This window comes from Saccoglossus kowalevskii, chromosome 12 (genome assembly GCF_978046115.1).
Source record: "Saccoglossus kowalevskii chromosome 12, keSacKowa6.1, whole genome shotgun sequence".
In the NCBI taxonomy this organism is placed as follows: domain Eukaryota; kingdom Metazoa; phylum Hemichordata; class Enteropneusta; family Harrimaniidae; genus Saccoglossus; species Saccoglossus kowalevskii.
Genome location: NC_140652.1, coordinates 34,798,836 through 35,351,731, shown reverse-complemented (window position 1 = coordinate 35,351,731; position 552,896 = coordinate 34,798,836). Strand labels below are relative to the sequence as shown.

Below are 552,896 nucleotides of genomic sequence, written 5' to 3'. Positions count from 1 at the left end.
TTATATAAGGTTATTACAAAGATACCTCAAAGTATGCACGAAGACAGTACAGCGGCAGTATCGACCGACGCGCAGCGGAGGTCGATGCGACAGCGTACTGTCTGAAAACACTTGAAATATATATCAAAAGCTCATTTGGTTGGAAAATTATAATATATCTCTCTCTAATGCATAAGTTGCAACGTTTGCGTGAAGTATTATATGGTGCAGCACGCAATAACACTCTCCATTTGATGTCGTAATCGATGTTATTGTCTTTTAATGACCAAGCGTATTTACTGAGCTCTGTTGCGTTTCTCAATGATTGGTTGCGTAGCGATGCAGTGTGGTTTCTGTACCGGGTTTTCAATTCATTTCCTGTTAGTCCCACATACGTTTCACACTTGTTGTTGTCTTGCCGTCTGATATTAGCTTGGTAAACCAAGGCCGATTGTAAACAATTTCCTGAACAAAAAGTAGTTTTAAAGAAAACAACAGATTTGTCAAGATATATGCAAACTCAATCTATTCCTTCATGCCAATCTTGGTTGTGACACCACATCTCGACTATTCAGAATTGGGAAGGGAGATTCGCTTAAGAAGTTTGTCACCAGTCACCTGTTTCAGGAGAAAGCTGAAGTGGTTAACTCTACTTTTGCTTCAGCTGATCATGCTGGCTTAAAGGCTTTGGTAAGTCTTCACAATTGCAAACCCGATGAAGAAGTTGATCCGCTTCGATATTGATGTTTCTGTGAACAGGCAGAAAAGTCTTCACAAGTATAGCCACAATCATTACTTCCAACATCGGCAGCAGCCAAGAAACCACAGCCTTCACGTATACTTTCAGGTAAACCAGCGGAAAGGTGAAGGTGAATCTTTGTTACCTGAAGAATAGGACTGGATACCAGCAATAGAAAACTAATTCCTGTCATTAGTGATTTACAGCCTGCCCCAGAAAGGTTTTTTCGCATAGTAAGGTGCTACTGATTGTAGCAGCCTCAGATGTACCTGCAGAAAGCATGATCTTCAGTGATCCCCTGTCTCTGGGTGTATAGTTTCTCTTGATATGGATGATAGTGGTGTCGAATTGTAAAAATACCTGAACATTGAACTAAATCTACAGCAATGACTTAGTATATGTATCACCATGAACATAATACTCTTGGGAGGTAATCAAATCTTTATTGTTGTACTCTAATGACTTTCATTCAGTGTGTAGCCAAAAGTGAAATTTGTAAAAACACTACACACCGGATTAATAAGTAAGACAATTTATTAAAACAAGCCAGCACTAAAGAAATAAAATACATGCATTGACATAACTACTATTGGAAAGATTACACAATAAAAATACACACTACAAATGTGGGCAAGGGGTCACCTTTCAAAACTCCCACTGGTGATCATTGGGCAAAGGTGTTCATAAATTGCCATGCCATACAAAGGAAAAGCCAGAAAGTGGGCGTTCTTTCTTGCAATGGGGTGACAGGATGAAGTCCTTTGCATAACAATATATGATTTAAATTAAATTCCAAGTAAATATGCAATATTTTAATATTAGTGTTGCAGTTAAAGTTTTGAAACAGATCAACATTATTACTAATACTTCATATCGTGTCATAAAAACCAATATAAAGGGGCATAATTTTGGCGCGATGTATCGTGGACATAGTTATGGAACATATGGATTGGTAAATAACTGCATTGCCATGGAAACAACACTAAGCGTGGGGGGGGCAGCTGCCCCCTGAGTTTGGGAGTTTAAAAACAAAATTAAAATAGAAAAGTTTCGAGCAACCACGTATTTGGTTTGTACGATTTGAAATAAAACATTGTAAGCCAGTTGCGTGTACTTTGTTTATTACTGAGCTCGTTGACACTTTGACGCACAGTGAGTCAAACGTTACCTTCAAGTATTTCTGATTGACACGTCAGCCATGTCAGCTTCGAGAAACGTTGCACACAACTGTCAATGTGAAAAAACTCCCATTGAAAAAAGAATTTGTAATTTGTGTTCCCAAAATAAAATAGAAGATGAAGTTCACTTCCTTTTAGAATGTGATCAGTACAAATATATTAGACATAAATTGCTCACAGAAATTACATTAACTAATGCAGGAGATAAATTGAGTAATTTTATATTTTTGATGAGCAACAAGGACTCCAAGGCAATTAAATGTATGGGGACCTATCTACTTAAAGCCATGGAGTACAGAAAACGTTAACGTATCTATTTATATTGTATTGTAATTGTGTTGTGTATGGATATATTTATTGCTTTTTACCAAAAGAAATATTGTAATTTCTAAGGATGCAATAAAATTTGATTATTATTATTATTATTATGTTGAATTTTTATAGTACAAGCAGTAACGCGAGGAATACCAGTATGATTGATGTATGACGTCGCCATCACAGTATGTATGGCAGTAAATTCAACTGAACGAAAAATCAATCACACTCGCCACAATCTGATGATATAAATCATTTAAATTACGGCTTCTCTCTTTTTGGAATACATGTATGTGGTGGCCCTGAAAAGGGGCGTTTAGTTTGGTTGCTATGAAGCCACTAATCAAGCTCGATCACTTCTTTATGATCTTCTTAGTGGTCGATATTCCACAGGGTCTGCAATGCCTCGCGGCAGCGGGAAGCAATTGACAGAATTTCGTAAACCAAATATATTCAAAAATATGAATGTATATTATCTTTTCTCGGATCATGTCATCCAAGATCTTGAGACGCGATTTGCTGATCAACACTGTGATCTGATAGCTGCACTAGCACTTTACCATGCAACATTGGTCAGCACACATCAACCCATGTGACCTCATTTAACAACTACTATGGGAAATTATTGCAAAGGGGTGAATTTTTGAATATTGAAATTGAGAAGTAGATAACAAAGTTCAGTGATAAACCAATTGAGCAAAGGCCCAGTGATGCTGCTTCATCTCTTGTTGTTTGTGATGTCAACTATTTCCCAGCCATCCACAGAACACCCGTCGGAAGCGTTTCATGTGAGCGTTCTTTTTCTGCACTTCGGCGGGTGAAGTTATGGACGCGATTTAGCATGGCTCAATACACTTCTCAGTGCTCTTGCATGTTACTAGTACACCGAGGCACAGACATCATAAACCAAAATGAAAATGTATATATATATATATACGCATTTGTTTGTTTAGAAAAAAATGTTTTTGTATTTATGTAACTTTTTCATTACTTGCCATCTTCAGTCTTCTGTGTGATAGCAGTTGATAAAAATAGCCCCTCTCCCTACCATAACCATAGATTGGTCATAACTTGATCACATAACACACAGGGTGTAGTCGATAAATAAAACACTCAAACTTCACCTCACCTCACCCATTCTTTACTTGTCATAACTTGATCACATAATTAGGCAAGGTGCCATGTATAGGTGCCTTGCCCCCCCCCCCTTCGTGGTATTATTGTAATGCACGTTTGAATATCTTAAATAACAGATTGGATCTTCTATTTAACTGCCCTCTCCCTTCAACAAAGTTAGGTCATAACTAAATTAGGGTGCACATTGTCACCTTTAATATTTATATTCGCATGACATTCAACAATTTGACACATTTTTAACTTTTTAGCAAGACCCAAGATAAACATTCTATCAATTTATTTTCAAATTATTTTTCAATTACATCATTTCCATAACTACCACAGTTACTTGTTGCCATGGAAACCATTACAACTGCCAATATTATTAGCATTCATGTGATTTTTAAAGTAAATATCTATTTCAAGTATTACCTATTTTTTAAAGCTTACCGATATTTGATTGAGGGTAAACTAAAACTATATGAAGAGATTTAGGAAATTGCTGTGTCGCTATTGTCAAACTTGTTAACGAAAGCTGAGTTTTCAATTGCAATTCTCTCTCAAATTGCGGATAATTTACCATAATTCAGTATCATTCGCTTTACAGAACTTCAAATATAAAAAATGACCGTTTATTAAAATATTAAATATTAAAATCATTTGAGAAAAAATATTATTTTGCTGATTTTTAGGAGTTAGTTTAGTCTGTCATAAATTACTTTACACTAGAGGGCGCAACATCCCCAAATACTGACCGGTGACCTTACATTTTTTGTTGTTGTTGTTGAATACTCTGAACTGTGTAACATTAACCTTAGTAGCACCCACTTTAATTAACAAATGTTGCGAAAAAGCAAGAATGGCATGATCAACAAAGTCATAGCATATAAGCATATCATGAATGCAATAAGTACACTTCAAGAATGCGATAAATATGCTGTGCGAATGAAACAATGACAGATCGATGGGAGATCATAAGTACGTACTTTAATTCGACTACCATCATATATTATTTGCAACAAGCGTTTTTACAACTATACAACAATCCACCGAAGATTCCAAATCACTTAATAAAATTGACCGAAAGGAACATCAGACTAGTTACTGAAAAACATAAGCAATATACTACACATATAGTACATATTTATCTAAATGTTATTTTTATATGTTAATGCCAATTCTACTCCAAATTAAGCAACTAATACAAGACAAATTAAATAATATGCGAAATAATATGTGACCTATTAGAATGTACTGTTTATTGTGATATGTCCAAGCAGTTCCTGATATAAACAAAACAGGGAAGAGACTGTTTGGCACGGAATGCAGACCTATGCCACATCTGGCGAGTGTTCGTCAGTATACTTTCTTATTTTTGAATACAGATGTTCCCGAACTTTATCAGTGTATTTCAGTTCAGGAAGAGTCATGGATGTACATTGGTAATCTTTCTCCATTCCTTGTTTGAGATTAAAGTCCTGAACCTTTATTCCAGCTGGTTTAAATACTCTGGCACTGTTAAGTACTGTTCCCGCAATACATCTCGTCTCAATTTCGTGTGTTCGGTGTTTGAGCTTAGCAGTTTCAACTGCCATTCTCTTTCTACCGAACTTATTAATCGCCCTCTGTAGTAAATCATTAAAATGGTTATAAAGTTTAACATCACCTGCATTAAATTTGCGAATCTGTTTGGCCATACCTGGCGATATTCTATGCACAGAACTCTTATCTCGTGAGTTCAGTTTGAAGTAAACAATATCTTCCATTTCCCAACACATAATTTCTTTCAATAATATTAAAGATTCATCGAAATATTCTGCGATAAGCACGACTTTGAAAATTCTATCGAGTTCTTGTATTTTCATGTTTATTTTAGTCATATTATACATATGAATAGGGTCAAAACCTAAATCATACAGCATTGGGTTCTTCACACGGCCTTTGTTAGAATTAGATAAAAAATATCCGTCTGGATCACGAAGAAACATTTCCAGAGCATTGGTATCATTTAAGTGATAACGATTTCCAAGATGCATGTATGTAAATCCTGATTCATACATTACTACTGGTTCACGCAAAACTGTAATGTACACAGTATCTTTCGGCATAACCTCAGATATACCTGTGGAAATAAATATAAAGAACAGTCAGTGACGAACATCCTCGTCAAAACCAACCACGTGCAGGTTGTTCGCAAAATATTTTATCAGACTACGTCATCAGCTATTTATACATGAATGTTGGTTGGTTGGTTTGTTGGTTTACGATGCGCACGGTGACCACCTTGTTCATAAAATAAAATGAGACAAATCAACTTTCGGTATTTAGCAGTGTTTCAAATCGTGTATTATTACAAGACTGGCTGCGAACATGGCAGTAGATTGTATGACGTAGTTTGAGAAAAATTACAATACGAAAACCCATAAGTCTTCTAATAACATTATACAAATATTCTAAAAAAATTATAAATTCAGGCAAATGGTCATTCTAATGCATGCAGCAATGATGATATGGTGATGTCATGCATATACATACAATCATATCAAACATTCCAAATGTTAGAATAAATGTTGCTAGAACAAGATAAACTAGCAACACATGCGACATTAACAATTCATTACACAAAAGTGCTAGCCAATCAAACACTCACAACTACGCAATAGTTCAGTATAGTATAACACATCGACTGGTGATGACGTTTATATATTTGCTGCCAGTGTTGGCTTTCAGAATGCGATGTGTTAAAAAGCATTGGTCGTCGCGTCGCGTCGCGTCCTGTTCGATATGGGACTCATAGCGACGTATACAACGCGTGTAAAATACATAAAATTCGAACACGCGCTGTGCGACAATCATTGCCCTTTAAGAATTAATAATAGGAGATAATACACTATCTGATATTAAAAGAAGTACGATATTAATAAAACTAATACAACTACAATAATTGTACCATGCACTGATTATTTCAAAACATCCATTGCAATCAATTGCCAAATGATAGCGTAATTATACAATGCTGAATTTCTAAAATTATAAGCAATATGATCATTGTTTAACAAGCATAATTATTAAGACAAACATTTGAAACTTGAAAAACACTAAAATGTATTACCGTTTTTCGCTGTTCTCGTGCTTATATCCTTTAAATAGAATCATAAATTACAACCTACTGTTGGATTCAGAGTGTGAAATACATTTATTGCGGCTTTCTGTATTGAATATTGTACTCTGTGATTGTGTAAATTAACCATGATACATTTAGAAGATGACAAGATATTTATTCGTTTTCAATTCAAGATGATACAAACACTATGTCAGTCTTTTAATTACTAACAATTCACAACAAATACACAAAGGAAATAGAAATTCACAATAGAAATAACAATACACAATAAAACAATGCATAGCAAATCACAAAGGAAATAGAAATTCACAATAGAAATAACAATATACAATAAAACAATGCATAGCAAATCACAAAGGAAATAGAAATTCACAATAGAAATAACAATACACAATAAAACAATGCATAGCAAATTACAAAAGAAATAGAAATTCACAATAGAAATAACAATACACAATAAAACAATGCATAGCAAATTACAAAGGAAATAGAAATAACAATACACAATAGAAATAACAATACACAATAAAACAATGCATAGCAATTTACAAAGGAAATAGAAATTCACAATAGAAATAACAATACACAATAAGACAATGCATAGCAAATTACAAAGTCATATTCAGTGAAGGGAATCAAAACAAATATCTAAATGTAATCAAATTTAACTTGTCTTTTCTAAAAGTCTGATTATATTAGGAGTGATTTTATTAGGATATTTTAAAACAATAACAGTATTAGTAACAATACATATGTATGTACATTGTCAGTTTTTATAATGGTTGTATTTAAGCCATTTTATTCTGGTCATATAACTTAAAACAAATTGGGTCTGAAAAGACACTCCCCCACTCAGTATTAGCAAATGCCATAGAATACAATATTAATCTTGATGCCATAGAATACAATATTAATCTTGATGCCATAGAATACAATATTAATCTTGATGCCATAGAATACAATATAAATCTTGATGCCATAGAATACAATATTAATCTTGATGCCATAGAATACAATATTAATCTTGATGCCATAGAATACAATATTAATCTTGATGCCATAGAATACAATATTAATCTTGATGCCATAGAATACAATATTAATCTTGATGCCATAGAATACAATATTAATCTTGATGCCATAGAATACAATATTAATCTTGATGCCTGCAGATCAAATTTGCTGTCAGAGTTCTTCAAAACAGTGAAACAGGCTCCACATGTGACACCTAGCTTATAACCATTTTAAATTTATAATTGTAGATTTACTTGAAGGTCCTTTATACCAAAAATATAAATTTATAAATAAAACATAGTATAACTATTACAACATTTCCCACTGAGAATCTAGATTAAATAATAAATGTATGGATAAATACAAACTAACTATGCGCAATCTTATTGTTTGCTTGGCAAAATCGAACATAAATGTTCTAAACATTTTTTGCAGAAAATACAGGCTAAACTTTAAGTGGGGACAATGCTGACAAAAACAATGAAGTCAAATAATAGTGTTATAATTGCCAAATAATAGTGTGAGTAAACTTCACTGTACGTATCAGTTTGATTTATACTTGCAATGAAAACAACGTATTGGTTTACTAGATTAATCTAATTGACACATCTTGAAGAGAATATTACCATCATCTGGTTCTAATTATCAGCAGTATAAATTTCTTCATTTTGTCCACTTATTTCTATGTCTAACAAATGTTTTATTTCAGCCAAATTTTACCCCATATATTAGAAAATGCACTTGCTAGTTACACGAAAATTAACATTTCATAACAATGACATTTCCAAATTAAGTTGAGTAAATAAAAAGTTATTGTAGAAAGACAATTTTAAGTGAAATTTCAGCAATACCATAAAAAATACACACAGAACATGGACTAAATTCAAACTGGGTATTACAATATCCAAATTTGATAAAACTGTTATTGTAATGAGTTATTGTAAAGTTCTACTACAGATTCAACAACAGTACCAAGCAATAAAGAGGACAGACATTTTCCCCTATATACTATTAGTATGACATCAACATATTTTATTGGGTTAAAATAACAAAAATCAGAGTTTACATGTGTGCTGAGGGGAATGATAGGCATATAAAGTAGACATGGAGAATATATAAAACTAATAACAATTAATAATCAGCCTTAAAGAAGAAGACTGTGAAATGTGAAAACAATTTGATTCACTTTGTTGAAATGTACAATACAAATATCTGCAGTCTTCTTATCGAAAAATAATCTGATTATCAGGTATCATTGGAATAGTTAATACTAGCCAATAATTAAGCAAATCAGGTAAATATTATGAATGAATTTCAACTCTAAAATAATGAGGTCTGATAATTACCCCGGAGCACATGTATATTAAGTTTCATTTAGCTCCAATGAGTGGTTCCTTGAGATTAAGTGGAACAGACAGACACATAAAAACATACTAACTGCAAAAATGAAAATGGAAAATATAAATCAAAAAAAAAATATAATTAAATGAAAAATATATATCAGTAATGGAAATAATGAATAAAGATAATAAAATATAGAATTTTTCAAAATTTATTTGTAGATTTATTTTATTATTTTCATTTTTAGAAAATATAAACTCAACAACAGATCATGTTGTTCATCTGTAGCTTTAGTTTATTACATTCATATAACAACACTTCAGTGTGACACAAGGGAGCAATGTGATGCAATGCAAGGAAGTGAGCACTTTTCAGTGGCAATAAAACATTAGCAGCGTGGGAAAACAAAACCTACATATAGGCATGGGAAATTTATACCACAAACACGAATTTGACGCTACATTTACTAAAACCTGTTATCAGAGTCGTATATTTTGGACAACCCAAAATGGAGGGGTACTGAGAAATGTTACGGTGTTCTCCCGGACACCACTTAGAAGCAACATCTGTTTCATTTTGTTTAAATATATTCAGGAGTTATACTGAGTTTATTTGTAAAACATTTGTCAAAATGATGTTATGTAACTAATGATGTACAGATTGCTCAGTAACAAAAATGAAATGCAATGAAATGATCATCATAGTAATCACTGTGAAGAAATGCCAGCTTTGAAAATTAACAAAAACAAATATTCTTGGCCAGTCTAACACATTAATTACATGTATTGTTATAAGTACTCTATGAATTCTTCATTTAAAGGAAACGTCAATCCAAACAACATAATAACCCTTAAAGAAAAAGCTCCACAAATGTAAGAGAATGCAATTTACAGTTTTTTTATATCACTTTTCATTCTCTAGATATTCAACTTTTCTTCAGTATTATGTATATTATGCCATCTTGATTTTCAAGCAAAGGATTTGGGTAAAGTATGACATCATACTTTGCTTGAGAATCAAGATGGCTGACTACATAATACCGATGAAAAATTGAATATCTAGAGAATGAAATGTGATATAAAAAAACTGTGAATTGCATTCTCCTACATTTGTGGAGCTTTTTCTTTAGGGGTCAATATGTTGTTTGGATTGATGTTTCCTTTAATAGGGCACTAAGAAGAGAACATTATTGATATAGTATTCTGTGAACTTTTTATCCAATAGGGCACTATGGAGAGTTAATTATTGTTATAGTATTCTATGAACTCTTTATCCAATAGGGCACTATGGAGAGTTAATTATTGTTATAGTATTCTATGAACTCTTCATCCAATAGGGCACTATGGAGAGTTCATTATTGTTATAGTATTCTATGAACTCTTCATCCAATAGGGCACTATGAAGAGTTCATTAATGTTATAGTATTCTATGAACTCTTCATCCAATAGGGCACTATGGAGAGTTCATTATTGTTATAGTATTCTATGAACTCTTCATCCAATAGAGCACTATGAAGAGTTCATTAATGTTATAGTATTCTATGAACTCTTCATCCAATAGGGCACTATGGAGAGTTCATTATTGTTATAGTATTCTATGAACTCTTCATCCAATAGGGCACTATGAAGAGTTCATTAATGTTATAGTATTCTATGAACTCTTCATCCAATAGGGCACTGTGGAGAGTTCATTATTGTTATAGTATTCTATGAACTCTTCATCCAATAGGGCACTATGGAGAGTTAATTATTGTTATAGTATTCTATGAACTCTTTATCCAATAGGGCACTATGGAGAGTTAATTATTGTTATAGTATTCTATGAACTCTTCATCCAATAGGGCACTATGGAGAGTTCATTATTGTTATAGTATTCTATGAACTCTTCATCCAATAGGGCACTATGGAGAGTTCATTATTGTTATACAATGTAGTACTCTTCATCCAATAGGGCACTATGGAGAGTTCATTATTGTTATACAATGTAGTACTCTTTATTCAATAGGGCACTGTGGAGAGTTCATTATTGTTATAGTATTCTATGAACTCTTCATCCAATAGGGCACTATGAAGAGTTCATTAATGTTATAGTATTCTATGAACTCTTCATCCAATAGGGCACTATGGAGAGTTCATTATTGTTATAGTATTCTATGAACTCTTCATCCAATAGAGCACTATGGAGAGTTCATTATTGTTATAGTATTCTATGAACTCTTTATCCAATAGGGCACAATGGAGAGTTCATTATTGTTATAGTATTCTATGAACTCTTCATCCAATAGGGCACTATGGAGAGTTCATTATTGTTATAGTATTCTATGAACTCTTCATCCAATAGGGCACTGTGGAGAGTTCATTATTGTTATAGTATTCTATGAACTCTTCATCCAATAGAGCACTATGGAGAGTTCATTATTGTTATAGTATTCTATGAACTCTTCATCCAATAGGGCACTATGGAGAGTTCATTATTGTTATAGTATTCTATGAACTCTTCATCCAATAGAGCACTATGGAGAGTTCATTATTGTTATAGTATTCTATGAACTCTTTATCCAATAGGGCACAATGGAGAGTTCATTATTGTTATAGTATTCTATGAACTCTTCATCCAATAGGGCACTATGGAGAGTTCATTATTGTTATAGTATTCTATGAACTCTTCATCCAATAGGGCACTGTGGAGAGTTCATTATTGTTATAGTATTCTATGAACTCTTCATCCAATAGGGCACTATGGAGAGTTCATTATTGTTATAGTATTCTATGAACTCTTCATCCAATAGGGCACTGTGGGGAGTTCATTATTGTTATAGTATTCTATGAACTCTTCATCCAATAGGGCACTGTGGGGAGTTCATTATTGTTATAGTACTTTTTATCCAATAGGGCACTATGGAGAGTTCATTATTGTTATAGTATTCTATGAACTCTTTATCCAATAGGGCACTGTGGAGAGTTCATTATTGTTATAGTATTCTATGAACTCTTCATCCAATAGGGCACTATGGAGAGTTCATTATTGTTATAGTATTCTATGAACTCTTCATCCAATAGGGCACTATGGAGAGTTCATTATTGTTATAGTATTCTATGAACTCTTCATCCAATAGAGCACTGTGGAGAGTTCATTATTGTTATAGTATTCTATGAACTCTTCATCCAATAGGGCACTGTGGGGAGTTCATTATTGTTATAGTACTTTTTATCCAATAGGGCACTATGGAGAGTTCATTATTGTTATAGTATTCTATGAACTCTTCATCCAATAGAGCACTGTGGAGAGTTCATTATTGTTATAGTATTCTATGAACTCTTCATCCAATAGGGCACTGTGGGGAGTTCATTATTGTTATAGTACTTTTTATCCAATAGGGCACTATGGAGAGTTCATTATTGTTATAGTATTCTATGAACTCTTTATCCAATAGGGCACAATGGAGAGTTCATTATTGTTATACAATGTAGTACTCTTCATCGAATAGGGCACAATGGAAAGTTAATTATTGTTACAATATTCTATGAACTCTTCATCGAATAGGGCACTGTGGGGAGTTCATTATTGTTATAGTATTCTATGAACTCTTTATTCAGTAGGGCACTATGGAGAGTTCATTATTGTTATAGTATTCTATGAACTCTTCATCCAATAGGGCACTATGGAGAGTTAATTATTGTTATAGTATTCTATGAACTCTTCATCCAATAAGGCACTATGGAGAGTTCATAATTGTTATAGTATTTTATGAACTCTTTATCCAATAGGGCACTATGGAGAGTTCATTATTGTTATAGTATTCTATGAACTCTCTATTCAATAGGGCACTATGGAGAGTTAATTATTGTTATAGTATTCTATGAACTCTCTATCCAATAGGGCACTGTGGGGAGTTCATTATTGTTATAGTATTCTATGAACTCTTTATCCAATAGGGCACTATGGAGAGTTCATTATTGTTATAGTATTCTATGAACTTTTTATCCAATAGAGCACTATGGAGAGTTCATTATTGTTATAGTATTCTATGAACTCTCTATTCAATAGGGCACTGTGGGGAGTTAATTATTGTTATAGTATTCTATGAACTCTCTATCCAATAGGGCACTGTGGGGAGTTCATTATTGCTATAGTATTCTATGAACTCTTTATCCAATAGGGCACTATGGAGAGTTCATTATTGTTATAGTATTCTATGAACTTTTTATCCAATAGGGCACTATGGAGAGTTCATTATTGTTATAGTATTCTATGAACTCTTCATCCAAAAGGGCACTATGGAGAGTTAATTATTGTTATAGTATTCTATGAACTCTTTATCCAAAAGGGCACTATGGAGAGTTAATTATTGTTATAGTATTCTATGAACTCTTCATCCAAAAGGGCACTGTGGGGAGTTCATTATTGTTATACAATGTAGTACTCTTTATCCAATAGGGCACTATGGAGAGTTCATTATTGTTATAGTACTTTTTATCCAATAGGGCACTATGGAGAGTTAATTATTGTTATAGTATTCTATGAACTCTTTATCCAATAGGGCACTGTGGAGAGTTCATTATTGTTATAGTATTCTATGAACTCTTTATCCAATAGGGCACTATGAAGAGTTAATTATTGTTATAGTATTCTATGAACTCTTCATCCAAAAGGGCACTGTGGGGAGTTCATTATTGTTATAGTATTCTATGAACTCTTTATCCAAAAGGGCACTATGGAGAGTTAATTATTGTTATAGTATTCTATGAACTCTTTATCCAAAAGGGCACTATGGAGAGTTAATTATTGTTATAGTATTCTATGAACTCTTCATCCAAAAGGGCACTGTGGGGAGTTCATTATTGTTATAGTATTCTATGAACTCTTCATCCAATAGGGCACTATGGAGAGTTAATTATTGTTATAGTATTCTATGAACTCTTTATCCAATAGGGCACTGTGGAGAGTTCATTATTGTTATAGTATTCTATGAACTCTTTATCCAATAGGGCACTATGGAGAGTTAATTATTGTTATAGTATTCTATGAACTCTTCATCCAAAAGGGCACTGTGGGGAGTTCATTATTGTTATAGTATTCTATGAACTCTTTATCCAATAGGGCACTATGGAGAGTTAATTATTGTTATAGTATTCTATGAACTCTTCATCCAAAAGGGCACTGTGGGGAGTTCATTATTGTTATAGTATTCTATGAACTCTTTATCCAATAGGGCACTATGGAGAGTTAATTATTGTTATAGTATTCTATGAACTTTTTATCCAATAGGGCACTATGGAGAGTTCATTATTGTTATAGTATTCTATGAACTTTTTATCCAATAGGGCACTGTGGGGAGTTCATTATTGTTATAGTATTCTATGAACTCTTTATCCAATAGGGCACTATGGAGAGTTAATTATTGTTATAGTATTCTATGAACTCTTCATCCAAAAGGGCACTGTGGGGAGTTCATTATTGTTATAGTACTTTTTATCCAATAGGGCACTATGGAGAGTTAATTATTGTTATAGTATTCTATGAACTCTTCATCCAAAAGGGCACTATGGAGAGTTAATTATTGTTATAGTATTCTATGAACTCTTCATCCAAAAATGGCACTATGGAGAGTTAATTATTGTTATAGTATTCTATGAACTCTTCATCCAAAAGGGCACTATGGAGAGTTAATTATTGTTATAGTACTTTTTATCCAATAGGGCACTATGGAGAGTTCATTATTGTTATAGTATTCTATGAACTCTTTATCCAATAGGGCACTGTGGGGAGTTCATTATTGTTATAGTATTCTATGAACTCTTCATCCAATAGGGCACTATGGAGAGTTAATTATTGTTATAGTATTCTATGAACTCTTCATCCAAAAGGGCACTATGGAGAGTTAATTATTGTTATAGTACTTTTTATCCAATAGGGCACTATGGAGAGTTCATTATTGTTATAGTATTCTATGAACTCTTTATCCAATAGGGCACTATGGAGAGTTCATTATTGTTATAGTATTCTATGAACTCTTCATCCAAAAGGGCACTATGGAGAGTTAATTATTGTTATAGTACTTTTTATCCAATAGGGCACTATGGAGAGTTCATTATTGTTATAGTATTCTATGAACTCTTTATCCAATAGGGCACTATGGAGAGTTCATTATTGTTATAGTATTCTATGAACTCTTCATCCAATAGAGCACTGTGGGGTGTTCATTATTGTTATAGTATTCTATGAACTCTTTATCCAATAGGGCACTATGGAGAGTTCATTATTGTTATAGTATTCTATGAACTCTTTATCCAATAGGGCACTATGGAGAGTTCATTATTGTTATAGTATTCTATGAACTCTTCATCCAATAGAGCACTGTGGGGTGTTCATTATTGTTATAGTATTCTATGAACTCTTTATCCAATAGGGCACTATGGAGAGTTCATTATTGTTATAGTATTCTATGAACTCTTTATCCAATAGGGCACTATGGAGAGTTCATTATTGTTATAGTATTCTATGAACTCTTCATCCAATAGGGCACTATGAAGAGTTAATTATTGTTATAGTATTCTATGAACTCTTTATCCAATAGGGCACTGTGGAGAGTTAATTATTGTTATAGTATTCTATGAACTCTTCATCCAATAGGGCACTATGGAGAGTTAATTATTGTTATAGTACTTTTTATCCAATAGGGCACTATGGAGAGTTCATTATTGTTATAGTATTCTATGAACTCTTCATCCAATAGGGCACTATGGAGAGTTCATTATTGTTATAGTATTCTATGAACTCTTCATCCAATAGGGCACTGTGGGGAGTTCATTATTGTTATAGTATTCTATGAACTCTTCATCCAATAGGGCACTATGGAGAGTTCATTATTGTTATAGTATTCTATGAACTCTTTATCCAATAGGGCACTATGGAGAGTTCATTATTGTTATAGTATTCTATGAACTCTTCATCCAATAGAGCACTGTGGGGTGTTCATTATTGTTATAGTATTCTATGAACTCTTTATCCAATAGGGCACTATGGAGAGTTCATTATTGTTATAGTATTCTATGAACTCTTTATCCAATAGGGCACTGTGAGGAGTTCATTATTGTTATAGTATTCTATGAACTCTTCATCCAATAAATATGATGGTTTAAATTTGGGAATAACAATTGAATTTTGATTACGAGTTGGTATTAATGACTGTAACATGACATACATTAAGTATCACATTAAAGTAACAGAAACAAGAAGAATGTATGACAGACCAAGCAATAAAGTTAAACATATTTAAATGAAAAAAAGGTTCATTTAAATAAAAAGGAATTAGGATGAGATTATATAAAACAAAAACTGCCTCTTATTTGGGAAAACGATATCATTGTTCGACAGGTGCATGCTTTGCTGTATATTCTCTTATTTTGGCATACAACTTATCACGAACTTTAGATGTGTACATCAGTTCAGGTGTTGTCATGCTCTTACACTGGTAGTCTTTGTCCATACCAGGTTTCAGACTAAAATCTTGGACGTTTAGACCCGGTGGTCTATACACCCTGTTGCTTGTTTCAAGTGTTCTGGCAATGCATTTTGTTTCAAGTTCATGTATGCGTTGTTTCAACTGAGCAACCTCAGTAGCCAATTTATTCCTGCCATACTTATCCATAGCCTTTTGTAGAGAATCATTAAAATAATTATACAGTTTGACATCCCCAGCGTTGAATTCACGAATCTTCTTTGCTGAATCTGATGAGACTTTATGTACAGAGTTTGCACTCCGTGAGTTCAGTTTGAAGTAAACAATATCTTCCATGTCCCAACACATAATTTCTTTCAATAATATTAAAGATTCTTCAAAATATTCAGAGATCAACACAATTTTAAATATGCTGTCAATCTCTTGTATTTTCTTGTCAATTTTATCCATACTGTACATATTTTCTGGGTCAAAACCCAAATCATACAACATCGGGTTCTTCACACGCCCTTTGTTTGAATTAGATTTGAAATAGCCGTCTGGGTTCATGAGAAACTGTTCCAGAGCATTAGATCCTTTTAAGCCATAACGCCCTCCTATCCGAAAGTATGTAAATGAAGATTCGTACATTGGTACTGGATCACGAAGTACAGTCATGTAGACTGTGTCCTTTGGCATAACCTCTGATATACCTAGAAAATCAATACAAAAGGTGGTACATATACAAGTAGAATGGAAACAATGCAGCAGCAGTATATCTAATTTGTTACAAGTCTGACATGAACGAATAAGTACTTAAAATACCGAGCACTCATTCACTTTTACAGTAATTGTTACTCATTCCACCACTAGATTTCCACTCATATTTCACATAAATTGTACATAAATACTACATGTATGTACAAAATACTTAAAATTACAGGGCGCACACACATGCACACACATGCGCACACACACATACTTGTATTGCAATATGTTCCGAGGACTTCATTGGATTAACTTTTAATATAGTTGAATTAACTTTTAATATAGTTGCGATATGAACTCGATTAAAACGCGTTCCTATATAGGGTTGCGTTTTAATTGGAGTTTAATTAAACTCAATTACAATGCAATACAATGGAGAATTGCATTTTAATTAGGTTTAATTAAACAAGAGTTGAATATCCCGTGACTGAACATAGAAATGTTTGCGAAGCTTAGGTTTAGTATCCGGGTAAGGTATGGTACAATTATATTAATATTAATATAACGTGAACCATACCTTCCCCCGATACTAAAGCTAAGCTACGCAAAACGTAATAATAATCGAATTAACTATTAATATAAATTATGTTTTCCGAGGACTATGAAAAAGGTCCTCGGAAGGTGTGTATGTCCTCGGAAGTAGCTATATATATGTATTTTTGTCCTCGCAACATATAGCAATCCAAGTACACACACGCACACACATGTGCACACACATGCGCACACACATGTGCGCGTGCAGATAAATAGATGTATAAACAAACGATTCAGAGACAAACGATTCCAAGCACACCAACCCAAACCAGAAATATTCATATGATAGAAGCAGTTAATGAGGCTAATTGTTAACCATACTTGGTAATACTTACCTTTGTAGCTAAATCTAGAATGATACGTATATATATTATACTCATTCCAGGGCACTTGAATCATGAATTTTTTATTGAAAGGCGATGGATATCCAAGATAATTTCCACGTGGTGGCATGATAACAGTCAAATCGTGCTTTTCTGAGAACCGTAGTAAGATATTTTGAACCGTACTGCTACTACATTTATGCATTTTCAACAATGCAATGTTGTATTTCAGTTTGCATGTTTGCGGTTGTTGTGCTAACTCAATCGCCCCATTTGTCTTCTGTTCTGCTTCTTTCTGATTCTGTTCATTGTGTAGCTCTTCTTTCTGCTCCTGCTCTTCCTCTTCCTGAGCTGGATTTTTTTCATCCTTTTCCTCTAGGCTCTGTTTTTTTTCTGCAATTTGCAGCTGTTCCTTTTGTTGTTGCACCTCCTGAAGCGATTTTGTCTGTTGCTCTTCCTCTTGATGTTTCTTATCTTGTTCTTCTTTTAGTACGTCCTCCTCTGTTAGTTCATGCAACTGTTCCAGTCTCATGTCCTTGTCTATCTGGCTGTTATTCTGGAACGGTTCACTTTTAGTCACATTCTTTGACTGAATAAAAAAAAAGTAAACAATTGAATTAGTGACCCATATGTCTTTTTATATTTATATAATAGATCATTTCATTACCAAAGGACATTAACCAAAATAGAACACAAAACATATTGACTGCTACATGTACAAGTGAAGTAAACAAACAACTAATACAATGTATATACTGTAAAACATGTTGTTTTTGCGAGCATATCATTTTTTAGCGAGAACTGATTCGCTAATTCAAGATGTCGCTAATGACGTTATTATAAATTCAAAATGGCCAAGACATGGTGATTTGTATACAGTAATCCGGAACATAAAAATCTAGGGCGCTTCATAATTACACTTGACAGTTTTTCTTTGTTTTTATGGAGGTGATAACTGCACATTTGTTTTGACACGTGACAGACAAGTATTGTGAAAACAGGGAATCAACAATGACAAGAGAGATTCGCTAAATCAACATTTCGCTATTATGTCATTTTACCACAATTTGCGAAAATTGTATGTCGTTTTTTCAACATGTTTTACAGTATACGTACAGTTAATAATTGATACAAGACTTTTGATAACCAATTGCCACAAATCACTACAAATTCATTATCATTGGTAGAGGAGTGGAAGCCCTGCTACAAAATGATTTGCAAAGATGTCAAATCTATTTGCCAAGATAGTTGAGTGGAATACAAAATGTTATGTAATATTAAACAGCTCTGAAGCAGGTCAGCCATTTTGAATTAGAACTTGAAAGAAATGTACAAAAGAATATGTGTGACATGAGGCAATTAGTTTAAAGCATGTTCAAGATATGGATCTAAAACAGCAGTCTTTAAAACAAAGTGACACAAAGACAGCTACTGTGGAATACTTTATTTTCGCTGGAATTAATTTTCGCTGAAAAGGCTTTTTGGGCGTTTTGTATGGAATTTATTTTCACTGGTTTTTGATGAGTTTGATGTGAAATATAGAAAAAAAAGTATATTCGCTGGATTTTATTTTCACGGAATTATCCCTTCAGCGAAAATAAATACCAAGCGAAAATAAAGTATTCTACAGTATTACCAGTACATGTACACATCAGGTTTTAAAACAGGAATCAAAGTACATACCAAGTTTGAATTAATTCTGTCCAGAAATGGCAGAAATACTGGGTTTTGGATACATTTTAAGCGTTAAAAAAGCACCATTTTAAGAGTGAGAATGAAGAGGATATTGCATTAGGTGTCTGAACACCATCAGTGGTTGACCAAAAATGATAAAAAAAAGCTATTTGAGTCATTGTAAAGCATGAGTAATAATCAGCCAGAGTTTTGTATGAGTCTGAGTCATTGATGCTACTCTGGTTGTAATCATGGATGTACTTACAGTATTGTCCCTTATAGCTGATACTGATTTGGTGACATTGTTTGCTGCCAATCCATGCAAAATATATGATACTCCTCCACTAGAAATAAAAAAAAACATGACTCGATAATTGAAACAAATAATCACAAACAAATTACAAAATTCATGTCAATGAGTTTGAAACAAAGCCAGGCAAGAGAGTTCAAAACAAAACAAAAGTAAGTATCTAACATTTTCCTGCATACATTTTTGTACATGTTACATGATAAATACATATAGCTTAAGGAGGTTAAGGGACGATGTCAAAAGATCGATGTCGGATAAAAAACTTATCTTCTTTAGTTTGGGGGTGGGGGGTTTTGACCTCAAAAACTTTCCATCCTACAAAAACGATTTTATTTTTTAATGAAGTCAAAAAAATCTTGGAGTATTTGTAGCTCGTTATTTTTCTATCCAATCATGGACAGAAATAACCGAAAAGGGAAAAAACAGAAAAATGGTTTGGTTCGAGTGTAAATCTGTGCGTCAAATGAGGTGCATTTGTAAAATCTTTTTACACCCACCCGACAACGAACTGCTATGCAATACTACTGGAATACTAATGGTGAATGTAGTCTGACGCCATGACCAATATTTATCAATTAAGTTTCAGTGGGGGGTAGGGGGGTTTTTGGAAAAAAACTAAAGGAATTCACTTTTTTATCCGACATCGATCTTTTGATGTCGTCCCTAAGGAAGTCATACTTTCAAAGATATTAGTTTATACCAGCAAAATACAGAAAAAATAAAAACAAAATTGGGGTCATCAGATGGTTTTTTGAGATACAAGAATACAAAATGAAAAAATTGTCAAAATTGTCATTTTTACATTAGTTTATATAGTGAGATTATTTATTCATATCTCTAAATGTTGCTAGGTGATAATGGATGAAAAAACTAATATGAAATGTAACATTGTGAAATCAAAAAATTACATAATTTAGTGAGTTTCCATGGTGATACTAGTTTTTTATTAAATACAATGTGCAATGAAAGGTTATCTCCCATAATGCATTGCATATACAAATATATGTGCTGCAACATGCTCAGTAATGCAAAATTTGAATTCAGTTCAAACTCACAAGACTTAAGGTTATTACCTAATACAAGTTGGTAAGAAATCTTACAGGGTAGCTACCGTATTACCCCGGGGCACACACCCCTCCCTGGGCAAGCGCCCACCCCCTGTTTTCACAAAATTTACATTTTTAGCCAAGAACGGGGTCAATAATAAAGTTTTATTTGTCAAAAACGAACAAGTTTGATTTATTTAAATAGTGTGTTTGTTACAGTAGTTCTCTTTTTGGAGTGTGTGGTGGCCCTGAAAAGGGCCGCTTTGTTTGTGTTTTTACGTAAAAACTCATTGGAACTTAACGACGTAAGATGAACCACGCAGCATGTGGCGCACACTTTCTGCTTTCTCTTCATTCACGATGAATCCAATATTGCAATATTGCAACGATCCATACCTTGGTGAGTGGTTTGAAGCACTTTGGTTTCAAAACGTAGCACTTCGCTGACTGTGAATCCATAACGGGAGCTAGCACTTTTGAGACATCACGTCGTAAACTTGCTACTTTCTTTTCATCCTTCATCACAGCTATGGCATTACGATCATGTGGATTATTTTTCTGTCATTGAAGAAAAAACATTTTGCCGACCTCAAGTCCATTACGATAACCATAATGAGGCATGCCGACGATGGGAACTTGTTGCATCATCGTTATTTTTGTAATTTTGTCACGTGTGTGGGTGCGTTAATAAATCGGGTGGTCCTCGGGTAAGCGCCCACCCCCAATTTTTCCCGATTTTGTATGTTCAGGCCCCTGGGCGCATGCCCGGGGTAATACGGTAAATGTAACCTTCTCAGTGGTCCTCAAAAAAGAATAAAATACCAGTATCAAATCTCTAATATAGACTTAGTGAGTGAAAAGATGTAAGGTCTCTATAGATTACATTCTTGAATGAATTCTTGTGAAATATTTACTTATTTGTATTTTAATAACAGAACATGAATAATGAACTGTAGTCATGAAGAAATTAACACTTTTTTTGTGACAGCGCCCTCTAGTGATACAAAATAATAATGTTCTGTAGCTTACCTGAATGTGGTCTTGTAAGTTGAGAATTGATTACTGGTAGCAAAGATAAATAAAAAGATAAGACAACAGAAAAGACACAAAACTGCAAATATATGTTTCCTTGAATAAGCCATAGCAAATCTAGAGCAGATCCGATTGATGCAGGGTGGTGTGTTTCTATGGTTACTGTTTTGTCTCCCCGTCAGAATGGCACATATTTTCTGTAGGAAAATAGAAAAAAATAAATAAATAAAAAGAAGTATAGTTAGCATTAATTAAATGTTTGGAATGTAGTCATGATCTGCTTAGACACTAATTTCTGATTATAAGGGATATTGTATGTTTGTTTTCTTAAAAAACATCTTTCTTTCTCCGTAAAAACTAGAAAAATAAATGACTTGCATGTACATGTTTATGTCATCACAGAACTTTTTAAATTATTTACTGTGATCAATGATTTAATGGTAGAGAACTACCTTAAAGAACAAAAAATATTAAGAAATGTTTTTTGCCGGATGGTCTGGTGATGTATAGACCGTCCAGTAGAGTGGAGAGTCTATGGATGAAGTGAAATTTTTTTATTACAAAAAATATGAATGGTAGTTTCTGTTTTTCCATAAATAGATATCAGTAAGGTAACTAAAGTTCCATAACAATAATTAATAAAAGTAGTAATACAAACAAAAAATAGTTATTTATAATTGTTAAATGCTGTGTATATGCACTGGTTAAATGCTGTGTATATGCACTGGTTAAATGCTGTGTATATGCACTGGTTAAATGCTGTGTATATGCACTGGTTAAATGCTGTGTATATGCACTGGTTAAATGCTGTGTATATGCACTGGTTAAATGCTGTGTATATGCACTGGTTAAATGCTGTGTATATGCACTGGTTAAATGTTGTATATATGCACTGGTTAAATGCTGTGTATATGCACTGGTTAAATGCTGTGTATATGCACTGGTTAAATGCTGTGTATATGCACTGGTTAAATGCTGTGTATATGCACTGGTTAAATGCTGTGTATATGCACTGGTTAAATGCTGTGTATATGCACTGGTTAAATGCTGTGTATATGCACTGGTTAAATGCTGTGTATATGCACTGGTTAAATGCTGTGTATATGCACTGGTTAAATGCTGTGTATATGCACTGGTTAAATGTTGTGTATATGCACTGGTTAAATGTTGCTGCTTTAATAAATTCAGCTTTTCAGTAATTATGTCAATAAGTACACTGTTAATTTCCATCATGCAATTCATACAGTGCGTATTTTCTGAATGAGTCAAAAATGCAATTTTTGTCTAGTTGTAAACCCAACTTGTTTTAAAAAAAAATAAGAAAATACAAGAATAGATTACATACTCTGAAGACCATAACTGAAAAAGTGAACATGTCAATAAACTGAAAACAAATTCTAGGAGGCTGAGATGCCATAAATCCTGCCACTTGAAACGATAATGGACGTGCTCTATGATTTATAATGCCATATTAGCATAGAGTATCATATATACATGTGCCTACTGTTATGTTTAGATCAACTAAAAAATCAATGAATGAGAGCACAAATTCGGCTCAAAGTAAATCAGTCATTAGTGGGTCCGAAAAACGTGATGCAACTGTGGTAATCCCTCTAAAAACCTCAAAGATCAACAATATTCGGCAATATTCGAGAAATTAGTTGGTTTGACATCGGAAAATAAAGCCGACGTTCGGCTTACAAAGTCTATATCAGAGATACTGAAATAGAAAAGGAAGTTGGCTCCTTTGTCGGTGGATTTTAATCCATCAGTTGACAGCAAGCAAAATAGAAAGTCTTGCGATAGTTTATCCTTGTTCTCAAAACTATTTGTGTCTTCCAATAATTGTTTCATTCAACAAATCAAATTGTACCCACTCTCACTGCCATCCATAAAACAAATTAGTTGGGAGAACTCCAGGACGATTAAATACATTCCAAAAAAAAGTAGAAGTTGTTTAAAGGAAAACTTCACGTGGGACACGGGATGCGGGACATACAACGGAGAGACCCCCATACCAACAGCTCCGCTGGGTCATCTGCGATGACAGCAGAGCTAAAAAGAGGAAGTCTAGGCCACCCTAAATAATGATGTTCTACAAACAAAAAAAATGGGTTGGCCTTTAGGCAAGCTAAATGTGAAACAGGCTCTTGAAAAGTAAAATATTAATACTGTTCAAAATCAATAGACTGTTCAAATGTTGACAGACTGTTGAGTCAATAAATAACTAAGCCCTCTCAATACTTATTTTCTAAATATGCTTATGTCTAATTTAATTTTTGTTTCATAACTGTTTTAATTCCATAGCACATATTGTAATGAAATAAACATGGTTATCAAATAAAATAAAATTAAATAAAATTAAAAAAAAATATACCATAGTTCTAGTCATTTCACCAATGTTAGATTTTTTCAATTTATTTTAATACATCTTCTATGTAGTGAATGACTAACATCTAGTTGTATAAAAGAAATATATTCTGAAAACTATGAATGTAAACAAAAATACTGCTCTACTTTTTAGCACATTACTTATATATTATATTTGTTCTATCTGACGTTATGTAAAGAATTTTAGAGATTTCTCAAGTAAAAGTTAAATTCCAATCAATATACATGACACAATAGGAAATAGAATTGTACACAACATGAATGTTTTCATTAAACATTACGTAGTGGACATTCTCTATTCTATGCCATCACCCGCCACATGTCGCCACTATGATCGGCCTTGTACTAAATTACTATACCACACATTTGTGACATAATGGGCAAATAAGAATACATCAGTACATGTAACAAATGCTAATTTTTACATGGCACAAAACAGACGGAATCTTTTGTTATACAAAACCCCCAGAAATGAATGCAACAGGTTGGGCACATTGTTAGCAATGTAACTAGTCTATACATGTTTATATAAACTGTAAACCTTTCAACATTTTTACCAGAATTTGGCAATGCATACACTATGTCATGTGACTATACATTGTCATAAAATGTCATAAAATTAGGTTATTTATATTATATGACATAATAAGCCCCAAGATGCCAAGTCTGACTGGGACTAACAACAATTTATTATGTTTAACTCATCCGCTGCTAAATTTATTCTAGTTTTTACTCAAAAGATTTGGATATTTTTATACCAATCTTCTGAAGGAAAGTGCAGATTATAAGCAGAACTATTGTGTGCATTTGCGATAAAAATAGGGAACAGGTGGTGAAAAGATCAAGAGTTGGACAAAAATGAGAAAACAAGAACTTTTTCTACAAAACAGTTATGTGACGGCAGTGCAAAGAATTGATATCTTTATGACTTGTACTCATTATCCAGTACAAGTATGTATTTATCTATATTTCAGATGATATCGACACAACCAAACATGGTTGCTGGTTTGAACAACAATACCTTCATCCCAATCTGACTAAAATAAAATCCTTATTTGGGCATTTTTTTATCATGTTTTTAACTATTTATTTTTATCATACATTTTTTTTTTACTTTTATTTTAATTTATTATTTGCTGGTCACGAAAGCCCACAAAGATTTGCCCTTAGAAATACCATTCAAATTTTGTTTAAGCTACAGCCAATCACAGTGACCCTTTTATATTGACCAATAGCATGCTGAAAGGATAAAATAATTCACAGCCAATCACAGTGACCCTTTTATATTGACCAACAGCATGCTGAAAGGAGAAAATAATTTACAGCCAATCACAGTGACCCTTTTATATTGACCAATAGCATGCTGAAGGGAGGAAATAATTTACAGCCAATCACAGTGACCCTTTTATATTGACCAATAGTATGCTGAAAGGAGAAAATAATTTACAGCCAAATCACAGTGACCCTTTTATATTGACCAATAGCATGCTGAAAGGAGAAAATAATTTACAGCCAATCACAGTGACCCTTTTATATTAACCAATAGCATGCTGAAAGGAGAAAATAATTTACAGCCAATCACAGTGACCCTTTTATATTGACCAACAGCATGCTGAAAGGAGAAAATAATTTACAGCCAATCACAGTAACCCTTTTATATTGACCAATAGCATGCTGAAAGGAGAAAATAATTTACAGCCAATCACAGTGACCCTTTTATATTGACCAATAGCATGCTGAAAGGAGAAAATAATTTACAGCCAATCACAGTGACCCTTTTATATTAACCAATAGCATGCTGAAAGGAGAAAATAATTTACAGCCAATCACAGTGACCCTTTTATATTGACCAATAGCATGCTGAAAGGAGAAAATAATATACAAATGAACATGTTGAGTGATGTGGGTTTCATTTTAAAAACAATCATTTCAATCAACAGTTGGAAAAGCCAGAAAATCTAATTAAGGTAGAGTTGCCGGTTGGGAGACATTATTTTTAATTGGCTCTACCGGTAATTACTGTAATTGCATGAGTAAAATATAATTGATTTTTCAATTGCGATTAAAGGCTAAAATTCCTGTCATCAATTTGCACATGTTTGTGTTACTAGTAAATATGAGCTCAAGAATTAGCATAAGGGGTACAGCTTCTGTTGCATTACAATCAATTTATTTTTAATTTATCTAATGTGTTCTTATTTTCTTACAAATTGCACAAAATGTGGACAGACATGAATCATAGAGATTGTCATTGTCAACCAGAATACAGCATTTATGCTATACAACAGTCACCAGAATACAGCATTTATGCTATATAACAGTCACCAGAATACAGCATTTATGCTATATAACAGTCACCAGAATACAGCATTTATGCTATATAACAGTCACCAGAATACAGCATTTATGCTATATAACAGTCACCAGAATACAGCATTTATGCTATATAACAGTCACCAGAATACAGCATTTATGCTATATAACAGTCACCAGAATACAGCATTTATGCTATATAACAGTCACCAGAATACAGCATTTATTCTATAGAACAGTCACCAGAATACAGCATTTATGCTATATAACAGTCACCAGAATACAGCATTTATGCTATATAACAGTCACCAGAATACAGCATATATGCTATATAACAGTCACCAGAATACAGCATTTATGCTATATAACAGTCACCAGAATACAGCATTTATGCTATATAACAGTCACCAGAATACAGCATATATGCTATATAACAGTCACCAGAATACAGCATTCATGCTATATAACAGTCACCAGAATACAGCATATATGCTATATAACAGTCACCAGAATACAGCATTTATGCTATATAACAGTCACCAGAATACAGCATTTATGCTATATAACAGTCACCAGAATACAGCATTTATGCTATATAACAGTCACCAGAATACAGCATTTATGCTATAGAACAGTCACCAGAATACAGCATTTATGCTATATAACAGTCACCAGAATACAGCATTTATGCTATATACATGTAACAGTCACCAGAATACAGCATTTATGCTATAGAACAGTCACCAGAATACAGCATTTATGCTATAGAACAGTCACCAGAATACAGCATTTATGCTATATAACAGTCACCAGAATACAGCATTTATGCTATAGAACAGTCACCAGAATACAGCATTTATGCTATATAACAGTCACCAGAATACAGCATATATGCTATATAACAGTCACCAGAATACAGCATATATGCTATATAACAGTCACCAGAATACAGCATTTATGCTATAGAACAGTCACCAGAATACAGCATTTATGCTATATAACAGTCACCAGAATACAGCATTTATGCTATATAACAGTCACCAGAATACAGCATTTATGCTATATAACAGTCACCAGAATACATCATTTATGCTATAGAACAGTCACCAGAATACAGCATTTATGCTATATAACAGTCACCAGAATACAGCATTTATGCTATATACATGTAACAGTCACCAGAATACAGCATTTATGCTATAGAACAGTCACCAGAATACAGCATTTATGCTATAGAACAGTCACCAGAATACAGCATTTATGCTATATAACAGTCACCAGAATACAGCATTTATGCTATAGAACAGTCACCAGAATACAGCATTTATGCTATATAACAGTCACCAGAATACAGCATTTATGCTATATAACAGTCACCAGAATACAGCATTTATGCTATAGAACAGTCACCAGAATACAGCATTTATGCTATATAACAGTCACCAGAATACAGCATTTATGCTATATAACAGTCACCAGAATACAGCATTTATGCTATATAACAGTCACCAGAATACAGCATTTATGCTATATAACAGTCACCAGAATACAGCATTTATGCTATATAACAGTCACCAGAATACAGCATTTATGCTATATACATGTAACAGTCACCAGAATACAGCATTTATGCTATAGAACAGTCACCAGAATACAGCATTTATGCTATATAACAGTCACCAGAATACAGCATTTCTGCTATATAACAGTCACCAGAATACAGCATTTACATTTATGCTATAGAACAGTCACCAGAATACAGCATTTATGCTATATAACAGTCACCAGAATACAGCATTTATGCTATATACATGTAACAGTCACCAGAATACAGAATTTATGCTATAGAACAGTCACCAGAATACAGCATTTATGCTATATAACAGTCACCAGAATACAGCATTTATTCTATAGAACAGTCACCAGAATACAGCATTTATGCTATATAACAGTCACCAGAATACAGCATTTATGCTATAGAACAGTCACCAGAATACAGCATTTATGCTATATAACAGTCACCAGAATACAGCATTTATGCTATATAACAGTCACCAGAATACAGCATTTATGCTATAGAACAGTCACCAGAATACAGCATTTATGCTATATAACAGTCACCAGAATACAGCATTTATTCTATAGAACAGTCACCAGAATACAGCATTTATGCTATATAACAGTCACCAGAATACAGCATTTATGCTATAGAACAGTCACCAGAATACAGCATTTATGCTATAGAACAGTCACCAGAATACAGCATTTATGCTATATAACAGTCACCAGAATACAGCATTTATGCTATAGAACAGTCACCAGAATACAGCATTTATGCTATATAACAGTCACCAGAATACAGCATTTATTCTATAGAACAGTCACCAGAATACAGCATTTATGCTATATAACAGTCACCAGAATACAGCATTTATGCTATAGAACAGTCACCAGAATACAGCATTTATGCTATATAACAGTCACCAGAATACAGCATTTATTCTATAGAACAGTCACCAGAATACAGCATTTATGCTATATAACAGTCACCAGAATACAGCATTTATGCTATAGAACAGTCACCAGAATACAGCATTTATGCTATATAAGTCACCAGAATACAGCATTTATGCTATAGAACAGTCACCAGAATACAGCATTTATGCTATAGAACAGTCACCAGAATACAGCATTTATGCTATAGAACAGTCACCAGAATACAGCATTTATGCTATATAACAGTCACCAGAATACAGCATTTATTCTATAGAACAGTCACCAGAATACAGCATTTATGCTATATAACAGTCACCAGAATACAGCATTTATGCTATAGAACAGTCACCAGAATACAGCATTTATGCTATACAACAGTCACCAGAATACAGCATTTATGCTATATAACAGTCACCAGAATACAGCATTTATGCTATATAACAGTCACCAGAATACAGCATTTATGCTATAGAACAGTCACCAGAATACAGCATTTATGCTATATAACAGTCACCAGAATACAGCATTTATGCTATATAACAGTCACCAGAATACAGCATTTATGCTATATAACAGTCACCAGAATACAGCATTTATGCTATCTAACAGTCACCAGAATACAGCATTTATGCTATATAACAGTCACCAGAATACAGCATTTATGCTATAGAACAGTCACCAGAATACAGCATTTATGCTATATAAGTCACCAGAATACAGCATTTATGCTATAGAACAGTCACCAGAATACAGCATTTATGCTATATAACAGTCACCAGAATACAGCATTTATGCTATATAACAGTCACCAGAATACAGCATTTATGCTATAGAACAGTCACCAGAATACAGCATTTATGCTATAGAACAGTCACCAGAATACAGCATTTATGCTATATAACAGTCACCAGAATACAGCATATATGCTATAATAATAATAATAAAGATAATTTATATATGCTATAGAACAGTCACCAGAATACAGCATTTATGCTATATAACAGTCACCAGAATACAGCATATATGCTATATAACAGTCACCAGAATACAGCATTTATGCTATAGAACAGTCACCAGAATACAGCATTTATGCTATATAACAGTCACCAGAATACAGCATATATGCTATATAACAGTCACCAGAATACAGCATTTATGCTATAGAACAGTCACCAGAATACAGTATTTATTCTATATAACAGTCACCAGAATACAGCATTTATGCTATAGAACAGTCACCAGAATACAGCATTTATGCTATATAACAGTCACCAGAATACAGCATATATGCTATAATAATAATAATAAAGATAATTTATATATGCTATAGAACAGTCACCAGAATACAGCATTTATGCTATATAACAGTCACCAGAATACAGCATATATGCTATATAACAGTCACCAGAATACAGCATTTATGCTATAGAACAGTCACCAGAATACAGCATTTATGCTATATAACAGTCACCAGAATACAGCATATATGCTATATAACAGTCACCAGAATACAGCATTTATGCTATAGAACAGTCACCAGAATACAGTATTTATTCTATATAACAGTCACCACAATACAACATTTATGCTATATAACAGTCACCAGAATACAGCATATATGCTATATAAAAGTCACCAGAATACAGCATTTATGCTATATAACAGTCACCAGAATACAGCATTTATGCTATAGAACAGTCACCAGAATACAGCATTTATTCTATATAACAGTCACCAGAATACAGCATTTATGCTGAATAATGGAACACGAAAATACGAAAATATTTCCTGGTCAATCGCATTGTTACAATTACAATGAAATATCTGATTACATTTTATTCAGCTCAATTAGTTTATTAAAGAGGTATTGTACATTATATTATATTATAAATTTTGATGAACAATTGCCATCTTCACTCCTGGAGTAACCTTGCAAAGTAACCTCCTAAATTGGAACCCATTATGCCACAAAATGATTATAAAAAAAGCAAAGATTGATGTTTGTTGCATTAACAATGATAAACTGACCAAAAAGCCATGTTTTTCTTAATCAGGTTACTCATCAACATTATAGAATCTGCCATTTTATTTGGGTGTGACACCTGACTCTGACCGGTGAAGTCACCAGGCGCTAAAGAAGGGGGTTTATGATTAGTTGACCATTCAGACGGGATTTCGTTGAATTCTTGTTAAACATGTATATGCGTCCATGGCCCCCTTTACAAACTTTAGCCATTCCCTTAGCCAGATTCATTTTTTGTTAGCCATTTCCAATTGTGGTAAGTCAGAAAATAATTGTGTGCAATCTGAAAAGAAATAAAGCAAATAAACGAGATCGGCCATTTTGAATTAAATCATCAAACCAACACATATGTATATATATGATATGTGATGCATAATGAATATATAAAATTTGAACATAATAATTCAAAGCAATTATGAGATATGGCTCTAGAACCACATTCATTAAAACAAAATGACTGCCAGTCAGCCACTTTAAATTTGATCTGAAAAACAAAATGATGTGCATCAAGGACCAATAATATCTAATTCATGTACGAAGATTGAAGAAAATCCATCCATAAATGACTAAGATCATGTTCCGGAATGCCAGAAATGCTTGATTTTTAATGATTTTTTAGCACACAAACGGCCACCATTCAGCCATTTTGAATCAAACGCCAAATCAATATATCTGTATGTAAACTGAGAACAGACTTCTCAAGGTAGAGTGAACCAAGTGAGTATTGGTCACCAAATCCAAAAGAAGAATAACACACTGTTTATTGCTCAACTGCTAGGCCTGGAACTGAGTCTAAATACTCACGAGATGTTCCATACAATGTATCAATATCATTATGCAAATAACTAAACTAAACGTCATAGCCTCAAATCATTACACTGTATACAATGTATCTATGAGATGATGTATAAGGGGAGAGTAGGAAATCAGACGGGAGGTTCACCGCGGTAATCACCATGACTCTACGCGGTACACCGGGGAGAGCCGCGGATTGCTTATAATTAGGGGTCTCTACCGTGGTGGCCACCGGTACTGGTTGCAACCTTGGTCGTAGGAAAGGTGTGAAATACGTACTTAACAGTTTCCTTTGTGATTCCATGAGTCTTTGTTTCAAATAGCTGTTTTTAAATCGAGTAGGTTACGAGCATTGTTGGCATGGAAATACTAAGCATATGGTAATATTATCGGCCCACATATTTTATTAATATAAAAATCCATAAGTCCAATGCTGTATATGAATTGTTGCTGCGTGAAACAATGTTGTATTTTATGCATGTATTTATCACCAGTTCCAAGAGTAAAAGTTGTAACTTTCGAAGGTACGAGTATTACTGTAAAATCTGTATTAGAAGCCGCAGCTTCTATTAAAATAGTTTAATGCAACAGAGGGGATGCGGCTTCTATTAGAGTATCTACACATATGAGAAATGATGAAATTTTGGTTCTCAATTATTCAAAATTAAAGGGTGCGACTTCTATTAGAGATGGGGCTTCTAATACAGATTTTACGGTATGACTCGTCCATAGATTTCACGTGCGTTTGTTATACTTGAATAAAGTCTACCACATGAAAAGAATGTTATTTACGAAGTTTTAAATAGCCGAGCCTTCCTGATTCGAGCCTCTTGTTGATTTGACAACAGTGGGTATCATTAATGTTTATTCTTTGCCAGTATCGCATTCCAGACAAAAAGTTGAAGATCGGTAAACAAGAAATGGACGAACTAAAATGTCTCCTGTGTTTCACGTGCGACATGATTATTAAAAAAACACAGAGTTAAGTGATCATGTACGTTCTATAAATCTAACCTTGCACACATAATCTTGTATGGATGTATTTTTTTGGGGGTCAAAAACAACGTTGCCTTTCAGTTAACTCTTCGCGTTCATGGTATTTGTGAGAGTTTATCGATTTTTTGAACAAATGTTAAGTAACTGTATCGTTTTGCGTCAAACTGGGTGGCCCGAATTTAAATGTTGGTGCGTGAACTCATTGAGGTCATTGCCCATTGCCGCACGTAAATCAAACACGTGGTTATTAGAGTTCAGTCGAAATGTACGTGAATAATGCGATTGAAGTGTGCTGCGAGTTTATTATAGAAAAAGTTAACATTACGCATGATATTGTACGTTATTGTATGGTTAATATTACATATTCACTTTAATAGCCCGGGTTAGTGTCCCAACAATAATAAAAATAATTTAGTTTGCATAATTATTATAAAAGCAATACATTGCAAAGTTGAAATACTTCGAGCCCATGCAATACTGTAAACATATTTGCGTTATTAGAAAAGCAGCACACTAAGTAAACGATGTTGAAATATTCAAAGCCAATACAGAGTTGGATACAGGTTGTGTTATTACAGTACCGCCGGATATAATAACAATTTTACGAAATCGACGCACGGACCAAGAAAGAAAAGGGTTGCTAAGGTAACGCGCCAGTTCAGTGCGTGACTTGGGGTCAAACTTCGGTCAACACACACTTGATGTCAGCATCGCCGCGTAGCAAGTTTCGCAACGTACTTGAAGTTCAATTGTGCCCCAAAATGATGTCGACGATCACTCAAATTTCGCAGCGCATGTTGTATGATACACCCTGTTTCGACTTTGGCTTGCTTTTCCTTCTTAGTGCATGTTGTTGTTCACGTAAATTCGACCTCTCACCAATGTATTAAAACACTTTGAATTTATACTTATGCGTGATTATATTTGGTCTACGCGAAACATTAATCTTTCTGAACATTTTCTGAGACCATGCATGATATTCACAAAATAATGCGATCATATTTTATATTATGTTGATCTCTACGTCTTTCTGGATCGTTTTGTGATTTTATTCCAAGGCTCAGGCAAATAAATAATGTCAACTATTATAGACTAGTTTTTCTAGCTTTTGGCTCAGCTAAATTGGTTTAATTTTTCATTAGAACTTTGTGATCCTTATAATTTCCCAGTTCTTTGTGTTCATTAATGGTCTTGACAATAAGTGTGAATTGCTGTGTGAGCCCACCGCGGACGATCGCGGTTAGCCGGCGTCATGGAATCTATGCATAAATTTGCATAAAATGCGGTAATGACCTCAGTGCACCGCTCGTTTGATTTCCTACTCTCCTCTAATGACTATTTTAAAATTTGAATATAATCAGTGAAAGCATCTAAAAGATATGGAACTATAACCACATTCATTAAAACAAAAGGACATGCATCAAAGTCCCATAATGTACCAAGTTTGAACAAAATCCATCTGAATAGCCGAGAAATGCTCGATGTTGATGATTTTTCAGTACAAAAATGGTCGCAATTTCATGTTCGAACTTCATTTGCTAATAGTGTTCGGACATTCACAGATTCGCATTTAAACAAGGTACAATACTATTGAATCCTTGTTTTATTTTACTTTAATTTTACAACATTCAAATGAGATTGAAATATAGATTATTATAACATGCAATATGAAAACCACTGGAATAAAGTCTAATCTAAGGTAGTACACAACCATTTAAAATTATCGGCAGATTTTCTTGATTCTCAACATAAAATGGCTGTCATAATTTATGTTCTTGTTCACAATAATAAATAAATATGACCACCAAACTATCAAGTATCGAGTAAATTTACCATTGGTTGTTATGGCGACAAGATATTGTCATATCTGAATATTTTGTACTGTGATGAAAAAAATGCATGTAGTGGTTCTATTCAGGATTGTCCACAATTATTGGAATAATAAATTATTGAAAAATATTATTAAATAATATTTAAACATAAAATCTCATGAAAATAGTTGAAAAAAATATTTCATATATTGTAAAAAAAGCCAAAAAGTTGATGACCTGTGTGTAAATCAAAGATTATGCAACATGTTGGAAATACAAGGAACACTGAATTTTTTTTGGTAATAAGATAAGAGTTTTTGATGGACCTTGACTACTGACTTATTACTAACTATTAAAGACATCACACAAACTGTAAATGCAGATTAGTTTGTACTAGTTACTAACAACCATCAATATTTCAAGCATGCTTCATAAACTTCTTTTATTTCATAATTGTTATGAGAGCAATAGTTCAATACATGTTCAAGCGGTGATGATGGCCTATATACATGTACCTCATAAATTACAAATTTACATTTGAAAGTATTTATAGGTTGATGTGTAAACACAACCCGTCAATAAAAGCTTTGATGATGGCCTGTATATGTCATTAATTAAAAATTTACATTTGAGAGTATTTATAGGTTGATGTGTACATGCAACCCATATTAATAGAAATGTTATTAATACAATAACGCAGGTACAAATGTATATGTGTAATCATGTATAAATACTCACTGTGAGTGGAAATTATTAACACTTAGAGGAGCTTCACTTTTGAAATTAAATGGTTTATAAGTTATTTTATTTTTTCAATATCGTGTAATAGTGTAAAATACTTTGAATACAGTCAAGATGCGGTGTATTCTGCTGTACTTTCACTCGCTTCGCTCATGATAGTATGGCCGCAGGATACACCACATCACTAATTAACTTCCAACACAGCGAAAGCCATGGGAAGGGTGAGGGTTCTTTCATATTCTCAGAATGAGATTGTTTATTTTAGCATTTTAGCTAAATTAAGATTTTGTTAATTCATGTATTGGGTCAAATTCACTAAAATGGTATGTAGTTATTTCAGTGTGTTTTACAGTAGTTTACAGTACTATAGTAAACCAGACAATGTCAATGATGACATAGTCCCTGTTATGAGATATGTAATAATGTTTGGGTGATATGGCTCTGTGAAACTGCATGTTTTGGTTATATATATATATTAAACATTGATATAATAACAAATATACATTTATAATAAAAGTCAGTTAACATCGTGCAGATAACAGAGAATGAATGCGTAATAGTTCTATATTTGGAATTCACATTTCCTAATATGGTAGAATGAAAATACCCAGTGTAATACCACAAAATTACGGCACAATATAACTGTGACAGATGTATATTAATGTTCACAAAATTGAATACCAAGAAGGTGACTTCAATTTGCACCAGTCCTGCCAAGAAGTTAGATGCCTTCATTAAAGATAATTTTTAAATATTCATGATTCCATTCAGAGTAAGCATACCACTGTGTCACTGTATGTTGGTAGAATAAGACAAAGACCATGTCAGTCAGAATTATGTCTGCATGTTTCTCATTGGCAAGCCGCCGTGTCGCCCGGGAAACTACGTTGATCGAAAGGTCAACCCACAGAGATTTCACTTAGATCAAAAAGTATGCATCTGTGCGTTTAGCACTTGAATGACAATACAAAAACACACAAAGCAGGTAAATGCGAGTGCATTCAGGAATTTTAGAGTTACGTTAACTGATGTCAATCAACTAACAGCAAGTTCTGCAGAGGCATGCATCCTATGGGTGTACTCCCCAATTCCTACCTACAACAATGGGTTTCTTGTCAGTTCTATAGTAGTCTGATGTATGGATTAAATCTGACCTGGGCCAGTTCCTTAGCATGGGCATACAAAGTGTGCATGAACGCCTAGCTTGTGCTAAGCGCGCAACGGTCCAGTTAGGCTTGCCTCTATAGAGCATGGACCTGAGGCTACACAGGCATCCCGTAACGACAAAACTAATAACGCAGTTAATAAGGGACGTGTTACAAAGTGGTGTGGCATTGATTCATTCTTATATCAACAATAGCCTTCGTCTGAACTGCGGATTTACCGTATCTTGTCATTTGCCATCCTCGTATGGTTGAACTACGATGCCACGGCGATGACCACGATTGTACACACGCTGTGGTCAACGATAAAAAATATATTCGCTGCAAGGCGCTCACACTTTCACTCTCATAAATGCTGCTACTGATACGTGGTAATAGCAAAAATAATACATTTGAGATTGATTGTAGATGGGAATCAGTACTAATCACCACCTGACGAATTCAACACAAATGCGGGGTTTGATGACAGTGGATTTGTTCCCAACTCTGGCCCTGACTTGGCAATAGAAAGGGACTTCCAAGAAAACGAATGTAATTTCTGTTTTTGCCAGCCTTGCATTACCACGAATAAGCATTAATATAAGATTGGCGTCATTTACGATCCATTTACTGTCATACGAGTAGGCTGTGTTATTTTCGGAACATGCTCTATCACCACGTACACACCCTCGGACAATAGTAAATTCATTTCATTAAAATAGCTAGGGTAGACTTGCTTGCAGTCTGTTGCGATTCCGATGAAAAATTCTTAAAAAATAAATATAAATTTCGTAAACGAGGGATGCCTCTTGCGTTCACTCCTTTTTACATAATTTATATTTATTTTTCAAGAATTTTTCATCGGAATCGCAATAGACTGCAAGCAATTCTACAACTAGGGATATTTCTGGCTTGTACTCGTATGTTTGTGGAGATTAGATGACGCATCCTGTTTCAGCGGTTCAAAATCACACGACATTGATTGACAGCAGTTAATTATTCAAGCTTAGTAGCGCGTCCCTTTCCCTTGATCATGTTTTTTACTTTTATCCGCCAAAATCTCAACTCATACATGTACACTATTTATTGTCATAAATACTACACACAGTCACTGCTGTGATATTCAGAGTCAAATACATCCACTTTGGCACGACATAATCGACCTATAAGTTCGAGAAAACGCGTTTTTACAGGAGCTTGGCTGAAGCTGTTTACTACTAGCTGTTTTGTTTAGAAGTGTATTTATAGTACTAGTATACCTGGGCCTTTAAGATGACTGAAGACTTGTTATATTCGTAACAAGTTTGAGCGTTTTAGCCCGTGCTAATCACTGTTTCCCTTGGGTATAAACAATATGCAAACATACGAGATTACCTTAAATCTTAGCCCGTACTTCGTGTAGCGTGAACATTACTTATATGGGGCAGCCAACCAGAAGGCTACCCCGATAGTACATACTAGTATACGAGTAAGTACATACATGTATGTATGATTGTAAGTATTAATCGGATTTACTATCCCTAGACGCCAGCTGAACGTGGAATAAATATATCCTACCCAGCCGTTGCCGATGTTATTAACACTACGTAATGTTAAGTTTACAAATTACTTTCGAAAATAGACAACCAGCTGCCACTTAGCAAGCATATGTTATCGTTCGGGCAATATCGTTCGCTTTGAGATAATGTTTTACACAAACGCTCCTTGCTGAAAACACAAACTGCATACAAAAAAACTACTTCCGGGTCGAGAAACATGGGAAAAGTCGTAGCATTTTACAGGCAATCTTACCTAACGTCCTGTTCTTGATGCGGTTTATGGCTATAACTAGGATCGACACTCGTCGGATTTACGTAAAATTCGCTGTTTTAAATAACCATGTAGAAAGCTGAAGGATTCTCACGCTGTAACCATGTGCACGTTGCCATATGCGAGAACTTACAACCCAGAGTATATCTTCCAAAACGAGGCTGTAAAAGGCCATTCGAAGAAAACATATTGTTTTACGCATTGTCTTCCTCTTAATTTATCTTAGTTTTATTATGGACCTCCATGGTTTTACATTATTTTTTATTGGTGGAAATATTTCTTCCTATCTGTAATTTATTAACAGTGAAATATTCGTGTATAGAATAGAAATGCCTCTCCCATAATGCATTGCCGCATGCGCAGTAACGTGCAATTTGAATTCGGCTGAAACTTCCGTGTCAGATTTGTAGTTCGTTTGTTTATTTTTCCACACAAAAACGACGAATTCGGCCGAATTTTGTTAAATTTGATAAATACAAGTCTTCTTCCCAATATATCACGATCTGACCCAGTGGTCCAACGTTATGTTCAGAATTTCAGTTAGCTATACGTGTTTTTTTTTCAGCGCATATTCGGCGCATATAACAGTGTCAATATTTCGTGTCAAAACTCTTTCTGCTTGTAACATAAAATTTCATATATGATTGAATATGAGAGAAATTAAATCATATTGTTATTTTTGAGAAGCGTTCAGTTATACTCTAAGCAGGCTGTGAGAATCAATAATAATGTGTCGGAAACCACCATGACCCTAGCTTCCTCCGTCTGTTTCCCCGCTTCGCTTTTTGGTAGCCAGATTGAAGAAGGTAAACAACAACCAATGCAAAAAATGTATTGTTTTGCATTTTCTTTCTTGAGTTCTCATTATCAAATTCAGATTACTTCACGCATGACTCAATGTATTGCAATGTGTTTAGAACAGCAATGCAGTAACAGTTACTTCACGCATGACTCAATGTATTGCAATGTGTTTAGAACAGCAATGCAGTAACAGTTACTTCACGCCTGACTCAATGTATTACAGTGAGTTCAGAATAGTAACGGTACAGAATAGTTCAGTGCAGTAACGGTTACTTCACGCATGACTCAGTGTATTACAGTGAGTTCAGAATAGTAATACAGTGATGGTTAATTCATGCACAACTCAATGTATTACATAGAGTTCAGAATAGTAATGCAGTAACGGTTACTTCATGCACAACTCAATGTATTACAATGTGTTCAGAAAAGTAATGCAGTAACGGTTACTTCATTCATAACTCAATTCATTACAATATATTCAGAATAGTGATACAGTAACGGCTACGTCACGCATAGCTCAATGTATTACATTGTGTTCAAAACAGTAATGCAGTAACGGTTATTTCACGCATAACTCAATGTATTACAATGAGTTCAGAACAGTAATGCAGTAACGATTACTTCATGCATAATGTATTACAATGTGTTCAAAATCGTGATACAGTAACGGCTACGTCACGCATACCTCAATGTATTACAATATATTCAGAACAAGAACAAAATGTTATAATTTTAATCACATTTTTAAAGCTTAAAAATAAGTTCAAAGGTTGTGCACAATGGTTTTCAGAGGTTTTGAGTAACCAAAATTTAGGAAGCACAATTATTGTTTACAATTATTGTGTATTAGCTTGTTTACATACAGCTTCATTTGCGTCTTTGTCGGGCAAATAATTACAAATATTTTACAAAACTTATGTAGACCATCTGAATGATTAATATTAGCAATATAATGGACAAAGTGTTCACAAACTAATATTTTAAAAACACCTAGTTGGCGTTATTTAAAGTAGAATAGTCACAGCGTGTTCTAGTAGGTGATTAAAAATATTCATATTCGAGTGAACACGTAATAGACATATATATACCGGTCTCAAGTAATTAACATGCGACTGCAAATACTCGAACACATGTAGACTGGCAAAGTCAGGACTTCTTTTACGTTTTACAAAAATAAATAATTAATTGTTCTTTTAGTCCTTTTAGCGTGATCGCGAAAACTAACCTGACCGCTAAAGGGATTTCTTTTGTAGTAACGCTAGTTTTCGCCATCATGTTAAAAAAGCTACAAAGGAGTCCCGACTTTGCCAGTCTAGAACACATGATGAATAAACAGATGCCAATAACGGTTGGGTTAAAGCAAGGGAGTCGTCACCTGCGCATGCGTCAGATGGCCATAGCGTGTCATTGTTTACAAACAAGCGTCATTAATATGACTGGGTATGACACTATGTATTGTGTTTTAGAGGCGGGCTACGTAACACAATGTAATATACAAGTAGTCCTGGCCCTAAAAATGCTACACATTAGAGTCTATGGTCTGTCACTGGTGGCATAGTGGTTGCATCACGACACCTACCCTGGGTGAGTTGTGCCACAGACTCAATGGGATGGCCAATTCCACTGGCCGAGTTTCATTCACTAACGTAATGGTCTGCAGGTGATTGTGTTCAAGAGGTGTATATGTATACATCAAATACACCTCCCCCGGACACACCATTCAGCGTGCTCCATACGTGGCAGAACGCAGTGTTGGACACAAAAAAGCGACATATAGATAATGACATTTTAAAATACAACTGTATGTTTTTCAATTATTATGGAAGACCATGTTAAACATATTACTTTAGCACTGCTAATTTGTTTATTTATATTATTGACGCTTTTAAGATTAAATTGTTTTCATCTTTTATTATTTATTTAAATTAATAAACAAAATAAATAAATTATCATAGGTGATTATTTCGCCAAGACATAAACATAATTTGCTGATGTGCTGTTTCAAACCTAAACAATTAACAGGAAATCGCATATAATGCCTGTATAGTATAATATTACATTACTGTATTTGTTGTGATGTTTGCCAAGTTTGTGAACTACACGAACATTAGCAACAAGTCATCGGTGAGGACGTTGTAACGCCGAATCTTTGACTGACAATCAACTACTCACAAAGTAAGCACCTGTTTTTTTTTCTAACGCGTAACGTCATGTTGTAATTTTGATAAATTCAATTTCTAGTCCAGAAGTTAGACGACTTATAGTTACCAGTTATAGTTTTGGTGTGTATTTGTATTTCGTTATATTTTACAAGTCATGGCTTTCATAAGCAAGATATGTCCACCATATTGATTTATAGGCGTGATATTTTTATGATTTGTCAAACGTATGTACAACTTAAACCATATTGATATATGTTATATTAATTCTTAGATATAGAGGGGGGGTTAAAATCACTTTCTGTGACATTGAATGACAATGTGTCGCGCATAGAGGATATATTTTCAGTTCCTATTTTCCCGACCTAACACTTGATCAAATTTAAACATCAAATCATTTTGAATTTAAGAAGATTAAATATTTGAAGAATTCGAATAAATCAAGCATGTAGACATATCCTTAAAATAATTATAATAACAAACTATAGGCGGCCCTGTACTTTAACCAAATAAGGGACGACGTCAAAAGATCGATGTCGGATAAAAAACTTATTTGCTTTAGTTTGGGGTGGGTGGGGGGTTGACCTCAACAGGTTTCCATCCTACAAAAACGATTTTATATTTTAATGAAATCAAAAAAATCTTGGAGTATTTGTAGTTTTTTTTTTTTTCTATCCAATCATGAACAAAAATAACAGAAAATTAAAAAAAAAAAATATCCAAGACGAGAAAATGGTTTGGCCCGAGTGTAAATATGTGCGTAAAATGGGGTCAATTTCCTACATACCTTTGTAAATTAAATGTACTTCTTAAAAGAATGGTGCAAATAAAGCTTGTTTTTCTTTGTTAGTAGTGCATTTTTAAAGTGATTTTACACCCACCCGACAACCAACTGCTATGCCATACTACTGCCCGATTATCAATTTGTATTTAATTATAGTGAATGTAGTGTGACGCCATGATCAATATTTATCAATTAAGTTTCAGTGGGGGGTGTTGGCGGTGGAGGTTTGGATAAAAATAAAGGAATTCAGTTTGTTATCCTACATTGAACTTTTGATGTTGTCCCTAAATCTTGTAGTTTATTCTTGACTATAGTCGTAACATTATGCAGATAAATGCAAATACATATATGGGTATAACCGCTAAATAACCGTTAATATATGGGTATAACCGCTAATGGTAGTCACTGGATAATAAATCACCTATTAATAGGGGTACTTACCAAACCTCCGCCCAGCATTATGAAATTCGTCTATGTGGTGAATATTAATGAAAATAAACGAGCGATCTTGTTAACCTTTTGGTTGATCCGATTAAAATACCCACTGACGGTCTAAGTATATGATTCTTGACAGGCACACACGACTCAACCTTGCGACATTCCGTACTATACAGGTGACTGTTGCAGTAGTCCAATGTACAGTGGAAAACGTAGCAGCTGTTTTCGAACTTCCGAAGTTGATATTCTAAACACGTGTCCCTAATTGTCCGTAGTACCTGCAGCTAATATCTCGTCTATTCGCTGTGTTTACAGTTATATTCATATTTCCCACGAACCAATATGCTGGTGCGTATGCTTGGGCAGTCAGCATATGCGTCGATATACATAACCACAAAAATAAATGTTAATTATTAACAAAGTCACGAATCCCAGGGTCACGTCAGGTTGAATTTTAATTGTGTACAGGGTATATAATCAACTGAAGTACGTGGCACGGTTCGCGTGGTGACAATGGTAAGGTGCGTTATCTCGCCCGGGGGGGGGTGATACATAGCTTGTGAGGGAGGTGCCCCCGAGTGCTCAAAAGTGTGACCATTTTTATACCTGGATAGTGGCAAAATCTATACCCATATTTATACCAAAGTACCATTTCTGTCATCACTGTTTATTCCAAATAAAACACTGCAGGTACCGTATTTTCTCTATTAGAAGCACATGTGAGCCAATTCACTGAGGAATGTGCGCCCGCTTCTATTGCGTGTTAAATCCCCTTTTAAATGTTGATTGCCTTGTTTAATTTCAGGGTTGATGTATATATGGATCTGAGGTCGGGATCTGAGGTGGAGATATTAGCTCATATATAGAGTCTTAAGTATATCAAATCGGAAAAATATTTTTTTATACCTATCTTGACCAGAAATAAAATCCAAAATACGAGACCAATTACAGGGGCACGTCCCGGGTCTCTCACCATATCCCTTCTCTCTCTAATTAGAGATGCAACAGAATGTATGTCAAAAACATAGGGGCAGACATGTGTTCTCAGCATGTGCTTATATAGTGAACCTTTTGTTTCTATTCGAGTGAAAACAGTAACGGGCGATGTTATCTAATGACGACGATGAAGCTGAGATGAGCAGTTGTATAATTTCAGTCTATCCAAGTTTTTAAATTGTTGTTGCGAATTTGTTATGGAACTTTTGTCTTGAAATAAAGAAACAATGAGTAACAAATACATATAACGAAAGCTTCCCTATGAATGCCTCCGTGTTCGGCTTCTTACTTTAGTGACGATTTGAAACCCCGCGAACCACAGACAGATGTTGATGTTATTACAAAAACAGTGTGTACAACAAAGTTTCGTTGGCGTTATCACACACAGACAACATATATTTGGGAGAGGGTAAATATGGACAAGTACATCAAATAGGCGGAAAAATCACATCCGAAGGAAGCTGGATATTTAGCAGAAGTACTTGAAATACAAATATTTAATTTAAATTTATTATTATTTGTCATTTAAATATATAAAACGGCAAAGGTTCATGGGTAGACGTTTGTTTGTAAACAATAACACGCTATAGCCATCTGACGCATGCGCAGGTGACGACTCTCTTGAGATGAGTTAGAGTGTAGAATGTAAAGAATGTAGTCCTCAGACAATAGAAGCATGAACAGATGAGTGGTATCTCCCATGATGCAGGTTTCACGATGCAGACAATAGGAGCATGCAAAGATGAGGGGTGTCTCCCATTATGCAGGTTTCGTGATGCAGACAATAGAAGCATGCACAGATGAGTGGTATCTCCCATGATGCAGGTTTCCTGATGTAGACAATATAAGCATGCAGAGATGAGTGGTATCTCCCATGATGCAGGTTTCATGATGTAGACAATAGAAGCATGCACAGATGAGTGGTATCTCCCATGATGCAGGTTTCATGATGCAGACAATAGAAGCATGCACAGATGAGGGATATCTCCCATGATGCAGGTTTCATGATGCAGACAATATAAGCATGAACACATGAGGGGTATCTCCCATGATGCAGGTTTCATGATGCAGACAATAAAAGCATGAGCACATGAGGGATATCTCCCATGATGCAGGTTTCATGATGCAGACAATAGAAGCATGCACAGATGAGTGGTATCTCCCATGATGCAGGTTTCATGATGCAGACAATATAAGCATGAACACATGAGGGGTATCTCCCATGATGCAGGTTTCATGATGCAGACAATAAAAGCATGAACACATGAGGGATATCTCCCATGATGCAGGTTTCATGATGCAGACAATAGAAGCATGCACAGATGAGTGTTATCTCCCATGATGCAGGTTTCATGATGCAGACAATAGAAGCATGCACAGATGAGTGGTATCTCCCATGATGCAGGTTTCATGATGCAGACAATAAAAGCATGAACACATGAGGGATATCTCCCATAATGCAGGTTTCATGATGCAGACAATAGAAGCATGCACAGATGAGGGATATCTCCCATGATGCGGGTTTCATGATGCAGACAATATAAGCATGCACAGATGAGTGGTATCTCCCATGATGCAGGTTTCATGATGCAGACAATAGAAGCATGCACAGATGAGTGTTATCTCCCATGATGCAGGTTTCATGATGCAGACAATAGAAGCATGCACAGATGAGTGGTATCTCCCATGATGCAGGTTTCATGATGCAGACAATAAAAGCATGAACACATGAGGGATATATCCCATAATGCAGGTTTCATGATGCAGACAATAGAAGCATGCACAGATGAGGGATATCTTCCATGATGCGGGTTTCATGATGCAGACAATATAAGCATGCACAGATGAGTGGTATCTCCCATAATGCAGGTTTCATGATGCAGACAATAAAAGCATGAACACATGAGGGATATCTCCCATGATGCAGGTTTCATGATGCAGACAATAGAAGCATGCACAGATGAGTGGTATCTCCCATGATGCAGGTTTCATGATGCAGACAATAAAAGCATGAACACATGAGGAATATCTCCCATGATGCAGGTTTCATGATGCAGACAATAGAAGCATGCACAGATGAGTGGTATCTCCCATGATGCAGGTTTCATGATGCAGACAATATAAGTATGCACAGATGAGGGGTATCTCCCATGATGCAGGTTTCATGATGCAGACAATAGAAGCATGCACAGATGAGTGGTATCTCCCATGATGCAGGTTTCATGATGCAGACAATATAAGTATGCACAGATGAGGGGTATCTCCCATGATGCAGGTTTCATGATGCAGACAATAGAAGCATGCACAGATGAGGGGTATCTCCCATGATGCAGGTTTCATGATGCAGACAATATAAGCATGCACAGATGAGTGGTATCTCCCATGATGCAGGTTTCATGATGTAGACAATAGAAGCATGCAGAGATTAGTGGAATCTCCCATAATGCAGGTTTCATGATGCAGACAATAAAAGCATGAACACATGAGGGATATCTCCCATGATGCAGGTTTCATGATGCAGACAATAGAAGCATGCACAGATGAGGGATATCTCCCATGATGCAGGTTTCATGATGTAGACAATAGAAGCATGCACAGATGAGTGGTATCTCCCATGATACAGGTTTCATGATGCAGACAATAAAAGCATGAACACATGAGGGATATCTCCCATGATGCAGGTTTCATGATGCAGACAATAGATGCATGCACAGATGAGTGGTATCTCCCATGATGCAGGTTTCATGATGCAGACAATATAAGCATGCACAGATGAGTGGTATCTCCCATGATGCAGGTTTCATGATGCAGACAATAGAAGCATGCACAGATGAGGGATATCTCCCATGATGCAGGTTTCATGATGCAGACAATAGAAGCATGCACAGATGAGTGGTATCTCCCATGATGCAGGTTTCATGATGTAGACAATATAATAGAAGCATGCACAGATGAGTGGTATCTCCCATGATACAGGTTTCATGATGCAGACAATAAAAGCATGAACACATGAGGGATATCTCCCATGATGCAGGTTTCATGATGCAGACAATAGAAGCATGCACAGATGAGTGGTATCTCCCATGATGCAGGTTTCATGATGCAGACAATAGAAGCATGCACAGATGAGTGGTATCTCCCATGATGCAGGTTTCATGATGTAGACAATAGAAGCATGCACACATGAGGGATATCTCCCATGATGCAGGTTTCATGATGCAGACAATAGAAGCATGCACAGATGAGTGGTATCTCCCATGATACAGGTTTCATGATGCAGACAATAAAAGCATGAACACGTGAGGGATATCTCCCATGATGCAGGTTTCATGATGCAGACAATAGAAGCATGCACAGATGAGTGGTATCTCCCATGATGCAGGTTTCATGATGCAGACAATATAAGCATGCACAGATGAGGGATATCTCCCATGATGCAGGTTTCATGATGCAGACAATATAAGCATGCAGAGATGAGTGGTATCTCCCATGATGCAGGTTTCATGATGCAGACAATAGAAGCATGCACAGATGAGGGGTATCTCCCATGATGCAGGTTTCATGATGCAGACAATAAAAGCATGAACACATGAGGGATATCTCCCATGATGCAGGTTTCATGATGCAGACAATAGAAGCATGCACAGATGAGTGGTATCTCCCATGATGCAGGTTTCATGATGCAGACAATAGAAGCATGCACAGATGAGGGATATCTCCCATGATGCAGGTTTCATGATGTAGACAATAGAAGCATGCACAGATGAGTGGTATCTCCCATGATACAGGTTTCATGATGCAGACAATAAAAGCATGAACACATGAGGGATATCTCCCATGATGCAGGTTTCATGATGCAGACAATAGATGCATGCACAGATGAGTGGTATCTCCCATGATGCAGGTTTCATGATGCAGACAATATAAGCATGCACAGATGAGTGGTATCTCCCATGATGCAGGTTTCATGATGCAGACAATAGAAGCATGCACAGATGAGGGATATCTCCCATGATGCAGGTTTCATGATGCAGACAATATAAGCATGCACAGATGAGTGGTATCTCCCATGATGCAGGTTTCATGATGTAGACAATATAATAGAAGCATGCACAGATGAGTGGTATCTCCCATGATACAGGTTTCATGATGCAGACAATAAAAGCATGAACACATGAGGGATATCTCCCATGATGCAGGTTTCATGATGCAGACAATAGAAGCATGCACAGATGAGTGGTATCTCCCATGATGCAGGTTTCATGATGCAGACAATCGAAGCATGCACAGATGAGTGGTATCTCCCATGATGCAGGTTTCATGATGTAGACAATAGAAGCATGCACACATGAGGGATATCTCCCATGATGCAGGTTTCATGATGCAGACAATAAAAGCATGAACACATGAGGGATATCTCCCATGATACAGGTTTCATGATGCAGACAATAAAAGCATGAACACGTGAGGGATATCTCCCATGATGCAGGTTTCATGATGCAGACAATAGAAGCATGCACAGATGAGTGGTATCTCCCATGATGCAGGTTTCATGATGCAGACAATATAAGCATGCACAGATGAGGGATATCTCCCATGATGCAGGTTTCATGATGCAGACAATATAAGCATGCAGAGATGAGTGGTATCTCCCATGATGCAGGTTTCATGATGCAGACAATAGAAGCATGCACAGATGAGGGGTATCTCCCATAATGCAGGTTTCATGATGCAGACAATAAAAGCATGAACACATGAGGGATATCTCCCATGATGCAGGTTTCATGATGCAGACAATAGAAGCATGCACAGATGAGGGATATCTCCCATGATGCAGGTTTCATGATGCAGACAATATAAGCATGAACACATGAGGGGTATCTCCCATGATGCAGGTTTCATGATGCAGACAATATAAGCATGAACACATGAGGGGTATCTCCCATGATGAAGGTTTCATGATGCAGACAATATAAGCATGAACACATGAGGGATATCTCCCATGATGCAGGTTTCATAATGCAGACAACATAAGCATGCACAGTTGAGTGGTATCTCCCATGATGCAGGTTTCATGATGCAGACAATAGAAGCATGCACAGATGAGTGGTATCTCCCATGTTGCAGGTTTCATGATGCAGACAATAAAAGCATGAACACATGAGGGATATCTCCCATGATGCAGGTTTCATGATGCAGACAATAGAAGCATGCACAGATGAGTGGTATCTCCCATGATGCAGGTTTCATGATGCAGACAATATAAGCATGCACAGATGAGTGGTATCTCCCATGATGCAGGTTTCATGATGCAGACAATAGAAGCATGCACAGATGAGGGATATCTCCCATGATGCAGGTTTCATGATGCAGACAATATAAGCATGCACAGATGAGTGGTATCTCCCATGATGCAGGTTTCATGATGTAGACAATAGAAGCATGCACAGATGAGTGGTATCTCCCATGATACAGGTTTCATGATGCAGACAATAAAAGCATGAACACATGAGGGATATCTCCCATGATGCAGGTTTCATGATGCAGACAATAGAAGCATGCACAGATGAGTGGTATCTCCCATGATGCAGGTTTCATGATGCAGACAATAGAAGCATGCACAGATGAGTGGTATCTCCCATGATGCAGGTTTCATGATGTAGACAATAGAAGCATGCACACATGAGGGATATCTCCCATGATGCAGGTTTCATGATGCAGACAATAGAAGCATGCACAGATGAGTGGTATCTCCCATGATACAGGTTTCATGATGCAGACAATAAAAGCATGAACACGTGAGGGATATCTCCCATGATGCAGGTTTCATGATGCAGACAATAGAAGCATGCACAGATGAGTGGTATCTCCCATGATGCAGGTTTCATGATGCAGACAATATAAGCATGCACAGATGAGGGATATCTCCCATGATGCAGGTTTCATGATGCAGACAATATAAGCATGCAGAGATGAGTGGTATCTCCCATGATGCAGGTTTCATGATGCAGACAATACAAGCATGCACAGATGAGGGGTATCTCCCATGATGCAGGTTTCATGATGCAGACAATAAATGCATGCATAGATGAGTGGTATCTCCCATGATGCAGGTTTCATGATGCAGACAATAGAAGCATGCACAGATGAGTGGTATCTCCCATAATGCAGGTTTCATGATGCAGACAATAAAAGCATGAACACATGAGGGATATCTCCCATGATGCAGGTTTCATGATGCAGACAATAGAAGCATGCACAGATGAGGGATATCTCCCATGATGCAGGTTTCATGATGCAGACAATATAAGCATGAACACATGAGGGGTATCTCCCATGATGCAGGTTTCATGATGCAGACAATATAAGCATGAACACATGAGGGGTATCTCCCATGATGCAGGTTTCATGATGCAGACAATATAAGCATGAACACATGAGGGATATCTCCCATGATGCAGGTTTCATAATGCATACAACATAAGCATGCACAGATGAGTGGTATCTCCCATGATGCAGGTTTCATGATGCAGACAATAGAAGCATGCACAGATGAGTGGTATCTCCCATGATGCAGGTTTCATGATGCAGACAATAAAAGCATGCACAGATGAGGGATATCTCCCATGATGCAGGTTTCATGATGCAGACAATAGAAGCATGCACAGATGAGTGGTATCTCCCATAATGCAGGTTTCATGATGCAGACAATAAAAGCATGAACACATGAGGGATATCTCCCATGATGCAGGTTTCATGATGCAGACAATAGAAGCATGCACAGATGAGGGATATCTCCCATGATGCAGGTTTCATGATGCAGACAATATAAGCATGAACACATGAGGGGTATCTCCCATGATGCAGGTTTCATGATGCAGACAATATAAGCATGAACACATGAGGGGTATCTCCCATGATGCAGGTTTCATGATGCAGACAATATAAGCATGAACACATGAGGGATATCTCCCATGATGCAGGTTTCATAATGCAGTCAACATAAGCATGCACAGATGAGTGGTATCTCCCATGATGCAGGTTTCATGATGCAGACAATAGAAGCATGCACAGATGAGTGGTATCTCCCATGTTGCAGGTTTCATGATGCAGACAATAAAAGCATGAACACATGAGGGATATCTCCCATGATGCAGGTTTCATGATGCAGACAATAGAAGCATGCACAGATGAGTGGTATCTCCCATGATACAGGTTTCATGATGCAGACAATATAAGCATGCACAGATGAGTGGTATCTCCCATGATGCAGGTTTCATGATGCAGACAATAGAAGCATGCACAGATGAGTGGTATCTCCCATGATACAGGTTTCATGATGCAGACAATAAAAGCATGCACAGATGAGGGATATCTCCCATGATGCAGGTTTCATGATGCAGACAATATAAGCATGCACAGATGAGTGGTATCTCCCATGATGCAGGTTTCATGATGTAGACAATAGAAGCATGCACAGATGAGTGGTATCTCCCATGATACAGGTTTCATGATGCAGACAATAAAAGCATGAACACATGAGGGATATCTCCCATGATGCAGGTTTCATGATGCAGACAGTAGAAGCATGCACAGATGAGTGGTATCTCCCATGATGCAGGTTTCATGATGCAGACAATAGAAGCATGCACAGATGAGTGGTATCTCCCATGATGCAGGTTTCATGATGTAGACAATAGAAGCATGCACACATGAGGGATATCTCCCGTGATGCAGGTTTCATGATGCAGACAATAGAAGCATGCACACATGAGGGATATCTCCCATGATGCAGGTTTCATGATGCAGACAATAGAAGCATGCAGAGATGAGTGGTATCTCCCATGATGCAGGTTTCATGATGCAGACAATACAAGCATGCACAGATGAGGGGTATCTCCCATGATGCAGGTTTCATGATGCAGACAATAAAAGCATGCATAGATGAGTGGTATCTCCCATGATGCAGGTTTCATGATGCAGACAATAGAAGCATGCACAGATGAGTGGTATCTCCCATAATGCAGGTTTCATGATGCAGACAATAAAAGCATGAACACATGAGGGATATCTCCCATGATGCAGGTTTCATGATGCAGACAATAGAAGCATGCACAGATGAGGGATATCTCCCATGATGCAGGTTTCATGATGCAGACAATATAAGCATGAACACATGAGGGGTATCTCCCATGATGCAGGTTTCATGATGCAGACAATATAAGCATGAACACATGAGGGGTATCTCCCATGATGCAGGTTTCATGATGCAGACAATATAAGCATGAACACATGAGGGATATCTCCCATGATGCAGGTTTCATAATGCAGACAACATAAGCATGCACAGATGAGTGGTATCTCCCATGATGCAGGTTTCATGATGCAGACAATAGAAGCATGCACAGATGAGTGGTATCTCCCATGTTGCAGGTTTCATGATGCAGACAATAGAAGCATGCACAGATGAGTGGTATCTCCCGTGATGCAGGTTTCATGATGTAGACAATAGAAGCATGCAGAGATTAGTGGTATCTCCCATAATGCAGGTTTCATGATGCAGACAATAAAAGCATGAACACATGAGGGATATCTCCCATGATGCAGGTTTCATGATGCAGACAATATAAGCATGCACAGATGAGTGGTATCTCCCATGATGCAGGTTTCATGATGCAGACAATAGAAGCATGCATAGATGAGTGGTATCTCCCATGATGCAGGTTTCCTGATGCAGACAATAGAAGTATGCACAGATGAGTGGTATCTCCCATGATACAGGTTTCATGATGCAGACAATAAAAGCATGAACACATGAGGGATATCTCCCATGATGCAGGTTTCCTGATGCAGACAATAGAAGCATGCACCGATGAGTGGTATCTCCCATGATGCAGGTTTCACGATGCAGACAATAGAAGCATGCAGAGATGAGGGGTATCTCCCATGATGCAGGTTTCATGATGCAGACAATAAAAGCATGAACACATGAGGGATATCTCCCATAATGCAGGTTTCATGATGCAGACAATTGAAGCATGCACAGATGAGGGATATCTCCCATGATGCAGGTTTCATGATGCAGACAATATAAGCATGCACAGATGAGTGGTATCTCCCATAATGCAGGTTTCATGATGCAGACAATAAAAGCATGAACACATGAGGGATATCTCCTATGATGCAGGTTTCATGATGCAGACAATAGAAGCATGCACAGATGAGTGGTATCTCCCATGATGCAGGTTTCATGATGCAGACAATAAAAGCATGAACACATGAGGGATATCTCCCATGATGCAGGTTTCATGATGCAGACAATAGAAGCATGCACAGATGAGTGGTATCTCCCATGATGCAGGTTTCATGATGCAGACAATATAAGCATGCACAGATGAGGGGTATCTCCCATAATGCAGGTTTCATGATGCAGACAATAAAAGCATGAACACATGAGGGATATCTCCCATGATGCAGGTTTCATGATGCAGACAATAGAAGCATGCACAGATGAGGGATATCTCCCATGATGCAGGTTTCATGATGTAGACAATAGAAGCATGCACAGATGAGTGGTATCTCCCATGATACAGGTTTCATGATGCAGACAATAAAAGCATGAACACATGAGGGATATCTCCCATGATGCAGGTTTCATGATGCAGACAATAGAAGCATGCACAGATGAGTGGTATCTCCCATGATGCAGGTTTCATGATGCAGACAATATAAGCATGCACAGATGAGTGGTATCTCCCATGATGCAGGTTTCATGATGTAGACAATAGAAGCATGCACAGATGAGAGGTATCTCCCATGATACAGGTTTCATGATGCAGACAATAAAAGCATGAACACATGAGGGATATCTCCCATGATGCAGGTTTCATGATGCAGACAATAGAAGCATGCACAGATGAGTGGTATCTCCCATGATGCAGGTTTCATGATGCAGACAATATAAGCATGCACAGATGAGTGGTATCTCCCATGATGCAGGTTTCATGATGCAGACAATATAAGCATGCACAGATGAGTGGTATCTCCCATGATGCAGGTTTCATGATGCACACAATAGAAGCATGCACAGATGAGGGATATCTCCCATGATGCAGGTTTCATGATGCAGACAATATAAGCATGCACAGATGAGTGGTATCTCCCATGATGCAGGTTTCATGATGTAGACAATAGAAGCATGCACAGATGAGTGGTATCTCCCATGATACAGGTTTCATGATGCAGACAATAAAAGCATGAACACATGAGGGATATCTCCCATGATGCAGGTTTCATGATGCAGACAATAGAAGCATGCACAGATGAGTGGTATCTCCCATGATGCAGGTTTCATGATGCAGACAATAGAAGCATGCACAGATGAGTGGTATCTGCCATGATGCAGGTTTCATGATGTAGACAATAGAAGCATGCACACATGAGGGATATCTCCCATGATGCAGGTTTCCTGATGCAGACAATAGAAGTATGCACAGATGAGTGGTATCTCCCATGATACAGGTTTCATGATGCAGACAATAAAAGCATGAACACATGAGGGATATCTCCCATGATGCTGGTTTCCTGATGCAGACAATAGAAGCATGCACAGATGAGTGGTATCTCCCATGATGCAGGTTTCATGATGCAGACAATAGAAGCATGCACAGATGACTGGTATCTCCCATGATGCAGGTTTCATGATGCAGACAATAAAAGCATGAACACATGAGGGATATCTCCCATAATGCAGGTTTCATGATGCAGACAATATAAGCATGCACAGATGAGTGGTATCTCCCATAATGCAGGTTTCATGATGCAGACAATAAAAGCATGAACACATGAGGGATATCTCCCATGATGCAGACAATAGAAGCATGCACAGATGAGTGGTATCTCCCATGATGCAGGTTTCATGATGCAGACAATATAAGCATGCACAGATGAGTGGTATCTCCCATGATGCAGGTTTCATGATGCAGACAATATAAGCATGCACAGATGAGGGGTATCTCCCATGATGCAGGTTTCATGATGCAGACAATATAAGCATGCACAGATGAGTGGTATCTCCCATGATGCAGGTTTCATGATGCAGACAATATAAGCATGCACAGATGAGGGGTATCTCCCATGATGCAGGTTTCATGATGCAGACAATAAAAGCATGAACACATGAGGGATATCTCCCATGATGCAGGTTTCATGATGCAGACAATAGAAGCATGCACAGATGAGTGGTATCTCCCATGATGCAGGTTTCATGATGCAGACAATATAAGCATGCACAGATGAGTGGTATCTCCCATGATGCAGGTTTCATGATGCAGACAATATAAGCATGCACAGATGAGTGGTATCTCCCATGATGCAGGTTTCATGATGCAGACAATATAAGCATGCACAGATGAGGGGTATCTCCCATGATGCAGGTTTCATGATGCAGACAATATAAGCATGCACAGATGAGTGGTATCTCCCATGATGCAGGTTTCATGATGCAGACAATAGAAGCATGAACACATGAGGGATATCTCCCATAATGCAGGTTTCATGATGCAGATAATAAAAGCATGAACACATGAGGGATATCTCCCATGATGCAGGTTTCATGATGCAGACAATAGAAGCATGCACAGATGAGAGATATCTCCCATGATGCAGGTTTCATGATGTAGACAATAGAAGCATGCACAGATGAGTGGTATCTCCCATGATACAGGTTTCATGATGCAGACAATAAAAGCATGAACACATGAGGGATATCTCCCATGATACAGGTTTCATGATGCAGACACTAAAAGCATGAACACATGAGGGATATCTCCCATGATGCAGGTTTCATGATGCAGACAATAGAAGCATGCACAGATGAGTGGTATCTCCCATGATGCAGGTTTCATGATGCAGACAATATAAGCATGCACAGATGAGTGGTATCTCCATGATGCAGGTTTCATGATGCAGACAATAGAAGCATGCACAGATGAGGGATATCTCCCATGATGCAGTTTTCATGATGCAGACAATATAAGCATGCACAGATGAGTGGTATCTCCCATGATGCATGTTTCATGATGTAAACAATAGAAGCATGCACAGATGAGTGGTATCTCCATGATACAGGTTTCATGATGCAGACAATAAAAGCATGAACACATGAGGGATATCTCCCATGATGCAGGTTTCATGATGCAGACAATAAAAGCATGAACACATGAGGGATATCTCCCATGATGCAGGTTTCATGATGCAGACAATAGAAGCATGCACAGATGAGAGATATCTCCCATGATGCAGGTTTCATGATGTAGACAATAGAAGCATGCACAGATGAGGGGTATCTCCCATGATGCAGGTTTCATGATGCAGACAATAGAAGCATGAACACATGAGGGATATCTCCCATAATGCAGGTTTCATGATGCAGACAATAAAAGCATGAACACATGAGGGATATCTCCCATGATGCAGGTTTCATGATGCAGACAATAGAAGCATGCACAGATGAGAGATATCTCCCATGATGCAGGTTTCATGATGTAGACAATAGAAGCATGCACAGATGAGTGGTATCTCCCATGATACAGGTTTCATGATGTAGACAATAGAAGCATGCACAGATGAGTGGTATCTCCCATGATACAGGTTTCATGATGCAGACACTAAAAGCATGAACACATGAGGGATATCTCCCATGATGCAGGTTTCATGATGCAGACAATAGAAGCATGCACAGATGAGTGGTATCTCCCATGATGCAGGTTTCATGATGCAGACAATATAAGCATGCACAGATGAGTGGTATCTCCATGATGCAGGTTTCATGATGCAGACAATAGAAGCATGCACAGATGAGGGATATCTCCCATGATGCAGTTTTCATGATGCAGACAATATAAGCATGCACAGATGAGTGGTATCTCCCATGATGCATGTTTCATGATGTAAACAATAGAAGCATGCACAGATGAGTGGTATCTCCATGATACAGGGTTCATGATGCAGACAATAAAAGCATGAACACATGAGGGATATCTCCCATGATGCAGGTTTCATGATGCAGACAATAGAAGCATGCACAGATGAGTGGTATCTCCCATAATGCAGGTTTCATGATGCAGACAATAAAAGCATGAACACATGAGGATATCTCCCATGACGCAGGTTTCATGATGTAGACAATAGAAGCATGCACAGATGAGTGGTATCTCCCATGATGCAGGTTTCATGATGCAGACAATAGAAGCATGCACAGATGAGTGGTATCTCCCATGATGCAGGTTTCATAATGCAGACAATAGAAGCATGAACAGATGAGTGGTATCTCCCATGATGCAGGTTTCATGATGCAGACAATAGAAGCATGCACAGATGAGTGGTATCTCCCATGATGCAGGTTTCATGATGCAGACAATAGAAGCATGAACAGATGAGTGGTATCTCCCATGATGCAGGTTTCATAATGCAGACAATAGAAGCATGCACAGATGAGGGATATCTCCCATGATGCAGGTTTCATGATGCAGACAATAAAAGCATGCACAGATGAGTGGTATCTCCCATGATGCAGGTTTCATGATGCAGACAATAGAAGCATGAACAGATGAGTGGTATCTCCCATGATGCAGGTTTCATAATGCAGACAATAGAAGCATGAACAGATGAGTGGTATCTCCCATGATGCAGGTTTCATAATGCAGACAATAGAAGCATGCACAGATGAGTGATATCTCCCATGATGCAGGTTTCATGATGCAGACAATAGAAGCATGCACAGATGAGGGGTATCTCCCATGATGCAGGTTTCATCCCAAATTTATACTTCCATATTCTCCAAGCAGCGACTGGGGGCGTCGTTGATGGAAAATATTTGTTCAACCACAGTCTCTGTATCAGGAACTGTTATTCAGCAAATTAAAACGTGCTTCTAATGCACGCATCATTAGCGCAAAGATAACACAAAGGTTATTACTGCAAGAAAATGAATATGCTGTGCTAGTATTGCACGCGTTATTAAATAAATATGCTGAAATATTTGCTGCTGATAATAAAATATGCATACAACCGAAAAGTCCGTCTGCTGCAAAACATGTATCCGAAAAATCTGAGCCAGAAATTTTGGTCGAAAGTTCCGTTCGCCCACACAACATGATAGTATCTTAAATAAGAGAACCAAATACAATAATATGCCAACTTTGATTGTATAGGTGTAAATAACGGTATAGCGTCAACTTTCGACGAAATATCGTAGATCCAATAAACGCACAATATACGTATAAAATACATGATTTGTTTACATGAATTCAAAAGTCATACTCATTGTGAAATATAAAATTGAAGATAAGCGGTCACGAATCTGAATCTTGATTGAACAACAGGTGGTTTGAACTACGCCACAACCAGTCAGTAATTGACTATCTGACATTTCAGTCACAGGGGGCGCGCTTGCCTTCACGGCCACTTTAACTCTACGCGGCCGCCACACCCACTTTTCGTTTTTGTTAACGGAGGCACTTTTTAAAATTTGAATTTAAAACAAAAAAATGAAATTAGTTACTGAACCTAGATATATAGGTTCTTTCGTGGACGTTAAAACCTACATACCACTTATTTGTGTCCCACTTCACTAGCTACAAATTGTAAACTAAGTTCATAAAACGATTGATTGCAGGCAAGCGATGTCTGACCAAATGTACTAGTATCACATCCATGTATTTGATAATAACATTACAACATCAGTCTGTAACAAAATATGTACCCCCGTACACTAGTAATACACTACATTATAGTGTTCCAAAGCGTCAATCCCATGATGCATGGCGGTAATCCCATAATGCATGGCGTCATTCCCACGGCACTCATATAGTCCATGATACGTCTTACTTGTTTGAACAATATTTATTCACTTGAAAAGACAAACATAAAATTTACAATCATGTTCAGCGGAAGAAAATTTCAGTGTGTCGACCAGTTTAGCCGATTACATAACGAAATAATATAAATCTCGTCCGCTAGCAATTTAATATGTAGTCGGCCTCGGATGCCTGGCGAGTCGCACGTGCCCCTGTGTATAGTAAGTAAGGAATGCCATTGAAGGCAGTATAAGAAACGAGAATGACAACTATATACGCGTGGCTCCAGAGAGCTTACGTCACGGTACCGTTACGGGACTGGAAGTAACAGATACGTAGGTATTTAAATAATTTAATATGTGCTTATACAATCACAATTAACCCAGGATAAAATAAAATAAATAAATAAATAAATAAATAAATAAATAAATAAATAAATAAATAAATAAATAAATAAATAAATAAATAAATAAATAAATAAATAAATAAATAAATAAATAAATAAATAAATAAATAAAGTGATGAGTGGGGATCACCTCCATACTACTCCGTGTACAATCGCATTAGGTGTTCCGTCTAATGTGTGTCAAGAGGTTGTCACGTTTGCGCATGCGTTTTATATATTGATCATTGTGCAAAACATAGGCTTCCAAAGACAATAAAATATCGTGCTGCTGATAACGTCGATTGTGTTAGCAACCGTGGAGATAAATGTAGCAACCGTGGACTAGAAAAGCGGCAAACTACCATAGTACCATAACGTTGTAAGCTGGTTCATATTTCAGTATACACTACGCAGCGGACCGTGCTTTATGTGAGGTATGGGCGTATCTATCCCAGGGCTGAATCATAGGAGGTCTCTACGATAGAGACCACAGGCGTGTGTGACCGGATGTAGGGCGTCGCTACATGTGAGATATTCAGATGCGTGAACGATTTCCCAAGAATATTATGACTTGTATCAATCCAACACCCTGATTCCTGAGCAGCGTTGCAAACTTTAATTTACCAGTGTCAGAATTTCACACAATATGCGGCATGGAAACATAGAAATATACGCCCATATTACGACAATGATATCGTGGATAAATGCCAGGAGTTATGAACACGAGCGGACTGCTTTCGACGATTTCAGAACGATAAATACGCAATAAATGGAACTATTGAAATATGCAGGTAAAAGGAAAAAAGGATACTACTAGTTGATTGGTGTGACTTATTGAGGATGGCGGTCTTATAGTCAGTATTATCATGCAGCTTTGTGTCAGTAAATGGAGCGTTTGAGTGGATAATGTTAAACGTAATTGGTCACTTTGAATGAATTACATTAAAAAATACCGTGCATGCTAATTTCGCTGTATTGCATAGAAGTAATTGACAGGTTCATTGTGATGTGTGCGTGTAAGCCACCAAACAGTTGTCAACAACCTGTTTCTACTATGAAACCCTCTTAACATACCTCTCAGGTCAAACAGCCCCGGGATTGTTAAAATAGACATTTTCAAGACAATTGCCTACATGTGAAGGTATGAATGATGGCAACAATTCGTGTTAAATATCACTAAGTTAAGGGCTCCGACAAATACACATTAGATTCATTGGTCCTGGCCTTTTGTTATTGTAATCGTGCCTACCTATAGCTGTTTGCGCGGTGCACTTGCCAAAAAACGTTACTAGGTGTTTGGAGGTCGGGTCTGAGTATCCAGACCATGACCAGTGCTCTAACCACTGATCTGAACTATATGTTGCCGATCTTAGAAGAGGAATTCCCACACAGCTTGCCAGTGTTCCACTGTCTTCGCAGTGCCTTGCGCGGTGCATGGGGAGAGATTGGGGATATGAAAGTGGATATGTCAGCCACCATAGAGAACCTATCAATTCTGTGTCACACCCCGTCTCTTGTACCGACGATTCAGGGACAGAAAGAATCGTACCTGTACACGCATAGTGTAGACCCGGACGTGGTCAAGTCGTTTATTCAGCAGCCTGGAACAATCGACTGGCATGCAGACAACCACTGTTTTCTGATGACTTTTATTCCAAAGAAACAAGATTTTCTTCCACTGATTCTCAAGGAATGTGTTAATGTTCGTGGGTACCAGGTTCGCGACGAAGGGCGTTGCTGTATGTGTATTTATTCAACAGATACGAAAAAGACAAAATCTACGATACCGAGAGGGTTGAAAATGGGTCAGCTCTCGCCAGTTCATGTGCAGTATGTTACAGCTAGTTGGAAGTTTAGCACTCCTTACACCGTGACGACGATAAGGCGGAATATCGAAGTATTTCCGTCATGCGCCATCTTTGAAGAAGCAAGCAGCGAACCTGTGTGTTGGGCAATGGTCAAGGCGCACGGGGGAATAGGTCTCGAACACACCATGGATAAATACCGAAAGAAAAAATTACAGAAAAGGGTACTTCGCGAATTGGTCGCTCAGATCACAAAGAAGGGAGACATTCCTTTTGTGTTCGTCCAGGAAGACAATGTCCCGTTGTTAAAGGCATATAAAAAGCTTGGTTTCACCGAGGTCATCGACTGTGCTTTTACATGGATTAAATTTAGCAAAAATCCGTAACTACTGCCTCGATAGGATTAATCACTGCCAGTCATCGGTTGAAGAGCACAGACGAAAACTGTATAAAGTACATAACTCTTGCCAATCAATGCGTTTAACTATCATTTAGCCAGATATTTTGATATATGACCATGGAACTACATTATTTGTGATTCCATGGTACGACACAGTCCGGTGTACGCAGCCCATAAACTGTAGACCTTGCCTATTTGAGGAAACGTGGTGGCCATTAAACCCACCTACGCGAACCCTAAAATTAAAGCTACCAGCATTCTTCGGACTTGCGACTCTCTGAATTCTCAATCATTATTAAATACAGTTTATTACAAATTACGATAAATTCTGCGAATACAGCCACCATAGACTGACAAAATGTATATATTGCGTCACGGAACGTATTCTACCACTTGACGGCCTCACCTTCAAGGGCGACAGTCGTCGTACCGCGTCCTGTTCGATATGGAACTCTTATCGACGTATATAACGCGTGTAAAATACATTGTTTATTTACATGAAATTCGAACACGCGCTGCGCGACGACCACCGCGCTTTAAGTACCCGATGTGTGTACGGGAAGCTGACGTATGAATGTAATAGCCTTATTCAAACGGACACACGCAATCAAAGTGGAAAGTCAGGATAAATATATTATTATATAAATATTTGTATATTTATGTATATATGTTTTTTCTTCTTCAAATTATTAACTAACAACGGTAAGTCTGAAGTGATTGAATGTCTACCATATTTTGTAAATTTGTAAACAGTAATTTTTTCATTATTGAAAAGTAAGTTTTTTATACTAGTATATTATTTGGAGATATTTAAGCTATGTTGTTTTTCAAGAGAAATGTTATTAGTATTATAATAAGCAGGAATTTATGGGACACTGTCGGAACAACATTTTATGAAAATATACATTTATGGGGAAATAATATGGTTTAATCAGAAGAATACATATCTATATTTTTTACTGTTTTTATTATTTTATTGCGCACCAGAATTCAATCACGATGTTTTCAGCAATGTTGCTGCTTTTATAAATTTATAAATTATTTTTCAAAATTTGCGGCTCAAGTTTTGAACTCAATCATTCATCTCACTTTCAAAACATATTGTTTGAATTATTTGTACAGGGATCGGAAAGAGTTCCTTTTGCACCTCTGAATTGGGGAATGCTGAATTAAATTGAGGGTAGGGGTAAGGTTGATGTTAGGCATGGGAGGACCAAAGGAATTCTTTCCAGGGCTTGAATTTTGGTGTCCTGGTTCAACAGACGGCAAGATACACCAAGTACTGGCCATTAGAAACATCTGACACAATGAGGAGATTGTGAATAACTGTTTCTGTTTTTTGTTTCTATCTAATCTTGGTATTTTTTCTACTATTTCCCTCCCTTCAGAGTTTCTAATGGTCAGCCCTTTATTTGAAATTGTGAAATTATTTCAGTATCAAGGCTTTCAAGTGAGGCATCCAATAACCGCCGTGGAATTCGTGAGTTTCCAGGCCTGCTTCTGATTTGTCATGTTTTTTTAAAGTTCAATCGAATGTTTGAGTACGTGTTTCGCGTATTGCCTAGCTACAACATGTATCACTCTATGCGAAACCAAGTCTGTTGCATATTATTTTGTATTAATAATGATGTTTTTATCATTTTATAAAATTTAATCATCGAGTCTGTGCAAGTTCAGCTTTTAAATTCACTCTTGATATTTCACCGTAATGACGTACATGTGACAACATGAAGCTGTGTCAAACGAACGCGTGACCTTTCACCCAGCCTCACCAATCATTTCACGGTATGCAGCTGGAGTAGGGGGATACTATTATAAAATAGGGGTGGAGGGAATATTTCGCAGATTTTATGGGACGCGCAACACAATTCTACGTAGTGCAATAAAATACGACTTATACGTGGTGTTTGTCTGGAAACTGAACGAGTTTCATAGGTTAGATGGTCGGAGTGACCCAATTCGCACTGGAAAATGGCGGTGACCGATCGGATAGCGGTGAATGTGAACGTTCTGTTGCCTGTCTCGTCGATGCCTCGGTAACAATGGATGTATTTGAATTTATATCTAATTAACATTTCATATTTACACGGGTTTTTATAACGTATATATGTATACTCAGGATATCAAGAAGGTGCTTCAAGAATAAAAGATTTTTCATCTAAGCTTTAAACTATGGTGTTTATTTTTATCACGCCATGTTGTATTCGGTGGTGTACTAGTAGTTTAATTTTAACTTCCGTCCATTGATATGTCATCCACTAAAACGGATGTTAGGTTGGTTGGATAACAAATTAGGCCATAATTATATCTCCTATTGTTTCTAGTATTTGATATTATTTTTCACATACAGGAAATTATTACGTTCTATATACTAGCAAAATAACTATATGTTTATTTCTTTTGATTACTCTTATATTGGTTATAATTACCTTGGAAATTTAATCCGTGCCGAATGTCCCGTCATGCACTGCGACGAGAGGTTCATAATGTTCGTCAATTTTATTAGGATATTAATTGGAGCATACAACAAATTGAAGTCAAGGTTGTAAACAGAACTTAATATGAGCAGTTATCACAATAATCAGGTTTGTACATTTACTTGTCTTGTTAGAAATAGTATTGGTTTTATATTTACTATTTGATTGGAGGTTTAAAACCCATCAAGATTGGGTGAACTGTTAATAACTTTCCACAAAAATTAACCAGTCAGTCAACAAAAGAGACTGATCGAGTCATGTTACCTCGTAAAATCGCACCACGTGATATCGCAGCACGTTTAATGTCATAAACCACATGTATTATTAATCAAATAAAATAAATTATCGTCTAATGTAAATATAATAATCCGAAAAAAATTGAAATCTGAAAAAAAATTATGTCAACGAACATGTAAATATGAGAAAAAAAATCGGCGGAGTAGGGGGAGATATATCACATTGCGGCGTACAAATTTGTCAGATTTTATCTATTCCGAAACACAACTTGGGACGAGACAGTGTAGCATGACGTGTCTTAATGGCACATTGGATACGTACCTAGCATCATTTATTATCTTTTTTTATTATTATAAAGTTTGAAGAGCTCGTATACTTGTACAAATACCACATACTACACACAAGTTGACGGGGTTTCAAATGAACACAACTGGGGCAGCATATATAATACGACTACATATTATTCAGAGTGTTGTGTTCAACTAATCAGACTGGATTTGTCCAATTTAATGACGTTATGAACCTCACAGTGCCAGCAAAGTTAAATTGATCATTTTCACTTATTTTGCAAAAGTAATCAATTCCTCTCAGCGCTTTTGACTTTTCCATTGTATTTGAGTATTCGCTGAAACTGTTAGGTTTGTTATCTGCAAAACTCACGTTGCTGCTTCCTAATACTCAATTACACGATGCTATTGATATCAGTGGAAAATTAATAAGTATTCTACCACATGTACTGTATAATCGGATAACACAGCATGTATTCACAGTTATTGTCGGTTTAATCGTGTATACATATAGCTTATCATGCTCTCTGGGGATTATGCCGGTGATTTATCATAATCGGCTTATTGAAGTTCGACTTTGAAATTAAAAGGCGGAGGAGTCGTTACCTGGCATGCGGCATACCGCCATAGCGTGTCACTGTTTACAAACAAGCGTCTACCCATGAACCTTTGTGTTTTAGCGTGTGTTGTTATAGTCGCTTGGAACGCAATTCCCGCGCGTTCGTTGGTGACGACCCCTCCGCTTTAAATGTGGAATTCGCCGTCACTTATTTATAAGGAAATGTGCAAATGATACTAGAAAAATACGCTGTACGTTTTGTGTGTATGGCGTATACAGCATCAACATACAAAATATACCATTTCGTATCATATATATATTATTCAAATATCTATGTGTACACTGAATTAAATCGTAGACTGTATGGTAAACTATTTGTGATTTAACCCGATTTTATGACTGATCTGTTGTGTCACTTTGCTGCGGCTAATCCCCGCCCATACATGTTTGATCTGCACATCGTGCCCAGTTACCAATCTTATAACCACCTGTTGATTTATAACACGCAGTAAAGTACTTTTTTCCACTTGAAATGTATTTTCGCGGAAGGAATAAATCAATACCGTTTTTTCCTATTTATTACTTTCAACTCATTAAAAATCAGCCAACATTTTTTTTCTTAGCAAAAACAGTTCTAGGTAATACTACAGTATGCCAATTGAATATTTCATTTTAAACAATATTACCTACTATCACATATTTATCAGAATAAAAGTTAAAATTACTAAAAAGACGAAGATCAATAATAGAATTAAATCAGGTCAACGAGGGTAATGTAATGAGAATAAATCACGCGAGTAGAGTAGATTAGACATATCTCTCTCCCCAATTAGGTAAACGCGAAATAAGTTCGGCGGCGCTACTAAGGAATTTCCCCATTTTAAATCTGAGGACTGGAGTGGTGTTCAAATTACGTTTTCCAGCTCTTTTATATTATGGAGTCGTCGTGGAAATTATTACGCCCATTTACATAACGTAAACAATAAGCTGTTACCCAGGGTGACACAAGTGTACATCATTATAGCCATGTAAATGATATATCTGAAATTATCATTAGATAACAAAAACGATAGAATTCTGGTGACACTGAAATAGTTTTATGTTGCTCAAGGTATGAGTCGCTTAAAAAAAGAAAGAAAAATTGACTGCATGACTGAAAATAGAAATAACTTGATAGCACCGATTTTAAAAACATGCTTCAAATGCTTTCACGGAGAGTAAGTCTCCACAGGAGTGGGCAGGGGACTGTGCACGGATACCACGCTTTGAGTCACGTGACATAGTTTATATGACTATCCCACATACCTCACTAGGACACTTCATACGTAATTAGCCAGCTTGACCCGTACCGATTTTAAAACATAAACATACACCCTCTACCACGATTACATGTGGTTTATAAACATAGTTAGAATTCTTAGTAATTCAGGTTTCATTCGGGTTTTTTTTTAGTCTAAAATATATGTGCTCCACCCACTCACTGTATGTAATTTTATTGTATAAGGAGTACAACTCAATATATTTTTGTCCGGTATGTTTGAAAGCTTATTTTATTCCTAGCATGTATTTCTATTTATCATAATGGTTCAATTTTAAACACAAATCCCATTTCACCCGGTTTAATTCTTTTCTAGTAAATCGACACATATGCACATTTAATGGTCAGAGCTTTCCTTCACTTGTTCACAAAAATTCAACCAGACATAAATTATTTTAACGACAATGTTCACTTATATATATATATATATATATATATATATATATATATATATATATATATATATATATATATATATATATATATATATATATATATATATATATATATATATATATCATTTCGACGTAGTAAAAACGCTTGGTTGTCAGAGACAACTCATTAATACCATAGACTCCTTGTAAAACAGCATTTAGCTGACAGGATTCCTAATAAACTTTGAACTTTGAACCCTCTCAAAGTATCCGATTTACGAGAAGACTCCACCTAATGAACCGATGACCATAACAATATTGTTTCTATTGAAAAATGCCGTAATCTTTTAAGAAGTATTGATGCAAAGTGATACTCTGAATCTAGGCTAAAGTCAGTTCCCATTTCCACGAAATATGACGGTGTATATATCAAATGCGCACGTTGAAATGGCCACCACTAACTCATCGTTATATAAATTATAATGATTTCTTTGTACGTTATTTTTCATTTACGATTTGATCAAGATGTGTTTTCTGTTTCTCGAAAGATTAATTTATGTTTTTCTCCGAGGGTAGTACCTGTTTTAATTTTAACTTCACCAACCTTTGTAACTGTCCATCTTATCGTGTAACTGAAGACAATAACTCGTACATGAATGTAAAATATTTATTCACTGTTATGACACGTGCAGTAGTGGACTGCCACTCGACATACCTCGGAAATGTTAAGGGTTGTTTCACATGGCCCTGTCACGCACGTTTTATATAACTTTAACTTTAACTTTAACTTTATTGACATTATTCATTTTGAATAGAACATAGTCCAATTTATAACTAGATAACAATTCCTAAATACATAAAAAAAAAATACTAAAACAGTTTAACAAAAGGGCTTGGAAGAATCAGGGAATTGATAATCACTGTGTCACATTACCATACTTTCTTTTATAAAAATACCAAGCTGTATTAATGTGGAAGTGTTGCCCATAATGTATTTAAATTTTATATATGTCGTAGATTGGGTAGAGGGCGCTGACAGATAATAATGTCATTTTTATCCCTGCATGTATTTCTATTGTTCCCATAATTCCACTGTACCATGCTATACGGGTTAGTATCTCAGTATCTATCGTACATTGATAAACCGTTCCGATTGCAATGGTAGTATCGCTTATGTGTGTTTTCACAACCTGGAAACCAATTTTGACATCTTATTGGGGGACAAACACAAATAATGCCAACATATCTATCGTATTATAGTAAAGGGCGATAGTCGTCAAGCAGCGCGTGCTCGAAATTCACGTAAACAAACAACGTATTTTACACGCGTTATGTACGTCGCTATGAGTCCCATATCGAACAGGACGCGGCGCGACGACCGCCGCCCTTTAATTTGTGCCTAAAAAAAGTCCTATGATACCAAACGTGTAGCACGAACCGGACGCCAGGTTTTCAATAGTTGATCCGTGCCAATTAATTAATTAAATGTAGATGTGCCAATTAATTAATTAATTGATCCGTGCCAATTAATTAATTAATTAATTAATTAATGCTATGTATATAATAACAGGAGACATATCCCCTATGAATTAGAAAATTCCCTTATTTAGGTTTGGCTTGAGTCAACAGAAGACAAATTGGTTTCGCTTTGTTCACCCGACCAAACATGTTCCTCAGTCACTTTAAGAACGAAGCACGCACTGTATGTAAACAATCTATCAAGATATGTTTTCCATTTGAAACAACCCTGTCGTAACAGGCCAATAATTAATAATGAATTGCGTTGCCGAAAAACATTTGAAGTAAATTATCGTATACTTCATGAAAAAACATGCACGTTGGTTATAAATAATGCTATACAAGCGATACAGGAATGTGGATAGTGGTCTGACTATGTGGGTGGGTCGATATAAATTACGACATGACCTGACTTAACCTGACTTAACCTGTCACCAATTATTCGATCTTACCAACACTGTCAGTGTAAACCTGTTGTCAGAGATACAGAATAATCTACCCTGGCCAAAAAAAACAAAAAAACAAAAAACAACCAATCAACAAAACTTGTCAACATTGTGTCCGGTAATCCAACTTCCCCCGGTGGATATGAACCGCCACTAATATTCTCACAACTTGTACTTTGCCCGTAGCAGTGTTTAACGAGCAAACAATATGTGAAGACACCTAGGCTGGTCATTTTCCAGACGGAAATAGCCTAAAATTCTTCAAGCATGTTGGTATTGTTTGGGGCGATATATTGGATCCTGTCTACACACAAGTGTTTTCGTCTGCTTTTTATTGTTCTCATTCCGGGAGCAATCACTACCGGTGTATCGTCTGCTATACTGGATTCACGTGGTACCCATTGACCAAGGAGGACGCGTCGTAAAGCGTTAAGCTTTCCATACATCGTCAGGAGATGTGCGCTAAGCAAAAAGATTACACAAAAATGATGACAGAAAACGAGGTTAACGATATAATGTCATATTGATTTATGAGTGGTAGCTTACATGGCTGTTACGTGCGTCATGGATAATATTAATAAAAAATCAGGAAATAACACCAGTAGATTCGCAGGCACAGTCGTGCAAATTGACAATTCTTTTTTGTTGTGTAGTAGTTTGTCATTTAGAATATAGAAAATATCTGAAAAACAGTATTTTTTGTTGACGGATGACCTCATATAAGCACTGAATACACTGAGATTATTTTTGAATTCGCTAAAAAAAAGTCATTTGTTGGTGTTTTGTTCGAAATTTATTTTTCCTCAGCTGATTTTTGACAAGTTGAATGTAAAATATAGAAAAAATGTATATACACCGGATTTTATTTTCACTGAATCATTCCTTCAGTGAAAATAAACTCCAAGTGAAAATAAAGTATTTTACAGTAGGCAAATATTGACTCTGAATGGCGTCCCTTAAATCATTCACGTCATAGGGGCCCCTCGTCGCTAGGGGGCGGTATTGTCGTTATGTGAGAGTCTTGCTAGTGGATGATTGCTGCTCACTGATATCAAATCGGTACTTTGTGTTTGCGTATTGATATTATTGTCCCCTTTTCATGATTCGTTTTTCAGTCACTCGATTAAACAAATTATTCTTTATATGTTTTATTAAAGCGCACAGCGCGTGTTCGAATTTCATGTAAATAAACTGTGTATTTTACACGCGTTATATACGTCGCTATGAGTCGAACAGGACGCGGCGTGACGACTGCCACCCTTTAAAGTTACATATAATCATTTGAATAAATGCATGAATGCATGCATGAATGAATGAATGAATGAATGAATGAACGAATGAACGAATGAATGAATGAATGAATGAATGAATGAATGAATGAATGAATGAATGAATGAATGAATATGAATGAATGAATGAATGAATGAATGAATAAACATTTTAAAAAGATATTTCCTTCGTCTGCGTAGTATTTGTATACATATTGCGCGTTCTCAGGTGACCGCACAATGTAGGGTTTCTGAAGTCACCAAGTTAGCTATTTTCTACGTCACCAATGATTAAAATCATAATGTTCTCTTTTTTAAACAAGTGTAGGTCATGTAATTTAGTACACAGTGAATTAAAAAACATGTTATCTTTGGAGACAGAACGACCTATCCTACATAATTAACGAAATGGTTCCAGCTGATACTTCCTTGTCACATTTCATCCAACATTAAAATTAATATTTTTTTTGTCACCGAAATCAAAAGTTATATTTGTGTTCTTCATGACCTCTTTGTACCATCGGTCAAATATGTCACTGTAAGCAACTGTAAAACAGTCTTTCCATCCTCCTACCTTACCTGAAAAAAATGATAAATTCACAAAAATAACATTAAAATAATACGACGCATCGATTCATGTTTTGTTTCTGTTTTGCTATAAAGCTAGTATATTAACGTGTGTTACATGCGTGCACATGATTGGTGTATAGTTGTACCTGTGTTGAGAATTCACCTGGTTTTGCAAAAAAACGAATGTAAATATAGACATGCCTTACCATTTCTGACAAAGGGTGATTCTGAAGGATCAATTCCCCACAATTTACAGACATTCACTCGAACTGTAATGGGATTCTCTTTCATTTTCTTAAAGCTACAATGCTCACTGATTTTATCCAACAACTCATCCGATAGAGGGAGCCCCAAGAAGGATGATATTTTGCGTATTTGTGATTTCAAATTCTGTAATGCAATGCAATGCAATGCAAAGAAAAGAACATTATTATTGTTAATACTCTGCCAGATCGTTAACTAAATAGCAGTACTTTTGGTTTTAATGTTTGTTATTACAAGTTCAGATACATAATGAGTTATAAATATCGCTTTTTAACATTCAACATTGTTCGTTGAATTGTATATCAAAGTATGTAAATACGCGCGAACTTTAAATTAATCGTACGTACCGGTAATTTGAAACGCATGCGCATAGTGGTAACATGCCGTGCGAGGGTTATTTTGAATCAAAATGAAATATAACCATTTTGAGTTTAAGTGTCACTAGCCAATCTGAGGGTTAAACAGAAAACCAACGAATCCCGAAATAGGGCTAAATGACAAAAAGTGTTTTCCATAAGCTCATGTTTATTTAAATTTCAGTGGCCATATTCTTTTGTTTTCGCGCATAGATATTTACTTGATAACTCCATTGTCAGAATGGTCTATACAAATACGTTAATAATGCTGATCTCATGGCAAGTGACCCTCCATGGCCCCAGGCCTGTACAACGTGTTACCTATATGCCACATATGTCACTAATGTATTACAGTCTGTAATACAATAGCTGGACTCTAGGCTGTAAATACATGTATATGAGCTGTGCATATTAGTATGTTTGTGAAGTTAGACCCCTTAGGTCTCTGAGAATTGCGTAATGTGGGTTGTTATTATGAGAATAACGTCAAATACTTGAATGGGAAGACCACGAAGACTAAGTTTGGGTGGCAATGGGCAAACTTTTGTCTGTGGTGAGATAGTTGTAGTTAGGAGTGAGTTTAAGGTTACTCGTTTGCTGTTGTGGTGGTTGTACCAGGTTCCGCAAACTCATAGCAAGGATCCAGTATAAACTATTCAACTTGTAAAATATATTTCTAAGCCTGAACTAAGGCCTGCTAACTTCAGGCCAAATTTCCGTAACCAAGGACTGAAGGGGTTATTGTCTGGGGCGTCCGGTGAAGGTGAGTCGATAGGACAAGAGAGGATCTTGTCCTATCGACGCCCGTTCCGCTAAACCACACCCTCATGCATATTCAAATCAGCAAGAGGATGCTGTGGCCATTGTGTCAACACAGGTGGCGCTATTGGTTTGCGGCGATCTGCGTGTCAATGTGCTGTGGCATGTGTAAAACTGATCTTTATCGAATACGTAAGTGGTGCATGCTGACGTCACTGACAGGTGCGTCGTCTCATTCACAAATTACATAAATCAGTTTCCTGACAGGCCCATGTAAGTTTCTAATGATTATTTATGTTTAGATTTGCATATTACTGGCATTAGCCGGCTCCACTATAGAATACTGTAGAACAGTCACCGTGACGGCCCAAGGTTGTTAAGCTTACCTTGTTCATATCTTCGTATTTCAAGAATAAAACGTTGCTTTCCCGTCGCTTGTTCCACCAAGGAATCACGTGATTGGCCAGTTACCGTAAATGACTGTCACAAATAAATAGTAAAAAGTTAAAGACAATAAAAATGTAATAATTTCAGGATGAGAAGGACTTTAAAGCGGCCGGGCAACATGGATAACTTTGAGTATTATACAAATACATAGATTGCTTTTGGTCATTCAACGCGCATGCGCGTGTGGCAGCATTAACCAACAGATAAATTTAAGCGTTCGCTCACTAGCTTATTATTGTTCCACTGATTTGCACTATACTATCTTTGCTACTAAAGCAACGTGTTTATTTTATAATATATATTGTTATTGTTTTTTACAAGATGCGATTCTAACCCACGTGACTTAAATTGTCTCTTCATAATCTTCGTTTCCCTGTAGTGGAAACATTTTACGAGTACGTATAGTAGTATGTTGTTTGGCCTAAAGATCCTAGATTCTGTATCTTCATATATTAGACTATTTCATAATAGTAATTGTTATTATAGAGATACTTATAGCGCCAGTAACTTAGAGTGATAAAGATAATTTGAATATTTTTGAACATGTTAAAATAATTTGATATAATTGCAACTTTATAAAAACAATGGAAAATGAGCTATTGTCAAATAAAAACAAAATAATCAGTTTGACTGCAAACACGGTATTAGTATTATGCGACGTAATCCCAACACTCATTCGTATTAGAATTATCTCTTCATTGTTTTAGCCAACAAATTTTATGAACATTCTTGTCTCAATATTTGTATCCAGATGTAGTATCGAACGAATGATTTAAAAAAACTCAAAGTTCTCCACTCCGGCTCTCTAATTACTTTGTAAATGACGAGGTTTTTGTGATTTATTGTCGAATGATTAACTTACTATCGTTTCCTATGAACTCTTCAAGACAATGTTCCCATGATTCATATGTCTCCAAGAATATATCTTTGCTATGGTGATAATAAATAGATGCTACGATGTCTTTAGGATTTCGGGCTACGTAAATTACCTGAAATAAAAAGGAGATTTTGATTTATTTACGTCCTCACAATACATGGCGGACATAAGAATCGGTTCAGCAACGATATCACATTTCAGGGTGGGCCACCGTGAACTGTATATTTAGCACCTATACTTCACCGTAATAGCCAGACAATATTGAGGAAATTATTCAGTTTTTCACAAAAATCTCCAATTTGAAATTCACTAATTCCTTTTTATTTAAAAATGGCCGATCAAAATAAAGATTTATTTTAACCACCGACATTATTATATTTAATTTGGAACCGATGAACGAGTCTGGATGTTAAAGCTGTTCAAACGAAGTTCGAGGAATTTAATTTGGACCCGATGAACGAGTCTGGATGTTAAAGCTGTTCAAACGAAGTTCGAGGAATTTAATTTGGACCCGATGAACGACTCTGAATGTTAAAGCTGTTCAAACGAAGTTCGAGGAATTTAATTTGGACCCGATGAACGAGTCTGGATGTTAAAGCTGTTCAAACGAAGTTCGAGGAAAACTCAGTATTGGAGCTTAGTATCTGACAACAGAAAATGTTCGGCAAATTACCCAAATAAAAAATATTGCCAAAGTAACAAAACTCAATAAAATCAGAATCGAGAGTCAATATTTTTTACCCGTCTCCGACAAAACTCACCTTAGGTTTCTTCTCGTCTAACTGTGGAGGTAGTATATGCATTGGTAAATGTGTAGGTATGATTCGTGGGGATGCCATTTCAGCGGCTTGTTCGTAATTTGGTTTTGGCTTCAAGTGAAACTCGGGATAAGGGGCGCGATCTTCAATTCGTACCCTAGAAACCGCCTGGAAATCACCTCCATTTAGAATCAAAGACAGAATCTCTGTGGTCCAAGTGGCGCCTGTAATGAGAAATAATATTAAATATCAACATTATCATGCACTTACTGATTTGGAGTTCGGACATGTTTGTCGTTCCCTAATAACATGATTTCCAGAGCATGGTCGGGGATGTGAGACTAGGACGAAACAACCCTAAATATATAGGTGAAATAAACACACACATATACGTCTTACCCACGCTGTGACGACACACACTGGATTAACTTTTAATATAGTTGAATTAGTTAGCAACTAATCGAGTCCGAATTAACATAGAAATGTTTCCGAAGCTTATGGTACCCCTATACTAATCCTAAGCTACGCAGATTTGACTTAAATTAAATTAAATATTGATCTAAATTATGAAAAGTAGTGCGGGTAGTCACTTGGTAGGTGTAAATTTATTAAATGGAAGTCATCACAACGTTGATAAGACACACTCACACACAGAGAAAAAACTATGTTTCTTTGTATTGCATAATATATCCCATGGTATTTGGTTGTTTATAGTCTATCCTACAAAATAGGATTCTTTTGATGATAATATTAAAGCGGAGGGGTCGTCACTACGCACGCGCGGGAATTGAGTCCCAAGCGACGATAACAACACACGCTAAAACGCAAAGGCTCATGGGTAGACGTTGTTTGTAAACAATGACACGCTATGGCCATCTGACGCATGCGCAGGTGGCGACTCTCCGCTTTAAATAAGTTAACGCGCTTGAATTAATCACCGGGTACCTGTACTGTATACTGGGAATTATACAAAGACACACAATTGTTTTGTTTTGTTATAATTATTTGGGTCAACCAGGTTGATCATATCTGTATTGGAGTCGAATTCATATCGAAGTAGAATCAGTCCGTCACGGTCACAGCATTCAATTAATATTTCATAATTTGTTTGGAAGTTTCGAGTGGAGTAAGTCAGGTACTATGATAGTTCTGAAATCCAAGACTTGCAAATAATTAGCATCAGACCTTTAACCTACTAGTACTAATATAATTTGATAATGACACCATTGAGACGTACTGCACTTGTTCCAATAATTGGTTATCCGATCGAGGTTACTAATTTGTAGTTAATTTGGCGACAAATTATTATAACTCGCATACCAGATTTCGGGAAAGTCACAATAAAAACATCATCTTCTCTAACTTCGAATGTCTTCATGGCCTCCAAGCTTGTATGCGGACAAATGGACGGGAAAGCTACATCCTGGTAAAAGTGCTTTGCCTGGACGTACATTTCTTTGGCATACATATCATCCTGTGTGAGTTGGTTAGGGTCCACTGAAACGTCAGGCATACTATGGATGAACCAAGTTACGAGTAATCGAAGTCAATGCACTTACACCGTAAGACTGTTCTCCAATGTTCAGTCTAATATATAATGAAATATTGCTGTAATATTCTATTTGTTCACGACTAATCGCCCCCTATGGCCTCGACTGGAGAACTTGAATGCGGGTACTACTATTTTTAAAACCAATATGTTGTACAATATTTGTAAAAACAAAAGGTGAAAGCGTGTGTTAATGCATTGTGTTAATTTATTTTGAATACAAAATGATATTTGCACTTAGATTACTAAGGGTTCTAGACCCACATTCTGCTTTCTGACACCCTGGCAATATGTCAATCATTATAATGGATGTTTTCATCTGATTTATTGAACGTTTAGGCGACCGAGATATGATATTAAGAAAGGATGAAAACCCGCAAATAAAAAAGGAGAATAGAAGCAAAAGGACAGTAAAACAAAAAATGCGAGGATAAAAATGCGACGGGGCGTAAAGCGGGTGTACTTATTTATTGTAATTAGTTGTTCGTTTCAAAAATGTCATGTATTCAACTGTGAACTACTAACCTTAAATAAAATACCCGCATCAAGATTTATTGCATACTGGATTAAATATCATAAGTTTCCACATAACTAAGACAGTTCGCGATAATGTAAGATGAAGAAGAGGATTTTGTGTATTTAATTTCGTAGCTTCAAAGGTTTTCGCCTGTAGCGAAAAATATACACGTAATTAACCTTTCTTCAAATGTCCGCTAGTGGCGCACTTCATTTCATTTGAGATTCATGCAGGGATACTTTAAAGAGCGCCGCGTGCTATTCGATATGGGATTCATAGCGACGTATACAACGCGTGTAAAATACATTGTTTATTTAAATGAAATTTGAACACCATATTATTAAAAAAAACAGAATATGAAGCATGTATTGAGTCCAGACTCAATAGTACCCGGGGGGGGGGGGTTACTCATATTGAAGTGCTATATGTATATGTGCCGCCAAAAGGGGTTCCAAATTCACGACTTCTGTCTGAAAAGGGGTATGTTATTTTACCCTGTTTGCCTGAAAGGGGGTATCCTTTTTTCATTATTTCTGTGTGAAAAAAAAGTCCATATTTTCCAAAGACTATCTCTAGAGCAATCCAACAATCGATTTTTTTCTTTCTGTAACTTCATTTTGATCTCCGAAGTCCGTCCCGGGGAGTCCACCTGCTTTTCCCTTGGTGCCATTTTTGCTTATTGTCTAGAAAGGGGTGTCAAACATCCTCAGTTTGTCTGAAAAGGGGTAGGCAATTTGAGTTTATTTCTGTCTGATAAGGGGTAGGGGTTTCAAACAACCAGCTACACACCCCTGTCAGTATTTTTTGCAAGTAAAGGGACATTGCAGATTTTGTTAATGTGGTGTCTTCGTGTTCGTTGTAGTTTTGTACCCCATTAGTTATTTGACATTCATCCAATCAAAATGTGTTATTTATATCATGTGACTATATGTACCTTTCTTTTAAGCACTTGACTTGAAACAAAATCTCAGGGGATAAATTTGTGCATGAATAGTTTTATGAAGTTATGTATCAAATAACATCTACATAGATTATTGATCATTTTTGAAGAACAGCATTATATCCACCTCACGAGTTAATGGGTCAAAGGTCAAATATTGCCCTGGAAAAATGATACAATTAGATATACTGTAAAACATGTTGAAAAAGCGACATGCAATTTTAGCGAATTGTGGTAAAATGACGCAATAGCAAAATGTTGATTTAGCGAATCTCTCTTGTCTCTGTTGATTTCCTGTTTTCACAATACTTTTCTGTCGTGTGTCAAAACAAATGTGCAGATACCACCTCCATAAAAACAAAGAAAAACTGACAAGTGTATCGGTAATCATGAAGCTCCCCAGATTTTTATGTTCCGGATTACTGTATACAAATCCCCAAGCCTTGGCCATTTTGAATTTATAATAAAGTCATTAGCGACATCTTGAATTAGGAAATCAGTTCTTAAATAAAATTCCCTAAAAAGACATGCTCGCGAAAAAGACATGTATAAACCTGTGTACCATCTATTCCCATTACACTTTACATATCAGTGGATACAGTAGTCAATACCAATAACAGACATCCCTCCATGATAGCTACTGAATAAAAAAAAAATCAGACAAAAAAAAATATATAAAAGCATGAATTTCTATAGGCACACAGGAGAGAACATTATGGATTTCCAAATCATGGACATTTCCTATGGTTTATAGTAGTGTACCTGGTATATATATGGAAAATTAAATACTGGAAAGAAATACAAACTACCACCAACAGCTTCATTTTTATATTTTGTTTATTATTAAAAGAACTTCTATGAAAATACAAGCTGGCAAAGATGTGATTTTTACTTGTATCTAGACACCAAAATACACACAAAGTAAAATGGTGAATCTTTAACTACATTCTGAAACTAGCAATATATCAATAATAATAATCAATAATTTAATAAATGGGTTGCATGTGGTTCAGTTAGAGCTAAAAATAGCAATTTATTTTGATATAATGATTGATGTAAAGTTTATGGCTCATTGTAATTATCCGCTAGAGGGCGCTGTTGCTCCAACATCCCGTATTGACAAGGGTTGCTCCTAAAAGGTACATTTCTGTTTAATGATTCTATACACATGGGAAGAGTAAACAAAGGATTAATTTATGTACACAATTTAATGAGATATCAATGTTCTTGTTTTGTTTGTGTCACTCTAAACCTCAAGCTGTAGAAGATAAAAATGTAGATTACCCAGTACCTACAATTTTGTCTTCGTCCATACTTTCAAATTTATTTAATGTAACCATGGTTACATCATACCAGTGAGCAAAATGACAATTACTATTTCATTTTAAGAATAATTTATGTCCTGAACCAGACAAAAATACAAATGAGCTAAAATACAAGGCTAGTTCAAAAGGGTAGTTTTACCGTATGTTATAATGAAACATTGGTCATAAAAACAATAAAATAACTTGTACCTGTATTATTACAAAGTTTCGTTGAGGATTGCTGGATACACTATATAATAAATAGAGGTGAAACATGCACTGAATTGTTCCTGAAAAAGTCAATGCAAAAGACTCTAAGTTTTTGCTGATGTCTCTGCTTGCTTGATGTCATCTGATATATAGGTCTTACAATACAGTGTCAGATGCAAGTATAATATTTTGACACATTTCGGTGACATCCCAACTACCGACCAGACTCCCTTAACAAATCTTTAAGCTCACAATCCAATCAAACTCATGTAAAAAAAATTCTAGTAATATTCATTAAATAGTACAAAACAAATAATTACATATTGCACGTAATATTAGTGACAAGGATAAGGAGTATTAAAAACTAAACAGAGTGACAAAGTGCGCCCTCAGTAGTGGAACAGTGAACAAAGCAATGATAAAGGTTACTATTAACAACTGTATCTAAAGGTGCATCATCACTTTTTTATCAGGAAGGGGAATGATAGTTTATAAAACGAGAATTGATTGTTGTCCGAATATCTGACACTTTGTTTCACAGAGTGGGACCTGTGTGTAAAACATTTTTGCTGGAATTAATTTGTTGACTTTCTCGGTTTGGCACCCCCCCCTCCAGTTAAACTGTGTCGATTAAGAGACAGATAAAAAACTAAAACGCATATTTTACATAATTACAAATAGACTCAGTTCAGCCTCTACTTTCTGTAAAAAAAATGGCATCTTTAAGTCAGTATATATTTGGTTATTTTACTGAATACGCTGGTGGCGGTTGATCTGGTGGTGCAGACTGTTTGGTGACGTCCTATCGTAAGATACAACAATAAGATACACATTATAAGTATACAGACATCTTGAAAATAACAAGACCAGTGCTCACTGTGCATACATTCATGATACAGAATTGAAACACAACCAAATTATGGAAATCGATTTGAAATGAAAGGTTACATTTCAAAATAACACAAATGACACGATAACAAGTTGAATTGTCATGACAACATGCATAAAGTGTGTACAATATGTGACCAAAAACTTATGTATCTGTTATGCAATTATATTGGATATGCAAATTTAGGGTCATGTGACCAGATAAATTATTGTGAATGAATATGTAGTGTATGGCTAGAGATTGAGAGTAATTGAATAATAGACTAGTCTAGAAAAAAAATTAAATTAAATCTAATAATATTTTATAAAATTTTATAGAATATTTGTTATATTTATTCCTAAACTATATTTACGTCCATATTGCAGAGATTTTGGGAAGAGATTTCACAACCACAAGATCATTGCTTTTACATCATAGACATGAGATCACATCTATGACATCACAGATGACATCACAGCTATGACATGAGTAATGAGATCACAGCTTTGACATCATACCATGAGACCACAGCTATAACATCATACGAGATCACAGCTATGACCTCAGCAATGAGATCACAGCCAGGACATCATACCATGAGACCACAGCTATAACATCATACTATGAGATCACAGCTATGACCTCAGTAATGAGATCACAAATATGACATCATACCATGAGGTCACAGCTATAACATCATACTATGAGATCACAGCTATGACCTCAGTAATGAGATCACAGCTATGACATCATACTATGAGATCACAGCTATAACATCATACTATGAGATCACAGCTATGACCTCAGTAATGAGATCACAGCTATGACATCATACTATGAGATCACAGCTATGGCATCATACTATGAGATCACAGCTATAACATCATACTATGAGATCACAGCTATGACATCATACTATGAGATCACAGCTATAACATCATACTATGAGATCACAGCTATGACCTCAGTAATGAGATCACAGCTATGACATCATACTATGAGATCACAGCTATGACATCATACTATGAGATCACAGCTATGACATCATACTATGAGATCACAGCTATAACATCATACTATGAGATCACAGCTATGACCTCAGTAATGAGATCACAGCTATGACATTATACTATGAGATCACAGCTATAACATCATACTATGAGATCACAGATATGACCCCAGTAATGAGATCACAGCTATGACATCATACTATGAGATCACAGCTATAACATCATACTATGAGATCACAGCTATGACCTCAGTAATGAGATCACAGCTATGACATCATACTATGAGATCACAGCTATGACATCATACTATGAGATCACAGCTATGACATCATACTATGAGATCACAGCTATGACATCATACTATGAGATCACAGCTATGACATCATACTATGAGATCACAGCTATAACATCATACTATGAGATCACAGCTATGACCTCAGTAATGAGATCACAGCTATGACATCATACTATGAGATCACAGCTATGGCATCATACTATGAGATCACAGCTATGACATCATACTATGAGATCACAGCTATGACATCATACTATGAGATCACAGCTATGACATCATACTATGAAATTCCAGCTATTACATCACAGATGACATCACAGCTATGACATTATACCATGAGATTCCAGCTATTACAACACAGATGACATCGATGATATCATTAATAAGATGACTGCATCACAAAAATGTATATAGTTTTCACTATATGGCATAACATGTTGCATTGGTAGATTTATACTACCTGAATATGACAATGCTTACCTCATATGCAGGCGGTGACACCTGAAACAAAGATAAAATAAAATGATGAGATATCAAATTATGATTTCATTTGAAAAGATTTTTAAAGCATGTAATGTACAGTATCAATATATATAATTATTATACATCTGTTACTGTAACGCCATAAGTTACAGCGTGCCGTAAATTTGTGGTATTTTACAGGGTATGTTCATCCTACCATATTAGGAAATGCGAATCCAAATATGGAATGATTACGCACGTAAGCGTCCTCTAATAATAATGAAAAAAAAAAGAGTATAATATAAGGTTATTACGAGAATACCTCAAAGTATGCACTCAGACAGTACGCCACGCATCGACCTCCGCTGCGTGTCGGTTGATACTGCAGCTGTACTGTCCTCGTGCATACTTTGAGGTATTCTCGTAATAACCTTATATTAATACACTAGTGGTGTTCAGACTTACAAAAACATTAGCTCCATGTGGGTACTCTGTTGTACCTCTTGATCCATAAGGAATATCTGTTGATCCTCCTGATCCATAGCCTTGAAAGATTGGCTCATTATTGTGACGTAGGAACATATATCCTTGCCTTGCTTGTGAGCGTCTTTGATAACAACAACAACATCCACATGTCCCGATGAGTATTAGAAACATTATGAACCAAAACCCTACAAACAAAATTAGATAGCAGTGGGTCAAAGCATAGTTACGATGAGTTTAATTTGTAGGGATACCCGGGCCAATTGTTGATGTTAGCTTATATTATAGAAATGAAAAAAAGGTTCAGATCAATTTGTTTTCCAAAATTGATTTGTACACATTTCTTTAATTTCAAAATTATCCTTAAAATTATGCTTTTATTTTAAATTTTCATGAAAATTAAAAATTTTCTAGAATTCAGGCAAAAAATTAAAAAAAGCTATTTTTGCCCAATTTTAACTGATGACAAAATTATGTGGTTTACCCTGACATCTTAACACAACATGTGCTTCTCACATATTATATTATCATCATTCCAACCTCCTGTAGAGAATTACATCACAATAACAATGTGATTCTAAGCCAATAGTTAATCTTTGTATTGTTGAAGAGACGCTAGTACCACATTGTTACATAAGAATAGCTTGATATCAACAAAGAATTGTTCATGGTCTAATCACCTACAATCTGCCACCACATATTCACAACACTCATTGCTGTATTAAATCAATTGTTGGCTTTACATTATTTGCTGGCATTACATATTTACATGATCCACCTTCCAGCTGACTGGACATCCAAAAGTACTTAGCTTGACTTTTGTTCTTATTCATTCATTTTAGATTTTGCAAATAGTTTCTCAATAGAAATGAGGCTTTAATAATATGAATTATTACCACAGCTGAGTCAGTCTATTCAATGTGAGGTGAGATGAAGTGTGAATAGCTGAGGTGAGGTAAGGTAAGGTGTGCTAAAATGCATAATGAAAATATGCCGCACTACGCATAAACTCTGCTTATTTGACAGCAACTCTCTCCCTTGTGACACACTTATTTGAATGTTTTCCATTTTAAATTTACGGCAAGATTATCACAGGACAAGTTGAGTGAGAATGATTAAAACACTGAAATCATGAAGACCCAATCCAGCAGTATTCAGTCAGGCAGACATTTGCTGACAGTACTGTTTCTATGTCTGAATCAGTGGGGATAACTAAAAAATGTAAGGAAATGAAAACATTTTTTGTGAGTTCAAAACAAAATAATTGATGAAATGATGAGTAATGGATTTTCTGTTTGATTTGTAAAGGCAGTATTAAAGCAGGGGAGTCGTCACCTGCGCATGTGTCAGATGGCCATAGCGTGTCATTGTTTACAAACAAGCATCTACCCATAAGGCTTGGTGTTTTAGCATGTGTGGTTATCGTCGCTTGGGACTCAATTCCCGCACATGCGCAGGTGACAACCCTCCCGTTTTAAAACAAATAACTTCACATGGTTGAAGTTTAGATCTCTGAGAGTAGGAATGAAAAGGGCAGTCAAAAAATTCAAGAATGAAAAAAAAAACAATTCACATGCTGGAATGATACATTCATGACAAAGAAAAAACTACATGATGATATATTTTTATCAATGGTTGGATTACAACAATTACATAAATGAGAAGGTCTGTCAGGTGATTCAATATACACACATCCTGACAGTATAAAAAAATGCAAGCAGCAATCTAAAACTAAAATTAACAATGACGAAAGTCTTTTTATCTCTGCCATCATAGACAAGACTGTCAACATAACTGTTAATAAAAAACTGACTAACTTTTAGTGCATCGTAAAAGACGGAAAATCCAAGACAGTTAAAAAATATTTCGAGATACAAAATGATGAGACTTTGCTCAGACAGGACATTTCTGACGACGAACCACCAGAATGGTTGGCCTAGATGTAAACCTACAGAGAGCTACACCGTTTTTAATACAGTTTCATTGTGCAGCTCACAGAGTCACATTGGCACCTGCTGATGCAGCAAAGGGTGTAGAAGTGAAAAAATACACTGTCAATACTGTATGTAAATACTTTCAGTATTCACCAACCCATTAGGAGCACTTGTGTGAGCTCAATGCAAGTATTTAATCTAGCCATACTCAACAATACTACAGTAGCGGCATTTTGTGATTTTCAAGAATCAATGTTCGGGGTGTATGAGAGAAAATTTAACAAAGATTTCATAATAAACCTACAGTTGTATAAATTAATAACATACTACAAGAACATTATATTCCATAATCTTAGATTTTTCATTGATTGTATCATATTATTTGCAATTTTTTTCTAGAGAAAATTGACTAATTTTGGAACAGAGTTGATTAATTTACAAATTATTTAATAATGTACTATTGAAAATTACTTACAGGAGACAGCAAGCACTGATCCAGTATTGCAACATCCCATATCGTCATGGTAACAGCATCTTGGTGTATCTAACGCACAACAGTACTGATCATGATCACAATAAATACCACCACATCGTAAAGCCTAATAAAAAAATATGTCAACAGAATGTGTCAGATTTTATCTACTACCAAGATAGGCATAAATAACTACCTACCCTATGCGCAGTTTTTCAAATAATTTTTCTGAACTTTGTATATGAATAAAGTGCTGCAAACTAAACACAAAAGTAGTGATCATATCCATCAACAGGGGTTTTTCTAGAAAAAAACTGCAAGAGGGAGCACTGAATTTAGCGGCGTCACCAAGTATGGGAGCTAGGGTTCTCCCTACCAGTGTGTGGAGTCTTTGATAATTCTAAGTTAAAATGGAGCATTCTATGGCTTCCTTGGGGCCAAAATTACTATCAGACAGGTCACAGTTTCAGACTGTGGCAACATGTGATCTCTGGTCAATCAGGATTTTATAGTTTATAGTCTATCACTATACACTCCTGTATATACATATTCTCTCGCTATTCATTGGCATTTGACAGGCTAGAACTGATTCTACATCAGAGCTGTTGACGTCACTTAAATATTATGTCATAAGAGATTAGTTCTATATTGTCAACAAAATTACTAACTTTTGAGTCAATTCAATTATTGCCCTATCAAATAACTCAGGACAATGTCAAAAGAAACATATCTGCAAAGGCCACATGGGCTTGAAAAAACTAGACAAGATAAGCAAATTATTTTTGTTTAATGAAGTATTAAAAACAATCAGGTAACACAAAATTATGTGTCCAGAACACAATAATTATTGAAATACTGCAGAATATATTTACCTGCAACCTGCAAAATTCACACACACACACATAATCACATTGACAAACATTTGTAGCGACATAATTTGTTTTTGGATCATCATAAAAACGGCATATTATAATAAAAGTTGGTGTCATTTCCAAGAATAATATTGAAATATGAGACATCATTTATTTATTAATTCATTAATTGTTATTCAAAGTAAATTATCACAAAAAGTGTAACTATTATTACAAGTATTTAAAGATTGTAATTAAATATTTTATTTTTAAGAACTAGCACACTGCACACAGGTCACAATTCCCAAATGGGTTTGTAAATACGGCTGAATATTCATGAAACTAATCATATACAAAAATAAATTAGATATAATTTTATGTACATAAAGCTCTATCGATTTATCTATTATAAACTCAACTAAAGGACACAGTCAAAAGATCGATGTCAGATAAAAAAACTTATTTGCTTTAGTTTGGGGGTGGGGGTTTTGACCTCAAAAAGTTTTCATCCTACAAAAACGATTTTATTTTTTAATGAAGTCAAAAAAATCTTGGAGTATTTGTAGTTTTTTTTTTTTCTTTCCAATCATGGACAAAAATAACAGAAAATAAAAAAACAAACATCCAAAACGAGAAAATGGTTTGGTCCGAATGTAAAGTCTTATTACACCCACCCGACAACCAACTGCTACTTTTTGTATGTCATACTACTGTTCGATTATCAATTTGTATTTAATGGTGAATGTAGTCTGACGCCATGACCAATATTTATCAATTAAGTTTCAGTGGGGAGTAGGGGGGTTTGGGAAAAAAGGAATTAAGTTTTTTATCCTACATTGAACTTTTGATGTTGTCCCTAACATGGTATACTTTTGCTTCTATCAATGAATAATTTATAATTATAATATCGTTATATATTTATGTTGATAATGAAATTTTATTATTATTCTAGTTAATATTACTCCCACTAGGGGCTGTTATCTACAGCTTAAAGGGTATGATATTAATTATGCATCGAGCATGGCAATGCATTTATCACACGAATCTATAGGCTGTCACTTTTGTTCTATACAGGTGACTCTGCATGCACAGAGACTGGTTGGGTTTCTGTTGATAAAACAACTTGTAGGTAATGTTATCACATCAAATTGTAAGCTAATGCCAAGCAGAGAGCAACATTTGTTATCAAATATTTGCATCCTGGTTAACATAAATGTAAACATATGATGTCACAGTGCAATGGCCTACATGTTTAAACAAATTTCTTTATAAGTCAACTCCTAGGCTAGGAAATTTTAATTGTCAACAAGTGATTTTCGCTATTGCATGATTGTTAAATATATTTCTACATTTTGAAACGCAATGATTTTATATTAATATTTTTTTTTATTATATCTTGTAGTTTTTAGTGACTTTATCACTGTATTTTTCAAAGTCAGTATTGTGTCTATAATTAAATTAATAAATATATATATATATATATATATATATATATATATATATATATTAAAGGGTGGTGGTCATCGTGTCATGCATGCACGAGATATGAGACTCATACAAAATATATATTTATTTATTTATTTACTTATTGACTCTTACACAATCCCTGGAGGGAAAGAAAATGGTCACAAAGTACAAGGTGAAAAATATATATAAAAAACAATATACTAAATAACAAATACAATCACTAAATTACTAAATAATACAAAATCTCTAAATTACTAAATAATATAAAATTACTAAATTGACAGCAGGCATTAAGACGTCAAGTAAGACCCTGCTTTCTGACTTCAAAGCTTTTACTTATGAACTGTGCTACAGGTATAATAATGTTTTCATTCTGTAACAATTCCATGAATTTTTTCTCTGCAGGTTTATTTTCAAATGATGGGATCATATCCTTAGCTTTTTTGAAAAGATTGGTACGCAACTCATTATATTTGTTGCATTCCATCAGCAAATGCATTTCATCCTCAATTAGACCTTTGTTACACTTGTCTCAAACCCTGTTGTTTAATGGGATTTTTTATGACGACCCATTTCAATTTTGGGACTATGGTCACTAAGACGAAATTTGGTAAGCACACTACGCAGTTCAAAGTTTTTTAGCTTGACTAAATATGGCTCAAGTTTTAAATCTGATTTGATTAGCCGATATGTTCTTAGTTTGTTTTTCTCATTTGCTTTGGTGCGGTTATCATTATGGACCTCACCTTTCCATCTTGTTAGGAATAAATCTTTGATGCCCAAATCAATTTGTTTCATTTGTGCAGAAGTTAATTTATCACAGTTGTTAACTAAATGATATTGTTGGATATTGTTTAATAACGATGTTACTTCTAGATACCATTTACTTTTAATGTTTTGGTTAACCACAACAGCTTCCTTGAGTAGCACATTATTTGAATTCATGGCCTGACTGTAATATTTAATTATTTTTTTTTTTTTATAAATACATCTAGGGGTATCTGCCTAACTCGCTATACATGGCCATAATTGGTGTGTGTTGTGACACCCCTAGTAGATACCGACAATAACTTAATTGAACGTCTTCAATAGGTGATTTAGTGGAGAATTCATCACCCCAAACATCACAACCAAAAACGAGGATAGGTCTGATGAGTTTGTCAAAAAGGGAAATTGAAACTTTTATACTTATGTTTTGAATTGAGCCAAGCTTTGCTTTCATTGAAAACAGTTTTTTGAGCCTTAGGCCATCTATACACCTACCATTGGCACTAATGACTAGTCCCAGATAGTTATAAGATTTAACTGTATCAAGTTTGATACCTCCAAGAAAAAATGTATCATTATTCAAGCGTCTGTCTGTATGAACAAAGATGGCAACTTTGTCTATTGTGCAGACCAATGAGTACAAACTGTGACGTCACTAAGCTTTAACTGTGTAGAGAACTGACCCACAAGACCACAATTGATTGACTGGATGTGTTTGCATTTGATAAGACTATATAGTGTGTATATATATATATAGAAATACAACATATTTCTATTATTGAGTTACAATTGTCCAAAAAATTGCAAATTTTGTGTTTTTACTTGTGTAAACTATATGCATGCCATAACCCGTTAGTGTACATCTTGCCAATTGGGTGTTTGCCATTTGCGTTGCCCATACCTGACCCGACCCTAACCCTAATGCCAAGACACGTTCCTGTTAATAATTCCGTTGCCCATACCTGACCCGACCCTAACCCTAATGCCAAGACACGTTCCTGTTTATAATTGCTCAATAATGATACTCTGTTGTGCACTGTCTGCGGGTAAGTTGCATTGATGTCAACTGATTAAACAAGTCACGTTTAAGTAATTTTCACTATTAACAAGTGGTTAAATTGTGACAATAAATGTATGAACAAATATTTGAGATTAATTTTGGTGTAGGCAACTCTCGTTTAATTATTTTACACCATTACAAGTTGTTAAATTGAGAGAATAAATGTGCGGACAAATACTTTAGACTTATTTTGGTGTAGACAACTCTCGTTTAAATATTTTACACCATTACAAGTTGTTAAATTGAGAGAATAAATGTGCGGACAAATACTTTAGACTTATTTTGGTGTAGACAGCTCTCGTATAATTATTTTACACCATTACAAGTTGATAAATTGAGAGAATAAATGTATGGACTAATATTTGAGACATATTTTGGCGTAAGCAACTCGTGTTTGATTAATTCCCACAATTACAAGTTGTTAAATTGAGAGACTAAATGTGTGGACAATTATTTTAGACTTATTTTGGTGTAGAAAAGTCGCATTTAATTTACTTCCACAAATTACAAATTGCTAAATTGAGAGAATAAATGTGTGGACAAATATTTGAGACTTATTTTGGTGTAGACAACTCTCATTTAATAATTTTTCACCATTACAAGTTGTTAAATTGAGAGAATAAATGTATGGACAAGTATTTGAAACTTATTTTGGTGTAGACAACTCTCATTTGATTAATTCCAACAATTACAAGTTCTTAAATTGACAGAATGAATGTATGGACAAATATTGATCATTATATTTGTGAGTAAATACCTGTTGTATAATTAATTTCCACCTCTACAAGGTTGTTAAATTGAGAGAATAAATGTGTCGACAAATATTTGATACTTATTTAGGTGTAAGAACTCGTGTTTGACCAACTTCCACCATTGCAAGTTGTTAAAATAATGAAATAAATATACTGGTATCATTGGATATTTGATTTAATTGTGAAACTTTCTAACAAAATGTTAACTGCTGGCTTCGAACCCTCAATCAACAATTCCGCTGACACAGTATAAATTCCACAACACCACAGAAGATATTCGTCTGTTGCCTGAATTGTTTTCGTAATATAGGGAACGCCATCGACACTTTAACAAAACTTACCTTGACTTGGGTCTTGTTTATCTCTTGTCACAATCTGGAAACTGTTGAACAAATTGCGCGTCGTCCAGTTTAAGACGTAAGTTATTTTATTATTTATTCATTCAATTTTGTATGGTGGAGTTTCGTGAGGTTTATTATTTTTTCGCGACGTTCTTTGTTTACTTGTTTACGGTTTGAGAGATTTCAGATTATTTGATTTACGTTTTTACGGTAGCCCTGAGCGGGACTCGAACCCACTGTCTTTTCAAGCTAATTTTGTTTTATTTTGATGGCACGCTTGTGTACCACGCCACGACGTTGGTCGTTAAGTGGTGTTCATTTTTCTAACTACTCCAGTGTTACGATGAGTTGAACGGAAAAGCCAAAACGATTGCTGGTTTCTGATTGCTTCGGTTCTGGTGAGTGTGTATCTAGTGTGATTCAAACCCATGTCGTTTGTATTGGGCGTTTTTTTATTTCCCATGTTGGCTACGATGTAATATGCATCCACTTCCCCGTTTTATTGTGATTTTGAGAGTGTTTAATGACGTCTTCCTCACCCGTCACGCCATAACCCAGTTTCAACCACACGGCCATTTTGCAACACAGTGCGTGACCCTCGGCGTCACCCGACTGACTATATGATCGTTCTGTTCAACTGTTAAGCTAGGATTTATTACCGTTATTATCATTATATTGTCACATGATTTGTTTTACCTTTTAAGTATCTTTATTGTAATTTGTATATACCAATTCGTATATACCAAGGAAACGACACCGATTGAAGGTCATGTATTTTGTGACGTCACCAATTCATGTGTAGGTACGGCTTCTAGATCCGTGCCATTAGTGTACATATTCGTAATTTCCATTAGAAGAGCGCATTGGATTGTGGGAAAATCAATGTTTATCAACACAAATGTTGCACAAGCGCGGCGCGACGACCACCGCCCTTTAATTTAGTCGCGTTTTGTTTGATGAATATTTCGGAATTAGTGATTCTTAAAATTAGACACAAACCTATCTAGCGTCATGTTGACGAATATGTACGTGATCTGATGTCATTACAGTACAGTAATCGTCACACGCCCAGAGAAATTGGAACAAAACATACACCAACACAGTCTGGTTTGTACGTGACCCTTGCGTCGACTACGAAGCGATATGCTGAGAATGTGCATCCAAATACCATTGAAAACGCCGATCGATGTATCGATATACTTACACACTCTACTATTCACAAAAAGAGAAAGCGAAAACGGTGTACATTACCTCTGTGAAGCTTGTAAAACAGATGAAGGCGAAAGTAAATAGGATTGATTGAATTGACTCCATCTTAAATACTAGGTCAAGCACAGATACCGAGGTTATTGTTAGAGGGCGCTGCTCAGGGCAAAACATTGTTTCAAAATTTCTTAATACGGCCTGACATTTTTTTTTTTTGACGACCGAATGTTGAAAAATGCAGAAATTGCAGATAGTGATGCTATTGCTATTATTGCTAGCACCAACAGAAATATCTGACGGCCATTGACAAAACATGGAACGACCCAAAATGAGCCAAACGACGCCAAAACGATCGAGCCAAACTATCTCAAAACTAGCCAAATAACTAAAAAACGAGCCAAACGGACAATAAACAAGCCAAATGAGTCACAAACGAACCAAAATTAGGCACAAAATCAAAAAGGGTGAGTGGTCAGCCATTTTGAAAGGATACTTTGAGATGGTACCTGCTGAGATAGTAGTTGGGATATTAACATGCACCCCAAACCACTAACTTTGAGTGGTTTGAACCCCGGGGGGCTACTTCCACATTAAGTGGGTAAGGGTGTGAAGCCCACCTTTCGTAAACTATACTCACTTCTAAACCATTTTTTTCTACTTATATACCCACTTCTAAACACAAGTGTTTTCAACGAAAAAAAAAACACCCAGCTCACACCTTTCGCAACCAGTGAATGCATCTCGGCAATGCATTTTATTCAGCCTCTTCCGGTATTTGGCTTTGAAAAAGTAAACTACACAATTCTAAACCAAAACATTGATAAATGACTACCCACTTCTATACAAAATAACGTGAAATGACACTCCAGTCGGGCGACACATACCCGTATTGCACTTCTATGCAAGTAGCCCCCCCCCCCCCCGGGGTGAACATGCACCACGTCGTGCCGACAAATTCTAATCTCTGTATGAGCCCTTTTAGAAAAACGCGACAGTCGTCTTCCACTATCCGCGCAATCACAATTTCTACTTACGACTGTTATTGGTTTTATCCCTGACATAATGCTATTTTAATTTATTTATATTATATTTCCGTTTGATTGATATTATAAAAAAATAACATAATACAAATATTGTCATATTATTATTATTATGACTATTATCTTGACCTTTCGCCATCGCAATCTTATCGATGCAGTCATCACATTGAGATACAATCTACATTTAACGTGTTTAATATTTGCTTGTATGAATAGAGGTACCTGTTAAACCACTGACCTACACCCGCGGTCACTCGTACTAATGACGATTCATGCAAATAAACATTACAATTATAAATACTGTAAAAATAACAGTAATACAGGATGGGTATAATTCAGCGACAAAACTGTCAATTGTTGATAATATCGTTAATTTTACATTTTATGTTTTACGTTGTGCATTTTCCAAGTTCAAATTCAAATTCAAATTGAGAACTAAATACTATCTACCATGAGTTTAGTTTCAGATCTCGACGATACATAACAGTGTTGATCTGATCTGCTCACCCACCACTCAGATTGAAAACACACCCATTTGGTATAATTATCAATTTTGTATAAATATGTATTCTTAGTTATCGTAGTTGACAATCAGATCATATGCATTTGGGGGGTCAAAGTACTCGTATATGTGTCCAACAACAACATGGCTTCTCAAAACTCGGTGACCACTCTGGACGACCAGCGTCGATTCATTAGAAGAGCAATCGACCTGAGTTATATAGGAGCATGCACAAAACGGGTCGGTGAGCCATTTGGGGCGGTCATAGTTAAAGATGGCAAGATCATAGGTATGATAACATTCACATATTTCCGGTGCTATCTGTGACTGATTTGACAACGCACGACTTCTCCAAATGTATCGTTCTTTGCGTCTCACTGATTTTTTGAGATATATTAATTTTCTATCCTCTGCATTACGTTTAACACCCCCGGCACTCATACATTTCCCTGATAACTACAATCAGGTATATGTTTAAATTCTCCCACCCCTTCCAAAAATTTAAAAAATGACTTCGTAAGATTGGCCACCGTGACCAAATCAACACGTTTTTTGCTGTGCTAGCACTAGGCAATATACCGTTTATAATCTACTTATCTACTCTGTACTCGAAATGACTGAATTTCAGGCAACGTGTACACTCACGCTTGCGGAACCATTATTATAGTGTGCCGTATACGGGATGGGGCCTTTGTGGGGCTTCTCCGTATTCAGCAGTTGGGAGCTTGTCTTCAATACAGGTCTAATAATAATCAACGTCTCTGGTAGCGTGCTTATCTTATAAGTCTCCCCCCTCTAAGCTTGTCCGCTGTCATGGGGTGGGTGGTCGTTTGGTGAATGTATATCACCACAACTGAGGCTGTGAAGGGAAGAAAAATATACCAGTAACGAATACAATAAATCAAAACAACACAATATATAATGTTTCCTTTACTTTAATAAAATAAATAATAGGGGTGCTGGTCACTGAAATCAGCAAGGAGTGGGGATACACAGTAAACAAATAAAATTAGGGACTTGATCGATGCTGCAGGGAACACTCCACTCTCCAATGGACAGCAATGTGCAATGTTGCGTTCCTTCGTATCTGGCACACTGTCGAAGCAGCTGCACTACAATTTAAACTTATGCTCTGTGTCCAGGGAGTATCGGCAACTGCACTGCTATCTGCTGCTACTGGTAGCACTGGAGCCATTCGGGCAGTGAGCGTCAGGGGTTCCTGTTGATGAGCAGGAATTTAATAATAATACTGAACAGCACGTCTGCGTATGTAGGGTACAGCTCACTGGAGTCAAGAGTTAACATCACAAGATTATACGGGTCAAGTCAGGTCACCTTCCTTAATAAAGACTTTCACATATGCATCGACTTAAATACTGAAACGAAATTATGGCCATACAAAAAACAATAAAATGTATCCAACGAAATGATTGGTTATCTCGAAATAGCGGACAAATTATTGAATAGAGGATGCTGCCAATTGTGGAATAAACCACTCTTTATCCAAGCTCTACCAATTTAAAGTAGGAGACTCGGGTCAATGACGTCATATTTATTTTGATTGCCAGCAACGCTGGGCTCAGCATATTGCAAGGTATTTCACAATCACCACACCACTGTCTGGGACATACCATTATGCCAAAGGGGAAACAGGATGTATGTATCTCAAATTCTGCTGACAACACAATCCAGTGACTGTATCAGCAGTCTAAAAATAAACATGTGCAATGGGTTGTTGCAAAGTATCCAAATATGTGTGCTTTTCATTCACACATCCAGGGCTCTGTACTTTCCACTTACAATTTATGTAACAATAAGTTGGATAAGAGGTGAGCAAATCGTTAGTTGGGTAATAAATCCGACAAAATATCACAATCGTGATGCGTGCGCAGGTGACGACCCTCCCGATTTAAATTGACATATGCATTGACCAATAATCGTGTTTTCACCTTATCTACACCCTCAAGGTATACTCCATTATTACACACACACACCCGTATAATAACATATACTATGCCATAAGTTTTGTTTTGTTACAGGTGAAGGTTACAACATGATGACAATGAACTCTGACCCAACAGCACACGGCGAAATTGTAGCAATAAGAAATACGTGTGAGTCGATCAAGTCTTTAGACCTATCAGGTTGCCACATGTATTCGAGCTGTGAACCCTGTCTAATGTGTGCTTCTGCCATTCTTTTAACTGGGTAAGATTCACAAATCAACGTTATCTTGGCCTTCCAACCCAACCTGTTTCGACCAACATCGACCAATCATATACTTACCTATCCTAACCTCTCAACTCAACCCGACCCTATACTTACTCAACTCAACCAACCAACCAACCCAAGTCTGTAATCTCCTAAAAGTCAACCCACCTACCAGATCCGAACCTCTCAACCCACTCCATGGCCCAAACACAACCCTAGACTACCTAACCGGACCCCTATCTCCAAGCCTATACCACCATATTCTAACCTCGTGACCCAACCTGTTTTTCTGACCCAGCGCAATTCTACCATCCTGAAATAATCCATTCAAATTGTAGGGGAAGGTTTGGGTCGTGGAGTAGGGGAGACAAAGACGAGGTGTGCCTAGTTAGAACACAAAGTGGCAACTGATTTAATCGTTAAAACTAAGCATCTATATACTGTTACATGTCAATATTTGTGCAAACAGAAATTGTAGGGTAGCAGGATGTTGCATAATACTTAAGTCGTAGAGACTACAAATGGTTAGGCATCTGTTCTTCTTATCTGTGCCATCAAAGACATAACACATTTTCAGACACATATCCCTCTCAAGCCCACCCCACTCTTTCCAAATCAATCAACTCGATCCAACCCTATTCTTAGCCTCAATCTTACCCAAATCTAGCCTACCATATCTTATTTATCGACCCAATTGAATCGTACCTTATCAATCTTTCCAGACCCAACCCAATCTCATCCTTTCCTGGCTCAACCTATCATACTATCCCAACATAACATAACCATTTCCCATCCTCTCAGCCACACCAAATTTTCCCTATATTCCTAATCCAACATAACTTAATCGCATCCCAACCTACCACCCTGACTCAACCCAATCCTACCTTATCCTCTCGACCTGACCCAATCTTATTCCCACCATCCCGACATAAGTCAGACAACCTAACCCAACCGTCCTGACCCTACTCAGTCCTACCTTATCCTCCTGATCTGACCCAATCTTATTCCCACCATACAGACATAAGTCAGCCAACCTAACCCAACAATCCTGACCCAACCCAGTCCTATACCTTATCCCCGACCTGACCCAATCTTATTCCCACCCCGACATAAGTCAGCCAACCTAACCCAACTGTCACACGCAACGTAATATTACCGTAATTGGTATAGTACAGGTGTGATGGTTCAAATAACAAAATGGCAACAGTAACAGAAAGACTTCCCTGGCGGCGATGATAAAATACGAACACGGAGCCAACAGATGAGGTTTCAACTGGTACTGGTATTATTATACTCTGCAAACTTCAAGTACAATAACGCGGTAAAACTCCACTACTCCAATAACTAGATACTTAAAACTCCAATACAATTCAACGAGATCTCCGATCTGATCTCAGTGCTGAACAACTCCCCTATATATACCCACACTGTCTATAAATAGACCATTACATCAGCATACATAATGAGTATGGAACTTACTACAAATTTCTAGAATGTTCCATTACCTTCTATTGCCTCCTACAGTGTTCTATTACCTATTCAACCAGTTTCTAAAAATTCCACCCAGACACAGTACGGTTCTAGAACATTCTCAGTCACACGGAAGTAGTAAACAAGTCGTATGCGACACCAACCATCCTGACCCAACTCAATCTTACCTTATCCTCCTGACCTGGCCCAATCTTATTCCCACCACACCGACATAAGTCAGCCAACCTAACCCAACCATCGTGACCCAACCCAATCCTACATTATCCTCCCGACTAGACCCAATCAAATTCCCACCACACCGACATAAGTCAGCCAACCTAACCCAACATCCTGACCCAACCCAGTCCTACCCTATCCTCCCGACCTGAGCCAATCAAATTCCCACCATCCCGACATAAGTCAGCCAACCTAACCCAACCATCCTGACCCAACCCAGTTCTTCCTTATCCCCCGACCTGACCCAATCCTATTCCCACCACACCGACATAAGTCAGCCAACCTAACCCAACATCCTGACCCAACCCAGTCCTACCCTATCCTCCCGACCTGACCCAATCAAATTCCCACCATCCTGAGAGAAGTCAGCCAACCTAACCCAACCATCCTGACCCAACCCAATCCTACCTTATCCCCGACCTGACCTAATCTTATTCCCATCACACCGACATAAGTCAGCCAACCTAACCCAAGCATCCTGACCCAACCCAATCTTACCTTATCTTCCTGACCTGACTCAATTTTATTACCACCATCCCGACATAAATCAGCCAACCTAACCCAACCATCCTGCGCGGCTTTGGGAATTGTACATTCTGAAAAGATCTATAGATAGGTCATATTCCAAGAATAATATACATAGTCATTTCTTAGAACCTCTCGTTCAGATGTGGCCTAATTTGATGTAGGAAATAGCTTATTATTTCTCAAGCAGATGGTGTGAAGAATAATTAAACATTTGTTTTATTCAACAGAGTGGAATGTATCTACTATGCGGCAACGTTAGAGGAATTCAATAAGTATTTAACCCAGACTGATTATAAAGCATTGCATAGTTATTACACTATTCCAAAGCCACAGATTTTTGGAAAGATTGCAGAACGTATCTTTGATGAGAAGGCATGCGAGGTTTATAAACAATGGTCAGCAATACATCAAGATTAAAGCGAACCGAAATAATATTGCAGTGGTTTAATTTTGTTTTAATTATAACTGTAGCTTAGATAAGCATTTGAAGTGCTTGCAATTAAACACCATGGAGGCCATTCATGGAGGGGAATAAATAACGAACGAACATATTTAACATCCGGCTATGACGTTTTAGTATCTGATCGCATTTGTATACGCCATTGTACATAGCCGTTCATGCTGCCAAGCATTGTGTACACCTAGTATAAACTCAATTTTTATATGCACAATGTGCTTTTTTAAAACTTGGGTTAGAGCCTTATTCGTTTGAGCCACAGTAGTCTGAGAGTGGAAGTCCAAATGCGTTAAAGTACCGTACTTCCCCGATCGTAAGCCCCTCCCGAGTATGAAGCCCATCCCTATATTTTTACTAGGTATTTATCGAGTTGAGAGCAGTCACGATTATAAGCCCAGAGTGTTTTACTGGGCGTCGACGATATTCTGTAAAATATGCATGTAAAAGGTGTGTTTCTTTTCATAATAATCGTGATTAGCATGGTAGTTTGGTTCGTGCTTTTAGTTTTTATGAGAAAACTCGCATTAATTTCAGAGTGCATGGCGAACGTACACAACGTGGTTCGCATCCTTTCTATTCTGTCATTTACTCAGGATGAACCCCGATGTTGCAATACTGGAGTAATCCATATTTCTTTAAATAGTAGCTTTCGAAAAGCCAAAAATGTGATCGTTAAGTCGTGTACCTGGTTATTGGGCATTGGTTTACTTTGAGACTATCATGAAAAGCCTAGGGTTTGAACGATGTGACATGTTGGCAACCGTGAAAGGTGTTTAAATTCTTCCTCCACACTCAGTTTACCCACGGTTACTATTAACCGTCGTTTATATTTCGGAAATTGCGAATCGCCAGTTTTTAGAAAAAAAATCATTGTTTTTTCGTTGCAATCAGTGCTACAGATCGCATTAACATTGCGGTAATTCACTTCCGCATTGCGTCAATAAATCATCGTCAATAATCGGAAAATTTCATCATTACGACACATCATTTTGATTGGTCAATGAAAGACATGACCAGTTAGGTCAAATGAAGTTGTTCCAGTTCAAATCGTGCTGAAAAACCTCATGGTGGAAAATTGCTTTGCGTCGAGAATTTGCGTACGATCGAAAACATACCAAAACGAAGATAATGATAAATGCCTTCGTCCACTGTTTTCTCGCAGACCCTACCCATTATTTCACCGTAAATTAAGGCGGTATGTAAATCGTATTATAATAAAATATGTGTTTTTTTATGAACATGTTTGTTTCTTCATTGTAAGTGTCGTGGAAATCTATGACGCATTTTTTCCAAAAAAATATGTATTATTTTCCCGAGCCCGGCGTGGTGAACGAATACTTTTTTTGGATAATTTTTCGTTGTTAGCAAGATGTTACAGTGTTTAATCCCAAAACAAAATCATCTTTTCTGAGTTGGTCCTCGAGTATATTAAGCTCATTCCTTACTTTTCCCTTACGTGTTCATGCCTCCGGGCTTATGCTCAGGGAAGTACGGTATACTGTGAAGATTCAGATCAGTCCAGTGTGAGTGATGAGAGTATATCGTCGACGATGCCCCTTGTTCGGATGATAGTTTTATTTCAAATTACACGAAAGTCTGTGAACAATCTGCTTGGTGTTCCTGTGACACTTGTCCCATGATTTGCCAGTGCAGCCCCGTGAATACATGGACGAAAATGTTTCCACCACCACCTACGCACTCAAGATTGCATACTAGTACTCCAGCATCGATACTTTGAATAATTTGCACGCCGCAACAGTGCAGTACTGGAAACATCATTTATTAGACAGACAAAAAACAAAACAAAATGCCTGTCTCGATCAATTGCACATACATAATGTTTGTATGTTGATACGCTGGTAAATAACATTAACGTAAAAGTCGAAACAACCTAGACGAGAAGTCAATTCACCATTCCAGCCAAATGTGGCTCCCTAAGTTGCATATATTTAATCAGATACTATTTCGTCATCATGCTTTGTTACCTTACCTGTTTATACCTCATGAGGGCGTTTTTTATGGCAAGATGGCGCAAACGGAAGTCCTTCGCAGGTTTATGGTTTCTCATATTTAAATCATCATAACTCTAAAGATAATCATTTTTTTTCAAATTTATAATCAATATACATAACTTGATAAATACAAACACCAAAATAGGCTTTTTTTAGTTCCCCTTTAATATACCAATTTTAAAGCCAGATTCACCATAATGGTGTTACTGACACTTCCCAGTTTTCAACGCGGTGTTACTGACACTCCCCAGATTCACCATAATGGTGTTATTGACACTCCCCAGTTTTCAAAACGGTGTTACTGACACTCTCCAGTTTTCACCATAGTGTTACTGACACTCCCCAGTTTTAGCAAAACTATATTCACGAGAAAGTGCGGGCCGTTGGTCTGAAAAAAATATAGCTATCATGTTTTTTTCTTGTGACTAACTGATGATTCATAATAGATAAATTGTCAGTTATAAAGCACTTAGTTAAGCTAGAAGAGACAATCAAAACGGCCAAATTACTGATAAGTTAATTCACTCTAATAAATATTATAAAGTATATATTTTCTGTCAACATAATGAGTAAGATGAATTAAAATGAGTCTTGCGGTAAAACATGAAGATGTTGCAAATATTCATGCAGCAGCTATTTCATAGTTTGTTTGGTTATGTACACAACATCCCAAGTATTCGATTTGTATTCGGCGTGCTCATTTTTGTCATACGACGACCAAATAGTGTTTTCAAATATGTTTTATACCACCAGGTGATCTGTAATATTGTTCTTAATATTGATCCATTCTAATGCACTGTATATTTTTGAACGGAATACAAAAATTATAATTTTGTAATGTTTCAATCCCATAACAGGGACATTTGCATATGGACGTCTGTCCACACCTGTAACTCGGACATGCCAGTACTGACTACGTTCAAATTACGCTCATTCATATTGGCATACGTACACGTGCATTTGGTTTGTAATCCAATTCAAGGTGTTAAGTTAAGACGGATTTTGTTCATACTTGGACATGCATTGGACATTAGGGGAACTAGACGCACGTTGCTATGCCCTGTAAATAAAATGCAAAATGTTGTTTTATTTTATGGGGGGGGGGGTATTGCAGAACTGTATTCGGGAAATGATGAATACATGGCATAGAATGCACAAGTTCGTTCTGGGAATAGGTCCAAAAATGGCAAAGTTCTAAGAACATGTCCGTATCCACGAATTTAATGATGTCTAACTTGTATCCATGTTTAAGTAGTAAAAATGAATGAAAATAAAGCAATTGTGCTATTTCAGGCATTTTTGGCTGGATTTCTTTTAAAACTGGCACATGACTAAATATATATATATATATATATATATATATATATATATCAGTAATTTTAATGAAAAAAGTACATTTTTCTTAGTAATAGGGACACTTGTTGTTTAGTGTGATGGACCCCCATGGTTGGGTACAGGAGCATATAAGTTTATAATTAAAATTGTTTTCCATACGAAACATGAAACCATCATACATGGCCTTATAAATAGCCTTTTACTTCATAGTGGGGTGGGTGGAGTAAAGCTGTGATTATTTTTATTACTTTCTGACCATCTAGTTTGCCATTTACCATGTCCATATAAACTAAAGCTCCAGCCAATATCAGATTTGACTACTTGTTTCAAGCTATGGCACTTGGAAATGAGTGTTGTGACATGTGGCAAATGTCCAACTGTCTTGGTTAATAAGATTGGCTATATTTCAACTAGAAACAGGTAAACCAGTATACCTGTATGTACGAAGCCAGTGAATGTTATTCAAGCCAAAGAAACTGCATCTATTTATATAAATACACATGGACAGAGAATATTTTCTTGGAGCACTAAATGTGACAATTGCCCTACTGTCTGTGATAAATATACCACACCAGCTACATAGTGCCCGACAAGGAGTTGGGTAGGTAGTGAAGAAAAACATTGACTGAAGCCTGGCAGAGGACTGAATTGTTGTCAACAGCAACAAACATACTGGGAAAGTCAAAGACAGTGAAAAAACAAACAAAAAAACACACAGGCATATAAATACTAACTTTCTAGGATCTTTATTGACTCCAAGTAATCCAGAGTAGAACGAGATGAATCAACACTATACTCCGCCATCTTTATTTTAATATTAGATGCAACCATTATTCTGTAGGGGACAACGGGTCATAACTTGAGGGGAGTTAACACCCATGATTTTTAAAATGCCTTGATCAATAAGAGTTACAGGGAACATTATTTTCATTTTTCAGTGGACCAATAAATGCATTTGACAGGAAAATAGAAAAACTCTACCACAACAACAATTAGAACAGCTTGCTGCATTATAAGTATCACTTCCCTGTCAAATTAGTGGTTCATGCTTATTTGAATCTCAACATAACAGGCCAATTCTATCACACCTTGCTAGGCTTGATCTTCCATCTAATCAGAGCATTCCAAATGAACATGATTCTCCACAATACTAGAGGGCGCTCTGACCAATAAAATGCCATTATCTAAATAAAAAAGAACTGATATATATATATATATATATATATATATATATATATATATATATATATATATATATATATATATATATATATATATATATATATATATATATATAGACACAAGGGTGTCCATTAAGCCCAACATTATTTAACATTTTTATAAACGCTGATGATATTGTTCCTACAGCTATTAACAAAGAATAACAATAATAATAACAAAGGTCATTAGACACACTTTATGAATATACAAAACAATGGGGTTTACAGTTGAATATGAGAAAATCAAAAATTATGATTTTCACTAAAAATGGTCATAAATCAAAAAATACAGAATTCTCATATGGGCTAAACGCAGTTGAGAAAACAAACCAATTCACATATCTAGGGGTAACATTTAATACAAATGGGGCAATGAACATGACCATGGAAAGATTGGTAGATAAAGCAAAAAAAGCTGATGCAGCAATCAAACCAGTATTAACATCAAACAAGTTAAACATGCTTTTACAATTGAAATTATTTGAGGGCATCCAGACACCAATTTTAACTTATGCTGCAGAAATTTGGGGAATCAATGGCAGACTAGAGTACTGGGACAAAACGTGTACAGAAAAACACCATTTAATGTTATGTAGACGCTTATTAAATGTTAATAACAGAACAAGTAACATTGGTAGTAGAATGGAAATTGGACGACTAGCATTACTAACAAAAATTCAACTGAATGCAATCATATACTACCGAAATATTATAAAGAATGGCCCAATCAGTCTGGTATATGATGCAATAAAAGATCAACAACAAAACAAATATAATGACACATGGTTAATGAATCTGCATAAAATAAAACAATCGTATGATATTAAGAATTTAGAAACAATTAAGAAAGACCAGTTTAAACAAAAAGTGAATGAATATTACAATTATAAATGGAACCAAGATAATCAAAGACAAGATTCAAAACTAAGAACTTATACATTACTGAAGAAAAATATAAATACTGAACCATATATTAATATCTTGATAATAAAGAAAACATTGGTCTATTAGCAAAATTGAGACTGAGTGCCCCTAAACTAAACATCGAGATGGGAAGGCACAACAGACCAAAATTAAAAACAGAAGACAGAAAATAATTTATAAAAACAGCAAATACCATTAGAGAAAATCACCTAATGGATAATTAATATGTTTTTACTTTATTACATGTAACTGTATTGTAGTAGATTTTAGATATCTAACTTGATATGTTTATTTTAACACCTTTATTACATTTTATAAACCAAAATAGATATGTAACTCATTATATAAGGTTGTAATAAAGAATTATCTTATCTTAGCTTATATATAGTATATTTATTGCAAAGCAAAAGGCCATTGGCCTAAATAGCAAATACAGTTTCACTCAACAATGGTAACAATAAAAAAATAAACACAACTCGCTAACTGATTTAAAATTACATCGTTTCTTGAACTCATGAGCGAGATAAATTTGTTGTAAATGGGGTTGGCCATACATGGCCGAACCCAAAGCAAAATAGCAACATTTTTACATTAAAATCCCAATTTACCGACGTTATAACACGTTGGTCGGATAATCTTTATAACATTAAATAACATTTATGAAGATATCTATTAACATCCATTTGTAATAATCTCAGCCAGTTGCTAATGCATCTTTTAAAGTAAATAACATAGAGAGGAAAACGACCACATTCGCCAACAGCTGATAAATCGTTATTACTTAAACCGAGTAGAAATTTACAAAATTGATTCTGAACTTGTTCAATTTGAGGAGCGTTCTCGTGACCCCAGATTTCACTACCATATAATAAGATTGACACAATGATGGAATCAAATAATTTGAATGAATCAGATGTTGTCATACCACAAAGTTTTCGAATCAATACATTGCATTTTTACCCTGTGCTGATTGGTTTAATTTGGTCGGATTCCAACTTAGTCTGGATAAAAATAATACACCAAGATACTTGTACTGAGGGACGATTTAAATTTCATGATTGCGATAGAACCATTTTTCACCTTGTTTTAGATAACCATCCCTGCAAAAAACAATTACATGTGTTTTGTTTAGGTTTAGAGTTAGACCCCTGTTAGAACAAAATTGGTGTACTTTATTTATTTGTCGTTCAGTATGTATTGGCATATCAGAACCCACGGCTACGTCATCCGCGTACATCAAGATATTTAGGTTCTGAAGATCGTTGTCAATGTAAACACCCTCACATCCAACAGTACTTAGTGTATGAAACGAGATCATTGATGAAATTAGCCTCTACTCAATTCACATCATAGGATGGCGGCCAGCAAAGCTATGTCAACAGAAATGTCATCTCGTGTGTTCCATCAGCCAAACTTGGCTGCTAGATGTAGCTACACAAATGAGCCAAATTAGAGGTTAGAATACATTCTTACTAATTATATTTATCAGACCTGCAAGACTGCAAGTCCATTTTATTGATGAGTGAGACTAAAAATTGCGATAAAAACAGTTTTTGTTTCACTATGAAAACATGGAAAAGAAGCAAGGAGGGACGATTTTCTCTGCAAGGAAACTAAACTGCCAAAAGTAAGCAATGACCTGTCAAACTTTGTATTGTTTTAACTAGCTGATACAGTTACTGGATTGTGTTGTCAGCAAAATTTGAGAGACATACATCTTGTTTCCATACTGTGGCATAATGGTATGTCCCAGGCAGTGGCGTAGTCATTGTGAAATACCTTGGAATGTGCTGAGCCCAGTGTTGTTGGCAATAAAGGCTATACAAATTGGTGAATTGGTAGAGCTTGGATAAAAAAAATAGTTTATTTCACTACCAAAATTGGCATCATCTTTAAACTGGTTTGTCTGCTATTTCAAGATAACCAATCATTTCGTTGGATACATTTTATTGTTTGCATGGCCATAATTTAATTGTAATATTTATGTTGAGACAAGTGTGCAAATCTTTAGTCAGGAAGGTGACCAGACTAAGCTTGTAATATCCTGTAATATCCTGTGATGCTGATTCATGACTCCAGTGAGCTGTACCCTATACAGGGGTACATATGCAGACGTGCTGTGCAGTAATCTCTGCTGATCAACAGGAACCACTGACGCTTACTTCCTGAACTACTCCCGTTGTACCAGTGCTACCACTAGCAGCATATAGCAGTACAGTTGCCGATACTCCATCAGGCCCGTAGTTTTTTTTTTGGGGGGGGGGTCGGGGGGGGGGGTTCGGTCGAACCCCCTAAATTTTGGAAGTGAATAGATTTATTATCGTAGATTACAACATAATAAAACAAACAGTATTAGTTAAAATAATTATCATTGTTTAAATCACTTGACTCACTGAGGTAACTATCAGATTCTGCAGCTGATGTTAAATATTAAAACAACAATGAAACAATAATGTAATGGTAGTCACTCTCTGAATGATGTGGTGGTGCTGAATAGGGCCGTTTGTCTTGTGCGAGTGTTCGCTCAGTTAGTAAAGTGTCACGGTGGGGATCAAACGCGATTGACACAACACGACACTGTACTGTCCTAGTTTGGTTCATTAGTTTTGTATTGATGGCATATATACTGTTTTGTTTCAAGTGTATCAGCCAAATGTAGTCAACTTATTGTATTAATACGTGTAGCCTGTGTTATTGGACAATAGTGTATAGCTATAGATTCAACAGATCATTAAAAAAATGCCGAATATTTATCATCACGAGTTGTATAGGTCGAAGAGCTCCTTGCAGCCAACAATTTACCCCCACGGTGTTTTTTCAGCACTGAAACTATGCGACGAATCATATTATTCAAACATATCTTTTTACACGTTTTTTGTTTTGATGTCTTAGAACATTTACTATATTTTTAGTGAGTTCATAAAAAGGATATGTAGTCATTGAAGTCTGTTGAGACCTCTGCTAAACTGCCACTATATGTATATTATTTTACCGCTCTCTAAAAACAGATTTACAATGAACCAAAACATTTACATACTGTAAGAAACTTGGTGGTATGCCGTTGGTTAGTGCATTTAATTTGTTTGATGCAATCATTGTGCCAGCTATTTTTTATGGTAGCGATATGGGGGTACGTAAATTCGGAAATCGAGAGGGTACAGATAACATTTTGGAGATATCTACCCGGTACTTAGCATTAATAGTTGTACAAACAATGTAGCGATGTTAGACAATGTGGAAGGCTGCCATTGTGCTGTGGTTATTTCAAGCGTTGTATCTCATATTGGCTAAAATTACTGAAACACCAAAACATGTTATATCATGCTTAAACGATTAGACAAGACCCGGAAATCGAGAAGGTACAGACAACATTTTGCAGATATCTACTTAGCGTTAATAGCTGTACTAACAATGTAGCGATGTTGGACGAATGTGGAAGGCTGCCATTTTGCTGTGGTTATTTTACGCGTTGTATCTCATATTGGTTAAAATTAGTTGAAGTAAAAAATAGCTGGAACCTCAAAACATGTTATATCATGCTTAAACGATTAGACAAAACCGGCAGACTTACTTGGGATACCCACATAAAGATCGCCTGTTCAAATATGGTTTCGGCATTGTCTGGTTTAAAAAACAAGTTGAAGATACTGCAAATTTCATTGAGATATTTACTCAAACAATAAAAACAATTTGTCAGCAAGAATGCCATGCCTCAATTTCACAATCATCCAGGCTGTGTACTTTAGGAAAAATCAAAGTAGTATTATAACCTGGGAGATTTATTGGCAAGCAATTATAGACTAAAATATATACTGACGAGATTTCGCTGTTTTGGCCATTAACATAATGTTGAAGTAGGTATACACAGTTTTTGCAGTGATATGCTTGAATTTAGCATGGTAGAAAATGGAATTCACTTTGTTTTCATATGTCCATTTTAAATGATCTAAGGATTGATCTTTTGTCAAATAATGCAATATGCAATTTTGCAAATACTGATAGTTCGGGCTTACTTCGTCGCTACACAAACAGCCACACTATATATCAACTAGTTCTGTATCTTTTAAAAGTTTTCAAGCGACGAGATGAATAATAATCCAGCTTAACTTAGTACCATATGTTTACATGAATGTTGTATTGTCTTTTTATAAAACGTGCTATGCACTTTTATACTCATTACATTTTCTACGATGTGCTGAGGCCCTGTACAAAAATAAAATTACATAATACAAAATTGACTAAATACTAAAATGAATAATTGTAGACAGATATCGACATGAAATCGTGTCACTTTTATGTGCGCTAACATCTGCGAAGAGCGAAAAAACTCGGGAGGAGACTTATAAGATCAGCACGCTACCAGAGACGTTGATTATTATATCTGCATTGAAGACAAGCTCTCAGCTCCTGTATACGGAGTAGCCCCACAAAGGCCCCATCCCATATTATACGTCACACTATAATAATGGTCCCACAAGCGTGAGTGTACACATGGTAGCTTTCGACCGACAATCACATTGTTCATATTATAACATGAATACTTTCAAAGGATTATGAATAACAGCTGGCATGTACGTGCTCTATATAAATGTGTGCTAGTGCTGGTTTCGTGCTTATTTAATATGTCTAGTGAATACGTTCCTACAAAAAGCGAAAAGAAGCAATTCATGGCTCGTGCAATCGAGCTCAGCTTTATTGGATCGTGTGAGAAGAAAGTTGGAGAACCCTTCGGGGCTGTTATCGTAAAGGATGGGAAAATAATAGGTATGACACTGCTTTTTTATTCTAACCATCCTTGGGTAAGAATGTTGTTTCCGAGAAGAGTATTGATTTATTCCCAAATTTATACACGAATATATACGTAATATATACGGAAAATGTTCGTCTGTTATTGAAATGAATTTTGTTTTCAAGGTGAGGGGTACAATATGATGATGTTGGAATCCAATCCTACTTCGCATGGGGAAACAGTATGCATTCGAAATACATGCGGTGAGCATAAAACAATGGAGTTAGCAGGTTGTCACATCTATTCCAGCACCGAGCCATGTGTTATGTGTTGCAGCTCTATTCTTCTAACAGGGTAGGTTTCCATATGACTTAATCCAATTAAATGTAATAAAGCATATATATATGATCCCTTTCTACAAATAATTATATAGTCAATTACCTATGTATGGCGTATTTACACGTACGGATGATTTCCAAATAACTGCAAAATGACAGAAAACTGAATTATTGATCTATATATGGCGTATTTACACATACAGGTGATTTCCAAATAACTGCAAAATGACAGAAAACTGAATTATTTATCTATATATGGCGTATTTACACGTACAGATGATTTACAAATAACTGCAAAATGACAGAAAACTGAATTATTTATCTATATATGGCGTATTTACACGTACAGATGATTTCCAAATAACTGCAAAATGACAGAAAACTGAATTATTTATCTATATATGGCGTATTTACACGTACAGATGATTTCCAAATAACTGCAAAATGACAGAAAACTGAATTATTTATTTATATATGGCGTATTTACACGTACAGATGATTTACAAATAACTGCAAAATGACAGAAAACTGAATTATTTATTAATATATGGCGTATTTACACGTACAGATGATTTCCAAATAACTGCAAAATGACAGAAAACTGAATTATTTATCTATATATGGCGTATTTACACGTACAGATGATTTACAAATAACTGCAAAATGACAGAAAACTGAATTATTTATCTATATATGGCGTATTTACACGTACAGATGATTTCCAAATAACTGCAAAATGACAGAAAACTGAATTATTTATCTATATATGGCGTATTTACACGTACAGATAATTTACAAATAACTGCAAAATGACAGAAAACTGAATTATTAATCTATATATGGCGTATTTACACGTACAGATGATTTCCAAATAACTGCAAAATGAGAGAAAACTGAATTATTTATTAATATATGGCGGATTTACACGTACAGATGATTTACAAATAACTGAAAAATTACAGAAAACTGAATTATTTATCTATATATGGCGTATTTACACGTACAGATGATTTCCAAATAACTACAAAATGACAGAAAACTGAATTATTTATTTATATATGGCGTATTTACACGTACAGTTGATTTCCAAATAACTGCAAAATGACAGAAAACTGAATTATTTATCTATATATGGCGTATTTACACGTACAGGTGATTTCCAAATAACTGCAAAATGACAGAAAACTGAATTATTTATCTATATATGGCGTATTTACACGTACAGATGATTTACAAATAACTGCAAAATGAGAGAAAACTGAATTATTTATCTATATATGGCGTATTTACACGTACAGATGATTTCCAAATAACTGCAAAATAACAGAAAACTTAATTATTTATCTATATATGGCGAATTTACACGTACAGATGATTTCCAAATAACTGCAAAATGACAGAAAACTGAATTATTTATCTATATATGGCGTATTTACACGTATTGATGATTTACAAATAACTGCAAAATGACAGAAACTGAATTATTTTTCTATATATGACGTATTTACACAAACAGATGATTTCCAAATAAATGCAAAATGACAGAAAACTGAATTATTTATCTATATATGGCGTATTTACACGTACAGATAATTTACAAATAACTGCAAAATGACAGAAAACTGAATTATTTATCTATATATGGCGTATTTACACGTACAGATGATTTCCAAATAACTGCAAAATGAGAGAAAACTGAATTATTTATTAATATATGGCGTATTTACACGTACAGATGATTTACAAATAACTGAAAAATTACAGAAAACTGAATTATTTATCTATATATGGCGTATTTACACGTACAGATGATTTCCAAATAACTACAAAATGACAGAAAACTGAATTATTTATTTATATATGGCGTATTTACACGTACAGTTGATTTCCAAATAACTGCAAAATGACAGAAAACTGAATTATTTATCTATATATGGCGTATTTACACGTACAGGTGATTTCCAAATAACTGCAAAATGACAGAAAACTGAATTATTTATCTATATATGGCGTATTTACACGTACAGATGATTTACAAATAACTGCAAAATGAGAGAAAACTGAATTATTTATCTATATATGGCGTATTTACACGTACAGATGATTTCCAAATAACTGCAAAATAACAGAAAACTTAATTATTTATCTATATATGGCGAATTTACACGTACAGATGATTTCCAAATAACTGCAAAATGACAGAAAACTGAATTATTTATCTATATATGGCGTATTTACACGTATTGATGATTTACAAATAACTGCAAAATGACAGAAACTGAATTATTTTTCTATATATGACGTATTTACACAAACAGATGATTTCCAAATAAATGCAAAATGACAGAAAACTGAATTATTTATTTATATATGGCGTATTTACACGTGCAGATGATTTCCAAATAACTGCAAAATGACAGAAAACTGAATTATTTATCTATATATGGCGTATTTACACATACAGATGATTTCCAAATAACTGCAAAATGACAGAAAACTGAATTATTTATCTATATATGGCGTATCTACACGTACAGATGATTTCCAAATAAATGCAAAATGACAGAAAACTGAATTATTTATCTATATATGGTGTATTTACACGTGCAGATGATTTCCAAATAACTGCAAAATGACAGAAAACTGAATTATTTATCTATATATGGCGTATTTACACATACAGATGATTTCCAAATAACTGCAAAATGACAGAAATCTGAATTATTTATCTATATATGGCGTATTTACACGTACAGATGATTTCCAAATAACTGCAAAATGACAGAAAACTGAATTATTTATCTATATATGGCGTATTTACACATACAGATGATTTCCAAATAACTGCAAAATGACAGGAAACTGGATTATTTATCTATATATGGCGTATTTACACATCCAGGTGATTTTCAAATAACTGCAAAATGACAGAAAACTGAATTATTGATCTATATATGGCGTATTTACACATACAGATGATTTCCAAATAACTGCAAAATGACAGAAAACTGAATTATTTAATATATATGGCGTATTTACACATACAGATAATTTCCAAATAACTGCAAAATGACAGGAAACTGGATTATTTATCTATATATGGCGTATTTACACGTACAGATGATTTCCAAATAACTGCAAAATGATAGAAAACTGAATTATTTATCTATATATGGCGTATTTACACGTACAGGTGATTTCCAAATAACTGCAAAATGACAGAAAACTGAATTATTTATCTATATATGGCGTACTTACACATACAGATGATTTCCAAATAACTGCAAAAGGACAGAAAACTGAATTATTGATCTATATATGGCGTATTTACACATACAGATGATTTCCAAATAACTGCAAAATGACAGAAAACTGAAATATTTATCTATATATGGCGTATTTACACGTACAGGTGATTTCCAAATAACTGCAAAGTGACAGAAAACTGAATTATTTATCGATATATTGCGTATTTACACGTACAGATGATTTCTAAATAACTGCAAAAGGACAGAAAACTGAATTATTGATCTATATATGGCGTATTTACACATACAGATGATTTCCAAATAACTGCAAAATGACAGAAAACTGAATTATTTATCTATATATGGCGTATTTACACGTACAGATGATTTCCAAATAACTGCAAAATGACAGAAAACTGAATTATTTATCTATATATGGCGTATTTGCATGTAAAGATGATTTCCAAAGAACTGCAAAATGACAGAAAACTGAATTATTTATCTATATATGGCGTATTTACACGTACAGATGATTTCCAAATAACTGCAAAATGACAGAAAACTGAATTATTTATCTATATATGGCGTATTTACACGTACAGATGATTTCCAGATAACTGCAAAATGACAGAAAACTGAATTATTTATCTATATATGGCGTATTTACACGTACAGATGATTTCCAAATAAATGCAAAATGACAGAAAACTGAATTATTTATTTATATATGGCGTATTTACACGTACAGATGATTTCCAAATAACTGCAAAATGACAGAAAACTAAATTATTTATCTATATATGGCGTATTTACACGTACAGATGATTTACAAATAACTGCAAAATGACAGAAAACTGAATTATTTATCTATATATGGCGTATTTACACGTACAGATGATTTCCAAATAAATGCAAAATGACAGAAAACTGAATTATTTATTTATATAAGGCGTATTTACACGTACAGATGATTTACAAATAACTGCAAAATGACAGAAAACTGAATTATTTATCTATATATGGCGTATTTACACGTACAGATAATTTACAAATAACTGCAAAATGATAGAAAACTGAATTATTTATCTATATATGGCGTATTTACACGTACAGGTGATTTCCAAATAACTGCAAAATGACAGAAAACCGAATTATTTATCTATATATGGCGTACTTACACATACAGATGATTTCCAAATAATTGCAAAATGACAGAAAACTGAATTATTGATCTATATATGGCGTATTTCCACATACAGATGATTTCCAAATAACTGCAAAATGACAGGAAACTGGATTATTTATCTATATATGGCGTATTTACACATCCAGGTGATTTTCAAATAACTGCAAAATGACAGAAAACTGAATTATTGATCTATATATGGCGTATTTACACATACAGATGATTTCCAAATAACTGCAAAATGACAGAAAACTGAATTATTTAATATATATGGCGTATTTACACATACAGATAATTTCCAAATAACTGCAAAATGACAGGAAACTGGATTATTTATCTATATATGGCGTATTTACACGTACAGATGATTTCCAAATAACTGCAAAATGACAGAAAACTGAATTATTTATCTATATATGGCGTATTTACACGTACAGATGATTTCCAAATAACTGCAAAATGACAGAAAACTGAATTATTTATCTATATATGGCGAATTTACACGTACAGATGATTTCCAAATAAATGCAAAATGACAAAAAACTGAATTATTTATTTATATATGGCGTATTTACACGTACAGATGATTTACAAATAACTGCAAAATGACAGAAAACTGAATTATTTATCTATATATGGCGTATTTACACGTACAGATAATTTACAAATAACTGCAAAATGATAGAAAACTGAATTATTTATCTATATATGGCGTATTTACACGTACAGGTGATTTCCAAATAACTGCAAAATGACAGAAAACCGAATTATTTATCTATATATGGCGTACTTACACATACAGATGATTTCCAAATAATTGCAAAATGACAGAAAACTGAATTATTGATCTATATATGGCGTATTTCCACATACAGATGATTTCCAAATAACTGCAAAATGACAGAAAACTGAATTATTTATCTATATATGGCGTATTTACACATACAGATGATTTCCAAATAACTGCAAAATGACAGGAAACTGGATTATTTATCTATATATGGCGTATTTACACATCCAGGTGATTTTCAAATAACTGCAAATTGACAGAAAACTGAATTATTGATCTATATATGGCGTATTTACACATACAGATGATTTCCAAATAACTGCAAAATGACAGAAAACTGAATTATTTATCTATATATGGCGTATTTACACATACAGATGATTTCCAAATAACTGCAAAATGACAGGAAACTGGATTATTTATCTATATATGGCGTATTTACACATCCAGGTGATTTTCAAATAACTGCAAAATGACAGAAAACTGAATTATTTATCTATATTAGCGTATTTACACGTACAGGTGATTTCCAAATAACTGCAAAATGACAGAAAACTGAATTATTTATCTATATATGGCGTATTTACACGTACAGATAATTTACAAATAACTGCAAAATGATAGAAAACTGAATTATTTATCTATATATGGCGTATTTACACGTACAGATGATTTCCAAATAACTGCAAAATGACAGAAAACTGAATTATTTATCTATATATGGCGTATTTACACATACAGATAATTTACAAATAACTGCAAAATGATAGAAAACTGAATTATTTATCTATATATGGCGTATTTACACGTACAGGTGATTTCCAAATAACTGCAAAATGACAGGAAACCGAATTATTTATCTATATATGGCGTACTTACACATACAGATGATTTCCAAATAACTGCAAAATGACAGAAAACTGAATTATTGATCTATATATGGCGTATTTACACGTACAGATGATTTCCAAATAACTGCAAAATGACAGAAAACTGAATTATTTATCTATATATGGCGTATTTACACATACAGATGATTTCCAAATAACTGCAAAATGACAGGAAACTGGATTATTTATCTATATATGGCGTATTTATACATCCAGGTGATTTTCAAATAACTGCAAAATGACAGAAAACTGAATTATTTATCTATATTAGCGTATTTACACGTACAGGTGATTTCCAAATAACTGCAAAATGACAGAAAACTGAATTATTTATCTATATATGGCGTATTTACACGTACAGGTGATTTCCAAATAACTGCAAAATGACAGAAAACTGAATTATTGATTTACATATGGCGTATTTACACGTACAGGTGATTTCCAAATAACTGCAAAATGACAGAAAACTGAATTATTGATCTATATATGGCGTATTTACACGTACAGGTGATTTCCAAATAACTGCAAAATGACAGAAAACTGAATTATTGATTTATATATGGCGTATTTACACGTACAGATGATTTCCAATTAACTGCAAAATGACAGAAAACTGAATTATTTATCTATATATGGCGTATTTACACGTACAGATGATTTCCAAATAACTGCAAAATGACAGAAAACTGAATTATTTATCTATATATGGCGTATTTACATGTAAAGATGATTTCCAAATAACTGCAAAATGACAGAAAACTGAATTATTTATCTATATATGGCGTATTTACACGTACAGATGATTTCCAAATAACTGCAAAATGACAGAAAACTGATTTATTTATCTATATATGGCGTATTTACACGTACAGGTGATTTCCAAATAACTGCAAAATGACAGAAAACTGAATTATTTATTTATATATGGCGTATTTACACGTACAGATGATTTCCAAATAACTGCAAAATGACAGAAAATTTAATATCCAATGTTGGCAAATAATTGTTTTTACATATGATCCACGATAACATATCTATTTTTGGCAAATTATTAAATTGTAGTGCATTACATAAAGCATACATTTATCTTGACATTATTTTTAAAAATAGCAAATTTATTTTGCAAATAAGTGTGATTCACTCCGGACATTACTCCTGCCCTCCATTCAATTCATGTGTAAATGTTGGAAGATTCGTGCTCGTAGCCTGTCCACAAAAATACAGCAAACACAACACAAATTAATAACCTCACTATTATGACGATGTCACTCCTGCGATTCTAAATCTTATTCAAACTGCGCAAATTCAAGAAAATACGGAATGGTAGATTACTGTCGAAGCTCAGCTATTAGCTGACCGTGGTGGAATGTTAATTAATATAGTACATTTTTCAATGTACATAAGCAACGCAGCATGTCGTCCGTCACAGGAAACTAAATTAAATGATTTAATCTAGTGAAACTGGTTTTGTTGCACATTATGATTCAAACACAACACGTAGTGAATATTCCGGCAAAACTAATTATTAGACGTTTTGTTAAATCATATATATTAATGTACATTTATTAATGGTATACATACATCAATCAGAACTATTAGTATTAATTTGCAAACAATGAAATTGATACCCTCGTATGTACTTAATACAATTGTCACAGTAAATGACATATACTACTTTATAAATAATTTACCAATAGTGTAAGTTGTATTAATAGTTTACAAATATTGGGTATGTATTAACCACAATGTATTTATTTTATACTGATTCTCATTGTTAATTAACACATTATTTTTCGTGGCTTTTCACATTTTTTAAATCATTTGAGCAGAAAATCAGAAAACTAATGATATAAATAATTGTGAAAGATTATTAGCATAGTTTATTACAAATAATATAATTAACTTAATTAAATGTGACATACACATGGACATACAAATGGTGCCCCACAGTGTCTGTTCAAGAAAATGTGTAATATATAATCTACAAAACGTTTTCGAATAGTCGGGAATCTTTATTTCACGATTAAAAACACTGGATATATAATTTTCGCCAATTGTACCAACAGTAAAATTTATAAATCCGACTACCCAACAACATACTACATTTTAGTAACGAAGTTTTCTACTTCTCACCCCTTTCTTGATCAGTGCATAATGTCAATTTTACTTTCACAGAATGAGTCGCATCTTTTTTTCCGCTTCCCTGGACGATTTTGAAAGATTTCTGCCTGACGGGGAAAACAGGAATGATTACTACAGCATTCCAAAACCGAAGCAATTTTGGGCAATCACTGAACGAGTTGAAGATGAAGGAGCTATCGAGGTCTTTGAAAAATGGGCAGCACAAAATAAAGAATGAATATGGACTTAGAATTCACGAATCAATGCAGAGCAAGAATAAAAATAAATGTGCTCCTGGCATTATTATCTTTACATATATTATTAGCATTATCATTATATTGTATTTAATGCATGTTTACATAGAAATTAATGATTATAATCAAATTGACACAAAATTGATATATTTGTTTTTACTCCTATTAAAGAAAATCCTGCTCAGGAGATGACGTATACACTGCGTGATGATGTGTCTCGTGATAGCTACCCGACACATACTTTCTTCATGACGAAATCTAGCTGAGCTATATTGTACAAGTGATTGAGCACGTTTTCAGTCACATCCAAAATATAAGGTTGTTGCATTATTCATACATAGCGTCTCCAAACCACGCCCTGTACAAATTGCATACACTATATATGCACCATATCGGGTAAAATAAACACATACGAAATAATATAAATATCTACCGATAGGATATTTACATCATCTGTCATTGATGTCAATCATGGCAGCTGTGCAATCCGGAAACTAAAATAAGGCCGATGGTTCACTATTCGAAGTCATGTATAATTTATTGTTAATCAATTCATATAAGTTGATTGTAAATACAATATGAACTTGAAAATCTAATATCAATGGACAGCGAGCAATATTGATATTTATATGTGGGGCAAAATGAAGAAGTCTGTATATTATCACTGAAAGTTTTTGGACAAGTGTGGCTTGTAGTAGATCATCTCTTACATACTTGGCACACGCAGTATGCTTCCATGTACATTTGAAGCTGAGGCGAATATAGACCATAGTAAATAGCCTGTAAATAGCAATGAATGCATGTATAGAACATTACGTTTCTATTGTTAGCAACATTTTGTTTGAGAAGACTTTTGCATGTGGAGAAATATGCATGATATAATAATGCAATAGTTATGCAGCTGGCATTGGGACTTTTTTGCTGATAGCCAAAACAGATATCACATATTTGGTTGTCTTTGAGGTTTCAGCATACTAGTAATATAGGGTGTCATCATCTCGCCAAATCACACGAGATTCTCTGTTTGACGATTGATTATGTTCACAACATACAACAACATTCAACATATTCAATGCGAATTCCACATAGAATGTATATAACACCAATAGATGATTTTCCGTTCAACTGCGAGATCTCGCATATTGCGTGAAAGACGCGAACCGAACGTCTGCCGCAAAAATCGAACGATTTGTTTTTGAACTCCAATTTCGTTTTTCATAGCTCAAATTCGAAAGGCCGATCTTTGACAGGGAATATTGCGTTTAGATATCCTTACTTCATCGAAATTGTTTGCCCGCTCGCATTGAACGGAAAATGGTTTATTTGAATCACATTATCAATGCACCAGAGCAAATGAATGACGTCAAACATTACAAATGTCAATTGTAAAACAGCAATGCATGATGGGATTTATTTTAGTAACACGGCATCAGGGTTTGATTAGAATAACTTGACGCAATGATCCCGGGACCCGCCGTAGGCGGCAGTATTTTCATTCGAGGTCAATTTTGGATCACCAGGTCATTCCTAAACGCGTAATTAGGACTGAGTCGAGAATCAATTTTGGGTGCCAGAAATCATCCAAAGACGTTTATTTGGGTATAATTTGCGCTGTCAAGACAATGTTCAGGCTAATAAAATAAGATTGACGACGTTTTCCCATGATAAAAAAGTGAATTATTTGTTGAAAAAAGCGGAGAAAAATTGATACGCAGAAATCGTGACGTTGACTCTACGCATGCAATGGAGCGTCATGGAAATTGTCTACAGTTCACGTACACGCATCTTTCGATGACGTGATTATTTTGCCAGCCAGCCCAGGACGCCGTACAGACATTGTACTAAGGTAAGACCCTTTGCACTTTTCCACAAATTTTAATATATTCTTAACAATTGCTTTACCTCTAAAACTCTGCACACCATGCTATGATCATTCAGTGTTTTGTACTAAACGACTCATCGCTTAGCAAAACCAATTTTCAGGATTTATTGGCACATGATGTCATGAATCAGACAAACTAATGACCAAAAATAAATATTGCATCGTATATAAATGATGACAGCGATTTACTAGGCCTATGGCCTGTGAACTCGTTGTCGCGATGCATCTCAATAAAATAGCATCTAAAACCAATTAAGGCCGATATGTGTAAATACTTGTACATTAATAGTCTAGTCTATGCAACCAGCAATAATGACATGCAGGAATGGCATTGGCAAAATGATGATCTCGGATGTAGCCATGTCTAGGGGCATGGATATGATTTATAGTCTTTGCCCATTAATGTAATGTTATAATGTATATGAAGTATGTGATCATGATTAATTTTCATGATCATTTGTGACCACACCATTGATTATTCGGCATAGACTACCACACACTATAATATTGAGCAGAAAGTCATGCAAGAAATTGCATTTGATTCACCACATTGGCATGGCTGGCTGTATTCATTCTTACTTTTTCGTGATCATTGTTTGGCTCACTACAAGTTTCTTGTGATTTAGGCGGATTTTTGTCATATGCAAGAAACAGCAAGAGCTGCAATGTGTACATCAGGGGGCTTTTATCATGCTTGTGATGTTGCTACTGTAGGTAAATGGCCACAGCAGGAATGTATAACTGTCATTTATTAGGCAGAAACTGATAGGGGCCAATTCCTTGTGCTCACTACATACACATGTACATCAGTGAAGGTTTTTCTGTTGCCAGCTGCCATTTTTGAAATTGTGCCACCGATCAACAGTTCATGCCACTCACCTCAACCTTAAACAATGACATGTGTTGTCATTTGTTATTAATTTTATTTTAAGGAAATGAGTTACCTTTTTCTAAAATAAACAAAATTTGATATTAATATCATCATGTAAAAAAAATGTTTAAAATGATTGTATTTGATATAGACTGAACATGTTGGGGAAAAAATAAATCTAAAATAATAAAATATCTGCCTAACTACCCAATAGTTTTTACTCTAATACTGGAAACACTAAATTTGTTTTTCATTGGCCTCATAATGGTTTGAGATCTTTTTAATATGATCCATATAAATAATGAGAGATGAACTGAGATTCTGTACAAACAGGTCCATGTATTTACATTCTATGTTTCTGGTTTGATGTTGACTCATTTATAGCCCTGTCATTGGTGATACAAGAAGTTTACTCCTCCTCCTGTGTGGGCTGTCTTATGCAAATCAACAATGCTGTTTTTGCACATGGTCAATTCACTCTGGTTATATGTCAGATGACACATTACCATTGCCATGTGATAAATTCATTACTTTTACCGGTTCTATCAGTCTGATGGAATTGATATCATCATTGATAATACTATGAAGTACAATTACATTCCATATAGTCTCTTTGCACCTACTTTATTTCTTATTCATTCTGAATGGACAGTTGGATGAACATACAATAGCCTAAAAGTAAGGGGGTATATTTGTACAACACCCTGTAACTTTGTATGATATGGGTCTATAATACTGTCTTGTAAACAGTTAACTACTGGTTTTGTACAGTTTATTGTTGCTGCACATATACTTATTGAAAACAACAAGATGTAGTATTTTCGGCAATATGACTACTACCAAATTGGTCGGTGGTGATACCTATCATTTGAGTTTTCTGTCGACACTTATCTGCTTTTGCACCATGAGTCGTTGCACATCATACCAGATTTAATCATGACACTCCGTTTACAACACTAATTTACCTCATTATAATGTGCATAACCTGTGTTTTCATTGAGAGGATGCTTGAATGCACGGTAGTGCTTTCAGCATCCTCTCTCTAGTTATTTACAATGTGCCTCAAGATTTAATTTCTGGAAAGTCCAATCATATCCAAAGCATTTCAACAATGTTCTTCCTATTGAACATTCTTCTACTCAACACCTTACTCAAATAATTCATTACAATATATAATCCTTTCCACTTTTTTTTTATTTTCTTCCAGGCGAGATATTTCAACCATCACCTGTATTGGTTCAACTTTTTACTTTATTCTTACTCGAATTTTTTTGTAAACTTGTTGTATATTGATGGTTAAGATAAAAAATAAAAACTTTATTTTTTCCTTGTTCATTACAGACGTTTATTCTATTCACACTATTTTTACATGGTTGTCTTCCAACTAGTCATACTGAGTGATGTCTAATAGCAGCTGGCCAAATTACAATCGAGTGGTGGGTGGTTCACAGTACTAGTCAAGTACAAATAAGCCATTCACTGCCAAACAACAAATATAATCATTCTTTCCGATCAAGTACTTTAACCCTCTTGATTCAAATGACATAACCAAAAGACGTAAGACATCACCTACTTCCTATAACACACAACACCATATTCACATAATTGTTCATACATGTATACCTTGTCACAGCAAAATCAATTACATAAATTTACCAACAGCTTCAGCAAATCATCTGCCCGTATTAACTATAGCCTCTTTTGTAATCCCTCTAATACTTATATTTTGTGTTTCAATTACATAATGTTAGTCCAAAAATGTCAGCTTCTATTATTTGAACACAATCCTATTATCAAGGTCACGTTTGTATTGCGCTGGTCCCACTAACTCTGGATTTCAAATTTGATGTTACTAAAAATAGAAATGGCTTTTAACTACGTTTTGCCGACACAACGTTAAGGCGATCTTCATTGGCAAGAAAGAAAATCACACTGTCATATGCAACCTACATTTATAGAGGTGGTAATAAGTGATAGTGGATACGGTGTATAGTATACTTATGTTTGAAATAAGTTAAATATTATTCTATATGAATATAATATACATTATTTATATTAAAATACTTGATACTTCACACAATGGTATGACTATTGTAAGAGACAATATATATTCCACAGTTTAGCAGTTTAGTCCGGAGGGATTCACGTCCCAAATGTTGGTCCCCGGGCACCTCTATCTAAGAGCTTGCTGAATTGATGATATAACCAGACAATCATGGTAGACTGGCCTCGACCTTCTCTCGCTCGGAAACGCAAGGGCGATAAGACTGGATTTTCATAGACGCAGGTCGTTTAGATCGGGCGATTTCTTTCAAGTTCGTTGTTGTTTTGGGTGAATCATGTAGACAGACAAGCTTTCTCCCTCGATGGGTGAATCTAGAAGATGTTCAAGCATAGAATTGTACAATATTGTTTACGTTGCTGTACGTCAAAACTCTCGAACTTGACAACATTCACTCTCGGACCACTAAGCAAATAGGTGGAAATACCAGTTACATTACTCATGAAATTTTATGATTCGATTGCTGACCGGGATAGCTGTATTTAGTGTTCATTTCTATGCAATTGTGATTCTCAATATCTGTGAGTAAAATCATATCGCTGGTATGGATGGCGACGGCTGACATATTGTTTTGGTTCTGTGGCTCTCTTGGCACGGGCAACTGACTTTTAGCTTTCTTTTTTTTACTATTCTAACGTTACCTTGGTCACATTTTTATATACCAGTAGACACTGACAAGTAAGTAAACGGTCCGGGACATGATAGTCAACATGGAGGGCTGGCAAGGGTATTTTCGTAAGAGTAATCAATTGTTTTTATTTTTTATAAATAATGTAATTTAAATAAATAAAAACCGTAAATTTGTAGACATGGACAAGGTGTGAAATAAAATAAAATAAAATAGCTGATTACATTTAGCTATTTTATTCGTCCGTAACTCTGAATTAGCTTTATCTGTAAAGTGTAAAAACCTATTTTTTAACTGTAAATGGAACTTCGTCATTTTATTTCCAGCTACCCCTTGGCCCCTCTCAATATGGGACTCTAAATAAAAGGTAGGCCCGGAAGATAGCGTCATCATACAGTATTGATGAACAAAATTCACATTACAATCTTATGCTTCCGAACATTCCGATATTTATGCTGGATAACGCAGAACACAAGTACTGGAAACTGTACATAGTACATAGTGTTGTCAAATCATTTAGAGAATAATACTATGGGCCCTATGGTACAGATGATTTCCAAATAACTGAAAAATGACAGAAAATTTAATATCCAATGTTGGCAAATAATTGTTTTTACATATGAACCACGATAACATATCTATTATTGGCAAATTATTAAATTGTAGTGCATTACATAAAGCATACATTTATCTTGACATTATTTTAAAAAATAGCAAATTTATTTTGCAAATAAGTGTGATTCACTCCGGACATTACTCCTGCCCTCCATTCAGTTCATGTGTAAATGTTAGAAGATTCGTGCTCGTAGCCTGTCCACAAAAATACAGCAAACACAACACAAATTAATAACCTCACTATTATGACGATGTCACTCCTGCAATTCTAAATCTTATTCAAACTGCGCAAATTCAAGAAAATACGGAATGGTAGATTACTGTCGAAGCTTAGCTATTAGCTGACCGTGGTGGAATGTTAATTAATATAGTACATTTTTCAATGTACATAAGCAACGCAGCATGTCGTCCGTCACAGGAAACTAAATTAAATAATTTAATCTAGTGAAACTGGTTTTGTTGCACAGTATGATTCAAACACAACACGTAAGGAATATTCCGGCAAAACTAATTATTAGACGTTTTGTTAAATCATATATATTAATGTACATTTATTAATGGTATACATACATCAATCAGAACTATTAGTATTAATTTGCAAACAATGAAATTGATACCCTCGTATGTACTTAATACAATTGTCACAGTAAATGACATATACTACTTTATAAATAATTTACCAATAGTGTAAGTTGTATTAATAGTTTACAAATATTGGGTATGTATTAACCACAATGTATTTATTTTATACTGATTCTCATTGTTAATTAACACATTGTTTTTCGTGGCTTTTCACATTTTTTAAATCATTTGAGCAGAAAATCAGAAAACTAATGATATAAATAATTGTGAAAGATTATTAGTGTAGTTTATTACAAATAATATAATTAACTTAATTAAATGTGACATATACATGGACATATAAATGGTGCCCCACAGTGTCTGTTCAAGAAAATGTGTAATATATAATCTACAAAACGTTTTCGAATAGTCGGGAATCTTTATTTTACGATTAAAAATACTAGATATATAATTTTCCAACAGTAAAATTTATAAATCCGGCCACCCAACTACATACTACATTTTAGTAACGAAGTTTTCTACTTCTCACCCCTTTCTTGATCAGTGCATAATGTCAATTTTACTTTCACAGAATGAGTCGCATCTTTTTTTCCGCTTCCCTGGACGATTTTGAAAGATTTCTGCCTGACGGGGAAAACAGGAATGATTACTACAGCATTCCAAAACCGAAGCAAGTTTGGGCAATCACTGAACGAGTTGAAGATGAAGCAGCTATCGAGGTCTTTGAAAAATGGGCAGCACAAAAGAAAGAATGAATATGGACTTAGAATTCACGAATCAATGCAGAGCAAGAATAAAAATAAATGTGCTCCTGTCATTATTACCTTTACATATATTATTAGCATTATCATTATATTGTATTTAATGCACATTTACATAGAAATTAATGATAATAATGTTTTGAAAATTCAATAAACAATCAAATTGACACAAAATTGATTTATTTTTTACTCCTATTAAAGTAAATCCTACGCGTGATGATATGTCTCTTGATAGCTACCCGACACATACTTTCTTCTTGGCGAAATCTGATTGATTGAGCGCTTTTTCAGTCACATCCAAAAGCTAAGGTTGTTGCATTAATTATTCATACATAGCGTCTTCAATCCACACCCTGTACAAATTTGATACACTATATATGCACTATATCGGGTAAAATATACACACACAAAATAATAAAAATATTGTCATGGATTCATTTAGTTACTTGGACGTTCGTATAATTTAGTGTATATTCGAGAAACGTCTCTCACCCTGGGAACCTACTTTTCGCAGGGACATTGCAATCCATATATGGAAATAGTACGCGTATAATTTCTCTTAGCTGTCTGAAGTCACGTGATCGAATTATGAGGTCATCTTAGTTTTTCTGTTGTAAGCGTGTGTTGTAGTTCTGAAGCGGTACGATGAAAAATACAGTTCTTTGGTGTTTTATTCCTGAATGGTGTGTGTGTTTTCATTGATTTCGTCCCCGTTACCATTTCTTGACGGATGGGAGTGCACTGGTTGCTTGTGGTAGTCAAAGCGAGATTTTTGTTAGTGTTGAACCGTTGTCGTCCGTGAGAGTCAATATCGGCCATTGATTGGCGTGAACAGCGTCAGTTTGTTACAGGGTGTTATAATTTGTAAGATACAGTCCCCGAAATACTCAAATATTTCTCTTACATTGGTGGCAGCGAAGGCGGGATTGATGTCTGGTGAGTTTTGTTGTTTGTTTTCAGTTCATGCTACCGAGTTTGTGTGTGTTGAACGACTGTCACCGATAAATTTCCGTAGTGATACGAACCTAGAAACTGACGGTTCTTTTGATATTGGTCAACGTCACGGTGTTTTGTTGAGGTTTTACGAGCTGCATTTAACCTGCGTGCTTAGATGGTTTTCTTGTGATCTTCTTTGTATTTGCTGTCAGTTTTCATGCTATCGAGTCGGTAAAACTAAGCGCCACACTTTTTCTCTTCTTGATCAGAGAAAATCCATTATTTGGATTCTGATAGCATCTTTCACTTCATTACTTCTATCCTATACGCGGGTCAGTAGTGCCGATCGAATGGCTGAAAAGACAGTGTTGGTGGATAGTGAGGTTGCATTTAATGTTCCCGATTCTAGGATAAAAATGAGTACTTCGTTATCTGGCAAGGTGAGGGGGAGTAATAAACTTGACAATTGGCGACAAACTTTATTAGAGGAGCAGAAACGGCTCGAAAATGACAATGCTGAAGTAAAGAAAGCTTGGGAATCGTTTCATTTGTCCCAAACTACGTTGAAGGCTTCATTTGTTGAGAATACTGACAAAAATGGCTCTGTTCTAAAATACCGGGAACATGAAAGTCCAGGTAAGAGTGGGTTATTTTTTAGATCAACGTAGTGTTGTTGCTAAGCAACCCAGTGAGGCTGAAAGGGTGCGTGTTAGTGACGAGTTCACTTCCGCCAAATAAAGTAAACTTGGTGGAATAAATAATCATGTTGATAAATCTCCAGTTATTGCCAGTGAGTAAAATGTTTGTAATGCAGCCACTAAATCCAGAGAGGAACTATACAGGAAGAGTAGTGTGGGTTTGGATAAAACACAAAAACAACAGTTTGTTGATTTGTTGGTCAAATCGTCTGGTTTCTTTAGTTGTGATGGTAAGGATTTAGATAAAGTGGATTTGATAAAACATGAGATAGTACACGGAAAACCAGTACGACAAGCTCCATACCATACTCCAATATTGAAACACAGAGAGACAGACGAAAGATCTCTTAGATAGGGGATTAGTTGAAGAGTCTGTCAGCCCTTGGGCCTCCCCAGTAGTCTTGGTCCAGAAAAAAGATGGTACACAAAGGCTGTGCATAGACTATTGTAAACTAAATTCAGTGACTGTCCAGGACAGCTTTCCTATCCCAAAGATTGACGATGCTTTGGAATCACTTTATGGGCAAATTGAACTTGCGCCGGAATCTAAACCATATACACTGTCCTTTGTACGAAAACTGGGTTATAGTGGAAGGTGCTCCCATTTGGCTTGACCAATGGTGTAAGCACTGTTGAAAGAATTATGGAACGTTGTTTCTTAATCTTGTATCTGGATGACATTATTGTATTTGCCAGAACGTTTGAGGGGGAGTTGAAACGGTTAGAATTGGTTTTTGATCGGCTACAGCAGACAGGGTTAAAACTAAAACCCAACAAATGTGTGCTGTTTGTCTCTTTAGTTTTTGGGTCACAGAATTTCGGAATATGGGGTTGAGACAGATCCTGAAAAGGTGGAGGTAATACGACATTGGTACACCCAGTTCTGGTACAGGTTCGTTCTTTCATTGGTTTGACCTCATACTACAGCCGTTTTGTCAGGGGGTTCGCAGAACTAGCATGACCCTTGCATGAGTTAACAAAAAAGAATGTTGTCTTTGATTGGATAATGCAATGTCAAAATGATAATCTGAAGGATGCTTTGGCATCTGCTCCCGTTTTGGAATTTCCATCTGAGAGATGAAACCTTTATACCATATACCTATGCTAGTGGTTATAGCATTGATGCTGTTTTGTCGAAGCTAATTATTAAAAATAAATTATACATGAGTTCGGACCATCGACCATCGGCCTTATTTTAGTTTCCGGATTGCACATGCAAGGTGAAAAAAGTTACAATGGGAAGTAAGTAAATAAATAAATGTACAAGTATAAATAAATAAACAAATGATCAAACAAACAAATAAATAAACCAACAAAAGTCTTAGTAAATATGTATAATATGGGGGAAGCAGAAATAGCTATAGCGAAGCTAGTTGAGCCTGCTTCCCAGAGTTTGAGTAAGTAATCTTAAATGAATTAAATACAAGGGCGATAAAAGCGGCATATTGTTCTAATAAGTATTGTCCAAGGTAAAAAATATATATATAAATAAATAAATGATAACATAAATATTATATACACAAATAAATAATAACTAAATAAGTAATTTTACAATAAACTAACTAACTAAATAAATATCAGAAAAAAAGCACGTACCGAAATTATATGGTATAGGGCACCAGCAAACAACCCCAGTGCCATACCATGCCTTGTTATCCGAATAAATAAACAAATAAATAAATAAAAACTAAAAGGCAAATGTTGAAAATACACAGAAAAAAAATACACAAAAAATCATGTTTATATAAAAGGGATGGAGGGTGTGATCAAGTACTTTTTTAGTTGTTTTTTAAAACCGATTCGACTAACAATGCATTTTACATGTGCTGGCAAATTGTTCTAGAGTTTAGCACCTTGGAAATCTATTGAAAATTGGCCAAGGTTAGTATTCTTAGGGGGAAGTTTGAAGCTGGATTGCGATGAAAACCGGGTGCAGTGCTGATGATCAGGTAAAGTGAAGTAATTTTCTGTTATCCGAGGGAGTCTAAGGTGGTGTAGATCATGGATGACAATGCATAGTTTGTATTTGAATAGATCATATATATTCAACATTCCTAATGAGTGAAATAATGGTTTACTGTGTGTGAGATTATCTTTGAAAAGTATGATACGTGTTAGTTGTTTTTGTAGATTGGATCCAATGTTGTTTGATACGTACTACCCCAAAGTCCATACGATATGTGCGGTAAAATTTGGGAATTATAGAGAAAAATTATATAGAAGATAGCGTACTTTAGCTATCAGTCCAATCAGGGGTTTATTTTTTTTTCATAATTTTGTTGATGTTGGGTTTCCAGGTTAAGTGATTGTCAATAGTTAAACCAAGATATGTTGTGGTGTTGGTTTCATTTATGGGATGAGGCGAATATAGACCATAGAAAATAGCCTGTAAATGAAGTACAATGAATGAAAGATTACATTTCTATTGTTAGCAACATTTTGTTTGAGAAGCCTTTGGCATGTAGAGAAATATGCACGATATAATAATGCAATAGTTATGCAGCTGGCATTGGGAATTCTTCGCCGATAGCCAAAACATATATCACGTATTTGGTTGTCCTTGAGGTTTCAGCATAATATAGGGTATCATCATCACGCCAAATCACACGAGATTCTCTGTTTGACGATAGATTATGTTCACAACATACATCACCATTCAACATATTCAATGCGAATTCCACATTGAATGTATATAACAGCAATAGGTGATTTTTCGTTCAACTACGAGATCTCGCGTATTACGTGGAAGACGAGAACTGATTATGAACTCAAATTTTGTTATTTCATAGCTCAAATTCTTTGACAGGGAAATATTGCGTTTATATATCCTTACTTCCCCGAAACCATCATAAAATGTGTATAGCACATTATTAAGCATGGAAATACTCCCAGAATACTTTCGCGTTTGTCGAACCCCACGCGATGTTGACGCCACTATGGTCTTTGTTTGTCCTGTTTTCACGTTCGATTTTACGCACAACGCGGGATCTCGCATTGAACGGAAAATGCTGCATTTGAATTACATTATCAATGCATAAGAGAAAATGAATGAAGTCAAACATTACAAATGTCAGTCACGGTTGTAAAACAGCAATGCATGATGGGATTTATTTTAGTAACACGACATCAGGGTTTGATTAGTACAATTTGATTTCAAATTTGATGTTTGACCAACTTACTAAAAATAGAAATGGCTTTTAACTACGTTTGCCGACACAAGGAAAATCACTGTTATATGCAACCTACATTTATAGAGGTGGTAATAAGTGATAGTGGATATGGTGTATAGCATACTTATGTTTGAAATAAGTTAAATAACATTCTATATGAATATAATATAATATACAATAACAGATATTGTTCTTATTCTGTCTTACTTTATTATTTATATTAAAATTCTTGATACTTCACACAATGGTAGGGCTTAGAGACAATATATATTCCACAGTTTAGCAAAGAATTTAAAGTTACTTTGTTTTTGGAAGAGCTATGTAATCATTTTTTCTTCTGAAACACCACAAGGACTTTTAGCAGGCAATTTGTCAGATTGTACTGTATTGGACATAGAAGGACAAGGTTATCCAAGTTGCACAATGTGAACACTTTTATTTTGTCCACATACATTTGAAACCAACTATTTATCAATCAGTTATAATCACTGTTCAATAAAGTGTTATATGAATCAACAGCAAATATACTGACTCGTGTCTAATTATTGTGTATGGTTCTACGATTGGGGTACCAGTTGTGTATACAACATCTGTGCTTATTGTTTGAGGAATGTAGCGAATTGTGATATTTCCTTCTGTGTTTTTTTATTTGTAGAATTACTTTGTTAGTCCGCAATGCGTTACGTGTATCGTGTATGCGTTGTTGTGAATACCAGCGTTGTGATTAGGGAACTTGACTCATTTAGCTGATCAATAACAATTACACATTGAGATACAAGATTTGACACAAAGTATTATACATTATTAGTAGTTCATTACAGATAGTCCAGCTTTATTCATCAAAACGGTCAACTGAGCTAAACCCTCGCTGTCCACTTCTCTCTTTCTCTCCTCTTACAAAGTGTTACAAACTCTATCCTAAAAATCTCTAAGGCATGGCAGAGTAAACACGCGATCAGCCAATCGATTCGGGATGTGTCTCACAGTTAAAGCCTTGCAAAGTTGCCACTACTGAATACAATAAGTAATCTATTTATCACATTCCTGTAATATATGTTTATATACTCCACCCTAAACATGCAACGACGAGTGAACCGAATGTCACTATGGCAACAGTATACTTCGAGGTATATGCAATGTAACCTTTTTTTAACGAACTCGTTTGAGGACCTGCAATTAGTTTGATATAGCACGGACCTACCAACACCTGTTGATAGGTCCATGGTTATAGTGAAGCATTCACTACAATGAAGCATAATTTGATATTGTTATAAGCAGGAGACATGAAATGTGTTCATTGTATCAAGAATTTTTTTATAACAAGGCTGCACAATGTAGAGTTAGGTCCCTTGTTTACAGTATTATGTGTAATTTTAACTTCTCTTCTTAGGAGTTTTTATTCTACTATTTTATCAAAATGTTGAGTTTTGATCTTCATTTTGGTCGAACTATGCTGGTAAGACCCCCTCTCCTATTATTATAATAGAGAAAGTGTGAAATCAAACGGTCACATGTGCTGATTGAATACGCAGAACTCAATAGAACAATTTTGGTGTGATTTTGAATTAGAAAGTGGTCACGTGGTGGTGAAGTAAAGCCATTGTTTGACTCGGAGTCAAGAATACAAATCCAATGCACTGTTTTAGTGTCTCCAACCACACAAATAATCCTAACACAATAGTCATAGACATATTTTTACACACAATTTTGTCACTGTTAATTTCATTAAACGTGTAAACATGTCAAAAACACGTTTATAGCATTCTATATTTTAGCTCACAGAATCAAAAACATATATAAAATAATTCTAGATAATTCTGTTGTGTTGTTTTTACCAGTCCAGTCAAGTATGTCTTATTGTGTTATAGCTTTGAATTGTGCATACACTACATAGAATATTAAAGCGGGAGGGTCGTCACCTGGCACGCGCGGGAATTGAGTCCCACACGCTAAAAACGCAAAGACTCATGGGTAGACGCTTGTTTGTAAACACTGACGCGCTATGACCACCCGACGCATGCGTAGGTGACGATCCTGCCGCTTTAATGTATTGTACTAGTTTAATTTAAAATAATGCTTAAAATCATATATATCATGTCTGTATAGTTTTTATTAGGCGTAATTAGTATGCATATAACGATAGCATAAAAATAGTTTGAAAAGATACTTTAAGTGTGCAAAATGAAACAAGTCTGGTAATGCATCCTTGCTTCAGAAATAGAAATATCACAAAATTCAATTCAGTTCTTAATCAGTTGGAAACGTGAAAGTGTTATTTGCGTGTTTGAGTGAAACCGATTTAGTCCAACAACATGTCCAGAGTGAGTCCACGCGCATTTGAACAAATACTTTTGTTTGATAATGCCTCTTGATAAAACATACAAGTTATCGTAAAATGTGAGACGCATGTGAATCAGACATGCCTAATATTGTTTTCAACGAATACTGTCAATTTGTTTGTAAAACATTGAGTTCACTTTTTTTCATCATTAAATGAAGCAAAATCTTGGGTCAACATATTAAATTCCAGTACATTCCGCTTGTACCCTATAATAGTTAGCTTAGCTATATATTTTGTGGTAACTAATTACCAATTACATGGACATGTCGTGTCACATGCTGTATTAAAATAAACAAAGATCTGCTGTCTTCAAAAACGTCTCGTATTTTAATTCACGGCAAAACTGGTAACGTGTTATAGAATTCACTTCTCATGCATCCATCGATTTATTCACTCTCCTCCCTCCCTTTATTTTGCATTGTACACTAGAACATAAAATGTTGTTGATATATATCATGTATACATGTGTTGTATTGGTCAACAAAACTAGTTATAATAGTAGTTTATATTTGTTGATATAGATGCGTGATTATTATTTAAAAACATATACATTGAACAATTCTTTGATATTACACTTGTCAGTAAGACAACAAATATTCTAGTAACTTGCATTGTATCTTATTTTACTTCCTCCTACACACACTCCAATTCTATACCTGTGGATATAATTAAAAAAATAACTTTAGAAAGATTGGATAATATTAGACTGAAAAACAATTTGTCATACCAACTGGCATATTGCTATGCGTGCTAATGTGCATACACTATATAGCCTTGAAATGTACATACACTATATAGCCTTGAATTGTTCATACACTATATAGCATTGTATTGTGCATACACTATATAGCCTTGAAATGTACATACACTATATAGCCTTGAATAGTCCATACACTATATAGCCTTGAATTGTGCATACACTATATAGCCTTGAATTGTGCATACACTATATAGCCTTGAATTGTGCATACACTATATAGCCTTGAATTGTCCATACACTATATAGCCTTGAATTGTGCATACACTATATAGCCTTGAAATGTACATACACTATATAGCCTTGAATTGTCCATACACTATATAGCCTTGAATTGTGCATACACTATATAGCCTTGAATTGTGCATACACTATATAGCCTTGAATTGTGCATATACTATATAGCCTTGAATTGTTCATACACTATATAGCCTTGAATTGTGCATACACTATATAGCCTTGAATTGTGCATACACTATATAGCCTTGAATTGTACATACACTATATAGCCTTGAATTGTACATACACTATATAGCCTTGAATTGTACATACACTATATAGCCTTGAATTGTACATACACTATATAGCCTTGAATTGTACATACACTATATAGCATTGAATTGTGCATACACTATATAGCCTTGAATTGTGCATACACTATATAGCCTTGAATTGTGCATATACTATATAGCCTTGAATTGTGCATATACTATATAGCCTTGAATTGTGCATACACTATATAGCCTTGAATTGTACATACACTATATAGCCTTGAATTGTACATACACTATATAGCCTTGAATTGTGCATACACTATATAGCCTTGAATTGTGCATACACTATATAGCCTTGAATTGTACATACACTATATAGCCTTGAATTGTACATACACTATATAGCCTTGAATTGTACATACACTATATAGCCTTGAATTGTACATACACTATATAGCCTTGAATTGTACATACACTATATAGCCTTGAATTGTACATACACTATATAGCCTTGAATTGTACATACACTATATAGCCTTGAATTGTACATACACTATATAGCCTTGAATTGTACATACACTATATAGCCTTGAATTGTACATACACTATATAGCCTTGAATTGTGCATACACTATATAGCCTTGAATTGTGCATATACTATATAGCCTTGAATTGTGCATACACTATATAGCCTTGAATTGTGCATACACTATATAGCCTTGAATTGTGCATACACTATATAGCCTTGAATTGTACATATACTATATAGCCTTGAATTGTGCATACACTATATAGCCTTGAATTGTGCATATACTATATAGCCTTGAATTGTGCATACACTATATAGCCTTGAATTGTTCATACACTATATATCATTGAATTGTGCATACACTATATAGCCTTGAATTGTGCATATACTATATATCATTGAATTGTGCATACACTATATAGCCTTGAATTGTGCATACACTATATAGCCTTGAATTGTGCATACACTATATAGCCTTGAATTGTGCATATACTATATAGCCTTGAATTGTGCATACACTATATAGCCTTGAATTGTGCATATACTATATAGCCTTGAATTGTGCATACACTATATAGCCTTGAATTGTTCATACACTATATATCATTGAATTGTACATACACTATATAGCCTTGAATTGTTCATACACTATATAGCATTGAATTGTACATACACTATATAGCCTTGTATTGTGCATACACTATATAGCCTTGAATTGTGCATATACTATATAGCCTTGAATTGTGCATACAATATATAGCCTTGAATTGTTCATACACTATATATCATTGAATTGTGCATACACTATATAGCCTTGAATTGTGCATATACATTATATCATTGAATTGTGCATACACTATATAGCCTTGGATTGTGCATACACTATATAGCCTTGAATTGTGCATACACTATATAGCCTTGAATTGTGCATATACTATATAGCCTTGAATTGTGCATACACTATATAGCCTTGAATTGTGCATACACTATATAGCCTTGAATTGTGCATACACTATATAGCCTTGAATTGTGCATACACTATATAGCCTTGAATTGTTCATACACTATATATCATTGAATTGTGCATACACTATATAGCCTTGAATTGTGCATATACTATATATCATTGAATTGTGCATACACTATATAGCCTTGAATTGTGCATACACTATATAGCCTTGAATTGTTCATACACTATATATCATTGAATTGTGCATACACTATATAGCCTTGAATTGTGCATATACTATATATCATTGAATTGTGCATACACTATATAGCCTTGAATTGTGCATACACTATATAGCCTTGAATTGTTCATACATTATATATCATTGAATTGTGCATACACTATATAGCCTTGAATTGTGCATATACTATATAGCATTGAATTGTTCATACATTATATATCATTGAATTGTGCATACACTATATAGCCTTGAATTGTTCATACATTATATATCATTGAATTGTGCATACACTATATAGCCTTGAATTGTGCATATATTATATAGCATTGAATTGTTCATACATTATATATCATTGAATTGTGCATACACTATATATCATTGAATTGTGCATACACTATATAGCCTTGAATTGTGCATACACAATATAGCCTTGAATTGTCCATACACTATATAGCCTTGAATTGTCCATACACTATATAGCCTTGAATTGTGCATACACAATATAGCCTTGAATTGTCCATACACTATAGAGCATTGAATTGTCCATACACTATATAGACTTGAATTGTGCATACACTATATAGCCTTGAATTGTCCATACACTATATAGCCTTGAATTGTCCATACACTATATAGCCTTGAATTGTGCATACACTACATAGCCTTGAATTGTGCATATACTATATAGCCTTGAATTGTACATACACTATATAGCCTTGAATTGTGCATACACTATATAGCCTTGAATTGTTCATACATTATATATCATTGAATTGTGCATACACTATATAGCCTTGAATTGTGCATATACTATATAGCATTGAATTGTTCATACATTATATATCATTGAATTGTGCATACACTATATAGCCTTGAATTGTTCATACATTATATATCATTGAATTGTGCATACACTATATAGCCTTGAATTGTGCATATACTATATAGCATTGAATTGTTCATACATTATATATCATTGAATTGTGCATACACTATATAGCCTTGAATTGTGCATATACTATATATCATTGAATTGTGCATACACTATATATCATTGAATTGTGCATACACTATATAGCCTTGAATTGTGCATACACAATATAGCCTTGAATTGTCCATACACTATATAGCCTTGAATTGTCCATACACTATATAGCCTTGAATTGTGCATACACAATATAGCCTTGAATTGTCCATACACTATAGAGCATTGAATTGTCCATACACTATATAGCCTTGAATTGTGCATACACTATATAGCCTTGAATTGTCCATACACTATATAGCCTTGAATTGTCCATACACTATATAGCCTTGAATTGTGCATACACTACATAGCCTTGAATTGTGCATATACTATATAGCCTTGAATTGTACATACACTATATAGCCTTGAATTGTGCATACACTATATAGCCTTGAATTGTTCATACATTATATATCATTGAATTGTGCATACACTATATAGCCTTGAATTGTGCATATACTATATAGCATTGAATTGTTCATACATTATATATCATTGAATTGTGCATACACTATATAGCCTTGAATTGTTCATACATTATATATCATTGAATTGTGCATACACTATATAGCCTTGAATTGTGCATATACTATATAGCATTGAATTGTTCATACATTATATATCATTGAATTGTGCATACACTATATATCATTGAATTGTGCATACACTATATAGCCTAGAATTGTGCATACACTATATAGCCTTGAATTGTCCATACACTATATAGCCTTGAATTGTCCATACACTATATAGCCTTGAATTGTGCATACACTATATAGCCTTGAATTGTCCATACACTATATAGCCTTGAATTGTCCATACACTATAGAGCATTGAATTGTCCATACACTATATAGCCTTGAATTGTGCATACACTATATAGCCTTGAATTGTCCATACACTATATAGCCTTGAATTGTCCATACACTATATAGCCTTGAATTGTGCATACACTACATAGCCTTGAATTGTGCATATACTATATAGCCTTGAATTGTCCATACACTATATAGCCTAGAATTATGCATACACTATATAGCCTTGAATTGTTCATACACTATATAGCCTTGAATTGTCCATACACTATATAGCCTTGAATTGTGCATACACTATATAGCCTTGAATTGTCCATACACTATATAGCCTTGAATTGTCCATACACTATAGAGCATTGAATTGTCCATACACTATATAGCCTTGAATTGTGCATACACTATATAGCCTTGAATTGTCCATACACTATATAGCCTTGAATTGTCCATACACTATATAGCCTTGAATTGTGCATACACTACATAGCCTTGAATTGTGCATATACTATATAGCCTTGAATTGTCCATACACTATATAGCCTAGAATTATGCATACACTATATAGCCTTGAATTGTTCATACACTATATAGCCTTGAATTGTCCATACACTATATAGCCTAGAATTATGCATACACTATATAGCCTTGAATTGTTCATACACTATATAGCCTTGAATTGTCCATACACTATATAGCCTTGAATTGTGCATATACTATATATCATTGAATTGTGCATACACTATATAGCCTTGAATTGTGCATACACTATATAGCCTTGAATTGTGCATACACTATATAGCCTTGAATTGTGCATATACTATATAGCCTTGAATTGTGCATACACTATATAGCCTTGAATTGTGCATACACTATATAGCCTTGAATTGTGCATACACTATATAGCCTTGAATTGTGCATACACTATATAGCCTTGAATTGTTCATACACTATATATCATTGAATTGTGCATACACTATATAGCCTTGAATTGTGCATATACTATATATCATTGAATTGTGCATACACTATATAGCCTTGAATTGTGCATACACTATATAGCCTTGAATTGTTCATACACTATATATCATTGAATTGTGCATACACTATGTAGCCTTGAATTGTGCATATACTATATATCATTGAATTGTGCATACACTATATAGCCTTGAATTGTGCATACACTATATAGCCTTGAATTGTGCATACACTATATAGCCTTGAATTGTGCATACACTATATAGCCTTGAATTGTGCATACACTATATAGCCTTGAATTGTTCATACATTATATATCATTGAATTGTGCATACACTATATAGCCTTGAATTGTGCATACACTATATAGCCTTGAATCGTGCATACACTATATAGCCTTGAATTGTGCATACACTATATAGCCTTGAATTGTTCATACACTATATAGCCTTGAATTGTGCATACACTATATAGCCTTGAATTGTTCATACATTATATATCATTGAATTGTGCATACACTATATAGCCTTGAATTGTGCATATACTATATAGCCTTGAATTGTGCATACACTATATAGCCTTGAATTGTGCATACACTATATAGCCTTGAATTGTGCATATACTATATAGCCTTGAATTGTCCATACACTATATAGCCTAGAATTATGCATACACTATATAGCCTTGAATTGTTCATACACTATATAGCCTTGAATTGTCCATACACTATATAGCCTTGAATTGTGCATACACTATATAGCCTTGAATTGTCCATACACTATATAGCCTTGAATTGTCCATACACTATAGAGCATTGAATTGTCCATACACTATATAGCCTTGAATTGTGCATACACTATATAGCCTTGAATTGTCCATACACTATATAGCCTTGAATTGTCCATACACTATATAGCCTTGAATTGTGCATACACTACATAGCCTTGAATTGTGCATATACTATATAGCCTTGAATTGTCCATACACTATATAGCCTAGAATTATGCATACACTATATAGCCTTGAATTGTTCATACACTATATAGCCTTGAATTGTCCATACACTATATAGCCTAGAATTATGCATACACTATATAGCCTTGAATTGTTCATACACTATATAGCCTTGAATTGTCCATACACTATATAGCCTTGAATTGTGCATATACTATATATCATTGAATTGTGCATACACTATATAGCCTTGAATTGTGCATACACTATATAGCCTTGAATTGTGCATACACTATATAGCCTTGAATTGTGCATATACTATATAGCCTTGAATTGTGCATACACTATATAGCCTTGAATTGTGCATACACTATATAGCCTTGAATTGTGCATACACTATATAGCCTTGAATTGTGCATACACTATATAGCCTTGAATTGTTCATACACTATATATCATTGAATTGTGCATACACTATATAGCCTTGAATTGTGCATATACTATATATCATTGAATTGTGCATACACTATATAGCCTTGAATTGTGCATACACTATATAGCCTTGAATTGTTCATACACTATATATCATTGAATTGTGCATACACTATGTAGCCTTGAATTGTGCATATACTATATATCATTGAATTGTGCATACACTATATAGCCTTGAATTGTGCATACACTATATAGCCTTGAATTGTGCATACACTATATAGCCTTGAATTGTGCATACACTATATAGCCTTGAATTGTGCATACACTATATAGCCTTGAATTGTTCATACATTATATATCATTGAATTGTGCATACACTATATAGCCTTGAATTGTGCATACACTATATAGCCTTGAATCGTGCATACACTATATAGCCTTGAATTGTGCATACACTATATAGCCTTGAATTGTTCATACACTATATAGCCTTGAATTGTGCATACACTATATAGCCTTGAATTGTTCATACATTATATATCATTGAATTGTGCATACACTATATAGCCTTGAATTGTGCATATACTATATAGCCTTGAATTGTGCATACACTATATAGCCTTGAATTGTGCATACACTATATAGCCTTGAATTGTGCATACACTATATAGCCTTGAATTGTTCATACATTATATATCATTGAATTGTGCATACACTATATAGCCTTGAATTGTGCATATACTATATAGCATTGAATTGTTCATACATTATATATCATTGAATTGTGCATACACTATATAGCCTTGAATTGTTCATACATTATATATCATTGAATTGTGCATACACTATATAGCCTTGAATTGTGCATATACTATATAGCATTGAATTGTTCATACATTATATATCATTGAATTGTGCATACACTATATATCATTGAATTGTGCATACACTATATAGCCTTGAATTGTGCATACACAATATAGCCTTGAATTGTCCATACACTATATAGCCTTGAATTGTCCATACACTATATAGCCTTGAATTGTGCATACACAATATAGCCTTGAATTGTCCATACACTATAGAGCATTGAATTGTCCATACACTATATAGCCTTGAATTGTGCATACACTATATAGCCTTGAATTGTCCATACACTATATAGCCTTGAATTGTCCATACACTATATAGCCTTGAATTGTGCATACACTACATAGCCTTGAATTGTGCATATACTATATAGCCTTGAATTGTACATACACTATATAGCCTTGAATTGTGCATACACTATATAGCCTTGAATTGTTCATACATTATATATCATTGAATTGTGCATACACTATATAGCCTTGAATTGTGCATAGACTATATAGCATTGAATTGTTCATACATTATATATCATTGAATTGTGCATACACTATATAGCCTTGAATTGTTCATACATTATATATCATTGAATTGTGCATACACTATATAGCCTTGAATTGTGCATATACTATATAGCATTGAATTGTTCATACATTATATATCATTGAATTGTGCATACACTATATATCATTGATTTGTGCATACACTATATAGCCTTGAATTGTGCATACACTATATAGCCTTGAATTGTCCATACACTATATAGCCTTGAATTGTCCATACACTATATAGCCTTGAATTGTGCATACACTATATAGCCTTGAATTGTCCATACACTATATAGCCTTGAATTGTCCATACACTATAGAGCATTGAATTGTCCATACACTATATAGCCTTGAATTGTGCATACACTATATAGCCTTGAATTGTCCATACACTATATAGCCTTGAATTGTCCATACACTATATAGCCTTGAATTGTGCATACTCTACATAGCCTTGAATTGTGCATATACTATATAGCCTTGAATTGTCCATACACTATATAGCCTAGAATTATGCATACACTATATAGCCTTGAATTGTTCATACACTATATAGCCTTGAATTGTCCATACACTATATAGCCTTGAATTGTGCATACACTATATAGCCTTGAATTGTACATACACTACATGTATATAGCCTTGAATTGTACATACACTATATAGCCTTGAATTGTGCATATACTATATAGCCTTGAATTGTACATACACTATATAGCCTTGAATTGTGCATATACTATATAGCATTGAATTGTGCATACACTATATAGCCTTGAATTGTGCATATACTATATAGCCTTGAATTGTGCATACACCATATAGCCTTGAATTGTACATACACTATATATCATTGAATTGTTCATACACTATATAGCCTTGAATTGTGCATACACTATATAGCCTTGAATTGTGCATACACTATATAGCCTTGAATTGTCCATACACTATATAGCCTTGAATTGTGCATATACTATATAGCCTTGAATTGTCCATACACTATATAGCCTTGAATTGTGCATACACTATATAGCCTTGAATTGTGCATACACTATATAGCCTTGAATTGTTCATACATTATATATCATTGAATTGTGCATACACTATATAGCCTTGAATTGTGCATATACTATATAGCATTGAATTGTTCATACATTATATATCATTGAATTGTGCATACACTATATAGCCTTGAATTGTTCATACATTATATATCATTGAATTGTGCATACACTATATAGCCTTGAATTGTGCATATACTATATAGCATTGAATTGTTCATACATTATATATCATTGAATTGTGCATACACTATATATCATTGAATTGTGCATACACTATATAGCCTTGAATTGTGCATACACAATATAGCCTTGAATTGTCCATACACTATATAGCCTTGAATTGTCCATACACTATATAGTCTTGAATTGTGCATACACAATATAGCCTTGAATTGTCCATACACTATAGAGCATTGAATTGTCCATACACTATATAGCCTTGAATTGTGCATACACTATATAGCCTTGAATTGTCCATACACTATATAGCCTTGAATTGTCCATACACTATATAGCATTGAATTGTGCATACACTACATAGCCTTGAATAGTGCATATACTATATAGCCTTGAATTGTACATACACTATATAGCCTTGAATTGTGCATACACTATATAGCCTTGAATTGTTCATACACTATATAGCCTTGAATTGTGCATATACTATATAGCATTGAATTGTTCATACATTATATATCATTGAATTGTGCATACACTATATAGCCTTGAATTGTTCATACATTATATATCATTGAATTGTGCATACACTATATAGCCTTGAATTGTGCATATACTATATAGCATTGAATTGTTCATACATTATATATCATTGAATTGTGCATACACTATATATCATTGATTTGTGCATACACTATATAGCCTTGAATTGTGCATACACTATATAGCCTTGAATTGTCCATACACTATATAGCCTTGAATTGTCCATACACTATATAGCCTTGAATTGTGCATACACTATATAGCCTTGAATTGTCCATACACTATATAGCCTTGAATTGTCCATACACTATAGAGCATTGAATTGTCCATACACTATATAGCCTTGAATTGTGCATACACTATATAGCCTTGAATTGTCCATACACTATATAGCCTTGAATTGTCCATACACTATATAGCCTTGAATTGTGCATACACTACATAGCCTTGAATTGTGCATATACTATATAGCCTTGAATTGTCCATACACTATATAGCCTAGAATTATGCATACACTATATAGCCTTGAATTGTTCATACACTATATAGCCTTGAATTGTCCATACACTATATAGCCTTGAATTGTGCATACACTATATAGCCTTGAATTGTACATACACTACATGTATATAGCCTTGAATTGTACATACACTATATAGCCTTGAATTGTGCATATACTATATAGCCTTGAATTGTACATACACTATATAGCCTTGAATTGTGCATATACTATATAGCATTGAATTGTGCATACACTATATAGCCTTGAATTGTGCATATACTATATAGCCTTGAATTGTGCATACACCATATAGCCTTGAATTGTACATACACTATATATCATTGAATTGTTCATACACTATATAACCTTGAATTGTGCATACACTATATAGCCTTGAATTGTGCATACACTATATAGCCTTGAATTGTCCATACACTATATAGCCTTGAATTGTGCATATACTATATAGCCTTGAATTGTCCATACACTATATAGCCTTGAATTGTCCATACACTATATAGCCTTGAATTGTGCATACACTACATAGCCTTGAATTGTGCATATACTATATAGCCTTGAATTGTGCATACACTATATAGCCTAGAATTATGCATACACTATATAGCCTTGAATTGTTCATACACTATATAGCCTTGAATTGTCCATACACTATATTGCCTTGAATTGTCCATACACTATATAGCCTTGAATTGTGCATATACTATATAGCCTTGAATTGTCCATACACTATATAGCCTTGAATTGTCCATACACTATATAGCCTTGAATTGTGCATACACTACATAGCCTTGAATTGTGCATATACTATATAGCCTTGAATTGTGCATACACTACATAGCCTTGAATTGTGCATATACTATATAGCATTGAATTGTGCATACACTATATAGCCTAGAATTATGCATACACTATATAGCCTTGAATTGTTCATACACTATATAGCCTTGAATTGTCCATACACTATATAGCCTTGAATTGTGCATACACTATATAGCCTTGAATTGTACATACACTACATGTATATAGCCTTGAATTGTACATACTCTATATAGCCTCGAATTGTGCATATACTATATAGCCTTGAATTGTACATACACTATATAGCCTTGAATTGTGCATATACTATATAGCATTGAATTGTGCATTCACTATATAGCCTTGAATTGTGCATATACTATATAGCCTTGAATTGTGCATACACCATATAGCCTTGAATTGTGCATACACTATATATCATTGAATTGTTCATACACTATATAGCCTTGAATTGTGCATACACTATATAGCCTTGAATTGTGCATACACTATATAGCCTTGAATTGTCCATACACTATATAGCCTTGAATTGTGCATATACTATATAGCCTTGAATTGTCCATACACTATATAGCCTTGAATTGTCCATACACTATATAGCCTTGAATTGTGCATACACTACATAGCCTTGAATTGTGCATATACTATATAGCCTTGAATTGTGCATACACTATATAGCCTAGAATTATGCATACACTATATAGCCTTGAATTGTTCATACACTATATAGCCTTGAATTGTCCATACACTATATAGCCTTGAATTGTCCATACACTATAGAGCATTGAATTGTCCATACACTATATAGCCTTGAATTGTGCATACACTATATAGCCTTGAATTGTCCATACACTATACATGTATAGCCTTGAATTGTCCATACACTATATAGCCTTGAATTGTGCATACACTACATAGCCTTGAATTGTGCATATACTATATAGCCTTGAATTGTCCATACACTATATAGCCTAGAATTATGCATACACTATATAGCCTTGAATTGTTCATACACTATATAGCCTTGAATTGTCCATACACTATATAGCCTAGAATTATGCATACACTATATAGCCTTGAATTGTTCATACACTATATAGCCTTGAATTGTCCATACACTATATAGCCTTGAATTGTGCATATACTATATATCATTGAATTGTGCATACACTATATAGCCTTGAATTGTGCATACACTATATAGCCTTGAATTGTGCATACACTATATAGCCTTGAATTGTGCATATACTATATAGCCTTGAATTGTGCATACACTATATAGCCTTGAATTGTGCATACACTATATAGCCTTGAATTGTGCATACACTATATAGCCTTGAATTGTGCATACACTATATAGCCTTGAATTGTTCATACACTATATATCATTGAATTGTGCATACACTATATAGCCTTGAATTGTGCATATACTATATATCATTGAATTGTGCATACACTATATAGCCTTGAATTGTGCATACACTATATAGCCTTGAATTGTTCATACACTATATATCATTGAATTGCGCATACACTATATAGCCTTGAATTGTGCATATACTATATATCATTGAATTGTGCATACACTATATAGCCTTGAATTGTGCATACACTATATAGCCTTGAATTGTGCATACACTCTATAGCCTTGAATTGTGCATACACTATATAGCCTTGAATTGTGCATACACTATATAGCCTTGAATTGTTCATACATTATATATCATTGAATTGTGCATACACTATATAGCCTTGAATTGTGCATACACTATATAGCCTTGAATCGTGCATACACTATATAGCCTTGAATTGTGCATACACTATATAGCCTTGAATTGTTCATACACTATATAGCCTTGAATTGTGCATACACTATATAGCCTTGAATTGTTCATACATTATATATCATTGAATTGTGCATACACTATATAGCCTTGAATTGTGCATATACTATATAGCCTTGAATTGTGCATACACTATATAGCCTTGAATTGTGCATACACTATATAGCCTTGAATTGTGCATACACTATATAGCCTTGAATTGTTCATACATTATATATCATTGAATTGTGCATACACTATATAGCCTTGAATTGTGCATATATTATATAGCATTGAATTGTTCATACATTATATATCATTGAATTGTGCATACACTATATATCATTGAATTGTGCATACACTATATAGCCTTGAATTGTGCATAGACAATATAGCCTTGAATTGTCCATACACTATATAGCCTTGAATTGTCCATACACTATATAGCCTTGAATTGTGCATACACAATATAGCCTTGAATTGTCCATACACTATAGAGCATTGAATTGTCCATACACTATATAGCCTTGAATTGTGCATACACTATATAGCCTTGAATTGTCCATACACTATATAGCCTTGAATTGTCCATACACTATATAGCCTTGAATTGTGCATACACTACATAGCCTTGAATTGTGCATATACTATATAGCCTTGAATTGTACATACACTATATAGCCTTGAATTGTGCATACACTATATAGCCTTGAATTGTTCATACATTATATATCATTGAATTGTGCATACACTATATAGCCTTGAATTGTGCATATACTATATAGCATTGAATTGTTCATACATTATATATCATTGAATTGTGCATACACTATATAGCCTTGAATTGTTCATACATTATATATCATTGAATTGTGCATACACTATATAGCCTTGAATTGTGCATATACTATATAGCATTGAATTGTTCATACATTATATATCATTGAATTGTGCATACACTATATATCATTGATTTGTGCATACACTATATAGCCTTGAATTGTCCATACACTATATAGCCTTGAATTGTCCATACACTATATAGCCTTGAATTGTCCATACACTATATAGCCTTGAATTGTGCATACACTATATAGCCTTGAATTGTCCATACACTATATAGCCTTGAATTGTCCATACACTATAGAGCATTGAATTGTCCATACACTATATAGCCTTGAATTGTGCATACACTATATAGCCTTGAATTGTCCATACACTATATAGCCTTGAATTGTCCATACACTATATAGCCTTGAATTGTCCATACACTACATAGCCTTGAATTGTGCATATACTATATAGCCTTGAATTGTCCATACACTATATAGCCTAGAATTATGCATACACTATATAGCCTTGAATTGTGCATACACTATATAGCCTTGAATTGTACATACACTACATGTATATAGCCTTGAATTGTACATACACTATATAGCCTTGAATTGTGCATATACTATATAGCCTTGAATTGTACATACACTATATAGCCTTGAATTGTGCATACACTATATAGCATTGAATTGTGCATACACTATATAGCCTTGAATTGTGCATATACTATATAGCCTTGAATTGTGCATACACCATATAGCCTTGAATTGTACATACACTATATATCATTGAATTGTTCATACACTATATAGCCTTGAATTGTGCATACACTATATAGCCTTGAATTGTGCATACACTACATAGCCTTGAATTGTGCATATACTATATAGCATTGAATTGTTCATACATTATATATCATTGAATTGTGCATACACTATATAGCCTTGAATTGTTCATACATTATATATCATTGAATTGTGCATACACTATATAGCCTTGAATTGTGCATATACTATATAGCATTGAATTGTTCATACATTATATATCATTGAATTGTGCATACACTATATATCATTGAATTGTGCATACACTATATAGCCTTGAATTGTGCATACACAATATAGCCTTGAATTGTCCATACACTATATAGCCTTGAATTGTCCATACACTATATAGCCTTGAATTGTGCATACACAATATAGCCTTGAATTGTGCATACACTACATAGCCTTGAATTGTGCATATACTATATAGCATTGAATTGTGCATACACTATATAGCCTAGAATTATGCATACACTATATAGCCTTGAATTGTTCATACACTATATAGCCTTGAATTGTCCATACACTATATAGCCTTGAATTGTGCATACACTATATAGCCTTGAATTGTACATACACTACATGTATATAGCCTTGAATTGTACATACTCTATATAGCCTCGAATTGTGCATATACTATATAGCCTTGAATTGTACATACACTATATAGCCTTGAATTGTGCATATACTATATAGCATTGAATTGTGCATTCACTATATAGCCTTGAATTGTGCATATACTATATAGCCTTGAATTGTGCATACACCATATAGCCTTGAATTGTGCATACACTATATATCATTGAATTGTTCATACACTATATAGCCTTGAATTGTGCATACACTATATAGCCTTGAATTGTGCATACACTATATAGCCTTGAATTGTCCATACACTATATAGCCTTGAATTGTGCATATACTATATAGCCTTGAATTGTCCATACACTATATAGCCTTGAATTGTCCATACACTATATAGCCTTGAATTGTGCATACACTACATAGCCTTGAATTGTGCATATACTATATAGCCTTGAATTGTGCATACACTATATAGCCTAGAATTATGCATACACTATATAGCCTTGAATTGTTCATACACTATATAGCCTTGAATTGTCCATACACTATATAGCCTTGAATTGTCCATACACTATAGAGCATTGAATTGTCCATACACTATATAGCCTTGAATTGTGCATACACTATATAGCCTTGAATTGTCCATACACTATACATGTATAGCCTTGAATTGTCCATACACTATATAGCCTTGAATTGTGCATACACTACATAGCCTTGAATTGTGCATATACTATATAGCCTTGAATTGTCCATACACTATATAGCCTAGAATTATGCATACACTATATAGCCTTGAATTGTTCATACACTATATAGCCTTGAATTGTCCATACACTATATAGCCTAGAATTATGCATACACTATATAGCCTTGAATTGTTCATACACTATATAGCCTTGAATTGTCCATACACTATATAGCCTTGAATTGTGCATATACTATATATCATTGAATTGTGCATACACTATATAGCCTTGAATTGTGCATACACTATATAGCCTTGAATTGTGCATACACTATATAGCCTTGAATTGTGCATATACTATATAGCCTTGAATTGTGCATACACTATATAGCCTTGAATTGTGCATACACTATATAGCCTTGAATTGTGCATACACTATATAGCCTTGAATTGTGCATACACTATATAGCCTTGAATTGTTCATACACTATATATCATTGAATTGTGCATACACTATATAGCCTTGAATTGTGCATATACTATATATCATTGAATTGTGCATACACTATATAGCCTTGAATTGTGCATACACTATATAGCCTTGAATTGTTCATACACTATATATCATTGAATTGCGCATACACTATATAGCCTTGAATTGTGCATATACTATATATCATTGAATTGTGCATACACTATATAGCCTTGAATTGTGCATACACTACATAGCCTTGAATTGTGCATATACTATATAGCCTTGAATTGTACATACACTATATAGCCTTGAATTGTGCATACACTATATAGCCTTGAATTGTTCATACATTATATATCATTGAATTGTGCATACACTATATAGCCTTGAATTGTGCATATACTATATAGCATTGAATTGTTCATACATTATATATCATTGAATTGTGCATACACTATATAGCCTTGAATTGTTCATACATTATATATCATTGAATTGTGCATACACTATATAGCCTTGAATTGTGCATATACTATATAGCATTGAATTGTTCATACATTATATATCATTGAATTGTGCATACACTATATATCATTGATTTGTGCATACACTATATAGCCTTGAATTGTCCATACACTATATAGCCTTGAATTGTCCATACACTATATAGCCTTGAATTGTGCATACACAATATAGCCTTGAATTGTGCATACACTACATAGCCTTGAATTGTGCATATACTATATAGCATTGAATTGTGCATACACTATATAGCCTAGAATTATGCATACACTATATAGCCTTGAATTGTTCATACACTATATAGCCTTGAATTGTCCATACACTATATAGCCTTGAATTGTGCATACACTATATAGCCTTGAATTGTACATACACTACATGTATATAGCCTTGAATTGTACATACTCTATATAGCCTCGAATTGTGCATATACTATATAGCCTTGAATTGTACATACACTATATAGCCTTGAATTGTGCATATACTATATAGCATTGAATTGTGCATTCACTATATAGCCTTGAATTGTGCATATACTATATAGCCTTGAATTGTGCATACACCATATAGCCTTGAATTGTGCATACACTATATATCATTGAATTGTTCATACACTATATAGCCTTGAATTGTGCATACACTATATAGCCTTGAATTGTGCATACACTATATAGCCTTGAATTGTCCATACACTATATAGCCTTGAATTGTGCATATACTATATAGCCTTGAATTGTCCATACACTATATAGCCTTGAATTGTCCATACACTATATAGCCTTGAATTGTGCATACACTACATAGCCTTGAATTGTGCATATACTATATAGCCTTGAATTGTGCATACACTATATAGCCTAGAATTATGCATACACTATATAGCCTTGAATTGTTCATACACTATATAGCCTTGAATTGTCCATACACTATATAGCCTTGAATTGTCCATACACTATAGAGCATTGAATTGTCCATACACTATATAGCCTTGAATTGTGCATACACTATATAGCCTTGAATTGTCCATACACTATACATGTATAGCCTTGAATTGTCCATACACTATATAGCCTTGAATTGTGCATACACTACATAGCCTTGAATTGTGCATATACTATATAGCCTTGAATTGTCCATACACTATATAGCCTAGAATTATGCATACACTATATAGCCTTGAATTGTTCATACACTATATAGCCTTGAATTGTCCATACACTATATAGCCTAGAATTATGCATACACTATATAGCCTTGAATTGTTCATACACTATATAGCCTTGAATTGTCCATACACTATATAGCCTTGAATTGTGCATATACTATATATCATTGAATTGTGCATACACTATATAGCCTTGAATTGTGCATACACTATATAGCCTTGAATTGTGCATACACTATATAGCCTTGAATTGTGCATATACTATATAGCCTTGAATTGTGCATACACTATATAGCCTTGAATTGTGCATACACTATATAGCCTTGAATTGTGCATACACTATATAGCCTTGAATTGTGCATACACTATATAGCCTTGAATTGTTCATACACTATATATCATTGAATTGTGCATACACTATATAGCCTTGAATTGTGCATATACTATATATCATTGAATTGTGCATACACTATATAGCCTTGAATTGTGCATACACTATATAGCCTTGAATTGTTCATACACTATATATCATTGAATTGCGCATACACTATATAGCCTTGAATTGTGCATATACTATATATCATTGAATTGTGCATACACTATATAGCCTTGAATTGTGCATACACTACATAGCCTTGAATTGTGCATATACTATATAGCCTTGAATTGTACATACACTATATAGCCTTGAATTGTGCATACACTATATAGCCTTGAATTGTTCATACATTATATATCATTGAATTGTGCATACACTATATAGCCTTGAATTGTGCATATACTATATAGCATTGAATTGTTCATACATTATATATCATTGAATTGTGCATACACTATATAGCCTTGAATTGTTCATACATTATATATCATTGAATTGTGCATACACTATATAGCCTTGAATTGTGCATATACTATATAGCATTGAATTGTTCATACATTATATATCATTGAATTGTGCATACACTATATATCATTGATTTGTGCATACACTATATAGCCTTGAATTGTCCATACACTATATAGCCTTGAATTGTCCATACACTATATAGCCTTGAATTGTCCATACACTATATAGCCTTGAATTGTGCATACACTATATAGCCTTGAATTGTCCATACACTATATAGCCTTGAATTGTCCATACACTATAGAGCATTGAATTGTCCATACACTATATAGCCTTGAATTGTGCATACACTATATAGCCTTGAATTGTCCATACACTATATAGCCTTGAATTGTCCATACACTATATAGCCTTGAATTGTGCATACACTACATAGCCTTGAATTGTGCATATACTATATAGCCTTGAATTGTCCATACACTATATAGCCTAGAATTATGCATACACTATATAGCCTTGAATTGTGCATACACTATATAGCCTTGAATTGTACATACACTACATGTATATAGCCTTGAATTGTACATACACTATATAGCCTTGAATTGTGCATATACTATATAGCCTTGAATTGTACATACACTATATAGCCTTGAATTGTGCATATACTATATAGCATTGAATTGTGCATACACTATATAGCCTTGAATTGTGCATATACTATATAGCCTTGAATTGTGCATACACCATATAGCCTTGAATTGTACATACACTATATATCATTGAATTGTTCATACACTATATAGCCTTGAATTGTGCATACACTATATAGCCTTGAATTGTGCATACACTACATAGCCTTGAATTGTGCATATACTATATAGCATTGAATTGTTCATACATTATATATCATTGAATTGTCCATACACTATATAGCCTTGAATTGTGCATACACAATATAGCCTTGAATTGTGCATACACTACATAGCCTTGAATTGTGCATATACTATATAGCATTGAATTGTGCATACACTATATAGCCTAGAATTATGCATACACTATATAGCCTTGAATTGTTCATACACTATATAGCCTTGAATTGTCCATACACTATATAGCCTTGAATTGTGCATACACTATATAGCCTTGAATTGTACATACACTACATGTATATAGCCTTGAATTGTACATACTCTATATAGCCTCGAATTGTGCATATACTATATAGCCTTGAATTGTACATACACTATATAGCCTTGAATTGTGCATATACTATATAGCATTGAATTGTGCATTCACTATATAGCCTTGAATTGTGCATATACTATATAGCCTTGAATTGTGCATACACCATATAGCCTTGAATTGTGCATACACTATATATCATTGAATTGTTCATACACTATATAGCCTTGAATTGTGCATACACTATATAGCCTTGAATTGTGCATACACTATATAGCCTTGAATTGTCCATACACTATATAGCCTTGAATTGTGCATATACTATATAGCCTTGAATTGTCCATACACTATATAGCCTTGAATTGTCCATACACTATATAGCCTTGAATTGTGCATACACTACATAGCCTTGAATTGTGCATATACTATATAGCCTTGAATTGTGCATACACTATATAGCCTAGAATTATGCATACACTATATAGCCTTGAATTGTTCATACACTATATAGCCTTGAATTGTCCATACACTATATAGCCTTGAATTGTCCATACACTATAGAGCATTGAATTGTCCATACACTATATAGCCTTGAATTGTGCATACACTATATAGCCTTGAATTGTCCATACACTATACATGTATAGCCTTGAATTGTCCATACACTATATAGCCTTGAATTGTGCATACACTACATAGCCTTGAATTGTGCATATACTATATAGCCTTGAATTGTCCATACACTATATAGCCTAGAATTATGCATACACTATATAGCCTTGAATTGTTCATACACTATATAGCCTTGAATTGTCCATACACTATATAGCCTAGAATTATGCATACACTATATAGCCTTGAATTGTTCATACACTATATAGCCTTGAATTGTCCATACACTATATAGCCTTGAATTGTGCATATACTATATATCATTGAATTGTGCATACACTATATAGCCTTGAATTGTGCATACACTATATAGCCTTGAATTGTGCATACACTATATAGCCTTGAATTGTGCATATACTATATAGCCTTGAATTGTGCATACACTATATAGCCTTGAATTGTGCATACACTATATAGCCTTGAATTGTGCATACACTATATAGCCTTGAATTGTGCATACACTATATAGCCTTGAATTGTTCATACACTATATATCATTGAATTGTGCATACACTATATAGCCTTGAATTGTGCATATACTATATATCATTGAATTGTGCATACACTATATAGCCTTGAATTGTGCATACACTATATAGCCTTGAATTGTTCATACACTATATATCATTGAATTGCGCATACACTATATAGCCTTGAATTGTGCATATACTATATATCATTGAATTGTGCATACACTATATAGCCTTGAATTGTGCATACACTATATAGCCTTGAATTGTGCATACACTCTATAGCCTTGAATTGTGCATACACTATATAGCCTTGAATTGTGCATACACTATATAGCCTTGAATTGTTCATACATTATATATCATTGAATTGTGCATACACTATATAGCCTTGAATTGTGCATACACTATATAGCCTTGAATCGTGCATACACTATATAGCCTTGAATTGTGCATACACTATATAGCCTTGAATTGTTCATACACTATATAGCCTTGAATTGTGCATACACTATATAGCCTTGAATTGTTCATACATTATATATCATTGAATTGTGCATACACTATATAGCCTTGAATTGTGCATATACTATATAGCCTTGAATTGTGCATACACTATATAGCCTTGAATTGTGCATACACTATATAGCCTTGAATTGTGCATACACTATATAGCCTTGAATTGTTCATACATTATATATCATTGAATTGTGCATACACTATATAGCCTTGAATTGTGCATATATTATATAGCATTGAATTGTTCATACATTATATATCATTGAATTGTGCATACACTATATATCATTGAATTGTGCATACACTATATAGCCTTGAATTGTGCATACACAATATAGCCTTGAATTGTCCATACACTATATAGCCTTGAATTGTCCATACACTATATAGCCTTGAATTGTGCATACACAATATAGCCTTGAATTGTCCATACACTATAGAGCATTGAATTGTCCATACACTATATAGCCTTGAATTGTGCATACACTATATAGCCTTGAATTGTCCATACACTATATAGCCTTGAATTGTCCATACACTATATAGCCTTGAATTGTGCATACACTACATAGCCTTGAATTGTGCATATACTATATAGCCTTGAATTGTACATACACTATATAGCCTTGAATTGTGCATACACTATATAGCCTTGAATTGTTCATACATTATATATCATTGAATTGTGCATACACTATATAGCCTTGAATTGTGCATATACTATATAGCATTGAATTGTTCATACATTATATATCATTGAATTGTGCATACACTATATAGCCTTGAATTGTTCATACATTATATATCATTGAATTGTGCATACACTATATAGCCTTGAATTGTGCATATACTATATAGCATTGAATTGTTCATACATTATATATCATTGAATTGTGCATACACTATATATCATTGATTTGTGCATACACTATATAGCCTTGAATTGTCCATACACTATATAGCCTTGAATTGTCCATACACTATATAGCCTTGAATTGTCCATACACTATATAGCCTTGAATTGTGCATACACTATATAGCCTTGAATTGTCCATACACTATATAGCCTTGAATTGTCCATACACTATAGAGCATTGAATTGTCCATACACTATATAGCCTTGAATTGTGCATACACTATATAGCCTTGAATTGTCCATACACTATATAGCCTTGAATTGTCCATACACTATATAGCCTTGAATTGTGCATACACTACATAGCCTTGAATTGTGCATATACTATATAGCCTTGAATTGTCCATACACTATATAGCCTAGAATTATGCATACACTATATAGCCTTGAATTGTGCATACACTATATAGCCTTGAATTGTACATACACTACATGTATATAGCCTTGAATTGTACATACACTATATAGCCTTGAATTGTGCATATACTATATAGCCTTGAATTGTACATACACTATATAGCCTTGAATTGTGCATATACTATATAGCATTGAATTGTGCATACACTATATAGCCTTGAATTGTGCATATACTATATAGCCTTGAATTGTGCATACACCATATAGCCTTGAATTGTACATACACTATATATCATTGAATTGTTCATACACTATATAGCCTTGAATTGTGCATACACTATATAGCCTTGAATTGTGCATACACTACATAGCCTTGAATTGTGCATATACTATATAGCATTGAATTGTTCATACATTATATATCATTGAATTGTGCATACACTATATAGCCTTGAATTGTTCATACATTATATATCATTGAATTGTGCATACACTATATAGCCTTGAATTGTGCATATACTATATAGCATTGAATTGTTCATACATTATATATCATTGAATTGTGCATACACTATATATCATTGAATTGTGCATACACTATATAGCCTTGAATTGTGCATACACAATATAGCCTTGAATTGTCCATACACTATATAGCCTTGAATTGTCCATACACTATATAGCCTTGAATTGTGCATACACAATATAGCCTTGAATTGTGCATACACTATAGAGCATTGAATTGTCCATACACTATATAGCCTTGAATTGTGCATACACTATATAGCCTTGAATTGTCCATACACTATATAGCCTTGAATTGTCCATACACTATATAGCCTTGAATTGTGCATACACTACATAGCCTTGAATTGTGCATATACTATATAGCCTTGAATTGTACATACACTATATAGCCTTGAATTGTGCATACACTATATAGCCTTGAATTGTTCATACATTATATATCATTGAATTGTGCATACACTATATAGCCTTGAATTGTGCATATACTATATAGCATTGAATTGTTCATACATTATATATCATTGAATTGTGCATACACTATATAGCCTTGAATTGTTCATACATTATATATCATTGAATTGTGCATACACTATATAGCCTTGAATTGTGCATATACTATATAGCATTGAATTGTTCATACATTATATATCATTGAATTGTGCATACACTATATATCATTGATTTGTGCATACACTATATAGCCTTGAATTGTCCATACACTATATAGCCTTGAATTGTCCATACACTATATAGCCTTGAATTGTCCATACACTATATAGCCTTGAATTGTGCATACACTATATAGCCTTGAATTGTCCATACACTATAGAGCATTGAATTGTCCATACACTATATAGCCTTGAATTGTGCATACACTATATAGCCTTGAATTGTCCATACACTATATAGCCTTGAATTGTCCATACACTATATAGCCTTGAATTGTGCATACACTACATAGCCTTGAATTGTGCATATACTATATAGCTTTGAATTGTCCATACACTATATAGCCTAGAATTATGCATACACTATATAGCCTTGAATTGTTCATACACTATATAGCCTTGAATTGTCCATACACTATATAGCCTTGAATTGTGCATACACTATATAGCCTTGAATTGTACATACACTACATGTATATAGCCTTGAATTGTACATACACTATATAGCCTTGAATTGTGCATATACTATATAGCCTTGAATTGTACATACACTATATAGCCTTGAATTGTGCATATACTATATAGCATTGAATTGTGCATACACTATATAGCCTTGAATTGTGCATATACTATATAGCCTTGAATTGTGCATACACCATATAGCCTTGAATTGTACATACACTATATATCATTGAATTGTTCATACACTATATAGCCTTGAATTGTGCATACACTATATAGCCTTGAATTGTGCATACACTATATAGCCTTGAATTGTCCATACACTATATAGCCTTGAATTGTGCATATACTATATAGCCTTGAATTGTCCATACACTATATAGCCTTGAATTGTCCATACACTATATAGCCTTGAATTGTGCATACACTACATAGCCTTGAATTGTGCATATACTATATAGCCTTGAATTGTGCATACACTATATAGCCTAGAATTATGCATACACTATATAGCCTTGAATTGTTCATACACTATATAGCCTTGAATTGTCCATACACTATATTGCCTTGAATTGTGCATACACTATATAGCCTTGAATTGTACATACACTATATAGCCTTGAATTGTACATACACTATATAGCCTTGAATTGTGCATATACTATATAGCCTTGAATTGTACATACACTATATAGCCTTGAATTGTGCATATACTATATAGCATTGAATTGTGCATACACTATATAGCCTTGAATTGTGCATATACTATATAGCCTTGAATTGTGCATACACTATATAGCCTTGAATTGTACATACACTATATATCATTGAATTGTTCATACACTATATAGCCTTGAATTGTGCATACACTATATAGCCTTGAATTGTGCATGCACTATATAGCCTTGAATTGTGCATACACTATATAGCCTTGAATTGTTCATACACTATATAGCCTTGAATTGTGCATACACTATATAGCCTTGAATTGTGCATACACTATATATCATTGAATTGTTCATACACTATATAGCATTGAATTGTACATACACTATATAGCCTTGAATTGTGCATACACTATATATCATTGAATTGTTCATACACTATATAGCATTGAATTGTACATATACTATTTAGCCTTGAATTGTGCATACACTATATAGCCTTGAATTGTGCATATACTTTATAGCATTGAATTGTACATACACTATATAGCCTTGAATTGTGCATACACTATATATCATTGAATTGTTCATACACTATATAGCATTGAATTGTACATACACTATATAGCCTTGAATTGTGCATACACTATATATCATTGAATTGTTCATACACTATATAGCCTTGAATTGTGCATATACTATATAGCCTTGAATAGTGAATACACTATATAGCCTTGAATTGTGCATACACTATATAGCCTAGAATTATGCATACACTATATAGCCTTGAATTGTTCATACACTATATAGCCTTGAATTGTCCATACACTATATAGCCTTGAATTGTGCATACACTATATAGCCTTGAATTGTACATACACTATATAGCCTTGAATTGTGCATATACTATATAGCCTTGAATTGTACATACACTATATAGCCTTGAATTGTGCATATACTATATAGCATTGAATTGTGCATACATTATATAGCCTTGAATTGTGCATATACTATATAGCCTTGAATTGTGCATACACTATATAGCCTTGAATTGTGCATATACTATATAGCCTTGAATTGTACATACACTATATAGCCTTGAATTGTGCATATACTATATAGCCTTGAATTGTGCATACACTATATAGCCTTGAATTGTGCATACACTATATAGCCTTGAATTGAGAATACACTATATAGCCTTGAATTGTGCATATACTATATAGCCTTGAATTGTGCATATACTATATAGCCTTGAATTGTACATATACTATATAGCCTTGAATTGTGCATACACTATATAGCCTTGAATTGTGCATATACTATATAGCCTTGAATTGTGCATACACTATATAGCCTTGAATTGTTCATACACTATATATCATTGAATTGTGCATACACTATATAGCTTTGAATTGTGCATATACTATATATCATTGAATTGTGCATACACTATATAGCCTTGAATTGTGCATACACTACATAGCCTTGAATTGTGCATACACTATATAGCCTTCAATTGTGCATATACTATATAGCCTTGAATTGTGCATACACTATATAGCCTTGAATTGTGCATATACGATATAGCCTTGAATTGTGCATACACTATATAGCCTTGAATTGTTCATACACTATATATCAGTGAATTGTACATACACTATATAGCCTTGAATTGTTCATACACTATATAGCATTGAATTGTACATACACTATATAGCCTTGAATTGTGCATACACTAAATAGCCTTGAATTGTGCATATACTATATAGCCTTGAATTGTGCATACACTATATAGCCTTGAATTGTTCATACACTATATATCATTGAATTGTGCATACACTATATAGCCTTGAATTGTGCATATACTATATATCATTGAATTGTGCATACACTATATAGCCTTGAATTGTGCATACACTATATAGCCTTGAATTGTGCATACACTATATAGCCTTGAATTGTGCATATACTATATAGCCTTGAATTGTGCATACACTATATAGCCTTGAATTGTGCATACACTATATAGCCTTGAATTGTGCATACACTATATAGCCTTGAATTGTTCATACACTATATAGCCTTGAATTGTTCATACACTATATATCATTGAATTGTGCATACACTATATAGCCTTGAATTGTGCATATACTATATATCATTGAATTGTGCATACACTATATAGCCTTGAATTGTGCATACACTATATAGCCTTGAATTGTTCATACACTATATATCATTGAATTGTGCATACACTATATAGCCTTGAATTGTGCATATACTATATATCATTGAATTGTGCATACACTATATAGCCTTGAATTGTGCATACACTATATAGCCTTGAATTGTGCATACACTATATAGCCTTGAATTGTGCATACACTATATAGCCTTGAATTGTGCATACACTATATAGCCTTGAATTGTTCATACATTATATATCATTGAATTGTGCATACACTATATAGCCTTGAATTGTGCATACACTATATAGCCTTGAATCGTGCATACACTATATAGCCTTGAATTGTGCATACACTATATAGCCTTGAATTGTGCATACACTATATAGCCTTGAATTGTTCATACACTATATAGCCTTGAATTGTGCATACACTATATAGCCTTGAATTGTTCATACATTATATATCATTGAATTGTGCATACACTATATAGCCTTGAATTGTGCATACACTATATATCATTGAATTGTACATACACTATATAGCATTGAATTGTGCATACACTATATAGCCTTGAATTGTGCATATACTATATAGCCTTGAATTGTGCATACACTATATAGCCTTGAATTGTGCATACACTATATAGCCTTGAATTGTGCATACACTATATAGCCTTGAATTGTTCATACATTATATATCATTGAATTGTGCATACACTATATAGCCTTAAATTGTGCATATACTATATAGCATTGAATTGTTCATACATTATATATCATTGAATTGTGCATACACTATATAGCCTTGAATTGTTCATACATTATATATCATTGAATTGTGCATACACTATATAGCCTTGAATTGTGCATATACTATATAGCATTGAATTGTTCATACATTATATATCATTGAATTGTGCATACACTGTATATCATTGAATTGTGCATACACTATATAGCCTTGAATTGTGCATACACAATATAGCCTTGAATTGTCCATACACTATATAGCCTTGAATTGTCCATACACTATAATATCCTTGAATTGTGCATACACTATATAGCCTTGAATTGTCCATACACTATATAGCCTTGAATTGTCCATACACTATAGAGCATTGAATTGTCCATACACTATATAGCCTTGAATTGTGCATACACTATATAGCCTTGAATTGTCCATACACTATATAGCCTTGAATTGTCCATACACTATATAGCCTTGAATTGTGCACACACTACATAGCCTTGAATTGTGCATATACTATATAGCCTTGAATTGTACATACACTATATAGCCTTGAATTGTGCATACACTATATAGCCTTGAATTGTTCATACATTATATATCATTGAATTGTGCATACACTATATAGCCTTGAATTGTGCATATACTATATAGCATTGAATTGTTCATACATTATATATCATTGAATTGTGCATACACTATATAGCCTTGAATTGTTCATACATTATATATCATTGAATTGTGCATACACTATATAGCCTTGAATTGTGCATATACTATATAGCATTGAATTGTTCATACATTATATATCATTGAATTGTGCATACACTATATATCATTGAATTGTGCATACACTATATAGCCTTGAATTGTGCATACACTATATAGCCTTGAATTGTCCATACACTATATAGCCTTGAATTGTCCATACACTATATAGTCTTGAATTGTGCATACACTATATAGCCTTGAATTGTGCATACACTATATAGACTTGAATTGTCCATACACTATAGAGCATTGAATTGTCCATACACTATATAGCCTTGAATTGTGCATACACTATATAGCATTGAATTGTCCATTCACTATATAGCCTTGAATTGTCCATACACTATATAGCCTTGAATTGTGCATACACTACATAGCCTTGAATTGTGCATATACTATATAGCCTTGAATTGTCCATACACTATATAGCCTTGAATTGTCCATACACTATATAGCCTTGAATTGTGCATACACTATATAGCCTTGAATTGTACATACACTACATGTATATATCCTTGAATTGTACATACACTATATAGCCTTGAATTGTGTATATACTATATAGCCTTGAATTGTACATACACTATATAGCCTTGAATTGTGCATATACTATATAGCATTGAATTGTGCATACACTATATAGCCTTGAATTGTGCATATACTATATAGCCTTGAATTGTGCATACACCATATAGCCTTGAATTGTACATACACTATATATCATTGAATTGTTCATACACTATATAGCCTTGAATTGTGCATACACTATATAGCCTTGAATTGTGCATACACTATATAGCCTTGAATTGTCCATACACTATATAGCCTTGAATTGTGCATATACTATATAGCCTTGAATTGTCCATACACTATATAGCCTTGAATTGTCCATACACTATATAGCCTTGAATTGTGCATACACTACATAGCCTTGAACTGTGCATATACTATATAGCCTTGAATTGTGCATACACTATGTAGCCTAGAATTATGCATACACTATATAGCCTTGAATTGTTCATACACTATATAGCCTTGAATTGTCCATACACTATATAGCCTTGAATTGTGCATACACTATATAGCCTTGAATTGTACATACACTATATAGCCTTGAATTGTACATACACTATATAGCCTTGAATTGTGCATATACTATATAGCCTTGAATTGTACATACACTATATAGCCTTGAATTGTGCATATACTATATAGCATTGAATTGTGCATACACTATATAGCCTTGAATTGGTGCATATACTATATAGCCTTGAATTGTGCATACACTATATAGCCTTGAATTGTACATACACTATATATCATTGAATTGTTCATACACTATATAGCCTTGAATTGTGCATACACTATATAGCCTTGAATTGTGCATGCACTATATAGCCTTGAATTGTGCATACACTATATATCATTGAATTGTTCATACACTATATAGCCTTGAATTGTGCATACACTATATAGCCTTGAATTGTGCATACACTATATATCATTGAATTGTTCATACATTATATAGCATTGAATTGTACATATACTATATAGCATTGAATTGTACATACACTATATAGCATTGAATTGTTCATACACTATATAGCATTGAATTGTACATATACTATTTAGCCTTGAATTGTGCATACACTATATAGCCTTGAATTGTGCATATACTATATAGCATTGAATTGTACATACACTATATAGCCTTGAATTGTGCATACACTATATATCATTGAATTGTTCATACACTATATAGCCTTGAATTGTGCATACACTATATATCATTGAATTGTTCATACACTATATAGCCTTGAATTGTGCATACACTATATAGCCTTGAATTGTGCATGCACTATATAGCCTTGAATTGTGCATACACTATATATCATTGAATTGTTCATACACTATATAGCCTTGAATTGTGCATACACTATATAGCCTTGAATTGTGCATACACTATATATCATTGAATTGTTCATACATTATATAGCATTGAATTGTACATATACTATATAGCATTGAATTGTTCATACACTATATATCATTGAATTGTTCATACACTATATAGCATTGAATTGTACATATACTATTTAGCCTTGAATTGTGCATACACTATATAGCCTTGAATTGTGCATATACTATATAGCATTGAATTGTACATACACTATATAGCCTTGAATTGTGCATACACTATATATCATTGAATTGTTCATACACTATATAGCATTGAATTGTACATACACTATATAGCCTTGAATTGTGCATACACTATATATCATTGAATTGTTCATACATTATATAGCATTGAATTGTACATATACTATATAGCATTGAATTGTTCATACACTATATATCATTGAATTGTTCATACACTATATAGCATTGAATTGTACATATACTATTTAGCCTTGAATTGTGCATACACTATATAGCCTTGAATTGTGCATATACTATATAGCATTGAATTGTACATACACTATATAGCCTTGAATTGTACATACACTATATATCATTGAATTGTTCATACACTATATAGCCTTGAATTGTGCATACACTATATAGCCTTGAATTGTGCATGCACCATATAGCCTTGAATTGTGCATACACTATATATCATTGAATTGTTCATACACTATATAGCCTTGAATTGTGCATACACTATATAGCCTTGAATTGTGCATACACTATATATCATTGAATTGTTCATACATTATATAGCATTGAATTGTACATATACTATATAGCATTGAATTGTTCATACACTATATATCATTGAATTGTTCATACACTATATAGCATTGAATTGTACATATACTATTTAGCCTTGAATTGTGCATACACTATATAGCCTTGAATTGTGCATATACTATATAGCATTGAATTGTACATACACTATATAGCCTTGAATTGTGCATACACTATATATCATTGAATTGTTCATACACTATATAGCATTGAATTGTACATACACTATATAGCCTTGAATTGTGCATACACTATATATCATTGAATTGTTCATACACTATATAGCCTTGAATTGTGCATATACTATATAGCCTTGAATAGTGAATACACTATATAGCCTAGAATTGTGCATACACTATATAGCCTAGAATTATGCATACACTATATAGCCTTGAATTGTTCATACACTATATAGCCTTGAATTGTCCATACACTATATAGCCTTGAATTGTGCATACACTATATAGCCTTGAATTGTACATACACTGTATAGCCTTGAATTGTACATACACTATATAGCCTTGAATTGTGCATATACTATATAGCCTTGAATTGTACATACACTATATAGCCTTGAATTGTGCATATACTATATAGCATTGAATTGTGCATACATTATATAGCCTTGAATTGTGCATATACTATATAGCCTTGAATTGTGCATACACTATATAGCCTTGAATTGTGCATATACTATATAGCCTTGAATTGTACATACACTATATAGCCTTGAATTGTGCATACACTATATAGCCTTGAATTGTGCATATACTATATAGCCTTGAATTGTGCATACACTATATAGCCTTGAATTGTGCATATACTATATAGCCTTGAATTGTGCATACGATATATAGCCTTGAATTGTGAATACACTATATAGCCTTGAATTGTGCATATACTATATAGCCTTGAATTGTGCATACACTATATAGCCTTGAATTGTGCATATACTATATAGCCTTGAATTGTGCATACGATATATAGCCTTGAATTGTTCATACACTATATAGCCTTGAATTGTGCATATACTATATAGCCTTGAATTGTGCATACACTATATAGCCTTGAATTGTTCATACACTATATAGCATTGAATTGTTCATACACTATATAGCCTTGAATTGTTCATGCATTATATAGCCTTGAATTGTGCATACACTATATAGCCTTGAATTGTTCATACACCATATAGCCTTGAATTGTACATACACTATATAGCCTTGAATTGTGCATATACTATATAGCATTGAATTGTGCATACACTATATAGCCTTGAATTGTGCATATACTATATAGCCTTGAATTGTGCATACAATATATAGCCTTGAATTGTGCATATACTATATAGCCTTGAATTGTACATACACTATATAGCCTTGAATTGTGCATATACTATATAGCCTTGAATTGTGCATACACTATATAGCCTTGAATTGTGCATGCACTATATAGCCTTGAATTGTACATACACTATATATCATTGAATTGTGCATACACTATATAGCCTTGAATTGTGCATACACTATATAGCCTTGAATTGTGCATACACTATATATCATTGAATTGTTCATACACTATATAGCCTTGAATTGTGCATACACTATATAGCCTTGAATTGTGCATACACTATATATCATTGAATTGTTCATGCACTATATAGCATTGAATTGTACATACACTATATAGACTTGAATTGTGCATACACTATATATCATTGAATTGTTCATACACTATATAGCCTTGAATTGTGCATATACTATATAGCGTTGAATTGTGAATACACTATATAGCCTTGAATTGTGCATACACTATATAGCCTAGAATTATGCATACACTATATAGCCTTGAATTGTTCATACACTATATAGCCTTGAATTGTCCATACACTATATAGCCTTGAATTGTGCATACACTATATAGCCTTGAATTGTACATACACTATATTGCCTTGAATTGTACATACACTATATAGCCTTGAATTGTGCATATACTATATAGCCTTAAATTGTACATACACTATATAGCCTTGAATTGTGCATATACTATATAGCCTTGAATTGTTCATACATTATATAGCATTGAATTGTGCATACACTATATAGCCTAGAATTGTACATACACTATATAGCCTTGAATTGTTCATACATTATATAGCATTGAATTGTGCATACAATATATAGCATTGAATTGTGCATACACTATATAGCCTTGAATTGTACATACACTATATAGCATTGAATTGTGCAGAAACTATATAGCATTGAATTGTGCATACACTATATAGCCTTGAATTGTGCATATACTATATAGCCTTGAATTGCTCATACATTATATAGCATTGAATTGTGCATACACTATAGAGCATTGAATTGTGCATACACTATATAGCCTTGAATTGTACATACACTATATAGCCTTGAATTGTGCATACACTATATAGCCTAGAATTGTACATACACTATATAGCCTTGAATTGTTCATACATTATATAGCATTGAATTGTGCATACAATATATAGCATTGAATTGTGCATACACTATATAGCCTTGAATTGTACATACACTATATAGCATTGAATTGTGCAGAAACTATATAGCATTGAATTGTGCATACACTATATAGCCTTGAATTGTGCATATACTATATAGCCTTGAATTGCTCATACATTATATTGCATTGAATTGTGCATACACTATAGAGCATTGAATTGTGCATACACTATATAGCCTTGAATTGTGCATACACTATATAGCCTTGAATTGTGCATACACTATATAGCCTTGAATTGTGCATACACTATATAGCCTTGAATTGTTCATACACTATATAGCCTTGAATTGTTCATACACTATATAGCCTTGAATTGTGCATACACTATATAGCCTTGAATTGTGCATACTATATATAGCCTTGAATTGTACATATACTATATAGCCTTGAATTGTGCATACACTATATAGCCTTGAATTGTACATACACTATATAGCCTTGATTTGTTCATACACTATATAGCATTGAATTGTGCATACACTATATAGACTTGAATTGTACATACACTATATAGCCATGAATTGTTCATACATTATATAGCCTTGAATTGTACATACACTATATAGCCTTGAATTGTGCATATACTATATAGCCTTGAATTGTACATACACTATATAGCCTTGAATTGTGTATATACTATATAGCCTTGAATTGTTCATACATTATATAGCATTGAATTGTGCATACACTATATAGCCTAGAATTGTACATACACTATATAGCCTTGAATTGTTCATACATTATATAGCATTGAATTGTGCATACAATATATAGCATTGAATTGTGCATACACTATATAGCCTTGAATTGTACATACACTATATAGCATTGAATTGTGCAGAAAGTATATTGCATTGAATTGTGCATACACTATATAGCCTTGAATTGTGCATATACTATATAGCCTTGAATTGTTCATACATTATATAGCATAGAATTGTGCATACACTATAGAGCATTGAATTGTGCATACACTATATAGCCTTGAATTGTACATACACTATATAGCCTTGAATTGTGCATACACTATATAGCCTTGAATTGTGCATACACTATATAGCCTTGAATTGTGCATACACTATATAGCCTTGAATTGTTCATACACTATATAGCCTTGAATTGTTCATACACTATATAGCCTTGAATTGTGCATACACTATATAGCCTTGAATTGTGCATACTATATATAGCCTTGAATTGTACATATACTATATAGCCTTGAATTGTGCATACACTATATAGCCTTGAATTGTACATACACTATATAGCCTTGAATTGTTCATACACTATATAGCATTGATTTGTGCATACACTATATAGACTTGAATTGTGCATACACTATATAGCCATGAATTGTTCATACACTATATAGCCTTGAATTGTACATACACTATATAGCCTTGAATTGTGCATATACTATATAGCCTTGAATTGTGCATACACTCTATAGCATTGAATTGTGCATACACTATATAACATTGAATTGTGCATACACTATATAGCATTGAATTGTGCATACACTATATATCATTGAATTGTTCATACACTATATAGCATTGAATTGTGCATGCACTATATAGCCTTGAATTGTCCATACACTATATAGCCTTGAATTGTTCATACACAATATAGCCTTGAATTGTGCATATACTATATAGCCTTGAATTGTGCATATACTATATAGCCTTGAATTGTGCATACACTATATATCATTGAATTGTGCATACACTATATAGACTTGAATTGTTCATACACTATATAGCATTGAATTGTGCATATACTATATAGCCTGGAATTGTTCATACACTATATAGCCTTGAATTGTGCATACACTATATAGCCTTGAATTGTGCATACACTATATAGCCTTGAATTGTTCATACACTATATAGCATTGAATTGTTCATACACTATATAGCATTGAATTGTGCATACACTATATATCATTGAATTGTTCACACACTATATAGCCTTGAATTGTGCATACACTATATAGCCTTGAATTGTTCATACACAATATAGCCTTGAATTGTTCATACACTATATAGCCTTGAATTGTACATACACTATATAGCCTTGAATTGTTCATACACTATATAGCCTTGAATTATGTATACACTATATATCATTGAATTGTACATACACTATATAGCCTTGAATTATGCATACACTATATAACCTTGAATTGTTCATACACTATATAGCCTTGAATTATGCATACACTATATAGCCTTGAATTGTTCATACACTATATAGCCTTGAATTGTACATACACTATATAGCCTTGAATTGTTCATACACTACATTGCCTTGAATTGTGCATACACTATATAGCCTTGAATTGTTCATACACTATATAGCCTTGAATTGTACATACACTATATAGCCTTGAATTGTTCATACACTATATAGCCTTGAATTGTGCATACACTATATAGCCTTGAATTATGCATACACTATATAGCCTTGAAATGTGCATACACTATATAGCCTTGAATTGTGCATATACTATATATCATTGAATTGTGCATACCCTATATAGCATTGAATTGTGCAGAAACTATATAGCCTTGAATTGTTCATACACTATATAGCCTTGAATTGTTCATACATTATATAGCATTGAATTGTGCATACACTATATAGCATTGAATTGTGCATACACTATATAGCCTTGAATTGTACATACACTATATAGCATTGAATTGTGCAGAAACTATATAGCATTGAATTGTGCATACACTATATAGCCTTGAATTATGCATACACTATATATCATTGAATTGTGCATACACTATATAGCATTGAATTGTGCAGAAACTATATAGCATTGAATTGTGCATACACTATATAGCCTTGAATTGTGCATATACTATATAGCCTTGAATTGTTCATACATTATATAGCATTGAATTGTGCATACACTATATAGCATTGAATTGTGCATACACTATATAGCCTTGAATTGTACAAACACTATATAGCATTGAATTGTACAGAAACTATATAGCATTGAATTGTGCATACACTATATAGCCTTGAATTGTGCATATACTATATAGCCTTGAATTGTTCATACATTATATAGCATTGAATTGTGCATACACTATAGAGCATTGAATTGTGCATACACTATATAGCATTGAATTGTCCATATACTATATAGCCTTGAATTGTACATACACTATATAGCCTTGAATTGTGCATACACTATATAGCCTTGAATTGTACATACACTATATAGCCTTGAATTGTACATACACTATATAGCCTTGAATTGTGCATACACTATATAGCCTTGAATTGTACATACACTATATAGCCTTGAATTGTGCATACACTATATAGCCTTGAATTGTGCATACACTATATAGCCTTGAATTGTGCATACACTATATAGCCTTGAATTGTTCATACACTATATAGCCATGAATTGTTCATACACTATATAGCCTTGAATTGTGCATACACTATATAGCCTTGAATTGTTCATACACTATATAGCCATGAATTGTTCATACACTATATAGCCTTGAATTATGCATACACTATATAGCCTTGAATTGTACATATACTATATAGCCTTGAATTGTACATAAACTATATAGCCTTGAACTGTTCATACACTATATAGCATTGAATTGTGCTTACACTATATAGCCTTGAATTGTACATACACTATATAGCCTTGAATTTTTCATACACTATATAGCCTTGATTTGTCCATACACTATATAGCCTTGAATTGTACATACATTATATAGCCTTGAATTGTTCATACACTATATAGCCTTGAATTATGCATACACTATATAGCCTTGAATTGTTCATACACTATATAGCCTTGAATTGTACATACACTATATAGCCTTGAATTATGCATACAATATATAGCCGTGAATTGTTCATACACTATATAGCCTTGAATTGTACATACACTATATAACCTTGAATTGTTCATACACTATATAGCCTTGAATTGTCCATACACTATATAGCCTTGAATTGTACATACATTATATAGCCTTGAATTGTTCATACACTATATAGCCTTGAATTATGCATACACTATATAGCCTTGAATTGTTCATACACTGTATAGCCTTGAATTGTATATACACTATATAGCCTTGAATTGTGCATACACTATGTAGCCTTGAATTGTTCATACATTATATAGCCTTGAATTGTACATACACTATATAGCCTTCAATTGTGCATACACTATATAGCCTTGAATTGTGCATATACTATATAGTCTTGAATTGTGCATACACTATATAGCCTTGAATTGTGCATATACTATATAGTCTTGAATTGTGCATACACTATATAGCCTTGAATTGTACATATACTGTATGGTCTTGAATTGTGCATACACTATATAGCCTTGAATTATGTATACACTATATAGCCTTGAATTGTTCATACACTATATAGCCTTGAATTGTGCATACACTATATAGCCTTGAATTGTACATACACTATATAGCCTTGAATTGTGCATATACTATATAGTCTTGAATTGTGCATACACTATATAGCCTTGAATTGTGCATATACTATATAGCCTTGAATTGTACATACACTATATAGCCTTGAATTGTGCATACACTATATAGCCTTGAATTGTGCATATACTATATAGCCTTGAATTGTACATACACTATATAGCCTTGAATTATGTATACACTATATAGCCTTGAATTGTTCATACACTATATAGCCTTGAATTGTGCATACACTATATAGCCTTGAATTGTACATACACTATATAGCCTTGAATTGTGCATATACTATATAGTCTTGAATTGTACATACACTATATAGCCTTGAATTGTTCATACACTATATAGCCTTGAATTTTACATATACTATATAGTCTTGAATTGTGCATACACTATATAGCCTTGAATTATGTATACACTATATAGCCTTGAATTGTTCATACTCTATATAGCCTTGAATTGTGCATACACTATATAGCCTTGAATTGTTCATACACTATATAGCCTTGAATTGTACATACACTATATAGCCTTGAATTGTGCATACACTATATAGCCTTGAATTCTTCATACACTATATAGCCTTGAATTGTACATACACTATATAACCTTGAATTGTTCATACACTATATAGCCTTGAATTGTCCATACACTATATAGTCATGAATTGTACATACATTATATAGCCTTGAATTGTTCATACACTATATAGCCTTGAATTATGCATACACTATATAGCCTTGAATTGTTCATACACTATATAGCCTTGAATTGTGCATACACTATATAGCCTTGAATTGTTCATACACTGTATAGCCTTGAATTGTACATACACTATATAGCCTTGAATTGTGCATACACTATACAGCCTTGAATTGTTCATACATTATATAGCCTTGAATTGTACATACACTATATAGCCTTCAATTGTGCATACACTATATAGCCTTGAATTGTGCATATACTATATAGTCTTGAATTGTGCATACACTATATAGCCTTGAAATGCACACATACTATATAGTCTTGAATTGTGCATACACTATATAGCCTTGAATTATGTATACACTATATAGCCTTGAATTGTTCATACACTATATAGCCTTGAATTGTGCATACACTATATAGCCTTGAATTGTTCATACACTATATAGCCTTGAATTGTGCATACACTATATAGGCTTGAATTGTACATACACTATATAGCCTTGAATTGTTCATACACTATATAGCCTTGAATTGTGCATACACTATATAGCATTGAATTATGCATACACTATATAGCCTTGAATTGTTCATACACTATATAGCCTTGAATTGTACATACACTATATAGCCTTGAATTGTGCATACACTATATAGCCTTGAATTATGCATACACTATATAGCCTTGAATTGTCCATACACTATATAGCCTTGAATTGTGCATATACTATATAGCCTTGAATTGTACATACACTATATAGCCTTGAATTGTTCATACAGTATATAGCCTTGAATTGTGCATACACTATATAGCCTTGAATTGTACATACACTATATAGCCTTGAATTGTTCATACACTATATAGCCTTGAATTGTCCATACACTATATAGCCTTGAATTGTACATACACTATATAGCCTTGAATTGTCCATACACTATATAGCCTTGAATTGTGCATACACTATATAGCCTTGAATTGTGCATACACTATATAGCCTTGAATTGTGCATACACTATATAGCCTTGAATTGTGCATACACTATATAGCCTTGAATTGTGCATACACTATAAATCATTGAATTGTGAATACACTATATAGCCTTGAATTGTGCATACACTATATATCATTGAATTGTGCATACACTATATATCATTGAATTGTGCATACACTATATATCATTGAATTGTGCATACACTATATATCATTGAATTGTGCATACACTATATATTATTGAATTGTGCATACACTATATAGCATTGAATTGTGCACACACTATAGAGCATTGAATTGTGCATACACTATATAGCCTTGAATTGTGCATACACTATATAGTTTTGAATTGTGCATACACTATATAGCATTGAATTGTGCATACACTATATATCATTGAATTGTGCATACACTATATATCATTGAATTGTGCATACACTATATAGCATTGAATTGTGCATACACTATATAGCATTGAATTGTGCATACACTATATAGCCTTGAATTGTGCATACACTATATAGCATTGAATTGTGCATACACTATATAGCCTTGAATTGTGCATACACTATATAGCATTGAATTGTGCATACACTATATAGCATTGAATTGTGCATACACTATATAGCCTTGAATTGTTCATATACTATATAGCCTTGAATTGTCCATACACTATATAGCCTTGAATTGTTCATACACTATATAGCCTTGAATTGTACATACACTATATAGCATTGAATTGTGCATACACTATATAGCATTGAATTGTGCATACACTATATAGCCTTGAATTGTTCTGGTTTAAAAACTACCTTTCTGTCCGTTATCAATCAGTGAAAATTAACAATATTACATCTACATATAAACCAATAAAGTGTGGTGTTCCACAAGGATCGATTCTTGGCCCACTTTTATTCCTAATTTACATAAATGATATCAATAACTCAACTAATGCTTTTGACTTTCGCCTATTTGCAGACGATACTAACCTCTTTCAGTATATTAAAAGTAACACAATCAAACTTGCACATACTAACAACGATTTTCAAAGAGTCTGTGAATGGTGCAGTGCCAACAAACTTACAGTCAATGTAGAAAAAACCAAATGCATGACTATTAAAACGCTTCATAAACACCTGGGCATTGAGGGCAGCTTGGATATAAATGGGTTTGAGATAGAGGGCGTTTGTTCAATCAATTATCTTGGCGTGTCCATTGACCAGCACCTCAACTGGAAACCTCACATTGAAAAAGTAAAAAAAATAATTGCCCCCAAAGTTGGTATTATCTCCCAGATCAGACATTATGTGCCCAAATCAGTTTTACTTTTGTTATACAATTCCCTGATTCTCCCGCATATTAGTTATTGTTTAGAAGTATGGGGAAACGCCTATCATACACTATTAGAGCCTATCCTTCTTTTGCAAAAGAAAGTTGTACGGCTTATCTCATTTGCTGTTTACAATGCACATACTGCCCCTCTATTTAAAAAAACTGGGCATACTTGATATTCACAGGTTGTGTAAATTTAAGATATGTCTGTTCATTTATGATCTGAAAAGCAACCGCTATGCCCATACTATCAATGACTATCTCTCCCCTCTACCTCATTTATATCCAACACGACTTGCGTCAGGTAATAACTACTATGTCCCCAGGATGAATCTTTCACTTTCCCAACATACTTTAAAATATACAGCCGTAAAACATTGGAATTCTCTACCTGAGCCAATCAAACAAATTACTAATAGAATAACTTTCAAAAGTTCCCTAAAACAACATATACTGAACACCGTACTTTAATATTTAAATACTAGCTTTATCATATGTATGATACAAATATTATTTGCAGCTAAACTTTATTTGTACTTGCCCACGATTGTTCCACTAATAATATGATGTGCAGAGTAGCGCATTAACAGTTCCATTTTTTTTTTCTCTCATTTTTTTTATTATTATTATTTTACTTATTTATTTCTGGAGATTTTGTTTTTTGTTTGTATGCGTATATATGTATGTGTGTGCACGTATATATATATATATATATATATATATATATATATATATATATATATATATATATATATACAGCCTGCATAGAAATGTATATTGGTTAGGATTGGGCCACAGACTAGATTGGTTCGGATGAACTACCTCTGTGGTTCACACCAAGAAATTATTATTATTATTATTATTATAAGATTACTAGAATTGTTATTATTATTGGTGAAATAAAAAAAAAATTATATAGCATTGAAATGTGCATACACTATATAGCCTTGAATTGTGCATATACTATATAGCCTTGAATTGTGCATATACTATATAGCCTTGAATTGTGCATACACTATATAGCCTTGAATTGTACATACACTATATAGCCTTGAATTGTTCATACACTATATAGCCTTGAATTGTACATACACTATATAGCCTTGAATTGTGCATACACTATATAGCCTTGAATTGTACATACACTATATAGCCTTGAATTGTTCATACACTATATAGCCTTGAATTGTACATACACTATATAGCCTTGAATTGTGCATACACTATATAGCCTTGAATTGTGCATACACTATATAGCCTTGAATTGTACATACACTATATAGCCTTGAATTGTGCATACACTATATAGCCTTGAATTGTACATACACTATATAGCCTTGAATTGTGCATACACTATATAGCCTTGAATTGTACATACACTATATAGCCTTGAATTGTGCATACACTATATAGCCTTGAATTGTACATACACTATATAGCCTTGAATTGTGCATACACTATATAGCCTTGAATTGTACATACACTATATAGCCTTGAATTGTGCATACACTATATAGCCTTGAATTGTACATATACTATATAGCCTTGAATTGTGCATACACTATATAGCCTTGAATTGTACATACACTATATAGCCTTGAATTGTTCATACACTATATAGCCTTGAATTGTGCATACATTATATAGCCTTGAATTGTGCATATACTATATAGCCTTGAATTGTGCATACACTATATAGCCTTGAATTGTACATACATTATATAGCCTTGAATTGTGCATACACTATATAGCCTTGAATTGTACATACACTATATAGCCTTGAATTGTTCATATACTATATAGCCTTGAATTGTTCATACACTATATAGCCTTGAATTGTACATACACTATATAGCCTTGAATTGTACATACACTATATAGCCTTGAATTGTCCATACACTATATAGCCTTGAATTGTGCATACACTATATAGCCTTGAATTGTGCATGCACTATATAGCCTTGAATTGTGCATATACTATATAGCCTTGAATTGTGCATACACTATATAGCCTTGAATTGTGCATACATTATATAGCATTGAATTGTGCATACACTATATAGCCTTGAATTGTACATACATTATATAACCTTGAATTGTGCATACACTATATAGCCTTGAATTGTACATACACTATATAGCCTTGAATTGTTCATACACTATATAGCCTTGAATTGTGCATACACTATATAGCCTTGAATTGTGCATGCACTATATAGCCTTGAATTGTGCATATACTATATAGCCTTGAATTGTGCATACACTATATAGCCTTGAATTGTGCATACACTATATAGCATTGAATTGTGCATACACTATATAGCCTTGAATTGTGCATACACTATATAGCCTTGAATTGTGCATGCACTATATAGCCTTGAATTGTGCATATACTATATAGCCTTGAATTATGTATACACTATATATCATTGAATTGTACATACACTATATAGTCTTGAATTGTGCATACACTATATAGCCTTGAAATGTGCATACACTATATAGCCTTGAATTGTGCATATACTATATATCATTGAATTGTTCATACATTATATAGCATTGAATTGTGCATACACTATACAGCCTTGAATTGTACATACACTATATAGCCTTGAATTGTTCATACATTATATAGCATTGAATTGTGCATACACTATATAGCATTGAATTGTGCATACACTATATAGCCTTGAATTGTACATACACTATATAGCATTGAATTGTGCAGAAACTATATAGCATTGAATTGTGCATACACTATATAGCCTTGAATTGTGCATATACTATATAGCCTTGAATTGTTCATACATTATATAGCATTGAATTGTGCATACACTATAGAGCATTGAATTGTGCATACACGATATAGCCTTGAATTGTACATACACTATATAGCCTTGACTTGTGCATACACTATATAGCCTTGAATTGTGCATACACTATATAGCCTTGAATTGTGCATACACTATATAGCCTTGAATTGTGCATGCACTATATAGCCTTGAATTGTGCATATACTATATAGCCTTGAATTATGTATACACTATATATCATTGAATTGTACATACACTATATAGTCTTGAATTGTGCATACACTATATAGCCTTGAAATTAGCATACACTATATAGCCTTGAATTGTGCATATACTATATATCATTGAATTGTGCATACACTATATAGCATTGAATCGTGCAGAAACTATATAGCATTGAATTGTGCATATACTATATAGCCTTGAATTGTTCATACATTATATAGCATTGAATTGTGCATACACTATACAGCCTTGAATTGTACATACACTATATAGCCTTGAATTGTTCATACATTATATAGCATTGAATTGTGCATACACTATATAGCATTGAATTGTGCATACACTATATAGCCTTGAATTGTGCATACACTATATAGCCTTGAATTGTAGATATACTATATAGCCTTGAATTGTTCATACACTATATAGCCTTGAATTGTTCATACACTATATAGCCTTGAATTGTTCATACACTATATAGCCTTGAATTGTGCATACACTATATAGCATTGAATTGTGCATACACTATATAGCCTTGAGTTGTACATACACTATATAGCATTGAATTGTGCAGAAACTATATAGCATTGAATTGTGCATACACTAAATAGCCTTGAATTGTGCATATACTATATAGCCTTGAATTGTTCATACGTTATATAGCATTGAATTGTGCATACACTATAGAGCATTGAATTGTGCATACACGATATAGCCTTGAATTGTACATACACTATATAGCCTTGAATTGTACATACACTGTATAGCCTTGAATTGTGCATACACTATATAGCCTTGAATTGTGCATACACTATATAGCCTTGAATTGTGCATACACTATATAGCCTTGAATTGTGCATGCACTATATAGCCTTGAATTGTGCATATACTATATAGCCTTGAATTATGTATACACTATATATCATTGAATTGTACATACACTATATAGTCTTGAATTAGGCATACACTATATAGCCTTGAAATGTGCATACACTATATAGCCTTGAATTGAGCATATACTATATATCATTGAATTGTGCATACACTATATAGCATTGAATTGTGCAGAAACTATATAGCATTGAATTGTGCATACACTATATAGCCTTGAATTGTGCATATACTATATAGCCTTGAATTGTTCATACATTATATAGCATTGAATTGTGCATACACTATACAGCCTTGAATTGTACATACACTATATAGCCTTGAATTGTTCATACATTATATAGCATTGAATTGTGCATACACAATATAGCATTGAATTGTGCATACACTATATAGCCTTGAATTGTACATACACTATATAGCATTGAATTGTGCAGAAACTATATCGCATTGAATTGTGCATACACTATATAGCCTTGAATTGTGCATATACTATATAGCCTTGAATTGTTCATACATTATATAGCATTGAATTGTGCATACACTATAGAGCATTGAATTGTGCATACACTATATAGCCTTGAATTGTACATACACTATATAGCCTTGAATTGTGCATACACTATATAGCCTTGAATTGTGCATACACTATATAGCCTTGAATTGTGCATACACTATATAGCCTTGAATTGTTCATACACTATATAGCCTTGAATTGTTCATACACTATATAGCCTTGAATTGTGCATACACTATATAGCCTTGAATTGTGCATACTATATATAGCCTTGAATTATGCATACACTATATAGCCTTGAATTGTACATATACTATCTAGCCTTGAATTGTGCATACACTATACAGCCTTAAATTGTACATACACTACATAGACTTGAATTGTTCATACACTATATAGCATTGAATTGTGCATACACTATATAGCCTTGAATTGTACATACACTATATAGCCTTGAATTGTACATACATTATATAGCCTTGAATTGTTCATACACTATATAGCCTTGAATTATGCATACACTATATAGCCTTCAATTGTTCATACACTATATAGCCTTGAATTGTACATACACTATATAGCCTTGAATTGTTCATACACTATATAGCCTTGAATTGTTCATACACTATATAGCCTTGAATTGTCCATACACTATAGAGCCTTGAATTGTACATACATTATATAGCCTTGAATTGTTCATACACTATATAGCCTTGAATTATGCATACACTATATAGCCTTGAATTGTACATACACTATATAGCCTTGAATTGTGCATACACTATATAGCCTTGAATTGTGCATGCACTATATAGCCTTGAATTGTGCATATACTATATAGCCTTGAATTATGTATACACTATATATCATTGAATTGTACATACACTATATAGCATTGAATTGTGCAGAAACTATATAGCATTGAATTGTGCATACACTATATAGCCTTGAATTGTGCATATACTATATAGCCTTGAATTGTTCATACATTATATAGCATTGAATTGTGCATACACTATAGAGCATTGAATTGTGCATACACGATATAGCCTTGAATTGTACATACACTATATAGCCTTGACTTGTGCATACACTATATAGCCTTGAATTGTGCATACACTATATAGCCTTGAATTGTGCATACACTATATAGCATTGAATTGTGCATACACTATATAGCCTTGAATTGTGCATATACTATATAGCCTTGAATTGTTCATACATTATATAGCATTGAATTGTGCATACACTATAGAGCATTGAATTGTGCATACACGATATAGCCTTGAATTGTACATACACTATATAGCCTTGACTTGTGCATACACTATATAGCCTTGAATTGTGCATACACTATATAGCCTTGAATTGTTCATACTATATAGCCTTGAATTGTGCATACACAATATAGCCTTGAATTGTACATACACTATATAGCCTTGAATTGTTCATACATTATATAGCATTGAATTGTGCATACACTATAGAGCATTGAATTGTGCATACACGATATAGCCTTGAATTGTACATACACTATATAGCCTTGACTTGTGCATACACTATATAGCCTTGAATTGTACATACACTATATAGCCTTGAATTGTGCATACACTATATAGCCTAGAATTATGCATACACTATATAGCCTTGAATTGTACATACACTATATAGCCTTGAATTGTGCATACACTATATAGCATTGAATTGTGCATACACTATATAGCCTTGAATTGTGCATACACTATATAGCCTTGAATTATGTATACACTATATATCATTGAATTGTACATACACTATATAGTCTTGAATTGTGCATACACTATATAGCCTTGAAATGTGCATACACTATATAGCCTTGAATTGTGCATATACTATATATCATTGAATTGTGCATACACTATATAGCATTGAATCGTGCAGAAACTATATAGCATTGAATTGTGCATACACTATATAGCCTTGAATTGTGCATATACTATATAGCCTTGAATTGTTCATACATTATATAGCATTGAATTGTGCATACACTATACAGCCTTGAATTGTACATACACTATATAGCCTTGAATTGTTCATACATTATATAGCATTGAATTGTGCATACACTATATAGCATTGAATTGTGCATACACTATATAGCCTTGAATTGTGCATACACTATATAGCCTTGAATTGTAGATATACTATATAGCCTTGAATTGTTCATACACTATATAGCCTTGAATTGTTCATACACTATATAGCCTTGAATTGTTCATACACTATATAGCCTTGAATTGTGCATACACTATATAGCCTTGAATTGTGCATACACTATATAGCCTTGAATTGTACATACACTATATAGCCTTGAATTGTGCATACACTATATAGCCTTGAATTGTGCATGCACTATATAGCCTTGAATTGTGCATATACTATATAGCCTTGAATTATGTATACACTATATATCATTGAATTGTACATACACTATATAGTCTTGAATTGTGCATACACTATATAGCCTTGAAATGTGCATACACTATATAGCCTTGAATTGTGCATATACTATATATCATTGAATTGTGCATACACTATATATCATTGAATTGTGCAGAAACTATATAGCATTGAATTGTGCATACACTATATAGCCTTGAATTGTGCATATACTATATAGCCCTTGAATTGTTCATACATTATATAGCATTGATTGTGCATACACTATACAGCCTTGAATTGTACATACACTATATAGCCTTGAATTGTTCATACATTATATAGCATTGAATTGCGCATACACTATATAGCATTGAATTGTGCATACACTATATAGCCTTGAATTGTACATACACTATATAGCATTGAATTGTGCAGAAACTATATAGCATTGAATTGTGCATACACTATATAGCCTTGAATTGTGCATATACTATATCGCCTTGAATTGTTCATACATTATATAGCATTGAATTGTGCATACACTATAGAGCATTGAATTGTGCATACACGATATAGCCTTGAATTGTACATACACTATATAGCCTTGACTTGTGCATACACTATATAGCCTTGAATTGTGCATACACTATATAGCCTTGAATTGTGCATACACTATATAGCCTTGAATTGTGCATACACTATATAGCCTTGAATTGTGCATGCACTATATAGCCTTGAATTGTGCATATACTATATAGCCTTGAATTATGTATACACTATATATCATTGAATTGTACATACACTATATAGTCTTGAATTGTGCATACACTATATGGCCTTGAAATGTGCATACACTATATAGCCTTGAATTGTGCATATACTATATATCATTGAATTGTGCATACACTATATAGCATTGAATTGTGCAGAAACTATATAGCATTGAATTGTGCATACACTATATAGCCTTGAATTGTGCATATACTATATAGCCTTGAATTGTTCATACATTATATAGCATTGAATTGTGCATACACTATACAGCCTTGAATTGTACATACACTATATAGCCTTGAATTGTTCATACATTATATAGCATTGAATTGTGCATACACTATATAGCATTGAATTGTGCATACACTATATAGCCTTGAATTGTACATACACTATATAGCATTGAATTGTGCAGAAACTATATCGCATTGAATTGTGCATACACTATATAGCCTTGAATTGTGCATATACTATATAGCCTTGAATTGTTCATACATTATATAGCATTGAATTGTGCATACACTATATAGCCTTGAATTGTACATACACTATATAGCCTTGAATTGTTCATACACTATATAGCCTTGAATTGTACATACACTATATAGCCTTGAATTGTGCAAACACTATATAGCCTTGAATTGTTCATACACTATATAGCCTTGAATTGTTCATACACTATATAGCCTTGAATTGTGGATACACTATATAGCCTTGAATTGTGCATACTATATATAGCCTTGAATTATGCATACACTATATAGCCTTGAATTGTACATATACTATATAGCCTTGAATTGTGCATACACTATACAGCCTTAAATTGTACATACACTATATAGCCTTGAATTGTGCATATACTATATAGGCCTTGAATTGTTCATACATTATATAGCATTGAATTGTGCATACACTATACAGCCTTGAATTGTGCATATACTATATAGCCTTGAATTGTTCATACATTATATAGCATTGAATTGTGCATACACTATACAGCCTTGAATTGTACATACACTATATAGCCTTGAATTGTTCATACATTATATAGCATTGAATTGTGCATACACTATATAGCATTGAATTGTGCATACACTATATAGCCTTGAATTGTACATACACTATATAGCATTGAATTGTGCAGAAACTATATCGCATTGAATTGTGCATACACTATATAGCCTTGAATTGTGCATATACTATATAGCCTTGAATTGTTCATACATTATATAGCATTGAATTGTGCATACACTATATAGCCTTGAATTGTACATACACCATATAGCCTTGAATTGTTCATACACTATATAGCCTTGAATTGTACATACACTATATAGCCTTGAATTGTGCAAACACTATATAGCCTTGAATTGTTCATACACTATATAGCCTTGAATTGTTCATACACTATATAGCCTTGAATTGTGGATACACTATATAGCCTTGAATTGTGCATACTATATATAGCCTTGAATTATGCATACACTATATAGCCTTGAATTGTGCATACACTATATAGCCTTGAATTGTACATACACTATATAGCCTTGGATTTTTCATACACTATATAGCCTTGAATTGTACATACATTATATAGCCTTGAATTGTTCATACACTATATAGCCTTGAATTATACATACACTATATAGCCTTGAATTGTTCATACATTATATAGTCTTGAATTGTACAGACACTATATAGCCTTGAATTGTGCATACGCTATATAGCCTTGAATTGTTCATACACTATATAGCCTTGAATTGTACATACACTATATAGCCTTGAATTGTACATACACTATATAGCATTGAATTGTGCAGAAACTATATCGCATTGAATTGTGCATACACTATATAGCCTTGAATTGTGCATATACTATATAGCCTTGAATTGTTCATACATTATATAGCATTGAATTGTGCATACACTATAGAGCATTGAATTGTGCATACACTATATAGCCTTGAATTGTGCATACACTATATAGCCTTGAATTGTACATACACTATATAGCCTTGAATTGTGCATACACTATATAGCCTTGAATTGTGCATACACTATATAGCCTTGAATTGTACATATGCTATATAGCCTTGAATTGTGCATACACTATACAGCCTTAAATTGTACATACACTATATATCCTTGAATTGTTCATCCACTATATAGCATTGAATTGTGCATACACTATATAGCCTTGAATTGTACATACACTATATAGCCTTGAATTTTTCATACACTATATAGCCTTGAATTGTACATACATTATATAGCCTTGAATTGTTCATACACTATATAGCCTTGAATTATACATACACTATATAGCCTTGAATTGTTCATACACTATATAGCCTTGAATTGTACAGACACTATATAGCCTTGAATTGTGCATACGCTATATAGCCTTGAATTGTTCATACACTATATAGCCTTGAATTGTACATACACTATATAGCCTTGAATTGTTCATACACTATATAGCCTTGAATTGTCCATACACTATATAGCCTTGAATTGTACATACATTATATAGCCTTGAATTGTTCATACACTATATAGCCTTGAATTATGCATACACTATATAGCCTTGAATTGTTCATACACTATATAGCCTTGAATTGTACATACACTATATAGCATTGAATTGTGCATACACTATATAGCCTTGAATTGTACATACACTATATAGCATTGAATTATGCAGAAACTATATCGCATTGAATTGTGCATACACTATATAGCCTTGAATTGTGCACATACTATATAGCCTTGAATTGTTCATACATTATATAGCATTGAATTGTGCATACACTATAGAGCATTGAATTGTGCATACACTATATAGCCTTGAATTGTACATACACTATATAGCCTTGAATTGTGCATACACTATATAGCCTTGAATTGTGCATACACTATATAGCCTTGAATTGTTCATACACTATATAGGCTTGAATTGTTCATACATTATATAGCCTTGAATTGTTCATACACTATATAGCCTTGAATTGTGCATACACTATATAGCCTTGAATTGTGCATACTATATATAGCCTTGAATTATGCATACACTATATAGCCTTGAATTGTACATATACTATATAGCCTTGAATTGTGCATACACTATACAGCCTTAAATTGTACATACACTATATAGCCTTGAATTGTTCATACACTAAATAGCATTGAATTGTGCATACACTATATAGCCTTGAATTGTACATACACTATATAGCCTTGAATTGTGCATATACTATATAGCCTTGAATTGTTCATACATTACATAGCATTGAATTGTGCATACACTATATAGCCTTGAATTGTACATACACTATATAGCCTTGAATTGTTCATACACTATATAGCCTTGAATTGTACATACACTATATAGCCTTGAATTGTGCATACACTATATAGCCTTGAATTGTTCATACACTATATAGCCTTGAATTGTGGATACACTATATAGCCTTGAATTGTGCATACTATATATAGCCTTGAATTATGCATACACTATATAGCCTTGAATTGTACATATACTATATAGCCTTGAATTGTGCATACACTATACAGCCTTAAATTGTACATACACTATATATCCTTGAATTGTTCATCCACTATATAGCCTTGAATCGTCCATACACTATATAGCCTTGAATTGTGCATACACTATATAGCCTTGAATTGTGCATACACTATATAGCATTGAATTGTGCATACACTATATAGCCTTGAATTGTACATACACTATATAGCCTTGACTTGTACATACACTATATAGCCTTGAATTGTGCATACACTATATAGCCTTGAATTGTTCATACACTATATAGCCTTGAATTATACATACACTATATAGCCTTGAATTGTTCATACATTATATAGTCTTGAATTGTACAGACACTATATAGCCTTGAATTGTGCATATGTTATATAGCCGTGAATTGTTCATACACTATATAGCCTTGAATTGTACATACACTATATAGCCTTGAATTGTTCATACACTATATAGCCTTGAATTGTCCATACACTATATAGCCTTGAATTGTACATACATTATATAGCCTTGAATTGTTCATACACTATATAGCCTTGAATTATGCATACACTATATAGCCTTGAATTGTTCATACACTATATAGCCTTGAATTGTACATACACTATATAGCATTGAATTGTGCATACACTATATAGCCTTGAATTGTACATACACTATATAGCATTGAATTGTGCAGAAACAATATCGCATTGAATTGTGCATACACTATATAGCCTTGAATTGTGCATATACTATATAGCCTTGAATTGTTCATACATTATATAGCATTGAATTGTGCATACACTATAGAGCATTGAATTGTGCATACACTATATAGCCTTGAATTGTACATACACTATATAGCCTTGAATTGTGCATACACTATATAGCCTTGAATTGTGCATACACTATATAGCCTTGAATTGTACATATACTATATAGCCTTGAATTGTGCATACACTATACAGCCTTAAATTGTACATACACTATATATCCTTGAATTGTTCATCCACTATATAGCATTGAATTGTGCATACACTATATAGCCTTGAATTGTACATACACTATATAGCCTTGAATTTTTCATACACTATATAGCCTTGAATTGTACATACATTATATAGCCTTGAATTGTTCATACACTATATAGCCTTGAATTATACATACACTTTATAGCCTTGAATTGTTCATACACTATATAGCCTTGAATTGTACAGACACTATATAGCCTTGAATTGTGCATACGCTATATAGCCTTGAATTGTTCATACACTATATAGCCTTGAATTGTACATACACTATATAGCCTTGAATTGTTCATACACTATATAGCCTTGAATTGTCCATACACTATATAGCCTTGAATTGTACATACATTATATAGCCTTGAATTGTTCATACACTATATAGCCTTGAATTATGCATACACTATATAGCCTTGAATTGTTCATACACTATATAGCCTTGAATTGTACATACACTATATAGCATTGAATTGTACATACACTATATAGCATTGAATTGTGCATACACTATATAGCCTTGAATTGTACATACACTATATAGCATTGAATTATGCAGAAACTATATCGCATTGAATTGTGCATACACTATATAGCCTTGAATTGTGCATATACTATATAGCCTTGAATTGTTCATACATTATATAGCATTGAATTGTGCATACACTATAGAGCATTGAATTGTGCATACACTATATAGCCTTGAATTGTACATACACTATATAGCCTTGAATTGTGCATACACTATATAGCCTTGAATTGTGCATACACTATATAGCCTTGAATTGTTCATACACTATATAGCCTTGAATTGTTCATACACTATATAGCCTTGAATTGTTCATACACTATATAGCCTTGAATTGTGCATACACTATATAGCCTTGAATTGTGCATACTATATATAGCCTTGAATTATGCATACACTATATAGCCTTGAATTGTACATATACTATATAGCCTTGAATTGTGCATACACTATACAGCCTTAAATTGTACATACACTATATAGCCTTGAATTGTTCATACACTATATAGCATTGAATTGTGCATACACTATATAGCCTTGAATTGTACATACACTATATAGCCTTGAATTGTTCATACACTATATAGCCTTGAATTGTACATACACTATATAGCCTTGAATTGTACATACACTATATAGCCTTGAATTGTTCTTACACTATATAGCCTTGAATTGTCCATACACTATATAGCCTTGAATTGTACATACATTATATAGCCTTGAATTGTTCATACACTATATAGCCTTGAATTATGCATACACTATATAGCCTTGAATTGTTCATACACTATATAGCCTTGAATTGTACATACATTATATAGCCTTGAATTGTGCATACACTATATAGCCTTGAATTGTTCATACATTATATAGCCTTGAATTGTACATACACTATATAGCCTTCAATTGTGCATACACTATATAGCCTTGAATTGTGCATATACTATATAGTCTTGAATTGTGCATACACTATATAGCCTTGAATTGTACATACACTATATAGCCTTGAATTGTACATACATTATATAGCCTTGAATTGTTCATACACTATATAGCCTTGAATTATACATACACTATATAGCCTTGAATTGTTCATACACTATATAGCCTTGAATTGTACAGACACTATATAGCCTCTGATTGTGCATACGCTATATAGCCTTGAATTGTTCATACACTATATATCCTTGAATTGTACATACACTATATAGCCTTCAATTGTGCATACACTATATAGCCTTGAATTGTGCATATACTATATAGTCTTGAATTGTGCATACACTATATAGCCTTGAATTGTACATACACTATATAGCCTAGAATTTTTCATACACTATATAGCCTTGAATTGTACATACATTATATAGCCTTGAATTGTTCATACACTATATAGCCTGGAATTATACATACACTATATAGCCTTGAATTGTTCATACACTATATAGCCTTGAATTGTACAGACACTATATAGCCTCTGATTGTGCATACGCTATATAGCCTTGAATTGTTCATACACTATATATCCTTGAATTGTACATACACTAAATAGCCTTGAATTGTTCATACACTATATAGCCTTGAATTGTCCATACACTATATAGCCTTGAATTGTACATACATTATATAGCCTTGAATTGTTCATACACTATATAGCCTTGAATTATGCATACACTATATAGCCTTGAATTGTTCATACACTATATAGCCTTGAATTGTACATACACTATATAGCATTGAATTGTGCATACACTATATAGCCTTGAATTGTACATACACTATATAGCATTGAATTATGCAGAAACTATATCGCATTGAATTGTGCATACACTATATAGCCTTGAATTGTGCATATACTATATAGCCTTGAATTGTTCATACATTATATAGCATTGAATTGTGCATACACTATAGAGCATTGAATTGTGCATACACTATATAGCCTTGAATTGTACATACACTATATAGCCTTGAATTGTGCATACACTATATAGCCTTGAATTGTGCATACACTATATAGCCTTGAATTGTGCATACACTATATAGCCTTGAATTGTTCATACACTATATAGCCTTGAATTGTGCATACACTATATAGCCTTGAATTGTGCATACTATATATAGCCTTGAATTATGCATACACTATATAGCCTTGAATTGTACATATACTATATAGCCTTAAATTGTGCATACACTATACAGCCTTAAATTGTACATACACTATATAGCCTTGAATTGTTCATACACTATATAGCATTGAATTGTGCATACACTATATAGCCTTGAATTGTACATACACTATATAGCCTTGAATTGTTCATACACTATATAGCCTTGAATTGTACATACACTATATAGCCTTGAATTGTGCATACACTATATAGCCTTGAATTGTTCATACACTATATAGCCTTGAATTGTACATACACTATATAGCCTTGAATTGTTCATACACTATATAGCCTTGAATTGTCCATACACTATATAGCCTTTAATTGCACATACATTATACAGCCTTGAATTGTTCATACACTATATAGCCTTGAATTATGCATACACTATATAGCCTTGAATTGTTCATACACTATATAGCCTTGAATTGTACATACACTATATAGCCTTGAATTGTGCATACACTATATAGCCTTGAATTGTTCATACCTTATATAGCCTTGAATTGTACATACACTATATAGCCTTCAATTGTGCATACACTATATAGCCTTGAATTGTGCATATACTATATAGTCTTGAATTGTGCATACACTATATAGCCTTGAATTGTGCATATACTATATAGTCTTGAATTGTGCATACACTATATAGCCTTGAATTGTACATATACTATATAGTCTTGAATTGTGCATACACTATATAGCCTTGATTTATGTATACACTATATAGCCTTGAATTATGCATACACTATATAGCATTGAATTGTTCATACACTATATAGCCTTGAATTGTACATACACTATATAGCCTTGAATTGTGCATACACTATATAGCCTTCAATTGTGCATACACTATATAGCCTTGAATTGTGCATATACTATATAGTCTTGAATTGTGCATACACTATATAGCCTTGAATTGTGTATACACTATATAGCCTTGAATTGTTCATACACTATATAGCCTTGAATTGTACAGACACTATATAGCCTTGAATTGTCATACTGCTATATAGCCTTGAATTGTTCATACACTATATAGCCTTGAATTGTACATACACTATATAGCCTTGAATTGTTCATACGCTATATAGCCTTGAATTGTCCATACACTATATAGCCTTGAATTGTACATACATTATATAGCCTTGAATTGTTCATACACTATATAGCCTTGAATTATGCATACACTATATAGCCTTGAATTGTTCATACACTATATAGCCTTGAATTGTTCATACACTATATAGCCTTGAATTGTGCATACACTATATAGCCTTGAATTGTGCATACTATATATAGCCTTGAATTATGCATACACTATATAGCCTTGAATTGTACATATACTATATAGCCTTAAATTGTGCATACACTATACAGCCTTAAATTGTACATACACTATATAGCCTTGAATTGTTCATACACTATATAGCATTGAATTGTGCATACACTATATAGCCTTGAATTGTACATACACTATATAGCCTTGAATTGTGCATACACTATATAGCCTTGAATTGTGCATACACTATATAGCCTTGAATTGTGCATACACTATATAGCCTTGAATTGTACATACACTATATAGCCTTGAATTGTGCATACACTATATAGCCTTGAATTGTGCATATACTATATAGTCTTGAATTGTGCATACACTATATAGCCTTGAATTGTGCATATACTATATAGTCTTGAATTGTGCATACACTATATAGCCTTGAATTGTACATATACTATATAGTCTTGAATTGTGCATACACTATATAGCCTTGATTTATGTATACACTATATAGCCTTGAATTATGCATACACTATATAGCATTGAATTGTTCATACACTATATAGCCTTGAATTGTACATACACTATATAGCCTTGAATTGTGCATACACTATATAGTCTTCAATTGTGCATACACTATATAGCCTTGAATTGTGCATATACTATATAGTCTTGAATTGTGCATACACTATATAGCCTTGAATTGTGTATACACTATATAGCCTTGAATTGTTCATACACTATATAGCCTTGAATTGTACAGACACTATATAGCCTTGAATTGTGCATACGCTATATAGCCTTGAATTGTTCATACACTATATAGCCTTGAATTGTACATACACTATATAGCCTTGAATTGTTCATACACTATATAGCCTTGAATTGTCCATACACTATATAGCCTTGAATTGTACATACATTATATAGCCTTGAATTGTTCATACACTATATAGCCTTGAATTATGCATACACTATATAGCCTTGAATTGTACATACACTATATAGCATTGAATTGTGCATACACTATATAGCCTTGAATTGTACATACACTATATAGCATTGAATTATGCAGAAACTATATCGCATTGAATTATGCATACACTATATAGCCTTGAATTGTACATATACTATATAGTCTTGAATTGTGCATACACTATATAGCCTTGAATTGTACATATACTATATAGTCTTGAATTGTGCATACACTATATAGCCTTGATTTATGTATACACTATATAGCCTTGAATTATGCATACACTATATAGCATTGAATTGTTCATACACTATATAGCCTTGAATTGTACATACACTATATAGCCTTGAATTGTGCATACACTATATAGCCTTCAATTGTGCATACACTATATAGCCTTGAATTGTGCATATACTATATAGTCTTGAATTGTGCATACACTATATAGCCTTGAATTGTGTATACACTATATAGCCTTGAATTGTTCATACACTATATAGCCTTGAATTGTACAGACACTATATAGCCTTGAATTGTGCATACGCTATATAGCCTTGAATTGTTCATACACTATATAGCCTTGAATTGTACATACACTATATAGCCTTGAATTGTTCATACGCTATATAGCCTTGAATTGTCCATACACTATATAGCCTTGAATTGTACATACATTATATAGCCTTGAATTGTTCATACACTATATAGCCTTGAATTATGCATACACTATATAGCCTTGAATTGTTCATACACTATATAGCCTTGAATTGTTCATACACTATATAGCCTTGAATTGTGCATACACTATATAGCCTTGAATTGTGCATACTATATATAGCCTTGAATTATGCATACACTATATAGCCTTGAATTGTACATATACTATATAGCCTTAAATTGTGCATACACTATACAGCCTTAAATTGTACATACACTATATAGCCTTGAATTGTTCATACACTATATAGCATTGAATTGTGCATACACTATATAGCCTTGAATTGTACATACACTATATAGCCTTGAATTGTGCATACACTATATAGCCTTGAATTGTGCATACACTATATAGCCTTGAATTGTGCATACACTATATAGCCTTGAATTGTACATACACTATATAGCCTTGAATTGTGCATACACTATATAGCCTTGAATTGTGCATATACTATATAGTCTTGAATTGTGCATACACTATATAGCCTTGAATTGTGCATATACTATATAGTCTTGAATTGTGCATACACTATATAGCCTTGAATTGTACATATACTATATAGTCTTGAATTGTGCATACACTATATAGCCTTGATTTATGTATACACTATATAGCCTTGAATTATGCATACACTATATAGCATTGAATTGTTCATACACTATATAGCCTTGAATTGTACATACACTATATAGCCTTGAATTGTGCATACACTATATAGTCTTCAATTGTGCATACACTATATAGCCTTGAATTGTGCATATACTATATAGTCTTGAATTGTGCATACACTATATAGCCTTGAATTGTGTATACACTATATAGCCTTGAATTGTTCATACACTATATAGCCTTGAATTGTACAGACACTATATAGCCTTGAATTGTGCATACGCTATATAGCCTTGAATTGTTCATACACTATATAGCCTTGAATTGTACATACACTATATAGCCTTGAATTGTTCATACACTATATAGCCTTGAATTGTCCATACACTATATAGCCTTGAATTGTACATACATTATATAGCCTTGAATTGTTCATACACTATATAGCCTTGAATTATGCATACACTATATAGCCTTGAATTGTACATACACTATATAGCATTGAATTGTGCATACACTATATAGCCTTGAATTGTACATACACTATATAGCATTGAATTATGCAGAAACTATATCGCATTGAATTATGCATACACTATATAGCCTTGAATTGTACATATACTATATAGCCTTGAATTGTTCATACATTATATAGCATTGAATTGTGCATACACTATAGAGCATTGAATTGTGCATACACTATATAGCCTTGAATTGTACATACACTATATAGCCTTGAATTGTGCATACACTATATAGCCTTGAATTGTTCATACACTATATAGCCTTGAATTGTTCATACACTATATAGCCTTGAATTGTTCATACACTATATAGCCTTGAATTGTGCATACACTATATAGCCTTGAATTGTGCATACTTTATATAGCCTTGAATTATGCATACACTATATAGCCTTGAATTGTACATATACTATATAGCCTTGAATTGTGCATACACTATACAGCCTTCAATTGTACATACACTATATAGCCTTGAATTGTTCATACACTATATAGCATTGAATTGTGCATACACTATATAGCCTTGAATTGTACATACACTATATAGCCTTGAATTGTTCATACACTATATAGCCTTGAATTGTACATACACTATATAGCCTTGAATTGTGCATACACTATATAGCCTTGAATTGTTCATACACTATATAGCCTTGAATTGTACATACACTATATAGCCTTGAATTGTTCATACACTATATAGCCTTGAATTGTCCATACACTATATAGCCTTGAATTGTACATACATTATATAGCCTTGAATTGTTCATACACTATATAGCCTTGAATTATGCATACACTATATAGCCTTGAATTGTTCATACACTATATAGCCTTGAATTGTACATACATTATATAGCCTTGAATTGTGCATACACTATATTGCCTTGAATTGTTCATACATTATATAGCCTTGAATTGTACATACACTATATAGCCTTCAATTGTGCATACACTATATAACCTTGAATTGTGCATATACTATATAGTCTTGAATTGTGCATACACTATATAGCCTTGAATTGTACATACACTATATAGCCTTGAATTTTTCATACACTATATAGCCTTGAATTGTCCATACACTATATAGCCTTGAATTGTACATACATTATATAGCCTTGAATTGTTCATACACTATATAGCCTTGAATTATGCATACACTATATAGCCTTGAATTGTTCATACACTATATAGCCTTGAATTGTACATACACTATATAGCATTGAATTGTGCATACACTATATAGCCTTGAATTGTACATACACTATATAGCATTGAATTATGCAGAAACTATATCGCATTGAATTGTGCATACACTATATAGCCTTGAATTGTGCATATACTATATAGCCTTGAATTGTTCATACATTATATAGCATTGAATTGTGCATACACTATAGAGCATTGAATTGTGCATACACTATATAGCCTTGAATTGTACATACACTATATAGCCTTGAATTGTGCATACACTATATAGCCTTGAATTGTGCATACACTATATAGCCTTGAATTGTGCATACACTATATAGCCTTGAATTGTTCATACACTATATAGCCTTGAATTGTGCATACACTATATAGCCTTGAATTGTGCATACTATATATAGCCTTGAATTATGCATACACTATATAGCCTTGAATTGTACATATACTATATAGCCTTAAATTGTGCATACACTATACAGCCTTAAATTGTACATACACTATATAGCCTTGAATTGTTCATACACTATATAGCATTGAATTGTGCATACACTATATAGCCTTGAATTGTACATACACTATATAGCCTTGAATTGTTCATACACTATATAGCCTTGAATTGTACATACACTATATAGCCTTGAATTGTGCATACACTATATAGCCTTGAATTGTTCATACACTATATAGCCTTGAATTGTACATACACTATATAGCCTTGAATTGTTCATACACTATATAGCCTTGAATTGTCCATACACTATATAGCCTTTAATTGCACATACATTATACAGCCTTGAATTGTTCATACACTATATAGCCTTGAATTATGCATACACTATATAGCCTTGAATTGTTCATACACTATATAGCCTTGAATTGTACATACACTATATAGCCTTGAATTGTGCATACACTATATAGCCTTGAATTGTTCATACCTTATATAGCCTTGAATTGTACATACACTATATAGCCTTCAATTGTGCATACACTATATAGCCTTGAATTGTGCATATACTATATAGTCTTGAATTGTGCATACACTATATAGCCTTGAATTGTGCATATACTATATAGTCTTGAATTGTGCATACACTATATAGCCTTGAATTGTACATATACTATATAGTCTTGAATTGTGCATACACTATATAGCCTTGATTTATGTATACACTATATAGCCTTGAATTATGCATACACTATATAGCATTGAATTGTTCATACACTATATAGCCTTGAATTGTACATACACTATATAGCCTTGAATTGTGCATACACTATATAGCCTTCAATTGTGCATACACTATATAGCCTTGAATTGTGCATATACTATATAGTCTTGAATTGTGCATACACTATATAGCCTTGAATTGTGTATACACTATATATCCTTGAATTGTTCATACACTATATAGCCTTGAATTGTACAGACACTATATAGCCTTGAATTGTGCATACGCTATATAGCCTTGAATTGTTCATACACTATATAGCCTTGAATTGTACATACACTATATAGCCTTGAATTGTTCATACACTATATAGCCTTGAATTGTCCATACACTATATAGCCTTGAATTGTACATACATTATATAGCCTTGAATTGTTCATACACTATATAGCCTTGAATTATGCATACACTATATAGCCTTGAATTGTTCATACACTATATAGCCTTGAATTGTTCATACACTATATAGCCTTGAATTGTGCATACACTATATAGCCTTGAATTGTGCATACTATATATAGCCTTGAATTATGCATACACTATATAGCCTTGAATTGTACATATACTATATAGCCTTAAATTGTGCATACACTATACAGCCTTAAATTGTGCATACTATATATAGCCTTGAATTATACATACACTATATAGCCTTGAATTGTACATACACTATATAGCCTTGAATTGTTCATACACTATATAGCATTGAATTGTGCATACACTATATAGCCTTGAATTGTACATACACTATATAGCCTTGAATTGTTCATACACTATATAGCCTTGAATTGTACATACACTATATAGCCTTGAATTGTGCATACACTATATTGCCTTGAATTGTTCATACACTATATAGCCTTGAATTGTACATACACTATATAGCCTTGAATTGTCCATATACTATATAGCCTTGAATTGTCCATACACTATATAGCCTTGAATTGTACATATACTATATAGCCTTGAATTGTCCATACACTATATAGCCTTGAATTGTACATACATTATATAGCCTTGAATTGTGCATACTATATATAGCCTTGAATTATACATACACTATATAGCCTTGAATTGTACATACACTATATAGCCTTGAATTGTTCATACACTATATAGCATTGAATTGTGCATACACTATATAGCCTTGAATTGTACATACACTATATAGCCTTGAATTGTTCATACACTATATAGCCTTGAATTGTACATACACTATATAGCCTTGAATTGTGCATACACTATATTGCCTTGAATTGTTCATACACTATATAGCCTTGAATTGTACATACACTATATAGCCTTGAATTGTTCATACACTATATAGCCTTGAATTGTCCATACACTATATAGCCTTTAATTGCACATACATTATACAGCCTTGAATTGTTCATACACTATATAGCCTTGAATTATGCATACACTATATAGCCTTGAATTGTTCATACACTATATAGCCTTGAATTGTACATACACTATATAGCCTTGAATTGTGCATACACTATATAGCCTTGAATTGTTCATACCTTATATAGCCTTGAATTGTACATACACTATATAGCCTTCAATTGTGCATACACTATATAGCCTTGAATTGTGCATATACTATATAGTCTTGAATTGTGCATACACTATATAGCCTTGAATTGTGCATATACTATATAGTCTTGAATTGTTCATACACTATATAGCCTTGAATTGTACATATACTATATAGTCTTGAATTGTGCATACACTATATAGCCTTGATTTATGTATACACTATATAGCCTTGAATTATGCATACACTATATAGCATTGAATTGTTCATACACTATATAGCCTTGAATTGTACATACACTATATAGCCTTGAATTGTGCATACACTATATAGCCTTCAATTGTGCATACACTATATAGCCTTGAATTGTGCATATACTATATAGTCTTGAATTGTGCATACACTATATAGCCTTGAATTGTGTATACACTATATAGCCTTGAATTGTTCATACACTATATAGCCTTGAATTGTACAGACACTATATAGCCTTGAATTGTGCATACGCTATATAGCCTTGAATTGTTCATACACTATATAGCCTTGAATTGTACATACACTATATAGCCTTGAATTGTTCATACACTATATAGCCTTGAATTGTCCATACACTATATAGCCTTGAATTGTACATACATTATATAGCCTTGAATTGTTCATACACTATATAGCCTTGAATTATGCATACACTATATAGCCTTGAATTGTACATACACTATATAGCATTGAATTGTGCATACACTATATAGCCTTGAATTGTACATACACTATATAGCATTGAATTATGCAGAAACTATATCGCATTGAATTATGCATACACTATATAGCCTTGAATTGTACATATACTATATAGCCTTGAATTGTTCATACATTATATAGCATTGAATTGTGCATACACTATAGAGCATTGAATTGTGCATACACTATATAGCCTTGAATTGTACATACACTATATAGCCTTGAATTGTGCATACACTATATAGCCTTGAATTGTTCATACACTATATAGCCTTGAATTGTTCATACACTATATAGCCTTGAATTGTTCATACACTATATAGCCTTGAATTGTGCATACACTATATAGCCTTGAATTGTGCATACTATATATAGCCTTGAATTATGCATACACTATATAGCCTTGAATTGTACATATACTATATAGCCTTGAATTGTGCATACACTATACAGCCTTCAATTGTACATACACTATATAGCCTTGAATTGTTCATACACTATATAGCATTGAATTGTGCATACACTATATAGCCTTGAATTGTACATACACTATATAGCCTTGAATTGTTCATACACTATATAGCCTTGAATTGTACATACACTATATAGCCTTGAATTGTGCATACACTATATAGCCTTGAATTGTTCATACACTATATAGCCTTGAATTGTACATACACTATATAGCCTTGAATTGTTCATACACTATATAGCCTTGAATTGTCCATACACTATATAGCCTTGAATTGTACATACATTATATAGCCTTGAATTGTTCATACACTATATAGCCTTGAATTATGCATACACTATATAGCCTTGAATTGTTCATACACTATATAGCCTTGAATTGTACATACATTATATAGCCTTGAATTGTGCATACACTATATTGCCTTGAATTGTTCATACATTATATAGCCTTGAATTGTACATACACTATATAGCCTTCAATTGTGCATACACTATATAACCTTGAATTGTGCATATACTATATAGTCTTGAATTGTGCATACACTATATAGCCTTGAATTGTACATACACTATATAGCCTTGAATTTTTCATACACTATATAGCCTTGAATTGTCCATACACTATATAGCCTTGAATTGTACATACATTATATAGCCTTGAATTGTTCATACACTATATAGCCTTGAATTATGCATACACTATATAGCCTTGAATTGTTCATACACTATATAGCCTTGAATTGTACATACACTATATAGCATTGAATTGTGCATACACTATATAGCCTTGAATTGTACATACACTATATAGCATTGAATTATGCAGAAACTATATCGCATTGAATTGTGCATACACTATATAGCCTTGAATTGTGCATATACTATATAGCCTTGAATTGTTCATACATTATATAGCATTGAATTGTGCATACACTATAGAGCATTGAATTGTGCATACACTATATAGCCTTGAATTGTACATACACTATATAGCCTTGAATTGTGCATACACTATATAGCCTTGAATTGTGCATACACTATATAGCCTTGAATTGTGCATACACTATATAGCCTTGAATTGTTCATACACTATATAGCCTTGAATTGTGCATACACTATATAGCCTTGAATTGTGCATACTATATATAGCCTTGAATTATGCATACACTATATAGCCTTGAATTGTACATATACTATATAGCCTTAAATTGTGCATACACTATACAGCCTTAAATTGTACATACACTATATAGCCTTGAATTGTTCATACACTATATAGCATTGAATTGTGCATACACTATATAGCCTTGAATTGTACATACACTATATAGCCTTGAATTGTTCATACACTATATAGCCTTGAATTGTACATACACTATATAGCCTTGAATTGTGCATACACTATATAGCCTTGAATTGTTCATACACTATATAGCCTTGAATTGTACATACACTATATAGCCTTGAATTGTTCATACACTATATAGCCTTGAATTGTCCATACACTATATAGCCTTTAATTGCACATACATTATACAGCCTTGAATTGTTCATACACTATATAGCCTTGAATTATGCATACACTATATAGCCTTGAATTGTTCATACACTATATAGCCTTGAATTGTACATACACTATATAGCCTTGAATTGTGCATACACTATATAGCCTTGAATTGTTCATACCTTATATAGCCTTGAATTGTACATACACTATATAGCCTTCAATTGTGCATACACTATATAGCCTTGAATTGTGCATATACTATATAGTCTTGAATTGTGCATACACTATATAGCCTTGAATTGTGCATATACTATATAGTCTTGAATTGTGCATACACTATATAGCCTTGAATTGTACATATACTATATAGTCTTGAATTGTGCATACACTATATAGCCTTGATTTATGTATACACTATATAGCCTTGAATTATGCATACACTATATAGCATTGAATTGTTCATACACTATATAGCCTTGAATTGTACATACACTATATAGCCTTGAATTGTGCATACACTATATAGCCTTCAATTGTGCATACACTATATAGCCTTGAATTGTGCATATACTATATAGTCTTGAATTGTGCATACACTATATAGCCTTGAATTGTGTATACACTATATAGCCTTGAATTGTTCATACACTATATAGCCTTGAATTGTACAGACACTATATAGCCTTGAATTGTGCATACGCTATATAGCCTTGAATTGTTCATACACTATATAGCCTTGAATTGTACATACACTATATAGCCTTGAATTGTTCATACACTATATAGCCTTGAATTGTCCATACACTATATAGCCTTGAATTGTACATACATTATATAGCCTTGAATTGTTCATACACTATATAGCCTTGAATTATGCATACACTATATAGCCTTGAATTGTTCATACACTATATAGCCTTGAATTGTTCATACACTATATAGCCTTGAATTGTGCATACACTATATAGCCTTGAATTGTGCATACTATATATAGCCTTGAATTATGCATACACTATATAGCCTTGAATTGTACATATACTATATAGCCTTAAATTGTGCATACACTATACAGCCTTAAATTGTGCATACTATATATAGCCTTGAATTATACATACACTATATAGCCTTGAATTGTACATACACTATATAGCCTTGAATTGTTCATACACTATATAGCATTGAATTGTGCATACACTATATAGCCTTGAATTGTACATACACTATATAGCCTTGAATTGTTCATACACTATATAGCCTTGAATTGTACATACACTATATAGCCTTGAATTGTGCATACACTATATTGCCTTGAATTGTTCATACACTATATAGCCTTGAATTGTACATACACTATATAGCCTTGAATTGTCCATATACTATATAGCTTTGAATTGTCCATACACTATATAGCCTTGAATTGTACATATACTATATAGCCTTGAATTGTCCATACACTATATAGCCTTGAATTGTACATACATTATATAGCCTTGAATTGTGCATACTATATATAGCCTTGAATTATACATACACTATATAGCCTTGAATTGTACATACACTATATAGCCTTGAATTGTTCATACACTATATAGCATTGAATTGTGCATACACTATATAGCCTTGAATTGTACATACACTATATAGCCTTGAATTGTTCATACACTATATAGCCTTGAATTGTACATACACTATATAGCCTTGAATTGTGCATACACTATATTGCCTTGAATTGTTCATACACTATATAGCCTTGAATTGTACATACACTATATAGCCTTGAATTGTTCATACACTATATAGCCTTGAATTGTCCATACACTATATAGCCTTTAATTGCACATACATTATACAGCCTTGAATTGTTCATACACTATATAGCCTTGAATTATGCATACACTATATAGCCTTGAATTGTTCATACACTATATAGCCTTGAATTGTACATACACTATATAGCCTTGAATTGTGCATACACTATATAGCCTTGAATTGTTCATACCTTATATAGCCTTGAATTGTACATAAACTATATAGCCTTCAATTGTGCATACACTATATAGCCTTGAATTGTGCATATACTATATAGTCTTGAATTGTGCATACACTATATAGCCTTGAATTGTGCATATACTATATAGTCTTGAATTGTGCATACACTATATAGCCTTGAATTGTACATATACTATATAGTCTTGAATTGTGCATACACTATATAGCCTTGATTTATGTATACACTATATAGCCTTGAATTATGCATACACTATATAGCATTGAATTGTTCATACACTATATAGCCTTGAATTGTACATACACTATATAGCCTTGAATTGTGCATACACTATATAGCCTTCAATTGTGCATACACTATATAGCCTTGAATTGTGCATATACTATATAGTCTTGAATTGTGCATACACTATATAGCCTTGAATTGTGTATACACTATATAGCCTTGAATTGTTCATACACTATATAGCCTTGAATTGTACAGACACTATATAGCCTTGAATTGTGCATACGCTATATAGCCTTGAATTGTTCATACACTATATAGCCTTGAATTGTACATACACTATATAGCCTTGAATTGTTCATACACTATATAGCCTTGAATTGTCCATACACTATATAGCCTTGAATTGTACATACATTATATAGCCTTGAATTGTTCATACACTATATAGCCTTGAATTATGCATACACTATATAGCCTTGAATTGTACATACACTATATAGCATTGAATTGTGCATACACTATATAGCCTTGAATTGTACATACACTATATAGCATTGAATTATGCAGAAACTATATCGCATTGAATTATGCATACACTATATAGCCTTGAATTGTACATATACTATATAGCCTTGAATTGTTCATACATTATATAGCATTGAATTGTGCATACACTATAGAGCATTGAATTGTGCATACACTATATAGCCTTGAATTGTACATACACTATATAGCCTTGAATTGTGCATACACTATATAGCCTTGAATTGTTCATACACTATATAGCCTTGAATTGTTCATACACTATATAGCCTTGAATTGTTCATACACTATATAGCCTTGAATTGTGCATACACTATATAGCCTTGAATTGTGCATACTATATATAGCCTTGAATTATGCATACACTATATAGCCTTGAATTGTACATATACTATATAGCCTTGAATTGTGCATACACTATACAGCCTTCAATTGTACATACACTATATAGCCTTGAATTGTTCATACACTATATAGCATTGAATTGTGCATACACTATATAGCCTTGAATTGTACATACACTATATAGCCTTGAATTGTTCATACACTATATAGCCTTGAATTGTACATACACTATATAGCCTTGAATTGTGCATACACTATATAGCCTTGAATTGTTCATACACTATATAGCCTTGAATTGTACATACACTATATAGCCTTGAATTGTTCATACACTATATAGCCTTGAATTGTACATACATTATATAGCCTTGAATTGTTCATACACTATATAGCCTTGAATTATGCATACACTATATAGCCTTGAATTGTTCATACACTATATAGCCTTGAATTGTACATACATTATATAGCCTTGAATTGTACATACACTATATAGCCTTGAATTGTTCATACACTATATAGCCTTGAATTATACATACACTATATAGCCTTGAATTGTTCATACACTATATAGCCTTGAATTGTACAGACACTATATAGCCTTGAATTGTGCATACGCTATATAGCCTTGAATTGTTCATACACTATATAGCCTTGAATTGTACATACACTATATAGCCTTGAATTGTTCATACACTATATGGCCTTGAATTGTCCATACACTATATAGCCTTGAATTGTACATACATTATATAGCCTTGAATTGTTCATACACTATATACCCTTGAATTATGCATACACTATATAGCCTTGAATTGTTCATACACTATATAGCCTTGAATTGTACATACACTATATAGCATTGAATTGTGCATACACTATATAGCCTTGAATTGTACATACACTATATAGCATTGAATTATGCAGAAACTATATCGCATTGAATTGTGCATACACTATATAGCCTTGAATTGTGCATATACTATATAGCCTTGAATTGTTCATACATTATATAGCATTGAATTGTGCATACACTATAGAGCATTGAATTGTGCATACACTATATAGCCTTGAATTGTACATACACTATATAGCATTGAATTGTGCATACACTACATAGCCTTGAATTGTGCATACACTATATAGCCTTGAATTGTGCATACACTATATAGCCTTGAATTGTTCATACACTATATAGCCTTGAATTGTTCATACACTATATAGCCTTGAATTGTGCATACACTATATAGCCTTGAATTGTGCATACTATATATAGCCTTGAATTATGCATACACTATATAGCCTTGAATTGTACATATACTATATAGCCTTGAATTGTGCAGACACTATACACCCTTAAATTGTACATACACTATATAGCCTTGAATTGTTCATACACTATATAGCATTGAATTGTGCATACACTATATAGCCTTGAATTGTACATACACTATATAGCCTTGAATTGTTCATACACTATATAGCCTTGAATTGTACATACACTATATAGCCTTGAATTGTGCATACACTATATAGCCTTGAATTGTTCATACACTATATAGCCTTGAATTGTACATACACTATATAGCCTTGAAATGTTCATACACTATATAGCCTTGAATTGTCCATACACTATATAGCCTTTAATTGTACATACATTATACAGCCTTGAATTGTTCATACACTATATAGCCTTGAATTATGCATACACTATATGGCCTTGAATTGTTCATACACTATATAGCCTTGAATTGTACATACACTATATAGCCTTGAATTGTGCATACACTATATAGCCTTGAATTGTTCATACACTATATAGCCTTGAATTGTGCATACACTATATAGCCTTGAATTGTGCATACTATATATAGCCTTGAATTATGCATACACTATATAGCCTTGAATTGTACATATACTATCTAGCCTTGAATTGTGCATACACTATACAGCCTTAAATTGTACATACACTATATAGCCTTGAATTGTACATATACTATCTAGCCTTGAATTGTGCATACACTATACAGCCTTAAATTGTCCATACACTATATAGCCTTGAATTGTCCATACACTATATAGCATTGAATTGTGCATACACTATATATCATTGAATTGTGCATACACTATATAGCATTGAAATGTGCATACACTATATAGCATTGAATTGTGCATACACTATATAGCCTTGAATTGTGCATACACTATATATCATTGAATTGTGCATACACTATATAGCATTGAATTGTGCATACACTATATAGCAATGAATTGTGCACACACTATAGAGCATTGAATTGTGCATACACTATATAGCATTGAAATGTGCATACACTATATAGCATTGAATTGTGCATACACTATATAGCCTTGAATTGTGCATACACTATATATCATTGAATTGTGCATACACTATATAGCATTGAATTGTGCATACACTATATAGCCTTGAATTGTACATACACTATATAGCCTTGAATTGTGCATACACTATATAGCCTTGAATTGTGCATGCACTATATAGCCTTGAATTGTACATATACTATATAGCCTTGAATTATGTATACACTATATATCATTGAATTGTACATACACTATATAGTATTGAATTGTGCATACACTATATAGCCTTGAAATGCGCATACATTATATAGCCTTGAATTGTTCATACACTATATAGCCTTGAATTGTCCATACACTATATAGCCTTTAATTGCACATACATTATACAGCCTTGAATTGTTCATACACTATATAGCCTTGAATTATGCATACACTATATAGCCTTGAATTGTTCATACACTATATAGCCTTGAATTGTACATACACTATATAGCCTTGAATTGTGCATACACTATATAGCCTTGAATTGTTCATACCTTATATAGCCTTGAATTGTACATACACTATATAGCCTTCAATTGTGCATACACTATATAGCCTTGAATTGTGCATATACTATATAGTCTTGAATTGTGCATACACTATATAGCCTTGAATTGTGCATATACTATATAGTCTTGAATTGTGCATACACTATATAGCCTTGAATTGTACATATACTATATAGTCTTGAATTGTGCATACACTATATAGCCTTGATTTATGTATACACTATATAGCCTTGAATTATGCATACACTATATAGCATTGAATTGTTCATACACTATATAGCCTTGAATTGTACATACACTATATAGCCTTGAATTGTGCATACACTATATAGCCTTCAATTGTGCATACACTATATAGCCTTGAATTGTGCATATACTATATAGTCTTGAATTGTGCATACACTATATAGCCTTGAATTGTGTATACACTATATAGCCTTGAATTGTTCATACACTATATAGCCTTGAATTGTACAGACACTATATAGCCTTGAATTGTGCATACGCTATATAGCCTTGAATTGTTCATACACTATATAGCCTTGAATTGTACATACACTATATAGCCTTGAATTGTTCATACACTATATAGCCTTGAATTGTCCATACACTATATAGCCTTGAATTGTACATACATTATATAGCCTTGAATTGTTCATACACTATATAGCCTTGAATTATGCATACACTATATAGCCTTGAATTGTACATACACTATATAGCATTGAATTGTGCATACACTATATAGCCTTGAATTGTACATACACTATATAGCATTGAATTATGCAGAAACTATATCGCATTGAATTATGCATACACTATATAGCCTTGAATTGTACATATACTATATAGCCTTGAATTGTTCATACATTATATAGCATTGAATTGTGCATACACTATAGAGCATTGAATTGTGCATACACTATATAGCCTTGAATTGTACATACACTATATAGCCTTGAATTGTGCATACACTATATAGCCTTGAATTGTTCATACACTATATAGCCTTGAATTGTTCATACACTATATAGCCTTGAATTGTTCATACACTATATAGCCTTGAATTGTGCATACACTATATAGCCTTGAATTGTGCATACTATATATAGCCTTGAATTATGCATACACTATATAGCCTTGAATTGTACATATACTATATAGCCTTGAATTGTGCATACACTATACAGCCTTCAATTGTACATACACTATATAGCCTTGAATTGTTCATACACTATATAGCATTGAATTGTGCATACACTATATAGCCTTGAATTGTACATACACTATATAGCCTTGAATTGTTCATACACTATATAGCCTTGAATTGTACATACACTATATAGCCTTGAATTGTGCATACACTATATAGCCTTGAATTGTTCATACACTATATAGCCTTGAATTGTACATACACTATATAGCCTTGAATTGTTCATACACTATATAGCCTTGAATTGTACATACATTATATAGCCTTGAATTGTTCATACACTATATAGCCTTGAATTATGCATACACTATATAGCCTTGAATTGTTCATACACTATATAGCCTTGAATTGTACATACATTATATAGCCTTGAATTGTACATACACTATATAGCCTTGAATTGTTCATACACTATATAGCCTTGAATTATACATACACTATATAGCCTTGAATTGTTCATACACTATATAGCCTTGAATTGTACAGACACTATATAGCCTTGAATTGTGCATACGCTATATAGCCTTGAATTGTTCATACACTATATAGCCTTGAATTGTACATACACTATATAGCCTTGAATTGTTCATACACTATATAGCCTTGAATTGTCCATACACTATATAGCCTTGAATTGTACATACATTATATAGCCTTGAATTGTTCATACACTATATACCCTTGAATTATGCATACACTATATAGCCTTGAATTGTTCATACACTATATAGCCTTGAATTGTACATACACTATATAGCATTGAATTGTGCATACACTATATAGCCTTGAATTGTACATACACTATATAGCATTGAATTATGCAGAAACTATATCGCATTGAATTGTGCATACACTATATAGCCTTGAATTGTGCATATACTATATAGCCTTGAATTGTTCATACATTATATAGCATTGAATTGTGCATACACTATAGAGCATTGAATTGTGCATACACTATATAGCCTTGAATTGTACATACACTATATAGCATTGAATTGTGCATACACTACATAGCCTTGAATTGTGCATACACTATATAGCCTTGAATTGTGCATACACTATATAGCCTTGAATTGTTCATACACTATATAGCCTTGAATTGTTCATACACTATATAGCCTTGAATTGTGCATACACTATATAGCCTTGAATTGTGCATACTATATATAGCCTTGAATTATGCATACACTATATAGCCTTGAATTGTACATATACTATATAGCCTTGAATTGTGCAGACACTATACACCCTTAAATTGTACATACACTATATAGCCTTGAATTGTTCATACACTATATAGCATTGAATTGTGCATACACTATATAGCCTTGAATTGTACATACACTATATAGCCTTGAATTGTTCATACACTATATAGCCTTGAATTGTACATACACTATATAGCCTTGAATTGTGCATACACTATATAGCCTTGAATTGTTCATACACTATATAGCCTTGAATTGTACATACACTATATAGCCTTGAAATGTTCATACACTATATAGCCTTGAATTGTCCATACACTATATAGCCTTTAATTGTACATACATTATACAGCCTTGAATTGTTCATACACTATATAGCCTTGAATTATGCATACACTATATGGCCTTGAATTGTTCATACACTATATAGCCTTGAATTGTACATACACTATATAGCCTTGAATTGTGCATACACTATATAGCCTTGAATTGTTCATACACTATATAGCCTTGAATTGTGCATACACTATATAGCCTTGAATTGTGCATACTATATATAGCCTTGAATTATGCATACACTATATAGCCTTGAATTGTACATATACTATCTAGCCTTGAATTGTGCATACACTATACAGCCTTAAATTGTACATACACTATATAGCCTTGAATTGTACATATACTATCTAGCCTTGAATTGTGCATACACTATACAGCCTTAAATTGTCCATACACTATATAGCCTTGAATTGTCCATACACTATATAGCATTGAATTGTGCATACACTATATATCATTGAATTGTGCATACACTATATAGCATTGAAATGTGCATACACTATATAGCATTGAATTGTGCATACACTATATAGCCTTGAATTGTGCATACACTATATATCATTGAATTGTGCATACACTATATAGCATTGAATTGTGCATACACTATATAGCAATGAATTGTGCACACACTATAGAGCATTGAATTGTGCATACACTATATAGCATTGAAATGTGCATACACTATATAGCATTGAATTGTGCATACACTATATAGCCTTGAATTGTGCATACACTATATATCATTGAATTGTGCATACACTATATAGCATTGAATTGTGCATACACTATATAGCCTTGAATTGTACATACACTATATAGCCTTGAATTGTGCATACACTATATAGCCTTGAATTGTGCATGCACTATATAGCCTTGAATTGTACATATACTATATAGCCTTGAATTATGTATACACTATATATCATTGAATTGTACATACACTATATAGTATTGAATTGTGCATACACTATATAGCCTTGAAATGCGCATACATTATATAGCCTTGAATTGTGCATACACTATATAGCCTTGAATTGTACATACACTATATAGCCTTGAATTGTTCATACACTATATAGCCTTGAATTGTACATACACTATATAGCCTTGAATTGTGCATACTATATAGCCTTGAATTGTATATACACTATATAGCATTGAATTATGCCTACACTATATAGCCTTGAATTGTTCATACACTATATAGCCTTGAATTGTACATACACTATATAGCCTTGAATTGTGCATACACTATATAGCCTTGAATTGTGCATACACGATATAGCCTTGAATTGTGCATACACTATATAGCCTTGAATTGTGCATACACTATATTGCCTTGAATTGTGCATACACTATATACCATTGAATTGTGAATACACTATATAGCCTTTAATTGTGCATACACTATATATCATTGAATTGTGCATACACTATATATCATTGAATTGTGCATACACTCTATATCATTGAATTGTGCATACACTATATATCATTGAATTGTGCATACACTATATATTATTGAATTGTGCATACACTATATAGCATTGAATTGTGCACACACTATAGAGAATTGAATTGTGCATACACTATATAGCCTTGAATTGTGCATACACTATATAGTATTGAATTGTGCATACACTATATAGCATTGAATTGTGCATACACTATATATCATTGAATTGTGCATACACTATATAGCATTGAATTGTGCATACACTGTATAGCATTGGATTGTGCATACACTATATAGCCTTGAATTGTGCATACACTATATAGCATTGAATTGTGCAGAAACTATATCGCATTGAATTGCGCATACACTATATAGCCTTGAATTGTGCATACACTATATAGCCTTGAATTGTGCATACACTATATAGCCTTGAATTTTTCATACACTATATAGCCTTGAATTGTGCATACACTATATAGCCTTGAATTGTGCATACACTATATAGCCTTGAATTGTTCATACACTATATAGCCTTGAATTGTTCATACACTATATAGCCTTGAATTGTGCATACACTATATAGCCTTGAATTGTGCATACTATATATAGCCTTGAATTATGCATACACTATATAGCCTTGAATTGTACATATACTATCTAGCCTTGAATTGTGCATACACTATACAGCCTTAAATTGTACATACACTATATAGCCTTGAATTGTTTATGCACTATATAGCATTGAATTGTGCATACACTATATAGCCTTGAATTGTACATACACTATATAGCCTTGAATTTTTCATACACTATATAGCCTTGAATTGTACATACATTATATAGCCTTGAATTGTTCATACACTATATAGCCTTGAATTATGCATACACTATATAGCCTTGAATTGTTCATACACTATATAGCCTTGAATTGTACATACACTATATAGCCTTGAATTGTGCATACACTATATAGCCTTGAATTGTACATACACTATATAGCCTTGAATTGTTCATACACTATATAGCCTTGAATTGTGCATACACTATACAGCCTTAAATTGTACATACACTATATAGCCTTGAATTGTTTATGCACTATATAGCATTGAATTGTGCATACACTATATAGCCTTGAATTGTACATACACTATATAGCCTTGAATTTTTCATACATTATATAGCCTTGAATTGTACATACACTATATAGCCTTCAATTGTGCATATACTATATAGCCTTGAATTGTGCATCTAATATATAGTCTTGAATTGTGCATACACTATATAGCCTTGAATTGTGCATATACTTTATAATCTTGAATTGTGCATACACTATATAGCCTTGAATTGTACATATACTATATAGCCTTGAATTGTTCATACATTATATAGCATTGAATTGTGCATACACTATACAGCCTTGAATTATGCATACACTATATAGCATTGAATTATGCATACACTATATAGCATTGAATTGTGCATACACTATATAGCCTTGAATTGTTCATATACTATATAGCCTTGAATTGTCCATACACTATATAGCCTTGAATTGTTCATAGACTATATAGCCTTGAATTGTGCATACACTATATAGCCTTGAATTGTGCATACACGATATGGCCTTGAATTGTGCATACACTATATAGCCTTGAATTGTGCATACACTATATTGCCTTGAATTGTGCATACACTATATATCATTGAATTGTGAATACACTATATAGCCTTTAATTGTGCATACACTATATATCATTGAATTGTGCATACACTATATAGCATTGAATTGTGCATACACTATATAGCATTGGATTGTGCATACACTATATAGCCTTGAATTGTGCATACACTATATATCATTGGATTGTGCATACACTATATATTATTGAATTGTGCATACACTATATAGCATTGAATTGTGCACACACTATAGAGCATTGAATTGTGCATACATTATATAGCCTTGAATTGTGCATACACTATATAGTATTGAATTGTGCATACACTATATAGCATTGAATTGCGCATACACTATATATCATTGAATTGTGCATACACTATATAGCATTGAATTGTTCATACACTATATAGCATTGAATTGTGCATACACTATATAGCCTTGAATTGTGCATACACTATATAGCATTGAATTGTGCATACACTATATAGCCTTGAATTGTGCATACACTATATAGCATTGAATTGTAAATATACTATATAGCATTGAATTGTGCATACACTATATAGCCTTGAATTGTTCATATACTATATAGCCTTGAATTGTCCATACTCTATATAGCCTTGAATTGTTCATACACTATATAGCCTTGAATTGTACATACACTATATAGCATTGAATTGTGCATACACTATATAGCATTGAATTGTCCATACACTATATAGCCTTGAATTGTTCATACATTATATAGCATTGAATTGTGCATACACTATATAGCCTTGAATTGTACATACACTATATAGCCATGAATTGTTCATACATTATATAGCATTGAAATGTGCATACACTATATAGCATTGAATTGTGCATACAATATATAGCCTTGAATTATGCATATACTATATAGCATTGAATTATGCATACACTATATAGCATTGAATTGTACATACACTATATAGCATTGAATTGTACATACACTATATTGCCTTGAATTGTTCATACACTATATAGCCTTGAATTGTGCATGCACTATATAGCCTTGAATTGTGCATACACTATATAGCCTTGAATTGTTCATACACTATATAGCCTTGAATTGTGCATATACTATATAGCCTTGAATTGTACATACACTATATAGCCTTGAATTGTGCATACATTATATAGCATTGAATTGTGCATACACTATATAGCCTTGAATTGTGCATACACTATATAGCCTTGAATTGTACATACACTATATAGCCTTGAATTGTTCATATACTATATAGCCTTGAATTGTCCATACACTATATAGCCTTGAATTGTACATAGACTATATAGCCTTGAATTGTTCATACACGATATAGCCTTGAATTGTACATATACTATATAGCCTTGAATTGTGCATACACTATATAGCCTTGAATTGTTCATACTATATATAGCCTTGAATTATGCATACACTATATAGCCTTGAATTGTACATACACTATATAGCCTTGAATTGTTCATACATTATATAGCATTGAAATGTGCATACACTATATAGCATTGAATTGTGCATACACTATATAGCCTTGAATTATGCATATACTATATAGCATTGAATTATGCATACACTATATAGCATTGAATTGTACATACACTATATAGCATTGAATTGTACATACACTATATTGCCTTGAATTGTTCATACACTATATAGCCTTGAATTGTGCATGCACTATATAGCCTTGAATTGTGCATACACTATATAGCCTTGAATTGTTCATACACTATATAGCCTTGAATTGTGCATATACTATATAGCCTTGAATTGTACATACACTATATAGCCTTGAATTGTGCATACATTATATAGCATTGAATTGTGCATACACTATATAGCCTTGAATTGTGCATACACTATATAGCCTTGAATTGTACATACACTATATAGCCTTGAATTGTTCATATACTATATAGCCTTGAATTGTCCATACACTATATAGCCTTGAATTGTACATAGACTATATAGCCTTGAATTGTTCATACACGATATAGCCTTGAATTGTACATATACTATATAGCCTTGAAATGTGCATACACTATATAGCCTTGAATTGTTCATACTATATATAGCCTTGAATTATGCATACACTATATAGCCTTGAATTATGCATACACTATATAGCCTTGAATTGTACATACACTATATAGCCTTGAATTATGCATACACTATATAGCCTTGAATTATGCATACACTATATAGCCTTGAATTATGCATTCACTATATAGCATTGAATTATGCATACACTGTATAGCCTTGAATTATGTATACACTATATAGCCTTGAATTATGCATATACTATATAGCATTGAATTGTACATACACTATATAGCATTGAATTGTACATACACTATATAGCATTGAATTGTACATACACTATATTGCCTTGAATTGTTCATACACTATATAGCCTTGAATTGTTCATACACTATATAGCCTTGAATTGTACATACACTATATAGCATTGAATTGTACATACACTATATAGCCTTGAATTGTACATACACTATATAGCCTTGAATTGTTCATACACTATATAGCCTTGAATTGTGCATATACTATATAGCCTTGAATTGTACATACACTATATAGCCTTGAATTGTTCATACACTATATAGCCTCGAATTGTCCATACACTATATAGCCTTGAATTGTGCATACACTATATAGCCTTGAATTGTGCATACATTATATAGCCTTGAATTGTCCATACACTATATAGCCTTGAATTGTGCATACACTATATAGCCTTGAATTGTTCATGCACTATATATAGCCTTGAATTGTGCATACACTATATAGCCTTGAATTGTCCATACACTTTATAGCCTTGAATTGTGCATACACTATATAGCCTTGAATTGTCCATACACTATATAGCCTTGAATTGTTCATACACTATATAGCCTTGAATTGTGCATACACTATATAGCCTTGAATTGTCCATACACTATATAGCCTTGAATTGTTCATGCACTATATATAGCCTTGAATTGTCCATACCCTATATAGCCTTGAATTGTCCATACACTATATATAGCCTTGAACTTACCATACTTTCGTTCATTATTTATGCATAGTTTGTAATATTTTCCATTTTCTTGTATTTTAGCAAATGCATCATTCCACCAATGACGTAACGGATTGCCTTTGCGCATTATAAAGTGACCTCCCGATCCTCGACCACACCGTATTTGCAGTCCAATCGCTTCGGAATACAATGATAGTGACAAATCTTTCTTCCGGTAAAATGTGAAAAACGCGACTATCTGAAAGAAAAGAAAGAAAACATCATCTGAACGAATTGCACCCCATTCTTACATTATCTTATACTGAACAACACTTTGATATAAAAAAAGGGTTTCCCAACGACCATTTAAAACAATCCTTCATATACTAGCATATGTCAAATTAGCAGCACCCTTGGTGATTGTTAGCCAAAGACATCAGGCTATCATATACTATGCAATTACATAGATATTTCATTGATGATTACCTTGGCAACACGAATTTGAAATATTTGTTCGGTGAGTACGCTGATCAAGACCGGTGAGATGGTGGTTGAAAATCTTAAGAGTCTCATGAGTGAATATAACTACACCTCGGAATATAATGTGATTCTAATAACAATAACAAGAACTTTGAACACATTTATCAGTAAGACATTTGGAAATGTTTGGACATGCTGAAAGCTTCAAAGTTTATACCATACAAGGTGTAAGTCGCCTCTCTTCAACAAGTGTCCACAACAAATCACTGCTAGACTAGGTGCAACAAACTAAGACAACATTCACTACACGCTATTTCAAGCTGATTTTATTGAGACAGCGAGGTGCATTTGTTGAGTTGCGAGTTCGATTCTCGTGTTTCATATTTATATCTTTCTGTATGTATATGTGTAATTTCACATGAATGGACAAGCACAGTTGAAAGGCAGAATCACAGTCGAAACTATGTAATTACCTCTTCACTCCTTAAGGCTTCGACAGCATCATTTACCGTATTATAGTGGACTTTATGTAAGGGTGATAGACGGTCAAATCCGTTTATTACTCCGCTGTCTCCCAGACAGTTCTCATCATAAACGTCGCCTTGTAAGAAACCTAGAGTCGAAATAAATTTACTAGATTATGAAGTATATTTTCTTAATAAATTGAATACAAGATTCTATTATATTTTATTCTATTGATACCTGAAGTGTGGCTTAATGATAAGTGTGTCCGCCCGACAGCAGATATTGCGGACTCGAATTCTGTTATAGGCTGCACATTCAGCAGTGAGAAACAAAAGAGTACATATAGCCCACATGTAGGCTCGTGTAGGAGATGTGGCGTCTATTCGGTGGGCACGTAAAAATTGTCTTTTGTGTTCCATTTGAGCTGGAACCCTACACCACTAATTGATCTGGCAATCCCAAGGCACTCCAAGAATGTATACATCTACCACCATTAGCTGTACGAACATAGTATTTTTCCTTATTAATACTTATATTGTATTAGGAAGTCTTTCTATGACAACACATCATATTTAAATAACCTTCCAGTTGTTTGTTTTTTTGAAAAGAAGAAATAAATTGAGTTTTATTAGATTATTCACTTAATGAACTTATCTAGCAAGGAATATCTTCAGCAATTGCTGTCTGCGTGACATTCAGTTCCAGATATCATTAATTCTAATAGATCAGTTTTGTCTGAAGGACAACCCTCTTTAACTATTTGGGGTATTTGGTAATGAATAATCGTTGAAAACTATATGTAAGCAATTAAGCAAGCGTTATTATGAGCCAACTATTTTCCCGAATTCTTCAGATGTGTATACTAAAATGGAAAATCCTCACAGCATATTCTGTTAGTTATCAGAAATAGGTGCGAGACTTCGCTAGTAAAATCAGCATTAGCCATTGTGTGGATACTATGCCATCTGGTGTCACTTGGATGTCTACAGTAATTTGGTCGTACCTTGGAAACAAGAGCAGATAAAGTAAAACCAAGATACGATTGTCTAACTTACAACGTTCACAGGTATAATTCACAGGTAATTCGCGTGACTGGGACTTGGAAGTGTTAAAAACAGTGTTTTCAGTGGTCGAAATAGTAAAAACAAAGAGCACAATAGGAAAATTGACCATCAGTGTTACTCCTGTTTGCTATCTTAAAAGCTTTTAAACGCCGACAAAGTTGTGAATGTGACGTATCATTGTATTTGTTGTTATAAATTGATTATTGAGACAGTAATAATAATGTGTAGTTTTCACTCCCTATTATCATTATGTTTGTGTGCGATAGGCCGAGGTTACAACAATTACACGGGGTATACATCAAATGCCTCCGACATAACATCATTCAAGGATGAGTCCCATATTGGTATATTGCGTAATGTTATGGGAAAGCTGCATAAATACAAATGTCTTATATTGTGTACCTATTTTCCTTGTTACATCTGACACTTCATTCGGATTCACGTTTTTCGGATTGCCTTTCAAAACGTACAATACGCCATACATTGGCCTGAAATGCAATACCGGATCGGTGAAATCGAAGAGAGCAACACGTTGTGGTGTTTTATAGTAAATACAGCATACATCGTACCATCTCGACATAATTCCTAATGAGAGAAAAAACGGATACAGTAGACGCCCTGGCAAATTAGTTTGTCTCTTTTTTGTTATCCATTCATAAGTTGTATTAGAAAATATCTAGGCTGTATCAGGGGGTAAATTCTTCTCCTCGGGGTTCTCCACTTTTGCCAGGGGTAATCTCGTCTCGTCTCGTCTCTCTATCGCGTCCCCTTGAGGTGCGTGATCGGGGAAGTCACTTAAGCTTTACAGTCAAATAAGACACACACATCGAAATACGTTTCAACTCTCGTCTTAGTCGGTCTTTCGAGCACTCTATAAGACACAGCGCCCTGGGGAAAAAATCCCCAAGACTATCGCAAGGCTGACCCAAGACTCTTTTAGACTGCGTCAAGGCTCGCCCCAAGTCTCTCCAGGACTCGCCCAAGACTCTCTAGGACTGCTCTAGACTGCCTCTATCGTGGAGTACTCCACAAGACCAACTCAAACTCTCTTTATTCATTTTCAAAACTCTAACCAATTACAAAACAGTAAAAAGACTCTAGGGCGTAACCTTCAATCATAAAGCCAATCACACTAAGTACTGAACACGTCATATCTTTTGATTAATCGTTCACTACATTAATAACTACGGATACCAACTGTCAGAAATCTTAGTCAGAATAGCGACGGTTATCTCGTAATTAGTTCCAAATCACTGAGCCAAGTTCCGTCCAAAACTTCAAATAGGCCTAAACGATGACAGACATAACACAGCAATTCGCTAATAATCAGCTAATTAAGTCGATTAACTAATACGCGAAAACAAATTCATGACAGCTGCATGGCAATGAGTTTTGAATAAATAACGCTTTTATTATGTGATTTGTCAAATTATAGGTGCATATATTTTGCAGCTTTTTAAACTTTTTTTCATTTTAAACTTGTCGGCAGCTAGATTGGGTAGAAAGATATACAGCGAGATTAAGTGAATAGAGGAAATCTAACAGTGAATAAATAGACATGACTATTTCACCAACTCATGACTTATTGTAAAAAAAACGAAATAGCATTTATGATACATTTTATGGAGACAAATCAATTAAATCATTTCCAAAAATATGAAACAAACAGTTCGGATTGAAAGCGAGATTAGTTGTCATGGTAACAAACCTGACAAACAAATAAAAATAATAACATATGCTTCGCGTCTGAACCTCTCGTTGTCTATCTGCTGTAAACACATGTTATTCTTACGAATGGAAATGTTAAAACTACAAATAAATGTCTTCAGAAAGTATGCACAAAAAAGAATAATCTGCGGTAACAAGGTTGATAGTTGATTGCTTAAAGAATAAAAGTCATGTTATATATAAATGAGATACCTTGTCCGGCAACTGGTCTTTTACCATCAACGTGGCGGTAACAATTTTTGTTGTCATCATACATAACATTGCAATTCTTGCCAGCTTCTTCACATACTAAATATTAAATAAATATGAAATCACTGACACTGATATTACAACAAATACGTGAGCGAGCGTCCTGGTGGGTGGCTGGGTTTTGGAGTGCTTACCGAGATATTGACATTTTGAAATTTTGTTTTGTATCTCACTTACATATTTTTTTTACTAATCCAATAATCTATGTATTTCTGCAGCCCCAAGCGAGAAGAAGATTTTTGAATGTTTTTCCATCTTTTGTTTTTCTATTCTGCAAAGAAACATGGGAAAGTGGGGGTCCAGTATGTTCTCTTAAGCACAGTTACAAATAGGGACACGCAACCAGTGCAATATTGAGGCTATTGAAAAAAATGTCTGAAAGAGGTTACTGAATAAGTTCGTATGACGAGTTCGTAAGTGATAATATGGAACATGAACTATCGTGGAACCAGCTTACAATTTGTTGACGTAATCAGACAATATATAATTTTACCAGATCATTACAAATGACGTACCCAATTTAATGAGGTCGGGTATAAATCCTTGAATGTTTCCTTCGTTGTCACTGTAAGTAATTATTAAGATAATTAGTGAATACACTTTTTTTACCATTTCATCTTGATGAAAGTCAACATCGTATATTACCGATTACCATATATGTAATCTTAATAGTACTCTGACAATTGCCATTAAATCTCTAACAGTTTGCCTAACTATATATTTGACATATAAAGTTGCATTTCCTACATTTCGTCGTGCTGGTTAGCGATAAAGCACTTGTATGGTGGGTGTACATTTCATAGCGTCAATATTCTAAACGACTATACAACCAGATTTGAATATTTGAAAATGGCCGCATCAAGAATTGATAAGATAAGGGTCTGCAATTATCATAGTCATGCTTGGTGATATACAGTGAAGATATCACGAGGAGTGAACACACTGCGTGGGCGTAATTTTTTGAAATTTTCTGCCAACATCGTCATAAACACAGTAGGTGCATGGAAATATTAGCAAAATCAAAATCACAAAATGCACACTTTGAGAATAGACAAGGAAATTAGCAAACACGTTTTGCGATTTAATGCGAATCAGCACAGAAACATTATTTGCATTCGAATTTTCAGAATTGTAGGTTTATTTTACAATTTTGTGATCATCTAAAATGATTTCTAGAATGCGCGGCTTTAAGAAGATGCATGCAAGAGTTAACCGTGGTAATGATGAGCTCATTTTGGGAAACAGTCGAAGAATTACTTCCCGACACTGCTTTAAATGTCATTAAAACAGTCTCGAAGTGCCGAAGTTGTGACGTCAACGGTACGTTATCTGGTCTAGGGTCACCTCGGGGCAGGCAACACAAACGTGAATGACTAAATGTATTATTTTAATTTCCAATTTTAATATTTTATTTCTCTAACAAAATAGAGGCTCATAGTGCGTCGTGACTACTGATTTGTAATTCAATTCACACGGAAAAACATTTTCAAATTACATACTTACATGTGTTCCAATGCGTCTGTTGTTGATACATGCACTACAAACGTATATGTCTCCTGACTTGGTTCATTTGTTTTACCGTCTCGTTGTCCAGTTAAGTAAGGCCATTGTAATATCTGCAAAGAAAATATACATTTCAAACGCAAATAAGTAAGTTAGTTTTCTGGTATATTTGTTTCAATAATTTTCATTTGGGCATGTAATATTTGATACATGCGTTACTTGTTTACCTGGTAAAGATTTAACGGCACAGATACACCCAACGTTTCATACGAACCATAATCATCCTTTATATCTTGTAAAACTTCACTGCCAGCTGAAATGAAATTATAATGTATGCATTTATAACTGACGTGGTTGTTCTTGTTGTAACTTCGTTCTATACAACGGAGCCACATTGACCTATTTTAGTTTGCATAGTAGAAGAACAGAAACGTGAGTTGAATCATGTCGCTGAATGGACAGCAAGAAAAATGGACATTCGACTACCTGCAGACGTTCCGATGACAACCAGAACACATAAAAAGAGTAACATAGTCAGTTTGCCAAACTACTTTGTCAACAGTAACAGATATCTTCAGATCACAACGTTAAATGGTTTGTCGATAGATGTAACCAGACAGGATTAAAGTGCAGATCAAAGTGCAGAAATAATTACATATCATTATAATGCTGTGCACTGACCATTATTAAAATGCCACATTCTCATTGGTCGATCGGTATCACGTGCAGCCCTGTGATCAGACGATAACTAGGCAGTGCTTACGGCCAGTGCACGAAATACAAACAAGAATGTATGTGACCCAACTATACCGAAAGTTTTCCACATATTTTTACGGACCGAGTGAAGCGGCAATAGCTGTAACTATCAACCTTTTTTCTTTGATTTTTATTTTCAATCAAAAATTTCTTGTGTCATTACTGCCAATTTGTAACGACCATTGCCGAATTGTCGACACAACAAACATTGAATATACGCTATATACCGACGTTGTACATTAAATTAAAAGTAAATAAGAGAAGGATTAGAAAGTACTTCCATGTGTGGAAAGGATTGGATATATGAAGTTCAAATAAGGAATACTATACTAGAAGCACATATTATGTTTATTGCATGCAAAATCATTAACAAAATCTTGTTTTACCATATCTGTTGAATGGAACTTGAGAAACAAAAGAAATTACTATCACGCTAAGCTACAACTCGTATAATATATAACAAAACTTTTGTTCAGCAACGTTTACCTCTCATAATAATAATAATAAGTATTAGTATTATCCTATCATCTTGCCTTCTGACGCTGTTTTTCCATTCATTTCAGATTACCGTGGATATTTTCATACCGTATGATCATATTACTTCTATGATGTTTACATCTCTTTTATGGAGCGAGACTGTTCTGAGAGTCCCACCACTATCTGTGCGTCACACCGCATAATAACTAATTCAGTTGACTTGAATGGCACCAATAAACAATGGGAAGCTGATTACATTCTTTCTGCACCAGCACCAATCGAATTTCAACGTTGGACCAACCATTAATTGCACTTGCATGGAGCATAATGGTAAGTTAGTCACACAGCAACATACCGTAGTCTTACACAAACTCACTTACTTTCCGTGTTGCTAGCCATGCAACAAGCAGGGGGTACTTTTACTGAACACAACTGGCTACACATCCACCATCATGCCATGCATATCTTAGCCATTACCAAATGCACTTTGACCCCCATCATGGGGAATATTGCATAATGGAGATTGTCCACTTACATACAACTAAGCCCGTAGATTTCTCAAACAATGTTATGTGAGTAAAATAAAAGAGTCACTGGAAATTTAACATGGGCAGAGGCGTCAATACTTTTTGTGGAACATTTGCATCCAACTGTGAGACCTATGCACCAATGTGGTGACATGAGTAATAACTTGTGTAAAACAAACAAGAGTTTTTAAAGTATAATGCAAAAACCGTTTAATAAACCATGATATATCAAAACAGAAGAATTATAAATAAATAAATAAATAAATAAATAAATAAATAAATAAATAAATAAATAAATAAATAAATAAATAAATAAATAAATAAATAAATAAATAAATAAATAAATAAATAAATAAATAAATAAATAAATAAATAAATAATGGTAAATTATCTAAGTAAATGTTAGTTACATTAAATAAAGTTGGGCAACCGAAATCTAGTACACTAACAGGGTTGGTTGAGGGAACTCGTAGCATTCTTGAGCATATTGAGGTGTAACATTCTCTTTATGCCACAATGTTCCTACTTACAACATAAACAGGCAAGTCAGGGTTCCTCGTAATACATAGTAAGCATAGTCCACATTCTTGACCAGCACTCAATCACCAATGGTCAACACCATTGTAACTAGCTGGCCATAGCACTGCTTTTTACCCAATGGCTTTAAATGCTAGGTCATATGTTCAATGCATATACTCATGTAGGTTCTCCATAGATTTCCAAATATGGCTCCCATCCGAAGTATTTTTACATTCCCTATAAATTCACCAGTTTTCTCATTATCTACCATGCCAAGCAGCTTCATTATAGTGCAGTAGAACTGTTAACAATTTCCATTCCCGTGGGGTGACAGGGTACAGTGACGTTTCAATTCCCACAATCTGATGAGACTCCTCAATGAAATTGCACCCTTCACCATAAGACTGTCAAAAAGTTGTTTTTGCTGTCTGGTTTGTCGTTGGTATTGTCATTACAAACATAGTAAAGTGATTGGTAATCACATGGACAATCTAGCTTGGTAATCACATGGACAATCTAGCTTGGTAATCACATGGACAATCTAGCTTGGTAATCACATGGACAATCTAGCTTGTAATCACATGGACAATCTAGCTTGGTAATCACATGGACAATCTAGCTTGGTAATCACATGGACAATCTAGCTTGGTAATCACATAGACAATCTAGCTTGGTAATCACATGGACAATCTAGCTTGGTAATCACATGGACAATCTAGCTTGGTAATCACATGGACAATCTAGCTTGTAATCACATGGACAATCTAGCTTGGTAATCACATGGACAATCTAGCTTGGTAATCACATGGGCAATCTAGCTTGGTAATCACATGGACAATCTAGCTTTAGGTTCCTAAAGAAGTCACACACCAGTTTTCAATTATGTCTCACATCATGCTGAATCAAGATCCAGAAAAGGTGTATGTTCATGGCATCTAAACTGTCCGCACCTGTGTGGCTGTGAAAAAGTTGAGGGGCCATTATTTCGTACAAGTTACATCAAAAGTTAACCATGACAAATGTATCTCTGCCAGTCTATGCATATGTGACATTAAACATACAAACACACACCACCAGACATTATCAGTATACGGTAAAAGTTTATTGTAGCGAATAGTGATAATTAATATATAATATAATATACAATTATTTCGATCAATATTTAATACATAATGTTGACAGAATAGTAAGCATTTTGTTTGTTTAAGGTAGCAAGTTAGCCTTTCTTGATAACAAAAATGTTGATACTTCTAACCAGAACAATAACAATCAATCAAACTTATTGAAAGCATATACTTCATAAATGAGTATTTAGTTTCTTTCAAATTATCGTTTCTAGTAGAGTAATTGTTTTTTCACAATTTTTAGTGTCACTATATCAATGTCTAGGTGTTCGGTGGGTATGTTTGTGTACAATACATGGTTATATAATTTATTTGAGTGCCTTGCATCTGTGTATAAACTGTTCTATGCAATAATGGAACAAGTCATTGAAAATGTCCCCGTTAAATTTTTGAAAGTTCTTTTTGTACTCGTCATATCAAAGCGGAGATGTTGTCGCGAGCATGTCTTTGAAAATTGAGTCCCAATTGGCAAATACAACAGATTGTTTATCTACATCAAATTCGAACACGTGTTGCGTGACGCCCTTCCGGTTTAAGACATAGCAAAGAAAAACATAGATCACAAGTAAAAGTAAAACAAATTGAGATGCATGTCTATGTTATTGCACTTCCTAAAACTATTTAAAGTATGTTTGTGGATGGGAATGAGGCACTAAAATTACATTACCATACTTCTCATAAATATGAATGCTTGTTGCCATGGTGCCCTACAATAAATCTGTACATGGGGATTACAATGTTAAGATATGTGTAATGACGGAATTTGAGATTCTGGGATAGGGAATACAGCAATTGCAACTCTTTGTAATTGTATTGATAGTTCTGGATTAAAGTGGCTAACAGACCCTTTGTACAAGTCAAGCGCCCTCTTGTGTTGAATAATATGGTGAAGGCAGCGTTTTAAAATTTTCAGTTTTAATAAATATCAGTTCAAAATAATACAATTTAACGTTTGTCATGCCTCTAATTCAAATTTACATTGGCGTTGTTGTCAAACAATGGTGATCTATCTGTGAATTACACTTGCCCATCTACATCATAAAATTAAAAAAAACTCCCCACAGTGGGGATAGTTCATCAGTGTATTAGTGTAATACGTCCATATCCCTATAACCATATCTGACTGACGGTCGGTCGGTCGGAGAACATGTATCCTAACATGTATAACCTACGTACCAAATTTGAATGAAACCTGACAAAGCATGTCCAAAATACGACATTTAAAAAAAACAAGATGGCTGCCAGTCGGCAATCAAATCGCCAAACCACTGCATGTGCATTGGTGCCATAGTCAATTTAGACACGTGACATAGGTGGCTTTGGGTGTTATATCTCCAAGTCACACTCATTCAGTTTCTAGAACACTTCAAGCAATTCAAAATGTTCTTTGAAATATCTTGGAAATATATGACAATAGGTTCCAAGTACAATAAACATATGTTTATGTTCAAGTCACCCATACATTACTCTATAGTCCACTGAAATGGAACCTCCATGTTTTTCAACCCGAACTTTGGTAACTAAGCAGTGCTTTGAATGTGGTATATATATCATACTATGGCAATATGTCTATAGCTATTCTCCTAGTCAATCTACTGCTCTCTTATCATCGGTGAGAGAAGCCAACATCTTCTGTAGATGATAGGCACTTTGCATGGCAGTACCACCACAGGTCTCCCAAGGTATGCACTCACCAGTCCTATGTACCTCTCTTACCACGAACTGTGCACGGAATATCACATATCTTACTAGAATTACTTTGGTAGCCTCTCAACCAGTTCGTGCCAGCAACCATCAGAGCTTCAGATGTTAAGAATTATCCAGTATCACCACCACCTTCATACCACAACCCTTGAAGGCTTCTTAGACTGACAATTCAATTTCAGCTATGAACAAAGGTATTAGTATGATCACATTTTAAATTGACAACTCGTTTGATTTGGTGCCCTGTTAAAAATGGGAGAGTGACATGCATATTAAATGGTAACATCATTCTATGTATACAATGTTCATATAAATGTCTCTTACTTATAAGTAGTATAGAATACCTGTCAGTTGTTTAGTTTTCTTTTGCTCTTGTGGATTGTTTTGTCAATCATTGTCGGTCATTTGTTTTGTGTCATTTAACTTGTAAATGACTATTTAGTGAAGTGCACTTACCAGTTGTTCCGTTCTGGTGGATTTCTCTTGTGTTCTTAGAATGAAAATTTCCTTATATGACTTTTCTCTAAAGACCTAAAGACCAGTTGTGCATGATAGTTCCGTGTGTAGTTTTCGTACATAAAATGCGAAAGGAACATAAATATTATTTTGTATTCATGCATTTATGTTCTCGTTATCAGCATTTGCTGATTGTACATTATATATTAATGGATTAATTTTCAATTGATTTCATTTTCATGTGATCTTCATTGCATGTGCAGAAATCAAGGTGTCCGACAGAAACACCACAATGTAAAACAAAACAAAACATGTAATCAAAACATGCAAAGGCAAAACACGATATGAGGAAAGCCAATTGGTATTTGAATGTACAGTATATAATTATGTAATTTCAGATCTGAATAAAATTTGATGTAGCTAGCTGTCATTAATAATTCCTTGTGCTGGTGAGTAATCACCTCCAACTACATCTGGTCAACTACATGTGAAAATCATGTTCAAGTGGTATCCTTCTGATAGGATTTGTCAATAAATCAGAGTGTGCCTTACCACAAACCGACCTGTAATAATAGTTCTGATTGTTTTCCGTTTCTGTGACTTGCATAGTAATTGGTCAGATGTAGTTAGAGAAAATATGTACCATCGTCGATCAGAACTAACGCCAAAGTCTACACCCATATCACATGATATAAAGATTACTAGTACTACATTTTCTAATTTAATAAACATACTTTTTGTCTGACAGGATTTGTCACATGGTATATTTTAATTCTAGATCTACCTTTATAAGTTAGGGTATAATAGTTAACTGCCATTTAAGGCACAGATGCAGGTTCGTGGGTATTTGGGAGTGAATTTTTTTTTTTTTTTGCTTTTTATTATCCAAGCAGTCTTGGCTATTGACTGTTAAAATTTTGTAGAATTGTGAATAGTGGAGCATACTCCACGATTTTAAAATATAGATAACAGGTGCAAACATTCTCTCTTTTGAATGCTTAGCAAGATTTAGCAAGGCTGTACATAAATAATAAAAAAGAAACATGGTGAAAAAAGAAATGACGGGATCTCCATATTATGCACTTTATTTACCTTTTAACAAAACGATAATACATTTAAATTTGGAACTGTTGCGGCCATTTTAATTATGAGCATTAGAAAACTTCTTACTGAGTGAATTGTTATGCAAATTGGCAATTATCGCCGTCTGGTCATTGTTTTTGGTTGAACAGTGTTACAACAAACGTACAGACAACTAGCCTGGGTGTTAATTTATGCATAAACTAGTGGAATTTGGGATGCTGCCCTGCAAAATTGACAACTGGTAGACAGTTTTCAAGACGGCACTTTCTTCACAGTAAACAGATGTACCTATAAACCAATTTTGACAGGAAACAGAAGCATAGTTTAGAAGCTATTTTTTTTTAAATCACTTTTGACCAAAAAAGCACATTTTTGTGCATATTTCAAACTACAGTGACCATAACAAAAAATACTAACAAAATTTTAAAATTCATACAATAAGCTTTCCGAAAATATATAGTTTTGTGGACAAGGGAGGTCATCTTAGTTTCTTAATTAACTAATTAAAATACCTGTCAGGTAAACTGCATCTCTACCTTAACTGCATTATTTAACTACACGGTATTAAATCCCATGAATGTGTCAGTTTTTTCTGGACGTTGATATTTTATAACATGTACTATGAAAACAAAAATAGCACTTGAAATAACAAAGACAACACTTTATTTCCGAAATAGTTACATTGAAAATAAGCTGAACGCTACATTGTTGCACACAACTATCACAATACAGCGATCAATTGTTAATAAAATACGTTTATTATAGAAAAAACCTGTAAATAAAACATATAAATGGAAGAAGACAGAGATGTAATTTGTAAACAATGCAGCGAAAATAAATTGTATAGCGCCCACTGAATGTATGCATTTTTCCCTTCAAGTTAAAACAGTTATATCATTTACTTATGATTAAAATATTCCACTGTAACCTTTAACCTTGGCTAAATGGTCATGATAATACAATGAAGTCAGATTTCATTACACCATATTAAAATATATACTCAGAGATCGATCAATATGCCATTTACAAAATCCTACATATTGTAAAATTATGATGCATTATTGTGTATATACATTAATAACAGTATCGAGAGGTTTGTGAGAACCGAATAATCAAATTTGTGATTCTGGTTTACATGAATAACATATCAGGGCTTTGTTGGTTTGGGATGTCACCATCAGTTTTTCTATATGGACCTTGAAATATGAATGTATCGTCATCAGTCTTGTCCACATCAATTTTCTGGATGTCATGGTAACCATATTCTTTATTTTCTCCAAATAATTCCGTCTCAATGCCTGTAGAAGCAGGCAATCGCATCTCATCATCATTGATCTTTTCGGTTTCTAGTGTATCCACTTCTTCCAAAAGTTTGTTTACGTTGATTTCTCCTACTTTATATTCGCTCATCCCTGCATTCTCTCCGTGAATCGATTCATCCGGGTTATATGGGTTTGAATTAGACCCAAATTCGTTGAGTTCAGTGTATTGTTCATCGCCTGTTGGACGTTGAGCATGGTCATTATTTTGTGGTACAATTTCTAAATTTTCAGGAATTTCGGAGTGATATTCATTTTGTGTGTCATCAACAGGGACATTTTGTTGGTATGAGGCAGATGGCATGTCATTAATGCGAACAGGAGTGCCGATGTTATCTTGATAGCCTACATTGTTTTCATTTAATGTATCAATCATTCCAGGAACACTCTGTTGGTAAGGAACAGGTGCAATTTCTACATTTTGTCCAAACTGGTCCTCATTCTGCGTGCCAATATTTGTTTGATATTGATCAATGGGAACTTCATTAGCTTGGCCATAATTTGTAATCGTTTCGTGTGAGCTTTCAAACTGGCTTTCGCTTATCGTACCTACATCGTTTTGGTAAGATTCTAGTTCAATGTTACTCACAGGTTTAAAGTTTTCTTGGATACTTTCATAGGAATTATCTTTAAGCGTGTCAATAATTGGAACATTTTGTTGGTAAGGGATGGGTTGACTTACAGGTGGGATAGCTTCTTGGATACTTTCATAGGAATTATCTTTAAGCGTGTCAATAATTGGAACATTTTGTTGGTAAGGGATGGGTTGACTTCCATATGTTTGACTTGCAGGTGGAATAGCTTCTTGGAGATTTTCATAGGAATTAGCCTTAAGTGGATCAATAATTGGAACATTTTGTTGGTAAGTGACGGGTTGACTTTCATATGTTTGACTTGCAGGTGGGATAGCTTCTTGGAGATTTTCATAGGAATTATCCTTAAGTGGGTCAATAATTGGAACATTTTGTTGGTAAGGGACGGGTTGACTTTCATATGTTTGACTTGCAGGTGGGATAGCTTCTTGGAGATTTTCATAGGAATTATCCTTAAGTGGGTCAATAATTGGAACATTTTGTTGGTAAGGGATGGGTTGACTTTCATATGTTTGACTTGCAGGTGGGATAGCTTCTTGGAGATTTTCATAGGAATTATCCTTAAGTGGGTCAATAATTGGAACATTTTGTTGGTAAGGGATGGGTTGACTTTCATATGTTTGACCTGCAGGTGGGATAGCTTCTTGGATACTTTCATAGGAATTATCTTTATGCGGGTCAATAATTGGAACATTTTGTTGGTAAGGGACAGGTTGACTTTCATATGTTTGACCTGCAGGTGGGATTGCTTCTTGGATACTTTCATAGGAATTATCTTTATGCGGGTCAATAATTGGAACATTTTGTTGGTAAGGGACGGGTTGACTTTCATATGTTTGACCTGCAGGTGGGATAGCTTCTTGGATACTTTCATAGGAATTATCTTTAAGCTTGTCAATAATTGGAACATTATGTTGGTAAGGGACGGGTTGACTTTCATATGTTTGACCTGCAGGTGGGATAGCTTCTTGGAGATTTTCATAGGAATTATCCTTAAGCGGGTCAATAATTGGAACATTTTGTTGGTCAGAGGCGGGCTGATTTTCATACCGAATTTCGTTGAATTCCATAACATTTGGTGCATTGTCTATAGAAGGGTTGTATAAAGATGGATTTTCACGAATTTCACCAGAAGTCACAATATTCTGTTGGTAATGATCTTGAATAGCTGTGTTAAACTGCACATTTGACGTTACATCCTCAACCTTATTTACTGAGCTTTCACTAGAGTCCTTGTATGTCTCAAAAATATCCTTCTGCATTTGCTTTAAGCTTGCTAGTTCTTCTTCAAGATGTTTCCCATCATCATCATCATCTATAGGATTAGTTTGAATGTCAGTTAAGTAACTGTCAACATCGCCATCTTCATCATCAGCCCAACTGCTCTCCGAGTCCCAGCTACTTGCCATCGATTCGCCTGCATCATTGTCGCCATTATCTGGATCATAATCTTCTTCTTCTTCACTAGAAAGGTCTTCAGTGTTTTCAAAATCATCATCTTGCTCTTCTTCGGTGTTTTCTTTTTCTTGAACCGATATGTATGCGTTTACTTGTGGATTCTGCATAGTGACGTCATTGATGGTGGTATCATGCCCCTCATTGTGGTTGGATGTATCTGTGACAGTCACCCTCTTGCACACAGTGTCACTGAAAAAGGCACTAAAAGAACAAAATAGTCAAGACATTAGTTCCATATAATTGGGAAGAACATTCAAAAGTGTATTTGGCGGATAAATAATCTAGGCAGATGATCTTTAATTATTTCAAAATTATTTGTATTATTGTAGAAACTCTCTTTCATGAATGGACTACTCAGATTGATATATGCCATGTATTGTCCGACGCTACTGCAAGGCAGTATATGCTCAATCTTATCACCTGATATCTCTCCTTGATCTTAACTTTGAGGTCCATATATCATTCTTTTGTATATTGATTTTTGTGAAATCTCCAAAACTGATCATTTCCTTTCGTGTACCACAAAAATGTCTGTAATGCTGTACACATTAACTTATGTGTGTACTTTGTTCCATTGTTATAGATATATGTCCATTGTACTTTGTTGACTATGGGTTTTGGATTAATTGATGGGTATATCAGGGCTACTTATTATACCATAATGCAAAATTGGTACTCTGACTCAGCCTGGGAATCTGCATTGTATATCATATTGTAATGTTTCTTGCCAAGACAGGAACTGGCGCTCTGATTCAGCCTGGGAATCTGTATTGTATATCATTCTGTAATGTTTCTTGCCAAGACAGGAACTGGCGCTCTGATTCAGCCTGGGAATCTGTATTGTATATCATTCTGTAATGTTTCTTGCCAAGACAGGAACTGGCGCTTTGTTTCAGCCTGGGAATCTGTATTGTATATCATACTGTTATGTTCTTTTACCTGGACAGAAGCTGACACTAGGTCTCAGCCTAGGAATCTTTATAGTATATATTACTGTAATGTTTCTTACCTCGATAAGGGCTGGCATTCTAACCCAGCAACGCAGGGACATTCACTGGGAGGTGTATTGATGATATTCGTGAAAAAAGATTCTCGTCCACGACTACAAGTCATTCCTTGTTCTCCCCTTGCCTTGCAAACTGTTGTCTGTAGACCTGTAGAGAAAAAACATTATTAATTTATAAACAACATACGAAGGTAATTAAGGCCACAGTGTGCGTGTAGCATTTGAGGAGAACGAAACCAGCCAATCAAAATGTCCACGCAATAAAAATTGCTAGCCCTTAATCTAAAGTTCCAAGAAGCAGTACAGTAGATTAATTCAATTTCGCTGTTGTTGTCGATTACCCACCTGGTTCGTAAGCACAGCACATATTATCTAAACAGTCACGGTCCTCATCACAGAATGTGCCAGAGTCTCCGGGGATAATGTCGGCATGGCAACGACCGAAGACGCACAGACTTCCGGGGCAGCACTCTGCGTCTCTGTTACATATCTCGTCTTCACCCATGCATCCTGCACACTCATTGGGCCAAAACCAGAAACCCATGTTGTCACAGAATTCGTTATCAGCACAATCGTTGTCATCCACACAGTCAGCCTGCATTAAAATGACACAAGTTACCCAGTTCCAGTTCATGTTGACTATATACACACATTGTATTTGAGCTATACAGCTAAATAACATCGTTCAATGTGAATTTGTGTTTGTCAAGCAAACTAAATGTCATTCTCGAAAGTGGACTGACGTAGTAGATGTAGTACAGCTTTACAAAACGCACTACAACACACATGTTTCAGCTCGTTCAACAAAAACTAATACAAATGCTGTTACTGAAGGGTTTGCAATCACAGCTTTTTTTAGAAATTTCGCTTAAAGTGTTACTACTCCAAGCATTACCAATACACTACTGAACTGGTTCCATTAGTGGCGCGAAAACTGAAATTCCTTTTGACTATATGATTTACTGAATTTACCACGCAAGTGAACCAATCTTAACTTCTAGACTGAACGAAGATTTCACGTTAGGTTAAAATGTACCAGAGACGTAAATATTGTAGAGCTGCTTTTGTTGATTTTGAATGTGACCAAAACAATCTTGAAATGAATACGAGCTTCAATTGGGAGCAAGTGTAAATTTATAAGTATTTTAATATAGCCTGTATTCTTGGGGGCGGAGCTGCGTCACAGAACGTTCCACGTTGCTAAGACGCGCGCCGCTGTACCATGTATTTCTATGGGCCCTGTGCGAGCTGCTAAGGAACGCCGGACGAGAAGCCGATGAAAACAACTAAAGTCGGGGAAAGAGCACAAACTCAACTTTGAAATAATCCTGAGCAACCAAGGGTATATATGTAGTAATTGTAGGGATAATCTACCCCCAAAGTAAGTTTTCTATGAGTTGTTGGCATTTGTTAACCGTGATGATTGCGGATGTCTGCCCTGTAAATAATGTGAGAATATGACATGGTTGAAAATTTACTAACCCAGTGGAAACACGGATATATGCAAAACTCAATTCTTTTGCGGATACGTTCGAAACTTTACCAGCATTTGATGTTGACACTCACCAGTATAGATGCATATATGTATTACGTGCATACGATATTTACAATGTACCCGTTAGGCATTTCTCATAATCAACTGTTAACGGTGATGGCGCACCTAATTTGAACAGCGCCATCACATGATGATAACATACCTTTTCGTCCATCCACTCAGATGATGAAGACATAAATTCATCCATTGAACTCGAAGTGTCGTCTTCTTCTTCCTGAATAAACTCATCGAATTCTAGTCTGCTATCAATATCCGACTCTTTCGCTTTGCTGTCACTTCCTAATAGATTCGTTGTCGTGAAGACAGCCAGACCAGCACTGTTGTTTACCGTCAACTTAACAACTGTTGTATTTTTCTGCATCAGCATACCGCCCATTTTCACAATTTCCGAAGTTGTATTTGTGTAATTCGGTGGCAGCAATTCAACATTTCTTATCTTAGGGTCAGACACTGTGTACAAAGTGAGAATAATACAACGTTCAAATCAAAATATTTATATAATATTATACCCCAATATTTCTTATATGTTCTCAAACTGGTGAGGTGCAAAACAGTATGACTGTATTTTATAACATTTGTTTTCTATTATCGGAGTCGTTACCGTTGTAGTAAAAACACTTATATTTATCTTACGTAATATTATCCTTTGATCAAATAATGACGCAAAATAATTATGTCTTATGTCTGATCGATTGGTTTCGTTTTCGTTCATAAATTCCTCTCTCATATATGGAAGCACTTTGCTGACACACTTTTATCTTGACATTTCAAAGTGTATACACTGCTACAATATATTGCATAAATAAATTAATAACATGAACCCTTCCTTCTTGTGCAACTAAAGAGATAATACGCAACTATTTGATACTTCTTTCGGTGCACATAGACAATGAATGGCGGTGTGGAGTTGGAACTAGCCATCGATAATTGGGGTGACGATGCTCATATACGCACAAATACAGCACATTCAGCACTGGGTATTTGGCTCGAGTGAGCATTACTAAGCAATAACATGTGTTCATCCATGCATCGCCATGGTAACAATTCAAAAGTGGCGTACTATTTGACACATGTTACAAATTCCCAAATCTGTGTAGTTTATTGGTGTTTGAATTATTGACAAAATGAGTACAAAACGGATCTCAACAAGGTGAATTACGTAAGATAATTTTCTAAAATTGAAAATTACACAACCGACAACAAGAATTCACAAAATACTGATATACCAAATACGGTGAACGGATGAAAAATACTCGTCTCAGTGAATAGAATTGCTTAAGTAGTTACTATCCTAATTTGGCAATTACGCCTTTATTTCTAGTCATAATAACACTAAAATAAATGATGACGCCATTTTGTTTGACAGCGTGATAATCATAAATATGACACCAGATTAAGGCCACCTGTTGCAACCAGCTAGCCGAGATTTGCTGACGTCACGTTGAAGCACGATAATTATAACAAATATATTTCATTGACCTGCATGTTAGAGGAATTTTATAGATAAAATAAAAACCGCATGTATATTTACCCAATTTTAGGTATATGGCTCTTGTGGGCAACAAACTGATATGAATTCTATGTCCATACGTGCAACATTTAGTTTATCGTGGTATGTTGTGATGAATAAATGTTGGGTAATTATGTGTAGACCAACTGTGTATTATTTGTATTTTATTAAATCGGTACAGATTTGGTGAATACATTTATTTGTTGTTGTTCCGCCATTTTGTTCTTGGAGCACATGTGTGACTAGACCGCCATGACCGCCAGCAAAAAAAACAACACGGCTCCTACTGATTTCCGATAGTCGCAAAATGTGCCAGTCAAATACTCGATTGCTAATTCAATTTATTTGAACTCCAATTTTGACCAACCACTCCAACATTTTGTAAGTTTTAAAAATGTTATGTCGAGGAATTTCTTAATATTGAATATTGAACAAATTTGGATTGGATTGTTTGTGATAATTCCGAATCATCTTTCTCGTCCTTCAGTCGTGGTTTCGGAAATACTAGTATGTTAAAAAGCAGGATTCACTGGAAATAATCCACGAACTGCTGCACTATTCAACTTGAATATCTATCCGAGCTCGGCAATGCTGACCTCGATGTCACACCTAACCAGAACCTCTGCTAACCATGTTTACTGTGCACATGGTGTCGCAGATATTATAGAATTGTTTGAACCCTTTATACGCCAAATTCGACTTCGGTTTGGTCCACACTTACAGGAAAATACTTACAATTGTGCCAAAATATTGTGCTCCAATATTTTGAATAGAACAAATCGTTTAAAATATCAAATGAAATGTGTTTGCTTGCTACTCCCGCCATTTCACGCAAAATAGTTCACTAACACACACTCGCTACAGTCACACACGGATCTGTTGGTGTAGACTGTGCAAATTTTATGTCAATTCTCCGAGTAAATTTTTACAAGACAAATCAAAAATTTGGTACCAATATTTTAGCTTTGTGGCGACAATATTAGATTGCTGGAATCTCCGTCAAAACCCATTGTCTATGAACAATATTCGACAGCGAAAAAACGCAACAAAAATGGTGAAATGAACAATAACATTTACGTGGCAGACCTCGGATGGCGGGCAACAGCTATAGTCTGTTCTTGGCCGAACAAATTTGTAAATAGAAGGAGTAATAGTTTTGATTAAACTCCAGTTCTTTTCCAATTTTTCATAATTATGAACACATACAAATACCACAACTAAGAATATATACTGGCGACAGAGATGAGATTTTACAAACAATGGTAAATCTCGTGAACAACACAATTCCTACCTTTTCCTTCTTCATGAAACGACTGCAATTTTCCGTACATAGATTGTAAATTATCAATTAACTTGTCGAATCTGTCTTCTCTCTTCTCCCCGATATTATCCATGTTTTGAAACGCATTATTTGCTAGTTGTACTTGCTGATAGTAATTGGGAAAGGCGTAAATGACACCAAAAAAGAGAGTTATTAAGATGACGCATCGCATATTGGTAACAATATTCCTAACTACATACAATATAACTGGTTGTCGTGACTTCGATTTGATTGCCAGGCCCGCAATGATGTGTTGTTGTATAGCCCGATGTTGCATTAATGATGTCGTCAGTTTGAGTTTTGTTCTAGAAAAAGCTCAATTGACTCCCTAGCCAGGACTTATTTTGTATGAACATCAAACCAAAAATTGAACCACGGACTACTGCATATCATTAATTAGCTAATCATTGCAATGAATGCACCAATTACGATGATGAATTTTTAAATTTATTTCTAGTTGCTGATGCCGCATTGCAAACGATAAATTATCTAATCTTGTCCCGGTTAAGATTTACGATTAAAAAAGAGTTGTTTGATATTCTATGATGTTCAAAAATTATTTAGTCAGCGCCTTTGTGGGTTTTTTTTTCCAGATTTTAGGAAGTAACACAAACAAGTCGTGCACTAACAAAAAAACAATCATTCTGTTGTTGGCCCAATAAATACACCACTCGACGATGAATATTTTTAAAATTTACACAACACATTAAATTCAACAACATAAAAGAAATCGACACATTAGTTTCATATATTTTCTTCAAAGTATCGATATACGTGGCGAGATGTTTTACACATTTTGAATTTCTAGTAAAAACGTACCACCAGCAATGTTGCAATAATTCGAATTATGTTACACTCGTTTACCTAGGGAGTTGTGATTCAACCTGGCACAACCTGTTACCTGATTTGAATAAAATATTATAATCCTTTGAAACAATAAGAAAGTCGTCACAACATGTCGCAATAAGTTGAATGAGTGTCGACAATTGTTTATTAATATGCATCATTTCAAAATTACTGTCATATTACTTGACGACAGTGTCACCCAATAATACTGTGCGTTATAATGACCATGACGAATAATTTGCGTTTTATTCGTATTCCAATACCAGCTGTAACCCGTTTGAGCAGGTCAATGTCTGAATATAACCGGTTGTGAATCACTAATTCATCATGGTGGCTCACATGTAAATATCCACATCGCCAGCCATAAATGATAAACTCATGTTGGTTGCAGCTGGATCAACACACTGTTGTGTCGCGTATTTACAGAAAATTAACAACTTGAAACATCGTCGTCTGTATGTATGTCTACTAGTCAGATCGGCATTTAAATAAAGAATATGAGTACTATAATTCATAGTCTGACCGTTTGTAGATGCCATAAAAACAACACAATTAATACACAGGCATGGAAAACCAAAATGTTGTTTTAACAAAATATTAACATTACGGAGACGAATCATAAAAAAACAAACAAATATAAAACAATCTGTATAGAGGTTGATATTTTAATATTTGTTATCGTGGTGTTTTAATATTTAGTGTCAAACGTTGATAGAATCGTAGAAATATGACATCACAGTACTATCGACAGTATCAACGCTTTAAGCTGAACGTGAATTGCGTCATGTGGACGTGTTAGTTGTCGTGTTAGTTACCCAGATATAATGAATGAGGCTTTGGCTCTAGATTGATAATTTTAATTCCTAAATATCACCCTGTGACACGAAACGCGCACATATAACGACATAAATAATGATATAATACTTTACTGTCGGCTTATCAACAAGTAAACCGGTTGTAGACAAAATAAATGTGCATATTAATAATAACAAATCGAAAAGAGGCTTACTGGCCACGCCAGTTAAAATCAGTGAAGGATAAACACAATGCATGCTGCGATGACGTCATTGTTATCAGGTGACATACGTCTATCCTCCTAAGAATTCACATTTTTATAATCAAAACCTTTGTGATACAACTTTAACGTGAAAACGGGTGAAAACAATTCGGAAAATGGGAACACACATAAGACAACATTTTAGCGGGGAAAATGTGAGAATTAATGTAGAAAATCAATTACTGCGGGATGGTTACATATTCTCTCACGGAGAGTCTGTGGAGATAAATATTATTGTTAAAATTAATAAATAAATAAATAATAATGTTCAGCATTTTGTCAACAACTAATCACAAGACTGGTTACGAACCACATCGAGGTCACGACTCGATTAGCCTTGCTCAACTGGTTCGTAACCAGTCTTGTGATTGGTTGACAAAATGCTGAACAGGCCACGCCTCCAACTGTGCCGTGCGTTCGGGCAAATCGTTAGGAATTCCTAAATGGAGTCAATTTGTGTAGTTTTCTTGATTTATTCTGCAGATATCGGTAAAATATTGATAAGACTTTGACGAAATGTGAAAGAGCAACTAATAATCTTCAACCTGGTATTTTTTATAGATTTTATTTTTCATTCTTTTCGTCTGATTTTTCGAGTTTAAAAAATGTGAGCTGGCAGGAGCCTTCATCCCTTGTCTATTTCTTACACCAAATACCAGCCGATACCCCCCCCCCCCCGCTCATAGGAAGTGCGTACAGTTGATTATAGTTCCTGGGCTCCCTGTGATTCTACCTTATGCGGAATTGCGATTTCCAAATATGGAATGATTACACTAAAGCCAACAAAGCTGACAAAATACAGTCACAAATTTAGACATCAAATATCCACAGAAACTAAGTAAAATGAAAAACTGCTGAAACTAATGCAGAACCTACCAGGTTAATAAGGTATATCGGAGAAATATGAGATGTACTCGTACTACTTACTACATGCGACACAACGAAAACAGAAAAAAATACTTACGTAGTAAGCAACTTTAAACATGGGAAACTTCAATAAACAATGTCTACTGAGTATCAATAAATTACTTCAAACGTCTAAAGACATAACACAATATTGTCATGAATTTGTTTTCGCGTATCTGTTGACCGACTTAATTAGCTGATTATTAGCTGAATTGCTGTGTTATGTCTGTCGTCGTTTAGGCCTATTTGAAGTTTTGGACGGAACTTGGCTCAGTGATTTGGAACTAATTACGAGATAACCGCCGCTATTTAGACTTCTCATTTTGACAGTTGGTATCCGTAGTTATTAATGTAGTGAACGATTAATCAAAAGATATGACGTATTCAGTGCTTAGTGTGATTGGCTTTATGATTGAAGGTTACGCCCTAGAGTCTTTTTACTGCATTGTAATTGGTTAGAGTTTTGAAAATGAATAAAGTTGTTTTAGTTGGTCTTAGGGAGCACAGCACGATAGACTAGACGCAGTCTAAGTCGAGTGCAGTCCTGGAGATCCTTGGGGCGAGTGTTGACGCAGTCTAAGAGAGTCTTGGGTCAGCCTTGCGATAGTCTTGGGGATTTTTCCCCAGGGCGCTGTGTCTTATAGAGTGCTCGATTGACCGACTAAGACGAGAGCTGAAACGTATTTCGTTGTGTGTGTCTTATTTGACTGTAAAGTATAAGTGACTTCCCCGATCCCGTACCTCGAGGGGACGAGATATAGAGACGAGACGAGATCCCCCCTGGCGAGTGTGGAGAGCCCAGAGAGAAGATTTTCCCCCTGATAATATCACAAATCTGACGAATGAACAACAGTATTACTACTGAACCCAATCAAATAGGATTATTTTTACAGATTGAACCTATATATTTCGCTTTTGTGAATACTGACGCTGTCTTTTGAGCAGTAGGAAACAAATGTGTTGTGGAATTTTCCCTCCAATAACAAGCTCAATAATGAAATACACAGAACTCTCCTTACATATTCCTTAGCTTTGTACAGTAAACCTGATGGTGTCTAAAGCCCATATGAACAGTATTGTAGAACTAGCAGGCGCCTTGTTCAGTCATAATAGTACCACACGCCCTGATCAATGTATGTTGTATCGTGAATGTAGATAGGTACATATGCCTTATTTATGTGAACTCTGATTCTTAAATCTAATTAGTCTATGCAGACTGAGTTCAGTGGAAAAAAATCTTTGAGCTATCAGTGAAAGATGTAGCTGCAGTTCTGTAGCTCTGGATTTCGCTGGTGTCTGTTTGGCAATTACCAATAGATGACCGAATCAGACTACCGATGCAACAGAAATCGCAAAAAAAAAAAGACACCAGCGAAATCCAGAGCTGCAGAACTGCAGCTATGAAGGGTGCCACCCATTAATCTAGTACCATGCATGCTTGAGTGACGCCAAGCCTAGCAATGTGTACTAAGTTGGATGCCAGCCTTAGGCTTGGCAAGTATGCTAGAACATGTGGGACTACTCATAAAGGACTGAATCGCATCATCGTTGGAGAGGCTTTTATCAATACAAAACTTTCAGAACAGTGCTGATGTTTTTTTAGGTTTCCATATTAGCTGCATAGTACAGACATTCGACTAGTAGTGGCATAGAACAAAATGAATCCTGTGTTGTTAATATATCTTTTTATAATACCACAAGTGACTCTGGTATAACAAAGCAGAGCTGTGCCAGAATGATTTAAAGCACAGTTACTTTTTTAGTAATCGTGTTTAAAGGGAAACCGCTCAATCCCATGGATTGCACCAAAGAATCATGGGACACAATTGTTTATATTGTATACAATGCTAATCTATCTTTTGTTATCCATTGTTATTTTAATCCAGAAAGTAAATTTGTTGTGAAATTAGGCTTAACTGGAAGGTGCCCCTTTAAGCATTTTCTCTGTGGCTTCACCTACATAAATAAGCAATGATATGCTGACAACCTGCTTTGGGATGCTGAGTAGATAGGAAAAGTCAATCAAATAATAGTATCAGTGGGGTCCACCCTAAACCCAGGCAAAAATGGAATGGAATGGCAGCAGGCATGGCTCAATAGGCTAATCAGGCAAATGCAATACTGTTCAAGTTCAATGAGTATCTTATTTGAGTCCTCAACAGATGACTAATCTGTGGTTTATGATAGTAAAACACAATTCAACAGACTCACTTCTGTATCAAGCATTTTGGCATCATTTTTTGCACTTTTCTTAACAGCATCCAACTTTTTAGATTCAGCAGCCACATCGTTTTTAAAGCCACTGATCGTCACTCCATGATTCACAAAGACCCCAGGTAGAAATAATATACAGTAACTATTGTTTATAAAAAGAAATCCGGCCTAGGTTGTAGAGTAAATCTTTCTATCGAGGCCAAAAAATCAAACTTTTCACATTATATGTTAGATGTCAGCCTTCAATTATTGAAATTATGAAGAAGTGCTCTATCGATGTTGCACAATTTATCCAGTCAGGTATGAAAATCAGAGATGAATTATACATGTAACAGCTCACCAACCTAAGTAGTATTAGTGCTTTATACTAGCTTTTATTCGTCCTTTAAGTAATACATTTTTATTTATACGTAAGTGCTCTATCGATGTTGCACAATTTATCCAGTCAGGTATGAAAATCAGAGATGAATTATACATGTAACAGCTCACCAACCTAAGTAGTATTAGTGCTTTATACTAGCTTTTATTCGTCCTTTAAGTAATACATTTTTATTTATACGTAGTTTCTAGTTTAATCTTGTTCTTATTTGTTCGTAAATTTTTGTTTTTTTCTTTTGTTTATACAAACCATAAAAACAACTTCTGTAGTATGTTTTTCGTGTTGAATAAAATTATTATTATTATGGATGGTCTGTAGCATACTGACACTAATTGAATTTTATGTAAGATTAGGTTTGTGATGTGGGTATTGTTAAAATAACTCGGACACACATACACACATACAATATCAAATAAATCAATTTACATAAAAAAAAGAGTGCTTTATTAAAATTACTATGCGTAAATAGAACTGCATAATTATCTACCAAAATAATAATTGCACATTTTACTAGCCAATTACTATGGCTAAAACTTAATTGCATATTAATTATACTCTTGCATAATTCAATTTACATAAGATAAAGAAGCATTGTTTTCTTGTAAAGTGATGTAAACTACTGTAAAACCTGTATTAAAAGTGCGACTTCTATTAAAATGGTACAATGCAACAGAGGGGATGCGGTTTCTATTAGAGCATCTACACATATGAGAAATGATGATTTTTTTGGTTCTCTATTGTTCAAAAAGTATGTGTGCGGCTTCTATTAGGAATACAGCTTCTAATACAGATTTAGGTGCCAAAAGTAAAATGTTATACTGTAAACTGTAAAGCCAAAACAGCTGTAACTATCAACCCTTTTTGACTGATTTTAAATAAAACTATTCCATTGTCATACAGCCTGACATAATAGTGTGCATCATATAACTGATTTCCTTGTGTAGGGTCATGTCTATGCAATTGTGTTTAAAACAATATTTTGGTAAGATTTCGTCATCTTTAAGTGGTCATATTTAAACAAAAAAATGTTTAAAATCAGCTATTGTTGCTTTACATTTTGTCAGTTGTACTTTCCAAGTATAGGATTCTGTCAAGAATGCCATATGTAAGTTACTTTGTGAGTAAACAATTTTGTAACAAATTATAGCAGAGAGTAAAACTTTTCATGATGATTGTTTAAAGGGCAGTGGTCGTCACACCGCACATGTGACTAATTACAGCCGCTTACATTTTTGATACCTTCCAACCACCTTAAGATACATAATTATAGCTTGGTAATGTCTATGTTTGATCTCATTGGTCTGCGCAACAGTCAAAGTTGCCATCTTGTTCATACAAGACACATATCTCGCACATGCTTGACGTGACCACTGCCCTTTAAAATATCTGATGCAGTATTAAGCAAGAGCAAAACTATATGTTAAAAAACTTGCTGTATGCATAAAAATGAAATTATTTAATCAAATCAAAGAAAAACATTCAGTTCTATATTATTAAACTGGGAAAATTATGTTTGTCATGTAAAGTTTTGAGTCTGGCTTTTGTATAGATTTATGGATGAAATCAATTTGTAAATATTTGATTTATGAATTTTGATTCACGCTACTTTGGTATATCATATCATAAAATTTATTATTTACATTCATTAGTATCAGATTGTTAATTTAATATATACACACTTCTTCCAGATGTAAAAAAGACCCTGAAAATGAGGCATTATATTAAAAATATAACCTATACAAATATACAGAACTGGTAACTACATGAATTTTGATTTATAAATAACTGGGGCAATATTCATATTTTTTTTTACAAAACATTGGTAGGGGACTGAAAAATAAACAAAGATTTTGTACTTGAAAGCATGACAGAAGATGACATACTTAGATATTAACCTGCTGGGAGGTCATTATTACATGACTAATTTATGTAGCACTGAAAATCATGATTATTACATAAACTTTATTAGTCAATATTGACCTCAGAGAGAATGGAGGTGATTATTTTCACATATTGGACGGATTAATGATTAGTGTAAATGGTATAATATACACAATCCTCCATAAATATACCCCAGACCATTCGTCCCGGTGTTATCGCTATCGCCACACGAGACTCCAGCTTGTCTCCTATACAATTTTCCTTCCGCCCACTTAATTTTAATATTCATATGACCTTTGCACTGACATCGATAGCCAATCGCATTCGACCGCGGACGTCACTCTAAATAAACAACTGAATAAATTAATATACCATATTTGGAAGATAGCGGGTAAATTCAACGTTGTTGGTGTGTTCCTTCGGGTTCCGAAGTCGCACGAAACGAGTTCATGTTCCGTTATCTTTCGCAAGTAAAACAGGTTGATATGTATTAAACATGGCATTTGTTTTCTTGTTTTAACCCCCTTATTACGCAAGCTTCCGTCGAAGTGGTGTTTTTTTCGACGATTTGTGGCATGTTGCAAAACGAATGAAACATTGCGGCATTCTTAGCGGTGGATAAGGGATCGACTATGTCGTCACATTTATGTCTCGTTTGAAAGAGAATAAACAACCGCTCAGAAAAATATGTTGCTAATATTTAAGTGCGGTGCCTTGAAATCGCCTGCCCGACGTCCAAATTTCAAAAGGATGTTCGATTTGCAATGACGACCATTCATATGTACTAGGCGATGTTACTAATTACTACTAGGGTCGGTGTTTGCATTAAGAATTATAGAACAAAAGATCAGCAAAGCGTGCTTTTGTCGGCGATTTTGTCAAAGGGAATATTGATAAAATGTTGCAAAACAGAATCGCGAGTTGGGTGAAAAAATGCGCCGGCGGCATTCTCAGCGATGGCGACACCCGAGAAACACCGTGTCACGGTGCATTCGTGCATCAGTACACCGAAGAAATACATACATATTGTTGCGGACGACTATTGTAGACTGTGTTCGTGTAGTCTTCGAGTTTGTGGACAGTTAAAGTCGTGTGTGAATTTATTCAAGCCAGGAAAAGCAGGAGGGATAACTTATGGAAATCGTCTTTCCAATTTGATCCAGTGCGACGTTGTGAAAGGAGCGACTCTGTCGTCTCATCTATGTCTAGTTTGTAAGAGAAAGATTGATAGCGCAGAAAAATCCGCCAATAATGTAAAACAGTGGCGTGAAATTGTCAGTCATTCTAATATCTCCCAACCTGTGAATGAAAGAGTTAAGCGTGCTGCCTTGAAATCGCCTGCCCGACCACTCCGATCCGATGAACTAATCAAAACTAAAATGGCGCGTGTCACGTGACTTTGTTTACTAAAGATAGCGTGGGCGTTTGATTGACACTCAACTCATTAGTATTCCACCAATCACAGCTACATCTACTTTCTGGATGTGCGCAGTCAAATTGTATAGGAGACAAGCTGGAGTCTCGTGTGGCGATAGCGATAACACCGGGACGAATGGTCTGGGATACCATAAATAATATCTTTTCAAAATAATAGTATATTTCATATACACCATTCATAGTTTAGTATATCATAGTATACAAGTACCAGGGATGCTTTCAGACAATGTTTATTTATAATGATACTATAACAACCTATATATCATCTAAAAGCTAAGATATATGCAAATACGTTAGAATATCTAAGGTTTCAGATGATATACAAGTGGTTATTGTAGCATGCTTAGTAACTTTTGAAAAATGTGTGAATTACAGAAGACTTTTCAACACGTTTTAACCTTAAAAATTAACATCCTTGGGCAAACAAATTCTCATGGTGGTCTTCAAGTACATGCAGCCCTCTATTGGTGATACTTTTAGTTTAACTACATCCCCTAGTGATGGTCTCCCAGTTTAGCTACTGCCCTCTAGTGGCAATAATGGATGTAATGGATACTGGAAATGTTTTTGTGATTTTCCTTTCTATGCAGAAAACATTCACAGAATTGTACATGTACTAGGCATATGAACCTGCTACAAACGAGTTCCTGTCATCTTGGTGCACAGCTGTGTCATTTCTTGATGTGTTTACTTCTTCGTCTTCTGTGTGTTATGTGACGCTATTTATCCCTAGAATCGTCCAATGGGTTTTCTACAACCGATTCATGTAACATGATAAATAACGGCACATAAGTCATAAAATCCAATAAGTCTAGCCGCCCTAAATGACCTAATTTGACTTGGACTTCTTCCTGATGCTCTTCACTCACGCCACCTGCTTTCAGTTCAATCATCAGCTGTTCAATAGATATAGTGTTGGTATTTTGGTCCACATTCCAAAGAAATAGGTCCTGCAGTTTCAGAGAAATCATATTAATATTCACACTGTGATATCATGGTAATCTTTCCTGGAAGATGTGAATTTATAAACATAAACATATATTTTCTAACTCTTTTATTCTTCAATATTTCTGGAAATTTTGACAAAATTTAAGTCAATTTATCATTTTTGTCGTAATCTTCTGAAGGAAAGTGCAGACTATAAACAGGACTATTTTGTGATTAAAAAGAGAACTGGTAGTGAAAAGGTTAAAACACAACACAACTATTATTTGCTGTTTTTACTTATGAACATTGCTATTTTGTAAAATTACAATAGGACTGAAAAAAATATACTTACTTTCGATTTGAACATTTTCATTTCTAGCATTTTAAAATCTAATCTGTTTATGATATTTTTCATCCAGTTACTGAAATATAAATAATAAAATATTATTAATTATTATTATAGTATTTACAATTATATTTGAGTGTAAACTGATGTAATATGCATTGAAACTCCTATATTTGAAGTCATGCAGATTGTTGGTGAATGTACAATGGTTTGCTTTATGCTGTGTTTTCTTGTCTTCAGTGTATTCACAGAATGTGATTACATTTATTTTGTCTTTTGATGATGTCACTCATTTAAAACCTTTCTACTGTGGTCTTAGATTTAATTAGATTTTGTTTAAATATTCTTCTTGTACATGTAAATACTTTAATAGACCGATGGCCTTGAATTTGTAAATAAAGACCATACTAGTATACAAGAACAAATAAAATAAAGTTAGATTTCATTGGTCTGGCATGAAAATTACATGCAATGAGATCCTGTATGTATAGTTTACACATGTATGTACATAAAGCCCACCTTATAATAATAATAATAATAAAGTTTTATTGCATCCTTAGAAATTACAATATTTCTTTTGGTAAAAAGCAATAAATATATCCATACACAACACAACACAATTACAATACAATATAAATAAAAACGTTAAAGTTTTCTGTACTCCATGGCTTTAAGTAGATAGGTCTCCATACATTTAATTGCCTTGGAGTCCTTGTTGCTCATCAAAAATACAAAATTACTCAATTTATCTTCTGCATTAGTTATTGTAATTTCTGTGAGCAATTCATGTCTAATATATTTGTACCGATCACATTCTAAAAGGATGACTTTGTCTTCTATACTCACTCAAGCCTTGCTATCTTCTGTGTTAGTGCTGCTACTATAGCAAAGATCCTGAAGTCAGTGCCAGATGTGATATGGTATTCAGCCATCTCCAATATCTACAAAATAAGCACATTATACACATTAAAAGGCACTGTCATCAAAACTGGACATTTCTATTCAAGTTATTCTGTTTATTTTGTGGTTGGTTTCACTTACTCTGTATATGTACTCTTCTTCCATCTCTGTTAGTGTATTAGCACCAGATATCCCTTTTAATGCCATGATTGTTTCAAAACCATCCAGATAACCATCTTCATCATCATCCAACTAACAAAGAATATAGAAATGTACAATATAGATAAATTACAAACTTACAGTTTATTCAAAACAATATTTAAAACTGAAAAATACCTAGAGGAAATAAAGGACTTCAGCATGAGAAGAATATTAACAAAATTCAGAATAAGTGACCATAATCTAGAAATTGAATTAGGACGAAGAAGGAAGCCAAAAGTGGAAGAAAAAAATAGAATATGTACAAAATGTAATGATAAAAAAGTGGAAAATGAAATCCATGTTATTTTAGACTGTGAGCACTATAAGAAAGAATGAAAATTGCTGCTTATAGAATGTAACATAATAAACTAGAACAGCATTAATTCAAACAAAATCAGCCATTATGAATATATGTATAATGAATATATGAAATTTGAACATAGTCAGTCAAAGCATGTCAGAAATATGGCTCTAGAAGCCCATTTATTAAAACAAAATGGCCACTAGTCAGCCATTCAGAATCCGATCTAAAAAATGAAACAATTTTTTTAGCACAAAAATAGCCACCATTAGGCCACTTTGAAAAGGATCATCAAACCAATATATCTGTATATCTGTGACATGATATATAATGAATATTAAACATTTGAACATAATCAGTCAAAACAAGTCAGACATATGGGTCTGGAAACCCATTCATTAAAACAAAATGGCCACCGGACAGCCATTTTGAGTCTGATCTGAAAAATAAAATGACGTGCATCAGGAACCCGTAATGTCTAATGTATGTACCAAGTTTGAACGAAATCCATCCATAAATGCCAGAAATGCTTGATATTTGATGATTTTTTAGTACAAAATGACAACCATTCGGCCATTTTGAATAGGATCGTCAAACCATTATATCTGTCTGTCTATGACATGATGTATAATGAATATTTAAAATTTGAACATAATCAGTCAAAACAAGTTGGAAATATGGGTCTAGAAGCCCATTCATTAAAACAAAATGGCCGCCAGTCAGCCATTTTGAATGTTATCTGAAAAACAAAATTATTTGCATCAAGGTCCCATAATGTCTTATGTATATATCAAGTTTGAACAAAATCTATCTGTAAACAGCCGAGAAATGCTTGATTTTTATGATTTTTTAGCACAAAAATGGCCGCCATTCGGCCATCTTGAATCAGATCGTGAAACAAATTGACGTGCATATGTATAATATCATGTATGATGTATGTGTGAAGTTTGATGGTGATTGGTCCAGGCATTTCTAAGATACAGGTCCGGACGCACGCACACACGCATGCACAATAGGACACACGGAGGTCAAAACATAAGTCCCCGTTTTCGGACTTCGTCCGAACGGGGACAAATAAACTGGATGGAATAAACAACAGTTTTCCTCCAGTTAGATACCTTAAACAAACAATATACAAAAAGTAACATTTCTTTTTTTTTTTGGTAATCTTTTCCATTTATTGTAGTATTTTTTTTACCATACATTACCCATAGATGGTAATTGTTGACTAAGAAAGTTATGATTATTATTATAAGGTTAAAGATTTTTTGAAGATTTGTCAATCTAAAATTTGTGGTTTCAAATGCACACATGATAAAATGTAGGGTGTGGATTCTATGCTTATTTAGACAGCACCCTGACAGCTTTAAATTATTTATATCAAACAAGCAGCTTATCGGCTGAGATAGCTCCGCTTTTAGCAATGCACATTTCAATTAAAGAACTGAAGACATCATTAGAAAATGAACAATATGTATAGTATCAAAGCAATCAGACTTGCAGTTTTTAACAAGAAGTCGAAAATATCACTTTTTACCAAAAATTACAAAAATATTCACCAAAATTAGAGAATTGAACATATCATCACGAAATAAACAAATCTGAGAAAGGTCTACATGTAGTATCTATATATGTAATATCAAAGCAATTGAAATTTTGTTTTTTAACAAGAAGTCGTAAATATCACTTATTACCAAAAATTATAAAAATATTCACCAAAATTAGAGAATTAAAGATATCATTACAAAATGAACAAATCTGAGAGAGGTCCACATGTAGTACCTATATATGTAATATCAAAGTAATTGAACTTGCGGTTTTTAACAAGAAGTCGAAAATATCACTTTTTACCAAAAATGACAAAAATATTCACCAAAATTAGAGAATTGAAGATATCAACATGAAATGAACAAATCTGAGAGAGGTCTACCCAAGGTACATATACACCAAGTATCAAAGCATTCAGGCTTGTAGTTTTCAAGAAGAAGTCGAAAAAGTAAAACATTCACACGGACGACGACGGACAATCACTCATATGATAAGCTCCGCTCGACAAAGTCGACAGCGGAGCTAATAAAAACTCATTTCCAGCTCAAAAGGATTAACACTTGAAGCAGTGTAGGCAATCTCATTATTCAGTGCAGGTCAGATATTTTACAAAAGGGCATCACACATCGTTTGTATTCCAATAAGTCATTATATTCTAGAGAAACAAGAATGGATAACAAACAAAAACAAATGAACACCAGCGGCCAATTTTTGTTTGAATGTAAAAAAAAAAATATGACATACACCTGTAAATGAATATCTCTGTTCATATATGAGAAACGGTTCCTGACACGGAATTTAGCAAATTTAAGGGCCAAAATGGTTGTCAGTTAGTAAATACATTAGGCAGAAATTCGCATGTAGTGTCTCTTCTGAAGCAGACCTTAAAAAATCTCCTCACCTGTGTGTGAGTGACTCTCTATCAGCTCTATATTTTTTATATTAAGTTTTGAAGTTTCTGAATCTAACACTGTAAAGTACTTTATTACCGCTTGGAATTAAATAAAATAAAATACAGCGAATATACGTTTTTTTCTATATTTCACATTCAACTTGTCAGAAATCAGTAAAAATAACACCCATAAACACTTTTCAGTGAAAATTAATTCCAGCTAAAATAAAGTATTCTACAGTACAGTACAGTATTCTACAGTACAGTACAGTATTCTACAGTACAGTACAGTATTCTACAGTACAGTACAGTATTCTACAGTACAGTACAGTATTCTACAGTACAGTACAATATTCTACAGTACAGTACAGTATTCTACACTAATCTCACAAGCACGTATATAATTTACTCACTGTTTCAAAAGCCCTCCTATACATTTCAACTTTTTCTTTTTTCAAAATACAAAACTGAGCCAACCAGCCATCTGTAAATAAAAAGAAAATTGGGCATATAACAGAGGAACATAGGTTATGGGTGTTATCTTTTTTCTAGGACGGGTTACTATGGTTACTACAAATATGAGTTTTAAACAGACAATTTACAAATACAGCTGAATGTCATCTTTATTGACAAAATGTACAATGTTAGAATAGCATTTTTTGTGACACATTGGGTTATGCGTATAGACAGTTTATATGTATACTGTAAAAATACTTTATTTTCACTGGAATTAATTTTTGCTGAAAAGACCTTTTAGGTGTTTTGTATGGAAGTTATTTTCACAGATTCTTGGCAAGTTGAATGTAAAATATAGAAAAAAAAAATATTCGCTGGATTTTATTTTCACTGAATCATTCCTTCAGCGAAAATAGCGAAAATTAATTCCAAGCGAAAATAAAGTATTTTACAGTATTACATGACATCTCTATGAGGCAACAGTCTATGTAAAACTGCAGCAAATAATCTTTCAGATGATTCTGGTTACCATGGAAATAACATACATTGCCACACACTTAGTAATGTACCATCAAATCTTACCTATTAACACATTGCCTGCTAATGCCTTTATAACTCATATCAGATATCCATGAAGGCTCTCAGCAGACGATGTAATAAAGGGTTGTGGTAAATGTAAACACATATTAACTGTTTAATATGGTCCCATACAATGTAAACAATCCATTATAATAGATCCTTTTTTTACATGAATTTTGAATGTATGCTTTATGATTATTTCATTCATGACAATACTCACAATCTTTAAACGCGACTTCTGTTTTCGGCGGCGGTGGAATTGGCTTCTTTCGTCTCCTCATTTTATCATACATAAGTTTGGATCGATTTTTGTTCCAAGTAACTTTCTTTCGTTTTGGTTCCTCCTCAGGTTCTGATACAGGTGGCGACGGTGATGGCGGGGGACTTTCAATTTTTGGCAAATCCATTGTTTTTTTGACTGGTTCTTTAAACCTAACTTTAGGTTTCTCAACTATAATAAAATAAGAAATTTAGAATATGTTATGATCTATTATTTTACATCTGTCACTGTAATGCCAGCAGTTACAGTGTGCCGTAATTTTGCGGTATTTACGGGGTATTTTCATCCTACCATATTAGAAAATGCGCATTTTAAATATGGAATGATTACGAGTGTAAGTGTCCTCTAATGATAAAAACAAACATGGCTGCCCCCAGGGTTTGACCGGACCCCATACAAAGAAGTTCGCTCAATCTGTTCTCAGCGTTTTGGATTTCGGCATTTCCAATATGTATCCCTGGGGGGAAAAGATGTATAATAATAAGGTTAATACGAGGATTCTGCAAGGTATGCACTCAGACAGTACACGGTCACATCAACCTTCGTTGCACGTCAGTTGATACTCCCTCTGTACTGTCCTTGTGCATACTTTTCGGTATCCTTGTAATAACCTCATATTATATTATACCAGCATTTCAATTACCTGAATGCATGATTCTGATTTGATGAGTCGTGTTTTCAATTATGCAAGCCATAGTTAATTAGATGATATACCACATTTTTTCATGTTTAGAAGTACTGAAAAGGGGTTAATTATTCACTGGGTTTTAATTTTGCTGACTGGCTGAATAATGCGCTAAATTAAATATTTAAAATTTAGCATAGAACACATTATATAAATGATAAAACCGTGAATTTAAAACCCACAGAATATGCCTGAAATGGTAAATCAGCGAAATTTAAACCCAGTGAAAATTAGTCATTTTACAGTAGGTCCTAAATGTGAATAACTCCTCTGTCAATGTAAATGTGCTATAATAATATATTGTGGAATGAGCATAGATGTCATGAAGAAAATGTAATTCTTTGGGTATGCTGGTTCCAGGGCTCATTTCATTTAACCACTGTAAGTACTGAGTTTCATACACTGTATCACATTTAACATGACTTTAAAATTATTTCTAAATCTCAGAGTTACCATTAAAATGAAGTTGGTAGAATATAATAGGAATAAATTCCTTTAAAGGCAATTATACCCTGAGATTTGGAACAGTTTTACAACATACCAAGGTATATGCACAAGCAATAGCGAGTGTGTACAGTAGTGAAGTGGTCAAAAGTCGAGTGGGAGGTGGTTATTGCTTAAATATACAATGTTTAAGTCAGTCTACCAACTATAATATATCACACACATCAGAACTGTTCATTAAATGATATGGTAAAAAAAGGACATCAGACATAATCGCAACATGTATGTATTGAGGGGTACTCAAGGGTGTACACTTACATTCCCACTTTTTATTCCCTGACTATACGCCATCAAATGTTGGATTGGTAATGGTAAATTAGCTGCAGAATATTAAACTAGTTTTGTAGATTAAACTAGATTTGTAAACAACAGACGCTCACCTGGTTCTGGAGATTTATTTATCCTTGAAGTATAGATACATTGTAGATATGTTTGTATAAGGGATGAGAGCTTCCAGTACTCTCAAAGAAGTCAGTAAAGCAGAATAGGATATCCGTTTTTATATTTAATATTTTTTACTATAATTTTAGCAAACTTTATGAATTCAGCTTGGAATGCAATTATTAACATATTTTGTTGATGATACTGAGACAAAAAATACAAAGTAAAACTTGGTGGATATATTTGATCTCTTTTTCCAAAAAACTGAACAAAAATCTGTGTTTACATTAAAGCAACAAATGTTTCATGAAATAGTACTTTATTATATTTTCTCCTGAAGGGCAATACCCAAATAGTAATCTTTTAAAAAGATCAAAAAGACAGTCACGGGTCCCTTTGTTTAATAGTTGCATTTACATTTAATATAAATACTTAACCTGAAACAGACTTACCAATGGGACATTGTAGTAAACCTGTTTGAAAGGGAAGTAGTGGTAGTGTTACAAAAGGTAAAGGTGCTGGAGTAGGTTCTTCCATTATGAAAGACTTACCAATTGGAAGCGGCGGCAAATCTGGTGGAGGAGGGAGTGGTGGTGGTGTTGGTAAAGGAGGGGGTGGTGGTGGTGGTGTAGGTTCTTTAGGTGGAGGGGGTGTCGGTGTCTTTGGAGGTGGCTTTTCAATGGGCTTCTTCTCTTTCTTGACGATAACTTTCTTCTTTTTTGGTTCTTTCGGAGGTGGTAAAGGTGGCGGTGTTGGCTCTGTTAAAGTATAGAATGCAATTAAATATTAATGGCGCCCTCACATGTTGATAGATGCATTGCATACAAAAATAAAGCCACATAAACCCCCCCCCCCCCCACTATTTGTTGATGAATTACAACAATATAAGATGAAGCCAGTAGATTTTTATTTTGCTGAAATTACAATTTAGCGCATTTCACAAACAATTTTTTATATATAAGCATCCTTGTGAGTTTTTTCAATTTGAAGGCATGAGTTATATTTTCATTACAACTCTACTGTACACAGATTTATTATGCAAAAATGCAAAATAAAGATAAAAGTTTCATTTTCGATGAAAAACTCAAGAAAAATAAATAAAATATCTAAAATTAGAGTCATTAGCTGATTGCAATTACTAACTAGACAGTATAATACAAACCAGTGACAGCCTTCAATATCAGCAGAATTGAAGCATTATGGTTGCATAGTTATGACCCGAAACATATTTGGTGATCTTGTTACGTTAACCTTTGAACTTTAATAAGGTCTTGTGGGTCACATGGGTAATTTGTAGATCTTGCGAGTCTCACATTGAACAGCTGTGCCAAGTTTGAATGATAATCCTGACTATTTTTCCCTTGTAGTTATATTGTGAAAACATACAGTGAATGTGATCTATGGTCACACAAATTTAGCCATGTCTTGTAGTTATATTGTGAAAACATACAGTGAATGTGATCTTTGGTCACACAAATTTAGCCATGTCTTATAGTTATATTGTGAAAACATACAGTGAATGTGATCTATCGTCACACAAATTTAGCCATGTCTTATACCGGTAGTTATATTGTGAAAACATACAGTGAATGTGATCTATGGTCACACAAATTTAGCCATGTCTTGTAGTTATATTGTGAAAACATACAGTGAATGTGATCTTTGGTCACACAAATTTAGCCATGTCTTATAGTTATATTGTGAAAACATACAGTGAATGTGATCTATCGTCACACAAATTTAGCCATGTCTTATACCGGTAGTTATATTGTGAAAACATACAGTGAATGTGATCTTTGGTCACACAAATTTAGCCATGTCTTGTAGTTATATTGTGAAAACATACAGTGAATGTGATCTTTGGTCACACAAATTTAGCCATGTCTTGTAGTTATATTGTGAAAACATACAGTGAATGTGATCTTTGGTCACACAAATTTAGCCATGTCTTGTAGTTATATTGTGAAAACATACAGTGAATGTGATCTTTGGTCACACAAATTTAGCCATGTCTTGTAGTTATATTGTGAAAACATACAGTGAATGTGATCTTTGGTCACACAAATTTAGCCATGTCTTGTAGTTATATTGTGAAAACATACAGTGAATGTGATCTTTGGTCACACAAATTTAGCCATGTCTTGTAGTTATATTGTGAAAACATACAGTGAATGTGATCTTTGGTCACACAAATTTAGCCATGTCTTGTAGTTATATTGTGAAAACATACAGTGAATGTGATCTTTGGTCACACAAATTTAGCCATGTCTTATAGTTATATTGTGAAAACATACAGTGAATGTGATCTTTGGTCACACAAATTTAGCCATGTCTTGTAGTTATATTGTGAAAACATACAGTGAATGTGATCTATGGTCACACAAATTTAGCCATGTCTTGTAGCTATATTGTGAAAACATACAGTGAATGTGATCTTTGGTCACACAAATTTAGCCATGTCTTGTAGTTATATTGTGAAAACATACAGTGAATGTGATCTTTGGTCACACAAATTTAGCCATGTCTTGTAGTTATATTGTGAAAACATACAGTGAATGTGATCTATGGTCACACAAATTTAGCCATGTCTTGTACCGGTAGGTATATTGTGAAAACATACAGTGAATGTGATCTATGGTCACACAAATTTAGCCATGTCTTGTAGTTATATTGTGAAAACATACAGTGAATGTGATCTATGGTCACACAAATTTAGCCATGTCTTGTAGTTATATTGTGAAAACATACAGTGAATGTGATCTATGGTCACACAAATTTAGCCATGTCTTGTAGTTATATTGTGAAAACATACAGTGAATGTGATCTTTGGTCACACAAATTTAGCCATGTCTTGTACCGGTAGTTATATTGTGAAAACATACAGTGAATATGATCTTTGGTCACACAAATTTAGCCATGTCTTGTAGCTATATTGTGAAAACATACAGTGAATGTGATCTTTGGTCACACAAATTTAGCCATGTCTTGTACCGGTAGTTATATTGTGAAAACATACAGTGAATGTGATCTTTGGTCACACAAATTTAGCCATGTCTTGTAATTATATTGTGAAAACATACAGTGAATGTGATCTTTGGTCACACAAATTTAGCCATGTCTTGTAGTTATATTGTGAAAACATACAGTGAATGTGATCTTTGGTCACACAAATTTAGCCATGTCTTGTAGTTATATTGTGAAAACATACAGTGAATGTGATCTATGGTCACACAAATTTAGCCATGTCTTGTACTGGTAGTTATATTGTGAAAACATACAGTGAATGTGATCTTTGGTCACACAAATTTAGCCATGTCTTGTACCGGTAGTTATATTGTGAAAACATACAGTGAATGTGATCTATGGTCACACAAATTTAGCCATGTCTTGTAGTTATATTGTGAAAACATACAGTGAATGTGATCTATGGTCACACAAATTTAGCCATGTCTTGTATCGGTAGTTATATTGTGAAAACATACAGTGAATGTGATCTATGGTCACACAAATTTAGCCATGTCTTGTCCCGGTAGTTATATTGTGAAAACATACAGTGAATGTGATCTTTGGTCACACAAATTTAGCCATGTCTTGTAGTTATATTGTGAAAACATACAGTGAATGTGATCTTTGGTCACACAAATTTAGCCATGTCTTGTAATTTAAGGATACTGCTCAATTTCCCATTGAAGTTCCATTGTGAACATACGAAAAAATATACATATATACGACCCTAATACCCTACCCTGCGCACTGTTGCTAATAATAACAAGTGTCATACCTAGGCATTAATGTAGAGAAGTATAATGAGAGGGACACAACACAGATTCTAGTATATAACCATTGAAAAAAAAGGATGAAAATACTCACCTTTTGGAGGTGATGTAGGAGGGGGTGTGGGAGATTTGGGAGGTGGTTGAAGCTTCTGTGGTGGCGTGGGTGGTGGTTCCATTCGTGTAATGGGACTATAAACTCTCACTGCATCCTCGATATTGAAGTCTTCATCTCCAAGGTAACCATAGTCTGATATGTCATCCCCATCTTCCAATCCATCTTCAAGACTATCTATTATTTCTATGCTAAGTATCTCCAATTCTTCTGTTCAAACAAATATAGAACATTGATCAGAATATGGCAAGTTTCATTATTTCATTCAATCTCCAAATTAACAGCTGAGTTTTTTAAGATGTTCACATGCATTCATTTACTGAATATCAGACAAGATATACAGTAGAGCACCATCTAGTGGCTGCTTTGTATCTTTACTTTGTTTTCATGACAATTTGATTGAAATCACTTTGAAAGTTTATCATTAAAAGAATAATACAGAGATGAAAACTCACTCATCTTTATAAACTCAAATTTAGGCAAATGATCATCTAGTTTTACAAAGTAGAAATGATGTAAAATGATTAGTTTACTGAAAATGATCTAAAATCAAATGACTTAAAATTGCAATGGAGAAAACAAAAGGCAGATTTATAATGTAAACAACATAGGTAATAGTTTTCCATGAAACCTTAGGTGCAATCCTGGTATTTGAAATATCAATTAAGATTTTAGGGATTTGTGTAAATGTTATGTTTGCACAATCCACTTGGTTATAGAACTGGTGTTTAACAATGGTCTGTGGGGAAATTATAGACTGCATGATTTCCCTGTAGAGTGACAGAATATAGATGAAATTTTACAACAACAAATAAATAAATACCTTCAGTTGGTAAGGTGGTATAAAGCTGGTATTAGAGACAGTCAGTGGTTTACAAAAAGTCATTCTGAACTTTAGATTAAAGTGTTAAAACAAACGATCCATGAATAATATGTATACTATAGTAATCGTAGAAAGATATTCTCTTGGCTGCACAGAATACAATATATTTTGGACAATACTTCAACTTGTGCACATCAATAATTCAACCACTGAAAATGTCTTTATTTTATTCATGCATGGCTTTGTTGTGTTCAAGGAGTTAGAAATCAAGGCAGACAAGCTATGGAGACGCAATCTAAACATATACATGTAGTATACTCCACAACAATGGATGGAATGAGAAGTTCAATAACAAACAAGACTTCTCTTCTTGAGAGAGACTTGACTATGTACACATTAATAATTACTGTATACACATACAAGTTGCTTCAACTCTCTGAATGCTAAAGTCAAATTATTAAATATTATAGTATTGTTTTCAGAAATTTAATCTAGCTAATGAGAAATTATGTTCATTTAGCTATCATATTAAGTCAACATTTCACAAGAAAAATTGAAATTTAAAATTAGCTGAGATTGAATTATTATTGACATACTATTGACAATTGATAAACTAGACTGAGTTATAAGAATATAAACATTAAGAATGCAATTACAGTGGAAATACATCCACTAAGGGACTGTGACCCATACTATTATAAGCAGAAATGAGATTTCAATGTAAATGATGATATCAACAAACATTGGAATACTTAAAGCACTCAGCAATCACTTTGTCAATTGTGGCAGAATATGTTCACTTTAACTCTCTTACATTATATTTTTTTGGTTCAAAATTTGTTTTTGTTATTTAATGCTGTTTATTTTGTTGAAAGGCTTCATTGAATCTACTGCCAAAATTGAAATGTAACATTTTCCATACAGCGTCAATAAAACACTATAATACTATACTTTCCTGTATGTGCTCATTGTAAGAATGCTTGTCATGCATGTACAGGGAATAGACATGGTGGTAAACAACACAAAGAGTGTATTGAAAACTTGTATATTTCACGGTCTCCAGACTTTTCTGCAACAGACATGCTATTCAGTCACCATTGTTGATCAGTCTATCACTGGCTGCAGATGGATGGGTAAACACAGCCTAAGTTAACATGCCTGCTGACACCATTTTTCTCATTGATTTTGTTATTACATTTGTAGCGCACAGTACACATAGGTAACTAAGTGAGAATTGAATCTTACCTGGTATAAATGCATTAACAATGTCAAACATAAAGTCATTGCTATACTTGATATCAGGAGGAATCTCTTCTTCACGTTCATCACTTTCTTCAGGAGGGGGAGGAGGAGGAGGACTCTTCAATGGTGTGGGTAGTCTAATTGGTTCTGGGGGTTTCTTTGGTGGCGCTGCAGAGAAATAAACAAACACTTATAAATGATTTGATAATTTGGTTTTCAAACTTCCCCTGAACTCAATATTTGACGATTTTATTTTCACAGAGGTAACGTACATTATAAACATGGTTTACATAATATATTTATATGAAACGACATAGACATGATATACATATGATACGTACACATACAATTTTTTATTCAGTTGTTATATACAATTATAGAACAGGTGTTAGTAAAACAAAAACAAATGCTGAAAGTTATCACATGAAGAACAGAAAACAATTACACATTCATGAAAAAAACACATTATAACCAAGATCACCATTAAATTTCATAAAAACAATTATATTAATACTTGCGTCACTATCAATATAAACAAATAACCTTTGACCCCTAACCCTTGTTTTGTTTTACAAGAACCACAGCATAATAATGTGACCCAAGGTTAGATATCTGCATATAAAAAAATATTTCCAGAGCAGATAGCAGAATGGTATGAATTTGACAAACAATTTTAGCATATTTACAATGTAGCTGTGACGATTTAGCTGTAAGTAAAATTGCAGACCATAGCTACCACCATAGCTATCAGTATTTTAAAATTATACAGTATTTTATCTAGTACATTGCAGGGCTAATTATCTTTCATATTATCATTAACCTTTTTTACCATCAGTTCCCTCTTTTCATCACAAATTCACAAAATAGTCCTGTTTTTAGTCAATTTCCTTCAGAAGATTGAGACAAAAATAGTCAAATATTTTGAGTTAATACTAAAAATTGACTCAAATTTTGTCAGTTGGCTCCAAAATTAGGATTAATTTCCAGAAGTATGGAAAATAGTGCAGAATAATTTTGGAGAGAAAGCCTGGCCATGAAAAGGTTAAACAATCTAAGGTTGGTTTAGCATAAGCAGCTGCTGATCATACAAGAAGGTGGTCATCATCACATGTTGAGTTAAATATATTGTTTACAACAAAATTCAAATATTGCTGTATGACAACCACCAGCCTTTAAGACATGCCACTCAATGAATGTGGACATTGTTTCAAATGCATGATAGAGGCAAATGTTAGCAAGACTTGCTTTGGCAGCGTGTCAAACTTATATACACTTGTACAGTAACAGGGGTATATGCATTTCTCATTTAGCAAATATGGTATACACGGATCATATCGCAATTCAAAATGTTATTGCATTGTGGAATAGTTTTGACTTTATTGTACAGTGAACAAACAACTCCATCAATCACAAATAAACCCACTTTTGCACCCTGAACTAACTATCCCATATAAAAAATAAACTATAAAAAATAAAAAAAGAATGAAAAAAAAACTATCCCACAATAATTATAAAAAAATAAAATAATAAAAATAAATAAAAAAAAAACAGAATTAAAAAAAAAATTAAAATTAAAAAAAAAACTATCCCACAATGCACTAAAATGTGGAATTGTGATATGGTACTATGGATAGCATGAAGTCAACTTACCTGGGCTGTGCATGTGCTGTTTACAACTATTAGGTGATTGCTGTTCTATTAGCAGAAATGTAATAGTGCAAGATATAAAAAGAACACTTTGTACAATGGTTATAGAGGCAGAGTATGAGAGATACAGCATAACATCTTATGGATGGTTCTGATAACATTTTAATGTACCATATTTACTCTATTTGTAGTGGTGTTATTCAAAAGTATTTAACAGAATCAAAGTGACTGGTATCTGTATTACTCTTACTGTATACAAATTACAGAGGTGAATCTATTCTCAAAAAAATAATATTTCAAGGATATAGCATAAAATAAATGCGTTGTTTGGATCCTATGCACATTTATTTGAGATGTACATCTAATAGAGCAAATATAATATTATTTTAGACAATCCCTCTAGTTAAGAAGAGATTTGTGACAATTTGCAAGCATATTTCACTGGATTTTATTTTCAGTGGTCATTCCTTCAGTAAAAATAAATTCCAAGTGAAGTATTTGACAGTACAGGATAGAAGTGCTATTGGGCTAGCATGCATAGTATAAGAGTCTCTCATAGGCAAAGTGAGATGCTATACTTTTATGCAGAGATTTCTCTATTATACCAGTTTAAGTTTGAATGTCAAAATGTACAGCTAAAATGTGAAAATTGCACATTTATGTCTGAAACCAAAGGTCTGAAACCATCTATTATCGGTAGATAAGGTACACTGAACAATACCACATCCAATCTTTCATTGTGCCCATTTAAAACCATTCATGTGATTCATCTCAAACAAGTTAAATTTAATATCTATCGGCTAAAGGCAAGATTTCATTGCACACCAATTGACTTGTTTGAAACAACTGCCATTGAAATGTACCATTGTAGATAGATAATAGATGATCATCATTGTGGTACAGATAGTGCTGTATCATCTGATTGTGTTCATTGACACACCCACCCACTGCGATATGCAAGTATTGGCATTGTCAGAAACAATAAACCATGCTATATATAGTGTATCAGTATTAATTGTAGAACACAGCTACACACAGATCAGATATGAAAAGTATCTGGCATGCTGGGAAAAATAAACATAACAATATTAAATAATAATTAACAATATTTGTTATTTGAAGTGGAAATCAATCCTATTATATACATCCATATATGGGCATACCATGCATTATCATAGAGCTGTATATTAGCTGTATGTGAAAGAAATTTGTCAGTTTTTCTAAGACAGAAATCAAACAAAACAGACTTTTGGGAACAAATATTTGAAAACCTAGTTTTACAGGATGTCACTACGCAGCTAATATACGGTTAGAGCGATGCGTAATACCAATGTGCACATGCAACACATGACGATAAATTGATGCATATCAAAACACGACATATATTAGTTTGGTTATCAACCATTATCACCTAGTTATCACATATTATCAACCAGTGTAAACTACCAATGACTTACTTTCAGGTAGTGGTTCAAAATCATTTACATGAATACTCCCATGATCAGAGATGTATTCATATGTTATTAAAGTTGGTTTTCCTAAATTGATATTTATATGGAGAGAAAGTTGATTAGTTACAGTCAAACCTTCCTAATTTATGGTACAACAGGCAACTGGGTTCTATATAAGCCAGCAATTGTTGAAAATTCATGATCAATTTCCTATATCACAAAACATGCCTGGTGAACATTCATGACTGATGAATATCTATGAGTGATTCCATATATGGTAGTATAGTATAAGTACAATGATGAATATTCATGAGTAATTCCATATATGGCAAAAAACATATTTTATGAATATTCATGAGTAACTGCATATATGGTAACCCATGGCTGATGAATATTCATGACTGAAAACACATATGGCAAGATTGATGGATATTTATAATTCCTAATTTAAAAATAAATGTCTCATGAATTTCAAATATAGAATGTCTGAAGATTTAATGACTTAAATTACTATTTGGTGAATTCTTGGCACAGTTGAATGAACAACATCTAGTAGGAATTTGAACTCCATTGTCAACATTGGCACCATCTATAAAACTATTTTGTATAGTCTGCTCCGCATGGAATGTTGGTAAGAATTTAAAAATCTTTTGATCAAAATCTGAAAACAACATCTAAAACTGCTTGTATGCTCCAAAATTATGAAAAAATTTACTGAAAATTTTACAAAACTTAAAATATTTGCAGAATATGGGCGGGGAAAAAATTTCTGGCACTCAAAGGATTAAAGAAAGTATATTTGAAAAAATCATTACATAATGCTGTAACTAAAATACACACAAATTGAATCATGTTGGGACACAAATCACAGCAATCAGAGTTCACTGCAAAAAATATACTCCCACAGGGATGACACATTGAGATTGAAAACACATTAAATGAAATGCATGCACATTGTAAATAGTAAACAAACTTAAGGTAAAGTCATTATAAATTCAGGAATGTAAAAATGCTTTATCTATGGAGTCAAGAAACACAGCAAGACATGAGACTGAATTAAAGTCAGTTACATACATCGCTAAAAGAGAGTTTATGAAGAGGAAGATAGACAGTCAGCTGTGAAGAAACTAGAAATACAGAGATTAGACCTTGATAAGGAGTTTAATATTTATAATTCCAGATGATGCCCTGTCTGAACACAGGCATATTGAAATGAGAAAACAGAAAATTTCCAAATATGTGACACCCACCCCCCAAAAAAACTTTCACACTCGAACAGAAGTTAATTTGCATAAATCCAGACATGCTTACAAACAAATGTACAGCCTGGACTCATACCACAACCAACCTCTTCAAACATACCCTATAACTGTGTGAGAAATATAACAGTTCAATCTGAATAGTTCAAAGAATAGAACACTGACTTATTACACACAGACCTTCTGATGGAGAACACAAGAATACCAGAGTAGATATGACATGCATAATATAACAGACAAAATTAAAGATAATTACTATTAAGCATGTCTTACCAATTTTACTTGAATTTGATTTATGTTTGTTTGTGGATGAGTTACCAGCTGATGCGTAGAAAAAGAATAGAATTTAGAATTTAAAGTGACAGCAATAACCACCAATGTAGTCGTTGCAGTTTATGGATTAAACTACTACCGGTACGATAGTAATACTTAACACTGGTATTTCATTTCTCTGTTGTGATGTTTTGATCCTATTTCCTGGGTTTGATAATTGTAGGAAATCTGAACTAAAATGTTACAATTCCAACATGTCTGAATGTTTCCGATCATTTCAGTTTACCAACATTCATGTCTGTTCCAAAAAACTGCAGCCGAGCAGTACATGATGTCATTTTGGAATAAAGATAAATTCTAATTGGTTTTAGCGTTTTGACTTTTAAACATGTAGAATTAAATATAACACATACCATATTAATTCCAATATCACTATAAATCTAACATAAAAATGATCTCAGAGTGAATATATTTTTTCACAATAAAGTTAAGAAAATACCACAGTATATACAAACAGACAGCTTTGACCTATATAATGGTTGATGTGATAATACCATTGTACATAATATGAGGAAATTATGAGAATACAGCAAAGTATGCACAAAGGCGGTACAGTGATCGCATCCACAGACATGTAGCAGAAGTCGTTGTGTTCCTGCACTGCCTGTTGCTTTCAGTGTCAATATATAATACCAGGAAATAATATATATTTCTTGTGGAGATTTGGGATTCCTGTACCACCTTATCTAATATTCAATACTTGTAGTAGAAAGCAAACAACAAACAACATGCATACTGAAATATTTCCTAAAAATTATATTTGTTTAGTCTTAAGATGAAATAAAAAGTTTCAAACTAAGTAATATAAGACTGTCGAAGAAACAAGGTCCAGTAAGAGTACACAGATTTGAAATTGGAAGTAGATTGCATGCAGGGTATACTACCTCTACTGCACCATAGAAACAGTATGTACCATACTACATGCATTACTGGTAATATCAAATCACTCAAAACCAACTCAAAGTATACTTAACATATCATGAATGTACAGCTTGAACAGAACATGTGTGTGATTTCTGATATCTGTTTATTATCAAACAATGTACTATGTTTCTGTTTTATTATTGTTTATCCAGTCATGTGACTATATCAGTACACATGCTGTTGCATATAAGGTTATAATGAGAAGACCAGAAAGTATGTACAAAGGCAGTACAGTGATTGTAATGAACAACCTGCATCAGAGGTTGATGCAACCCCATACTGCCTAAGTGCATACTTTGCAGTTATCTTGGATAACCTTATAATTATTATACATCTTTTTCCTGCTTGTAGTAATAATTTAATGAGAGAGTATAGCCCATAATGGCAACACAAAACGTTTTGCGCTGTGTAAGAATTTTCATTCTCCTCGCCTAGTGCTAATACGACTTCTGCATTGATTGTGAATAAAACAACCTATCCCATAATCCTTTGCAAAATCCAATATGGAGTTAACACATTTCATTCATATACTAATATTCCCTACAGTAGACAGTCAGAAATACAGTGTTCCCTCAAATTACATTACAAAGATAGAGTATGATGCAATAGGAATTCTACATATATACGTGCAAGATTGTTATTAACTACTATTAAGACATTAAATCTTACCAGCAGTTCCTTTGTCACTGGGGTTACTTATACTGTTCTGAAGTACTCCTTTTACAAAAATATTAAAATACAAAATATAATATACAATACAATATTCAATGTAGCGCATTATGAAATATTGAGAAATCAGATGTTCTGAATGGAAATATTGACAAATCAGATGTTCTGAATGGAAACATGCAAAACTGGAAGTTAGGACGGGATCACATCAGCTATAAAGTAACATACCACAACCAATAAACAATTACACCTTCCAAGAATAAATAACTGAATCCCAGAATTCAAAGTACATGCCTGAATCTAAAATCTACAGACACAATATTTTTGGTCATGCCATGCAAGTAAGATTTGTATTACTCTTACCAGCGCTTTCATAGTCACTATGTTCACTAGGGATACTGGTATCTTTATGAGTTCCTTTTACAAAGACATTAAAAAATAGAAACGATAAGCATCAATATGCAAATCAGAGCAAGAAATATTCAACACTGCATGCATTCCAAACCACAATGTAATAACTTAGAGAAGAATTCAAGAAAAAAAAAAGCATGCAACAGTGAATGAATTGAATGTGTTCAGTTGCAACTTACAGGATAGTTAAATTTTGGTGTAAAATTCAAGAAATTTCGTGGAAAACAAGAAAAATCCAGAAGTCACTTGACAATGACTACCGTATCTTATGAGCAGTGACAGCGTAACACATCAACACTTGGACAAGAATCATGGACAAGAATAATTAATTTACAGACAAACATAAATATACATGTATTACAAAATAAAACAAGAATAAAACTTGCGATCATGGCAAGTATCCAGCCAGAACAGCTACATGTGCCATCTACCACACCACACTCACTGTCCTAAAAAGCATAACTGCTAAAGTTCAAGAAATAATACTTTGTTTTCTGACTATGTTACGTCTACATTAAATTCAACTTTAAATTCTATTTAATCACTGTGACAGAAACTATAATGAATCTCAATAATAAACATTTTACTATTAGAGCTATTTGACTGACCACTTGTTTCTACCTACTTACATCAAGAGACTAATAAATAACACTTAATATGAGAGACTAAGAGGAGAGCTTGGAAGTCTCATTATAGATTATAATGTCATACATGGTACACATTTGATAAAAATTCAATATTTACAAAAACTGAAAATATTGTGAAAGCAGTAAATAATCACTGGTTTCTTTATTGTTGCCTAAGAGTGAGTGACAGTGAGACCTAGGGTTCTCTCATGGATGGATGGATGCCAGACTGTTTACATTTTCCATAAATGAAAACAATTCAAATGTGGTATTTTGTTAATGACCAATATACAGGAATTGTCATAGATGGATTATTCAAAGTATCCTGCTAGTTATAGGCTTCATTTTCTTTTGAAATTTCCATATTTTTCATTATTTTCGATTATTTATGAATATTTTTTAGTGGTACTTGCTGCATATGAGTACTTGTTGTTAATAATTCAAACTTAAATCAGATTGTCAAATTCAATGTAGTCATGAAAGTATTTCAATTCATTCAAGGCATATGTCTTTGATATTGGATACCTTGGAGCCTCTACCTTGTACATGACCACAAGCCATCCCTAAAAGAGAACCCTAACACTATGTAGATATCTGTTCCTTATAACATAATATTACATTGTATTTTATCTACCACCTTGTGCAGTGGGGTAGTGTATTTGAAAATAAGACAAAACTATAATTGAATAGTCTAGGAATAAAACATTTATTGAAAGTGTGATTTGTCATACAGACAAATATTTTAATGTTCAATTATTTTACATAGATAAATTACATGTGCTATAATCAGACAAATATTTGAAAATAAATAAATAATGTGTTTATATTAGTTGGATGGGATACTATGGATCACTAGGAAGGTTGGAAGGAGTTCAACAAGCACACACTATAATTCATTCTTCATCTAATACAGATACACATTCTGATGTACCATGGATTAGTGGGAGATTGATGTACTTAAAATTTTACCATTTTTGACTCATAGCTTTTTGCTTACTGCTAACTAACTCCCAATAATGGGGAAGAAGAGTCTTTCATTGCTTCTGAGCACCTGGAAACCCAATAATGGGAAAGGAGTGTTTCACACTGCCTCAGGCCTCCTAGAAACCAAATATTAGGGAGTGTGGAACCCTCATTTTGGGACAAGGAGTCCTAATTTATATGAACATTATCATCGCAACATGCTTCACATGCTAAACACTATTCCTGCGTATGACTCTGTATACAGTATTAGTTTTGTGGATCTTGAGTTCCACTTTTTGATAAATTATGAGAATATAAAAACCTGACAATGCAAGAATTTTGAGTATAAAGAACTTCTGAATGAGAAATATCTAAAGAGTCCACCTCAATTAAGGAGATTTCTAGTCTATTGGTTTATGGCCCATGAGGTGGATCTGAACTTCTGAATGGGAAATTGTTAGAAATATCTAAAGAGCCCACCTCAATTAAGGAGATTTCTAGTCTATTGGTTTATGGCCCATGAGGTGGATCTGAACTTCTGAATGGGAAATTGTTAGAAATATCTAAAGAGCCCACCTCAATTAAGGAGATTTCTAGTCTATTGGTTTATGGCTCATGAGGTGGATCTGTGCATTCTGGTTGGAGATCAAAATAAAAGGTAGTCCCAGAATAATAAGTTCTGAGGAAGTAAACCAGGAAGTGAAAAATTACGTCACAGTTAAAGACGTTAGCTAACTTACACATTTGAATTTATTTGTTTCACGCTTTTAAAAAAAGGATTTTTTTATAAGGATGAAACTTACACAGTATCACACACACACACACACAAGAAATGGACAGATCAATGCAGGAAAAAGTCAACAAGACTATAGGAATAAACGTGCTAAAAGTAAAACGGAATTCGGGTGTGAACAAATAAAATTGCATACAATGGGAAGGTGATGAGGGGTATTATGGGAAGGTGGTGAGGGGTATTATGGGATGTTTTTTGTGAATTCAACACTTAACAAAAATACGTGCGAAGTCAAATTTTTTTTCATCTCACCCGAAGTTGGTAAATAGACATCGGCATCATCATCTAACCAACGAACACCTTTAGATGCTGGGAAAAACAAAGCGACAGCTTAACATGATAAAATAATATGATTGCCTTTAACACATAAAGTAGATTGGGTCATGAACCAAATTCAATAGTTACGGTATTTGCAAGATATTCAAATTGAATCTTGGTTGATTTTGCCGCTCAGTGACCAAAGTTATTATTAGTGTGAACAGCCTATATTCCTGTTATGCATTGCTGCTTCAAATTCAATTGACGTATTAAATACAAAGTGTTTGAAATTTGTTCAGCCGGGAGAGGCAACAGGAGAAAAAAAAATATAGTTGTGATTGTTAAAATCCTGCAATTTGGTAAATTAATGATACCCTAAGTTACTGAAAACTATCACAAATGAGTCTATAAAAACGGTTGGTAATATTTTGACTATTGGCAAAGCTGATGCCCTGAATATCTTGCAAATAACATAATTGTTGAATCTTGTGTGACCCATTTTACTAAATATGCCAAAGATTTCTAAAGAAAACACAATAAAGCTTTAAAATGTTGTATTGAAATGAGTGAAATGACACTATGTAACGAAAGCAATGCATTTTCAGCCACTAGAGGGCGCTGTCACCGTGAGGAGTTGCCACACTGAAATAGATCACATTCATGCAAGTTGAAAAGCATTTATAACTTATTGTTATAATACACCTGAAATTAAATACAAATGTGTTTTGTAAGCTTTTTCCACCAGTCTCAATTTATATTTGCTGGAAAGCTTTTCTTTTTTAATATGTTAATGTGACATACAACATATATAACCACTTTTCAGTCAGATGCATTTGTAAAACCCTGTTTCAAATTAAATGAAAAACAACGATTTTAAAACAAGTTCAATAACATCTATAGTCATTGGCTGATTACATATTACTAGGTACAAACACCTGTTAAACAACCAATCAGGTGAAATGTTACTCAGCAATTGATTGAATCTTCTTCTGCATATCTGCCTCTGATAATGAAAACCAGAAAAGAAAAAAAAAACAATTAAAACTATTATAATGTAAGTGTATATACCTTTTCTCTTGGGTTTAGGTTTTGGTGGTTCTTCTTTCCGTTTGTAATGCCAGAACTCTGGCCTCTTTATAACTTTCTTTTTCCTATTCTGATCCTGCCTGGGAGCTGGAGTCCTTGTCATGTGTGCATGGAACCGAGCACACGGCAAATGGGGGAATTCTTCAAATTGCGGCTAGAAGAGGACAAGAAATGCAGAAGATTAACAATGAAAATACTTATTGTTATTAACTTCATGTCTATATAAGAAAAAATAGAAAAACTCACCACATAATGGTACAATCCTCTGTCATATAGATTAGCACCTTGACTTATTTTACAATATAACCCATCCCCGTCATCCTGAAATTAAAACAGAAAAAAATAAATGTACAGAGCTTATAAATGAATCATTAAAATCTGACTATTTTGATTATACATACATTGCTTATTATTTATGATCACAACTAACACACTTTTTGGACATGAATTTTCTGAAACTATCATTTTTGATTAACTGGGATACATTATGAAGAACATTTTACTACTACCAGAAAATGTTGTGGTAATTCGCGATAATAAAAGTAACAAGTTTAAGCATATGAATAAAAAGATTATATTTTGATTGATTCTATATTAAACAGAGGTTCACTATAATTAAAAAAAAATCCCAGATAATCAAACATTTGCCATGATTTTATCTGGCATTGGTTTAGCAGAATGTTCATGTATACCGCACAGTGACCGGTGATAAAACTGTGTAGATTTGTTATGGTATCGGTAAATGTAGTCACTCATTAAAGCGAGAAGGTGTCACCTGCGCACATGCGGGAATTGAGTTCCAAGCAAGGATAAAAACACACTAAAAATACAAAGGCTCATAGGTAGCCGCTTGTTTGTAAACAGCGACACACTGTGACCATCTGACGCATACGTACGTGACAACTCCCCCGCTTTAAGTAAATGCATCCACTACCATAATAACATAATAATTTAATTGCCACAGAAACATTAAACATTAAAGTTGTCATTGATTTTACTCGTTGTACCTTCTTTATTTTTTTCTCTGACTAAAATTGAAATGAAAGCTGTGGGATTCCCACACTCCCATGACTCATGACCCAGTGACAATTGTTATGAGTCCACACCCAATTGTCAAAACTCTGTCTACGCCTAAAAAACTCTACAAGAATAATTGCATAGAATACACATTTGACAATTAAGACACAATTTGCAATGTCTGTATTTTTTGAAAGTAAAAAAAACACCTTATAGAAATAACTGTATGCAAATCAACGTCAGCCTTGCAAATGAACTGCATGTCAAATACACAATACATATTTTTGAGTACAATTTTCCTTTTAAAATGTGGATGCAATGCTTTGCCTGTTCTGTATTTTTGCATTATTTTTGTTTTGATAACTTTAGACGAAACAGACATAATTTTCTAACGGCTTCAGAACTTGATCAAATGTTTGGCACCCAAAGGAGTGTTTATATCGATTATCTGACATCTTGTTTTCTGTTAAGATATGTAGTTCTCTCAAAACCCAGTTTACTATTCACATGTGATTTAGGAGATACATTTCCAATGATATTGATTACAAGATAAATGATTTACTTCATTGAATATGTACAAAAATGCATCAGTAAACAGTCAAGTAGATTTTGACTACTACTTTCTAAATTTTTGCATGATATTTTCACACACGGAAGATTTTATATTGATGAATTAGGCGACTAAGTTTGATACAGTTTAGAATAGAATTAGTAAAGTTATAGTGTACACATTAACAATTATTTACAACGACGCAGTCAACAACAACAACAACAGACATTTTTCCCTTTTTATACCTCTTCCTTTCATCTTTGATGACACAGGCAAGGTAATCAATGATGAAGCAGTTTATTTTGCAATTTAAATTTCCCAAAGAGATCTAATATTCCCTCCAATCTGGCATACAGTAAACTAACCCCCTAAAACAATTATGTAAGCCAATCAGTAGGACAAGTACGGTAAATGCATATGCAGATTTATTTCGTAATAGATAAAAAAAAGTTCATAATAATTCATGGTTTGAATTAATTTTAGGAATAATTTATGACGTAATTTATTGTAGCCATTGGCAACTGGTGAAAGGTCAGTGGTAGTCCAGGTTCTATACATGTACCAGTAACTTCTTACCAACAACTTATTTTATTGAACACAAACAAATCTACAGAAATAAATCAAGCGACCTGGTGATCAAAATATAGTTCCGCTGTCCTACAAGAACATTGTGGTAGCCTCGTTATAATGTACATGTACACCTCAAATATCAAAGCAATTGGTTTGGTAGTGTTCAAGAAGAAGTTGAAAATACCATTTATTATCAAAAATCTGACACAGGTCCACCAAAGGCACTTACATAGCAAGTATCAAAACAATGGAGCAGGTAGTTTTCAAGAAAAAGTCAAAAATGCAATTGGGCGGACTGACGATGAGCGATGATGGGCAGTCACCTATATGAGCAGCTCTGCCCTGTCATCTATTATGACAGTGGAGCTAAAGTGTGCTGAAATAAAAGCAGCAAACTGTACAAATATGCAGCTGTCCTGGAATTGCAGGAAATTTCATTTTGTTGTCAGTTTGAAGTACTCTTCTCTACGCAATCAGAGAAGACAACGATAAATGAATTGCATTTCTATTTATAGATTGTAACAATTTAAATAATTTGTTTAATAAATGAATATTAATAATTAGTGACAGGCAGCTATTATAGTTAAGTGGTGCATTCATAATTAGATTTCAAATATTAATGGAAGGCTATCATGTCAACACTATAACAACATAAATAATAAATGAACTTAGTTTCATAAATATTAAGATTTTATAAAATATAATAAATTAATTGAATACAGGCTCTGATTTTTAATTAATTGCAACTATTTTGATAGCATAAAACTGAAGATAAATTATTTTTATTTAGCGATTAAACAAATAGTTTATACATACATACATGTACGTAAATGTTTTTCTATAAATATTGGAATTAGTTTATACGATTATGCAAATAAAAATAAAAATATGGTTTTACTAAATCTATTCTATAGCTAATAGACATGTTAAGCAATATATCCCCTGGTATACCACATATACATGTAGTATATATATATGAAACAAATGACTGCAGATTAGTTTGTATACACATATGTCATGTTTCTATGCAATTATGATTTTAGCTGAAAACAACTGAAGAAATAACCAAAGAATAATCATCTGCAATTATATTCATTGTAATCATACAATCATATCTGTAGTATAATGCATTAAACTGTAAAAATACTTTATTTTAGCTGGAATTAACAAGACTTTTGGGGTGTTTTGTAAAATATAGGACAAAAAGGTATATTCAATGGATTTTATTTGCACTGAATCATTCCTTCATCTAAAATAGCAAAAATGAATTTCATAGTATGCATCTGCTGGTTCAACCAATGAGAATAGTGCATTCAAACATGTGATTTTATGTACATACCAGTATATAGAGGTTTTATGGTCAAAATATAAATTAATATTTCAATGATTCAGTGTACACCAAAAGTTATTATCAGTTTATATATAATTATATTAGAGATTGATTATAATAGAGTAAATACTGTAATTTAAGAAATGAGAAACATACAGGTAGATATGAAAACACATACCATATTTTCTCTATTGGTAGCGCATGTACTTACATTGTACGTAAATGAGAATGGTTTGGGACTATGATAAAAGATGTAATATTTGAATGATCCAGTATACAATTAATATGCACTTCTATTGTCAATATTGTCAGTTTCCTCTTACAGTGAACATCTTCTTCCTACACCTGGTTATAACAGGATATGTTTATTTATATGAATTATTAATGACAAATCATGCCAATATTTGTACAATTATTTGTAAGACTTACAGAAGTACATTTATGATAGTGAAAAAAAGGCCTGTATGATTTTTATCTTTACAATTTAAATTTTTAACTATTTTTAAAACTCTTTTCATCACACCCAGATATATTCATACATAGTTTACAAATTCGTCACTCTGGAAATAAATATATGGCAACTTTTCAAATAAGTTCCCAGAAAAGCAAATTGATTGATTATTCACACAAACAAATATTTTTATTTGAGAAGTTTTTGATGAAATTTCAAGAGTTCTCATAGTGACATATGCCCTGCTCTCACAGTGACATATACCCTATAGCGGTATACAGCATGATGTATGAAGTTGTGTTTTTCTATGTGGTCGACTTCAATTATTTCATGGTGTTATCATATCATACTTTAGTATTTTACAGTTACCCAAAAATGTTTGAATTTACACAAACAGCCAAGCACTGTTTTCCATAATTCAGAATAGCTGGTGGGTGACATAATTTGCATAAATTTGCATACATGTATCATATTATATTCTATTATTCGTAATAATGTTACATGTTACAAACCGAATACCTGCTCAGTTTTTGTTTGTTTTTACTTTTAATTGAAACATGTCAACAATCTTTTTAAAATACAAACAAATGAATATTATAATGTGTAGTCTTGAATATTATTGTTTTTCACAATGCTCGTTTCAGATTCAGTGATTTACACATTCTCAAAAGAATTTTTTGGTATTAGTACACACATGAAATTACAATACCATCATCTACATTGTGTTTTACAGAAAGTTGTGGAATACAAGAACAAGCAGCCTGTCGGCTAAGATAGCTCTGCTGTTAGCAATGCACATTTCGTTTAAAGAAGATATCCTTAGAAAATGAACAATATGTATAGTATCAAAGACTTGCTGTTTTCAACAAGAATTACCTTTCACCAAAAAGACGAAAATATTATAGAATTGAAGATATCATCATGAAATGAACAAATCTAAGAGTGATTACCTAAATGTATAATATCAAAGCAATTGGGCTTGCGGTTTTTAGCAAGAAGTGAAAGTATCACTTGTGGCAAAATACAAGTATATACATTCTCAAAAATTTCGCCAAAAAGAATTGATAAATTGAAAAAATATGCGGAAAGAAAAACATAATATATTTTTTATTCAATTGCAAACAGTCATGATCAACTAACCCAGCAGCCATATTGGATTTTTTTCCACTTACTACACTCATTACATAAATTCCCAGTATGCACTGCTCCCCAATGCACCTTGGATGCTACATGTAAATCGTTATAGTGTCAACAGATGCTGGCCTCTGAATGAGGTAGGTCATCATCAGTTTGCAGTTTCACCATGAAAATTCACGACCAAGCGTTCTAAATACATGTACGGCTAGAATTGTCATATCTGTTTGAGTTTACAAGCAATGTTTTAAGAATTTGTTTTATTTTAGGCCACAGTGATTTAATTTTATGGATGACATCCTCTGAAGACCTCAAACTAATGCGAGAGGGCGAAAAAAAAAAAAATTCTGTAAAAAAAAAAATGCTGCTAAAACCACGGGACTACGGAGCAATTATTACGAATTTAACCACAGTGTATCAAAAAAACAACAAGTCTTTATTTGTAGGAGGCACATGCTGATGTACACATTTCGTACTGTATTACTGTCACAGGTATCATCACCTTTGATTTTGAAAAGGCAATAGGGTAAGGCAGATGTTAGCTTTGCTAAAGGCATATACATCAACTCAATAATAAAGAAAAACTTACTGTGTTGTATTGAAAAAAAAAAAATAATTAAAAATGAACAATAAGTTTGTCAACAGCAACCTGGAAATTAACATCTTTGACATTCAAACTACAGCTTTTAAAGTGACACTTCAGATAGACTATTAAGTGTAAACACAAATGCTCAAGAACTACTTCAACTATGTAACAAATTATAAGAGGCTCGATATTGAAAAAAAACACCAACAGAGAGTCAACAAAAATTTGGATGCAGAAAATTATGTACATGTATCTTGATGAAAATGCGTCAAATGATCAAAATATTACTGAATGTGTGTGCAGGCAAATTATCCGAATCAGAAATTGAAAAAAAAATAAGAAAATTTTCTTCACCCCGTAAGGGGACTTCGGCCAAAGAGCTTCTGCTGCTTTCGTTGCAGTTTTGTCGACTTCAATGCTCACGTATTTTGGTGGTGTGGTCGCCATGTTGGATCATTTATGGCAAAATTTGCATGTTTTGAGGCAATCTCTTTCCCATAGGTCTTTGCGCTTTACGTAACGCGCATCTAACTGTGTGGAGTTTGGTTTTGAGGTTGGCTGGTTCCCGCCTCAAGTGTCATGGCGTACCAAGCCACAAGAGGCCGGTAACACCACTTTCTCGTTGCTTGTTCCATTTCCCTTAGTTACCTGACGTCAGCGCTTACGCTCGTGGCCGTTCAGGGGTTTCCTTTTACTTTCGAAAGTTGGGCGAATAAAAAACTGTTTCTTTTGTTATAAATTTTTACAGAAACAGCGAGGAATGTCAGAAACATCTCAAATGTGTAAATCTAAGCAGGCAGTATGTTTGAGCATGGCTTTATTGTAGTATTATAGACATGTTTACGCAGAACGGAACTTGGAATGTTTTCAAATTACGTCACTCAGTCACGTGCCTTTCGGCCGGAAAACCGGCCCAAATGGAACAATATGGCGATTACTAGTTACCTGCGTCCTACCTACCATTCGCAAAGGACGCCGGGAACCAGCGAAGTTTTGAGGTAGTCCAAAACAAGTTTTACGACAAGTCGGCGCTTTGCGACAATATGAGTCGGCAAGTTCCGGTCAGAAAACCGATCTGTGGAGACTCGTCGTAGGAGATCATTTTTTTTTTTTTTTTTTGAGAACAGGCGAAAACTAATGTGCGCGCGGATGTCATCCATAAAATTAAATCGGTGTAGCCTTATGTACGTATACATATATCTTATATTTGTATTTAACTTCTACTTACTCTCCTGATTACTAGGTTTAGGTAACTAAAAATACCGCTGTGATTGAAACAATTGTACACACATGTAGTTACATATGTAGTAGGCAACCAGTGAAGACAAAGAATTCAGATGATTGACACATGGACAACTGTCTGGTCGTTTACTCCTCACTATTCCCAAGAATAAACTTGATAACAGCTTGCAGACCTTCAGTGGTCATTGCTTATATCATATATGTTAAAAAACAATTAATAGCAAATAAAGGGATGCATGTCTACTATATTGTTATGGCCTGCAAAAACCACTGCAAGATGTTTACAAGCGTCAACCATTTTGTAATCATTGATAGAGGCACAGCTGGATGTACATTTGTGTGTGGGTGTCACGAGGTAGCTGTAAAACAGGATACTCGGACATCTACAAGAAACCCTGTTGTGGAGAACACTGGAGACTGAACATAATATGCTGTGAGAGTCACGAGGTAGCTGAAAAACAGGATACTCTGCCACCTACAAGAAACCCCGTTGTGGAGAACACTGGAGACTGAACATAATATGCTGGGAGAGTCACGAGGTAGCTGTAAAACAGAATACTCGGCCACCTACAAGAAACCCTGTTGTGGAGAACACTGGAGACTGAACATAATATGCTGGGAGAGTCACGAGGTAGCTGAAAAACAGGATACTCAACCACCTACAAGAAACCCTGTTGTGGAGAACACTGGAGACTGAACATAATATGCTGGGAGAGTCACTAGGTAGCTGAAAAACAGGATACTCTGCCACCTACAAGAAACCCTGTTGTGGAGAACACTGAAGACTGAACATAATATGCTGGGAGAGTCACGAGGTAGCTGAAAAACAGGATACTCGGCCACCTACAAGAAACCCTGTTGTGGAGAACACTGGAGATTGAACATTATATGCTGGGAGAGTCACGAGGTAGCTGAAAAACAGGATACTCGGCCACCTACAAGAAACCCCGTTATGGAGAACACTGGAGACTGAACATAATATGCTGGGAGAGTCACGAGGTAGCTGAAAAACAGAATACTCGGCCACCTACAAGAAACCCTGTTGTGGAGAACACTGGAGACTGAACATAATATGCTGGGAGAGTCACGAGGTAGCTGAAAAACAGGATACTCGGCCACCTACAAGAAACCCTGTTGTGGAGAACACTGGAGACTGAACATAATATGCTGGGAGAGTCACTAGGTAGCTGAAAAACAGGATACTCTGCCACCTACAAGAAACCCTGTTGTGGAGAACACTGAAGACTGAACATAATATGCTGGGAGAGTCACGAGGTAGCTGAAAAACAGGATACTCGGCCACCTACAAGAAACCCTGTTGTGGAGAACACTGGAGATTGAACATTATATGCTGGGAGAGTCACGAGGTAGCTGAAAAACAGGATACTCGGCCACCTACAAGAAACCCCGTTATGGAGAACACTGGAGACTGAACATAATATGCTGGGAGAGTCACTAGGTAGCTGAAAAACAGGATACTCGGCCACCTACAAGAAACCCTGTTGTGGAGAACACTGGAGACTGAACATAATATGCTGGGAGAGTCACTAGGTAGCTGAAAAACAGGATACTCGGCCACCTACAAGAAACCCTGTTGTGGAGAACACTGGAGACTGAACATAATATGCTGGGAGAGTCACGAGGTAGCTGAAAAACAGGATACTCGGCCATCTACAAGTAACCCTGTTGTGGAGAACACTGGAAACTGAACACAATATGCTGGGAGAGTCACAAGGTAGCTGAAAAACAGGATACTCGGCCACCTACAAGAAACCCCGTTGTGGAGAACAATGGAGACTGAACACAATATGCTGGGAGTACAACAGCAAGGTATCAATCTAGAAAAGCTGAATTTATCCAAACGATTTTCCTTTATAAATTTGCACTAAAGCTTTATCTTGGAGAGAAAAGGGGAGGGGGACCAACTTTAAATGAACAAATGACATTTGTTGAATGTATGATTATAGATGAGCTTCTGATCTAGAGCAATTACTTCATTTTGGAAACTGCTGTCTCAATAGACCATTTTCCGTTCACTGAGAGAATCGCGTGTTATGCGTGAAATCAAACGTAAAAACAGGACAAACAAAGGTCATAGCGTCAAACATCGCGTGGGATTCGACAAACGCAAAAATATTTTGGGGGGCATTTCCATGCTTAATAATGTGCTGTACACATTTGATGAAAGACAATTTCGATTAAGTGAGGGTATTTGAAAGCAATAATCCTCTGTCGAAGATCGACCGTTCGATGTGAGCTACGAAATAAAGAAATTTGATTTCAAAATCAAATTGTTCAATTTTTGCGGCAGACGTTCGACGTGCGTGTTTCATGCATCTCACGAGATCTCGCAGTTGAACGGAAAATCACCTATTCACACATTACATTACATATACGGATACGGATGGATACAGTGCTGACAAATAAAGACAGCAGTAATTTATTCGATGTACCACTAATGATGGGGTATGCAACAAAGGGTCAGTTTTAACAGTGGTCTGCTACATCAAAGAGAGTCGTCCATAACAGTAATGTGTTACACTACAAAGAGTCAGCTTTAACAGAGGTCAGAGTTTGTACTATAAAGGTCACTTCATTATTACAGATTAACAATAACTCCAGCACACAGGTATACCTGTACAATACACACTTTTATAACACTGTGATGTCCAGAGATGACAAAAGACAACAAAGCTGCAGCTATCCATTTGTTAGCCAACTAGGTGTGGTTTATAAGTATGGGACTAGGGGGCATTTAAGGCCATTTTTAGTTCAACACATACTGTTGAAATCAGCATAGCAACAGGTTGCTATAGCAAACATAAACAAAGTTCTGTGAGTAGATTAGTATAGTGGGAAGTTTTAATGAAACTGAATGATTGTAGTCAGAAGTTTTTATCTTAAAATCCTACTGGGGATCAATCCAACAACAGGAATGACATGTACCTTTGGGGAGGGACAGACTTGAATTGTTAGGAGCTTAAGCAACTAACTGAGTTGTATTGAATATGGCTTGGTTGACAATAGGTGAACATTACATAGCTGTACTATCATTATGATAGTACACAATATCAGGATAATGTACAACAATGTAATCCCAAATATAAATATGAATTCTATAGGTCTTGTTTGTCTGGAACAAAATTAATCATTAATAAATAAATATTTCATAGTGTAAATTAGAAAATGTCTGCAAAGCTCTCATAGTTTAATATTTAATTACTGGCCTTTGGTTACTGAAAAAAAAAACATTCTGGAAGCCAACTTTACAATTCATAGGTGAGATGGCACAACAATGATCTTTATGCTTTAGCAGTGGAAGCAGTCTCTAAACCATACGTTGCTTGTGGCCAAAAAACATATAAATCAAAATTAAATCTGGCTCAGATATAATACTTTTGAGGGATTTTTTTGCAATTTTTTTTAATTTTAATTGCTGTTTTTCATATTTTCTTTTCTGTTTTATCAACATCCAGGAATATAAAAAATGTATACCTACATCAGATTAATTTATTCAGTATAAAGTTGTCTAACTAGTCATGCCAAGATCAGACTGGTTTCATGTGAAGTAATATTATTTTGTGATATGTACAAGACACCTCAGATCTTTCAGGGTCAGTGAAATTCACAAAAATATTCGTTTACAATAGGCCTTTTGTTAGTAAATTCACAATTCCCATCACCACCAATTACATACAGTGTCATTTTTGACAAATCAAAAATAACTCTGGATAATTTTTTAATTTAATTTCCAATACAATCAAATATTAGTAAGAGAATTTTTAACCTGGAAGAAGAAAACATTACTCTTTCTTGCTATAATTGTGCATTTTTCTTATCTCTGTAACTTTAAGCAGGAATCCTTATACATGTAAATGAGATTAAAAGTTCACTGGGGATTTTGCAATATTAGGGGTTGCTCAGGAGGGCTACAAGATGTCATCGTGCACAGCAACGATATAATTTTACACACTGCATGTGTAGACCCATTATATTGTACATCAAAATGAACATAACATATAGCAATTGAATCAGCGATATCTATGAGTGATGTAACTAGTTATTCATTCTATGTGCTTCTATTCTCACTATCCTTAAAATGCTCAAGTGAATGTTCTCTTGTTTGTGAATGTGCATAATGTGAACATTGCTATGATGAAGGACACACTGAATAGGAAGTCCATTCTGGGTTTCCAACATTGTCAAATTATTAGCAAGTCCAGAACTATTCAACTATTGGCATATCAAAACTATTTATATGAACAGAGCATGGTCTGTTTTCATCAAAAACACAAAACACACCAAACTCAAAAAAAATCGTCCAATACAAACAACCTGCGTACAAGAAAATCAAGTCGCATCACCTTGGCAAAAAAAACGATCAGATCAAAAATGATCGTTCCCCCCCCCCCCAATTTTCTATGATTTTTTGAAAATATCATTAATTCAGTCTAGCGGTTAGGTTATTTATCAGAGACATGCAGGGAATCAAAATTTGGAAACTTGCAATGTAAGTCACTCATTTCAAAAAGATGCATAATGTGTATAACTAACAGAACAGGTACATTTGTAGACTTGCTGGGATTCTCAGTATATACCAAGATTTGAATTAGTTTGATTTAAGACACAGCCATTCAAATCCATGTATTGTTGTGGCAGCACCTTTCCCCTATGTTTTGCTAGAACACACCAAGATTATCCTAATATAATTGTTATAATTACCAAATATACTAATATTTATTTAGTACCAGGCATACAGTAAACAACAATATATGTCACTTTCATTCAGAGTTTACTAACACTATATGCTATTACGTACATGTCTAAAGATTGCTGACTGAAACGTACAAAATGTACTATATTTACTCTATCACACCACGTTGCTAAGACGCGCACCACTGTACCACGTATTTCTAGGGGCTCTGCGCACACTGCTGAGGAACGTGGAGAGAAGAGCCGTTGAAAATTCGAAAACAAGAGGAACTCAACTTTGAAGTAATCCTGAACAATCAAATTTCTATGCGTTACACACGCAAGGGTAACTTGTTACACTATTCAGGGGAGTCTGAACAACATCCCAAAGTACCGTTTTCTGAGAGTTTTTCGGCCTTTTTTTTCACAGTGATGGTTGCCATGAGGGGGAAATGTCCGGATGTCCGCTCCGACAATTACAAGGGCTGCATGTGATATGTCAAAGAAATGAGTTTGTTGGGTTTTTAAGGAGACAAAACTCACACTGGTTTTATTATGCAAACATTCAGTTTGAAAACAAACATTTGTTTGGTAAATCACTCTAATTTTGCAAGAAAAATGCAAATATTTTGTGAATCAGTGAAACAGTGAATATTTCACAAGGTCTTTAAATCATGGAGTAACAGTGAACATTACAGTAGTTTTTAAAAAGGGAGTAACAGTGAACATTTCACTAAGGTTTTTAAAACAGGATTGAAAGTGACTTTTAAACAATTTTGTCCTGCAATGCTCTACGGAATAGCATTTGTCCATACATATGGCAATTCCTATGGACTATCAAGTCAAGTAGAGATTTTATTTTCTTGCTAACCAACAAATTGATGATTGTCAAACAATAGAAAGTTTTTTGTGCGTGTAACAGTTTTAAAAAGACAGTGAACTGAAGATAACAGTTTCAATGTTGACAGATAATTACAATCAATTAGAAGAAAATTTATAATTAGTGCTAATCAGGATTTTGTGGGTGTGCATGTCATGTAGGTACTTTACAAAGACTACCTGTAGAGTTTTTATTGTGGTGAGATCTATGGCAATGTTTTCATTGTGGAGGGATTTACCTTACTCTTGAATGACATGTGATTTCAAATAATGTACAGCTAATTAATTGTCCTTGCCTATTTGTAACCTGCATGTATGACATGTAAGTGTTGACGTGTAAGGGTCCAGTTAAAGTTGTTAATTGTTTGTACATGTAATTTCATCCTTAGCATTTAAATTCAACCATTGATCACTACATAGTTTGCACTCACACAGAGCTGGATAGTATCAATATACACTCACTGTTGCTAATGAATCATGGGTAAACCTACATGTGTAAGTTTTTGTGAAGAAGGCCAGAAGTTGAACACTGGCAACAAAAACACGATATAACAAGGTGTACCATTTCAGAAATCTCTTCATGTTTACGGATTATGTTGCTACAACTTTAGCAATAGTAGTAGTTGGAAAGTAACTTCTGCAGAAATAAACTTTCCGCACAAAAAATGATATCACAATCTGCCATTACATACATCCAATGGTCAAACAAATTAAATTAATAATAACTAGTCAGTTGCATTATACTGCAATAGTGCACCAACACAAAAGCCCAATATTGATTTAAATGAAATTGTTCAGAATTCAAATATTTACAAATATCGTACTCGATCGGTTTAGCGCCCATGTTCGGCTAAGCACCCATCGTCCACTTTTGAGACATTTCTATTTTTGAGTTCATATTCAGTGAAGCGCCCATCCCCTCCAAAATGCCCCAAATTTAGCTGTCTATTCATAAAACCTGATCTTTGATCATTGTTCGACTTTTCCCAATACAGGTGATTGTATTTATATAATAAAACATGGATATCAACCACTGTGAATATGTTGTGAGCTCATAGACCACGGTAACCGTGTGTAAACTATGCTTCGACAATCACCTGTTAACAAACGTGAAAGACGATAAAAACCATAATTAGTTTTATATTTAGTTTATTTTTTTTCGCCAAAATTAGTTCCAACAGATCATACTTTTCGAGGTGGTGTTCAGGTAAGCATTCACTTCCCTAAAACACATGATTTTGGAGTACCCTGGGTGCTTCCCCGGTCGGGTACGGTAATGTTCTAATTTTAGACTCCAAAATAGTTAAACAAAGCTATTGTGTTGGACATGACATCTGTAAACAACGGATTAACGTTCCACTTCAATGATCATCACTCTGTCGTTAATGATCCGCTACAGTCCTATTTATTTATGTTGTTATAGTGTTGACATGATAGCCTTCCATTAACTATGGTTACATTATTAAAACAGTCCAACTATGTAGACATGAACAGTTTAACCTGAAAAGATTGTTTCACCTGTATTTTGTCTGGTGACACAATCCATAGTTGCTAGGCAATGTGCAAGTGAGTGATGTGCTTCCCAAATGAACCCACACGAAATGAGTGATGTGCTTCCCAAATGAACCCACACGAAATGCACCACCATCAACAACTAAGAAATTTTGGTTTGTGACATTTAAAAATAAATAAGTTAGGAGGTAGTTCAAAACTGTATAACTTTGTAATTCCAAAAATTTATATCACTTCGCTATATGGCCATAATACCGTATTTGCTCCATTAGTATATGTAATAAATGAGAGGTATGGCTTATTGTCAATTAGGTCATATTTTAATGTTTCTGTATATAAATAAAAGTTTTGGTTTATGCCTCTAATATGATTTTTTTTCTTGTATTCAGAAATCATATTTTTATAAATGTCATTTCAATGTTTGCTTGTTTTTATTATTATTACTAATCTGAAAAATAATGTATTAAATTAGTATTACAAAATCATTGAAGGATTCTCATTAGTTATCTACTTTTTCTTCATCTCTATTAAAATAAGTATGCTTTTTTACAAACTGTCTGGTTTACTGGATAATGTTTTTTTTTGGAACTTCCAAATTTACACATAAATCTGACAGTTTTATTGTTTTAAACAGTACACATTTACTGGGCAATCTGATGTTTCAGAAAGAAGTCATTCTCTAATGATGAACGTGTGTGAGGGTACAACTTACTCCTCTCATTTAACCTTTTCACCACCAGTTCCCTATTTTTATCACAAATTCACAAAATAGTCGAGTTTATAGTCCGCACTTTCCTTTAGAAAATTGGGACAAAAATAGCAAAATATTTTGAGTTAAAACTGAAAAAATAACTCAATTTTTTTCTGTTGGCTCCATGAAATTTTTTACTAGTGGCAAGATTTTTTGATCAATCAAGTTGTAGCCACTCTAGCTGAGGTAGCAACTGAGCTAAGCAGATGATTGGTCGTTTGTATCAGCTCTGAACATCGACCCAAAGGGAGTTACCGGTACATTAGCTATGCACGCATCAACCACAATGGGGTTTGGAGAAATTTCATCAAGAACTAGTGAAGCTCGCCAAATTTGTGGTACCATAACATATTCATATTAGGAAATTTACAGAAATAAATCGTTTCGGGTAAAACTCCTTAGTGCTGTACGCGCCGGGTGTGCCTTCGAGTTTCACAAAAACAAATACTATTTATTATCGTAAATCTCTTCTTACTCGTACGTTTATTATCAGTAAACTGTTTAATTGGTACTGCTAGGAATTTAAACCATTTCAGGATTTTATGCCATTTGTGATGACACTAGAGCCCCTACCACATGGTGTCATTAGGACCCAATTTTTTGCTGATTCAAAATTTGGGGATTGTTCAACTACATTGTCTCTCGCGTAACTAAGGGTGTTTACAGTATTCAGTCAGAAAAGGTCTTGCATGAATATTGTGTCAACTCACCTGTTTACCAGACACCCATGCATTTAAATATTTATTCCAGACAGGCTCATCAAGAACTTCAGCATTGACAGTATGGCTAGTATCACCCCAACCACTTCTTAACGATGGGAGGGAATAACTTGATTGGGCTGTTCGTGCTCTGTCAAGACGTTCCTTCACATCACGTATGTACCACTCATAAGGCACTGGCTGTGATTGGGTGGTTTCATTGTCACGAAAAAAAGACACATGACTGCGACTTCTAGCTTCCTTTGGTATTTGTAGACTACTCGAGTTGGTACGTGCGCTAAGACGATACTGTAAAACAAAATACACAAATATAATTTATGGAATATTTTTAATTCTCTTGTTATCACTCACTGATCAGGACTGTCATTTTTGAAATAAAATACTAAATTATTCAATGACGAGGTGAGTGATTAGTAGATTTAGAAAGAAGTTTAATTTTAGAAACCAAGTAAATAATCTGCGATGCAGGGTACAGTATAGTCCTACACCGTGACAGTTCTAGAGATTGCAGCATTTATTCACGATTTCTACATGATAAAAAACACAACAAGCAGCTTCCTATCTCCAGATTGCTTTTCTGTAATATAATTACATGGCATGTTTACCCAGTACCTTCTAAAACACAAATTATTGTGCCTATACTAAGTACTGTATTTGCACTTAGAAGCACATCTCAAATAGTAACACATATAAATCAAAAATGGTATTTAATGTTTAATGAAACAGCAGCTACTAATAAATAAGGTTTTGACACCACTTGCCTCACAACCCCCTCATGTATAAATCATCAGTAACAGTTCACTTTGCTCATTCTTGCAAACATGCCACACAAATTAATATGCTGTGAACAAAATTATTTTAGTTGGAATTAATTTTTGCCTATAGGACATTTCAGCTGTTTTGTATGGAGTTTATTTTCACTGATTTTTAACGAGTTATAAGAAATATAGGGAAAAAAGGTATTTTCACAAGATTTTATTTTCAATGATTCATCCCTTCAGTAGAAATAGGAAAATGAATTCTAAGTGCAAACAAAGTAGATTACTGTGGACATTAACTGTGGCAATATTGACCTTAGCAACTAACAATGCATTGTGAATACACACACATGTAGAGTGATAAGCACATATCAGCCAATATTCTGTTATCGATCAGTTTTCAAAAAGATGTCATTATCCTTCTTTCAACCTGTATTTACCTACTCTGCCAGCATCAAATTTACTCAGAGTCATCATAAGATATATATTTTTTTGACCTTACTGGTACATGTTGTTAATTTTGGTTCTGTGATCTGATACCAACAATGTGAATTATAGTTATATAAATTTCAACATTACAAGGGTACGATAACTGCTAACTTTTTATCAGTCAATGTGGCGAATTACTTTCAGAACATTCAAACCATGATTAATTTGTTTTAAATGTCAACAAAGTTAAATTAAACACTAGAAATAAAAACTGCATACTAAAGGGTAGTGATCATTGTGTTGCATATGCGTGAGATCAGGGTCAAAGTTGGCGACACTGATTGATGTGCAGATCAACTAATAGAAGAAGAGACATTACCAAGGTTTTACTGGGCAATTCCTGAGGTATTTCGGAAATTAATGGCTATTACAATAGCCAGAAGTGACTTTTTAAAAGTGTCTGACCAGTAAAAAAACAAGGTTAAAGTGAAATGAAGAATTATTATAACATCGTCACTAACCTAAAAGTACAAATAAATATTCAAAAGTTGTGAAAATTAAAACTTCCCGAAATACGCCAGAATTTTTTAAAGTATTCCGGACTCTGTTTATAGTATTTACCTAATACTAATATAAAACATATTTAGACAGTACAATTATGATATATGACAGTTTTGAAAGCCAGTTTGAAGTTATCTAAAGTTATTTAAAGTTATCTAAAGTTACACTCAGAACACACTATTATATCAAAGTTGGTATTTTATAGTGCACATTGCAGCCAGATTAAATCTCGCATTCATGTGACGCAGCACCCAGTAAAGGAGCATACTATAACTAACAGTTTGGCGACTTTTTAAATGCCATTTTCTCTGTTTGCAGAATAAAAACTTTGTCATAAATTGCATTAACCTCCAATTACTATTTTGCAAAACTCAGTATGAGTATATACAACTTCTGCAGAGATACTTTTTAATACTTGTATAGACTTTAAGATGAATAACATTAGTTTCTAAACATTACCTGTAATTAAATTGAAGCAACGAATTGAAAGAAGTTGCAACTTTTCATGGTTTCACCATTGTTTTGTACCCATGGTAACGAATGAAGCATGCCATGGTAGGTGAAAGGTCATGCAATATTAATGCCGCCCTCTTTAAAACGAAACAAAAAGCCATTTTTTAATTTTACCGTTTTGTTGTTGTTACGATCGTCTTAAGGTCCACCACAATAGGCACTTCATGCTTCACAGGAGGGGTCATAATTGCGGATATAAATTGAGCCTATTTATTGGTTAACATATTAACGCAACTTAAGTGACTGGAAAGAGAGTGGCTTTATACAACACGATTAAACACTTGATATTCTTGGTGCATGTAAGCTGAATTGGCAGCTTATATTGTTACCATGGTTACTATCATCACATCATAACTTGTATAATCAGCTGCTGGTATTGAAACAATTCAGTATATAAATAAGAGTGTAGTGAACTACACTACTTAAAAGTTAATTTACTAGTTTTATTATTCACAGTTTAATGTTAGGTTGAACCAAATTGGCTTTACTTCAGTCAGAAAAACTTAACTGCCACCACCTGTTGCTAAAAAGAAGTTTAAATTTAATTACTCAACTTTTAGTTTTTCAATGCCTGAATTTTCCATGAGATATTGTTTGAATATTTTTACTAGTATTTCATTCATTCAAATAATTTTTAAAATACTTGTTAATTTTGAGTTCAATATTGAATTGAGAAGAGTTCACCCTTTCAGTGCTGAAGTCAACTTTTGTCATGTATCACAAAACCTGCATATTAAATATCCTTTTTATTATTAAATTATGTCTGTCTGATTCAAATCTACAAAGAAATTCTAGAAAAGTTATATAAAAATGTGCAAAATGTGTCACCAAAAATTTTGTTGCAAAAAATTAAGTTGTTCAACAGGTTAAAGGCTCTGGGGGATTGTTTATTGGAGGTGTGGCTTTGCTAATGAGTGTTGTTAATCATTTACACAGCCTATGTTTACAGAATCCTTTATAGTTTATTTACAAGCTTATAACACTAATCCAGTGTGTATAGCACCCCAGTCAAGTTTGCTTCCATAGAGCAATGGACCTACCAACCACTTTGATATAACAACATCACTCATGCTGATAAGTTGCAACGTTTGATTTTTTGACGGATTGCTTTCTGTATATGACCCAAAATAGAATGAATGTCTACTAATACTATATGCGTCATGTTTCTCTGATGGACCAACTATTCACATACATGTATATACCTAGACTGGTCCAGTCACGGCAATTTTATTTTTTATATTATAGTTAGTAGAATCTCCTGTGTTAACACAAAATCACCACTACTGGTCTGTTCTGTCACACACTCTATAGTTGTCGTCACATATTTAAGGTGATAAATATGCTACCAACCAATGAGGCCATTTTGTTGTCTAAAAATTTCAATTATAGAGAAAAAAAGAAATAGTCCTGACTTAGCCTGTCTAGGGACTGGTTTATAATCTTATACCGAGTAAAAGTAAATGTGAACTGACACATGTTACAAAATGAATTTGCCAATTTCGTAAAAAAGTCTCATTTTAGTTACATTCATCATCCCTATTTTTGAGATACATTACATAATTAACTTAGAATACAACAGTGAACATTATTAAACACTATTAATTTCATTAAAAATAATAATTCTGGCTTGTATTCTCTGCATGTTTTAAATTTGAAAACACGATGTACACTTGTCTTTGTTGAACTCGCTTTAAGCGATAAGTAGCATTAAGAACATATTTGGTAACAAGACAAAATTGTGGCAGGCTTTTATAGAAATTGCAACCATTGCAAAATTAAATAAGGTAAACAACTTCAAAGATGATTTACATGTATGACACTCACATCTGCAATAACAGTTTTTTATGCAAGTAAAAAAGGAATCAGTTGTAATTAGGACAAAAAACTTATAGGAAAAACAAGCCATGCATGATGTAAAATCGAAGTTATATACCGGTAGTTTTGTTTATAGTAATATAGTATAAGTACTTGTCCATATTGAGAGAGATTTCTCAGGAACAGCGTTAATTAAAACACAATGGCTACCGATCTGAAAAACAAAATGACATGTATCAAAGGCTCATAATGTATGTACCATGTTTGAACAAAATCCATCCATAAACGACCAAAATCCATTTTTTGAATGCCAGAAATGCTTGATTTTTGATGATTTTTAGCACAAAAATGGCCAGCATTTGGCCATTTTGAATCCGATCATAATCAGTCAAAGCATGTCAGAGATATGGCACTAGAACCACATTCATTAAAACAAAAATTGCTGCCAGTCGGACATTTTAAATCCTATCTGAAAAACAAAGTGATTTGCATCTGTAAACAGCCGAGAAATACTTGAATTTCGTGATTTTTTCATTACAAAATTGGCTGCCATTCTGCCATCTTGAACCAAATCGTGAAACAAATTGATTTGCACATATCTAATATCATGTATGATGTATGCGTGAAGTTTGAATGTAATCGGTCTAGGCATGTCTAAGATAAAGATCTGAACGCATGCATGCCCACTGATGCACAGAGGTCAATCCCCGGTAATAAGTCCCCGGTTTGACCGACGGCAAGTTGAAGAAGCTTGGCTGGATTTGAAGCAAATAATCCCTATATCCTAATGAAATATATCAAACAATCACCTAAAATGAAATGATAATTTTCAGCAGAATATCATTTATTTTTATTAGATTAGTCTATTGTACAATTATTCTACAGTCTATGGTTTTACTACCGGTATACTGAAGCGTGTTCAGTAATCGCCTCTTTATAGACAAAAAAAATGTATCTGTTAAAAAAATGGTGCAATGACATTTTTTTAAATAGATACAGATACACTCACAAAAACCAAAGAATTTTGAATATATCATTATTATTTTAACAATACTTCAAATCTCACAACAATCCTTGCTATCCCTTGTCCTAACCCTAAATTCTCATCTAGTACTGTCTAATCTTTTGATCTTTTCTTAATTAAAAATGATGAGACTACTGTAAACATACTATTATCATTTAATTATTAATATTTAATCCCACAATTCAACTGGAACTTCTTGAATTATGAAATATATATAAATATAGTTATAAATGTAATTGAAATAGATAAAATATTTGCATTTATGAATATAGATAAATTGTTATGCATGTAGATGTGGAGATTATATTATAACATTGCAGATAGAAGGTTTAATATTGACATGTTACAACATTGTAATATACACCTGTCAGTCTACAGACACATTCCTTGGATTGAAGTGAAAAGGTATTGATGACAGTTGTCATGGTGACAGACAGAATGTGGAGAGGATAGCTGAAATGCAAATGGTGACACTGTAGCAAACAATCAACATAATGGAGCAAAGTAAACTAACCAGTAAGAAGAAATGTAATAAAGAGGTAATTATTGTAAATGAAATAACACAAGCTACTAGTACTCAGGAGAGTTGCAGGAAGCTGTGGCATGCAGTGCAAAAAATACAGCTTTTAACACAGGACCTACAAGCAGTATCTCATCAAAATAATAAAATAAAAATATGTGGTTTTGGTAATTCATGGGGATGAAATTACAACCTAACTTTACAACGATTTTAGTAATATCTAATAAATGAAACACAAATTAAAAGTGTTGTGTTTAATATAGGATGCACACACCACATGTACAATTACATTGTTTACAGTGCAAATATAGGAACAGCTAGGAATACTTTTCATTTTTATGCTAGAGGTAAAGTAATTTAGAGATAATTATAAGAATATTTTTAAATGTAAAACTACTGAAAGAAAATAAATCTTCTGAACAGTATTCAGCAAACAAATAATTAACAGCCCATTTAACATATGACAAAAACATGAGTAAGATTGAACATTGCAAAATAAAATAAAAAGAACTATCGGTACTTGGAAATTCCTATAAGAACATGCCATGTTTTCTCAAGAGAAAAATTTAAATTAATGTTATTTAATTTAATATTTACTGCTCAAGATTCCAGACATCATTTGATCAAATTAGTTCAACAGAGACAGTTAAGTTTCATGACATGATTCATAATATTAAATGAAATATACATTGTATGTCACTATGGCAACTAGCTAATAATCAAAATGTAAATTTAATTTAATGAACCATCAAATCTGCACACAGTGAATATTTCTCCTTTTATATCTATCCTCAGTTTCATAACAAACTACATTGGTCTGGCATGCAGTGATGAAGAAGATAGCAGATAGCCAGTCAAAACGATCAACCACCTGCATTTCCATTTTTTTGTTCTTACTTGAAAACAAAATTCCATCACAAGCATGAGAAATATTATGAGGACAATCAGGAGGTATCAGGTGGCTTAGATAAATTTCTCGTCTCATCTCACTTGTAAAGAAAGTGATTTGTATTTATTCTCTGATTGATGGTGCATTTTATATTTACTGCCAGTAAAAACATATGGATGTATACGTCCTCATACTGTGGCATTTTAAAGGGCAGTGGTGGTCGCACCACATTCTATCCAAAATTGGACGCATAGTTACGTACAAATTTGAACATGTTAATTCACTATCCTGTGTCAACTAACAAGTATCCTGTGCACTTCAACAAGCTATCAGTTCTCACAAAGTGACATCTATCAGTGAATAGATCTAAGTCAATAGATTTGGTTTTATTGTAGCACATATTAATCCTGTAATGGGATTGACAGATTTTAGGGTTCAATCCCAGGTAGAATGTGAACTCTGGTGTCCCAATTCTTGAGCAGGTGGGAGTAGTTTATACAATAGGAGTACTTATAACCACTCTACTCTGGTAGACAATCCATTGTAACTAAGATATGTGACATTCATTAAAATACACATGGCCGAACAGTTACTTTTAAATCCATGAGTGAAAACTCTTTATAGTGATTTACTTTCAACAGTTTTATTTAATAGACTGAGCTCTCGCTATGTAAACTGAAAACCTGTCTAAAGACCTTTCCAGTACATTTTCTAATGGTTTTTGTAATGAATGCAATATATAAACTCAACAAATGGAAATTATTTATAGTTTTGCTATATACAGTTTTCACATACATTATATATTATAAATGAACCTATAACCTTTTGTCCATTTTAACATTCTGTCAATTTAATGCCAAACTAATAAAAAAATAAGATATAAAAAAAAAGATTGAAATAAAATTTGAGCAGAAATAATGCTAAGGAACCATAATGACTAAAGCATGCCTTGTGTAATATGCATGTTTTATAATAAAATATGAAATGTGTTAATGTTGAAAATAGTCACAGACTGCTACATATCACTGTTAACTTATTTGCCACACCTAATAATTAAAATCCATCCATTTTTCTAAAAGTTTGCCTTTTGTGTTACAGAATGGAATATTGCTTAATTACAACTTTAAAGAACATTTTACATTTTTTTTAGTTTTGTATATGGTATTATATGTGGAAAAAAAATATATTAAATGAGATAAATAATATTAGTATATGAATGAAAATTATTTTAAGCACATATTAGGCCATGCAATATGTGTTTTATAACACATTACACGTAGAATTGCCAGAGGAACGTGCATAGATCGTCTGTCGTCTTATTCTTGACGTCTGCTAGCAGTGTCCTGATTTCTTTACAAAACGATGTAAAAACGCTTCTAGAAAACCTGATTGCGTTCTTCGTCTTCGGTGAATCTTTATTTTCTACTAGTGTGCAAAGTTCTTCTGAACTGAAGCTAAATCGTCCAGTCTTTCGAGGCGGACTATCGATTTAGTTTATGTACTAGTCTCCCCAGGGAACTACATGTAGTAATTTCCCTGGCACTACTATGGTAATTTAGCCCATAACACGGGATCCTGTGTTGACCAATTACAGTAAAGTATTAACGATTGATGTGTTATAATAACTACTATGACATTCTCTGTTTTTGTACACTGTATTACCGTATGTTGTGTGGATATATTTAATATTTACATATCTAGTTAGATCTGTCTTGGAATATCTATTATTGAAACTTGAACTTGAAACTTGATTTATAAAAGTCCAGTGTGGATACTACTTTGTTGAGGTAACTATTGTCTGCATGCCTTAGGCTATAATTAAAAGGACACCTAGCTGTTTATATAGCCTAGATTGCCACCAATTCAGAAAAAAAAAAAAAAACAGTTATATTGTGGTTTTCACTCTAAGTTTGGCAGCCTTCTCAAAATGCCCTCAATTCTGAGCATAGATAAATTGGGGCATTGACTTTGAATTCATAATTTAAGTTAGCCATACAAATAACATGTTCACTGAATATCTTTAAGCCTGATTGCGTTTAAATGCAATGATATTGACAATAGTGCTCTTGACAATGTGATTAGATTAAAGGTTGAATGTTTGCTTTTATAGTGTATCAACAGAAAGGAAATCAATAACTATTAGGATGAATATATAACAACCCTTTCTCACAATTGAGGCTATTGCTTTACTACGAGTTGGGTTACTAAATAATTACTAAACCTAGTAGACATGACAGACATGAACCTGCCATTGGTCTTATCTACCCTGACCACCATATCAGATCAACCACCCGGCAACCAGCAATAAATACAGAATGTCAGGTGACCAGTAACCTGGCAACAAGCATTGCAGAATGTCAGGTGACAAGTAACCTAGCAACCACTAATACTTAGCATCAGATGTACATTTTTATTTTTATCCAATATGTTTTTTAATTTATTTTACTTACTGCGTTAAATGCTGGAAATTCTTTTTAAATTTTTCTATTTTTTTTGTGGTATTAGAACAAATTGTATAATTAACTTGTCAGCTACAAAAATACAAGCCCACATATTTTTTTTTCCACAATAATTAGAGGTAAATGATAAATTAACTGTTTGATTTAGAACTAATTGAAAACATAAGAAATGATTGTTTTTCACAGCAATTTTCATTAGATAAATTGTAAAAAAAATTATACTGTAATTTTGTGTAAAAGGGTTAATTATTCACTGGGTTTTAATTTTGCTTATTTCACTTACTGGAAAATGCACTAAATTAAAACACAGTGAATATGTAAAATTTAGCATAGAACACATTATCTAAATGATAAAACCATGAATATGCCTGAAATGGTTAATCAGCAAAATTTAAACCTAGTGAAAATTAGTCATTTTACAGTATCCTTGGAAGAACAAAACGCCCAAGTTCAAATGAAGGTCAAGTATTTGAAGTATTTTAAAAACCGAATAAGATAAGACTACCTTTAAGTAGAATACTAAATCATTCTTCCAGCACAATACAAACATATATTGGTATTTTAATACAGCGAACAAACACTCAAGTTGACCAACAAACAGCTTTTGAAAGACAATTGTTACCAGTAGATTTATGAGATGTGTGTTGAAAAGAAAACTAAGGTTGAATTAATTTAATTATAAAATTGATATTGTTCTCAAGTTTTATTATCAACAAATAAACTGAAATGTTTTGAATAGGTACAGGAAAAGTGCATGATTGTTGGTGTTTCAGGACAAGTTAAAAAATAAAAACAACTTAACTTTAAATAAATCACTAATAATATAAATAGTTTATCAACAAAATTAACATATCGCCCACATACAATGATATTTAAAGGGTGACCAAATAATGATTTTTATTTATTTCACCTTTTTGGCAATATCTTTACTTTTTGTGAATTCATTTCACAAGTTATAAATGAAATCATTTTCTCAACGGTGACTACGATGTCATATTTTACCCATAATCTTTTGCTGGAGGATACTGATGTGAAATTGAATATCTAGAGAATGACAAATGCATTCTTCTACAATTGTGGAGCTGTTTCATCTGGGAGCATTATGTTGTTTTTATGTTGACTTTTCCTTTAGATGCTTGATTTTATTTCAGCAATAATTTCGCTTTCAACTCTTGGCTGTTTCATCACTGTGGAAACATGTATAAGATATTTTCTCACAGATTGAGTCAAAATATGGTATATTACATCATCAACTTGTATGGTTACCAGCAAGATACACTGTTCTTGTGAATATCTTACAGCCATAGTGGCTGCTACTGTGTGTACATTCAATGGTTCTCTGCCAACAACAAATTTGTTTTGAAAAAAATAATTTAAATTACTGTAATCCATCAAATTTTGTGATTTAAGGATGCTTATGCGTAAATTTTATGAAGGACCCCCGTGAATAGTCTGCTGATTACTTAAAAATTCTCTATCTGTATTATTATTTTTTATTTAATTTTTTTTATTTAAATATATCGCAGTTTATATTGTCAGAAGTTGTTACATTTCAAATCATAATAAAAGTTAAAATTACATATCACAAAAAAATTCTGTTCTCAAAATATGTATTTTTGACAAACCAAATACATTTTCTCCTGACAATGGTTCTTAAAGACTCACTTATATATGTGCGATCTTTTTTGGGGTATATAAATATTTGTTATTGTTATAATTATTCACTTCATTTTTTGTTTGGTATTGTTAACTATTTTGCCAAATTTTATAATTTTCCATGAATCATAACAATTCGCAAAATTAAAGCACAGTATTTAATTAATCACTTTTAGCTTTTGTTTTTCAGAAACACCAAAAAAATGTGTTTTTGTTGTTGTTTTTTGTAATGGAGGTCACCTTAATAAATACCAGTAGTTGTTATATAACTACCGCTAATTGGTGAACCACTTGTCATACCAGTGTTAAATCATGTAACAGTGAACAAGTCCTACCTGACACGTTGAGATTTCAAGTTAAAATCAGTGAATTCAGTTTTTTCAATGCCATTTAACAGACAACAACGTATTATCAATAAATCACTGGTGGTGTATGGCAAACACTAATTAAAATAAAACGAACAGAGAGCTGGAAATTCTCAAGCCCGGGAACCCTAGCAACTCCGAGTGGCTACAAGTGTTATCAAAATGGCATCCCCATAATGTTAACAATCAGGTATTCATTCCGTAACAAAAAAACGTCGCGTCAATCGAGAATGAGGACTTTTACCGCCAAGTACCCCCACTGCCAGGACTGATTATATTATAAATGTGCCGAATTGTGCCAAATAGGTGTGAAGGTAAAGGTGATTCGAGTGAACAACTGCTGACTATGAATCTTTTCTCGGGACGTTATGTCGCGTCCGTGTTGTTTACCTATTTGGCAACTGTTGAAGACTTGGTATGTTTTTAGTGTTTATCCGTCATACTTGGCTGATTGAAGAATTTACTTCGCGATCATGTGTCGTGGGTATTGCAAATGCAATGAAAAGTCACTCAACTTATGATACAGCACAGTGGAAATAAGTCAAAACATAAACACTGCCAGTGGTAACAGTCGTCTGAACCGGTGGACATTGGACACCGACCCGCGCTGACTCAAAGGAGTCGGTCGTGAGACGGTATGACATTTTAAACAATTATAGTAGTGAAGTTGTAAATAAATTCTAATCACAACTATTGTCTACATGTGCTTACCGGTACTGTCGTTTCTGTTCTCGTCACGGAACTACTATAATACGGCACATCGTACTGTGAAAGCGTCGTGCTCACATCTCGACTGCTTGATTTCGGCGAAGACGACGAATATCGAAACTTTCGTCGGGGCAAGTCATCGTCGTAGTTAACAACACACAGTGTTGGGAATTGACTCATTGGGAAGAAAATCCGCTGCACGACACCACAGCCTCTTACATTTTCCTGTGTTCTGTGTAAGTTGCCGTGACCAAACTGGTGTAATTTGTTGAAACTAACGGATAGCTTTCCACGGGACAACAGACACCAATACCGCGTTCCGTCGTGTTGAATGTATCGAATCAAAGTATGGGGTCACGGACTGCTTCATTATAAGAAGGGGCGATGGGTGTCTATTGAGAGGGATATAACACAGTTGTGATTTATGGTGCTGTTACAATACAATAATATTACGCGAGCTAGTAATAATTAATGGAATATATTTATCATTGATGCAAGTAGTTGACTAATGTTCGAAGCATACTGCAAGGAAAAAATGCAAAGCACTACCCTCTATCAAAGTGAGACGGTCCACCGGGGCTGGGCCTTTGTCCTGGCGGAGTATCAAAGACGATGGACAGGAAGCTAAGACAACTTGAAAGACAAATGCTCGTTGTCGTTCCCCCTGAAATGATTTTAACTTGTTTATCACTCTTAGCAACGACATAATTAACACATCCCAATATATCAATGATATTTATATTTAAAATTGCACTCCAACTTGGAAAGTCATTACTCTCAAAACAAGCTAAAAACAAAAATTGTGTTGAAATGATGCTGCTTTAACTAAAAGATAATATGTTGCTCTTACTTTCCAACATATTCTATTTTTAATGTACTGGAGGGTCACATTCTCTGGACTAACCTTTAAAGACACATCCTCTTCGGTGAATGTCTTTTGTTTACAAGTCTGGCTTATTTTAGGAGGCCTCTTTTTATTCTTATTCCACAGTTACTTTCTCAATATATATCCACAATCTCAATATTTGATGGTGTATATGTTGGCCTGGGCCCGGGGTGTTACCGCACACAAGTGGGAATGTCTCTTTAAGACCAGTATCTAGGAGGGGGGATATACATAAATTATCAATTGAGGACACTGGCATGGTAATGAAATTGACCCTGTTATTCAAATTTCTAGGTATCTATATGGGGAATATATAATCGAAATCCCACGTAAATATTGTTAAATTGTTTCTACGGAGACCAAAAGGATTGTGATATTACATTAAACAAATTAAATAATATTAAAACCACTGTAGTTAAATCGAATGCTCGTCTTTATTTGGTATAAACGCTGTACATGTTCACTTTGATTTACAATTATTTCTCAGTACTTTCACTGTTATGAGGCTGCACCATTACTTTTGACTTTCACTTCCGGGTTTCACGTTTTCTGTACATAATAATATCAATTGTTTTTATTTCCGTAATAATGTAATTTAAATAAAAATCGTAAATTCGTGGGCAAGGTGTAAAACGCAATCAGCTACTGTAAAATGACTAATTTTCACTGGGTTTAAATTTCGCTGATTTACCATTTCAGGCATATTCAGTGGGTTTTAAATTCACGGTTTTATCATTTAGGTAATGTGTTCTATGCTAAATTTAACGCATTTCCAGTCAGCGAAATAAGAAAAATTAAAACCCAGTGAATAATTAATCTTTTTACAGTATTTTATTCGTCCGTAATTTGTACAAAGATATTAATTTTTGTAAGCGTATAAAGCATTTTCCACATTAATTGTCGTCATCCGTACGCAATTTCCAATTTTGATTCTTAATCACAAATTATCAAATATATTTTAAAACACGTAAAATGTAAAAAAAAAAAACAAAAAAAAAAAAAAAAAAAAACGTTTTGTAATGTAAATGGAACTTTCATTTTATTTTTTGTAAAAACGTAAAATGTCTTTTATTTCCTGTAATCTGTACCAGCTATACCCCTTGCCCTCTAATAAGCTCAGTTACCAGTATTAAGCATTCTTATTAAGAGATGTCGGGCGGCCGAGGGAAAACGTTCCGGTTACTACGCGCTGTGCGTGAGCATTGCTTGGAATCACGCACGCAGTACATGTTGGCTTTCATTTGCAATGCGGTTTATGTATAGATGTTATTTACTTGGTATAAAAATGCTTACACTTTTGAAGGCTCGGTGGAATGCAGTTTTAGGCCTGCAAATGCTATTACAATATTACGTTTTGTGTATCATGTATCATGATGGTCGTAACAGTAATGATGTAAATTTGACAACAACAATTACTAATTTTTATTTATTTTCTTTTTCTTTTTTTATCATCATTTCAAACCAAGAGCGGTCGTGTGTCTGAGGTTGTGATTTGTAATAAAATATCTTCAATTTGACGTCATCTTGTTATTGTTCTGTGTAGCCGTGGTATTTTGGTAAGCATATATTTCGTGGTACTTTGGTAAGCAAGTATTCGCACACTAATGGCCAGACTGTGTCGCTTCCAGTGCCGTCAAACGTCTTCAGTATGCCCTTGTCTCTGAAAAGTAAAACACATATTATCGTTCACTGTATAGTTTAAAGACATTCGAATATAGAGGTCGCTGTGCAAACAGGATCGTGATCGAATCAGACCCATATATTATTAGAACTGTCCCAGTTAGTACTTGAATGAATATCAGTGTGGTTTACACTCGTTCAGGTACCCAGTGCTATTATTGTGCAACCAACTAAAGAGTGGTATAACATCCGCAAAAACATTTACATTTACGAACATTTAATATAAAATTAAACTTTCAATACTTATAAGTGTATTATTTGTAAATTGTAGTTTTATTTTGTTTTATACTCGGCTGTAATAGCGCCTGATGCATGGTTTATTGATGGGGTCATTTGTAGTACTAGTTGGGATATTTAATATTATTTGTTTCAATACGTTTATTTTCCGTCGAATTATAAGTATATAAGTAATTGCATCATTTAAAACGTTCTGTCCTATAATTGGGATACAATTTGTTTTTGTTTTTGAACATGTCTGTTTCCAAGATACAACATATGTATTCGGGTAATACTGTTGTCTGAGATGTGAAGAAAAAAAACAAAAGTGTTCCACATTACAAGTTTCAACTCGTGATGGCGTTGTACATCGACATACCGATAGAATTCCAAAACAGGCGTTATTTGTTGTTCGTAGCTATTCAATCTCTGTCGCACAGTGTCAGGTTTATCGTCTTGTCGCTGGACCAGTTGTTCTCCAGTGACGTCATCAATCCCCTAAAAGCATAACAGACAAATGTAAGAATACAAGACGGTCCAGGGCTGTAATTTTACAAAAGGTTAAAAAAGAAATAAGGTCACAAAACGATGTTGGCATGAAATGAATACGCCAACGGCTGGACACTAAATCCCAAGTAAAACTGAAAGTGTAATAACATTTTTTTACCAAACCGTTTTATTCAAAAAAAATATTAAATCATGTGTGAGAGCCTTGGCTTTAACTCGAGCTTTTTTTAGCATCAAAATAAGAAATGACGACAACGCGGGCAAACATCTGTTGTGGTTAATTATATGGACAAAATAAATCACGTTCCATAAAATAGAGATAAAATCCATAATATTTTGAGATATACTAATCATTACAAGAGTTTGTCCACTGATCCCACCAGTGAACATCTATTACGCTATCAAATTAATCGATCGTTCGATCGATAAGTAAGAAGGCCAGAACTCCAGTACTTTTTATATTTTACCCCAAATCCATGATAAGCTTAATGCCCCTGATAAACCTGTTGTCTCGGCTGATAATTCACCCTAAATGTATCTCACTTCGATTATCATCCCTTGCGAGAGCTAGCGAAAACGTTGCCTTCTTACATAACATGTACCACTAATGTTCTGAGCAATTTTCTAGGCATGTCAAAACATCATAGCTCCATTCTTTTTGATGTATCATCCTTTTATTCTAATATAATCCCACACGAGGAGGGCTTGACATCCCTCGAATCTTATTTTGGCAGGAAGTTTTCCAAAAGCGGACAATAAATTTTCATTAAATGCCAAATATTACTGCTATGATCACGGGGAGGGTCTATGGTGATTTATCTACGGTTGACTTGAAGAACGCCCCTTTCAGGTAGTCTGTTTGACCTTATTTCGTGGAACTTATACATTGAGGACATATTTTAGTTGTCGTGTTTGCGAATGATTGGGAAAGGCCATAGTTTGACTTAGTGATTGTATTCACGCGTGGCGGAAGTGACGCTATTTTCGATGACACCGTGACCTAACGAATATTACTGCCCACGAGACTTAATCACATGATCTCTGTGACGAATGGGGGGGGGGGATCTCTGAATAAAACATGGTACGCAAGCTGAAGTAAAAAAAAAACGCATAAATGGGATGTTATTTAGTTATTTGACGCGTATACCATGTCATGTTACCTCAACTTGGAAACAGTATGATTTTTATCTATTTTAAGTTTCTGCACTTGAAAAGAGGGATTTCACAAAAATAAGTACGTGTTTAGAGGGTTTTTTAAAATGCTATACTTTAACATTGGTACTAGGTCTGACTAGGAGTACACCCCCCCGTACCCCCCCCCCCGGGGGGGGGGGGCGTATTCCAGACTCACCATGACTTTTGGCGGATTCCACAGTAGGTTGTATACTGTTCCGCTACGTGGATGAATCCATCGGCTTTCCAATCTCTCAATAATGACGTCAAATGGCACTCGTAAATTGATCACTGAGTCTATCGGCTGGCTTAGATTTAAAGCTTCTGCTTGGCTTAATATACGCGGGAAACCTGTCCAGGAATAAAACGAAAACCAAACAAGTATTTCAAAATTGGAAGATTTAGTTACTCAGTGTTATATTTGTGTACTGTTTACTGACCAGTAGTAGTGTCGTGTTCGTGTACGGGTCCCTTTTGACGTATAGTAGCGCGTGTACCTCAATACTGTACAATAATTGTTATTTACTTTAATAGGCGCGAGTAGCGCCCTCGCCAGCCGAACGGCATCAGATCACCGCGGAGGGCGCAACTCATGCGACCTTGATAGGCTACTATTTACTATTATACGAAATTTATTTAGTGTCATACGTGTGCGTCGGTCCGATTCACGCACGCCTGTCGTGTATTCTGTATTATATTATACCAGTATATTGATGGTGTTAATCCATTGATTTGATTGGTCCAAACACAAAATTTGCATATGCAATCCATGGTATATTGGCTGATAATCGTTTGGATATTAAAGGCACTGATATATTCAGTGTTAATGCTAAAAAATGACCTTGGCACACCCTCACATTAATCCTCAACTCGACATCTCCCGCCTGTCCATCAGGCTTAAATTCACCGGCTTAACCCTTGGCATTTAACCTGGGCTCGCGTCATTCGCTCAACCATTCACACCTTAGTGCATAACTAGCCCATGCTTCCACTGCCGAAGCACACTATCTCGCTGCCTCGCTGTATGCACTTAGTATCCCGCAATTCGCAATTCGCAAAATCGCTTTCCGTACTTCCAACAATGGCTCCAGCAAGAAAGAAGAGATCGTCAAAACGCCCAGCACGCTTTATCAACGACGATGTTACAACTAGTCAACCTACCACAACATGTCAACGCCGAGCAACGGCAGCACGATCAGCCGCCAACGCACCACTTCCAACCACACCACAGACTCAGATCGCCGGAGATCAACCGTCACCAGCGCAGTCTCTACAACCAAACAAAGACAACAACACTCCAAATGCATCGAATACTGTTACTATGTCCATGCAAGACCTCGAGGCTTTGATAGTTCGTGTACAAAACCAACAGTCTGCAGCTGAACCACTCGCTCAAAAAAACCCAACCGTCGACACACAACTGAATCAACCACCCCAAAATTTATTGTCTCCAGCTTCAACAATGAATTTTATCGACCTCACCCACGCCACAGCACCAGCGACGACAGGACAAACCGCAACAGGACACCCAGCGCAAACGATAAACAATCTAACCACCATTACTCAACCAATCTCAGCCACTGGCGGCGCACCAACATCCGCATCCGGCTTTCAACACTCTAACAACATGGCGGCTCCCATTAACGTCAATACCGGCATTGGAACCGACTATACAGACATCAGCCGAACCCTCCCAGTCTACAACTACAACTACAACTCCGGACCACCAATCAGTGTTCTACCATCAGTTCCACCTCCAGAGCTCCACCTACCATACGTAGAACAATCAACGCTGAACGCACTTGCAAATTGGGGTAAGTTCATTAACCTTTCTACACTGCATCCCGACAACCACCGACCAAACTATGCCCCACCGATTTCTACAAGTTTCGAATTGGACCCCGACAACCCAACCGTTGCTACAGTCGCCTCTCAAAGTAAACTCAAGTCCATTAACACGCTAGGAAGCTGGCTGTCTGCATTTGGATCATTTGCAGCCTATCGTGCCTTCTATTTTCCGCAAGAAGCAGTGCACCTCATCAATTATATTCGATTCATTGGCGAGAAATCAGACATCTACAAACCTGAAGCATGGCTCGCATACGATAAGGCTTTTCGTGAAGACGTATCCCGCTACCCAAATGTCCGCAATTGGAGCGTACCTGACCCAGCTATGGACTATACCTACTTTCAGCAGCACCCACATCAACTACTACCACTCTGCTACGAGTGTAGGCAACGGGGCCACACTAGGCAAGAATGTCCAGCACTACGAGGCAAAACAACCATCACCCAAAACAATTTCATCCAGCCACAAAACCATAGCCAACTTTCCAATAACGACTACATTTGCAAAAAATTCAATAGGGGAGTACGCACAACACCATGCCCACACAGTCGTCAACACATTTGCAGCACCTGTGGCGGGTCAGATCATCCTGCGTCATTCCATCGGCCAGAAGCAGCACAGCAGCAGCCATTTCTCACAAGACCAAACAGCAGGGCCTTGCAGCCCTTTCGGCCAAACGACAATATCCACCAACGTGATAAATACCACGTTTCCAACAACACCGCTTAACCTGAAGAACTTTGCTAACGAACTGCATCACCACCCAGACAAACACTTCGTCTCAGCAATTCTACTCGACATCTCTCCAGGCGCAAACCTTGGCTTCACCGGTCATCACCATCAACGATACACTCGCAATGCTAAAACTGCAACATCCAACCCAACAGTTATAACAGAAGCAATCATGAAGGAAATCAAGCTAGGACATGCCATCGGCCCCTTCAAAGAACCACCATTCACAAATCTGGTGGTCAACTCCCTAGGTGCCCGCACAAAAAAGAATGGCGGAACACGTCTTATCATGGACTTATCACAACCAACTGGTGACAGCGTAAACACTTTCATCAACAAACACCATTACTCATTGTCCTATTCCACAGTAGACGACGCAGTAGCACTCATCATGAAGCATGGTCCTGGTTCACAAATGGCCAAGATCGACATCAAGCATGCATTTCGATTGTGCCCGGTTAGAAAAGTAGACTGGCATCTCCTCTGTTACAAGTGGCAGGGCTTCTACTTCTTTGATAGAGTCCTACCTTTTGGCCTACGATCAGCACCATACCTGTTCAACAGAATCGCAACAGCCATTGAATGGATAATACAACGCCGAGCCAATACCAAAGACCTGCTACACTACCTTGATGACTTCTTCGCGGTAGGCCCACCTAACACTGGTAAGTGTCGGCACATAAAAGACATCATGCTCAACACATGCAACCATCTGGGCGTACACATCGCAGAAGGAAAAATCGAGGGCCCCGCCACAACACTGACATTTCTTGGCATCGAACTTGACAGCAACGCCATGGTCATGAGGCTACCAAGCGAAAAAATGACCGATCTCACCACAACGCTACCGAAGTGGCTCAACCGACAGTCATGTACCAAGCGTCAACTCCTCTCCCTCATCGGCACCCTGAGCTTTGCATGCAAATGTATTCCAGCCGGCCGCATTTTTCTCAGACACATGATTGACTTATCCACAACAACACCACATCTCACTCAAATCATCAACCTGTCAGACGAATTCAGGCTGGACGTTACACGGTGGTGCAACTTCCTCCCATCCTGGAACGGCACTGCATCATTCCTCCAACCCACATGGACGGCTGCACCCGACATGCATTTGTATACTGACGCATCAGCAACGATAGGCTGTGGAGCTTCCTTCAATAGTCAATGGTTCTCACTCCCATGGCCTATTACACTGCATCACTAACCACCACTTTCCATTGCATGGAAAGAACTTTTTCCCATCTACCTCTCCTGTCTAATTTGGGGACATCAATGGCATGGAAGACGCATCATGTTTCATTGTGACAACTCATCGGTTGTCAGTATTTGGGAAAGGGAGTCATCACATTGCGCACACATTATGACACTTGTTCGACAGATTTTCTACATATCTGCCCTAGGCAACTTTCACATAATGGTAACTCACATTGCAGGAACTTATAACTCACTTGCAGATGCTCTCTCTCGATTGCAGATCCACCGCTTCCACCAACTGGCACCACAAGCCGAGAAATCGCCAGTCATAGTACCAGATGTCTTCAACCCTGGGAACATTCACACCATCCTATCTCAGTCCACGCGATGAAAGTACTCGAAAACCAAGCGTCGTTCTATATCACTAACAGCATTGCCACCTCAACACGTCGCACATATCAGTCAGGGCAGACAAGATATTACAACTTCTGTCACAACTATGGTCTCGTCCCGCTACCAGTCACACGCCGCTCTGCCATCCTCTTCGTCACACACCTTGCGTCGCTCTCACTAACGTATAAAACAATCAAAGTATACCTCGCCGCCATCCTACGACAGCACACAGAGATGGGCTACCCAGAGTTTCCAGAGGATCATCTACTGCTTCGCACACTCCAAGGCATCAAGAAACAAATTGGTGACCCTACGGCTACACGATTACTGATAACCATTCAATTAATGAGAACACTAAAAAATCAGTTGCGCTGCTGCATCAATATGGATGTAACAGACATACTGATGTTATGGGCCGCATTCACCATGGCCTTCTTCAGGTTTCTTCGAGTGAGCGAATTTGCCTCTCCGACGAAAACAACATTTGACCGCGAACGCACGCTTCTCCGATCCGATGTCAATCTTGGTAGCGCAATCACCGTCAACATCAAAGCAGCCAAAAATGATCCATTTCGGCGTGGCCACACACTGACCATAGCCTCATCTGGCTCCTCGGTTTGCGCAGTTCGAGCTTACTGTAATGTAGTTAAGTATCTTGCTTTATAAACAAATACGTATACATCGTTATCCTTGAATACCATCTGTGATACGTCACATGTCAATGAACTACCCACACTTCCTATGTAATCAATATCTGTACTTTTAAGTAATAAAGTTAGTAGTCAACTGAATAACACCGTGTCTCGTCTATTCCTTACTGTTACCATACAAACATTACACTGGCGACAAGGATCCACGGATTACAAGAATCCACCGAATCAAACTCATAATGGAAGGAGGATCTATTCCACATTATGAATCATTCCAAGTTCACGAGGACCCAAGTTCCTGTGGGAAAAGATGGGAAGAGTGGCTGGAAGGTTTTCAGAATCTAATGGTTGCATGTGGTATCGACAGTAAGAAGAGACAACGTGCTCTACTTGTCCACTACGCCGGACTAGAGGTTAGAAGGGAAGTCAAAGCTATTCCGAAAGAAAAGAGAGGCGAAGACGACGACGTTGACAAGCTCATCAAAGCATTGAATGAACGATTTAATCCAAGACGAACGAAATCGTATGAGAGACATATATTTCGTCAAACAAAGCAAAATTCCGGAGAGTCTACAGATCAATATCACGCCAGATTGCAGGAACTCGCGGCAACATGTGAATACGCCAATCCGGATGAAGAAATATGCACTCAAATAATTGAACACTGCACATCTCAACGATTGCGGCGACGTGCACTGAGAGAGGATATGAATTTAAAGGGTTTACTTGACTTCGCAAGATCGCTCGAAGTATCGGAATCGCAAGCTGCCGACATGGAAAATAATACGCAATCATCGTCGGTTAACGCTATTCGTCAGTATGTTAGACCAAAACGCGGTAAACCACGACAAGACAAGCCAAAGAAAACGCGATGTTACTTTTGCGATGGCAAATATCCTCACACTGGTACGTGCCCTGCTAAAGGAAAAAAATGCAACGCATGTGGTAAACTTGGCCACTACGCTAAAGTGTGTAGAACAAAATCAAAGGGAGAAGCTACAAGGGGCAAACAGTTTCGACAATCAGTACGGCGAGTCGCGTTTGACACCGGCGTCGACACCGATTCAAGCTGCGAATCGGACAAAGGATATGTATTTGGAATACGTACGGCATCGATAAACGCGACAACTACCAAATGCCCAACAACGGACATTAAAATACGAAGTAAGACTATACAGTTTTTAATCGATACTGGGGCTGCGATTAATATAATAGACGAACATGACTTCGAAAGTATTAAACACGAGGTTACGTTACGCCCGACCAATATGCAGATATTCCCGTACAAAAGTTCTACTCCGCTTGAAACTCTCGGTAATTTTGTGACTGACATCGAATGTAAGACATCCGCTGGGCCGAGAAAAATATCACATGTGAATATATATGTTGTTAAACGCAATGGGGAAATCGGTGGCTCATTGTTAAGTTTCCAAACAGCGGAAGATCTCGGACTGATACAAATAGTCAAACAGGTGAAAAGCCAGACTAATATCGATAGTTTGGTACAAGAATACGCTGACTTGTGCACGGGTGTTGGAAAATTGACAGATTTCCAAGTCAAATTGCACATCGACGAATCGATACAGGCAGTAGCTCAACCTCACCGACGAATTCCTTTTCACATTCGTAAACGTGTGGAAAAGAAACTAGATGAAATGGAGAAAGACGGCATCATCGAAAAAGTTGATGAAGCGACTCCTTGGGTATCACCAATTGTAGTGGTACCTAAACCAAAAAGTCCTGATGATATCCGAATCTGCGTGGACATGCGGCAACCAAACAAGGCCGTAAAACGCGAAAGACACATAATGCCTACCACCGATGATATAATACAAGATTTAAACAAAGCTACGGTATTCTCTAAGCTTGATCTAAATCAAGGATACCATCAACTCGAACTTTCACCCGCGTCACGGTATATTACAACATTTAGCACTCATGTTGGTTTACGTCGCTATAAACGACTAAGTTTTGGAATTTCATCCGCGTCGGAGATATTTCAGAACGCTATTAGCCAAGTTATTGAGGGAATACCCGGCGCAATAAATGTCAGCGACGATATACTCGTACATGGTACATCTGAGGAAGATCACTACAAGAATCTATGAGCTGTGTTTCAACGCCTTAGAGAAAGAAATCTGACTCTCAATAAGAAAAAATGTCAATTTAATAAGTCCAATCTGATATTCTATGGCAATAAGTTCTCTGCCGAAGGAATATCACCAGATCCAGAAAAGGTGACAGCTATACACAATGCTGAATCTCCGAAAAGTGCCAGCGAAGTTAGAAGTTTACTGGGGATGGTGACATATTTCAGCCGTTTCATACCTGATCTAGCAACGATTACAGACCCGCTACGTCAATTAACAAAAGATGGGACACCATGGGAATGGACGGCGATTCACGACAATGCGCTGAAATCAATTAAGGAGCGTCTAACTAGTGATACCGTAATGGCTTATTTCGACCCTAACAAAGAGACCGAAATTGTTGTTGACGCAAGCCCTGTAGGATTAGGGGCAATGCTAACACAATGTGGAAAACATGGTGTGACCCCGCCTCGAGTAGTCAGTTATGCAAGTCGATCGCTTACTCCTGTGGAACAACGGTATTCGCAAACAGAGAGGGAAGCGCTAGCAGTCACGTGGGCAACAGAACGATTTCATTTATATGTGTACGGTAAACAATTCACTGTGATAACGGACCATAAACCACTTGAACGGATTTATAACAACCCAGGTTCAAAGCCGCCCGCGAGAATTGAGCGATGGACACTAAAAATGCAACAGTATGATTATACAGTTAAATATCGACCCGGGAAAGATAACCCCGCTGTCTACATGTCAAGGCACCCGAATGCACAATCCAAACCGACAGATCGCGAACAGAAAGTTGCGGACGAATACCTAAACTTCGTTACTACTCATGCCACACCCAAAGCGCTGACACTTAACGAAATTAAGAATGCGACAAGAGCCGACAAGACATTTCAAGCTGCGGCCATAGCCATCAAAACGGGGACATGGTATAAATACACTGAATGTAACGAACAAAACGAAATTGATTCAGTGATAATTCGTTCGTTACACAAAGTGCAAGATACGTTAACATTAACATCTACAGAAGACGTAATTCTGTGTGGAACGCAAATTGTAATTCCCAAATCGCTACAAGACCGCGTAATAGATCTCGCACATGAAGGACACCAGGGAGTGGTAAAAACAAAGAGATTATTAAGGGAAAAAGTCTGGTTCCCCAACATCGATAAACTAGTAGAAGAGAAAGTCTACAGCTGTGTGGCTTGTCAATCGGCAACACACTCAAACAGCAGGGAACCCCTACAAATGACACCACTTCCAGATAACGCATGGGAGGAATTAGCATTGGATTTTTGTGGACCGTTTCCGTCAGGGGACTATTTATTAGTAGTCACTGACAACTACTCGTGTTACCCAGTGGTGGAAATAATTAAGTCTACATTCGCCAGAGCAGTTATACCCAAACTCGACAAAATATTTTCCGAATATGGAATTCCGAAAAGCTTGACGTCCAACAACGGACCTCCATTCAAAAGCCACGAGTTTAGACAATTCGCGGATCACCTAGGGTTTCACCATCGCCGAATCACACCGCATTGGCCCGAAGCGAATGGCGAATCCGAACGCTTTATGAGAACCCTTGAGAAAGCAATACGCACGGCACACGCAGAGGGAAAATCGTGGAAACAAGAAATATACACATTTCTACGTAATTATCGATCCACACCTCACTGCACGACAGGTCAAAGTCCCGCCACTGAAATATTTCAACGACCAATGAGAATAAAATTACCAACGTATTATAACTCAAGTCTTAGTGATAAAATCAGACACCAAGACAGTAAGGCCAAACAGAAAATGAAAGTGTATGCTGACAATCGACGCAATACGGTTACATCTGAAATTCAGGAGGGCGACACAGTACTCGTTAAAAATGCGGTAAAAGGAAAACTCGAGACTCCTTTCATCACTGATCCATACCAAGTCATTCAAAGGAAAGGCAGCATGATTTCCGCCAAAAGAGGCACGCGTACTATAACTTGCAATTCTTCGCATTTTAAGAGAATTCCCCACCATAAAATTGACCATGAAATCAACACCACCGATTTGACAGATGAGGAGGACTTACCCTTGGATATCAATAATCCTGCATCTCCGGTTCAAAAGGAATCTGCAAAACGATACCCTACTAGAGATAAATACATCGAGGCAAGTACACATGTGGAGAAATACTCATCACACAGCTTTCGTGCTGGAGCCGCCACAACAGCCGCCGAGGCCAACCTTCCCGACTGGCTCATCAAGACCCTTGGACGTTGGCGCAGTGACTCATATCAGCTCTACATTAAGACTCCAGCCAAAACCCTTCATGCAGTGCCAAGGATCCTCGCCAACCACACCGAACCTCAGAACTAAACCAACCAACTCACAATGTTTTACGAACAATGCTATTAAGACATTCTATTCATTCGCTGGCTCTGCTTGTATTTTACTTTCAATCCACACTAATTGTTTTTACATTTACCAATCGTCTCCGATTGACATTATAGATCTTTTGTTTCAATTGTTATTCACTCGCAATTTTTATTCGCAATTTTTTAATTTTACTATATTGTAATTCCTGCTCTGTAACCATTTATTCGTATCCCATGCAAGCTCTCCACATTCTAGAACAAGCGATGCTTGCCTCACCACATCATGCAAATTGTTCAATTCCACCACCTCCTCTTTAATTTGGGGGAAATGCCGCACAGAGCATGCTGGCTCTGGTCAGGTACGACATTGCCCTTACCATGACATGAGTCAAATATATCTACGTCTCCTGTCATGGGGTCGGCCGCTACGACGCCTGATGCAGAGCCACTGAGTCGGCAGGTGTTACTCGGGTAGCATGCGTCGCCACCTCATAATGACACTCAGTGGTTTTGAGGATCACTATGAGGTGACACGTGACGACGCCTAGTGTGACATTCACTTCCCCCACTTCAAACGGCAATCTTGTCTCATGTCTAATTTCTTAGCATTAATCGTTTGGATATTAAATGCACTGATATATTCAGTGTTAATGCTAAAAAATGACCTTGGCACACCCTCACATTAATCCTCAACTCAACATCTCCCGCCTGTCCATCAGGCTTAAATTCACCGGCTTAACCCTTGGCATTTAACCTGGGCTCGCGTCATTCGCTCAACCATTCACACCTTAGTGCATAACTAGCCCATGCTTCCACTGCCGAAGCACACTATCTCGCTGCCTCGCTGTATGCACTTAGTATCCCGCAATTCGCACCACCCACCCACCCTGCATCTTCATATCCATATGTAACTTTGATATTCTGCTATTTTATTTTCAATAAATACAGTGTGGGGAAATGCCGCACAGAGCATGCTGGCTCTGGTCAGGTACGACGTTGCCCTTACCATGACATGAGTCAAATATATCTACGTCTCCTGTCATGGGGTAGGCCGCTACGACGCCAGATGCAGAGCCACTGAGTCGGCAGGTGTTACTCGGGTAGCATGCGTCGCCACCTCATAATGACACTTAGTGGTTTTGAGGATCACTATGAGGTGACACGTGACGACGCCTAGTGTGACATTCACTTCCCCCACTTCAAACGGCAATCCTGTCTCATGTCTCATTTCTTAGCATTAATGCACGGCTAAACCAAGTGGCCCTGGAACATGAATTGACTACAGGTTTAATACGGAAATACATAAAACCGGTATTATTTGATTTTTAGGGGAATATAGTGGTTGAATTTTGAAAGAATATTGAAAAAAATACTGAATTAAAAACATCTGAAAAGTTATATAACTATAATATTGCTTTTTGTTAATGGTGGGACCAAGTTGTGAGCGTCGGTCGTTGGGTGATTGAGTCGTTCGCCACACAAACCTAAACCACCGTTCCTCAACACCGCGAGGTGCCTACACGAACGCCAGAACGCTATGTTCTCAATGTTGTTATTTTGAGATGGATTGCGAACTTCCAACAAAGAAAACATGATCTTTAAGTACAAGATATAATTGAGGGATTCAATGACATAAAAATGCAAAAAACTATGAGTCACAGGCAAAAATGTATGCCACCAATAACAACCGGTGTCCGGTAGCGGCAGCTGACAAAATTGCAGTGAACCCACAGGCGCTCGGAACGTTTCTTGGCTAATAAAAAATAACCTAAAGTGGGATCGGCATAGTTAGTCAGTCGCCGGTACATTCCCCTACTACTCATATAATAACACAAGGTAGGAAAGCGTTGACACCATGACATCGAAACTTCCCGAAAATAACATGATTTTCCAAATTATATTTCGATCCGCTTCACACAACTCAAGCATGATATCGGTAGAAACTATCGATCGACTTACATTTCCTTTATTCGAACTAAAACGGGTTAAATCCTGTGAAAATCGAAACACCCGAGCAATATGAATCAACCCGTCTACGCGGATATTTTGAAGCAGAGGCCCGAGCATGCGCAGTTTCAAACATTTACGCATGCTCGGGCCTCTGCTTCAAAATATCCGCGTAGACGGGTTGATTCATGATCTTTTAGTAGATGAAAGTAAACTCTTTTTTTACAAGTTTTATCGAATTGTCAATATACTGGTATAATATAATAGCAATAACCCCCGCCGAAGTTGGGTATACCACTTGATATTGCACAATTGCACAATTCACTCCATATACTGTAAAATGACTAATTTTCACTGGGTTTAAATTTCACTGATTTGCCATTTCAGGCATATTCAGTGGGTTTTAAATTCACGGTTTCGTCATTTAGATAATGTGTTCTATGCTAAATTTTACATATTCACTGGGTTTTAATTTAGCGCATTTTCCAGTCAGCGAAATAAGCTAAATTAAAACCCAGTGAATAATTACCCCCTTTACAGTATGCACTCGCCTGCGGCTCGTGCATATATGTCGTGAATTGTGCAATATCTCGTGGTATACCCGCCTTCGGCGGGGGTTATTGCTTAATTATTATACATCTGTCACCATAACGCCATAAGTTACAGCGTGCCGTTATTTTGCGCTGCGCGTCGGGCGATACTCCAGCTGTACTGTATCGTGCATACTTTGAGGTATCTCCGTAATAACCTCATTATATTATTACATGTAATTATAATAATACTACCTATTACTTATGAAGAGATATTGTCTGAATTGTACAGTCATTCAACATGACAAGAATTCATTTTATCATTTTCCTATATTAAGATCGTTTTTTTTGTTTTAATTACTTACCATCCATCAAATAGCTGACATTGGAATACCTGCCTTCTAACTCGTGTAATACTAAACCAATGACAATACGGTTTGGTACAAGATCGCCTTTATCGACGTACTGTATAACAGACTCTCCTATGTCTGAAATTGAATGCAGGATAATTTGATTTTTTTAAATTCTTAGTGGTACTTATCGTCCTAGACTGTCAACAGTCAATTGTACCTAATATTAATCTATTATAATAAATATTGTGTATAAACGTAACAGGCGTGAATAAATTGCGAACGCCGGGATAGGAAGTATGGAAAGTCGAATACCCGGGCTTTCCTGTTTTTATGGTTTGAGTTGTAGATGTGGGTTATTTTCATTGTTTAAGATAGATAAAATAACTAGTTTGTAACCGTTTTGCGTTTTGGTTTGCCTAAGCCTACATTCCCCGGGTACATCGTGTTTTATATACACACGTAGCTAGTACTCTCGCATAATGAGTTTTCAGTTTATGATAATATAAAAGTCACTCCTTGGAATATGGATGAAGGCAATGCCGTTCAAATCGGCAACAGTTTGATTGGGTCTTCACCATCTCGAATACGTGAAAATCTCTCTTAAACCCAACCTTCATTGATGGACAATAAAATGATATCGACGATACTAAGATGCGTCTCGGTGTACGCTCTTTCTTACCCGTTTTGCGCATAATGTGCTGTCGAAACAAGTCGCCACTGGACAAATGAGCGAGCCCAAAATCCCTCATGACACGTCGAGAAATGGTTCCCTTTCCCGAGCCCGGGGCACCAATGACGAGGGCACGAAACACGCGGATCAGCATGTTGATGTCCGTTCTCGTAATCTGCCGAGTCGCTATCTATGCGAGAATCCAACTTCTAGAACATAGCGCGTTGCAATGGCAACGTGGCGCATAGAACACGCATAATGACGACGTTGGCGTCTCGCATTGTTGTGTTAATTTTTGTTGTAGATACGTAAATCCAATCTTTTAAAGCGCGGTGGTCGTCTCGCAGCGCGTGTTGGAATTTCGTGTAAATAAACAATATATTTTACACGCGTTGTATATGTCCAATATCGAGGACGAGGTGCGACGACTGCCGCCCTTTAAATCAACACGTCGATATTCCCACATTCGTGACAGCTACGGGGACGCTAATGGTAGTTGAAGGCCTGTTTGGGGCCGTTTAATAAGAGTTAACCAATGGGAATAAGGAGATTTACCGGATTAAATAGTACTGGTTTCTGTAACAATTTGGAATAATCGGTGAGCATTCGAACATGGAGGTATAACCCGTTTGCTAACTAACTATGTTATTCCACGAATCTGGCGAGTTTAATTAGTTTTTGGTGAATTGTCGACAGGAGAAAAGTGTCGATTACCGAATAAAGAAGGGATGGTTAGAACTATGTCGTAGAACCAAAGGGTGATATCACGTACGCGTAATATTGGGTGTTATTTGAGATGCACAACATGAAAACAATGTGACCCACAGTATTGGAGTTTATAATACTATCAGAAATAAATTTAATTATCAGATCTTCAGCATTACTCTCTGGTACTTATATACCAAGTCTGCAATAATTGTTTTTTTGAGATAAAGGTGAATAATTTGATAATTATTATGCAAATTAGATAATATACATGAATTTCAACCCGATATTATTTAGTGTCCCGGACACTTATGTACAAAATTTCATTACAATACGATGATTAATTCTTAAAGAAAAATAGCGAAAATTAAATGATTATGCAAATTAGGTAATAATTATTGATATATTTGTAATTTTATTCGCAGGTATAAAAAGATATTTAAATTTCTGTTATTACATGACTAAAATGATAAAAATGGGTTTACAAGGAACAAAAGAAATCATTAACGAATAAATATAACGAGTAAGTATTGTTCAGGTAGGTTGTAACGACATTATTTTAGTATTAATCGATTGATTATAAATATTACAGTTCTCAATGTTATTAAAAGTAAAATTTTAATTACAATGTTCATTAGGGTGTTATTTCAAATAAGCCAGATAGATGAGTTTATCTTCTACAATGGATGCCACCGGTACTTGGTCGACGGTATGAATGAGCTTATGGTAGTTGTACTCTGTGTTAATTCTCCATTTTAGTCTCGCCTTAAATGCTTGAGTGACGTCCGTTTTAGGTAGTCCCTTTATTTTCTTTACCCGAGTCACGTGGATAGCTGCTTTCAATGAGACAGTATGTAGCATCGATACGAATTATCTTCAACACGCATATTTACTACAGCATAGAAATCTATGGTTCTGTATTTTGCTCTTTCCTCTAGTGGCGCCTAGTAGATAATGTGTTAGTGTGGTATCTTCCCTCCGTCAAATAGATTTTGTATGATGCTATTGAACAATTTGAAGAATGGTTCAAGTCTTGCACACTCCACAAAAATATGGACGAGATCATCTTTATCCTGGCAAAACGGACAGTTACATGTAGGATATGCCCCATGAAGAAGTCGTCACTGTAAATCTCAATTTTTTTTTCGTTAGCAATTAACCAATAAACGCGAACAGTTTGCAACAATGAAACTGACCAATTTTCAATATTGGTTTGTCTGGATCAAGAGATAACAGATCACACCAAAGTGTGCCTGGGTGGATGGGATCTTTTATCAGTTTCATTTTAGGTATAGATTAGAAATTTATAAATTGTGTCCTTTTCTAGTTTATACAGTGGACAGTTTATTAATATGTCATTATCGTCATCTCTATAGATCAATTCAAGAGAATATGTAGTAGTCGTGACATTCGTATTTTGTGCGTTGTTAATTTTTTTGCAATATTTCTTTAAATTGAGTTGGAATTGCTTTGTGTAATACATTCACTGCGATACTAAGAAGACGTTTAGAGTGAATGTTGATATGATGATGGAGCAGTTCAGCTGAGCGCCATTCATTACCATGAATAAGATCGCCAATTTTTGTAAAACCGGCCCCGATGAAGTGTGTTTTGTGTAGATGACGACATAGATTAGGAATATTAGATGGCGTATCTTTACGAATATATGGGACTGACCGCCAGGTTTTTAGTAAAATACAATAGAAATCAGGCATATTATACGAATGTTGTGGGAATTCAGTAATAAACAACTGCTTGTCATATTTCAGGTGTTGGAACTTTCTAAGAAAGAAGTCAGTAAACATGAAACAAGGGTGACCTGAGCTGAAGTAAAGATATCGCTGTATAAATTGCAGACGGTATGAAGTAATGCGCGTTGGTAGATGCGTCAGTCCTTGTCCACCTTCATTTATTGGTAAGTAGACAACTTCTGCAGGTACCCGATGTTTACCTTGCCAAAAAAAGTCAAGAAGCTTTCGTTGGACAGATTCAACATTATGTGTGGGTGGGCACAAACATATCAACCCATGGAGCAGTGTGGTGTAATACTACTAGGTTATTATTTATAACAGCACGCCCTCTATAGGACATGACAGGTGCATATTTGCTCCACTGACCTAGTTTTATCTCAACTTTGTCTAGAATACCGGACCAGTTTTTATCCATGAATGTGGGATTGTTCCCAATGAAGATACCAAGGATTTTCAACCCGTTATTGTCCCAACCTATTTTAAGTGGTTTGTTAGTTCTAGTTTTCCACGCACCAACCCATAAGCCCTGCCATAATTGATGCGTGAATTACTAGCTTTCTCGTACATTGAAAGCCAATCGCAAATTAGCAAAATCGGGATTTTCAGTGATGAAAAAACTGAAGTCATATGCAGTTTAGTTTACTTTTTGTTCAGGTATGTTGTCAATTATGACACCACGGATACCGCTTTGGGTACGGATCTTGACAATATGTAGGAGCGGCTCGATAGCGACACTATACAATTGTCCTGACAGCGAACATCCCTGTCGGATACCACGCATAAAATGCACGGGACTGATCAAAGAGTCATTTATGCGAACAAGACTTGGTGTGCCTGTGTATAAAAGTCGTATATATTTAACCAACTCTGTACCACCCGATCAAACGCTTGTTCTTGACCGAGAGATACAATACCCAATACGTTGATACATTTATGTACCAAGTTTTATTGAAATATGTTCACTACTTAAGATATAGTTGAGAAATTTGCTTATGAATTAAATTATTATGTAAATTCGGTAATTAATATGATTAAAATATGATTTTAACCCAAAAATGATCTGGTCTGTGCATTTTCCTATTTTCCATGTACCCTGTTTGATTGAAACATGATGATCGGAACCTCAGATATCAATTTGGGTAATTAATATGCATGAATTATCACCAAAAACTGATCAGGTCAGCGAAATTCCAAGAGAATCCATATACCAAGTTTCATTGAAGAAACGAACAGCTGTTCTTGAAATACTGGTAGAACAGACATACATATTATATACAGACATGGTAACCACGAGGGCTGACATTGTGTGTTTCACACACGAGAGTCATAAACAATATGTGTGACGTCACAACCAAATGATAATTTGATAATTTTAAATGAGGGAGATTTTCTTTGTTTGAAATGTCATCATTTTACATTTAAACTTGGAGACTTAGGAGAAAGAAAAATAAGAAGCGTAAATCTTTATTTGAGAAAGCTAAAAAGTGTGCAATGCTGTTTATTGATAATTTACAACAATTCTACAATTTCATATACTCAGTATTTGTGAGAGATCAGTTTCTTCCATTCATAACATATAAACAATCAATATCCAACCAATATTTCAATGTAAATAATCTTCTTCTACAAGTAAATACTTTTTATATAAGTATGTGTCGACTCAATTTACTAAACAATTTTTCCGTGTATCGACCTAAGATGAAAAGTTGGCTATACATTACGTAGACAATTTGTTATAATGCGCCGACAGCGAACGAATAGATCCACACTATAGTCATAATCACTGCGGTGTGAAATCAATTAGTGGTATTGTGTTAATTAATCTATTACAACAGTGCGAGTGACACTTAAATCAATTATGGAATAGTTACGTTGCTTGATCTCCGTGGAGGAATTTATTTTTGCTTCTTTCCGTGTTTGTTTATTCCAGATTTTCTCATTAACATTTCTTTCTTGGCGTTTGAACGTTTAAAACCCGCTGTAAAACAAAGAAGACGTGTTTAGTTGCTATTTTGAAAAATAGTTTGTAGGTGGAATTAGAACATGCATATTTATATTAATATAATGTGAATACTTCATTGCCCACATTTAATCGGTTATTAGGTTACATTGTTTGAGTTGTGACTGTGTGATTCCTTGGTAAATATGAGATAAATATTGTGCCATTCTGTTTGATAAATTAATAACGTAAAGTGGTTAATAACAATAAGTTACATATCATTCATTCTATACAAACACAAAGCAAACATAGACATAATACTTCCTTCTTGACACTATAAAAATACCAGTGATTCTGGCATTTTAAATAAATAATATTTCTTTCCAAAATCAAATTCCGTCTAGCACTATGACCCAGATGATTCCGTTCGATGTGAGATCTCGCGTAATGTGTGAAAATGCGGTTTGAACGTCTGCCGCAAAAGTATAATGATTTGAGTTTGAATTTGAATTTCTTTTTTTTTCTATGTAGATATGCATATCTTTCAGAGAGGAATATTGCATTGAGATATCTTAACCGAGTCAAATATGCACAGAACTTCACTAAAGGGCGGTGGTCGTCGCGCTGCGCATGTTCAACTTTTGTGTTGATAAACATTGATTTTCCCACAATCCAATGCGCTCCTCTAATGGAATCACGCGCGACTTGCACTAATTACCACCGGTGACTTCTTCGATACCTTGCAATCTCCTAACAGCTTGGTAATGTCTCAGTTTGTGAGCGTGTTAAAACTCCATAATTGAATCTCTATTGTCGAATCACACGTGATGTTTTGTCATCTTATCTACAGTTCCAGATAGAAGGACTATTGTTTACCATGTTTTTACGTTCCATTTCACGCATAACGCAGAATCTCGCAGCAATGGAAAAAAGTCAATTAGTAATGTCACTGCATACACAGAGACATTCATCTAACACACTCGCTTGATGATACAACTTGTATTTTAGGTCATAATTCAGCTGACACATACCTCTGTCACCACAGTCTGTACAGTCAGTTCCATAATCACATGCACTGTACAAAGAACCAGGACCGCCGTCATCACATTCACCGTCGTTGCTAAAGGGACAAGTATTGGTGCAACTTGGCGCTGTACAAAAACAACACACGGAATTAGGTAATTTGAAGGTAAATACATCAACAATGACATAAAACATTTAAGATGTATATAAGAATGGCAGAAGGGAATTTTTATAGGAAATAGTTAAGAGTGGTTATCATTACGACGACAAGAATATAGAAGATGATGATCACCCACTGGTCAATCCGAAATTAAACTTAAAGTACGACGATGACGCTCGATATGTTCTCCTAATCTGACGTAGTTCAACATTCTTTCGTTTATTGAATTGATACTGTCCACAACTGTGATAAATAGACAATTAGTGTTCTACTACCATAAATGTAAATAGACAATTAGTGTTCTACTACCATAAATGTAAATAGACAATTAGTGTTCTACTACCATAAATGTAAATAGACAATTAGTGTTCTACTACCATAAATGTAAATAGACAATTAGTGTTCTACTACCATAAATGTAAATAGACAATTAGTGTTCTACTACCATAAATGTAAATAGACAATTAGTGTTCTACTACCATAAATGTAAATAGACAATTAGTGTTCTACTACCATAAATGTAAATAGACAATTAGTGTTCTACTACCATAAATGTAAATAGACAATTAGTGTTCTACTACCATAAATGTAAATAGACAATTAGTGTTCTACTACCATAAATGTAAATAGACAATTAGTGTTCTACTACCATAAATGTAAATAGACAATTAGTGTTCTACTACCATAAATGTAAATAGACAATTAGTGTTCTACTACCATAAATGTAAATAGACAATTAGTGTTCTACTACCATAAATGTAAATAGACAATTAGTGTTCTACTACCATAAATGTAAATAGACAATTAGTGTTCTACTACCATAAATGTAAATAGACAATTAGTGTTCTACTACCATAAATGTAAATAGACAATTAGTGTTCTACTACCATAAATGTAAATAGACAATTAGTGTTCTACTACCATAAATGTAAATAGACAATTAGTGTTCTACTACCATAAATGTAAATAGACAATTAGTGTTCTACTACCATAAATGTAAATAGACAATTAGTGTTCTACTACCATAAATGTAAATAGACAATTAGTGTTCTACTACCATAAATGTAAATAGACAATTAGTGTTCTACTACCATAAATGTAAATAGACAATTAGTGTTCTACTACCATAAATGTAAATAGACAATTAGTGTTCTACTACCATAAATGTAAATAGACAATTAGTGTTCTACTACCATAAATATAAATAGACAATTAGTGTTCTACTACCATAAATGTAAATAGACAATTAGTGTTCTACTACCATAAATGTAAATAGACAATTAGTGTTCTACTACCATAAATATAAATAGACAATTAGTGTTCTACTACCATAAATGTAAATAGACAATTAGTGTTCTACTACCATAAATGTAAATAGACAATTAGTGTTCTACTACCATAAATGTAAATAGACAATTAGTGTTCTACTACCATAAATGTAAATAGACAATTAGTGTTCTACTACCATAAATGTAAATAGACAATTAGTGTTCTACTACCATAAATGTAAATAGACAATTAGTGTTCTACTACCATAAATGTAAATAGATAATTAGTGTTCTACTACCATAAATGTAAATAGACATGGGGAAATGCATACACTGACAATTACTCTGAGACATCCATCTAACACACTCGCTTGATGATGCAACTTGAATTTTAGGTCATCATTCAGCTGACACATACCTCTGTCACCACAGTCTGTACAGTCAGTCCCATAATCACATGCACTGTACAAAGAACCAGGACCGCCGTCATCACATTCACCGTCGTTGCTATAGGAACAAGTATCTGCGCAAGCTGTATATTAAAAAACACGGAATTAGGTAATTTGAAAGTGACAGCAACAATGACATCAACTACTTGAAATGCATTTTGGAATGACAGAACGAAAGGCCTAATTATACTAAACTGACTTTACTATTTTACATGGCCTAATTATACTATACTGACTTTACTATTTTACATGGCCTAATTATACTATACTGACTTTACTATTTTACATGGCCTAATTATACCATACTGACTTTACTATTTTACATGGCCTAATTATACCATACTGACTTTACTATTTTACATGGCCTAATTATACTATACTGACTTTACTATTTTACATGGCCTAATTATACTATACTGACTTTACTATTTTACATGGCCTAATTATACTATACTGACTTTACTATTTTACATGGCCTAATTATACTATACTGACTTTACTATTTTACATGGCCTAATTATACTATACTGACTTTACTATTTTACATGGCCTAATTATACCATACTGACTTTACTATTTTACATGGCCTAATTATACTATACTGACTTTACTATTTTACATGGCCTAATTATACCATACTGACTTTACTATTTTACATGGCCTAATTATACCATACTGACTTTACTATTTTACATGGCCTAATTATACCATACTGACTTTACTATTTTACATGGCCTAATTATACTATACTGACTTTACTATTTTACATGGCCTAATTATACTATACTGACTTTACTATTTTACATGGCCTAATTATACTATACTGACTTTACTATTTTACATGGCCTAATTATACTATACTGACTTTACTATTTTACATGGCCTAATTATACTATACTGACTTTACTATTTTACATGGCCTAATTATACCATACTGACTTTACTATTTTACATGGCCTAATTATACTATACTGACTTTACTATTTTACATGGCCTAATTATACTATACTGACTTTACTATTTTACATGGCCTAATTATACCATACTGACTTTACTATTTTACATGGCCTAATTATACCATACTGACTTTACTATTTTACATGGCCTAATTATACCATACTGACTTTACTATTTTACATGGCCTAATTATACTATACTGACTTTACTATTTTACATGGCCTAATTATACTATACTGACTTTACTATTTTACATGGCCTAATTATACTATACTGACTTTACTATTTTACATGGTCTAATTATACTATACTGACTTTACTATTTTACATGGCCTAATTATACCATACTGACTTTACTATTTTACATGGCCTAATTATACTATACTGACTTTACTATTTTACATGGCCTAATTATACTATACTGACTTTACTATTTTACATGGCCTAATTATACTATACTGACTTTACTATTTTACATGGCCTAATTATACTATACTGACTTTACTATTTTACATGGTCTAATTATACTATACTGACTTTACTATTTTACATGGCCTAATTATACCATACTGACTTTACTATTTTACATGGCCTAATTATACTATACTGACTTTACTATTTTACATGGTCTAATTATACTATACTGACTTTACTATTTTACATGGTCTAATTATACTATACTGACTTTACTATTTTACATGGCCTAATTATACCATACTGACTTTACTATTTTACATGGCCTAATTATACTATACTGACTTTACTATTTTACATGGCCTAATTATACCATACTGACTTTACTATTTTACATGGTCTAATTATACTATACTGACTTTACTATTTTACATGGCCTAATTATACTATACTGACTTTACTATTTTACATGGCCTAATTATACTATACTGACTTTACTATTTTACATGGCCTAATTATACCATACTGACTTTACTATTTTACATGGCCTAATTATACCATACTGACTTTACTATTTTACATGGCCTAATTATACTATACTGACTTTACTACTTTACATGACCTAATTATACTATACTGACTTTACTTTTTTACATGGCCTAATTATACTACCGGGGGGGGGGGGGTATACTGACTTTACTACTTTACATGGCCTAATTATACTATACTGACTTTACTATTTTACATGGCCTAATTATACTATACTGACTTCACTATTTTACATGGCCTAATTATACTATACTGACTTTACTATTTTACATGGCCTAATTATACCATACTGACTTTACTATTTTACATGGCCTAATTATACCATACTGACTTTACTATTTTACATGGCCTAATTATACTATACTGACTTCACTATTTTACATGGCCTAATTATACCATACTGACTTTACTATTTTACATGGCCTAATTATACCATACTGACTTTACTATTTTACATGGCCTAATTATACTATACTGACTTTACTATTTTACATGGCCTAATTATACTATACTGACTTTACTATTTTACATGGCCTAATTATACTATACTGACTTTACTATTTTACATGGCCTAATTATACTATACTGACTTTACTATTTTACATGGCCTAATTATACTACACTGACTTTACTATTTTACATGGTCTAATTATACCATACTGACTTTACTATTTTACATGGCCTAATTATACTATACTGACTTTACTATTTTACATGGCCTAATTATACCATACTGACTTTACTATTTTACATGGCCTAATTATACTATACTGACTTTACTACTTTACATGACCTAATTATACTATACTGACTTTACTTTTTTACATGGCCTAATTATACTACCGGGGGGGGGGGGTATACTGACTTTACTACTTTACATGGCCTAATTATACTATACTGACTTCACTATTTAACATGGTCTAATTATACTACACTGACTTTACTATTTTACATGGCCTAATTATACTGTACTGACTTTACTACTTTACATGACCTAATTATACTATACTGACTTTACTATTTTACATGGCCTAATTATACTATACTGACTTTACTACTTTACATGGCCTAATTATACTATACTGACTTTACTATTTTACATGGCCTAATTATACTATACTGACTTTACTACTTTACATGGCCTAATTATACTATACTGACTTTACTACTTTACATGGCCTAATTATACCATACTGACTTTACTATTTTACATGGTCTAATTATACCATACTGACTTTACTACTTTACATGGCCTAATTATACTATACTGACTTTACTATTTTACATGGCCTAATTGTACTATACTGACTTTACTATTTTACATGGCCTAATTATACTATACTGACTTTACTTTTTTACATGACCTAATTATACTATACTGATTTTACTATTTTACATGGCCTAATTATACTATACTGACTTTACTATTTTACATGGCCTAATTATACTATACTGACTTTACTATTTTACATGGCCTAATTATACCATACTGACTTTACTATTTTACATGGCCTAATTATACCATACTGACTTTACTATTTTACATGGCCTAATTATACTATACTGACTTTACTATTTTACATGGCCTAATTATACTATACTGACTTTACTATTTTACATGGCCTAATTATACCATACTGACTTTACTATTTTACATGGCCTAATTATACTATACTGACTTTACTATTTTACATGGCCTAATTATACTACCGGTATACTGACTTTACTATTTTACATGGCCTAATTATACTAAACTGACTTTACTATTTTACATGGCCTAATTATACTATACTGACTTTACTATTTTACATGGCCTAATTATATTATACTGACTTTACTATTTTACATGGCCTAATTATACTAAACTGACTTTACTATTTTACATGGCCTAATTATACCATACTGACTTTACTATTTTACATGGCCTAATTATATTATACTGACTTTACTATTTTACATGGCCTAATTATACTATACTGACTTTACTATTTTACATGTCCTAACTGGATTGTCGTTTATGTGTACCTTTGTATAAGACACATTTGTGTACCGTTAATAACGTAAAAGTAAAGTAAAGTAAAAGATAAAATAGAATTGCATACATATTCCCGGGTTTAGGATATTACTTATTTATTTACTTATTGACTCTTACACAATCCCCGGAGGGAAAGAAAATGGTCACAAAGTACAAGGAGAAATATATATATATAAAAAACAAAACAAAAACACAATATACTAAAAAACAAATAACAAATACAATCACTAAATTACTAAATAAAACAAAATCTCTAAAATACAATCTAATATAAAATTACAAAATTGACAGCAGGCATTAAGATGTCAAGTAAGACCCTGCTTCCTGACTTCAAAGCTTTTACTTATGAACTGTGCTACTGGTATAATAATGTTTTCATTCTGTAACAATTCCATGAATTTTTTCTCTGCAGGTTTATTTTCAAATGCTGGGATCATATCCTTAGCTTTATTGAACAGTTTGGCACGCAACTCATTATATTTGTTGCATTACTTACTGCTGGGTGAGGTACCAGACCCACAGTCTGCACAGTCAGTTCCATGGTCACACAGATCATATGTTGAACCCACACGACCATCATCGCATTCGCCGTCATAACTCCATTCACAAGAATTGGTACAGACTGTACATAAATCAGGCATAAATGTAATTATAACATATATATCATGTTTGATATTACTGTCATTGCTTGTAATCTCGCGAGAATTTGCCAATAAAACTGCACGTATATTGACTTGTGCTTGTGTTAAACAGAGACCAATCATAGAATGAACACTCATCGATTTTTACAGTATTGGCATACTCTCTGATAACTTTTAAATATTAGTTTAAACATTGTATTTTAATAAAAATGGACGGTTATATGATTCTATCAATCAAGTTTCACCATGGACGTTTTTTTCCACGCAGCAAATACCTCGTACCAAAGCATTCTATCCACTCGTTTCGTCATTTCATACTACTCGTATGTTTATACCACATGTGTGAAGATATCATATCACCAATTAGGCTATCAACATTCGTAGCTAAATCTTATGGCTGTTGGTAGCCACCTATTGAGGTTTCTTTCATCACGTTTTATCCGAAACGCCATGTATGAGGGCGTATTTCAATTACGTCTACGGTCACTGTTACATGTACCGGTGACCTATGGATTTTCGCAACTCTTTAAACACTTCGAAATTGGCAGCTTTTCTGAGAATATGAACGCCTGGCAAACTGTGTGTTTTGATTTTTCATTCATTTTGTAGGAGTTTGAGCTGCCGAAGGTGTGTTTTTTTGATCATGGACTAATTAAACTATACTGACTTTGCCACTTCCCCTGACGTTTTGGGCAGTTTGTATCTAAGTGCCACGATAAACGGGAATGACATTATCAAACAAACACATGTAAGAAAGTAAATTAAAGGGAAAATACAATTACATGTGATTATACACTCGCGATTACTTACCAAGATCAATCACTGCCCTCGACCCACAGTCTGCACAGTCAGTTCCATAGTCACATAGTTCATATAAAGAACCTTCACCACCATCATCGCATTCGCCGTCATAACTCCATTCACAAGAATTGGCACAGTCTGTATATAAGTCAGGCATAAAAGTAATTATAACATGTATATCATGGATATTTGATCACGTCACTTTCATTACACGTAAACTCATTGATATTTGATTACGTCACTTTCATTACACGTAAACTCATGGATATTTGATTACGTCACTCATTACACGTAAACTCATGGATATTTGATTACGTCACTGTCATTACACGTAAACTCTTGGATATTTGATTACGTCACTGTCATTACACGTAAACTCATGGCTATTTGACTACGTCACTGTCATTACACGTGAACTCATGGATATTTGATCACGTCACTTTCATTACACGTAAACTCATGGATATTTGATCACGTCACTTTCATTACACGTAAACTGATGGCTATTTGATCACGTCACTGTCATTACACGTAAACTGATGGCTATTTGATCACGTCACTGTCATTACACGTAAACTCATTGATAGTTGATCACGTCACTGTCATTACACGTAAACTCATGTATATTTGATTACGTCACTGTCATTACACGTAAACTGATGGCTATTTGATCACGTCACTGTCAATACACGTAAACTGATGGCTATTTGATCACGTCACTGTCATTACACGTAAACTCATTGATATTTGATTACGTCACTGTCATTACACGTAAACTCATGTATATTTGATTACGTCACTGTCATTACACGTAAACTCATTGATATTATATCACATCACTGTAATTACACATAACCTCATGGATATTTGACTACGTCACTGTCATTACACTTAAACTCGTGGATATTTGATTACGTCACTGTCATTACACGTAAACTCATGGATATTTGATCACGTCACTGTCATTACACGTAAACTCATGGATATTTGATTACGTCACTGTCAATTACACTTAAACTCATGGCTATTTGACTACGTCACTGTCATTACACGTAAACTCATGGATATTTGATCACGTCACTGTCATTACACGTAAACTCATGGATATTTGATTACGTCACTGTCATTACACGTAAACTCATGGATATTTGATCACGTCACTGTCATTACACGTAAACTCATGGATATTTGATTACGTCACTGTCATTACACGTGAACTCATGGCTATTTGACTACGTCACTGTCATTACACGTAAACTCATGGATATTTGATCACGTCACTTTCATTACACGTAAACTCATGGATATTTGATCACGTCACTTTCATTACACGTAAACTGATGGCTATTTGATCACGTCACTGTCATTACACGTAAACTGATGGCTATTTGATCACGTCACTGTCATTACACGTAAACTCATTGATAGTTGATCACGTCACTGTCATTACACGTAAACTCATGTATATTTGATTACGTCACTGTCATTACACGTAAACTGATGGCTATTTGATCACGTCACTGTCAATACACGTAAACTGATGGCTATTTGATCACGTCACTGTCATTACACGTAAACTCATTGATATTTGATTACGTCACTGTCATTACACGTAAACTCATGTATATTTGATTACGTCACTGTCATTACACGTAAACTCATTGATATTATATCACATCACTGTAATTACACATAACCTCATGGATATTTGACTACGTCACTGTCATTACACTTAAACTCGTGGATATTTGATTACGTCACTGTCATTACACGTAAACTCATGGATATTTGATCACGTCACTGTCATTACACGTAAACTCATGGATATTTGATTACGTCACTGTCATTACACGTAAACTCATGGATATTTGATTACGTCACTGTCATTACACGTAAACTCATGGATATTTGATCACGTCAATGTCATTACACGTAAACTCATGGATATTTGATTACGTCACTGTCATTACACTTAAACTCATGGATATTTGATTACGTCACTGTCATTACTCGTAAACTCATGGATATTTGATAACGTCACTGTCATTACACGTAAACTCATGGATATTTGATCACGTCAATGTCATTACACGTAAACTCATGTATATTTGATTACGTCACTGCCATTACACGTAAACTCATGGTTATTTGACTACGTCACTGTCATTACACGTAGACTCATGGATATTTGATTACGTCACTGTCATTACACGTAAACTCATGGATATTTTGATTACGTCACTGTCAATTACACTTAAACTCATGGATATTTGATTACGTCACTGTCATTACACGTGAACTCATGGCTATTTGACTACGTCACTGTCATTACACGTAAACTCATGGATATTTGATTATGTCACTGTCATTACACGTAAACTCTTGGATATTTGACTACGTCACTGTCATTACACGTAAACTCATGGCTATTTGACTACGTCACTGTCATTACACGTAAACTCATGGCTATTTGACTACATCACTGTCATTACACGTAAACTCATGGATATTTGATTACGTCACTGTCATTACACGTAAACTCATGAATATTTGATCACGTCACTTTCATTACACGTAAACTCATTGATATTTGATCACGTCACTGTCATTACACGTAAACTCATGGATATTTGATTACGTCACTGTCATTACACTTAAACTCATGGATATTTGATTACGTCACTGTCATTACACATAAACTCGTGGATACTAGTATTTGATTACGCCACTGTCATTACACGTGAACTCATGGATATTTGATTACGTCACTGTCATTACACATGAACTCATGGATATTTGATTACGTCACTTTCATTGCACGTAAACTCATGGATATTTGATCACGTCACTGTCAATTACACTTAAACTCATGGATATTTGATTACGTCACTGTCATTACACGTAAACTTATGGATATTTGATAACGTCACTGTCATTACACGTAAACTCATGGATATTTGATCACGTCACTGTCATTACACGTAAACTCATGGATATTTGATTACGTCACTGTCATTACACGTAAACTCATGGCTATTTGATTACGTCACTGTCATTACACTTAAACTCATGGATATTTGATTACGTCACTGTCATTACACGTAAACTCATGGATATTTGATAACGTCACTGTCATTACACGTAAACTCATGGAGATTTGATCACGTCACTGTCATTACACGTAAACTCATGTATATTTGATTACGTCACTGCCATTACACGTAAACTCATGGATATTTGATCACGTCACTTTCATTACACGTAAACTCATGGATATTTGATTACGTCACTGCCATTACACGTAAACTCGTGGCTATTTGATCACGTCACTGTCATTACACGTGAACTCGTGAGAATATAGTAACAAATATGCATTTAATATATTTAATTTACATCTGTCGTAGTGTCTTACTTGTGAGTTTTTACTAATCGTTTTAATATGAGTATGCAAACTAATTAATATGCTGATATGCTTACTAAAACGTTATTTCCTCGTTAAACCCACTAAAAATATTGTTTTTAAATGCTACTTGGCATCATAAAGTACCTATATATAAGATACTATAATATATATCTATTTTTCACCGAGCAAAATTTTGAGATATTAAAACATATTCTTTTCATATAAAACACGATAGAACAGACAAAACAATCTATTTTCACTTTATACTATCTGAACTGAGTAAGATGACTCCATATTTTTTAATTCAGTTTTTTTTTCAACTTATAACAATAGTTTCACCTATGTGTTGCGTTCTACCTTGAGACATAATTTTAAGACGTCGACCAATCGAGGTATCTGCACCCTAAATAGTATATACAATTTTTAATATTATATTTATTTTTTGTCTAAAATAAGTCAGGGGACTACGTTCAATGCGTAGTAAGGGGTATTCTCAAGTTTCACCGTCGACGGCGCTCTTCGTGTAACATGGACCTCATATGCTATCAACTAGACGGCGTCCATGAAACATATACATATAGGACAATCTACTGCCGACAGAACCGAAATACATGCATCTGTTAAAAAAGTATTGTCTCAGGCGTCGTTGTACATTAATCCTATGGTATCTACTGGTTTTATTTATTTATTTAACACTTTATTTATAGAGGGTAGGCCAATATACAATAAAGTAATTTTCATTGGGCCCTCTGTAGGGACAAAAAACACAATATACACATGGTTACGTTGTTATAAAACATAACGTTATTTTATTTTATCACCAGAAATTCAATTTTAATGAGTTACTCACCTATGTCACGGGTTTTAATGATGGCCTGAAACGAAGAACACAGAGAGATTTAATGAATTCGGCCATGCAATCACGCTGGATGAGCAAATAAAAAACCTCTATTGTGCCATAGTGAAAACAATAACAGTCACTGTATAAGATCACATAAACACCAGTTCGTCAAAAAAATTACCCAGTCAACAAAATGAAACACATTTATCCTCAGGAAACAGATAAAATGTGTAAAAAATTGATTGAACAATAGACGCTTTCATACACGCAAGTACGGTAACCAATAAAGATTTCCTGAAGGTAGTTTTACGATTAATCCCTCGAGCAACCAAATTTTTAGTTGAGTTGTTGTTTATATGTATTTCCTGTCAGTACCATAAACCAGAAGACTTATCTTAGTCTTTCCTAGGTTTATCCTTCAAGCAAACAATTTTCATGCAGGGAAAAGAAACGCTTTTATATGTTGTACTTATCAAGTATATCTTAAACTAATTATTCGTTATACAAGTATTGCCCATTTCGCTGACTCAAAAACAAAACAGGAGAATTGCTATACGATTGTACTAAGTTAAAGCGGAGGAGTCGTCACCTGCGCATGCGCCAGATGGCCATAGCGTGTCATTGTTTACAAAGCCACAAACTTGGCATGTTTACTTGAACTGGGAAGATATCTACTTATCATCTCAAGCATCAAACGTATGATTAACTACTGGCTGAAAATAAAACATATGGATGAAAACACTCTGATCTCTGAGGCCTACAAACTTGGCACCAATTTGGACAAAGAAAACATCAGTAATTGGACCACAGGCATAAAATTACTGAACCTTTTAGAAATTAGTGATGTTTGCGAAAAAAACAGTATTATCCCATTAGCTACAAAAAACTAAAAAATATGTTTGAGAAACACTGCACAGAAACAATGCATAATGACAATAAAGGCACTAATCACAAAAAATAAACTTCGTACCTACAGACAGCTGAAAACTGATTTTGCACTTGAAAAATACCTTGAAATTATTAAAAAACCCATCCACAGATCATCTATGACTAAACTGAGGATAAGTGCCCACATACTTCAAATTGAAGTTGGGCGATATCACAACATAGATATCTTAAATAGAACATGCCCTGTCTGTGACTCCAATGAAATTGAAGAAGAACACTTCCTCTTCAATTGTAACCTGTACAAATTTGAAAGAGATGTTTTGTTTGAAAACGTAAACTTATCCGGTAATCTGAAAGCACTTCTCAAGAACAAAAATTCTGAAACCGTCCAAGCAATTGCCAAGTTTATCAGCGACTGTTTCACTAAAAGAGAAAATTTCATGAAAAGCAATTTACCAGCTGCCACAAAATAACACCAACAAATATTTATATAATAATATTTTCACAGTATTACTATTTATTTCTCAATTCCCGCGCGTGCGTAGGTGACGACACTCCCGCTTTAACTAATGATCCATGCGAACACGGCCTCAAACCACAGTCACTTGGGGGCTGAAAATCATAAATACTAATTAAAAAAAAAAATCATCCGCTATACGCATATAAATAACAAGTTGTGAAACATGGAACATAGTGAATCGACACCTTGTTCGCACAGAGCTCTGGGTAAATCAAGTGCGCATACTCATTTTCAGCCAATCAGGCGTGCCGTAACAGCGAGTATTTCCTTGATTTATCCATAACTCTGTGCGAATCCCCCTTGATTCTGGCTGCTGGCCATTTTCGTTCATGAAATCGTCTGATATCACCATAAAACGCAGGATTTCTGCAGTTTTGAATAAAACCAAATTAGCGATTATGAACAATGGTTATTAACGTAACATCCGATCCCCTCTAAACTTTTTGTTTCGCATTTTGAAATAAGAAATCGAAATTTGAAACCGACAAAATGTCGGTTTACTAGGTGCCATGTTTCACAACTTGTTTATTTATATGCGTATAGCGGATAATTTTTGTTTTTAAATTAGTATTTATTGATTTTCAGCCCCCAAGTGACTGTGCCTCAAACTAACTGATGAAGGATATTCACCATGACATTTTCGAAACCACTCAGGCTCGGCACGGTTATTTCATATTCTCGAAGTTTGACACTATGAAAATATAAATGTCCATGAGATAACAGTATATTTAGTACTGATATTAGACTATATGCTGATTTGGAATCTCGGTTTTTGAATTAGGTTAAAAGCCTTAGGAAGCGATGCCTTATAATAGACCATTTTCCGTTCACTGCGAGATCCCGCGTTATGCGTGAAATCGAACGTAAAAACACGACAAAGGTCATAGCCTCGTAAATGGCAACAAACATTGCGTTGGTTTCGACAAACGCAAATGTATTTTGGGGGATATTTCCATGCTTAATAATGTGCTGTACACATTTGATAGACAATTTCGATGAATTAAAAACATGTACTAGTATGTTCACAGTAGATCATAAAATGATGCAATGGTAACAATGTTTTGACGACCAATGTACGCAAATATAGTCGGAATACAAAGAGTAAACACAATTTTGTATCTAAATGATTTTTACATTTTTAGGTGTGAATATAGCAATACTTCAGTTTTCACAGTTACGGCACTAGTCATTTGTTTGTCTTCCTTCTCACCTTCCTTCTGGCTATTCTATGTGTCATGTAATGTTCTATGTTGTTTGGCCGCACACCACTATACATTGCAGGGTCTGTGGTTTGTCATGGATCAGTTCATATGCCAAACAGAGGGTGTGGCCGGTCGCCCTTCTAAATCCGACACTATCGTAGGCTTCTATAATATGCTTCGTAACTCTTACAGAATATCTGACCCCCCCCCCCTTTTGCAGTAAATGTGGATATTCGGCAAACCGAAAACAAATCAAACAAACAAATGTGTCAATTTTAGAGTCAATAGCAACGACTGTGACCTCAGATGGAAGTAAATTCAATAAAAATACCTTGCTTACTTTTCGAAATTTTCCACCATCAAGTGCTGTTTGAATCTTCGTCTTCTCCTTGTGTCTGGTCGCCGTCCTGGCCGTGGCCACACACAGACACAATACACACAGGAAAATTACGTTACGAAACATCTTACTTGGGTATCGAGTGAACTCATTAAAGTCGTTTCTGACTGATCTTCATTTATATTGTCCCTCATATTTGCATACACCATTGTATTCACAGAAAGGTTGCTATGACGATATTGTAACTACACAACACATACAACAAGTTGTTTTTAGCAGCACCATTACACAGGGTTATGCAATTTAAACACAACTCAACAATAAGCCACGGATGTCTTTTTGAAACTACACAATAAATGTGTTCATTTATTGTCCGCCGAAGTGGGGGGGGGGGGAGTTAACCATAGACTTTATAGAAAACTACTAGTATATGGGTCAAGTAATGATGAAGCTACTATTCAGTCGCTGGTTCTGTTATCCTTGGAGACAATACCTGTAACCCCCATTGATTTAAGTGGACTTTAACCCCGGGACTTTAACTGGGAAGGGGGTCATTAACATTTTAGTTGGCTGAAAAGACTATCAACAGTAGCGATTACCGTGACGACGTCCGTCTGCTCGCTTCAAATGCGACATTGTTGCAAAATGACTCGAGGCGCTATTATTAGTCACTACAGAATGCAAGATCTGGCCATCGAACCGTTTAGACGCAGTCAGCTAGGAAGTGTACACTTTTCAGAATCAGAACCCAAGGAATACAGAGGGAAACTTTTCACAACCTTAGAATTAATCCTATTTTACACCGGCCAATGAAAAATCTGCTTTAGATTTGAATGAAGCACGCGGATAACCAATTCACGTCTTCATGAACCCTTTTTTTGACAAAATGTGTTTTTTTTTTGGCGAAATGTCGCTAACCAATTCCGGTGTTGAAGGACGGTGCTCTGTCCAAGTTTAGCGGTCGTTGTCGCGGCAGATTCAATTGTCGTTGTCGAGACCCCTTTCATAAGTTGAGCGCCCTCAAACACTTTCTGTTTCAGAAGAACTGAAAGCGAGGCCAGTAGGTATAAAAACCCCATTGTCTCCATAGACAGACACAGCAGCTATCCAGGAAGTACTGTTAAGTAAGAAACGATGTGAATTTTGACTTATTTTTATTGTGACCCAGTGCTAAGCTGAAAAATGAAGTCTGCACTGTCGCAGAGTCAATTGTCGCTGTCGAATTATTGTCAGCCTAGACGTTACTCAATTTTTATGGCGATCGTGAACCACTGCCATATGAACAACCTGTTTATTGAGGGGGCAAGGGGGATAGCTGGTACAGGTTACAGGAAATAAAAACCGCATTTTACGTTTTTACAGGAAATAAAATGAAAGTTCCATTTACAGTAAAAAATAGGTTTTTACACTTACAGATAAAACAAATTCCTAATTACATTTTACGTTTATATAATATTTTGGATAATTTGATAAAACATTGGGAATTACGAATTTAATTTGGAAAATGCTTTATACGCTTACAAAAATTAATATCTTTGTACAAATTACGGACGAATAAAATAGCTGATTACATTTTACACCTTGCCCATGTCTACGAATTTACTTTTTTTATTTATTTAAATTACATTATTACGAAAATAAAAACAATTGGTTGCAGCTTACGAAAACACCTCTTGTCGACCCTCTTTATTAGACTACTTTCCTCTCATCTCTAAATGTGACAGGATATTAAAATTAAAGGCCGACAGTCGTCGTGCCGCGTCCTGTTCGATATGGCACTCATAGCGTCGTATACAACGCGTGTAAAATACATTGTTTATTTACATGAAATTCGAACACGCGCTGCGCGACGACCACCGCGCTTTAAACGGAAATAAAGGGGAGTATCTCGATGGACACACTCGGGACATGTCCTTTCTCTGAAACTAGAGACAAGTCAAATTTCACGTAAACAAACAATGTATTTTACACGCGTTGTATACGTCGCTATGAGTCCCATATCGAACAGGACGCGGCGCGATGACCACCGCCGCCGTGAACGCTTGAAGAAATTTAGTCTTGCTAATAAAGGTTTACCTACAACACTGAAAAAACTCAAAAACCGATCAATATGTTTTCGAACATTATATTTGGGCTATGGAGTAATTTTTAATTTGTATGCGTGGGACATCCATACGAAGTTTCTTTACTGCCACCTACCGTATTTCAAATATAAAGACGTATATAACTTCGTTCTCTCCAAGTGTAAACTGATTCTGTATGCAACACACATGGCTAAAAGACAGTTATTACATTTTATCATGCTCTTTATTATTAAAAACACTATACTATAATATTACATTAGATCACATCAATGGCAGAGGCAGAGGCGAGTGTGGTCCATTTTTCAAATTATACGAGATTCGCGATATGGTACAGAATTACACAATAGTTATTTAACTTATATTTCAACGTAAATATGCTGTATCGATTGAACGGTATATTTGTGAATAATGTTTACACATGGATATGTTAATATTGTCACTAAGGCTCACTTTACCGAGAGCATTCTCTATTTGGAAACATATACAAATCATATACACTTTCAATACACAACACGTTACATAAAATGTATTGCAATACAGTAACAGTTCGCTCACAAAAAAAAATGTTGACATATAGATTGTCAGCACTGCTCCTGTTTAACATATCTGACCTCTCCAATTAAGATTTGTATTAGAAATATTGCTTATTAATATTTTTGTTAGGAAATCAATTATTTATATTGTATTCATTACTTGATTATATGTCACGTGATGTTTAATCATATTCAAGACCAGTTACAGCACGGATCAAGACCAACTTTTGCTTCAATTTCGTGGATGATTTTATCTATTTTTTATTCTTTGCTTGTTAGTGCCAAGTTTGGATTTTTTCATCTTCTGCATCAACACGCTCTTCCTGGCAGTCGGGGTGTTTGAACGCTTTGATAAACCCGCTGTAAAAGATATATGAGACATAAAAAATGACCTATGACCCCTATATCACATTGTATAATCTAATAGTGTTGGCAGGTTTGTGTTGATACATATACGTTGATATACTCACATACTCTGTGAAATTCTCATATAACTTCTACCCTGTAAAAATCAAAATGAAATATCTGCTTATACATACCTCTGCCACCACAGTCTTCACAGTCAGATCCATAAACACATAGATTGTAGGCAAAACCAGGTCCACCATCATCGCATTCACCGTCGTAACTCCAGTAACATTCATTGGTGCACACAGCTTTGAATAAGACATAATTTGTATAACGGACAATTGGTTATATCCATAATTCATTGTGTTGGGAAAAACTTTCCATTGAACTCTTCACCCCTAATCCTAACTCTGACCCCACGTCTACTCTTCAACCCCCCAATTAATGGTATATGACCTTCTTGAGGACACATAAAAGATAATATAAGATGATTCTTTATTACAACCATATGAAAGAAATTCAATTTAGGTGAATACAAATGTAATAAAGGTATAACAAACTATTCTAAAAAACTAAAACTAAACATAAAGATACAGTAAAGAAATATTGTATCTAGAGAGCTATATGAAATAGGGGGGGCTGCAGAGTTAGGGTTAGGGATTGGTGTACAAATGAAAGTCTTTTTTCCCTGGTGTCTACCTGCTTGTTATTACATAGTATAAACACACATTAAATCAGAAGTCAGCGTTTTCCATTGCTTTGAAATTTAAAATTTTAATTAGTCTCCCTGTATGTGAATTTGTCTGAAATGGGCCTCCGTTGGTTGCATTTATAGATTTAAAATGGTGCACGAGATACAATATCATCACCAATGTTACCGCTGTTTTACGATCTGTTGTTCATCAGACATTATCGTTAATTTATAGAGATGTTATTTTAATTTGAAGTAACATTTGTCACGTGATTTTAGAGATACTTGTCGTTTCCATCTTAATAAGAAAATATCCCTGAACAATGTTCAACCTTGCTACAAATGCATAGCCACTAGTGTGGTTAGAAGACATGGTTAGAAAAACTATATAGTGTTTTGTTATTTCTGTTTCTTGTTCAAGACAAGAAAAGTACGTATTTTGGCCGCGGAATAAAATTAAAAGTATGGAAGAAACCACATCAATCAGCTCAAATTTGTGATTGGCCGAAAGATTCAGTTATAACACTTTTCAACAATGAAAGAAATTCTAAGAAATTATAGTTCTCTGTTTTGCGCATGCGTATAAAGGCTGGCTTTACGTGCATTTACAGAGGGAATTACTTACTCAGAGTTCTATCGCCACAATCTGCACAGTCAGTTCCTAGGTCACATAAACTATAAATAGAACCAGCACCACCATCATCGCATTCACCATCGTTGTTATAGTAACAAGTATCAGTGCAGTCTGTACATAAATAACGCATAATACATTGCAAGCGTACACAGAAAGTTATTAAGGCATATACGGTAAGTGATGAAGGCGTACATGGTAAGTGATCAAGGCATACATGGTAAGTGATCAAGTCATACAAGGTAAGCGATTAAGGCATAGAAGACAAGTGATTAAAACGTACATGGTAAGTGATCAGGCGTACACGATGAGTGATCAAGGCGTAAATGGTAAGTGATCAAGGTGTACATGGTAAGTGATCAATGTGTACATGGTAAGTGATCAAGGTGTACACGGTAAGTGATCAAGGCGTACATGGAAAGTGACCAAGGCGTACACGGTAAGTGATCAAGGCGTACATGGTAAGTGATCAAGGTGTACACGGCAAGTGATCAAGGCGTACATGGTAAGTGATCAAGGCGTACATGGTAAGTATCAATGCGTACATGGTAAGTGACTAAGACGTACACGGTAAGTGGTGAGGGTGTACATGGTAAGTGATCAAGGCGTACATGATAAGTGATCAAGGCGTACATGGTAAGTGATCAAGGTGTACACGGTAAGTGATCAAGGTGTACACGGTAAGTGATCAAGGTGTACACGGTAAGTGATGAAGGCGTGCATGGTAAGTGATCAAGGCGTACACGGTAAGTGATCAAGGCATACATGGTAAGTGATCAAGGCGTACATGGTAAGTATCAAGGCATACATAGTAAGTGATGAAGGCGTACATGGTAAGTGATGAAGGCGTACATGGTAAGTGATGAAGGCGTACACGGTAAGTGATGAAGGCGTACACGGTAAGTGATCAAGGCGTACGTGGTAAGTGATGAAGGCGTACACGGTAAGTGATGAAGGCGTACATGGTAAGTATCAAGGAGTACATGGCAAGTGACTAAGACGTACACGGTAAGTGGTGAAGGCGTACATGGTAAGTGATGAAGGCGTATATGGTAAGTGATCAAGGCGTACACGGTAAGTGATCAAGGTGTACATGGTAGGTAATGGAGGCGTACACGGTAAATGATGAAGGCGTACACGGTAAGTGATGAAGGCGTACACGGTAAGTGATGAAGGCGTACACGGTAAGTGATGAAGGCGTAAATATTCATATTCTGTATCTTGCATCTGGTTTAACATTAATTAAAGGGCGGTGGTCGTCGCGCCGCGTTCTGTTCGATATGAGACTCATAGCGACGTATACAACGCGTGTAAAATACATTGTTTATTTATATGAAATTGGAACACGCGCTGCGCGACGACCACCGCGTTTTAAGTTTAAAAATCGGCTTCATAATCTAATAGTTGCACTTTTGCTTATTCTATTATGCCTTCAGGTATTTTTTACAGTTTCTTTGATTCGATATAAATGCAAATCTAAAACAAAACACCAGTTGAATAGAAATACAAATAGTGCGGTCATAGTTACTCACAATTATTATTAGTTGTTGGTGTAGTTGGTTGTATGGATCCCCTATCGCCACAGTCTGCACAGTCTGTTCCTAGGTCGCATATACTATACATAGAACCAGCACCACCATCATCGCATTCACCGTCGTTGTTATAGTAACAAGTATCAGTGCAGTCTGTACATAAATAACGGAGAATCGCACACATGGTATGACAAGTGGTTATGACATATATAGTTTCAGTTCGGATGGATATAGCAGAAGAGGACCAGAAAACCACCTATTATATTATATCCAAATATGACTGTTTGTACTTTACTGTTTTAGCCAGTGTTAGTACCAATGAAATGAAATTCAGCAATTTATGGTCTGACCAGGCTTATCAATGGATGAATGATGGAAAAATAACAAGGTCATCTGGAAAGGACAGCATTCATTGACCGTTTGGCATGAATTGTTTAGGCATAACCAATATTTACCAAACTTTTTCTTTATTTTAAACCCACAAAGTATATTTAATTAAGAGGAACTCTTTAGTAATCCTAACTAGATTTACATGCAAGTGAGGTCACAGAGGTAACTAATCTGAATAAAATAAGATCTTAGTTTGGGCTTTAAAAATATGTTTTTAATTATTTATGTTCATCATACACATTCTTTTACTTATTTTATTATTTTTTTCAGGCAGTTTTTTAAAAATTTTGGCCAACAAAGTACCAAAGGTTTGCACTCTCTGAGTGTCATCTAATTTATTCATGTCGCCTAATTTATATTGTACTTTCGTGATAATAGTTATAAAAACATGTTAATATTTATGAGTTGGCATAACGTAAACACTCAATGCGCCCTTCATATGTGAACTGTATTGGAATTTAGATGGGGTTTCGAAAACTCGGCGACCAGTTTATATTTTGAGATGTAGTATGCTTACTTCGTACTGTACGCTCCTAACACTATTTTTGTATTTATATCTAGGTTTTCTACTTATTATTGTTTGCAATATTCATGCGCGAGTCTCGGTATGCAATTAAAGCACTTCTATCAATTTCTCTGAGTGCGTATGTTTTCACATATTAGAACAATTTCAAAGTTCAGGGGTTTACACCGTTCTGCTAAACAAGGGACGAGAAATTTATTTATGTGTATATGTATATTTATAGACAGTGGTTAAGTCATGGAATAGAATGCATAGGTCATCAGTATAATACCTGAAGCCCCCTAATGTCATACGAACAGTTTACAAATAAATAAATAAATAAATAAATAAATAAATAAATAAATAAATAAATAAATAAATAAATAAATAAATAAATAAATAAATAAATAAATAAATAAATAAATAAATAAATAAATAAATAAATAAATAAACAAATAAACAAATAAATAAATAAATAAATAAATATGAGTATATTGCATACAATTCCACGATCCTGGTAAAGTTTCTTGAAGATAATGTATGTGAGCAGGTACAAATGTCCAGGCACCCCTAGTCCTAATTTTACAGGGAAAACACATGCTTTATTAATAATTTATTGGTTAAAACACGGTATGGGAGTCCGGTATAAATTTCCAAATGGAAAGATACAAATCAGGCAGATTGGGAACAAATTTGGTAATATAAAACTACAATAGAAGAAAAAATTGAGAAATTTCCAGTTTAAAATTTTACATCGTATTCTTGCCACAAATTATTACCTGTTCCAGAACAAACTTAAAACTGATGATGAATCTAAATATTGTAAAAAAGAAAAAAAAATAGAGCACCTCTGGGAGTGCAAAATTGCGATTATTGGGAGAAATTAATTATTAATTAATTAATTGACGGAATTTTAAAACTACATAAAAATATTGTACACTGACATCGGTAATATGTTATTTGGAATCCAAGAGGAAGGCACTCCATTGAATCATCTCATTTTAATACTTGTTCTATAAAAGTCATTATACAAATTTAACTTTAACACATTTTATCATAAAATGAATGTTGAAAAAGAAATCTTAAGAGAAAATAATTTTATTTTGAAGTGGGGCCCGCTGACTAGCTATTTGGACGACTGGAGTCCGCAATGATTTGTTTTATTGGGACTGTCGTACTTGATGTTTTGTTTGGTTGTGTGTTTAATTGCGGAGATATGGAAATTACTAACATGATGTTCTTTCGCCACAGTCTGCACAGTCAGTTCCTAGGGCACACAAACTATATATAGAACCAGGACCACCATCATCGCATTCACCGTCGTTGCTAAAGGAACAAGTCTCAGTGCAGTCTGTACATAAATGAGGCAGAATTGTACATATTATAAGTGATTAAATCATACACGGTAAGTGACCAAGTAATACATGGTGAGTTATCAAGGCATACATGGTGAGTTATCAAGACGTACATGGTAAGTGATCAAGGCGTACATGGTAAGTAATTAAGACGCACATGGTAAGTGATTAGGGCGTACATGGTAAGTGATCAAGGCGTACATGGTAAGTAATTAAGACGCACATGGTAAGTGATTAGGGCGTACATGGTAAGTGATCAAGGCGTACATGGTAAGTAATTAAGACGCACATGGTAAGTGATTAGGGCGTACATGGTAAGTGATCAAGGCGTACATGGCAAGTGATTAAGGCGTACATGGCAAGTGACTCAGGCGTACATGGCAAGTGACCAAGGCGTACATGGTAAGTAATTAAGACGTACATGGTAAGTGATTAGGACGTACATGGTAAGTGACCAAGGCGTACATGGTAAGTAATTAAGACGCACATGATAAGTGACCAAGGCGTACATGGTAAGTGATTAAGGCGTACATGGCAAGTGACTCAGGCGTACATGGCAAGTGACCAAGGCGTACATGGTAAGTGATGAAGGCGTACATGGCAAGTGATCAAGGCGTACATGGTAAGTAATTAAGGTGTACATGGTAAGTGATCAAGGCGTACATGGTAAGTAATTGAGGCGTACATGGTAAGTGATCAAGGCGTACATGCGAAGTGATTAGGACGTACATTGTAAGTGACCAATGCGTACATGGTAAGTAATTAAGACGCACATGATAAGTGACCAAGGCGTACATGGTAAGTGATCAAGGGGTACATGGCAAGTGACTCAGGCGTACACTGTAAGTTATGAAGGCATACAAGGTAAGTGATGAAGGCGTACGTGGTAAGTGATGAAGGCGTACATGGTAAGTGACCAAGGCGTACATGGTAAGTGATCAAGGGGTACACTGTAAGTGATGAAGGCATACAAGGTAAGTGATGAAGGCGTACATGGTAAGTAATTAAGGCGTACATGGCAAGTGATCAAGGCGTACATGGTAAGTAATTAAGACGTACATGGTAAGTGAGGAAGGCGTACATGGTAAGTGATCAAGGGGTACATGGCAAGTGATTAAGACGTACATGGCAAGTGACTCAGGCGTACACTGTAAGTTATGAAGGCATACAAGGTAAGTGATGAAGGCGTACGTGGTAAGTGATGAAGGCGTACATGGTAAGTGACCAAGGGGTACATGGCAAGTGATTAAGACGTACATGGCAAGTGACTCAGGCGTACACTAAGTTATGAAGGCATACAAGGTAAGTGATGAAGGCGTACGTGGTAAGTGATGAAGGCGTACATGGCAAGTGATCAAGGCGTACATGGTAAGTAATTAAGACGTACATGGTAAGTGAGGAAGGCGTACATGGTAAGTGATTAAGGCGTACACGGTAAGTGATTCAGGTGTACATGGCAAGTGATCAAGGCGTACATAGTAAGTGATGAAGGCGTACATGGCAAGTGACCAAGGCGTACATGGTAAGTGATGAAGGCGTACATGGCAAGTGATTAAGGCGTACACGGTAAGTGATTAAGGCGTACACGGTAAGTGATTCAGGCGTACATGGTAAGTGATTCAGGCGTACATGGCAAGTGACCAAGGCATACATGGTAAGTGATGCAGGCGTACATGGCAAGTGATGAAGGCGTACATGGCAAGTGATTAAGGCGTACATGGTAAGTGATTAAGGCGTTCATGGTAAGTGATTAAGGCGTTCATGGTAAGTGATGAAGGCGTACATGGCAAGTGATTAAGGCGTACATGGTAAGTGATTAAGACGTACATAGTAAGTGATTCAGGCGTACATGGTAAGTGATTCAGGCGTACATGGTAAGTGATTCAGGCGTACATGGCAAGTGATCAAGGCGTACATGGCAAGTGATTAAGACGTACATGGTAAGTGATTCAGGCGTACATGGTAAGTGATTCAGGCGTAGATGGCAAGTGATCAAGGCGTAGATGGCAAGTGATTAAGACGTACATGGTAAGTGATTCAGGCGTACATGGTAAGTGATTCAAGCGTACATGGCAAGTGACCAAGGCGTACATGGTAAGTGATGAAGGCGTACATGGTAATTGATTAAGACGTACATTGTAAATGATCAAGGCGTACATGGTAAGTGATTCAGGCGTACATAGTAAGTGATGAAAGCGTACATGGTAAGTGATTCAGGCGTACATGGCAAGTGACCAAGGCGTACATGGCAAGTGATTAAGGCGTACATGGTAAGTGATTAAGACGTACATTGTAAGCGATCAAGGCGTACATGGTTAGTGATTTAGGCGTACATAGTAAGTGATGAAAGCGTACATGGTAAGTGACCAATGCGTACATGGTAAGTGATGGAGGCGTACATGGCGAGTGATCAAGGCGTACATAGTACGTGATGAAGGCGTACATGGTAAGTGATTGAGGCGTACATGGCAAGTGATTCAGGCGTACATGGCAAGTGACCATGGCATACACGGTAAGTGATGAAGGCGTGCATAGTAAGTGATTCAGGCGTACACGGTAAGTGATCAAGGCATACATGGTAAGTGATCAAGGCGTACATGGTAAGTGATCAAGGTATCCATGGAAAGTTATTAAGGCGTGTATGTAAGTGATTGAGGCGTACAGGGATTATATTTATGTGGTATGAGAATGGGGTTATGTCCTGTCATAACATAACAAGTAATCAAGGTCATTTGCATGCAACGATTCACCACAGATATGTATCTCTACAAGTGGCACAGTCCTCATAGCATTGATTCCAACGATTACTCCCAGTTATGGAGCATAAGTTCAGCCTGTATGACAAATCAACTATCTACACGTGTATGAAACGAAATTATTTCAGATGTCTTAGTACATTACATTACCTTCAGATTAAACAGAGACAGTCAAAACAAGCCCTGTCTCCGGTAATTAAATTAACATTGTGGTAAGTGCGACCGCAAGTATCATTATAATAGATACCGTAGCGTCATACAATTAATTGAAGATGCATGAGCTTTCTTTCCAAATTTGCACCCCTTTCACTGCCGACATAGAATTGTTGATATTTTTTTTTATTTGGACTATGAACTACTGTTTTGAAAACATATCAAGCATTTTATTTGTTATGTTCGCGTTGGTTGTTGGCGTAAAATAAAAAAAAATCAGATAAACGTGGATAACAAAGCCATATACTAGACAGTTAAGACAGAATCATTCTAAGAAGAAATCGTCGTATGTGACTCACTTTATCGGAAAAAGTGATCTTTGATAATATTTCTCATTTTGTGTGTGTATCAAGATGTATTAAACTTTGCAAAAGGCTGTGTAGTATAATTATTCCTACTCCCATAGCGAAATGTCAATGTCGAAATGTTAACGTTGTTGTCAACAGATTTATGACGAACTCAATTACTTTAGCTTACTTACCTGCGTCACGGGTTGCAATAATGGTCTGAAAAGAAGAATACAGAGGGATATTTATTGCATTCAACCGTACACCTATTTCCATTCATGTTAACTAACTATTAACTACCATCGTCGTCAAAGTTATTTTCAAAGAGAAAGAAGACCAGTTTTTGTGTTCCATCAAATTTAAAGAGTTCTTCTCGCCAGGGGGAGAATTACATACATGTAATTGGAAAGTATTGTTTTCAGTATTTCGTTAAGAAAATATTGCAATACTTAAAGTTTCATCCAATACATTATTTTTACGATAAATCATACGAGGTGGTTTTATCAAGATGCAAAACTAACCCAAATAAATTGAATGTGCTCAAGCTTTTCAACAGGGAATTTGCATGTACAATTACATCCAGTGTTATTTCATTCAGCACAATTTTCGCCAACAACGCCCTCTATAGGCCAATTATAATATTGAAAGTGTTGGAAAATTCCTACATCCGCCATGTTTCGCCGCGTGAGTTCGCAAATTCAGATTTCTTTTTTTTCCAGAGTTCGTGAATTAAAGTTTCTACTCTACTCTATCTCGTAAATTTAGGTTTTTACCCTTCTGCGGTTCGTAAATTCAAGTTTCTATTCTACCAGTGTTTGTGAGTTCAGAGTTTTTCCTTTCAAAACTTCGTGAATAAGTATCAGGTATTTCTTTATATACCGGTGACAAAAGTGATATTTAGAGAACGACAATGTCAAATTTGAGTGATACATACCTTGCTTACTTTGCGTGATTTTTCACCGTCAAGCACTTTTTGAATCTCGTTTTTCGTCTTACTTTTCACCAGGCCCAAAACCGTGGCCACACACAGACACAATACACACAGAAGAATTACGTTACGAAACATCTTACTAGGGTATCGAGTGAACTCGTCCCTGGCGAACTTTCATTTATATAGTATCTCTACATTTGCATACGCTATTGTATTTACAGTGACGTTTGTCATGACAACGACAATGTGACTACACATAACAAGTCAACAATAAGTTGTGAAGTTTACGATGTAACCACATAATGGACATTTTCATATATTACAATTGCTTGCCTGGCCAATAAAAGAAAGGTGAACATTAAATATATACACTAATTGTAACCGTGACTGGCGTGTGTTGGTGAAGGTGTGGGGCATTGAAAGTAATTCGTGAGAAAGCCAGTAATGAAATCAATGACTGTCAAACTCAATGTCATGAGTATGCATGTAATAGTACTCAACAAATTTCCCGTCAATTTTAAAGCGCGGCAGTCGTCGCGCTGCGCATGTGCGACATTTGTATTGATAAACATTGATTTTCCCACAATTCAATGCGCTTTTCAAATGGAAATCACAAGTATAAGGTTTGACCTAGGCGCGATTTGCACTGATTACCGCCGGTGACTCTTTCGATACCTTCCAATCACATGAAAATTACCTAATTAAAGCTTGAAAACGTCTCAGTTCGTACTCGTTGTTCTGCGCAACAGTCAAAGTCGCCATCTTTGTTTATATGAGACCCATATATCTCGCACATGCGCAGCGCGACGACTACCGCCCTTTAATTAAAGTACATTAACGCGTTGCCCACTGAGTAAAGACAGTTTTGAATAACCTTAACCAGACCGACTCAAGCTTCGTTTACTACTCATCAAAACTTAACCAATTACAAGGAAGTATAAAGACTATAAGGCGTAACCTTCAATCATACAGCCAATCACACGAAGTACTTAACACGTCATATCTACTTGACGCAATGATCCCGGGACCCGCCGTAGGCGGCAGTATTTTCATTCGAGGTCAATTTTGGATCACCAGGTCATTCCTAAACGCGTAATTAGGACTGAGCCGAGAATCAATTTTGGGTGCCAGAAATCGGCACAGATCTAGAAGCAGTACCTACACACGAATTGGTGACGTCATAAAATACATGACCTTCAATCGGGGTCGTTTCCTCGGTATATACGAATTGGTATATACAAATTACAATAAAGATACTTAAGACATTACACATAAGGTAAAACAAATCACGTGACAATATAATGATAATAACGGTAATAAATCCTAGCTTAACAGTTGAACAGAACGCTCATATAGTCAGTCGGGTGACGCCGAGGATCACGAACTGTGTTGCAAAATGGCCGTGTGGTTGAAACTGGGTCATGGCGTGACGGGTGAGGAAGACATCATTAAACACTCCAAATCACAATAAAACGGGGAAGTGGTTGCATATTACGGCGTAGCCAACATGGGAAATAAAAAAACGCCCAATACAAACGACATGGGTTCGAATCACACTAGATACACACTCACCAGAACAAAGCAATCAGAAACCAGCAATCGTTTTGGCTTTTCCGTTCAACTCATCGGAACACTGGAGTAGTTAGAAAAATGAACACCACTTAACGACCAACGTCGTGGCGTGGTACACAAGCGTGCCATCAAAATAAAACAAAATTAGCTTGAAAAGACAGTGGGTTTGAGTCCCGCTCAGAGCTACCGTAAAAACGTAAATCAAATAAGCTGAAATCTCTCAAACCGTAAACAAGTAAACAAAGAACGTCGCAAAAAAATAATAAACCTCACAAAACTCCACCATACAAAACTTAATGAATAAATAATAAAATAACTAACGTCTTAAACTGGACGACGCGCAATTTGTTCAACAGTTTCCAGATTGTGACAAGAGATAAACAAGACCCAAGTCAAGGTAAGTTTTGTTAAAGTGTCGATGGCGTTCCCTATATTACGAAAACAATTCAGGCAACAGACGAATATCTTCTGTGGTGTTGTTGAATTTATACTGTGTCTGCGGAATTGTTGATTGAGGGTTCGAAGCCAGCAGTTAACATTTTGTTAGAAAGTTTCACAATTAAATCAAATATCCAATGATACCAGTATATTTATTTCATTATTTTAACAACTTGCAATGGTGGAAGTTGGTCAAACACGAGTTCTTACACCTAAATAAGTATCAAATATTTGTCGACACATTTATTCTCTCAACCTTGTAGAGGTGGAAATTAATTAAACAACAGGTATTTACTCACAAATATAATGGTCAATATTTGTCCATACATTCATTCTGTCAATTTAAGAACTTGTAATTGTTGGAATTAATCAAATGAGAGTTGTCTACACCAAAATAAGTTTCAAATACTTGTCCATACATTTATTCTCTCAATTTAACAACTTGTAATGGTGTAAAATAATTAAACGAGAGTTGTCTACACCAAAATAAGTCTAAAATATTTGTCCGCACATTTATTCTCTCAATTTAACAACTTGTAATGGTGTAAAATAATTAAACGAGAGCTGTCTACACAAAAATAAGTCTAAAATATTTGTCCGCACATTTATTCTCTCAATTTAACAACTTGTAATTGTGGGAATTAATCAAACAAGAGCTGTCTACACCAAAATAAGTCTAAAATATTTGTCCGCACATTTATTCTCTCAATTTAACAACTTGTAATGGTGTAAAATAATTAAACGAGAGCTGTCTACACCAAAATAAGTCTAAAATATTTGTCCGCACATTTATTCTCTCAATTTAACAACTTGTAATGGTGTAAAATAATTAAACGAGAGCTGTCTACACCAAAATAAGTCTAAAATATTTGTCCGCACACTTATTCTCTCAATTTAACAACTTGTAATGGTGTAAAATAATTAAACGAGAGCTGTCTACACCAAAATAAGTCTAAAATATTTGTCCGCACATTTATTCTCTCAATTTAACAACTTGGAATGGTGTAAAATAATTAAACGAGAGCTGTCTACACCAAAATAAGTCTAAAATATTTGTCCGCACATTTATTCTCTCAATTTAACAACATGTAATTGTGGGAATTAATCAAACGAGAGATGTCTACACAAAAATAAGTCTAAAATATTTGTCCGCACATTTATTCTTTCAATTTAACAACCTGTAATTGTGGGAATTAATCAAACGTGAGTTGTTTACATCAAACTAAGTATTTAATATTTGTTGAGACATTTATTCTCTCAATTTAACAACTTGTAATGGTGTAAAATAATTAAACGAGAGTTGTCTACACCAAAATTAATCTCAAATATTTGTCCACACATTTATTGTCACAATTTAACCACTTGTTAATAGTGGAAATTACTTAAACGCGACTTGTTTAATCACTTGACATCAATGCAACTTACCGGCAGACAGTGCACAACAGAGTATCATTATTGAGCAATTATAAACAGGAACGTGTCTTGGCATTACGGTTAGGGTCGGGTCAGGTATGGGCAACGGAATTATTAACAGGAACGTGTCTTGACATTAGGGTTAGGGTCGGGTCAGGTATGGGCAACGCAAATGGCAAACACCCAATTGGCAAGATGTACACTAACGGGTTATGGCATGCATATAGTTTACACAAGTAAAAACACAAAATTGGCAATTTTTTGGACAATTGTAACTCAATAATAGAAATATGTTGTATTTCTATATATATATACACACTATATAGTATAGTCTTATCAAATGCAAACACATCCAGTCAACCCATTGTGGTTTTGTGGGTCAGCTCTCTACATAGTGATCAGGAGGACCTGGGTTCAATTCCCTTGCCTGCCCATCTTTTTCTCGCAAACACCATTTGGCAATAAAGCTAAATATTACAACAAATTATTTAATTTGCATGACTACCCACATAGCTCAGTTGATTTGTACTGTGATGTGAGCAAGTTCGAATCACGGATTGGACACTCCTACAAAAGACATGAAAGACGTTAAAAACATAAACAGCGGATTCAAAAACTCAAGTCAGGAAAACAGAACACAAAAATACTACCCCACATGGAAGCCGTCGAAGAACGAACACAGTTGACAGCTGTAGGTCACGTGCAACAACAGACACGAGGAGCATGGCTGCTCTCCAAATGCGTCCCTTCTTTTGTATTGACCCCCTAAGGATTGCTAATCCCCCTTTCTAACTCTTCCCCCAAAAATAATATATCGCCCCTTTTAAAATGTATTGACCCACAAATTAATGAATATTCATGAGCACAGAAACTGCTACGTCATGAATAAATTAGCATAATTAAAAAAAAATTGCATAAAGTGTAGGTACTCCTTCTGGAGCTCTGCCGTGTTTTGTACTAAACGACTCATCGCTTAGCAAAACCAATTTTCAGGATTTATTGGCACATGATGTCATGAATCAGAGAAACTAATGACCAAAAATAAATATTGCATCGTATATAAATGATGACAGCGATTTACTAGGCCTATGGCCTGTGAACTCATATGATGTGTGTGCACGGTGCGACTAGTAACAATTACCTAACCTACCGGTCCTTCACGGCCACAGTTGTCGCGATGCATCTCAATAAAATAGCATCTAAAACCAATTAAGGCCGATATGTGTAAATACTTGTACATTAATAGTCTAGTCCATGCACCCAGCAACAATGACATGCAAGAATGGCATTGGCAAAATGATGACCTCGGATGTAGCCATGTCTAGGGGCATGGATATGATTTATAGTCTTTGCCCATTAATGTAATGTTATAGTGTCTATGAAGTATGTAATCATGATTAATCTTCATGATCATTTGTGACCACACCATTGATTATTCGGCATAGGCTATATATTATACACACTGTATAATATTGAGCAGAAAGTCATGCAAGAAATTGCATTTGATTCACCACATTGGCATGGCTGGCTGTATTCATTCTTACTTTTTCATGATCATTGTTTGGCTCACTACAAGTTTCTTGTGATTTAGGCGGATTGTTGTCACATGCAAGAAACAGCAAGAGCTGCAATGTGTACATCAGAGTGCTTTTATCATGCTTGTGTTGTTGCTATTGTAGGTAAATGGCCACAGCAGGAATGTACCTAACTGTCATTTATTAGGCAGAAACTGATAGGGGCCAATTCCTTGCGCTCACTACATACACATGTACATCAGTGAAGGTTTTTCTGTTGCCAACTGCCATTTTTGAAATGGTCCCATCGATCTACAGTTCATGCCACTCACCTCAACCTTAAACAATGACATGTGTTGTCATTTGTTATTAATTTTATTTTTATGGAAATGAGTTACCTTTTTCTAAAATAAACAAAATTTGATAGTAATATCATGTAAACAAAAATTGTTTAAAATGATTGTATTTGATATAGACTGAACATGTTGGGGAAAAAATAAATCTAAAATAATAAAATCCCTGCCTAACTACCCAATATTTTTTACTCTAATACTGGAAACACCAAATTTGTTTTTCATTGGCCTCATAATGGTTTGAGATCTTTTTAACATGGTCCACATAAATAATGAGGGATGAACTGGGATTCTGTACAAACAGGTCCATGTATTTGCATTCTATGTTTCTGGTTTGATGTTGACTCATTTACAGCCCTGTCATTGGTGATACAAGAAGTTTACTCCTTATAGCATGTGTGTGGGCTGTCTTATGCAAACCAACAATGCTGTTTTTGCACATGGTCAATTCACTCCGGTTATATGTCAGATGACACATTACCATTGCCAAGCGATAAATTCATTACTTTTACCGGTTCTATCAGTCTGATGGAATTAATATCATCATTGATAACTCTATGAAGTACAATTACATTCCATATAGTCTCTTTGCACCTACTTTATTTCTTATTCATTCTGAATGAACAGTTGGATGAACATACAATAGCCTAAAAGTAAGGGGGTATATTTGTACAACACCCTGTAACTTTGCATGATATGGGTCTATAATACTGTCTTGTAAACAGTTAACTACTGGTTTTGTACAGTTTATTGTTGCTGCACATATACTTATTGAAAACAACAAGATATAGTATTTTCGGCAATATGACTACTACCAAATTGGGCGGTGGTGATACCTATCATTTGGGTCTTCCGTCAACACTTACAACACTAATTTACCTCATTATAATGTAAATATGCATAACCTGTGTTTTCATTGAGAGGATGCTTGAATGCACGGTAGTGCTTTCAGCATCCTCTCACTAGTTATTTACAATGTGCCTCAAGATTTCATTTATGGAAAGTCCAATCATTTCAACAATGTTCTTCCTATTGAACATTCCTCTACTCAACACCTTACTCAAATCATTCATTACAATATATAATCCTTACCACTTGTTTTTTTATTTTCTTCCAGGCGAGATAATTCAACCATTACCTGTATCTCCTATTGGTTCAACTTTTTACTTTATTCTTACTCGAATTTGGTAAACTTGTTGTATATTGATGGTTAAGATAAAAAATAAAAACTTTATTTTTTCCTTGTTCATTACAGACGTTTATTCTATTCACACTATTTTTACATGGTTGTCTTCCAACTAGTCATGCTGAGTGATGTCTAATAGCAGCTGGCCAAATTACAATCGAGTGGTGGGTGGGTCACAGTCAAGTACAAATAAGCCATTCACTGCCAAAGAACAAATATAATCATTCTTTCCAATCAAGTACTTTAACCTCCCCTCTTGATTCAAATGACATAACCATAAGACTTAAGACATCACCTACTTCCTATAACACACAACACCATATTCACATAATTGTTCATACATATATACATTGTCACAGCAAAATCAATTCCATAAATTTACCAATGGCTCAAGCAAATCATTTGCCCATATTAACTATAGCCTCTTTTGTAAGCCATCTAATACTTGTGGCTTGTGTTTCAATTACATAACGTTAGTCCCAAAATATCAGCTTCTATTATTTGAACACTCAGGAAAAACAGAATCCCATTATCAAGGTCATGTTTATATTGCGCTGGTCCCGCTAACTCTGGATTAATAACTTGCTAAATCGGGAACAAACACATACCAACTGTCAAATTTAGTTCCTCATCAATGATTTTAATTCCGTCCATGGCGCCGCTGGGGTCTAAACGATGACGGACATAACACAGCCATTCACTAGTAACACAGCCAACCAAATCGGTCAATAGATACACGAAAATAAATTCATGACACTAGTTTTGAATCAAACCTCCAAAATAAGAACATGCACATCAGTAACCAACCATGTATGATGTTCTTACCAAAAAATGAATGAAATTTGCTCAGGCATGATCCTAAAAAACTGTTTATGACATGTTCGATTTTTGAGGAGTGTTTTAAGGTCAGTCAGTCGGCCACAACGTCAACAAAAAGTAAATTGTATAGCAGTTATCACAGATATGCATTACATAATACTTGGAATTAAGATACTTTATTTTGTTGATAAACAGGTGTGCTCCTAGCAACCATTAACATCTTCATATCAATATCATATTTTTCTCCTCAAAAATCAATAATATGCCTTCTTACAATTGCACACGCTTCTGCTTATTGATGAGAAGTTAAGCATATTCTTTTGGTATTTATTTTAAGTATGTGAAGAATGTCTAGATTGTATATGGGCAATGGGTAGTGGAATATTAGCTGGTCTTGTGGTACAATTAAAGGGCGGTGGTCGTCATGTGCGACATTTGTGTTGATAAACATTGGTTTTCCCACAATCCAATGCACACTTCTAATGGAAATCACAAGTATGAGGTTTGACCTGGGTGCGACTTGCACTAATTACCGCCAGTGACTCCTTCGAAACCTTCCAATCACCTACAAAATACATAATTAAAGCTTAGTAACGTCTCAGTTTGTACTCGTTTGTAAGATCTTGAGCCAGAAATTAATACAATGGTGGGAACACAAACTTGAGCTTCATTTGTTCACTGCATGAACATGGCAGCCATATTGTAAACACTCCCTTACATATTGCCTGTGAGGGCGCACTTCACAAATAACAATTATATGAATATAAATGTGTACTAGTATACTGGACATTACATCCATCTCCTCTTTAGATATTCAGTCCATGAATGTTAAAGAATAAAGCATATTGCAGAGGTTGGTAAGTCTGGTATAATCTATATGATAGCCTTTAATTTGCTTTACAGAGGTTATAATATCAGTTCATAAACATAGGTATCTCACAAACATTCATTGCAGTAGTAACGATGAAGCATAAACTCAACGATATAACTAACTAACTACTAGAAAATTCCATACTTGAACTCAAAACCCTGAGAATGTACCATTAAACATTAACAATATAACTAACTACATTTTTGTAACTACATCATGATGTACTAGAAAATTCCATACTTAAACTCAAAACCCTGAGAGAAGGAAGGTGTCGACCAGGTCAATAATCTTCATTGTTATTGTTTATGTTATGAAGTCTTTGAGGTATTCCGGTTCACGTCTTAATCTGGTTGATTTGCGTATTGATTGTGGTTGTATGTCCGGTGGAGTAGATGATACATTTTCAACTTCTGAAGAATTAAATTCTTTTTCTTGCATCTCTTCTAAATCCTCTTCATGTGGAATAACTCTCTCGCTGAATTTCAGTTTCTTGAAATAAGAGCTATTGCGTGTGACTTTATGATTTCCTCGACAAGCAGTTATCATTGTTCCCTTCTGTTGCTCGACTTGATATGGCTCTGGCTTAAATGGCGTAGACATCTTATTTTGTTTTCTTTTTTGTTTGATTAGTACACGATCTCCTATTTGAATGTCTGACGGTTTTGCATGATTTCTTTGATCAGCATACTCTTTCATAATCTGTTTCTTCATTGCATCTCTGGATTGTAGATCTTTGTTTTTGTATTCCTGGTGCTGTATTTCTGGAAGTGTGGTTCTTAGTTTTCTTCCATTCAGCAATTCTGCTGGAGATTTGTCAGTTGTGTAGTGTGGTGTAGCACGGTATTGACGTAGAAATTTGAATATTTCTTTATGCCAATTCTTGCCTTCAATTACGGCGATACGCACTGCCTTTTCAACAGTTCTAATTGCTCTCTCAACTTCACCATTTGCTCTTGGCCACAGTGGTGTCACTTTCTGGTGATGAAATCCCAATTGATTAGCAAATTTGCTGAAATCATGTCCATTAAATGGTGGACCGTTATCAGACTTCACCACTTCTGGTATACCTTGACGTGCAAATATTTCATCTAGACGTGGAATTACAGCTTGTGCTGATGTTGATCGAAGGAATGCAATTTCTGGAAATCTACTGTAGTCGTCAATTAATACTAGAATATATTCACGGCTAGGAAATGGACCACAGAAATCCATTGAAACATTCTTCCATGAACCACTAGGTAGTGTGGTCATTTTCAATGGCTCATTAGTTGGCTTTGAACTATGATTTGCTGCCTGACATGGAATGCATTTAGCTATCAGTTCATCTACCATACGGTCTATCCCTATGTGCTAATTTTATTGTACGTTGCTGTAATGCGTGTGGAATTACGAGACGGTATCCTCTCAGTACTACTCCTTTTGCAATCGAGAGTTCGTCCTTCACTTTTCTATACTGAGCAATTTCAGGATCAACATCATGCCACCGTTGTGTTAGTATTACATGTGACAACTTTTGTAATGTCTCATCTTCTGAAGTAGCTTTCTGGACTTCAAGTGTCAATGCGTCTGGCATTGAATTCTCAACAATGAAGTTAACATAAGTGTCAATTCTTGAACTATGGTCAACAGAATTTGTCATATCCTTATCTGAGTGACGACTCGTATAATCTGCTGGGTTTTCTTTACCTGGGCGATAAATTACTTTGTATTTGTATTTGTATGGTTGCATACGTAGACACAGACGTTCAATTCTGGCTGTAGACTTGCACTGTGGTTTATTGAAGATTCCTTCTAATGGTTTGTGATCTGTGATTATTTTAAAGGATGATCCATAAATGTATAAGTGAAAATGTTCACTTGCCCATACCTCCCTCTCTGTCTGGCTATATCTACTCTCCGCATCAGTTAGTGCGCGACTTGCATATGCAACTATGTTCTGATTTCCATCTGTAGTAATCTGTACTAAAATCGCACCCAATCCTGTTGGGCTGATAATCTCGGTATCATACTCTGGGTTGAAGTATTTCATCACTTTCTTACTAGCCATTTCAGTTTTCAGTGCACTGAATGACTTTTGTTGTCTTGGGCCCCATGACCATGGTACATCTTGATGAGTAAGTTCTCGTATGGGTATAGATGCAAAGTCTGGTATGAATCTGGCTATGTATTGTGCTATGCCAAGAAAACTTCCATTACATCCTGTGGTTCACTGACCTTCAGTAGTGATGATACTTTTTTATTGTCGGCTGATACTCCCTTGGCAGAAAAGGTATGCCCAAAAGAATGTGATTTCTGACTTACTGAATTCAGATTTCTCTCTGTTGGCATTAATGTTATTGTCTCTTAGTCTCTGTAATACAGCTTTCAATTGCTCATCATGATCTGTCTGTCCCTTGCCGAATACTATTATGTCGTCTGATATATTTCTAGCACCTGGAATTCCTTGCAGTGCATCAGAGACAGCCTTCTGAAATATTTCTGTCGCTGAATTTATGCCAAAACTCTCTTGTAACGAAAAAACCTAAATGTGTGGCAAATGTGGTTATGTGTCTTGAATCAGGATCCAGTTCTATTTGATGGTATCCCTTGTTCAAATCTATTTTGGTGAACACTGTAGCACCATTTAAATCTACTATCAGATCTTCTATTGTCGGTATCGGGTGACGTTCTCTTTCTATAGCTGTATTTGGAGCTCCCATGTCAACACAAATACAAATATTTTCTTTCTTTGGCACAACAACAATCGCGGAAACCCACGGTGTTGCACCTACAGTCTTTTCTATTATGTCTAACTCTTCCAATTTCTGTAATTCTTTCTCTACTTTATCTCGAACGTGGAATGGAACACGACGATGCTGTTGAGCGACTGGTTCAACTGATTTATCAATATGTAATTTTTGCTTTCACATGTTTCATCTTTCCAATGCCCTCAAAGCGATCCACGAAATCATTAACTATTTTCTCAACTGTGGGTACAGGTGTTGTAGAATGTAGATTATTCACGATGCGTAGCAATCCAAGATTCACAGCTGTTTCACACCCTAACAAGTTTCCTCCTGTGCCTTTAACAACACAGAAATTCTCAGTCAACTGTTGGTTGGTTACAAGTGATTGTACAGTCATTACAGCTTCACCTACACCTATTACTGGAAGTGGTTTTACAGCATTATAAGCATATGTTTTCATTGATGATGAACATAATTGAACACCTTTAATTTGTTGCAGTGTTTTCTCATCTATGATGTTAATATCAGCTCCTGAGTCAATGAGACATTCTACCGGTTGTCCTGCTAACATGACTTGTGTATGTGGTTGAAATTTATCAATGACTGGTGATACTGATATGTGGTATACATATTCATCATCTGTAGAATTATCTTCGTGGACGTCAATTGTTTTTGCTCGCTGTATATTATTGCTCCTACAAACTTTTGCAAAATGTCCAATTTGTTGACACTTTTTGCATGCTTTGCCGCGTGCTGGACATGGAGTATCTTTGTGTGGGTATATGCCACCACATCTGAAGCAAGATTTACTAATATCATTTCTAGTTGCACCTTTGACCTGACTTTGACCTGACCTCTCTCCTGATTTTGAATTCAGCCATGGCTTTTTTCTATTCCTATTAAATTTCTTAGACACATGCTTAATTTCCGAAATATGATCTACCCTATCAGTGTCCTCTATGCCTTTTGCTTGACGTTCTGATATTTCAAAAGCACGACCTGCATCAAGAATGTCTTTTAATGACAAATTGTCTCTGAGTGCTCTCCTTCTTAGCCTTGCTGATGTTGTAGATAGTACTATTTGTGACTTGATCTCTTCATCTTCATTATGAAATGTGCATGTCTTTGCAAGTTGTCTCAACCGTGTGTTATAACTGTCTGATGTTTCACCAGGTTTCTGTGATGCATTTCGGAATACATAAACTTTGTATGCTTTATTTACTTTGGGTACAAAGTATTTATTCAGTGCTTCTAGGGCTTCCTTGAATTCATCACCAGTATCTGGTAGGGTATCAAAAATATCTGCTACCTCATCCCCAGCTGAATATAATAGTAAGGCACGCTTTCTCTTATCCTCAGTGATTCCCTGGGCAACCAAATATGTCTCAAAACGTTTCACCCATTTTGTCCATCTTGGCCCTATGGAGGTGCTTTCGTCATGTACTGGGAATGACGGAAATGGTAACAGTATTTTCACATCCAGCGAATCTGTATTACTCTGACGATAGTTTGAATTCTAACGAATCTGTAAACTCTGACACTGGGAAATGTGTATGGCTGATTTACACACTATGTTCAGTCAATGTTCAACTCACGATTTATGAATTAAAATATTTCTGCAGACATCTCAGGTTTTCTTCAATGTTGCACTAGATCTTGTTCATCTACGTCGCTGGACATACTGGACATTACATCGTTGATCTGCACAACAGTCAAAGTCGCCATCTTTGTTTATATGAGACACATATATCTCACGCATGCGTGGCGCGACAACTAACGCCCTTTAATTTATAGCAAAGTTGAATATCCCATCTAATATAATATTCAAAAACCCGTCATCCATGAACCCATGAAACTAGTGGTTTGACATATGAACTCTCACAATGAAGAATTATTCCACTATGTTTGAATACAAATGCTCAACATATAATGTGTCTTGGTTCATTTGAGATAAGGTAACTGCAACAGCCCTTACACAATTACCAAATACTGGTGGATTTTATGAGCCATGTAGTTATTAGTGGGACTGCTGCACAGTAGCTATGTGACATACCATCTTAACTTTTTACAACGTTTGGGTGTTATGGAAACGTGGAAATAACTTATCCAACCTTAGATCCTTTAACAAAAGCCGTAGGGGGAAATTAACAAGTCCAAGAAGACAAAACAAATGATTGAAAACTATGGAAAAACTGACTTGTACACTACACTGTCATTTACAAGTTCAAGAACACAAAACAAACGACTGCGTTCTTCTTACGTTTTCTAATTCTTGTGGCAAGATCACACTCGCCTTATACCAGAATAACACATTACATTTGTACTGCCAATTACTTATTTCAGTCTCATTGGTATTATATATTACAAATATGATAACGTTCTACTATAAATGTTAAGTGTTTGTTGCATACTTCGAATTGCAGCAGTGCAATGTTGGTGCATTCTGTGTAATTCAATCTTTGTACCATCACAACTATCTAAAACATTTAAGGGGTCGACCATTTAAAAAAGTGGGGGTGGCTCTGCCAAACGATAATGTACTATTTGTACTTAAATTAATTTCAGTGAACAAATCACTGTAATTGCAAACGTTAACAAATTTAATAGTATCCATGTTCAGTTCATGGCAGTAAATCTGCCAATGATTGCAAAGACTCATGTATAATGGGCATTACCAAGTTGTTTCTACAATCAAAGAATGAATTTGAATGAAGCATGAAGATCGTTCGTTATATAAATTTATAAAGGGCCATAAACAAATTGACGTCTTTTTTATGAAACACGGTGCACTTCTATTGAACATTATTTGAATAACAATTGTATGGATGTGTTTTACTACCTGTGCTGGATTTTAGTTATATACACAGTACACATACATTGTACTATGACACATCGTCATGCACATTGAGGGCAGGCATGTGTTAACATTTAAAACACTGACAGAGTACCACCCATCTCATATTCTGTTCTGATCCAGCATGTTTATAGTAGAACCATGGAGCTCCATGGTCAAATAGAAACTTTATTTATCAGACATTTGTGCTGTTCCTAGTAGCAGGTGTGTGGAACAAAGGCTGTCACCTTATCCAGACTTCCCCGGGGGGCATTCACACGCAATTGCACTTTTTCCCCATCTTTGACCCCATAAAACGGAAAGTTACCCAAGTCGGTGACCTAATTACCAGGCCCGACAATACACCGAAGCATGTGAAACTGGTTTCTCATGTCATTCCAGTGCGCACACCTGTCAGACATTGCATACCACTGTCTGAATATCTGTGAGCATAAGCGTGAAATTAGACTGTAATAGAAACGATGACAAACCACATTATGATGCCATAGGTAGTTTAGACAGTATAATTAAATGGTCAGTGCATTCTGCTGGTGAAGAAATAGACTCACCAAAGCTGGCAGAATGCTCCTTGTCCCAATTGGCACACATGCCATTTTTTTAAAGCGTCACCTGAGTCCCAAGCGACAATAACAACACACGCTAACAACGCAAAGGCTCAGGTGAAGACTCCCTGGCTCTAAAGATGACAGCATCAAACAGCTAGGCAACACATTATGTTGTAGTAACAGGCAAACACAGCAGCAGTAAATGTTTAGAATAATCAGGATTGTTAGAAATGCCGCAAAGTGTAATTTGAGTTAAAACATATATACAAGGCAAAACCTGGCAACAAACAAGCTGTTCACTGATTGGTCAATAAACAAGCTGTTCACTGATTGGTCAATAAACAAGCTGTTCACTGATTGGTCAATAAACAAACCGTTTGCCGATTGGTCAACAAACAAGCTGTTCACTGATTGGTCAACAAACAAGCTGTTCACTGATTCGTCAATAAACAAACTGTTTTCCGATTGGTCAACAAACAAGCTGTTCACTGATTGGTCAACAAACAAGCTGTTCACTGATTGGTCAATAAAGAAACTGTTTGCCGATTGGTCAACAAACAAGCTGTTCACTGATTGGTCAATAAACAAACTGTTTGCCGATTGGTCCAACTGTTGTGTTAGCAGTTTTGCATAGACTCAAAAGTTTGTATATTTTCTGATTCATGCTAAAAGGAAAGCGATACTTTAAAAAAATAGTTAAGTATGATAAACTGCTGTCAAGGAGTTATCAAGCTTTGAGATAATTACATTATAGTTAGGTTAAAATAGAGTTTAACCCCCAAAAAATTGCTACAAAAGGTTTTTCAACTGATTCCAGTACGTGTTAGTGTACTTTTTAACATACTGAAAGTTTACCAAAGTAGGACCCCCGGAAAAGTGTTTTTTTCAAGATGGCGTCCAAGATGGCCGCCGAAACTTCTTAATGATTATAACTCTGTAACTATCAACTCAAATTTCATGATCTTTGTGTCTATACCTAGGTTTTCAGGGGCAAAGAACACATTAAGATCATAAAAAATGATGTTGGCCTATAATGTAACACACAAATCCAGTATGGCGTCAAAAATGGCTGCCAACACCTCCAAATGACCGCAAGTCCATAACTATTGACACAAATGTGATAATCTTGATGTCTATCCCCAGGTTTTTTGGGGCAAGGAACACATTAAGAGAACTTTGGATATCACTGAGCTATTGAATCATTATGAAATTAAATTCATGACCTTCAGCTGTCCACTATTACCTATTGCACAAACACCTTTGTCCGTGGAATAAGTTTCAGAGTTTTCAGTTTTGAGTATCATCCTCTTCCTCAGTATCAACGTCTTGAGTGTTGTTGTGGTTGTCAGTTTTCAGTTTGGCAAGGGCCACATACAGCAGTGCAGGGGAGTCCATAGCGTCTGCAGCTGCATCCCACCAAACAGTTGCAATGGATAATTTTCAAGAGTTTGTCAGGCGCAGCATTTTTTGGGGTCATAATTGGAATTAACATCCCCATTCGATTGGATTCATTTCATTTGCCATCCCCATCCATACCATAATTTGAAAGTACACACGTTGACAAAGGAGTGACAAATGATACAGCAGTTGCCACTTTCTTGGTGAAAATGATATGGCGCAGTGATGATAGCATATCATTATACTTGCCACCAAAGAGTGTAACCATCGTGTCATCATGCCAAGATCTGATATGTCCTCCTGAGATTTGTTTTGAAGGATGAATGCACTAGCACAGGACTTCATGACAGGGTCAGATTTCACTAATTTCGGAAGGCTGACTTTTTTTCCAATGCCGAAAATCCTTGACGTTCAAAGAGCAACTCATTGCACACATCATCTCCTAAAGTTTCTTTCAACAGGTTAATGTTATACACTTTGTGTTCTTTTGACTGCTTATTTGCATCACAACAGAAGAAGATGATCTCATTATTTGTTCTGGAGTAATGAAGGAGCAAGATCAGCAAATAAGTATCCTCACCGACCAATGTTGTGGTGCAATGACAGGATTGTTCAACAGTTGCCTTAATGATATCAACATCTGCATCTCCTGGTGACTGAATGACATGGCATCCCCTTTCAGTTAGTGCTGTGCTGATGAGTGCAATCATGTCTCCCTTGTTTTTGCCTTCTTTTTGCCTGAAAACTCTGTTTCTACAGTGAAACTAACAATTGAGTGCAGGTTTTTTCCTCGTCTTTGATGTGTATTGTCTTTTATGGAAGGACCTTCACCATAGCCATCGAACACCACTGTCACTAGTCCGTAATGTCTCTCAGTGAAGTCTGCATAATACTTGGCTATTGTATCGTCTTTCTTCCAAGGTAAACAGTGGAGCAAAGAATCACCTCAAGCACGTACCAATCTGTTTCAGGAATAGAGTTCATCACAGCTTCACTTGATAAGTCTGCAGCATGGTCGCGAATTGTCTGCTCTTCGAAGAATGTTCCTGGCCTCAAAGAGGGCTGGAGGGCAGGGGCTTAGTTCATATGTCAAAACTTTTTCAAGGGAAAGATTTCCTGATCTTGACACCACAAGGAAACATAAGGGCAGTACGATTTGCCTTGATCAACATTCCTGCCATGTCAACCATACGCTGATAAATTAGTCACAACTGGCTGGACTTTGAGGTCTGAGGAAGTTCAGATTTCTTCTTCTCCATTACTGTCTTGAGTTGAATCAAAACCTGAACAAGCAGCATCTCCTAGCGTTGTCTCTCCGCTAAGAAGGGAGGAGTACAATTCCTTGGCTTGATCCAGCAAGGTCTGAATCTCAGGATCGTCTATTTGACCATTTCCGTTATAAGCTGGTTATGTAGGCACTTGTCAAAAAGAAGATGGCCCAACAAAGCCCTCTGGACAGCTTTCCCTGTCATCATGTGCACAACTGCATTTTCTCCAAAGACAGTCTTGAGTATGTTTTTGAGACCAGTCCCTGAGAGTTCCTATGGTCCCCAGCAAGTTCATAAGTGTTTGAAAACACCCCAAAATCAGTACAATGCCATTCATGTGGCACATCAATAATGATTTCGGCAGCCTTCCAAGGGCTGGTCAAATGTTACAATAGTGGGAAGGTTGTGCTTCATGGCAAGGTTGCAAACAAAGTCTAATGTTGACACAATGCATGATTTGTCTCCAGAGTATATATTGATCATAGGCAAGAATTTGAATGAGAACTGCCCAGGGTGCTGGCTCCCCTGATGCAAGATATGCATCATCCATTGCCAATTCGGTGTTGCCTCTTTGAAGCCGAGGGAGACTTCCCACAGAATATCAATTCTCTTGTCAGAGTCTAGAAATCTCGGCAGGTCCTGGAAAACTACCTGATGACAAGCATGCCTTGCAAACCTGTACTCCAAGATTGTTTTCAGTCCTGAGATCTGTCTTCGTGGAATGATATGGTTCGTCCTTTTTCTAGGAGTGATAGAAGCAATGACATCCATTCCATGAAATGTCCCTTTGTCGTCAATAGTGATAATGGTGTGATCAATGGGGATGGAAACAGGAAAATGATCAGTTAATTACAATTATGACCCCAAAAAATGCTGCGCCTGACTAACTCTTGAAAATTATCCATTGCAACTGTTTGGTGGGATGCAAATCCTCTCGATGCAGCTGCAGACGCTATGGACTACCCTGCACTGCTGTATGGGGCTCTTGCCAAACTGAAAACTGTTACAACCCAAACAACACTCAAGACGTTGATACTGGGGAAGAGGATGATACTCAAAACTGAAAACTCTGAAACTTATTCCATGGACAAAGGTATTTGTGCAATAGGTGATAGTGGACAGCTGAAGGTCGTGAATTCAATTTCATAATGATTCAATAGCTCAGTGATATCCAAAGTTCTCTTAATGTGTTCCTTGCCCCAAAAAACCTGGGGATAGACATCAAGATTATCACATTTGTGTCAATAGTTATGAACTTGCGGTCATTTGGAGGTGTTGGCAGCCATTTTTGACGCCATTTTGGATTTTTGTGTTACATAATAAGCCAACATCATTTTGTATGATCTTAATGTGTTCTATGTCCCCGAAAACCTCGGGATAGACACCAAGATCATCAAATTTTAGTTGATAGTTACAGAGTTATGATCTTTCAGATGTTTCGACGGCCATCTTGGAAAAAACACTTTTCCGAGGGTCCTACTTTGGTAAACTTTTAGTATGTTAAAAAGTATACTAAAACCTACCAGAATCAGTTGAGAAACCTTTTGTAGCAATTTCTTGGGGGTTGAGAGGGTATTTTTCATATATTAACATGACTATGCTAATTACGCAGTTTTAGTTGAATTCAAAATTTGCTCTACTGAGCATAAATCATTATGGGATAGAACTTCTTATTGCACATAATGGTAAATTATTCGCCTTGAATCTGCCAAAATTATATGTCAACCATTCAAATAATATTAAGATTTGTAAGTTTTTCATCTCAGGCCACAAAGTGAAACTGAAATATGAAAAAATAATCCCACCATAATTATCTTTGTAAAAGGGAAAATTTCAAACTTTTCCTATGATTTTCGGACTAGTGGCGGTTACCCCATTTTTTTCAGTATCCTGATAGTATAAATCCACAGTAATGAAAGTATCATGTACATGAAATATAATCCTAAATTTGAACCTGTTTAATATACCGTAAATAGAAATGATCCAGAAACTAATCAAGTCTGCAGATCATTCTGTAGAACAGACAGAAATAACTCAAATGTTTGGGAAATGACAATTGTAGCTCAAAAATAAATTATATCACGACTATATACATATTTTATTGCTGCATGAAATTACAGTACAAATATTTAAATATTATAAAAAAAATGTCTAAGTCATTTAAACACTCATTAAAACAACACAAATCATCTGTAGCAAGGAAAATACAGTAATCTTTACAGTTTGAAGTCTCTTCTGTCATTTACCAGATCAGATTTGATGCAACCTTTGAGTGCCAAAGTCAACTTTCGTGCTCATTGACAAAATAAAATATATTACATTTGTCACAAATTTTGTCCAAGAATAAGATCTGTAGCAAATTATGCCCATTCAGTCCAAGTTGATCAAAGTTCACCAAATTGTTGGCAAGAAAAATAATGGTGCTCAAATGGTTAAACTACTAAATATAAACTTGTGGCACATTTAACTTCCCTGTATTATTCTTGACAAATAACTGTCAGTTTCAACATCAACCATACATTTTTGTTATTGCACATATGAGGTTCACCACAAATTTCGTTAAACAATACAGTCTGGCAATAAACATGCATCACAAACCACCATGGAGGATGCAGCCAATGCATGACAAACCACTATGGAGGATACAGCCAATGCATCACAAACCACCATGGAGGATGCAGCCGATGCATCACAAACCACTATGGAGGATGCAGCCGATGCATCACAAACCACCATGGAGGATGCAGCCGATGCATCACAAACCACTATGGAGGATGCAGCCGATGCATCACAAACCACTATGGAGGATGCAGCCGATGCATCACAAACCACCATGGAGGATGCAGCCGATGCATCACAACCACTATGGAGGATGCAGCCGATGCATCACAAACCACTATGGAGGATGCAGCCGATGCATCACAAACCAATATGGAGGATGCAGCCGATGCATGACAAACCACCATGGAGGATGCAGCCGATGCATCACAAACCACCATGGAGGATGCAGCCGATGCATCACAAACCACTGTGGAGGATGCAGTCAATGCATCACAAACCACCGTGGAGGATGCAGCCAATGCATCACAAACCACCATGGAGGATGCAGCCGATGCATCACAAACCACTATGGAGGATGCAGCCGATGCATCACAAACCACTATGGAGGATGCAGCCAATGCATCACAAACCACTATGGAGGATGCTGCCGATGCATCACAAACCACTATGGAGGATGCAGCCAATGCATCACAGACCACTATAGATGATACAGCCAATGCATCACAAACCACTATGGAGGATGCAGCCAATGCATCACAAACCAATATGGATGATACAGCCAATGCACCACAAACCACTATGGAGGATGCAGCCAATGCATCACAGACCACTATGGAGGATGCAGCCGATGCATCACAGACCACTATGGAGGATGCAGCCGATGCATCACAACCACTATGGAGGATGCAGCCGATGCATCACAACCACTATGGAGGATGCAGTTAATGCATCACAAACCACTATGGAGGATGCAGCCAATGCATCACAAACCACTATGGAGGATGCATCACAAACCACTATGGAGGATGCATCACAAACCACTATATTAACACCAAACATATACATGTACAATCTTGTTCGTCTATATCCCAGCTTTTCTAAAAACATATATATTGTCATAGTTACATGCTTAAAAATGCCTGAATTACAAAAATGCACTTACATGTACACTATTTCCATTTTTTCCTCTCGCTATCTTAATTAGATATCAGAGGTATAAACAATTCTCATACATTAACTCATACAAAAGCTGTTTTGCATATTGCATCATGGGAACAGTTAGAGCCAAGACATAGATATGAACAAAACAGTACCGGTAAACAAACTTTGAAAACAAAACGGAAGACAAAACCTCGCTATTTCAGACTAGCTTCTCTGAATTTTCACAAACCCCAGCACAACAAGGTGTTTGGAAGTTCAGAAGTCATGTCATCATTTACAAACAGAACACTGTATTTGTAAAACCATAGAATTTTCATTCAATTTTATGACTGGAAAAATCCGATATAACAGACTCTCTCTGGGGGAAAAAATACTATATAACAAGAATATAGCACAAAAATTCTAAAATCCTCAGTGATGAAAAAGATTAATATTTTTTGTTTGTTAAAGAAACTTATGAGAAGAAACCAACAAACTTTGTAGCAGTTTCATACATGTAAGAATGAAGCATTAATCAAACATGAACATGAGTAACATATAATGTATGTTTGAGAATATACTACAAAAAACAAGATGGCTGTGAGTCTGTCATGTTTGATCTAATTAAGAAACAACTGATATGGACATGAATTCTAACATGTACAATGCATGTACTGAATTTGAACAAAAACTGACACAGCATGTCAAAGATACAACATTTTCAAAAACCAAAATGACAACCAGGCGGCCATCTTGGATCCAATCACTAAACCACTGCAAAGTACTCGGCACATGCATAGAATGAACAGATTCGATCCAGAGGATTCTAAAATATGACTTTGAAGTACAAAATGTATGTACGGATGGAGACCGAATTATAAGTCCCCATTTCAAACTTCGTTCAAGTATTGTGATTGGATAATGGACAAATTAACTGCATATATGGATTTAAGTGAGCTTTGTAAACAGACACTCACTGAGTCAAAGGGTTTTGATGTCCTTGATGGTCAGATACATTGTAGTTATGTTTGTCTAATGAAAAGCGAGTCATGGAAATCTATACTTTCAGTTCTTTGCTTGTTCAGAAAGTGATGTTTTACATATTTGCAAAGTGGGAATACAACTTTTAATTCAATAAGGCAATAGCATTGGAAGTGTCACATAAATGTCTTGTAAGATATTTCTACTACAATTTTAAAAAGACCTTAAGTTTTAAGCTTTGGTTTCAACAGTTATACGTAGGTAATAAGTCTCTGCTGGTCACTGGGTTTACTGTCACAAAATAACCTCAGAATTTTTTCATGAAGCCAATCATAAGCTTATGTCAATTAACATGTTTATGCTTCCACTTGTAACACCAATTTCTTTTTATATTTAAATGCTATTAAATAACTTAATTCATAAATAACATTTCTGTTGAGAAATTGTTGATGTAAACAGAAATGTCAAAATAAATTTTACAAGGAGGCAGTTCTAAAAGAGACAAAATAAATATCTGGTCTCATGTTATATGAATATTATAAGAGAATTATTTTTTCATTGAGATCATTCTGTTTTTGTGAACATATTTTTTTTTGGGTTTCAACATCATGGATTCTCCATTCTCTATTAAAATTTTAGTCACACCAATTTAACTTTTACATATGACTGAAATACTGAAACCATAGTGAAAACTTTACATTTACACAGCATGGGATGACTACTGAAATTAATGTAATTACACCCTTTGTATGTGAACTGAACTTTAACCCAGAAGCGTCTTTTGTTAGATACTTTTGTTAGGAACAATAAACATAATAAATTACATGAAACAAGTAACAGCTCCTGGTCACAAGGCATAAAGCTGCTATTTATCACTGCATTTCAATGACTTAGTTCAACACATTGGGACAAACTTTGTCTGAATATTTACACCTCATTAATAATACTGTCACATAATGTTACACATCGTCTAGGCAACAGTTGCCTAATACATTCATATATACTGCTATTTTTCACAGATATTTGTTGAACACCAGAGGGCGCTTACAAAAACACATTTAAAAAACAGTTCACCACAGGAGGGCGCTTGATCACCCAGACGGTAATTTAACTAAGCATAGCATGCCTATCAAACACATTCTTTTTCTGTTCTTGTACTTGACGCTTCCACCTCTGTGTTGCGGACTCCATTCTCTGAAAGTAGCCACCGCGACGTCTAGCAATTGGTGTCATTTCCTGTGAAAACAAAGAAAAGTTAGAGGTCTGCCAAGCATAACATACATTGTGTACCAGTGAATAATGAATATCGTTATAGCTCTATTACAAGCACATCTCACATAAACTAAAAAAACATTTAAAGGTTACACTCTCAAAGTGTTCATAAAGTTTTACAGAGGTCTAATGACTATTATTGATGATGTGAATTTGTGTGCTTAGAAAAAAAAGCTTTTGAATTACTGCAGCCTGCTTTAAAAATCCACGTGTTGGAAAGCTAAAAGCAATAGTAAAGGATATACAAACACATGACACCAGAAATGCTTACCAGTGTTTCAAGATCTTGAAAAAAACACTGAAATTTCTATAATATTACCCTTAACTCATGCAAATTCAGACCATCAGATATTTCACAAAAATCTTGCAACTTCAATAAGCTACTCGGTACATGATTGCTTTCAGAATGCGATTTTAATGTCTCATTAAAATAGGAATTATTTTTACTAATCACACACCTATAATATTCCCAAACACACATATAAATAAAATTAAAAGTGTTATACAAAATGACAGAAAAAATCAGTTTTGAGATTTCAAATTTCTTTTGGCATTGATTTTGGTTGGAAGATTTTTTTTAAATAAAGAAATTAACAGTTTTCAAACGATAAGCTGGGCACTGAAGAATAACCTAAAACTTTTTATGGTGATAACATCTCATTGTCAAGTTCACTATTCAGGCTCGTCACAATAAACATTGTATTTTAGAATACCGTATTACCCCGGACACGCGTCCGTCCCTGGGCAAGTGCCCACCCCCCTGTTTTCACGAAAGTTACATGTTGGGGACATCCTCGGTTAAGGGTGATTTTTAGCCAAGAACGGGGTCAACAATAAAGTTTTATTTGTCAAAAACGAACGCGTTTGATTTATTTAAATAGTGTGTTTGTTACGGTAATTCTCTGTTTGAAGTGTGTGGTGGCCCTGAAAAGGGCCGTTTGTTTGTGTTTTTACGTAAAAACTCATTGGAACTTAGCGACGCAAGATGAACCACGCAGCATGTGGCGCACACATTCTGCTTTCTCTTCATTCACGATAAATCCAATATTGCAATAATCCATACTTTGGTGAGTGGTTTGAAGCACTTAACTTTGGTTTCAAAACGTAGCACTTCGCTGACTGTGAATCCATAATGGGAGCACAGTCAGCTGGCATCGGTGTCGCTGGGTGTATATGATAAAGGGAAGTTGTGCAACCAAATTTGCCAAGTTCGCAGTTTTTTCGCCAATAAAAAAATAACTAAGGCAAAAACTCAGGGTTTTTCAGCATTTTTGTAATAAAGAAATTATTCTCTATCAATAATCCGCCCAAAACAGGAAATTTTACTAATTCTTGTGTTTTTTCGACGTTTTTTGAAAAACCCGCGATTAGGCTACGAAAGTAGAACATTCCTAAGGGGGTGAATCGGAAGAGCCAAACTTAACGCGTAAAAATAGAACCGCGTATTTTGACCTCTACATGGCCAACCAATGGCTGGACACGGATACGTTTGCGGTCGTTGCCAAAAGCCCCGCGTCCATTGCCTGGTGATGCTCTTCCGTTTCACCCCCTCCAGAATGTTCTACTGACTGTGAATGGGAGCTAGTACTTTTGAAACATCACATCGTAAACTTGCTACTTTCTTTCCATCCTTCATCACAGCTATGGCATTACGGTCATGTGGGTTATTTTTCTGTCATTGAAGAAAAAACCTCAAGTCCATTACGATAACCATAATGAGGCATGCCGACGATGGGAACTTGTTGCATCATAATTTTGTCATGTGTGTGGGTGGCGTGAATAAATCATGTTAATGAGGTCGACCAGAGTTTATTTTCAGTCTGTTTTATATGTATTGCCATTTGCATATGTTTATGTATTCACAATAGTTTGTAAACATTTCACATCAGTAATAAAAGGTTTGTTTCATAACCCTGTCTGCTATTCTTCAGTAATTACGATGCGATGTATCAATACGTGCGTGAACAAAATTATGCTAATGAGGTCATCGTCTTCTTGGATTACAAGCGGTAGTTTTTCCCGGCCGTTTCAACTTGCACTGATCACGGTTACTAAAAAAGTAACCGTGCACTGATTACAATACTTACTATACTTTGTAGCCAATTTCAGTGAGTAATACAACTTCATTCGCTGACATAAAACAAGTTATATTCTTGAAATTCGACCCTGTGTCTTAGTGTTCCCACAGTTCTTGACCGAGTGCTCACGTTTATTGAAACCTCGCACTTATAAATCAAGAAATAAGTATGTGTACAAAGTGTACGAAAGCATTCCTTTATTTGACCTTATCATACGATCACAAAAACAACTTTTTAAAATCTTTTTTGGGGTGGTCCTCGGGTAAGCGCCCACCCCCATTTTTTCCCGATTTTGTATGTTCAGGCCCCTGGGCGCGTACGGTAATACGGTAGTAATACGGTAGCTATCAATGACTATGATACGAAAAAACAGGAATAATTGAAATGTTCAAAAAATTATTCCCATATTGACGGTATATGTTCTGAAGAATTCATGGGCTTATTTTACATCTGTCATCGTAATACCATAAGTTACAGTGTACCATAATTTTGGTGTGTTTTACAGGGTATTTTCATCCTACCATATTAGGAAATGCGAATTCCAAATATGGAACGATTACGCACGTAAGCGTCCTCTAATAATAAAAACAAACATGACTGCCATCAGGGTTTGACCGAACTCCATGCAAAAAAGTTTGTTGATTCTGTTCTAAACATTTTGGATTTCGACATTCCCATGATGTATCCTTGGATGGAAAAGATGTATAATAATAAGGATATTACGAGAATACCCCAAAGTATGCACTCGGACAGTATGGCGCGCATCGACCTCTGCTCGGTCTCTGCTCGACCTCGGTCGGTACTTCCGATGTACCAAGTACTGTCTGAGTACATACTTTGAGGTATCCTCGTAATAACCTTATATTCTTGTCGTCTCACATTATTATCTGACTATGTATGGTTATTAATACATACCCCTTCATCATCAAGTCGTTGAGTATGCGGAGTTGACCTGTGACTTAAGATATAATCCAAACACATCATTATCATCATATATGCAAAAAGTACTCCAATAAGACAAACAACAAATATTACCATCACCTGTAGTCACATGGAAAAGAACAGAAAATGAAAAAATTATTAGAAGCAGTCTACAACATAGTGATTTGGAATTGTATGGCCTCATGAATCTCCCAGTAAGTGGCTGCGAACAAATAGGACAATCAGAAAATATGAGAAATTGAATGTATAATTTTTATGTCAGTTGGACTAATGATTCAACCACTTAGTAGGAAATGACCACATTCAGATGCCATACAATTGATCCAATTTATCAACCCACTTTCATGTCTTCTCACATTGAAAAGAAATATTAATATTAGTTACATGTTCTTATCAATCCGTGTTTTGCTCCAATGTTTTATACTTTTTGTTTGAAAATATTACCATTGACTTGATTAAGTTTATACTGATGTTACCATTGACTTGATTAAGTTTATACTGATGTTACCATGGAGACTAAAACTAATAAATAAACTACTTCAAACTTTAGTCACCTCTTAAAAAATAATTATTTGTTCATGATGCAAATAATGTCATTCAACAATATTATGCGATATTGTATGCACAAGCAACATATGGACTGTGTAGGTGCTTACTTCATTTTAAAAGTAATTTTGAGACATGAAACAAAAATAAGCACTAAAAACCATGTACAAATGTGGTACAGTATTCAAAACATTCTACTTGCAACTGTGGTTAAATGAAATGGGCCCTGGAACTAGCATACAGTAATTAAAGATACGTTGAGCAGTGGCACAAATTGAACCCTTTATTTCCACATTGAAGTTTATTTAGATGGGCAGTTAAACAGAGTTTAATACCAACCATCAGGCATGTCAAAAACTACCAGTTCGTGAGAAGCCTTAGTTTTTATGCCATTGAATCAAATACAGTTAACTCTTTTATTAGGCAAACAGCTGTATACAGTAGTAGTGTGACTCACTTATTAGTTAATTCAAATACATTACTCTATAGTATGTAGCATTTCCTCAATAAAAGGTGTTAAAATACCGGTATGTTGGAACCAGAGGATTTAAAGGATTTCTCTGGAAAAAAAGTTGTTCTGGTTTGCTTTGGTGTGCATAGTTTGGTTTATAATTAACATCATTGTAATCTTTTACAGGAGAATGTATCAAATACAATCTTTTTTTTTAATTATGTTACTTTAACAAGTTTGGGGGTTAGTATCAAATAATTTGAATATTAGTTTGGTTTTGGTGGATGCTGATACCATATTGATTTGCATGATAGAAAATGAGAAGCAGCTCTGTTTTGGTAGTACCTGGAGATTGGGAACTTTGATCCTTCATACCTGGAGCTTACTAAGGTTAATTTTCTAACAATGCTTGCAAGCACTATGTGCCCGGTGATAATAATTAATGATTTTTTTACAAATCATCTAAAGTTATGCTGTATACATTACCTTTATGGTTGTAGTATTTCTGATTTCATATTTACATTCACAAAGTAAACAAAACTTTTCTTCTCTTTTCACAATATGTGCACATGAACTGAAATGACAGCAAAATACATTTTTTCTATTAGTAGCACATGTGCTTACAAGCATGACAACATGTGTTCATGATCAAAAAAGTCATATTTTTCATGAAACAATGTACAAGAAAAATAATTGTTGGTTGGAGTACATAAAATTCAGATTCACACGTCCCTATTTATTAGGTGTTGAGAAACATGCAGGTTTATCAGTTACCTAGAGTCTACAAACACTACCAGCTATAATGTACAATGTTAAGACAAATTGGTGATTGGTACAATGTATGGTATTTCTGTGTTTAGAGTCTGTGATGCCCTCTCCTGAAAAGGTATGTTTGTTCTGTTACTACTGGATTCTGCCGTAAATTCGCCAATCCGAAAATCGTCCAGGGCAGTTTCAAAAAAATATCATCAAATAATGGGGGGGGGGGGCCTTATATTTTCATTGAAAAATCTGCCTACGAAGTTGGACCACAAAAGTAACTCTTGCAGAAGCTAATCTAAAATTGTTGGGGTTGTATGGTGGGTAATTGAACGTAGTGAATTTAGGCGAGGGTTCTCCGCCTATTCACATAGTTCATACCCAAAAAGCCTGCCCTCCATGTGTGCTTGGGGCGGGGGCGCCTGACGCTAGCACTAGTGAGTTTGCCATCGCACAGACCTCTTGCGCTCGTACTTGGTGTCTCTGCAAGCTCTGTGTCAAGGAATATAAAGTATTAGACCTCTAATACAGTCGCAGTAAACCACCTGGTTATGGTAGTTGGGGAGGCCGGCCTATCCTGCCTGCCTGGGCCATAACACAAGGATGTGTGCCTGACACCCCATTCCAAATCCTAGTACGGTTTGGTGGCAACTCCGTGCTCGAACCGGGTAGAGAAGCAATTCCTCATGACCCTCCAGGCAGACAAAATTTGACAGCCGGGGGATGACGATCGGGTGAGGATCGTGTCATGAGATTTGGTTCTAGGCGAGAAACCCGATTCATGTCTTTAGCACAACTTGATTGTCCATAACGGCGGTACATCATCCGAGAAGGACAATGCCCCCAGCTCTCGCCGACGCCTACCTGAGGCGAGGGCCAGTAGGAAGACTATTTTCCACGTCAAAAATTTGAGTAGTGCTGATCGGAGAGGCTCAAAGGGCGGTCTGCTTAGAGCGGACAACACAACTGACAAGTCCCAGTTGGGCGGTTCTCTTGTATGGGGTCTCAGCGTCTGGAAAGCAGTAAATACAAAACTGTAGTCTCCTAATAATAGGACAATCGGTTAGTCTTGTTCCCGTACGTTTGAATGGTGGGGGATAAGGCCAACCTGTAGCCAACGATCGCTGCGTAGAACAAACCCATTTCGACACACAGGTGGACGAAGGAGCCTACTACGTGGCCAATAGAGGGATGGTATCGCTCAATCTCCCTTCCGCTACACTAATCAGTGTATGCTCGCAGCCTAGAAATGTAGGCTGCATTGGTGGAATCCCTGTTTGCCCTGGCAAGGACATTGGCAGCCCGCTCAGATAAAGCTTTCGTATGTGCGGGTCTAATGAGAGCCTCTATGCGTGTAAGTGATACCCGCTGGGCTTGTTGGTAGTGCGCCGTCTGGTTGGGACGGCAGGTTTGGTAAGTCCGGAAGCACTGCTGGTGTTTCGACTATCGTTTCCGACAGAAGTGGAAACTAGGCCCTGCTTGGTCAATTGGGTACGACCAATGATAATATGCAGGTGTGCACCTGTCGAAGTTTTCTCGGGTGCCCGGTGAACTAGCGGGAAGGGAGGAAAGGCGTACACAACTAAGTGGGTCCGCGGGCAAAGCAAAGCGACCCTGGCCCAGGCTCCTGGAGTCAGCAGGAGAGTTATGTACGTCAGGAGCTTGGTGTTCCGGGGTGCGGCAAACCGGTCTAACCTTGGACTGTCCACAGCCGCAACAGCCTGGAGGCTACCCACTGGGGTATTAGCCACTCCGTGTTCTGGAGACGGAGTCGCCCTGAAAGGGCGTCGCCAGACTGTTCCTCACCCCTGGAAGGTGGTGTGTAGTTAGCTCCACATATTCCAGGCACCAAAGGAGGATTTTGCTCCGCTAGAACTGACAACGATGGGGAATGAGTCCCCCCTCCTTCTTGAAGGAGACCACCGCTGCGTTGCCTATGCGGAGCAGACCTCTGTGGTCTTGAACTACGGGTAGAAAGTGTGGTAGTGCTAGGTACACTGCTCTCAGTTTGAGCTGGTTGATATGGTAGTCCCGAATCTAATGCAGGAGTCATATCCTTGGGCTTGTTCGTCCAATAGATGCGCTCTCCAACACTGGGGGGAGGCATCTGTTACCAGAGTCATACCTGTGGCGAGCGGGTCCAAGGGGGCCCCCTCTGCCCGAGGTTGGCCAGTGACGACCACCAGGGCAGGGCTTCCTTCACTTGATCCGAGATCGAAACCCGCCTATCTAGTTCCCATAGGAGAGCTCGACGTTATAACAAGCGTTATACTGGGCAGCTGCGTGGTGCGAACCGAGGTCATCATTCTGATGATCCGCATTAGTTCACGGAGGGACACTGAGGGAACACTGACTAGGCATTCGGCTAGGCTGCTTAGTGCTAAGCAACATGCTTGAAATAGCTAAGCCAAGCTTACCTCTGTGTCAAAACTCCATGCTCAGGGACACCAACTGCGCGTTGCGTCGAGGTGGGACTTGTCGATTTACTAACGAGCCCAACCGAAATTCAAATACTTGGCCCAGCTGGGCGATTCAAAGGCAACTTGCTGGGTGCATCGGTATGTGCAGGTAGGCCCGCTTAAGTCTAGTGGAGCTAGCCAGTCAAAACGGTGGATGGAGAGAAGAACCCTGAATGGTGTCTCCATGTGGAACCGATCGAGGAGCACGTACTGATTCAGTCTGCCTAGGTCCAGAACTGGACGCCTGCCACTTGTAGATTTGGTACTACAAACACATTTGGGTAGAAGCCTGGACTTAGTTCTGGCTGATGTACCCTGTGTATGGCGTCTTTCCCAGCAAACTGCTACTTCCTGTCTGATTGAGTCTCCTGGCAGTGTCCAACAGGGGAGACACTGACGGGGGAAATGGAGATTTCAGCGGTATCCCGTAACAGGATGTCACCATCTGGAAAGGTCCAGGGATCCGTCACCCGCTGTCTCCAAACCGGACTACACCGGCACAATCTGTGTATGACAGGGATATGTGGCCATGTGTTCGGCAGTTGTGAGGGAGGGGGGGGGGGTGCTCCCTTCCCCCATGAGGTGAGTTCCCCAAGGCTTGAAGTAGTCACTAAGTTGTGACCTGGCCACTCACCAAACACGTGCCTGCCCCCCCCCCCACCCCCCCACCCCCCCCCGTTGCAGAGGTGAGCGTCAAACATGCTTACCCTGCTGCCGGGTAGACGTTCGCCCAGAGAGGGTGAGGAGCCACCACCTGGCTCATATCTCCCTGGGGGCGCGCCACTACCCTTCTCTCCCATGGAAGGGTATAAGCGCTTGCCTCCTGGCTGACTCTGGCTAGCGGACGACACCCTAGGGTGTTGTGTTTTCTGTTCTTGGGGTGCCCTTCGCTTACCTATGGCAGCCAGGACCAACTGGCTAGCGGATTCAATCTGAACCCTATGGTTCATTGCACTCCGAAGCTCCGAGACTGTACCCACCATTCCCTGAACAAAGAGGGTGGAGGATGTCCAGTCTGCATCACTGAGGTGAGGACGTACCCCGGCTCAGCTTGTCTGCGAAAACACGTGCCTCTAAGGCCGCGTCTCGTAGCACAGTAGTGCCCCCGGCCAAGAGAGCCAAGCGACACTAGGGGGTGTCGAATGTAGATGTGCGGTGGCCCACCAGTAAAAATGTCGCCTGGTCTAGGAGACTGGTGCGTTCTGCCTCCAAGGTCTCCAGAGTCCTGGGCACGCATAATAATGCGCTCAAGCAACTCTGCCCTCAGGGTTGGATGGGTAGTCTTCAATTGGCAAAGACACCCATGGAACGCAGCTATCCCCCTTTGCCCAGTTTGCCAAATTCGTGGTACCGGGGTCTGGGGAAGGAGCCTTGGAATCTGGTGGGGGTGTTTCGGTCTCATCCTCCGCTATGGGGTCTGATCCCGAAACCACACCGACCAGGTAGCGTTTGGTCCAGTGGGAAGTGTTGAATAATGTTATCCCCACCCAGGGGCCTTAAGCATTACATCCTCCGCGACTGACCAACGCCGCCCATCAACACTGTTTGCGTGCTCTGCGCCCCACTTCGCACTCAGACGGACAGGAAGAGACGTGTCAACAGGGTTGCTTTGGATCCCAACACCTGTGATCCTATAAGCGTTGAAGCAACCTTAGGTGGTCGCTTTAGGATCAAGGGTAGGGGTATTTACATCGTATCACTGGGATCGATGATACTCCGCCTCACCCCAAAAGCGTGGCTCACTGAGTCATACCGATGGAAGACTCTGAGGGACGCCCGTGGGTCGGTAAGAAAGGAGTCAAAAACCCACAGCGGAGACCGGACACAAGGATAAATTCGTTACTCTTGTACCGTTACCGCGTGACAAGCCCTAGCTGGCTGAAAGTGGGGGGGTCAACATGTGCCCTGCCCTGAAAGCCCTGCCCGAGATCTGAGGCTTGGCAGCCAGCACCCTGTTGGCATTCAGTGCCCAAGGCTCCAGAGAAGGCCCGGTGCAATTAGCCTGAGCCTCGGCCTCCCCCCAAAATAGTGGGAGAGCCGTGACTGGGAACGGGGGTTCCCCGGAAGAGACGTGTTTGAATGCAAACATGCTTTTGTGTCTCTTCCTGCTTGCCCACAGAGGGGACACAGTGGAGACAGCTCGCTCCGACTGCGTCTGATCTACCCGGCCTGGAAAAACAGACTGTGAGGATGCCCTCCGATCAGCGAGGGAGGCCGAGAAAAATATCGGTACCTCCACCGTCAGGCCTCTTACTCAACGTCGTGGTACACAAAGTACCGGTAGCCGAGCGTGAGGACTTTCCACTAATGCAAAACACGCAACTCACTTTAACCGATTTGTTTACTGGACACGCGACCTTGCTGAGACGCGGTCAGTCTCAGCGATTTTGATGGCTCTGAAAGAAAATCTCAGGCCTCAGAACTCCAGTGAAAAAAAACACACATCTTCACACAAAACCCCAACCCCGCACGTAGCTACGACAAAGTATCTCGGATGCAGGTTCTATGCTGGTAAATTCTGAATATAACCACTGCACGGTCGACTTGAAACGAGAGGAGACCGGAAAGAAAACGGCAGCGAGCCCTGGTGCTGTCATTACATCTATATATTGCTAAATACATTGTAAATAAAAGACGAAACACAGTTGTAAAAGGTGCCGCCGCGAAACCAACCAAAGGTTACGTAGAGGCGTCGGATTTTAATTTCTTTGTTGTGAAAAATACTACACACAAAGAGAAAAACAACACAAGGGTAAAAATGACAAGGAAAACTTATCCTACCAGCTACAATGTCGGATGCCATGCAGCGGCAACAACCCAAGCTAGAAACCCCGACAGAAAAAAAAAAGCAGGCGATCCAGCAGAGCTTGCTAGATTTCATCTCCACTCGAGGCGGAGAAAAAATCAGAGTGATTGACGGCCACCTATGGCGCTGCCATGTGGCCTCGGTCACATGGGTTCGTGACGTAAGGGGTAAAAGAATCTTGAGGTCATGGGGCTTCCCCTGACCTAGATTCTATCTCTCCGTCACCGGCAGAATCGCTGATTAATGCCTACAGTTCAAAATAGTCATTTTGACTGACCGGAGTCTATGGTGGGTAATTGAACGTAGTGAATTGCATTGCTTAGTAGCAAATGATCATGGTAGCGCAATCCGGTCATGCTGCATTTTACAATTGTTGATTATTTGCTAGTAATAACGTGCAAAAAATAAATTTGTTGAATTGTTATGAAATGCAAATAAATTTCAACTTATTTTATCGTAAGCGAATGATTCCGAACGCATTTTCAGCGCTCAATGCTGTAGAAATAAATATCCGCCATGTTATGACCTGACAGGTCAAATCAATAATTAACCAATGAAAACGATGGAAGATGCCAACGTGTTCAAATTACCATAGCTCATTTAAATATGTTAATGTTATTAATTAAACGCAGCACAGAAGAGATTTGCAGATGTTGTTGTATGATCTTTTGGGTTGGGTTTTGATGGGAAAGCGGCATGATTTGTTTTTCAATAAAAAAATTAGTTGTTTTCAAAAGATAGATTTGAAGAATAATTTAACATTATTTACGGCGATAACAGCTCATTGTCGAAACAAAGCTAACCCATTCACGCTAGTCGCAATAAACATCAATACTCTTGAATAGGTGTCAATGACGACGACGAAACTTTTAGGCATCAGAAGAGATTAAAATAACACCTTAAAAACTGCCGAAAAATCGCCCTGGGCGGTTTTTTGGTTCCATTTTATTTTTTAATAACTCGAACTGCCATTTAACGGTCTGAGCGAATTTACGGTAGAATTCGGTACTAACGATGAATCCAAAAAATGCCATCATCAGTACAACACAGCATTCTAATTAGTTAATAACAGACTATCAACGAAGACAATGATGAAGATCTTGTCTTCGACTTTTCTGACAAACTCAAAATTCACATGGTTTGTAAATAATATTATAACAAAATGTGTTATTTTTTGTGAACATTTTTGTTTTTTCATTATAAATATCATTGCTGACACATCTCATTCTGCAATTTTATTTTTCCCAAAATGATGTAATAATCTGGCACATAGTGAAGCAAAATTGTCATATGGATAACATGGTTACAATTTTAAAAAGAAAAGAAAAGAAATTTCTACCATTTCTTTGGGTATATGTATGGGGCATATGCCCACCCCTCACTTTCTCAACTATTACGAGCTGAGCCCCCTGGGGTTATGATCAGGGAAGTATGGTAATGCTTTTGTCTTAAGATGCAGAGAAGACCATAAATACAATTCATACTTACCATTGTTCTGGGATTACATTCTTGATATAGATGTTTCTAGTCAGATTGTTTGCAGGATCCTGTGGACACACACATTTACATCGAACATCATCAAATTGAGCCTGGAAAGATTATGATATACATCATTGCATTGTTAAACCTAACAGAATATAATTTGACAGTTTCGCATGACAGTACATACATTTTGTTTTATTTGAAAGACAATTCATAGACTAGCATTATATGGTTCCCATATTATGAACTTTTAAATAGGTAAGGTAGGTTGAATTTTATTTGTTTTCTTCTTCATTCTACATCATTTACCTATCATGTACATGTAGCTTGCTAAGGTATTTAATTAATAAATGAGATTCACAATCTTCTAAGTTAGGACAAAATTTGGGAAAATAAATTCATTTTCATTCAATTCTTATTGACATTTTGTGTAGCTTTGCTTTTCATGTTAGGGTAAAAACAGTTTAGGGTACAGGTACTGCATGTCATGTATAGTGGGGTAATTAGGACAATGCATATTTGTTTAATTTGTTCTAATAATGTATAGCTATTTATATGAATGAATGAAATAAAAAACAAAAAAATCATCAGTATGCGCAGTTCCAAACATGTGCAGTTCCAAACATATACGTATGCTCGGGTCTCTGCTTCAAAATATCCACGTAGATGGGTTTATTCATATTGCTCTGGTGTTTCGATTTTCACAGGATTTAACCCGTTTTAGTTTGAATAAAGGTAATGTAAGTCGATCAATAGTTTCTACCGATATCATGCTTGAGTTGTGTGTAGCGGATCGAAATATATTTTGGAAAATCGTGTTATTTTCGGGAAGTTTCGATGTCATGGTGTCAACGCTTTCCTACCTTGTGTTATTATATGAGTAGTAGGGGAATGTACCGGCGACTGACTAACTATGCCGATCCCACTTTAGGTTATTTTTTATTAGCCAAGAAACGTTCCGAGCGCCTGTGTTCACTGACAGTATACGTATACATAGCTGCGGATCCGTAGCTCTATCTTGCGACTGACAACTGTTTTACCTTTTTCTTTATTACTTGGACGTCTTCTTTTCAAATTTTGTACAGCCAGATACCGACGACCAAAAACGGCCCTCAGGGAGCTTTCCACAGCTAACGTATACATCCATCACTACTTTTACAGTGAGCTGCGATGCATGATGCGTCTGTCAACCATGGGTAAATTGTATTTATTCAGGTAAACTTAGATCTAAATGCAGCAAGTCACATATGCAGTGCCGTATAATTTTATTGGAAATGAAATACCATTTGCACAACAACCCCCAAACCGGAAATGATTTGACGGCACAACATCGTTAATTATGCATTTTATACGGTGAGATTAGCCCCAATATGTTAAAATCTTACCTCAACTCCAACTATGATGACTCCCACAAATGCGATGAACGGTATTATTAGACTGTTAGTAGGAAAAACCATGTTTTTTTGTAGATTTCGGCAGCGATTAACCAATTAACAACAGCAAGTCGCCATTTTTGTTATCCCATAATGCAATAACATCATGGACGTTGAGGGCAGTACTGAAGAGCCCGAGTTAAAGCAGCTCGAGACGAATTCGAATGTTTCACTACTGAGCATGTTACTGCGCATATACGCATTATGCATTATTAGAATATTTAATTATATCAATCAATCAAGTTATACTGTGCGTTACAATAAATGGATTTTAAGAACAACATTAAAAACACACCGACTGTCGCAATATAATGGTTCCCCGGGAATGGTTTTGACAAATGGCAACAACCCGGGGGGGGGGGGAGCTGCAGTTGATACATAGCTGGGCAGGGAGGTGCTCCTGAGTGCTCTAAAGTGTGACCATTTTTATACCTGGATAGTGGCAAAATCTATACCCATATTTATACCAAAGTACCATTTCTGTCATCACTGTTTATTCCAAATAAAACAGTTACCGTATTTGCTCTATTAGAAGAGCATCTCCAATTTTGTAAGCCAAAAGTTGCATTGTATATTGATTTATTAAAACATGTATTTTGACCATAGAAACACATCTGCCGCTTACATAAGAGCATATTATTAACGCAATGTTCAGGTTATTTAGGTTGTTAAATGAGAAACAACAGTTCGCTTTCTCTTTGATCTCTTTAGGGGTCCGCTATCAGAAAATATATACCTAAATATATACGCTATACCTAAAATTCAAAAAACGAGACTCATTTCGGGGCCACGTCCCCAATAGGCAAGTTCTATGTATCCCCCCCCCCCGGGGGCAGCAACCGTAGTACTTAGGTATAAAGTAAATAATAACAGTTTTGAGACGTTGTCAACAGTCCCCCCCCTCGCGTATATGGTAAGACTCACTTTGTTTGAAATGGAGTTACTCCACTGGAATAGATCCTCACATACGAGATCCACACTCATCATATTTCCACTCTCTTCACATACGGGATCCATACTCAGCACATTGCCCACCTTCCTCACATACGGGATTCACACTCATCACATCACCCACCCTCCCCAAATACGGGATCCACACTCATCATATTCCCACCCTCCTCACATACGGGATCCACACTCATCATATTCTCACCATCCTCACATATGGGATCCACACTTATCTCATTGCCCACCCTCCTCACATACGGGATTCACACTCATCACATCACCCACCCTCCCCAAATACGGGATCCACACTCATCATATTTCCACCCTCCTCACATACGGGATCCACACTCATCATATTCTCACCATCCTCACATGTGGGATCCACACTTATCTCATTGCCCACCCTCTTCACATACGGGATCAACTATCATCACATCGCCCACTCTCCTCACATACGGGATCCACACTCATCATATTTCCACCCTGCTCACATACGGGAACCGCACTAAATTTGTTGATACTATTCTTGACTTTCAAAAAGAAAAGCAAGATGTCAGCTTTGGGAATATTTGTGCTATCTGTAAGGAGTTATCGCTCGAAATGATCAGCTATTTTGATAGTTTCATAGAACTACGATTACCAAATATTACTACTATTATTATGTCAGCCTTCGCAATGAATTATTCATTGTGTGCTGCTTGTTGTCAGTACTTTACTTACTGGTAGGGTATGACTTTTTGCATTCATTTTTCTGTATTTGAAGACGATGTTGACTATGGTATTTTTAAATACTCTCGGTGAGCTCATTGATATTTGCAGTACAAATCACTAAGCGGCGAACTAAAAAGTAAGTTATACCAATATATGTTTTATTTTCTCGGTTCAAATTCCAATTCGTCATCATTAAATTATTTTCGTTGGCTCCGAAGAAATGAACCGACATTTACAATTGTGAAAACCTTGAAAAACCGACCTTGAATTATTGTACCTCAGAGTTCAGGCGTGCTAGGAGAACTATTCGATGTTTGCCGGTGACATCCAAACATACAGCGTGTTTTGTTTCGAGTAACCCCCACATTACGGGGCGGTTCTTTTGAATTTGATGGGTACTTCATTCAGGTGAACTTGACTAAGAGAAACGTGACTATTCAATCTGATCATACGGTCTATCTACATCGTTTTCTTAGTTGCTACAATGCATTGATATTTTCACGTACGCAAGTTGCTATTTTCGTTATTTCAAGAAGCATTTTCATTCAATGAGATTATTGGCATTTTCGTTAGATGTCTAATAATAAGCTATAGAAGTTATTTTGCTAACTCGACACGTAGCATTTTTTTAATGTCACCGCTTTTTAAAGTCATCGATATTCTTTTGAATTTAAATCTTCTGAGGAAATCGGGAACTTTCTTTACAAATTTGGAAACACTATAAAAAACAAAGTTATGAAATATTGTTTACACTTTACTACATTTAATGTAATGATTTGTGTACTACTAGTATATATTCAGAGTGCTTGATATGGCCTTTGACGTTACACACCGAGCCATACCAACTCAATGGGAATGAATTATTAACAATCACAATACAACAAGTGAAATACAAATACCTGACAATAACTACACACTTGAATTAATTTTTATTGATGAAGGCAATGACATTCTCTTAAAGCGGTGGTGTCGTCACCTACGCATGCGTCAGATGGCCATAGCGTGTCAATGTTTATAAACATACGTCTACCCATGAGCCTTTGCGTGTTTAGCGTGTGTTGTTATCATCGCTTGGGACTCAATTCCCGCGCGTGCGCAGGAGACGACCCTCCCGCTTTAAATTGTCTGCTGACTACACATTTGACAAGGGGTGAATATACAAATTTCTTCTACTAAAAACTCTCAAAAGCAATCACACAGAGTGATAATGTTCTGTTAACTCAACCCTGCCGACAAACCTAATTTCACAGATTGCTACCTTCTTCCAACCACAAAAAAGGACAACATTCTACAGTGGCGTTTCTTGCACGCTGCATATACTACAGGTGGTTATTTATTAAAATCTCAAATACGTACGTCAGATGAATGTCTTTTCTGTAACGAACACGATGATTTGATGCACATCTTTGTTGAATGTCCGAGACTGGCTCTTTTTCTTAAAACACTCAATAAAATGACCCGCGAGCTACTCAACATGGACACCATTCCATTGCCATGGTATATTCTTGGTACACCCAGAGGGAAAACTATCAACTCACCGATAATATTATCTCTGAAATGTGCTATTCATATATTAACCCGTTTCAATAAAGTCAAGGGATTATTGCAAACAAACCGTGTGATGTCCTACAGTGTTTTAAAACCCATATACGTTTCTGACTATCCAATGAGTTTAAAGGGAAAAACAAGCCAAAAGAAAGACCTCCGGAAGTGTAGGAGACTGCAATTTACAGTTTTTGTATATCACTTTTCTTTCTCTAGATATTCGAATTTTCACCAATATTCCCCGGCAAATGATTATGGGTAAAGTGTGACGTCATATCCATTGTTGTGAAAAATTGAGAAAATGCTTCCATCTCATCGATTATATAAATCTTAACCAAAAACCACTCGAATGTTTTTGAAATGTAACAAAAGCTGTCTTTGGTGCTGAAAACGTTAATTTTAGATTCGTTTCAGAAATTCATTAAACATTCATACAAATATTTCAATATGCGACTAGTACCTGTCCACGTATATTTTTACAATTCAGAATTTATTCATTTATTCATTTATTTATCTTCCACAGACGTCACGTGGTTTCGTGAATTCGATGTGAACATACTCACCCCACAACCCGAATCTTTGCGTGATTGTGTTTTATTTGACACAAAAAACAATTAATTTGGCCGCAGAGAAATACACATATTTGATTAGACGCGCTTCTAGTACATACTTACATTCGAAATTGCCGTAACCTATGGCAAATGTAATAGTAGAAAGTTTAATTATCGAATTACCTCATCTCTAAAAACTTGAAGAGCGGCTGAATAAACTGACTTTGGCGTGCGAAAATGATCTTACAGCATGGTAAACCCTTTTTAAAACAAGTTCCCGTAATCCGCGGTAATGCTTATCTCCCTGGGTCACAATTATACGTTCTCTGGACGCTATATGGTGCGAGTCGACACGGGGAAGTATGTACTATAGTTTCACTGGTCGAACATAAATCCACTCCGATAATGCTATTAACTGAACATAGTTACCATTGTGTTATGCATCATAGAGTTCTAAAGTGATTATTACAATCTCTGTCAAGACATTTATATTTCAAAAACTCGTTGCAGGGAGTTTCTGAATGTTCCGTGTCATGGACCACAACACAGGGACGCGTGTACTTTCTACAAATGTACGTTTCTATCAACGTTTTACGTGTAACGATAAAGCACATGCTTAGTGCGTGTTACTGCCTCCATAAGGACCAATAAGCATGCGAGCATTATGATTCATTGTCATGACAACCACGTCATGACCAACTAACTGGTTATACTATATAGTGCCTGTCAGATGTCATTGAAACAGAATTACGCAAAAAAATGTGTGCTGCTCAGAATAAACAGCCAGCTCGCTACACGTATCAGGGGGATCGTTGCCTTCGCGACACAACAGAACAATCATTTTAGTGGGAATGTACACGTTAAATGGAACAGCGTTTTTTACCTCCATTTTACGAGACAGCATACAGTGATGTTTGGTTTCATCGGCGTGATGACGTGCTCTGTTTCGTAGATATCACGTAAAAGGAAAGACATATATACACAATATACAGTATTGAAGTACAGTGTACATAATCCTGACACTGGTCGGAAGGTTTTTATTAATCCAAGAAGTTGGCTTTTTTGAGGTAAGTGACACAGATTTATTGATTCTGAAGGATGCGTGGTCGCACCGAGTGAATCGTGTGTGCCGCGCCACGGACGTAAAAAATGCAATCGTTCGGGTGGAGCGTAAAAAATATTCCTACAAGCCGCTTGGCTTTATCTTGGTATTTTCCCCAATTGACGGTTTAGATTACATAAAATAAATTGAGCGCAATATATGAGGACTGCACTGAATTTAATACGGGATTTCATAACAATGTTGATTTATTATCTGAACAAAACACGTGACTAGTAAGTCAATAAATGGCGAATAGGCGTAAAATATATCTGAATAATATATATTGTAAATGACATTTTCTCCGCGTGGAACGATATCTAAAATACTTCCTTCGCACTAACACATGCTCTATTCGCCATATCTGTCAGTCTTTGCAACGATAACATTGGTTGTATGTGAAATGTCAAAGCAATCAATGGTTGTTTCTCTGAAAGGACAATTGGTTAGTGGCACCGTGTTTTAATCAAATGAGCCAAATAGTCTACATTTCGTCTCAAAGCGAGTAGACTATACAGCCAAGCGATATTATATACATGGTTGACGATAATTACTCAAAATAAAAGACGTCACAATTACCACCGTACTGTGTGTCGTTAAACATGCACCACCAGTTTCAGTTTAGACTGATCTTTGCATACACAACCTTACCGGCTGTGCCCAGGATTGGCTTCCGATGTTTGTATGAGTAAATCACCAAACAAAATAAAGTTTTACCCCGTTCATATTAAACTGTCGAGGTAAACCGATTTCCGCTGTATCTATAGGTTTGTAACCGCAATATTATCTGCCGCATTCGTCATATCTCCCATCTTCGCCATGATATCTCCCCCATAATCTTCCCGTTCACAGTGAAATGTACATTCAAAATGATATATTTCTGTTGGCTGTGATGTCTGTCATCTTGCCATGATATCTCCCCCAGAATCTTCCCGTTCATAGTGAAATGTACATTCAAAATGATATATTTCTGTTGGCTGTGATGTCTGTCATCTTCGCCATGATATCTCCCCCAGAATCTTCCCGTTCATAGTGAAATGTACATTCAAAATGATATATTTCTGTTATCAGTGATGTCTTATTCAATGATATTTGCCCATACCCATTATTGTCTCGTACTTGTCTTGTACCGTGGTTTGGTGCTTTATTCTTGGAATCGGACATCCGGGTATTTTCACCGTCCGGCAACCATCACGGTGAAAGTAAAGGCCGAAAACTTTCAGCAAACTGTATTTTGGGATAGTTATTGAAACTTCCCAGAACAGGGTAACACGATTGCCTCCACATGTATATCATACATAAATTTGGTTGCTCAGGAAAACTTTAAAGTAGAGTTTGTTCTGATTCCTTGACTTTAGCTGTTTTCACTGACTCTTCGACCGGCGTTCACCAGCAGCTCAAACAAAGCCCATAGAAATACATCGTACAGTGATGTGTGTCTCAGCAACGTAGAATGTTCTGTATATTCCATTATGTTGTACCAGTGTACGAGCGCCATGAAAATTATTGTGTTTCGACGTTGACATCGCCAACAACTACGGGAAAATAATGCTGATATAACAGCAATTTACTTCATATATGCACTCATATACTGCTCATACATATATGTCATGAATTATGCAATATCTCGTGGTATACCTGCCTTCGGCATGGGGAATAATATATATACACAAGATATGATTTATTTGGGATTATGGTTTTGCCACTAGAGGACGCTTTTCAACGAAAATATTCTTGAATACAGAAACTAACCTTATTATCACTCCATGTAGCTGCAACGTAATTATATTTTATTTTATTTTAAAGAAGTCAAATTCGCAGGTGCTACATGTCATTACTGAGGCGAATGAATACTGTGTAAGTAAGTTGGTTTCTATGGAAACGCTTCGAATGTAACAACAATACCTCAAACCGACTGGACAGTGCAACAATATTTATATTTTCTCACACCGATGGAAAATACGCATTTAACAAATAACGATTTGTACAATGAACTTCGCTCATCCGCGTTCCAGTGTGCCTGTGTAGACATTTGCATATCCACTCAGTGCGTTACCATACGTATACACTGATCGTACATGTCACAACATGTCTATGTTTGTACACAATAAAGGCGTGATTTTTTATATAAAATATTTATAAATGTTTATGAATTTCAAGCATTGTAAACAAATTATATGAAATCTATATTTTGCTTGAAGGCAGTAATTCGGCCAATGAGACAGAGACTTAATAGCTATAGGCGTTACCAATTGTTTACCAGCGTTCGTTTATACTTTGACGGTCCCCATGTGAGCAAAATCACGGTATGTGGAGCATTTCTATGAGCCTGTGTATTTTCCTCAAGCACACACAGTTATTAAAAGGAATAAAGTGTTTTATGGTTAAAAATAGAACTCGGAAAAGTCTGTCAATTTGCTATATCAGTTGTTCCGAAACATCAAACGTACCGTCAATTGTCTTCAATTGATGCATTTCGCCAATAATTTATTCAAATAAAATGTCTTTTCTCTCGTCTTGGTTCGAACTCTTGAATGTGTTCTCAATAATTACGCGTGATCATATTCCAAATAAATAGTATCATCTTCTATCCCATTCACCATCAGTACGATGTCGTCACTAAGAACGAGAATATCCTCCCCTATACGATATAATTCAGTACACGTGTCTCGTTGCTGACAACCAGTAATAACACGACAATGAATTACGTAAAATCGATATCTTTCCCGTGGAACCACCATAAGACCCATGTGCACGTGTTCCAAACGTATTTGTCATTTTACCTAAGCTTTATCTTGTAATCCAGTATCTCGAGTCGTCGTCTTTTCATGCCAGTGGCGTAAATCACATCTGGCAACTGTGTCTGAACTGTGTGTTCATGCCGCCGTTGTCTGATTTTCAGTGACGTTAAGTAAACAGGAAAGCGTGAAACCTGTGTTGGAAGAATTATAGACTTGAGAACCTCGGTGATTGTCATAGATGTTCGGACAAATGTTTTTCTGTTAATACATTATAGTTAATAAACACAGTTACAACGAAAATGGCATTTCTGGAACGAATGCATAAGTGTTTTACAATTCGTAGTTACGCAAACCAATCCGCCTGTACACAGAAACACTGCTCTTAAACTCTCCCGTCTGTCGCATTGATTAATGGCGTAAAGTGCACTAGTTTATATGAGAAAGTAGTACAAATGTATCGTATACTCCCACCACATGATAAGTTATATATAAAGTTGTTAGTGATAAAACACACCGGACGAGTAACAACACTGTTTTATGTTTTCATTACTATTACAAGTATTGTGTGCTTTAATCTCGTGACATTAGGTTTTATTTCTGACATGATTTGTGTGACATGCACAGCGGGCAATTTTAAGTCTGTAAACAAAGACAAATACCCAATATACTAGTATCCTCGGGGACGGACATCCGGGCATTTTCTACCGCCTGGCAACCCTCGCGGTGAAAACAAAGACCAAAAACTCGCAGAAAACGGTACTTTGCGATGGTTGTTGAGAGTCCCCTGAACAGTGTAACAAGATTAGCCCTACGTGTGTAACATATATGAATTTGGTTGTTCGGGATTACTTCAAAGTTGAGTTTGTGTTGTTTTCTCGAGTTTTCACCGGCTCCACCGGCGTTCCACAGCAGCGCGCACAAAGCCCATAGAAATACGTGGTACAATGGTGCGCGTCTTAGCAACGTAGAACGTCCGTGACGTAGCTCCGCCCCGAGGATTGTTTGTATTTACTACTTTATATTCAGGGCGAAATCCCATCTAGAAAGTAGTATTTATATATATACATATATTAAATATATAAAATCTCATTTGATCATAGAAAAAGAAAATACAATGGATAAGCTTGGGGTGCAAAACGTGCAATTTGACTGGTACGTGTACATTGAATACAACTCAATCATCACCGATCGAGCAGTCGTGTATAAAATAGCGCTGAATAGTTCTACAAGATGATTGTCTCCAAGGACGAAGCTAAAAAACGTAGATGTGCATTTAAATGAAGTCAACTTGAATATTCGGTAATATAGGAGATAACTCGGGGTGCTTGCTATTGCTTCTACGTACAGAAAACGTGAAAAGCATTACCCCAAGGAGAACGATAGTCTCTGGGGGATTTCCATGGCAACATGATATTCCATGATCACTGTTGCTCTAAATCAATCTTTTCACTGTTTTGCCAGATTAGACATACAAAAGTTTTGTCAAATATTGCCTCCAACGACACATCAGTCCGTTATAAACGATTACGTTTCTTGGAAATATCTCTGAATTATGCACCACTGTTGAAAGACAAACAAGAAAGTAACGTCATTCAAGACGTTTAGGAGATTTTTTAAAAGTTGGTTAGACTAAACATTGCTAAATATTTGAATTTAGCGACGCATTATAATGAAATCCTTGATGACATTCAATACAGTCATTTAGCAGGATGTAGGCAAATAAAAGAACAGTTTTTAAAAATGAAATTAACACCCGTTTTTTAAGATGGGATGTAAAGAGTTACTGCCATAGACCGTACGGTACAGTGATAGATTACTTGTAAATATCATTCAACATAACCATTTATTTGAACAATCAATTCTTGTCAATTTTTTTAAGGTGTTCCTTTTTTAAGGTGTTGAAAATTTAATAAAACATCAGTCATTGTTGGCCATTATGAATATGATAAGAATAAAAGTGACGTGCATGTGACCTTGTAGTCAGGACGTTTCGACAGTATCAGCCCATACGAAATCGACATCAGGTTTCGGAATGACAAATGTTTGCACTAAAATGACCGTCATTCGGCCGTGTTGAATTGGATCACAAATGCACGTGGATAAGCATGCCACGATGTATTACGTGTATAAAGTTGATCGGCCAATGCATGCATGTCTGAGATACAGGGGCAGGCGCCGTAGCACATAAACGCACATGCGGACGGACGAATGGACGTCCAAAAGGGCACTAGTAAACAATGCCTACGACAGAAAACACGCCATTTACGAATAAGATGCATGGGCTAATATATGGTGTAGATGATATTTAAAGGACGGCAGTCGTCGTGCCGCGTTCTGTTCGATATGGGACTCATAGCGACGTATGAACGCGTGTAAAATACATTGTTTATTTACATGAAATTCGAACACGCGCTGCGCGACGACCACCGCGCTTTAAGACATGTCATGTTATATTTATATTCAGAAAGACAGATTTAGCAGACATTTAGGACATGTCTGAATACGTAATTTCTGGTCCAAATCGTGGTAAAAAAGCAAAAATATCGCACGATGTAAAAAGAATTTTATTACAACAGGCAATCGACCAGTTGCGGCAGGCGCGCGTAATATTTGTTCGATGACGTCACCAACTCGTTCATAGTGTGCGATTACCGACTCGCGCATACAACGTTATAAGGTATACGAAAACGACAATATATGAAAAACTGAAAAAGTAAGTAAAACCAAAACAATAGACATGGATAAACAAAAATAAAATATATAATTAATTATTTAAATAAATAAAGATGGAATCCATGGAACTACATAGGATGTTTCAGATTAGAAAACAATGTGAACAGAATTGCAGGTTTTATTTTGTGAAGGGTGGAATATCGTGTAGCATTTCTCTAATCCACACACATCAAACAAAGATACACACATTTCCTGATATCACAACTGTAATGAACCACGTGCACACACTCGTTTTTTTTATCGTCTGTACACCAGAGCTAGACAATATGGCAACAGAGTCGTAAACAATACCCTCTTATAACCCCTAATAATCCTATCAATATATGAGTTATTATTGCCGTTATTATAATATATACGCCTACCTTACAATATTGTATTGTATTGTTATTATTGCACAGCTTATGTTATGATTTATAACATCAGAGTAACACTTAACATCTCATACAGTCGTACTTGGAGTATGTTAATCAATATTTAACTACAAGTTATTTAGTCGATTATACGCCCTGTACAAAGTGTGCAGTACGTCACATAGATTACTTTCATTTAAAACAGAGGTCGTGTTTTATCAATTCATACACTCATCCTCGGATGGAGTCGTTCTTCTGGCTGTTAGCACACGGTTCAGAAGCTAAATAAAAGTTATTATGGGTATGTGCAGTTGATTATATTCGCTATGGCTTCAGTACATCCCATAGATGCATTATATGTATGTTTGATGTTTGATTCAAAATACAAAAACAAAAAGAATGAATACGATTATTTGGAGTAAACGGCGGGAAAGGACATTGTCTGCAATATTTACTTGTTTTATCACGTCAATGTGCCTAATATATAATAATATACATGTGAAATACCTATTGTATTCGATTCAACATTAACAAATGCTTATTCATCATGATTTGTGTGATGACCTTAGCTCGTGACATCTGAAAATAATTTGTAGAGGATTATTCTGAACATTTTCCATATCATAAATTGGTATTTCAAGGGATTAATATAATTCTGCCAATAATTTGAAATATATTTAATTCCAAACAATAAATCCGTTTATTAATGTCAGCGTGATTTAATGTGCTTTAAAATGTGCATACTAAATGTCATGACAAGACAAATAAATAACGTGATTAAAGATATACAGACGTACCCGTTATTATATTACAAATGGGTAATTATGTGCCAGGTTGGATTACTTATGCCCAAGAGCTGTGTATTTTATTACATTACTATGACAGACAACCCTGACGGATGTTGTCTTTCTTCATTACAAAGTACTAGTATATTTGAGTAATGTATGGTAATGTAAAAACGCCAAATTATTTGTGCAGTCCATGAACTGTACCAAAGTTAAAGCAAACTGTCAATGTTAATATCAATCACACATACCTGTACATATGCATGATGATCTTGTCTTACCATTGCGTATTGACAAGTATAGTGGTGTAGACCATTGTCATGTTCAAATCAATACATAGTTGTAATCAAACAATGGCAGGCCTCAAGTGAATGAATGAAAAAAAGAAAAGAAACACACTGCTCAGTTGACGAAAACTGGCCTGGATATCGAAACCCTCTTCCAAAATTACCAAAATGACTGAGATAAAAACAAATGACGAACCAATTTGTATAAGACAACCGAACGTTGGTATTTTTGTTATCTCTTGAAAAGTCTAATGCATCATCATGTTTACTTTGTTGTTCGTCCATGTAAGTAATTATTTTAAGCCAAATATCTATCGATCACAATAAGACAATTAAGACATTAAATGCAATGACGACATTAAAAATACGAATAATAACACTTACATCAATAGTGAAAATAACAGTATACCTCTGTCAACATTTTAAAAAACAAAATATTTAAACCAAAATAAAAAAAATGTAATCACTTCACCTAAATTATAATCATTTATTTGAAACAGTTTTTATTTTGATTGTATTCATTCTAGTCATCGTTATAACATTTATTTTAACTCGGTCTTTATTTTATTCTTATTTTCTATTATTGTATTGTATTTAGAATTGTCCTAGTCTTGTAATACTTTCTTTTATTTACCATACTGAATCCGCTGATGGTTCGGTAGTGTAATAAAGTTATTAATTAGTAAGTCTTGGTAGATATATAAGGCTTATTCCAAGTATTGCAAAATATGCTTTTGCTGGGGACACACACGAGACGGTCACAGTATGTGTCATTGAGCAACCTTGAATGAGCCTCCGCGTTGATGACGTAATGAATTACAGACTCAAAAAACAACAATCCAGTTGTTCGTTCAGAATTGAATTTGTATTACACACGCTAATAAAATGACAACATACGTATTGATTGTAGTATTCACTGAGTTGAGCAGGAAACAGTTACCGTGGCATATAAATAAAGCCAAGCTATGCAATTGAAATGCATTGTATATTGCCGGGGTAGTAACAACAATATTGTCATATTATCTAGGCTTGGAATAATCTGCTCGCTGTCAACACGATCCTATTATTCAAGACGTGTGCTTTCATGTCTCATGGTCGAGACTCGTGACGATAACAGACTTGTCATTTATTACAACACATATTTCGTGTGTGAAGCATCTTAAATCATAGTTATATAGGCCTACACATTGATGTTTTCCTAATGAAGTGTTGTGATTACTTCGATGATAAATTATTTTTTTAAATAAAAGAAGGCTATTAAATGTGAGAATAATGCCTCTTCTGTCAAGCCGTGAGTTTTTACAAGGTATAACAAGTTATTCACAAAACGTGTCTCAGTCGTTTATCTCGCATTTCCCAATCAGGCAGAAAACGTCGTAGTTGCGTGACCATGAATATGCTTTCTCCTCAGTAATAATTCTTGAAACCTCAATCAAAAACATTCACTATATAAAAAAATCAATATACATCACTATGTGAAACATTCGGCATACTTCATTATGTGAAACATTCAGTATACATCATTATGTGATACATTAATTTCACATCATTATGTAAAACATTCAGTATACACCATTATGTAAAACATTCAGTATGCCCCATTATGTAAAACATTCAGTATGCACCATTATGTAAAACATTCAATATACATCATTATGTAAAACATTCAACATAAATCTCTATGTGAAACATTCAGTATACATCATTATGTGATACATTATGTGATAGTCGCATGACCATGAATATAATGTTTCTGGTCAGGTATTTGATTTAGATTTGAATTGCTGCCCTTGCTTTCTCCTCAGTAAAATAATTCTTGAAACCTCAACCAAAACATTCACTATGTATCACTACGTAAAAAAACAATATACACCACTATGTGAAACATTCAGCATACATCATTATCTGAAACATTCAGTATACATCATTATGTTATACATTAATTTTACATCATTATGTAAAACATTCTGTCTGCATCAGTGTGTAAAACATTCAGTATACACCATTATGTAAAACATTCAGTATGCCCCATTATGTAAAACATTCAGTATGCACCATTATGTAAAACATTCAGTATGCACCATTATGTAAAACATTCAGTATGCACCATTATGTAAAACATTCAGTATGCACCATTATGTAAAACATTCAGTATGCACCATTATGTAAAACATTCAAAATACATCATTATGTAAAACATTCAATATACATCATTATGTGATACATTAATTTTACATCATTATGTAAAACATTCAGTATGCACCATTATGTAAAACATTCAGTATGCACCATTATGTAAAACATTCAGTATGCACCATTATGTAAAACATTCAATATACATTATTATGTAAAACATTCAATATACATCATTATGTAAAACATTCAATATACATCATTATGTGATACATTAATTTTACATCATTATGTAAAACATTCAATATACATCACTATGTGAAACATTCAGTATACATCATTATGTGATACATTAATTTTACATCATTATGTAAAACATTCTGTATGCATCATTGTGTAAAACATTCAGTATATACATTATGTACAATATTCAGCATACATCACTATGTGAAATATTCCGTATACATCATTATGTAAAACATTCAATATAATGTAAAAGATTTAGTATGTATATGTCCGAACGTCCAAAAATAATTGTCAATAATGCATGACCCATTACTGAGCTCAAAAGGTCAAGACAATAAATGACAGATCAAATAGCTTTGGCTAAATTCCGATTCTTTTCCCGATTCCCGGGGCAGTAATTCTAATTCTGCATTAAGTAATTCTGTGGAAAGCAGTATAAAACTCTCTCGAGATACAATTGCCGTTAGTTGTAATAAAATTAAACTTACAACGTTGTTCTCCTTTACTTATTAATGGGGATAATCAGCTCCTACCTCGATAATTGTTTACCTATCACGATTCAATTTCTAAGTTTGGATGTAGCTGACCGTGGATATAGTGAGCGGCACATTGTTTTTAACAACACTATTTTCTCTCGACTAAAGGCAAATTATGAAATAGTAAATTGGATAATTGTTTTTATTAGAACTATGTCAAGTATTCAAATATGTTAATACTGTTCCGATTGTATGCTTAACTCCAAACATGCTTGTTATAATGTCATGAATATAATGTGTTCAAATATGGTAATACGGTTCCAATACATATTCAACTTTACACATTCCCTGCGAATTTGTTGTTAATTTACATATCTTGCACGGTTGCATGTAGTGTGATACGGGAGTGTGACAAGTTGTCGTTATCGATAACTTCACGCCGTACTGGCGTCACTAAGTCCCATACATCTGGAGGCGCTTGAACTAACTTCATGCACGAATCAGTAACAATGTTTTCTCAACAAAGTTCAAACTCACTTGGTTAGTAGCGAAAGTAATTAGAATCAAGCGTTCATTGCGTACAAACCAACCAGCCAAATAAACAGAGACACGAAAAACAAACAAACAAACAAACAAACAAACAGGCTATTTGCTGATGTTGAATCTTCGATTAAAAACAATTTTGTGCAAAGAAGAAATCTTCCATCTTCTTGTAAATTCAAGTTTTCGGTTTTAGGGAACGTAATGTCGGCTTACAGTATTTTACTTTTTTCTTGGGAGGTATATCGACGACGCGACGATCGGTGACAACAAACATGTTGGCAGTACATTTACCTTAATAAATTAAATCTATTAATTAAATAATCTATTAATTAAATAGTCTGTAATAAAAGCTATTCACTGTTAACACAACGAAGTATAATATTCTAATGTGTTCTGTAATTATAATTGATGCTGTCGTCAACGCTATCATCGTGTTGAAACAATTAATGGGTGTTTTTTTTCTATATTACATTTCAGTAATATTATTGGTAATTCAAATTGATATACCTAAGCAATTCAATGCCGGGGTATGAAAAAATACTCGACTTAGCGCGAACCAAATTTTGCACAATCAGTACCGATGTTTCTATACAAGTCACGTGATTTGAGAAAATAATCCACAACCCATATTCATGGATATACATCAATTATCGCCGCTATGAATATATGTACGAGTTTATTTAGGTTGAAAGAATAATGTATGTCAAATTAGCCTAACAATATAAAGCGACTGTTATTATTTATTAATAGTTATTAAATACTCACTCACATTAAAATGAAACACGTCTACTTTATTGTGTTGACAGCACGCAAGTTGATTATATTCCATTGAAAGAACTGTGACGTAGAGATATAGAATGCACACGCGATCTATAGAAATGGTGTATATGCAAATGAGTAGCAGAGCATTATGTGAGTAAGTGTGAATGGGATTGGAGTGGTGGGGCCGGGGCCGGGGCCGGGGCCGGGGTGGGCTCAGTGACGTGTTTATAATAGTGCACTAATTTTAATATTTTGGAGGAAATCTTAAAAACAAAAATTATATGAAACCGAGAAATCTAGTATATGAAATCAGAAATGAAATCGTTTAATAATTACGATCAGTACTTTGAAATGTAAAGATATGATTAACATGTTCAACTGCAGATAAATCATATGATTATATTTAAACATATTAATATTTTTAGTCAATTCTGTTGTATACAAGTAATTAAACTTAATCCCTATATTCAGATTTGCTGCCCTAAATAACATTGAACACGGTAATTAAAAGTAACCAAGCGTTGTATGTGATAGTTTCATTAATGATTAAACATGTAACACAATAATTGAATAATCAGCTACTAATGGCAGTGACGTCATAGGGATTATAACAATTGGTATACTACGTCACGTGTATGATATTAACACGGCCAATCTAAGTCATCGCCAATATAATTCTACAATATATATATATCATATTACGATAATACAAAATGCTTATAAAACATGACATACTTCATATATAGCTTTCATTAGCCTGAGGTAGTATTTATATCAAAACAGGATAATGCACAAACAAACAAACAAACAAACAAACAAACGAGTAGAATAATACATACATGACTATATTTCACGATTACTGGGATAATACCGAAAGGAAAGGCAATAATCACATCAATATTTCAAAATTGTAAGTGATATTTCTAAATGCTATAAAACATAAAAATAGAACAAACATAGTGACGGTCAAACGAGGTGATTTAAACATTACTACTCAGATTATTATAGCATCCAAAATTTAATCAAAACGGCTTATGAGATTACCTCTTGTGCTATGTTTTTAAATTATAGCTTTAATATCACCAACCTAGAATAAATATGAGAAAAATATTCTCGTAGCCAAAGGTTAATCATGTTGTGTCAATATTTACACATACATTTATTTCCAGGAGAGTACGATAAATCTCGTTTACGCTTACCAGTACTCACAGGTAAAAAACAATGTGGAGATTGTAATCCCCATTTATTGTGAATTACTGTTACGTTATAGTGTCGTCTAGTAGTACCACTGTGTATGCAGCATGAGCATGGAATATACCACACGGTTTTATCTGATTGGACGACATACATGTGACATATATAAATATATATAAATATATAAACTATTAACCATATGTGTTATTTGAGATAGCAAGGTAACAATAATACACAAATATGTGTATGTTAATTGATGCTAAATGACTAGCTGGAGAAGGAATACTAGAAAGAAACCATCATCAGGAAGACATATTTTTTTTTTCAAAAAAGGGCATTTATTAATTCAATACAAATTGCGGATTAGTATCGCCGCCATTCCATCAGCGTTACCAATTTAGTTCCACACCCGCTATATTGCAGGTAATCATCAGCAGTCATGGTTACTGCAAAACAAGATGGAAAACAAAGTCTGCGTCTCGGTCATTCAGACTACTCAAAACAAGACGAGCATTACGACGTTGATGGAGTATTTTAATTATGCTAAGCCCTTTTAATCTTCATTTTAAATTGTCTCTCTCGGAAATAAGAATAATTGTGTTGTGTCAACGTTTCGGGCAGATTTGTAGTAAGGCTGTGTGCTAGAAATGACAAGGTACAGGGGTTCTATTGCTCTTGATTTAACATACACAACCATCTTCACTACAAGGGAGGTAGGGAGGTATAGAAATATCGCAACAGCAATGTATTTCGTCTTTAAAATTGTGCTAAAACACTGCTTATTTAAACATTATATGTCAATGTTTCATTCACTTTAGTTTGCGTCACTATAAGAGTTTCCTGAACGTACTTCGTCATCATAAATTGGAATTACTCCCCCCCCCACTCTTTTAGAAGAAAGATAACTTATTCCCTATATCATGGTCGATAAAATCAGGGGGCCATCCCATTCACGTCAATGGACGTTTATCAACACCGATACAGACGATATATTCAAACCTAGAACAATATACCATTATTTTAATTTCCTACACAATGTATTCATTAGCCGATATTAATGACGCGGTATATGTAATTTTGTTGTGCTGCTGTATCACGTGGCGTCACATACGCATGCGTACACTCAAGTACTAATAGTAGTTTATAATGCCACGAAAGATCCAAGAAATTATATTTGTTAAAAAATGTGACGCCGCGGTAGGTAATAGTCTTCTCTATCTGTCTTTCCACAATCGTAACATCTTGCGTTTTACTGGCTTCATTTTGTGTATCATTAATGTATGTAAAGAGACCAATCCGGTACTGGCGCCGCATTGACTTTTGGGAATTGGTTACATTAGTCTAACTTAACGAAGCTACCTCGAGCTGTGGTCACGTGTTCCGGCATCATTGCAGTAAAGAATCTTCCAGGTAGAAATGAATATCTTGTAATTATTAGTAAATAGCCTAAAGTTAGATAATATGTCGTGTATTTAGAGAAATATTATATGATTCATGATTTGACAGAGAACGGTGCACATTTCTATATTGATTGTACGCATACCCGATGGCATGCCTACATGCGAGTGTTTGGCGACGATTGTGTCATATAAAAAATTGCTGAATTAAACTGCACGGCCGTTGATAAACAATACGATGCGTATCATTTGTGATATTACCACAATAGCGTGATGTGGTCGTCTGCTAAATGATATCACGTGACTGTCAATCTATTATGCTATTGTGCACTGCACTTTTGTGACATTTTAATGAGAATCTCGATCACGATAAAATGTTGCGCTCTCGATGGTAATTAATTACCACACCTGCCACTCGTAATAAAGGTCAGAGTATCGTTATCGCTATGCTAATGAGTGTTATGCAATGTGTCATGTGATATGGAACACTATTGCAGCTTTTTATAGCATGCCTGCCTTACTTCTGGTTCGTGCTCGTTGTAATTGTTTCGTTTTGATTATTTCCCGGAGTAAGTATACACAGTAAGTTTTGGTGTGTATCTAACGCCTCTTTTCTTTGTCAGTGAATTGTCTTTTTAGTTGTTTGGTAAATTTTCGTTCTTTCTCCCTAGTCAATACCGTGTGAATCATTAACTCAAAAGTCAAAACCCCGGGAAGGGGCAATCAGCTAAAGCACAGAAAAAGAAAATAACATATATGTGCATTTTTTACCTTTAGTCCCACGGGAAATTAAAAATAAAAGCGCTTAGGGGAATTGGTGGACTGTGAATATCCACATTGAGACTTAGCGTTAATTTAACGTTTATTTTGTAGCACACAAAATAGTGTTTTATTAATATAAAATAACGAGTTATGCAAATACATGCGCATGTGAAATTAACAGTGTGCACTATCTATTAAAATCGTGCGTGCACTTGTAAACTACTTTAATAGTACGTACCAACTTTAACGTACGCATTTGCTTGCGCATTATTGTATCGCACTTGTTGACGTTGTGTGCGATTGCGCGTGCGCAGTTGGCAATAACCGGACGCTCGTAGTCCAAGATAAAATGAGACTGTTCGCCACTATTGTTAGTAAACGTACATGTATGTGTGATAACGTGTCCACGTTGGTAAAACATCTTATGGACGATCAAAGCAGATCGCGGGCTACGGCTGATCAGTGGGCGACGTTCGTTATCAGATATTTGAGTCAAAAAATGTGAAAAACGACGTCACAGTGCAACAGTTTACAATGTGTTGACCTAAAAACTTGCAATATCGAAAATAAATGCTCAAAAGCGTATAGTAGGCATTTGGGGTTATTTCTAACATGACATAAATTGGTTTTCTGAACTCCTGTCGTCAAATTTCATAGCGAGGCAACATGGCGGTTCAAGTCTGTTGTTCATTTCCATTATAAGACGTAACAACCAGTTAAAGCGGGGAAGTCGCCACCTGCGCATGCGTCAGATGGCCATAGCCTTTGCGTTTTTAGTGTGTGTTGTTATCGCCGCATGGGACTCAAAAAACAGCCACAACCACAATACATGTACATCGAAATTCTTGCAACCCTTGTCTGGCACAAATTCATAATCGGGCACCTCGGACTTCAGGATCTGTAATGGCCATTTTATGTGCAGTGCTTGCAGTATATTCTTGACATACGAGAGTTGAATTGAATACAAGTGATATTATATAAGACAGAAGCCAGCGTTGATTCCTCGAGAGAGGCCAACATACGGTATAAACAGTTGACAGTCACATATTGTTAACGTTACGATATCAGCTCTTTATCAATATTCAATGATTCACTTGCCCCAAAAGACTCCAATTAATCGAGCTAGTTCGAGCGAATATGTACGTTGAAATGCCCAGTTTGATGCGAGTCAACCACTGAATACTGTGATATACAATTTTCTATCGATGTCAATGTGTTATCATGACGTGAAGCACATTTTCTCGTGAACTTATATTTATAGACTTGCGGAAAAAGCTAAATTTGCTACTTTTTGGTTCATTATTGGTGCTTTCAGTTGTTCGTGTCATGCTGCGGGACTCTAACGGTGCTGCCACAGCGTTTCTTCTCTCCCACGCGGGGTCATACATTTCAAACACTAGTCTTGCCCGCTGCTCTCTGTTGGGTCTACCTACGACTGAGAATATCAAAAGTTCATTCAAATCGTGTTGTTAACGATCTCACCATGTTAGTTTAAAGAAACGTTTGAATATAATAAAATATAAAAAAATTGTAAAATATAATACAATAGTTATAACAGTCAATTATTATAACAGTTCTATCATAGTTGCTATGGTAATGATAATTCCTCTTGTCACGTTGAATCAGCATAATTTTAAATCTGGGTTTACATAATGCATAAATAAAGCAATGTTTCGTCGCTACCGATGATGTTTTACCTATTTCTTAACATCCACAGAATTTTGTTCACTATTGGCTGCAATACATCTGTGGACGTAATTTCATTATTTCCCATAATTAGCATGTATATCATAGCTTGGGATGAATTGCCAATCTTCTACAGCGGCGATTGTATGTATGAATTATCAGGAACATACGGGAATTCGGATAAAAGAACATAACCGAAAAGTGCTAGTAAAATTGCGTCTTGTGACCGTCTCCTTAGCAACTAAAGCGAGATAGAATAAAAGGGCGTATTCATGACATTGATTCAGTAATGCCCCCCCTGTGATCTTGTGATTTATATGGTAATGTCAAAAACGAATATTTAATGAATATAGTCGGTGGTTTTTATAGGTGAAATGATCTGAGTGCAGAAATAAATCGTTCATTTGTATTTCCATGCAGCACAAAAGTAAAGATGTAATCTGTATAAGTCTCTTGGGTATAACGGTAAAGTCGAGTTTACAATTATTAGATGAAGTCACAGAAACGACTTAAAGATTGCTAGTGATTATGTAGATTGTTATAAATGTATTGCAATTGCTATGAAGTCGTAATTGATTTTTTAGCTGGAGAATCGTCAACTGTTGACTTGGACAAAGCATCCAACAGCGTCACATACTCCATCAATAATGTATATTACTCCTACATACTATCTGCCTTTATTTTATCATTTCATCACTTTTACTTTTTTGTGTACATTTGCAATAAATAATGGCGTATCCAAGGCGACACGCGTCTTTTTTGTTAAAATCACTGAACACGGCTTATATGAGGGGACTCATTTTTCATTAATGAGTTTTTAATATAGAGACATGATTGTCAGTGGTATTGTTGTCCGATCGTGTTATACGTTTTTTCGAACGCCATTACAATAAAGAGTTCAGACCATGAAAGGAATGTATAAAAAAGAAACGATTCTGCTGTTTTGTCTGTTAACAGTTTCCATGACAGCATACGTACATTTATGAGTTTTTCTGGATTGCCTTCAATATATAAATCGTGCATTCATTCATATACGACACAATCACCATCTCTGACATCACATAACAGATACTACATGCGTAGTACATATGCGCAGTTGTAAATCCGCATAGCGTGGGTTTTAGTGAATATACATAGCCTGTAATTGAGTTGATTGTAACTGAATACGGAATGGTTATTTTCCAGCACTGCCACTTCATTTAATTGACCTTAATAGCTAGACAATTAGTCAAAATGTGTTATCGGGGAAAAAAAGAAATGTTTAATCAAATACGGTATAAACCTGTTATTAAATTTAACGTAAGATAAATTCGCATAAACAAACTATGTTTACGTCGCATGGGACCCACACTAAATTTGATGCGAGTTTCAACAATTTGATTGTGCATGTCAGAGCATTTATTTTCCATCACAACTATTAACATCGCGACCGTGAATCTCAGAAAATGTTGGTTTTACTGCCATCTGATAACATTCGAATGTAAACAATGTACTAAATAAATATGAACAAATCCCATTTAAAATTGTAGTCCTCAAGATCACGTACCACCACTACAGCTACAAATGACTCGTTGCCTTAGAGACAAGCGACACACGTATAAAGTAATCATTTCAAACCTGAGTTAATGCTCCAACCTTACGGCATTGTATTTTATCTTGATGTAACAGCTGAGCTCTAATACCCTTTCTAGCTTTCATTAATACCGAAAGGTGTATGGCAATTCAGAGAAATATATTTGACATCACTGCATTTTCGTTAATCGTTAATCTGTATGGAATCAGGGACATTCTCGCCGTAATTACTAGAACAGTACGCACTATCATCGCAACCTCGCGGCATCTTCAAACCCGATTCATTGAGTCGAATGTTATTTCAAGGACATATTCAAAGACATCACACACGTACAAACACTTTTATTTTACCTACCATGTTGTTTACAGTCGACTCATACACAAGACATATTTCCAGTTGACATTGACATTGACTGATTTATTGGTGACAGATTAAGATTATACTTTGATTGATTGAACAAACTATATCACCATCTCCAGCAGTATGTAATTCATCACTATTTTACACGAGAATATATCATAAAAATGACGCCAGCTATGTACGAATTGAAAGATTCAATATCACGTTACACGTTTATTAGTATACATCAAATGCTCCATTTTGTTCATCCCTGTTTGTGACTTGTCGCATTATAATTACGAAATAATCCTATAAATATCTAAGACTGTAAAACATGTTGAAAAAGCGGCATGCAATTTCAGCGAATTGTGGTAAAATGACGTAATAGCGACATGTTGATTTAGCAAATCTCTATTGTCATTGTTGATTTCGTTGTTTGGCGGCCATTTTGAATTGATAATAAAGTCATTAGCGACATCTTGAATTAGCGAATCAGTTCTCTCGCTAAATTCGCGAAAAAGACTTGCTCGCGAAAAAGACATGTTTTACAGTATATATTTATGACGAAGTTCGTCATCAAAAAAACCATATTGCACATCCCTGTTCGTGGTTAGTCGTGTTATAAATAAGAAATACCCTTCTAAATGTATTCGTGATAAAATACGTCATCAAATCCACCATTTTGTTCATCTTGTTTGTCGACAGATGTGGTATCAAGAAATACTCATTTTATCCATTCTATACCACAGATAGATATGTATAGGACATTTCAAAATGTAATGATATTGTAATTAATTTGTCGATGAAGAAATTAAAAAAATGAACTGTGATTTGTCAATACGCTAATGCATATTCGAGCCTGGATCTTACTTGGTCTAGACTGCAGTAAATCACCAATTATAGAACTTTATATTCGATTGGATTTGGTTTCATATTTCATCAATCGACAAGTTTATGATTATTTTAATGTCAGATTGAAATACGGAAGTTTACTAGTAACGTATCTGATACATATCTATAATTAATGTTAAACTCAGGAATACTTATCATGCCGTGAACAAGGGAGGCAATCGGAGTACACGCAGGTTGACAATACTGTTAGCCTCAAATTCAAACTGAACGCGCCATTTCTCTTCTCGTCATTATATGGCCCGAGACAAGACTAATCCTTTCCATAATGCCTCGCTATGAACTGTGAACAAGCTGATCACTTCCGTAACGCCTCGTTTTGAACTGTGAACAAGCTGATCACTTCCGTAACGCCTCGTTTTGAACTGCAGTAGTACGATATTCTCTGCAGGCTGTGTCAGCAACATAATGGAGACAGCTCGAGAATTATATTCCCTGGGCATATGACATTTACATGGATTAATTTAACTATTGGTGACAGTAACTGTGAACGCTAACAGCACAATATGCGTAGGTTCAAAATCTATGGGATTTCGCAAGTTCAATCTCAGGCCAAGGCAAGCTCTATTAATGAAATAAAGATTTATTCTCATATATTTGAGACAAGTGGGAACGAGGCACCCGCGAAGCCTGAAAATAATAAAACAGTCATGTTACTAACATTAGCTACAAGGCCAGTGAATGCAACGTTCGAACGGTACGCCAACACCAAGTGAGTTCCCATTATCATCCATACATTGAGTCTTGTATATCTATTATAGATAAAAAACTATTCACAACAAGAATCCCATTTTTAAATACTTGTATGAATTTAAAACGTCATTATGTTATACGGCTGCTATATCTAAGCCATTGATATGTGGCTTTTGTTTTCCGATTTATATTTCCTTATTGATATTGCACAGTGAAAATACTGATTCTTTTTGCGTAACAATACATGTACATGGTAAAATGGACGTTAAAACGCAATGAGAATACCCAGTCACAAACACGTAGTGCAGTCAAGTACAGTATTTCACAGAAATTAGATCACTCTTCCCATATGTTCTCAGTATTAGCTCGGGAACATTTGTTGCCGTTCATGCGATTAGTTCGCAATAATATTATAGTAGTCTACAACTTCAGAGGATGCATTATGGTAATTAAAACACATCTGCAAAAAAAAATTAAAAAAAAAAATAGCTTCAAGGCCAACCCGGCCCTAGTAAATGTATTCATGGCTTTCTTCCATAATTTAGAATTGCAACCTAAGCATACTCGTTCTATTTCATTGTTGATTTGTATTCTTGAGATGTTTTTCCACAATACTGCAGTCACTGTGGTTGTTGTCTTTCAGTTTAGGTGCTCACCTTATTCCCAGTTCAGTTTCTTGGAATTGATCACTTAGACGTACCCCTTTTGTTTTAGATTGTTTCTATATTGCTAAAGTAATTCTGTTTTATTTAATATTAATTTCCCATCGATTCAGTTTGTGTACATGTTTGCACTGTAGGTTACTTAGTCTGCACTAGTATTTTATTTGTGTAACTGTTGCTTTCAATTCTCAATAAGAGTTGTATGCAATTCCCCCAATGCCAAGTGTTGGTGTTACTTTACTCGCACCAATTGCAAATCGGTATAATTGATTACATATAATTCGTAAAGCTGTGAAAAATTGATCATACATTTTTAATCATATATACGGTAATTATGACGTAAAAATAGTGTGGCGATTGGTGAACAATACCTTTTTGCCTTTTAATGTTTAACATTGAATGTTAATTCAAAAGTTCTTTATGGCTGTGATATTTGTGATACGATGTGAAATTCATATTTCTGTTCAGTTCAGTTTGTTCATTGTTTTGGTTTTATTTATATTTTCGTCCCGACAGTAATTCTGATGGCCACCAGGAGAGGGCGTTGTTTTAACTGAAGACAGTTAAAAATGTTTATCCGATAGCATTATACAACTATATTTGTTTTCACTAAACATTTCTGGAAGATCATTTACAAATATATAAAATAAAATGGGAGAAATGTCACATCCTTGTTGGACACCACAAGTAGCTTTAGATCCTTCAGTTATACCATTGGTTAACTTGTACATGGAGTTGATAACTTCCAAAAACTTTCCGTTAATACCGACATTTTTTTATTTATAGAAATTCATCAAAGAAGGGACAAATCAACAAAAAGTGTAATTCATCTTCAATTTCTACGTTTTCACAAAGTGGGCAAAGGCGTTCATCTCTTGGGATATCATTTCTCCTGTCGGTTTCTATCCTAAGACAATGAGAAGAACAACGAAAACGGGATAACATAAACCTACGATAGGGAATACAAATGGCAAACAAATAACGCTCGGGCTCAAGGCGCGTTTTAAAATTACAATAATTATTAAGTTTGTCCAAAGTTGTGACATCTCCTTGCCAATCTAAGTGTTCGATATCTCTTGCGACTCCCACACCTCATGCATATTACAGGAAAATAATAAATTCTTAACATTGGTCATCCAATTTGGTTTGTATCTTGTCTGGGACGTATCTAGATGAAGTAACATAACATGACATTTCCGGGGATATCTATGTGCTGGATACTCAGAAACTTGACCCATCTTTTTGCTGTGCTAAGGAAAATGGTTGTATACTAGAAACCATCGCTCAACTAATGCACACGCCAACTCTGTTTATTGAACTCTCAGCGAAAGCATGTAATGTGATACACATAAACCCCGCCTTCTAAAGTTGCACTAGCCAATTAAATAACAATAACACATCATATATTCACAAAATTAAACAAATCACAGGCACTGTCGTTATTAGTATCACATGATGTCACCTCTAGGGTTGTCATTTTAAATGTCATTCTAACTGATCTATAGACTTGTTATTGCGATATAACCTTACAACAGTTCACTTACTCAAGATCTATGCTCACCTTGGGTTTCAAATAGCACATGGAGTAGGGTCCTTTTGTATCGAACCGACCAATTATACTGAGTTCACCGGGGTCTACCTCTCCAGCTATCAATTAGACACTAAGTGATGACAGCGCATACATCAAGCAATGTCATCAACTCACGCCAAACAGCGTACTCACTTATGGATCGATCCAGCCATCTAAAAACAAGAGCAGACCGAGCGCATGGTTACATCAACAACAATACCAACACGCACTTTAAGCCCATGAAGTTTGTATATGCAAATTGATTTTCTATGTATTTTTCCACACTACATGGCAACAGCCAATCAAAGATATAACACACAAATTAAAAAAAAACTCTGTATAATTTGTTGATATAATTTTGACAATTATGATATAAATATATGCGACTAATTGAATAATATGGTTAGTTGTCGGTTTTTTCTTCTCTGGTGAGAAAAGATTACCATTACAGATGTTGCTATTGTGAAAGATCATTGACAGAAATCATAAACAAGATAGGACCGAGTATACAAGCTTTTCAAAAAAATGTCCCCATTGCAACGAAACCATCTGATTTGATAGATGTAAATATAAAAAACGTATATAGAAGAATCTGACGGTCAAAACACTGTATTTTACCCACATGGTAAAAACGATTGACCGCTTTATAAAAATTAGAGTAATAGGTCATGTGATATTTATGTTAGAAACATGCATGTCTTGTGACATTTAAATCGAACACTTGAACATCTACATAGGTCGTCTTTTATTCATCTCAACCTCATTACGTGACAACATGTCTCCAGGCGAAGCTCCTATGTTGATCTCTCTGTCTCTCAGTGCGTTTCTTGTCCACTAAATCGATAAATGTCAGAGACATTGTCATTCTCCTACTTAATCTATGTGGCTGTGCTTTACCCGATGTGATGGATACAACACGTATAGGGTAGGCAGTTATCTAATAGAGTCATCAAGTCTATGGACTTACGTAACATGTATACATTTGGATGATATATTTTGTTGATATATTACTTAGGTATACATGTGGACGATATATTTTGTTGATATATTACATAGGTACACATGTGGACGATATATTTTGTTGATATGTTACATAGGTATACATGTGGACGATATATTTTGTTGATATATTACATAATTACACGTGTGGACGATATATTTTGTTGATATATTACATAGGTACACATGTGAACGATATATATTGTTGATATATTACATAGGTATACATGTGGACGATATATTTTGTTGATATATTACATAGGTACACGTGTGGACGATATATTTTGTTGATATATTACATAGGTATACATGTCGAGGATATATTTTGTTGATATATTACATAGGTACACATGTGAACGATATATATTGTTGATATATTACATAGGTACACATGTGAACGATATATATTGTTGATATATTACATAGGTATACATGTGGACGATATATTTTGTTGATATATTACACAGGTACACGTGTGCATGATATATTTTGTGAATATATTACTTAGGTATACATGTGGACGATATATTTTGTTGATATATTACATAGGTACACATGTGGACGATATATTTTGTTGATATATTACATCGGTACACATGTGGACGATATATTTTGTTGATATATTACATAGGTACACATATGGACGATATATTTTGTTGATATATTACATCGGTACACATGTGGACGACATATTTTGTTGATATATTACATAGGTACACATATGGACGATATATTTTGTTGATATATTACATCGGTACACATGTGGACGACATATTTTGTTGATATATTACATCGGTACACATGTGGACGACATATTTTGTTGATATATTACATAGGTACACATATGGACGATATATTTTGTTGATATATTACATAGGTACACATGTGGACGATATCTTTTGTTGATATATTACATAGGTACACATGTGGACGATATATTTTGTTGATATATTACATAGGTATACATGTGGACGATATATTTTGTTGATATATTACATAGGTACACATGTGGACGATATATTTTGTTGATATATTACATAGGTACACATATGGACGATATATTTTGTTGATATATTACATCGGTACACATGTGGACGACATATTTTGTTGATATATTACATAGGTACACATATGGACGATATATTTTGTTGATATATTACATAGGTACACATATGGACGATATATTTTGTTGATATATTACATAGGTACACATGTGGACGATATCTTTTGTTGATATATTACATAGGTACACATGTGGACGATATATTTTGTTGATATATTACATAGGTATACATGTGGACGATATATTTTGTTGATATATTACATAGGTACACATATGGACGATATATTTTGTTGATATATTACATCGGTACACATGTGGACGACATATTTTGTTGATATATTACATCGGTACACATGTGGACGACATATTTTGTTGATATATTACATAGGTACACATATGGACGATATATTTTGTTGATATATTACATAGGTACACATGTGGACGATATCTTTTGTTGATATATTACATAGGTACACATGTGGACGATATATTTTGTTGATATATTACATAGGTATACATGTGGACGATATATTTTGTTGATATATTACATAGGTACACATGTGGACGATATATTTTGTTGATATATTACATAGGTACACATATGGACGATATATTTTGTTGATATATTACATAGGTATACATGTCGAGGATATATTTTGTTGATATATTACATAGGTACACATGTGAACGATATATATTGTTGATATATTACATAGGTACACATGTGAACGATATATATTGTTGATATATTACATAGGTATACATGTGGACGATATATTTTGTTGATATATTACACAGGTACACGTGTGCATGATATATTTTGTGAATATATTACTTAGGTATACATGTGGACGATATATTTTGTTGATATATTACATAGGTACACATGTGGACGATATATTTTGTTGATATATTACATCGGTACACATGTGGACGATATATTTTGTTGATATATTACATAGGTACACATATGGACGATATATTTTGTTGATATATTACATCGGTACACATGTGGACGACATATTTTGTTGATATATTACATAGGTACACATATGGACGATATATTTTGTTGATATATTACATCGGTACACATGTGGACGACATATTTTGTTGATATATTACATCGGTACACATGTGGACGACATATTTTGTTGATATATTACATAGGTACACATATGGACGATATATTTTGTTGATATATTACATAGGTACACATGTGGACGATATCTTTTGTTGATATATTACATAGGTACACATGTGGACGATATCTTTTGTTGATATATTACATAGGTATACATGTGGACGATATATTTTGTTGATATATTACATAGGTACACATGTGGACGATATATTTTGTTGATATATTACATAGGTACACATATGGACGATATATTTTGTTGATATATTACATAGGTACACATGTGGACGATATCTTTTGTTGATATATTACATAGGTATACATGTGGACGATATATTTTGTTTATATATTACATAGGTATACATATGGACGATATATTTTGTTGATATATTACATAGGTACACATATGGACGATATATTTTGTTGATATATTACATAGGTACACATGTGGACGATATCTTTTGTTGATATATTACATAGGTATACATGTGGACGATATATTTTGTTTATATATTACATAGGTATACATATGGACGATATATTTTGTTGATATATTACATAGGTACACATATGGACGATATATTTTGTTGATATATTACATAGGTACACATGTGGACGATATATTTTGTTGATATATTACATAGGTACACATATGGACGATATATTTTGTTGATATATTACATAGGTACACATGTGGACGATATATTTTGTTGATATATTACATAGGTACACATGTGGACGATATATTTTGTTGATATATTACATAGGTACACATGTGGACGATATATTTTGTTGATATATTACATAGGTACACATGTGGACGATATATTTTGTTGATATATTACATAGGTACACATGGGGACGATATATTTTGTTGATATATTACATAGGTACACATGTGGACGATATATTTTGTTGATATGCAGTTTGTTTGCAATCTGGGTATTGGTTTCCAGTTATTGCTTTTAAAATAATATCTTACCACAACACATCCCAAAAAATCTCTATGCAATCATAATTATGGAAACTATATGCATATTGTGTCTGATATCAATAAACAAGCCATTCTTTCATTTGCATTATAATAACTGAGTTTGAGGTATGACATCACGATGACGTCTTAATACAGAAACTGCCCGGGATAGGAGCAAGTTACAAATTTCAGACATGTGTACTGTATAGAAGGTTGGCCAACTAATTGCAAAACATACACTTTTTATCTGTAAAATGAGTCATGAATCTCCAATATCCTTTATGGCTATGATGTAAAATTATAGTTGAGCACTGAGACGTTTTTCAGACGACCATTTAGTTTAGTCACTAAAATATTCATAATAACCAACACATACAAAACTCTCCTCGCGCTTTGAAAAAAATATTAGTGAAAATCTGGTGAGCAACTGATTACAAAATTATCCATCTTTCCATCTCGGGATCGACACTATAGCGGCCAAGAACCTCAATATAAATATATGATGACTGATATATTCAGCACTATGGAAGATATATTCCCGAACCTTGCTGCCATTATCTTACACGACACCGTGACAATATTAACGACGTGGATTCCGTGAGAGAAACGTTTCAGCATTGCTTTTATCCAGTAATTGTAGTGATATGAGCATAAGCCTAAGGTGGAATGAGTCTTCATAAACAACTTCGTGATGGAAATATAGATTTACTCGTTGATGTAACGGTAAATATTTAAAAGCTTGTCTCCAGGGTCGATCAACTCACTGGCAAAGCATGTAATCTAACAATTATAAACATCGTGTATGGAATCGATTTAAACATCTCATTTACTCGCCGCCTCGTGTATACAATTGCGATTATTTCTATACGCGTGGTCCCTGGTACTCTATAACGCTTTTTGTTTGTACCTTTGGTTCCTAGACACACTATGCCACTGATTAATAACCTAAACGTGATTTGATGACGATGACAATCGCATTTCAGTCAATGGTGTGAAAGATTAAGAACCGATCAGCTTTACGGGTGACGCAATTCAAAAAGTGCCGTGACGTCAACTTTTGCAAGACCGTTAATTAGGCTTAGTGTGACGTCATGCATCTTGAGATTGAATCTAGTGAATTTGAAGGGGACTGACGCGTTTCTATGGTGATATGAATGAAACAAATTATTAATCAAATTGACACTTGATAATACAAATACCTCAAATATATATATATATATATATATATATATATAATGTGCTGTGTTTCTCTGCGTGTAACATACCACTGCAGAATTTATTTGAATTATACTTATATTAATGGCGTGTTGACAATATCAAATCTGTGGTTTTGTGTGCACATCGGGTGGTTATTGCGAAACATGTGTCAACGATGTGATAATTAATACTAAACTACATGAATAGTGAAACTCGACAGCATTATAAAGCTTCTGATGAGTGAGCTACTGTAAAACATGTAATTTTAGCTAGCATATTATTTTAGCTAATTTAGCTAATCTGTAATTTTGATAATTCAAGATGTCGCTAATTTAACAGATAGTACATTCTCACAGAGATAGTCGACACTTTAGCTAAATTAAGATTCTGTTAATTCGTGCCAAGAGTCAAATCCACTAAAATTGCATGCAGCTATTTCAACGTGTTCTACAGTACTTGTACCTTACGAAACGGTGCTGTCGAGTTTCAATATTCATGTAGTTGTATATTAATTCCGCTCTACATATACTTTGTATTGAGCACTTTTGTTTTCTTTTCTTTATTTCTTCGTGTAGCTGCTAAAACACGGTATATTTTGTTTCTATGGTAACTAATATCCATGAACATTGACTATTTATTACCATCTACACTGTAACGTGGCCATGCCCGCGGTAAGATGACGTCATTATTTACTAGTCGTACTGTTCTCAATACATTACGATATTTCTGGGGGAAAGCCCGGAGCAAAAGATGAATCGTGATGTCTGATTCACGGACTTCAATAATTTATCAAATAAGTTACGACCCTGCAATTGTTGCACAGAAAGGAGGCCTGTCGTCAGAGCTAAATACGACCATGTTTATTGTATCATTTTAAAAACATCTGACACATATAACTTAGTGTTTATTCTTGTTTGATAATGCTATGGGTCAACGCATGCATATAGTACCAATGATAAATTTATGACTTACGTAATAATCGGTGCACGTGATCAAAACTCCCGTCATGCCATACTTAATCAACATGATGTGCGTCACTATGAAGTCCAAAGTAACATTGCCTGTGCCAATCTCTTATGCGGACACGCCAGACGATACCCACCCACTTGTGTTGTATATTTTGATTAATCACTGTGCGATACTGGCGATGCGATGACATTTATTTGGCGTCTCAGGTTGGCGACATCTCTTTAATATCGTTTATCATAACCACATACTCTCAAATTTGCGGTAGTTGTCAAGAACAAATTTCATTTGAGTCACATGCTTCAGGATATTGAAAACACACCTACCATCTTTCTGCTGGCAAGTCTCAAGGACGCTCTACGCTGAAGTCAAGTTCGTAAGACGTATTTGCACACTGCCAGTCTATTGTCAGGTGGGTTGTACTTTTAGTACGGAACGGGATTAGGGCAACATAGTATGGATGCGACGCTAAGCATCGAATGTGACTGTGTATACTAGTAGGCAGCGGGTAAGTCCATGTATTGTGATAGCTAACTGCAAGAACACATCGCTATCATCATACACCGGGTTTGCGTCAAACACACATTGTACTATTAACACAGATTCACAATGCACCACTGTAGGTATATACGATGAAACATAAAGCGTGCCGCATACTATATGTATAATGTCGAATGCTGTTGGTTTCTTGAAGAGTCACCGATATAGGCACGGCTTTTTGTCACAGCACTCGAAATGATATAATTGTGGTTAATTGTATATCGACTTGTATTATTGATTAGCAATAAAACAGAACAATTGTTATTCGATTACTTTCATTCACATTTAATGAGTATAACCCGCACTGTATATTATTAATAGACAACTTGAAGGTCGTCTAAACAGTTTAAAACATGCGCACATCCTCTGAGGTGCACTTAAGCGGTTGCAAGATAACAAATCGATAACATATCAAGTAAATCAGTTAAGGTTGAATCGTATATGTCTCATTTTGCCGAAAAACAAAAATGTCAAATGTCTTAAAAGAAACAATGTGAATAACATGTTTCAATAATTTTGCTTAAAACAAAAACAAACCTTGAATAGCAGTACGGATGCGATTTTAATTACCTTTACGCACAAGATCAAAATGACCACAACTCAAACTGATTCCTTAGACATTTAATCTAAAATAGTGTGGAAAATTCAGCCAAAGCATTAATTGTGGTGGTCCAGATTTTTCTCGTTTTGAATTCGATAAATTATGGCTACACATCTTCTCCTTGTGGGCCATATAACGATAAATACCATATTTAATGTACAAGGTTTCCAATTGTGTCAAAATACCACGCAATAGAACACTAACTAAAAACCAAGTAGAATTCACTACATATTATTTATTCTGTGACCGTGTTTTAAAGTGCGCCCTCTTTGTCAATTCGACATCCGGCCATTTTGTACTAGTATTCCATTGCCATGATGCGCTACACAAATCCAATTCTGATTGGTTGGTTGTTTTACAAGAGATTTCATTCAGATCAATGGATTTTACCGAGGTCGAATACACGATGTCTCGGTAGAATCACATACAGTTTCTTGGAGGTCTATGTTTACATCGAGTTCTCGAAACCGAGCGATTCGGACGATATCTGACAACAAATGCACCATTACAGTTATCGAGTTTAGTAGTGATGAACGATGTTTTGGCACGATAGCAAACCGATTAAGAAGATACTACAGTGCATACTAATAGCAAGATGTAAATATGGCGTACACTGCTATCCGATACTATCTTGCACAAACACGTTTCCATAACAACTGACAACTATAAGTAGAGAAGTACTTGAGAAGATTAGATAAATACACCATTGAGTACATGTAACCAGGTGTCTGTATCTGTGTCTTGTCGACTAGCAAGGGTAACAGAAGACGTGACACGTTGAGTAGTTGCAAACGTCAATAAGATCACACTCCCGATTTATGTCTACACTTGCTCTCACGATGTTTGATTCGAAATTTCTGACCAGATTTCCAATATTCAAAAAGTGTGACCTTATAAAACTACTCCGTCTAAAATGATTTGTTCCATTCAGATTTTCAGAGCCATCACTGAAAAGTGGATATTTAAACGCAGTTTTTGCAAGTTTACTAAGTGATTTGGAATTCAACTTTGTAAATTACAATGTTTTTTTATCCGAGTTTAGGTACCTTCCATCCCGGATAAGCTGCTTAGCAACACTATTGAGGCATTAATATTGCAAATAATCGTTTAAATTTTCCTTGAATGAATAATCACCTGCAAGGAAGTAGATTAGCCTGTTATGATATCATAAATAGGAGAAATCTGAAAGCGAGGCCATTGTGCGCCTCATTTCGGTAATGCAGTTAAATGTATGTATTGATATGGAGTTTTTCGACGGTGTGTCAAGACGTAGTGTGTGATGATTTTGATATCATGATAGGTATTTCATATTGTGTTACGTTATTTATATATATTGTTTTATTCGTTCACAGATTGAACTATCCATCTCATTGAACCACGATTGTTTAGCCTCGTTCAGGGAATGAATTTTAGAATGTCTGTTGCACCACTGAAAGAGGATTCACAAACCTGTATACATGACAGAAGAAAGAAACTCGGAGACAGTATCCTAGGTGCAAGTATTGACCATGGTGCTATGGGAACTCATCAGTATATCGGCTCGCGTATCGTTGCATCCTGTCCTAACCTTGCTAATGGCCCTTTGCATGGTGATTCTATGCTGACGGTCACGGGACATCGTAAACTTCAAGTTTCCGTATCAAGTGACGGCACCATCCCAAGATCTCGAGTTGGCAGCTATTCTAGATGGCAAAGTCGACACTCGAGTATGAGCAGTGACCCACCGAAAATTAATATCATACCCTTAAATAGTGTGTCACTGTCCACAAGCAGAGACTCTGTCAAATCGTCAATCGCATCCATGTACAGTTCCAATGAAGCCCTCGATATTAATAAAGTTATTCCGACGATTCGAATCGACGACAATCCCAAACCAGTCAATTTGATGAACAACATATCACCGTTGACGTCCCCGCCATCCACTCAGTGCAATTCACCGTGGAACTTTATGAATGTAAAATTTAAAGGCTCGTCTACGTCATCGATGACGTCACAGTCCGACATCCATCCACCGGAGAGTATTAGCGAAACAGCACTTGAGGGTGTGACGTACTACGGCGATCAAAATGTATCTCAAATTTTAGAGTTTTTATTCGTTGGTAACATAGAAGCTGCCTATAACGAGCCGTTGTTATGCCGCATTAATATACATAGCATTATCGACATGAGCGGCGTTCTGCCCAGGGACGTACCCAGATCAAAAGTCAAAGATTTTCCCTGTTCGTGCCCATCACCATGGAAACATACGCGCGCGAGGCTCAACATATCTATACCGAATAGCGAGAAGGAAGATATGGTACCGTATTTTAAAGAAATAAACAATTTCTTGGAAGGCGCGCGGTTGAAAAACAGAAATGTTTTAGTGCATGGCAATCATGGACGATCGCGTTGCATTGTTGCTGTGATACAGTATATGATGCAATGTCATCACATGGATCTCCAAGACGCATATCATTTGGTGAAGAAAAGACGCCCAGGGGTAAAGATGAATGTAGGATTTCAACGAACACTCGAAAAACTGGAATCACAACTGCATCCAGGGAGATCTCCATCATTCCTCTTTGACATGGAATCACAGATGTCGGTAACCGGAAGCACACAAAACTCATCTCATCAAGCTTGGGTTTAAATATTTATTTAATGGTGATCGCCATGGCGACGGAGTATAATGGTGACACAATCTTGTTAATATTACAAATGGGATTCGGTCTCATCGTTAGTGAAGTCGTCCTTGCGTCTCGGCGTTGTCACAGCCAATCGGTACACAGACCAATCTTAATGAGAAATACCTCATTAGAATATAAATGTACATGTATTTACGTGATTGCACCTTTGAGCGGTCGTCCATGTAATGGTTTAAATATATAGATCAGTAGCATGAACACTTGACATTGAGGCGTATTTTTTTAATATAACTATGTGCTTATTTTCGAGTACTGACTGTTCACTTGTAAAACAGTATTATATTAACACTATGCCGTTTTTGTAAACAATAATAATACAGATTTACATTGTTAGATGTGTTTTATCACGTGACCTGTGATGTAGTTTCTTATACTCTGTGACGTCATCCAAAGCTACTTGATTCAAAAACACCATATAATGTGTCGACATTCAGGTTCCAGGAGCTTTTTTTGGAAGAAAATGTATCCGTTTTGTTTTTAAAGTTTGTATTAACACATAAAATATTTTGACTATTCCAGTGCTTGGTATTAGATGCATTCATACAAATGTTTCCCGATAATTGTGATTAAAAGCTTTGACATTACCTTAACAAATATTTTTTTAGTCCGGTGCGAAATATGTTGATTCTTTGTTATTGATCCACTCCATGCTCCTTGAAGGCAAGATTTAGTATATATTAATTCTTGATTAGTAAGCGTGAGGCGTATTTCAATTTGGCGCCCATTGCAAACATATAAAATGAGTTTTATTGTAAAATTGTGGGTTACCGATCGAAAGCTGACATAGTTAAAGTGTATTTCACTGAATCATAGATTGCCAGAAGCGACACCACAATCCCCCTTTTCTCATCTACATTTTGATGCTAAGATAATTTTCTCTACATTCATTGTTGAACCAAGTAGACGCAATATGCTAATATTGCAGCATGCTAATGATATTGTTGAGGGCTTCAAAGGCGGTACAATAAATACATAGTGTTCGGATCTTTTCATATGACTATAGTATAAACACATAGTGTTCAAGTCTTTTTATACGGCTAGTATAAACACATAGTGTTCAAGTCTTTTTATACGGCTAGTATAAACACATAGTGTTCAAGTCTTTTTATACGGCTAGTATAAACACATAGTGTTCAAGTCTTTTTATACGGCTAATATAAACACAGTGTTCAAGTCTTTTTATACAGCTAGTATAAACACATAGTGTTCAAGTATTTTTATACGGCTAGTATAAACACATAGTGTTCAAGTCATTTTATACGGCTAATATAAACACATAGTGTTCAAGTATTTTTATACAGCTAGTATAAACACATAGTGTTCAAGTCTTTTTATACAGCTATTATAAACACATAGTGTTCAAGTATTTTTATACGGCTAATATAAACACATAGTGTTCAAGTATTTTTATACGGCTAATATAAACACATAGTGTTCAAGTCTTTTTATACAGCTAGTATAAACACATAGTGTTGAAGTCTTTTTATACAGCTAGTATAAACACATAGTGTTCAAGTCTTATTATACGGCTAGTATAAACACATAGTGTTCAAGTCTTTTTATACGGCTAGTATAAACACATAGTGTTCAAGTATTTTTATACAGCTAATATAAACACATAGTGTTCAAGTCTTTTTATACGGCTAGTATAAACACATAGTGTTCAAGTCTTATTATACAGCTAGTATAAACACATAGTGTTCAAGTCTTATTATACGGCTAGTATAAACACATAGTGTTCAAGTCTTTTTATACGGCTAGTATAAACACATAGTGTTCAAATATTTTTATACAGCTAATATAAACACATAGTGTTCAAGTATTTTTATACGGCTAGTATAAACACATAGTGTTCAAGTATATTTATACAGCTAATATAAACACATAGTGTTCAAGTCTTTTTATACGGCTAGTATAAACACATAGTGTTCAAGTCTTTTTATACAGCTAGTATAAACACATAGTGTTCAAGTCTTATTATACGGCTAGTATAAACACATAGTGTTCAAGTCTTTTTATACAGCTAGTATAAACACATAGTGTTCAAGTCTTTTTATACAGCTAGTATAAACACATAGTGTACAAGTCTTATTATACGGCTAGTATAAACACATAGTGTTCAAGTCTTTTTATACAGCTAGTATAAACACATAGTGTTCAAGTATTTTTATACAGCTAGTATAAACACATAGTGTTCAAGTCTTTTTATACGGCTAGTATAAACACATAGTGTTCAAGTCTTATTATACAGCTAGTATAAACACATAGTGTTCAAGTATTTTTATAGGGCTAGTATAAACACATAGTGTTCAAGTATTTTTATAGGGCTAGTATAAACACATAGTGTTCAAGTATTTTTATACAGCTAGTATAAACACATAGTGTTCAAGTATTTTTATACAGCTAGTATAAACACATAGTGTTCAAGTATTTTTATACGGCTAGTATAAACACATAGTGTTCAAGTCTTTTTATACGGCTAGTATAAACACATAGTGTTCAAGTATTTTTATACGGCTAATATAAACACATAGTGTTCAAGTCTTTTTATACGGCTAGTATATCCACATAGTGTTCAAGTCTTTTTATACGGCTAATATGAACACATAGTGTTCAAGTCTTATTATACGGCTAGTATAAACACATAGTGTTCAAGTATTTTTATACGGCTAATATAAACACATAGTGTTCAAGTATTTTTATACGGCTACTATACACACATAGTGTTCAAGTCTTTTTATACGGCTAATATAAACACATAGTGTTCAAGTCTTATTATACGGCTAATATAAACACATAGTGTTCAAGTATTTTTATACGGCTAATATAAACACATAGTGTTCAAGTCTTATTATACGGCTAGTATAAACACATAGTGTTCAAGTATTTTTATACGGCTAGTATAAACACATAGTGTTCAAGTATTTTTATACGGCTAATATAAACACATAGTGTTCAAGTATTTTTATACGGCCAATATAAACACATAGTGTTCAAGTCTTTTTATACGGCTAGTATAAACACATAGTTTTCAAGTATTTTTATACGGCTAGTATAAACACATAGTGTTCAAGTATTTTTAAACGGCTAATATAAACACATAGTGTTCAAGTCTTTTTATATGGCTAGTATAAACACATAGTGTTCAAGTCTTTTTATACGGCTAATATAAACACATAGTTTTCAAGTCTTATTATACGGCTAGTATAAACACATAGTGTTCAAGTATTTTTATACGGCTAGTATAAATACATAGTGTTCAAGTATTTTTATACGGCTAATATAAACACATAGTGTTCAAGTCTTTTTATACGGCTAATATAAACACGTAGTGTTCAAGTATTTTTATACGGCTAGTATAAACACATAGTGTTCAAGTCTTTTTATACAGCTAGTATAAACACATAGTGTTCAAGTCTTTTTATACAGCTAGTATAAACACATAGTGTTCAAGTCTTATTATACGGCTAGTATAAACACATAGTGTTCAAGTATTTTTATACGGCTAATTTAAACACATAGTGTTCAAGTATTTTTATACGGCTAGTATAAACACATAGTGTTCAAGTCTTTTTAGACGGCTAATATAAACACATAGTGTTCAAGTCTTATTATACGGCTAGTATAAACACATAGTGTTCAAGTATTTTTATACGGCTAATATAAACACATAGTGTTCAAGTATTTTTATACGGCTAGTATAAACACATAGTGTTCAAGTCTTTTTATACGGCTAATATAAACACATAGTGTTCAAGTATTTTTATACGGCTAGTATAAACACATAGTGTTCAAGTCTTTTTATACGGCTAATATAAACACATAGTGTTCAAGTCTTATTATACGGCTAGTATAAACACATAGTGTTCAAGTATTTTTATACGGCTAGTATAAACACATAGTGTTCAAGTCTTATTATACGGCTAGTATAAACACATAGGGTTCAAGTATTTTTATACGGTTAATATAAACACATAGTGTTCAAGTCTTATTATACAGCTAGTATAAACACAGTGTTCAAGTCTTATTATACGGCTAGTATAAACACATAGTGTTCAAGTATTTGTATACGGCTAGTATAAACACATAGTGTTCAAGTCTTTTTATACGGCTGATATAAACACATAGTGTTTAAGTCTTATTATACGGCTAGTATAAACACATAGTGTTCAAGTCTTTTTATACGGCTAATATAAACACATAGTGTTCAAGTCTTATTATACGGCTAGTATAAACACATAGTGTTCAAGTATTTTTATACGGCTAATATAAACACATAGTGTTCAAGTATTTTTATACGGCTACTATAAACACATAGTGTTCAAGTCTTTTTATACGGCTAATATAAACACATAGTGTTCAAGTATTTTTATACGGCTAGTATAAACACATAGTGTTCAAGTCTTTTTATACAGCTAATATAAACACATAGTGTTCAAGTCTTTTTATACAGCTAGTATAAACACATAGTGTTCAAGTCTTATTATACGGCTAGTATAAACACATAGTGTTCAAGTATTTTTATACGGCTAATATAAACACATAGTGTTCAAGTATTTTTATACGGCTAGTATAAACACATAGTGTTCAAGTCTTTTTAGACGGCTAATATAAACACATAGTGTTCAAGTCTTATTATACGGCTAGTATAAACACATAGTGTTCAAGTATTTTTATACGGCTAATATAAACACATAGTGTTCAAGTATTTTTATACGGCTAGTATAAACACATAGTGTTCAAGTCTTTTTATACGGCTATTATAAACACATATTGTTCAAGTCTTTTTATACGGCTAGTATAAACACATAGTGTTCAAGTCTTATTATACGGCTAGTATAAACACATAGTGTTCAAGTCTTTTTATACAGCTAGTATAAACACATAGTGTTCAAGTCTTTTTATACGGCTAGTATAAACACATAGTGTTCAAGTATTTTTATACGGCTAATATAAACACATAGTGTTCAAGTATTTTTATACGGCTAGTATAAACACATAGTGTTCAAGTCTTTTTATACGGCTAATATAAACACATAGTGTTCAAGTCTTATTATACGGCTAGTATAAACACATAGTGTTCAAGTATTTTTATACAGCTAGTATAAACACATAGTGTTCAAGTCTTTTTATACGGCTAGTATAAACACATAGTGTTCAAGTCTTTTTATACGGCTAGTATAAACACATAGTGTTCAAGTCTTATTATACGGCTAGTATAAACACATAGTGTTCAAGTCTTTTTATACTGCTAGTATAAACACATAGTGTTCAAGTCTTATTATACGGCTAGTATAAACACATAGTGTTCAAGTATTTTTATACAACTAGTATAAACACATAGTGTTCAAGTATTTTTATACGGCTATTATAAACACATAGTGTTCAAGTCTTTTTATACGGCTAGTATAAACACATAGTGTTCAAGTCTTATTATACGGCTAGTATAAACACATAGTGTTCAAGTCTTTTTATACGGCTAATATAAACACATAGTGTTCAAGTCTTATTATACGGCTAGTATAAACACATAGTGTTCAAGTATTTTTATACGGCTAGTATAAACACATAGTGTTCAAGTATTTTTATACGGCTAATATAAACACATAGTGTTCAAGTCTTTTTATACGGCTAATATAAACACATAGTGTTCAAGTCTTTTTATACGGCTAGTATAAACACATAGTGTTCAAGTATTTTTATACGGCTAGTATAAACACATAGTGTTCAAGTATTTTTATACGACTAATATAAACACATAGTGTTCAAGTCTTTTTATACGGCTAATATAAACACATAGTGTTCAAGTCTTTTTATACGGCTAGTATAAACACATAGTGTTCAAGTCTTTTTATACGGCTAATATAAACACATAGTTTTCAAGTCTTATTATACGGCTAGTATAAACACATAGTGTTCAAGTATTTTTATACGGCTAGTATAAACACATAGTGTTCAAGTATTTTTATACGGCTAATATAAACACATAGTGTTCAAGTATTTTTATACGGCTAATATAAACACATAGTGTTCAAGTATTTTTATACGGCTAGTATAAACACATAGTGTTCAAGTCTTTTTATACGGCTAATATAAACACATAGTGTTCAAGTCTTATTATACGGCTAGTATAAACACATAGTGTTCAAGTATTTTTATACGGCTAGTATAAACACATAGTGTTCAAGTATTTTCATACGGCTAATATAAACACATAGTGTTCAAGTATTTTTATACGGCTAATATAAACACATAGTGTTCAAGTCTTTTTATACGGCTAGTATAAACACATAGTTTTCAAGTATTTTTATACGGCTAGTATAAACACATAGTGTTCAAGTATTTTTATACGGCTAATATAAACACATAGTGTTCAAGTCTTTTTATATGGCTAGTATAAACACATAGTGTTCAAGTCTTTTTATACGGCTAATATAAACACATAGTTTTCAAGTCTTATTATACGGCTAGTATAAACACATAGTGTTCAAGTATTTTTATACGGCTAATATAAACACATAGTGTTCAAGTCTTTTTATACGGCTAATATAAACACGTAGTGTTCAAGTATTTTTATACGGCTAGTATAAACACATAGTGTTCAAGTCTTTTTATACAGCTAGTATAAACACATAGTGTTCAAGTCTTTTTATACAGCTAGTATAAACACATAGTGTTCAAGTCTTATTATACGGCTAGTATAAACACATAGTGTTCAAGTATTTTTATACGGCTAATATAAACACATAGTGTTCAAGTATTTTTATACGGCTAGTATAAACACATAGTGTTCAAGTCTTTTTAGACGGCTAATATAAACACATAGTGTTCAAGTCTTATTATACGGCTAGTATAAACACATAGTGTTCAAGTATTTTTATACGGCTAATATAAACACATAGTGTTCAAGTATTTTTATACGGCTAGTATAAACACATAGTGTTCAAGTCTTTTTATACGGCTAATATAAACACATAGTGTTCAAGTATTTTTATACGGCTAGTATAAACACATAGTGTTCAAGTCTTTTTATACGGCTAATATAAACACATAGTGTTCAAGTCTTATTATACGGCTAGTATAAACACATAGTGTTCAAGTATTTTTATACGGCTAGTATAAACACATAGTGTTCAAGTCTTATTATACGGCTAGTATAAACACATAGTGTTCAAGTATTTTTATACGGTTAATATAAACACATAGTGTTCAAGTCTTATTATACAGCTAGTATAAACACAGTGTTCAAGTCTTATTATACGGCTAGTATAAACACATAGTGTTCAAGTATTTGTATACGGCTAGTATAAACACATAGTGTTCAAGTCTTTTTATACGGCTGATATAAACACATAGTGTTTAAGTCTTATTATACGGCTAGTATAAACACATAGTGTTCAAGTCTTTTTATACGGCTAATATAAACACATAGTGTTCAAGTCTTATTATACGGCTAGTATAAACACATAGTGTTCAAGTATTTTTATACGGCTAATATAAACACATAGTGTTCAAGTATTTTTATACGGCTACTATAAACACATAGTGTTCAAGTCTTTTTATACGGCTAATATAAACACATAGTGTTCAAGTATTTTTATACGGCTAGTATAAACACATAGTGTTCAAGACTTTTTATACAGCTAGTATAAACACATAGTGTTCAAGTCTTTTTATACAGCTAGTATAAACACATAGTGTTCAAGTCTTATTATACGGCTAGTATAAACACATAGTGTTCAAGTATTTTTATACGGCTAATATAAACACATAGTGTTCAAGTATTTTTATACGGCTAGTATAAACACATAGTGTTCAAGTCTTTTTAGACGGCTAATATAAACACATAGTGTTCAAGTCTTATTATACGGCTAGTATAAACACATAGTGTTCAAGTATTTTTATACGGCTAATATAAACACATAGTGTTCAAGTATTTTTATACGGCTAGTATAAACACATAGTGTTCAAGTCTTTTTATACGGCTAGTATAAACACATAGTGTTCAAGTATTTTTATACGGCTAATATAAACACATAGTGTTCAAGTCTTTTTATATGGCCAGTATAAACACATAGTGTTCAAGTCTTATTATACGGCTAGTATAAACACATAGTGTTCAAGTCTTTTTATACGGCTAGTATAAACACATAGTGTTCAAGTCTTTTTATACGGCTAATATAAACACATAGTGTTCAAGTCTTATTATACGGCTAGTATAAACACATAGTGTTCAAGTATTTTTATACGGCTAATATAAACACATAGTGTTCAAGTCTTATTATACGGCTAGTATAAACACATAGTGTTCAAGTATTTTTATACAACTAGTATAAACACATAGTGTTCAAGTATTTTTATACGGCTATTATAAACACATAGTGTTCAAGTCTTTTTATACGGCTAGTATAAACACATAGTGTTCAAGTCTTATTATACGGCTAGTATAAACACATAGTGTTCAAGTCTTTTTATACAGCTAGTATAAACACATAGTGTTCAAGTCTTTTTATACGGCTAGTATAAACACATAGTGTTCAAGTATTTTTATACGGCTAATATAAACACATAGTGTTCAAGTATTTTTATACGGCTAGTATAAACACATAGTGTTCAAGTCTTTTTATACGGCTAATATAAACACATAGTGTTCAAGTATTTTTATACGGCTAATATAAACACATAGTGTTCAAGTCTTATTATACGGCTAGTATAAACACATAGTGTTCAAGTCTTTTTATACGGCTAATATAAACACATAGTTTTCAAGTCTTATTATACGGCTAGTATAAACACATAGTGTTCAAGTATTTTTATACGGCTAGTATAAACACATAGTGTTCAAGTATTTTTATACGGCTAATATAAACACATAGTGTTCAAGTATTTTTATACGGCTAATATAAACACATAGTGTTCAAGTCTTTTTATACGGCTAGTATAAACACATAGTGTTCAAGTATTTTTATACGGCTAGTATAAACACATAGTGTTCAAGTCTTTTTATACAGCTAATATAAACACATAGTGTTCAAGTATTATTATACAGCTAATATAAACACATAGTGTTCAAGTATTATTATACGGCTAGTATAAACACATAGTGTTCAAGTATTTTTATACGGCTAGTATAAACACATAGTGTTCAAGTCTTATTATACGGCTAGTATAAACACATAGTGTTCAAGTATTTTTATACGGCTAATATAAACACATAGTGTTCAAGTATTTTTATACGGCTACTATAAACACATAGTGTTCAAGTCTTTTTATACGGCTAATATAAACACATAGTGTTCAAGTCTTATTATACGGCTAGTATAAACACATAGTGTTCAAGTCTTTTTATACGGCTAGTATAAACACATAGTGTTCAAGTCTTTTTATACGGCTAGTATAAACACATAGTGTTCAAGTCTTATTATACAGCTAGTATAAACACATAGTGTTCAAGTCTTATTATACGGCTAGTATAAACACATAGTGTTCAAGTATTTTTATACGGCTAGTATAAACACATAGTGTTCAAGTCTTTTTATACGGCTAATATAAACACATAGTGTTCAAGTATTTTTATACGGCTAATATAAACACATAGTGTTCAAGTCTTATTATACGGCTAGTATAAACACATAGTGTTCAACTCATATTATACGGCTAGTATAAACACATAGTGTTCAAGTATTTTTATACGGTTAATATAAACACATAGTGTTCAAGTCTTATTATACAGCTAGTATAAACACAGTGTTCAAGTCTTATTATACGGCTAGTATAAACACATAGTGTTCAAGTCTTTTTATACGGCTAGTATAAACACATAGTGTTCAAGTCTTTTTATACAGCTAGTATAAACACATAGTGTTCAAGTCTTTTTATACGGCTAGTATAAACACATAGTGTTCAAGTCTTTTTATACGGCTGATATAAACACATAGTGTTTAAGTCTTATTATACGGCTAGTATAAACACATAGTGTTCAAGTCTTTTTATACGGCTAATATAAACACATAGTGTTCAAGTATTTTTATACGGCTAGTATAAACACATAGTGTTCAAGTCTTTTTATACGGCTAGTATAAACACATAGTGTTCAAGTCTTTTTATACGGCTAATATAAACACATAGTGTTCAAGTCTTAATATATGGCTAGTATAAACACATAGTGTTCAAGTCTTTTTATACAGCTAATATAAACACATAGTGTTCAAGTCTTATTATACGGCTAGTATAAACACATAGTGTTCAAGTCTTTTTATACGGCTAATATAAACACATAGTGTTCAAGTCTTTTTATACGGCTAGTATAAACACATAGTGTTCATGTCTTTTTATACGGCTAGTATAAACACATAGTGTTCAAGTCTTTTTATACGGCTAATATAAACACATAGTGTTCAAGTCTTAATATAGGGCTAGTATAAACACATAGTGTTCAAGTCTTTTTATACAGCTAATATAAACACATAGTGTTCAAGTCTTATTATACGGCTAGTATAAACACAAAGTGTTCAAGTCTTTTTATACGGCTAATATAAACACATAGTGTTCAAGTCTTATTATACGGCTAGTATAAACACATAGTGTTCAAGTCTTTTTATACAGCTAGTATAAACACATAGTGTTCAAGTCTTATTATACGGCTAGTATAAACACATAGTGTTCAAGTCTTTTTATACGGCTAGTATAAACACATAGTGTTCAAGTATTTTTATACGGCTAATATAAACACATAGTGTTCAAGTCTTTTTATATGGCCAGTATAAACACATAGTGTTCAAGTCTTATTATACGGCTAGTATAAACACATAGTGTTCAAGTCTTTTTATACGGCTAGTATAAACACATAGTGTTCAAGTCTTTTTATACGGCTAATATAAACACATAGTGTTCAAGTCTTATTATACGGCTAGTATAAACACATAGTGTTCAAGTATTTTTATACGGCTAATATAAACACATAGTGTTCAAGTCTTATTATACAGCTAGTATAAACACATAGTGTTCAAGTATTTTTATACAACTAGTATAAACACATAGTGTTCAAGTATTTTTATACGGCTATTATAAACACATAGTGTTCAAGTCTTTTTATACGGCTAGTATAAACACATAGTGTTCAAGTCTTATTATACGGCTAGTATAAACACATAGTGTTCAAGTCTTTTTATACAGCTAGTATAAACACATAGTGTTCAAGTCTTATTATACGGCTAGTATAAACACATAGTGTTCAAGTCTTTTTATACGGCTAGTATAAACACATAGTGTTCAAGTATTTTTATACGGCTAATATAAACACATAGTGTTCAAGTCTTTTTATACGGCTAATATAAACACATAGTGTTCAAGTCTTTTTATACGGCTAGTATAAACACATAGTGTTCAAGTATTTTTATACGGCTAATATAAACACATAGTGTTCAAGTCTTATTATACGGCTAGTATAAACACATAGTGTTCAAGTATTTTTATACAACTAGTATAAACACATAGTGTTCAAGTATTTTTATACGGCTATTATAAACACATAGTGTTCAAGTCTTTTTATACGGCTAGTATAAACACATAGTGTTCAAGTCTTATTATACGGCTAGTATAAACACATAGTGTTCAAGTCTTTTTATACAGCTAGTATAAACACATAGTGTTCAAGTCTTATTATACGGCTAGTATAAACACATAGTGTTCAAGTCTTTTTATACGGCTAGTATAAACACATAGTGTTCAAGTATTTTTATACGGCTAATATAAACACATAGTGTTCAAGTCTTTTTATATGGCTAGTATAAACACATAGTGTTCAAGTCTTATTATACGGCTAGTATAAACACATAGTGTTCAAGTCTTTTTATACGGCTAGTATAAACACATAGTGTTCAAGTATTTTTATACGGCTAATATAAACACATAGTGTTCAAGTATTTTTATACGGCTAGTATAAACACATAGTGTTCAAGTCTTTTTATACGGCTAATATAAACACATAGTGTTCAAGTCTTATTATACGGCTAGTATAAACACATAGTGTTCAAGTATTTTTATACGGCTAGTATAAACACATAGTGTTCAAGTATTTTTATACGGCTAATATAAACACATAGTGTTCAAGTATTTTTATACGGCTAATATAAACACATAGTGTTCAAGTCTTTTTATACGGCTAGTATAAACACATAGTGTTCAAGTCTTTTTATACGGCTAATATAAACACATAGTTTTCAAGTCTTATTATACGGCTAGTATAAACACATAGTGTTCAAGTATTTTTATACGGCTAGTATAAACACATAGTGTTCAAGTATTTTTATACGGCTAATATAAACACATAGTGTTCAAGTATTTTTATACGGCTAATATAAACACATAGTGTTCAAGTCTTTTTATACGGCTAGTATAAACACATAGTGTTCAAGTATTTTTATACAACTAGTATAAACACATAGTGTTCAAGTATTTTTATACGGCTATTATAAACACATAGTGTTCAAGTCTTTTTATACGGCTAGTATAAACACATAGTGTTCAAGTCTTATTATACGGCTAGTATAAACACATAGTGTTCAAGTCTTTTTATACAGCTAGTATAAACACATAGTGTTCAAGTCTTTTTATACGGCTAGTATAAACACATAGTGTTCAAGTATTTTTATACGGCTAATATAAACACATAGTGTTCAAGTATTTTTATACGGCTAGTATAAACACATAGTGTTCAAGTCTTTTTATACGGCTAATATAAACACATAGTGTTCAAGTATTTTTATACGGCTAATATAAACACATAGTGTTCAAGTCTTATTATACGGCTAGTATAAACACATAGTGTTCAAGTCTTTTTATACGGCTAATATAAACACATAGTTTTCAAGTCTTATTATACGGCTAGTATAAACACATAGTGTTCAAGTATTTTTATACGGCTAGTATAAACACATAGTGTTCAAGTATTTTTATACGGCTAATATAAACACATAGTGTTCAAGTATTTTTATACGGCTAATATAAACACATAGTGTTCAAGTCTTTTTATACGGCTAGTATAAACACATAGTGTTCAAGTATTTTTATACGGCTAGTATAAACACATAGTGTTCAAGTCTTTTTATACAGCTAATATAAACACATAGTGTTCAAGTATTATTATACAGCTAATATAAACACATAGTGTTCAAGTATTATTATACGGCTAGTATAAACACATAGTGTTCAAGTATTTTTATACGGCTAGTATAAACACATAGTGTTCAAGTCTTATTATACGGCTAGTATAAACACATAGTGTTCAAGTATTTTTATACGGCTAATATAAACACATAGTGTTCAAGTATTTTTATACGGCTACTATAAACACATAGTGTTCAAGTCTTTTTATACGGCTAATATAAACACATAGTGTTCAAGTCTTATTATACGGCTAGTATAAACACATAGTGTTCAAGTCTTTTTATACGGCTAGTATAAACACATAGTGTTCAAGTCTTTTTATACGGCTAGTATAAACACATAGTGTTCAAGTCTTATTATACAGCTAGTATAAACACATAGTGTTCAAGTCTTATTATACGGCTAGTATAAACACATAGTGTTCAAGTATTTTTATACGGCTAGTATAAACACATAGTGTTCAAGTCTTTTTATACGGCTAATATAAACACATAGTGTTCAAGTATTTTTATACGGCTAATATAAACACATAGTGTTCAAGTCTTATTATACGGCTAGTATAAACACATAGTGTTCAACTCATATTATACGGCTAGTATAAACACATAGTGTTCAAGTATTTTTATACGGTTAATATAAACACATAGTGTTCAAGTCTTATTATACAGCTAGTATAAACACAGTGTTCAAGTCTTATTATACGGCTAGTATAAACACATAGTGTTCAAGTCTTTTTATACGGCTAGTATAAACACATAGTGTTCAAGTCTTTTTATACAGCTAGTATAAACACATAGTGTTCAAGTCTTTTTATACGGCTAGTATAAACACATAGTGTTCAAGTCTTTTTATACGGCTGATATAAACACATAGTGTTTAAGTCTTATTATACGGCTAGTATAAACACATAGTGTTCAAGTCTTTTTATACGGCTAATATAAACACATAGTGTTCAAGTATTTTTATACGGCTAGTATAAACACATAGTGTTCAAGTCTTTTTATACGGCTAGTATAAACACATAGTGTTCAAGTCTTTTTATACGGCTAATATAAACACATAGTGTTCAAGTCTTAATATATGGCTAGTATAAACACATAGTGTTCAAGTCTTTTTATACAGCTAATATAAACACATAGTGTTCAAGTCTTATTATACGGCTAGTATAAACACATAGTGTTCAAGTCTTTTTATACGGCTAATATAAACACATAGTGTTCAAGTCTTTTTATACGGCTAGTATAAACACATAGTGTTCATGTCTTTTTATACGGCTAGTATAAACACATAGTGTTCAAGTCTTTTTATACGGCTAATATAAACACATAGTGTTCAAGTCTTAATATAGGGCTAGTATAAACACATAGTGTTCAAGTCTTTTTATACAGCTAATATAAACACATAGTGTTCAAGTCTTATTATACGGCTAGTATAAACACAAAGTGTTCAAGTCTTTTTATACGGCTAATATAAACACATAGTGTTCAAGTCTTATTATACGGCTAGTATAAACACATAGTGTTCAAGTCTTTTTATACAGCTAGTATAAACACATAGTGTTCAAGTCTTATTATACGGCTAGTATAAACACATAGTGTTCAAGTCTTTTTATACGGCTAGTATAAACACATAGTGTTCAAGTATTTTTATACGGCTAATATAAACACATAGTGTTCAAGTCTTTTTATATGGCCAGTATAAACACATAGTGTTCAAGTCTTATTATACGGCTAGTATAAACACATAGTGTTCAAGTCTTTTTATACGGCTAGTATAAACACATAGTGTTCAAGTCTTTTTATACGGCTAATATAAACACATAGTGTTCAAGTCTTATTATACGGCTAGTATAAACACATAGTGTTCAAGTATTTTTATACGGCTAATATAAACACATAGTGTTCAAGTCTTATTATACAGCTAGTATAAACACATAGTGTTCAAGTATTTTTATACAACTAGTATAAACACATAGTGTTCAAGTATTTTTATACGGCTATTATAAACACATAGTGTTCAAGTCTTTTTATACGGCTAGTATAAACACATAGTGTTCAAGTCTTATTATACGGCTAGTATAAACACATAGTGTTCAAGTCTTTTTATACAGCTAGTATAAACACATAGTGTTCAAGTCTTATTATACGGCTAGTATAAACACATAGTGTTCAAGTCTTTTTATACGGCTAGTATAAACACATAGTGTTCAAGTATTTTTATACGGCTAATATAAACACATAGTGTTCAAGTCTTTTTATACGGCTAATATAAACACATAGTGTTCAAGTCTTTTTATACGGCTAGTATAAACACATAGTGTTCAAGTATTTTTATACGGCTAATATAAACACATAGTGTTCAAGTCTTATTATACGGCTAGTATAAACACATAGTGTTCAAGTATTTTTATACAACTAGTATAAACACATAGTGTTCAAGTATTTTTATACGGCTATTATAAACACATAGTGTTCAAGTCTTTTTATACGGCTAGTATAAACACATAGTGTTCAAGTCTTATTATACGGCTAGTATAAACACATAGTGTTCAAGTCTTTTTATACAGCTAGTATAAACACATAGTGTTCAAGTCTTATTATACGGCTAGTATAAACACATAGTGTTCAAGTCTTTTTATACGGCTAGTATAAACACATAGTGTTCAAGTATTTTTATACGGCTAATATAAACACATAGTGTTCAAGTCTTTTTATATGGCTAGTATAAACACATAGTGTTCAAGTCTTATTATACGGCTAGTATAAACACATAGTGTTCAAGTCTTTTTATACGGCTAGTATAAACACATAGTGTTCAAGTATTTTTATACGGCTAATATAAACACATAGTGTTCAAGTATTTTTATACGGCTAGTATAAACACATAGTGTTCAAGTCTTTTTATACGGCTAATATAAACACATAGTGTTCAAGTCTTATTATACGGCTAGTATAAACACATAGTGTTCAAGTATTTTTATACGGCTAGTATAAACACATAGTGTTCAAGTATTTTTATACGGCTAATATAAACACATAGTGTTCAAGTATTTTTATACGGCTAATATAAACACATAGTGTTCAAGTCTTTTTATACGGCTAGTATAAACACATAGTGTTCAAGTCTTTTTATACGGCTAATATAAACACATAGTTTTCAAGTCTTATTATACGGCTAGTATAAACACATAGTGTTCAAGTATTTTTATACGGCTAGTATAAACACATAGTGTTCAAGTATTTTTATACGGCTAATATAAACACATAGTGTTCAAGTATTTTTATACGGCTAATATAAACACATAGTGTTCAAGTCTTTTTATACGGCTAGTATAAACACATAGTGTTCAAGTCTTTTTATACGGCTAATATAAACACATAGTGTTCAAGTCTTATTATACGGCTAGTATAAACACATAGTGTTCAAGTATTTTTATACGGCTAGTATAAACACATAGTGTTCAAGTATTTTTATACGGCTAATATAAACACATAGTGTTCAAGTATTTTTATACGGCTAATATAAACACATAGTGTTCAAGTCTTTTTATACGGCTAGTATAAACACATAGTGTTCAAGTATTTTTATACGGCTAGTATAAACACATAGTGTTCAAGTATTTTTATACGGCTAATATAAACACATAGTGTTCAAGTCTTTTTATATGGCTAGTATAAACACATAGTGTTCAAGTCTTTTTATACGGCTAATATAAACACATAGTTTTCAAGTCTTATTATACGGCTAGTATAAACACATAGTGTTCAAGTATTTTTATACGGCTAGTATAAACACATAGTGTTCAAGTATTTTTATACGGCTAATATAAACACATAGTGTTCAAGTATTTTTATACGGCTAATATAAACACATAGTGTTCAAGTCTTTTTATACGGCTAGTATAAACACATAGTGTTCAAGTATTTTTATACGGCTAATATAAACACATAGTGTTCAAGTCTTTTTATACGGCTAGTATAAACACATAGTGTTCAAGTCTTTTTATACGGCTAATATAAACACATAGTGTTCAAGTATTTTTATACGGCTAATATAAACACATAGTGTTCAAGTCTTTTTATACGGCTAGTATAAACACATAGTGTTCAAGTATTTTTATACGGCTAGTATAAACACATAGTGTTCAAGTATTTTTATACGGCTAGTATAAACACATAGTGTTCAAGTATTTTTATACGGCTAATATAAACACATAGTGTTCAAGTATTTTTATACGGCTAATATAAACACATAGTGTTCAAGTCTTTTTATACGGCTAGTATAAACACATAGTGTTCAAGTATTTTTATACGGCTAATATAAACACATAGTGTTCAAGTCTTTTTATACGGCTAGTATAAACACATAGTGTTCAAGTCTTTTTATACGGCTAATATAAACACATAGTTTTCAAGTCTTATTATACGGCTAGTATAAACACATAGTGTTCAAGTATTTTTATACGGCTAGTATAAACACATAGTGTTCAAGTATTTTTTTACGGCTAATATAAACACATAGTGTTCAAGTATTTTTATACGGCTAATATAAACACATAGTGTTCAAGTCTTTTTATACGGCTAGTATAAACACATAGTGTTCAAGTATTTTTATACGGCTAGTATAAACACATAGTGTTCAAGTCTTTTTATACAGCTAATATAAACACATAGTGTTCAAGTATTATTATACAGCTAATATAAACACATAGTGTTCAAGTATTATTATACGGCTAGTATAAACACATAGTGTTCAAGTATTTTTATACGGCTAGTATAAACACATAGTGTTCAAGTCTTATTATACGGCTAGTATAAACACATAGTGTTCAAGTCTTATTATATGGCTAGTATAAACACATAGTGTTCAAGTATTTTTATACGGCTAGTATAAACACATAGTGTTCAAGTCTTTTTATACAGCTAATATAAACACATAGTGTTCAAGTCTTATTATACGGCTAGTATAAACACATAGTGTTCAAGTATTTTTATACGGCTAGTATAAACACATAGTGTTCAAGTCTTTTTATACAGCTAATATAAACACATAGTGTTCAAGTCTTTTTATACGGCTAGTATAAACACATAGTGTTCAAGTCTTATTATACGGCTAGTATAAACACATAGTGTTCAAGTCTTATTATACGGCTAGTATAAACACATAGTGTTCAAGTCTTATTATACAGCTAGTATAAACACATAGTGTTCAAGTCTTATTATACAGCTAGTATAAACACATAGTGTTCAAGTCTTATTATACAGCTAGTATAAACACATAGTGTTCAAGTCTTATTATACGGCTAGTATAAACACATAGTGTTCAAGTCTTTTTATACGGCTAGTATAAACACATAGTGTTCAAGTATTTTTATACGGCTAGTATAAACACATAGTGTTCAAGTCTTTTTATACAGCTAATATAAACACATAGTGTTCAAGTCTTATTATACGGCTAGTATAAACACATAGTGTTCAAGTATTTTTATACGGCTAGTATAAACACATAGTGTACAAGTCTTATTATACGGCTATTGGCACAGCATAACTTATCAAACATATAAAAAAACGTAGAAAAGTGACAACTGAAACTGTTTTAGATGTATAAATCTGCTAGGTATATTAATTAATGAGGCTATCTGTATAGGAGATTATAAACAGCGGTTCACACAGGAAGTTGTTTTTTGTCTCAGACTGAATTTGGTCCCATTTTCTAAGGTATATGACAGAACAAAGAACAGAATGGACATATCTGCCGTATTTATGAACGCATACACAACAAGAGGAGTAGCACTGAAACAAGGCAACTTGAATGAGTACAACATAAAAATAGAGTAAACATATGTAACAATAACGTTGGTTCCATTTAATAACGTAGACCATTATTATTCATTTTCTTCGGTATTGATACAGTTATTATTTTTGAATACTTATCATCATCGTCACTCATTATGAAAAAAACACTTAGGGCTGTACTGATTACTAACACATCACATATGCCATACTTTATAACGCCGCTGAGAGTGTCGCTATGTGTTGGGTATAAATGACAACAAAGCAAAACTAAACATCTACAAAATAACAATAAACTTTGACAGAATGTTCACGTTGTGGACTACATAGATACTAGCCCAGATTAATTTCAACGCAACGCATAGAACATAGCATTGACAGTAATACCAACTATATCTACAGAAACCAAAGCAGAACGATTTTAAATCTTTAAAACTATTATCGTTTTCATTTCCCATATCAGGTAATCTTTAAATCTAAATTTTGTATATATCTACAATCATTTTGATGATCAATACTTTTTTAATGTTTGTTTATGTACAGGTAATTTGTATTATAATTCTCCCATTGTTATACAGTAAAGTTATGATCCCGTCCAACAACTCGCCAACATAACAAGATCACTTGAAATACACTACGATGCGATATCACGTGGACTGTATTTCACAGCATTGAACATACATGCATATAAGGGAGAGGGTTTAGAAAATTTACCCCACACGTACATATTAATAGATCAACACACATATACTAGTATGTCAGGTAGTCTAAGTATGGAACTAGTCATATATATTAGCATCGTCGGCTTCTGGCGTTCACATCGTACTTGTCGTATTTCTCATATATCATAATTCTTATTGTCAAAAGGAAAGTGATATTTACATCGTTTAATGTGATGAGATCTACTCTGATTCATTAGAACATCCATTTCCGGAAATACCTATATGTATGTTAATATCTTGAACACATGGAAAAGGCGGATTTTACCGTGCACTCAAACAGGAATTAATATATATTCTTACCTGTGTACTTTTTTGTGCATGTTAAATTATTTGTACATATTTGAAATCTGCACTGTCTTAATGCATTACTTGTTCTCGATGTCGAGAACCATTTCCTGTACTTTTCTACTAAAATACATCAATGTGTACTGTCTGACAACTCAACCCACGCAAAACATTCTACATGTACTTTGATGTCAATGACTACACACTAAAAGAGTCAAGCTGGAGATTAAGTTGACTTAAAGTGAACTTTGTCACAGCGATTTGCCGCGATTTGACAATATTCAGCTACTTAGTATAGATTTCAGGAATTGAATATAAATGACCTCCTACTTCAATGTGACCTCTGTTTGCAGTTAGAACATTCACATACTTTTAACACAGAATTGTTAAAGTGTAGATTTGTGGCCCCTTTTACAAAATATATTTGCTCTTTTATCAGTGTTTTATGCTCGGCGTTCTGGGCACCACACGTCTATCACGAAACAATGCTTCCCATCACCCAAATAGTCGTGGTTAAAAACACTCTCGTATATAAGAGTTCATTGGTTTCACAGGGTTTCACAGAATGTTATGCGCCAAAAGGGAAGCATTGCAATTGGATTCAACAAATCCTTAAAGAAATAATGACAGGGAAATAAAATCTAGAAACTAATTTCCTCAATAAATAAACACTACATGACTCATATTAAATTATGTTTAATCATTGAAATACTATAATTATGACATTCGGAACATATATCAAATTCATGTATTCACCAGGCAATAATAATAATAATAATAATAATAATAATAATAATAATAATAATAATAATAATAATAATAATATGTCAGTATTTATAGAATGCTCATAGACACTTTACATTATTACCAATAGTCATATGAATCAATCTGTAAACCGCCCTAAACTATCTGGGAATCATACACAGTCAGATCTACTTATAGTGCATCTTTTGATTCTTAGTTGTTTGTATAAACCGCTAATCACTAGGACGACAAGTTACTTGTACTCGCAGCTAGACCTGAATTGAAAAACACCGGAGTTTGAATTGGTAATACCTTAACAAATAGCCAACATATGGGAAGAACGATAATCTGATAGTATTGAACGTACAGAAACAAATCCCAAGGAAGTCGATGAGGCGGAGGCGGAGACGGTGACACAGATAAATAGAACTGAAATAACTGCCGGTAGGGGTGTGACCGAGTTCCAAACTTAATATAAATTTTATCTTGGAATGTTCAAGGACTTAATTACCAGCTCCAGCCTTCTGATTTTACTGATGTTTATCTAAATGCTGACAGTGTATGCTTTGCTAAAAAAGCCGAACAATGCAACCATTTCCAATGGTTCAACGTGTTTAACACGTCACATGAGAGAACGTCTAACCATGGTAGATATGCAATTCTGGCCGCTCGCTTCTTTCTTTATGTTGCACGCTTAATTTACATAGGGACAGGGGGTACTTGTAAATGTAAATTGAGGCGCTGGCGTTGTTGACTATGTGTTCTTGTTTACATTATGATTGTCTAGAGTATAAATATTTTAAGTTGGAGTACGCTTTTCCGTTGTCTGTAATTATGAATACATTTCTAAGTATCGTCATCGGTAACACGATTTCCACTGCAGCTATATCACAGCATGTTATAAGTAAGTTTTCTTGAGCACAGAATGATAATAATAAACATCTTCCACGATGAAGATGAAAACTAAGGAATTAGAACATTTTATTAGTGACCGGAATACTGTTACTGTTTTACTGAAGAGATAAGCCCGTCTTTTGAGACTGCTTCCAAGAAATATTGCATATCGACGGAAACAATCAGTCAGCTCGGTTTGGTAATGAGTGTGAGAAGTACTAACGATTAAAGGAATATGTGTTATTATAATAATGTAAGTTCACTAAATGCGTACAAGGCCCTGTTATCTGAATTTAAATGCGTACAAGGCCCTGTTATCTGAATTTAAAGCTTATAGTTTTTCAGAATAAAAACGTGCGTTTTTGATGCGGAAAAAATAGAAATTAGCAACTTCGGTCAATGATTCAAAACAATGTTGAAACAGGGTGAGACATTTCAAATCTAATTCCACCATCTGTAATATTATCAAATCACGTGATTAGTAATATTCATATATATATATATAAAACATGTTTCCCTTTTCCGAAAAGTTGTATTATGTTTTTCAACGGATATAATGATATAATATAACTAGTCAGGATAATTTTTTTTTATACAATCTCCAAACTTAAAAAAGTAAAATCAGCCGGTCCCGATTTTTTATTAGGCGATTTATTTTACTCTGTTTCACCCGTTATCGTTCCATATCCTAAAGTGTTTTGATTCAGGTATGTCCTCACCTGAATGGTTCGGCCACTTCCATCTTAAATAATCGTCTTGTCTTTTGGGCAGAATGTCCTAAGAATATCGATGAGGCACAGTATTTTTGTTCGACAATATTTATAAACGCGGGAAACTTTATTGTGCATTTATAGAATGTTCGAAGGTCGCCGACACTGTTGAGCGTCGAATAATGTGATTTATGCTTTTATTAGAAACGAGGGTTTATTAGAAACAAATTGTAAATATTTTACCTTTCTAGTTTACCATTATGTTCACAACTTATTGCAGGTCCGATAGCAACTCTCCAATTCTCAAACGCATTTCATGATATATTTCTACAATAACGTACCATTTTATGTTGGGGCGGAAGTATTCCTGACGTGTTAAAGTCGTTGTCACCGCTTTGAACACTAATTACTAGAGAACAGAGCCACGCAGAATAAAAACTTGGCACAGGTATTTTCCTAGTATGACAAAATGTTGATAGACATGAACAAGAGACGTTGTATGGGTTGTGTATGTCTTTTTTCGCAAAAACACATATTTTTAAGAAAAACAAGAATATTTTCACCGACAATAAGAAATAGCAAAACGTTTAGTATCAGCAAAACACATTTTTCAACCGCGACCTCTGAAAACACACATGAAAATTTCTGCTTATAACTCTGCCAAGAGGGGTTTAGATCTAAATCCAACTTTAAGCCTATAATGTTCCATTGTTTTTAGTGCCAAACCCAAATATTTCATTGGTGTTTGTGAGCTCTTGTGTGATTGGTCGATGCATGGGCAGCTCTTCCAATTCTGTCTTTTACTCCCTATCAATTTGGGCCCTGTTTTACTCCAGGGCATGGAGGTATCTGTTTATACCTCCATGTCCAGGAATACGTCCAAAAGCCACTCTCTTGACTGGAGATCTGTGTTGAAAAGTAATCTTTTGTTGTTGCGGTGTACGCAAGACTATGAACAATAAAAAACTTATGTTTTTTAACATCACTTCACGTATTAACAATTAGACGTGATAATTTCATTTCAATAGTAAAAATCCGTTGTCAAAAATCTAAATAATCACAACTTCATCGAAATCCATTGTCTTTTCTTACCCACAAGCCACACCCAGACCATTCATCAAAACAAGGTATACTAGTACTCTGACCCATGCCGAGGTTTTCCTGTTTGTAATGCTATATGATAAATCAGACTAACTATCACGTGAAACCAAGTGTAAATCATTCTAAAATAACGTACCAATACCCAATTGATTCTGGAATCATTGACCAGAGAGAAATAAATGACATTTGCAATAATAATCGTCGAGCATCGTCGGTCCGGGTTGTAACGTTTCGTTGACGGAATAGACGATACAACAGTGCGGATTGGACCTACATGACTGCTAATCAGTCTCACATAATCAATATTATTGTTGTTTTTTGGCTTTTTCCGATTTGTACATTATCTTCGGTAATAACTCGTGAAGTCTGATAACTTCAACAGAACGTAGCCGTTAAAACTTGCAAAACGATCATACAATTTTGTTTGGCTCATTTAAAAAATACGAACGGTGTAAATATTCAAAACTACATTTTTTCTGTCATCGGCGTGCTTCAGAATGATAGATCTTGGCCGATCGTATTTTTACGAAGAACCTGAATGTACTGCAATAATTTCACCCAACCTCCTGCTCACTTCTCCTTTTCGATCATTTTTTCACTCAATTTTGCAACCGCTTGTTGGATAATTTCCGCTTTATTTTTCGACCGCGTGAACCCAGAAATATCGCTCGCATTTTAAATACATGGCCGTGGCATCAATTTTTAACACCTACTCTATTGGCATTTACTGTTTATTTCATGGATTTGGCACTTGAGGTGGCTGATAAGCTGTGTCTAAAACGTGACCATTTTGTGCACGTTTTAGACACGGATTAAAAACCAGTTGTAAGCAGATATTTTCATGTGCCACACATCTATCAATGTCGTGTTATCCAGTATTATGCGAAATAACGTAGAGTTGTTGTGAAATGAGGTCATAAAAAGTAATGTATAACAGGAATTGAAATTAGACAATACATTAAAACGCTAGATTTTTCGCACCGCGTCGTGTTCGATATAGGGCCAATGGCGACATATACAACACGCGTATTTTGAACACGTGTTGCATGACAAAGTTAAAACTCCAGGTTGCGCACAGAGCTGCCGAAGATGTCGCTGATGAAATGCAATTACAAATATAAAACATTTGTTTTTGTTTGTTTAATTTTAATGCTTTTGCATGTATGGTTTTATTTGTGCTTATACAAATAATATTAATATACAGAAACTTACAACAGTGAGCGATGAATTGTAATTGTAGTTTAAAACAATTAGACGCTTTAAGTAATGCAATGTATCTGAAGCAAAAATATAAGACAATTATAACTTCAAAGACACATATATTGATAAAAATGTAATACATGAGTTGATTGCAGTCCATTACGCACAACCACATAGATACACGTCTATAACCATTATTGTAGACAATCACGACTTTATATTTTATTACTTTCAGGATTTTTTGTTTCGAAATATAATGTGACAGCTCTCGAGATTACACTTTCACCTGGACTTGCTTCAAAGTCTTTGTTTTTTTTTGCAAAAATAAAAACCTGATAATAGCAAAAATGTGGAAGAGCGAGAAAAATTAAGCAACTTTCATTATACAATTACTATTTCATATTTTAGCCATTTGTCGTTTTCAAAAACAAAACAAAAACAAACAGTAGGAATACTATGAAACAAGTTGACTTGTAAGTTTTATACCCTAAATCGGTTAAACATTATCATTTATAATAAAATTAATGTTTCACTAAGAGATAATTCCTATAATTATAATGGGTTGTAATTTGAATTTCAAGTATTTTCATAATAGAATTTCGTAATTGTCGGTAAGACGGTGACCTTTTCTTGTGAGGGATTTCCTATTAATATTTGTTTACAATGCATTTAAGTTTATTTTCCCCGTCTACCTTTAAGACAATCTCTTCTGAATTTATAAAAGGTTTGTCTACTGTTCCAAGCAACTCGTACTTTGCAGGTAAAAATATTTAATGAGCGTCCAGACAAAAACATATCATATTCATAAATGGCTCCAGAGATCTTGTCGAGAGCGGTAAAGTCACGTGATTTTTTTGTTTCTCAACCATAGCATGTTATTTATTATGGCTATCTTGTCCACTGTTTTAAATACAATGGTCACATAGATGAGTAAAACAGAAGGCGTGATGACGCTAAGGAATGGAACACTACACATGGGGGGGGGGTCTCAGTGGCCATTTAGAGTGAAATATTTAATATATGAATATGCACTCTCGGATCACCATGATACAGCCAATTTTATACTATTTGTGACAATTTTTTTGAAAGAATATGCACTGAGATAATTGCTTAGATTCACCCTTATTTTAGGTATTATGAACCAAGTACTGATAAATTGCAGCAAGGCTAAAATGACAGGCAGACGGGTGGCTGGCTAAAATGACAGGCAGATAGGTTGCTGGCTAAAAAAACTGCCCCCATGAATAAAGTAATGCATCATGCATGTTCTCAGGATGCACCTTGATGGAATTAACATACATTAACTACATCACAAGTATAATACAATCTAACACTGTAATAGAATAAAGTGTGTGGTGTAAACATACATGTACATGTAACAAGCCAAGAGTTTTTTTAAAATAATGTATTTAATCAATAATCCAATTTTTATTTTCCGATAATTCATAATAAATTATTTTCAATCTTAAAAATAGGTATGAAGATGCAAATGTAAAATTATGTGATATTATACATTCTAAACTATAGAGGGCGCTAGATTGATTAAACAGAATGATAAAATATAAATTCATTGCCATAATCAAATGAGAATTGCATGGTTAAAAGATTTCCAATGAGTAACCATGTGATATTAAGTAATTTTCATACATTCCAAGCCTTTGACAATTTAATTAGAAGTCGTTGCTTCTAATACAGCTTTTTACAGTAGGGGCAAAGTAATACATTGTTTATACATTTGTACATCAAGAATTCAAACCCTAATTTTACTTAATGTGGTGAAAACTATCTTTATAAATTATTTACCTTTACAATGATGTAGTTCTGCTGAGTTTTATCAAATATGATAATATTGATTGATGGAAAATTGCACTACTTTCAATAACTGCTTATCCATAAATTAACTTGTTCTTATTTATTAACCTTTTCACAACCAGACTTTCTTGCCAAACTTTTTCTGTACTTTTTGTTATATTCTTCAATATTTCTGGAATTGAACCCTACTTTTAAAGCCAACAGGCAAAATTTGAGTCAATTTTCATTTTTTTCTCAAAATATTTGGCTATTTTGTTCTAATAATCTATGGAAAGTGCAGAATATAAACAGGACTATTTTGTGAATTTGTCATGAAAAGTGAGAACTGGTGGTAAAAAGGATAACATTATAATTAAATTGAATCAATTGTTATTGAGGATTAAATAAATCGCTAATCTAACGGTATTTACAAACTACTGTCTAATCAGTTTATTTGTAAAATATTTAAAGTTATTTTATGTGCTGTCCCACAAAACAATGACATCATCAGTTCTGTTATACTCCATTAAATGATGACATCATCGGTTTGTGTGCCAAACTAAACGATATACAAATGACATTATTTGTATCAGCAGCCGATACACTGAATGTTTGCATTCATTTACTTTGTCATTGTGATAGTTGACATATCTCTAAATCTGTTTTAACATTGTCCTGTTTCCATAAAAAATACCAACTATTTACAAATGATGTACTTTTATCAAAACATATTTACAGTCGCATGTATAAATAAGAGCAATCAGACCAAATCTTGTTTAACTGTAAGTATCAGCTCTGTAAAACAAAAGACAGAAAATCTGAATAAGAAAAGAAACACAGATCAGGCATGGAATAGTCACACATACCCAGACAGATTCACTCAATATGAAGAACATACTTTTGAATAATTTATTTTCACCTGGTATTCATTTTCAGTTTTCATTGAGGAGTTTTGTTAATCAGTGAAAAAACTTGTTTACATTATGTATGATGATGTAAAAATTACATGCTAGGTTCCAATTTTCTCTTTTTTTTAATTCAAACTACAATAAAGAAATCCACAGTATTGAAACTATTTATGTTATGGAAACTATTTTGAATTATGTTACCTATATAATTTAGATAGGGCTAACTCGTAAGTAAAAAGACCTAGATTTATTAAATATTTCAAGTAGATAGCAACAACAATTAATTACACATCACCAAGAAGAAGAAAGAACCCTTCTAATTGCCCCAATAACAGAGCATACATTTATCTAAATGTAATTTAGCTATTATGATGAAACATTGCACTGTTCCTTTGCTAGTAAGGTTTACTGTTAAAGTAGGGAAGACAACAACCGATCACAATATGAGTGTCATTTGTGTATGGTTTTATAGTAGCTGATAAATTATTTAAAATTTGTTGTTGATATTTTTCATTCTCCTGACATTAAATGACAATTTTCAAGTTGAACACACACACTCTTATTCATGATACTCAGAACTGACATGTGACTCACCGTGCAAAGGTAATGATAGCGATGATAGAAAAGACCAAATCTAATTATAAGAACTGACATGTGACTCACCGTGCAAAGGTAATGATAGCGATGATAGAAAAGACCAACTCTAATCCCAGGAACACTAATTGGATAGAATTCAATATGATTTCAGCTCTGAGTACGTAGGTCTGCCAGATCAAAAGGTAGACATGTGCAAATATCATTGGTAGACTTAACACCACAGATAACAATAATGATATAGTTCTCTCTGTCAGATTGCCTTTCTTACCTACAAACACAAAAAATGCACCTTTTATTAAGATAAAATATATTTAAATGGATGCATTACTGAGCTATATGGTACTACAATTTATGTCATGTAATATGAAGTAGCAAGCAAATAAATAGAAAAAATAATTTCTAGCTGTCTAGGTGTTGTTTACATGTACATAGTCAGCTGTCTAGGTGTTGTTTACATGTGCATATACCCAATCTTTGGCTTTGACTGCTTAGTTAATGAAAACAATTCATTCTAGCAATACCATGGTTTTATATACTTAGAAGAAAATAACACAGATAAGATGAGAATATTTTTCTGACTCTGACTCCTGGTAATTATTAAATTTCTATTTTGAATCTGCAGATTGGATGCAAAGCTCCTCTGAATGTGAGCCCTTTAACAAACTGTTTTAATTTCTGGTTAAAATAAATCAAAACTTCTGAGATTACTGTAAATCAGCCAGAATGACTAGCAATGTATAAAATTTCCATATTAAGGATTAGAACTGCAGGTCAATTGACCAAGAGATCACAGTGGTTACCATGGGGAATTTTGGATAATGTATCACCTGTTCTGACATTCCCTGAGGCCATATATATCAGACATAAAATGATATCCAACTAACCTATTAATGATCATGTGTCACATCAATGCATAATAATACAATATCAGACTACTTTGATAAATCTTTATCGTTAATGATACAATTAAAATATCAGATTTATAGCTTTTATTGTTACGGTCGGTACATGTATGTATATTAATTACATGGCATTAGGCAGCATTTTAATAATATATATTCTGTCCGGGGAATATCAAAGGGGGATTAGACAGCATTTCAATAATAAATGTTCTGTCTGGGAGAATATATTAAATTATATAGCATTTCCAAAGATAATGTTATTTCAGCTATGGTACATGTAACTAGTATAAAATATTATCAACTTTAAACAGCGAATATACCGGAAAAATCTAAACAGTGAAAAGAAATCAAAGTACTTGCTTTGCTAGTATTCAATACAATGTCTCAAAATTTATGTAATAAATAACTAATTTGTACTTATAGAAGTGTACTGTAGTAATTAAGAGATGAACTTTTGGTAAAATAAGATATAGGAGAATTGAACTGTTTGTAATTTGAACCATGGTTAACAGCAATTATATTATGAACAACTGAAAAATTTCTCCGGGGAAGAAATTATGTTGTTTCTGTCAATCAACATATTCATTAGTGAAATTAGTATTTAGCAAACTGATCATCTCTCAAATTTGTTATTGACATACGCAATCATAAATCAGAGCATATCAGTGTTCAGAACCCAATAAAATGCTACCAAATTTTGTGTTTTTCTCTGACTTGCCTAAAATAATAGTAGACTGTCCACTAATCCTCTGACTGAATAATGTATCAAATCAATCTGACAGAAGCCCATCTAAGGTACCTATATTTCAATCCACTCTGGCTTGTTAAAAATCAAGAAATCAAAGCATTGCACGTAGAAAAGTCATTCTAAGAAAAAGTCAAAAATTACAAAAATATTTACTAGAATCAAACTTTTGCTTATTAATAAATGTGATAGAACCACTCAAGGTACATTTGTTGTAAGTATGAAATCCATACTCATACAATTGGCGGTTTTTAAGAAGTAGTCCAAAATGTAAAGTTGAAGACGACGAACAATCAGTACCAGTAATATGAAAAGCTCCGTTCTGACAAATGATTGAAATCTGTCAACAGCAGAGCTAATACTAGTATGTAGTTGTTCAATTCTGCATTTCAATACAGGCATTATGAAAAATGTAAAAAAGTCACATTTTTAATAAGTGTATAACATGCAATGGTACAATTTACATGTATATATAAATAACACAATCATGGGCTGCAATGATGCATTTTAAGCTACACAATGGTTCATGTGCTTAGAGACAACATCAAATGTTCAATGTAGGATAAAAAAACTTAATTCCTTTAGTTTTTTCCCAAACCTCCCCCACTGAAACTTAATTGATAAATATTGATCATGGCGTCAAGACTACATTCACCATCCCTTAAAGAGGAAATAATGAAGGGGAATATACGTATGCGCAAACTACTTTTCTGGGTTCTGCATATGCTTTAGGTCCATGCCCTGAAATTATCCTCATTTGACATATTTACACTCGAACCAAACCATTTTCTTGTCTTGGATGTTATTTTTATTTATGTTATTTCTGTTATTTTTGTCCATGATTGGATAGAAAAAAACGAACTACAAATACTCCAAGATTTTTTTGACTATAATAAATAAAATCGTTTTTGTAGGATGGAAATTTTTTGAGGTCAAACCCCCCCCCCCCCACTAAAGCAAATAAGTTTTTTATTCGACATCGATCTTTTGACGTCGTCCCTTATATGATCCAGTTTTCAATATGTGCACTTCTAATAGAACAAACATATCGTATTATACTACATGTACTAATTTGCTTATCCCTGTTACCATATAAACCATATTATTATACCATATAATAAATACTGTGGAATACCTGATTTTCGTTTGGAATTACTTTTCGATGAAAGAATGATTCAGTGAAAATAAAATCCAGTGAATACTTTTTTTCGTATATTTTACATTCAACTCGTCAAAAATCAGTGAAAATAAATTCCATACAAAACACCAAAAAAGTCTATTCAGCGAAAAATTAATTCCAGCTAAAATAAAGTATTATACAGTAACCATATAATAACATGCATGCATTATACAATTAATAACAAGCTTCATATAACACTAATACATTAACACATTGATTATATAACACTCAACTAATGCAGCAACATTTCAGGCAAAAAAACATCACGTTTCCCCTAAAGCACTCATCAGATGTTTGTATCTGTATCCTGTATTACCTCTAACATCTGTTACTAGTCAGAACATTTTATTCCATGTTTATTCAAATTTAGACAGTGACCCACCATTGGAATCTCACTATAAAAATGATCCTCTATGTATTAGTATGCAGATCAAGTATGAACACTAAGTAGGGCTTGAATTTAAAGCACTAACAAAACATTAACCCTAATCCTGCCAGCATAATGAACTTTTACGATGAGGGTTATGATGACCAGATGAGGGTAAGGAAATTTAAAACAGTGCATGCTTATTGTTACAAAGCACTGAATTTTCATTTAATAAAACAGCATAGTATACAGATGTCACAATGGCAAATCTTGGCAAAAATACAGATTGTAGCCTTCTGATCAAAATTAATTAAAAATAGCAGTTCTGACCAGAGAGCATTTTCTATGCATAGACTGGTTATTGAAGTTGGTGGCATGCTTGCGACGACATTAGTCTCTGACACAGATAACATTTTACACTGAAATCTATGAAAATGTGCATTCATTTCAAATGTGCTATATTGATAATTTAGTATTTTATATAAAAAAATGAAAAACAAATTGAGGAAATGTCATAAGCAGCTACTAAAACATTGCCAAAACCAATTGATAGGTTTCCTATTGAGTACAATTTCCATGAAATGTTGAGTTCTAAAAATACATGAATGCAATAATTGGCTTAACAGTTCCAAACGAATGTAATAATTGTAGAAAACAAAGCAGAAAAAAATATTTTCTGGTTAAAGCGAGGGAGTCGTCACCTGCGCATGCATCAGGTGGCCATTGCGTGTCATTGTTTACAAACAAGCATCTACCAATGAGCCTTTCCGTTTTTATCGTGTGTTGTTATCGTCGCTTGGGACTCAATTCCCGCGCGTGCGCAGGTGACAAGCCTCCCGCTTTAAGTGAGGTAATAATGATCTGTTTCATCTTTAAGGTTTTTCAAGCATTCACCAAATATTTGAACATTCAAGTTTACCTGTGACAGAGACTTATTGCACACTCACTCAGCCAGTGCTTGGAGAATGGGCAAGAGTTCCTTTTGTACCCCCATACCTAACCCTAACTCCCAGTTACCTAATTCATTTGTATATGCCCCCTCTAGATAAATATAGATGTCCTTAAGAGGGGCATGTACAATTAAATGGGGAGTGCTGGAGGGTAGGGGTTGGGTTAGGGTTAGGATTAGGGATGGGGGTACAAAAGGAACTTATTCTGGAGAATGAACAGAGAGTAAACAAAACAAATAATGAAAATAAATTATCATAAAATAGCAAGCATTGAATGATTTTTTAACTTGAAACAAACAATTTTATTTATTTAAACCTGACACATAATGATTCATGGAAAGCCAACTTACCCATGAACAACCTACAGGCTTCTAAAATAGCCATTAAAACAAGCAGAATCCACTCAACAACTAAGTTAACCGTTGGGTAAGGTAAAACATTTCCTGAATATTGCAGCAGCAAATAAAGAAAGAGAAATTGAGATGTGAATAATACTCACCAAGTACCTGTCTTATAGACTCCACTCCAATAATTAGAAAGAGTAGACACACCTCACCTTCTATGTTGGATTGTGGATATGGAAAAAGCTGACCTAGTGACAATGATGTACAATGACAAACATGAAAGATACAGGGAAATAATAAAAGATGACATGACAAAACTGAGCGATTAAATCATATTTACACAAAATGACAGACAACACTGACTTATGATACAATGTTTGGTATATCCAATGATGTGTTGCATTATATAATCCCAGTAGATTAGGAATTTCTACCACCTGGTGATAAAACATGCATATTGATTTGTAGTAATATCATTATCTCTCACAAGAATAAAATGTAAGTGTATGATGATGGTTTTTGTGGAAAGACGTTTTAACAAATGACAAAAGTGAGAGCTTAAAGCCCACAGCTATTGATTAATATATTTGTGGAAAATAAACAAATTAGACACATGAGATGGTCTAATAGCGGCATGTGATCATTACACGTAATTGTATTGCATTGTGTATTGGTACAATGTATTGAATTGAGGTTGAAAGCGCATGTCTCTGTATGAATACAGAGTATATCAGTAAGTACAAAAACATACATTTTTCGGTAAGATAACTCCACAGACGTACACTAACACTGAACATGAAGATTTTGAAAAAATTATTGCTGTTGGTGGCAGGAGAAAAGATTACAGGAAGTGTACTGTTACATTTGTACTATCCAAATATAACAAGAAGACAGAATTTTAATATGCCTTACATGTATAATGTGTTACCTGTAGCTACAAATCTGTGGTGGTATATTGAATAACTGTTCAGGAAAAAAAAATCAGGACCACCCCAACCCAATGGACTAAGAAAAGGATTTCTTGCTACAAGTAAGAAACTTTTAAATGAAAACATTGACTGACATGCCAAACAGATAAGGTTGAAGCACTAAAAGGAAAACTTGGAGAGCCGCATCCACATGTTTTGATCAATTGGAACTTTGAGGAGTATTGATTATTCAAAACAAAGTTTGTCAAGTTGTCTGTTTACACCAGATAAGGTTGAAATTTAAACTTGCTGCAATTCATTTATCCCTTTGGTTTGGTTGTAGTTTTGTTATCATCCTTTTTCACTTGTCATGGATGGATTGTGAGACACGAATATTTAAGAACATTGTAAGTCTCATAAAAAATTAATGTTGTTTGATTTGATCTTGGTCATAAACAAAATACACCTCTATATACATCGAATCCCTTAGGTGAATTTTTCACTGGAGTGGAGTGGATTCTGACTTGGTCTATAGCACTGACATTGATGACTTTCTATAGTATTGTCTCCTACTCGGTTGATAATTTATTGATGATGCCTGCAGCCCTTTTAGAGTTTTGATTAATCTTAGTAGGTTCATGGAAAAGGCACCTGAAATTTCTTAATATCATTTAATCTGTATTCTACAAGCATATTATATGCTCACTGAAATGTCTGCTTTAACATAAAAGCAAAATATCTTGGTAATATTTCTTGTACAATTACATTCTACCAGAGTATATTTCTTCTGATGCAGTTGCCATTGTCTTTCAAGTTTCAAGAAAAAGCCACTTGATATGCAATATGACCCAGGAAACTTAGTGAAAGTCAATAAGAAGAAAATAGGGTACCGTAAGTTTGGCACATACATGCTTGACAGTAAACACATTTCTCTGCCACTTGTGAGGGATCCTGGCATTTTTTTTTTTTTACAATACTCTACTATGTTGAGATTGTAGATGGTTAATGAGTGTCTTGTAATCATTCAAAACATTTGTTATATTCTAAATGATGATTGATTTACAACACAACCAATGTTGTGACTGTGCATTTCTATACCAAAGCATCAACCTGTAAATAAGATTATTAATATGAATAATAACAGCAATAATTACACTGACCTTTATAGATGAAAATCAATGCTTCACATACCCAGAATGCAACATAATACCAACCATTTAAATAAAATAAAATTTGTAACGGAAGAGATGATAGCTATGTTACAGTCAAGGATAAAGGAGATTTCATGATCAACATGTAATTAATGTGACTGGCTTAAAGACAATTATCACTTTAATTTTACTTCCATAGTTTAATCTGAGACCTTCACGATGAGTTAATCATGTACAAATGAGATATGGTACTAGTACATGTATTAGTATCACATGGTGGTAAAGGTGGAAGTTTCTATGCTCAAATTAAGTCATTTTGGATGTATGCAGTGTTCTCCACGAGGGGTTTTAACAGGGCGCCGCGCCCTGTTATCTGAAATTGGCCATCTGTTTAAATTGTCAGCGCCCTGTTATATTTCCTGTGCGCCCTGCATGGTCCCAGACAAAGAATTGTTTACAAAACAAGCCAACACTCATTGTCTTCCGAAATGATTCATCGTGCTCAGGGTAACTGGTTCATTGTTTTAAGGCGCAACTGTGAAAATTCCGGCTTGTTATCGTAGCAGGTCACCATGAGGTGATAACACCACCGAACAAAAAGTTGTTTCAACACAATTAAAAATGAACATGTGGCCTAGAAAAGTGCATTACCGTACCCACATTTTTACTGCCAGGGTGACGTCAAATATATAAAATTGTTATTGGTAAAACCATTTGTTAAAACATAAGGTCTATGGTTAAAACCATGGAGGTTAAAACCAAGCTCACGCCGTGACTTGTAGCGGCAACATCATCACCGCCGAGTGGAACAAAGGCAGCTATGCACTTGCATGATTGGTAAACGACCAGCGCAGCCGACGTGCCATCACAGACATTGCTGATCACCAAGAAGTCCACACGAATGCTTGCTTGAACGTGTAAATGTTTATATTTAAATGTCACTATTTAAAGTTGAATTTTCTTTAAAGTGCCTGTGAAATGGCTGCTATTTTTGCGCCTAAAATTATCAATTGATACATAAATATTATTAATTTTTATGTTTCTAAGCATGAATTATTTTTTTTAAGTGAAAAATTGTGTTTTAAACTCAGTCTATGGCAACTTTATTTTTGTGTATTTTAAAACGAGGCTCCTCATTAGCTTCTCATTTGCATACAGAAATTCCCCTTGTGACGTCAGAAGGGGAAGTCGCATGGCAGCTTGCATTGCCGATACGTGTAAATAAGGCAAATTTCTTGTGCAGTTTTCTCGTCTTTGACTATATTGTCGCTTATGTACTTGTTCGTCGAGGAAGAATGGACCACAATGAACACATAGTATCAATTTTTGTTGCATGGGGTTGAGTTAGATGCGAAATATGTCCGTTTTGGTGTACCTGGTCAACGTGATCGTCACCGACACCGGCGCACGTTTGTACACTGTTGCTGGACAAAATAGAATTTGACGTCGGAATTATCTCGTTATTTAGCAGGTTACTAGGCACGTCACTACACTGTTTTATTTCATCGATTGTCTGAGTAAAACTTTCAAAATTAAAATAAAAGAGAACATATTTTGACATTCTAAACATTAGACTATTAATAGTGATCACTATAAAATAATTAAAAAAACGACAAATCACAGTTACTAAATAAATGACAGCCGCGTGGAAATGAATTGACATTTTGTTGAAATAGGTGAACGCGTCGGGTCACGGCGAGGGCAAGTGCGTTAAAAGCGGCGTTTAATTGGATAACAAAAATAATCGAGATCGACACACATACAGATAAATTCAGAGTGGATTGGAGTTAGCTTGATCCATGGCGTGATTGTCATAATTATAACATTGTATTAAAACTTTATTTGGTGGAAACACATTGACCAAGCCCGGATTCTTATTTCATAAATTATTATGCAGATCAAGCTGCAAGCATGGAGGTAAAAAAGAACAGAGGTGTGAATTCGACATTCAACACCAATTACCAAACAATTCAGAAACTTTTAGCCTTCGAAAATGAAAACAGTTAGCAGTGTATAAGGGCTGTGTAATTTCCTGTTTGTCCGACGCTTCGTTTTCGTGTCACTGTCAAAATGGTTGCTACCTTTTACTTAACAGGGACTAAATGGTCTCTATAAAACGATAATCAGAATCGCAAAAAAAGTCAACTGATTTGAAACACTTGCCGGACGTCTCTCTCTCTTCTGAAATCTGCCTTGGTGATCATGGGCTGGTCCGGAATCTATTTCTTTCAAAAGTGTTGCGCCAAGTTTAAGGTTAAGTGATGTCGCACCTTCGGATCGATTAGAAACGTGTGAATACATACACTATGGCTATACGTTTCACTGCAACTGCCCACAACACAACATCTAAAAACTCTCTCTCTCAAAAAAAAAAAGAAAATAGACAAAAAAAAAGAAAAAACGCCGACCGAAAAATGTATATCGTTTAAAAGTATACTGAACGACCAGTGTTATTACAGCTCAGGGGTATGACTTCCTCTCACATTTTGTCATTTGGTGGCGCACTTTCGGCGAGAGTCGGAAATCCGGAAACAGTCGACCGTTTCACGATAGGTGGGCGTGGCTACAACACGAAAAATATCCCAAATTTACTTGGATACGAGTAATCATTTGCAGCAAAAAAATCAATAACTACCCTTTTCAGTGGGACTCAGATCTAAAATGGGAAACGTGAGGGTGGGCATTGCACAGGCACTTTAAATCACGATTTAAAAACCCTGATAAAGCGGCTAAGACAAGCCTACGTCACAAACTGGTCAAAATCCCCCAAACATTGCCAGCAACCAATCACAGACTAGCTTAAACAACAGCTTTCCCTGACGATAATACTTAGCAACTTTATTTCCCCCACGCTAACTTGAAAAATCTTTTGTTTTTGTCTCGTTTCCGTTTCCGGTCTGTCTTAGAGAATGCTTTCAACTCACATCATAAGTGAAGGAAATAAATTTACTTGTGTTCTTCTTGGAACAAATATTCTGAATGGTTGTTTTTCGTGTCAATGCGTGGCTTTAGCCAATCAAAAGCATCGTTACATAGTATCACACAGTAAAATGAACTGTTTCCGGGTCATAGCTGTTTTCAACGAAGCAGACATTAACAAACTTTCAATTCGAATGAAAATTATTATTTTAAGTATGTATTTTGTTTTTTATACCTAATTCTATTATTTTTGAGAGTAACTGTGAACTGAAGATCGAAAATCTTCTATTGTGTACATTTTATTTCATTTGATCATCTTGCTTTATAGTGCCATTCATGCAAGTTTTTTAATGAACCAATTACGAACGTTTGTGCGACATCATACATTTTATTTTGCTTCGTCCAAATAAATATAAATCATAAATATAAATTTTTGCTAAAAATTAAATAAAGCATGTATGTATCTATTTGGGAAAATAAATTAACAAACTTGTTACGTCTTTTTCTGGACGCGATCATTACTTGTAAACAACTGATGTTGCCGCTTGAGGAATCATGCAGCTAAAATCAGCTGATTGTACATGCTGATGTTTACTTAATAATAGCTCTTCAAAATTCTCATTTATTTTGTAATAATAAATATATATTATGCATATGTAATGATATGTAGATTAATAGATTTTTTGGTTTCCATTTTTCAACATCCTTGCCAATGATGCATGTTACAAATGTGCCACACCCACTTCACATTGGCGCGCCCTGTTTAATTTTCAAACCGTGGAGAACCCTTATATGGTATAGGTTAAAGTTGTAGGCATGGGAAGGGTTTGGGGTACTACCTTGACATAATATGATAAATGGATACCATCTTCCACAAAATTTGGCAAAAAATGTATACCTCAGTCTAGATTTGTTATTTATTTCATATGGTACAAAATGTATGAGCCATTTCCGTGCCAAAATAGTGATTAACCTTTTCACCACCAGACTTTCTCACCCAAATTATTCTGTACTTTTTCTAATATTCTTCAATATTAATGGAAACGAACCCTAATTTTTAAGCCAACAGACAAAATTTGAGTAAATTTTCTGTTTTTACTCAAAAAAAAAAAAATTGGGGTTATTATTTCCCAATTTTCAGAAGGAAAGTGCAGACTATAAACTAATTTGTGAAGTTGTTATGAAAAGAGGGAACTGGTGGTGAAAAGGTTTAGGTGTAATGATTGCCTTCTTTTCAGCTGCAGGTGATACATGGATTATATACAAGAATGAATAAATAACACTTTACTTTAAAAAGAAAGACTGAAGCCTTTTTAAAACCCTATTGGGCAGTACACTAATATACTCTCAACACAGGCTGATCTTGTCACATTTTTCAACTTAACCATGAAAATCTAAAAAACATTCACATGCTCAGGAAAACACAGAAAATGGTAAAACAGGAGTGACTATTTTTTTTTACTCAAGTCTGTGATAACGTTGTACATTTCATATTTTTGTACATGAACACATACATTTTTTGCTTAGGAATGTTGTTGTGATCTGAAATGAACATGATTAGTGAAAATATTATCACTAACATTTGGTTGTTTAGTTGCTTATTGTACTACAGTATACCTGGAGGTCCCAAGATGGTGAATATATATACTAGTATATTGGAATCAAATACAGTGCTGAACCAAACACTAAAATGAGTAACAAAATACTAGACTTGTTAATGAAAAAGGATACAATTGCTTGTGTTTTCCCTGAAAAAAAATAAAAAACTTGTAAACAAATTAAATTTACGATGCTACATGTACATCTGTATATGTACTACATGAGGACAGCGAGTGACACAAAATGACAGCATTGCATTGCAAGTCATTTGTAAAAATTGTAAAATTCTAATATGGGTAGTTTTCAAATTGACCAATTAACAGAAAGCAATTTATTTTTCCAGAGGTTGTGTATGATATCCAATTGTGTGATACAATAGCATACATAAAATGTATATCTGAAAATATAATGAGATATCAGTAGCATCGGACCTAGGTGTTATTAGTGGAATGGAGTATAGAGTGAATTTTTAGTTTTGATGGGTCCCGCTAGGCCTACATTGTATGCCATACATGTACAACGTAGTATCTGTCCAATGTTTATTCAATTTGGATTTGAAATTGGCCGTGTTGTTAGCCTCAAAAAGCATTTCCTAATTTGCATACATTGTAATCTGAAAAATATGGATGGATTTATTGAAAATAGAAAATGTGAAGACTGAAGCTAGGCCCAAGCTTCTAATTCTATTTGTTGTATTTAACAATGTATCGTTGGTACATGTACTACCTGTTGTATATTTCAATTGATTTTTTTACAACTTTATTTATGTATGCACCAAATCTTGAAATCATAGGGGATGAGAATTTATTTGCAGAAATGTTTTCAAGTACCGATAAATTTATCTATTCAGGCTTAGCCAAATGTGTTTTTAGTATTTTAGAGCTTTTTAGTTTAGTTTATTTTAGTTTAGTAGTTATGTAATTTTTTCTCTCTTGCTCTTGGTCATGGCATTTTATTTGTTCCGTACCAAATAAAATTTATCTTTATCTTTCGAGAGTATCAAAATATTTGGGAAATGCTCCATGTGTAAATTAGAATCGTAAACTATTAAATTTATCACTCTTACCAGAGACCCTCCATGCTCTAACCCAGGTCACATCTGAACGGAAGATCAACAGACCCCCCCCCCCCCGCCTACTGCACCAAAAGGAGCTGGACCAAGGCCATATAATCATTTAGGTTTTTTGACAGTGTCGCAAGGGAAGCTACTCAAAAACACAAGGAGCAAAGTAGACACTTGGGTATCAACCACAGATAATATAAACAGCATTTCATTGGCAGACTAATTTCCATGCACCTGAATTCTCACCCAACAACCCGTTGTGTTTACATCGAGTTGATCGTTGCAAATACAAACGACAAAAACATACCGAAATTACATCATCATAACGTATGTAAAGCAACAATTTTACAACATGCTGTAAATTTAGAGTAATGTGATTTTCACACGACAGGATTTTTGTGTGTAATTTCCTAAAATAATGAGATATAATTAATTGTTATCTTAACAAATTTAACTTTACCTCTGTTCGCTTGGACCGCCATATTGGAATGTGTAACCTGTAACCTTTGACCCGAGTCGTTGAACTGCCACGTCTTTATTGTTTAGAAATTTCGACATTCATAATACCGAAATTACGTAGAATAATAGAATCAACCCCCATTGCTCGTTATCTCGCCATTTACGCTGAATTACAATAACGGCCTATGAATAGATCCGAGGCGATTTCCCGGCATGCACAGCGAAGTTCCGGTCTCTTCAAGATGGCTACTCCAGGAGGTCAGACACCTAGTATTCAACGTGGCATCGTAAAACAGGTAAGGTATTAAGGTAAAACTTATCGAAATTCGGAAATGTGAAAATATAGTTAAGATGATTTGTATGCGGACTCTATACCACTTTTTTAATAGTTGAATACTCCGAAATCGCACAATTTTCATTGTCCGATCTTCCCATATGGAAACCAGCACCGCAACGCCGGTCAGACAGTGTGTTATAGTTTGAATCCACGCCGGGCGTCCAACGCGTAGAAAATAGCCTTATATTTTACTTCTGTACTGGTATTTGATTTGAATCACACTCATCATAGATCAGCTACATTACAATATGTCTTGGTGATTTGTGTGTAATTATGCTTTTACACATGTGTGATCTTATTTATTTACTTATTTATTTATTTATTAACACACAACATCCCCCGGAGGGGATGAAAAGGGTTACAAATCAGATATTAGTAAAAGAAAAATAACCACATAAAGAGTAAGGGAACAAAAAGGCATAAAAAAAAAAAAAAGATAATAAGTTGAATACAAGGAATGTATTACTGGCTTAGTTTATGTAGGTGCTGCTGTCTTGTATTAAAACAGTTTTTTAAATATTGCGCTAAAGGAATTGACATTTTCTCGTCACTTAGTAATGATATGAATTTATTTTCATTACTAAATTTGTCAAAATTTGGTATACGTTTATTAGCTACAATGTAAAGTTTTGATCTTATTTCATTGTAATGAGGACAATTTGTGACAAAATGTTGTTCATCTTCAACATGGTCATTGTCGCACATATTGCAGACTCTGTTGTAATTTGTTTTTTCAATTTTGAAGAAAGGGGGTAAAATTGCTACCAGCTTTTAAGATCCGATGAGAAATGCACACAATTAAAAAAACATTGAGAGAAAATTCTGAAAAAAAGTACATGTACAAGTGTATTACTATTAATATTAACCGTATGGGAATACATTACAAATCTGCATGTTTTATAAAAGTTTTGTGGATATCTATCTATCCATATGGAATATTTACTTTCTCTTTCAACTGAGTACTGGTAGTGTCTCAGTGGTACATGTTGTATCAAATGGAAATTCCATGAAATGTTTACTGTGTGCTGTGATGCATGCAAATGTAGATTTGCTTCTGAGTAATACTACATTGGACATGTACTAAAGCTTCGCGTCATTACAAGCTAAATACATTATCAACATATAGTGTAGTATAGTATATTTTATTTGTATATACCAGAAGAAAAAACAACTTACTTAACTAGTACTCTATCTCAGATCTGACTATACATTGTAAATGTGAATGATCTGTACATGTATGTACAGATATTTTTTACATCATCATTAAGTCTATGATTTCCCAGGTTAAAAATACAAAATTGTTTTAAATAATCTTGCGCGTTCTTTGAAATATACTTTCCAATGGTTGTGTAGTTTAAAAGTTTGTAAAACACTTTTTTGTATAGATACACAAGTGTAACATATGTGCTCTCCAGTGTGACATACTGGTACCCACATGCTAATATTAAAAAAAATAGTATTTTAGGTTTATTCTGTTTATCACTTTGAAAGTAGGAAACAAGGTCTGTACACCAACTTATCATATACTGTATAGAAAATGTTTATTCTTTGATTAAAAGCTATAATTGGTATTACTTTTATTATCTTTTATTTCAGGACAGACCCATATAAAAAGTAAGAAAGAAAAATATTAACAAATTACACAGTATGCATTAAATAAAATCGACCACGCCACATTTGCCATATACGTGATTTAAAAAAAAATATCACTAGATAATAGATTGATTAAAACAGAGTTCTTACTCAACAAAATACGTTGCGAAAAACTGTAGCACATTTTTCTAAGTTTAACCTGAAAATCATCAACATGTAGTCTGGCGAAAGTCTCTGTTATACTACTATTAAAAGAACGAGAAACATTACATATAATTCTAAGAGCGTTGTTATACGCAACACGAATACGATTAAAATCTGCCACAGTAATATCCGACCAAAGGTAACTACAATACAAATTTTCCGTCCTGGGTAAAATGATATCCTAAATAACAATACCGACTAACAAATTGTAGTGGCTTGCCATTAAGATAAACATTGGGAACTCGTTTAATGCCACACTGGGATGGTAAATTATACATACAGACAGATTTCTTAAAATTGAATAAAATATCAAATTCATTGGCATAATTCTCACACTACTTTACAAGAAAATTCAAACCCTTAATAGAAGGAGAAACCAAAATAAGGTTGTCAGCATAAAACATATGGTTGATGAACATACTGTTAATTTTTAGTCCAACAGAAATATTCCCCAGCTCAATACTCAGATCATCAACATACAAGTTAAAAAGAAAAGGAGATAAAATACCCCCCCTGTCTAACACCATTAGAAACTCCAAATGAATCTGACATAACAGAACCCCATTTAACATAGAATTGCTGAGAATTATACCAATACATCAAAAGTCTTACAATAAATAATGGAACATGACGTTCAATAAGCTTTTTAAAAAGGGACCAATGATTGACACGATCAAAGGCCTTCGATGCATCCATGAAACATAAAAACACAGGACTATTGTGAGATTTATAAAAATCAATAATTTCCTTAACAACATAGACGCACATGTCCCTGGAATGGTTCGACTTGAAACCAAAGTGAAAATCAGTAGTAGTTATAAAATCCTCCAACCGTTTCAGAAGTATTAATTCTAACAACTTTGAAATAGAGGTAGCAACAGCAATCGGACGATAATTGTCACGGGAAGTGATATCGCCTGAGCGATCTTTTATAATTGGGACAATGATAGTTTCTAACAGTTCATTTGGCAAATAACCATGAACAAGCATGCCTGTCATGCACAACGACAAGAGTACATATAAACTATCACTGGCGTGTTTTAGGTGTTCGGGAGAAATATTGTCAGTAATGAAACTTCTTAAATTAATTATTGAATTTCACAAATTATATTACATTCATCCTTCTCCTCCTTGAGAGTATACATGTACACTGTAGTGTACATTTTTTCTTTTTCATGTTTCACTGGAAGGGTAAATATAAAATCTTGCAAAACATTCCATATGTTAAACATAAATACAACTCAATATTCAAAAACTCAATACAATAAAAATTATGCAATAATTCAAGTTTCCAGTTTATACTTCATTTTAGATGTTTCTGTATGTGTATTTTTTGTTACATAGAACAGGAATAACAAGAAATTAAAAAAAATCTAGGTAGATATCGTCAATAAATGGATGGTCAGACCTTGGCTCTGTGGGCCCTTGTACCTTTGTACACTAAAAAGATAAGGTACAAAAAAATGCCAGCCATGTTGATAATTATTAATAATCTATTCATTGCTGTTGTTGGTGGTAACATGCTGTTGATGTGGGATGTACTCTAATTATATTTTCCCCTATTTCTAAACTAGGGTAGAACAATGCATGAATACAATTACACATCTGTCACATGTTAACTGACACTTTTTGTAGTACCTACAATTTGTTCTTGTTTATGTTCACCTCAAAAGTACAGACAATTGACACTATCTATTGTCTGACCTTGTACAATGGGAGAAACTATGTGATTTATAGGGGGAGCAGATTGCTCATAGTCTGACCCAATGCAGTGGGAAAAACCATGTGATTTATAGGGGGGAGCAGATTGCTCATAGTCTGACTCAATGCAGTGGGAAAAACCATGTGATTTATAGGGGGGAGCAGATTGCTCATAGTCTGACCCAATGCAGTGGGAAAAACCATGTGATTTATAGGGGGAGCAGAATGCTCATAGTCTGACCTAATGCAGTGGGAGAAACCATGTGATTTATAAGGGGAGCAGATTGCTCATAGTCTGACCTAATGCAGTGGGAGAAACCATGTGATTTATAGGGGGAGCAGAATGCTCATAGTCTGACCCAATGCAGTGGGAGAAACCATGTGATTTATAGAGGGAGCAGATTGCTCATAGTCTGACCTAATGCAGTGGGAAAAACCATGTGATTTATAGGGGGGAGCAGAATGCTCATAGTCTGACCCAATGCAGTGGGAGAAACCATGTGATTTATAGGGGGAGCAGATTGCTCATAGTCTGACCTAATGCAGTGGGAGAAACCATGTGATTTATAGGGGGAGCAGAATGCTCATAGTCTGACCTAATGCAGTGGGAGAAACCATGTGATTTATAGGGGGGAGCAGATTGCTCATAGTCTGACCCAATGCAGTGGGAAAAACCATGTGATTTATAGGGGGGAGCAGATTGCTCATAGTCTGACCCAATGCAGTGGGAAAAACCATGTGATTTATAGGGGGGAGCAGATTGCTCATAGTCTGACCCAATGCAGTGGGAAAAACCATGTGATTTATAAGGGGAGCAGATTGCTCATAGTCTGACCCAATGCAGTGGGAAAAACCATGTGATTCATAGGGGGGGAGCAGATTGCTCATAGTCTGACCCAATGCAGTGGGAAAAACCATGTGATTTATAGGAGGAGCAGATTGCTCATAGTCTGACCCAATGCAGTGGGAGAAACCATGTGATTTATAGGGGGAGCAGAATGCTCATAGTCTGACCCAATGCAGTGGGAGAAACCATGTGATTTATAGGGGGAGCAGATTGCTCATAGTTTGATCCAATGCAGTGGGAGAAACCATGTGATTTATAGGGGGAGCAGACAATTTTCAGCACATATTTTGGGTCATAATGTTCAGTAGTTATTTCTTGTGATAGTCTGTTAAAAAAATCATTTGATTAGAATTGTATAGTAATTAATTTGTCAACAAGTTAAAAACCTCTATTTTAGAAAAAAACTGTCTGCCTATTGTGACCACTTTTATGCTGTCTCAAAGCATAATATATCAGAAACCTGTGTATGAATACCATATGACCACTCTTTCAGCAATACTCCATTCATAAAGCAATTTTTAATTGCCTCATGTCACTCAGACTTATTTATTTGATTTTTATATCATCTCATTATTTTCTGGACAAATGTTATGTCAAATGTACGAGTTGATGATCTATGAAATATCCAACTTCTATAGAAGAAACATCTGTCTATAAAGACTACTTTGATTAATGATCCACTGTGGTCACTGTACAGGTCTGATTGTAGTATATTCTCTCATATGATCTAGCTGAACTTGCAGTGCAAAACTAGTTAAATGATACCTGAAACCATCTCTTTCTAAGGTCTATGCTAAAACCTATTTGAAAGGCACATCAGACCAGCTTGTAAGCTAGTAAAAATTGTCCAAATCCTACCTGAATATTGAAGGTAGTTGAAAGCCAGCTTGAAAACTACTTGAAAGTTTGAGATTAGCTAGTTGAATGCTATCTGTAAGTTTAATTCATGCATAGTCAGTTCATTTTATAGTCTCTTTTAAAATTGGAAGTTACTTTTTATTCAGTTAATCACAAAAATCTTTTTTTAATTTCAGGTTCAGTCAGGTGATTCTGTGATCATCCGAGGACAACCAAAAGGTGGGCCACCACCAGAAAGACAGCTCTGCTTATCTAACATAACAGCACCAAGGCTAGCAAGACGTGCAAGTCCTAATATTGAAGGATCAGTTGACACCAAAGATGAAGTGAGTGATAGTTTTATTACAATAATATTTAGTGCAGATAGGAAAGTTAGATTGTCACAGTTACTGGAAAGCTGTCAGTGTTGACGGATGTACATGTATGTATTTCTAATACCATGTCTGCTCTATTGAAGTACCTGGAAAAATTCCACTAACACATAATTTGTTTTGGTTCCTATTGTCCTGAAATTAGATATTTAAAAAAAAAATTGAATAATAAATAAAACTGCAGACAAGATGGTTAAGCCGTGCAAGTGTTATCTTAAAGCAGGGTAGTCGTCACCTGCATATGCGTCAGATGGCCATAGCGTGTCATTGTTTACAAACAAGCATCTCCCAATGAGCCTTTGCGTTTTTAGCGCGTGTTGTTATCGTTGCTTAGGACTCAATTCACGCGCGTGCACATGTGACGACCCTCTCCCTTTAATATTTCAAGATTGATTGAATAAGGAGTAAATTTCTGTCACTTAAATAATAATTTTATTAATGTGATGCAAAAGATCATCCTATTTCACTTGCCTCAAGTGATTTCCATGCAGAGTTTATGCATATTCAGAGACCAAACCAAAAAATGTATAATTGTGAAATCTGAATATTTGTGAAGAAAGTTTTTCTATTAGTACAGCGTATTCTAGTAAATATTTTTTTCTTACTTGCAGCCTTTTGCATGGGAGGCGAGAGAATTCTTGCGTAAGAAACTGGTGGGTAAAGAGGTGTGCTTTACTATTGAATACCGAGTGCCTGGAAGTGGTCGTGAATATGGTAACATCTACCTTGGCCGAGGTGAGAGATTACATTGTACTGGTTTTGCTTTATAAAAATGGCTGGAGAATGACAAATACTATTCAGAGTGATTTCACAACTTGCTACACATTGCGTGTGTAAAATAAAAAAAATAAAAACTGAAGTTATTGTTTTTAGTTTTGCTTCGTGAAATGTCGTACAAGCTAATATCGAACTAGAAATCACACTCCCAAAAACGACAAGTCTGATTGTTTGTTCACTATAGACTGGGAGGTCAGATCAGCTGATTATGATCCAGTGTGTTGTCAGAGGTCAGATCAGCTGATTATGATCCAATGTGTTGTCAGAGGTCAGATCAGCTGATTATGATCCAATGTGTTGTCAGAGGTCAGATCAGCTGATTATGATCCAATGTGTTGTCACTCCTAGTGGACAGGTGTATATAAATTACCATGATATTTATTTAGTTATTAGTGGCTAAAATACAAGAGATGCACGTCATAATGAAGTGGTTGTTTTTCAGACACAACTGGTGAGAATGTTACAGAATCTATTGTTGCTGAAGGTTTAGTTGAAGTAAGAAGAGGTGGTTTGAGAGCCACTGAGTAAGTAATATTCTTTCTTATAACATGTTACTTTATATTCTTTAGTCGTATAAAAGAGACTCTGTCATCATCATGGTGCATTTTACTTTTGTATAATTATTCATTTCTCTGATTGGTCTTTGGTTGTACATCATCCACAATGTGTTTTGCACATTGCATGCATTATGGCATTGAAGTTATTAACATAGGTCAGTCATAACTAGTACTTTATTGTCACAAAAAGCCTTCATCTATGACCAAACCCAACACATTTATTATGGTAGTATAGAATTAAACATCAGTAAGCAGTTATGGCGTTATACACAATTGATAGGAAGACAACACACAACAATTTTATATTGAGTAAAGCCCAAAAGTATCAAAGTATCAATATCTTTCTATAAATTAACAATGTAAGTATGGTTTCACTTCGTAAAATATCAAATTATTACCTCAGTGATTTTTTCCAATTTACTGGTTTCCCTGTAAATATGCTCCAGGATTTTCCTAGGTTTCTCTAAACTGGTGAAAATTTGAATTTATGTAAGCCTTCAAAATAGATTCAGTGAATGCAGCCGTTACCAGCCAGTTGGTTGATTTGCTCGAGGCAATTAGCAAACTACTGTTTTACCAAAAATTGGGTTGTCTCACTGGTAGGATTGATGAAATATCCACTATGGTTGTACAACTGGCTAATTTTCTGTTTTCTGCAGTGAACAAGGCCAGCATTTGATTGAATTGGAAGAAGCAGCTAAAGGTGTGGGTAGAGGAAAATGGAGCAAAGAACCAAACACTCACTTAGTCAGGGATATCACATGGGTTATTGACAATCCAAGAAACTTCATGGATTCTCACCATCAGGAGCCCATTGATGGTAAGTACCTATCATCCCTTTATCATAATGGTAGCACCAAAAGCACATCCTGTTTTAGCTCTTATCCTGCTTATGTGATACACTGTAAACTGTTTCAACTTTTTTTTGCGAGTCTGAAATTGCATAATTTTGTAGCCAAAAGAATTTAATTTCTCTGGGATTCTACAACATAGAATTTCTGAATTTCGTGACAGGTCGCCCAAGATCATCAAACCACAACAAATTCCAGCAGTGAAAATTAGACAGTTTACAGTAAAGGAACATTTAAGTATCAGTCATGGATTTATTCCAAAAACATGTTCATTTGTGTGTGTGGGTATGTGTGTGGGGGGTGAAACTTATTGTGTCAATCTACATACCTCACATACGTGTACATTATAGTAATTTCCATGTTTAAACCAACTCTAAAAAAACAGCCATGTTTCAATGTGCAGTAAGTTAGATATATGATACACAGATATCGTGCATACTCTTAGTACATAACAATTACAAATGTACTATTTCCAACATGTGTAGAGAAAAAAGCTTCATGCTTGATATCGTTACTGTATTCTTACATAACTTAAAGTTGACTTATTTATTGTTTATATTTATTCATAGCTGTCATTGAGTTTGTACGTGATGGCTGTACAGCGAGGGCGTTTTTATTGCCATCATTCCATCAAATCACCATTATGTTGTCAGGAATTAAGGTAAAGTATTTGATCTTCTAGTCATTAAACCATGATTGTCAGTTTGTGCCAACAGATCTGTTTATTTCAGCGTTTATCTCACTCAATGCTAATTGTGTTTGCGCTGATTGACAATTATCTGATAGTGTGAATTATATAAAAGAGTAAATTGAAATTGGAGGAAATGAAGATGCAAGAATTCTCATTACCCAGACTACTTTCACACACTCACAGACTGTATAATGCATCCAATGAAGAACAGTTCTTACTTGTGTTGACATAAAAATTAAATAATTGTTCGCTTGACAGAGGAACTACTCAATATTTCCCTGCATTTTTGCAAAACAAAAAGTTTGAAATTTGTGTAATCTCAATCTCAATCAAAATTGCACTTTTCTTGCAGTGGCCATTGCTGACTTTTTGCATTCTAAACTTTGCTCTTGAATTGATGAAATGTATTTCCATTAAATTGTACTTATGTCATTGCAGTGGACCTGAAATTTCATTGGCTGTCACATAAGTGAATTGAGTTGTGTTGAGGATAATTAGAATTAACATGTCATGAATATTCATGAGGGAATTAAACCCTCTCAGAAATATGAAATGTTTATTGCAGTGTCCAATGTTCAAACTGGTTGTGTTTGAGGATAAATATAATTTACATGTCATGAATATTCATGAGGGAATTAAACCCACTCAGATATATGAAATGTTTATTGCAGTGTCCAATGTTCAAACTAGTTGTGTTTGAGGATAATTATAATTTACATGTCATGAATATTCATGAGGGAATTAAACCCACTCAGATATATGAAATGTTTATTGCAGTGTCCAATGTTCAAACTAGTTGTGTTTGAGGATAATTATAATTTACATGTCATGAATATTCATGAGGGAATTAAACCCACTCAGAAATATGAAATGTTTATTGCAGTGTCCAATGTTCAAACTAGAAGGAGATAAACAAGTACCAGAGCCATTTGCGGAAGAAGCAAAATTCTTCACTGAAAGCCGATTATTGCAGCGAGATGTGAAGATAATCTTAGAGGGGATTTCTAATCAGAACTTCATTGGAAGTATATTACATCCGGTACGTTTTCAATTTTGTGTTGTGTTTATTGATCTGGACTAGCCACTGCATTGTTTTGTATCGTTGTTATGGGGTGATTAAGTAAAAAAATTGACCCATGCATTTCTTTGAGTTCTGAATACAGCATAGCTGGCATGAAGACTTACCGGTAGCTAGCTAACAACTTGGGCATTCTCTAAGTAATACCTTCAATATTTCAGTATTAGTTTTTGCATGTATAAATAGATGCATCTCTATACACACTCTCTCATGATATTTTATTGGTGTTTTATGACAATTATGAGACGTGCATGTAATGATATAAATATACTAAATAATAAATTACTAAATACACATTCAAAATAATTCAATTGAACTGCTTCAAGTAATTTTCAAATTGTGAGTCAGTGAGTCCAGGGTTTGCGTTAGTGTCTCGGCAAGACGAATCCCACTTGCAAAATTTTAAGAAATTGAAATTTGACCCTGGATAACTTTATTAGGGATTGGACCCCAGCTTGCCTGAAAAACTGGATCCCCCTTCAATAATTGTCAGGGAAGCAAAATATGGGGTTAACGCAATCCCTGAGTTTTGTCCGTCTATATTATAAAAAGCATTTAATCTTGAGACATACTAGTAGTAGTATTATGACAACTAACTTATATTAATATTGGAAAAAAGCAGATTAACAGCTTATTGAAAAAGTATAATCTTCGTTACACCTTTTGACTTGTTGAAATCTTTGGGGCATACTGAAAACAAATGGCTAATCGGTAAATCCTGAAAATTTCTAATAGCGAAAGTTACCGGTATTAGTTTTTCAATATCGTACATGTTTTACAATTGATGTCATCAAAATTGAATGCCCCCAAAGACAAAAATATCAAAAGACTAATGTTTAAAGATGTGCTATGTTAATTACAAATTAACTGACATGGAGTTACAATGAGCAGTCTCTTATTGTACTACTTTATTTCAGAATGGTAATATATCAGAATTGTTAGTGCGTGATGGTTTTGCTCGTTGTGTTGATTGGAGTATGGGACTTGTGTCGCAAGGACCTGAAAAATTACGAGCAGCTGAACGGTGAGTTTTAATGTTATGCAATGTTTTCCCGTTACATTCCTTTTCAGATCTAGTTGTAATTTTTTGAATCGATACAACTGTTATAAGTCTACGGGTTATGTGTTTTATGACCTTAAACTATACAGGCCTTACACCCTATAAATAAGAACTTTTAGGTATTTGAAACTGAAATTGTCATCTAAGCGTTAGGCCGTCGCTGATTGGCTGCTGAGCTGGAATGCAAATTTTTAGTTTTAAATACCCCAGAAAAGTGTTCTAGGTTCTTCACGTAATTAGGTGTTCGTATGCAAGGGATTTTTCAACTCAAAACCGACGAATCAGGCTGAATTTTGTTATCGGTTGGCTTAATATAACCCCAATGGATCGTATTTTTGTGAAAGATTGGTATTTTTGTCCTGATTTGTAGGAATCTGAAAAACGCGTTTCACAACTTGTCTCTTATTTAGTTTTATGCGTCAAGATGGCGGCCCTCACGTAGTAAATATCGTATTTATTTTATTATCACGTGTGCGCCAGCTGACTGTGGATAAGACCCATTTTTGTGATATTAACTCAAATATATTATTGTGTTCAAGCCAAACTTAAACATTTTTGATGTTAAAATTTACAAAGTTTCTTTAGCAACCACTTTTGTTATGGCTATCAAAAATTTAAAGAGGGAGGGTCACCTGCGCATGTGCGAAAAACGCAAAGGCTCATGGGGAGACGCTTGCTTTTAAACAATGACACGCTATGACCATCTGACGTATGTGCAAGTGACAACCCTTCCTCGAACTGGTTGCTAATTAGAACAACCATTAAAGTAAATACAGAATTCACACATTTATCTATGTATTATTATAGTACAGGTACATTTTAACAATTATTGACAGGTATATTTTGTAAAAGGTGATAAAAGTTGACAATTTAGTGTTAAGTGTTACAAAGGTTTACAAGAGAAACGACTTTATTGACAATTTTATGTGCATGTGGATAGTGATTGGTTCCACTGAACAGCAATGTATTTATGTGCATGTGGATAGTGATTGGTTCCACTGAACAGCAATGTATTTATGTGCATGTGGATAGTGATTGGTTCCACTGAACAGCAATGTATTTATGTGCATGTGGATAGTGATTGGTTCCACTGAACAGCAATGTATTTATGTGCATGTGGATAGTGATTGGTTCCACTGAACAGCAATGTATTTATGTGCATGTGGATAGTGATTGGTTCCACTGAACAGCAATGTATTTATTTTTTATTTCAGCTTCTGCATTCACAAACCTACTATACCAAATATTTCAGAATTTCAATTTCATTAAAAACAAAACAAATTTGGATGTCGTCCTTTATATTAATTTATATCAATTTATTTAATTGTTCTATGCATGGTCATGAGACGGGTAAATTAGACGGTCATGTGATAAATTACAAAGTAGGCATTCTAGCCCAGACCATAATATTAGCTAAATGGGAGTTTGATGGTTTATTGAATGGGATTGATCGCAGCCCCATTTGCTCCAGTGTGCATGATTCTAATCATAGTTTCGCAAAGGTTTACAGTTTCTCACAAAGGGTTCTTTTATCTCATCAGCGGTTTATGAAGTTAGTGAGGATTATAAACAAGTGAAGGGACATGGTTTTGTATTTATCTGACATTATTTTCATCTATACCAGGTTTGCTAAAGACAAACGTCTTAGAATATGGAAGGACTACACTCCCAGTGGACCAGCCATAGATTTACAAGATAAAAACTTTACTGGCAAAGTTGTTGAAGTAGTAAATGCTGACTCAATGGTGATCAAAACAAACACTGGTGAATACCGTAAACTAACGCTGTCTAGTATTCGACCTCCACGGTTGACACAACCCGGTAAAGAAGATGAATCGCCAATAAAGGTAAATATTCAATAAAAATATGTTATACAAAATATATAATATGAAATATGTTATATGAAATATTATAAATGTATTAATTTCTCACTGGTTTTTATTTTCACTTAAATAAAATCTGCAATGTCAAATCTGCATGTAAAATAACAATATAACTCATTGATTCCCTGCCAACGTAAAAAGCAGTGAAATTGCTCAAAACATCAAAAAAGTGAAAATAGTTTTACAGTACTGTTGATTAAACAAAAGATTTTTTGTTACAATAGTTTGGGGGCGCTGTAAGTTGAACAGTTTGCTGCATGCTTATTTTAGTTTTAAAAGTAGCTTCTACAGTTAAAATACTGCCACCAGATTTTAGAGCAGGACTTGATCTAAATGAATATAGTGGTGTAGTAACAATGAAGTGTGCTTCCATAAATTAACTTTATACTCGTACACTATCTCAAGGGTTTTATCTAGAAAAAATTAACAAGAGGGAGCACACACAGGCGAGGGAGCAAATTGACCAAAAAAGGTTTCTGTGCCATTTTAACTGTGTATCTCGCGCCATTGAAATATTTTTGGAGTGATTGTAGTGTATTTGGTGTCCAGACACATTGTCAGCTGATGTTGCTGAGAAGTTTTCACAGAAAAAAATATATTTGAAAACTAATTTAATGTTGTACTGCGACACGAAAGTGCGCAGCTCAAGAAATTATGACTTCAAATTCAATCGGCATTTCGGTAAGAGGGCACCAGCCAGGAGTGTCAGGGCACTCCTCCCCTGTTCCCCGGTTTAGAAAAATCTTGTCCAGAATGCAGCATTAATGAATATATTCTTTGTTTTTGTATATTTTTTTATTTAATTTCTGTATATTCATTATTTTGTTCAGGAGAATCGTCGTATTCGTCCTTTGTATGACATACCATACATGTTTGAGGCACGAGAATTTATGCGCAAGAAGTTGATTGGCAAAAAAGTAAATGTATGTATTGACTACATTAGACCTGCCAATGAAGGTTTCCCTGAAAAGACATGTGCAACTGTTACTATTGGAAACATGTAAGTATACAAACTGATTATCTTTTCTCCCAAATTTGAATCTATCAGTGTTATTGATCTGGACAAATGATAACCCCAGAGACACAAAAGCTCAACGTCTTATTTCATGTTTTTCAAAAATTTTAATTGAGATTTTGATTCATGGAAGTAGCTATCATAAGGTTACAGTTCATATAATTTTATCCTGTGGTGGCGCTGTTACCCACAGGGGATCATATGAGTGCACATTTTCAGTTGCGTTTCAGAATAGACTGTCTGTTGCATTTTGTTTCATTAGTTTATAAATTTTATATAAAAAATTTACAAACTATTAATCATAAAAGCATTAGTGTGTTTTCATTAGCTATTTTTAGTATGTTCTACATCTGGATTTTACTTGTCTATTCTTATCCTATCCTGATGTAATTTGCTATTCATTTATCTTTCAGTAACGTTGGTGAAGCACTGGTTAGCAAAGGATTTGCTAGTGTTTTACGTTACCGTGCCGACGACGACCAACGCTCCTCGCATTATGATGAATTACTAGCTGCGGAAGCAAGAGCACAAAAGAATGGGAAAGGAGTACATAGTAAAAAAGAACCACCAATACACAGAGTGGCAGATTTATCTGGTGTAAGTTTTACAAATTTAATAATTTATTTGCATATTTATTAACATTATACACATTGTACCAATAGTTTATTTCATATTTCACTAATCATTCTGTTATATGAAGCTGTTCAATTTGGACAAACAAATGAGAAAACAAAAATAGTGACTGTTGCATCGACCGAGCCTGGTTGATGCCAGGATAGTGCATTAAAATTGCCATTTGATAGAAAGATGGCCACACAGCCTTGTCATGTAGTCCCAAATATGAATATGACTTCTGTGGCAAAAAATGCACTACTAGTATGTGTTTATGATTACATCTGTTTCATTTTTAGTAAGATCTTGGAATCATGACAAATCCTTTTCTCTGGGGCAGACAACCAGGTATTTTCACCGCCTGGCAACCGTCATGGTGATAACAAAGGTTGAAAACTATTAGAACCATGGTACTTTAAAATTGTTGTCAAGACTCCCCTGAACAGTGTAACAACATCACTCCTGCCCTTGAGAATAACTTGTAATGTTTCTGATGTTTTTTATTTTTTCAGGAACCACAGAAAGCTAAACAATTTCTGCCATTTTTACAACGTGCTGGTCGCAGTGAAGGAGTTGTTGAATTTGTAGCAAGTGGGTCACGTGTAAGAATCTATCTGCCTAAAGAGACGTGTCTTGTAACATTCCTTCTAGCTGGTATGTTCCCATTAATGCTTTTTTGAAATATAAAAATAGCATTGTGAAGCTTATATTTTATAATCTGTGATGCTTATTGCTTTGTGTTTACAAGTGTACAGGATCACTTAATATAATTCTTGAGTTTCATAGGCCAACATTTTGTTGAAATTTTTTTTAAATACATGTATGCCATGATATATTTTGTAGGTATCAACTGCCCCCGTATGGCACGTACAGGTCCTGGTGGTCCATCTGAAACTGAAGCATGTGCAGAGGACGCATTGCAATATACAAAAGAACTATGTCTGCAGAGAGAGGTAAGATTTTATTTGTGTGCTCTTAGCAAGTATGGTTAGAATGTTACAAACATGTTACCCAATGTTTGTACATGTAGTGTAGATAAATAATGAATTGTATTGAGTTAGGATGTGTGTCAATCAGTTATACTTGCTGTTGTTGATTTTCTAATATTGAGATTTAGTGTAACTCGCATAATTTTATAATTTCCACCATCTCATCGTATTTTTACGAGAAATGACCACATTCTGGTGATGTCAGTTGGTGATGTTTCTTAGTAATAAAACTATTCACGCCTTTCATTGTTTTGTTTTTTTGCTTTCTGTATTTGACAGCTTGTCTGTCACATCCATTTATCCCTTCAACACTACAATCATGTTATTTAAATAATAACTACCCAGTACTTACAAAAATATTTATTTGTTCATTGTCAAATTAATTGGAAGATTAAATCAGGTTTGTTTAGGCTGCTCTCTTACTAACATGGTAACTTGTATATTATGGTTTGCGACTCTGAGATACATACTGGATACTGTTCATATTTTTAGAATCACTTTGTGACTATTGCTTTTCGGCCACATTGGTATAGGTTGCATTTATTTTTGCTGTGGTTTGAATTTTTGTGTGATTTTGCAATGCATCATTGTGAAAGGGCCTGTTGCATATTGAATGGGCTATATTGTGACTTGCAATTTACTAGTATATATTGGTTGGTATTCGGTAGTTGACAAAATGTGAACAAGGGCATTTGACTACTACATTGGATTGGGGCTGTGTAATGCAATTACTTGACAAATGACTTTATTTACTAGTTTGTGACATTTTGTACGTTATCTTTCGTACATCGTTGTAGGTTGAAGTTGAAGTAGAATCAATGGACAGAGCCGGTAATTTTATTGGATGGTTATTTGTTGATGGTATCAATTTATCCGTATCATTGGTAGAAGAAGGGTTAGCAAAGACGCATTTCACAGCTGAACGTAGTCCATACAGTAGACTATTATATTTAGCAGAAGAGAATGCCAGAAAGAAGAAGATTAAGGTGAGTGGAATAATGGGAAATGTAAGCATACTTGTCTTAAAATGGCCACCTTGTAGCCATTTTGTTTGCATTTCTGCCCCCATCTGATTTCTCACTAGTATGTCACCTGATTAAATTGAAAGTTTGTATACTACTATACTTGTACATGTAGGTTATATTGAGCATTGTTTTTTTGTTATTTGATCAAATTTGTCAAATTAATGATATTTTGTCTAAAATCTTAAAATCGCATCTATAAAGGTGTCAGAATCATTGCTCATAGACAAACAGCGATTTTTAATCAGGAAAATGCATACTGGGTTACAGATGTACTTCATATTTTTCTTTCAAATTAAAATTAAAAAAAATGCTCGGCAATCATTTTGTTATGCTAGTTTCTTTATTCTCGTGGGCAGACATCCAAGCATTTTCACTGGCTGGCAACCATCATGGTGAAAAAAAGTCTGAAAAACTGTACCTTGGAATAGTTGTTGAGACACTCCTAAACATATATAAATTTAGGTACTTCAAAGTTGAGTTTGTGCTGTTTTCTTGGCATTTTTCTCTGGCTCTTTGACCGACATTACACAGAAGCTCGCACAGAGCCATGTAGATTCTGTGACGTTGTTTTGCCCAATATTATGTTTGATTATAATTCCCATATTTTGTAAATCTATGCACTTCAGCCATACTGCATTGAAAATGACATACAGAGCCCTTTAGTAGATATGTACATGTGATTTGTACTGAACATAAGAAACAATAATTGTCAACGAGTTGGTCTTACCGTGATGAGGTATCACTTATTCATCGAGCTGGTGATATCTTCATAATATAAAAGCTACAACAGCAATGTTTTCAAATATTTCCTGTTTCTTTTTTCAATGGAAGATGTCTGTCAAGCAGGGTTACAGCCAGAAAATAAAAAGTACCTGTTTAAAACTTTATCAAAATGAAAGGTAGCAGTATCTAGTCATAAACACAGACTTACGATCAATTTCTTGATTTTTTATGGTTTTGTAATTTACTTGTAATTGACATCAAAATTGAATAGCTTTGTAGAAATTTTGCCCATCAAACAAAATGACAGGCAGACAGGTGGCTGGTTAAAACTCCTGCTGTCAAGTGCTGCTCTCTCTACTGCTTTATCTTAATGATTTCACCAGTTTGTTGAATTTAAATTGATTATTGTTCTTTTTCTACAGGTTTGGGAGAATTACGAAGAACCACAGAATGTTGTTGTTGTGGAGGAAAGTGATAGAAAGACCACTTATAAAAATGTAGTTATCACTGAAGTACTTGATGAATTAAACTTCTACGCACAACATGCAGACACTGGTAAGTAAAGTACATTGACTTGTTGTGTCATCTTATGCTCTCACTGAACACTTCCTCCCTCTAGAGGGCATGACTTATTTGTGATATATTGTATGAAATGCACATCTTAAGTGCTAGTTTTGTAAAACAAACCATCCTGTAAGTCGTACTCTTTCAATGAAACATGTCTTGTATTCATAGGTACTAGCTATTGACTATACACGTCCATACACACACTATCCAGGGTTCTCCCCAGGGCTTTTTAGCGCCGAGGTCCGCGGCGCTATACCTGTGAATCTCGGCCCTTCACTTGGGACCTCGGCGCTATGTGTTCCCACCTCGGCGCTTGATTTCATATTTGACATGCCAATATCAGATGTGAAAAAGCTTTGTTCGCCACGCCGGTCGGCCCCGACCGTCACTCAAAATTAGTGACCACCATGGAAATGCTTCCGACGAGGACTATTGTCTGATTGTTGGTATAATTAAGTACCGACCGACACGCATCCTGCCAGTCGTGGATTATAATTTATAAACAATAGACCTAGTCGCACGATACGTAGCGGCTAGTCAAATTTGTGGAATTAGCACCTCTTTGTTTGTAAGTAAATACTTTCTGCGATAGACACAGTCTTTAGATTTAAAGCTAAAATTATTTCAAAATCAATTCCACCTCGATATAACATGGTCAAATCGGAGTTCACGATCAGTTCACGCTACTCAAGAAAAAAACGTGTTTATTGCGTGATTTGGTAAAATACATTTGAACTGTTATCATTGCGAATCATGTAAAAACTCTTCTTTCAAGACCTAATTTACCTTTTAAAAATTGCAAATCACCATTTCGAAAGCTGTCATGCAGTTTTCAATTGAAATCGATGCCAACACATCGTGCTACGACATCGCTTTACTTCCGCAATGTGATTTTTATGATCACTACCATTCGGAAAACTTCGGGTTCTACCGGCATTACCATGCGGCATTTTGATTGGTTAATGGAATTCTTGACCCATCGGGTCAAAGGACACATGCTAATGTTTCACAAACATCATGGCGGGTCTGTTTTTTTTTTACCGAAGCGATCAAGTGATCAAAAATAATCGCTCCCGATAAAAATAAGTCTGATTTTACTTACATTTCATATCAAAAAAAAAAACAAGTAAAATTTGTTGAGGAATTATTGCTATAACTGGTGTATAACATGGCCAAGTAAGTTATGTCACGTCGTAACTTTGATGATCGTTTTGAAGCTTTATTTGTTCGCTCATTACTGTAATTGTAAACGTTTTAGAAGTTGATGGTACGAATAATAAATTACAACAATACGTCAATTAATTACGTGATCGATTTTTTGAAGGAGAATGTTTTTGGAGTGAATAAAATTATGAGGTTCATGAACATAAATCTGGCTTAACGTTTTGAATGCGTTTCCTTCAACGTTTTACAAAACAATTAAATTGCAACAATAATGTATTTGTGTTTGTTTTTAGTCTGCAGCATTTGTATTTCGAGAATGTTTCAAACTCTTCTAAATTGTGAAACATAATGTGTTGATTCCATTAAAAAAAATATTTGCCCTGTGGCTGAGCTCACTAATATTCATAATTGTAAATAAGTTCTGTTAATCAATGAAGGAAAGATATGTAAATGATATGCAAATTATTATGCAAATTAGCCCCGGCGCTATGCATTTTTTTCTGGGGAGAACCCTGCTATCTTGTCGATTTCATATCCAGTGTGAAATAAGCTTTCCATCAATATATAGCTTTGTGTTGTTCAGTAAATATTTTATATGAAAATATCAGTTTAGAAAATCAATACCAAAAACGTGTACAGCATCCTTAAGGTCATCACTGATTGAGTTGAATGATGGTTTTCAACTTTCTCATCTCCATTGTGGATAGAATGATTCTTTGTTATGATAGGCCAAAAAAAAAAAAATTGTTTGTTGCCCCCGGTGACCTTGTGAAAAATAATTCATATTTTTTTTTTTTTTTAATAGGCCTAAATATTAAAAACTCAGTAGCAGTAGAAAGTAGCAGTAAAAAAGTGTTTCCTCTAAAAATTAACTATCTCAGACCGTTGTTTGACCCCCATGATCACTGGGGATAAGTGGCTAACCTCGAGTTGATCTGTATTTCTCTGAAAAAAACAAAACTACCGACTAAAATTTTCAATTTTTGGACTTGAGGGCAACACAAGTTTTTTTTTTTTTGCCTTATTGAATGGTGTTAAATTATTCTTGTATCTTACTATAGGGCCACAGCTGGAGAAACTAATGGAACAACTACATACAGAATTCAGTAGTAACCCACCATTGGCTGCCTCGTATACCCCAAAACATAGAGACCTATGTGCTGCTAAGTTTGTAGATGGTAACTGGTATCGTGCCAGAGTTGAAAAGCTGCTACCCAACAAAAATATACAGGTGCTTTACATTGACTATGGCAACGTAAGTGGAGTTTCATTTTTAATCAAACTGACTTCATATTCTCAGTCATACATAGATTAAGTGTTATAAAGTGTTATCTCGGAACATGATTACTCAAATTGTTTTCAAATTTACAGCATTAGAGTTTTCAAATAGGTTTCAAACTTGTCCCCTTTGTCATAGATATTTTAAAACTTTTGACACTATAATTTTGCCAGTCTAACGTCAGGTTCAACATTTTATGTATTTTTTTCAATTTCATTGTTAATTTTGTACTAAATGGACATAGTTTCCCATTTTCTGGTCTTGATAACAAATTGGAAATTATCTAGGTTTATTAAGATAACGAAAGTTTACTTTAGTGTTCAATGGGTCAAAGGTTGAAGGATTAATAATATGCAAATCATCTCATTAGTATGCACAGATGGTATTTTGTGCAAGGTTACAGAAGTTGAAGTTTGTGTGAATTAAAAAACAGATATGTTTGCTAACCACAAATGCATGCAGTTTGTAATCTTTTGACTTAATTTTGTTGACTGCTGTGTATATACTTATCTAATTAGAAGAAATTAGTAAATTTGTAACTACTCCATCGATATAGCCAGTGCCACTCATCAAAAGCACTCCTCTTCTAGTTTTGAATTAAAATTCATGCAGATGTTAATTTATTTACACAGCCCTGGGGGTAATATGCTAATAGGAATTAGTTTTTGATTACCATTTATTAATTATTTTTAAAGTTTTTGGTTGCGATTAACTTTAGTACTCAGATTGCTCACATCAGAGCTACATGTGTATTATGTCATCAGGCCTCTTCTTTAAAAGACTAATTTAAAACTTATAATTAATTTTACAAGTATACCTCATTTCAAATTCATGTTCAATATACATTTTTTTCTAAGACTTCTTTGATTTTTTTGGCTATTACAAAACTTTGTGATAAACTTATTGTATTTTCTCTATATGTACATGTACATGTATATATATTATTTTTTTTCATATTTGGTTACATTACAGAGTGATTCCGTTAGTGTAACTGATTTAGCAGCTCTACCACCATCATACCATTCATTGCCAGCGCAAGCACATCGTTATCAACCAGCATTTATCAGCCTACCTACTGATGTAAGTTTTAAATTTGCAATATTCACACGTAAACTGTATTAGTTACTGGCTGCCTGTCTTGACGAATATCATGTTACTGTACAGGACTATCAAAGTTGTAAATAAACCTTTTGTGAATTCTTTGTGGTGTGATCATCTGACTGATTCTGTTAACTAATTGTCGTCTTGTCCAAAGTCGGTTCACTGTTTCTGACATACAAATAAAAAAGCCAAATGAACTTTATTCAAGATTTTGTTTTAAACTAAATATTTACCTGACATACTATAGTGTGTATTGCAAAGACTGACTACAAACGTAATAGTGGATTGTACGACATACATGTACTTGGACAAACATACAACATGATTCTGTCCAAGTTATCTTTTGATTAAACCCATTTAGTTTGCATACATACACCAACTGATTCTTAACCAAAAAAAATGCTTTGTTTGACAGCCTGAAGCATTATCCGAGGCTACAGCAGCTTTCAAACGGGAAGTGATGAACAACAACCTCTTATTGAATGTAGAATATCGAGTCAACGCTCAAGAATTTGTTACTTTGCTTAATGCTGAAAGTCGTGATGATATTATGCAGAATCTGGTCAAGGAAGGATACGTGATGGTTGAAAAAAGACGTGAAAAGCGACTACAGTCACTGATAACCGAGTATAACAAATGTCAGGACCAGGCAAGAAAAAGTCGTGTAAGTCATTAAATTTATTCTGCTCTTTTTGACTCCCATGTGTGAAGCACACAATGGGAGTCTTTGCAGTTAGCCTGTCTGTCTGTCTGTCTGTCTGTCTGTATGGGTGTGTGTGTGTGTGTGTCCCTCCATTCCACTGATATCTCAAAAACCGTATGTTGGTTTTAATGAAACTTGGTGCATAAATGCTCTGGGCTAATTCACTAATTTGATTAGGTTTTGGTTGAAATCCATGCATATTAATTACCTAATTGGCATGACTGTACCACTGATATCTAAAGAGCCATTCATTGGATTTTGATGAAACTTGATACATAGATGCTCTGGTTTCCTTTAGCTGTCCTGTAGTGGTTCATGTTAAAGGTTTTCTTCTTTCACTGTAATAACAGTTTAAGCATTCTCATGTCCAATATAAACATACAATTCTGTATTTGCTTCATTCAAGTACATTTCCAATAGAATCACACATGAACCAAAAATTACATATATTGTATCCTTGAAATGCGTCTCACTTTGATCATAAACTCACCAATGTCATTTACATAATAAGTAAATGAAATACACCACTATTAATTGCCCTAATTTTGAAGGCATTAAACAACATTTTGCTAAATTCATTGTCCAAAGATTCACAATGAATTGTTCAATGCCACAAACATTTGCAAACTCATGAATAAAATTGATGTTTATTCTTTCTCAAAATAAATAAAATAAATTGCATGCATATTTTTATTGTTTAATTTATTTGAATATATAAAGATACATGGATGCTCTATGCAACCAATCTGTGGTCTCTGCCTTTATTGTATAATGTCACTTGATTACTTCACTAATTGTATTTATGAAATCAAGTAAAGATAGAAATACTCACTACTGAACAAAACAATCTTTATGTAACAATACAAAAAACATGGAGCTGGTTATCTTTGGTTACTTCTGGTTGATTGCAAACCTAATTGGTGACAAAAAATTGACAGCACAAAATTAAACTAACTTGTTGGTAGTAATCTACAAACTGTCATCAAACCTTGATTTCTGAATTATTAATAGTTATGTTTTATTTTACAGTTGAATTTATGGCGCTATGGCGACTTCACTGATGACGATGCCAAGGAATTTGGTTACCAGAAATAAGCTGACAACTAGGAATATTTATCTAATTGAACCAAATGCTTAGCTTGTATCATCTACTTTCATAATGACTCTTAGAACATAATATTATCTACTTGAAATATCTCTAGTTACTTTTATCTACTTGAATGCAATGACAAATAGGAAAAATAATTAACAAATTGAGCAAACAAACAAAATGAACCAGTGAAAAGTGTGTAACTGGGAAATGGAATTTTGCTGCTAAAGGTGCTTCTCATACATAAGTGTATGGTTGAATTTTTAAATTTGTTTCAATTTTACCAAACTGTTCCTACAGTGTAATGTCTGAAAATATATATTTTTGTTGCAAAATTGAGAATAGGAATAGGGAAGTGAATATACTGATTTTTATCCCCAATTATTTATTGTATTATTTTCTGCAAATTTCATACAATATTTTGTTAATGTGCATTCAAGATGAATAATCTGCTTGGTAAAAGTTCAAATTTGTGTGTTTTTGTTGCGCAAGATCATTCTAGCTACAACCATCTAAATTTTGTTTATAGCAAATATATTCAAAAGAACAGCAAAGATAGTATCTATCTTGTTAAGTTTGATGAATGGCTTTCAGTTTCTCGGTGCATCCTATATGACTTCCAGTCCTTCCTTGTACATCCTACTTTTCACTGGTTTCTGTGATACCTTGAACTGGTCAGGTGAAAAAAAGCATATCATTTTTGGACATTCACATAGTGTGTATGTAAACCATTCATATGTCTCTGAAAATAAGACATTGATTATTTGTTAGGAATTGTATTTACAAGACTTGTAACCATGACAACTATTACCTTTGTGCCACTTGATGGCATGACTTGGAAGAATCAAGTAGATCTGTCCAACTCCCCATCAAAATGGACAGATGAAACAATAAGCCATTTAAAGTTTGACTGGTTATCAAAGAGATGCAAAACATTGTTGCCATAATACGAATATTATCTTAACTTGTTTTGGTGGTCATCACACTGTTGGACGACATCTTGTATTTCTACCATCGTATTGAACAGACTTAGAATTACAGTAAAATAATCATGTATGATTAAAAATAATTTTCCTACAAAATGTTGCAAAGAACTTTGTGAATTTGTCATTTTATTGAATAAAAGTACTATACTTGTGACTCTTGTATTGTTTAGAAGAGTAATATCATCAGACATGAAATTTGCGTCGGCAAATGTATTGATTTTTACATGGCTTGACAATCACTGCCACAATCCTTGCTTGCTTTAGCCATCACTTAAAAATAAATCATGTTGATAACTAATCTGATGCAATTGTGTATAACTCTCCTGAACCAGGTATTTTCCTGGTGAAGTCTCCACATTTTCTTCAAAAAATATTTCTGATACCTTCTTATAAGCTACACACAAGCTAGACTGTTGACAGTCGATCATACCTAATATTAATCTGTTATTAATAAATATTGTGTATAAACGTAATAGGTGTGAATTGTTTGAATGTCTAGGAAACACAATTACATTAGGCCTGAGGACTGTCAACAGTCTAAAAACAAGCAAACACTGGCTATTACACTGGCTCGTTTCATTATTTTTTTTTTAGCTCCGCTGTCGAGCGGAGCTTATCATATGAGTGATTGTCAGTGTCAATGTTTTACTTTTTCGACTTCTTCTTGAAAACTACAAGCCTGAATGCTTTGATACTTAGTGTACATGTACCTTTGGTAGACCTCTCTCAGATTTCTTCATTTCATGATCATATCTTCAATTCTCTAATTTTGGTGAATATTTTTGTAATTTTTGGTAAAAAGTGATATTTTCGACTTCTTGTTAAAAACCGCAAGTCCAATTGCTTTGATATTACATATACAGGTACTACATGTGGATCTCTCTCAGATTTATTCATTTTGTAATGATATCTTTAATTCTCTAATTTTGGTGAATATTTTTGTCATTTTTGGTAAAAAGTGATATTTTCTTCTTGTTAAAAACCACAATCATTTATGGTGAAAAATGATATTTTTGAATTCTTGTTGAAAACAGCAAGTCCCATTGCATTGATACTATGCAAATTGTTCATTTTCTAATGATATCTTCTGTTCTTTAATTGAAATGTGCATTGCTAACAGCCGAGCTATCTCAGCCGAGAGGCTGCTTGTTTCAAACTTCAATGCAAATTCCAATTATTTTAGATCTGGTGTTGGTCAAATCATAGATGTACGGTATTTTCCCCATTTTGTGTAGACATTATTGAATAATCCTGAATCTGTCTTCAGTACAAAGGCACACAGTTAATTTGGCATCACTCGTTCTATTAACTGTTCAAGCTACTGGGTCACGGTGTGTTGTGAATAGCTAGTGACATCTGTCGATTTCCTGACTAAAATCAGGATAGGGTGTGAAATATGACCAGTGATGTGTTACAAGGATGCATGTGCTTCTTGTATTGGCCCTTTCCAAACATCACCAGAGAGGTATCTCTATACAATTCTTGCTCTGTCATTGATATCGTGTGGGCAATTGAATTACAAGTTTCATTTAAAGTGGAGTAGTTGTATACAAACGTCTACCCATGAGCTTTTGAGTTTGTAGCATTCGATGTGATCATCGGTTGGTACTCAATTCCCGCATACGCAGGGAACCCTCCACTTTAAATAGATTACTTACACAAAATCAACACCTCTTGCTGGTAAAATTTCGAACATAAATTTGTTGTTTTACACTTTAAGTGAAGTTAACAATACGAAATTCTTGTCGATTTTGCTCACCGGTTCGACACCTTGAACTGTAAATCCGCGAGTTTTACGCTTGTCTGTTTCCTGATACAGTCGATGTGTCTAGTTCCAAATTTTGTTCAGTGTCACGGTGTGGACAAAAAGATGACATTACAAATCAATATTGCTTGTATCAAAATCAAGATTCAAATTGAAGCAAGCAACATTAAAAAGCAGCCTCATATGTAAATCCACGCAGTGTAACCAAAATCCTTACTTTGATTACTTAATTCAAACTTGATTAAAATAATTTTGTGTACACTTTCACCAACACCGTTATTTTCAATATTTTTTTTTCAATAGTTGAATCAAAGTTGATTTTTCATTCATACACTGCAATCAATGCCGATTACTTGTACATATACTTAGTTAATGGCGTAGAATATACTCATTGCAGCAAATCACGTTTAAATTAAATGTTAGTAATAAGTGAACAGGGAAATATTGTTGATGGACGTCATACAGGAATACCACATGCGTAGTGAGTATCGATCTGCCCTCAAGGAAATATGCACAGAATTAAAAATGTATTTAACAATAGATTTATACAGCATTGGTATCATACTAATGAGGACAACAATGTTAAATACTTTGAATGTGAACGTGTGTAACATATTACGTACAGGAGTAAGACTTCACGGTGAAATTGTATCATCTGCACCAAAACAGACCGCAGTTAGTGTCTTCAGAGCACGCGGACAAGGAACTGGCAAAACAATTAGATATACTGTGAGTGTTTCAAAGTGTAAGTATTGTGAGAAAATACAATAATCGTTCTGTAATGTTGTAATCTTCTGTCTTGCAGTTCAACATAGATATGTCATGAATTAGTTTTCGTGTATCTGTTGACTGACTTGGTTAGCTGATTACTAGTGAGTGACTGTGTTATGTCTACCATCGTTTAGACCCCAGCGGCGCCATGGACGGAATTAAAGTCATTGATGAGGAACTAAATTTAACGGTTGGTATGTGTTTGTTTCCGATTTAGCAAGCTATTAATCGCGTGGTTATGACGTGTTAAGTACTTCGTGTGATTGAAGGTTACGCCTCATAGTCTTTATACTTCCTTGTAATTGGTTACGTTTTGATGAGTAATAAACGAAGTTTGAATCAGTCTGGTCAAGGTGCTCGACAAGACTGTCACGAAGCGAGAAAGTCTTGGAGACTTTTCCCCAGGGCGTTGTGTCATATAGAGTACTCCACTGGCCGACTAAAGACGAGAGTTAAAACGTATTTCGTTGTGTGTGTCTATTTGACTGTAAAGTTAAAGTGACTTTCCCGATCCTGTACCTCAAGCAGACGTGCATAGAGACACGACAACATTTCCCTCATGACTGGTATCGCATAACTGAATCAGTTTAAGGATTAACCAGTAAATGGAGCTACAGATAAACATAAGTAAATTTCCAGCCGAGATTGTTTTCCAGATGTTGTCGTTCTGTTGTGACATCAGTAATACGAAATCGGAATTCTACACTAAGCATTATGCACACGAAAGGCGAGCGCATTATAAATATTATGGTCATGACCAACAGCTCGAAGGCAGACAACAAATCGTGATATTTTTCGAATCACCATGTGTTATTTATTTTATCACATCGAACATACATCCACCATGCAAAACTACACCTAACATACACTTTTCACACCCGCACTCACACAAAATAAGAACACTTATATTTGAAGTATGCACTATTTTATGTCGTGTATAATAAGTGACACATTACTCAATATAAACATGCATACATAAATTGTATAATCATTGTTCGCTGAAAAAAACTGCGAAATGCACAGTAAACGTTACTTTCATCAGTGCGAATCACTCAATTTATTGAATAGAAAATTATTGGAATTAATTGACAACTTCTCAAACGCAAGTTATTTCAACACTAAGCAGATACAAATGTCAGAATGCAATGATTTTCTCATGAACGTACCGCACCATGTATCTACATTCACAAGTTATTCAGCTTAGAGCGTTCTCGGCGAGTATCGGCATGTAGTAGAAAGCGTCCATCGATTTGCCCTGATGCAAGTTTCAGTGGCAGCCAAGTTTCAGTGGCGATTTTCCGTACCTATGTGCTTCATATAAAGAATTTCCTAAACACAAAAACAAAGTATATTACCCAATATTCATTCGGACGCGTTCACTCCCTATTTCGAATGGCTAAGATTACTTCAAAACCTTGAAAGCAACCCATAAACAACAACGGGTGAGACAGAAGCGTTCGCAATCTACTGCCTTCAAAAGCTTACACTGTGTCAATCGCATAACAAATACTTAGAGTTAGCATGTTGGTTTGCATCTATCAATGGCAACCTCGAAGGCCACTCGGCAAGGTGTGCATGTGGTCAAACAGAGATGGAAGATGATAAATTAAAATTTGCTTAGTTTCAATTATAATATTGATATTATACTACGTTCTGTTTGTTGACACCTAATCGATGGTTTAAAAATATAGTCTGTTGTACATTTCATATATATATTATATCCTGCTTATAATAATTATCTAATGACCCCTAGAAATGTGACATGGTGACAAGACAACACAAAATAAACATCGTGATAAATATTCTAATCTATTTTTAAACAACAACAAAATGTTGTATCGAAAATAATTACATCTTTATCGCAGCAGACAGAAAATGCGTAAAAATAACTATAATACCATTTTAGAACAATTAGTTACGTGATGCAAATTACATTTGTAAACATTTTAAAGATAATTTGAATCACTAAAATCAATTATTAAATTACACATAAATAAGTTATACAGAAATGAGTAGAAAATAAATCTCAGATTTGAAGACAAAAAAAAAAATTGTTCAATTCAAGAATCCAATACACTAAAACAATTTTATTATTTTTGCTTTTCAAACTTCAACCATGCTACGTCAAAGTGATTGTGTATCTGTCCCCCTAGGTTTGAGGCAACTTTTTTAGCTGCAGTATTTGTCTTGTACTGGGTCACCATATGAATTGTAATGACACACATTTGGTAATCATCTGATTAAAATTAGGACGAATTGGGTCTTGTGAAAAAGAATCTAGCAGCAATGATGCGTATACTGGTTTCAATGATCCTTTCGAAAAACCAGTAGGGAGGTCTCTACTTGCAATTTTCTCAAACCTTTCTGTGTCAATCATGGATACCAAATTATACTCTTCAATTTCAGTTAAATGGTATCCTTTATCATTACAGACTTCTTTAACAGAACCGATACATTTTTGTGGTACAATTTCAAACATAATTTGGTCGTTTGTCCAGTTTATCAGTCCTGGCGTAGTTAAAACAGTCTTGAGTCCAGAGTTGCATATTGAGAACGGTAGACACATGGGTACGGGGTTCGTATAATAATTATTCGATACTCCTACAACTGTTGTACACTTATCAATTTCAGCTACGTCAGTGTAGACGTCGATGCACGGCCACACATTTCCTGTTCTTGGACTGTTCTTAATCAACCAATACACCGAGCGAGAACCTGGCATCAACTGTCTTAAACAATGCAGGAGACTTGGTAGCGAACTCGTGGTAATTTTCACCGACATTTCGAATAATTAGCCCCCAAAAACTCACTTTCACAAATCAAAATCATTGATGAAGTTGTTCTGTTAACAAATGTGTTACATTTATTTGTGCCTTTGATGGCCAAGGGCTTTTATACCAGTTAGGACACCAAAGAAATTTAATTTATTTAATTTTTTTACGTTATGGGCTGGAGTGGGTGAAGATAGGTAGATATAATATATATAAATAAGATATTGAGAGCTACAGAGGGTTATGCAACATTTTGCTTTTATGTTACTTGGATGACCCGCGACGAAAAACAATCATAAGTAGTAGAAATATGTGCATGTAGTCCCAATTATACATTACCACCAATAATTCACTGTTTGTTTGTTGTTCCAATACATTTTGTTTTTTCATTTCTTCACATTCGTTAATAACGGAGGATCATATAAACACCAAATATTCAGCATTTGTAGAAAATAACAATGCCTGGGTGGTGTTTTCATCATTACATGTTAGACTGATTTTGCGCATTTAAATAAAACTGAATGTATATAATCGCTACACGCTCTGTGCCAAGAACTTGTTATACCAATTGGGACACATCAGAATTTAGTTACATATTTAATAAGTCTATTAGAAGAGACATTAAGGTATAAATGTATATAATAAGAATATAATTTTGTAACTCAGATACTATTTCTACCAATATATTCATGATAAATAATACTATACTTATGTGCAAATCTCAATAGTGAATTATGTTGACTGTGTACAAACAGCCACAGAGATGGAGTATGAAATAAGCAAATACTAATTATTGAGAACTACATAGGGTTATGTAAAATGTTTATTCCCATTTGAAAATGAAAAGAGGTGTATTAATTGGGCGGGGGGCAAGGGTTATTTTCGTACAACGTAATTGCAATATTTTTTGGTTCGTACAACGTAAATTGAAAAAACAAATTCCGTAATTCTGTAATCACAGGCTAGACGTACAACGTAATCAATCAAATATTTTGTTTGTGCACTGTAAAAATGTGTCATTTTTCTCGGTACGTACAAGGATTTACATCCAAATAAAAAAATCGTAAAGAATAATCCAGGGAAATTACATTATAGAAACTGTAAAACGACTAGATGACACAATTCACTGCAAAATTGAATGTTAAGACGTAAAAGGCCCTCTAACCGAATGAAGAGCATTACGAGGGTAATATGAGCATGCGTCTCTACACGCGGCGCAGCAATGGCGGAGAATTTGAGTCGGAGAGCTCTTCGGACCATTCAATGTTCCATTTGTTATTACTGTAAACTGTAAAAACGTCTTTTTTTCTTTGTAAATTGTAAAAAGCCCTTTTTATTTCCCGTAAAACTGTACCAGCTACCCCCTTGCCCACCCTCTAATTTGGGTTCCTTTGCCCCGATGTCATTCCATACGATGTCAATGTGCATATCCAATATTTCATCAGAGGTTCTACAGCAGATATCAAAGAAACCTTAAAGGTTGATGAATAATAATCTGGCGAAAAGGCTCTGAATTTCTGTCCAAATCCGAGAATCTCAAATCCTTTTTGCCGGGAAAGGATTGGCAAGCTTTGTTATTAGTCAAAACACAGTCCCTCTATAGATAGAGGGACTGTGGTCAAAGAAAAGTGTTCCGCTTGGAATATGTCTAAACCCCTCATTTAATATGCAAGAAGGTAGGAATGTACCAAGAAAATTGTTTTTCTAGAGCAAATTGTAGTGTATTTTACTTATGAATGGTCAAAAAGTGTATGGAGATTTTATGAAAATGTATGGATGTTAACAGAATGATGTCGTTTGGTCACAGTAGCGCAATAAATAATGGACAATTTTGGGGTAGCTATAAAATGTGTCACCGAAGTAATCACACGTTGATTCCAAGAGTTTGTGCTGTGAAGAAACACCATTGAAAAATAAGTATTGTGTAATTTGTAGTGAGAATGTATTCAAATAGATTTATGTTTATGAATTATGTTTCTTTTCAAAGTGTATTTATATAATAAAAATTGTTTATGAAAATGTTTTTTTTTATACTTTTTCGATGGATTGAATTTACAAATGATGAGTTATTTTGTTAAACAAACCATCACTCGAATTATGTGTTACGAATTTCTGATAGTTTAGGCTTTGTGTTTATCGGATGTTAACGTATTTCGAAAGCTGTGGAACCATAGTACTGTTGTGGCATTATACGACTTGCAGTTCCCTTTTGATGGATTTTGTGTGACTGGCCGTGGTGTTTGTAAACTCGTTGAACTGTAGTATTATGTAAATCTGCCCCGGGAAATCTGAAAGCAAAGTTTTAAATTGCCATTTTCACCGTCATAACGTGGAGACGTCATCTAAGCACAGGGAGCCCAGGAACGATGATCAACTTTATGCAGTCTCTATGAGGGGGGGGGGGGGTTATCGGCTGGTATCTTGTGTAAGAAATAGACAATGGATGAAGGCTCCAGCGAGCTCACATTTATGGAAAAAACAGACGAACAGAATGAAAAATAAAATCTATAAAAAATACTAGGTTGAAGAATATTAGTTGCTCAAATTTCGCCAAAGCCTTACCTATATTTTACCTATATCTGCAGAATAAATAAAAAAAACTACACAAATTGACCCAATTTATGAATAATTAACGGTTGTCCCGACCGCACAGCACAGTTGGAGGCGTGGCCTGTTCAGAATTTGTCAACAACCAATCATAAGACTGGTTAAGAACCACATCGAGGTTACGACTCGGTTAGCCTTGCTCAACTGGTTCGTGACCAGTCTTTTGATTGGTTCTTCGCCTCCAACTGTGCCATGCGCTCGGGCCAACCGTTAATTATTGAAACTCACCCGAACCCAGAAATCGACGGCAAATCGGGTTGGTCTCGTCACGTAATTTCTTACCTTGTTCGTGACCGCAGTACGCTTGGCTATGAACTTCCACATACCCACGTTTATGGGAATAGTGCATCGTGGGGATTACTGCATTGATCGAGGTGAAACAGACATGGCTGCCGTAATGCCTTTTGTTCAACTACATCGCTCGTGTTTCTCTTCCTGTCTTAGAGTTCTCAGTTTTTTGTATTTCAATTAAACAGCGATTTGGATGTGGCCATGCATTTAGTCATAGTCGACTGTTTTTCTCGAATTTGTTGATTGTCATAGTAACATACGCTAAGTACAAGCATGGACGTCCATAGTACAAGTAAACATCCGTCCAAGGTAGTAGTCCAAGGTTAAAAATAAACAAACATGAATATTTAATTTAGTTTAATTCCTTCAGTTAAAAATTGAGCTTCCAAAATAAATAAATAAATAATAACACGTATCCTCATGTATACTTCAAGTTTTCATTAAAACAAGCTCTTATTTTCCCTGCATCGAGATGGCTCTGCCAACTCTTGTCGGTCTTGTTCTGAATCATGACTTTTATCATAAACTACCTCTCCCAAGGATACTGACAGAGCAATTGCGCATGCTCAGTAGAAATCGATTGGTTATATTTAGATTCAGATTCACGATTTTATTGATTTCAGATTCACAATTTTCACCTAATGTATTCGATCCTAAATAAATCAATAACAGAAACGCAGTTTATGCCATGCGTACAGAGCTGTCACCAACAAACCAAAGAAATTTAGAACAACTGAGGCTAAACATTTGTGTTACAGAACATGTTTGCAAAGTATATAAGGCAATGGTCTTAAGATAGTGAATCTTCAAAATATTGAATGTTGTTTGAAAATTTTTATTCTGTGTCAACTTTATATTACATGTCGTATACTGCTAAAGACTTGTTATATTTCGAAACTATGAGTATCCAGTATTTTATATGCAGCGTTTGAATAATGCGCAAAAAAAAATACGATGTTGTCAATATGAAAAAGAATATTCTTATATGCTTATGGATTTGCTAAAAACTAACATGCATAAACAAATGTTGAAGGAGTTATAAATAAAGCAGACAAAACCTGAGAGTGTGTAGTACAGAAGCACTTTCTAATCTAAAAATATTTGTTCTAGTATTTTTTTTATACCCTTTACAAATGAGTTTTGTCATGTTTAAAGGTAAGCGATTGGTCAGTTACTTCGGCCTAGGGGGGTCGACAGATTCCATTTTGCCAGCTGTAAATCTCAGTTGACCCACCCCCTATCAAATAAAAAAAAAATGGGTGACCCCCCCAACATTATATTTTAAAACATGCTGCCCCCACCAAAAAAACAACAGCAAAAAACAAAGAAACATTAACAGTTTTGGCTCTGACATGATTACAAAATGTATTATATGTGCATTGAAAATATCATGGTTTGCCATAATTTTGACATATTTTTTAGCGTTTGCATTTAATAGACCTTAGGAGGGGAGGGGAAGCATAAAGCCAAAAAATGACTACAGAAAAGGCTGCAGGAAGGAGGGAAATCTATGCTGCTAAAGATAGTAAATAAAAGCAAAGCTGTGGAGTACTCACTCGATAAACGCCCTTATAAGATAGGAAAAGAGGATTTGAATCTAGGCGGTTTGAACTCTTTGAACACTAAGTTGGATTTAAAATATCTTTCATATCTTATAGACCAGGAAAGCTTTACACCCGAAGCACAGTCCGTGCTTATGAAAACAAAGGAAACTTTGATTTTTGCTTAAATTTGTGTTGGATTTTGGTATTTTATAGAGCAAAATATGCATATTTAAAAGATAAAAAGACATTTATTTTTTCATCATTTATTTTAATTTATATATCAGTAATTTCACAAATTTAACTTTTTTGATTTGCTGAACAAAAATTGTCACTCCTCTTTGTACTAATTGCTGTGTTGTTATTCCGTCTCCTGTTATAATTGAATAAATCCAGTAAATATCTTATACAATAGTGACTTCAGACTTTAAATAAAATAATCTGATATCTGCAGCACGTGGACTTGGGATGTGATTAAAACTTAACTGTATAACTGAGGTTCTAGCCGCATTGCATAATCTGTTAGTTATTTGGCAACTTTAACCTCAAAATATTTAGCCTATAACATTTTTTGCATCAACAAATTTATTAGGCAATATAGGTAATAGTTATTATTAAGAACATATTTGTACGATTAACTTTTTGTTCTGAAATAAAAATTTTAAAACTATATATATATGCGCTTGTGTGAATTTTGGAAAACATGGTGAGCCCCCTATTCATGATATCAAAAACATGGTGACCCCCCTATTCGCAAAATCAAAAACAGGGTAACCCCCCTACTGATCCACCGACCCCCCTAGGCCGAAGTAACTGACCAATCCCTAACACAATATTGCTGATAGAAAACAAAAAAAAATTGATTTTTTTTTCACAGCTGATATTAACAAATCAGTTGTCATAATTGAAGATATCTGCATTCATTCGGCAGTGCAATGTATCATACAGTTTTTTTTATATTTTGTTCTGCTCAGTGGTATCATTCACTAGTATTTTATAATTAAAACACACAATGCACTTTTCCCTAAAATGTATAAGCCAAGTGTTTTTGATTGTTGAAGCACGTGAACTGCTGACGTTATTATTTCATGCGTGAATAAAGTGGTATTCAAGATAGCGACATTTTGCATAGCAATATAGAGATTCTATTTTTTAACCAAACGTGAATATTTTATGCTTGCCATGGAGTCCTGATATATGTATTTTTAAATTTAAATATTTATTGATTTGACTATGTAGCGTAATGTAATTGTTAGTTGGTGTATTTTGTTATTGTGAATTGTTATTGTGCATAATTGTGAATTGTTTTGTCTGTTGTTAGTCGTTTGTTTGTGTTTTTTACTTGTAAACTATCCTATCCTATCCTACGACACTTGTTTAATGTTCTAAACTTGAGTATGTAATAAACTGAACCGTGATGAGTGTTTGTTATTTGCATAATAGCATTTGCTGACTATATATATATATTGTGACCAACATTTCCAAAATAATTCACCAAATGTGAAATGTTATCAAAACGTATGTACACAATCATGCTATCTGTTATGAACCCATCCTATCGCCAGTTTTGAATTCAATTAACTTTTACATGCTTAACATATCATTCGTTTGACTAACAGTGCATAAATTGAAGTTTTGTCTTTATCGAATGGATTTAAGCGACAAATAGTCTGCATATGTAGCCTAGTAAGGTTCCCGCTTTCCCCCAGGTGGTTGCATATTTGAGTATCAGGAAAATATAATGTTGGTTTCAATTTTTACATATTTTTACATATATGCACGCATTTATTGTTTGGCAATTTGAAAGATCGCAGTATACAATACGTTATATAGAAGTACAAATGACATAATTTATATAATAAGTGAAACCATTTAACACTGTTTTGTATTAACTAATTTTAAGACAGTTTTTCAAATCAAATCATATCATATCATATCATATCATATCATATCATATCATATCATATCATATCATATCAGTTTATTAATTTCAAACTATTGCATTTTTTAAAAAAACGTCCTATGTTGTTATACTGATATATTGGTAGAATATAAAAGTTGTACATTTGGTAATAATAATATTGTCTTCAACATTATTTTTGTTGTGTACCAAATTATAAGGTTTCCTATTTCAATTTGTTTTCATTACTACTGTTTTCCATTCATGATATACCTTCATTTTTTGTCCAGAACCAACGATTGATGCAGTCTCCGCATTTACTATAGCGAAACCAAAAATATAATTTACTTACTTGTACTTACAGCAAAAAAAGATATGATTGAAAATATAATTTACTTACTTGTACTTACAGCAAAAAAAGAAATGATTGAAAATATAATTTACTTACTTGTACTTACAGCAAAGAAAGATATGATTGAAAATATAATTTACTTACTTGTACTTACAGCAAAGAAAGATGTGATTGAAAATATAATTTACTTACTTGTACTTACAGCAAAGAAAGATATGATTGAAAATATAATTTACTTACTTGTACTTACAGCAAAGAAAGATATGATTGAAAATATAATTTACTTACTTGTACTTACAGCAACGAAAGATATGATTGAAAATATAATTTACTTACTTGTACTTACAGCAAAGAAAGATATGTTTGAAAATATAATTTACTTACTTGTACTTACAGCAACGAAAGATATGATTGAAAATATAATTTACTTACTTGTACTTACAGCAAAGAAAGATATGATTGAAAATATAATTTACTTACTTGTACTTACAGCAAAGAAAGATATGATTGAAAATTTAATTTACTTACTTGTACTTACAGCAACGAAAGATATGATTGAAAATATAATTTACTTACTAGTACTTACAGCAAAGAAAGATATGATTGAAAATATAATTTACTTACTTGTACTTACAGCAACGAAAGATATGATTGAAAATATAATTTACTTACTTGTACTTACAGCAAAGAAAGAAATGATTGAAAATATAATTTACTTACTTGTACTTACAGCAAAGAAAGATGTGATTGAAAATATAATTTACTTACTTGTACTTACAGCAAAGAAAGATATGATTGAAAATATAATTTATTTACTTGTACTTACAGCAAAGAAAGATGTGATTGAAAATATAATTTACTTACTTGTACTTACAGCAAAGAAAGATATGATTGAAAATATAATTTACTTACTTGTACCTACAGCAAAGAAAGATATGATTGAAAATGGTTGATCGTTGGTATATATTTCAATATTTGTTGTGCAGACGTAGATATACCTATAACGCAGTTGTAATCGTACCTGCAATATAAACTCATATGATAAATACATCACATGTCATGCTATCACATGACTATGTTGGACGTTAATCACAATTTACATAACAGTATAAACAAAGATTAATACAATTAAATAAGCAAAATATAAGTATTTGGAACAGTTGAAACAAAACACAATGTTGGATATTGTAGCTATGTTATAAGGTCACACATAAATCATATCTGGGACTGAAAATGTAGTACTTATTTAGAGTAAAAAATATTGGATGTTACAATTGACAATGTAATAACTATTGACAACGTAATAAATAAGCGATAATGTATTAATTCGAACAATCGATTATGTAATAACGATCTTTCTGATAATGTTATTGCAACTTATAATAATTTAACATGTCTGGGCTTGAATTAATTGTGTGCTTGTTCTCGTCCAAATAGTCAAATTTACAACTTATTTTCCAAATGATATGATAAACGCAAACATGTTATTTTTAAATCAGTAATAGCTGTGACTTTCGTTTTCTTCTCCGTCTTCTACTCTTAATGAAACATTTGTTTTGTTAATTTGTAATGGGGATCGCCGAACGTTAGTCACTGAGAGGATAGCATATACGCTATACACCTAAACTGTACATTAAATCACTTGGCTCTGGGAAAAACGTAAAATTCGCCGCCATTTGACGAACTCGCGCTGATAATTTGTGTGCCACTTCCAATAATAATATGCGTTGTGCTTCATAATTATCTACGGTGGTTATATTCAAACAACAAAACGCAAATCACAGTTTTGCCGCTTCGATTCAGATATTCAGCGAAAATGTCTCGGCATTAACATTTCTGAATATCGGAAAACTTTTAAAACACTTTACAACGTCGTTGTTATGACAACTATTCATTGATTGGCTGAGCAACTAAGGTCAATAGTTCTCCAAGGCGCAAAAGACGAAAAAATCCAAAACAATTTTAAAATGAAAATGAAAAATTAAAGTCACTGTGAAAAGAACTTTTATATTATTTCTATATTATTATAAATAAAAGTGAACGTACAAAGGTAAATATATTTTCAAAAAATAAAAGTAAATTTTCAAATATAATTCCATTTTCAAAAATATAAAGTGTTGTGTAATAACAAATGTATAAATTGCTATTAAGTTAGATATTGATTGTGAAATTTACAAAACAATTTTATAATGCAAATAAAAATGTTAATTATGAATGCGTTAAAGTTCGAAAAAAACAAACAAAAGACGTTACAAAAATCGTAGCCGTTATCTTCTTCGGTTGCCGCAATTAAAGGGTGGTGGTCGTCGCGCAGCGCGTGTTCGAATTTCATGTAAACAAACAATGTATTTTACACGTGTTGTGTATGTTACGTCCCATATCGAACAGGACGCGGCGCGACGACAACCGCCCTTTAACATTGCACATCAGTTGCATTATTAATGGTGGAATATTTCCTAAGAACTCCAAGCTGCTCGTCTATTTGGCAATAAATTGCATGTAATTTTCTATAATATTAAATATCACAGGAAAATTTAGTAATTGATGACGTTGAAGTTATTTATGTGACCTTATAGCATAATACTGAAAATTTAGTAAATATTTAGGTAATCTGTAAATAATTAAATCTGTTAATTGATAACTATGACATTAGACACGACTGTCAGGTCTGTCGCCAATGACGGCCAAGTGAATTTCCAATATTTTCTGGATTCCAAGAGTTTGGGTTTGGCGGTAACTAATCACAATTTAAATTCTAGCTGTGATTCACGAAGTTATTCCTGTGGTAGTGGCATTTAGTTTTCAACAATAAGATTTCGAAATGAATGGCAAACATCAAAATTGTGTTTCCATTTTGGAATGTTTAGTTTTATTGAATCTTTCATAAAAAAACGTATATCCCACGTTGACATTAATTTGTTCTAAAAATGTTATAGTTTTGTTGACCCGGGGCTGCACAAGACATTCGCCAACGATCACAATCAAATTAAATAAAATGCACAATTTACCTATCTGATATGAATATGAAAGCTGTTAAACATATAACACGCTACAATACTACAATGAACTGCAACAAATTGTTGTCAATGCGGAGTTTTGAGGTAACAGGAATAACGCTGACAAGTGAGTGTCGATAGCGTCACTGTGATGGCGCTTTTTAGTTAAGTGTGACGTAACTCGGATGTGCTACAGCTGATAAGTAACCAAGTGACGACCATACGGCCGGTTGATTAATGAACAATTGATAAATATTGTTTTGTATTCATTACCTTCTTTATAAGGTTATGTAAAAATCGTAACCTGATGCCTATGAAACGGCCCCCAACCTTGTTGTGGCTTTTATTTTCTAGACAGACAAGTACAGTTTGTTGCAGACAATGACAAATAGTACTGTTCTATGTAGACAAAGCATGGGAAGATAACTGACTGGAAACATTGTTGATTTCACTTACAGTTGATCTGTTATTATTTTCGTTGGGGCCATGGCCGCCGACTCGGTGTAAGAATAACTGACAGTTATTAAGAAACGCAATTACCTGTTCCGGCATTTTGATTATGCATTTTAAAAAATGTTTCCGCTTACTTTAAATATACGACAGAAATTATTTGACTTGAAACAACAAGAAAAACATTTTTCTATCACAATGTTGAAAAAATATTCGCAGTATTTATATATGTCTCATTTCCATGATAGAATGTCCTGTTAACTGCGTTTCAAATAAACACAGTGAATGTGTATCAATTACTAGAGCATATATAGCAAGAGGAAGGCAAAGCAAACCCCTTTCTAAAATTAACGTGGTCTCAAACCGGGCTGGAACATAGCCGTGCTATATTACTGCATTGGAATTAGAAATTGCACGATTACATACATATTAAGATCACTAGATTTGGGAAACAGTATTTACAACTTATTGTGCACATATGACAAAAACACACACACATACATCACAACTCAGAATTGACTTACAATGTAGGGTGTGGTTAATAAAAACAAACTGAATAATTCAACCAGCTCAGTCAACTCTTGTCGTCTTTTTCACAAAATAAATGTAGGCGATTTCTTTTCAAACATTTTGATAAATGGCAAATTATGCCAATTGTTTCCTGCTTTAACAAATTCACTACGGGATGTAATTGTGCAAAACATTAAGCAAGATTGGGTAAAAAATATGATAATGCTAAGCAGATTAAAGTTACATTGCTACGTTGTAATATATACACAACACACCCACTGATAGTGCTTTCTGCCACACAACTATCTGTAACACAAGATCCGCTAACACCAATCACAGCTGTGATATTATTACTTGTGACGTGTCCTGGGGCAACATGACGTGTCCTGGGGCAAATATGTCATAAAATCCACTGGTATTGATAATGCTATAATATAATATATCATAAATTGTTACAACATTATCGGTTGTAACCCGCTCACATATTTAGAGTACGCATCATGTCGATAGTCTATTGTAACTCATTATATGTATTTTGCAAGACATTGATGTGATGTATAAACATATAATTAGCGAATTTATTCGTGCATGTTAACACATCATCTATACAAACACTATCGGTAATTTAGACAAGCCATTGCTGTATTGTACGAGCGTAGTTCAATGGTGGACACTGGCAATCCATAGTTAGAAAAGTAATAACAAGCAAACGAATAGACAAATGAACATCACTATCAGAGTCGGTCGTGTGATGGCGTATTATATTTTTGAACGGGGTACACCAATAGTGTATTGACCTCATAAAAACACGAGACTGGCTCGATTGAATAACAAAGATAATAAACAAATTCAATTTTTTTATTTTATTTAGACTCAGTTCATAAATAAGGAGCATAAATGTGTCAATTCATAGCCAAACTAAAAACATATCTAAGGATTAACAAATAGAACGTTGGGGCACATACTAATAACAATTGTTATTCAAAAGTTATCATCCTATTTAAGTGAATGAAACGAATAACAATTGTAGACACAACAATTATTTTTATGTTGAAAGGAAACGCACCACAGTATATAACTAGTCCGAAAATAGTATAATACAATAGAGTCTATATTTAGTAAAAATGTATTTACATTATCTTAGCATTAATCGTTGTATCTCTAAAATACCCGGTGATCTGTGTATGTTTCAATTCAGCAAAAGTTTCATGTTTAACGCAACTTATTCACAAATACCGATATCTCCAAAATAACTGAATATTATGTGGAAAACACATATATTCATGGCTCCAAAAATTGCATTAAACGTTCTGAATAATGTCGGAGGGTTCATTCATTGATGGAGACAAAGTCATATTCTGTGAAGAAATTCATAATATTAAGGCTTTAAGAGAGTAGTGAAATAGCTTATATTAGTGCATTATTATTATTCAGATCAAATAATGTTGTTATTACCAAGTATTGTGAAATGCAAACATGCTACTTGAGTATTTGCAACATATTGTCAAAACAATTATTTTATTTTTTACAAAAGTAACCGTTCAATTTGACTATATTCTTTCATCTGGTTGACCTATATTATTTTCTACATTTTTAGTACCGGATACGTTATAGGTATTTATTAGATTACATATTGGATGAAAGCTACCCTAGTCCAGTGAATTTAGGGTTTGACCCGGAATAAAATAGTACATTAGCGAATTTTGTTTCAAGCGTTGGCTAAGGTCATTGAGAATGACCAAACAAAACCCCAAGACCTAAACCGTTGGGCAAGTTGTTTAGAGCATGTTGAATATTTATTGTTTTTTAGCACTGATTTTACCTACCGCAGATATCCAACCATGCAATAACCTCTAATTACCATTGAAATGTGTTACTGTATAGCAACAATATTTTAAAAACAATAAATGTAATATATAAATCTGCATCTGTAACAGATCACTTCAACATGCAAGATAACGTCATACACATGCAATTGCAACAGAAAGGTTTTTTGCAGATTTAGCAACAATAGACATATATAAACAACATATCAAAAGTCTACCAAAATCGGACAAAGGGAAAATTAATTTTTCAGGTATTGATATTGCCCATATAATGGAAATATTAAGCCATTTTATTGATGCAGTCAGACGTACATATACAGATAAGTTTGATAACAACTGGGGATCAACTTGTACTTCATCTGCATCAAGCTTTAATGATGTTATCACACAGCCTGTTCTTCTTTTGTGAATGAAAAATCACTCTCGCTTTTTCCAATCATAGACTTTATTATTTCAGCACCAATATACCTAGCATTATTGACATATACTGTGTCATCAGCAACAATTCCAGTAGCTATACTACATAGAAAAGAGTTGTTCGTGAATGGATTTTTTCACGAAGAAACTGTACCAACTCCATTAGGACATTATGATCTCTAATTTGCCTGGTCTTTGCACTCTCTTTGTGTTGCTCACTTGTGATGTAAGAAACACCAGTGAACTCTTGCATTGCACGGTTGACTACTACACATACAGGTATTGAATGTAGCCAAACGGTACGTTGTATTTCTGACATACCTCTACTCCTTGTCAGCCCACCACTTGTTTTGACACTCCTCATCAACACTTGTTCAATTGCAAGATCAGTCGATATGACTGCCCAGTCTGTCCGCCTAACCACATGGTATCCATTCAGGAATGATCGAAATACATAAGCATTACTTTCTGGTAGTTTTGACATAATCTGAAGATATATGTACACTGACGTTGTATGAAGATTATGGCCAGATGCAGCAAAGTATGGAAGCATGTCTGAAAAAGCTTTTAGATGGAGAGACCAGTTACCAGTTCTTTCAGCTTTAACGAACTGCTGGAGTATTTCAATCATCTCTATGTACTATAGCCATAACTTGGATGTTCTAAGGGAAGCGAATATTTCCTTAAATTGGTTTATTTTTTCCTGTATTAGAGTCTGTACTTCCTCCGAACAAACCGATTCTATCTCTGTCTCGTGTGCAAGCAGCCTCTCTGCTTCTTTCAACTCATTTGTTGTATCTTCTGTTTGTGACTGATTTGCATTACTGGAATTGCCATATTCGGGTATATCTGTTTATTCACTAGCACTGGTATCTTCTTGGTAATGGTAGGTCATACATCATTGACAAAAGCAATGCATATAATGATGCTTCCACTAGAATGTGACCCCCTAATAGCCCTGGGAATGGTCTTGCCACTCATCATATGTCCAACAGCAATCTCGGCATAAATTGTCTCCAATAGTTTCTTAAGTCCAGGTCCACTCGTCAAATGTCCAATGCAACCCAAACAACTCATTTGCACATGCAGACCACCCAGTCTGAGAACAATATTCCTCACACTGCTACTTGTGGGCTCATTATGTTGGATTTCCAGTGATTTCCGGGTGTTGTTTCACATTATCCCTGGTGTTATGGTCGTTATTATGCCCATACCATGAAACGTGTTCAGCCCGTCACTGGTCTGGACATTATGGTCAACATTATCAGCTACATGTTGTATAAAATGTTGTATAAGACCAGGATTTTCAGTTCCTTGGTGCAAGGTGGCACTACGTTCAAACTTCTGTACCTCTGCATATGATGAACAAAACCCATGACTATGGAGAGAATCAATGAGGAATCGTGAGCCAAACTGGTGATGCATTTGAACAGTAAGTCCTATTTGTAGTGAAGTCACTATAACTCGTGGGTGAACTGGCGAACTGGCCTGCCCTATGGATGCCACCTTAACATCAGTGTCTTTTCCAACAAACATATCTTGAAGTAAAACTTTCAGGGCGGATGGAAGGTACTCAATTGCTTTCTCAGTGCGTTGCATTACTTCAGTTTCTGGGTATAAATGACTAGTTGTGCTGGACGATTTTATATCATTTTAATAAGTTGTGCAGCCGTTTTAATTAGTCGATTTTTTCGGATTCAGGGTCTTCATTCTTTGCATGATAGTGGAAATCATGTAAAATTGCTGATGCTGAGAAGTCTGGCTTGTACCTGTTGCATCCACTCATCTTTGTGAATCTTGAGTTTTGTTGTTGCAATGTTGTACGAATCTAAATTTATCACAAGCATAAACAAGACGCGTTTAGTACGCACAAAATCCTTCAAATCTAGGTAAAAGTTGTCAGTATTTGCATTCAGAAAGTCTGAAAGTGTTGAAGCAAAGAAATTGCGACATAATCTTGTGCTACTTAAGGTTCGTCTGGTTGCCATATAAGAAAATTACGTGATGATAATCAAAGGTCACATTGACTTTACAAACTGAGCAATTTATTATGATTGACAGTCATGCAAGGACTTGCAAATGACTTGTGTTAACTATATTAAAAGATGATTACTCTAAACAGAGCAATTAATACAGAAAGGAAAAAGAGAAGTAATCATTGCAAAGTGTTTATATAAGTCTTACCATAACAATCTTCCTTGTGTAACAGGTTTCAGTTATATTTTAGGAATAACAGGGTGTTTAAAAAACCCTGGAAATTACATACGAGTCAATCAAGTTCAAACAGTGCTTAGTTTCCTAGATGCTGGTGCTTAGAAATAAAGGAAAAATATTTTGTTAAGTATCTGGTAAAACAAAAGATTAGTTGACTACTTGACAAGGTTAAAATAATTGTAAAAAAATTCTGACATCAGCAAATTTCTGTTCTATAACTGGCGGATAGTTTCTTCTGTTTATCTGAATGAAAAGTGTAAAGAAAACACTAGCAATTCCTATATGAAATAATGTGTAGGCTGTAAGTAACATTAATTACAAAATATAAATGTAAGAAAAATCTACAATGTACGAAAAACACTAACCCTTACATCTACCCGTGTAAAAAAATGCCCATGTTATCAGTTCTTTGCGTTTTTTTGGTAAATCTACAAAAAATTCCCTATCTTTTGATACCAAACTTTTTAATGTACTATTTACTTCCCGGTTCGGCCTGTTTCAGGGCTAAATCCACTGGACTACCCATACAGACTTAGATGATGTGAGATGAGTAAGCGGTACCATATAGATCTTGGATTGGTGTGACATCAGTGGCCATCTTGTATTTTTAGCATGTCTGATTTGAAATATAAAGAACTAGTTTACCTGACCTCGCAAACCAAGGGATGGACACATAGTTTATTGTCATACTCGAGAACCTGTGTTATGACTTTTTATATGACAGGGACGTGTCTGGCGGCCATCTTGGATTTACAAGATGAAGATGTGTAGTTACGATTACATATCAATCAAAGTCAAGTTTTATGCAAATGCATAGCAAAGTAAACTGGTGGCAATTGTGGTTTTGTAAATCTGAGTCTGAGTGTCATGTACTGTATGTATGCCATTGAGACCGGCGCCCTCTAATTTCAACTTATTGAAATAATAGAAACTGCATTTATTGTTACATATTTTAATCAATCATGTAGTTCCATTCGAGTAGTAATGATACACTGTGACCAACCCAGAATAGCTTATATATAAAATAACGACAATGCCAGAAACGTTTATTGAAGATACGGTCAGTATTAAAGATACACTTGCAGATCAAATACACAGAGCTGACACAGCAAGGCTGCTTCCGTGTTTAAATCACAATATGTTGAAAATTATACCGATTCGTTAATGTGTGGATGCTGGTTTGTGACAAATCAGATCCCATTCGGATAAAATGTTTGAGATTTGTTAAAATTATGCTGTGAATATAAAAGCCTTTTTGTTTGAAATTTTTTCATGGATTTGTTTTTATTCAGGGAATAAAGGAAGACACTGTGTCACATATTGCGTGATAACAGGGCAAGAATGTGAGAAATAATGAATGAGGCGCATTATTTAAGCGAACCTCGCCGTTAGAAGAATCGATCGTGTGGGTAAGTCACTGACATAATAGATGGAAGTGACCAGGATTTCCTAATTTGAACAAATTATAATGGGGTTATTGTTTAAACGAACCTTACAAAACTGGATAATCTGTCTCCAAGTCATTATAATATGCATTTACCTAAAGTTAACTCAAAAAACATTACCTGATTTTTTACCCTGTGCCATAGGGAGTTCAGCAGCAACTATAATATATTGTACGCCTAGCCTGAATGAAATGAGGGAGGATTCTCGGCTATAAAATAGATATAGGATAAATGCTGCATCGATCTCACATTACCGTTATTTTACCGATATTAGTGGAATAAATAAAAAAAAATAAAAAAAATGACTTCATTTACAAATTCTGAATGGTGGTCTATTTAGAATTGATCATGCACCAATCACGAGATTTTTACGAGCCAGAGCGAAGACACGGATTGTTATTACAGAAGTAAACGACTACACTGCTTTATTCCGCTGAACTGTAATGATATATGGGATAAATGTGTGTATTCACTTCGTATATTCTTACATGTTTATAAAAGTTAGTATCACGTTCAAAGAAGTTCGCCCTCTGTCGTCATCATTATTTAATTTCGTTTCGTTTTACTTTTTGAAAAAAAAAGTGAACTACAGAGGGCGCGCGCCAATGACGATTGAGTTATAATACTGTTTTATAAACACCGGGTAATGCCATGTAAAACTATCACATCGTGACAGGAAGCAAAGTAGAAATCTGCCCGTAGTGTTAAATGCTGTTGGGAATTGCCAATAACGGCTGTTTGTAACGCAGCTATTACACGGCTCGGTTAGCTACCTCACTCGCCTCAGATGTCAATTAAGCTCTTCGTTGTGCGTTTCAAAAAACAATCCGCCCTAATTAGAGGATGTCACATTTCAATAAGAGGATTTCACTGGTGTGTGCTGCGCTATTCCCAGCTCAAATTTAGTCAGGATATTAATTTAAAATAAGGACAATTATGGCGGGAAAATATGTATGATTAATACAACGCGTTTTATGTTTTGAAGAACCGCACATGTTATGATGCCATACGGTTGAAATGTGTTTTTTTGCTAACGTACCACAAATGTCTGAACATGACCTTGACTCATGTTCATTCAATAAAACATTGCAGAAACAGATTTGAAATATGTTCCAGGTAATAATTTTTGAATATCACCGAATCGACTGCGTCTTGTTGTGTAGAAGACAGTTGCTAGTGCGTATCTCACATTTCTCAAACAGTTTCGTGACATTTGAAAAAAAGGAAACTACGTCCAGGAAAAACGAGTGTGTCTTACGCATCTTTGTACAAGGGCAACTGAGAGTCAGGGATGGTCAGCAAAAACATGAGATTTCATCATTTTCTCAACAACTCCTAAATTAGATTTTTTCTATCAATAATGGCACTTCCAAGCTATGTTATTGGAGCATAGAACCCGCGCGTTGCATTGTGGGCGCAGCGCAGCGCATTGACAGAGTCACCCAGGCCATACTATTTCAAACCTGAGTTGCAGAGTGTTGTTTGACAAGGCATGCTCGCCACACGCATGCTTTCCACAATTCTGGGGAAGAGAAACACTCTGGAGAAAATTTACACTTTTTAGAAAGCGGAAAATCAAAAGTAACACAAGTCGTTAAATGATTATTATTGGTGAGTTTTATTACAATTACCACTGGATTATAGGATCACGTTGCTGGTTGGCTGTAACCGCAAACAATCGCGACTTAAAGAGATTTTCAACTTCTCAGAAACAGCAACATCGCTATATGTGTACAATACGGAGGGACATGCTATTCTCATATGCGACCTTTAGCCTGGACTCATAGACGTGCTTGGAAGAACTTGAGGACGGGCTGACATTTTGACTAATGATTTTGAGGGCACCGTCATTGCTACGTCTCGGATTTGATTGCCAGCTGGTTTTGTATTTGAATTTATATTACACACACGGCGGCAGTCGTTATGTCGATTAACGCCGACAAATCGTACTGGTGGACAACATTTGATGTCAGTCGACTCAACAATCAACGTACCAGATAATCGACTTCTCTCGAACTACTATCACGTCGAACTAATATAACCACGTTCCAATATGATGTATCAGCTGACGACCATCGCGGTACTACTCTGTATTGCTAGCGTGCAAGGTAATTATTCCTAAATAGACACCTCCCACAGTAACCTTTGTTAATTCATTTCAAGTGATACCATTATTGTTCAAACAATAATTTGTAAGCGTTCTCTGTGCAAGGAAGGGTGCGGGCATTGGAGTAATTTGATGTGTAAAGAGTTTTTATTTGCAGACTAATTCATATTGCAAATTCACAGTGTGGTTCATCTTTGCAAATCTTTCAGCGGACTGCTTCTGTGAATGTCGCCTTCAGCATCACGATTCATCTAATATATGTAGTCGAATTGAGAATATTAATGTGAATACCTATTATTCAAGGTTTCTTAGTTTCCCATTAATTACCTTACCCCTAGTTACACGTTGTATTGTATCTTTAACTACTCTCCATATGAGAGATATATTCAATCATGGAGACACAATGTTCAATTTAGTTCAGCTAGTCGAACATATTACCCGATTGTCAGCCAAAGCGCGTAGTTGAAAACCAAGCAAGACTACTGTTGCAAACCTTTATTTGAAAGAAGTAATGGCACAAATGTGGTCGTTGACATACCTACCACTTGGTAAATGAAATACGGATCTGTTTACTCTGACTATGGTGACTCGTGTAATTGTAATAAATTACAATTATGTTTACAGTGCATCTACTCTGCAGCTCTATGAGACGTAACTATCTCAGGTCTTTCATGGTAGATATTAAAAACCTTAACACTCGTAATGTATGTGAGATGCATCAGTATTACAACCTCTAAAACAATATCAAATCAGAAAATCAAATGCACACTGACAAGATTGCATGCACGTGTTCACTTCTCTCCGTAGTATAATACTGAGCCATATTGCATAATTCAATATGTCAAGTTAAGAAAAGATTACCACTGGCAGTTGAAATGTGCGTGTCATTTAAGATTCTGAATTCAAACTCAAACTTGTCCCGCTTTGTAATATATCTAGACTATTTTATGATGATAAAAATCTGCAATAATGTAATCCAAAGAGAAAGGGATGGGCATGTTATCACAGCTGTCACCTTGTCGTATCGGATTTAGGCTTCAAATGCACTGCTTACTATTCTTGCTACAAAGCTTATACTAATTTGAAAACACAAGATTAATAAAAAAAATAGGCTAACATGGGCTGGTATCATCTCGGACAGATTATACGGCAGTAAGAGTTCAAAGGTTACCTATAAATCTACAGGTTCAAATTCCGATAACCATAACGCTATACTACAATATAAACACTGCTGGCGTTTGTGTATGTTACGAGGGCATGTCTACTTTTTGTCTATGGGCCATACCAAAAGCACTATTCGTTTCTTCTAAGAGTCATTCAGATTTGAGACAGATTATGGAAATAAGACCAGTTATGGTTTCGAACTGTTATGTATGTTACTATGGAAATCTCCAGTGTTTATCATATCTAACACTTTAAATACTACTTTAAATTCGTCATGTGACCCATTGATCTCGCCGTTGTTTCATTTTTTGTAAATCCACACCTGTCTCTCTGTCTGGATACAAATATCTGTGGCATAATATTTACGGCTATTGTAAATCAGACCATACTGAGCAGCTTTAGTCGTGGTGTCACCTTTGGAGTTTACAAGAAGATAGACTTCACAACATCAATCACAGCAGGTAGAGCCTCTAACGACTGAAATATTAGATTTCCAATAGAAGTTTCTGGGAACAAACGAGCATTATCTCAAAGTGTTGTGCGATGAATTATTCATGAGCAAATGACAAATACATTTTTGTATTCATTTGTGTAAATTGCCATACGTTCAGCGCTGTGCAATGTAGCCGATTGCTAAATCTTTCATTTTTTATAATTTTTTCATAATATGAGTCTGAAACACTCTGAGACTCGAAAGTATGTGTTTACATATATACACGCTTGTGCAGGTTACTCGACTCTGACCAAAAGCAGCATTCTCGTGGTATTTCTAATAAGAATAATAACACTCAATCTGTCCAATGATTTGTATGCAAGAAAGTGTTGTCTGAAGAAAAGTATTACAACCAAATCGGAACCTCAGAGTTGTAATACGAGTATCTTAGCCATACGTTGGTCAACTTAATATATTGCTTATAAGTTTGATTGGTTAAACCTGACGCTGTACTGATCACGTGATTTTGGGTCGAACGTGGCTTTGGCTTACGAGATTGTCTGTTCCTCATTGGTCGATCGATCCTAGAGTTGAGTTCTACACCCGGCGTACAATCTTATCTGAAAAGGTCAAAACTGGCGATGGCCTGTTTATCTGCTCACAAGATTGCACTGTTTTTTTTTTATTTTTCGAGCGTGGCGCTAACAGGTGAACTTACTTTCAGGGCGCTGACCTGTACATCTGGCTTACTAGATTATCTGTTTCTCATTGGTTACCTAGAGAATTTTGAATTATGTTACTGCGGCTCAAACAACAATCAATCGTACGTAACTGATTATAGTTTCCAGATTAGGTTACATTTTTCAGTTATGTAAAATGTCCATGAAGATTGCAATAATTACAGTTATCACATCTTTTAAATTTAGTTTCCGCTTTAGCATATTAATTGGTTGTACCCGTTGAATGGCCTATCTCCCACTGTGTAATGTTGTAATCCGATAGAAATGTACACAATGTCTCTTCGTTTCTTCGTTGGATAATGATTGTGATTTAGCAGATATTCCAACTAACGCACATAATTCTGAATTCTGCCGATTGCAACTTCATTAAATGCATGTACGAAGATTTGATTAGAGCGTGTGGCAGACACCAGAAGCCGCTACTTAACGAATAATTGGAATATGTACTTTTTCGTATGCAGTTGTTACTTTATTGTCATTTCCCAGTTTGCTTCAACAAATTAACACGCAATAAATAGATCAACTAACGAGTGCTAATTGATTGGCTTACACACATGATACAATACAATTATCTAACAATTTGCATATCACTAAATTCACCAAGCGAACATTTTATAGGACAGACAGACAAACGGATGGGCTAACTACTTAGCTCCCTGTAAATTCTACATAATATAAACATAATTGTCTGTGCTACATGTGTAATATGCCACAACCATCAAATTCATTTCTTTCCCTCGACAAACAACGATTTATTTAAGTTGATGAATTTAGCAAACGGAATATAATCCAACTGAACTTTCTACAACAGAATGTAGTGACGTGTTTGCTAAACGTAAACGGCACACAACATGTAGGTCGAATCTTTCAGGTTCTTCGAGTTCATTTTTCGCTCATTTTTCATACTAATTTCATGATTCATTGCGTAGGTTCACATTTGTTGGCGCCGAAAATGATCATCTGTCAACAATTACCGCTGACATCGATGTACATTCATCGTGCTGACAAGAGTCACGTTCCTTACAATGGATAGTTCTGTGGGAATTAAATCTCATAGGATCTGGCCAAGTTTAACCGCCAAAATTGCCGAACACACACAATGACGAAACCATATGGTTTCCCCGAAGAATGCATTTGAGAATCACTGTTTATAACTGTACGGTCATCAAATAGATAGCTTTATATGACGGTATCTTGATGGTATAACACCTACTACGATGTATTTATTTTTATTTATTTTATCGTACGATATGCAATTTTTAACTCAATTATAGTTCCCGTTAAAAAAAATACAACAAACGCACAAACAAATGACTAAATAAGTAAACAAATGACTAAATAAGTAAACAAATGACTAAATAAGTAAACAAATGACTAAATTTAATAAAAAATAAATAAATATAAGTCTGACAAGTACAGCATTGTTTGACAAAAATAAAAGCTGCACTTCAGGTAGAATGAACGCCTCTACCCGCCCCTTTATAACAGTCACGGAAATCAATTGTAGTGATCAGGTTTCATTGTTGTCACGTGGTAACGGGTGGTTATTGAATGTTGTGGTGCTTCTGATTACAGACGTGTAATCTTATTTTCAGATCGCAGTGATATAATCAGTAAGTTTAATTGAATTTTCTCGTGACTTTGAACACATCTTCGACAGAAATTGACAAAAAGTGTCCATCAAACGCGCGTGATCGATACAAAGAATTATCTTTCTCATAAAGACGCGAGTGCGTCCCTGGACAACAGCGCATCAGTACTTTTGGTTGGAGTGATAAGGACAGATGTCCTTCAATTCAGAAGCGTGAACTTCAATATGTTTTTATTATTAGAAGATTTTTCAAATCTTTTATTTTAATTATAAACTGAATACTCATGGAGGCATCTACTTCCCTGCTTTATTGTAAGCTTAGTTCACATGCCTGGGTTGATGACGTCATCAAATGATTCGTTTTACGATGTTAGTTTTGTGCATGAATCATTGTTTTGTTTCATTTGATCAAACAATTTGATTTATTAATCTAGGAAAATGTATTAGACCGACTTGTTATATATTATCGGTATATACCAGTCGAGTTGCATGAACCGCTCCGTTACGGATTTGAGAATTTAACCCCGTAACATTTCTAAATGTGTTTGGTGTAACCGCCGACGTGGTATACTGTCCGCCATGTCATTCATTCCACTTTCTGTCACGTGTGACACCGATAATAACGCAAGAAATTCGATTATGTTTTACGTTCAAAGTAAATTGAGAATACCCTTGGTTTATGACTCCATCAACTGACGTTAACCCGATATACGCCATGTGTCACGTGGATTTGAATGTAATAAATAAATAGGGTCAATACAGATCACTCACATTGTGTTAGATGGAAATTGAATATACATCGTAGTCGTGGCAATAAACTTAATAGCTTATTGTGAGTGTAGAGTTAAGTGTCATGTGATATTTTTAACAAAATCGTTTATTCTAGTACATACATATTAAATTGTCCTCTGAATATATTATCAATGATTCTTACGTAACGACTTTCATTCTGTAAATGATAAACACAACAATGTAGTCACGTGGTATACTTTTTCGCATTTATTTCAGCGATTATTGAACATTACTCCACATTTGAATTGTTAAATGATAGTAACCTTTGAACTCTTTGACGTCACAGCCAATCATTGCCAGTTTGCACTGTATAACACACGCACACGTTTCCATATTTGAAAAATGTTATCGTAGAAAATATGACATTTTGTGAATTTAAAGAATTAAAGAATAGTACATAAAAATGTGCAAAAATGCATTTTGGCGGTAAAACAAAAATGGTTTACAGTGAGTTAACATATTGCTGTACGCGAATCATGGACACGTTTTAGTTCGTGACATGCCCGCAGATGGTTACAGATTTACATATTTTAGTATAAAAATGTCGTTAATGCAACCATACTTGTAGTATCGTATTATGTATTGCTGATAAAAGATTCGGATTCATATGTTGAAAACACGCGGTATACCTGTTTGATTATTTGATTTACATATCACATCGTATTATAAAGTGGCTATTGATTTTCACGTTCGGAATCCCTAATACTCTCGCCGCTGAAGTGAAACATCAAAGGATAGAGTCTATAGATTAATCGAATATTTTATAGTGTACTTAAAACGTTGAATAATGAGTCAATCCTGCTAAAATGTGTCGCATTATGTATATGATGAGATATTGACCAATGCCTTGACATATACTGTGAGTAGGTAAGTGTAGCGAGCTGGTTCGTGTTACTGGTCTGCTCAACACTGGCGTAAATATTCATAATTCAAAAACAAACAAAAAATAAAGGCGCCGATAAAATATACAGTGCGCGACGCCAAATTAGTCAAATAGTCGCATTATTTATACAATGAAAATTTCTACTAGAAGTCTATCTGCTTACAGTATAATAACTATATAATCTCACGGTATTCCTCACTTGTGTGACGTCATCTTGAACTCATGTGTCTCGCAGTAATATTGCCGATATACAGGGTGTCAATCGTCACTGATTGCGTCACCCCCGAAATACCGAGGGATTATATATAAATATTTTGGATGTCAAGTATCACTTAACCTCACTATAAAGGCGCACTGACCTACATGATTCCATGCAGAAGCCTATACGTTTATTTTTTATCGCACCCAGTTGTCTCACTAAACATATTATAGTAAAACAACAAAGCCCTGTGCGGCCATATCTTCACAATGAAGCGTTTCAGCTGCTCTAATTGGAACTAAATGTTACGTGAAACGATGTCTCTATTTCCAATATGTTAATTCAACTACCATACAATGTGCATTGATATACCATATGTGTTGACACAAATATGTCAGAGTTGTACTACACATACCTTGTACCTAGCAACCAACATGGTTGAATATTGTGAGCATGTGACACACACACATCATAGTGTTTAGCTTTTGAATCTCAATTTGTAAGGGCAGGTTTGATTGGAATTACAATGGTAAGGATTATATTTTGATAGTTGGGAACGATGTACTGCAAGTATGCTAAGTGGGTGACGCAATGCATTCTGGGAATACATGGATCAACCAGTGAATTACCGCTTCAGATCACCGTATTATAAAATATGCAATGCATCCGGGCATTGTATGACGTAATACCAATACAATGACTGATACGCTATCTTGATCTATTGGCCCATAACATGCATAATATTCGATATGTACACTGTCAAGTAGATTCACCCGTAAAGCTAAAAAACTTACTCAAATGCAATTAAAACACTTCACATTGAGGTATACCTATATCCTCTATTGCAAGGTTTGACAAATCCCTGTTAAAATTGCGAAAATATGCATAAATCGCTGTTTTCTCAATAGAATAAAAAAATGTATATATTTGTTTGTTTGTTTGTGAATTGTATTTATCAAATTTGGGTAGGTTTAATACAAAAAAATTTGGTTGGCACAAAAAAGACCCTCGTTTTTCAATTCCCATCTTGTACAATAGCTATCAACTTAACTATACTGTGCCAGAAGAGCGTGTGTTTTTTTTTATAATAAAATTAGGCCCTATTCCTCGAGGTGTTACTATATCACAGTAAATTATGATTATGGTTAATTATTTCTGCAAAAATTATAGACGGTTAGATAACACCTATACCACTGTTAATTTAACTAAACAGTGTCAAAACCAGACTATTGTGCTTGGACCTTATAGCATATTATGCACATAAACATTGAGAATTTGACTTTCAGGAGACGAGCTTCGGGTCTTCCGAACGTTTACTGAGCTCATCTGTGTAAGAAAGGGGGTCGATTTAACTTCCGGTCATCTGGGAGCACGTTTACCTCAATTTTTCGCAAGTTGAGTAGACATGACTGTTTGTTAACTCCACAAAATATCTCAGTACAAATATGCCTACGAATGCCAAAATGATATAAAATATATTTTGTCCAACTTTATTGTGTGCGTATGAACGAAGAATATTGTTTTCTATATTTTATTAAACTGTCGTGAACTTTCAAAGATAACAAACACAACCGGTATAGTATATATTACGTATTACTGCTGACCGGAAGTGGATCTACGTCGATTCGACCCCCTTTCGCGTGCATAGTAACTAAGCAACCAGAAAACTAGAAAGTCATCTATCAATGATGTCAGAATGCTGCATATTGAAATATTTTGATGTCCCGATTACCACGCACTTAATTACGTTTTCGACCAATCATTTATCAATATCATTGATTTGCTGCAAAATAAATGCATTATCATAAATACTTATTAAGGAAAAGCTCCAACAAATAACATGATTAGAGTATTTATGGTTGTTGGAAATACGTTCATTAAACGCTGTAATTTCGGAAAGGGCATTTGACGTCAACCAGTCCAGGTGGCTAAACAGAATTGTTACTCCCACTTGCTTTATTTAATAAGTAATATATTTAACAAATGCGGCATTTCCATCACGGGAAACACATCATAAATACCAACACAAAGCAAGGCAGGACTAGTTCCTATTTTATTAATACCACATACAAAATTGTCGTAAATTATAATTTTACCAAGGACATAACTTTTAATCTTCTCAATAGCCTTGGGGATTGTATTAATTCAATTTAGATTTTGTAGATTCAGTTAGTCGTAAACCTTAATTCGGGGGCGTTGAGATTTATTGCATTAATATTGTATTGATAGGCCTGGTTTATCTGAGTGGTGCGCTACGTATTCTATCAAATCCCCATTCTGAGTTATCTTGCATTGTTCTGCAGTGCTTTGTTAGATTCTGTGTTTCAGTGATTGTAATGTTACGCTACCCAGTAACATAGAACAAGCTGCACTAACTGACAAGGCGACACCTGTTCACCGTGTGCGTCTTGCCGGAGAAGTCGAGCAAACTGTTAAACAGTCAAGCTGTATTTTACGAGTATCGGATTTGGAAATAATCACCAAGTAAAAAGAGCTTCGTCGGTGACACAAATTATATTATATATATCCGTAATGTATGAAATATGTGAATATCATGAACCTCGAGTGTAATCTTAATGGCAGTAAAGCACGTCATATAAACCTGAAACGACGATTTACAATTAAATTAACATTTAAAACATTTGCACATAAAACACAATATTTTGCTTGTATATACTAATCCGTTTATTTGACTTCGATTAAGTTAGAATTAAAACAATAGCGTGATAGAGTTTATGCTGTTGGAAAAGGTGGAACGACTACTCTTAAACGTTCCTTCTTTATTTACTAATTAATTTGTACATGTTATATATTGCCTATGTTCACTCCTAATATAGTTCAATAAGGAAGAGTATTCAGATATATTATACTGGCCTCTCTTCAAATACTAGAAAGCAGAGCTAAGCTTTGCAAACACCATTTAACGGGGTACCAATTCCAGGACAATGCAATTTTCGTCCGTGATAAAAATACATCGGTAATTTTTCAAAAAGACGCTAATCTAATTATTAATCAATAAACACCTTTTTCATGATTAAAAAACCCGCATATTACACAAAGCAACTGTTAGCAAACGTTATTACTCGCTTTAGAACGTAGTAAGGATGTTTTTATTAGACGACACAGAAAGTAGCAAAATTAGATAACGTCTTTCATTGTCGAAGCCAGTAGGAATGTTGATTGAAGAACGATTCAAGGGTTTCACTTAATTTTGTTTTGATTTTTTTTTGACATTTTATCAAGCACATGCATAGAATCTGTTTGTTAAGCCCGGGCTTAATCTAGCTTTAAACTTCAATGGAAATCTGTTAAGGAGATTCAACACTGTATATGCACGAGGTAGTGATTACGGTTAAGGTATATGAAAGACTATCTCCTTGATTCCCTTCTCACTTATCGGGGATGCATGCATTCTACGGTCTTGCTAAGTGTAATGCTTTCGCACAATAAACGCGACTGTGATTGTTATTACATAAGTCCAATTCTTATGAAATATAATTACTAGCCTAGAGATTCCCCATGAATAATATTAAAAAAACCCGTAGAACTATATCTATGAATTCCGTTATTTGTGTCGAGTGTACGTCCATAAAGACCATGTGATGAGCTAGTAATTAGCACATTGCGTGTTCGATTTCATGCATGTAATAACTGCCTGGCTGGAACTCATTTACACAAAATTGAGAGTCGGTATATCACAATATGATATGCTTGACGCCTGGTTTCGTCATTTGTTAACAGCGGCGTGTTATTAGGGAATTGACAAAAACGTTAACCACCCGGGAATCTCGAGAGGAAATGAAATTTAGTAGCGGATTTGGGTAGTAGTGACGCACTTTGAATCGTTTCCCACATTCAATGACGTAATCACTTGGCTGCAATTTAGTAGCTGATTTGTGTAGTAGTGACGCACTCTGAATCCTTCCCCACATTCAGTAACGTAATCAGTTGATTGCAATTTAGCAGCGGATTTGTGTAGTAGTGACGCACTTTGAATCGTTTCCCACATTCAGTGACGTAATCACTTGGCTGCAATTTAGTAGCGGATTTGTGTAGTAAACGCACTTTGAATCGTTTCCCACATTCAGTGACGTAATCACTTGGCTGCGATTTAGTAGCGGATTTGTGTAGTAGTGACGCAATTTGAATCGTTTCCCACATTCAGAGACGTAATCTCTTGGTTGCAATTTAGCAGCGGCTTTGTGTAGTAGTGACGCAATTTGAATCGTTTCTCACATTCAGTGACGTAATCACTTGGTTGCAATTTAGCAGCGGCTTTGTGTAGTAGTGACGCAATTTGAATCGTTTCCCACATTCAGTGACGTAATCACTTGGTTGTAATTTAGCAGCGGCTTTGTGTAGTAGTAACGCACTTTGAATTCTTTCCCATATTCAGTGACGCAATCGTTTTGATGCAACTTCCTTTTTTTCTTTTTCTTTCTTTTCTGTTCCGGCATTGAATGTCACTGTTGTATTTCTCGACTTTTTTAATGTGCAAATTGCAAGTTCTAATGCCGACACAATGATGCATTTGTGCAACAGAAGCCATATTCCTGTTTGGGACTACATGACAGGACGTTTCGGCCACCTCTCTATCAAATATAAATTTAATGCGTTATCTTTGTGCCAGTCATGCACGGTCAAACACAAGCACCTGCGGAGCTTAAGCAAGGTTCCCCATAAGTGGCATTCGTTCGTGAATGAATCCCGATCAGTGGAATTGGCCTTCCCATTGAGTCTGTGGCACACTCACCAGGGGAGAGATCGGTTCTTTTCAGCCTAATACACACGAACTTGGGGTTGAACTTACTACGATGGTGCAAGTACAAACACAATCATAACATACAGCTACAGTACATTTTTCATGGAATGCTACTCGTGTAATTCCTCTTATCTCGAAAGCTTGTGGATTAAATTCACGTAGATTACCCGGCGTTATAGGCTTTTCTCTGATCTACATACACGTGGCCATAGGTGTGATGGGACATCTTGTACTGTCGGTAAACTAAGTGACGTCGTCAAGTACATATCATCTTATCACGGTTCTATATGTATTTCACAAATACAGTGTCACACCTACTGTTGCAAGGTTAAGAAATGATTTCGAACGAGACTCTCAAATCAAATAATTTGCATATCACAACACGCCATTTGTCAATGTCCATTTCAAGAAAAAGAAAGTTGTCTGCGTGCAGTGAATAGTCTGTCACAACAATTTGTTCACCCGTGTACGATTTTGAACTGTTCCTGAAACGATGCAAGATAATATCCAACCTGTTAAAACATATGCTGTACAAAAAAATCTAATAGCTACAAACAACCCTTCTTCCACAACTTGCTGAACCAACCAACACCATTGTGTACACATACAGAAGTAAGGGCATTTGTATCGATTTTCAACTATTAACACAAACGCAGAGAAGAGCATAACAGGTATTTTTTTTAACAAAACTGCTTACAAATTCAAAAATGATGAGTGACAAACATCTCCTTTCATTTCTCTCTTTATCATATATTTCTACAACAATTAATTATAAAACACATTTTTGAATTGTTTAACTGTAACTCAGTTCCTTAAGCTTTATTTGTCCCCCCAAAAAACGTGTTTGTTCATTACGGTGCCAATAAAGCAAATATTTTATTCTTTTTATTATCCAAGGGAAAAATGTTTTTGCTTGGCTCTATTTGATGACTGCACATTAGGTGTTTAAGGCTGATCAACTGAGCTTTTGTTTATAAAATGATCGATAATTAATAAATATTAAGTAATTATGCTTGGTCTTTTCAGAATATTGCTCTGATTCTTTGTGGTTAACTCATTGTTTTTATATGAATCACTATGCTGCTATATATTATTGTACACATAATCTAGACTGTATGTGTGATGTTAGGTGGAATATCAATGGATAGCAATTATTTAGCGATGGAAAGAGAGGAGGAGGGAGTCTTTTGATTGAATTCAGTAGGGAATGACATTTTTGTATGTTCAGATTATTGGCATGCTGGAGAGTACCCTAAATCATGAACAATGTTTAGTTCGGATAAGATAACACAGAATGACACCGTAAGCAAAAATTACCGATAGATGACAGTAACAAAACACACAAATAAACCACCATCTGACATGGCACACGGCGACATAGGCATTTGCGTTTTATCTAGTGCTGTAAGTATGCTCCATTTGTGGTTATAATTCGTGAAAACCCGGGCATACTTTTGTAGATAAATCAAGGATTGAAATACCCATCTGGAAGAAGTGCTGTATAATAACATTCATGCTACATATGAGGCACAACACCACATCAATAACGCATCATGTCAACCAGGTGCGAGACGTAACAATCATAGGCGATGGGTGTGCACAAATCAGCAGGACACGTGACAGTTATGTAGCTGACACACGAACCTACCTCTCGTGTAAAATGGTATCGTTTTAATTTAACATTGTTGCAAGAATAATCAGTCAAACTTTTACTGACAATTATATAAAAATCAGTTCCATTAGAATGTCAGCCTTCAGATAGATTTCGCTTTCAGGTTTGTTCATTTATTCATCCGGAACGCAAGCCATTACACAGGAAGTCAGCTTCTTTTAATGTCCAGCTGAAGTGTGGAATACATCAATTGGTGTATTGTTCTCTGTCTCAGCACAGGAATTGTCACGTACACTCGTTATAAGCACGTGTTGCCGATGGTTTGATGCAAGTAGTTATACTAACCTATTTTAAATGTGAATGTGTGGCTAGTAGAAGATGAGTGCTGCCTCAGGCATTAGCTCAGATAAATTTACCATTAATGCTTTTTACAATCACATAATGTGAAGATGTTGATTTTTGCTCCTTGTTTACAAATAAATTAATGTGAAGATACTGATTTTTGCCATTTGTTTGCAACAATATTAACGTAAAGATGTTTATCTATGCCCCTTTAACAACAAATGTTGAAATATGCCCCTTGTTAGTTTATATGATACTATTGATTTGTGTCCCTTCTTTACAATGAAACTAATGTGAAGATGTTGATATGTGCCCTTGTTTTAAACCAAATTGATGTGAAGATGTTGATATGTGCTCTTGTTTTAAACCAAATTGATGTGAAGATGTTGATATGTGCCCTTGTTTTAAACCAAATTGATGTGAAGATGTTGATATGTGCCCTTGTTTTAAACCAAATTGATGTGAAGATGTTGATATGTGCCCTTGTTTTAAACCAAATTGATGTGAAGATGTTGATATGTGCCCTTGTTTTAAACCAAATTGATATGAAGATGTTGATATGTGCTCTTGTTTTAAACCAAATTGATGTGAAGATGTTGATATGTGCCCTTGTTTTAAACCACATTGATGTGAAGATGTTGATATGTGCCCTTGTTTTAAACCAAATTGATGTGAAGATGTTGATATGTGCCCTTGTTTTAAACCACATTGATGTGAAGATGTTGATATGTGCCCCTTGTTTTAAACCACATTGATGTGAAGATGTTGATATGTGCCCTTGTTTTAAACCAAATTTATGTGAAGATGTTGATATGTGCCCTTGTTTTAAACGAAATTGATGTGAAGATGTTGATATGTGCCCTTGTTTTAAACCACATTGATGTGAAGATGTTGATATGTGCCCCTTGTTTTAAACCAAATTGATGTGAAGATGTTGATATGTGCCCTTGTTTTAAACCAAATTGATGTGAAGATGTTGATATGTGCTCTTGTTTTAAACCAAATTGATGTGAAGATGTTGATATGTGCCCTTGTTTTAAACCAAACTGATGTGAAGATGTTGATATGTGCCCTTGTTTTAAACCACATTGATGTGAAGATGTTGATATGTGCCCCTTGTTTTAAACCACATTGATGTGAAGATGTTGATATGTGCCCCTTGTTTTAAACCACATTGATGTGAAGAAGTTGATATGTGCTCTTGTTTTAAACCAAATTGATGTGAAGATGTTGATATGTGCCCTTGTTTTAAACCAAATTGATGTGAAGATGTTGATATGTGCTCTTGTTTTAAACCAAATTTATGTGAAGATGTTGATATGTGCTCTTGTTTTAAACCAAATTGATGTGAAGATGTTGATATGTGCCCTTGTTTTAAACCAAATTGATGTGAAGATGTTGATATGTGCTCTTGTTTTAAACCAAATTTATGTGAAGATGTTGATATGTGCTCTTGTTTTCAATCAAATTGATGTGAAGATGTTGATATGTGCCCTTGTTTTAAACCACATTGATGTGAAGATGTTGATATGTGCCCCTTGTTTTAAACCACATTGATGTGAAGATGTTGATATGTGCCCCTTGTTTTAAACCACATTGATGTGAAGATGTTGATATGTGCTCTTGTTTTAAACCAAATTGATGTGAAGATGTTGATATGTGCCATTGTTTTAAACCAAATTGATGTGAAGATGTTGATATGTGCTCTTGTTTTAAACCAAATTTATGTGAAGATGTTGATATGTGCTCTTGTTTTAAACCAAATTGATGTGAAGATGTTGATATGTGCCCTTGATTTAAACCACATTAATGTGAAGATGTTGATATGTGCCCCTTGTTTTAAACCAAACTGATGTGAAGATGTTGATATGTGCCCCTTGTTTTAAACCACATTGATGTGAAGATGTTGATATGTGCTCTTGTTTTAAACCACATTGATGTGAAGATGTTGATATGTGCCCCTTGTTTTAAACCAAATTGATGTGAAGATGTTGATATGTGCCCCTTGTTTTAAACCAAATTGATGTGAAGATGTTGATATGTGCCCCTTGTTTTAAACCAAATTGATGTGAAGATGTTGATATGTGCCCCTTGTTTTAAACCAAATTGATGTGAAGATGTTGATATGTGCCCTTGTTTTAAACCAAATTAATGTGAAGATGTTGATATTTGCTCTTGTTTTAAACCAAATTGATGTGAAGATGTTGATAGGTGCTCTTGTTTTAAACCACATTGATGTGAAGATGTTGATATGTGCTCTTGTTTTAGACCAAATTGATGTGAAGATGTTGATATGTGCCCTTGTTTTAAACCACATTGATGTGAAGATGTTTATATGTGCTCTTGTTTTAAACCAAATTGATGTGAAGATGTTGATATGTGCCCTTGTTTTAAACCAAATTGATGTGAAGATGTTGATATGTGCCCTTGTTTTAAACCAAATTGATGTGAAGATGTTGATATGTGCCCTTGTTTTAAACCACATTGATGTGAAGATGTTGATATGTGCTCTTGTTTTAAACCAAATTGATGTGAAGATGTTGATATGTGCCCTTGTTTTAAACCAAATTGATGTGAAGATGTTGATATGTGCCCTTGTTTTAAACCAAATTGATGTGAAGATGTTGACATGTGCCCTTGTTTTAAACCACATTGATGTGAAGATGTTGATATGTGCTCTTGTTTTAAACCAAATTGATGTGAAGATGTTGATATGTGCTCTTGTTTTAAACCAAATTGATGTGAAGATGTTGATATGTGCTCTTGTTTTAAACCAAACTGATGTGAAGATGTTGATATGTGCCCTTGTTTTAAACCACATTGATGTGAAGATCTTGAAATGTGCCCTTGTTTAAACCAAACTGATGTGAAGATGTTGATATGTGCCCCTTGTTTTAAACCACATTGATGTGAAGATGTTGATATGTGCCCTTGTTTTAAACCAAATTGATGTGAAGATGTTGATATGTGCCCTTGTTTTAAACCAAATTGATGTGAAGATGTTGATATGTGCTCTTGTTTTAAACCAAATTGATGTGAAGATGTTGATATGTGCCCTTGTTTTAAACCAAATTGATGTGAAGATGTTGATATGTGCTCTTGTTTTAAACCAAATGGATGTGAAGATGTTGATATGTGCCCTTGTTTTAAACCACATTGATGTGAAGATGTTGATATGTGCTCTTGTTTTAAACCAAATTGATGTGAAGATGTTGATATGTGCCCTTGTTTTAAACCACATTGATGTGAAGATGTTGATATGAGCTCTTGTTTTAAACCAAATGGATGTGAAGATGTTGATATGTGCTCTTGTTTTAAACCACATTGATGTGAAGATGTTGATATGTGCTCTTGTTTTAAACCAAATTGATGTGAAGATGTTGATATGTGCCCTTGTTTTAAACCAAATTGATGTGAAGATGTTGATATGTGCCCTTGCTTTAAACCAAATTGATGTGAAGATGTTGATATGTGCTCTTGTTTTAAACCAAATTGATGTGAAGATGTTGATATGTGCCCTTGTTTTAAACCACATTGATGTGAAGATGTTGATATGTGCCCTTGTTTTAAACCAAATTGATGTGAAGATGTTGATATGTGCCCTTGTTTTAAACCAAATTGATGTGAAGATGTTGATATGTGCCCTTGTTTTAAACCAAATTGATGTGAAGATGTTGATATGTGCCCTTGTTTTAAACCAAATTGATGTGAAGATGTTGATATGTGCCCTTGTTTTAAACCAAATTGATGTGAAGATGTTGATATGTGCCCCTTGTTTTAAACCACATTGATGTGAAGATGTTGATATGTGCCCTTGTTTTAAACCAAATTGATGTGAAGATGTTGATATGTGCCCTTGTTTTAAACCAAATTGATGTGAAGATGTTGATATGTGCTCTTGTTTTAAACCAAATTGATGTGAAGATGTTGATATGTGCCCCTTGTTTTAAACCAAATTGACGTGAAGATGTTGATATGTGCCCGTGTTTTAAACCAAATTGATGTGAAGATGTTGATATGTGCTCTTGTTTTAAACCACATTGGTGTGAAGATGTTGATATGAGCTCTTGTTTTAAACGACATTGATGTGAAGATGTTGATATGTGCTCTTGTTTTAAACCACATTGATGTGAAGATGTTGATATGTGCCCCTTGTTTTAAACCAAATTGATGTGAAGATGTTGATATGTGCCCCCTGTTTTAAACCAAATTGATGTGAAGATGTTGATATGTGCCCCTTGTTTTAAACCAAATTGATGTGAAGATGTTGATATGTGCCCCTTGTTTTAAACCAAATTGATGTGAAGATGTTGATATGTGCCCTTGTTTTAAACCAAATTAATGTGAAGATGTTGATATTTGCTCTTGTTTTAAACCAAATTGATGTGAAGATGTTGATAGGTGCTCTTGTTTTAAACCACATTGATGTGAAGATGTTGATATGTGCTCTTGTTTTAGACCAAATTGATGTGAAGATGTTGATATGTGCCCTTGTTTTAAACCACATTGATGTGAAGATGTTTATATGTGCTCTTGTTTTAAACCAAATTGATGTGAAGATGTTGATATGTGCCCTTGTTTTAAACCAAATTGATGTGAAGATGTTGATATGTGCCCTTGTTTTAAACCAAATTGATGTGAAGATGTTGATATGTGCCCTTGTTTTAAACCACATTGATGTGAAGATGTTGATATGTGCTCTTGTTTTAAACCAAATTGATGTGAAGATGTTGATATGTGCCCTTGTTTTAAACCAAATTGATGTGAAGATGTTGATATGTGCCCTTGTTTTAAACCACATTGATGTGAAGATGTTGATATGTGCTCTTGTTTTAAACCAAATTGATGTGAAGATGTTGATATGTGCCCTTGTTTTAAACCAAATTGATGTGAAGATGTTGATATGTGCCCTTGTTTTAAACCAAATTGATGTGAAGATGTTGACATGTGCCCTTGTTTTAAACCACATTGATGTGAAGATGTTGATATGTGCTCTTGTTTTAAACCAAATTGATGTGAAGATGTTGATATGTGCTCTTGTTTTAAACCAAATTGATGTGAAGATGTTGATATGTGCTCTTGTTTTAAACCAAACTGATGTGAAGATGTTGATATGTGCCCTTGTTTTAAACCACATTGATGTGAAGATCTTGAAATGTGCCCTTGTTTTAAACCAAACTGATGTGAAGATGTTGATATGTGCCCCTTGTTTTAAACCACATTGATGTGAAGATGTTGATATGTGCCCTTGTTTTAAACCAAATTGATGTGAAGATGTTGATATGTGCCCTTGTTTTAAACCAAATTGATGTGAAGATGTTGATATGTGCCCTTGTTTTAAACCAAATTGATGTGAAGATGTTGATATGTGCTCTTGTTTTAAACCAAATTGATGTGAAGATGTTGATATGTGCCCTTGTTTTAAACCAAATTGATGTGAAGATGTTGATATGTGCTCTTGTTTTAAACCAAATGGATGTGAAGATGTTGATATGTGCCCTTGTTTTAAACCACATTGATGTGAAGATGTTGATATGTGCTCTTGTTTTAAACCAAATTGATGTGAAGATGTTGATATGTGCCCTTGTTTTAAACCACATTGATGTGAAGATGTTGATATGAGCTCTTGTTTTAAACCAAATGGATGTGAAGATGTTGATATGTGCTCTTGTTTTAAACCACATTGATGTGAAGATGTTGATATGTGCTCTTGTTTTAAACCAAATTGATGTGAAGATGTTGATATGTGCCCTTGTTTTAAACCAAATTGATGTGAAGATGTTGATATGTGCCCTTGCTTTAAACCAAATTGATGTGAAGATGTTGATATGTGCTCTTGTTTTAAACCAAATTGATGTGAAGATGTTGATATGTGCCCTTGTTTTAAACCACATTGATGTGAAGATGTTGATATGTGCCCTTGTTTTAAACCAAATTGATGTGAAGATGTTGATATGTGCCCTTGTTTTAAACCAAATTGATGTGAAGATTTTGATATGTGCCCTTGTTTTAAACCAAATTGATGTGAAGATGTTGATATGTGCCCTTGTTTTAAACCAAATTGATGTGAAGATGTTGATATGTGCCCTTGTTTTAAACCAAATTGATGTGAAGATGTTGATATGTGCCCCTTGTTTTAAACCACATTGATGTGAAGATGTTGATATGTGCCCTTGTTTTAAACCAAATTGATGTGAAGATGTTGATATGTGCCCTTGTTTTAAACCAAATTGATGTGAAGATGTTGATATGTGCTCTTGTTTTAAACCAAATTGATGTGAAGATGTTGATATGTGCCCCTTGTTTTAAACCAAATTGACGTGAAGATGTTGATATGTGCCCGTGTTTTAAACCAAATTGATGTGAAGATGTTGATATGTGCTCTTGTTTTAAACCACATTGGTGTGAAGATGTTGATATGAGCTCTTGTTTTAAACGACATTGATGTGAAGATGTTGATATGTGCTCTTGTTTTAAACCACATTGATGTGAAGATGTTGATATGTGCCCCTTGTTTTAAACCAAATTGATGTGAAGATGTTGATATGTGCCCCCTGTTTTAAACCAAATTGATGTGAAGATGTTGATATGTGCCCCTTGTTTTAAACCAAATTGATGTGAAGATGTTGATATGTGCCCCTTGTTTTAAACCAAATTGATGTGAAGATGTTGATATGTGCCCTTGTTTTAACCCAAATTAATGTGAAGATGTTGATATTTGCTCTTGTTTTAAACCAAATTGATGTGAAGATGTTGATAGGTGCTCTTGTTTTAAACCACATTGATGTGAAGATGTTGATATGTGCTCTTGTTTTAGACCAAATTGATGTGAAGATGTTGATATGTGCCCTTGTTTTAAACCACATTGATGTGAAGATGTTTATATGTGCTCTTGTTTTAAACCAAATTGATGTGAAGATGTTGATATGTGCCCTTGTTTTAAACCAAATTGATGTGAAGATGTTGATATGTGCCCTTGTTTTAAACCAAATTGATGTGAAGATGTTGATATGTGCCCTTGTTTTAAACCACATTGATGTGAAGATGTTGATATGTGCTCTTGTTTTAAACCAAATTGATGTGAAGATGTTGATATGTGCCCTTGTTTTAAACCAAATTGATGTGAAGATGTTGATATGTGCCCTTGTTTTAAACCAAATTGATGTGAAGATGTTGACATGTGCCCTTGTTTTAAACCACATTGATGTGAAGATGTTGATATGTGCTCTTGTTTTAAACCAAATTGATGTGAAGATGTTGATATGTGCTCTTGTTTTAAACCAAATTGATGTGAAGATGTTGATATGTGCTCTTGTTTTAAACCAAACTGATGTGAAGATGTTGATATGTGCCCTTGTTTTAAACCACATTGATGTGAAGATCTTGAAATGTGCCCTTGTTTTAAACCAAACTGATGTGAAGATGTTGATATGTGCCCCTTGTTTTAAACCACATTGATGTGAAGATGTTGATATGTGCCCTTGTTTTAAACCAAATTGATGTGAAGATGTTGATATGTGCCCTTGTTTTAAACCAAATTGATGTGAAGATGTTGATATGTGCTCTTGTTTTAAACCAAATTGATGTGAAGATGTTGATATGTGCCCTTGTTTTAAACCAAATTGATGTGAAGATGTTGATATGTGCTCTTGTTTTAAACCAAATGGATGTGAAGATGTTGATATGTGCCCTTGTTTTAAACCACATTGATGTGAAGATGTTGATATGTGCTCTTGTTTTATACCAAATTGATGTGAAGATGTTGATATGTGCCCTTGTTTTAAACCACATTGATGTGAAGATGTTGATATGAGCTCTTGTTTTAAACCAAATGGATGTGAAGATGTTGATATGTGCTCTTGTTTTAAACCACATTGATGTGAAGATGTTGATAAGTGCTCTTGTTTTAAACCAAATTGATGTGAAGATGTTGATATGTGCCCTTGTTTTAAACCAAATTGATGTGAAGATGTTGATATGTGCCCTTGCTTTAAACCAAATTGATGTGAAGATGTTGATATGTGCTCTTGTTTTAAACCAAATTGATGTGAAGATGTTGATATGTGCCCTTGTTTTAAACCACATTGATGTGAAGATGTTGATATGTGCCCTTGTTTTAAACCAAATTGATGTGAAGATGTTGATATGTGCCCTTGTTTTAAACCAAATTGATGTGAAGATGTTGATATGTGCCCTTGTTTTAAACCAAATTGATGTGAAGATGTTGATATGTGCCCTTGTTTTAAACCAAATTGATGTGAAGATGTTGATATGTGCCCTTGTTTTAAACCAAATTGATGTGAAGATGTTGATATGTGCCCCTTGTTTTAAACCACATTGATGTGAAGATGTTGATATGTGCCCTTGTTTTAAACCAAATTGATGTGAAGATGTTGATATGTGCCCTTGTTTTAAACCAAATTGATGTGAAGATGTTGATATGTGCTCTTGTTTTAAACCAAATTGATGTGAAGATGTTGATATGTGCCCCTTGTTTTAAACCAAATTGACGTGAAGATGATGATATGTGCCCGTGTTTTAAACCAAATTGATGTGAAGATGTTGATATGTGCTCTTGTTTTAAACCACATTGGTGTGAAGATGTTGATATGAGCTCTTGTTTTAAACGACATTGATGTGAAGATGTTGATATGTGCTCTTGTTTTAAACCACATTGATGTGAAGATGTTGATATGTGCCCCTTGTTTTAAACCAAATTGATGTGAAGATGTTGATATGTGCCCCCTGTTTTAAACCAAATGGATGTGAAGATGTTGATATGTGCCCTTGTTTTAAACCACATTGATGTGAAGATGTTGATATGTGCTCTTGTTTTAAACCAAATTGATGTGAAGATGTTGATATGTGCCCTTGTTTTAAACCACATTGATGTGAAGATGTTGATATGAGCTCTTGTTTTAAACCAAATGGATGTGAAGATGTTGATATGTGCTCTTGTTTTAAACCACATTGATGTGAAGATGTTGATATGTGCTCTTGTTTTAAACCAAATTGATGTGAAGATGTTGATATGTGCCCTTGTTTTAAACCAAATTGATGTGAAGATGTTGATATGTGCCCTTGCTTTAAACCAAATTGATGTGAAGATGTTGATATGTGCTCTTGTTTTAAACCAAATTGATGTGAAGATGTTGATATGTGCCCTTGTTTTAAACCACATTGATGTGAAGATGTTGATATGTGCCCTTGTTTTAAACCAAATTGATGTGAAGATGTTGATATGTGCCCTTGTTTTAAACCAAATTGATGTGAAGATGTTGATATGTGCCCTTGTTTTAAACCAAATTGATGTGAAGATGTTGATATGTGCCCTTGTTTTAAACCAAATTGATGTGAAGATGTTGATATGTGCCCTTGTTTTAAACCAAATTGATGTGAAGATGTTGATATGTGCCCCTTGTTTTAAACCACATTGATGTGAAGATGTTGATATGTGCCCTTGTTTTAAACCAAATTGATGTGAAGATGTTGATATGTGCCCTTGTTTTAAACCAAATTGATGTGAAGATGTTGATATGTGCTCTTGTTTTAAACCAAATTGATGTGAAGATGTTGATATGTGCCCCTTGTTTTAAACCAAATTGACGTGAAGATGTTGATATGTGCCCGTGTTTTAAACCAAATTGATGTGAAGATGTTGATATGTGCTCTTGTTTTAAACCACATTGGTGTGAAGATGTTGATATGAGCTCTTGTTTTAAACGACATTGATGTGAAGATGTTGATATGTGCTCTTGTTTTAAACCACATTGATGTGAAGATGTTGATATGTGCCCCTTGTTTTAAACCAAATTGATGTGAAGATGTTGATATGTGCCCCCTGTTTTAAACCAAATTGATGTGAAGATGTTGATATGTGCCCCTTGTTTTAAACCAAATTGATGTGAAGATGTTGATATGTGCCCCTTGTTTTAAACCAAATTGATGTGAAGATGTTGATATGTGCCCTTGTTTTAACCCAAATTAATGTGAAGATGTTGATATTTGCTCTTGTTTTAAACCAAATTGATGTGAAGATGTTGATAGGTGCTCTTGTTTTAAACCACATTGATGTGAAGATGTTGATATGTGCTCTTGTTTTAGACCAAATTGATGTGAAGATGTTGATATGTGCCCTTGTTTTAAACCACATTGATGTGAAGATGTTTATATGTGCTCTTGTTTTAAACCAAATTGATGTGAAGATGTTGATATGTGCCCTTGTTTTAAACCAAATTGATGTGAAGATGTTGATATGTGCCCTTGTTTTAAACCAAATTGATGTGAAGATGTTGATATGTGCCCTTGTTTTAAACCACATTGATGTGAAGATGTTGATATGTGCTCTTGTTTTAAACCAAATTGATGTGAAGATGTTGATATGTGCCCTTGTTTTAAACCACATTGATGTGAAGATGTTGATATGTGCCCCTTGTTTTAAACCAAATTGATGTGAAGATGTTGATATGTGCCCTTGTTTTAAACCAAATTGATGTGAAGATGTTGATATGTGCTCTTGTTTTAAACCAAATTGATGTGAAGATGTTGATATGTGCCCTTGTTTTAAACCAAACTGATGTGAAGATGTTGATATGTGCCCTTGTTTTAAACCACATTGATGTGAAGATGTTGATATGTGCCCCTTGTTTTAAACCACATTGATGTGAAGATGTTGATATGTGCCCCTTGTTTTAAACCACATTGATGTGAAGATGTTGATATGTGCTCTTGTTTTAAACCAAATTGATGTGAAGATGTTGATATGTGCCCTTGTTTTAAACCAAATTGATGTGAAGATGTTGATATGTGCTCTTGTTTTAAACCAAATTTATGTGAAGATGTTGATATGTGCTCTTGTTTTAAACCAAATTGATGTGAAGATGTTGATATGTGCCCTTGTTTTAAACCAAATTGATGTGAAGATGTTGATATGTGCTCTTGTTTTAAACCAAATTTATGTGAAGATGTTGATATGTGCTCTTGTTTTCAATCAAATTGATGTGAAGATGTTGATATGTGCCCTTGTTTTAAACCACATTGATGTGAAGATGTTGATATGTGCCCCTTGTTTTAAACCACATTGATGTGAAGATGTTGATATGTGCCCCTTGTTTTAAACCACATTGATGTGAAGATGTTGATATGTGCTCTTGTTTTAAACCAAATTGATGTGAAGATGTTGATATGTGCCATTGATTTAAACCAAATTGATGTGAAGATGTTGATATGTGCTCTTGTTTTAAACCAAATTTATGTGAAGATGTTGATATGTGCTCTTGTTTTAAACCAAATTGATGTGAAGATGTTGATATGTGCCCTTGATTTAAACCACATTAATGTGAAGATGTTGATATGTGCCCCTTGTTTTAAACCAAACTGATGTGAAGATGTTGATATGTGCCCCTTGTTTTAAACCACATTGATGTGAACATGTTGATATGTGCTCTTGTTTTAAACCAAATTGATGTGAAGATGTTGATATGTGCTCTTGTTTTAAACCACATTGATGTGAAGATGTTGATATGTGCCCCTTGTTTTAAACCAAATTGATGTGAAGATGTTGATATGTGCCCCTTGTTTTAAACCAAATTGATGTGAAGATGTTGATATGTGCCCCTTGTTTTAAACCAAATTGATGTGAAGATGTTGATATGTGCCCCTTGTTTTAAACCAAATTGATGTGAAGATGTTGATATGTGCCCTTGTTTTAAACCAAATTAATGTGAAGATGTTGATATTTGCTCTTGTTTTAAACCAAATTGATGTGAAGATGTTGATAGGTGCTCTTGTTTTAAACCACATTGATGTGAAGATGTTGATATGTGCTCTTGTTTTAGACCAAATTGATGTGAAGATGTTGATATGTGCCCTTGTTTTAAACCACATTGATGTGAAGATGTTTATATGTGCTCTTGTTTTAAACCAAATTGATGTGAAGATGTTGATATGTGCCCTTGTTTTAAACCAAATTGATGTGAAGATGTTGATATGTGCCCTTGTTTTAAACCAAATTGATGTGAAGATGTTGATATGTGCCCTTGTTTTAAACCACATTGATGTGAAGATGTTGATATGTGCTCTTGTTTTAAACCAAATTGATGTGAAGATGTTGATATGTGCCCTTGTTTTAAACCACATTGATGTGAAGATGTTTATATGTGCTCTTGTTTTAAACCAAATTGATGTGAAGATGTTGATATGTGCCCTTGTTTTAAACCAAATTGATGTGAAGATGTTGATATGTGCCCTTGTTTTAAACCAAATTGATGTGAAGATGTTGATATGTGCCCTTGTTTTAAACCACATTGATGTGAAGATGTTGATATGTGCTCTTGTTTTAAACCAAATTGATGTGAAGATGTTGATATGTGCCCTTGTTTTAAACCAAATTGATGTGAAGATGTTGATATGTGCCCTTGTTTTAAACCAAATTGATGTGAAGATGTTGACATGTGCCCTTGTTTTAAACCACATTGATGTGAAGATGTTGATATGTGCTCTTGTTTTAAACCAAATTGATGTGAAGATGTTGATATGTGCTCTTGTTTTAAACCAAATTGATGTGAAGATGTTGATATGTGCTCTTGTTTTAAACCAAACTGATGTGAAGATGTTGATATGTGCCCTTGTTTTAAACCACATTGATGTGAAGATCTTGAAATGTGCCCTTGTTTTAAACCAAACTGATGTGAAGATGTTGATATGTGCCCCTTGTTTTAAACCACATTGATGTGAAGATGTTGATATGTGCCCTTGTTTTAAACCAAATTGATGTGAAGATGTTGATATGTGCCCTTGTTTTAAACCAAATTGATGTGAAGATGTTGATATGTGCTCTTGTTTTAAACCAAATTGATGTGAAGATGTTGATATGTGCCCTTGTTTTAAACCAAATTGATGTGAAGATGTTGATATGTGCTCTTGTTTTAAACCAAATGGATGTGAAGATGTTGATATGTGCCCTTGTTTTAAACCACATTGATGTGAAGATGTTGATATGTGCTCTTGTTTTAAACCAAATTGATGGGAAGATGTTGATATGTGCCCTTGTTTTAAACCACATTGATGTGAAGATGTTGATATGAGCTCTTGTTTTAAACCAAATGGATGTGAAGATGTTGATATGTGCTCTTGTTTTAAACCACATTGATGTGAAGATGTTGATATGTGCTCTTGTTTTAAACCAAATTGATGTGAAGATGTTGATATGTGCCCTTGTTTTAAACCAAATTGATGTGAAGATGTTGATATGTGCCCTTGCTTTAAACCAAATTGATGTGAAGATGTTGATATGTGCTCTTGTTTTAAACCAAATTGATGTGAAGATGTTGATATGTGCCCTTGTTTTAAACCACATTGATGTGAAGATGTTGATATGTGCCCTTGTTTTAAACCAAATTGATGTGAAGATGTTGATATGTGCCCTTGTTTTAAACCAAATTGATGTGAAGATGTTGATATGTGCCCTTGTTTTAAACCAAATTGATGTGAAGATGTTGATATGTGCCCTTGTTTTAAACCAAATTGATGTGAAGATGTTGATATGTGCCCTTGTTTTAAACCAAATTGATGTGAAGATGTTGATATGTGCCCTTGTTTTAAACCAAATTGATGTGAAGATGTTGATATGTGCCCTTGTTTTAAACCACATTGATGTGAAGATGTTGATATGTGCCCTTGTTTTAAACCAAATTGATGTGAAGATGTTGATATGTGCCCTTGTTTTAAACCAAATTGATGTGAAGATGTTGATATGTGCTCTTGTTTTAAACCAAATTGATGTGAAGATGTTGATATGTGCCCTTGTTTTAAACCAAATTGATGTGAAGATGTTGATATGTGCTCTTGTTTTAAACCACATTGATGTGAAGATGTTGATATGAGCTCTTGTTTTAAACCACATTGATGTGAAGATGTTGATATGTGCTCTTGTTTTAAACCACATTGATGTGAAGATGTTGATATGTGCCCCTTGTTTTAAACCAAATTGATGTGAAGATGTTGATATGTGCCCCTTGTTTTAAACCAAATTGATGTGAAGATGTTGATATGTGCCCCTTGTTTTAAACCAAATTGATGTGAAGATGTTGATATGTGCCAATTGTTTTAAACCAAATTGATGTGAAGATGTTGATATGTGCCCTTGTTTTAAACCAAATTAATGTGAAGATGTTGATATTTGCTCTTGTTTTAAACCAAATTGATGTGAAGATGTTGATAGGTGCTCTTGTTTTAAACCACATTGATGTGAAGATGTTGATATGTGCTCTTGTTTTAGACCAAATTGATGTGAAGATGTTGATATGTGCCCTTGTTTTAAACCACATTGATGTGAAGATGTTTATATGTGCTCTTGTTTTAAACCAAATTGATGTGAAGATGTTGATATGTGCCCTTGTTTTAAACCAAATTGATGTGAAGATGTTGATATGTGCCCTTGTTTTAAACCAAATTGATGTGAAGATGTTGATATGTGCCCTTGTTTTAAACCACATTGATGTGGAGATGTTGATATGTGCTCTTGTTTTAAACCAAATTGATGTGAAGATGTTGATATGTGCCCTAGTTTTAAACCAAATTGATGTGAAGATGTTGATATGTGCCCTTGTTTTAAACCAAATAGATGTGAAGATGTTGACATGTGCCCTTGTTTTAAACCACATTGATGTGAAGATGTTGATATGTGCTCTTGTTTTAAACCAAATTGATGTGAAGATGTTGATATGTGCTCTTGTTTTAAACCAAATTGATGTGAAGATGTTGATATGTGCTCTTGTTTTAAACCAAACTGATGTGAAGATGTTGATATGTGCCCTTGTTTTAAACCACATTGATGTGAAGATCTTGAAATGTTCCCTTGTTTTAAACCAAACTGATGTGAAGATGTTGATATGTGCCCCTTGTTTTAAACCACATTGATGTGAAGATGTTGATATGTGCCCTTGTTTTAAACCAAATTGATGTGAAGATGTTGATATGTGCCCTTGTTTTAAACCAAATTGATGTGAAGATGTTGATATGTGCTCTTGTTTTAAACCAAATTGATGTGAAGATGTTGATATGTGCCCTTGTTTTAAACCAAATTGATGTGAAGATGTTGATATGTGCTCTTGTTTTAAACCAAATGGATGTGAAGATGTTGATATGTGCCCTTGTTTTAAACCACATTGATGTGAAGATGTTGATATGTGCTCTTGCTTTAAACCAAATTGATGTGAAGATGTTGATATGTGCCCTTGTTTTAAACCACATTGATGTGAAGATGTTGATATGAGCTCTTGTTTTAAACCAAATGGATGTGAAGATGTTGATATGTGCTCTTGTTTTAAACCACATTGATGTGAAGATGTTGATATGTGCTCTTGTTTTAAACCAAATTGATGTGAAGATGTTGATATGTGCCCTTGTTTTAAACCAAATTGATGTGAAGATGTTGATATGTGCCCTTGCTTTAAACCAAATTGATGTGAAGATGTTGATATGTGCTCTTGTTTTAAACCAAATTGATGTGAAGATGTTGATATGTGCCCTTGTTTTAAACCACATTGATGTGAAGATGTTGATATGTGCCCTTGTTTTAAACCAAATTGATGTGAAGATGTTGATATGTGCCCTTGTTTTAAACCAAATTGATGTGAAGATGTTGATATGTGCCCTTGTTTTAAACCAAATTGATGTGAAGATGTTGATATGTGCCCTTGTTTTAAACCAAATTGATGTGAAGATGTTGATATGTGCCTTTGTTTTAATCCAAATTGATGTGAAGATGTTGATATGTGCCCCTTGTTTTAAACCACATTGATGTGAAGATGTTGATATGTGCCCTTGTTTTAAACCAAATTGATGTGAAGATGTTGATATGTGCCCTTGTTTTAAACCAAATTGATGTGAAGATGTTGATATGTGCTCTTGTTTTAAACCAAATGGATGTGAAGATGTTGATATGTGCCCCTTGTTTTAAACCAAATTGATGTGAAGATGTTGATATGTGCCCTTGTTTTAAACCAAATTGATGTGAAGATGTTGATATGTGCTCTTGTTTTAAACCACATTGATGTGAAGATGTTGATATGAGCTCTTGTTTTAAACCACATTGATGTGAAGATGTTGATATGTGCCCTTGTTTTAAACCACATTGATGTGAAGATGTAGATATGTGCCCTTGTTTTAAACCAAATTGATGTGAATATGTTGATACGTGCCCTTGTTTTAAACCAAATTGATCTGAAGATGTTGATATGTGCCCTTGTTTTAAACCAAATTGATGTGAAGATGTTGATATGTGCCCCTTGTTTTAAACCAAATTGATGTGAAGATGTTGATATGTGCTCTTGTTTTAAACCACATTGATCTGAAGATGTTGATATGTGCTCTTGTTTTAAACTACATTGATGTGAAGATGTTGATATGTGCTCTTGTTTTAAACCACATTGATGTGAAGATGTTGATATGTGCCCTTTGTGTTAAACCAAATTGATGTGAAGATGTTGATATGTGCTCTTGTTTTAAACCAAATTGATGTGAAGATGTTGATATGTGCCCTTGTTTTAAACCAAATTGATGTGAAGATGTTGATATGTGCTCTTGTTTTAAACCAAATGGATGTGAAGATGTTGATATGTGCTCTTGTTTTAAACCACATTGATGTGAAGATGTTGATATGTGCTCTTGTTTTAAACCAAATTGATGTGAAGATGTTGATATGTGCCCCTTGTTTTAAACCACATTGATGTGGAGATGTTGATATGTGCTCTTGTTTTAAACCAAATTGATGTGAAGATGTTGATATGTGCCCTAGTTTTAAACCAAATTGATGTGAAGATGTTGATATGTGCCCTTGTTTTAAACCAAATAGATGTGAAGATGTTGACATGTGCCCTTGTTTTAAACCACATTGATGTGAAGATGTTGATATGTGCTCTTGTTTTAAACCAAATTGATGTGAAGATGTTGATATGTGCTCTTGTTTTAAACCAAATTGATGTGAAGATGTTGATATGTGCTCTTGTTTTAAACCAAACTGATGTGAAGATGTTGATATGTGCCCTTGTTTTAAACCACATTGATGTGAAGATCTTGAAATGTTCCCTTGTTTTAAACCAAACTGATGTGAAGATGTTGATATGTGCCCCTTGTTTTAAACCACATTGATGTGAAGATGTTGATATGTGCCCTTGTTTTAAACCAAATTGATGTGAAGATGTTGATATGTGCCCTTGTTTTAAACCAAATTGATGTGAAGATGTTGATATGTGCTCTTGTTTTAAACCAAATTGATGTGAAGATGTTGATATGTGCCCTTGTTTTAAACCAAATTGATGTGAAGATGTTGATATGTGCTCTTGTTTTAAACCAAATGGATGTGAAGATGTTGATATGTGCCCTTGTTTTAAACCACATTGATGTGAAGATGTTGATATGTGCTCTTGCTTTAAACCAAATTGATGTGAAGATGTTGATATGTGCCCTTGTTTTAAACCACATTGATGTGAAGATGTTGATATGAGCTCTTGTTTTAAACCAAATGGATGTGAAGATGTTGATATGTGCTCTTGTTTTAAACCACATTGATGTGAAGATGTTGATATGTGCTCTTGTTTTAAACCAAATTGATGTGAAGATGTTGATATGTGCCCTTGTTTTAAACCAAATTGATGTGAAGATGTTGATATGTGCCCTTGCTTTAAACCAAATTGATGTGAAGATGTTGATATGTGCTCTTGTTTTAAACCAAATTGATGTGAAGATGTTGATATGTGCCCTTGTTTTAAACCACATTGATGTGAAGATGTTGATATGTGCCCTTGTTTTAAACCAAATTGATGTGAAGATGTTGATATGTGCCCTTGTTTTAAACCAAATTGATGTGAAGATGTTGATATGTGCCCTTGTTTTAAACCAAATTGATGTGAAGATGTTGATATGTGCCCTTGTTTTAAACCAAATTGATGTGAAGATGTTGATATGTGCCTTTGTTTTAATCCAAATTGATGTGAAGATGTTGATATGTGCCCCTTGTTTTAAACCACATTGATGTGAAGATGTTGATATGTGCCCTTGTTTTAAACCAAATTGATGTGAAGATGTTGATATGTGCCCTTGTTTTAAACCAAATTGATGTGAAGATGTTGATATGTGCTCTTGTTTTAAACCAAATTGATGTGAAGATGTTGATATGTGCCCCTTGTTTTAAACCAAATTGATGTGAAGATGTTGATATGTGCCCTTGTTTTAAACCAAATTGATGTGAAGATGTTGATATGTGCTCTTGTTTTAAACCACATTGATGTGAAGATGTTGATATGAGCTCTTGTTTTAAACCACATTGATGTGAAGATGTTGATATGTGCTCTTGTTTTAAACCAAATTGATGTGAAGATGTTGATATGTGCCCTTGTTTTAAACCAAATTGATGTGAAGATGTTGATATGTGCCCTTGTTTTAAACCAAATTGATGTGAAGATGTTGATATGTGCCCTTGTTTTAAACCAAATGGATGTGAAGATGTTGATATGTGCTCTTGTTTTAAACCAAATTGATGTGAAGATGTTGATATGTGCTCTTGTTTTAAACCAAATTGATGTGAAGATGTTGATATGTGCCCCTTGTTTTAAACCAAATTGATGTGAAGATGTTGATATGTGCCCTTGTTTTAAACCAAATTGATGTGAAGATGTTGATATGTGCTCTTGTTTTAAACCACATTGATGTGAAGATGTTGATATGAGCTCTTGTTTTAAACCACATTGATGTGAAGATGTTGATATGTGCTCTTGTTTTAAACCAAATTGATGTGAAGATGTTGATATGTGCCCTTGTTTTAAACCAAATTTATGTGAAGATGTTGATATGTGCCCTTGGTTTAAACCAAATTGATGTGAAGATGTTGATATGTGCCCTTATTTTAAACCAAATGGATGTGAAGATGTTGATATGTGCTCTTGTTTTAAACCAAATTGATGTGAAGATGTTGATATGTGCTCTTGTGTTAAACCAAATTGATGTGAAGATGTTGATATGTGCTCTTGTTTTAAACCACATTGATGTGAAGATGTTGATATGTGCTCTTGTTTTAAACCAAATTGATGTGAAGATGTTGATATGTGCTCTTGTTTTAAACCACATTGATGTGAAGATGTTGATATGTGCTCTTGTTTTAAACCAAATTGATGTGAAGATGTTGATATGTGCCCTTGTTTTAAACCAAATTGATGTGAAGATGTTGATATGTGCTCTTGTTTTAAACCAAATTGATGTGAAGATGTTGATATGTGCTCTTGTTTTAAACCAAATTGATGTGAAGATGTTGATATGTGCCCTTGTTTTAAACCACATTGATGTGAAGATGTTGATATGTGCTCTTGTTTTAAACCAAATTGATGTGATGATGTTGATATGTGCCCTTGTTTTAAACCAAATTGATGTGAAGATGTTGATATGTGCTCTTGTTTTAAACCAAATTGATGTGAAGATGTTGATATGCGCTCTTGTTTTAAACCAAATTGATGTGAAGATGTTGATATGTGCCCTTGTTTTAAACCAAATTGATGTGAAGATGTTGATATGTGCTCTTGTTTTAAACCAAATTGATGTGAAGATGTTGATATGTGCTCTTGTTTTAAACCACATTGATGTGAAGATGTTGATATGTGCTCTTGTTTTAAACCACATTGATGTGAAGATGTTGATATGTGCCCTTGTTTTAAACCACATTGATGTGAAGATGTTGATATGTGCTCTTGTTTCAAACCACATTGATGTGAAGATGTGGATATGTGCTCTTGTTTTAAACCAAATTGATGTGAAGATGTTGATATGTGCCCTTGTTTTAAAACACATTGATGTGAAGATGTTGATATGTGCCCCTTGTTTTAAACCACATTGATGTGAAGATGTTGATATGTGCCCTTGTTTTAAACCAAATTGATGTGAAGATGTTGATATGTGCCCTTGTTTTAAACCAAATTGATGTGAAGATGTTGATATGTGCTCTTGTTTTAAACCACATTGATGTGAAGATGTTGATATGTGCTCTTGTTTTAAACCAAATTGATGTGAAGATGTTGATATGTGCCCTTGTTTTAAACCACATTGACGTGAAGATGTTGATATGAGCTCTTGTTTTAAACCACATTGATGTGAAGATGTTGATATGTGCCATTGTTTTAAACCAAATTGATGTGAAGATGTTGATATGTGCCCTTGTTTTAAACCAAATGGATGTGAATATGTTGATATGTGCTCTTGTTTTAAACCAAATTGATGTGAAGATGTTGATATGTGCTCTTGTTTTAAACCAAATTGATGTGAAGATGTTGATATGTGCTCTTGTTTTAAACCACATTGATGTGAAGATGTTGATATGTGCTCTTGTTTTAAACCACATTGATGTGAAGATGTTGATATGTGCTCTTGTTTTAAACCACATTGATGTGAAGATGTTGATATGTGCTCTTGTTTTAAACCACATTGATGTGAAGATGTTGATATGTGCTCTTGTTTTAAACCACATTGATGTGAAGATGTTGATATGTGCTCTTGTTTTAAACCACATTGATGTGAAGATGTTGATATGTGCCCTTGTTTTAAACCAAATTTATGTGAAGATGTTGATATGTGCTCTTGTTTTAAACCACATTGATGTGAAGATGTTGATATGTGCCCTTGTTTTAAACCAAATTGATGTGAAGATGTTGATATGTGCCCTTGTTTTAAACCACATTAATGTGAAGATGTTGATATGTGCTCTTGTTTTAAACCAAATTGATGTGAAGATGTTGATATGCGCTCTTGTTTTAAACCAAATTGATGTGAAGATGTTGATATGTGCCCTTGTTTTAAACCAAATTGATGTGAAGATGTTGATATGTGCCCTTGTTTTAAACCACATTGATGTGAAGATGTTTATATGTGCTCTTGTTTTAAACCACATTGATGTGAAGATGTTGATATGTGCTCTTGTTTTAAACCACATTGATGTGAAGATGTTGATATGTGCTCTTGTTTTAAACCACATTGATGTGAAGATGTTGATATGTGCTCTTGTTTTAAACCAAATTGATGTGAAGATGTTGATATGTGCCCTTGTTTTAAACCAAATTGATGTGAAGATGTTGATATGTGCTCTTGTTTTAAACCACATTGATGTGAAGATGTTGATATGAGCTCTTGTTTTAAACCACATTGATGTGAAGATGTTGATATGTGCTCTTGTTTTAAACCACATTGATGTGAAGATGTTGATATGTGCCCCTTGTTTTAAACCAAATTGATGTGAAGATGTTGATATGTGCCCCTTGTTTTAAACCAAATTGATGTGAAGATGTTGATATGTGCCCCTTGTTTTAAACCAAATTGATGTGAAGATGTTGATATGTGCCAATTGTTTTAAACCAAATTGATGTGAAGATGTTGATATGTGCCCTTGTTTTAAACCAAATTAATGTGAAGATGTTGATATTTGCTCTTGTTTTAAACCAAATTGATGTGAAGATGTTGATAGGTGCTCTTGTTTTAAACCACATTGATGTGAAGATGTTGATATGTGCTCTTGTTTTAGACCAAATTGATGTGAAGATGTTGATATGTGCCCTTGTTTTAAACCACATTGATGTGAAGATGTTTATATGTGCTCTTGTTTTAAACCAAATTGATGTGAAGATGTTGATATGTGCCCTTGTTTTAAACCAAATTGATGTGAAGATGTTGATATGTGCCCTTGTTTTAAACCAAATTGATGTGAAGATGTTGATATGTGCCCTTGTTTTAAACCACATTGATGTGGAGATGTTGATATGTGCTCTTGTTTTAAACCAAATTGATGTGAAGATGTTGATATGTGCCCTAGTTTTAAACCAAATTGATGTGAAGATGTTGATATGTGCCCTTGTTTTAAACCAAATTGATGTGAAGATGTTGACATGTGCCCTTGTTTTAAACCACATTGATGTGAAGATGTTGATATGTGCTCTTGTTTTAAACCAAATTGATGTGAAGATGTTGATATGTGCTCTTGTTTTAAACCAAATTGATGTGAAGATGTTGATATGTGCTCTTGTTTTAAACCAAACTGATGTGAAGATGTTGATATGTGCCCTTGTTTTAAACCACATTGATGTGAAGATCTTGAAATGTTCCCTTGTTTTAAACCAAACTGATGTGAAGATGTTGATATGTGCCCCTTGTTTTAAACCACATTGATGTGAAGATGTTGATATGTGCCCTTGTTTTAAACCAAATTGATGTGAAGATGTTGATATGTGCCCTTGTTTTAAACCAAATTGATGTGAAGATGTTGATATGTGCTCTTGTTTTAAACCAAATTGATGTGAAGATGTTGATATGTGCCCTTGTTTTAAACCAAATTGATGTGAAGATGTTGATATGTGCTCTTGTTTTAAACCAAATGGATGTGAAGATGTTGATATGTGCCCTTGTTTTAAACCACATTGATGTGAAGATGTTGATATGTGCTCTTGCTTTAAACCAAATTGATGTGAAGATGTTGATATGTGCCCTTGTTTTAAACCACATTGATGTGAAGATGTTGATATGAGCTCTTGTTTTAAACCAAATGGATGTGAAGATGTTGATATGTGCTCTTGTTTTAAACCACATTGATGTGAAGATGTTGATATGTGCTCTTGTTTTAAACCAAATTGATGTGAAGATGTTGATATGTGCCCTTGTTTTAAACCAAATTGATGTGAAGATGTTGATATGTGCCCTTGCTTTAAACCAAATTGATGTGAAGATGTTGATATGTGCTCTTGTTTTAAACCAAATTGATGTGAAGATGTTGATATGTGCCCTTGTTTTAAACCACATTGATGTGAAGATGTTGATATGTGCCCTTGTTTTAAACCAAATTGATGTGAAGATGTTGATATGTGCCCTTGTTTTAAACCAAATTGATGTGAAGATGTTGATATGTGCCCTTGTTTTAAACCAAATTGATGTGAAGATGTTGATATGTGCCCTTGTTTTAAACCAAATTGATGTGAAGATGTTGATATGTGCCTTTGTTTTAATCCAAATTGATGTGAAGATGTTGATATGTGCCCCTTGTTTTAAACCACATTGATGTGAAGATGTTGATATGTGCCCTTGTTTTAAACCAAATTGATGTGAAGATGTTGATATGTGCCCTTGTTTTAAACCAAATTGATGTGAAGATGTTGATATGTGCTCTTGTTTTAAACCAAATTGATGTGAAGATGTTGATATGTGCCCCTTGTTTTAAACCAAATTGATGTGAAGATGTTGATATGTGCCCTTGTTTTAAACCAAATTGATGTGAAGATGTTGATATGTGCTCTTGTTTTAAACCACATTGATGTGAAGATGTTGATATGAGCTCTTGTTTTAAACCACATTGATGTGAAGATGTTGATATGTGCTCTTGTTTTAAACCAAATTGATGTGAAGATGTTGATATGTGCCCTTGTTTTAAACCAAATTGATGTGAAGATGTTGATATGTGCCCTTGTTTTAAACCAAATTGATGTGAAGATGTTGATATGTGCCCTTGTTTTAAACCAAATGGATGTGAAGATGTTGATATGTGCTCTTGTTTTAAACCAAATTGATGTGAAGATGTTGATATGTGCTCTTGTTTTAAACCAAATTGATGTGAAGATGTTGATATGTGCCCCTTGTTTTAAACCAAATTGATGTGAAGATGTTGATATGTGCCCTTGTTTTAAACCAAATTGATGTGAAGATGTTGATATGTGCTCTTGTTTTAAACCACATTGATGTGAAGATGTTGATATGAGCTCTTGTTTTAAACCACATTGATGTGAAGATGTTGATATGTGCTCTTGTTTTAAACCAAATTGATGTGAAGATGTTGATATGTGCCCTTGTTTTAAACCAAATTTATGTGAAGATGTTGATATGTGCCCTTGGTTTAAACCAAATTGATGTGAAGATGTTGATATGTGCCCTTATTTTAAACCAAATGGATGTGAAGATGTTGATATGTGCTCTTGTTTTAAACCAAATTGATGTGAAGATGTTGATATGTGCTCTTGTGTTAAACCAAATTGATGTGAAGATGTTGATATGTGCTCTTGTTTTAAACCACATTGATGTGAAGATGTTGATATGTGCTCTTGTTTTAAACCAAATTGATGTGAAGATGTTGATATGTGCTCTTGTTTTAAACCACATTGATGTGAAGATGTTGATATGTGCTCTTGTTTTAAACCAAATTGATGTGAAGATGTTGATATGTGCCCTTGTTTTAAACCAAATTGATGTGAAGATGTTGATATGTGCTCTTGTTTTAAACCAAATTGATGTGAAGATGTTGATATGTGCTCTTGTTTTAAACCAAATTGATGTGAAGATGTTGATATGTGCCCTTGTTTTAAACCACATTGATGTGAAGATGTTGATATGTGCTCTTGTTTTAAACCAAATTGATGTGATGATGTTGATATGTGCCCTTGTTTTAAACCAAATTGATGTGAAGATGTTGATATGTGCTCTTGTTTTAAACCAAATTGATGTGAAGATGTTGATATGCGCTCTTGTTTTAAACCAAATTGATGTGAAGATGTTGATATGTGCCCTTGTTTTAAACCAAATTGATGTGAAGATGTTGATATGTGCTCTTGTTTTAAACCAAATTGATGTGAAGATGTTGATATGTGCTCTTGTTTTAAACCACATTGATGTGAAGATGTTGATATGTGCTCTTGTTTTAAACCACATTGATGTGAAGATGTTGATATGTGCCCTTGTTTTAAACCACATTGATGTGAAGATGTTGATATGTGCTCTTGTTTCAAACCACATTGATGTGAAGATGTGGATATGTGCTCTTGTTTTAAACCAAATTGATGTGAAGATGTTGATATGTGCCCTTGTTTTAAAACACATTGATGTGAAGATGTTGATATGTGCCCCTTGTTTTAAACCACATTGATGTGAAGATGTTGATATGTGCCCTTGTTTTAAACCAAATTGATGTGAAGATGTTGATATGTGCCCTTGTTTTAAACCAAATTGATGTGAAGATGTTGATATGTGCTCTTGTTTTAAACCACATTGATGTGAAGATGTTGATATGTGCTCTTGTTTTAAACCAAATTGATGTGAAGATGTTGATATGTGCCCTTGTTTTAAACCACATTGACGTGAAGATGTTGATATGAGCTCTTGTTTTAAACCACATTGATGTGAAGATGTTGATATGTGCCATTGTTTTAAACCAAATTGATGTGAAGATGTTGATATGTGCCCTTGTTTTAAACCAAATGGATGTGAATATGTTGATATGTGCTCTTGTTTTAAACCAAATTGATGTGAAGATGTTGATATGTGCTCTTGTTTTAAACCAAATTGATGTGAAGATGTTGATATGTGCTCTTGTTTTAAACCACATTGATGTGAAGATGTTGATATGTGCTCTTGTTTTAAACCACATTGATGTGAAGATGTTGATATGTGCTCTTGTTTTAAACCACATTGATGTGAAGATGTTGATATGTGCTCTTGTTTTAAACCACATTGATGTGAAGATGTTGATATGTGCTCTTGTTTTAAACCACATTGATGTGAAGATGTTGATATGTGCTCTTGTTTTAAACCACATTGATGTGAAGATGTTGATATGTGCCCTTGTTTTAAACCAAATTTATGTGAAGATGTTGATATGTGCTCTTGTTTTAAACCACATTGATGTGAAGATGTTGATATGTGCCCTTGTTTTAAACCAAATTGATGTGAAGATGTTGATATGTGCCCTTGTTTTAAACCACATTAATGTGAAGATGTTGATATGTGCTCTTGTTTTAAACCAAATTGATGTGAAGATGTTGATATGCGCTCTTGTTTTAAACCAAATTGATGTGAAGATGTTGATATGTGCCCTTGTTTTAAACCAAATTGATGTGAAGATGTTGATATGTGCTCTTGTTTTAAACCAAATTGATGTGAAGATGTTGATATGTGCTCTTGTTTTAAACCACATTGATGTGAAGATGTTGATATGTGCTCTTGTTTTAAACCACATTGATGTGAAGATGTTGATATGTGCCCTTGTTTTAAACCACATTGATGTGAAGATGTTGATATGTGCCCCTTGTTTTAAACCACATTGATGTGAAGATGTTGATATGTGCTCTTGTTTTAAACCACATTGATGTGAAGATGTTGATATGTGCCATTGTTTTAAACCAAATTGATGTGAAGATGTTGATATGTGCCCTTGTTTTAAACCAAATGGATGTGAATATGTTGATATGTGCTCTTGTTTTAAACCAAATTGATGTGAAGATGTTGATATGTGCTCTTGTTTTAAACCAAATTGATGTGAAGATGTTGATATGTGCTCTTGTTTTAAACCACATTGATGTGAAGATGTTGATATGTGCTCTTGTTTTAAACCACATTGATGTGAAGATGTTGATATGTGCTCTTGTTTTAAACCACATTGATGTGAAGATGTTGATATGTGCTCTTGTTTTAAACCACATTGATGTGAAGATGTTGATATGTGCTCTTGTTTTAAACCACATTGATGTGAAGATGTTGATATGTGCTCTTGTTTTAAACCACATTGATGTGAAGATGTTGATATGTGCCCTTGTTTTAAACCAAATTGATGTGAAGATGTTGATATGTGCTCTTGTTTTAAACCACATTGATGTGAAGATGTTGATATGTGCCCTTGTTTTAAACCAAATTGATGTGAAGATGTTGATATGTGCCCTTGTTTTAAACCACATTAATGTGAAGATGTTGATATGTGCCCTTGTTTTAAACCACATTGATGTGAAGATGTTGATATGTGCCCTTGTTTTAAACCAAATTGATGTGAAGATGTTGATATGTGCCCTTGTTTTAAACCAAATTGATGTGAAGATGTTGATATGTGCCCTTGTTTTAAACCAAATTGATGTGAATATGTTGATATGTGCTCTTGTTTTAAACCAAATTGATCTGAAGATGTTGATATGTGCCCTTGTTTTAAACCAAATTGATGTGAAGATGTTGATATGTGCCCCTTGTTTTAAACCAAATTGATGTGAAGATGTTGATACGTGCTCTTGTTTTAAACCACATTGATCTGAAGATGTTGATATGTGCTCTTGTTTTAAACCACATTGATGTGAAGATGTTGATATGTGCCCCTTGTTTTAAACCAAATTGGTGTGAAGATGTTGATATGTGCTCTTGTTTTAAACCACATTGATGTGAAGATGTTGATATGTGCTCTTGTTTTAAACGACATTGATGTGAAGATGTTGATATGTGCCCTTGTTTTAAACCAAATTAATGTGAAGATGTTGATATGTGCCCTTGTTTTAAACCAAACTGATGTGAAGATGTTGATATGTGCCCCTTGTTTTAATCCACATTGATGTGAAGATGTTGATATGTGCTCTTGTTTTAAACCAAATTGATGTGAAGATGTTGATATGTGCTCTTGTTTTAAACCAAATTGATGTGAAGATATTGAAATGTGTCTCTTGTTTTCCACCAAATTAGTGTGAAGATGTTTAAATGTGCTCCTTGTTTTCAAACACATTGATGTGAAGTTGTTGAAATTTGCCCCTTGTTTTCAACCACATTGATGTGAGGATGTTGAAATGTGCCCCTTGTTTTCAAACACATTGATGTGAAGATGTTGAAATGTGCCCCTTGTTAACCACCAAATTGATGTGAAGATGTTGAAATGTGCCCCTTGTTTTCAACCACATTGATGTGAAGATGTTGAAATGTTCCCCTTGTTTTCAACCACATTGATGTGAGGATGTTGAAATGTGCCCCTTGTTTTCAACCACATTGATGTGAAGATAATAAAATATGCCCTTGTTTTAAACCACATTGATGTGAAGATGTTGAAATGTGCCCCTTGTTTTCAACCACATTGATGTGAAGATGTTGAAATGTGCCCCTTGTTTTCAAACACATTGATGTGAACATATTAAAATGTGTCCCTTGTTTTCAACCACATTGATGTGAAGATGTTGAAATGTGCCCCTTGTTTTCAACCACATTGATGTGAAAATGTTGAAATGTGCCCCTTGTTTTCAACCACATTGATGTGAAGATATTGAAATGTGCCCTTGTTTCAAACCACATTGATGTGATGATGTTGATATGTGCCCCTTGTTTTAAACCACATTGATGTGAAGATGTTGATATGTGCCCTTGTTTTAAACCAAATTGATGTGAAGATGTTGATATGTGCCCTTGTTTTAAACCAAATTGATGTGAAGATGTTGATATGTGCTCTTGTGTTAAACCACATTGATGTGAAGATGTTGATATGTGCTCTTGTTTTAAACCAAATTGATGTGAAGATGTTGATATGTGCCCTTGTTTTAAACCACATTGATGTGAAGATGTTGATATGAGCTTTTGTTTTAAACCACATTGATGTGAAGATGTTGATATGTGCCCTTGATTTAAACCAAATTGATGTGAAGATGTTGATATGTGCCCTTGTTTTAAACCAAATGGATGTGAAGATGTTGATATGTGCTCTTGTTTTAAACCAAATTGATGTGAAGATGTTGATATGTGATTTTGTTTTAAACCAAATTGATGTGAAGATGTTGATATGTGCTCTTGTTTTAAACCACATTGATGTGAAGATGTTGATATGTGCTCTTGTTTTAAACCACATTGATGTGAAGATGTTGATATGTGCTCTTGTTTTAAACCACATTGATGTGAAGATGTTGATATGTGCTCTTGTTTTAAACCACATTGATGTGAAGATGTTGATATGTGCTCTTGTTTTAAACCACATTGATGTGAAGATGTTGATATGTGCTCTTGTTTTAAACCACATTGATGTGAAGATGTTGATATGTGCCTTTGTTTTAAACCAAATTGATGTGAAGATGTTGATATGTGCTCTTGTTTTAAACCACATTGATGTGAAGATGTTGATATGTGCTCTTGTTTTAAACCAAATTGATGTGAAGATGTTGATATGTGCTCTTGTTTTAAACCAAATTGATGTGAAGATGTTGATATGTGCCCTTGTTTTAAACCAAATTGATGTGAAGAAGTTGATATGTGCTCTTGTTTTAAACCAAATTGATGTGAAGATGTTGATATGTGCTCTTGTTTTAAACCAAATTGATGTGAAGATGTTGATATGTGCTCTTGTTTAAAACCAAATTGATGTGAAGATGTTGATATGTGCTCTTGTTTTAAACCAAATTGATGTGAAGATGTTGATATGTGCTTTTGTTTTAAACCACATTGATGTGAAGATGTTGAAATGTGCTCTTGTTTTAAACCACATTGATGTGAAGATGTTGATATGTGCTCTTGTTTTAAACCAAATTGATGTGAAGATGTTGATATGTGCCCTTGTTTTAAACGACATTGATGTGAAGATGTTGATATGTGCCCCTTGTTTTAAACCAAATTGATGTGAAGATGTTGATATGTGCCCCTTGTTTTAAACCACATTGATGTGAAGATGTTGATATGTGCTCTTGTTTTAAACCAAATTGATGTGAAGATGTTGATATGTGACCTTGTTTTAAACCAAATTGATGTGAAGATGTTGATATGTGCCCTTGTTTTAAACCACATTGATGTGAAGATGTTGATATGTGCCCTTGTTTTAAACCAAATTGATGTGAAGATGTTGATATGTGCCCTTGTTTTAAACCACATTAATGTGAAGATGTTGATATGTGCCCTTGTTTTAAACCACATTGATGTGAAGATGTTGATATGTGCCCTTGTTTTAAACCAAATTGATGTGAAGATGTTGATATGTGCCCTTGTTTTAAACCAAATTGATGTGAAGATGTTGATATGTGCCCTTGTTTTAAACCAAATTGATGTGAATATGTTGATATGTGCCCTTGTTTTAAACCAAATTGATCTGAAGATGTTGATATGTGCCCTTGTTTTAAACCAAATTGATGTGAAGATGTTGATATGTGCCCCTTGTTTTAAACCAAATTGATGTGAAGATGTTGATATGTGCTCTTGTTTTAAACCACATTGATCTGAAGATGTTGATATGTGCTCTTGTTTTAAACCACATTGATGTGAAGATGTTGATATGTGCTCTTGTTTTAAACCACATTGATGTGAAGATGTTGATATGTGCCCTTGTTTTAAACCAAATTGATGTGAAGATGTTGATATGTGCCCTTGTTTTAAACCACATTAATGTGAAGATGTTGATATGTGCCCTTGTTTTAAACCACATTGATGTGAAGATGTTGATATGTGCCCTTGTTTTAAACCAAATTGATGTGAAGATGTTGATATGTGCCCTTGTTTTAAACCAAATTGATGTGAAGATGTTGATATGTGCCCTTGTTTTAAACCAAATTGATGTGAATATGTTGATATGTGCTCTTGTTTTAAACCAAATTGATCTGAAGATGTTGATATGTGCCCTTGTTTTAAACCAAATTGATGTGAAGATGTTGATATGTACCCCTTGTTTTAAACCAAATTGATGTGAAGATATTGAAATGTGTCTCTTGTTTTCCACCAAATTAGTGTGAAGATGTTTAAATGTGCTCCTTGTTTTCAAACACATTGATGTGAAGTTGTTGAAATTTGCCCCTTGTTTTCAACCACATTGATGTGAGGATGTTGAAATGTGCCCCTTGTTTTCAAACACATTGATGTGAAGATGTTGAAATGTGCCCCTTGTTAACCACCAAATTGATGTGAAGATGTTGAAATGTGCCCCTTGTTTTCAACCACATTGATGTGAAGATGTTGAAATGTTCCCCTTGTTTTCAACCACATTGATGTGAGGATGTTGAAATGTGCCCCTTGTTTTCAACCACATTGATGTGAAGATAATAAAATATGCCCTTGTTTTAAACCACATTGATGTGAAGATGTTGAAATGTGCCCCTTGTTTTCAACCACATTGATGTGAAGATGTTGAAATGTGCCCCTTGTTTTCAACCACATTGATGTGAACATATTAAAATGTGTCCCTTGTTTTCAACCACATTGATGTGAAGATGTTGAAATGTGCCCCTTGTTTTCAACCACATTGATGTGAAGATGTTGAAATGTGCCCCTTGTTTTCAACCACATTGATGTGAAGATATTGAAATGTGCCCTTGTTTCAAACCACATTGATGTGAAGATGTTGATATGTGCCCCTTGTTTTAAACCACATTGATGTGAAGATGTTGATATGTGCCCTTGTTTTAAACCAAATTGATGTGAAGATGTTGATATGTGCCCTTGTTTTAAACCAAATTGATGTGAAGATGTTGATATGTGCTCTTGTGTTAAACTACATTGATGTGAAGATGTTGATATGTGCTCTTGTTTTAAACCAAACTGTTGTGAAGATGTTGATATGTGCCCTTGTTTTAAACCACATTGATGTGAAGATGTTGATATGAGCTCTTGTTTTAAACCACATTGATGTGAAGATGTTGATATGTGCCCTTGATTTAAACCAAATTGATGTGAAGATGTTGATATGTGCCCTTGTTTTAAACCAAATGGATGTGAAGATGTTGATATGTGCTCTTGTTTTAAACCAAATTGATGTGAAGATGTTGATATGTGCTTTTGTTTTAAACCAAATTGATGTGCAGATGTTGATATGTGCTCTTGTTTTAAACCACATTGATGTGAAGATGTTGATATGTGCTCTTGTTTTAAACCACATTGATGTGAAGATGTTGATATGTGCTCTTGTTTTAAACCACATTGATGTGAAGATGTTGATATGTGCTCTTGTTTTAAACCACATTGATGTGAAGATGTTGATATGTGCCCTTGTTTTAAACCAAATTAATGTGAAGATGTTGATATGTGCCCTTGTTTTAAACCAAACTGATGTGAAGATGTTGATATGTGCCCCTTGTTTTAAACCACATTGATGTGAAGATGTTGATATGTGCTCTTGTTTTAAACCACATTGATGTGAAGATGTTGATATGTGCTCTTGTTTTAAACCAAATTGATGTGAAGATGTTGATATGTGCTCTTGTTTTAAACCAAATTGATGTGAAGATGTTGATATGTGCCCTTGTTTTAAACCAAATTGATGTGAAGAAGTTGATATGTGCTCTTGTGTTAAACCAAATTGATGTGAAGATGTTGATATGTGCTCTTGTTTTAAACCAAATTGATGTGAAGATGTTGATATGTGCTCTTGTTTAAAACCAAATTGATGTGAAGATGTTGATATGTGCTCTTGTTTTAAACCAAATTGATGTGAAGATGTTGATATGTGCTCTTGTTTTAAACCACATTGATGTGAAGATGTTGAAATGTGCTCTTGTTTTAAACCACATTTATGTGAAGATGTTGATATGTGCTCTTGTTTTAAACCAAATTGATGTGAAGATGATGATATGTGCCCTTGTTTTAAACGACATTGATGTGAAGATGTTGATATGTGCCCCTTGTTTTAAACCAAATTGATGTGAAGATGTTGATATGTGCCCCTTGTTTTAAACCACATTGATGTGAAGATGTTGATATGTGCTCTTGTTTTAAACCAAATTGATGTGAAGATGTTGATATGTGACCTTGTTTTAAACCAAATTGATGTGAAGATGTTGATATGTGCCCTTGTTTTAAACCATATTGATGTGAAGATGTTGATATGTGCCCTTGTTTTAAACCAAATTGATGTGAAGATGTTGATATGTGCCCTTGTTTTAAACCACATTAATGTGAAGATGTTGATATGTGCCCTTGTTTTAAACCACATTGATGTGAAGATGTAGATATGTGCCCTTGTTTTAAACCAAATTGATGTGAATATGTTGATACGTGCCCTTGTTTTAAACCAAATTGATCTGAAGATGTTGATATGTGCCCTTGTTTTAAACCAAATTGATGTGAAGATGTTGATATGTGCCCCTTGTTTTAAACCAAATTGATGTGAAGATGTTGATATGTGCTCTTGTTTTAAACCACATTGATCTGAAGATGTTGATATGTGCTCTTGTTTTAAACTACATTGATGTGAAGATGTTGATATGTGCTCTTGTTTTAAACCACATTGATGTGAAGATGTTGATATGTGCCCTTTGTGTTAAACCAAATTGATGTGAAGATGTTGATATGTGCCCTTGTTTTAAACCACATTAATGTGAAGATGTTGATATGTGCCCTTGTTTTAAACCACATTGATGTGAAGATGTTGATATGTGCCCTTGTTTTAAACCAAATTGATGTGAAGATGTTGATATGTGCCCTTGTTTTAAACCAAATTGATGTGAAGATGTTGATATGTGCCCTTGTTTTAAACCAAATTGATGTGAAGATGTTGATATGTGCCCTTGTTTTAAACCAAATTGATGTGAAGATGTTGATATGTACCCCTTGTTTTAAACCAAATTGATGTGAAGATGTTGATATGTGCTCTTGTTTTAAACCAAATTGATGTGAAGATGTTGATATGTGCCCTTGTTTTAAACCAAATTGATGTGAAGATGTTGATATGTGCTCTTGTTTTAAACCAAATTGATGTGAAGATGTTGATATGTGCTCTTGTTTTAAACCAAATTGATGTGAAGATGTTGATATGTGCTCTTGTTTAAAACCAAATTGATGTGAAGATGTTGATATGTGCTCTTGTTTTAAACCAAATTGATGTGAAGATGTTGAAATGTGCTCTTGTTTTAAACCACATTGATGTGAAGATGTTGAAATGTGCTCTTGTTTTAAACCACATTGATGTGAAGATGTTGATATGTGCTCTTGTTTTAAACCAAATTGATGTGAAGATGTTGATATGTGCCCTTGTTTTAAACCAAATTGATGTGAAGATGTTGATATGTGCTCTTGTTTTAAACCAAATTGATGTGAATATGTTGATATGTGCCCTTGTTTTAAACCAAATTGATGTGAAGATGTTGATATGTGCCCCTTGTTTTAAACCAAATTGATGTGAAGATGTTGATATGTGCTCTTGTTTTAAACCACATTGATGTGAAGATGTTGATATGTGCCCTTGTTTTAAACCAAATTGATGTGAAGATGTTGAAATGTGCTCTTGTTTTAAACCACATTGATGTGAAGATGTTGATATGTGCTCTTGTTTTAAACCAAATTGATGTGAAGATGTTGATATGTGCCCTTGTTTTAAACCAAATTGATGTGAAGATGTTGATATGTGCCCTTGTTTTAAACCACATTAATGTGAAGATGTTGATATGTGCCCCTGTTTTAAACCACATTGATGTGAAGATGTTGATATGTGCCCTTGTTTTAAACAAAATTGATGTGAAGATGTTGATATGTGCCCTTGTTTTAAACCAAATTGATGTGAAGATGTTGATATGTGCTCTTGTTTTAAACCAAATTGATGTGAATATGTTGATATGTGCCCTTGTTTTAAACCAAATTGATGTGAAGATGTTGACATGTGCCCCTTGTTTTAAACCAAATTGATGTGAAGATGTTGATATGTGCTCTTGTTTTAAACCACATTGATGTGAAGATGTTGATATGTGCCCTTGTTTTAAACCAAATTGATGTGAAGATGTTGATATGTGCCCTTGTTTTAAACCACATTAATGTGAAGATGTTGATATGTGCCCTTGTTTTAAACCACATTGATGTGAAGATGTTGATATGTGCCCTTGTTTTAAACCAAATTGATGTGAAGATGTTGATATGTGCCCTTGTTTTAAACCAAATTGATGTGAAGATGTTGATATATGCCCTTGTTTTAAACCAAATTGATGTGAATATGTTGATATGTGCTCTTGTTTTAAACCAAATTGATCTGAAGATGTTGATATGTGCCCTTGTTTTAAACCAAATTGATGTGAAGATGTTGATATGTACCCCTTGTTTTAAACCAAATTGATGTGAAGATGTTGATATGTGCTCTTGTTTTAAACCACATTGATGTGAAGATGTTGATATGTGCCCTTGTTTTAAACCACATTGATGTGAAGATGTTGATATGTGCCCCTTGGTTTAAACCAAATTGATGTGAAGATGTTGATATGTGCTCTTGTTTTAAACCACATTGATGTGAAGATGTTGATATGTGCTCTTGTTTTAAACCACATTGATGTGAAGATGTTGATATGTGCCCTTGTTTTAAACCAAATTAATGTGAAGATGTTGATATGTGCCCTTGTTTTAAACCAAACTGATGTGAAGATGTTGATATGTGCCCCTTGTTTTAAACCACATTGATGTGAAGATGTTGATATGTGCTCTTGTTTTAAACCAAATTGATGTGAAGATGTTGATATTTGCTCTTGTTTTAAACCAAATTGATGTGAAGATATTGAAATGTGTCTCTTGTTTTCCACCAAATTAGTGTGAAGATGTTTAAATGTGCTCCTTGTTTTCAAACACATTGATGTGAAGATGTTGAAATGTGCCCCTTGTTTTCAAACACATTGATGTGAAGATGTTGAAATGTGC

General features: G+C 34.6%; 18 protein-coding genes and 2 long non-coding RNA genes across 26 annotated transcripts; 6 read left to right on the top strand and 14 right to left on the bottom strand.

Annotated features, from left to right (window-relative positions):
- Window positions 1-4,292: 4,292 nt before the first annotated feature.
- Window positions 4,293-5,544, bottom strand: LOC146735760 (galactosylceramide sulfotransferase-like). Its single transcript, XM_085506611.1, has one exon. The coding sequence runs from the start codon at window positions 5,433-5,435 to the stop codon at window positions 4,659-4,661; it is 777 nt and encodes a 258-aa protein (XP_085362737.1). The 5' UTR covers window positions 5,436-5,544; the 3' UTR covers window positions 4,293-4,658.
- A 10,424-nt stretch (window positions 5,545-15,968) lies between these two features.
- LOC100378174 (galactose-3-O-sulfotransferase 2-like) lies at window positions 15,969-42,795 on the bottom strand. Of its 2 annotated transcripts, none has more exons than XM_085506609.1 (5): window positions 42,637-42,795; window positions 21,932-22,131; window positions 19,812-19,890; window positions 17,885-18,461; window positions 15,969-16,960 (listed from the first exon to the last, which is right to left on the bottom strand). In XM_085506609.1, the coding sequence occupies exons 1-5, from the start codon at window positions 42,652-42,654 to the stop codon at window positions 16,170-16,172; spliced, it is 1,665 nt and encodes a 554-aa protein (XP_085362735.1). In that variant the 5' UTR covers window positions 42,655-42,795; the 3' UTR covers window positions 15,969-16,169. The 2 variants fall into 2 exon arrangements, with proteins under 2 accessions (XP_085362735.1, XP_085362736.1); XM_085506610.1 differs by lacking the exon at window positions 42,637-42,795 and adding an exon at window positions 38,434-38,610.
- A 17,401-nt stretch (window positions 42,796-60,196) lies between these two features.
- On the top strand, window positions 60,197-61,063 carry LOC102808100 (uncharacterized). Its single transcript, XM_006818839.1, has one exon. The coding sequence runs from the start codon at window positions 60,197-60,199 to the stop codon at window positions 61,061-61,063; it is 867 nt and encodes a 288-aa protein (XP_006818902.1).
- An 8,937-nt stretch (window positions 61,064-70,000) lies between these two features.
- LOC102808226 (sulfotransferase 1C2-like) lies at window positions 70,001-75,105 on the bottom strand. Its single transcript, XM_085506058.1, has 6 exons — window positions 74,913-75,105; window positions 73,596-73,816; window positions 72,820-72,946; window positions 71,897-71,979; window positions 70,338-70,521; window positions 70,001-70,140 (listed from the first exon to the last, which is right to left on the bottom strand). The coding sequence occupies exons 1-6, from the start codon at window positions 75,103-75,105 to the stop codon at window positions 70,001-70,003; spliced, it is 948 nt and encodes a 315-aa protein (XP_085362184.1).
- A 2,312-nt stretch (window positions 75,106-77,417) lies between these two features.
- Window positions 77,418-90,204, bottom strand: LOC100378325 (uncharacterized). Its single transcript, XM_002736663.4, has 5 exons — window positions 90,127-90,204; window positions 83,640-83,763; window positions 81,213-81,418; window positions 80,766-80,786; window positions 77,418-78,914 (listed from the first exon to the last, which is right to left on the bottom strand). The coding sequence occupies exons 1-5, from the start codon at window positions 90,187-90,189 to the stop codon at window positions 78,855-78,857; spliced, it is 474 nt and encodes a 157-aa protein (XP_002736709.2). The 5' UTR covers window positions 90,190-90,204; the 3' UTR covers window positions 77,418-78,854.
- Window positions 90,205-91,728: 1,524 nt separating this feature from the next.
- LOC144355867 (uncharacterized) lies at window positions 91,729-96,625 on the top strand. The gene is made up of 3 exons (XM_085506608.1): window positions 91,729-91,912; window positions 93,663-93,831; window positions 96,297-96,625. Exons 1-3 carry the CDS (start codon window positions 91,768-91,770, stop codon window positions 96,484-96,486), a joined length of 504 nt encoding a protein of 167 aa, XP_085362734.1. The 5' UTR covers window positions 91,729-91,767; the 3' UTR covers window positions 96,487-96,625.
- LOC146735759 (uncharacterized) lies at window positions 92,543-96,118 on the bottom strand. The gene is made up of 2 exons (XR_014931272.1): window positions 96,040-96,118; window positions 92,543-92,842 (listed from the first exon to the last, which is right to left on the bottom strand). It is a non-coding gene; the product is annotated as an uncharacterized LOC146735759 (long non-coding RNA).
- A 9,990-nt stretch (window positions 96,626-106,615) lies between the features above and the next one.
- On the top strand, window positions 106,616-115,631 carry LOC144355865 (uncharacterized). Its single transcript, XM_085506249.1, has 3 exons — window positions 106,616-106,781; window positions 106,932-107,100; window positions 115,374-115,631. Exons 1-3 carry the CDS (start codon window positions 106,640-106,642, stop codon window positions 115,555-115,557), a joined length of 495 nt encoding a protein of 164 aa, XP_085362375.1. The 5' UTR covers window positions 106,616-106,639; the 3' UTR covers window positions 115,558-115,631.
- Window positions 115,632-116,880: 1,249 nt separating this feature from the next.
- Window positions 116,881-119,661, top strand: LOC144347582 (uncharacterized). The gene is made up of 2 exons (XR_014931198.1): window positions 116,881-117,419; window positions 119,534-119,661. It is a non-coding gene; the product is annotated as an uncharacterized LOC144347582 (long non-coding RNA).
- A 10,896-nt stretch (window positions 119,662-130,557) lies between these two features.
- LOC144347583 (uncharacterized) lies at window positions 130,558-215,846 on the bottom strand. Its single transcript, XM_078007403.2, has 4 exons — window positions 215,669-215,846; window positions 214,211-214,350; window positions 213,300-213,516; window positions 130,558-130,775 (listed from the first exon to the last, which is right to left on the bottom strand). Exons 1-4 carry the CDS (start codon window positions 215,844-215,846, stop codon window positions 130,753-130,755), a joined length of 558 nt encoding a protein of 185 aa, XP_077863529.1. The 3' UTR covers window positions 130,558-130,752.
- A 10,186-nt stretch (window positions 215,847-226,032) lies between these two features.
- LOC100329021 (dickkopf homolog 3) lies at window positions 226,033-234,432 on the bottom strand. The gene is made up of 5 exons (XM_002732512.4): window positions 234,125-234,432; window positions 231,466-231,773; window positions 230,114-230,363; window positions 229,772-229,916; window positions 226,033-228,963 (listed from the first exon to the last, which is right to left on the bottom strand). The coding sequence occupies exons 1-5, from the start codon at window positions 234,429-234,431 to the stop codon at window positions 226,524-226,526; spliced, it is 3,450 nt and encodes a 1,149-aa protein (XP_002732558.2). The 5' UTR covers window position 234,432; the 3' UTR covers window positions 226,033-226,523.
- A 5,545-nt stretch (window positions 234,433-239,977) lies between these two features.
- Window positions 239,978-294,716, bottom strand: LOC102801891 (uncharacterized). 3 transcript variants are annotated; one of them, XM_078007400.2, is made up of 19 exons: window positions 294,381-294,716; window positions 282,672-282,968; window positions 267,494-267,568; window positions 267,230-267,401; window positions 266,156-266,212; window positions 263,474-263,527; window positions 263,111-263,158; window positions 261,458-261,505; window positions 259,932-260,012; window positions 258,478-258,522; window positions 256,831-256,995; window positions 254,745-254,972; window positions 251,426-251,632; window positions 249,245-249,475; window positions 248,403-248,473; window positions 245,189-245,299; window positions 244,994-245,088; window positions 244,154-244,223; window positions 239,978-243,824 (listed from the first exon to the last, which is right to left on the bottom strand). In XM_078007400.2, exons 1-19 carry the CDS (start codon window positions 294,555-294,557, stop codon window positions 243,594-243,596), a joined length of 2,463 nt encoding a protein of 820 aa, XP_077863526.1. In that variant the 5' UTR covers window positions 294,558-294,716; the 3' UTR covers window positions 239,978-243,593. The 3 variants fall into 3 exon arrangements, with proteins under 3 accessions (XP_077863526.1, XP_085362732.1, XP_085362733.1); XM_085506606.1 differs by lacking the exons at window positions 258,478-258,522; window positions 259,932-260,012; window positions 261,458-261,505; XM_085506607.1 differs by lacking the exons at window positions 258,478-258,522; window positions 259,932-260,012; window positions 261,458-261,505; ... (1 more) ...; window positions 263,474-263,527; window positions 266,156-266,212.
- A 1,941-nt stretch (window positions 294,717-296,657) lies between these two features.
- On the bottom strand, window positions 296,658-311,770 carry LOC102802370 (GTP:AMP phosphotransferase AK3, mitochondrial-like). The gene is made up of 5 exons (XM_085506248.1): window positions 311,626-311,770; window positions 310,959-311,081; window positions 299,018-299,190; window positions 297,539-297,657; window positions 296,658-296,923 (listed from the first exon to the last, which is right to left on the bottom strand). The coding sequence occupies exons 1-5, from the start codon at window positions 311,768-311,770 to the stop codon at window positions 296,791-296,793; spliced, it is 693 nt and encodes a 230-aa protein (XP_085362374.1). The 3' UTR covers window positions 296,658-296,790.
- Window positions 311,771-315,535: 3,765 nt separating this feature from the next.
- LOC144342247 (uncharacterized) lies at window positions 315,536-331,679 on the bottom strand. Of its 2 annotated transcripts, none has more exons than XM_085506605.1 (7): window positions 331,503-331,679; window positions 328,562-328,586; window positions 324,318-324,446; window positions 323,363-323,488; window positions 318,881-318,994; window positions 317,043-317,162; window positions 315,536-316,050 (listed from the first exon to the last, which is right to left on the bottom strand). In XM_085506605.1, exons 1-7 carry the CDS (start codon window positions 331,623-331,625, stop codon window positions 315,968-315,970), a joined length of 720 nt encoding a protein of 239 aa, XP_085362731.1. In that variant the 5' UTR covers window positions 331,626-331,679; the 3' UTR covers window positions 315,536-315,967. The 2 variants fall into 2 exon arrangements, with proteins under 2 accessions (XP_085362731.1, XP_085362730.1); XM_085506604.1 differs by having other exon boundaries at window positions 331,494-331,675.
- Window positions 331,680-333,784: 2,105 nt separating this feature from the next.
- On the bottom strand, window positions 333,785-343,925 carry LOC102802004 (uncharacterized). The gene is made up of 7 exons (XM_085506247.1): window positions 343,756-343,925; window positions 343,016-343,040; window positions 339,442-339,561; window positions 337,319-337,471; window positions 335,781-335,900; window positions 334,656-334,772; window positions 333,785-334,476 (listed from the first exon to the last, which is right to left on the bottom strand). Exons 1-7 carry the CDS (start codon window positions 343,885-343,887, stop codon window positions 334,367-334,369), a joined length of 777 nt encoding a protein of 258 aa, XP_085362373.1. The 5' UTR covers window positions 343,888-343,925; the 3' UTR covers window positions 333,785-334,366.
- Window positions 343,926-354,371: 10,446 nt separating this feature from the next.
- LOC146735758 (uncharacterized) lies at window positions 354,372-359,709 on the bottom strand. The gene is made up of 3 exons (XM_085506057.1): window positions 359,580-359,709; window positions 354,826-356,087; window positions 354,372-354,773 (listed from the first exon to the last, which is right to left on the bottom strand). Exons 1-3 carry the CDS (start codon window positions 359,707-359,709, stop codon window positions 354,372-354,374), a joined length of 1,794 nt encoding a protein of 597 aa, XP_085362183.1.
- Window positions 359,710-362,783: 3,074 nt separating this feature from the next.
- Window positions 362,784-379,717, bottom strand: LOC102802134 (proton-transporting V-type ATPase complex assembly regulator TMEM9-like). Its single transcript, XM_006813733.3, has 5 exons — window positions 379,573-379,717; window positions 378,194-378,294; window positions 371,168-371,255; window positions 369,658-369,783; window positions 362,784-366,628 (listed from the first exon to the last, which is right to left on the bottom strand). Exons 1-5 carry the CDS (start codon window positions 379,642-379,644, stop codon window positions 366,500-366,502), a joined length of 516 nt encoding a protein of 171 aa, XP_006813796.1. The 5' UTR covers window positions 379,645-379,717; the 3' UTR covers window positions 362,784-366,499.
- Window positions 379,718-384,274: 4,557 nt separating this feature from the next.
- On the top strand, window positions 384,275-417,070 carry LOC144347580 (uncharacterized). Of its 2 annotated transcripts, none has more exons than XM_085506246.1 (2): window positions 384,275-384,442; window positions 415,145-417,070. In XM_085506246.1, the coding sequence occupies exon 2, from the start codon at window positions 415,195-415,197 to the stop codon at window positions 416,419-416,421; it is 1,227 nt and encodes a 408-aa protein (XP_085362372.1). In that variant the 5' UTR covers window positions 384,275-384,442; window positions 415,145-415,194; the 3' UTR covers window positions 416,422-417,070. The 2 variants fall into 2 exon arrangements, with proteins under 2 accessions (XP_085362372.1, XP_077863528.2); XM_078007402.2 differs by lacking the exon at window positions 384,275-384,442 and adding an exon at window positions 412,947-413,063.
- Window positions 417,071-442,481: 25,411 nt separating this feature from the next.
- LOC102802849 (transmembrane protein 216-like) lies at window positions 442,482-457,002 on the bottom strand. 2 transcript variants are annotated; one of them, XM_085506245.1, is made up of 6 exons: window positions 456,976-457,002; window positions 455,585-455,601; window positions 450,944-451,037; window positions 449,031-449,123; window positions 444,454-444,655; window positions 442,482-443,677 (listed from the first exon to the last, which is right to left on the bottom strand). In XM_085506245.1, the coding sequence occupies exons 1-6, from the start codon at window positions 456,995-456,997 to the stop codon at window positions 443,659-443,661; spliced, it is 447 nt and encodes a 148-aa protein (XP_085362371.1). In that variant the 5' UTR covers window positions 456,998-457,002; the 3' UTR covers window positions 442,482-443,658. The 2 variants fall into 2 exon arrangements, with proteins under 2 accessions (XP_085362371.1, XP_077863530.1); XM_078007404.1 differs by lacking the exon at window positions 449,031-449,123 and adding an exon at window positions 448,882-448,974.
- A 200-nt stretch (window positions 457,003-457,202) lies between these two features.
- On the top strand, window positions 457,203-480,193 carry LOC100378708 (staphylococcal nuclease domain-containing protein 1-like). The gene is made up of 19 exons (XM_002732511.3): window positions 457,203-457,270; window positions 462,691-462,840; window positions 463,497-463,620; window positions 464,105-464,186; window positions 464,879-465,039; window positions 465,640-465,731; window positions 466,645-466,800; window positions 467,757-467,863; window positions 469,524-469,746; window positions 470,613-470,782; window positions 471,211-471,394; window positions 471,922-472,063; window positions 472,253-472,362; window positions 473,196-473,384; window positions 474,569-474,701; window positions 476,939-477,132; window positions 478,129-478,236; window positions 478,673-478,921; window positions 479,990-480,193. The coding sequence occupies exons 1-19, from the start codon at window positions 457,217-457,219 to the stop codon at window positions 480,053-480,055; spliced, it is 2,694 nt and encodes an 897-aa protein (XP_002732557.2). The 5' UTR covers window positions 457,203-457,216; the 3' UTR covers window positions 480,056-480,193.
- The last annotated feature ends 72,703 nt before the right edge of the window (window positions 480,194-552,896 follow it).

Excerpts from the sequence above, each read along its gene's own strand:
- LOC144347580 (XM_085506246.1), top strand. The coding sequence starts at position 415,195 with ATGAATTTTAGAATGTCTGTTGCACCACTGAAAGAGGATTCACAAACC.
- LOC100378174 (XM_085506609.1), bottom strand. Across the intron at positions 18,462-19,811 it reads CAGCTATAAGGGACAATACT|TCAAAGAATGTGACTAAAAG; the intron begins GTAAGTACATCC and ends TTTTTTATTCAG. Across the intron at positions 16,961-17,884 it reads TTCTAGATTTAGCTACAAAG|GTATATCAGAGGTTATGCCA; the intron begins GTAAGTATTACC and ends TTGATTTTCTAG.
- LOC102802004 (XM_085506247.1), bottom strand. The coding sequence starts at position 343,887 with ATGTTTCGTAACGTAATTCTTCTGTGTGTATTGTGTCTGTGTGTGGCC. Across the intron at positions 337,472-339,441 it reads CTGTGGCGAAAGAACATCAT|ACTGCACTGATACTTGTTAC; the intron begins GTTAGTAATTTC and ends ATTTATGTACAG. Across the intron at positions 334,773-335,780 it reads TTGTGGCGATAGAACTCTGA|CTGTGTGCACCAATGAATGT; the intron begins GTAAGTAATTCC and ends TCTTATTCAAAG.
- LOC144355865 (XM_085506249.1), top strand. The coding sequence starts at position 106,640 with ATGTCTAGTGAATACGTTCCTACAAAAAGCGAAAAGAAGCAATTCATG. Across the intron at positions 106,782-106,931 it reads AAAGGATGGGAAAATAATAG|GTGAGGGGTACAATATGATG; the intron begins GTATGACACTGC and ends TTTGTTTTCAAG. Across the intron at positions 107,101-115,373 it reads AGCTCTATTCTTCTAACAGG|AATGAGTCGCATCTTTTTTT; the intron begins GTAGGTTTCCAT and ends TTACTTTCACAG.
- LOC144355867 (XM_085506608.1), top strand. The coding sequence starts at position 91,768 with ATGGCTTCTCAAAACTCGGTGACCACTCTGGACGACCAGCGTCGATTC. Across the intron at positions 91,913-93,662 it reads TAAAGATGGCAAGATCATAG|GTGAAGGTTACAACATGATG; the intron begins GTATGATAACAT and ends GTTTTGTTACAG. Across the intron at positions 93,832-96,296 it reads TCTGCCATTCTTTTAACTGG|AGTGGAATGTATCTACTATG; the intron begins GTAAGATTCACA and ends TTTATTCAACAG.
- LOC102801891 (XM_078007400.2), bottom strand. The coding sequence starts at position 294,557 with ATGAGTCAATTCCCAACACTGTGTGTTGTTAACTACGACGATGACTTG. Across the intron at positions 258,523-259,931 it reads TTTTGAACCACTACCTGAAA|AACAGCAATCACCTAATAGT; the intron begins GTAAGTCATTGG and ends TTCTGCTAATAG. Across the intron at positions 243,825-244,153 it reads TGAAAATGTTCAAATCGAAA|GACCTATTTCTTTGGAATGT; the intron begins GTAAGTATATTT and ends CTGAAACTGCAG.
- LOC100378325 (XM_002736663.4), bottom strand. The coding sequence starts at position 90,189 with ATGGAGTCAATTCAATCAATCCTATTTACTTTCGCCTTCATCTGTTTT. Across the intron at positions 83,764-90,126 it reads GTTTTACAAGCTTCACAGAG|GCTTTACGATGTGGTGGTAT; the intron begins GTAATGTACACC and ends TTTTTTTATTAG. Across the intron at positions 78,915-80,765 it reads TGTCACCGCCTGCATATGAG|GACGTCACCAAACAGTCTGC; the intron begins GTAAGCATTGTC and ends ATCTTACGATAG.
- LOC102802134 (XM_006813733.3), bottom strand. The coding sequence starts at position 379,644 with ATGGTTTTTCCTACTAACAGTCTAATAATACCGTTCATCGCATTTGTG. Across the intron at positions 369,784-371,167 it reads GAAATACTACAACCATAAAG|GTGATGGTAATATTTGTTGT; the intron begins GTAATGTATACA and ends ATGTGACTACAG. Across the intron at positions 366,629-369,657 it reads AACGACTTGATGATGAAGGG|GAAATGACACCAATTGCTAG; the intron begins GTATGTATTAAT and ends TTGTTTTCACAG.
- LOC102808100 (XM_006818839.1), top strand. The coding sequence starts at position 60,197 with ATGACCAGTGCTCTAACCACTGATCTGAACTATATGTTGCCGATCTTA.
- LOC100329021 (XM_002732512.4), bottom strand. The coding sequence starts at position 234,431 with ATGCAACATCGGGCTATACAACAACACATCATTGCGGGCCTGGCAATC. Across the intron at positions 231,774-234,124 it reads GTTTCATGAAGAAGGAAAAG|TGTCTGACCCTAAGATAAGA; the intron begins GTAGGAATTGTG and ends CTTTGTACACAG. Across the intron at positions 229,917-230,113 it reads GTGCTGTGCTTACGAACCAG|GTCTACAGACAACAGTTTGC; the intron begins GTGGGTAATCGA and ends TTTTCTCTACAG.
- LOC102802370 (XM_085506248.1), bottom strand. The coding sequence starts at position 311,770 with ATGCTGATCCGCGTGTTTCGTGCCCTCGTCATTGGTGCCCCGGGCTCG. Across the intron at positions 311,082-311,625 it reads GCACATTATGCGCAAAACGG|ACATAGGAGAGTCTGTTATA; the intron begins GTAAGAAAGAGC and ends ATTCAATTTCAG. Across the intron at positions 299,191-310,958 it reads TGTCAGCTATTTGATGGATG|GTTTCCCGCGTATATTAAGC; the intron begins GTAAGTAATTAA and ends ATTCCTGGACAG.
- LOC102802849 (XM_085506245.1), bottom strand. The coding sequence starts at position 456,997 with ATGGCGGTCCAAGCGAACAGAG. Across the intron at positions 449,124-450,943 it reads ATTGATTTTCATCTATAAAG|GTCAGCTTTTTCCATATCCA; the intron begins GTCAGTGTAATT and ends CATTGTCACTAG. Across the intron at positions 444,656-449,030 it reads GTCTATAAGACAGGTACTTG|GTAAGAAAGGCAATCTGACA; the intron begins GTGAGTATTATT and ends TTGTGTTTGTAG.
- LOC102808226 (XM_085506058.1), bottom strand. The coding sequence starts at position 75,105 with ATGCCTGACGTTTCAGTGGACCCTAACCAACTCACACAGGATGATATG. Across the intron at positions 73,817-74,912 it reads TGTGACTTTCCCGAAATCTG|GCGCCACTTGGACCACAGAG; the intron begins GTATGCGAGTTA and ends TTCTCATTACAG. Across the intron at positions 72,947-73,595 it reads TAGACGAGAAGAAACCTAAG|GTAATTTACGTAGCCCGAAA; the intron begins GTGAGTTTTGTC and ends TTTTTATTTCAG.
- LOC100378708 (XM_002732511.3), top strand. The coding sequence starts at position 457,217 with ATGGCTACTCCAGGAGGTCAGACACCTAGTATTCAACGTGGCATCGTA. Across the intron at positions 463,621-464,104 it reads TAACATCTACCTTGGCCGAG|ACACAACTGGTGAGAATGTT; the intron begins GTGAGAGATTAC and ends GTTGTTTTTCAG. Across the intron at positions 471,395-471,921 it reads GAGTGGCAGATTTATCTGGT|GAACCACAGAAAGCTAAACA; the intron begins GTAAGTTTTACA and ends TTATTTTTTCAG.
- LOC144342247 (XM_085506604.1), bottom strand. The coding sequence starts at position 331,625 with ATGTTTCGTAACGTAATTTTCCTGTGTGTATTGTGTCTGTGTGTGGCC. Across the intron at positions 323,489-324,317 it reads GAGGGCAGTGATTGATCTTG|TCTGTACCAATTCTTGTGAA; the intron begins GTAAGTAATCGC and ends ATTTATGTACAG. Across the intron at positions 316,051-317,042 it reads TACAGACTGTGGTGACAGAG|CGGGTTTTAAACGTTCAAAC; the intron begins GTATGTGTCAGC and ends TTTGTTTTACAG.
- LOC146735760 (XM_085506611.1), bottom strand. The coding sequence starts at position 5,435 with ATGCCGAAAGATACTGTGTACATTACAGTTTTGCGTGAACCAGTAGTA.
- LOC144347583 (XM_078007403.2), bottom strand. The coding sequence starts at position 215,846 with ATGTCGAGATGGTACGATGTATGCTGTATTTACTATAAAACACCACAA. Across the intron at positions 214,351-215,668 it reads AGATGTAACAAGGAAAATAG|GTTTCTTACAAGGCGACGTT; the intron begins GTACACAATATA and ends TTTCGACTCTAG. Across the intron at positions 130,776-213,299 it reads AAATAATGAACGAAAGTATG|GTATAGAATTGGAGTGTGTG; the intron begins GTAAGTTCAAGG and ends TTATATCCACAG.
- LOC146735758 (XM_085506057.1), bottom strand. The coding sequence starts at position 359,709 with ATGGTTACACTCTTTGGTGGCAAGTATAATGATATGCTATCATCACTG. Across the intron at positions 356,088-359,579 it reads GTGTGTACTTTCAAATTATG|TACATGACGAAAGCACCTCC; the intron begins GTATGGATGGGG and ends CGTCATTCCCAG. Across the intron at positions 354,774-354,825 it reads GCATTGGAAAGATGAAACAT|CATCGTCGTGTTCCATTCCA; the intron begins GTGAAAGCAAAA and ends GTCGCTCAACAG.